Source organism: Geotrypetes seraphini, chromosome 3 (genome assembly GCF_902459505.1).
Source record: "Geotrypetes seraphini chromosome 3, aGeoSer1.1, whole genome shotgun sequence".
Lineage (NCBI taxonomy): Eukaryota > Metazoa > Chordata > Amphibia > Gymnophiona > Dermophiidae > Geotrypetes > Geotrypetes seraphini.
This window is the reverse complement of record NC_047086.1, coordinates 305838512-306383708: the sequence shown is the minus strand read 5'-3', so window position 1 is coordinate 306383708 and position 545197 is coordinate 305838512. Positions and strand designations below refer to the sequence as shown.

The 545197-nt window shown below is 43.1% G+C and overlaps 4 protein-coding genes and 1 long non-coding RNA gene across 14 annotated transcripts; 4 read left to right on the top strand and 1 right to left on the bottom strand.

Annotated features, from left to right (window-relative positions):
- Positions 1 to 70020: 70020 nt before the first annotated feature.
- APLF (aprataxin and PNKP like factor) lies at positions 70021 to 297674 on the bottom strand. 6 transcript variants are annotated; one of them, XR_004538758.1, is made up of 12 exons: positions 297079 to 297278; positions 273779 to 273850; positions 236352 to 236518; positions 210097 to 210286; positions 189236 to 189353; positions 165539 to 165729; positions 144449 to 144807; positions 140315 to 140437; positions 104175 to 104221; positions 89318 to 89359; positions 80901 to 81057; positions 73029 to 73093 (listed from the first exon to the last, which is right to left on the bottom strand). XR_004538758.1 is itself a non-coding variant. In XM_033937192.1 (11 exons), exons 1-11 carry the CDS (start codon positions 297645 to 297647, stop codon positions 72888 to 72890), a joined length of 1554 nt encoding a protein of 517 aa, XP_033793083.1. In that variant the 5' UTR covers positions 297648 to 297674; the 3' UTR covers positions 70021 to 72887. The 6 variants fall into 6 exon arrangements, 5 of the variants coding, with proteins under 5 accessions (XP_033793083.1, XP_033793080.1, XP_033793081.1 ...); XM_033937192.1 differs by lacking the exons at positions 80901 to 81057; positions 297079 to 297278 and adding an exon at positions 297609 to 297674 and having other exon boundaries at positions 70021 to 73093; XM_033937189.1 differs by lacking the exon at positions 80901 to 81057 and having other exon boundaries at positions 70021 to 73093; positions 297079 to 297276.
- FBXO48 (F-box protein 48) lies at positions 297648 to 314851 on the top strand. Of its 2 annotated transcripts, none has more exons than XM_033937196.1 (3): positions 297648 to 297721; positions 308709 to 309052; positions 313647 to 314851. In XM_033937196.1, the coding sequence occupies exons 2-3, from the start codon at positions 308804 to 308806 to the stop codon at positions 313806 to 313808; spliced, it is 411 nt and encodes a 136-aa protein (XP_033793087.1). In that variant the 5' UTR covers positions 297648 to 297721; positions 308709 to 308803; the 3' UTR covers positions 313809 to 314851. The 2 variants fall into 2 exon arrangements, with proteins under 2 accessions (XP_033793087.1, XP_033793085.1); XM_033937194.1 differs by lacking the exon at positions 297648 to 297721 and adding an exon at positions 298157 to 298413.
- A 47072-nt stretch (positions 314852 to 361923) lies between these two features.
- SLC1A4 (solute carrier family 1 member 4) lies at positions 361924 to 440556 on the top strand. 3 transcript variants are annotated; one of them, XM_033939532.1, is made up of 8 exons: positions 361924 to 362628; positions 396403 to 396445; positions 397833 to 397895; positions 409923 to 410089; positions 417270 to 417503; positions 428238 to 428432; positions 435339 to 435473; positions 438175 to 440556. In XM_033939532.1, the coding sequence occupies exons 1-8, from the start codon at positions 362111 to 362113 to the stop codon at positions 438392 to 438394; spliced, it is 1575 nt and encodes a 524-aa protein (XP_033795423.1). In that variant the 5' UTR covers positions 361924 to 362110; the 3' UTR covers positions 438395 to 440556. The 3 variants fall into 3 exon arrangements, with proteins under 3 accessions (XP_033795423.1, XP_033795424.1, XP_033795425.1); XM_033939533.1 differs by having other exon boundaries at positions 362217 to 362290; XM_033939534.1 differs by lacking the exon at positions 361924 to 362628 and adding an exon at positions 373131 to 373158.
- Positions 440557 to 470693: 30137 nt separating this feature from the next.
- Positions 470694 to 521906, top strand: CEP68 (centrosomal protein 68). Of its 2 annotated transcripts, XM_033939639.1 has the most exons (7): positions 470708 to 471162; positions 477468 to 477879; positions 480218 to 481693; positions 483388 to 483510; positions 498644 to 498740; positions 517894 to 518063; positions 521407 to 521906. In XM_033939639.1, exons 2-7 carry the CDS (start codon positions 477514 to 477516, stop codon positions 521455 to 521457), a joined length of 2283 nt encoding a protein of 760 aa, XP_033795530.1. In that variant the 5' UTR covers positions 470708 to 471162; positions 477468 to 477513; the 3' UTR covers positions 521458 to 521906. The 2 variants fall into 2 exon arrangements, with proteins under 2 accessions (XP_033795531.1, XP_033795530.1); XM_033939640.1 differs by lacking the exons at positions 498644 to 498740; positions 517894 to 518063; positions 521407 to 521906 and having other exon boundaries at positions 470694 to 471162; positions 483385 to 483510.
- Positions 521907 to 523161: 1255 nt separating this feature from the next.
- Positions 523162 to 525958, top strand: LOC117356408. Its single transcript, XR_004538635.1, has 2 exons — positions 523162 to 524786; positions 524817 to 525958. It is a non-coding gene; the product is annotated as an uncharacterized LOC117356408 (long non-coding RNA).
- The last annotated feature ends 19239 nt before the right edge of the window (positions 525959 to 545197 follow it).

Sequence of the window (545197 nt, the reverse complement as noted above, 5' to 3'; positions counted from 1 at the left end):
GTCCTTCTACCCCAGCATTCTTCAAAGCAAAGCTTGCGGGTCAGTGGTTGTGGCCATTCATACTCTGATTCTTCCCTCTCTCCTTAAAGAATGACATGAAGATGGTTTACCGCGGTTATCCGCGGGGACGGGAACGGTGATGAATTTTGTCACCGTGTCATTCTCTAGAGGCTACGTTAATCTTTAGGGACAATCTATAAATCTCGTTGTTGACATACACCGAAATAAGTTAAAGTTGAGCAGGCATATTTATATTCACTGAAAGTTATTAATCATACTGGTAAGTGAAGGGACCAATTACTGCTTATGTACATTGAATAAATGAACATCAAGAAGGTAATTTCATATTTGGGCACCTGAATTGAGAGGGAAAAAGACATCTATTTGCAGCCTATTTCATAAAGACATGTGGACATCCATGCCAGAATTGGGATGTCCAGGCCATAATGTCCAAAACAGACATCCATCTCACAGTTATTTTTGAACAGGAAATACATCATTATAGACAATCATTTTACAAACTGGAACATCCAAATTATGAATAGCGAGAAACAAGAGACATTGACATCTGTATGTAAGCATTCTTAGCAAATGGCTAGGGTTACCAGACGGCAGGATAGCCCCAGGGGTCTGGACAGTTTTTCAAACTCCAGCACTTTGTCCGGGTTTTGAAAATAAATCACGGGAGGGGGCATCCGCGCATGTAGGGATGCAATGCAGTGATGTCCCGCGCATGCAGTAAAATCATCATGTCGCATGCGCGGATGACTTCCAGCCCGACAAACAGTGGGGGGCGGGAATGGGGCAGAGCTGGGGTATGACAGGGCGGGGATGGGTGGAACTGTGCAGGCCTGTGGGGCGGGTCTAGGGGGTCTGGATTTTACTGACATAAAATCTGGTAACCTCACAAAAGGCCATATAGATGTCTATGCAGCACAGAGGGGCAACTGAGTGGTTAGTATAGTGGAATGTGAATCAAAGTGTTAGGTGCCAATGACTCGTGTTTAAATTCTAGTGACTTGATGAATCACAGATATAAAAAGAAATTGGTTTTGTCCTTCAGTATCATCCCCATGGTTGTTTTCAACATGTCCAGCCATCTGATTGCAGGTTGCCCTCTTTACCTGGTTCTTTTGATCTTCCCAAACATGATGTCCTTCTCCAGTGAATCAAGGTACCCAGGTTCAAATCTCCCTGTCCATCTCCGCATACAGTTCAAACTCCTTTTACTGACCTACAAATGCATTCATTCTGCAGCTCCTCGGCATCTCTCCTCTCTTGTCTCTCCCTATACTCCATCCCAGAAACTCAGTTTGTCAGGTGAGTCTCTCTTGTCGATGCCCTTCTCCTCTACTGCTAACTCCCCATGCTGTTCCTTTTGCCTTGCTGCGCCTTATGCCTGGAACATCCTGCCTGACTCAGTGTGTCAGGCCTCGTCTCTCATGGTGTTCAAATCCAGGCCCAACTTGAAAAGCATCCATATCTGTTGCCATTCCCTCTTTACTCTCCTATCTCTTGTCGCTTATCTTTCCTTACCGAAGTAACCTGTATAAGCCTTTGTCTTATGTCTGTCTTAATTAGATTGTAAGCTCTTTCGAGCAGGGACTGTCTCTTGAATGTGTACAGCACTGCACATGTCTGGTAGTACTTTATAAATAATTAAATAGTAGTAGTAGTATTAGTTGTGAGCCTCCAGGAACAGAAAAATATCTACTCTGCCTCAGTGTACATCACTGCAATAGCTTTCAGGCTTGCAAATGGCTTTTATATATATATTTTTTTTTTTTGTTCCCGGAAGACACACAATAAAAAAAAGCACATGAGTTAAAGGGTTTGAACCTGGGTCCCTTGGTTTGCAAAGAAATTCTATGAGTGTCGAGCATTTACCTCTCTGACCCATGGTAGAAACCTCTACCGCCATTTGGTAAAACCCAGCAATCGTATTTTAGGTGTTAAAATCGATTATAAAATTACTCTAACTGCCAGTGCAAGTACTATGAGCTAGATGCACTAAAAATGGTCGTGAAGACCTTGCAGGTCACTGTGGGCCAATTCTTTGGCCGATTTCTATATGGCGATCGATGTTCAAACAACTTCCCATGCAACTGAGTTTCGTGGAGGTCTGCCGTAATCCCATCCAATCAGTCGTTTAGAAACCTGCTCTCATACATGCGCAGAGCCGGTCTGGGGAAGGCCGAACAGCTGAGCAGCAGGAGAAGCCCCAAAGCAGCTTCCTGCCACTCAGCCGTTTGGGTTTTTTTTCTGAATGGCACAGATGTGCATGTGTTCCACATGCACAATATCTGCCCCATAAAAAAAGGTGAGTCGAGATGCCTTTATTTTGCAAATGGAGATGTAAAGTAGAGAATGACACAGGGACAAATTTGTCCTCATCCCCACAGGAACTCAATTTCCCTATCCCGTCCCTGTGAGTTTTGTCACTGTCCCTGTCCCTGCCCTGTTCCTGTAAGCTCTGCCTCAACCACACAAGCCTTGAACACTTATGATATTTCATCACTGTCGCTATGCTCACATCACCTCTCTCCTCAAGTTGCTCCATTTGCCCCCCATCTGCTTCCACATACAGTTCGAACTCCTCTTATTGACCTACAAGTGCATTCACTATGCAGCTCCTCAGTATCTCTCTTCTCTTATCTATCCCTATACTCCTCCCCAGGAACTCCATTCATCGGGTAAGTCTCTCTTAACTTTACCTTTCTCCACTACTGACAACTCCAGACTCCATCCCTTCTATCTTGCTGCACTGTATGCCTAGAACAGACAACCTGAGTTGGTACCTCAAAATCCGTCAATGGCAGTGTCCAAATCCAGGCTAAAATCCCACTTTTTCAAGGCTTTTTTTAACTCCTAACCTTTAAAGTACCCATGTCTATTTGTCAGTCCCTCTGTAATTCCTTTTCTCAATTGTTCTGTTTATCTATCTGATTAGATTGTAAGCTCTGTCGAGCAGGAACTATCACTTACATAGTTAATATAATGTACAGCACTGCATCTGGCATCACTATAAAAAATAATAAGTAGTAGTAATAGTAGATGGATATGATCACCTTAATAGGTTCTAGTACCTTAGGGGCTCATAATCGAAAGATAAAAACGTCCAAAAACCGGCATAAGTTGGCACTTAGACGATCATAAACGAAAGACATCCAAGTGCCGATAATCGAAACGGGTTTTGGAAGTGTTTACAAATGACCTAGGCCTTCCCAGTGCCGCTGAATGACCAGAGCTAAACAGGGCATTTCAGGAGGAGTGTCAAGGGTGGGATTTAGGCGGGCCGTGGGCCTTGCTAGACTTAGTCATACTGAATGTACAACCAAAAGTTTTACAACACAGCCTACGAACTTGGACGTTGTGACTTAGGCCATTTAAAACATGGTCTAAGTCACAAAAAACTATATAAAGTGACCAGATAAGCATTGCAAACACATGGTACAGACACCCACACATTACCCCAGTGATCACTGCCCCCCACCTCCCCCCCACTCCATAAAAATCGTAATCACAACTTTAAATATCAGCCTCCAGAACATCAGCACTTGTCAACCTGCCATAGGAAAGCCTAGTGGAGCTGCACAGAGGCGGCTTAAATCGTCTTGGGGGTGGGTTAGGGACCCATGGAGAGGAGAACCCCGGCCCATAAGCCACTGTAATCACTGGTGAAACATGTGCACTCCCCTAAAAACCCCCAAACCCTTTTGTACTGCCATATAAGTGGCTCCTGCAGCCATAAGGGCTATTGGAGTTGTAGACAAGTGGGTATAGTAAATTTTGGGGGGCTCACCATGACTTATAAGGGAGCTGTAGTGAGATGTTTATGGGGCACCCTTTTTGTGAAGTTCACAGCAGTGCCCTGGAAGGTACCTCACTATTCAGGTGCCATGTCTGGGTGTCCAGTTCATCACTTTGCTGACCCCTCCCACGTCTAACAGGGCTTATTCTAGGCGTTTTTGACTTGGACAAATATTTGGACGAAAATGTGGTATAAAGATGGACGATTTAGCAGCTTGGACAATCAGATGGCTGGGCGTATAGATAGATGATTTTCGGAAAAAAATATATTTTGGGTGTATTTTTCGAAAATTTGTCCTAAGCTGTAAGCATAGTACAGACACCCACACATTACCCCAGTGATCACTGCCCCCCACCCCCCCCACCCCCACTCCATAAAAATCGTAATCACAACTTTAAATATCAGCCTCCAGAACATCAGCACTTGTCAACCTGCCATAGGAAAGCCTAGTGGAGCTGCACAGAGGCGGCTTAAATCGTCTTGGGGGTGGGTTAGGGACCCATGGAGAGGAGAACCCCGGCCCATAAGCCACTGTAATTACTGGTGAAACATGTGCACTCCCCTAAAAACCCCCAAACCCTTTTGTACTGCCATATAAGTGGCTCCTGCAGCAATAAAGGATATTGGAGTTGTAGACAAGTGGGTATAGTAAATTTGGGGGGGGCTCACCATGACTTATAAGGGAGCTGTAGTGAGATGTTTATGGGGCACCCTTTTTGTGAAGGTCACAGCAGTGCCCTGGAAGGTACCCCACTATTCAGGTGCCATGTCTGGGTGTCCAGTTCAACACTTTGCTGACCCCTCCCACGTCTAACAGGGCTTATTCTAGGCGTTTTTGACTTGGACAAATATTTGGACGAAAATGTGGTATAAAGATGGACGATTTAGCAGCTTGGACAATCAGATGGCTGGGCGTATAGATAGATGATTTTCGGAAAAAAATATATTTTGGGTGTATTTTTCGAAAATTTGTCCTAAGCTGTAAGCATAGTACAGACACCCACACATTACCCCAGTGATCACTGCCCCCCACCCCCCCCCCACCCCCACTCCATAAAAATCGTAATCACAACTTTAAATATCAGCCTCCAGAACATCAGCACTTGTCAACCTGCCATAGGAAAGCCTAGTGGAGCTGCACAGAGGCGGCTTAAATCGTCTTGGGGGTGGGTTAGGGACCCATGGAGAGGAGAACCCCGGCCCATAAGCCACTGTAATTACTGGTGAAACATGTGCACTCCCCTAAAAACCCCCAAACCCTTTTGTACTGCCATATAAGTGGCTCCTGCAGCAATAAAGGATATTGGAGTTGTAGACAAGTGGGTATAGTAAATTTGGGGGGGGCTCACCATGACTTATAAGGGAGCTGTAGTGAGATGTTTATGGGGCACCCTTTTTGTGAAGGTCACAGCAGTGCCCTGGAAGGTACCCCACTATTCAGGTGCCATGTCTGGGTGTCCAGTTCAACACTTTGCTGACCCCTCCCACGTCTAACAGGGCTTATTCTAGGCGTTTTTGACTTGGACAAATATTTGGACGAAAATGTGGTATAAAGATGGACGATTTAGCAGCTTGGACAATCAGATGGCTGGGCGTATAGATAGATGATTTTCGGAAAAAAATATATTTTGGGTGTATTTTTCGAAAATTTGTCCTAAGCTGTAAGCATAGTACAGACACCCACACATTACCCCAGTGATCACTGCCCCCCACCCCCCCCCCCCACCCCCACTCCACAAAAATCGTAATCACAACTTTAAATATCAGCCTCCAGAACATCAGCACTTGTCAACCTGCCATAGGAAAGCCTAGTGGAGCTGCACAGAGGCGGCTTAAATCGTCTTGGGGGTGGGTTAGGGACCCATGGAGAGGAGAACCCCGGCCCATAAGCCACTGTAATTACTGGTGAAACATGTGCACTCCCCTAAAAACCCCCAAACCCTTTTGTACTGCCATATAAGTGGCTCCTGCAGCAATAAAGGATATTGGAGTTGTAGACAAGTGGGTATAGTAAATTTGGGGGGGCTCACCATGACTTATAAGGGAGCTGTAGTGAGATGTTTATGGGGCACCCTTTTTGTGAAGGTCACAGCAGTGCCCTGGAAGGTACCCCATTATTCAGGTGCCATGTCTGGGTGTCCAGTTCAACACTTTGCTGACCCCTCCCACGTCTAACAGGGCTTATTCTAGGCGTTTTTGACTTGGACAAATATTTGGACGAAAATGTGGTATAAAGATGGACGATTTAGCAGCTTGGACAATCAGATGGCTGGGCGTATAGATAGATGATTTTCGGAAAAAAATATATTTTGGGTGTATTTTTCGAAAATTTGTCCTAAGCTGTATCTGACTTTGGATGACTTGTGATTTAGGCGTTAACGGACTTAGGTGTTTCTTTTGATTATGCCCCTCCAAGCATCTAAAAACACTATCATCAAAAAACAAACGGCTTTACATGCTTATGCCTAGCGACAACTTGGTATTTATGAATTTGCACAAACTTTCTTGTACAGTAGACCATGCACAAAAGTTTATTATGGGGGGGTTCGAATCTGATATATTTCACAGAAGATATGATTACACTACAATAATCTATGCAAAATGCTAAACTTTTGACATTTTTGTGCATCTCTGGGTGTTTTGTAGATTTTGTCATATGAATACCCCTTCTGCAGAAAACTTTCTCAGTTTATTATATTAGCCTTATTACTTGAACGAGATTCTTATTAGATGGCTGTGTTCTTCTTAGTTTTCAATGCAGCCCTCAGCATTGCTATGCTCAGTTCAGGTAGCATTAAATTTAGCATGAATAAAAAAGCAGGCATAATTTGGATCTTTAGCAGAATCACAGTTTGGCGGTGCAAAATTATATTTAATAATGCTCATACCTGTGGTGATGGTTGATAGGTATTACATTTCAAAAGTCCAAAAGAACATTCTTTTCTTTATTATATGTGAAGGGGCATCCCCTTGAGCTGAGAAACAGGCAAAACACCTGTAGGTTGCAATTACTGTAGAGAAAAGACTGGCAATAGTTCTGTGATATTTAACAATAAATGTTAAATACAGGATGCTGTCACGTCTGCTTGCAGTTGGTTGTTCTGCTCTGGGTGAGCTTGTTGTTGATATCTACAAAATAATTGGAAAAATTGTAATGCCAAGAGTTATTGCCATACAAAATATTACAGAGAATATTGGAGGTTCTGATCATTCCCTTGCTGTTGTGAAGGCGATGAATAAGTCGCATTTTCTCTTCTCTCTCCATCCTTCCATTGTACTAGACAAGCACAATTTTTCTTCTGTGCTTGTATAGATAGGATCAGAGTCTGTAAATAGTGCTGAAGAAAATGAGCATCAAGGCCTGGATTATCTAAATGGTGCTGTTTTTTTTAGGCTCCTGTAGGTGTCCATGGTCAGTGAAAAACGCAGTTTAAATGACATTTTCACAGATTTTCAAGGCGCATACTGGCAACAAAAAAATTGACAGCAGAATCACGCCTCCGTAGGCGCTTTATGGTGCATAAAACCACCGTATGCATGGCTAACGCCGGAAGTGGCATTAGATGTCATAAAGAGCTTATGGAGGGGCAATTCACATCAAAGATAGGCACTGGAAAATCCTGGTATACATATCCGGTGCCTACCTTTGCCAGAGGCATGATTTAAGCCGGGCCTAACTGCTATTCTATAAAGGGTGCACACCCTTTACAGAGTAGCATGTAGCACCCTGATTTGCGTGCCTAACTTTAGGACCTGCTAAATCCTGTTGTAAATGCTGGTGTCCAAGTTAGGCACTCTAGAGGTCCTAATTCTATAAACTCCACCTAAACTTAAGTGTCGATATCGGTATCAATTCTACAAAACTTAGGTGCCCATTATAGAATCACACTTAGCACCACCTAAGTATGCTTAGGCAGTGCTCAGTATCCTAACATTTAGGCACCCCCAATTTATGCCAAGGTTTTCTTTGCCTAAGGTTAGACACCAATATTGGACCCTAATAGTACCTAATTCACAAAGAGGAGCTTAAACTGAAAAACACACTCATGATCCTCCCCAAACATGCCCACTATTAGTGTAGGTACTTTGGCCTGGATTCTATAAACATCACAAGATAGCACCTTTTATAGAATCGTAGCTTTGGAAAAGTTAGACGCCAGAAATGTAAGAACATAAGAATTGCTGCTGCTGGGTCAGACCAGTGGTCCATCATGCCCAGCAGTCTGCTCACGTGGTGGCCCTCTGGTCAAAGACCAGCGCCCTGACTGAGACTATCCCTATCAAGGTACATCCGTGTTCAGCAGGAACTTGTCTAACTTTGTCTTGAATCCCTGGAGGGTGTTTTCCTCTATGACAGACTCCGGTAGAGCGTTCCAGTTTTCCACCACTCTCTGGGTGAAGAAGAACTTCCTTATGTTTGTACAGAATCTATCCCCTTTCAACTTTAGAGAATGCCCTCTCATTCTCCCCACCTTGGAGAGGGTGAACAACCTGCCTTTATATACTAAGTCTATCCCCTTCAGTACCTTGAATGTTTCGATCATGTCCCCTCTCAATCTCCTCTGTTCGAGGGAGAAGAGGCCCAGTTTCTCTAATCTTTCACTGTTCGGCAGCTCCTCCAACTCCTTAACTATCTTTATCGCTCTTCTCTGGACCCTTTCGAGTAATACCATGTCCTTCTTCATGTATGGCGACCAGTGTTGTACACAGTACTTCAGGTGAGAGTGCACCAGCATGGTTTTCAAGGCCTATATTTCTGCCACCTATCATTTACATGAATCATGCCTATGGAGGCGCTTTATGACATCTAAGGCCACTTCCAACGTTAGCCATGTATACAGTGGCATTAGGTGTCATAAAGCACCTCCGTAAGTGCCTTAAGGCACTGATAAGTGCCTACATTTTGCCTTTTAAAATGCTTTTTTATTTTAATTTTAATGGCATTTTCAACTTAAGTTAGGCACCGGTAGCACACCTACCAGTGCCTAACTTATGGCACCATTTATAGACTATGGGGGTAATAATCAAAAAAATAAAACGTCTAAAAAGTGTCCTAAATGGCTACTTGGACGATCAAAAAGCCTGATCATCCAAGTACCCATAACCAAAGCTGGTTTTTAGACGTATCTAAAAACAGCTTAGGCCTTTCCCCTGCCTCTAGACACACAGAGAGAAAAGAGATGTGTTTAGAGGAGGGGAAAGGGCGGGCAGTGGGCGGGAGGTGGGCCGACCTACACCTAGGCGTACAACAGGTATAACCAAAACAGTTACAGGTTGCCTAGTCGGCACTTAGACCTTTTTGACTTAGACGTAGTCAAACCAGGTCTAAGTGCCGAAAAAGGGGCCGCTGAGCTGATGGCCGCTGGCCCCCCAATGTGCGCTCCCCCAAACCTTAATGTACTGCCATATACATAGCACCTGCAGCCATAAGGGCTACTGGGGTTGTAGACAGGTGGGTATAGTGGGTTTTGGGGGGCTCAACATAACATATAAGGGAGTTGTGCTGAGATGTTTATGTGGCATCTTTTTTGTGAAGTTCACAGCAGTGCCCTGTAAGGTGCCCCACTGCTCTGTTGCCATGTCTGGGTGGCCAGTCCATACAATGCTGGCCCCTCCCATGTCCCAAAAGTCTTGTTCTGGGTATTTGGGACTTGGACGAAATTTTGGTTGAGAATGTGGTATAAAGATAGACGTCCTGGTGGTGGTAAGATTTGTGTTATTTAATAAAAATACAGTATATTTAAATAAAAAACCTGTCTAGTTATATTATATGTATTTAATAATAAAGTCGATATCATTAGGGAGTTTTTGGAGGAGCAACAGTCAGGTTTCATGTATTTTTACCGAGAGCTGGTTGGACTCCCCCTCTGACCCTAGAATTAGGAAGGTTTGCCCAAATGGTTTTAAATTTATGCATACGCCTAGGGAGGATAAAAAGGGGAGAGGTGTATCAGTATGTTATAGAAGTTTTTAAAAAAATTGGTATTATGTGTTTCTAAAACCATTTTTAATACTGAAATGTTGGCATTTGAAATTCATAATGATTCTCATTTGGTCGCTTTATTATTTATTGTAATATATTGTCCTTGAGGAAAGTGGAACAAAGTTAAGATCTCTATATACCATTTTATTACTTATAATTCCCCTAGGTCCAACCATGTTTTATTGTTAGGTGATTTGAAATTGCATTTAGATGATCATACTGATTCGAAATCTAAAGATTTTGTTTTGTTTTTTAGATTCATTAGGCCTATCTTGCCCCTGTAGTGTTACAACACATTGTAGAAGTCACCAGTTAGATTTGATTTCCTATACGAATCATATGTTAGGCAATGTCCTTTTGTCATCTGAGAGCTGGGAGAGAGTTTTATGGTCTGATCACTATTTATTATAAATTGGAAAGAACAGGGGTTTAGTATTAAGGTAGTACAGAAATTATCTTGGTGGTCTAGGGGAAAAATTGATCAATTGTTGCTTTGAAAAAAGTAGCGGACTACTTAGATAATGAGGTTACCAATGCAGAGAATCACTGTAGCAGATCTATTTTGGATGATATTGCCCCTAAAAAGAAGAAAACTAGAAATAGCAGAAAAGTCGATTGTTGGTGTTCAGAAGAGCTACTATACGTAAATAGGAGTGTGGAACATTAGAGATACAATGGTGAAAATAAAAAACTGCAGATATTAGATTAAAATGGAGAGCACTTATATGTAAATATAAGGCTCAATTAACATCGGCTAGGAGACAGTATTATACTTCCATCATAGGTTCACGCTGTATAAATAAGAAATTATTTTCGTTATATAACCATCTTACTAAGGTTAATGACATTTATACACATTCTGAAATAGATATTCCCTCGGCTGAAGAATTAGCGATGTGTTTTCAGGATAATGTAAGAAAATTGAGAACAGTATCATCATTATCTTGTTCCATAGTATTTTATTAGACAACACGATTCCATTGAATAGGATTTGGGATAAGTTTCCACTAGTTATTCAACAGCAGGTAAGCAAGTCATTTATAGAATATGCAATGTCATCTTGTATATTAGATACTTGCCCTTGATACTTAATACGCAACTGTCCTACATTTTTTTGTGGATATGATAACTGACTGGTTAAATGAGGAGCTCCAATTGAGAAGATTTGATACTCACACTTACACCTTTGCTAAAAAAAATTCTAAATTAAAGATTAGTGGCATCTATCCCATTAATGACTAGAATAGCAGAAGGATTGGTTACCACTGAGATGACTGATTTTATTGAACAGTTTAATCTGTTTCACCTGACTCAATCTGGCTCTCAGTCAGGTTTTAGCACCGAAACTTTACTTTGTTCGCTCATATCTAGAGGAAACTCCATACTTAGGGCTAGATTCACAAAGTATACCGATCATGTACTGATCGGTTTGCGAACCCTTTGCGACCAGATTTCCCTCTGGCCCCATTCACTAACCTCTCCTGCGATCCGCTTCGAATCCGTGCATGCAAATGAGGAGAAACACATGCAAAGTAGACAGGGACACGATTCACCAACCAAATTTTCCAAACCGAATGGGCTGGCTGAACATCCCAAGAAGCAACGGCTGGGGACCAGTCGAAAACATCTTTCCGACTCTCCGAAGACCTGCTCTCTGCACGCCCTGCTCTCTGCTGCCCCAAATCTCTCCTACCTGCTACCCCGATGCTCTTCTCCTTCCTGCTCTGCCCCAATGCTTTTCTCCGGCTCAAACACCTCCCGTTGTCCCGACTCTCCCGCTGCCCTGATCTGCCTGCCCCGAACGCCTACCTGCCCCAACTCTCCCATCCTTACCTGCAGTGCTAGCCCGTGGTTTTAATCCGCGGGCTTAAGCGGGTTAAAACCACAGGCTCCAAAAGAAGTGAAAAAAAGAAAAAAAAAATCTCTGCCGGCCCGGAGGTCCAGCGCAAGCACAGATGGTCTGTGCATGCGCTGGGATCGCTATAGAGCGATCCGGGCAGGCAGATGGGGGCGTTCCTCTGATCGCCCCCATCTGCATATTAGAGTTTGAGGAATTCATCAGACCTGCCCGATCAGGCAGGTTCGTGAATCTAGCCCTTAGTCAAGGTCAAAGAAAGCATTATCTTAATTCAATTCAACTTGTCAAGCGCTTTTGACCTTGTCAATCATCAGTTGCTTTAACAAATTTTGATGGCATGGGGAATTGTGGGACAAGACCTGAATTGGATTAGCAGTATTCTTGTCACAGCATTCCTACAAAGTCAAATTAGGAAGAGTGTTGGACTATCTTATATTTAGATATATATATCTATATCTATAAATACAGTATACAGTACACATATATATATTATATATATATATATAATGACAGATGACATTAGTTTACTTAAGAACATAAGAACATAAGAAGTTGCCTCCACTGGGTCAGACCAGAGGTCCATCTCGCCCAGCGGTCCGCTCCCGCGGCGGCCCATCAGGTCCGCGACCTGTGAAGTGGTTTTTGACCATTTCTATAACCTACCTCAAGTTCTATCTGTACCCCTCTATCCCCTTTTCCTTCAGGAACCTATCCAAACCCTCCTTGAATCTCTGTACAGATTTCTGGCCTATCACATCCTCCGGAAGCGCGTTCCATGTGTCCACCACCCTCTGGGTAAAAAAGAACTTCCTAGCATTTGTTCTAAACCTATCCCCCTTCAATTTCTCCGAGTGACCTCTAGTGTTTGTGGCTCCCCTCAGTTTGAAGAGGGGAGCCACAGTACTTGTGCCCTTGGTGAATGATGATTTCAAAGATTTGATTATCTTAAAGTTAGCTCTTGATATTGTGGAGGCTTGGGTAATTGCACATAAATTAAAGATCAATACAAATAAGACCAAATTTCTTTGGTTGGGTCAACAAGAGAATGTTAGAAATAATATGCTATCAAAATTAGATAATAGAAATTATCATTTTGACATGCAAGCAAGAGCCTTGGGAGTGCAGTTGAATAATATTCTTTCCATAGAACACAAAGTTAACACACACCCCTCCCCCTTTTATGAAACTGTGTTAGGTCGCAGTGGTACAAGCTCCGACGCTCATATAAAAAAAGAAGGTGAGTGTTAAAGATGTAACATGGACTTGAGATTATTTGCTTAATGGTAAAGTTCTGCAAGATTCTGATGGGATTTCTCAGTTATATTGAGTTCCCATTAATGAAACTCTCCCAAATTTTTTTTGAATTTTTAAAGTACTTCCTGAGAATCTGGAAAATCTGAAATCTAAACTGACCCAATCCCCAAGTAGTCTGGATTTTTGGACTTGTACTGTATTCCAAATATACACTCCTCCCCCCCCCCCCTCCCCTCCTTTTTTTTTTTTTTTTTTTACAAAGCCATGCGACAAAAGTCCCATAGCCCTTTAAATCTGTATTTGCTTGCCTTTTCTTTACTCCATATAGCCTCAACCCTACTCTCATGTCTTCCTGCTACTCAAGGATAACCTCGTGAGATCTTTTCTCCACTAATTTAATTTCTTCATTAAACTAAACTAAACTAAACCTTGGGTTTGTATACCGCACCATCTCCATAGTTGTGGAGCTCGGCACGGTTTACAGGAATTGTAATAAGAAAGGAACTCCAAGGAAGGCTAGATGAAGATCAGAGGAGAGGAGAATGTTAGAGGGCTAGGATGTCAGAAGAGGGGGGAGTGTTAGGTTTTAGAGAAAAGCCAGGTTTTCAGCTGTTTACGGAAGGGTTGGAGAGCACTCAGGTTTCGAAGGGGGGAGATAAGGTTGTTCCAAAGCTCGATGAGTCTGAAGGAGAGGGAAGTCCCCAGCCCCGTTTAACATAACATAAAATAAATTTTTATTTATACTGTATATCACATAAGCCTTGCGGTTCTAGGTGGTTTAAAAAAGAGGAAAAACACTGACCAGTGTCAGTGAATTAAAATAAGACTCGGGAAAGAGATTAGCAGAGGACAGAATATATTTACAAAGTGGTAGAAAGATTAAGGCAAGGGGCTGCTATAAACTTAGCAACATCATCTGGTTTAAACTCATTTATGTATCATCTATCTCTCACCTAGGATGACAATTCTTGCCAAAGTAGATCATCACACTAATATAACCTTTTATTTATCCACACATTCCCTAGTTCTCAAAATAGTCAAAGTTTCTACTTTGCTGATGACACATAGGCACATTTTATCTTTACTATACACAGGTAACACTTTAGAAATGCTATGGGGCTCATAATTTAAAAAAAGAGAGTCCAATATGAGACCTAAATCAGGACTTGGATGATCACAAAGCCAGATCGTCCAAGAACCGATGAACAAAGCTGGTTTTAGATGTATCTAAAACCAGTGTAGGCTTTTCCCCTGCCTCTAAAAGCCTAGAGCAGGGATGTCTAACCTGCGGCCCTGGTCGAGGGCAACACAGTGTTTTCCTCTGCTGCCCCTGAGTGTTTACCGTCTTGCCGGCTCCCTCCTCTATCTTGCTGCAAGGTTTGCGCGTTTGTGCAGCCCCAGAAAAAAAATTTTCGGTCAATGCAGCCCAGGGAAGCCAAAAGCCTGGCTTAGAGCAAAAAGAGGTGTTTTTAGAGGAGGAGAAACGGTGGGAGGTGGGCCGACCTAGACTTTGTCATACAGCAAGTATAACCAAAAACTTGAGCAGGTTGCCCAGCCGAAACGTATACATTTTGACTTAAACCAAGTCAAAACAGGTATAAGTTCCAAAAAAGGGGCTGCTGAGCTGATCGCAGCTGCCGCGATCAGCTCAGCGGCCCCAGCAACCTGCCCACCCCCACCACAATGATCGCAGCAGGAGAGATGCCTCATCTCCCCTGCTGCGATCACGATCGCCCCATCCCCGAACTACTGTGACCCATGGCAAAAGAGATGCCCAATCTCTCCTGCTGTGATCCACCTCCACCCCCCTTAAAATACGGGCAGAAGGAGCCCAACCTTTCCTGCCCACGATGCATCCCCCATCCCCTTAAAATACGGGCAGGAGGGAGCCCAACCCCACCCCCACGATGCACCCCCCACCCCTTAAAATATGGACAGGAAGGATCCCAGGCCCTCCTGCCCACGACGCACACACACACACACCACGACTTCCTCCCGAACCCCTGATCTGCCCCCCGAACCCCCGAAAGCCCCCTCACACTTTGATCCCCCGTGACTCCCCCTCACCTCGACACCCCCCCCTTACTTACAGTCAGTTGGCCAGACAGACAAGTCCCAAGCCCGTCTGCCCAGCAGACCTGCCATCCTCTGAATGGCAGGCCTCAGGGCCTGATTGGGTCAGGCTCTAAGGCCCCACCCACAGGAGCCACGGCCAACTGGAATCAAGATTCTAATTGGTGAGTCTAAGATCCTCTGGAAACATTGGCTGTAGGCAGGTATATATGTACTTTAGATGATGTGATCTCAAAAGGTAAAATGCTAAATTTATTACAACTGCAACAATCATTCGGCATCTCAGTCTCAAGCTTTTAAATGGTTGCAGTTGAAACAGGCCATTCAGAAAGGGTTTCCTGATTGGCGATTTCCTAGGGCATCAGGCTGCCAAGTGGTATAAAATATTTTCTGAATATTTGAATAAGAAGCCTAATCTAAAAGACATTTGGAGCATTGAGATAAAGCAGGAGATTTCTGTTACTCAGTGGCCACGGATTTGGACTTGGAGGATGAGATGAACAGCGTCAGCATCTATGAGACAAACCTGGTTCTTATTGTTACATATAATTTTTTGGACCCCAGTTCATTTGCAAAAGTTAGATAGTTCAAAGTCTAATAGATGATGGCACTGTCATCTTTAAATAGGGACACTGGATCATCTGTTGTTCTATTGTCTTTTGATATTCAGCTTTTGAAAACGCTGACCTGAACACCGGCTGAGAAGCAGGCAGAAGGCAGAGAGGAGGTAAGGAGACTTCAGGAGCGAGGCAGGAGATAAAAGGCAGGGAATTAGAAGCGAGCCAGAGCAGGGGCAGCGGCGAGAGTTAGCTCTGCCCACCCCAAGCGTCAGCGAGGTCAGAGCCCGAACTCCCCCTTGATAGGGGCGGAGCCAATGGCGCGAGGCACACGCTGACCTGAACACCGGCTGAGAAGCAGGCAGAAGGCAGAGAGGAGGTAAGGAGACTTCAGGAGCGAGGCAGGAGATAAAAGGCAGGGAATTAGAAGCGAGCCAGAGCAGGGGCAGCGGCGAGAGTTAGCTCCGCCCACCCCAAGCGTCAGCGAGGTCAGAGCCCGAACTCCCCCTTGATAGGGGCGGAGCCAATGGCGCGAGGCACACGCTGACCTGAACACCGGCTGAGAAGCAGGCAGAAGGCAGAGAGGAGGTAAGGAGACTTCAGGAGCGAGGCAGGAGATAAAAGGCAGGGAATTAGAAGCGAGCCAGAGCAGGGGCAGCGGCGAGAGATAGCTCCGCCCACCCCAAGCGTCAGCGAGGTCAGAGCCCGAACTCCCCCTTGATAGGGGCGGAGCCAATGGCGCGAGGCACACGCTGACCTGAACACCGGCTGAGAAGCAGGCAGAAGGCAGAGAGGAGGTAAGGAGACTTCAGGAGCGAGGCAGGAGATAAAAGGCAGGGAATTAGAAGCGAGCCAGAGCAGGGGCAGCGGCGAGAGATAGCTCCGCCCACCCCAAGCGTCAGCGAGGTCAGAGCCCGAACTCCCCCTTGATAGGGGCGGAGCCAAGGCGCGCAGCCGTTCGGCGCGCAGCAAAGGCGAGCAGCAAAGGCGCTCGCCTTAGCGAGAGCGCCTTTGCGAAGGGCCGTCGCTACACCCAGGGACACCAGGGAAGGACAACAAGAAGGCAGAGAGAGGACACTAGCAGCAGACAGAAAAAGAGAGAGAGAGGACACCAGCAGCAACAGAGGACACTAGCAGCAGGCAGAGAGAAAGAGAGAGAGGACACCAGCAGTAGGCAGAAAGAGAGGACACAAAGCAGTTACAGAGGGCACTTACAGGTCACACATTATCTGTTAACTGTTATCTTAAAGTAGGAACAACAATGGAAGTAGAGGGAAGGCAGAAGATGAGCTTTCCAGTGTTCTGCATAGACTGTCATATGTATGACTACCTCCCCTCGGGGAGACAGTCATATGTATGCAGTCGGTGTCAGGAGCTGAAAAGCTTGAAGAAAGAAGTCAAGCGACTTGAAGACAAGATACAAGAGCTAGAAGGACTTTACACCACCGAGGACCCAACCGGGACAGCTGAGGACTTCATGAGTGAGAGACACATTGGGGAGGAAGTCAAAGAACTCGAGAAATTCATTGAGGAAGCATACAGGAAAAGGGTGGAAGAGAACGACCTTCAGATGAAAGATGGAGTTACACCAACATGGAAGGGAGAACAAGAAGCAGATGACTTCATAGAAGACACCCACAGAGGAATACCACATGAGAGAGAAGAACTGACTATTCGATGCCCAGAAGAAAGAGTGCAGCACACCAAGGACATTGACCTGAGACCGAAGCGAAAAATGAAGAAGGGAAAGTCAGCGATCCTAGTGGGAGACTCAATCCTGAGGCATGTGGACAGCCACATAGCAGGAGGGAGAGAGGATCGACTGGTGACCTGCCTCCCGGGAGCGAGAACAAAGGACATCGTAGACAAAATTGGGAAGATCCTGGAAGGAGCGGAGACAGAAGAGACCGCAGTAGTGATCCACATCGGGACGAATGATGTCAGTAGGAGAGACTACAGGAGAAGCACGCTGATAGAACAGTTCAAGATCATGGGAACGAAGCTGAAGATGAGGACCAAGAAGATAGCGTTCTCAGAGATCCTACCGGTACCGAGGGCGGATGTCAAGAGGCAGGAGGAACTACAATCAATAAATGCGTGGATGAGGAAATGGTGTGAAGAAGAAGGTTTCTACTTCGTGAGAAACTGGACAATGTTCTGGGGCAAGAGCAAGCTCTACAGGAGAGATGGACTGCACCTGAGCGCGGCGGGAACTAGACTTCTAGCAAATAACGTCAGAAGAGGAATAGAACAGACTTTAAACTAAGAAGAAGGGGAAAGCCGACAGTTGACCAAGTGTCGATGATTCGTAAGAAAGTATCCCATGAAGATACTGAGGGGAAAAAAGACTGGGAAGAAACAAGGGACAAATTACAGGAGTCAACTAACCCAGAAGAGGAGGTTAGGAAGATTGTAACAAAAGAAAAGAAACCAAGGACCGAAGCACAAGGAAAGGAAATGAAGATAAAGAAATACCAGGATCTAAATTGTGTATATACTAATGCAAGGAGCCTAAGAAATAAAATGGGGGAATTAGAAGTCATGGCCAATGCAGAGGACATAGACATCATTGGAGTCGCTGAAACATGGTGGAATGAAGAAAACAAATGGGATACAGCACTGCCGGGGTACAAGCTCTATCGCAGGGACAGATCAGGCCAGAAGGGTGGTGGAATAGCCCTATACATAAAAGAAAGCATACAATCGACAAGAATGGACACAGCAGAGACGACCGACAAGCTGGAATTGCTATGGGTTAAAATACCGGAAAGGAAAGGGCCTGAAATAAAGCTGGGCCTATATTATCGTCCACCCGGGCAAACTGGAGATATAGATGAAGAAATGGAAGCCGAGATGAAGCGAGAATGTAAAAGCAGTAACACGGTTATTATGGGAAACTTCAACTACCCCGGGATAGACTGGAGTCTTGGAAGCTCAAGATGCACTAGGGAGACAGAATTTCTGGAGGCTACACAAGATTGTTTCATGGAGCAGCTTGTTAGAGAACCTACGAGAGGAAATGCCACTCTGGATTTAATCCTAAATGGGTTAAGAGGACCTGCAAAGGAAATAGAAGTAGTGGGACCGTTGGGAAACAGCGATCACAATATGATCAAGTTCAAGGTTGAGGTTGGAATACCGAAAGGAAAGAGAACCATAGCGACAACCTTTAACTTCAGAAAAGGAAACTACGAAGCAATGAGGGAAATGGTAAGGAAGAAACTTAGGAACACTTCCAGGAACTGGAAAACGGTAGAAAATGCCTGGTCTTTTTTCAGGGACATGGTGAGCGAGGCGCAAAATCTGTATATCCCCAGATTCAGAAAGGGGTGCAAAAAGAGTCGAACAAAAGACCCGGCGTGGATAACTAAAATAGTGAAGGAAGCAATAGGAAATAAGAAAAATTCATTCAAGAAATGGAAAAAGGACAAAACTGAGGAGAACTGGAAAGAGCACAGGAAGTATCAAAAGGAATGTCACCGTGTGGTTCGAAAAGCCAAAAGAGAGTATGAAGAGAGGCTAGCCAGGGAAGCACGGAATTTCAAACCGTTCTTTAGATATGTTAAAGGGAAGCAGCCGGCTAGGGAGGAGGTGGGGCCGCTGGACGACGGAGACAGGAAGGGTGTGGTGAAGGAGGAGAAAGAAGTAGCAGAAAGACTTAACGTGTTCTTTTCATCCGTATTTACAAATGAAGACACATCCAACATACCGGAACCCGATCAATTCTTCAATGGAGATCAAGCAGAAAACTTAACATCCATGGAAGTGAGCCTTGAAGATGTACGCAGGCAGATTGAAAAATTAAAAACTGACAAATCCCCGGGTCCAGATGGAATCCATCCAAGGGTTCTGAAGGAACTAAAGGAGGAAATAGTGGAATTACTGCAGCAAATTTACAATCTATCCCTGAAAACGGGCGTGATCCCGGAGGAGTGGAAGATAGCCAACGTTACACCTATCTTTAAAAAGGGATCAAGAGGAGACCCGGGAAACTACAGACCGGTGAGTCTGACCTCTGTTCCGGGGAAAATGGCGGAAGCACTGATAAAAGAAAACATCGATGAACATTTTGAAAGAAATGAACTTCTGATAACCAGCCAACATGGTTTCTGCAAGGGGAGATTGTGCCTAACGAACTTATTGCACTTCTTCGAAGGAATTAACAAACGGATGGACAAAGGAGACCCCACAGACATCATATATCTAGATTTCCAAAAAGCCTTTGACAAGGTGCCTCATGAACGCCTACTCCGGAAACTGAAGAACCATTGGGTGGAAGGAGACGTACATAGATGGATCAGAAATTGGTTGGCGGGTAGGACACAGAGGGTAGGAGTGAAGGGCCACTACTCGGACTGGAGGAGGGTAACGAGTGGGGTCCCGCAGGGCTCGGTGCTCGGGCCGCTGCTATTTAATATATTCATAAATGATCTAGAATCAGGGACGAAGTGTGAGATAATAAAATTTGCAGACGACACCAAACTATTTAGTCGAGCTCAGACTAAAGAGGACTGCGAAGAATTGCAAAGAGATTTGAACAAACTAGGAGAATGGGCGACGAGATGGTAGATGAAGTTCAGTGTTGAGAAATGTATAGTATTACATGTGGGAACTAGAAATCCGAGGTACAACTATACGATGGGAGGGATGTTAGTGAAAGAGAGTACCCAAGAAAGAGACTTGGGGGTAATGGTAGACATGACAATGAAGCCAACGGCACAGTGCACAGCGGCCGCTAAGAGAGCGAATAGAATGCTAGGTATAATCAAGAAGGGTATTACTACCAGAACGAAACAAGTTATTCTGCAGTTGTATCGGGCGATGGTGCGCCCGCATCTGGAGTACTGCGTCCAATATTGGTCGCCGTACCTTAAGAAAGACATGGCATTACTAGAGAGGGTTCAGAGGAGGGCGACACGTCTGATAAAAGGGATGGAAAAACTTTCATATGCTGAAAGATTGGAGAAACTGGGACTCTTTTCCCTGGAGAAGAGGAGACTTAGAGGGGATATGATAGAGACTTACAAGATCTTGAAGGGCATAGAGAGAGTAGAGAGGGACAGATTCTTCAAACTTTCGAAAAATAAAAGAACAAGAGGGCATTCAGAGAAGTTGAAAGGGGACAGATTCAAAACAAATGCTAGGAAGTTCTTCTTTACTCAACGTGTGGTAGACACCTGGAATGCGCTTCCAGAGGACGTAATAGGGCAGAGTACGGTATTGGGGTTTAAGAAAGGATTGGACAATTTCCTACTAGAAAAGGGGATAGAAGGGTATAGATTGAAGAGTACAATACAGGTCCTGGACCTGTTGGGCCGCCGCATGAGCGGACTGCTGGGCGCGATGGACCTCGGGTCTGACCCAGCGGAGGCAATGCTTATGTTCTTAAATCAATATGGGGACAAATTAATTTGATACTGGAGTCTTCGAATCCATTGTCCTATGAGGTGGTAATCTGTGGGACATTGCTGTCAACTAAACCTCCATTAGAAAGGTATAAAAGCAGACTCTTTATCATTATGACTGGGATAGCCATGCAAATGGTTACCAAGAATTGGAAAAATTGGGATAAACTTAATTTTTCCTTTTGGTGGGAAACTTTGGGCTCCTGTTATGAAGGTGCACTAGTGGTTTTAGCGTGCGTCTAGCGCACGCTACAATGCCGCGCACATTAGACGCTAACGCCTCCATAGAGCTGGCGTTAGTATTTTCCATATAGCGCGGGGTTAGCACGCACGGCATAGTAGCGTGCAGTAAAAATGCTAGCGCATCTTTGTAAAAGGAGCCTTTATGTTTATATTATAAATATGAAAAAATGAATTCAGAAATATCGTGCCATAATAAACTATTTAAATTAACATGGGGTCCATTGACGAATTTTGTTAACTCTGATTAGTTCGATTATGCCTTTATTTTTCTTTTTTGATTTGCACATCCAGGAAGGGAGGAGGGGGGGTAATATATTTTGTAATATTCATTGATCAAATACAAGTGCTGTTTAGGATATTAATTGTATGTATAATTTAAAGCACTTTGTCTTTGTTCTCAAATTAGGGTGGGAGGGAGGGAGAGGGGGAAAATATTTTGTAGTATTCTTTGATCGATTGTAAGTGCTGTCTGTGATGTTAATTGTATGTATAATTTAATGCACTGTTCTCAACTTGAAAATTAATAAAGAATTTTTTTTTAAAAGGAATCATTATGAGAGGGGGCAGTTTTTTTTCTACATGCTGTAGATGAGAAGAAGCACTTCTAATTCTAGTTGAATTTTCTTTCCTTTTAATGTTGCAACAGGACAAAAATTGTGCAAACAATTTTTTGCAAAACTCGAACCAGATAGATTGGGGTGGGCAACCTATGGCATGTAGGACAAATGTAGGCTGCCATTGAATTTTATGCGGCATGCAAGACCATGGTTAATTATACACACAAAAAAATAATTAACCAGAGCTTAGATGATTCTACATATTGTACTTTGCAAATATTTTTAGAATAACCACACTAGCAGTTTGTTTCCATCATTTTTAGTTAAATGTACTTATTTATCACAGAAGATTTATGGACCTCTGTACGTTTCCAGTTCTGACATTACAAAATGTCGCACCCACTAGGGATAGTACAAACATTTGTGTGGCCCTTTGTGTATAAAGTTTGACACCCCTGATATTTTGAGAATGCCACCAACTTGTACAGACCCACCAAGTTCATCATCAAACCTACTTTGAAGAACTTTGCACATCTTTAAACACATCTATTATGGCTATTCCAACTGTGCTATACCAAAGCACAAGATTAAAGATTTTGTTCCTTTTTCCTAACAGTTTTACTACAAATTGATCATTCTCTGAGTTGAGACTCATGGAAAACATTTATATTATTTGTGGTGGGTTGGAGGTAGCCAAAGTGGCGTACCTGATACCTGGGACCGATCATTTTTTAACACCCCCGCTTTGTAGTTTAAAAAAACAACAGTTAGTCCAGGCCCAGCATGTTCTCACCCTTCTCTCCTGGTCGGTCCAACATCATCTTTATCTTCCGTCAAGCTAAAAAAATACTGCCGGCCTCAGCAGTGATTCAGTGACGTTGCCCATAGCTCCCCTTCCTGCTTTCCATCTGCTGTGGCCCACCCAGGTGGAAACAGAAAGTTGCATCATTGGAGAAAGACCAGACAAACACAGAAAACAGGAAGGGGAGCCGTGAGCAACGCAGCTGAATCACTGCCGAGGCAGGCAGTTTTTTCAGTTTGATGAAAGACAAAGGTGGCATTGGACCGGCCAGGAGAGAAGGCTAAGAACATGCTGGGCCACAGGGATAACCCAGAGCCTTGGAGCTGGGCTGTGAGAAGGAGAAGTTCCTGGACCATGACTCCAAGGCCGGGAACACCCCCCCCCCCCCTCATGCTTACACCTAGGGCAGTCACCCCCCTCCACCCGTCCTTGGTACGCCACTGGATAGCTATACAATTAACCGTTTTTAAAACACTTGCAACCATACTCCCTACTTGTGGCAAACAAACTCTGAAACACTGCTATTAGTTAAACTTTTTATGTGGATCAGAAATTTGCTATATGTGAGTCTTAATTATTGCTAATCAAAGAAAGTACAAAAGTACACATTACTCTCTACAAATTGCAAAACAAATTGTTTCTTTTCTTTTTTTTTCCACCTCAGTCTGCCATTTAATTAAGAGACTTTATTTTGGCAGAGAACGGAGACGGATCATTATTCTTCATTGTTATTTTTTAGTTTCTAAGGCCATTCACTTATCACTATTACATTCTTAAAGCAGAGAGCATTTGGATCAGTGCTGTCATTGTGCAGACAGGGTTCATTCTGGCTAGTATGTACATAGGGAGGTAACTACCCTGGAATACTAGGCAGTCTGCCAGCCAGACAGCAAAAACAATAGCCCACAGCCAAGCAATGTAACCTGCATTGCAGCAATAATATTCTTATATTGTGAAGTCTGTGGTGATCATAGTGTACAGATTTGGTGGCAAGCCAATGAATTGCTGTACATTTCACATTTCTTCCAAATCTTGATTAGCATTTTCTTGTGAAAATCTGGAAGTAAGGATGACCAACTACAGACTAAAATTAAATACAAAAAAATGTTTTTGCTTATTGATACAAAAATTGACATCATCCTAGATTCTATAGAAATTAATAATGTGAACTCCAAATTCTCCTCAGCAATTAAGATTTTTGGGGTCTTAATAGATTACACTCTTTTGTTAGAGCCACAGTTGTTTGATTTTTTCCTTGAGAAAATCAGACAGTATATCCAATTATTATGTTCAACTTCATTGACTTCCAATAGAAGCAAGAATCCAGTTTAAATTACCTTGTTTTATTTTTGAACTATTCCTCCATAAGTTCCTATTCCTCCTCAGATCCTCCATAATTTTATGAGCATGTCTTCTTTTCCACTCAAGTAGACTATGGCAGGTCAGTTAACCCAAGCCTGTTTAATTTTCCCACTATAAGGGATAAGAAATGTTTCAAACAAGTGAACTGATCATTGAGTTTTCAAACAGAAAAATTTGGAGAGACCAATTTTCCATTTTTGAGAAATCTTTTTATTTGGAATTTAGAAAACATCTTAAGACTGGGTTATTTTGGAAATTCATATAGAGAGATGATTAATAACATTGTAATTTTACTTAATGTGTTCATTTAATATTATATATTCCAAGTGTTGTTCCTGTTTCTTTGGATTGTTAACTGCTTAGAACTTAAAGGTACTAGCGGTCTACAGGACATTATGTTATGTTATGTTATGTTATGTTATGTTATGTTATTGAACATCTAAACTAAATCTCAGCATCTCCTGCTGACACTAAAGAAGGAACTATGACTTCTGGGCTCATTAGGAATGGTGCTATGATTGCTGTATGAGAGCAACTAGGACAGAGAGTAGATAGCTTGGAGGTCAAGGAACTGCAAGTGATTCTGGAATGTATGCTCAGTAATAAACACCAATATTTCCGATTATGTCCACTCTTGAAGAACCTCCTTTCCATATTTATACCCTAAGTTACTTTAAGTCCTCCTTAACTTGCCTGGACTTGTCCTTCTCATATCCCTAGGATCCTTCATGTTCTCCCATTTTGCATGCTCAGTCCTTCCTTTTCCCCATCTTCACCCCTTCCCTATTTTTATTTTTCAAAATGAATTTCTATTTTATATTTTTTTGAAAAGCTGTTATCATACATCAATTTTGTTCACTTAGGCTTCCACAGCTGGCGTCACAATTTTTCAAATTATTCAGGTCTCGCGACATCTGGCTAGGTACCCAGACATGTTGAGACCTGTTGAGCAAGGCGCTGTCTGGTGTGAACAGTGCAGAGCAAATAGCAGAGCATAAAAGACCTTTCTAAGTCTGGACAGAGTGTGTTATAAGCGAACATAATAAATCTATATCAGGATAATTAGCTAGCGATCAGGAAGTTATATATTGAGAAGGGCATAATAATATGTTATTTCTGTAGTTTGCTGGTTAAACTGGACTTAAGAAAAATAAATATATAAATATTTATAGAAGTGAAGGAAAAATTATAAGGATTCTTTGTTCTTCTTTTTCTTTGTCTAAAACATTTCAGTTTTGTACCTAAAACCCTCATGGCTTAAATTAATACAGATGGCTTCTGGCCTGGCTAGCTCAGAGAATATTTGATTTCACACTCCTGAGCTGGCAGGCTTAGAAAAAACATGATTTAACATTTCATTATTTGGTAGAGAAAGGGAGCTTGTATCTCTTAAATGTATTTTGAGAATAATTATCATATATGTATGGATGTTAATGTATGAATGTGGGATCCCAGTGTGCTTGTATATGTATGTTTAAACACAAAACTATTTAGCAAATTTTATATTTTAACCTTGAGTTTGACCTACCTGACCTTTAAACTAGGTTACCATGGAAACTCTCTTAAGTCTGTGACATTCCGAGAGGCCTGCTTGCCTTCTTAGATGCATAGAAGGGGGGCTTTTTAAGCCCAGTATAGGAGAACATTAGTTAGTCTCATTAGTCAGACACAGAAAAAAGCTCAGGCTGTCAATTCTGCAAGCACAGTTAAAGTTACTCAGAGGGCTATATTTGATTCATCCTTTAAGACATAAGAAGAATACTGGTAAAAATATATTCTTTCTTTCTAGAAAAAACAAGTTTTGTAAATTGTTAATAAATTGGCAGCAGTGGTGCTAAGGAATTCCTTTGTTCAAATAAGTCTAACCTTTTTACAGTGATGAGCTAACTGACGTGTTACTGGTCATTGCAAGAGTACATACGCAGGCACCAGCTTCTGCTCTGGGGAGGAGACTTCTCTCTCTCCATATGTACCAGTTAGCCTTGGGAAAGATCGACCAACCACCCTCACACACAGAATGTTTTACGGAGTTGGCAATTTATGTAAAGCATATAATTAATTGGCAATGTAATCTTAATTCTAATTTGAACCTCAAGTTTAATTGAATATAAATTGAATAAATATTATTTTGATTAAATTACATGTCTGTATATGAGTTACTAGCATGAAATACCCTGTATGTTGAGATGCAATGCAAATCCGCACCCTCACTGTACAACTACAACATCCTTTTTGCAAGTAGACGGTTCTATCAGCCTTCATCCAGCAGATGATAGGCCAGATAGAAGGGCAGAAAGTGAGTCATCTCACATACAAGACTAGATTAAATGGTAGGCCTAATAGACATGTGCCTTGGGCCCAAAAACATCAGGGGGGCTCGCTGGTATCGTGCTATGACCAGGGCCAGCAAAGGGCAGGGCAAACAGGGCAGCTGCCCTGGGCCCCACCATCCGGGCTTTTCTTACGCTTGTCAGAGCATCTCCTTCCTTTCCCCTCACCTTCACATCTCCCTCTTTCCCCTCACCTTTGCAGCATTTTCCCGAAACAGTTTTCTCTCTCAGAGGTGTCCTGATGTGGCAGCCATTCTCACTAGTTGTATACGCACAGCTGCCCCAAAGCTTCTCCTCTGACGTGATCCGGCAGATCCAGAAGTTTCATCAGAGGAGAAGGTTCGGGGCAGCCAGATGCAACTAGTAAGAATGGCTTCCCTATCAGGGCCCATCTGAGAAAGAGAACTTGGAAAGTGTCCATGAAGGTAAGAGGAAAGGAGGGAGATGGTGTGATAAGGGGATGAGGTTGAGTGGTGCTTTAGATTTATTGTGTAGAGAAAGAGGGGAAAGATGCTGAATGGAAGTAGGGGGAGTGAGAGAGGGGGGACAGAGGCTGAATGGAAGGGGGGTAAAAGAGGGGAGTAGATGCTTGAAGGAAGGCAATTGAATGGAAGGGGACAACTGAATGGAAGGGGGGGACAGATGTTGAATGGAAGTAGGGGTGAGAGAGGGGGACAAACACTGAATGGAAGGGGGGAGTGAGAGGCAGGACAAATGCTGAATGGAAGGTAGGTGAGAGAGGGGAGTAGATGCTGGAAAAAAGTGGGGGATGAGAGAGGGGGACAGATGCTGAATGGAAGGGAGGGATAGAGAGGGGAGCAGATGCTGGATGGAAGTGGGGAGGAGAGAGAAAAAGGGCATATGCTGGATTGGGGGAAGAGTTAAATACAGGAAGGGGAAAGGTAAAGATGTGGCAAGCTGTAGGTAGACACAGTGAAAGAGGGAAATTGAGGACTGACTAGTAAGAAAGAATTTAGACAGAGGCAGAAAATAAATTGAGAAGCAATACCAGTGAAGAAAAGGAGAAAGGGGGAGGAGAGAGAGATGTCAGAGCATGGGGGGAAGGGGAGGAGACAGATACCAGATCTGAGGGGAGGAAAGGAGGAGAGTGAGATGCTAAAATATGTGGGAGGGAGAGATGGAAGGGAAAGGCAGATAGATGCCACACCATGGGGGGAGCAGAGAGAAGTAGATGGATCCAGATCAAATGGGAGAGAGGGAGATATGGACAGGAAAGGCAGACAGTTTCTGGAAGAGAGCAGATGTCATATGGAAGAGGCTTAGAAAAAGAGCAGATGTCATATGGAAGAAGCAGAGAGAGGGCAGACAGTGGATGGAAGGAAGAGAATGATGAGAAGATGAGGAAAGCAGAAACCAGACAACAAAAGTATTTCTGTTTCTTTTATTTATTCCTTTTTGCTTTAGGATAAAGTATTATTGTAGCTGTGTTGATAAACATTTATAAATTGAAAATGGAAATAAGGTGATCCTTTTTATTGGACTAATTTTAATACATTTTTTTATTAATTCAGAGACCAAAACTCCCTTCCTCAGGTCAGGACAGGGATCCGTAACAACAGTATAGTTTACTGACCTGAAGAAAGAGGTTTTAACCTCTGAAAGCTAATTGAGAAATGTATTAGTCCAATAAAATGGCAGGCACTAAATTTTCTTCCTGCCATGCCCCATGCCTCCTACCCAAATGCAAAATATAAATTGGTGGGCTTCCCAAAGACCTGCCAGCTGAAGATCTCTTCCTCTAGAAGAAAGGGGGGGATTTGTTCAGAGGTGTTTGGGGGTTGCATAGAAGAAAAATTGTATACAGGCACTGGTAATTTTGTTGTTTGTTTTGAATTTTAAAATAAAACAACAAAAAAAACGAATCAAGTGGAAATAAAGAAGTAAATAAAACAGGTAAATACACAGGGGGGGGCACAGGGGACTCCGTGTACTTGTGTGCCTAGGGGCTCTCGAAGAATTAATTCTGCCCTGCTCACATAAGCTTTTTTGAATGACAGCCTCACTCCAGGGGTCTTTTTAGATGATCTTCTATGATACTTCTGAAAAATGAACAGAGAATAAGGCAGCTGAGGCAGGACTTTCTCTAGAGTGAGACAACTAAGGCAAACCTCTTAGCCATCCAGCCCACTAGTATGTTTCTCTTTTTTTTTTTTTTTTAAAGCTAGTAGGCTTGAATCATGCCTGCCTGGTGCAAAGCTGGCGAAATCTCATATCACCTAGATAAGATTTTAGACAGTGCTGGGGAGGAACTTTCTGTCTTGGTACATGTGGATACCAATGATATATGGATAAGCAGTGCGGAGGTTCTAGAAGCCAAATTTAGGCTCTTAGGTGGAAATTCTAAAACCAGCATCTAAACTTAGGTGTCAGCAGAAACTATGCCAATGGCTAAGTTAATTGAAAAATGCCAATAAACATGGCAAAGAATGGCAAGGTTTAAGTGCCTACTGACATCTACATAAAAAGTGCCAAAATCATGACTAAGTAGCCAATTTAGGCCAAGGAATACCAAAGTAGGCATGGCCACAGCCAGAAGTGGCTTTAGGTGGGCTAAAACTGCTACCTAGTTGCGATTCATGCCAAAATAGGCGGCTGAAATGTAGGCCCGGAAAACCCTGGCCTACTTTCAGCCTCCTATCTATGCCACTGCAAGATCCTATAGCCAGCCCACAGCTGCCATAAGCTGACTGCAGCAGGGGGATTTATCCCTGAGCAGTTGAGCCAGCAGGACTTCCTGAAGCCGCGACTTTAGGGAGTGCTGCTGGCTCAGCTGATTGGGGAAGAAGTTCCACTACCGCGATCAGGTGAGCCAGTTTCAGCGGACATTGGATTCCCCCCAAATGGCAGGAGGGATGCCCATGCCATCCTGCCTGACACCCGCAAACACCCCCCCTGAAATCAGCAAGAGGGATGTCCATGCTCTCTTGGCTGAGAATACCCCCTAACACCCTACCCTGACACCCCCATCCTGACACCCCTCCAACACCCAACACCCCATCCTGACACCCCTGACACCCACTCCGACACACCAACCCCCAAACCTTAAATGAAAATCAACACTCCCTTTTGCTGGCAGGCCCATCTCTTCAAAATGGCAGGTCTTCCCCTTCCTAGTGCATCCTGGGATGCACTGGGAGAGGCTAAGGCTCTGATTGGCCCATGTGCCTATGACACCACCCATGGGTATAGGGTTGGGTAGGTTAGGTGTTCTGGATGGGTGTCAGGGGTGTTGGAATGAGGTGTTGGGGATTTGGGTGGGTCAGGGTGGGTATTGGAGGTTCAGGAAGTGTCAGGGTAGGGTGTTGGGGGTTTGGGGGTCCAGGGGGTGTCTGGGTGGTAACCAGGCAAATGATCTGTTTGAAAATTACCCTGCTGGTAGAAACTATATACTGATGGTTCCTCATGTTGTCTGGTTGTCAAGAACTATTCTGCTATGACTAGAGCAGTTCTTTGTCACCCCCACCAGAAGCTTCTTCTCTAGGCAATAATATAGGTTACCTAACGGTTAAGCTGGCCCTGTATTTAGTTTGCACACTTACCGTATTTTCACGCAAATAACGCGCACCCGTATTAAACGCGCACACGGGTATAGCGCGCAGAAATCACGATGATATGTACAAAAACTTTGGTATACCGCGCTCACGGGTATACCGCGCATGCTGCCCGACGCTCCTTTCGCCCGCCCTGACTTTCCGTGCGCTGTCCCGACTCTCCGTTCACCCCCCCTGACTTCCGTGCACTGTCCCCCCTTGAAGGTCTGTCCCCATCCTGAAAGCCTGATGCCCCCCCCGACGTCCGATACATCCCTCCCCCCGAAGGACCGCCGACTCCCCAACAATATCGGGCCAGGAGGGGGCCCAAATCCTCCTGGCCACGGCGACCCCCTAACCCCACCCCGCACTACATTACGGGCAGGAGGGATCCCAGGCCCTCCTGCCCTCGACGCAAACCCCCCTCCCCCCAATGACCGCCCCCCCAAGAACCTCCGACCGCCCCCCCAGCCGACCCGCGACCCCCCTGGCGACCCCCACGACCCCCCCACCCCCCTTCCCCGTACCTTTGGTAGTTGGGCCAGAAGGGAGCCCAAACCCTCCTGGCCACGGCGACCCCCTAACCCCACCCCGCACCACATTACGGGCAGGAGGGATCCCAGGCCCTCCTGCCCTCGACGCAAACCCCCCTCCCCCCCAACGACCGCCCCCCCCAAGAACCTCCGACCGCCCCCCCAGCCGACCCGCGACCCCCCTGGCGACCCCCACGACCCCCCCACCCCCCTTCCCCGTACCTTTGGTAGTTGGCCGGACAGACGGGAGCCAAACCCGCCTGTCCGGCAGGCAGCCAACGAAGGAATGAGGCCGGATTGGCCCATCCATCCTAAAGCTCCGCCTACTGGTGGGGCCTATGGCGCGTGGGCCAATCAGAATAGGCCCTGGAGCCTTAGGTCCCACCTGGGGGCGCGGCCTGAGGCACATGGTCGGGTTGGGCCCATGTGCCTCAGGCCGCGCCCCCAGGTGGGACCTAAGGCTCCAGGGCCTATTCTGATTGGCCCACGCGCCTTAGGCCCCACCAGTAGGCGGAGCTTTAGGATGGATGGGCCAATCCGGTCTCATTCCTTCGTTGGCTGCCTGCCGGACAGGCGGGTTTGGCTCCCGTCTGTCCGGCCAACTACCAAAGGTACGGGGAAGGGGGGTGGGGGGTCGTGGGGGTCGCCAGGGGGATCGCGGGTCGGCTGGGGGGCGGTCGGAGGTTCTTGGGGGGGGCGGTCGTTGGGGGGGGAGGGGGGTTTGCGTCGAGGGCAGGAGGGCCTGGGATCCCTCCTGTCCGTAATGTAGTGCGGGGTGGGGTTAGGGGGTCGCCGTGGCCAGGAGGGTTTGGGCTCCCTTCTGGCCCGATATTGTCGGGAAGTCGGCGGTCCTTCGGGGTGGGGGTGCGAGTGGTCCTGCCGGGGGGGGGGATGTATCGGACGTCGGGGAGTCGGCCGGGCAAGAGGGCTTGGGCTCCCTCTTGCTCCGATCGTGGATGCGGGTGCGGGTGGGAGCGCGTGCGAGCGGTCGTTCGGGGTGGGGGTGCGAGCGGTCCTGCTGGGGGGGTGAATCGGGCGTCGGGTGGGGTGGGAACTATGTTTTAAAACTTTTGTATACTGCGCTCACGCATATAACGCGCGAGGGGTATGTGCGGTAGGTAAAAACGCGTATAACGCGCGCGTTATATGCGTGAAAATACGGTACATTCCACTTTTCTGGTATGACAGATCTGATCCCATAGCAAAGGTGCTATAAGAGCAATTTTATAATCTTGTTGCCCACATCTGTGCTCCTTGTGTGCATAAATGTCAAGAATACTTGCACTTATAGAATAGAAACATAGAAATATGAAGGCAGATAAAGGTCAAATGACCCATCTAGTCTGCCCATCTGCAGTAATCATTATTTTATTTTATTTATTTATTTTAAAAATTTATATACCATTTACAACTAAACGGTTAACAAGGTATACATACATAATCTTAAAACATCATAAAATAGACATACAAAAAGAACTTAAAACTCATAGCAAAGCTTTACATAAAAACAAACCTTAAAAGAAATAAACATTAACATTGTGTCATGGATACAAATTAATATCATTACTGTGGATCTCAAATCGTTCATCAAGTTTACCTAAGAAGAGAGTTTGACTTAAAGAAAGCATCAATAAACAACTGGGTTTTAAGTAATTTTCTAAACATACCCCTCTCACAACAATTCCGTTATCTGTCCTACCAAAGGATTCCAAATCTTAACTCCTGCACCGCAGAGAGTTTTTTTTGCTAGTATCGACCAACCTTGGGCTCACGGTCGTCTTCAGCAAGGCTAAGTTCTCAGAGCGCAAAGATTGTTTTGGAAGGTGACAGGTCAAAAGCGCGCAAGACAATCGCGCGCGGACAAAAACACCCAGACAACTCAGCGCTAAGACAATGGCGCTCACAGACAATTGCGCTAAAGACAATTACACGCAACTATATCTCTGCGCAAGACAATTCAGCGCAACCATAACTGAGCGCAAGACAATTTAGCACAAGATAACTGAGCGCAATGACAATTCAGCGCATTCAGTGCGCCGATGTGTTATTTTTTTACCATTTCTGGAATATTTCTGTACAAAATTTGATGACAAATCATTAAAACTTTGTATTGTATTCTGAAGGTGATCGGAAGCCAATGGAGTTTTTGGAGAGTAATTGTCTAAGAACTATTCTCTAACATTGCACCTTATATATATCACATAAATGCAAGAATGTATACATGGGTACAGCATGACTAGGGCTTCCAGCCTTGTATATTACATATGGTATATTGTAATTAAAATTACATGCGACTCTGCTGCATTTAAACACTCACAGTTGCACCAGATCTATGGCTGGTATAACTAAGGGCATATAAATTTTAGATTCACTGAAACCAGGAGTGGCCTAGTGTTTAGAGCTACAGCCTCAGCACTCTAAGCTTGGGGGTCCAAATTCAATGCTGGTCCTTGTGACCCTGGGCAAGTCACTCAATCCTCCATTGTCCCAGGTACGTTAGATAGGGAAAATGCAACAGTACCTGATTGTAAACCACTTAGATAACCTGGATAGGTGGTATATAAATACCTGATTAAAAAAAATAAAATTCTGTAACAGAACATGAATGCTAAGGGGCTCATAATCTAAATACGTCTAAAATCCTGTCTAAATCGGCACTTGGACGATTAATAAGACAAGTTGTCCAAGTGCCGATAACCGAAATGGGTTTTAGACGTATTTTAAAATAGCTTAGGCCTCTTCAGTGCTGCTGTAAGCCCAGAGCTGAAAGGGACATTTTAGGAGGAGTGGTCAGGGTGGGATCTGGGCGGAAGGTGAGCTGGCCTAGACTTAAGCCCTCTTCTATCAAACTGCGATGGCAGTTTTTAGCGCGGGGAGCCGCGCTGAATGGCCCGCTGCTCCCCATGCTCATTGAGTTCCTATGATCGTTGGGAGCAGCATGGGCCATTCAGCACAGTTCCCCGCGCTAAAAACTGCTATCAAAGTTTGATAGAAGAGGGGGTTAGTCGTACTGCAAGTATAACCGAAAGTGCAACGAGGCTGCCTGGACAAAACTTGTACGTTGTGACTTAGGCGATGTAAAAGCAGGTCTAAGTGACCAGAAGGTATCCAAAGTGACCAGATAACTACTGCAGACACAAAGTACAAATCCCCCACACATTCCCCCAGTGATCACTGACCCCCACCCCAGAACACCATAAAAATCAGAATAAAAATAAGGATCAATTAGTGTCTCCTGACAGTTTAAACATTTCTCAATTCTTGGAATCATCGAAGGATATTATAGCCAAAAGAGCAACATTGTTGGTCACTTTTAAAACTGATATAGAAAAACAGGACATTCTTAAATTATATTTTATAAATAAGAATGCCTTGTTTTGTGGTCAACAAATAAACATCTTTCTAGACGTCTCTAAACAAACACAATACAGGAGGAAACAATTCCTACAACTCAAGACTCGAGTCTTGGGTGTAGGAGCTTCTTTTTTCCTTAAATTCCCATGCAAATGTTTGGTGACTTATCAAAGTGTTAGATATGTTTTTGTAGATCCAGCTCATTTAGAGAATTTTCTTCAAGATAAAAACAAAGTAAATATATTACCTGAAACTAATACAGAGATTGAGGTTGAGTGAAATATAGAAGTTCTTTTTTTTGCCTGACTTGAAGATTATTGAATAATTTCTTGTTAAATTTTTTACTTTTTATTTGGTGATGCCAATAGAATAAGCAGCCCTCATATAATGTGGACTTGAATTAGATTTTCTTTTACTTTGATGTATTTTCCTTGATTATTTATTTTCATGGAATTGTTATAAGTTGTAACAAATGAATAAATTTATTTAAAAAAAAATCAGAATAAAAGTGTACATACCTGCCTCCAGAACATCAGCACCTGGCATAGGAAAGCCTAGTAGAGCAGCACAGAGGTGGCTTAAATAGTCTGGGGCTATTGGGGTTGTAGACAGGTGGGTCTAGTAGGTTTTGGGGGTGTTTTGTGGGGCTCACCATGATCTATAAGGGAGTTCTGGTGAGATGTTTATATGGCACCCTTTTTGTAAAGTTCACAGCAGTGCCCTGTAAGGTGTCCCACTACTGTGTTGCCATGTCTGGGTTTCCAGTCCATCACTTTGCTGGCCCCTCCCATGTCCAAAAGGTCTTGTTCTAGGCATTTTTGACTTGGATCAATTTTTGGACGAGAATGGGGTATAAAGATAGATGACTTAGCGGTCTGGGCAATCAAATGGCTGAACGTATAATTAGACAATTTTTTTTTTTTAAAGAAATATTTTGGATGTATTTTTCGGGAATGGATTTAGACTCTGCTGACTTTGGGCGACTAGCAATTTAGGCCCAAAACGGACTTAGACGTATCTTTTGATTATGCCCCTCCACGGCTCCATTATAGACTAGGCTCCTACCACACACCCTCAAGGTGCCTATGCATAAAATGTCTGGTTATAGAATTGCTTCCCATGTGTCTTTACTCATAGGTAATAGTTATGTTACGCAGTCTCAATCCCTATCTCTCTCTCTCTCATTAGCTCAATCTAGCCTTCTATCCCCTTTTCCTTCAGTCCTGGACCTGATGGGCTGCCGCGTGAGCAGACTGCTGGGCATGATGGACCTCAGGTCTGACCCAGCAGAGGCATGGCTTATGTTCTTATGTTCTTTAAGGCTGGCCGGTGGACGGAAGAGGCATCCCTCTGAAGCGGCGCTGCTTGCAGCTGTAAGTGCTCGTTTATCGGGGCGGCGCTCGGTTTACGAGACAAAAGTTTGATAAGTGTTTTGCTCGTCTTGCAAAACACTCGCAAACACTCACAATCCAAGGTTTGACTGTATACAGTATTATTTGATTATGTATGAATTCAGGCATTTATGCATTAATCGTTTTATGGACTAACGGACTTATCTTATAAGTAATTCTATGAGCGACGGGGAGCCAATGAGCTTTCTTTAAGAGTGGTGAGATGTGATCGCATTTGAAATTATTTTTATTGCCGAGGTTTGGACTATTTGAAGGTGCCTTATTTTTTTTTGAGTTCCTCCTTTTAGTAATGAATTGCAATAGCCTAATTTTGATATCACTAATGCGTGAATTAAGATATTCAAAGATTTTGATTCCAAAAATTTTGAAATCAACCGGATCAATTGGAGCTTGTAAAAGCAGAATCTCACTATGTTACTAATATGATAAATATTGCTCCCCAAGCAAAAGTCTTTGGGGACAATGGGATAGAAAACGAATTAAATAAATAAATAAAGAGATAGAGAGATGTTATATTGAGGTGGTAGTGTTGAGAGCTGCATTGTTTGTTTATGTGTCCAAAATATATTAAATTGCTTCTGCTAACATTAATCATTTTGAATGAATTAGATGTCTGCCTATAAAAAAGTTAATGGCCTCCCAAAATTTTTATGAAGAAGGATTTGGAGAAGTCTGATGTTTAGAGATATTTGTTTTTGTTTTAACAAACACCATCACTATTGATTTCTTTTTACACAATTTCAATTTCCAGCATATCAACTGTATTTAAATACAGTACTCCCCTGATATTCGCAGGGGTTCTGTTCCAGGAACCCCCGCGAATCTTGAAAAACCGCGAATACAGTTTTTCGTGGGGGAGACTGGAGAGAGCAGTGGGAGAGGCAAAAGAGAGCAGCCGGAGCACCGGCGAGTGAAGGAAATCACTCGCTGTATGCTCCGACCGCCTCTTCCTGTACTAAAGTCGGGCCTTACCAATCAGGAGCTGCGTGTCAAAACAGCTCCTGATTTGTGAGGCCCGACTTTAATACAGGAAGAGGCGGTCGGAGCATACAGCGAGTGATTTCTTTCATTCGACGACGCTCTGGCTGCTTTCTCCTGCCTCTCCAGCTATCCTCTCCTGGTCGGCAGTTCACAGTCAGAAAATACCACGAATGACTGGGACCGCAAACCGCCAACCATGAATTCGTGGGGGAGCACTGTACTCATATTTATAAATAGTTTGCCCCCTTCCCCCAACACACACACACTTTTACAAAACTGCAATAGCAGTTTTTAGCACAGGCTTGCACGCTGAATGTGCTGCGCTACTCTTGACACTCAGAGGGTTCCTGCGAGTGTCAGGAGCAGCGCAGAGCATTCAGTGCACCGGCCTGTGCTAAAAAACGCTATTTTTAAGTTTTGTAAAGGGTGGAGGGGGCAGTTATTTAGCTTTATTCTTGGTACTCTAGTCATACCCTGTAAAGTATAACCTACCGTATTTTCACTCATATATCGCGCACCCGTGTAAAACGCGCACACGGGTATAGCGCGCGGGAAACTGTAATTTATGTAAAGAAATTTTTATATACTGCGCACACCCGTATACTGCGCATGCCGCCCCGACTCTCCCGTCGCCGCCCAACTCTCCTTTCGCCCGCCCCGACTCTCTTCTGGCCGCCCCGACTCTCCTTTCGCCCGCCCCGACTCTCCTCTGGCCGCCCCGACTCTCCTTTCACCCGCCCCAACTCTCCTTTCGCCCGCCCCGACTCTCCTCTCCCCCTTGAAGTCCTGTCCCCCCTTGAAGTCCTGTCCCCACCCTGAAAGCCTGATACCCCCCCCCGACGTCCGATTCACCCTCCCCACAGGACCGCTCGCACCCCCACCCCGAAGGACCACTCGCACTCGCACCCGCACCCCCACCCCGAAGGACCGCTCGCAACCCCACAGCCTCCCCACCCCCCCATCATGGAGAAGCTGCCTACCGTTGTCCTGCTGCTTCCTCTGCCTGCGGTCCCGCCCCTTCTCTGACGTCAGAGAAAGGGCGGGACCGCCGGAAGAGGAAGCAATGCAGATGCAGGGCTCAGAGAAGGGGCAGGACCGCTGGCAGAGGAAGCAGCAGGACAACGGTAGGCAGCTTCTCCATGATGGGGGGGGTGGGGAGGCTGTGAGGGTGCGAGCGGTCCTTCGGGGTGGGGGTGCGGGTGCGAGTGCGAGCAGTCCTTCGGGGTGGGGGTGCAAGCGGTCTTGCGGGGTGAATTGGACGTCGGGGGGAACTATGTAAAAAAAATGTATACAACGCGCTCACGAATATAACGCACATGGTTATACTCGGTTTGTAAAATCGTGTATAACGCGCGCTTTATATGCGTGAAAATACGGTAAATGTTTCTTGAGACGGAGCTATCATTTTTTCACATTACTTTTGGTTTATTCAGAGCAATTTTGGAAGCTAAAGATGAGAAAATCTGAGAGCCCAAATACAAGAGCAGCTCCATAGGATCTATTCCTGCTATTTAAGAAGTATGTGTGTTCTCATATGCTTTATTTAATATCTGTATATGGTTCTTGATATAATATTGCACAGCTCAATAATCATATTTTATGAAGGCTATTTGCTTAAACCCAACCCTGATTGATCATTTTATTAGCCTAAGATATTTCTTAATCATGCAAGTTCTATTTTTTAAGAGTCTATCATTGCCAGATACATTGTTTTTTCAATAACACTACTTAAACTTGGTTTTTTTGTTCAAGTTCATTGCTTTATTTATGACAAATCCATCAGTAACAACTGGTTCGGTAATACTTGCCTAACATAGGCATCTTTATAAAATGCTCCATCAAACTTTGAGTTTCCTTTCTATTCTTGTTTAAAAAAATTGTTCATGCCATCTAGTTTTAAAATGAAAAGAAAATGAGGTAATATTAGATATAAAAGCAGTTTTATAAATTATAATACAAGGTTTTACAATATACATCAAAGGTTTTTTCCCATTCTAGTTTTTATGGGACAAATGAATAATACATAGAGCACATAATATAATGGTTGATATCCATTATAAGTACAATCTAATAGTGGGCTATTAGAGGATTTCACTCTGGGCCATCAATTTCTGCTTATTATTAACTCAACTGTAAATGCATAAGCTTGAGTTAATTGTTACTAAGGTATAATGCAGTCAATTTTACAAAATGTGTGGTACATTAGGATGATACATATCATATGAAATCACGATGCATACGGAAAATGTAAGATTACATTTACTGTCATAGAAACAACCACCAGGAATGTTCCGAAAGAGATATAAAGGTACAGATTACCAATGTCATATAAAGTTTAATGGTGTGCGGAGTTATCTGAAGAGACACACATACAGTAAAAGGACTTGTTGAATTAGTTCCTGGAGGGCATTATTCACTATCTAGCTTGAAGCATGGCAAGGAGTATGTGTGTGTGTTTGTGTTTTATTACTTTTTCCAAATGCTGTGTTCACTCATATTTCCCTCTATTCCCTTTAATACAAGTGACTGCAGCCTAATTAGAACCAAAGATAGCTATAATATCTTAGTCAGATAATAAAGATTAAATAGAAATGACAGGGAAAAAAATTGGGCCCATTGAAAAGAAAAAAAGAAGGGGAAGAGAGCAATCTATGAGAAAAGACTGAGAAAAACCATAGTAAAAAAACCGAACAAAACAGTATGGCTGCTATTTTGACTTCTACGAGGACTCCTTATCAAGTGTATCCAAATAGGTAAATCTATGTTGTACTGAAACTGTTTTCTACCAAAAAAGGGAGACTCCAAATCCTTCATCCAAATTCATATTTAATATAATTGATGATAAATGAATAAATCAAATGGATCACTTGTAACAGAATTAAGCTGAACTCAGATTCTGTCTATACAGAATGAGTTTGAGGCTCATTTTCAAAGCACTTGGACACACAAAGTATCAAAGAAACCTATCTTATTTAAGTGCTTTGGAAATGAGTTCCTTTGTGTCTGTGGAACTTAATCCTCTCCTAGTGAGAAGAATTGTCAGTGGCTAATAAATGACATACCCACGTACCAACTCCAGTTGATAGCAGTTACAACCATAGGAATGGCAGACAACAGTCACCAGTCAATCATCAGGTGAAAAACCAGTATGGCTTTCTATATTTGAGAGGAATATAAACAGTTATGTGCTACCTCAATATGGAACAAAGTAATGAAAAAATTTTTTTTTTAATGAACTTGCAGATTGGAGGGTGGCCAAGATAATGCCAATTTGTTCTTTATCCATGTCTCTGTAATAAACGTGGGGCTAGATTCACTAAACCTCCCCTTACCTTTCCGATCTGTGGCCGATTTGTGGCCAAGTCTTCCCAGCCGACCGATTCAGTAAGCCTCAACATGCAAATTACCTTGATTGGAGGCACGCCTCACAGCGATTGCACAGATCGCTGTAGAGCGATCCAGACACATACGCAGACCATATTCTTTGCCTGTAGATGGTCGGCGCATGCTGTCCGCACAAGGAAGAGCTGGAAACTTTTTACTACAATCAGAGCTGAAAACTTTACTTTTTTCGTGAGCCTATGATTTTAACCCGTGGGTTTAAAGTGGGGCTGCACTGCGGCATTTTCTAGAAAAGAACAGAATTTGCCATAGTGCAGCTCTGCTTTAAACACATGGGTTAAAACCACTGCGGGGAACAAGAACAAGAAAGTGGGGGCGGCAAGAGCAGGAGAGTCGGGGCAGCAATTGCAGGAGACTCGGGGCAGCAAAAGCAGAAGAGTCAGGGCGGCAAGAGCAGAAGAGTCAGGGTGGCAGAGAGCAGGAGTTGTGCCTCAGCTGATTCGAGAGCAGGAGATGAGCCTCAGCTGATTCGAGAGAAACTGCATCTTAAAAGGGGCAGTAGAGTCAGCAGGGACGTGAGCGACTGGTCCTCAGCAGTCACTTCTTTTTTGATCGGGCAGCCCAGTCGGTGTTCCTGAAATTGTTTTGTGAATCGCGTCCTTCCTACTTTACATGCCACTCCCCCTCATTTGCATGCGCTGATTGGGCGCGGATCAGATCAGGAGTAAGATTAGTGAATCGGGTCGGGGTTGCAAACTGGTTGGGACACAATCGGTGTCCTTAGTGAATCTAGCCCTAAGATCATTCCTCTAATCTGGGAGGTTTTGTTGCATACAGATCTTGCATTTACATAACAGCATGATATTAGTAGTATGGTTATATGGGATTCAGGTTTTTCAAAAGTAATGGCTTTCAAGTTCCTCCTTGTATTGTTTGTGCAATTTCTGTTCCTGGTTTTTTTGCTATGTGAGGTGATCATTTCTGTATTGTGTAGCATCCTATCAGCACTGTTTATCAGTTGTCTATGTCGTGCATTTTCCCATATAATTGGCTATAGTTTTCTGAAATCAGATATAATAACTGGAATCCTGTTCTTAACATCAGAGTTTGATCGTAGACCCAATAAGCTTTTCATGGCCACCAGTCAAATGCATACTAATAGCACAAACTTCATTGTAGTTGATTTAGTGCGTAACCCAGAATGAAAAGCCCAGAACATCTAGATAGGTTATTTCCAGAAAAAAAAAAAGACATTTTGTGGTTTCAAAAATGATAATTTTCCAAAACTAACTTTTGGACATCTTGCAGGAAACATCCAAAGTTGAACTTAGACATCATATTGAGAATGGCCCTCCACGTGTGTGCAAGAGTGTAAATTCCAAAATTTTCTCTAAGTGCTATTCTGTAACTACATGCATAGATTCAATAGCATGTAGTTTACAGGTGAGCATACACATAGTAGTCATCTGGGTAGAACATACTTATAAAGTTCAACATGTTATATGTGTATCTCTGGAACATAGGTGCATATATTTGTACTAGCTCTATGGCTTACCTTAGTGCTCATGTCTAATCGCTTACACACACACACACATATATATATATATATATATACATGTGTGTGTGTGTGTATGTAGGTGCTTAGACACACATACATATGAAACACATGGTGGAGTCACATTATTATGACCACTGTTGCCCTGTATCGGTAGCATGGAATATTGCTACTCCTTGGGTTTTGGCCAGGTACTAGTGACCTGGATTGGCCACTGTGAGAACAGGCTACTGGGCTTGATGGACCATTGGTCTGACCCAGTAAGGCTATTCTTATGTTTTTTTATTTTCTTATGTTCACATGCTAATATCCAGAATAACTTCCTTTAGCAGCACAGATGGTAGCCAGACACCGTGGGAGTGACTCGATAAGATGCTAGGTGGTTGCTAGAGGTATCTGGAGCTACGCAGACTGCAATACATCTGATAGTTTTTGACGGGTGCATGGTGGTGGTTCCAGTCATCGAACTTGTCAATCGAGCTGGTCCCAAATGTGCTCGGTAGGGTTAAGGTCTGTGGAATTCAAAGGCCATGGAAGAAGCTGAAAGTCTTCGTCATGCTCTGCGAACCACTCACAAACAATTCTGGTGGTATGACATATCGCATCGTCCTGTTGAAAGATCCCATCATCCACAGGGAAGACCATCAACATGTATGGGTATACTTGATCGGCAGGGATGGAGAGATAAAGTCCCAGTGAGTCAGCAAGATCCCTAACAGCAGTTCTATAGGAGGACATAGAAATTTGAGACACTATGATACAAATTCTGCTGGAATATACCTTTTTTCACCTTTTTTTTAAAAAAAATTGAAATATTCTCAATAAATCTAGCTAGCCATTTATATGCTTTAATCTCCAACTGCAGATAAAGCCTTAAAGCTGCTTTCTGTTCTAACTGGCTATGTAAAATAAGTCTTGCCTGCAGTAGGAAAGACAAGGGTTAGGCAGAAGTGTTTATCCCCTCTAATGACAGAGCTAAGCAGGAAAAGAAGAGAAAGAAAAAGGAGGGAAGGCTTTTTTTTTTAGGTTAGGGGGGATAGGTTAGAAGACAGAGGAGTTACCACACTACAGACAAATAACCATGTAATTTTAAATCCCAATACAGTATAATCTTGTTATAACGGACTTCAAGGGACTTGGAAAAATGGTCCGTTATATCCAGAGTTGCTTTTTTTTTTAACTTTATTTAGGTCAACTTGAAACAACATTCAATCAATGAACAACAGTCACTGCACAACCATATCAAGAACAAAACTCAGCAAAACATTGGTATGGCACGAAATGATTGCAAAAACCAGAACACTAAAAGATGTTCTATAGCATTATGTCGTATTGTACTGGAAAGAAAAATACTGTCATTTTCTTCTGGGCATGCATTTTGATACTATATCACCGGCATGCCACGCGCCTTATAGGCTGAGCCTGCATGTCCGTTATTGCCGAAGAAAACTACAGCTAAAAGCGGCTCTGGGAACCAAAATGGTTGGCCGTTACTTCCGAAAGTCCGTTTTATGCGACTCCATTATATGCGATGATTTTCTGTATGTTTATAATGGTGCACGGCTGAGACCAGCGGACCTTGTTCGCTATAGGTGAGTCCGTTATAACGAGATTATACTGTAATTAAATAATTAAAGCCTGTGCTCAGGACTAGAGAAACACAGCCAACAATTTAAAATCTCAAACTTAAATAAATATACTATATATTAAAGTCTGTGCTCAAGCCTAGAGAAACAGTCAACAGTTTTAAAACTCCAAATTAAATAAATAGCAAGGTTTGTGCTCAAGTCCAGAGAAACAGCAGTTTTAAATCCTAATAATTTAAATATTTAAGTCAATGTTCAATTCTAGAGTAAAAATATTTCAGGTAGCAAAATCTATTTCCAGTCATTTGAGATATTTAAGAAGTCTTCCATTCTAGTTTTTATGGGACAAATGAATTGTACATAAAGCACTTAATATAATGGTTGATATCCATTACAAGTACAATCTAAAAGTGGGCTACGAGAGGATTTCACTCTGGTTCATCAATTTCTGCTTATTATTAACTCCACTGAAAATGCACAAGCCTAAGTTAACTGTTGCTAAGGTATAATCAGGGAAGGATTAATTCGTCGAGGGCCCCTAGGCACACAAGTACACTGGGCTCCCTGCCCAGCCCCACCCCACCATGCGCCCAGGCGGAAACAGGAAGCTGCATCAGAGGGAAGCTTTAGGCAAGCAGCACCGCTTGCACAATTACAGTTCCCATTGCTTTTCTTACCCGCGTTGCTTGCTTGTCTTACTTTCCGTCGATGGGGGGGGAGCCGCGTTGCCGATCGATGCTGGAGGGGCCCATTGTCGTTTGGCAAAAACTCCTTCATCGGGCCCCCCTGACCATTTTGGGCCCTAGGCACGTGCCTACTGGGCCTATTGGTTAATCCTGTCCTGGGTATAATGCAGTCAATTTTACTAAATGTGTGGTGCATGGAAGAGGATAAGCAGCTTAAAATCTGTTTTACTCTTTTGGGGTCTGCCAGGTATTTGTGACTTCAATTGGCCATTGTTGGAAACAGGATACTGAGCTTCATGGACCTTTGGTTTGTCCAAGTTTAGCAACACTTATGTTCTTATGTACCCCGTATTACCAGAACATTTATGAGGGAATTTTGGCCATACAAGCCATATAGTTCCACTAAAAATATATAGAACATTTCAGGCTAAAGGCCTGAAATATTTGTTTCAAGCTATGGATGAGACTAGCAAACCATTTTCTGTATTAAACTCATTGCCACCATCCAGTGGCAAGGCCTTCAAGGGATTTAGTGAATCCCCATCACTGCCATGACATGGTCTGTATTTTTCTTTTTTGCAAAGCTTGCAGCAGCATCTCCTTTTCTCTCTCTCCCCCTACCCTTACCCAGCATAGAACAGGGGAAAATACATCTCTTTTTATTTTTCTGGTGTGCTATATGCAAGACTGGCTTCTTGATATTTCAGTTGAATTCCCAGGCCAGGAAATGTATACTATTGAATTGGAAACTTTCTATAGTTAATACCATTCCTCAATGGAATCCCCATTATATTCCTATGGGCTGCATGGCCAGCTTGCCAGAAAGCAATTTCTGGAATCCAACAGTATATTTGAGTATTCTTCGGCGCTGTCATCTGTGCCAATGCAACTGGAAGCTATGGTGCTGCCTGCTGTAAAGCTCTTGGACTTATTCGGTTTCATTACATGGTATATAATTCGTTGCTACAGCGACCATTTGAGAAAGCAGTGGCTTTCAAGTAGTTTCTAAAATGGATAGTTTTACAGTATCTTTCAAAGTCTTTCTTAGGTATACTATGTTTATTTAGGGGTCCTTTTACTAAGGCGTGGTAGCCGATTGAGCATGTTCTAAATGCTAACACTTCCATTACATTCTATGGACGCATTAGCATTTAGCATATGCTAATATTTAGCGTGCATTAAATCGGCCAGCGCACCTTAGGGCTCCTTTTACAACGGTGCATTAGGGCTTTAACGCGCTGAATTGCCGCACGTGCTAGATCTTAACGCCAGCATTGAGCTGGAATTAGTTCTAGAAGAGTAGCATGGGTTTAGCACGCGCTAAAATCCTGCGTGCGCTAAAAATGCTAGCATACCTTAGTAAAAGAGAGGGATTAATATTTTATGTGCATATGGTTGTAATCCGCTTAGTTTTTAGGCGGACTATAAGGCCCTGATTCTGTATAGGACGCCTGGGAGAGGTGTCCTATTCAGAATCGGGCCTACACTAAACCCCGATTCGGTAACCGGCGTCCATGTTACAGACGCTGGTTAGAGAATCGGGTTAGATTAGACACGGCCCACTACACTTATCGCGGCAAGGGATCTCTCTGCCGCTATAAGTATAGCGGGCCGCGGCCCCCTGTCCGATTGCAGGCAGGAGGGTGCCCAAAACCTCATGCCGAAAGATGCTCCCCCCCGACACTACCGATCTCTCCCCCACCCCGACACTACCGATCTGGCAGGAGGGTGCCCAAACCCTCCTGCCAGAAAATGCCCCCCCCTGACAATATCGATCTCTGGCAGGAGGATGCCAATTCCTTCCTGCCCGAAGACGCACCCCATACGCACCCTCCCCCCCTGCGCTAACAGCCCCCAAACCTCCACCCCACCAAACTAACCTTTTCTTTTGGCCAGACGGGTTTTGCCCGTCCAGCCGGCAGGCCCGCCTCGTCGAAATGAGGCGGGCCCGCCCCTTCCCGGCCCATCCCGCCGAAGCCTAAGACCTGATTGGCCCAGGCTCTAGAAGCCTGGACCAATCAGGCCTTAGACTTAGTGGGGATGGGCGGACCCGCTATGCCTAAGGCCTGATTGGTCCAGGCTTCTAGAGCCTGGGCCAATCAGGCCTTACGCTTCGGCGGGATGGGCCGGGAAGGGGCGGGCCCGCCTCATTTCGACAAGGCGGGCCTGCCGGCTGGACAGGCAAAACCCATCTGGCCAAAAGAAAAGGTTAGTTTGGTGGGGTGGAGGTTTGGGGGCTGTTAGCGCAGGGGGGGGGAGGGTGCGTAGGGGGTGCGTCTTCAGGCAGGAGGGATTGGGCATCCTCCTGCCAGCGATCAATATTGTCGGGGGGGGGCATCTTCTGGCAGGAGGGTTTGGGCACCCTCCTGCCAGCGATCGGTAGTGTCGGGGGGGCATCTTCTGGCAGGAGGGTTTGGGCACCCTCCTGCCAGCGATCGGACAGGCGGCCGCGGCCCGTTATACTTATAGCGGCAGAGAGATCCCTTGCCGCAATAAGTATAGCGGCCGCGTCTACTTACAATGTAGACCAGCATTTTGTTGGCCTACATTGTAAGCATCTCTTCCTCTACTAGGGAGATGCGTAGGGCCACCTAGGTTCGCCTAAGGCCCGCCTAAGGCCCTTAGGCGAGCTTAGGCGTCTTGCGGGCCTCCCTAGGCTCCTGGAGGCGCCTTCAATATAGGCGGCCTGCCTGGGGAGCATTTTTTTAAAAAACGTGCATCCCGATTGGCTGATTAGACAGCTGTAGGACGCCTACAGCTGCCTAAAATCGGGACGTACTTTGTAGAATCAGGACCTAAGTCTCTCAAATAAATAAATACATTTAGCACACCGTAATCATTCGCACATGCTAAATCCATTAGCGTACCTTAATAAAAGGATCTCTATAAGAGCAAAAGCAAGAGAAGATAGAAGTCATTATTCAGATAGCCAGGGCATGAATACAGGAAGCTCCAAGAAGAGGAGGCTTGGTTCAATGAGCAACAACTTTCAGCAGGCAAAGAAACTGGTCTGACTGGGTTGGCTAAATGGTCCTTATCTGTAGACATCTACTAAATTACTATTATGAGCCAGGATGTTGGAATGAATTCTACTTAACCTGAGTAAGTATTAAACTTCTAGTAGTCTTGAATATGCTGTAGATGAATATCTGTTACTTAAACATGCTTATAAATGCTTTGAGTAGCTATTAATAGAATTGTTATGATGTCATTTTTTCCTGTTAATATTTTTCATGTACCCTGATGCTTCCTTGGATCCTACTGATAACAAGGTTGGTTTTTATGTAACTTGAGGTTCCTTTTACAAAGCTGCCATAGCATTTTTAGCGCATGCAGAATTTTTAGCATGCGCTAAACCCGCGCAAGCCCAATGCTGGCGTTAGCGTCTAGCGCGCGGGGCAATTTCAGCTTTGTAAAAGGAGCTCTTGATGTTGAACGAGAGCAACAGTGCCAAGGTAATAGGCATTTGGAGATGCAGATCTCCCATAAGAGCCACAGAAGACGCATGTTGCTTCTGAGCAGCAATGCCAAATAAAGGGTTAATCAGGCTCAATATAAGTGAGGATTTTTTAATTTTTTTCTTTGTAGTTCCTTTCATATCTTGTCATTGTTCAAAACCACTCAAATGATAAAATATTTGTAGGAAGAGTTGGATATATTTGTTAGCTATACAATGCAATATAGCTCCCTGGAAAGCTTGTAGTTTAGTACAGTTTCTTACAAATCAGAACCATTGTGTCATAAAGGTTGGAGATTTCTCTAAAAGTTGGAACTCTTTTTGTGGAGTTCCACAGAGGTCTTCTATTTCTCCTATAATTTTAATATCTTTATGAGTTCTGTGCAGTTATTGGTTCTGTCGGATGAAGATCTTTTACTCTCTTTTGTGGCTGACATTTTTTTAATTAATTCTAGTGGATAGGGGTATTGGAAATGTCAATATTAAGATCAGGGATTATATTGGGAAAGATGGGTGTTCAGTAAACTAAAACTAAATGCAAATAAGAAAAGTTTTATGGTTTAATAATCAGTTATATTTGGTCTCTACATCGATTACATTGGAATCCTGAGCTTCTCTTAAAGCTGGAAAAACAACCAAGTATAACACTGGAATTCGCACCTCGCTCAGATTGTTCAGATAAAATACATCAACTCATATATAGTGGCAAAAAACAAACCTTAATAAAACAACTTATAACATTTTCCAATACAGTGTAGCTTATTCTCAAAATTCTGGAGCTACTTGGTGTCGAATTAGCTCCTCTTCCCAAATTCTTCCCCATTCCCCACTTCCCTTTCAGCAAGACTCACGGTGCCGCAGAGTCCAGCCGCCACCCATGGCGGTATTGCACATGAGCAATTAACAAAATTTAGTCATCAAAACTGTTGCATAGCCACACTGATGCAAAATTGGTTCCCCAACATAGAATTTTTTCTGCAAACAAAACTGCGACCAACCCTACCCACCACCCCACCCCCCAAAAACAAAAACCCTCCAAAGAGAGGACCCCAAAAAGAGGGAAGGGTGGGACAATTTTTCCCACCAACCCTAACCTTCCCACACTCCCTCCAAACCCTTAATGCTCCACTGCCTGCCAAATTCTCCTCACAAAAATCCTTCAATCCAGAGCCCTTTTCCCAGCCAATCTTCACTCTCTCTCACCTACACCTATCCCTAAACCTCTTACTTCCACACCCCTCCCCTTACCTAATGCCTAACAATCCACTACCCATTCTCCTACTTTCCTGCTAATATTAATTAACCCTTCCCCCCCCCAACACAATCTTCACTGGCTCATCCAGCCTTATAAGCCCGCAGATTAATCTGTAAGCCACTTTAGGGGTCCTTGACATACAACGACATACAAGGATCAAATCACAAATTTATGGAAGAAAACCATGTATGTAATGAGACAGTTGAGATTGGAGAAATCTTATTTTTTTGAACATCATTTTGCATCGGTGGCTCAGATGTTGATATTATCACAATTCAATTCTTGTAATTCTTTGTATTTGAACTTTAACCTCAATAATGGTAAAAAAAAAAAAAAAAAAATAGCAGCTGATTCAAAATACTGCAGTGAGATTGATATGTGGTCTGAAGAGATATGATAGTGTTTCTATATTTTATAAGAAACTTCATTGGTTGCCTTTAAACTTAGAGATGTTTAAAACTGCTTGTCTGATTCATCATATTATACAGGCACAGGCTTCCGATCATCTCACTTTGTTCTTTTCACGTTTGCATTATTCATCTAATAGACTGAGTAATACATTTTTATTGCAGTTTCCCCCTTATCGAGGTATACATTTTAAACATTAATTTAATTCTTCTTTTACATATACATCTACTGTTATTTGGAATGATTTACCTATACAAATAAGGACAGAAGTTAGTTATTGGAAATTTCATAGAATGTTGAAAACATTTTTATATGATAGATTGTAACATACTCACACACCCTTTTACTAAACTGCGGAAGCGGTTTTTAGTGCAGGCTGGCGCGCTGAATGCTTTGTGCTGCGCCCAACGCTTATATGAACTCTATGTTAGGAGCAGCATAGAGCATTCAGCGTACTGGCCTGCGCTAAAAAAAGGCTTTTGCAGTTTTGTAAAAGGGGGGAAGTTAGTATTTTTAGTTAAAGAATTATAAGGAAATCTTTTTTTCCAAGGAATTGTATTTTCTCATAGAATTATTATGGCTTCTTTTTTTTTTTTTTTTTTTTTTTAGCAAATAAACAATACACAAGTATCCACTTGCTACAGAAATTTGGATAAATAATATAACATAACTAGTCTTATAGCCCGTTACATTAACGGGAGCTAGAATATATGTGTGTCTGTCTGTCTATTTCTTTCTCTCTTTCTCTCCTTCTTCTCCTCTCCTTCTGTATTCTGTCTTTCTTTCTCCTCGGCTGTCCACCCATTCTCCCTTCCTTTTACCTTCCCTGTGTCCACCACCACTCCTTCACTGCTCCCCTTATCCAGCAGCAGCCCTTCTCCCTTTTTTAAATCTCTCCCCTGTCCAGCAGCACCTCTTTCCTGCTCCCCCGTCCAGCAGTAGGCCTCCCTTCCTTTTTCTTCCCCCCTAGCACCTCTTTCCTGCTCCCTCATCCAGCAGTAGGCCTCCCTTCCTTTTTCTTCCCCCCTAGCACCTCTTTCCTGCTCCCCCGTCCAGCAGTAGGCCTCCCTTCCCCTGTCCAGCAGCACCCCTTACCTCGCGTCTGCCCTCTGCCGACAGCCGCCTCAAGCCGCCATGGCCTGCAGCCGCCAACAGCCTCCGTGCCACCCGAAGCCGACATCCACCTTGGGAGAGAGAGATGCGTGGAAGTGCTTATGCGCACTCCTACCTGCAGGGACCTACAGCGCACATAAAACAGGAGCACGCAGGTAACAGTGCGCATGCGCGGCTTAGGCTTTTATTATATTAGATATAACATCGTACTTATAAACTGCATAACCATAAGTTCAATGCGGTTAACAAAAGATTAAATGATCAAATGATCAAATTAGGAAAACATTTCTTTCAAAGGTAAATAAGCTTCCTCTTTAAAGATGCTTATGAATGCTAAATGATCTCTGGGTCCACCCTTGCCAATTTCTGTTTTGATCCCATTCAACTTTTAATATGATTTCTCTCACTGCCCTCTTGTTTTTAACCGTAATTGTACTCTTTTCTTTTAAATTGTATTTCTCCCGCTTTCCTCTTGTTTTCATGTATGTTACGTCTTATCATTAACAAGTATGTTAATTGTTCCCCATTTTAATTTTTAATTGTTAGTTAAACGCGTGGGGGCAAAATAAAAAAAAACGTCTAAGTCCCCTTTTGGCCTAAGTCCCTAAGGGGATAATAATAAAATAAAAAAAACATCTAAAAAGTGTCCTAAATGGCTACTTGGACGATCAAAAAGCCTGATCGTTCAAGTACCCATAACCAAAGCTGGTTTTTAGACGTATCTAAAACCAACTTAGGCCTTTCCCCTGCCTCTAAACGCACAGAGAGAAAAGAGGTGTGTTTAGAGGAGGGGAAAGGGCGGGCAGTGGGCGGGAGGGGGCCGACCTACACCTAGCCGTACAATAGGTATAACCAAAACAGTTAAAGGTTGCCTAGTCGGCACTTAGACCTTTTTCACTTAGACGAAATAAAACCAGGTCTAAGTGCCGAAAAACGGGCCGCTGAGCTGATGGCTGTTGGCGCCATCAGTTCAGCGGCCCGGCAACCTAACCATCGCGGCAGGAGAGATGCCTCATCTCCCCTACCGCGATGCCATCACTCTTCTACCCGAACTGCCGCGACCCGCGGCAGTTCGGGTAGAGGAGTGATGGCATCGCGGTAGGGGAGATGAGGCATCTCTCCTGCCACGATGAATCACTCCCATCCCCAAACACAACATCGGGGCAAGAGGGAGCCCAAGCCCTCTTGCCCTGCGGCAGCCGTGACCCCCCCCCCGACACGTTCAGGGCAAGAGGGAGCCCAAGCCCTCTTGCCCTGCGGCATCCGGGACCCCCCCCCCTCCGATAACATCGGGGCAAGAGGGAGCCCAAGCCCTCTTGCTCCAGGCGCCCGCAGCACCCCCGAGTCATTCGGGCCAGGAGGGAGCCCAAGCCCTCCTGGCCCAGGCGACCCCCCCTACCCCCACCCCCACTACAGTACGGGCAGGAGGGATCCCAGGCCCTCCTGCCATCGATGCACCCCCCTCCCCCCAATGTCCGGCCCCCCAAGACCCCTCGATCGGCCCCCCAGCTGACCCGCGACCCCCCCGGCCGACCCCATGACCCCCCACCCCACCCCCCTTCCCCGTACCTATTTTAGGTTGGCCGGACAGACGGGTGCCAAACCCGTCCATCCGGCATGCAGCTCAACGAAGAATGGGGCTGGATTGGCCCAGGGGCGCCAAAGCCCCGCCTCCTGGTGGGGCCTAAGGCACCTGGGCCAATCAGAATAGGCCCAGGAGTCTTAGGCCCCTCCTGTGGGCTTGGGCTCCCTCTTGCCCCGATGTTATCGGGGGGGGGGTCACGGCTGCCGCAGGGCAAGAGGGCTTGGGCTTCCTCTTGCCCCGATGTTGTGTTTGGGGGGGAGTGATTCATCGCGGCAGTTCGGGTAGAAGTGATGGCATTGTGGTAGGGGAGATGAGGCATCTCTCCTGCCGCGATGGTTAGGTTGCCGGGCCGCTGAACTGATGGCGCCAGCAGCCATCAGCTCAGCGGCCTGTTTTTTGGCACTTAGACCTGGTTTTCTTTTGTCTAAGTGAAAAAGGTCTAAGTGCCGACTAAACTGTATTGGTTATACTTGTTGTACGGCTAGGTGTAGGTCGGCCCACCTCCCGCCCATTGCCTGCCCTTTCCCCTCCTCTAAACACGCCTCTTTTCTCTCTGTGCGTTTAGAGGCAGGGGAAAGGCCTAAGTTGGTTTTAGATACGTCTAAAAACCAGCTTTGGTTATGGGTACTTGGACGATCAGGCTTTTTGATCGTCCAAGTAGCCACTTAGGACACTTTTTAGACGTTTTTGTTTTTTTATTATGAACTCCTTAGAATTTATGATTAACGTTTCATTAAATTTTAATAAACTTGAAACTTGATTAGCCCACCAATAAAAAGGTTAGTTTTACCAAACATAGAGTTCAATCAAAGAGAAAAAAATAATTACAATATAGCCCTAACACTAATATAGCAAAATATCCTTAGCCGCTTCAATTTAATCTTTGATAATCTTCTTTGATCTATAAAGGCTTTTAATTGCTCTGCATCCAAAAATATATACAGTAAAACCTTTGTTGGCGAGCATAATTTGTTCCGAAAACATGCTTGTAATCCAAAACGCATTTCCACATTAGAAATAATGGAAACTCCACAACCCAAAAATCTTAATACAAAATACTGTATGTACTCGTATTGCAAAACCTTACTTGTTTAGAACAATCACTACACTCCTGCAGCGTCAGAGAGAGAACCATCGGCTCAGTTGTGATGTGTGTATACTGTATGTACTTTTATTGCAAGACATTGCTTGTATATCAAGTTAAAATTTAATCAAATGTTTTGCTTGTCTTGCAAAACACTTGCAAACCAAGTTACTTGAAATCCAAGGTTTTACTGTATTTTAAACCTCCCAGTTTTACCAAACATTTGCCTGGATAACACAATTGAAATGAAGCTCCAAGGACAACTATCTCTTGTTTGTAAGAAAGAAAAGCCCTTCTTCGGTCTTATGTTATCTTGGTTATGTCAAGATAAATCCAGACTCTTTGACCATAAAAAGAAACCTTTAGATTGCAGAAATATAATCTCAACACATTATTCAGATCTTGCTCAAAAACAAAGAAGGCTATCAAAGTAGATATATATGTAGTAGCTGTTACAGAATCTTCTAAAATTGCTGAAATGTTATTTTTAAGTCCAATTTCTGATGTTCAGCAGGTGGTACCATATTTATCTCTCCTTATATATTCTTCTTAGATACATTCAAATAATATATTTATGTTCAAATCTGTTTTTATTATGAATAAAAGATATAATACAAACAACATAGGGTAGAACAAACAGAAACAAAACAAGCAGGTCCAGCATAATATAACCCTTTGAGCAAGGGACATCGACGCCTCTTTGAAAGTTCACGATTTTAAAAATAATAAAATATGCAAAATGACACCAGCGCAAGGGTTTAAAAATTAAATTTTATTGAATTATTGTTTCTATTTTTCCATTATGATATCAGAAGAATCAAGCATAATTGCTTAACAGTTGCGCTAATGGGAGATCGTTATAGTTGCCAAATGCTGGCCTTCTGATAACGAACTCATCTTAATATCTCCGGTCATTCTATTAAATACTATTGGCTTATTGTGACATCATCAGGTTGACAACCAATAAAATAACATGGGTGGTCTTAAAAGTTAGACAAAGACAAAAGTTTCAGAAAGGTACATTTGTTTGCTTATAGTCGTTTCTGAATATAAATCATAATTTTCACAAAAATATATTAAGAAAAATTATTTGGTAAAAGATGCTGAAAAGTTCTCAGCCTTAGAGGAAAAAAAGCTGACAGGCTATGGATTTGCACATAGAAACCCTAGCCTGGAGGAGGAGGGGCTGGTCCCCCTCTCCTCCTAAGCTGACAGGTTCAAATTACATAGCCATTACACAGAAGCCTTAGTCTGGAGGAGGAGGAGGGGTTGGCTCCCCCTCTGAGCTTCCTATGTTAGAGCAGGAGTCCCTGATTTAATTACTTCCAGATGTTGCTTTAGGATTTCTTTAGGTTGCAAAGATATATATATGTTTTTCAAAACTCATTCCTTTGTTCAACACACAGCCACACAATCACATACTTCAGTCATATTTGCTTAATTCATACTTTGCTTAGCCAAGCTTCCATTCATAAATAATTTTCATTCAAAACTATATTTTTCCTGTTATATCTTAGTTTGGGACATGTTATGTTCCTAACCAGTCTAAGCAAGCACATGTGGTATTAATTAACACCACGATGCTGAGAGCAAAGACAGAGAACCCAAAATGGATTCCAAAAGACAGAAAATATAGCAAAGACAGAGAACCAAGATGGATTCCATGTAACCCCCATGATTTCCTCCATGATCTAGCCTAGCATCAAAGTGCATAAAAAGAACACCATTCTTTCCCTTATTTTAATCTGTGGTGTGTTTTTCTGGCTTTAGTTACATATTTAGATTTTTATTCACCAGTTTTTCGTACGCTTCTATTTGGGCGTGGCCCTAACTGACACATATGTTTGTATCTAACTAGAATTACCCAGAATCATACGAAAAACAGGCGCTTTTGTAGAAAAACTCCACAAAAATACTGCACTTATCATGTTCTGACATCCATTCCATTACCGTCCCATAAACATCACCCCCTGCTGGCCACGAGCCACTACTCCCCACCTCCCAAATCCAAAGCAACCCCCCCCATGACAGCAGAAGTGATGGCTACCTGTAGGTGACAAAAACGCCAGAGGCCCGAACTCTTGTGGCCCCTGGGTGACCAAAAAAGTGGCTTACAGGAAAGGGGAGAAGAAACCTCCCCCCCCCAAAAAAAAACCAACCAAAAACTGTGTCTGGTCCCAAACTAGAGCTCAATAACCAGCAGACCACCTATGAAATAATATTCAAAATGAGGCTACGCCCTCTCGGGGACAAAGAAGCTAGATAAACTCCCCAAATGAGTAAAACACAACTCCGCCGGTGCGGGCGGCCCATCGCCTCACAGGCCTCCCACAAGGCCAGGTTGTGCACCAGAGATCTCCAGCCCCAAAAGGAGGACAGCTCAAACACCATCTAGGTGTGTAATATACACTTACGAGCAAAGAGACACACCTTACAACACCAGGCTTTCAATTTTTTTTTTTTTTTTTTTTCAAATCTCATCAATACCACCTCTCCCGACATGCTTCCCCCAACCCTGAAGAAAGTTTCTTTTGAAACATGCATGTCGGAAGAGGTGGTATTGATGAGATTTGAAAAAAAACAAACAAACCCCAATATTGAAATCTAAGTGGTTTAAATTGAATTTTATATCAATAGTTGCACAAAAAAACTTCACAGAAATACTGAAAAATATAAAAAGTTTGAATTATGAAGAAATTAATTTATAAAGGTTTTCAATAAAAGTTGGACTGACAAAGACTTTAGCAATTGGAAGGACATATTGCCCAGCTGCATTCTGAAGGTCTATACAAACATTTCTTACACATGTAGCTGCCATATGTTAAGCAGTGTACATGACGTTCTATGAAAATGTAAGATTGCAGAATGTAAATTAGTATTTTCTATTGGAAGAAGAATATACTTTGACATTGTGCCATATAGGTTCTGAAGTATAGTAACATAGTAACATAGTAGATGGCGGCAGATAAAGACCCGAATGGTCCATCCAGTCTGCCCAACCTGATTCAATTTAAATTTTTTTATTTTATTTTTTTTTAATTTTTCTTCTTAGCTATTTCTGGGCAAGAATCCAAAGCTTTACCCTGTACTGTGCTTGGGTTCCAACTGCCAAAATCTCTGTTAAGACTTACTCCAGCCCATCTACACCCTCCCAGCCATTGAAGCCCTCCCCTGCCCATCCTCCACCAAACGGCCATACACAGATACAGACCATGCAAGTCTGCCCAGTAACTGGCCTAGTTCAATATTTAATATTATTTTCTGATTCTAAATCTTCTGTGTTCATCCCACGCTTCTTTGAACTCAGTCACAGTTTTACTCTCCACCACCTCTCTCGGGAGCGCATTCCAAGCATCCACTACCCTCTCCGTAAAGTAGAATTTCCTAACATTGCCCCTGAATCTACCACCCCTCAACCTCAAATTATGTCCTCTGGTTTTACCATTTTCCTTTCTCTGGAAAAGATTTTGTTCTACGTTAATACCCTTCAAGTATTTGAATGACTGAATCATATCTCCCCTGTCTCTCCTTTCCTCTAGGGTATACATATTCAGGGCTTCCAGTCTCTCCTCATACATCTTCTGGCACAAGCCTACTATCATTTTCGTCGCCCTCCTCTGGACCGCCTCAAGTCTTCTTACGTCTTTCGCCAGATACGGTCTCCAAAACTGAACACAATACTCCAAGTGGGGCCTCACCAATGACCTGTACAGGGGCATCAACACCTTCTTCCTTCTACTGACTACGCCCCTCTTTATACAGCCCAGCATCCTTCTGGCAGCAGCAAAGTAGAGCAGTGTTTTTCAACCTTTTTACACCCGTGGACCGTCAGAAATAAAAGAATTATTTTGTGGACCGGCAAACTACTAAGACTGAAATTTAAAAAACACATTTCCGCCCCGTCTCCGCAAGCTCGGTCCCCACAAACCATCTGATCCCATCCGCACAAGCCTCAATTTTGATTTTATATTGAACATATTTTATTAAAGTATAAAAAGAAACAATATTCTGAACAATTGTCATTTTATAAATATACAGAGCAAGGACCAACAAAACCACTGTCTCCCCTCCCCTTCACATATATCCCCTCTACTATCAAGAAAACTGAAAAAGTCAAGTTATTACAGAATGCTACACAGAAATATCATGCTAACAGAATACTGCAGTCACACATGACAGGAATAGTGTTAGGGGAGTGCCCCCTGATCATAGAGAGCCCTAAGCCAGCTGGAAGCTAAAGAAGCACTGCCTGGGCTTTGCAGTCCCCATTATGTCTCTAGCAGGATATATATTTCAAATCTGATATATTCTAATGACAAAATAGAAATAAAATTATTTTTTTCTACCTTTTGTGGTCTCTGCTTTCATCTTCTTTTCACTCTTTTCTTTCCAGCGTCTGCCCTGCCTCTTCAATCCAGCATCTGCCCGTTCCATCCACTGTCTGCCCTCCCCCCTTCCATATGTATCTGACTTCTTTCTATGCCCCTCTCCCCTTTCCATCCAGCCTGTGCCTCCTCTTTCCTTTTTACATCATTCATTCCAGCTTCACTGCTTTCTTCATTTTTATCTCTACTACACCAGATCTAGCATCTTTATCCCTCTCTCATTTCTCTGCTGACCCCCCTTTCCAGCATCAATCTCTCTCTACTTTCTCATTCCTCTTTCTCTCCCCTTTCCCTCATCTGATCTCTCCATTCCACCCTGAGCCCTGACCCTCTTCCCCTCCTGTAATCTCCCTGCCAGCTGTTTCCTTCCTTTTTTTTCTTCTCCCTTCCCTCCTACCCCCTATCCAACATTAACTCTCTTCCCATCCCTTTCCCTCCTCCCCTCCCAGTAGCATCTCTCCTTCTACCTCCCTCCAGGTCCAGTAGCAGCTTTCCCTTTATCCAGAAGCTTCCCAGCCTCCAACAGTGGCTTCCTCTCCTTCCAGCAGCTCTCAGTACTTGCCTGCAGCAGTGATTTCCTTAGGCAGCCTTGGGTCCGTTGCCACCTCCGAGGAAAGGGGAAGTTGCCAAAGTGAATCACTGCCCTGATAAGTACGAGAGCTGCTGGGAGGGGAGACAGCCAATGTTGAAGGCTCCCCATGATCTTGCTCCTGCGCGCCCTCCACATTCGCAGTCCCCCCAAGCTGGCAAAAACAACGTTGCACCGCAGGCCCTGCCACCCAAGACGAGCCGGAGGCCCATACCCGCCGCATCCTGCACATGGGCAGACTCTCAGCACAAACGCTGCTGATGGCCCCAATCCACACACCGACAACCCCCCCCCCTCTGCGCACGCTGACCATCTCCCTTCTACCTGCACTTTCCCCACAGCCCTCTTTAGCGACTTGGCAGGGGCAGCGATCAAGACAGGCTGCCGACGTCGGGACCTTTCCTCTCTGAGTCCCACGTATTTTGTTTCAACTTCCTGTTTCCGCATAGGCGAGACTCACAGAGGGAATGCCCGACGTCGGCAGCCTGTCTTGATTACCCGAGGCTGGAAGGAACTGCAGATTTCTGCCAACACCACTGGGGCAGGAAATTTTTATCAGCGTTGATCTCGCCGGCCTTGTGCGGACCGGCAGGAATTTTCTGCGGACCGGCACCAGTCCATGGACCAGCGGTTGAAGAACAGTGTTCTAGAGAACTCTGGCTTTTAAAGGGAGCCAATGCAGTATAACAAAAAAAAGGGGGGTTATCATATTTTTAAAGAAAATATGAGGGTGGTTTTAAAAGGTTGGCAAAAAAAACACACCAAGTTAAACAAATATATTTTTTAAAACAGTTATATTTTTCAACATAGTCTCCAGCAAGGGTTGTACACTTAGTCCAGCGAATGTCTAGTTTTTCCATCATGTCAGAAAAATAGGTTTTGTCAAATTTTAAATAATGCTTGTTTAACTTGGATTTTTTTACTAAACTTTTCATATTCATAACATTGGCTAAACTGCATTTTTAAAAGATGATTGCTCAGTTTTATTTTCATGTGTAACTGGAAAATTAATCTTATGAGGAGATTTTAATGCCTATTTACAACCAAAGAGGGGCATAATTGAAAGGGACGTCTAAGTCTGTTTACGTCCATTTCGCAAGTCGTCCAAAGTTAAAAAGAGCTTAAGACACATTTTCGAAAGATACATTCAACTTTTCTTTCGTTTCGAAAATCGTCTAATTATACGTCCTGCCGATCTGATCGTCCAAGCCACTTAATCATCCATCTTTATACCACATTTTCATCCAACTTTCTGTCCAAGTCCAAAACGCCTAGAACAAGCCCTGTTGGACGTGGGAGGGGTCTGCAAAGTGATGGACTGCACACCCAGACATGCCACCTAAACAGTGGGGTACCTTACATGGTCTAAGTCACAATGTCCAAGTTTCGTCGATCCTGGGCTTTATAACTTTCGGTTATACATGCTGTACGACTAAATCTAAGCCAGCCCACGTCCCGCCCAACTCCCGCCCTCGACACGCCTCCCAAAACGCCCCATTTACCTATGGTCGTTCAGCGGCATTATGAAGGCCTAGGTCGTTTAGAAATACGTCCAAAACCCGTTTTATTATCGGCACTTGGACGTTTTTGAAAAATGTTCGTCCAAGTGCTGACTTAGGCCGGTTTTTGGACGTTTTTCTCTTTCGATTATGAGCCCCAAAGTGTCAATTGCAGCAGGCTTGCAGCTGGTTCGGGATTGTTCTGTTTAGTCTGGCTGCTTTTATCGTTCGATTTCCACTGTTGCTATTTGTATTGCTGGGGGTTGTACAGTCCATGTTGCAATTGATAAACATAAATTTAAAAAACAACCAGACCTAGACCTTACTGGAGCTTCTATTAAAGATGCCTCAGAACATAAGCATAAAGAACATGAGCATAACATAAGAATTGCCACTGCTGGGTCAGAGCAGTGGTCCATCGTGTCCATCGTGTCCACTCCCGTGGCGGCACCCAGGTCAAAGACCAGTGCCCTGAGAACAACCCTACCTGCGTACATTCCAGTTCAGCAGAAACTCATCTAACTTTGTCTTGAATCCCTGGAGGAGCGTTCCAGTTTTCTACCACTCTCTGAGTGAAGAAAAACTTCCTTACGTTTGTACAAAATCTATCCCCTTTTAACTTTAGAGAGTGCCCTCTCGTTCTCCCAACCTTGGAGAGGGTGAACAACCTGTCTTTATCTACTAAGTCTATTCCCTTCATTATCGTGAACGTTTCAGTCATGTCCCCTCTCAATCTCCTCTGTTCAAGGGAGAAGAGGCCCAGTTTCTCTAATCTCTCGCTGTACGACAACTCCTCCAGCCCCTTAACCATTTTAGTCGCTCTTCTCTGGACCCTTTCGAGTAGTACCGTGTCCTTCTTCAAGTACGGTGACCAGTGCTGGACGCAGAATTCCAGGTGGGGGTCGCACCATGGCCCGGTGCAGCGGCATGATAACTTTCTCCGATCTGTTCGTGATCCCCTTCCTTATCATTCCAAGCATTCTGTTCGCCCTTTTCGCTGCCGCATACAATCTTGAAAAACAACATATGCTTACTGGTTCTGAGACTCTTTAGGCAACCGCAAGCAGCTAGTTTGCAGTTGGACAGCTTATATACTAAACAGGTAGTCTATACCTGCGTGCATCTGAAACATCAGGTGTACGAGAAAAGAAAACAATAAAGTGAGTAGGTTATTAGCTTTATGTTTGTGTAAATTTCAGGCTGATGGGATCGTTTTTAAAGTTAAAAATAAAAAATACACTTCTGCTGACTCATACTGCTGAAATGCGTAAGAGATTTTAAAGAATATTATAGTGAGTTGTACACTGATGATTCATCAATCAAAGTGTCAGGTACTGATTCCTATTTATCTGAGCTATTTCTTCCTACACTGATCCCTGAACAGAGAACTATCTTAGTACAATTAAAGTTTTTGAAAGCTATAAAATCACTTCTCGCTTATTAATCACCAGGATTGGATAGATTCTCAGGAAAATTTTAAGACCTTTGCTCTTGAACTCACTCCACTGCTACCATTGCCTGCTACCATAATGGAGGGTTGGATTGTAGTGATACCTAGGCCACAGAAAGATGTTACTGAATATCAATCATACCGCCCAACACCAGTGCTTAATGCTGATGTCAAAATCTTGGCAAAGGTTTTGGCCTATAGGTTTACTTCAGTCCTTCTTGCTTTAGTTCACTTGGACCAGATTAACTTTATTCCTGGCAAACATGCTTCAGCTAATATATGCAGAATAATCAAGTTTATTGATATTGCCTTCTCAGAATAGATGACAAGAGCTTTTTTGACATGGTTCATTGAGCCTTTATGGACTCTGTGTTGACAAAAGCTGGCTTGTACAAAGCAGTGGTAGTGCTTTCTACCATTGACTGGTGAGGTAAATGCTCCAACACTAATAGAATTCCTATGAGCATCAAAGCATAACCTCACTGACCCGCGGTAGAAATCTCTACCATGGCTTTGTAAAAGGAGCTCCAAGTTTGGAACAGGAAATTTATTTATTTATTCAGTTTTCTATACCGTTCTCCCAGTGGAGCTCAGCACGGTTTACATGAATTTATTCCGATACTTAAGTATTTTTCCCTGTCTGTCTGGGCTCACAATCTATCTAATGTACCTGGGGCAATGGGGACATTAAGTGACTTGCCCAGGGTCACAAGGAGCAGCATGGGTTTGAACCCACAACCTCAGGGTGCTGAGGCTGTAGCTTTAACCATTGCGCCACATTCTCCCTCCTGCCTATTCCAGCCTTTTACAAAGCCGCAGTAGCAGCTGCTGTGCAGCAAATGCTCCAACGGCCATTAAATCCCTATGAATGTCAGCGCAATTACTGCTGCTGCTGCCACGGCATTGTAAAAGGAGCCCTATATTAGGGCTGGATTAAGGCATTTTTATGCCAAATTGAAGGTTTATGTGTGAATCAATAGGGAAACTCCCAAATGTTTGATTTTATTTTTTTGGTTGGGGGAGGGTTTGACATGACAGCGTTGCTCCCTATCTCCTTTGCTTTTTGCACTAATAATGGAGCCCCCTAACTACAGCAATAAGAATGAATCCAGATATAAAAAGAATTAGGTTGGGGACCAATGTGTTCAAAGTTCCACTATTTGTAGATGACATGCTCCTGTCCATTACCCAGCCTGTTATTTTGTTACCAAATTTGCTCAGGGAGTTGAGTCTTTATGCCACTATTTCTGGCTTTAAAGTCAACATGATTAAATCTGAAGCATTTAATATTAATTTAGGCAATAATATAAGAATTGCCGCTGCTGGGTCAGACCAGTGGTCCATCATGCCCAGCAGTCTGCTCACGCGGTGGCCCTCTGGTCAAAGACCAGCGCCCTGACACTAGCCCTACCAGCTTACGTCCTTGTTCAGCTAGAGCTTGTCCAACTTTGTCTTGAATCTCTGGAGGGTGTTTTCCCCTATGACAGACTCTGGAAGAGCGTTCCAGTTTTCTACCACTCTCTGGGCGAATAAGAACTTCCTTAACGTTTGTACGGAATCTATCCCCTTTCAACTTTAGAGAGTGTCTTCTCGTTCTCCCTACCTTGGAGAGGGTGAACAACCTGTCATTATCTACTAAGTCTATCCCCTTCAGTATCTTGAATGTTTCGATCATGTCCCCTCTCAGTCTCCTCTGTTCGAGGGAGAAGAGGCCCAGTTTCTCTAATCTTTTGCTGTACGGCAGCTCCTCCAACCCCTTAACCATCGTAGTCGCTCTTCTCTGGACTCTTTTGAGTAGTACTGGACTCTTTTGAGCAGTACTCCAGGTGAGGGCGCACCATGGCCCGGTACAGCGGTATGATAACCTTCTCCGATCTGTTTGTGATCCCCTTCTTTATCATTCCTAGCATTCTGTTCGCCCTTTAAATTTAAAAGGGTGAAGAATAAAATTAATTACCTGGGAGTCAATACAACATCTGCATATTCAGAATTCTTTCAAGCTAATTATTTGCCCTTATTACAAGTTCTTAAATTGGACTTTGAATGGGTGGATGCCTAGGAAGGATATTCATTCCTTCCTAGGCTATTGTACTTATTTCCGATATTGGCTATTTCAATCCCATAGAATTTTTTCTCATACCTGCAGAATTGAATTTTCTTCTTCAAATGGAATAAATGACCTAGGTTGTCTAGAAGCATTCTTTACAAGGATATAAAAAAAAAAATGAAGGTGTAGTTGTCCAATATCTGGTCCTATATCATACCTATCCTTATAAATTATGGATCACAGCAGAGCAAAGGCAGGTGGGCTCCTTAAGTCTAGCCTTCCTGATGTGGATGCCTCTGAAGCACAGTTGCTACTTGATAGGTTTGGGATCAGGAGAAGGAGGACTTTCTGTGATCTAAATTGATGACATTTCTCTTTTTCTTCCTGGACAGGCCCTGATGTCTTTAGATGCTGAAAGACCAAGTGGTTAGAACAGAGTGTCGCAAACTTTCTGGTCAGTGGCACACTACACCCAGTGCCCCAGCTGGAAGGCACCTGGAAGTGTATGGTCTTCGACGTGATGACATCCACGCATGTGTGGAGGCCCATCTGGCTGTGACCTGCTTCAGTGGAGGGATTCGAGAGGAGGGGAGGTGCGTGGAGAAGAGGAGAGATGCCGACAAGGAGGAGAGTCATCTGCGTCGGCTGACTGCCTACAGGACGTGCCTCTCGCCATGAGAGGCACGTCATGTAGGCAAGCAGCCAGTGCGGATGACTCTCCTCCTCACCAGTGTGTCACGACATACCTGAAATCTCAGGCAGCACACAGTTTATGATACACTGGGTAAGAGCATAACATAAGTAGAATCATACTGGATCAGACAAGTGATCTATCTAGCCCAGTATCTAGTATCCTGCTTCCAGCAGTGGCCGATCCAGATCACAAGTACTTGGCAGAATCCTCAATTGCTGCAGTATATGCAAATTGATCTCATGAATATTCATTGTGATTAGTCTGAAAACCTAACTGGCTAGGGTTCCCCAGGGCAAGTTTGACAATCACTGGCTTATATCATTAGCATACAGTATATCTGCAGCATATCTAATCAGCTATGTATCCTATATTTACAATAAGCAACCACAATCAATACTGTCACAACTATCAAGGTTGTACAACACATCAGTGGGGAAAACAGGATTTGAACTGGGATGTCCTGGCCACTTTCATTATGCTGGACTCTGTGCAAATGATCTGCATGGAGTATTTATTTAGTCATTTTTTATGTGGTTTCTTAACCACATTGTATGTTTATTATATACTATGTCAAGTATATAATAAACATTAATTTATTTATCACAGCTTCCTCAAGAAGAGCTGAGGTTGGGGGTTAGTGGGATTTGGGTGTGGAGAAGATAAATAGCCTTGCTGGTTGTTGGTGTGAACTGGTGGGTGCATTGAAGAACCACCATGCATCTATTGTATGTTTGTCTTTTTCTTTTGAAAAACTTACCCTGTCTTTTTCAATGCCAACACGGTAAATTTTCCCCCAATAGCACAGGCCAACACGGTAAATGCTCCAACACCCATAAGGATTGAATGGGTGCCGAAGCATTTGCCGTGCAGCTTTGAATAAGAGGCCCTTAATATAAATAAAAATTAAGAGCTCACTGTTTACAGAACAACTTCATACAAAGAGTTTAACATATACAAGACACCAGACTTTTAACAATAATCTCATAGGCAAATGCACTGACTTAGTGAAACCAGTTTCTGAAGCCAAGCTTTGTTCTATCATGGCCATCTTCTAGAAGTTTTATTGCTCCAAAAAGGAAAACCCACAAATTCATTGATTTATATTGTGCAATACATAACTAAGAGGAAAGTGATTTTAACAATTAATCAGTGCATTTATAAGCTTGACGTCACTGAGCAGATATGCAGCAAATAGAGTACAATTCAAATGTGTTATGTTAACTAAAAAGACTTTTATCGCAGCATGGCCGCTTTAGGATTAAGCAGTTCTAAAAGCCTAGCTAATTCCAAGACTACAGAAATGAGATAGTTTAAGAAAGTGTGCTAACACAGGGCCATTGTATCTTAACAATAAAGTGTTCTGCCCAATGACAAACCTGAAATGTTTCATTGTTCAACAATAATGGATTCCCTGTAATGCTCGCTACTGTGATTTTCAGGCCAAACACAATAAAAATAAAACCTCATGAAATGAAATAGCAAAGATAGAGATTGTTACTTTGAGTAATTTCTATTATTTGGTTTCCAATCAAACATGCAGAACACTTGAATGCCAGCAAGTCACTTCAGTTGCTTAATGGGGCAGACAAATTGAATCTGGAGCACTTACAAGTGGGACCTAAGGCCATTTGTTTCAGAAAAATCATATACATGCAACTTTTCCTCAGTTATGTGAAGCAAAATTAACCTAGAAATTATATTAATTTTTACCCTGCTTGCAGTTCACTGACGGCATTGATTTTGTTCACTGTTTTGTGGGGGCGTCTGTAACATCAAAACATCCCTGGTAGCTTATAATGCATTGGCTTTAACAGGGAAATACAAGTTACTTTTGGACTTTAATGTTTTTCTCCCTTGGGTATTTTTAATTGGGCTTTGAAAAAAAAAGAACAAGTTTCATATGATTAAATAAACAGACAAAAATAAGCACAGAAAGACAACAGCAAGCTTGACCAATACTGAGAAAACAAATGGGTACACACATCTGGAATTGTTTGTATAATTATTGTATTAAGAACATAAGAATTGCCGCTGCTAGGTCAGACCAGCGGTCCATCGTGCCCAGCAGTCCGCTCACGTGGTGGCCCTTAGGTCAAAGACCAGTGCCCTATTTGAGGCTAGACTTACCTGCGTGTGTTCTGGTCCAGCACGAACTTATCTAACCTTTTCTTGAATCCCTGAAGTGTGCTTTCCCCTATAACAGCCTCTGGAAGAGCGTTCCAGATTTCTACCACTCTTTGGGTGAAGAAGAACTTCCTTACATTTGTACAGAATCTATCCCCTTTTAACTTTAGCGAGTGCCCTCTCATTCTCTTCACCTTGGAGAGGGTGAACAATCTCTCTTTCTCTACTAAGTCAATTCCCTTCAATATCTTGAATGTTTCGATCATGTCCCCTCTCAGTTTCCTCTTTTCAAGGTAATTCAAATGAATTGAGTTTTCCTAAGGTAGAGCTGGGGAAAGGAGGGACAAAACGTATACCTGGAGGAGATACATTGACGATGTCTTCATACACTGGACAGGATCATAAACACAGCCAGACAGTTTTGGCCGCTGGCTCAACTTTTGTGACCCCCATATACAGTGAATTTTCTAGATATTCTAGTCATTTATGACAACTCGGGATTTGTTACAAAATCTTATGAAAAACCTAATATGAAGAATAATTTTTTGGTATTTTCCAGTTGTCATCCACAACATCTAAAGAAAAGCTTGCCGTTCTCACAGATGTTGAGATTGCACAGAAATTGCACTGATGTGAGAGATTTCAAAATTCAGGCTAATCAAATGAGCAAGAAATTACAGATGAGGGGGTACCCGATAAAACAATCAAGCAGGCTTACACAAGAGCTAAATTCAATGATAGGGAACAACTACTGATAGACAAGCCTTAAGTTGATGACCAAGTATATGACTAGGTTTTTACATGTGTCATGAAGCACTCAACTAACAGCGCAGCAATTGAAGACATGATCAGACAGCTTTGGGACATTGTCCAATCTCTGGACCCTTTCAAAGAAGTTACCTTGAGATTTGCATTTGCAAGGGGAAAAAACTTGAAGGAGTTTTTGTGTCCCTCCATGTTACCGTCTAAATCTCATGCCAATGTTTTGTCTGCAGGTCATTTTAAATGTGGTTCCTGCTCTACTTCTATCCTATTACCAAGCAGAAGTTTTTGTTGAAGCAGTTCAGCAACTGCAAGTCCAATCACGTCATCTATGTTATTAGATGTCCGTGAGACATGCTGTATGTCAGCATGACTACCAGGGAACTGAGAACTCGTCTGGCAGAACACAAATCAAATGTCAAGAAATAGAACCACTGCATTTCTTTTTTTTAGTTCAAAATTTTTTATTGATTTTAATATACAAAGAACAAATACAAACATGGTAACAAGGCAAAATACAGACAAGTTGCACTAATAAAAATGATTAGGAAAGAGGATAAATACGTATACAATACAACAGGCTGTACCATGCCTATCCATAAGAGAGAATATCAGCACAATTCGCAGCAGAAAGTCTAGAGCATAGGAAGACACCAGGGCATTATGTCAAAAAATTGTATCGAGAAACGAGCCAAGTAGTGGAATAATTGGTACTGTTGTAGTCATCATTGTCAATATACAACAACTGAATGTCATCAATCTGTATTGCTATAAGAGGTAACCAGACTCCAGACTTTAAAGTATGATCTCTTAGACTTATGTTTTTTGGTTGTAACGCTTTCATATTTAGCTGTAAGGCACGTGTTCCACCAAGTGACATAATCCACCTTGGATAGATCTTTCCAGCAATGCAGAATGTTTTTTAGAGCCAAAAATAACATGATGTTAAGCAGCCTCGCATTATGATCAAGCAAAGTGTGTAATAGACCATGATGGCCCAGAATGATAATACATAGATTTAATGGCTCTTGTATGCACAAAATTGAAGAGATAGTTTCCCAAACTACTTCAGTAAACTGTCAGATGATTGCAGTGATATATCATATGTGTTAATGATCTTCTTGGGTATTACAAGATCAACACATAGTGGAGAGACATTTGAGAATTTTGCTACTTTTATTGGGATCCAATGTGTTCTATGTAGAAGAAAGAACATGGATTGAAGAACACTAGTGAAATGAGAGGATCTAAACAGAGTAAACTAAACTGCTTGCCAAACCTCTTCCTCTATCAAGAGATCTAGATCATCATGCCAAGCACTCATCATACTTGTTATAGCAGTAGTTGAAGACTTTCTCATAAGTGTACCAGCGTGAAGTAATTCCACGTTTATTATTAATTTGTGATACCTGAGCCCAGTGTTCAGCCTGAGGGTTTTTCTCCCTTATAAACTGGGAGTTTTTGGGGTTTTTTTACCTTGAGTTAATCTTCTGGAGCTAGCCGAAGATTAAAATATGTACACCTTACAGGAGCTTTATTAGCACATGGGGACGTTGATTTGTCCTTTTGGATTTTGAGGCCAATTATTTAACAGTTATCTTTGCTTTGTTAACTGCCTGACATGGACAATTGAAGACGTCCTTTGGTTTAAATTCTTAGTCTATCTAGAAGTGTCAGGGTAGTCTGTGGATGAACCTGTTAAGATACAGTACCTTGTTGATGGTGACATTCAGACACGCTAAACACATAATTATCTCAATAAATTTAAGCCAGCAAAAAGACTATCCTAAATTTATCCAGTTAGCTATTTGTATGGTGGTCTTAACACTGATATCTAAATCGTATCACTGGGTTAGCGTAAAATCTGGATAGTGGCATTAATTCAGCCACAGAATCTTGGTGTAAAAAAAACCAATGAACATCCTGGCTGAATATTGGCTGGATAGTCTACATTTCTCTGTAATTCTTTCTTTTCATAGTGTCACTCTCAGAAACCAGAATAGAAAAAAAGTATTTATAGGGATTGCTTTCATATAAAATGGTGAAGAACAGATAATAAAGCGGTTATGGATCTTTTTTTTATATATTCAAAAATGACTAGCAGCATTCCAACAAGAGCTTTGGTGTAGGCTAGGTTGATTCTGAAGTTTTATATCCTATTGCATCAGATATTTGATTAAATTATAAGTTCTTTAAGAAAGGGATTCATCATGCCTGAATACTTATAAGACTATAAAACTTACAAGTACTACTGTTAACTCTGCACCAGTGAAGAAGTAGCTAAATGGTTAGAGCAAGGACAACCAAAGAAGACCAGTTCAAATTCCACAGCTAAGTTTACTGCAAAGCATTCAGAACCACTAGACACATTGCACTAGAAACTAGAGAATGACACGGTGACAAAATTCATCACCGTTCCCGTCCCCGTGGATAACTGCGGGAAACCATCTTCATGTCATTCTTTAAGGAGAGAGGGAAGAATCAGAGTATGAATGGCCACAACCACTGACCCACAAGCTTTGCTTTGAAGAATGCTGGTGTAGAAGGACTGAGGTTGAAACAGACACTACAGAATGACAGTCTCTGGTATCCAGAGCAGATATTGTGATGTCATAATGCCTCATTCCACCAGTGCCTAAGAGCCAATCACATCAGTGATGTCACAATGGCTTCATTATCCTTGGCTTACTTAAGAATCAGAGTATGAATGGCCACAACCACTGACCCACAAGCTTTGCTTTGAAGAATGCTGGTGTAGAAGGACTGAGGCTGAAATAGACACTAGAAAATTACATGGGATTATTTCCCGCGGTTATCCGCGGGGACGGGAACGGTGATGAATTTTGTCACCGTGTCATTCTCTACTAGAAACTGCTTTATTTACTGGGCATGTTTAATTGTAATTCATCCAAGGCGAAACCTAAACAGGTATAAGTCTCTATCTTTATCACATAGCAGTATTCCTCCCAGTTAAGGCTTCTCTGGTATTAGAGGATGACACAGGGTCAAATGTTTCCCCATCCCCGCAGGGACTCATTTTTCCTTCCTGTCCTGGCGAGTTCTTTTCCTGTCCCTGCCCCATTCCTTCAAGCTCTGTCTTCATCTGCACAAGCCTCAAACACTTTTAAATCATAAGTGTTCGAGGCTTGCGCAGTTAAGGCAAAGCTCACAGAAATGGGGCAGGAACAGCGACAAAATTCACGGAGATGGGACAGGGAAATTGAGTTCCTGCGGGGACATGTCATTCTCCGTCTGGTATGTCTCACCCTTCTATCAGCTTCATCCCATATCTTCACTGCATAGCTTTATCCCTTGGGTTCTAGCGCATTCCTTTCCCTTAAACTACAATTCCCAGTTGTCTTTCACTTATTTTTTCTCTCTACCTTTTTATCCTTCTATGGCCTATAAACCTCAAGGTAAATTACAGCTAATTAGAAACTGGAAAAATAACATTTATATAAGAAATTTGATACATTTGTCAAATTGTAATAGAAAGGCTTGAGAAGCCCTGATTTACCCTTTCCTGGGGATCTGTTGGGGGTTTTAGAATACCCACAAGGAATATGTATGCACTTTCCATGCACTGGAGATTTAAAGGGCAATTCTGTAAGCTGTATGCTAAAATTTATGCACCCTTGAACTTGCCAATGTTTAGAATAGTAGCAAATATGCACATGTGTACACTTTTACAAAATGTGTATGTACCCAGGAGCAGTCATAAATTTCAACGTTGATTGTCGAGATCCTAGATGTGCATTTACCGCCCTAGTCCCTTTGCCATATGTACATAGCGCAGATTTACATGTGTAAATCCCGACTTTATAAAACGGAGTATTCAACATTCAATATACGCATATCAACTCCAGTATTTACATGTGTAAAATAAGGGCTTAAATGCATTAGCAATAGTTATTAAGTAGCATAGAGTGATCTGGCCAATTGCATCATTTGGTTCAGTCTCACACTTTCGACAAACAACAAAATTAAGCTATATGTAGATAAGACTTAACCTGAACTAACTGCATATTTTTTTTTTATGGCATGGAGAAGTGGCCTCGTGGTTAGAACTATTGCCTCAGCATCCTGAGGTTACAGATTCAATTCCAGCACCGCTCCTTGTAATCCTGGGCAAATCACTTAACCCTCCCTTGTCCCAGGTACTTTAGTTACATTGTAAGCCTACTGCGACAGATAAGGAAACAGAGTACCTGATCACCATTCAATGTAAACCACTTAGGATCCCCTTGGGGTTTATAAGCGGCATATAAATAAAAATAAATAAATGCTAAGACCTATACAACCCAATCCTGAGATACATTTAGACATCTTGAAAGACATTCTCAGACAATATTTATTAAACAGAACAGTTTAACTTTCAAAGGCATAGAAAAAAATATTACAAAGCCATCATCAGCAATCAAAATAGTCCTTTAGGGGTATCTTAATATAATTTCATTTTACATACAGTGAATACATATCCATTACCTATCATACATCATTTTACCCACATATGTTGAGATATTTAGACAAATATATGCTGTAAAGAATCTATAAAGAAAATATTGTAAGGCACGTGGAAGGCAGTTCTATAAAAGGGGGCCTAGGCTTTAGGAAAGTAGGCACTAGTTTTCTTTTTAGAATACTAACATAGCAGCAGTGCAAAATCATTTAGGTATGATTAGAGAGAGCTGGTGCAAATGCTTGTGCCTAAATTGCTAAAAAAAAACAACCCACACATAAATTATAGCATTCTCTAACATGCTTAACTGGGCGCCCCTCTCTTCCTCCATTCAGACTCTGCCTATATACTATATATGCCACCTTCAACCTAAGCAATGCTACATTTAGGTGCAATTTTATAGAATAGTGTTTACTTGGAATATTGACATTTATACATGGAATGTGCACACATGTATACATATATGCCAATATTCTGGTCATTTCAGTTCATTCTTAGCATTTAAATATTATCACTCCCTTCATAGAATTACCTCCATAATATAAAACAGTATAGGTTTAATTCTCCCTCCTTACACAACTCTGTAATCTGGTTGATTAGTTATTGCTTTGCAATCTGAAATACCACACAAGCACTGTCCTAGGCACGCAAAAGAATTCCTTAACTGTGGATCAAATAGTAGAGAAAAAGCAGGTGTAAATAACTTTAGCACTGCTAGAACAAGAAGATGACGTTTCTAGTTTACATTTTTCACAATATAAAAAGATAATTTTTTTTTTTTAAGTAAAACAGAAGGTAAGTTGGCAGTGGCACTCTCCGATTTATAGCCAGAAATAGGAGAAACCACACAGCTCTTCGAGGGCTATTTCACTTGTTTTTCTTAAGGGCTCGTAAGTAGAGAATGACATGGGGACAAATTTGTCCCCATAGGAATTCAATTTTCCCGTCTCATCCCCGTGAGTTTTGTCACTGTCCCTGCCCCATTCCTGTAAGCTCTGCCTTAACTGCACGAGCCTAGAACACTTATGATTTTAAAGCGTCTGAAGCTTGTGCAGATGAGGATGGAACTTGCAGGAATGGGGCAGGGACAGGAAAAGAACTCGTGGAGACGGGACAGGAAAATGAGTGCCTGCTCTTTGGCCTATAGGACTGAATAACAGGTATTTATTTATGAGGCTTCTTTTTGTTCTACTGTTTTGTAATTCTTTTCCTTTATCAGTCATTTCTATTTACTTCTGCTGTCAGATCATGAGGCCACATTTTTCCATTTGAAGAATTTCATAATGGACAATCATCCACTGTGGGTCGAAGGCCAGATGGAAAGCATAGCTTGTGTGAAATTACATAATGGAAATTATTCCATTTTTCTCCTTAATGGTGACAAGAAACATATTTCCACTTTAAAATATCTTTCAGGTTTTTTTATCCAACAATCTCCTTGCCTCTAATGTGCCATACTTTTGTTAATCAACTTGCCTGATCCTGTTTCTGTTCCTGTGACTCCCTGCTGCTGTTAAGATTCTGTCCATTTCTGTGCTCATTAACTACTGAACAGAGGGCTATGAATAAAACCAGCAGGCACAAGTGTTCAGAGCTCCCAACCTGCATACAGTATGAGAGCAATAGCTGGCAAGCTAAATGGTAGACAAGTGCAAAAAGCAGACAATAAAATTAAAAGCTTAGGTATACTGTATATTTAAAAATCTAAGGAATCCTTTTAACTAAGCTGCGCTAAAAAGTGGCCTTAGTGTGCCCTTGCGCAGGTCTTTCCCACGCTAAGGCCATTTTTAATGCAGCCGGAAAATGGCTGATTTTCCATTTTCCAAATTAATGGCCATGTTGTAATGTTGCCATCAGTGGGCACCATTAACAAATATTAGCTTGTGAGCCTTTACCACTACCCATTTTGTAGATCATAAGGGTTCATGTGTTAATCACGCACTAATCAGTTAGCACACGGTAATGCAGACAGGCTAACTGATTAGCGCTGAAATGCCCATTCTCCACCTCCAGACACACTCCCTCAGTGAAAAATTAAAATTATTTTTTAGTGTGAGGTTTATGTACACAGTGTTTAGTGTGAGAGGTTTATGTACACAGATTGTAAAATTACCACAGTTTCATAAGTGCACACTAGTAAAAGGACCCCTAAATAAATTAGATGGTAAAATATCAAAAATTATTAATGTTGAATTTGTTTATTTTGTTTTATTCTATAAACCGCTTAGAACTGAAAGGCTTGTGCGGTATAAAAATTAAGATTTATGTTATGCTATGTTACATGTTAAACGGTCAATTAAAGATAATATCTGAAAGGAACACTGTTAATTTATTACAGACAGTAATTACCTTCCCAGCAGAAGCTTAAACCATTTTATATTTGGTACATCACAAAGTCTCAGCAAGCTGTTTTTGGGGTGGAGGACGCTGCAGTACCTTTCTGGCACCTAGATTACATGAGATGCATTCCTGGGAGAAGGAACAGTGGTATTATCATTACTATACCGCTACAATTAAGTAAGGTGAAGCTAAAATAGTAAAATGACTTTATCATGGACAGGTGAGGGGGATATGAACTAGACATATTACACCAACACATCTATCAATAAAGTAGAGCTCCTCCCCTTTTGCTGTGACTGTTTTCCTCTCACTCTTAATCCATTTGCTTACTTTCAAGCAAAGGCACTGCTTCTGAAGTGCTCTTCTCAGTAGGGGAAAAAGAAAACCATGTCAGCACTTTGCTATTTCTTTGTTTTTACAAATTTCTGTGCTTCTTTCAAAAGTGATTCCATGTCTTCTGCATCTTTATCTTCGGAACTTGGTTCCCAATCAGAATCCTCCTCCGTGTGGTCAGACTCTTCCTGCTTATCATCTATAAAGCTGTCATTCAGGTCATACTCATTAGGTTCCCCATCATTGTCGCTTTCATCATCCAAAACATTTCTGTCTACATAAACCAAAATAATAAATAAAAAAGACATGTTTAACAGTGATAAATTCTATTCAGAGCCCACTATTATGAGTGCCCACTGAGCACAGCCCACTAAAACATTTGTATATTAGTACAAAGCAACATAATTTTTTAAATTACAAGTGACAAATAAATTGACATCCCATTTTTAAAAAAGGTAAACCATTACGTTTTAAGGCAAATGCAAGAATATTTCAACATGTAAATGGTAATTAAACTGGGGTCTCAGTATAAGCACCCCAATGCCACGTGGTTAGTGCCAATTCTATAATGGCATCTTGACGCTAAGATTCTATTACCATACCATAGAGTTTCTTATATTCTGCAAAATTTCAACAAGAATTCAATGCGGTTTAGACTCTTAAAAATCTACAGGATATAGCAATTGTTCAAGAATAGTTAATGAGGAAAAATATGTGTTTTTAGTAATTTCCTAAACTGATAATATGATTAAGGTTGACACAACCTCAATGATAAACTATTCTAAACTTTAGGTCCTCGATATTCAAAAGGAGATTCATATAATTGTTTGCAAAGGGGAAAGAAAATTTAACTTGTAACTCTGTATTTATCTTCAACTAACCCCCCTCTTTTACTAAGGGCTCCTTTTATCAAGGCACACTATAGGGGTTAGCGCGTCTGACATTTCATCACGCACTAACCCCCGTGGCAGCCTAAAATCCTAACGCCTCGTCAATGGAGGCGTTAGGTACTAGCGCGGCAAGCGGTTTAACGCGTGGTATTCTGTGCGTTAAACCGGGACCCCTAAGGCGTGCTGTCCGATTTAGCGCAAGCTAAATGCTAACGCGTCCATAAAATATAATGGACACGTTAGCATTTAGAGCACGCTAATATTTAGCACGCGCTAAATCGGCTAGCACGCCTTAATGAAAGGACCCCTAAGAAAGGATTTTGAAAAATTAACACTAAAAATTAACCCATTAGAATTAACACCATATATAGCTTTATGGACCATACAAGCAATCTTAAAAAATATTTCCCCCCCCCAATGGTTACCAATATAACTCTTTCAAAAGTGGACCAGCCCTCTCAAATTTGTTTATATGAAAAAGCAGTCTAATTGCCATATTCTGTAATAGCGGTAGTCTATTTCAGAATACTAATGAAGTCAGCACTGGTGTGCTCAAATGTAGGTGTGCCCTCTTATGCCATGTTAATAGCATGTGTATGTTCGAACAGCTAGGTTCACTTTGTGATGCGTACAGTCTTTGGTATTCTATAAAGTATGAACTTAACTAGGAGACATGCTTATGGCCTGTCCATGCTGCGCCCATATGTTCCCTTCGCAGTTAGAAGTATGGGGGTAATAATAAAAAAAAAAAACCGTCTAAAAAGTGTCCTAAATGGCTACTTGGACGATCAAAAAGCCTGATCGTTCAAGTACCCATAACCAAAGCTGATTTTTAGACGTATCTAAAAACAGCTTAGGCCTTTCCCCTGCCACTAAACGCACAGAGAGAAAAGAGGTGTGTTTAGAGGAGGGGAAAGGGCGGGCAGTGGGCGGGAGGTGGGCCGACCTACACCTAGGCGTACAACAGGTATAACCAAAACATTTACAGGTTGCCTAGTCGGCACTTAGACCTTTTTGACTTAGAAGTACTCAAACCAGGTCTAAGTGCCGAAAAAGGGGCCGCTGAGCTGATGGCCGCTGGCGCCATCAGTTCAGCGGCCCGGCAACCTACCCACCGCAAGCATTGCGGCAGGAGAGATGCCTCATCTCCCCTACCGCAATGCCATCACTCCTCTACCCGAACTGCCGCGACCCACGGTAGGAGAGATGCCCTATCTCTCCTGCTGCGGGTCGCGGTAGTTCCGGTAGAAGAGTGATGGCATTGCGGTAGGGCAGATGAGGCATCCCTCCTGCCACGATCCATCACCCCTCCCCCTCGCAATTAACATCGGGCCAGGAGAGAGCCCAAGCTCTCCTGGCCCGCAGCGACCCCCGAATCGAGTGGGCCCAGGCTCTCCTGGCCTGCGGCGACCCGCCCCCCCCCCCGCCGCTACTTGAATGGGCCAGGAGGGAGCCCAAACCCTCCTGGCCCTGGCGACCCCCCCGCCGCTACTCGTTCGGGCCAGGAGGGAGCCCAAACCCTCCTGGCCCTGGCGACCCCCCCCCCCCGACGCTACTCGTGCGGGCCAGGAGGGAGCCCAAACCCTCCTGGCCCCGGCGACCCCCTACCCCTACCCTGCATTACAAAATGGGCAGGATGGATCCCAGGCCCTCCTGCCCACGACGCAACTACCACTCCTCCCAACGACCGCCCCCCCCCAGAACCTCCGATTACCCCCCAGCCGACTCGCGACCCCCCGGCCGACCCCACGACCACCCCACCCCCACCCCCCTTCCCCGTACCTTGTTTCAGGTGGCCAGACAGACGGGTGCCAAACCTGCCTGTCCGGCAGGCAGCCAACGGCAGAATGGGGCCGGATTGGCCCAGCCATCCCAAAGCCCTGCCCACAGGTGGGGAGGTCGCCAGGGCCAGGAGGGTTTGGGCTCCCTCCTGGCCCATTCATGCAGCGGCGGGGGGGGGGGGGGAGGTCGCCGGGGCCAAGAGACCTTGGGCTCTCTCCTGGCCCGATGTGAATCGGCGGGGCAAGAGGGCTTGGGCTCCCTCTTGCCCCGATATGTCGGGGATGCCGCGGTTGGCCGGGTCAAGAGGGCTTGAGCTCCCTCTTGCTCTGATGTTGTCGGTGGGGGGTGGGGTCACAGTTCGACATGGCAGGAAGGCTTGCGTACCCTCCTGCCTGGATCGTTGTGTGTGTGTGTGGGGGGGGGTTCTGTAACTGGTGTTGTTTTTGACAAACACCGGTTACAGAATCCAGCTTTTAGGCGAAGGTCTGGCTCCTCCTTCGCCTAAAAGCCCTTCTCTGTTGGACGTTTGTGGCTTAAGCGTTTTTTTGTTTCATTATGGCTGAAAAGTATAGACGTGGTGTGGGTGTACTTTTAGACGTAGTGGTGATTGGACGTTTAGGCAGAGGAAGGCCATAATCAAAACAAGGATGTTTGGTTTGGTTATGGACCCTTTCCCTGCTTCTGCGTTGAATGTTTAAGGACTTAGGCCAAAAGGGGACTTAGATGCCCCTCCACAGCACTTAGGGTGTTATCTTAGAGAATAGTGCCTAATGCACGTGGGTGCCTGTCAATTTGATGGCACCTTTGATGCAAGAAAGTGGCGTAGAAGATGCCAGTTTGTAGAATTGCTTCTTATCCTGAAACCTGTGCTAGACCTATATCTGTAACCTATTTACCAAGCTATCAATTACTTTTCCTGAAGATATTAAGTTGAGGGAAGTTGAAGTAAATCTGTAGAAGGCAGGAATTGAGCAGGTCTCCATGAATTCATCTATGTGCAAGAAACATATCAGCTTGAATACATTAAAGATTAATCATTTGGAGAATCTAATTAAAAGATTCTCTTCCTGGTAGTGGGGACTCTGTGTTCGCAACCGAACCACCTCCCCCAACCCTCCCTCGTCCCTTGCTAGATTTATCTTCGTTTCCTGAAATTACTGAAGAGGAAACTGCACATTTTCTCTTCTCCTCCAAATTCACCACCTGTTCCTCTGATCCCATCCCTACCTATTTATTTACCACTATTTATCCTATTGTCATCCCCTCTATCTATTATATCCTCCACCTATCATGCTCCACTGCAACTGTGCCTGACACCTTCAAACATGCTGTTGTTACACCAGTCCTCAAAACACCCTCACTGTACTGTTGCTTCCCTTCCAACTATCGTCATGTTTCCCTCCTCCCCTTTTTATCAAAGCTATTTGAAAGTGCTGTTCACCACCACTGTCATGACTTTCTTCCATCTCAAGCTATCCTTGACTCACTTCAATCGGGCTTTCACCCTCTTCATTCTACAGAAACTGCCTTTACGAAAGTGTCCAATGATCTGCTCATGGAAAAATCCAAAGGCCTCTAATCCATCCTCTTCCTTCTTGATCTATCCACAACTTTTGACATGGTAAATCACCACCTACTAATCGATACATTGTCTTCTCTTGGATTTCAGGGCTGTGTTATTGTATGATTTTTTTCCTATCTTTCCCATTGCACCTTTAGGGTATGCTGTGGTGGAAATTCTTCCATTGCTATCCCGCTAATTGGCCATTTTTGATTCAATTTTCACACAAACGCTTATGCTTGTTATCAAAATCATTCTGATTAATCAGATGTTATCAAGGAATTACCAGAAATGTTATGAAATTACAAGTAATTATACTTTTCAGACACAATTATGTTCAGTTAGTAGCTTAAATTATGTTAATTGAGTCTCGAGATAATGCGGTATACAAACCTAAGGATTAGATTAGATTAGATTAGATTTCACCATGTGATGCAGGACTTTTGCATACCACTGTATCTTTTGGCATTAACCCTATACCATTTTTGTCATCTTCCTCTGAACCACCTTATTTTCAAAACAGAAAAATGTTCAGATAAACATTTTTCTCGCCAAGCCATTCCAAAATATTTTTGAAACCTATTTTCTAGATGAATTTATATGCTGTTCATCTGCAGTTTGTCTAAACCAAGGGGGCATGTTAAATGCGTAGTTTGGGTGGAATTAGGGCAGGCTTATAACTTGGACAACATTACTCTCTACTCTTTCCTTACATTACAACCTTGTTTGCACGTTATTCTGCCATAATCAAACATTTTAGAATACGTCCAAGGCACAATTTGGACGTCTGGGGCAAGATCTGTTTTAACAACGAATAAGTGTCAAAAAGGTGCCCAAACTGACCAGATGATCACTGGAGAGATGTAAGCATGAACCCCCCCACTCCCCCAGTAGTCACTGATCCCCTCCCACCCCAAAGTTGTGAATGAAACAGTACATATCTGCCTGTATGACAGCTTCAGATGTTATGGCCAGTCCTAGTGGAGCAGTGAGCAGGTTCCTGGAGTAGCCTAGTGGGAGCCCCCATAGAGATCAAGACACGGACCCATTACACTTACGGTAGAATTTATAAGCCTTCCAAACCCCATCCTAATACCACTGTATCCACATACAGGTGTCACCTGCAGGCATAAGGGCTATTGATATGGTGTACAGTGGGGTGCAGTGGGTTTTTATGAGGGGGGATGGAGAGCTCACTATACAATATAAGGGGGCTATGGTACGATGTTTACCTGTATCCTTTATGTGAGGTTCACTGCAGTGTCCCCTAAGGTGCTCCACTGCTCTGCTGGGATGTCTATGTGGCCAGTCTACTAAGAATGTTCTCTGCATTTTTGTTTTGGCCATTTTTTTAATGGTTCAAAAAGATAGATGCCCTGAGCAAAAACACTCCATTTTTGAAAAAACAAGATAGATGTTTTGCAGTTTTGAAAATAGGCATGTCTTGTACTGGAGTTTTGTGTGTGTTCTGCAAAATGTCTAAACTCAGATTTAGACGTCATATTGAAAATGCCCCTCTTTATGTCCTTGGAGAGATATTGCCTTCAAAACTGGACACAATACTCCAAATGGGGCTTCAACAACTTGTACAGTGGCATCAACACCTTCTTTCTTCTGCTGGTTATGCTTCTCTCTATACAGCGAGACCAGGAAACCTGCAACAAACATGATGCCAGCTGTGGAAAACATGAGAGAATATATAACCCAGCTTCACGGGGAGAACATCTTTAAACTCACCAGAGATTTTTACCAACTGATTTTCCCACCAAAATTCAAATTGGTGACCAATGGACTACACTGCTCCCAATCAGGTCAATGAACCCATTATTTACAAAGACTAACTGCAGACCTCACAGCGTTACCCTGAAGAAAGCCACAGCATGATGGCTAAAACATCAGTTTCTACTTGACAAGATGCAGTGAGACCTGGAAACCTGCAACAAACAGAAGCCCTCAATGCTGCCACTGCTGACACAAACCTTAAACTAGGGCCCATTTTTGACCATCTCTCAAAATACAAAAAAATGCTATTTATTTTCACAGTGCTATTGGATATAAAATTAACCTATCAGAAAAGGTAGTAGTTGTGTACTGTTTTTCCAATGATACTCTGAGAACTGAATCATAGTTGTGCTCAAAATTGCAGTCCAAATCTAAAATCACAAAAGTTATTCTAGCACACATAAAAATATTTCTTTTGTGTGGCCATATATGAGAAATAAAGGTAAGACTGCCATATGTCCTGGATGGGTGTTTTATAAACTCATATTATTTGTAGAACAAAAAAATTATGGCCAGTTATTTGCTGCAATATTTAAAATGAGCCCCATAAACCTGGAAGAGCAGATAAAAGCAAACTTGGCTAGTCTACAAAAGGGCTCTTAAAATTCTATATACTGATTTATGAACATAATGAAAATAAAAATTGAATATGGCTCACTGTTCAACACTGCAAATATGTGGATGGAAATAAAGAAGTTAAATCATAAAGAATGGCAACAAACGAGGGGCCGATGAAAAGTTCTCATCCGAACCAAGAAGAGAATGATGTGGAGCTATGAAACTTAAGCGTGTCAAGAAAAGTGTGCAATAACTTGTTTCACGGCTCCATATCATTCTCTTCTTGGTTGGGCTGAAAGCTTTTCAGCAGTCCCTCATACTAGACAACTTTTAAAAAAAATAGATTCAATTATTCATTTTCAGAGCATCAATGACTTTGATTAAGCATTATTAATCACTGTATCTACTTTCCAATCATAATACAACTTAAATTAAACTCATTCAAAACAACTAAGTGAGCAGTAAAGGTCCATTTGAACTTAGCTATGAATCCTTGCAATGCATGCAATTCCATTTTTTTGGATTTTTATTCAAATAACGGATAAGTTCTTTGAATAAAAATAATGGATTAAAATGCAGCAGCTGCTTTCTCTGCCAAGTCAACATTTGCTAGTTCTGTGACAGAATACAATCAATAGCTTGGGAAGATAAGATTTAGTAAATGGATTCTACATCCAGTAAATTGAACAATACAGTCTCATAAACAGGTCATTGACACATAAAAAAAAAACTTTCACCCGTGCAAATGATAAACTGGGTACAATGCAGCAGGTGTCCATTTTCTAACCTGCAACTTAGCCTAACAGTCCTGCTCTTCACAGCCAAATTTGTTAACCACCTGCTGTTTGCTCTAGGTTTAGTTGGGACTTAAAGCTTCTCAGTTCACAATGGCAAGGGCTTGGATGAGTAGTTTTAGGAAGGGGTAGTCCATGGGGGATGCAGAGGAATGGGAGTGCATTTAAGAGAGATTCATTGTGGTGTCTCATTTGCATATGTCAGTAGGGGCTGAGAAGCACAGAAGAGGGGGTCATGTGAAAAATACAGAGTCTCATAATGGTAGGATCAGCCCTAGTTGTTTTCTGACAAAGCTGCTTTCAAAGTGGTCCATTCTGGTGTTGACCCCAGATATTCAATGCTGGGCCATTTCCAGTGACCATTACTGAAGATCCAGGTTTTCTTGGCCAGTGCTAACTTACTGGCTAAGCGAAAATTTAGTGCTGACCAGTTAAGTTAATAGCAGGTAAAGTACACCTGCTATTTATGCAGTCTGATTTGCCCGCTAAACTTAGCCAGTCAGTGCTGAAATTGCTGGTTAGCTTTTCATCACTGGCCACAAATATTCAGCAGAGATAACGGTTATCTCGAGCTGAATATTTGCAGTTAGGTGCTGAAATGCTATTTAACCAGTCAGCGGCTGTTTTTGGCCAGTTAAACAGCTTTGAATACGGGGGGATTGTGCTTTGTTTAAAACCGCTGACCCTGTGAAAATGCAGGTGTTTGTAGTTTACCAATTTTGGTGATGTTGCTTCAACCAACGTTGGTTTGTCCATTTTCTGGTTCGGCTGTTCACCTCACTGGACATAAAGAACAATTTCTAATTTGCCCTTTTGTTACCAGGAAATTCAGCATCCAATCAGAGAGACCTCTTCCAAAAGCTGCATGTTTCTATGAAGATTCAATAAAACCAGAACATATCTTAAAAAATCCTAATAGAAAAATGAAAGGCCTGCACTCTGAAGTCTCCACTCTAACACATAATAAGTAAAAACAGGGGCACAGAAGAAAATTCTAGAGTAGCAAATTGTGAACAGATAATAGGTGAGGGGAAGACATTGAGGAGTGAATGCTATGAAATGAGCAAAGGTGCTTGAGGCATATGGGGGGAGAGGAATAAGATACAGGGAAGAATATACAAGTGGGGTCACTAGAGAAAAGAATTAAAAGAGACATGGCCTCAGTATGATGGAGAGAGGAAGAAAGCAAGAGAAGAGGAATGCTGAAGAAGAAAATTGAGGGAAGGAGGAGAGAGATGTGCGTGAGAGAAAAAGAAGTGTGAGGGAAATGTGATAAATTTTGTGAAATGGGGACTCAGGAGGTAATATCTTCTGGAGAGAAGGGTGAGAAGTAAAGAACATGGGGGGAGGGGAGAAGTAAGAAGAGTAGAAGGAAGCAGGTGATAAGGAAAGAGTGAAGAAATTATGACAATGGGGCAGAGTGGAGAGAGGGAGGAGAAGAGTAGGGACAAAGGGGAGAGGGAAAGAGTATTTAGAAGTAGTGAGGAAGGGAATTATGCAAAAGTAGAGAAGACTGGAATCAGAGAGAAAGGGAGCAAGTGCAAAGAGGAAGAAAGACTGGAAAGAATACTCATTAAGGGGAAAATGATGTCTAGAATGAGCACTTGTGAAGGGGAAAGAATCCAGAGATCGAAGAAGAAGATAAGAAAGGAGAGTCGGGGGGTGGGGGGGAGGTGGCAAAGGAGAAGTTAAGCAATATGAAGAGACAAGGGACCATGGAAGGAATAAAATAATGTGAAAAAAGGGAGATGAGTTGAAAGAGGGGACTGGAAAGAGATGGAAAGATTAAGAAAAAGAAGAAAAGGGCTGAATGCCAGGAGGGATTGTATGAAAGGGGTGGTGCTGGTGAGGGAATGAGAGTCAGGGGAAGGTTGCTGAAGGCTAGGCAGGGGTGAATACAGAGGATGGCAACTGAGGTCTAGAGAGAGGTCATAAAAAGAGAGAGATGGAAGGTAAATTAGAGGTAAAAAAAGACAGATGATGACAGAAAAGATGAATGAGGTATAAAATCTAGTTATGAATACAGAAGCAGAGAAGACAGAAATTCAGAAAAAAGATGAAAGGGGAAAATCTGTATGAATTCTAAAGAAGAAAAGAAAAATAGGAGGAGAGAGAAATTAGAGCAGGGGTGCCCAAAAGGTTGATCGTGATTGACCAGTAGATCGCAAGGGTAATGCGAGTCGATAGCAGACTCACAATGCCTTTGCATTCTCCCTGCTTCCCCGACGTCACAAAAGCCAGGCACGTGCAGCCACTGCACAAGCACCGGGCCCACATGCCGTTGCGGCATCAGGGGGGCAGGGAGAAAGAAAGAAAGGGGACAGAGAGAGAGAAAGAAAGACAGGCAGACAGAAAGAAAGGTGGTGCAGGGAAAAAGAAAGACAGGCAAACAGAAAGAAAGAAAGAAGGGGCAGGGAGAGAGAGAGAAAGAAAGAAAGGGGAGGGGTAGGGAGAGAGGAAAAAAAAGTTGGACTTATGGAGGGACAGAGAGAGATGTTGGTTGTGGAATGGGATGAGGTCTGGAGGAGAGGAAGCATGCAGGAGGCAGAAAGAAGGGAAGAAATATTGGATGAACAGTCAGAAGGAAGTGCAATCAGAGACTCATGAAATCACCAGACAACAAAGGTAGGAAAAATTATTTTATTTTCAATTTAGTGATCAAAATGTGTCCGTTTTGAGAATTTATATCTGTTGTCTATATTTTGCACTATGGCCTCTTTTTATTAAACTGCAATAGCAGTTTTTAGCGCAGGGAGCCTATGAGCATCGGGAGCAGCATGGGGCATTCTGCGCAGCTCTCTGCGCTAAAAACCGCTATTGCGGTTTAGTAAAAGGGGAGGGAGTATACTTGTCTCTTTTTGTATAGTTGTTACTAAGATGGCATTGCATATTTTTAAGGCATCTGCCTTGACCTCTTTGAAAAAAACACCGAATATAAATTAAAATTAACATTTTTTCTGTGTACAGTGTGCTTTGTGTTTTTTTTTAATTGTATTGTTGGTAGATCATTTTGATTTGGTCATTTTAAAAGTAGCTCGCAAGCCAAGAAAGTGTGGGCACCCCTGAGTTAGAAAGATTCTGAGAAAGAACTTATATCAGAAAAGTGGGGGAGAGTAGCACCACCTGAACAGAAAAATAAACTGCTCAGATAATAAAGGTAGGAAACATTTTTTAGGAATTAGAATATGTCAGTTTTGGGGAATATCTGGTTCATTTACTATATTTTTGCAAAAGTACAGGAAGAAATGCATTTATGTTTCTTTTTTTAGTCTGGCTTTTTATTGATGGGAAAGGAGGCAGGGTTTGCTTCTCATTTGTGGTTCCTTATTCTGTATAGGTACAGATTTGTCTGTTTTTTGCTTGTGTGACCAAGGTAAAGCACTCAGCTACTATGCATTTTCCATGAAGAGATTTGTAGCAGTTAGATTTGTTTGTGGAAAGGAGATTAGTATCCAAGAAAAAGATCTGGGTGTCTTTGTAGACAATATGTTGAAACTTTCCGCCCAATGTGCAGTGGTGGCCAAAAAAGCAAACAAGAAGTTAGGAATTATTAAAAAAGGGATGGTTAACAGGACTAAGAATGTTATAATGTCTCTGCATTTCTCCATGGTGCGACCTCATCTTGAGTATTGCATTCAATTTTGGTCGCCTCATCTCAAAAAAGATATAGCGGAACTAGAAAAGGTTTAAAGAAGAACGACCAAGAAGATAAAGGGGATGGAACGCCTCTTGTATGAGGAAAGACTAAAAAGATTAAGGTTCTTCAGCTTGGAAAAGAGATGGCTGAGGGGAGATATGATTGAAGTCTACAAAATCCTGAGTCAAACAGGTACAAATGGATCGATTTTTAACTCCTTCAAAATGTGCAAAGACTTAATGAAGTTACAGGGAAATACATTTAAAACCAATAAGAGGAAATATTTTTTTAACTCAGAGAACAGTTAAGCTCTGAAACACATTGCCAGAGGTTGTGGTAAGAGCAGTTAATGTAGCTGGTTTTAAGAAAGGTCTGGACAATTTCCTGGAAGAAAAGTCCATAGTCTGTTACTGAGACAGACATGGGGGAAGCCACTGTTTGCCCTGGATCAGTAACCAGGTACTAGTGACCCAGATTGGCTACTGTGAAGATGAGCTACTAGGCTGGATGGACCATTGGTCTGACCCAGTAAGGCTATTCTTATGTTCTTATGTACCATGAGGTTTATTGATGCTCTAGGACCTAGTGTACTATTTGCACTGTTGCTTTTTCATAAGTGGATTGTTTTGATATTGGAAGTTTGCTATACAGGCTTTGTTTAAGGGTTTTGTGGTAGTTCAATAACATATCTGGAATTGGAAGCAGAATGTTACTGCTATTCTTGATGTGATACAAAGTCTAACATATAGCATAGTTACTCCCCTGTAGCAGGTGTTATCCAAAGACAGCAGATATTCTCATGTCTGGGTGACATCATTCATGGAACCCGGCACAGACAGCCTAAAAGTGTACTGTGACTTTAAAAATCTTAAGACCACCCTCACCACGTGCATGCCAGTACCTTCCCGCCTGATTTAAGGCAGCTTTGAAATGTTTTCTGTTCAAAGACGCCTTTGTGCACTGATGTTAGTCCTCCGTCCCCAAACAAGTAAATGGCAGCCATGAAGAAGCTCTTCCCTCTTCCTCTTGTTCTTACCTCTTTATGTTCTCTTCTCTTGATTTTATTGTAATTCAGCCCTCTCCCTCTTGTTTATTTGTATGTCCATCTTTGTCCATGTAATCTGTTTATCTTTTTTAAATTTAATTTTGTACACCCCCATTTTATATTGTATATCGCCTAGAATCCAGGATAGGCGATTAATCAAATTTTTATTAAACAAAGATGATGTCAATTCACAGGACCATCAGTTCAGTAACAAAGCTAAGAAGCCAAGTAGAGGAGGTGGGAGGATTGTGAGAATATCCATCTACTATCCTCGGATAACATCTGCTAAAGGTGAGCAACTATGCTTATCCAAGGACAAGCAGGCAGCATTTTCTCACACGTGGGACTCCCTAGCTACCAGGATCATGCCTCTGAAAGAAGGTTAATGACCAAAAATGTACTATCATACTCTACATTACTATACCCATAAGAACATAAGAATAGCCTTACTGGGTCAGACCAATGGTCCAGCTAGCCCATTTTCCAGTCTTCGTGGAGGCCAATCCAAGGCACAAATGCCTGGCAAAATCCCAAATAGTAGCAGCATTCCATGCTACCGTCCCATGTCTGTCCCAATAGCAGACTATAGACATTTTCTCTACTTTATTATGTAAACCCTATTATACCTTTTATGTATACCCTGTTATGTTTTATTATGTATGTAAATTTGTAACCTGTTCGGAGCTCTTCTGGGAGGAAGGGATATAAATCCAAATAAATAAATAACTATCATAAGCCTGGCGAAACCAAAAAGGATGGAAGAAAGTTGGCATCTAAGTGGAGAATAAATTTTGTATAACTGCCTGGCCAAACAATAGTGAGATGTGAAGGTATGAATTGAGCACCAGGTGGCTGCTTTAAAAATGTTCTCAATGGAAGTGGAATGTAGATGAGTTACCGAAGTCATCATTGTTCAAACTTTATGAGCAGTGACACAGTCTTCAAGTGTCAGTCCAGCCAAAACATAGCAGAAGGAGATACAATCTGCTAACCATGTGGAGATGGTTCTCTTAGTGACAGGAGATCCAAGCTTGTTCAGATCGAAAGACAGAAACAGCTGAGTGGAAGTTCTGTGAGTTTTGGTGCAATCCAAGTAATAAGCAAGAGCACATTTAGAGATGAATCCTTAAAGAATTGCCTTCCACCAGTGTATCCTCTACACCATTTTTTTCTGAAAGCATCCCTCTTGAAAAGCTGTATAATACGTTATACACATAGCAAGTTTCAAAGCAAAAGCACAGACTTTGTGCAAAGCCTGAATGTATAAAGTAGGTGCAGTCATTGGCTTTATGTAAACAGTTTGAAAATTGTCCATTATGTTACGCAAAGGAATTTGCCAGGTAACCAAGAAGCTACCTAAGTTAAATTCCCTGAGTTGAAAATCTAATCCAGTGTTTCTCAACTCGGTCATGGAGTACCCCTTGCCAGTCAGATTTTCAGGAAATCCACAATGAATATGCATAAACTTAATTTGCATATATTGCCTCAATTATATGCAAATTTATTTCATGCATTTTCATTGTGAATATCTTGAAAATCTGACTGGCGAGGGGGTACTCGAGTTAAGAAACACTGATCTAATCCTTCAGTGTGACTGCTCTATTCTTGTAGCTCTCTGTTAATAATGTAAAATACTTTAAGATGTTCAATTCGGAACAGCTGTCAAAGTCTCCAGTATTCAAATTCTGAATGATAACTCTTTAAAATTATTAGGAAAACCTCAGCCTCACCACTCCACCACTCAATATGCCTTAGTAGCGGGAAGAATTACGTGGTTCTCATCACCGGCTTTCAATTACATATGTTCTGCTGTGTTTAAATACCGTTTCTTTTACTTATTTATAAACTCTAATAAAACTATAATTTAGCCATTAAATAATTTAAGCCACTTATCTTCGGAAAGAGCGGAAGGTCCCCCCGCTCCCAGACCTGGCCAAAAGGAATGAAGGTCCCACTGCTGCAACACAAGGCACAGAAACGGAGCAACAAGACAGAGTGAGACGCGACCTCCTGAGCCCCCAGGTAGGCTGAGTAGGAGAAGCGGGTCCCCGCCACCCAAATGCACCTTTCAGGAAGGCCCGGGAAGCACATCCCATCTACCTTTGTAATTGCCCCAGCTGGAAAAAGCGAAGAGGCCAAATCCTCCTTCATAACTGACTGGAAAGAAAATGAAATCCTTGTAGAGCACAGGAGACAGAAAGAAAGACAGATAGACAGGGGCCAGTGAGAGAGACAGAAAGAAAGCCAGACAGGGGGCAAGGAGAGGCCAAATCCTCCTTCATAACTGACTGGAAAGAAAATGAAATCCTTGTAGAGCACAGGAGACAGAAAGAAAGACAGACAGACAGGGGCCAGTGAGAGAGACAGAAAGAAAGCCAGACAGGGGGCAAGGAGAGACAGAAAGAAAGAAAGACAGACAGACAAGGGGCCAGGGAGAGAGAGAGACAGAAAGAAAGAAAGACAGACAGACAGGGGACCCGGGAGAGAGACAGAAAGAAAGATAGACAGACAGACAAGGGGCCAGGGAGAGAGACAGAAAGAAAGACAGACAGACAGACAGACAAGGGGCCAGGGAGAAAGATAGGGAGAAAGGGTCCAGGGAGAGAGAAAGAAAAACAGACAGACAAAAAGAAAGGGGGCAGGGAGAAAGAAAAACAGGCAGACAGAAAGGGGGCAGGGAGAGGGAAAGAAAGGGGGTCAGGGAGACAGAAAGACAGAAAGAAATGGGGGCAGGGAGAGAGAAAGAAACGCCTCAGCGCCCAGTTGTATTAAAAGTCTACACATCCATTCTAGCACCCGTTAATGTAACGGGCTTAAACACTATCTTGCCTGCATCTCGGGGATCTGTGCATCCCATCTACCTCCGCAATTGCCCCAACTGGAAAATGCAAAAAACCCCAAATCTTCTTCCCAACCGACTGGAAAGGAAATGAAATCCTTACAGATCACGGGAGACAGAAAAAAAAACCCAAAAGAAATACAGACAGGGGGCCAGGGAGAGAGAAAGAAAGACAGACAGACAAGGGGCAAGGGAGAGAGACAGAAAGAAAGACAGACAGACAGGGGGACAGAGACAAAAAGAAAGAAAGAAAGACAGACAGGGGGCCAGTGAGAGAGACAGAAAGACAGACAGACAAGGGGAAGGGAGAGAGACAGAAAGAAAGGGGCAGGGAGAGAGACAGAAAAAAAGAAAGACAGGGGGCAGAGAGAGAGAGAGAGAGAGAGACAAAAAGACAGACAGACAGACAGGGGGGCAGGGAGAGAGACAGAAAGAAAGAAAGACAGACAGACAGGGGGGCAGGGAGAGAGACAGACAGAAACAAAGAAAGGGGGGCAGGGAGAGAGAACGAAAGACAGACAGAAAGAAACAGGGCAAGGAGAGAGAAAGAAAGAAATGGGGGCAGGGAGATAGAAAGAAATGCCTCAGAGCCCCATTGTGCTAAAAGTCTACACATCTATTCTAGCACCCGTTAATTTAAGGGGCTTAAACACTATCTTGCCTGCATCTCGAGGATTGCACATCCCATCTACCTCCACAATTTCCCCAGCTGGAAATGCAAAAAAGCCGAATCATCCCTCCCAACCAACTGGAAAGGAAATGAAATCCTTGCAGAGCACAGGATACAGAAAAAAAGAAAGAAAGACAGACAGGTTGGGCAGGGAGAAAGACAGAAAGAAAGACAGACAGGAGGGCAGGGAGAAAGAAAGACAGAAACAAAGAAAGGGGGGCAAGGAGAGAGAAAGAAAGACAGACAGACAGAAAGAAAGGGGGGCAGGGAGAGAGAAAGAAAGAAACACCACAGCGCCCCATTGTGCTAAGTCTATGCATCTATTCTAGCACCCGTTAATGTAACGGGCTTAAACACTAGTATCAACTAAATTTGAAAAATGTTTTCTAATACAGCCCTAATCACCAGGGCTATGGATTCAAAGATGGAAGATAATTTTGGGGCTGTGGAGTTAGAGTCGGAGTCTTTGAAAATGTGCTGACTCCAACTCCTAATGGAGTTAAATTGGATGTCATGCAAATATTATAATGATAAAATTTCTTATTTCACAGATAATAATTTGATTAACCCATTTGTTTAAGATGTTTTACTATAAGAATATATTTTCTTTGATAAATTACAAAATGTAATATATTTTATGATCTTTATATTAGTGAAAGTGGTTCTGTTCCCGTAAACTCCTATATCGATACAAAAATAAAGGAGTCAGAGTTGGAGTGGAGATAACATAAATAAAGGAGTCAGAAGGCTTTGTGTATCGACTCCACAGCCCTGCTAATCACAGCTCAGTTCAGCTAAAAGTACATATGCACTTTTAGCTGGATCAAATAAGGGCAATTTTCATATGGATAAATGTTCAGGCTTTGAAAATTGCCCTCTAAATTATTCTTGCAGTCATCAGTCTCTATTAGATTCATTGGAGAAAGCAGAATATTCTTACCTTTCTTAGCAGTTTTTCGCCTAGGTCTCCTAACTTCAGTCTCTAAAACAAGAAACAAACATTTTATATCTAGCCAATTTCATACGATACTAATACACTATGACATTTTCATATATCATTTTAACAGCTCTCAGATTTAGAAGATGAAAGAAAGAGAGAAAGAATACAAAGTAGCAGGCATTCTGAGGAATGGAAGATGACCAGTCACTTATATGAGTCATCAAGTTTCAAGCTTTATTTAAAAAAAATTTTACCACTCAATCAAACTTCTAAGTAGTGTACAAATAAGTACTAATAAGGAACAGACAATACAAACTTACATACCATATTTTTTTGCTCCATAAGACGCACTTTTTTTCCACCCCAAAGTGGGTGGAAATCTCGGTGCGTCTTATGAAGCGAAGGAACAATATTTTAATCCCCTGTGCACCAGCTTTTTAAACATCGTCCGCCACTCCCCCCCTGTACAAATGCAAAACATCCCCCCCGCGGCCGCACCACCTTTAAACACCGCCTCGCCGTACAATTGCAACCCCCCCCACGCTGCAGCAGCACCACCTTTTTTAAAACAAATCCCCCTCCGCCGCCGCTGTCATTCCCCGCTGTACCTTTTTCTAGCCTGGTGGGCCAGCATATATCCCTCCCTCGACGGCTCTGTATCAGTTCCCAGCAGCAGGTGCCCAAGTCAAGAGCGCGGCAGTCAGGCCCAAGTTTTACACGCTCACGCTTGGACCCGCGCCGCTTTCTGAATGGCTGCCGGCAGTTCTCGCGGGAAAAACATTAGTAAAGTTTCTCCATCTTTAGGTTTTTCTGGACAATCCTACTGTTGTGTCCCACAACTTAATTATGACCATTAATTTCTGTCCATATTTATAATTCATTATGGCCCTGCTTTACAAAGCTGTGGTAGAGGTTTCTACCAAGGACCGGCATATGTGTTGCTACACTGCAACTGCTATTCAGTTTGTAACTTTGCTCTTTTCTTTTAATTTTGCAGTTAAAAAGCTGTCTGCTTATAATAAATGGCACTCTCTTTATAAATAAAACACTGGCATATCTACTCGCAAACTGCCACCAAAAATAATTACAGAAATGCTGTTATACTTACCTTCAAACCAGCTGCGTCAACATCCACGCAAACAACCCATCTCACTATTGAGTTTCTTAACTCACTGCATCAGGGGTCAAGGATAGAAAGTTCTCTTATCTGCAACAATAAAACTATAACTTGCCACCATGAGAAATGCTTCACACTGCAGTATGAATGTAAAAAAAAACATCAGCACAGTATCTTGCTCAGACTCCCAGGGCACACTATTACCTAGCACATCTGATACCAGCATTTAGGTAAGACACTGTGTTGACATTTTTGATGATCATGCTACACCATGAAGAACTGATTTTGGGCCCCTTTTAAAAAACCACTGTAGCAATTCTCCTTTAGCAAATGTGACACAACTCATTCAATTCCTATGGGTTGCGTCACATTTTCCGCACTGAGTCTCGCTAACACAGCTTTGAAAAAGGGGCCCTTTGACAAGTTACAGTATTATGGTTGAAGGCAAATCCTCAACCCCTGCCTGCTATGGTACATATTAATTTGCATCTGTTATTTATCTGAATGGCCAAGTAGGGAAAATTGGATCTTTTGGAAATCCAATCTGTGTATGCTATTAAACATGGTCACAGAAGTGCCTCCTTTCATTGTGGCTGAAATTATAAATAGGATAATCACATTTGAGGAGGAAAATTTTCAGTCAGGCATTATATCTAGGTACTACTATTAATTATTTCTAGAGCATTACCAGATGTACACAGCGCTGTACAGAGTCACAAAATAGACAGTCCCTGCTCAAAAGAGCTTACAATCTAAACAGACAAGATAGACAAACAGCACAGTTAAAGACTGTTGGAAAAATCCATAACACCATTAGGAGGCAATTAAAGGTGTTTCACAAAAAGCTTGATTAAGTCCACTTTAGGGACAAACTGAGGTGTTTTTACTGATGTATTTTTTCATAGGGCTATTCATTATCTACTTACTTATTTTTGCTGAATTTCACCAGTTTTTGTTTTCGATTAGGTGACTTTTGAAAGGCCAGCATGGGTGGAGCTGGGGCTATTTCTTTCAGTAATTTATCCTCCAGGAGTAGTGGCTATAGATCTTTTATAATTTTTCTCAGTTTTTCCAGCTCTGGGTTCTGACAGCCACCTAATCTAAAACAAAAAGCTGGTGAAAAACACACTCCTAACACAAACTCACAAGGAAGAGAATGGCACACATCCCTCAAATATAACAAGCTGCAAACTATGCCAACACATCGCTATCATCATGCTATGGACGTAGATTAAATGTGTAAATATAAATAAATCTCACATTAGACATATGTGAAAGAATTTCTGGGTCACAATATCATGCAGAAATGAAACAGAAATTCATAAAGCGTTTGACTGTCACATGGCTGACTATGAGCTTGTCTGAGAAAGTATCTGCTGCCTGAGGAATGCTTGTGAGTGCTCCCACCTTTACTCAGACATCAGTTAGTTCTAGTTCTAGGCATGTTCTGAGCTTGTGTGGGCAAGAATAACTTGCTGCATCTAGTGCCAGCAGCTATATAAACCCAATATCAGATAAGTAAATAAATTTGGATGCATTTAAGAACATAAGAACATAAGCATTGCCTCCGCTGGGTCAGACCCGAGGTCCATCGCGCCCAGCAGTCCGCTCATGCGGCGGCCCAACAGGTCCAGGACCTGCACAGTACTCTTCTATCTATACCCTTCTATCCCCTTTTCTAGTAGGAAAATGTCCAATCCTTTCTTGAACCCCAATACCGTACTCTGCCCTATTACGTCCTCTGGAAGCACATTCCAGGTGTCTACCACACGTTGAGTAAAGAAGAACTTCCTAGCATTTGTTTTGAATCTGTCCCCTTTCAACTTCTCCGAATGCCCTCTTCTTTTATTTTTCGAAAGTTTAAAGAATCTGTCCCTGTCTACTCTCTCTATGCCCTTCAAGATCTTGTAAGTCTCTATCATATCCCCTCTAAGTCTCCTCTTCTCCAGGGAAAAGAGTCCCAGTTTCTCCAATCTCTCAGCGTATGAAAGATTTTCCATCCCTTTTATCAGACGTGTCGCCCTCCTCTGAACCCTCTCTAGTAACACCATGTCTTTCTTAAGGTACGGCGACCAATATTGGATGCAGTATTCCAGATGCAGGCGCACCATCGCCCGATACAACGGCAGGATAACTTCTTTCGTTCTGGTAGTAATACCCTTCTTGATTATACCTAGCATTCTATTCGCTCTCTTAGCGGCTGCTGCGCACTGTGCCGTTGGCTTCATTGTCATGTCCAACATTACCCCCAAGTCCCTTTCTTGGGTACTCTCTTTCACTAACATCCCTCCCATCGTATAGTTGTACCTCGGATTTCTGCTTCCCACATGTAATACTTTACATTTCTCAACATTGAACTTCATCTGCCATCTCGTCGCCCATTCTCCTAGTTTGTTCAAGTCCCTTTGCAATTCTTTGCAGTCCTCTTTAGTCCGAGCTCGACTAAATAGTTTGGTGTCGTCTGCAAATTTTATTATCTCACACTTCATCCCTGATTCTAGATCATTTATAAATATATTAAATAGCAGCGGCCCAAGCACCGAGCCCTGCGGGACCCCACTCGTTACCCTCCTCCAGTCCGAGTAGTGGCCCTTCACTCCTACCCTCTGTGTCCTACCCGCCAACCAGTTTCTGATCCATCTATGTACGTCTCCTTCCACCCCATGGTTCTTCAGTTTCCGGAATAGGTGTTCATGGGGCACCTTGTCAAAGGCTTTTTGGAAATCTAGATATATGATGTCTATGGGGTCTCCTTTGTCCATCCGTTTGTTAATTCCTTCGAAGAAGTGCAATAAATTCGTTAGGCACGATCTCCCCTTGCAGAAACCATGTTGGCTGGTTATCAGAAGTTCATTTCTTTCAAAATGTTCATCAATGTTTTCTTTTATCAGTGCTTCCGCCATTTTCCCCGGAACAGAGGTCAGACTCACTGGTCTGTAGTTTCCCGGGTCACCTCTTGATCCCTTTTTAAAGATGGGTATAACATTTGTTATAAAGTTCTATTTGGGTTGCACCATCTTATCTTGTTGCTCATTTTAGATTTTTTTACATGTAAAAAAATATATATAGATCCGGTTGGTTTTATTTTCCCTCAGCGAAAGCTTGCCGCTTTATGAAATTCTTAGATAGGACTCTGGCGTTTCAAGCAGAAGTAATGAATTCATGTTTGAATGCTCTTATTTCTCCAACCCACACTTATTATCAATTTCGGAAAGATCTTAAAACTTATCTATTTAAACAATACAAAACTTAATCGATTTTAAAATTATCATGATAAGTGGATTTTTTAATTATTTTATGGAATAATGTTTACAGTTTATCTATTTTAGTATAAATAATTTGTATTGTGCATATCTAACTTTGAATAAGTTAGGGTCGCATTTTGTTAGTCAGTATTTTTATTGAATTGTGTTATTTTCTTTTATAAGACACTCTTATTTGGGTCTGTATTTTAATTACTTGTTGTAATTACTATTGTGTAAACCGCCAAGAACTGATGGTTTGGCGATATATAAAAATAAACTATTATTATTATAAGTGTAAGTTCACTTTTATTCAAAGCAGTGTTTGAGATTTGCTGTGGTGTATTTTTAAGTTTCCAAATACAGTAGCACGTTTCATTAGTAACTATGTCAACCAGAAGTGGAAAACCCTAAGAAGCTAAAGATGATGTTCCTGGTTTACCAAGTTCACCATTTGAGAAATTCTCAAGGCCAGTTACCAGTGAGTGAATTTTGGCTCATTGAACACTCATCTTTGATTAAAGGGTCTAAGTTGCCTACCTACAGACAAGTCATAAAGTATTTTTTACATCTCCGCCATGATCAGGAAACTATTAAAAAAGCATTTCAAATGAAGAGATCGCCTACAGTGCTGCTGACACTGTCACTGTATTTCAGCAAATGGCCTGTATCAAGACAAAGCCCAGGCAGAACTGTATGCTGAAAGTTATGGCTCTCTGTCATGAATGGAATAGTCTTTCAAAAAAATAAAGATGTGAAAGTGATCCAGGAGGAAAAAGAGGAAACTTTATTATGAAACTGGACACCCTTTTTGATACTGGTGCTCCAGAGGCCTTTCAAACTACAATGAGTTCTCAACTGCTGTCAAGTGAAGACAAGAAAGTTTGACCAAAGAGGTAAAAGACAGACAACCATGTCTGCACATGACAAGATATTTGCAACAAAAGTGGTGATGCAAATGTTTAGACAGGAAATTGAAAAGCGAAAGACTGAAAAACAAAAGGCAAGGTTGCTTAACATTAAAGTATGTGACTGGTGAGATGGATATTGAAAGGAAAAAGTAGTGGTGAGTGCGCAGAATACGGATTCTTTGCACTCACCACTACTTTTTCCTTGGACTATTTTTCTGTGGCGATTCCTACCCCTTTGTTGTTTTTTTGTTTCTTGAAATGAATATTGAAGCAAGAAGTACTGAAGAAAGTGACATGGAGGCAACTGACTTCATAACAATTCAACTTCCTTGGAAAATAATGCTGTGTAATGAAATAACTGCTGCAGCTGACAGACTAAATCTATTAGACAATCAAGCCACTTGTATTGTCTCAGCAGTCAATAAGTCTGGCAATGCAGTGACTGACATCTTGCGACAAACTACGTGCCACAGCAGAATGGTTAATAGACAACAAAGTTCTTCACCCAGAGAGTGGTAAAATCTGGAATGCTCTTCCAGAGGCTGTTATAGGGGAAAGCACTCTTCAGGGATTCAAGACAAGGTTGGATAAGTTCCTACTGGAACAGAACATATGCAGGTAAGGCTAGACTCAAATAGGGCACTGGTCTATGACCTATGGGCCGCCGCGTGAACGGACTGCTAGGCACGATGGACCACTGATCTGACCCAGCAGTGGCAAATCTTATGTTCTTAAGTTCTTCTTATGTTATTGCCACTGTGTAAAGCACTATGCTTAAAAATTATCTCGGAGAATCTCATGAATGACTTGCTATGCTTGAATCTGGTACTCCAGAATACAAAGAAGGCAAACTCCTGGGTATACCAAACTTATCTGATGCTACAGGTATGTCGCAAGCAGATGCATCTTACAAGTCACTTGAACTATGACAGCTGATTGACAATATAATGGCATTGGTCTTCAATACTACTGCTAGCAACAGTGGTAAGAAAGGTGCTGAAAAACTATTGGAAGTTTTAGGAAGTTCTTCTTCACTCAGAGGGCGGTGGACTTCTGGAATGCACTTCCAGGAGAGGTGATAGGACAGAGTACATTATTGGGGTTCAAAAAGGGACTGGATGACTTCCTGAAAGAGAAGAGGATATCAGGGTACAGATAGAGGGTTACTTACGGGACATTAAGTAAATGGGATATAAACATCCTAGGTAAGGAGCACTTACAGGTCATGGACCTGGTGGACCACCGCGGGAGTGGACTGCTGGGCACGATGGACCCCTGGTCTGACCCAGCAAGGGCAATGCTTATGTTCTTATGCTTATGACAAAATTGGTAGGAAGCTCTTCTATTTGGCTTGCAGGCATCATATCTTTAGTTACTGGGGCAGTATAGAAGGGTATGTTTCATCAAGCTACAGGGCCAGAAAATGATAGAATAAATTATACTTTTTGGTGGGTGAATGTGTGCACTACGTACAGATATGAACGAATTAATGCAGAGTTTAAGGGTTTTAGTGAAGTTTTTAATAAAGTTTGGAGCCCATTGACTAAATTTGTAAAAAATAAAATAATATATTTTTATCATCTTTGGTTCATTTATTTTTACACATCCGGGGGGGGGGGGGGGTTGGAAGGTGGGGAATAAATATTGCTAGCGACTTTATTCTTCATTTGTATTAGATATTAGGATATTTTCTGCTATTATTACATGTAAGAAACTGAAATTATTGAATGATATTTATGTTACCAGTACGGATATTACTGTAATGTATGTAATACCTATTGTTCTTTCATTTGTATGACACTGTTTTTGATTTAAAAACAATAAAGAATAAAAAAAAAAAAGAAAACTGTGGGACAAAATAGACAAGCAGGATGTGAAACTCTGACACTGAAAGTTGACAAACCTTGGTTAGTGGGCACTAGAAACAAGGTTGTCGAGGAACTTACTGGAATTCTAAGAAGCAGTGACTCAACACTTTACCACATGATGGCTATTGTGAGTGCATTGTAAGACACAATTATGATTATTGGAGCAGCACCTCCTCATGATGCACATTTCATGAAGCATGGAGCGATGCATCAAGCAAGGTGTTTGGCCTGGAACATACTTTATATGGACACAAATGTTCATGTTTTCCAGTCAACTTATGTATGACAAGGAGATGATTGTGAAACTGGAGTGATACAACTGTTTTCTGGTGCTCTTTTATGTGCTACTGTGGATGAGAGTGTGCAATTTCTCTACGACATGCAGGACTATAAATCAGTCGATCATGAAGTCACTGACATCATGATGAAGTTATCTAACCTCCAATGGTACCTGACAGAAGAAGTTGTACCGTTCATACTTTTCAGCAAACATGCTTTAATCACCAACTGTGTCAAACAGGACATTGCTTCAAAGCTGTTGAACACACCAGTGCCTGAACTGTTTCATTGGGGCAAGCTGGTTTTCAAGCTGGTAAACCGAAGCACATCACTGGGAGACTTGGTTGGACCTGAATCACATTTCCCGTTTCACGCTCTTAGTATTACCAATGGTTGGTAAAGCCAGTGGACAGATGATCTGAAGATCAAAATTTCCATACTGCTGAACGGTTTGTCAACACAGTCAAGTGACTTTGCGACTGGCATCACCACAAACCCAGTGCAGCATGAGACCTTGTTGCAAGGAGTTGAACAGCATAGCAGGCTTTATCCTGACTCTCAAGAATACACTGAATGCTTGAGTGTTTGGAACGCCACTGGTAGACGATTATACTAAAAGTGTACGTGTTTAGCTATTAGCAAAGTATGCAAAATTTCTATAATTTTCCACAATAAAGCACAGATATTGAAGGTTAATTTAATAAAATACCGCTAGATTCTTTGCATAAAATATCTTTTTATCAATGTATCATTGCTGGAGTGTAAAAATATAAAAGTTATTGCTATAACACCAAGAAATTTGCTTCATTAAGCAAAAATAATAGCAAATTTTAAGAAAATTGGAGCTTTATGTAGAGTGATCCCCAGGATGAGCTTTAAAAATGTGAAAAAATTATTTTCCGATTAAGCACAATGAAATTCATTTGAAAAACTTCAATTTGCACAATTTTTCCACCTTTAGGTAATTAGTTGCTATTTGGGCTAACTGAACTATTCCTGATGGTCCTCCAAAGCAAAATCAATAATTCTTTTTAGAGGATTACTAATGTTCACATACAGAAAATTTATTGGGTATCAGTATTTTGCTTGTATTCTGCTTTTTTGTGATTTTATTTGGGCCATTATAAAATAGGCATAAAACCCACATTTCTTGACATTTTTTAGGAGCCCCTCCATATACACATACTTTGCGCCTATTCATTTTTGAAGGAAAACAACATGGGTTGTTTACTTTTGAGAATGGTTGCAATATGTATGGGATCCTTATAACATAGTTACTCACCTATAGCAGGTGTTATTCGAGGACAGCAAACAGATATTCTTACATGTGGGCCACAGAACCTGGCACGGATAGTTAAAAAGTATACTGTCACTTTAATATCTTAAGACCGCCCATACCACGGACATGCTGGAGTCTTCTCACCCAACATTGACTCGTGGGACCATAAGTTCAGTAACAAAGCTAAGAAACCAACTAGGGAGGAGGGATCTATGCTGTCCTCAGATAACATCTGTTACAGATGAGTAATTATGCTTTATCCAAGGACAACCAGGTAGTATATTCTCATATGTAGGACTCCCTAGTTCCCAGGATCATACCTCTGAGAAGAGGGTCATTGACAACTACCATGAGCCTGGTGAAATCAAAAGGGTTGGAGGGATGTTGGCATCTAAGCAGAGAATAAATTTTGTAGAACTGCATGGCAGAACTGACTATCCCGTCTAGAATGATTCTCCAAACAAGGTATGAACTGAGGACAAAGTGGCTGCTTTACAGATGTTCTTGATTGGAATGGAACGTAGGTGAGCTACTGATGTGATCCAGATAATAAGCAAGAGCATGTTTACAGTCTAATGTGTCGAGTGCAGCTTCACCAGAACGAAAATGTGGTCTTGGAAAGAAGACAGGAAGAACTATGAAATTCCGAGACGACTTTCAGGGGGAACTTGGGATGAATGAAAATAATTACACCATTGTGGTAGAACGTTGTATAAGGTGGGATCTAACACAAGCGCTTGAAGTTCACTGATTCGGCATGCAGATGTGAGAGATATGAGGAATACTACTTTCTAGGTGAGATGCTTGAGAGATGAGGACAAGAGTGGCTCAAATTTAGGTTTCATTAGAGTGGAAAGTGCTATACAACAGTAAGGTCCAAAGTCACAGGAGGAAGCTTGAGGGATGGCTTGATATGGTAAAGGCCTTTTATGAATCTGGAAACCAAAGGACAATAGCTTTATATCCAGTGGTGTACAAAAAGCACTAATAGCACTGAGATGAACTCTGACTGAAGTAATTTTGAGGCCAGAGTTGGAAAGGTGTAGAAGATAGCCCATGACCAATGGGAGAGGGCAAGTGATTGGGTCTAGCAAGTGAAGAGTATTCCAGGTTGTGATAGCAACGCTGTGTGGAAGGTTTCCTAGAAGTTCCAATGATAGCTGATAAAGGTGCAGAGAGTGCAAAAGCATCTACTCATTGGGAGAGAGACTATGCTGTGAGTGCTAATAAACATAGATTGGGATAAAGAAGAGAGTCCTCATTCTGTGTCAGCAATGTTGGAAAGATCTGAAGGTTATGCGGCAGAGGAAAGGCCATGGCGGGGAAGGCCTTGAAGCAGCCCGTTCAGAGCGCTGCCGTCACTGCTGTTTTTGGAAGCCTCGGAGCGGAGGTATGTCAGTCTCACAGTGAGAGGGTTAGTGGGGTTCTGCTGCACAGGGGGATGGGATGGAGGAATAGAAAGATGCTGCGCAGGGAAGGCTGCAAAGTAGCCTGTTCAGAGCGCTGCTGCCACTGCTGTTTTTGGAGGCCTCGGAGCAGAAGTATGTTGGTCTCACAGTGGGAGGGTCATAACACAACATAACATCGTACTTCTTGACCATGTAACCATAAGTTCTACGCGGTTTACAAAAGATTATAAACTAAAGACAATTTGATAATGGCAGGAAAATTATTTGACCAAATATTTTGAGAAAAGATGAGTTTTCAATTGGGTTCTGAAATGTTTATAAGAACAAGCTCCAAGCAATAACAATCGAAATTCTCTATCATGGGAAGCTGCTTGAAATGTTAAAGTATGGCCAAGAAATTTCTTGCTTTTACAGCCCTGTACTGATGGAAAAGTAAACAGGGTCTGAGATTGTCTACTATATTTATATGATGCTAAAGAAAATCCATTAACCTTGTAAAACAGAGCGGTACCATACATAACCTTGTAGCAGAAGCAAACTAGCTGAAACAAAACACGAGCCTCCATTGGAAGCCAATGCAACTCACAGTAAAATGGAGTTACATGGTCATACTTTTTGAGACCATAGATCATTCTAACCACTGTATTCTGAATCAATGTAAGTCTAACCATGTCTTTTTTGGGATTGTTAGATATACAATATTGCAATAATCCCAAAAGACCCAGTGCAAAGATTGTACCAGAAGTTTAAAAGCAGAAAACTCAAAATAGGGTCTAATAGTACACAATTTCCATAGAGTGTAATAACCCTTATGTACTACAGCATCTATCTGTTTTTTCATGGTCAGATGCTGATCCAAGACGACTCCTAATATTTTAATTGTTGGTTGAATTGTATATAATATTGAATTTATACTGATCGATGTCTCGTGAATGATCTTATGCGGTGACACAGCAAAAAAAGTTTTATCGGGGTTAAGCTTAAGTTTAAAATCCCGCATCCAAGAGTTCATCAATTTCAACACAGACTCAATTTTATGAGACATATGGGATAGAACTGTGCCACAAGATATAAAAATTGTAATATCGTCAGCATAGCTGAACAGTTCTATACCCAGATTACTCAAGCTATGGCCCAAGGAAAAGAGATATACACTAAATAATGTGGGAGAAAGTGGGGAACCCTGAAGTACACCACTCGGGTTTTTCCAATTAAAGGAGAACTGATTATAAACTTAACCTGATAAGAGTCTGGATTCTAAGAACCCTTTAAACGATAGAAGAATATTGCCCTGTAGACCGAAAGCATCCAAACAAGCTAATAATTTGCTATGATCTACCAAATCGAAGGCACTGCTTAAGTCAAACTGAAGCACCAATGCACTATTACCCTTGCTCAATAGGCTATTTAGATGATCTTAATAGTGTAGCCAACACTGTTTCAGTGCTAAAATATGTTCTAAAACTTGATTGGAAATCATGCAATAGGGAGTGTTGCTCAAGATATTTTGTTAACTGGATTTGAACTAGACCGTCCATGATTTTCACGAAAAAGGGAATGGATGCAATAGGTCTATAATTAGATAGTATTGAAATAGATTCTTTGATATTTTTAATTATTGGCATAATAATTATATTACCTTCCTCTTGTGGAAATATTCCTGCAATAGACATTCAAATAATTTCAGTTTGAAACTTAAAGGGGCAGCTGCCATAAGGTTAGGAAAGCAGGGGTTCAACAGACAGTATGATTTAGCATATCTACCAAATAGTTTGGAAAAGTCATCCCATTCTGGATAATCAAATGTAGACCAATATAGATCTGTGCGAACTTCTTCTTCCATCATACTAAAATGATAGTCAATGACTTCTGAACAAGGCAAGCAAGAAGATCTTAAACTTGAAACCTTGGAGCTGAAGAAATTCGCTAGGTCATTAGAAGATGGTAGAGGCAACCATGAAGAATGTATTTTTTTAGTCACGTTAAACACATTATTGACTAAGTAGAATAAGTTTTTTACATTGATACTACTATTCCCTACTTTATCTGACTAGTAAGCTTTTCATTTCTCCCTTAGTAATGATTTATAGTTTCTAACTTCCTTCCTCCATTTTTCTTTATCTATGGCTAATTTTGATTTTAGTGAAACACTACTCTGAAAGCAATGGCAAGAAAGTCCCCAACGTTTGTAAACCAAACCAAACAATGGACTTTTTTCACTTAATTGTCAAAAACATGTGGAACAACACAATAGTAAGAAGCCCTCAGATTCCTGCGCTCATCGGTAAGAAAATTGATACAGTTACTATCAGGTATTGCAGTTTTCTTTCATCGAGCTTCTCAACAACTTATATATAAAATTTAAAGGTGAACCACACTTATTAGAAGCTATATATAGAAAGGCGACACTTATCTTATGGCTGGTCGCTTATTCTATAGCTTGAACAGCTGGCCATTTTTTTGACATATTAATTACAGGTTGAGCTGTTCATACCTGAACACACAGACCCCTGAAGAAGCCAATATTTGATTAAACGGGTCCCGTCATGCCAGCTGTAGTGAAGACGCATGGGGATTGCGAAGACCTGCAATGTGACATAAATACACTCGAGAAATGGGCCACAACATGGCAAATGGTGTTTAACGTGGATAAGTGTAAGATGATGCATTTCGGTAACAAAAATCTTATACACGCCTACAGGATGTTCAGTGCTGTACTTGGAAAGACCTCTCAGGAAAGAGACTTGGGAGTACTGGTCGACAAGTCGATGAAGCCATCCGCGCAATGTGCGGCGGCAGCGAAAAGGACGAACAGAATGCTTGTAATGATTAAGAAGGGGATCACGAACAGATTGGAGAAGGTTATCATGCCGCTGTACCGGGCCATGGCACGCTCTCACCTGGAATACTGCGTCCAGCAGTGGTCATGGTACATGAAGAAGGACATGGTACTACTTGAAAGGGTCCAGAGAAGAGTGACTAAAATGGTTAAGGGGCTGGAGGAGATGCCGTACAGTGAGAGATTAGAGAAACTGGGTCTCTTCTCTCTTGAAAAGAGGAGACTGAGAGGGGACATGATCGAAACATTCAAGATAATGAATGGAATAGACTTAGTAGATAAAGACAAGTTGTTCACTCTCTCCAAGGTAGAGAGAACAAGAGGACACTCTCTAAAGTTAAAAAGGGATAAATTCCTTACAAACGTAAGGAACTTCTTCACCCAGAGAGTGGTGGAAAGCTGGAATGCTCTTCCTGAGGCAGTTATAGGGGAAAATACCCCCAGGGATTCAAGACAAAGTTAGACAAGTTCCTGCTAAACCGGAACTTACGCAGGTAGAGCTAGTCTCAGGGCACTGGTCTTTGACCTAGGGGCTGCCGCATGAGCGGACTGCTGGGCACGATGGACTGCTGGTCTGACCCAGCAGCAGCAATTCTTATGTTCTTGATGAAAGAAAACTGCAATACCTGCTAATAGCTGTATCGATTTTCTTACTGATCAGCGCAGGATTCTGAGGGCTTCTTACTATAGTGTTATGCCACACTTTTTTGACAATTGAGTGAAAAATGTCCATTGTTTGGTTTAATTTTGATTTTAGCCATTTCTTCTCAAAGCGGCATCCTCTTCATTTCATCTCTAATAACTCCACATCATACCATTTTTTGGAAACATCTGCTTGTCTCTTTACAACGTGTTTGAGTGCGATTTAATCTAAAATAGTGTTACATAATGTTTTCCAATTAGATGGAAATTCATAGCTATTGTCTTCCGGTAATAAATCAATTGATGCACAGGAGGATGGGCGGGAGGGATAGAAAGATGCTGCAGAGGGTAAAGCCCTGGTGGGGAAGGCCGCAAAGCAGCCCGTTCAGAGCACTGCCGTTGCTGCTGTTTTTGGAGGCCCCAGAGTGGAGGTATGTCAGTCTCATGGTGGGAGGGTTGTGGGGTTCTGCTGCACAGGGGGTTGGAAGGGAGAGGTAGAAAGATTCTCAACAAGGGGATGGGTGAGAGGGGAGGAAAGATGCTGCACATTGGGGGGGGGCAGAAAGAAAAGAGGAAGCACTGGGATGGAGGAGAAGAAGGGAGAGATAATTGTTGTACATGAAAAAAATAAGACATCCCCCGAAAATGAGCCTTAATGTGTTTTTTGGACCCAAAATTAATATAAGACACTATCTTATTTTCAGGGAAACATGGTATTTCTTAGGCAGTGGGAGAGCCTTTTTTATGGATCAGGGGAGAAAAAGTTAGTGGTTGGCTCCCAGCATATCCATCGACTGTCTAAAGTTTAAACCTTTGTCAGGACCCCCATGGAAAAATTCAAGTTGATACAAAATAACCTTTTGCACCTTAATATAGATCAAGATACAGTTGTAAGCTAAATTAGGATTTGCTGCAATATTAGCACTTCTTACATTCAGCTGCTCATATGGCACTTCTTTAAGACTGGAGATTGTGTGATTAAAAAAGGTTTGAGAATAACAATTGAAAAATCTCCACATAACTATGAAATGATTAATTCTGGTTTTAAATAGATGAATGTAAAACTGCTAGCCATCCTCATTTACCAAAGATTAGCTTCACTGATTGCACCGGCACAAACACAGACTGCTTATCATCCTGCAGCATGCTTCTTACTGCTGGCAGTATTAAACTATTGGCTTCTGTTCCAATCCATGTATCAAAATACTAGATCATTTAATATATAACCATACTGTATATCAAAAGCAGTTTATTTTACAAAACCATTTTACCTGGGCTTTTAGTGTGTTTGTATTCTAGTTTGTGCTGTGGATTCTTCCTGGAAAGAAAGGACAAAAACGTAAGTCTTGATGGGTGATGTCCACAATGATCCTGTTGAATGTGCTTATATAACAGAATAAACAATTGATACTTCATGAAATGCACATACAGCAGAATACTTACAGAAACTAACAGAAGCTATAATAAAATGTAAACAAAATTTCAAAATGTCTAGCAGTGTAATCACAGACAATGCTGCAAATATATCCAAGATGAGAAGAAATTTTGAAGAGCCTGAAGAGAATACCAAGCTAATAGCATATGGTTAGCCAAAGACCTCAGTGTCTCAGAAATAAAGACTAAGGTCACTGAAATTGAAAAATACTTCCATAACAATCATTTTGCTGCAGCAGTTCTGAAAAGAATAGGTGGAACCAAGCTAATGCTCCCACAAGATGTTAGATGGGACTGTGAAGTGGATTGTTTTGAGCAGTATATCAAGATCTGGCCTATTCTGATGACATCCGGATGTAAATATTAAGATTATATCAGCGAGAATGAGTCTATAGAAACTCATGATTTAAATAAATCAAGTCTTTCTGACTAGTGATTTAAATCAAATCTACCCTGATATGCACCTGATGATGCATAGTTGGAGCAGGGAGGTAGGGAAAAGAATAAATGCATCTACAATTTTTAAATCTCTTTATTACTCTATATACCGGTAAGATGGTTAAGTCATCAGACCTCCAGGTAACACAATATATGATATGCCACAGAGCTTCTTTTTCTAGGGAAAAAGGTGATCAACTTGGTATGTCTTAAATGTCACTCTGGCAGGGGATCCCTAGTAAGTATATTTATTGGAATGCCCTACATTGACTCTATAGAACTGGGTTTCCTTGATCATTAATAGCAGGTTCTTTGGGACTATTGTACATTACTGTTGGAAGATAAAGAAGGTCTTGAAGGTCAAGGATTCTCTTTGCCCCAAAGGAAATTCATATACTTATCTCTATTGTTAGTAACGAAGGCTATCCTGTAATTTTGGGAATCGGAAGAGGAGGTACCATTTCAAAGATGGGAGAATAAAATGAAATACATAGCAAAATTTGAGATACATATGCATCGTACTTCTCACAAACCTGATAAATTATATTATGTGGCCCTGAGGCATGCATTCCAAATGAAGGATCCAATTTGGGAAAGGTTAGGAAGAGTTAGAGATAGCATGGTTGGGGTATGCATATATGAATGACTGTTGGGGATATTGGATTGTTGGTTATGTTGGTTTTTGGTTATGGTGGCTGTTTGCTACAATTTAAAATATGTCACTACAGAGGAGCTCATGAGTGTCTTGTGCTGTCTGGAGATTTGCTGCAGCAGTCATGGCTAAGGTTATTGTTATCTTTGTAAATAGAGAGTTGATGTGTTTTATTTTCTTTGATGTACCGCTGACAAGTTGATGGAATGAAGTGCATTTATATTTATCTTCACTTTGTATTCTTTGAATATTGACTCCTCTGTATTGGCAGATGAAAATAAATAAATAAATAAATAAAGACAAGGTATAAGGCATTGCAAATAGTGCAAAATGCAGCAGCCAGATTGATTACAGGAGCACCAATATGCTATTATACCTTGGCTTCAGAAATTGCAATGGCTGCCAGTAGCATTTAGAGTACAGTATAAGATTGCAATGATTTGTCATCAATTTTTGCATGGTACAATTCCAGCGTAATCCAGATGATTACTTATCAGCCTAAAAGATTGCTGCATTCTGAAAATTCTGCTTTGTTAAAGGCCAATGTTAATCCGAAATATGCTGAAACTTGTGCAATGACCTTCTGTTGTGCATGGGGGTGACATTATGGAATTCACTGGTAGAGCAGTTGAGAAAATGTGTTGATAGAGGAACTTTTAGAAAGTTCTTCAAAAGGAAATTGTTTGTTAATGCTTTTTTATAGGGTCTGACTTGTCTTGCTTGACAAATCACTGTGCATTTAAATTCTTGATGATTTGTCCCTCTTTTGTGCTGTTTTAGCTATTATGTATGTGGAAATTTTATAAACCACCTAGGAATTAGACAGTATAGAAATTTTTAAAATAAATAAATATCCGGGGAAGGGGGGGATTTCTTGGTTTTCTTTGAGAGTAACAATGTGGGGAGGGGGAGGTTATTATATGTTTGTCTTGAGTTGACGAATGTTATTGAATAGGGAAGGGGAGGGATATGGAATTTGAAATTGAGTTTTGTATAATATTAAGTGATGTATGTAAGACCAAATGGATGTTATATACTGTTTCACTTACTGTGAGTGTTAAAATGAATAAAGAATTAAAAATAAATAAATAAATAAAAGATTGTAGTTCCTTTCTTCCTACATTGCTTGTTTTAAGATTTTGAACTGAGTTGTTCTGCCAGTTAGTAATGGGGGTATATCAAATGGAAATAAATGATAAATGGGCATCTCAAAATGGCTAAAAAAAGTCCATCTGCCAAAAACATCCAAGTTGCAATTTTTGAAAGGCAAAATTTGGACATCTTACACTACAGTTCATCCAATAGCAAGGGGGCGTGTTGGCCAAAATAGGACATCTTTCAGTGATAATGAAACAGGAAGACACCTCCAAGGCAAAAAAAAAACAACTGTGTTTCTATCTAGACCTGTCCAGTCACTTCCTGCATCCAGGCTACAAAATGGTGCCCCGATTAAGCAGCTTCAGGTGTTTTAACCATTCCTAATACAACAGTAAGCAATGAGTAGCCTAGTGGTCAGTGCAGTGGACTTTGAACAATGTGACCCAGGTGTATTTCCCACTTTAACACTTCTGTAAAAATACGAGACCTCCTGCAACACTGAAATACCTTCAGTACCTAAGACACTTGCAAGTGTGATGGCTATTGGTGAGCAGTACAATAGGAACAGCAGGTTTTTATCAGTTCCTGGAGGGCTCATAACACTAAAAAGGAATTAAGGTGGGATCTGTACCTGGAGTCTGTTGTTTAACATCAATTGCCCCTTTTCTCTTTGGGACATGTATGTGTCCATTTTTATACAAATTATGCCAGATAGATGTTTCTATGCTTGCTTTTTTGATGTTTCATTTTGGACATGTTTTCGAAGAAGAAATTCTATTGTTTATCCTGTTCAAAAATGGCTGCAAGATGACTGGTGTTATAATGGTGATGAATGGCATGTTATAAGTAGGATATCCCAAATCTGACTTGAACATTCTTTTGAAAATGCCCTTTTATGGTGTTTATTTTAGAAGCACAAATCAAGTTTTAGACATGCATAAACTGGTATTTAGAAGGCCAGGATACACAGTGTACATCTAAGGGCTCCTTTTACGAAGGTGTGCTAGGGCCTTAACGCAAGCAATAGCACGCATTAAATTCCCAAGTGCGCTAGCCGCTACCGCCTCCTTTTCAGCAGGCGGTAGATTTTCGGCTACCGCACGCTATAGTGCACGGTAATTTTGTGCGTACGCTAAAACCCCTAGCGCACCTTCATAAAAGGAGCCCTAAAAGTCAAAATGAAGGCATGGCCTGGGCATGTTTTGGGTGAGACTACAATGGGCCTAAAAAATAAACACGTGTTCCCTATTTCAGAAGCGGAATGCATATCTATGTTAAAAGGAAAGATGTCAGAATTTACACCTGCTTCCTGGGATGTCTGAGCTTCAAAAAAGTGTTCCCACTGCTCCTACTGAGCAATGCTTAACCAGAGGGATTAGGTGAGGTCATCCTCTTTATCTCCCAATGGTTGATATCCACACACACCCTTCCCCTCTTCCCCCCCAAAAAAACTGTCAAGAGATAATGGGCTCTGTTAACAACTTTGGGGAAAATAAATGTTTCTATTTCGTAACATAAATTCTCATGTGCCCATGCTGACCTCTTATATAAGCATTGCCATACTGGGACAGACCAAAAGTCCATCGAGCCCGATATTCTGCTACCAACAGTATGCCAATGTAGGTCACAAGTACCTGGCAAGATCTCAGAACAATAAAAGATGTTTGCTGTTTATCTCAGGAATAAGCAGTGAATCTTCCAAAGTCCATTTTAATAATAATTCAAAGATTTTTCTTTCAGGAACTTATCCAAACCTTTTTTTAAATCCTGCTATGCTAACTATTTTTACCACATTCACAGGCAACACATTCCAAAGCTTAATTAACATGTTGAGTAAAGAAATATTTTCTCAGATTTGTTTTTAAAGTACTACTTATTTTAAATATTTATGATTCTATAATGTATGGTTCAACTTGTGCATAAAAATCCATTTCACCATGTAGTTAAGGACCTTGTCCTATGCCTTAAGTAGTTCTGAAGAGGGCCAGCTTGGTTTACCTGAACAGGTACGGGTGAGCAAATATGAAATAAAAAAAATTCAGCTATTACACTTTCTCACATTGCACCAGGATTTACTAGTTAGAAAAACCTGTTGATAGATAGGGCCTAATCCAAGAGCAAGTGAGAATGTGGATTAGTAGCTATAAATGAATAAACGAAAATTGGATAAGCTGGAATGTAATAATCAAAAATACAAAAGTAAAAGACAGGAATTTTAAGTTAACATATTGATTTGACACATGTCTCATGTGCTTGAAGGTACAGGGCAGGCTAAGACATTCGGTGATTGATGACTACCATACCAAATGTACCCCAGATGTAAAAGCTTAAGTTTATAGGGCTTCTTTGTCCTAAAGAGTGACCAGCCTGAACTAGGCCAATCCTCAGGGAAATGTAGGCAGACAGGAGTTGGCTTTTGACCTTGTATCCACATACCAGGGGGCCCTAAGGTTGCCATGACTTGAGTTTTGCTGTAGGAAAGACAAATCGAAACCATATGTGTATCATTGTATATTTTATTTTGATTTTCATATATCTGAAATCCTGAAGAGATCCTGATAAGGCTACAGTTGGTGTTTGACCTCTGACCTTGAGCAACTTTTTTCTACTCGTATAATTGATGGGAGGGGGAGCTAACTGCTCCGTCCATCTTTTTCTTTGTTCAGTCTTAGTGAGACAGAGATCTCAGTATAGAAAGGACACGAATATTTACAGGAAAGGATTTAAAAGCTGTATAGCCTTTGTGAGTATATTACAATATCTGTCTATGTATTTCTTCTTTTTATAAAATATGTAAGCTTAATGTGAGAATGTAACTTTTTAGGTATAAGAATGTTATTTGTGACACGCCTATATGAAGCTAGCCTTATATGGAAACAAATAATGTGGACCAATTAGATTGCAGATGGATTGTAACGAAAGAATATCGTCATTTAGGATATATATGGATGTGTAACTGGTAAAACGTTGGAATTTATTATGAGCAAGGCCAGCTTTTGGCTTCTGTAATAATTCTCATGATGCAAATGATAATCAATTGATAATTAATTGATTATTCTTATGATCTAATATTGATAACCAATAAAAAATAAGATTTTGGATTTTATTAAAATATTTTGCATCATTATTTTTGTCATTTCATTTTACAACCCTAGAATAGCTATAAGTACGCTTGTGTGCAATTATCCTGATCAGTAGATTAGAACAGGATCTGGTTTTTTATCAACTATCCAACTTTGCCGAAAAAACTAATGCCCTTCATCCCTATCAAACCGGATTTCAGAAAAATCATTCTACCGAACTATCTCTCATTGGCCTGACAACTTCTATCCTCTACTTCAAAGACCATTGCAAATCTGATTTCACTAGACCTTATCTCTACCTTTGACACCATTGATTATTCCATTCTTAATAGCTTCGAATCTATTGGCATTTCCGGCACAGCTCTGCAATGGTTCTCCTACTACCTTCAGAATCGAAATTACAAAGTCAGAGGAAAGAAATATTCATGCAAGGTAAATTACTGGGAGCAGCATCCGAGAAGAGCAAAAATTCAGTAATGTGTGTAGTTTAAGATCCTGAAAGAACTAAAACTTAAGCAATGGTTAATTGAATAAAATGTGCATATTAAGTTTCTAATCATTAAAAGCAAAATTGACTGGATAGAAATAGATATAACTGAACATTTAGGAGATAACACTCTTACCTTTCTTTGCCTATAGGGAAAGGCATTGATGAATAGATTTGATATGACTTTCAAAACGAAATCATCTAATGTATGGGGGTAGAGCTAATGAGCTTCTATAAAAATCAAATGAATTCTAGAAATGTTCAAGAAGTTAAAATATGCCAAGTGAGTAGATAAAGATTAGAAAAAAAACATTTGTAAAGCCTTCAGGGAATACTACAGGAGATTATTACTATTTTTCAATTTATATTATCAAATTATATGCCTTGGGTCAGCAGAATAGCTCAGTGACAGTGATGGAGGACTAGATTGCCAGGTCATATTTTCTACTGTGTGAGCTAGCCATGATTGAAAAGCTGCAGAGGCAGTGTCCACGACCCCTGTTGTGAGAGAGTTCCAGCTCCTGTGCAGCAGTGACACCACTTAGCTGTATTTATGGTCTCTGCAGGGTTCTGGAAGGAACAGTGTACTTGACACCTTGCCAAGAATGTTAATGTAATGAATAGGCTAAGTCGGTTGGTATATGGGTGGTTGTGAATGAAGGCTCATGGGTGCCAAGTCCTAGTCCTAGGCTCCAACTAAAGTAGAAGTCCAAAGGTGAAAGAGGAACATGCCAGGTCCCCATATACCCTGCCCACAAAAAAAAAAAATGACACAAGGATCCAAAAAGACAGAGTAGACTCAGATTCATTATATATATGCAAGAAGTTTGAATATGTCTACAGTTTTTGAAGACAAACATGAAAACAATACACTTTACAGTGTACAGTCTACTTGTGAATAAACATTTGCGATCTGCTCAGAATTTGATGGATGGATGGATTGTACATATAATAACTGAAATGATGTGATCATAATGATTTAGATCCAGAATAAAATGTTCAATTCTCTTAGTTCAAATTTTTGAGACTATTTTACTAGTGAGATGGTCAACACATTGCTCAAAAAAAAAACCAAAACTCTATTTTGGTTTGCCTTTTATTTCTATGACTGAAATGTTTGCCTTGTATCTTATATCTAGGAGTCCTGTGCCTACTTGCAATTCAATACCTTAGCTAGTGGCAGCAATATTTTAAGACACTATGATTCAATAATGTTATATGAAAATCTGTCCCTCAATTATAATTCTGTTTAATAATAAAATCTGCATTGTTTATTTTAGTATTAAACAGAATTATAATTGAGGGACAGATTTTCATATAACATTATTGAATCATAGTGTCTAAAATATTGCTGCCACTAGCTAAGGTACTGAATAGCAAGTAGGCACAGGACTCCTAGATGTAAGATACAAGACAAACATTTCAGTCACACAAATAGAAGGCAAACCAAAATAGAGGTTTTTTTGGGGGGGTTATGCAATGTGTTGACCATCTCACTAGTAAACTGGCGAATGACACAGTGACAAAATTCATCACCGTTCCCGTCCCCGCGGATAACCGCGAGAAACCATCTTCATGTCATTCTTTAAGGAGAGAGGGAAGAATCAGAGTATAATTGGACACAACCACTGACCCGCAAGCTTTGCTTTGAAGAATGCTGGTGTAGAAGGACCGAGGTTGAAATAGACACTAGAAAATGACATGGGATTATTTCCCGCGGTTATCCGCGGAGACGGGAACGGTGATGAATTTTGTCACCGTGTCATTCTACACTAAGGGCTCCTTTTATCAAGCTGCAGTAGGCGGTTAACCCGCGGAATATCACGCATTCAACCGCCTGCCGCGCTAGTCGCTAACGCCTCCATTGACGAGGCGTTAGTTTTTTGGTGTGCCGCAGGGGTTAGCGCACGATGAAAGCATCGATGATCACTTGGAAAGAAACAAACTTCTTATAACCAGCCAACATGGTTTCTGCAGGGGGAGATCGTGCCTAACCAACTTACTACACTTCTTCGAAGGAATTAACAAACAGATGGACAGAGGTGACCCCATAGACATCATATACCTTGATTTCCAAAAAGCTTTTGACAAGGTGCCCCATGAACGATTACTCCGGAAACTGAAGAACCATGGGGTGGACGGAGACGTACATAGATGGATCAGAAACTGATTGGCAGGTAGGAAACAAAGGGTAGGGTTGAAGGGACACTACTCTGACAGGAGGAGGGTCACGAGTGGTGTTCCGCAGGGCTCGGTGCTCGGGCCGCTGTTATTTAATATATTCATAAATGATCTAGAAACAGGGACGAAGTGTGAGATAATAAAATTTGCAGATGACACCAAACTATTTAGGGAAGCTCGGACTAAAGAGGACTGTGAGGAATTGCAAAGGGACTTGAACAAACTAGGAGAATGGGCGACAAAATGGCAAATGAAGTTCAACATTGAGAAATGTAAAGTATTGCATGTGGGAAGCAGAAACCAGAGGTACAACTATACGATGGGAGGGATGTCATTGAATGAGAGTACCCAAGAGAGGGACTTGGGGGTAATGGTGGACAGGTCAATGAAGCCGACTGCATAGTGCGCAGCGGCCGCTAAGAGAGCGAATAGAATGCTAGGTATAATCAAGAAGGGTATTACAGCCAGGATGAAAGAAGTTATCCTGCCGCTGTATCGGGCGATGGTGCGCCCACACCTGGAATACTGTGTCCAGTTTTGGTCGCCATACCTTAAGAAGGATATGGCGTTACTCGAGAGAGTTCAGAGAAGAGCGACACGTCTGATAAAAGGGATGGAAAACCTTTCATACGCTGAGAGATTGGAGAAACTGGGTCTCTTTTCCCTGGAGAAGAGGAGACTTAGAGGGGATATGATAGAGACTTATAAGATCATGAGGGGCATAGAGAGAGTAGAGAGGGACAGATTCTTCAAACTTTCAAAAAATAAAAGAACAAGAGGCCATTCGGAAAAGTTGAAAGGGGACAGATTCAATACAAATGCCAGGAAGTTCTTCTTTACCCAACGTGTGGTGGACACTTGGAATGCGCTTCCAGAGGACGTTATAGGGCAGAATACAGTACTGGGATTTAAGAGAGGATTGGACATTTTCCTGCTGGAAAAGGGAATAGAAGGGTATAAATAGAGGATTACTGCTCAGGTCCTGGACCTGTTGGGCCGCCGCGTGAGCGGACTGCTGGGCAAGATGGACCTCAGGTCTGACCCAGCAGAGGCATTGCTTATGTTCTTATGTTCTTATGTAACCCCCGTAGCACACCTTGATAAAAGGAGCCCTAAAATAGTCTCACAAATTTGAGCAAAGAGAATTGAACAGTTTATTCTGGATCTAAATCGTTATGATCACATCATTTCAGTTATTATATGTACAATCCATCCATCCCTCAAATTCTGAGCAGATCGCAAATGTTTATTCACAAGTAGACTAAAACAAAAGTAGAAAGCATAGCTACTGTACAAGATAGAGAAATGTATTAAAATTCCCATATATGAAACAGTATTGACCACAAACAAATGGTTTAGAAACACAGAATGTTCAGAATGAAAGTTTGTATAAAATAAATTTGTATAAAATATTTATATAGAAATGAATTGCTCCAGAGCCAAGAGTAGCCTGATAGATATTTTGTGTTCCTAAGCAAGTGAAATTAATACTAAATAATTGGAAAGATGGCACACATGTTGAGAGGAATAAATAATGGAATATGGTTTCGAACACATGCAAAAACAAAGGAGCAGTTGCAGAAAAAAAAATGAAAGGTTCTGTCAATTCTACAAAATATGGAAAGACATTTTTAAACATTTTTAAAATTAAATTATGTTGATGAAAAAATGAAATAAATACTTTTGAACTAATTTAAAAAGAACTCTATCATGATAGGCACTGTCCCCAATAAGATGCCATACCTTATTAATTACACTATACCACACAGCTCCCCTTCTCATAAGCTGTGACAAATGACCAGAAACAAGAAATAATGAATACATAATAGCAGTGTCAAGAAAACAAACAGGCAGCCGATCCAAAAGATCCAAGATACAAAAAAAAACCAAAAAAAAAAAAAACCAGTACATCAGAAGAGAGGTTCAAAACACCAATGAAAAATTTATTCACCACATAATATCATAAATACATAAATAACTAAAAGCCTGACATGGCCATGTTTTGCCTTCATAAGGACTGCATCAGAGGCTATACTGACAATCAAATAAATAAAATAATATACCCCCCTTTTACTAAACCACGATAGCGGTTATTAGTGCAGGGAACCACGCTAAATGCCCCGCACTCATAACTCTGACACACATGGAGAGATTTCAACCAAACTTGGTATATATACTACTTACTATCTGGGAAAAAATACTGTGTGGTGGGAAGGGGGTAACGTGTTTTATATAGAAATTTTATATATATATATAGAGAGAGAGAGAGAGAGAGAGAAAGAGATGAAGCTGCATTGACCAATTGTGTGAAGCTTGGGGAATGATGTCACACAGTCATTTAACAGTATATAAGGAGGTGCAGCTGTGATGTGGTGTGGTGAAGCCTAAACAGAAAGTGAAAACTGAAAATTTGTGTGATGTTAATCCTTAAGTGAATGTAAAGCAAAACCCAAGGGAATTTGAAAGTAAACATAATTGTCAAATACTTCCCATTTTACCAGGCGTAATCACTGAATACAAGTCTATTGATACCAGAAGATTATCCGGGCAACGCCGGATGATCAGCTAGTCAGTTATAAGGACCAACTAAACTCGCTTATTAAAAAGTGTTTTTTTAATCTTCACGCTCTGAGAAGAGTGAGAGCACTTTTACCACAAACAACACTTCTCTGTATTGGTTCAATCAATCATTTTGTCAAGGCTGGATTACTGGAATTCAGTGTATTTGGGTCTTTCAAAGGTCAGTCTGCAGAGACTTCAATTAATACAGAACACTGCAGCTAAACTTATCTTCAGTAAGAGTAAATTCGATCACATAACCCTTCTGCTCAAGGAATTACATTGGCTTCCAGTGTATCTCAGAATTCAATTTAAGTGCATTTGTATTGCATTTCAGATCCTATTTAGCATTTTTGCCACTTTGATTCCTTTAGACTGGAATATTTATAGATCTCATCTTGCCAGAAGTTCTCAAAAATTAAAACTTACATTTCCCTCTCTCAGTGGTAAAAACAGAACCTTTAAGAGATTTAGGGGTCCTTTTATCAAGCCGCGCTAGCGGGATTAGTGCATTGGACATTTCAACATGCGCTAACCCCCACGGCCAGCTAAAAAACTAACGCCTGCTCAATGCAGGCGTTAGCGGCTAGTGCAGCAGGCAGTTTAACGTGCGGTATTATGTGCGTTAAATCCCTACCACAGCTTGATAAAAGTTATTCTTTTGCTTTTAAATTAACCAAATTCTGGAATGCTTTACCGCTTACATTAAGAAGTTTAGGTTCTTTAGCTTTATTCCGGAAAGTTCTGAAAACTTTTTTGTTTGCTAAATATTTTGGAAATTAACTATTTCAGTCTACTTTTTCTTGTCAACATTATTGTAAATTGAGTCAAGCTCCTCTTGGTTGATGACTCGGTCTATAAAACTAAGTTTTAGTTTAGTTTAGATAGAATCAGTCAGTCTAAAAAACACATATGAACATAAGAATAGCTTTACTGGGTCAGACCAATGGTCCATCAAGCCCAGTAGCCCGTTCTCATGGTGGCAAATCCAGGTCACTAGTACCTGGCCAAAACCCAAGGAGTAGCAATATTCCATACTACCAATCCAGGGCAAGCAGTGGCTTCCCCCCTGTCTGTGTCAATAACAGACTATGAATTTTTCGTTCAGGAACTTGTTCAAACCTTTCTTAAAACCAGCTATGCTATCCATTCTTACCACAACCTCTGGCAATACATTCCAGAGCTTAACTATTCTCTGAGTGAAAAAATTTCCTTCTATTGGTTTTAAAACTATTTCCCTGTAACTTCGAGTGTACCCCTAGTCTTTGTAATTTTTGACAAAGTGAAAAATCAAAACACTTGCACCCGTTCTACTCCACTCAGGATTTTGTAGACTTCAATCATATCTCCCCTCAGCCATCTCTTTTCCAAACTGAAGAACCCTAACCTGAAGAGCCCTAACCATTTTAGTCTTTCCTCATATGAGAGGAGTTCCATCCCCTTTATCATCTTGGTTGCTCTTCTTTGAACTTTTTTAGCACCACTATATCTTTCTTGAGATAAGGAGGCCAGAATTGAACGCAATACTCTAGGTAAGGTTGCACCATGGAGCGATACAGGAACATTATAACATTCTTAGAGTTGTTAACCATCCCTTTTTTTAATAATTCCTTGCATCCTGTTTGCTTTTTAGGCCGCCACCACACATTGGGTAGAAGATTTCATTGTATTGTCTACGATGATACCCAGATCCTTATCTTGGGCGCTAACCCGCAAGATGGACCCTAGCATCCAGTAACTGTAATTCAGGTTATTCTTCCCAATGTGCATCACTTTGCATTTGTCCACATTAAAATTTATCTGCCATTTGGACGCCCAGTCTTCCAATTTCCCAAGGTCCGCCTGCAATTTTTCACAATCCACATGTGTTTTAACAACTTTAAACGGTTTAGTGTCATCTGCAAATTTAATCACCTCACTTGTCATTCCAATTTCCAGTCATTTATAAATATTAAATAGCACCGGTCCCAGAACAGACCCCTGCGGCACTCCACTGTTTACTCTCCTCCATTGAGAAAAATGACCATTTAACCCTACCCTCTGTTTCTATCCAATAACCAATTCCTCCTAATCCACAACCTATCCCATGACACTTTAATTTTCTCAGGAGCCTTTCATGAGGAACTTTATCAAAAGCTTTCTGAAAATCTAGATATACTATATCAACCGGCTCAACATTATCCACATGTTTATTCACACCTTCAAAGAAGTCAAGCAAATTGGTGAGGCAAGATCTCCCTCAGCTGAACTCATGCTGACTCCGTTTCATTAAATCATATTTGTCTACATGTTCCACAATTTTAGGGCTCCTTTTATCAAGGCGTGCTACAGGGGTTAGCGCATCGGACATTTCATCATGCGATAACCCCTGTGGCAGACTAAAATCCTAACGCCTCATGAATGGAGGCGTTAGGTACTAGCGCAGCAGGCAGTTTAACGCGTGGTATTCCGCACGTTAAACTGCTACTGCACCTTTGTAAAAGGACCCCGTAGTTTTTATAATTGTTTCTACCATTTTGCCCAGCACTGAAGTGAGGCTTACCGGTCTGTAATTTCCCGGATCTCCCCTGGAGCCCTTTTTAAAAATCACCATAACATTGGCCACCCTTCTCTCCTCTCTACCTTCTCTACTTTCTCTCCTCTCCCTTGAAAGTTGCAACTGTGGTGAAACTGTTATCAAGTGAAGGGATTTAATTTAAAAGCCCAGTGTGCCAGGGTCATATAAATTATTAATTAAGAACACCTAATGCAGTACACTAGTTCAACAAGTGAGGCCAAGAGGTTCTAAAAGGTAGAATGCCTCAATAATATAAAGTCAAAAGATATAATGCATTGTGCAAACTCAGACCTGCTGAACTGGGCTTAAAAGAGGAATGATTTACAAACAAAAATAAATTTTAATTTAAAAAATTCAAAAGCAAATTAATGTGGGAGCATTAAAAATAGGAGCACTAAAAATATAATCAAACTGATTTGGTGCCATAAATCCACCGAAGTCCTTAATAAACAGATATCCTAATAAACAGAAATCCTTGAAATCATTCAGATTTCAAATAGTTTGGTGCCAAAAAACATAAATTCCTGTAATCTAACATAATTCAAATAATTTATATAGAAGTCAAACATCCACCATATATCCATATATCCACATATATCCATAATAAACAAGTATTCTTACAATCTTTCATGGATAAAATCATTTGGCACCAACAAACAGAAATTCTTGCAATTTAACATAATTCAGATTATTTGTGTGTCCATACATGTCCTTATTAAACAAATAATAATAATAATAATAACTTTATTTTTGTATACCGCAATACCACAAACAGTTCAGAGCGGTTTACAATGCAAGAGACTGTTACATATACAGTGAAGATACAATGCCAGGGAATGTATTATGCAGTTGAGAGCAGTTTACAATGCAGGGAACTGTACATATTCAGTATAGGTGTTTATACAGCGAAGATACAATGCAGATTTACAATGCAAGAGACTGTACATATACAGCGGAGATATTTATACAGTGAAAATACAATGCGAGAGACTTGTAGAGCACGATACGATGCAAGAGACTATATAATGCGGTTAAGTGGATTACTATGCAAAGATAGTTACATATATGTCCTTAATAAACAGGAATCTATGCAATCTCAAAAAAAAACCCGAAAAATCCATTTACATATTCAGACCTAAAGGGCTTACTGTTTGAAATTTAAAGATAAACCTTTGTTCAGTTCTCAGTTGATCTTTTTTGTCTCCTCTCCATGACATCTGGGGTACTGCCAGTGCAAAAAATCTATACTCTTCAAAAGCATGACCAGTTTAATTGTGTGTTCTACAAGTGGCTTGTATTTAATTTTCCTCTTAATAGCACTCCTGAGTTCAAAAATCCTCAGACTGAGTCTCCTTTTTGTCTTGACAATATAGATAAGATTACAAGGGCAGATAAATCACAGTTACTTACCGTAACAAGTGTTATCCAGGAATAGCAGGAATATATTCTCACAAGTGGGTGGCATCATCCACAGAGCCCAGTACAGACAGTGCAAAAGCAAAAGTGTACCGGCACTTTAAATCTTTTGAAGCTTTGTGACTGCCTTCACCGCGCATGTGCAAATGCCTTCCTGCCTGACATCAGCTCACGGTTCTTCAGTTCTGTAAGCAAGCTAAGAAGCCAAACAGGGGAGGTGGGAGGGTAGGTGAGAATATCTGCCTGCTGTCCCCAGAGGACACCCGTTATGGTAAGTAACTATGCTTTATCCTAGGACAAGAAGGCAGCATATTCTCACATGTGGGACTCCCTAGCTTACTGACCGGGATGGTGGGAGAGTTGGCCATTAAGAAGAAAATTAATTCTGTAATATTGCTTGACCAAAATGACCATCTTGTCTGGAATAGGATTGCAGTCAGTAATGAGATGTAAATGTGAATTGAGGACCAACTAGCTGTGTAGCAGAAAAAAGCTACTGATGCCGTCATCACTCGGACTTTGTGTGCTGTAAGACGTCTCGCGAGCTGTAGCCCAGCCTTAGCATAGTAAAAGGAGATGCAGGTCACAAACTATTTGGAAATAGTTTGGTGACAGAGAGACCCAGTCTGCTAGGATTAAAGGAGATGAACTGTTGAGATGACGCCCTTTGTGGCTTAGTCCTGTTAATATAGTAGCCAGGGTGTGATTATAGGCCAATGAATGGAGAGCTGTTTTGAGGAAGGGAAAAAAAGTCCTGTGTAGGAAAAGCCAGGTGAAGACCCCTGAGAATTCCCCCAATATAGCAGAAACAGGCCAACAGCTAAAACTTAAAATGGTTGCTGAAAAAGCAAAATGGACACTCTGACTAGAAACTGTCAGCTCTGAAAGACACTTCGGCTTTCTTGAAAGCAAGGTCAAACAGAAGGCACAGCTGGAGAGAAAAACAATTCTGGTGAAAAAGAGATCTTAGCTCTATAGTGGCAGGATAAGCTGATGGAAGTTTCACAAGAAGAAGGACGAATGCTGCACAGGAAACAAGGGATATAAGAATGTAAGAGAGCTAACCACAGAACTGAAAAGCCGTTAGGCCCAGGTGCTTGAGGGAGGGTCTTGATATATTAATAGGACATTTACTGGGAAATAAGGTAGAATTAGATGAAAAAAGGTGTGACACACTGTATCACTCAATTATGCTAACCAATCCATAGATTAATAAATGAGAAAAGGAATATGATTAACCAATGAAAGTGTGAAATGTAACATGCACCAACGTGGGCCAGAGCTGTCAGAATCATATAAAAGAAAGCTCCTTGAACCAAGGATTCAGAGCTCATCGGAAGTTCTCCATCAGCCTGGTGTATGCTCTATTACTCTGTATGCTGTATGATTTCTCCTGTCAGCTATTGCTCTTTGTTTATTAAATTCATATTATTTGAACCAGCATAAGGAGAGTCGAGTGGTCTGTCAGTGGAGGCCGTAATAGCCGGCTCTCCAGTTTCTCCAGGATGAGAATGAAGCTTTGGAAAGAACACAGGAAGAAGTGTGGACTGATTGAGATGAAATTCCATAACAACCTTTGGAAGGAATTAAGGATGAGTTCTAAGAACCACTTTAAAGTGATGAAACACTGTAAATGGTGGATCATAAACAAGGCTTGTAGTTCACTGACTCAACAAGTAGAAGTGACACAGATCAAAAAGACGACTTTCCAAGTGAGAAACTTAAGATGAGTAGTTGCCAGTAGTTCAAATGGAGGCTTCATCAAAGTAGTAAAGATGAGAGCAAGATTCCAGATAACTGGAGGTGGTTTAGTGTTGAAGAGAGTTTTCATAAATCTGGAGACAAGGGGATGAGTATCTATAGGTTTGTTGATGAAAGGATCATGTTAAGCACTAAGATTTCCAAGTTTATTTACAGTTTGATATACTGACCATCAAACAAATATCTGGACTATTTACAATTGCTAAAATTGGCAATTAAAAAAAAATTAGAAATAAAAAGTAAAATGGGGCTATATAAGGACAAAACGGGGATGAAAAAAATGGACAAAGTTGATACAGAAGGTACTGGGGAAGGGGAAGATTCAAATTACATCGAAGTCAAAATAAAAATAAAAGGGAGGTATGAAAGGGAATGGAAAAAACGAATAGAGAAGGGGGGTCACTTCTTAAAAGCACTTCTCTTTGATCATTGAAGAAGGTTGGAGAAAGGATCTTATCTTGAATTTTGATATGCATCTTGAAATAGGAAGGTTTTAAATTTGATTTTGAATTTGTTGAGAGAATTTTCCAAGCAGAGGTGTGATGGCAATGCATTCCAGAGGCTGTAACGGAGAAGATAGTGTTTTGAGTGTGGAAGAGTTACTTGAGTGAGGGAACAGTCAGCAGATTTTGATCAGCGGATCTCAGGGTCCGAGAGAAGCATATGGGATGAGATGTTTATCTAAAAATGATGGGGAGTGTGCGAGTTTTATCTTGAATACAAGTAGAAGAATTTTATAAGTTATTCGATACGAAACAGGAAGCCAAAAGGATTCGCGGAGTAACGAAGTGACGTGGCCATATTTTTTGCATTATGAATAAGCTTGATGGCGGTATTTTGGATTAGTTGTAATCGACAAATTTCTTTTTGAGTGATTTCATGGTGTAAAGAATTTCAATAGTCTATGTGTGAAATAATCAAGAAATGAATTAAGATTTGAATAGAGGCAGGTTCAAGAATGGAGGTTATACAGTGAATTAATCAGAGTTTGTAGAAGCATTTTTGGGTGACTGAACTGATTTGGTCATGATAGGTGAGTTCTTTATCTAGGGTGATTCCTAGTAATTTAACTTTAGGTTCAATTTGGATTTGCCTAGATTCTATGCAGATTGGGCCTTTTAAAGTTTTATTATTTTTAACCAGAAAAAGTATACCACGAGTTTTGTCTATGTTGAGAGATAATCGGTTGGTTCAGAGCCAGAGACTAATTTTGTTGAGTTTGGTATTTATTTCTTGAATGTCGTTTATGTTTGAGGAGTTCATGGGGTGCAGAAGTTGAATGTCATCAGTGTAGACAAAAGTGGTAAATCCTATTGATTGGGCTAGAGTCAGAAGTGGAACTAAAAAGATATTAAAGAGGAGAGGAAAGAGAATAGAGCCTTGTGGAACACCATAGGTTTGGGTGATTGGAGAAGAAGATGAGCCCAGGGCTGGATTTTCCTATAGGCTAACTAGGCTTCAGCCTAGGGTCTCAAGATCCATGTCACATTTTTTATAAAGGTTAGTACCAATAACAACATGTTTCATTTAACATATTGATATATATCAGAGTAATGATGTATTTTATTATCTCTCTTGTAATTTGCAAACTTAAAAATGGGAGGTGAAAGGGCCTCATAAGTGGAATAGCCTAGGGCCTCTTTTAATCTAAATCCGGCCCTGGCTGAGCCTCTAGAGTGAACTTTGAGGTTCCGATATATTAGATAGGAAGAGAACCAGAGGAAGACACTGAAATTCCACAGTTTTTGAGACGATGAAGGAGGAGGCCATGGTCGATCATGTCGAACGCTGCTGATAGGTTGAGAGATATGAGAAGAACGGATTTGCGGTGATCATGGTAGTAATAGATGGTGGTGGTGAGGTGTGGGTTAGAGAGGGAAATAGTATTTTAAACCCCGTATGGGACTCAACATGTGAGGGGAAATTTCATTGGTTAAAGTCAAAAAACAGAATATTTCCCCTCAGTAAAAAAAGAGCCTGAAGGCCCAACAGAAGGAACCAACGTTGAAGAAAGAAAAACTTAAAAAAAAATAAATAAATAAATAAAGAGAACTGAAGAACTGAAAAGTTTTGAAAGAAAGAAAACCGGGCCTGTTAAGGCCAGAAAAAAATGTTGACAGGAAGGCAATGCAATGGACAGAATCCAAATATAATTTCTTCGCTCTGCAGAAAATGAAGAACTGAGGAACCGTGAGCAGACATCGGGCAGGAAGGCTCTCGAATGTGCTCTGTATGGGCAGTAGCAAAGCTTCAAAATATTTATTCCCTTTTATAAAACCAGGAAACCTGGCATGCTGAATGCTGGCACGCTGAATGCTTTGCACTGCTCCCAACACTCATAGGAACTCTATAAGTGTCGGGAGCAGCGCAGATCATTCAGCACACCAGCCGGCGCTAAAAAACTGCTTTTTTGGTTTTATAAAAATGGAGGGGGGTTAAAGTCCTGGTACACTTTTGCACTGTCTGTACCAGGCTCCATGGATGACATCACCCACATGTGAGAATATGCTGCCTGCTTGTCCTAGGGTAACACTGAAGAGGAAGCCAAGGAAAGGCCTCAACAACGAGGGAAGTACACACAACAATGGAGTCATGAGGATAAGATATCAAATAATAAGCCACGGGTATACTTTTCTGGAGTCACCTTATTGATAAATATGCTATAAAAGCTTATACACTATTAAATTCTTTTCAGAAAAATGGTCAATGTTCTGTATGAAATGCCAATGCTTTTTCAAAATTTTCATCAAATCAGAGGACATGTGTGTGTAGGACAATAACAAACAATTTTAGCAGATCTGGTCAGGCTGAACTCTCAGTAAATCTTTTCTTTCTAAAGCAGCTGCACGCTGATAGCAACCTTTTTCTCATTTCTTTAGATTGTTCTTTATATAGCCTTTTTAATCCTAAAAAATCATTAAAAGGAAGGTTATTCTTCAGTGACTGATTGTGACAGCTTCTATAGTTCAAAAATGTATTAACATCAGTCAGCTTTCTATAAACATCAGTTGAAAAGAAACCATTATTAACTGAAATTAGAATATCAAGAAAAGGTATACTTTTAGTATCAAACTACATTGCAAACTTAATATTGACATCTAACTGGTTTACCCAAACATATAATTCTTGAAGGACTTCTGTGGTACCGGGAAGGATAATAAAAACATCATCAATATATTTCTTTAAAAGGATAATGTTCTCACTCAATCTGTCACTAAATCACTCAATTATCTGTCTTTCTTTCTTTCTCTCTCTCTCCTTGGCCACTGTCTGTCTTTATTTCTGACTCTTTCCTTGGCCACTGTCTGTCTGTCTGTCTTTCTGTCTCTCTCTTTGGCCGCTGTCTGTCTTCCTTTCTATCTCTCTCCTTGGCTGCTGTCTGTCTTTCTTTCTGTCTCTCTCCTTGGCCACTGTCTGTCTGTCTTTCTTTCTTTCTGTCTCTCTCCTTGGCCGCTGTTTGTCTGTCTTTCTTTCTGTCTCTCTCCTTGGTCGCTGCCTGTCTGTCTTTCTTTCATTCTTTCTGTTTCTCTCCTTGGCCACTGTCTGTCTGTCTTTCTTTCTGTCTTTCTCCTTGTCCGCTGTCTGTCTGTCTTTCTTTCTATTTCTCTCCTTGGCCGCTGTCTGTCTTTCTATCTTTCTTTCTGTCTCTCTCCTTGGCCGCTGTCTATCTTTCTTTCTATCTCTCTCTTTGGCCATCTGTCTTTCTTTCTTTCTGTCTCTCTCCTTGGCTATTGTCTGTCTGTCTTTCTTTCTTTCTGTTTCTCTCCTTGGCTGCTGTCTGTCTGTCTTTCTTTCTTTATGTTTCTCTCCTTGGCTGCTGTCTGTCTTTCTTTCTTTCTGTCTCTCTCCTTGGCTGCTGTCTATCTTTCTTTCTTTCTGTCTCTCTCCTTGGCCGCTGTCTTTCTTTCTTTCTTTCTCTCTCCTTGGCCACTGTCTGTCTGTCTTTCTTTCTTTCTCTCTCCTTGGCCACTGCCTGCCTTTCTTTCTGTCTTTTTCCTTGGCCACTGTCAGTCTGTCTTTCTTTTTTCGGTCTCTCTCCTTGACCACTGTCTGTCTTTCTTTCTGTCTCTCTCCTTGGCCGTTATCTGTCTTTCTTTCTGTCTCTCTCCTTGGCCACTGTCTGTCTGTCTGTCTTTCTTTCTGTCCTTGGCCGTTATCTTTCTTTCTTTCTCTCTCCTTGGCCACTGTCTGTCTTTCTTTCTCTTTCCTTGGCCACTGTCTGTCTGTCTTTCTTTCTTTCTTTCTTTCTCTCTCCTTGGCTACTGCCTGCCTTTCTTTCTGTCTTTTTCCTTGGCCACTGTCAGTCTGTCTTTCTTTTTTTCTGTCTCTCTCCTTGACCACTGTCTGTCTTTCTTTCTGTCTCTCTCCTTGGCCGCTATCTATCTGTCTTTCTTTCTGTCTCTCTCCTTGGCCACTGTCTGTCTTTCTTTATTTCTTTCTGTTTCTCTCCTTGGCTGCTGTCTGTCTTTCTTTCTTTCTCTCTTTGGCCACTGTCTGTCTGTATCTCTTTCTGTTTCTCTCCTTGGCCGCTGTCTGTGTGTGTGTCTTTCTTTCTTTCTGTCTCTCTCCCTGGCCCCCTGTCTTTCTTATCTGTGTGTATTTCTTTATTTCTGTCTTTCTTTCTTTCTGTCTCTCTCCCCTTAATAACCTATCATATTGCCCTCCTTCTCCCCCATCTCAAATTACAAAAATCTCAAATTACAAAAACAGTGCCCTGATGTCGGTAAGCAGAGCTGTTGTCTGCTGGGCCCCTAAAGTTTTAGCAGCTTTCCTCACCATGCCGTACACGTTGAGGATCACGGGCTGGTGGGCCATCCTCCTTCCCCGTGGCTTCCTTTCCCTTGGCCTCCTTGGTTCAGTGCACAGTCCCCCTTATCGGCAGAGGTGCTACCTGAGTGCCCTGATGCCGGTAAGCAGTGCTGTTGCCTGCGGGGCCCCTACAGTTTTAGCGGTTTTCCTCATCATTTCGTACACGTTGAGGATCATGGGGCCATCCTCCTTCCCCGTGGCTTCTTTTTCCATGGCTCCTTGGCTCATCGGCGGATACCTTTAGTGTTAGATGGAGTGGAGGAGGGAGTCGCTGCCGTGGTGTTCGCCACTTCAAACTCCATGCCTCCGAATGCGCAGTAGAAGGAGCAAGAAAACCACCGCACACAAAACCCCACAGGCTCCTTCTACTGCACATGCGGAGGCATGAAGCTACTGATCACGGATGTAGGGATCATGGAGTATGAAGTGCACATGCATGCTAAGAGTTTTATTATGATAGATGTCAGTGGAGTCTCTTGTTTAAGAAGGAATCTGAGAAACAAAAGGCCTTAAAAATTTGTGTGTAAATTTGAATAGGGATTCAAGCAAGGGGCCTATTGCAGAAATTATAGGTCTCCTTTGTAAAGACTCTAGATGTGTGTATTTTAGGAAGAATATTTAAAGTTGGCATAACCGGATTTTGTATTTCTAAAAATTAAATTTCTTTATTAGTGAGGAAGTCTTTGTCCTTTGCTATCTGTATTAATGAACTTATTTCATTTTTTATGGTGGGAGTCTGATCTGTTTTCAATTTTCTATAGAAAGTTTGGTTACTAAGTTGCCTCAATCTCATTTGCATATCTATCCATAATTACAATTGCTCCCCCCTAATCAGCAGGTTTTATTACTATAGTAGGATCGTTACTGTCTTTATAGCCATTCTTTCTTCTTTATTGATATTAAAAACAACTTTTTCTTGTTTTGTTCAAGCCTTGTAATATCTTTCATAACTAGACTTATATGTGTGAATAAGAGGATTTTTGACACTTGCTATCATATTTTACAATCAAAATATCAGCATTACTAGAAGTCTGAGTTGCAAAATGAATTATAATTTTCAACTTCCTAACAAATTTTAAAAGCTCAATTCTTGTATTGAAAGTATTATAAACTGATGTAGGATCAAAGGATAAACCTTTATCTAGGACAGGGGTGCCCAACACGTCGATCGTGATCGACAGGTCGCTCGCTCAGGCGACCCCAGTCGATCACAGAGCGGGTTCCCTTCTCTTTTTTCCCCTCCTGACTGGCCTGCTCCTGAATTCTGCTGCTGCCTCCGCTGCTCAACATTTAAAAAAAAACAAAAACTGGCTTGGAGAATTTATGCTCCGGGGGCTAACGTGTGCTTGTACCGGCTTCCCTTCTCTTCCCTCTGAAACCGGAAGTTATGTCGGGGGGGGGGGGGGAGAGAAGGGAAGCCGGCACGCACATGTTAGAGCCCCATTCGCGGGCTAAAGCAGGAGACAGGTCAGTGAAGCTTGCGATTTGCTCTTCTTGCTGCCAGATCCTGCCTACTTTCTGTTTCCTCAAAGGCAGGACCCGGCAGCATTTCTCCCAATAGGTCGATCTTGGGCCGATCAGCCTTCCTCTCCCCGACGTCAATTCTGCCGTCGGAGAGGAAGTTCTGGCCAGTGGAACTTCCTCTCCGACGGCAAAATTGACGTTGGGGAGAGGAATGCTGGTGGGCCTGAAGCAAGGAGAGCTTGGCCGGTGACGGGCGGCTTTGGGGGCCTGTTATCCGATGGCAGCGGCAGTGGCAGTGGCTTGGGGGAGGGCAGGGAGGGAGAAAGAGGGCAGGCAGGGAGACAGAAGGAAAGAAGAGAAACATAAAAAAAGAAAGGGGGCATGAAGAGAGAAAGAAAGAGAGGGCAGGGAGAGAAGAAGAAAACGTTGGGGGGTGGAATGAGGTCAGGAGGAGAGGAAGCATACAGGCTAAAAGAAGGGAAGAAAGATTGGATGCACAGTCAGAAGAAGAAAGTGAAACCAGAGACTCATGAAATCACCAGACAAGGTAGGAAAAATGATTTTATTTTAAATTTAGTGATCAAAATGTGTCTGAATTTATATCTGCTCTCTATATTTTACAATATGGTCCCCTTTTACTAAACTGCAATAGAGGTTTTAGCGCAGGGAGCCTATGAGCGTCGAGAGCAGCGCTGGGCATTCAGCGCAGCTCCCTGCACTAAAAACTGCTATCGTGGTTTAGTAAAAAGGGAGGGGGTGGGTATTTGTCTATTTTTGTATGGTTGTTACTGAGGTGACAGTGCATAGAGTCATCTGCTTTGACCTCTTTGAAAAAACCCCGGAATAGGAATGATAATTAACAATTCTATGCGTACAGTGTGCGTTGTGTTTTTTTAAAATTTTATTGTTGGTAGATCATTTTGACTTGGTCATTTTAAAAGTAGCTCGCAAGCCCAAAAAGTGTGGGCACCCCTGATCTAGGACATTAATCTCATGTGAAGTCAATATTCTTTTTGATATACATGTATTATAGAGTCTATCTTACTTGATTGTTCCTGATTGGGTAGGATCTCCCTTTCCTTCTCCCTCTGTATTGAAAAGTTTGTTGTGGTTTGTCTAGTTGTGGACTGTCTATAACATTTGTATACCCTAGGACAGGTGAAGAGTTTAAACTTAAATCATTTCTCCAATTGCAATCTTATCTATATTAGCAAGACAAAATGGAACCCCCGAAGCCATCCCACCCCCCACCCCTGATTGTCTGTGGAAGGAGGAGTGCCCAATTCCTCCTTCTGCCAGCCCTCAAGGCATCCGCAGGAGAGATGCCCAGTTTCTCCTGACGAAACCCTCCTCCCCCCAAAAAAACATCAGCAGGAGGGAGGGATGCCCAGTCCCAACTGCCAGAACCCCCCACCCCCACCCCTACCCTCCCAAAGAATATCGGCAGGAGGGTGCCCAGTCCATCCTGATGGAACCCCCCCCCTCCGCAAAGAACATCGGCAGGAGGGATGCCCAGTCCCTCCTGCCAGAACCCCCGCCCTCCCAAAGAACATCGACAGGAGGGATGCCCAGTCCCTCCTGCTAGAACATCCCCCCCTCTTAAGCCCAACGGGACCACAAAGTACCTTGTTTTAAATTGGACAGATGTTTCTTCCGGCCGGCCAGCCTTCATTGAATGGTGGGCCTGCCCAGGGAGGGGACTAAGGCCCTGATTGGCCATAGGAGGAGCCTAGGCAACAGGGCCAACCGGAATCTTAGGCCTCTCTCCCAATGCATTCTGGGATGCGCTGAGTATGGCCTATGATTCTGATTGGCGAGATCCCTTAGGCCACCCCCTATGGGACTGGGCATCCCTCCTGCCAACGTTCTTTACGAGGTGGAGGTGGGGTTCCAACATAAGGGACTGGGTATCCCTCCTGCTGGGGGATGTTTTTGAGGAAAAAATTACAGCAGGAGGGAATTGGGTACTCCTCCTGCCGCAAACATTCATGGGTGGGGGGTGGCTTCAGGGTTCCAACAGGAGGGACTATGCATCCCTCCTGCCAGCAGTCTTTGCAGAGAGGGGGCTGGGTCCTTGCCATGGCCACCAAACTGATCGCAGCAGGAAGATTTCCTGCACCTATTACATTTCAGGCACCTATTGTGGGCCTAGGGAGACACCTAGGGCCACCTAAGCTCACCTGAGGCCAGTTCCAAATGAAACATCTAGTCTTGGGTGAGCTTAGGCATCCCTACGCACCTCCCTAGGTTTGTGAAGATGCCTACAATGTAAGCAGCCTGTCCCAGGATTTTTTAATATTTTTTTTAACGTGCGTCCCGATTGACTTGTTAGACAGTGGTAGGACGCCTACCGACGCCTACAATCGAGAGCCGTTTATAGAATTTGCCCCAAAATGTCCAAGAATTTATATGACATAAAAAGACACAAAAGAAAAAGAAGAAACTTCCTTCCCCAAAGCTCTCCCCTAAGAAGCTACAATCTACCTGTTAACTTCCATATTTAAAGGCAGCTCCTGACCAAAAAAAAAAAAAAAAAGATACTATATTTCCCCCCTTTCTCATAGGAAGCAGAATTACAAATTGACACTAGTGCTAATCAAATTTTGCACAGCAGATTGGTATGCAGCCGCATGTCTGTCATACCTTGGGAAGCAAGAAACCTAAACCTATAAGTTTAGTTTCACGTGCATCAGCTAGATAACACAGCACAAAGTTTCCTCCATAAGTGGCTGCTTGAGGAAGATAGGCAAATAATGATATAGTACTAGCAGTGAATTAATAAGTGGATACTGCAATAGCAACACAGTCCTATCCACATTCCCCAGGGGAATTAACAACATACATGCCTCATAGGTTAACTACATACCCCTGAGTTAATGACTTATATCCTTGTTAAAGGCAAACTATAAATAATAAACTATAAACTCGTGGTATGCTTTCAAATATTAAAAATGGTTTTAAGGATACAGGTGCTATCAAACAAAAATAGCTTAGATGCGGTACAGTAATCAAAGAAGGAAAGAAACTTCACAATGAGAAAGAAAAAACATTTCTAGAGGAGGATTTAATGTACATAACCCCAAAGGGGTTGTTTCAAAGGATATTTGAAAGTAAAAATAGTTATAGTAGATGGCAATGGATCTGCCATCATCTACTATAGCTATTTTTACTTTCAAATATCCTTTTAAGACAAACCCCTATTGGCAAAGAAAATGAAGCATGAGATAAGACAATTAGGCATGGGTATTGAACAATAGGATGCTTACTGATTGCAGTATCTAGGATCAAATTATACAGAGAGCTGATTTAGGTTTTTACTAGGCATAAATTGAATGAATCACAAAAAAAAAAAACAGAGGTCATAACAAAACACCTCCATAGCTTCAAGAAGCAGACATCAGAGGAGAAGTCATATAAAATTCATTTGTGAAAAAAATATAACATAATTCGCAGGAGGATTGCAAAGATCTGCAACGTGACATAAACACGTTTGAGAAATGGGCCGCAACATGGCAAATGAGGTTTAACGTGAATAAGGGTAAAGTGATGCATGTCGGTAACAAAAATCTTATACACAAATACAGGATGTCCAGGGTGTTACTTGGAGAGACCCCACAGGAAAGAGTCTTGGGAGTTCTGGTCGAAAGGTCGATGAAGCCATCCGCACAATGCACGGCAGTGGCGAAAAGGACAAATAGGATGCTAGGAATGATAAAGAAGGGGATCACGAACAGATCGGAGAAGGTTATCATGCTGCTGTACCGGGCCATGGTACGCCCTCACCTGGAATACTGTGTCCAGCACTGGTCGCCGTACATGAAGAAAGACACGGTACTACTCGAAAGGGTCCAGAGAAGAGCAACTAAAATGGTTAAGAGCCTGGAGGAGTTGCCATACATGAGAGATGCTAACGTGGAGATGATGCGATATACAAACCTAAGGATTAGATTAGATTACATTAGATTAGAGAAACTGGGCCTCTTCTACCTTGAAAAAGAGGAGACTGAGAGGGGACATGATCGAAACATTCAAGATACTAAAGGGAATAGATTTAGTAGATAAAGACAGGTTGTTCACCCTCTCCAAGGCAGAGAGAACGAGAAGGCACTCTCTAAAGCAGGGGTAGGGGACTCCGGTCCTCGAGAGCCGTATTCCAGTTGGGTTTTCAGGATTTCCCCAATGAATATGCATTGAAAGCAGTGCATGCACACAGATCTCATGCATATTCATTGGGGAAATCCTGAAAACCCAACTGGAATACGGCTCTCGAGGACCGGAGTCCCCTATCCCTGCTCTAAAGTTAAAAGGGGATAGATTCCGTACAAACGTAAGGAAGTTCTTCTTCACCCAGAGAGTGGTAGAAAACTGGAACGCTCTTCCGGAGTCTGTTATAGGGGAAAACACCCTCCAAGACAAAGTTAGACAAGTTCCAGCTGAACTGGAACGTATGTAGGTAGGGTTGGGCTCAGTTAGGGCACTGGTCTTTGACCTAGGGGCCGCCGCGGGAGCGGACTGCTGGGCACAATGGACCACTGGTCTGACCCAGCAGTGGCAATTCTTATGTTCTTATGTTGTGCCATTTAGACTAATTAGTCACGGAGCTTTCACTACACTATCCTGAAAGTTACATTGTGTGTTACAGAGTAGTGCTGCCTGATTCAGAAAAAAAAAAATTTCGATTCGATTCAGCATATTGAATCGATTTTTCGATTCGATTTTCCTGCCCAATTGCATGTTTTGTTCAAACATCTTGGTGGGTTTATTTTATAGCCTCTTCACCTCCTTTGTCCTCTCCTACCCACATTGGCACTGCGGTGTAAACAAAATAAACAAACAAAAAAGACTTTTCCTCTCTCTCTGTTAAATCCTAGCTCACGTTCACAGTAACAGCAGCTCTGGCAGGAGATACATTTCAAATCTGACATATTGTAATCACAAATCAGAAAATAAAATTATTTTTTCTACCTTTTGTTGTCTGGTCATTATTCAAATCATGTTGGTCCCAGGCTCTGGTTTTCTTCTGATCAGGGTCTCCTTCTTTCTTCTTTCTCTGTGCTAACCATCCATCTTCCATCTCTGTCCTCCCCTTCCATTTCCCTTCCCTCCCCCGGAGGTCTGGCATTTTTCCTTTTTTTCATCTCCATCCCTGCAGCTGCAGCGATGGATCCCCATCATCCCCAGATCCACCATCTCTCCTTTTCTCAACTGTCCTTCATCCAGCATCTCTCCCTCCTTCCCCACCACCCTAAGGTCCACCAGCTTTCCCTTTCTCTTCCCAACTAACCTCCTATCCAGTATCTCTATCCCCCACCCCCCATCCCTCCACACCATCCCTTGTGTCCTTCTCTCCCTTTCTATTCCTTCCCTCCCTAAATCTCATTATCCACCATCTTTCTCCCTCTCCTCTGTTTTTAGACCCATTATTTACTCCCCTCAGTCTGGTATATGCACATCTCTTTGAACCCCCCCCCCTCCTTCCCTCCCTCCATGTACTTCTACACCAGGGCCCCTCTCCCCCAAAGGCCTGCCCCCACTGAAAGCCTGCACCCCCCCCTGAAAGGTGATAGGCTCAGGAGTAATCTAAGGAAATACTTCTTTTAAAGAAAGGGTGGTAGATGTGTGGCACAGTCTCCCGGAAGAGGTGGTGGAGACAGAGACTGTCTGAATTCAAGAAAGTCTTTGGATCTCTTAGAGAAAGGAATAAAAAAATGGTTACTGTGGATGGGCAGACTGGATAGGCCATTTGGCCTTTATCTGTCATCATGTTTCTATGTTTCTATGTAGATAGGCCTCTCACCCACATACCCACAGAATATTTTTCCCTTCTCTTTACATGAATGAAGAACCGGTAAGAACAACAAAACCAAATGGATGAGATGTTCATTCAAATTAAGTCCTCCACGGTTTCTACCATGTTGTTCCTTTATAAGAAAAACTACTGTCATGTTCACCTACTCCACTTATTCCCTTTTGTGATCAGAAGAGGTCGCACCTGACGTAGAAAGAGGACTGGAATTTACAGTTAATTCTATAAAACAAATTGTGTATACTGGGTATAGCCTAAGAGTGGAAAAGAGTAGCAGCCTAGTAAGTGCAAAGGGCTTTGATACTGGGGAACTGGGTTCAATTACCACTGCAGCTCCTTGTGGCCCTGGGCGAGTCACTTAGCCTTCCATTGTGAGCCCACCAGGGACACAGAAAATATCTGCTTATAATGTGTACAGTGCTGGGTATGCCTAGTAGCACTATAGAAATGATTACCGTATTTTCACATAGATAACGCGCACCCATGTAAAACGCACACACGGGTATAGCGCGCGAAAAACACAAATTTATGTACAGAAATTTTTATATACCGCGCACACCCGAATACCGCGCATGCTGCCCGACTCTCCCGTCGCCACCGACTCTCCTTTCGCCCGCCCCGACTCTCCTCTGGTCACCCCGACTCTACTTTCGCCCGCCCCGACTCTCCTCTCCCCCTTGAAGTCCTGTCCCCACCCTGAAAGCCTGATGCTCCCCCCCCGACATCCGATTCACCCCCCCCCGCAGGACCGCTCGCACCCCCACCCCGAAGGACAGCTCGCACGCACCCGCACCCGCACCCCCACCCCGAAGGACCGCTCGCATGCACTCCCACCCGCACCCCCACCCCGAAGGACCGCTCGCACACACTCCCACCCACACCCGCACCCCCACCCTGAAGGACCGCTCGCACCCCCACAGCCTCCCGACCCCCCCCATCATGTAGAAGCTCCTACCGGTGTCCTGCTGCTTCCTCTTGGCGATCCCGACTCCCTGACACGATCGGGGCAAGAGGGAGCTCAAGCCCTCTTGCCCCAGCCAACCGCGGCACCCCCGACACGATCGGGGCAAGAGGGAGCTCAAACCCTCTTGCCCCAGCCAACGGCGGCACCCCCAACACGATCGGGGCAAGAGGGAGCTCAAGCCCTCTTGCCCCAGCCAACCGCGGCACCCCTGACACGATCGGGGCAAGAGGGAGCTCAAGCCCTCTTCCCCCCCAACTCCCCGACATGATCGGGGCAAAAGGGAGCCCAAGCCCTCTTGCCCCGCCGACTCCCCAACTCCCCGACAATATCGGGCCAGGAGGGAGCCCAAGTCCTCCTGGCCCTGGCGACCCCCCCCCCCCGCTAGTTGTTCGGGCCAGGAGGGAGCCCAAACCCTCCTGGCCACGGCGACCCCCTACCCCCACCGCGCACTACATTACGGGCAGGAGGGATCCCAGGCCCTCCTGCCCTTGACGCAACCCCCCCCCCAACGACCGCCCCCCCCCAAGAACATCCGACCGCCCCCCCAGCCGACCCGCGACCCCCCTGGCCGACCCCCACGACATCCCCACCCCCCTTCCCCGTACCTTTGTGTAGTTGGCCGGACAGACGGGAGTCAAACTCGCCTGTCCGGCAGGCAGCCAACAACGGAATGAGGCCGGATTGGCCCATCCTGGGGGCGGGGCCTTGGGCACATGGTCGGGTTGGGCCCATGTGCCTCAGGCCCCGCCCCCAGGTGGGACCTAAGGCTCCCGGGCCTATTCTGATTGGCCCAGGCGCCTTAGGCCCCACCAATAGGCGGAGCTTTGGGACGGGTCAATCCGGCCTCATTCCGTCGTTGGCTGCCTGGCGGACAGGCGAGTTTGACTCCTGTCTGTCCGGCCAACTACACAAAGGTACGGGGAAGGGGGGTGGGGGTCGCCTGGAGGGGGGTCGGAGGTTCTTAGGGGGGGCGGTCGTTGGGGGGAGGGGGGTTTGCGTCGAGGGCAGAAGGGCCTGGGATCCCTCCTGCCCGTAATGTAGTGCGGGGTGGGGGTAGGGGGTCGCCGTGGCCAGGAGGTTTGGGCTCCCTCCTGGCCCGAACAACTAGCGGGGGGGGGGGTCGCCAGGGCCAGGAGGACTTGGGCTCCCTCCTGGCCCGATATTGTCGGGGAGTTGGGGAGTCGGCGGAGCAAGAGGGCTTGGGCTCCCTTTTGCCCCGATCGTGTCGGGGAGTCGGGGGGGCAAGAGGGCTTGAGCTCCCTCTTGCCCCGATCGTGTCGGGTGTCGGGACATAAGAACATAAGACTTGCCTCTGTCGGGTCAGACCGGAGGTCCATCGTGCCCGGCAGTCCGCTCACGCGGCGGCCCCTCAGGTCCAGGACCTGATAGTGCTCCTACCCTAAACTCACATATGCTTTTTGCTTTGGTCCTGTAGAGTAACCTTCTATCTATACCCTTCAATCCCCTTCGCTTTCAGGAAGTCATCCAGTCCCTTTTTGAAACCCAGTATTGTACTCTGTCCTATTACCTCCTTTGGAAGCGTGTTCCAGGTGTCCACCACCCTCTGAATGAAGAAAAACTTCCTTGCATTCGTTTTGAATCTGTCCCCTCTCAGTTTTTCTGAGTGACCTCTTGTTTTTGTTGTCCCCGCTAGTCTGAAGAATCTGTCCCTCTCCACCCTCTCTATGCCTTTCATGATTTTATATGTCTGTATCATGTCTCCTCTCAGTCTCCGCTTTTCCAGGGTAAAGAGCCCCAGTTTGTCCAACCTTTCGGCATATGAAAGGTTCTCCATTCCCTTTATCATCCTAGTTGCTCTCCTCTGGACCCTCTCAAGTATCGCCATGTCTTTCCTAAGGTACGGTGACCAGTATTGGACACAGTATTCCAGATGTGGTCGCACCATTGCTCGATACAATGGCAGGATGATCTCCTTCATTCTGGTAGTGATACCTTTTTTGATAATGCCCAGCATTCTGTTCGCTTTCTTTGAGGCCGCTGCACATTGGGCCTCTGGCTTCATTGTTGTATCCACCAATACCCCCAGGTCTTTTTCTAGGGTGCCTTTCCCCATCTCCCTTCCTCCCATCGTATAGCTGTACATGGGGTTCCCTTTCCCGATGTGCAAGACCTTACATTTCTCCACATTGAAGCTCATCTGCCATCTTTTTGCCCACTCGCACAGTTTGTTCAGGTCGCTCTGCAGTTCTTTGCATTCCTCAACAGTTTTGACCCTGTTGGAGAGTTTTGTATCGTCCGCGAACTTGATAACTTCGCACTTCGTGCCCTTTTCCAGATCGTTAATGAATATATTGAACAGCAGCGGTCCCAGCACTGACCCCTGCGGGACACCACTCGTGACCTCTTTCCAGTCAGAGTAGTGTCCTTTTACTACTACCCTCTGCTTCCTATCCGCCAGCCAATTTTGGATCCATCTGTGGACTTCCCCTTCCACCCCGTGGTTCCACAGTTTCTTCAGCAGGCGCTCGTGGGGTACCTTGTCAAAGGCTTTTTGGAAATCCAGATAAACTATGTCAATGGGGTTACCTTGGTCCAAATGTTTGCTTATCCCCTCAAAGAAATGTAGTAGATTCGTTTGGCACGATCGTCCTTTATAGAAACCGTGCTGGCTTGTTCTCATCAGTTTATTTTTTTCTATATGCTCATTGATACCTTCCCTGATCAGTGATTCGACCATCTTCCCCGGAACTGAGGTCAAGCTCACCGGTCTATAGTTCCCCGGGTCGCCTCTCGATCCTTTTTTGAAGATTGGTGTAACATTTGCTATCCTCCAATCTTCCGGGATTATCCCTGTTCTTAAGGATAGGTTGCAAATATGCCTGAGTAACTCCGCTATTTCGTCTCTGAGCTCTTTCAATATTCTCGGGTGGATCCCATCTGGGCCAGGAGATTTGTCAATTTTTAATCTATCTATCTGATTTAGAACGTCTTCGAGGCTTACCTCCATGCATGATAATATACCCTCCTGATCCCCCTTGAAGATTTTTTCTGGTTCCGGCACGCTGGATGTGTCTTCTTTTGTAAAGACCGACGCGAATAACTTGTTTAGTCTGTCAGCCACCTCTTTTTCCTCCTTCACCACTCCTTTCTTGTCTCCCTCATCCAGGGGTCCCACCTCCTCCCTCGCTGGCTGTTTCCCTTTTACATATCTGAAAAATGGTTTAAAATTTCTTGCTTCCATGGCTAGTCTCTCCTCGTATTCTTTCTTGGCTTTTCTGACCACTCGGTGACATTCTTTCTGATGCTTCCTGTGCTCTTTCCAATTTCCTTCAGTTTTGTCCTTCTTCCACTTCCGAAATGATGTTTTCTTGTCTCCTATCACTGTCTTTACTTCATTGTTTATCCATGCTGGGTCTTTAGTCTGATTCTTTTTGCATCCTTTCCTAAATCTGGGTACATATAGGTTTTGCGCCTCGTTTACTGTGTCCTTGAGTAGGAACCAAGCTTGCTCCACAGACAGAGCTATCTTGGAGCTGTTTCTGAGCTTCTTCCTCACCATTTGTCTCATGGCATCATAGTTCCATTTCCTGAAGTTAAACGCTGTTCCCTTTGATCTCTTCCCCTTTGGTAATCCTACTTCCACTTGGAACAGAATCATGCTGTGGTCACTGTTTCCTAGTGGTCCCATTACTTCCACTCCCTTTGCAGGTCCTTTAAGCCCGTTGAGGATCAGATCCAGGATCGCTGCCCCTCTCGTTGGAGTCTGGACCAGTTGTTCCATGAAGCAGTCTTGTACGGCTTCCAGGAACTCCGTTTCCTTCGTACATTTTGAATTTCCAAGACGCTAGTCTATCCCGGGATAGTTGAAATCTCCCATAACTATAGTGTTAGTGTTCTTGCATTCCCTCCTCAGCTCGGCTACCATTTCTGTATCCTCTGCTTCAGATTGCCCAGGTGGACGGTAGATCAGTCCCATCTTTATCTCGGATCCGTTTTTTCCTGGTATTTTAACCCACAATGACTCTAGTTGTCCATTTGCCGCTGCTGTATCCACACTGGTTGAGTGGATGGTTTCCCTTATGTACAGTGCTATTCCTCCTCCTTTCTGATAAGTCCTATCTTTTCGGTAGAGTTTATATCCTGGCAGTACTATGTCCCATTTGTTTTCCTCGTTCCACCATGTTTTCATGATCCCTATGATGTCTAGGTTCTCATTTTTGGCCATGACTTCCAATTCCCCCATTTTGTTCCTTAGGCTCCTTGCATTAGTGTACATGCAGTTCAAGTCCTGGCATTTAGTTTTCCCCGCTGTTTTCCCATGTGCTTCAGTCTTCTTTCTGTCCTCTTCCTGTCCAGCCAACTCCTGCAATTTATCTCCTTTGTCCTTTTGTGGTATGTTTCTATTGCCTTGCCCATGTGGCATGTTCGTATTTTCTTCTTCCTGTGCCTTCCCATCTTCCCGTTCCTTTTTGATTTCCCCTTGTAGTATGTTTATCATGTCCTCCTCTCTCTTCTTCTGTTTCCCTTGTTTTTCCATAACCTGTTGCTGTCCACATGTGTCTGCCCAGCATTTTTCCCCCTCAGTACCTTCACTGGGTACTGTCTCCCGAACCGTCGATATCAGGTCGACTGTCGGCTTTCCCCTTCCGTTTAGTTTAAAGCTTGCTCTATCGCTCTTCTGATGTTATTTGCTAGATGTCTAGTTCCTGCCGTGCTCAGGTGTAGACCATCCTTCTTGTAGAGCTTGTTCTTTCCCCAGAACGCTGTCCAGTTCCTCACGAAGAGAAATCCCTCTTCCTCACACCATCTCCTCATCCAAGCATTTATTGATTGTAGTTCCGTCTGCCTCTTCGTTTCTGCCCTCGGTACTGGCAGGATCTCTGAGAAGGCTATCTTCTGGGTCCTCATCTTCAGTTTCCTTCCTAGGATCTTGAACTGTTCGGTCAGTGCATTCTTGCTGTAGTCTCTCCTGGTGACATCGTTTGTCCCGACGTGGACTATCACTGCTGTCTCTTCCGTCTCTGCTCCCTCCAGGATTCTTTCAATTTTGTCGACTATGTCCTTCGTTCTTGCTCCTGGGAGACAGGTCACTAGCCGATCCTCTCTCCCTCCTGCTAAGTGACTGTCTACTTGCCTTAGGATTGAGTCTCCCACCAGGATTGCAGATTTCCCCTTTTTCAGCCTCCGTTGCGGTCGCAGGTCTGTGTCCCTGGTGTTCCTCATTTCTTCTCGCTCTAGGCATTGAGAGTGCCTCTCCTCTTCTTTCAGTAAACTTCCTCCGTGGGTATCCTCTACCTTGATGTTAGATGCTTCTTGTCTTCTGCTCTGTGTGTCCTCCTCGTCTCTCCACTTCTCGTGTTCCTTCTCTTCCACTCTCCTGTAGGCATCTTCAATGAACTTCTCGAGCTCCCTGACCTGCTCCTCGATGCGGCCCTCTCGTGTGAGATCTTCGTCTGTCTGGAAGGGGTCTTCTGAGATGTAGAGTCCCTCTAGTTCCTGGATCCTCAACTTCAGGTGACTGACTTCACTCCTCAAGCTCTTCAGTTCCTGACAACGCCCGCACACGTATGATTGCAACCCGGAGGGGAGGTAGTCGTACATGTGGCTGTCCGTGCAGTACACTGGTAAGCTCATCCTCTGTGTTCCTTCGGCTTGCATTCTTGTCTGCCCTTTAGGAGTCCTGATGCTAGTATGTTTACCCCTGCGCCTGGCTCTTCCTTACCTTCTTCGTCTTCCGCTCCCCTTTGTTTATGCGCTTGTGTATGTTTGCCTCTTGTTTGCCTTCTCCGCTTGCTCGTGTGTTTGTGTTTTTCCTTGATTCCGCCTTATCTTGTTCTGCTGTGCTTGTTGCTGTCTTTGTGTATGTTCGCAGGTGTGCTACCTGCTTGGCCTGCCTCTACTTTATCTTCTGCCCGTGCTTCTTGTCCTCTGCCCCTGCTTCTATTCTTCGATACCTTCCTTGCCTGTCGTTTCCCTATATGTGTGGTCTTCCCTGGGCCTACTCTGCTTTTTGTTCTGTGTTTGTTAACCCTACTTGTTTGTATGTGGATGTGTCCTTACCTTGATTGTCTTCTTATCTTGGGGTCCTTAGATGTAGTGACCCGGCCCTCCTTAAAGCCCTTCGCAAAAGCGCCTTCGCCGCGCGCCGAATGGCGGGGCGCCGTTGGCTCTCTTCCTCTTAAGGTGGAGCCCGGCCGATGACGCTGCGCTGACGCGGTGGGGGTGGGCGGAGCCTCCTCTCACCGCTACCCGCTCCGCTGTTCTCCTTCTCCCCTCTTCTGACTTCTCTCTCTGGCTCCTGTGTCTCTTCGCCGCTGCTGCCTACACGCGGCTCAGTGCAGTCTTGGGACCGCCAAGAGGAAGCAGTAGGACACCGGTAGGAGCTTCTACATGATGGGGGGGGGTCGGGAGGCTGTGGAGGTGCGAGCGGTCCTTCAGGGTGGGGGTTCGGGTGTGGGTGGGAGTGCGTGCGAGCGGTCCTTCGGGGTGGGGGTGGGGGTGCGTGTGCGTGCAAACGGTCCTTCGGGGTGGGGGTGCGAGCGGTCCTGCGGGGAGGTGAATCGGACGTCGGGGGGGAACTATGTAAAAAAAATTTTGTACAACGCGCTCACGCGTATAACACGCAAGGGTATGCGCGGTACGTAAAAACCACGTATAACGCGCGCGTTATATGTGAGAAAATACGGTAGTAGTAGTAGATTAAACAGAGAAATAAAATACATACTGGAACTTGTTCATTACCTGTAACAATCTGATCCATATGGGCATTCTGGTCTGTCATCGTCACCTTGACTTTCATCTGCAGCACTGAGGTAATCGCTATCCCCAGGGTGACTAAACTGCAGAAAATGAACTGGATTTTTTCTGTGAAATCGAAGAACACAGGAAATCAATGTGTCAGTTGCAAGTATTAAACATAATAATTTTACAACAGGATGCCTGATTTAAGAGAGCAAATTGGCACCTACTAGGAGCTATTTTATAAAGACACATGTTTATTTATAAATACTAGCATAAGCAGCAAGAATTGCACCTATCTTGCTCTCAAACAGGTGTAAATAGCTCAAAGGAAAGTTGAACTACTGAAACTCTGCTAAATTATTGCATATCTATGCTGGATAGCATTCGCTGATTGAGTAGATCATATAGACTGACCCCTGACACAAGAGTTTATGCTGAAACATGGTCTGTGTCAGATTTCACAATAAAGATCTGCTTGCTATCCCTATCCTGAGGGCTCTTGGTGCTCTTTTATGTTGCTTTGTGCTGTGTGATTTGGATTCCCTCTCCTGTGTTGTTGGCATATTATTCTCATAAGCATGTAGATTTGCATCCTATATAATAAAACCCTAAGCGCGCATTCGCACTTAGGGTTTCGTGATCCCTGCCACATTGTTTTCTGATCCGTGGCCGATTTCTATATTAGAACGCGGCAAGGAACACTCTGGCCACTCCCTTCCTCCCGCCCTGACTCACTATAAGGTCCACTGTTCGTCGCCTCCCCCCGCGCACCCCTCCCCGCCACATCAAAACCCCCGTTGACCCTCCCATCCGACCCTCCCACCGCAAGATGACCGACAAGCCTCCTGGCTCCAGCAGCATCTGCAGCACTCTAAATATGCTGCTTCGCGGCCTTCTACTGCCCTGATTTCCTCTGCTGCGTCCCCGATGACGTCATCAGGGATGCAGCAGAGGAAATCAGGGCAGTAGAAGGCCGTGAAGCAGCGTATTTAGAGTGCTGCGGACGCTGCTGGAGCCAGGTTGTCGGTCATCTCGCGGTGAGAGGGTCAGATGGGAGGGTCAGTGGGGTCAGCTGCACGGCGGCGGTAGAGGCAGGGGGAAGATGGAAAGATGCTGCTCAAGGGTTCTACTGCACAGGGGGATGGGAGGGAGGGATAGAAAAATGCTGGGTTCTACTGCACAGGGAGATAGGAGGGAGGGAGGTATGCAGGCAGGCAGGTTTGGGGGTGGGGATAGGACAAAGTCTGAAAGGCAGTGAGGGGGACATAGGAAGGAGGCACTGGGGGCACTAAGGACATAGGAGGCACTAAGGGCACTAAGAACACGGGAAGGAGGCACTGGGGGCACTAAGGACACAGGATGGAGGGACTGGGGACACTAAGGACATAGGAAGGGGCACTGAGGGCACTAAGGACATAGAAAGGTGTCACTGGGGGCACTAAGAACATAGGAAAGAGGCACTGAGGGCACTAAGGACATAGGAAGGGGGCCACAGAGAGGCAGGCAGGCATGGCGCAACAGAGAAATACAGGCAGGCAGAGGGCCAGGGAAAGACACAGACAGAAAGAATGACAGACAGCGTCCAAGGAGAGAGAGACAAAGAAAAAAAAAAAGATAGACAGACATCTACTCTAGCACCCGTTAATGTAACGGGCTTAAACACTAGTATTTTTATAATCTACACATGTACTTGTGAATTCCACTCATGCTCCTTCTACGTGCCTACTGCTAAAACATGCATCATTATGTCGTAGCGCATACTTTTACACTGCTAGTTATTTTGTAAGAAGCTATGTATGTATAAAGATGTTTAAAATTTCCTCCATTAAGAAATCACAGGAAGTGAATATAGTTTGAAACTGTAAATTATCTTTTATAGTTCATATATCTTTCCTTTTGGCTAAGTCTTAATATTGTAATTTATAGCTAAAGAGACATATGATCAAGAAACTATTTTATTTTACTTTTGTGATTATGATAAACATACCGAAGGCCTCAAAATAGTACCTGGTAGGCCGCATGTGGCCCCCGGGCCGTGAGTTTGAGACCACTGCCCTAATTCTATAGATATCACTCAACATTGTGCACATGCCCGAATTGTGTGCCACAATTTATTTGCTTAACGAGTCAATTAGCACTGATAATTGGGCAATAATATTCAATTATTAGTACTAATTAGCAATAAGTGGAACTTATGTGCGCATCTTTATAGTCACTATTCTATGCAGATACAAAAAGGGAATGTGGCTATGGGAGTGGAATTGGTCAGGTGTGTTTCTAAGGTTTGTGTGCAGTATTCTAGAATTCAGGGGATCCTTACCTAATTTAGGTGCAGGAATTTAAACTAGAGTTTAATGTAAATCCTCATGCCCAAATTTGGGTGCAAATCCCAGCACTATTCCATAAACTGTGCACAACTTTGAGCATTGTAGTTACAGTACTCCCCCGAAGTTTGAAGGGTTCTGTTCCAGAACACCTGCGAATTTCGAAAAACCACAAATGCAGTTTTGCATCTGTCAAAAGGCTGGAGAGGCAGGAAAGAGCAGCTGGGGCGCCAGTGAGTATAGAAAATCATTCGCGGTATGCTCCAACCGCCTCTTCTTGTTACTAAATTCAGGCTACACCAATCAGGAGCTGCTTTGACATGCAGCTCCTGATTGGTGTAGCCTGACTTTAGTATAGGAAGAGGCGGTTGGAGCATAACGCGAATTACTGAGTTTAAAAAAGGTTTGGATAATTTCCTAAAAGAGAAGTCCATAGGCCATTATTGAGATGGCTTGGGGAAATCCACTGCCTATTCCTAGGATAAGCAGTATAGAATCTGTTTTGCTACTTGGGATCTAGCTAGGTGCTAGGTGCTTGGGACCTGGGTTGGCCACTGTTGGAAACAGGATACTGTAGGGGTGTTTCCTTATTTGCACCTGAAGGTTAGGCCTCTCTGATATTATCAAGCCTGAGCCATTGTTTGCAAGAAATCATTCCAGCCTAAACCTAGCAAGAAGAGAAAGAAGAACACATCTTTGCTGTTTCTGCCTAATGCATTCTGGTTATGTACCAGAATTGTATTCTAGTCAAGGACATCCAGCTATGCCTCCATGCTTAGCCTGTGTGAATCTTGGGGGAGGAATTGCTCTTATACTTCTTATCTAACGAAGGCGCCTCTGTCTCACAGCCTATACGAGACTCTATACAGAAAGGCTATTCATCTAAGTTCTGTTTCTGGATTGGTCCGGAGAGGTCATCTGACGAGATCCAAGTGAAATGCATTATTATAATTTAGTCTGTGCCAGGATGTGAGGGAACTCGCATCTTATCATAGGTTATTCTGCATTTGCTATAATAATTAAGACCTGAAAAGTTACCTCTTGTGACTCTTTGCCTGAGAGAGAGTGAAACCGGACTGTTATACCTCTGGATTCCATCACATCAAGGAAACCTTTGCTGCCAACCTAAGTTACAGCTTCTCCATTTGCTTATGGACTGTTCCTAAACAGAAGAATTTCTATATCTTCTAAGCTGAGGGAAGACATCTTCCATTTCACCTGATTCTGTGCTACAGCCCAATTGGATGGTGAGGATAAGGAATTATATGTCTTTTCAGCTGGGTTAGAGAGAGAGAATCCTATTGTCTTTAGGATAAGGATTCGTAAAGCACCTGTGATGATAAGCGATATATTTAGTTTGCTGCTAATCAGGAATTATTATTATAAGGAATTATTTAGAGTGTAAGAATTAGTTTATCTCATTTATCTAAGTGTTTATCTAAGTGTTGTGTGATAATTATGTACTGAGTTTCATATATGTATTTGGATATTTTGTGAACAATAATTAGTTATTGCTGCTGGCTTATGAACTATATTTTTCTATTTTCATAATAAAAGTATTTCATAATGCCTGGGTCTCTATTCTTAGTATAAACTGGCAAAATAATGAACCTTGGGTAAGGAGATTATGGTTTTCCCCTAGAAAACGAAGAGACACGTAACTTATTTATGTTACGCTAATTAGTAATACCATAAATCTTCTACAATACTGGGTATGATGGACCTTTGGTCTATCCCAGTATGGCAATTCTTATGTTCTTATGAGGTTTCAGTGATGAAATTCATTTGCATGACATTTTGATTACTATACCTGTAACAATTTGTACCATATATGCATGGAACTCTCTTGGAATGGGTTTGCATGGAACTTGGTGAACTATCAGCACCATAAGCTGAATCAGAGGCTTTTATATCAGGACTGCAACTCATTTCACTCTTTGGATATGACTGAGATGGCTCATTCTCCTGGTCGGTAATCATCTCTGTCTCTTCAATTTTCCTCTGTCTTTCAGCTGCATACGTAGAGGGCTCGATATTTGTATTTTGTTTGCATCCTGGCTCCTGCCTATCATTTTCTGCTCCAACAACTTCTGCTCCTTGGGACGCACCAGCTATATCGATCATTTCTGTGTTGTCTGTAATTGTTGCCTCAGAAATCCCAGATTCTGCCTATGAAAATGAAGAGTAACAAAGAAAGCTGTTAGCATATTTCTTTTAAGATGTTTATTTGACATTTTATAAACCACCTACCTAAAATTCAAAGTAGTTTACATAAAGCACAAGAAATAAGAAGCAAAAGTACATAAAATATAAAAAAAATTTACTACACAAAAGTAAGACTTAATAAATACAATAAAATTTCATGTAAAAAAGGCTGATCAGCAATGATCTGAGCAAATAAAAAAATCCCTTATGTTATTATAAGTAGCACAGATAAAAGAAACTAAGGGCTCCTTTTACTAAGCTGCGATAGCGTTTTTAGCACGTGCAGAATTGCCCCGCGTGCTAAATCTGCGCTACGCGGCTAGAACTAACGCCAGCTCAATGCACGCACGCTAAATACCGCTATCGCAGCTTAGTAAAAGGAGCCCTAAAACTTTAGTCTGGAAAGGTATTTTAGCTCCAACACACACAGTGGAACAACCTGAATGCTAAGCCAAATGCCATAAAATCATTTGGCCTCTATTAAGTCAAATCAAATCATTCTATATTTGTGTTCTCCCACTCCCTTGTGGGTTCAAGACAAATCACAGAAGAGAAGCTAAATCTTCAGAAGAAAAAACCAAACATCACAAACTATATTATACGTCCAGATATTTATTTACATGATTAGAGAAATTTTCAGCGACATATCCTACCTTCAGTTTGAGTTCCTTAATGTATGGCTAAAAAGACCCCCCATCTTTCTCACCCATACAAAGGACAATTCTATAAACTAGATGCCCACATTTATGCATGCACTTCTTGTGTGCATAGATGTATAGAATACTAACACTTACACATGAATAAGTCTACTACTGCTGCTACTACTTCTCATTTCTATAATGCTGCTAGATGTACACAGCACTTTACGGTTCATAGTCAGTCGCGCGCGAGACACCAGCGCGCCGACAATCGAGCGCTGACAATTCGGCGCAAGAAAGAAGCACGCGGCGGGAAAACTTAGTTTTAAAGAGCTCCGAACTGTATAGTATTCACACTGCTGTTGGGGGAGTTTGGGGGGTTGGAACCTCCATTATAGAGAAAACGGAACTTTTTCCGATTTTTTTCGGGAAAAGTTCCGTTTTCTCTATAATGTGGGGGGTTTCACCACCCACACACCCCACAACGGCAGCACAAACACTATGCAGTAAAGTGGGGGATTCCCCCCCACGCCCCCCATCGGAGCTCTTTAAAACAAAGCTTTCCCACGGCGCACTTCTTTCTTACGCCGAATTGTCAGCACCGATTGTCGGCGCGCTGGTGTCTGGCGCGCGATTATCCTATCACCGCGCTTTACATTAAACATGTAAGAGACGATCCCTGCTCAACAGAACCTACAATCTAATTAAAAAAGGCAAACGAGACAAATAGGGGTTAAGAAGGTTCTCACAGAGAGAATAATAAAACAAACATAGGTAATTTACAAGTGAGTGGGAGTTAGGAAAGTGGGCTTCTAGCCTACATTTGAATACTGCCAGAGACAGAGCATGACACACTGACTCAGGAAGTCTGATCCAGGCATGTGATGCAGCAAGATAAAAGGTACGGAGTCTGGAGTAGAAGAGAATAGAGTACAGCTAGGAAAGACTTACTTGATGAATGGAGTTCCCGGGAGGAGTATAAGGACGGTAAGAGAGGAGAAATACTGAGGAGCTGCAGAGTGAATGCACTTGTAAGTCACTCTGTATGGGGAAATGCACTTGTAAGAACTGTATGGGGAAATGGATAGGGAGCCAATGAAGTGACCTGAGGAGAGGGGTAATGTGAGTAAAGTGAGTAAAGTGACACTGGTGGAATATCAGTCGTGCAGCAGAATTTTGAATGGATTGAAAGGGAGAGAGATGGTTTATTTTATTTATTTAAAACATTTATATCCCGCATATCCAGAAATCTATGCAGGTTACAAAACTGGCATACATAAAACAAATATACATACATTTATATATATTGTTTCTACAACCCTTGATACATTTAAAACAAACAGCAAAATTGCCTATCATACAGCATAAAAAGCCTTACTAAAAAAGTAAGCTTTCAAACTTTTTCAAAAAGCTAAAAAAGTAGGAATTAAACGAACTGTATCAGGAAGAGAATTCCACAATCGAGGACACGCTACACTAAAGACAAGGGAATGGCTAACTGTCTTGACTATGAGTCAAAAAGAAGGAACCTCCAGCAAATTCCTAAATTGAGATCTCAAAGAATGAGAGGACATATATGGCTCTAATAGTGATGTCACAACTTTCAATGTGGAATGGTGCAAAGCTTTATATACTAAAGTTAAGATCTTAAATGGAATTCTCCATTCTATTGGAAGCCAAGGGAGCTCAGCAAGCAAAGAAGAGATGTGCATATCGAGATAAACCACGAGTCACCCTTACTACGACATTCTGAGCCACATGCAAGGCTCTCAGATTTCTTTGGGAGCCCACACAAAGGACAAACAAGTTGTGATAGTCTAGGCAAGAGGTGATGAGTGTGGATAAGGATTTTGGTAGTGTGCTCAGAATGAAAGGTCAGATTTTGATGATATTATCGAGAAAGAAATGACAGGCTTTAGTGGTCTGTTGAATTTGTGCAGAGAGAGAGGCATCAGAGATAACTCTTGAGGTTGCGAGCTGATGAGACAGGGAGGATGAGTGTTATCCACAGAAACAGAGCAGTTTCAATGCTGGCATTTATACGAAGGGAACCTAGATTTGAGATGGGGAGGATGAGAGAGGCTTTTGAAAGATGGGAGCGCTTGGGAGTTCTGCAAGAAACGGATGTAATTCTGTTTTCAAAACTACAAGACATGATTTAACAGCTGGAGACTTTTTAGTTCACATGCAGTTGAGGCATTTTATTTTGACCCAGGGTGGACTAGAGATGCCCCAACTCAGAGAAAACACTTGGAAAAAATTGTGATTACTGTTGGGGAGGGTGCCTAGACCTCTCTCTGGGCTGGAACTGCTGAAGTGTTCTTATATGGTAAAGTGGAAGGAAGATCTGGGTTGTACATTTTCTGGAAAAAAATATGTACAGAGGTGTAAATGGCATCCACTTGCATTCTGGTTCAGGAGGATGCCTATAAGGTATTGACTAGATAGTATTTTACGCCTACTAGATTGAAAATTATGTTTGGTAATGTTTCTGATAAATGTTGGAGATGTAATAAGCAAGCTTACACTTTTTTACATATTTGGTTGGATTGGGCTAAGCTCCAATCATTTTGGAGAGTGGTGACTCCTTATCTATCGACAATAATGTGTGATCCTTTGCTTTTCTCATCCTAGAGCTGCTTATTGGGTTTATTTAACAAAAGGAAGTCAAAATGGCAGAGTGGATTATTACGTCTGGGCCTGTCAGCAGCTAAAATGAACAACAAGTTGAAATTGAAGCCACCAAGACCAAAGCCATTGGTTTCCACAATGCACAACAGAACATCATATCTAACCTCACTCTTTCATCAGGCATTACTCTCATAATGGAAAAATCTGCCAAGATACTCTGCTGCATCTTAGACGACACTCACAATGGAACCACAAATCTCTAACCTTCGAGAAAAGACCATCTACACTATGTGTCAACTGCGTCTCACAAGACCATACTTCCACCCACATCATTTTGCTCTGATCGTTCAGATGATGGTCTTACCTCAACTGGACTATTGCAACTCCGCCTACCTTGGCATCAACACCACTCTTATCCACAAACTGCAGCTCATCCAGAACACAGTCATTAGACTAATCTACAAATTAAAGAAATATGACTCAATCACAACCTTCATCAGGCAACTACACTGGCTCCCAATATCATCCCGAATAACTTTCAAAACTTCACGTATCCTACACCAGATTCTGTACAGAAACTCAGCAGCCCCTCTCATCCAATTATTCTCTATTGTTTGGTCAACATCAAGAAGAATCCTTAACAGAATTCAACTAAACCTGCCATCCACAAAATACCTCCAATACAAGCGAATTTTCTACTCTATGCTAACTTATCTGGGTGTAAAAACCTGGAATGACCTGCCAGAAGCAATCAGGAAAGAGACAAACTACACCACATTCAGGAAAAACCTAAAGACCCACCTCTTTGACATTTAACTGTTTCAGCTTCTGTATTGCACCCCCTTACTTCTCCATGTCTCTCCCCTCTAATTTCCCCTTCCTCTTTGATCTGTTGCCTTGAGCTTGTATAGGTTTGTGCGACCCACAAATGGAAGATTAGATTAGATTAGATAAATGTCTGCTTGCATTGCACTGGAAGACTGTTTTGTCCCCTACTATGGTGTACACGACTACAGATGCTTGTTCACATGGAATGTCTGGCTGATAAAAGAAAAATCTACAAGATCAAAAATCTAAACGTACTGTTGGTAAGTATTGCTGAGACTACCATTCAGACAAACATAATCGGAATGTGTAAATCATAAGGAACAAAGTGGAGAAAAACAGCAATAAACTTGAAAAAAAGCTGATGACTACAACGTTGTGCAAAGCATCTATGCAGATGTCAAAAATAGCACAGTAACTATAGGTAAATTCTAAAGCACAGTCCCAACAAACAGCAAAAATTTATCACTTAACTCAAAGAGTTCAGCAATTGGGACCAGCATCCAATGACCACTCTTCTTAATCTTCTCCCAGGAGAAGTTGGTCCACTTGTTTTAATACACTCATCAATGGCATAGTACCTAATTTTTCTCCACATTAACATACACGTGGAGGGGCATAATCGAAAGGGACGTCTAAGTCTGTTTACATCCATCTCGCAAATCGTCCAAAGTAAAAAACAGCTTAAGACACATTTTCGAAAGATACATCCAACTTTTTTTTCGTTTCGAAAATCGACTAATTATACGTCCTGCCGATCTGATCGTCCAAGCCACTACATCGTCTATCTTTATTCCACATTTCCATCCAACTTTCCGTCCAAGTCCAAAACGCCTAGAACAAGCCCTGTTGGACGTGAGAGGGGTCTGCAAAGTGATGGACTGCACACCCAGACATGGCAGGATGAGAAATAGTGGCTGTGAACTTCATAAAAAGGGTACCATGGCTTCTCCTCCCTACAGCTCCCTTATAGGTCATGGTGAGCCCCCCAAACCACCTCCAAAATCCCTTAGACCCACTTATCTACCACCCCAATAGCCCTTATGGTTGCAGGAACCACTTATATGCCAGTAAAAAAGGGTTTTAGTGGTGTATAGGGGAGTGCACATGTTTAAGTTTCAATGCAGTGATTACAGGGGCTTATGGGCATGGGTCCTCCTCTCCATGGGTCCCTAACCCACCCCCAAGATGACTTAAGCCGCCTCTGTGCTGGACGACTAGGCTTTCCTATGCCAGACGGCCAGGTAATGATGGTCTGGAGGCTGAATTTTAAAGATGTGACTAATATTTTTAGGGGGGGGGTCTGTTTTATGTGTCTGCAGTGCTTATCTGGTGACTTTAGGTGGGTTTTTGTGACTTAGACCATGTTTTACATGGTCTAAATCACAATGTCCAAGTTCCGTCTAGGCTCTGTTGTAAAACTTTTAGTTATAAATGCTGTACGACTAAGTCTAAGCCGGCCCATGTCCCGCCCAACTCCCGCCCTCGACACGCCTCCCGAAATGCCCCGTTTAGTTTTGGACGTTGAGCGGCACTGTGAAGGCCTAGGTCATTTAGAAATACATCCAAATCCGGTTTTATCATCGGCACTTGGACGTTTTTGAGAAATGTTTGTCCAAGTGCCGACTTAGGCCGGTTTTTGGATGTTTTTCTCTTTCAATTATGAGACCCTTGGTATACAGCTGCTCTATGATGGAGATTCTCTTACTTGGTTTTAGATGAGAGCTTTAGTATCTTCACCAGAATCCACAAAGCACCCTTCTGAATTCCATTACATCTCCTCTTGCAGTATCCCAAATCTCCAGATGTGCAGAGTCACTTCATCCAATTCTGAGATAATGATAGAAAAACTCCTTTCCATTTGCTTTTGTTTCCGAAGTGGTCTATTTCTCATGCCTTGGTAACCCCAGCCTGCACAACAGCTATGGCATGGCTAGGGGGAGGGGGGGCATGTAATAAAGCTTCTAAGTAATAGATTCAAAACAAACAGGAGAAAATATTTCTTCACTCAACGTGTAATTAAATGTTGGAATTCGATGTCAGAGAACTTGGTGAAAGTAGTTAAGTTTAGCAGAGTTTAAAAAAGGTTTGGATAAAAGAAAGGTCCATAAGCCATTATTAAGATGGATGTGGGGAAATTCACTACTTATTCCTAGAATAAGCAGCATAAAATATATTTTACTCATTGGGATTTTGCCAGGTACTTGTGACCTAGTTGGCCACAAATGGAAACAGAATTCTGAGCTTGATGTCCCAGTACAGCAGCTCTTTTATTCTAGTTATGATAGATTCTGGCTAGACAGTATTTTATTCTATCGACTCTCACAAAAGTGAGAAATGCAACGCAAAATACAGTCATTTTTGCTCTGCCACAGAGGGGAAAAAAGCCTCTGTTCTTGCAATGTGTTTCAAAACTACACAAAATAAGCTGCTCATATTTATATTTTTTTTTTAAATGAAGCAATTTATATTTTATAAAGTGGCAAAATGAAATATAGAAGTGAATATCTTCTGGTTTAACAATTTAGAAAGTACCGTAAATGAAGGATATGAATCCTTGCTTCTTCTATGGCAGAAATTTCTTTAGTGCAGATGAAGTTGACCCACATTCTCACCCCATCTGCAGTAATTACCCTACTGCCATATGCAAACCACAAGTGGAAATTAATAGATCAATCTTCTTTTATTGTGATGGCTAGTCAATGTGCACTGAACGATAAGCTTTTCAGAGTTTGGAATAACTATGTAACAGTTTAATGAGGTGAAAATAGAATAATAGGTATTAGTATAACAGAGATTTCAGAAACTATCCAAAGCTAAATATATTTTCGTAAAAAAAAGAGCTACAATTGTGCGCCATGAAATGAGATCTACCAAAGCACTTAACACTAATGTTAAAAAAGTATTTATTTATTTAATTTTATTATTTTTATACCACTTTATCATATTTCCCTATCTGTCCCAGCGGGCTCAAACTCTAGTGTACCTGGGGCAATGAGGGGATTAAGTGACTTGCCCAAGGAGCAGTGGGGGATTTGAACCCACAAACTCAGGGGTGGGCAAAGAGGGCTGCAATCCACTCAGGTTTTTAAGATTTTCCCACTGAATATGCATGAGATCTATTTGCATGCACTGCCTCCATTGTATGTAAATGGATCTCATGCATATTCATTGGGGAAATCCTAAAAACCCAACTGGATTGCAGCCCTCATTCCCCACCGCTGCACCACACACTCCCAAGTAGCAGCAGTATTTACAGTTTTATTATTTTGGCTTGCTTTCTACTTATTGTGGTCATATTTATATATTTCCATCACACTTTACAAAGTTTTACTTATTTTTGGAATAAGGGATACATACAAGTTAATATTCACTTGTGGTAATTAAAAGGTTTCTAGATATTGAGCACCATTTTCCAGATAGTGGCCAGCATTAAGTATCTGGATATGGTGGTTGGTGGCAGAATTTATTGAGCTATTGGTAATATTCAGTCTGCTATTCTAATGGCTTACCGGATAACTGGGGAATTCTCTGCAACTATGAAAGTGTAGGAACCTCGGGGGGGGGGGGGAAGAGCTTAGCTAAGATGGTGCCCTGATCGAGTTTGGTGGAACACCGTCAACCTTTTTCTCTTTCCTAATGGTTAAATGCAAATCTAAGACCCGGGTATTTCCTTCCGAACCCGGGCAGTTGCCTCAATCTAGGCCAATGGATTCCTTCATTACTCGTACACTCAGAGGGGAACCGGATGAGATATCCTCGGCACGAGGCGAGAGCTCGTCGGAGAGCTCTCAAGCCTCTTTTGAGGTTGCTAGTCTCTCTCCGGAGGAGCGGAGAACACTAGCGCGGCCACTCCCTCGGCCATTGGCGTGCAGCGCGGTCGGTGAAGGGAGTGAGACTGCGATGCCAGAGAGCAGCGGGTAGGTTGAAGACCCAACTGTACAGCGGGCATCAGTGGTTGTAGAGGCGCAACAACTACCGCTTGAATCCCTGGAGTCGCCAGAGGAGCACCAGAATCTATTGAAAGTGATTTCAGCGTCAGGTACTGTGAAACCTGTGGAGTTTAACTTTTCCATAGCATCTTTAACAAAGCCCCCGGTCACAGATCTGAATTCGATATGGGATGCCATATCCCATATTGGGAATTCAGATACAAAACTTGTCTACCTATTGCTCTGGAGTACTTTCTGAATCTATGAAATTGCAACAAAGAGTGGACAGAATTGAAATGGATTTTGTGCAACAGAAACAGAAAGTGGACACACTAGGGGTTCAAAATCAACTTTTGATGAAAGAAAATGAAAATATTAACTTTAAATTAGAAATGTTAGAGAATCTTTCAAGAAGGCAAAATTTGAGGATAATAAATTTCCCTAAGATGATAACAGTTTCTGCTCTTGATATGTTCAAGAAATATCTTACAAAGATTTTGAAAATTCCCCAGGATAACTATCCTCCTCTTTCAAAAATGTACTACCTCCCAACAGGGAAAAAGAAATTATCTGAATATCAACAAGCCCAGGAGATGGATCTACTAGATCTTACAAAAATTTTAGAAACTTCAGATTCTGAGCAAATGGAAGAGACTACACTCTTTGTACAATTGGCACTGGACTCTGATAGAGACTGGCTATTAAAAATTTTCTTTAGATTTAAAAATAAATTATTCCTGAAACAAAAAATAAGAATGTACCCAGATGTTTCTAGAATAACTCAAAAAAAGAGTAAACAGTTTCTTCTTTTAAGACCTCAGGTCTTGAAGCTGGGAGCTACTTTTTTGTTAAGATTTCCTTGTAAATGTTATATTAATTATCAAGGAGCTAAATATATTTTCTTTGAGTTTTCACAACTGTTAAGATTTATAATTAGTAAAAATGTGATTTCTGAGAGCTCTTCTGTCAACGTACAGGAAGAAGGCTCCTGAATAGAGTTTGGGTAGTAATCAGAGGTGCCATTTTTTTTTCCTTATGAAGTTTTTCTGAGTTTGATAAGTCCGACTTTTTTACTCTTGCTCCCTCTCATATTGTGGACTAATTAACAGAACAAATGAAAATGTTTTTCCTTTTGTATTAGTTTTTGATATTTCCTATACCACTTGAATTTATTTCTGTTTATTTGCAATAATTATGATTAAGAATATGTAATATTGAAATGCTAATAAATAATTTAAAAGAAAATGTAGAATTTGCACAGAATTCCACATTCCATGTGAATAATTAAGCAAAGTTTTGCAAGAACAAGAGGAAGACAGTAAATTTGAGGTAACAATGGGAAGTGACAATTGTGGCCAGCACAGTTAGAAAAAAGAGGCAGCATTATCAGTTCCACGGTCAGATGCAGTCCATATGGCTAGAAGGAAGTGGCATAATTGGCCCTGTGGCCAACAGGAGCAAGCAGCTCCAGCTTGCATGACCAAAAGGAGAAGACAGTGACATTGGTCTTTCAGCTGAAGGAAGAGGCAGCTGTGGTCTGCACAGACAAAAAAAAGTGGTGATGGAATCTGGCCTGAGTAGACAAAGACAAGATAAGAACTGGAAGATAAGCAGAAACTAAGAAGCAAAGTTCTGGACAAGAGAAAAGAAAGCAGAAGGGAAAATAGTTGGAGCCTTACAAGAGGGAAAAGAAAGCATGGGGGTCTTGAGGCTGGGGAGAGGGGAAAAGTGAGCTGGGGCAGGAAGAGTGGATTTGAGACCTAGAAGAGTGTTGAGCCTGGGGTGCAAAAGCAATTGTGGGGGGGGGGGGGGGGAAAGAAGAGAATGAGCTGTGGCATTAAACTAGGGAGAAGGAGAGACAAAAACAAACTGAACGATGGAGCTTAAGTTGGTGTCAATCTGGAAATTAAGGGATATTCAAGGAGCACTACAAGCCTGATGGGAAGAAGCGGCCTTATACCGTATTTTCGCGGATATAACGCGCACCGTTGTAAAACGCGCACAGGGGTATAGCGCGCATAAATCACGAAGATATGTAAAAAAACTTTTCTATACCGCGCTCAGGCATATAACGCGCATGCTGCCCGACTCTCCTCTGGCCACCCCGACTCTCCTTTCGCTCTTCCCGACTCTCCTCTGGCCACCCCGACTCTCCTTTCGCCCTCCCCGACTCTCCTCTGGTTGCCCCGACTCACCCTGACTTTCGGTGCACTGCCCCGCCTCTCCGTGCGCTGTCCCGACTCTCGTTCACCTGCCCTGACTTTCCGTGCACTGCCCCGCCTCTCCGTGCGCTGTCCCGACTCTCGTTCACCTGCCCTGACTTTCCGTGCACTGCCCCGCCTCTCCGTGCGCTGTCCCGACTCTCGTTCACCTGCCTTGACTTTCGGTGCACTGCCCCGCCTCTCCGTGCCTGTCCCCCTTGAAGTCCTGTCCCCCCTTGAAGGTCTGCCTGTCCCCCCTTGAAGGTCTGCCTGTCCCCCCTTGAAGTCCTGTCCCCCTTGAAGGTCTGCCTGTCCCCCTTGAAGATCTGCCTGTCCCCCCTTGAAGTCCTGTCCCCATCCTGAAAGCCTGATGCCCCCCCTCGACGTCCGATTCTTCTCCCCCCTCGGCAGGACCACTCGCACCCCCACCCCGAAGGACCGCAGACTCCCCGACAATATTGGGCCAGGAGGGAGCCCAAACCCTCCTGGCCACGGCGACCCCCTAACCCCACCCCGCACTACATTACGGGCAGGAGGGATCCCAGGCCCTCCTGCCCCCGACGCAAACCCCCCTCCCCCCCAGCCGACCCGCGACCCCCCTGGCCGACCCCCACGACCCCCCCCACCCCCCTTCCCCGTACCTTTGGAAGTTGGCCGGACAGACGGGAGCCAAACCCGCCTGTCCGGCAGGCAGCCAACGAAGGGATGAGGCCGGATTGGCCCATCCGTCCTAAAGCTCCGCCTACTGGTGGGGCCTAAGGCGCGTGGGCCAATCAGAATAGGCCCTGGAGCCTTAGGTCCCACCTGGGGGCGCGGCCTGAGGCACATGGGCCAAACCCGAGCATGTGTCTCAGGCCGCGCCCCCAGGTGGGACCTAAGGCTCCAGGGCCTATTCTGATTGGCCCACGCGACTTAGGCCCCACCAGTAGGCGGAGCTTTAGGACGGATGGGCCAATCCGGCCTCATTCCTTCGTTGGCTGCCTGCCGGACAGGCGGGTTTGGCTCCCGTCTGTCCGGCCAACTTCCAAAGGTACGGGGAAGGGGGGTGGGGGGGTCGTGGGGGTCGGCCAGGGGGGTCGCGGGTCGGCTGGGGGGGAGGGGGGTTTGCGTCGAGGGCAGGAGGGCCTGGGATCCCTCCTGCCCGTAATGTAGTGCGGGGTGGGGTTAGGGGGTCGCCGTGGCCAGGAGGGTTTGGGCTCCCTCCTGGCCCGATATTGTTGGGGAGTCGGCGGTCCTTCGGGGTGAGGGTGCGAGTGGTCCTGCCGGGGGGGGGATGGATCGGACGTCGGGGAGTCGGCCGGGCAAGAGGGCTTGGGCTCCCTCTTGCTCCGATCGTGGATGCGGGTGCGGGTGGGAGCGCGTGCGAGCGGTCGTTCGGGGTGGGGGTGCGAGCGGTCCTGCTGGGGGGGTGAATCGGGCGTCGGGCGGGGTGGGAACTGTTTAAAAACTTTTGTATACCGCGCTCAGGCATATAACGCGCGAGGGGTATGCGCGGTACGTAAAAACCACGTATAACGCGCGCGTTATATCCGCGAAAATACGGTAATGTCCTTTGATAGTACTGGAGCAAATTCTAAACAAAACATTATACATTTAAATTTCTGAATAATAACTTACCTTTATTGCATTCTAAGTTTTATATTAATAGTAAGTAGTTATTATGTTATTATGTTATTTTTATACATAAAGTAGGCAGAGTTTAGCACAATTTTGAAATATGTGTATAGAGGTCTCAAATTTTATTTAGCATTTTTTTTTTTTGTACTAAATTCCTTCAGCATAAATTTAGGACAGCCTTCTACCGGTCAACAGACTGAATACAGCCGCTATCCAGATAGGTTTCAGGACTGCCCTGGAACTGCCCATGCTTGCCCTAGCACCATCCACATAGCGCAGAACCAAATGAATAAAGAGCCAAAGCAACTAACTAGACAAAATTACCTTATCCAACAAGAACAATGTTGTTCTGGCTCTGGCCCAAAACTCTACTCATTGGATAATTATTAAGGGTGGACAATGATTAAAATTTTTAAATTGCAATTAATCATAAGAAAATAAGAACTGCCATACTTGGACAGACCGAAGGTCCATCAAGCCCAGTATCCTGTTTCCACCAGTGGCCAACCCAGGTTCTAAGTACCTAGCTAGATCCAAGTAGTAAAACAGATTTTATGCTGCTTATCCTAGGAATAGGCAGTGGATTTCCCCAAGCCATCTCAAAAATCTATTTTAGGAAGTGGGTGAGTGTGGCGCAGTGGTTAAAGCTACAGCCTCAGCACCCTGGGGTTGTGGGTTCAAACCCGCGCGGCTCCTTGTGACCCTGGGCAAGTCACTTAATCCCCCCATTGCCCCAGGTACGTTAGATAGATTGTAAACCCACTGGGACAGACAGGGAAAAATGCTTGAGTACCTGAATAAACTCATGTAAACTGTTCTGAGCTCTCCTGGGAGAACAGGATAGAAAATTGAATTTAAAAAAATAAATAAAATTATCCAAACCTTTTATAAACCCTACTAAGCTAAATGATTTCACCGTATTCTCTGGCAATGAATTCCAGAGTTTAATTACACGTCATGTGAAGAAATATATTTTCTCTGGTTTGTTTTAAATCTACTACTTAGTAGCTTCATCGCATGTCCCCTAGTCCTAGTATTTTTTGAAAGAGACCCTTTCCACTCCACTCATTATTTTAGAGACCTCTATCATATCACTCCTGAGCCATCTCTTCTCAAAGCTGAAGAGCCCTAGCCACCTCATAAGGAAATCATCCCATCCCTTTTATCAATTTCGTCGCCCTTCTCTGTACCTTTTCTGATTCCACTATATCTTTGAGATACGGCGACTAGAACTGCACACAGTATTTGAGGTGTAGCCATACCACAGAGCAACACAAGGGCTTTATAACATTTTCATCTTTGTTTTCCATTCCTTTCCTTATAATTCCTAACATTCTATTTGCTGTCATCAGTCGCCGCACATTGAGCTGAGGATTTCAACGTATCCTCAACAATGACACCTAGATCCTTTTCCTAGGCAGTGACTCCTAACACAGGACCCAGCATAACATAGCTATAGTTTGGGTTCCTTTTTCCCACATGCATTAGAGAATGACACGGGGAGCGATCCCCGCAGCGAACCGCTGCGTGGCTGCGGTTTAGCTGCGGGTTATGGTGACCTCATTAGCAAATCGCCGCAGACGCGGGGACAAATCCTTTCACCGACCGCAAAAACGGTGAATAGATTTGTCCCCGCAGGCCAATGTCCCCCCTTCTAGGAACCGCTATTTACCTGTGTTTCACCGTGCTCCTCATTTGTCAGATCAACCCTTCCTGCCAATAGAACCCGCCCCCCCCCCCGACGACCGCCATCAGCCCTTCATGCCGACAGAACCAGCCCTCCCCAACGATCGCGGCAGGAGGGTACCCATCCCCTCCTGCCTACCCCAACAGCCCCCCCGACGATCGCAGCAGGAGGATATCCAACCCCTCCTGCCAGCTCCCCAACAGCCCCCCTATGATCACTGGTAGGAGGGTGCCCAACCCCTCCTGCCGGCACCCCCAACGGCCCCCTATATCGCCAATAGGAGGGTGCCCAACCCCTCCTGCCGGACCCTCCCCCAACAAACCCCGCCATCCCGAAACACCACCCTTAGTCTTACTTTCCAAGTTGGACCGGACAGCTCCTCGCTCGTCTGGCCAGCAGGCCTGCCTCCGTCCAAATGAGGCGGGCCCGCCCCTCCCCTCCCCTGCCTAACCCACAGGATCCTAGGGCCTGATTGGCCCAAGCACCTAAGGCCCCTCCTATAGCGGGAGTGGCTTTAGGTGCCTAGACCAATCAGGCCCTAGGATCCTGTGGGTTGGGCAGGGTAGGGGCGGGCCCGCCTCATTTGGACGGAGGCAAGCCTGCTGGCCATACGTGTGAGGAGCCGTCCGGTCCAACTTGGAAAGTAAGACTAAGGGGGTTCCGGGGTGGGAGGGTTCGTTGGGGGGGGGTCCAGCAGGAGGGGTTGGGTACCCTCCTGCCGGCGATCTTAGGGGAGGCCATTGGGAGGACCGGCAGGAGGGGTTGGGTACCCTTCTGCTGCGATTGTCGGGAGGGCCGTTGGGGGGGGGTCTACAGGAGGGGTTGGGTGCCCTCCTGCCGTGATCGCTGGGGGGAGGGGAGACTTGCAGCCATAGCCGCGGTCACTATGCTAATCACGGCAGGGAGATCTTTGCCGCGATTAGGTACAGCGGCCGCGTCTACTTACCATATAGGCTAACATTGTAAGCATTTAAAGTACATGTCGTGTTTGTTTTTGCATTGCTAGCCCCAGGGGTGGTGGAAGATTAGTGATTGAAAAACTGTATGAAAAATAACTATTTTAAATTTAGTGATCAAAATGTGTCAGTTTTGAGAATTTATATTAATTAATTTTTTCTCTGCATGTTTTGTTTTTGTATAGTTATTAACTAATATTTAACTAAGTTTTAAAGTTTTAAAGAATGTTTCCTTTATACGTAAATAAAGAAAAGTATATAAAATCGTACCCGTTTGAGGCTTTTATGTATGCAGCGGTGACGGTGACGGGGCGGTGAATGGGGTTGCAGTGGCGGTGACGGGGCGGTGAATGGGGTGGCAGTGGCGGTGACGGGGCGGTGAAGGGAATGGCGGTGACGGGGCGGTGCAGAGGATGGTGAGACGGGGACGGGGCGGTGACGGGGACCAATTTTTTCACCGTGTCATTCTCTAACTTGCATCACTTTACTCTTGCTCACATTAAACGTCATCTACCATTTTGACACCCAGTCTTCCAGTCTCTCATACAATTAAAAATTCTAAATAAATGATTAAATACGCTTAATCACAGCTTGCAAAGGTGAAATAGGAAGTTGTGTTGGGGAGAGGCAGGACACAGCAGGGGGAAGGCTTCTGAGTCAGTTGCAGACAGCGTGTGGGAATTGCAGCCTCTGCTGGCAACAGTATAAATACCAGGCTCAGGGAGATGGGAGAATAGATGCCAGACTGCAGGATAGGCAAGAGGAGAGGAAGCAATGTCGGACAACGGAGGGGATTTTAAAATTGTAGTCAAAGTTTAAAAATGTAATTGTAGTTAACATTTTAACACATTCGTTTCTCCTCCCCCCCCCCACTCCTTTTTTTTTTTTTTAATAAAAGCACAGAAGAGTTTTTTAGCCAGATGACACGAATGATTTGTGCTACTCCAACAGTCAGAGAATTCCTATGAGCATCGGAGCAGCGCAGAGCATTCAGCGTGCCAGCCGGCGCTAAAAATCTCTTCTGTGCTTTTATAAAAGGGGGGCTGTTAATTAATAGTGTGCTAAATGCACACTCCTAATAGGTAGCAGTCACAGTCATAGAGAACCGTGCCAATAGTGCTTTTCCCGTAATGGGAACTTCAGAGAGTTTAGTTAAGATGCTGCTGTCGGTTTTCTTTCTGATGCAAGTGACCTATGAGAAAGAAAGTGACAGCATGCCAATGATGATAGACACTGCTACCTGCAGTGCAAAGACTTAGCATAAACTGATCCCAGGCATTTGCACTGATCCATAATGCACAAACATTTAATAACATTTAAAGGTGTGCTCTAGGTGATGGATTTGGGGCAGAACCAAATGCAGAAAATCTGCTTATGTAAAAATCAGGTGCATTAGTGCAGGTGCTTTGTACCTGCAGGAAATTTGAAAAGGAATGTGCACATGTGCTTTCTCTTTGAAATGTGGTGCAAAGTTCACATGTAAAAAGTACCCGAAGGCTCTGGCTCAAATCAGTCTGAAAATTATCTCCACAACGTTTGCTTATTTACCTTTTCCAGATGTTTATACAGGTAGAGCATGTGTTTCCCTGTAGGGTGTTGGAAGAATGCCATTTTAAATGTTTGGTGTTTATATGACTGGTTCCTTATGTTGCAGATCAATTTTCTCTTTTTTTGTACACCAATGCTTTACAAAATATATTTCTGAATATATATTTAATTTTTTTTCAGGATCATGTTACAGGCAGGAGTTGGCAGGAGTTGGCATAAGATGAAGTGGAATTACTCTATGAAAGCAGTAGGGGAGGGAGTGGGATAGGAGGAGAAGGTACTCAGATAAAAGTAAGGGAGAAGTATGGGGGAAAGAGCATGAAAAAAGAGAGCAGGGCTGGCCAGACCAGTAAGCGGACTAGGCACCCACCTAGGGTTGCACAATTAATCTATCATTCCATGCCAAAAAAGATATTAAGGAGCAACAGGATCACTGATGAGCTCTATGGGACCCTATAATCTAACAAGTAAGTACAGTGGAACCTTGGTTTGCGAGCATAATTCGTTCCAGAATCATGCTCGTAAACCAAAGCGCTCGTATATCAAAGCAAGTTTCACCAAAGGAAGTAAGAGAAACTCAGATGATTGGTTCCACATCCCAAAAACAGACCTCCCTCCCACCAAGAGGCCACCGGCTCTGCTCGCTTTCACCCAACCCCTACCACATCCCAAAATGACCCACCCCCCAGGCCACTGGCGTACTTTCACCCCATCCCCGAGAACAGGCATCGTCCCCCCCCACCTGCTAGACCCCCCCCCCCCGAGAACCAGCATCACCCACCTGCCCAAACCCTTACTGCGATCTGGCACCGGCACGCAGCACCAGACCACAAGACATGCCTGTGCCGGAAGAGCCTGCCGCTTGCCCTGCTGATCACTGCTAGGCTGGGCCTTGAGCATCTGCGCAGGCTCAAGGCCTTCTGGCTCCCGCTATCTTCGAGAATCTCATTAGAATCTCAGAGAGAGTGGGAGCCAGAAGGCCTTGAGCATGCGCAGATGCTCAATGCCTAGCCCAGCAGAGATCAGCGGCAAGGGGCAGGCTCTTCCAGCACTGGCACCGGCACATCCTGTGGGTTGGTGCTGCGTGCCGGTTTAAGATCGTGGTATGGGTTTGGGCAGGCAGGCAATGCCGCTTCTCGGGGGTGAGGGCTCGCAAATCGAGTCGATCGGTTTACGAGGCACGATTTGCAGGAGTATTTTGTTCGTCTTGCAAAACACTCGCAAACCACGTTACTCGCAAACTGAGTTTTGACTGTATTTGAAATAAAATCATCCAATCATAGTTTTAAGGAGAATCCAGTTAAATAAGACATCTTGCAGTCCTATCTCATAAATCCAACAATAGAACATGATTCACTAGATCGAAGGTGAATGCCAAATCTAACACCACCAAGATAACAAATTTTCCTGCATCGAAAAAAAGTCCGACCTCATTCATCATACCTGGAAGAAGCAAGTTTGTACCATGGGTTGTGCAAAACCCAGACTGAGGATGGAAAATCAATGTCTTCAAAAGAAAAACAGAAAGCTGCTGATAAACATAATTTCTCTGCAAATTTAGAGGGAAAGGCATGATGGGAAATATGTCACCCTCTTCTCAGAGACCAGGGCTGGCTTCCAGTAGCCTAAAAGTGTGAAATGTAACATACTGATGTTGACCTATTAGGCATTATGGGGTAATTTTATAAAGGAATTTTTGCATATAACTCTATTTTATGAGCATAGAGGCGTTTTATAAAATTATCCCATGTGTTACACATGTAAAAGTACCGCAGCCATAAGAATGTGTAACTCGATGAATACATGTTCGAGAGCAGAGTTTGGACGGAATAGAGGGAGGTTTATCATTCATAATTGCTATTTATAAAATGCAAGCAAACATTTATATTTGCTTCAGAAAAGAAACAATATTCTGTACAATTGTCATTTTATAAATCAAAGTTCTGGCTGTCGAACTAGAGGAAGAGATGGGCTTTGTTTATAAATGTTTATCAACACAGTTACAATACTACTTTATCCTAAAGCAAAGAAATAGAGATTTTTTTCTACCTTTGTTGTCTGGTTTCTGCTTCCTCATCTTCTTGTCATTCTTTGACTATTGTAATGCATTGTATTTGGGTTTGCCGAAAGTGTTCTTAAGGCTTTGCAACTTGCTCAAAATGCTACTGCATACATTATACACACGTCTCAGGGTCTGAGCAAATCACACCAATTTTGAGAGACCTGCATTGGCTGCCCATTAGCACGTGTATTAAATTTAAGGCCCTTTGTCTAATTTTTAAGGTATTGAATGGCAGTGCGTTCCCTGTTACACGTTTATCGGCCAACACGGAATCTTCGCTCAATGGATAAGCTCTGTTTGGATGTGCCTCCATTGGACGTGGTGTAGTTGTCTGGTTACCATAATACTGTGGACCTGTTTTACAAAGCCGCGCTAGCAGCTGCAGCGCGGTAACGGCCCCGAAGCCCATAGAGACATAAAGGGCTTTGGAGCTGTTGCCGTGCGGCTTTGTAAAACAGGCCCTATGTTATCAGTACAGGGCCCTGTCTGTTGGAATACGTTATCCCTAAATTTAAGGCAGGCTTCCAATGTGTTACAGTTTAGGAAGGGGCTAAAAACTGTATTGTTTACACGCACTTTTGCAACATGAATCAGTGTATGTTGGCATTTCCATGCCAAGATCTGTAAAACAGCTGATTTTTAGGTTTTTTTTGTGCTATTTAGTAAGCTGCATTTTCCATATAAAAAGGGAATTATAATTTTTAAAAGATTTGGGGGCCATTGATAACTTATTGTAATGATTAGATGACATTTTACACTGAAAGTACATTTATAATTATGGGGAGGGGGGTGGTATATAGTTATAGTAAAGGTTTAATCAACAATACAAATGTAATGTTTATATGATTTCTTTGATCACAATATTTGAGGGAAGGATGGGTGGTGGATGGAATAAACTCATATATTTAAGATAATAATAATAGAAATTCAAGTGATGTGTACAAGTTCCAATGATGTAATATTGTATACTTGATGTAAGATGAAAAATGAATAAAGAATTAATGATATGTGTATGTTTTTGTTATAACTTCATTATGTATGTGTTGATGTGATCCGCATAGAATTGTTGGTTATGCAGGCCATAAATTTTTAAATATAAATAAAATTCCCTCTAAGAAAACCCGAATCCTAAAAGAGTGAAGCCTCGCCCTGGGATAGTAAAGGCATGTATTCTGACCTCCAGTCCTTCTCTGGCTGGTCTTGCTGGCCCAAGAACAGGCCTTTCTGGAGCGGAGTCACTGTGAAGGAGAATCTCCCTCTGTGCCAGCACTGGCGCACTGGGGAATTGAAGTGGAATCGAAAGATGTAGATGACATCCTTCTGCAATCAGTTCGCTACCAGGGGAATAAAAACCATCGGCTGGAATCCTTTGCCCTACAATTTATGTTTGTTAGTCTTATTATGTTGTTTGATAATATGTATCTTATTTTGTACCTCACCTGGAATTGTAAGATAGAATGGGTAATAAATATTTTTAAATAAATAAAACTAAAAACCCTTATTTCACTGCCATTATCAATACTGTGGGACTCGATATCTAATTAAATGAGAAGCTGAACATCAATCCCCTAGATTCTATAAAAAGCGTTGAAAATTGTGCATGCAAATTGAGGTGCACACCCACTTTTCACATGCAATTTAATTGATCAAGTTAATTGGTGCCAATAATTGGCATTTTAACAAACAATTGTTGGCACTAGAATCAATTACAAATTACGTGTGTAAATTTAGGCATGGGATCCGTGCCTAAATTTTACATGCAAATGCAAATCAGAAATGGGGAGGGTCATGGGCATTCCTTTACATTACATGTGTAGTTATAGAACGAGGGCATTGGCTCTTGAATTTAGGTATTTGCGCCATGTTTTCATTGGTGCAAATATGATTAGTTAGATGTGATTTATAGAATAGCACTTAGGCCTGGCGACTGCGCCTATCTTTAGGCATGGCTTATGGAGTAGCATTGGCGGGGATGATATTTTAGATGCCATATATAGAATTTAAGAACAAAAAAAAAACTGTGTATGAAACACAATGTTCTTGACCTTCCCATATATAGAATTTACTCCCATATGTCCACTTCAAAACAAAACATCAAACACATGGCTCTTCCTTTCATGTCTTTGTTGCAGACTAACAGGTGCCATCACAGATACAAATGTAGAGTCTACAAGCAAGATGATCAATCCTAGGCTTCCAACAAATGTATCCACAGGTCTCCTCCTCCTGTGTCTGGTAATGTTAATTACCCTTCTGCTTATTTATATTATTGAGTTATATTGTATCCTTCAAATTGGATTTTGTATGTTGAATATTTGGCTCTTCTTATTGTCTTTTCTTTAATTCTCTGGATAATGCTGCTTTTCAGTTTTCTCTTTCTCTGATACTGAGATTTTTACCTTTGTTAACTGCCTTGGTGTACCCTGGTGAAAGGTGGTCAAATAAATAAATAAATCAGAGTTGAAGATTAATCATTATACATTTGCTTTCTCATGTAGCACTGGTCATGTCTTTTTCAAAAATTATTTTTAAAAAGTTATGTACAGTTTTTCTCCCTCCCAAGTAATTGTATATGATAAAGGCATTATAAACACATACCTTCAGCTGGGTGGTAACATCTATCAGTTCAGCTTTTAGTCGAGTCTTTTTTTCTTGATCTTGTTCAGTTTCACTGGTCTCTTCAAAAACCTCTGCAAAAGATAAATGCTTTCTTCCCAGTGTGTTTTCTCCCGAACTTGCTGGCTCCATTTTGCTTCTTCCTCGCCCTCGCCCTTTTGCAGTTCTATCACCTACGTAAATTATAAAAAGATGAGGTCTCAAACAATAAACCACTATTTACAATATTATACATCAGTGGTTTTCCTCAGATATTATTACACCAAAATCCAAAAGTACTAAAGCATGCTATCATTCTATTGTGATAAATACTGTGCTGAAGGGTTTGATGTCCATATCCAAGATTATTTTAATGTATTCTACATTTGCAAAGCTTCCCTATTTTTGTTAAAGTGACATTATCTCAGAAGAATCATGTAATAATTAGGACGGCAGAATGAAGTGGAATTGTTCTATATTTCAAGCTTCTAAAAAGACACCTTGGGAAATGTGGCGCAGGTGAGGGGCAGGGGAGTATGTGGTACAGGGGTTAGAGCTATAGCCTCAGCACCCTGAGGCTGTGGGTTCAAATCCCTCACTGCTCCTTGTGACCCTGGGCAAGTCACTTAATCCTCTCATTGTCCAAGATACGCTAGCTAGTTTGAGCCCACCGGGACAGATAGGGAAATATGATAAAGTACCTGAATGTAAACCACTTAGGATATAAGTGGTATATAAATAATAAAATTAATTCATTAAATGAAACACCTCTTATATGGAGTACATATATACTTAGAAATATAAAGCATGAAAGATACCAACAGATACAGACCATGTGGTCTAACTAGTCTGCCTACTGTACTATCATACTCGTATCTGTTGCCTTCCTTCTTTGTTCTGTCACTAGTTCAGTCCCATGGACCAATGGAAGCTTTACCTACTTGAAGATGTAGGATTATCATATGGGTTCATTTCTTAAAAAAAAAAAAAAAAAATCTTTATTCATTTTCAATCTTACATCAAGTGTACAAACATCAAAACAATAAAATTAAACATATCACTTGACAATCTTTCTACTTTATCTTATAATATATAAAATTACCACCCTCCCCTCCCATCATTCCCTCTATTTTCCCAATATGAAAACTAATATATAAAACCTCCCCCTTCTTATCATTATATGGTGTATATTTTATTATGAGTTAATTTCTTGTTCTCAACCCTTGTTTGGAAATGTGATGGAAAGTGAAAGGTCCAAAATAATCAGGCGAGTACTTTGCAGACTTGGGACACATAAGGACAATAGGAAGATCAAGGATATATTTTTTAGTTCAAATCTATTTTATTAAGCAACAGTAAATACAACAGCAATAACAACCATGGGATACATTTTCATCAAACACCCGCGGAGGACTGGACTCTTATGTCCTCCCCGGACCCACCATACCCCCACCCCCCAATAAAGAAGCCCCTACCCCCCACCCTCCCCTCCCCATCTCCCCACAGATATAGAAAAACTCGTAAGCAGGGAACAGCAGAGACACCAAGAAGCACTGTTTCAGAGGTGGAGTCTATTCAAGACCCGACTACGACTCTCAGGAGTCAAAATGTTCAAATATGGAGTCCAAGTGTGAACAAAGTCTCTGCTCCGGCGTCGAGAAGGACGAGCCAAACGGGCCTCCCAACCCATAAGCTCATGAAGGCGATTCCTCCAGTACCAGAATGAAGTTGGTTCAGGAGACAGCCAGCAACACAAGATACATTTCTTCCCCAAAATAAAACATTTACTAAGAAATAATTTTTCATAAGAATTGTACATATATAAGAATGAGAAATGGGCAAACAGCATAGACTGCACAGATACTGGCACCGGGGTCCGCAACAAGCCCTGTAAAAAGGAGGCCATTTCCGTCCAGAAGGTCTGAATCCCATCACAACTCCAAATACCATGAAAATAAGAATTTACCTCCACCGTACAGCGGATGCATAACTGAGTATCAATGCAACCCATATGGTAAGCCTGACTCTGGGAAGCATAGGCCCGCAGGACAGTTCGAAAGTGACATTCGCGTAACTCAGCACTATGTACCAAACCCGCAGTTCGGTTCAGGGTTTTTAACAAGAAATTGTCCCCCAATTCCCTACCCAAGTCCCGCTGCCATGCCTCCAAGATACCAGGGAAAACCTTAGGCGGGCAAAGGGCCAGAATCCGGCCATGCAGAGCAGATATAGAGACCCTAGTATCAGGATCCGCAGCCAAAAAAGTACAGAGCTGGGTCCCAAAATCCCCCTGCAAAGATGTCCCCTGAAGGGAACCCACATAATGACTAAGTTGACAATAGGCAAATGGAAGGCCTATCTCCAGGACCCCCCTCCCCGCCAACTCAGCACAAGGTAAGAGAGACCCATCTTCCCGCAGAACATGCCGCAACTGTTCCACCCCCCGCGCCCTCCAGCGACCGAACACGGAGGGTCCAACCCCCGGAGGGAAAGCTAAATTCCCCGCCAACGGTAGAAATACACTAGAATGAGCGTCCTGATTCCACAACCGAAGGATTTGATGCCACACTGTCCACAAGGACCGAAACAAAATACTACGTTTACAGGGTCGCGGTAGTTTAGACAACGGGGCATGGAGGAGATACAAAAGATGAAGAGGATAGAAATGATCCCGCTCCAGAGAGAGATCCGTATAAAAAGAGGTACCCAACACCCAATCACTAAGATGACGAAGCAAACAAGCCTGGTTATAGACCCTGATGTCAGGCATCCCCAAACCACCCCCGTGGGCAGGCCCCACCAACAGGGACCATTTCAGTTTAGGTCTACGTCCACCCCAACAAAACTGGATCAATAGGGAGGTAAGGGAACGAATATCCCTCTGCAACAAAGAAAGGGGAAGAGTCTGAAGAACGTAAAGCCACCTCGGGAAAACAACCATACGAAATAAATGAATTCTCCCCACCAGGGACAGCGGCAACGCCTGCCATTTGGCTAGCAACAGTTTAGTATCCGCCAGGAGTTTATCAATGTTAAAATGATACAGTTGGGCCACATTCATAGTCAGCCTAATCCCCAGATATCTAAAAGAGGTGTCAGCCCAGCGCAATGGGAAACTATCCCCCCACAACCGCTGAAGATGAACCGAGGAAGCCAGCGCCTCAGATTTCGCAAAATTCAAGGCGAAGCCAGAGAAATCTCCGTATTCCCGAAGACTTTCCAACAATACGGGCAAGGAACGCTGCGGGTCCGTTAAAAAGACCAAGAGATCATCCGCAAACGCCGCCAGTTTAAAATGGGAATCTCCCAGGACCAATCCCCGAATATCCGCATTTGCCTGAAGCTCCCGAAGTAAAGGATCTAAAGAAAGTACAAAGAAGAGCGGTGACAAGGGACAACCCTGGCGAGTCCCTCGGCGAATAGGAAAAAAACCAGAACAAGTCCCACTAACCGAAATCCTCGCCTCTGGATCACTATACAGTGCCTGGATTGCACCAAAAAAGAAGGGGCCCAAACCGTACGTCCTCAGCACCGCGAAAAGGTAACCCCACCGCACCTTATCAAACGCCTTCTCTGCATCAAAACTGATGAGCATGGCGGGGCTACCGTCCTATCCCACCCGTTCTAACGCCAACAAGATGCGCCGGATATTCTTAGCCACCGGCCTATCCCGCACAAACCCCACCTGAGATTCTGAGATCACCGATGGCAAAACACGCGCCAGACGGTTAGCCAAAAGTTTAGCCAAAAGCTTCGCCTCATAATTCAGCAATGAGATAGGACGATACGATTCAGGCAAAAGAGGGTCCTTACCAGGCTTCGGGAGAACTATAATAGACGCTAGATTTACGTAGCGAGGAAGAAAGCCCTTGGCAACACTCAAATTATATACCTCAGCCAGCACTGGCGCTACGTCCGTCACCAACAACTTATAGAACTCACTCCGAAACCCATCAGGGCCCGGCGCCTTGCCCAACGAACTGACCCCTATCGCCCCCTCCACCTCCTCTGCGGTAATGGGAAGATCCAAAGCGGCAGCATCCCGCTGAGATAAACAAGGCAAATCGAGGCTGTCAAGATAAAGTTGCCCCTCCAAAAGCTCGGGGCCTGGATCTGTATACACCTCAGCAAAAAACTCCCGCAATAATTCACAGATCTCCCCTGGCCTATGATGCATCACCCCAGAGGAGCCCCGAAGAGCCGTTATGCTCTCAGGTCCACCCCTCGGACGCGCCAGGCGGGCCAACAATCGACTACTCTTATTCGCAAACCGAAATAAATGAAACTTAAAATACTCCCTCGTCCGCAAAGCCCGAAGATGCAGCAATTCATTTAGTTCCTGCTGGACCTCTAAAAGCTGCGCCCGAAGCAGAAAGGAGGGCGCCTTACCATACTGGCGTCTCAACACAGTCGCCTTCCGTTCCAAACCCAGAATCTGCCTATGCTTCCGCTTCGACTCCCCGGCCACATATGAAATGACATCCCCCCGTAAGACAGCCTTAGCCGTCTCCCAGTAGAGAATGGGATCATCCCGATGCTGCTGATTGTTAACTTGAAAATCACGCCAGCGCTGTATCAAAAACTCGTGAAAACGAGTATCCCTATACAGGTAGCAGGGAAATCGCCAGGACCCTCTATTGATCCGCGAGTCTCCCCAGGTCCACCGAAATCCCACCCAAGCATGGTCAGATATTTCAATGGGGCCCATATCAACCCCCACTACCCGGGGAAGCAGCTCGCGAGAGATGAGGATAAAATCAATGCGGGAGAGTGTCCCGTGCGCCCTGGATAAGTGGGAGTAATCCCTCTCCAACGGGTGTAACACCCACCACACATCCAGCAACCCCAAGGTGGATTCCAAAAGCTGCCCACCCGTATAAAGTTTAGAGGTCTCTCTTCCCATAGAGGCAGAGCGATCCAACTTTGGGTCCGGCACCTCGTTAAAGTCCCCACCCACCAGCATCGGAACCCCTCCAAACTGCAGGAGATGATTGCGAAGCCCCCTAAAAAACCTGGCCGATGGATTATTAGGAGCGTAGACATTACAGAGCAAAAGAGGCCGATTATCAAGTAACACTAAGGCTACGATGTAACGCCCACTAGGGTCGCGTAGCACCTTCTGGGTCTGTAGGCGAAGGCCCTTACGGATCAAAATAATAACACCTCCCTTTCCCCCCACAGCGGGCGCCTCCAAATAGGAACCCACCCACCAGGTACAGAGCTTAGCATGTTCCACTGAAGATAAACGGGTCTCCTGCAAAAAGGCAATAGAGGTTTTAGAACGATTCAAATGCTGCAAAATTTTAGAACGCTTAATGGGGGAGTGGATCCCCCCAACATTCCAAGAAGTTAGAGTGTAGTCCAGAGCAATCCACTCACTAGACAAGTCACACAAGAAAAAGGAAACAGTATAGTACCAGAGAAGCATCCCAGCCACCGCTCCCCCGGCCGCTCGCCACCCCTTATCCCATAAATCAAGCCATACCCCTGCCACCAAGTCAATCCCAAAGTACAGAACCCCCAACCCCCCCCCCCCAAAATTCCACCAGAAGCCCCACCACAAAATCCCTATAACCCCCCGAGACCCACCCACCCCCCCCCCCAACTACCCCCCCACCACCCCTCTATCGATCAAGGATATTATTGCAACAAACTATCATTTAATGCCTCGAGAGAAGAAGCAAGGAGTGACCAGAAACAAACCAAAGTACAGCAAAACCTTGGTTTACAAGCATAATTTGTTCTGAAAACATGCTTGTAATCCAAAGCATTCGTATATTAAAGCGAATTTCCCCATAAGAAATAATGGAAACTCAGATGATTTGTTCCACCACCCAACAACTTTAATACAAAGTACTACACGTACTTGTATTGCAAGACCTCGCTCATTTAGAACAGTCACTACACTCCTGCAGAGTCCGAGAGAGAAGAACCATCAGCTCAGTTGTGATGATGTGACGCGTGTATACTGAATGTACTTATATTGCAAGACATTGCTTGTATATCAAGTTAAAATTTAATAAAAACGTTTTGCTTGTCTTGCAAAACACTTGCAAACCAAGTTACTTGCAATCAAAGGTTTTACTGTATTACTAGTGACAGTGAAACTGAAGATTTCTCTTGATTCAATTCTTTCACTTATCTTCCCTTTGCTAACGAGGCTTGGGAGAGGACAATGGCACTACAGAGCTGGGGGCTGCCTCTTCTTCCTCTGCTATCAGGGGTCCATGCAGTTCAAAATGTGACAATTGGGTCCCGGGAAGCTAACGAGGAAGATGGGGGTCCTCACTTCTACCTCTGAGCTCCAACCCAGCATGAGGAAGACAAGATGATGGGGGTGAGGGGGATGGGGATGATGAGTCATATTGGTGATGAATCTCTAGGGTAGAGATCTCAAAGTCCCTCCTTGAGGGCCACAATCCAGTCGGGTTTTCAGGATTTCCCCAATGAATATGCATTGAAAGCAGTGCATGCATATAGATCTCATGCATATTCATTGGGGAAATCCTGAAAACCCGACTGGATTGTGGACCTCAAGGAGGGACTTTGAGATCCTGAGGGTGAAAGAGACAAGACCATGTTGGTAGCCTGGGAGAAGGGGGTGTGTGACGTGATTGAGCCAGAAATGTGTGGGGGTGGAGAATAGGATAAAACTGGCTAAGAGACACTGATGGGATGCAACAGCATAAGTGAGAAGTCCAAAGGGGTGTTGGGATTGGGGAGGGAATAAGAAAAAGGGATCAGTGTCAGAAGGTATACTAACAGTGGATCTTCACTCCTTCTCTCTCCTGATCCTGAACTGCCCTCTTCCAGTTCCATGATATTCCCTCTTTCTTCTCTCAGTTCTCTTCCCTCTGCTTCTCGATTCCTCCTCTCTTCATCTCCCTATTAAGCATCTGGTAAAGTCCCATCCCCCAGATCCCCTCCCTGGCAGTAATCATTAAGATTCTTTACCCTCTCCCCCCCAAAAAAAAAGACCCAAATCATCCCAACACACAAAAATGTCTGAAAACTTTATTTTTATAAAGTAAAATAAAAATGATTTAATATTCAGATCTATTCACATTTGCTATTATGTGTTACATAATTTCAGTATTATTTTGAAAACTCTGTAATAGGAAACCAAAGCTGTAGCTACTAATATGGCCATGATAGTTTGAAAACAAAATAACATTCTACCAGCATGCATGCCATGTTTTAACTTAACTTGCTTTTTCAGCCTCCACATGCTGAGGAAAGTAAGATCCTACTTTCACCAAAAACATTTCGCCATCCTCGTCCAATCCATCATCCTCTCCAAACTTGACTACTGCAATGCCATTTACTTATGCCTAACAAAAAAAAGTCTTCAAAGACTCCAGCTTATCCAGAATACTGCAGCCAAGTTGATCTTTGCAAAACGCAAATCTGACCATGTCTCCCCACTCCTGTCCAATCTTCACTGGCTCCCAGTGATTTCCAGAATCCATTTCAAATGCTCCTGCCTGGCTTTTAAGATCATTCACGGCATCCTTCCTCCCCTAATCCCACTATCCTTTAACTCCTCGAGTCCTGACTCCACCAGACCTGCCCAAAGATATAAACTATCCTTCCCCTCTCTACACGGTATTCTCTATGCAGGTAAACTGGGAAAATCTCTTCTCTTCAAAATCACAGGTCTCTGGAACGACCTTACTATCCCGTTGCGGAACCTGGGCTCTCTCCAACTATTCCGCAAGCAACTGAAAACTTGGCTCTTCTCTAACATGTAATTCTATTTTCCCCCTTACTCTTCCATTCTATATATAAGCTCATGTAAATCTTTTCCTTTCTCTTCTTATATTTTAAGTTCTTGTAAACCGTGCCGAGCTCCACTTCCATGGAGAGGATGCGGTTTAGTTTAGTTTAGTTTAGTTAACTTGCATGTTAAGCATTTTTTGTGTAAGTTTGATTGTGCAGGTCCCTAAATTTGCCTTTTCTAGTCTCTTGAACCCTTCCCTCTTTCCAATGACAAACCAAACAGAACAGATCTATCAGGAGTGCATTCAGCAACTTCCTAAGCTGCTTCAGTATCCAGGGAACTAAACCAACATGTTCCACCATTGCCTTAAAAAAGCTCAAGCACCTGAAATACGTTCTTCTTGAAAAATTGTAGTGAGCTTGCCCTACAGTCCTTTGTGTTCCTACTTTTTGTCCATCACCCTCTCCTAGTAAGAATATCAAAGCACAAGAGAAGCCATTGCTTGCCCTGAATCAGTGGCATGGAATGCTGTTACTATTTGGATTATTGCCAGGCACTTGTGACTTGGATTGACCTCCCTGAAGATGGGATACTGGGCTAGATGGACCATTGGTCTGACTCAGTAAGGCTATTCCTATGTTCTTATTTAAGACTTGATTTCTTCTGATGTACCCTTGACAAAACCCACCTGTTTGTTCTGGAGGGTTCTGCCCGCAAAGGTAAGCCTGCCTCTAAGGCTACCATTTCCAGGTGGATTTGCTTGGCCATTTTCACAGCTTACGTAGCGGCAGGAAAGAAGCCACCCCTAAGGGTGAGGGCTCATTCGACCAGAGGAGTTTCTTCTTCTTGAGCAGAGTCATCAGTTGTGTCTGTGGATGAGATTTGCAGAGCTGCTACATGGTCCTCCTTGCATACTTTCACCAAGTTCTACACGATCGATGTGGTAGCCAAGCAGGGTGCCACTTTGGATTCCTCTGTATTGGCAGCAGGCTCATCAGTCCCACCCTGAATTTTCAGGACTGCTTTGTTATGTCCCACTGGTCCCAGAATATTAGGATTGTACAAGAACGAAAGATTAGTTCTTACCTCTGCTAATCTTCTTTCTTGTAAATTCTCAATTTTTTTTTTTTGGGGGGGGTTCCTAGTTTAGGCACCCCCTTATGATGTACAGTCCTATTTGCAAGGTTTCTAGAGGAAAGTTTTATAAAGCATTGTTGGCTTACATCTAACAGATGTTTTCCATAGACAGCAGGACTGATAAACACAGCTGGATGTCATCATCCAAGAGAAACTCACTGTACCAGACTCGAATATTTTAGACCTTCTTAAATATCAAGCATTAAAGTACCAGATGATCAGCAATAAAAGGTCTCAAAAAAGTTTTTTAGACAATTCAGGCTAGCAGACCTCAGAAGTGCCTTGCTGTATGTCTATTTTTCTTTAAAGCACATACAGATCAATAGTGGCACCCATGGTCGTCATAGGCCTTTATATCATTTTTTATTTTTTTTTTTAGCTTTTAGAGCAATTTTTAACTTATCAACAAATAACTTATCTTTTATCTACGCGGGTGGGGGTGGGCACTCCGACATAGACTATGTTTCGCCCCGAATGGGCTGTATCAAGGACAATCCCCCTGCAACAGTAAAAATACGTTATAATTTATCATCTTTAAATTAATCATCTTTAAATTAGTTCTAATAAACCTAAAACCAATATATAGAGAAAACATTTAACAATACCTTATCTCCAGCGAAGTTATTTGTTGATAAGTTAAAAATTGCTCTAAAAGCTAAAAAAATATATAAAAAATGATATAAAGGCCTATGACGACCATGGGTGCCACTATTGATCTGTATGTGCTTTAAAGAAAAATAGACATACAGCAAGGCACTTCTGAGGTCTGCTAGCCTGAATTGTCTAAAAAACTTTTTTGAGACCTTTTATTGCTGATCATCCAAGAGAGCCAGGATGGAATGACTCTTCTAGAGAACTGAAATTAGTGTAAAGTTGTGGACATATGAAACCCATCCTACTCACATTGCTCTCCACAGCAACTAAGTTAGTTCTAAAACTGTGGAAGGAAAGAAAACTATTGTAGAGTTGGATAGGATTGCATATCTAATGGTTAGAGCAGTGAGTTGAGAATCTAGGAAGCTGGGTTTAATTCCCGCTGTGGTTCCTTGTGATCCAGGGCAAGTCACCAAACTTAGATTGTAGCCCAGTAGGGACAGAGAAAGTACCCGCATATAATAAATGTAAACCAATTTGATTGTACCAAAGAAAGGCAGTATACCAAATTTGTGACCTTTACCGCTACCAATACTTCTGCGTAAGAAAAACGCCTATTAGAGGTAACTTCCAAGCTTACAGTTACTCCACTTCATATTGTTTTACACATTACAGCAACCTGTAAGATGATTGTTAACTCATAGTGACAGATTGGCGAGCAGTGCTTAAATGAAACAATACTGGATTTTTTTTTTAAACCTGAAGGAAATGCCACAGATGGTACATAGCAAAATGGATTAAAGAGAACCACTGTTGCTATAATAGACCTAAATTAGTGCTACTTGGCCTTGGCGCTGAGGGGAAAACCTGTTGGTTCATAACAGAATTTTATATCTGAAGACCAAGTTTAAGACTAGACTATGCATTTAAACTGTTAATTTGTTCTGACTACTGTACATGTCTTATGAATAATGAATGCCAAAATGAGCTATCATGCTTGAACTTCAGTATGCGTGAGGAGAAATAACCGATACCAGTAAGGTGAGAAGAGTATGCCAACTGCTGAAACATGGACTATTATTTTTAAACAGGCAGAGCCAAGGAGGAAGGGTATCGAAGAAAAGACTAGAAACATTGATTCCAATGGAATATGAGACAGTGAGAAGTATTGTTGTGCACGAGGGAGGAATCTTTTAAAAGATAACAAGCTCATTAAAATCTGTGTGGCTGCCATTATCAGATGATGTCACCAATACTTATGACTGGACAACCCTGCTGTCTATGGAAAACTACCTTTAGAAGCAAGCAATTCCACTTTTTTCTGCTCCATTTGCAAACTGTATAGAATACATTTTGTTCTCTAAGAACATACAACTTATAGACCTGATAGTAAAGATTTTGGTTCATAAATAGTTAAACGTCAGAAAGAATTCTTCCTCTGAAGACACGAAAAACTAATGTACTGTGTTAGTCAGCAGAAACATTGTGACTGAAAAATGTCTAAACAAAAGGTACACAGTGCTAACAAAAACTTTGTAAACTCCAAGTATAATGATGAGACTTGCAAAATTCTTAACTCAAGCCAGCCTTTACTTAAGAAGTACAAAATATAGAGACTCAATTATATGTTACTGTGTTACAAAAAATATGGAAAGTAGGAACAATTACGGTAATTCTTAAGCACTTGTTAACCCTATTTTAAGCCTAATATATACAAAAAAGTAGGTATCTGCTTTTCATTATAGAAAACTAGTGAAAACAGATAAGAATGCATATAAAGTAGATTAAGGGATGATCACTTATACCAGCCCTATGACTGGTACAAATGGTCATGCCTACATTAGAGAATGACACGGGGAAAAATTCTGTCCCCATCACTGCCCCGTCCCACCATCCTCTTTACCGCCCCGTCCCCGCCGTCCCCTTCACCGCCTCGTCAAAGTCCCCGCTGTACCTTTCACCGCCCCGTCCCCGTCTTCAGCGTCTTCTCCTCTCCATCCCCCACCCCCAGCACCCTTCACGCGGTCCAGCAGCTCCCACCCACCGGCCAGCCATGCATTTCCCCTTTCCCTCCCTCCCTTTCCCTTACCTTCTCTTGTTGAAACTGGCGATTTCTATAAGGCTATGTGCTGTATTACAGCCGGAGCCTTGAAGTCGCATTGTGCTGCCTGCTAGAAAAGTCTCCTCCAATGCAACTGGAAACAGGAAATTGCGTCAGAGGAGACTTTCCAGCAGGCAACGCAACGCAACTTCAAGGCCCCGGCTGTAATACAGCGCATAGCCTTATAGAAATCGCCAGTTTCAACAAGAGAAGGTAAGGGAAAAGGAGGGAGGGAGATGCATGGCCCACCGGACGGCGGGAGAGAGGGGGCTGCCAGATCGAACGCTCGTTCACGGCGCGTTCACGCTCGTTCACTGCGCGTGCTAACCATTCACCGCTCCACAGGGCGGTGAAAGCACAGTTACTTACCGTAACAGGTGTTATCCAGGGACAGCAGGCAGATATTCTTGACTGATGGGTGACGGCACCGACGGAGCCCCGGTACGGACAATTTTAGAGTGATTGCACTCTAAGAACTTTAGAAAGTTCTAGCTAGGCCGCACCGCGCATGCGCGAGTGCCTTCCCGCCCGACAGAGGCGCGCAGTCCCCAGTTAGGATAAGCCAGCTAAGAAGCCAAACCGGGGAGGTGGGAGGGACGCAAGAATATCTGCCTGCTGTCCCTGGATAACACCTGTTACAGTAAGTAACTGTGCTTTATCCCAGGACAAGCAGGCAGCATATTCTTGACTGATGGGTGACCTCCAAGCTAACAAAAAGAGGGATGGAGGGAAGGTTGGCCATTAGGAAAACAAATTTTGTAAAACAGATTGGCCGAAGTGTCCATCCCGTCTGGAGAATGCATCCAGACAATAGTGAGATGTAAAAGTATGAACTGAGGACCAAGTAGCAGCCTTGCAGATTTCCTCAATAGGAGTGGAACGGAGGAAAGCTACAGACGCTGCCATAGCTCTAATCTTGTGGCCTGTGACAGAACCTTCCAGTGTCAGGCCCGACTGAGCATAACAGAAGGAAACGCAAGCGGCAAGCCAATTGGACAGGGTGCGTTTAGATACAGGATGACCCAACTTGTTAGGATCAAAGGACAAAAACAGTTGAGGGGATGATCTGTGAGGTTTGGTGCGATCAAGATAGTAAGCCAGAGCACGTTTACAATCCAAGGTATGCAAAGCCTGTTCACCTGGATTAGAATGAGGCTTTGGGAAAAAAACAGGTAGAACGATGGATTGGTTAAGATGAAACTCAGACACAACCTTAGGAAGGAATTTTGGATGTGTACGGAGAACGACCTTATCATGGTGAAAAACAGTGAAAGGTGGATCAGCCACCAGTGCATGGAGCTCACTGACCCTCCTGGCAGAAGTGAGAGCTATAAGAAAGACCACTTTCCAAGTTAGAAATTTAAAATGCGCTGTGGCCAAAGGCTCGAAAGGAGGCTTCATTAACGCAGAAAGAACCACATTAAGATCCCATACAACAGGAGGGGCCTTAAGAGGTGGCTTCACATTGAAAAGGCCCTTCATGAACCTTGAAACTAAGGGATGAGCTGAGAGGGGTTTTCCTTGAATCGGCTCATGGAAAGCTGCAATAGCACTAAGGTGGACCCTTATCGAAGAGGATTTAAGACCAGAGTCAGATAAGGACAACAGATAGTCCAATACCAGTCCCACTGCTGTAGACATGGGATTATGGTGATGTAACAGGCATCAGGAAGAAAACCGAGACCACTTTTGTTGGTAACATTGAAGAGTAGACGGTTTCCTGGAGGCATCAATAATAGAACGGACAGGCTGAGAAAGGAGAGCGTGAGCCGAAGTCAGCCCGAGAGATACCAAGCTGTCAGGTGCAGAGACTGTAAGTTGGGATGAAGCAGTGTTTGCTGATGCTGTGTAAGCAGTGAAGGAAACAGAGGAAGAGGTATGGGTTCCCTTGAACTGAGTTGAAGTAGAAGGGAAAACCAATGCTGTCTGGGCCACCGTGGAGCGATGAGAATCATGGTGGCTTGTTCCCTCTTGAGCTTGAATAAGGTGCGCAGCATGAGCGGAAGAGGAGGGAATGCATAAAGGAAGAGATTGGTCCAATCCAGGAGAAATGCATCGGGTTCCAGACGGTGAGGAGAGTAAAGTCTGGAGCAAAACAGGGGCAGTTGATGATTGTGGGGAGCTGCAAAAAGATCCACTTGAGGTGTGCCCCATTGGGAGAAAATGGACTGGAGAGTCGAGGGGTCGAGAGTCCATTCGTGAGGTTGAAGAATTCTGCTGAGATTGTCTGCTAAGCAATTCTGTTCCCCTTGGATGTAGACTGCCTTCAGGAATAAGTGACGAGCAGTCGCCCAGGTCCAAATCCTTAGAGCTTCCTGACATAAGGGATGGGATCCCGTCCCTCCCTGTTTGTTGATGTAGTACATTGCAACTTGGTTGTCTGTGCAAATGAGAAGAACCTGAGGAAACAGGAGATGTTGGAAAGCTTTGAGGGCGTAAAACATCGCTCTGAGTTCCAGGAAATTGATGTGGTGTTTCTTTTCCTGTGTGGTCCAAAATCCCTGAGTTTGGAACTCGTTCAAGTGAGCTCCCCATGCATAGGGGGAGGAATCCGTGGTGATGACCAGTTGATGAGGAGGTAGATGGAACAGTAGACCTCTGGATAGATTTGATGATTTCAACCACCAAAGAAGCGACTGTCGAAGAGACGAGGTCACAGATATGTGTTGTGAACAAGGATCCGTCGCTTGTGACCACTGAGTCGCTAGGGTCCATTGAGGAGTACGCAGGTGGAGACGTGCGAAGGGAGTGACATGTACTGTGGAGGCCATGTGTCCCAAGAGCACCATCATGTGATTCGCAGAGATGGAAGGTTGCTGGAACACCTGCTGACAGAGATGAAGGATGGTGTGAAGGCGGTTTGGATGAAGAAAAGCCCTCATCTGAACAGTATCCAGAATGGCTCCAATGAATTGAAGTCGCTGAGTTGGAATGAGGTGCGACTTGGGTAGATTGATTTCGAACCCCAACAGTCGAAGGAAGTAAATGGTCTGATCCGTGGCTTTGTGAACGGACTGAGGAGAAGGAGCCTTGATGAGCCAGTCGTCCAGGTAAGGGAAGACTTGAAAGTTGTGGGAGCGGAGATAAGCTGCGACCACAATCAGACATTTGGTGAATACCCTGGGCGAGGAGGCTAGGCCGAAGGGTAGCACCTTGTATTGGTAATGATGTTGGTTGACAAGAAAGCGAAGATATTGTCTGGACATCAGATGAATTGGAATGTGAGTATACGCCTCCTTGAGATCGAGGGAACATAGCCAGTCTTCCTGAGAGAGAAGAGGATATAGGGTGGCAAGAGATAACATCTTGAACTTCTCCTTGACCAGACATTTGTTGAGATCTCTGAGATCTAATATTGGTCTGAGATCTCCGGTCTTTTTGGGTACAAGAAAGTACCGGGAGTAAAATCCCAGGCCTTGCTGGTCTAGAGGAACTGGTTCGATGGCATTGAGAAGAAGGAGGGAGTGAACCTCCTGAGCGAGGAGGAGGGACTGAGCCTTGGTGGAAGCAGACTCTTTTGGCAGACTTACAGGTGGAGGAGTCTGAAAATTTAGGGAGTAGCCGTGGGCGATGATAGCAAGTACCCACTGGTCGGAGGTGATTGCTTCCCATCGAGATAGAAAAACTTGTAGTCGACCTCCTATGGGCTGAGGTAGAGGACACGAGGGAGGAAGACTGGCAATGTCCTGGAGAAAGGAGTCAAAAGGGCTGCGTCGACTTAGGTTGAGTAGCCGGTTTGACAGCAGGCTGCTGTTGTTGACGAGCCTGTTGTAGCTGCTGACGCTGCCTGCGAGGTTGAGGAGGATGAGGCTGAGCCGGTCGAGCAGAAAACCTCCTTTGATATGAAGGTTGTTGCCTGAATGGACGAGGAGGAGGAGGTTTCTTCTTGTTTTTCAACAAGGTGTCCCACCTAGTTTCATGGGCGGAGAGCTTTTGTGTGGTGGTATCCATGGACTCCCCAAACAGCTCATCCCCTAGGCAAGGAGCATTGGCAAGCCGGTCCTGATGGTTTACGTCCAGTTCTGAGGCCCGTAGCCATGCCAACCTTCTCATTGCTACAGAGATAGCAGTAGCTCGAGATGTCAGTTCAAAAGTATCATAAATAGAACGGACCATAAACTTCCTGAGTTGCAGAAGACTAGAGGTACATTGCTGAAAAGCAGGAAGTTTACGGTCCGGAATATACTTTTGAAAAGAGGTCACCTGTTGAATGAGGTGCTTCAGGTAAAACGAGAAGTGGAAAGCGTAATTACTTGAACGGTTGGCCAGCATGGCATTTTGGTAAAGACGCTTTCCAAATTTGTCCATGGCCTTTCCTTCCCTACCAGGAGGGACAGAGGCATACATACTGGCTCCTGCAGTCTTCTTTAGGGTTGACTCTACCAACAGGGATTCATGGGGAAGTTGGGGTTTGTCAAATCCAGGGATTGGAATCACTTTATATAGAGATTCTAGTTTTCTTGGGGCTCCTGGGATTGTCAAAGGAGTTTCAAGATTCTTATAAAAAGTTTCCCTCAAGATGTCATGGAGGGGTAACTTTAAAAACTCTTTAGGAGGTTGGTCAAAATCCAAGGCATCCAAAAATGCCTTGGATTTTTTAGAGTCAGACTCTAAAGGAATAGACAGGGTGTCTGACATCTCCTTTAAAAATTTTGTGAAGGAGGAGTGCTCTGGCTTAGCAGTAGTATCCTGCACCGATGGTTCCTCCTCATCAGATGTGTAATCCTCCTCGGTACCGAGGGGATCATCCGAATCGTCCCACAAGTCAGGGTCCCGTACCGATTGTAAACGGCCCTGGGAAAGTGGAGTCGATGTATCAGTATGTTTAGTCTTGCGTACCGATTTACCAGACCGAGTGGAGACGGTACCAGGGGAATGTAGTACGGTACGGGGTTCAGAGAACAGTACCGGTTCCGACCCCGTAGGAGTAGCACGCCGTTTTGGTTCTGCTGACAGAACAGGCATGGACAAAGATTTTTGTGGTGCCGAAACAGTCGATGCCAATAACAGAGGCTGTTCGACAGACGGCACCGAAGGCTCAGTCGGTACCGACACTGGAAGGTTCGGAGACAATAGAGCCGGGAGCAACTGTTGGAGTTGCTGCTTAAGCTGGACCTGGAGGATAGAGGCAATGCGCTCATCCAACGTTGGTCCCGATGGCACCGGTACCGTTTTTTTCTTGCTCGGTACCTTCGGTGCCGCTCGACGCTCGGGTGAAGTCGATGCCGATGAAGAGGCCGAGACTTCAATGGGAGCGGAGCGTTTACGGGGCCGGCGCTCAGTCTGCAGGACTTGGCTCACTGCATGCTCGACTGGCTGGCCTAGAACAGTAGGGGAAGGCTTCTTAGCCGGCTTACCTACAGGAGTCGACACCGACGATGGATCTGGCGGTGCCGAGGTAGTCGGAGTCGATTTGGAGGAAGTCGTCGACGTCGAAACCGGTGCAACTTCCATAGCGGTACCGAAAAGGATCCGCTGCTGAATTTGTCTATTTTTTAAAGTTCTTTTTTGTAAAGAACTACAGCGGGTGCAGGTTTCAGCCCTATGGTCCGGACCCAGACACTGGAGGCACCACTTGTGTGGGTCGGAAAGGGAGATAGGGCGTGCACACCGCTGACACTTTTTGAAACCCGGTGACGGGGGCATGAAGGGAAATACTGCTGTAGCAAATTCGAAGCCTGAGGCTTCGATGGTGCCAACAGGCCCCGCCGGGTCAGATTCGACAAAAAAAATGAAAAATAAGAATTTATTTTTTTTTTTTTTTACACAAAAGGTAAAAAAGAAGGAAAGAAATAAAATATGAAGAGAAAATTACGCGCGAGCGGGAAGGCAAGTGAAATAGAAAAAAACTTCCAACAGCCGTTGGAAACACGCGTCTTCTTAGCTCCGCGGAATTAAGAAAACTGGGGACCGCGCGCCTCTGTCGGGCAGGAAGGCACTCGCGCACGCGCGGTGCGGCCAAGCTAGAACTTTCTAAAGTTCTTAGAGTGCAATCACTCTAAAATTGTCCGTACCGGGGCTCCGTCGGTGCCGTCACCCATCAGTCAAGAATATGCTGCCTGCTTGTCCTGGGATAATGGCCTTGTCCCCGATCTCACGGTGACCTTTTTTTGGTCACCGTTTTGGCGGGTTACCAGTGGCTAGCCGCGGGTAACAACCACCGTGTCATTCTCTAACCTACATGTTAGTATGTATGTGCATAAATAATTTGTGTATGTACCTGAGCATTTTATGTAAACTCCACCAATGTACATGCCTACCAGCAAAATATACACCATCAAATCATAACATATTTTTCTGCTAGCTATTAATATAAAGATGCAAATATTACTTTAAAAAAAAACATCATTTGAGTGCCTTTTTGCTGCTTAAAACTAGGTAGTTCTTTACATAATTACACTTAGTGAGGGCAAATCTATAATAGGATACCTATTCAATAAAGAAAAGTAGGTGCCTACTTTCCTTTACAGAACACTATCAAAACAGCATTTATACCAATCATAGAGCTAGCATAAGTGCTTATGCCTAAATTGATAACATATCCATGCAAATAAAGAGATCAGGTTTCTTACCTTGACATCTTTTCCAGTAGATAGGGATGGTATGCTGAAACAATAGTCTTCCATCTGCTCCCGTGGTCCATTGCAGGAGATACTGATAACTGTTTTCAGCAACTCCTCCTACTCCCTGCTCTCTGCTGCCCCTAGTCAGTTAGGGCTAAATTCACGAACCTGCCCGATCGGGATCAATCCATGCCTGATCCAGGCAGGTCCGATGAATTCCCCAAACTACAATATGCAGATGGGGGTGCATCTGCCTGCCCGGATTGCTCTATATCAATCCCAGTGCATGCGAAGACTATCTGTAGATGGTCTGTGCATGCACTGGACCTCCGGGCTCGGTAGAGATTTTTTTTTTCTTTTTCTTTTAACTTTGGAGCCCATGGTTTTAACCCGCTTAAGCCTGCGGGGAAGGGTGGGAGAGTCGGGGTAGGCAGGCGATCCGGGGCAGCGGGAGAGTAGGGGCTGCAGGAGGCATTCGAGGTAGACAGGAGATCAGGGCACTTCGGGGCAGGCAAGAGAAGAGCATTGGGGCAGAGCAGGCAGTAGAAGAGCATCAGGGCAAAAGGCAGGAGAGATTTGGGGTAGCAGAGAGCAGGGCGTGAAGGGAGCAGGGCTTCGGAGAGTTGGAAAGACGTTTTCGACTGGTCCCCAGCAGTCACTTCTTGGGATGATCGGTTTGGAAAATTTGGTTGGTGAATCGCGTCCCTGTCTACTCTGCATGTCTTTCTCCTCATTTGCATGCACGGATTCGAAGCGGATCACAGGAGAGGTTAGTGAATGGGACCCAAGGGAAATCTGGTCTCAAAGGGGTCGCAAACCGATCGGTACATGATCGGTTTGCTTTGTGAATCTAGCCCTTAGTTTCAAAATCAGCAGCAGCCCTATAGAAGAGAACAGGAGAAAGAGAATGGGAGAAGGGGAATGGGGAGTGCGCCCCCCCCCCAACAGGAACTTGATTAATACCAATATAACACAATGCTAACAGACATGCCAAGGAGAGAAAAGGAACAAGGTAGCAACCCTTATTAACAATAAGCCAGAAGAAAATGTGAAACCCAGGGAAAAACCCCTATGGAACTATAGACATTCAATTTCTTCAAACTAGCAATAGCTAGCAGAACAATTAGAGATGTAGCCTTCAGGCAGCAGACATTCCAGGCAGATGCATCGACAACGATGGGCAGGGGGGTTCAACATACCATCCCTATCTACTGGAAAAGATATAAGAACCTAATCTCTTTTTCATGTTAAATAAGGATGGTATACTGAAACAAGGGACATACCTAAGCAGTCTCCGAAACCCTAGGTGGGAGAGATAAGCCTGCCTGCATAACAGAGGCTCCAAATGAGGAGTCCTCCTGTGCCGCCAAGTATACCCTATAAAATTTGGTGAAAGTGTGAAGAGACGACCAAGTCGCCAATCTACAAATCTCATCTAGCAGGACTGTTCTAGATTCAGCCCAACAGTAGGCAACCCCTCTAGTCGAATGTGCTTGAAGAGTGATAGGAGGTTGCTTTCCAAAGACAATGTAGAAGAACAAAATAGCTGACCTAATCCATCTTGAAATGGTAGTCTTGGAAGCTGGCCTCCCCTTCTTTGCAGGATTCATCAAATTGAAAAGATGATCCGAGAGATGAAACTTTGTCCTTTCTTCTAGAAAGCCAGAAGTCTAACCTCCTGGTTGATATGGAATGCCAAAACTACCTTTGGCAAGAAAGAAAGGACAGTCCACAAGGAGACCCCCCACATCCGTGTTAAGAGGCCTGCAATTCTGAGATACATCTAGCAGAAGTAATTGCTACCAAAAAGACCTTTTGATTGCCAGGTCCATGAGTGTGGCCACCTGTAAGGGCTCAAAGGGAGGCCACAAGTAGAGAATGACATGGGGACAAATTATTCCCGGTCCCCAAGGGAACTCATTTTCCCGTCCTATCCCTGCGAGTTCTTTTCCTGTCCCTGTCCCATTCCTGCAAGCTCCATCCTCATCTACACAAGCCTCAAACACTTTAAAACCATAAGTGTTTGAAGCTTGTGCAGTTAAGGCAGAGCTTACAGGAATGGGGCAGGGGCAGGGACAGTGACAAAACTCACAGGGATGGGATGGGGAATTGAGTTCCTGTGGGGATGGGAACAAATTTGTCTCTGTGTCATTCTCTAGCCTCAAGAGCCCTTCCAGAATAGTGTTAAAGTTTCAAGAAGGACAGGGCTGGCAAGCCGAGGGCCTAAGTCTCAGGCATTCTTTAAAAAATCTGATAATATCCAGGTGTGAAGAGAGGGAAAACTTGGCACCCTTGACTCTGAAACAGGAAACTCCAATCACTTGAACCTTCATAGAAGAAACCGCTTTGTCAGCCCTCATCAGACCGAGAGCTCAGGGAGGCTTGGGCTTGCTTAGTCTCAAATTATTCTCTGAAACAAGTCAAATGCAGTGCTGTGCTAGTTAATGTAAAAAAGTAACTAGTTATCGTTACTAGTTACATGGGATAAATAGGTTTCAGTTACTCTTCTCCTAATGTAAATAGTTACTTTACTAGTTACAAAAAAAAATTAACAAGGTAGTTAATAGCTACTTTGTTTATTAATTATAACTATATGAACGGTATGAACATTACAATAAGTACTTTATTTTCAAATGAATTTCTTATTGGCTCTGAGCATTAAAAGCATTTCAAGATGCTCATCAGTTAAACTGTTCCTGCATGGTGTAAGAATCTATCCACCACTGCTGAAGAGTCTCTCCACTGGTACACCTGGTGGAAGGCTCATATTCTTCAGAATAAACACTTCTTTTACAGCTTGATAGTGCTGGAGACTGGATATATCATGTACAGCATCATTCAAGAAGAGGTCTAGTTACGACTGCACAGCGTTGTTCCTTTTATTTGATTCATAGAAGCAGAAGATGCTGGTGTTTCACTGGAAGTTGGTGCTGCATTAGGAGTTGTGTTTGCAGCATCAGCCTGAGCCTGCATTGCTTGCATCAGCAAGTATTTAGCATGAGCTCTGGCAGCATCTGACTGGATCTAGCACAACTTGAATTGTGGATATGAAACACTTGCTACAATTAAAACATCCTTAGCTTAAAGTAGACCAAAGTGCTTAATGATTCCATTCATTAGAGCATCAACAAGTAAGCTGGAAAATTTGAGTGAAGGCCTGATGGAGTTAAGAGGTGCATGCAGGGAAGAATTATGAGAAAAACTATTAAAAAAAATAAATGAGAAGGCACAAAAATACTAAACATTTGACACGTTTACAGAAACTCTATGAAACAGCTTCTCAGCTCTAAGGAAAACTGAGAAATGACGGTCCCATGAGCCGACATCAAGCGGGAAGGGGCCTGCATGCATGCGGCATGGGCAGTCTTAAAGTTTTAAAGTGACAGTACAATTTTTGACTGTCTGTGCTGGGTTCTGTGGATGACATCACCTTCATGTGAGAATATACTGCCTGCTTGTCCTCAGATAAAGGTATGATCTCCCCAAATACCTCCAGTGAAGTGCTGCTCACTCTGTGCAACCTTTCATAACCTGGACATTCCCAGAATCAGGTCTAAATAGTATCATCCATCTTTATGGACATGGTCATTCAGTCCCCCTCTATAATAGGGAATGGTTGGGACATAGATGTCCAATTATCAGCCCCACCCTAGTGCTACCCAAAACACTAATCCTTGCCATTTGGATGTTTTGCTATTTTAGATGGCACTATCCCAGCATTGTAAAATTTGCATTTGGACATTCCTGTATTTGGACATCTAAAACATGAATAGAGCTTCTGAAATAACTACCCTAATGTAAGTTAGTTAATTTAATTTAGTTCAGGTTAATGTATTTATAGATATACTTGTCTACCTTACAGGGTGGATAAAATTTGATGGTTTTTAAAAATAAAATGAAAAAAAATCTGAATTTTTTTTTATTTAAATTGGATTTTTTTTTAAATAAAATGCTTTGTAAGGAAAAATCTATCTAAAGATAGTTTTCTATTTAAGATACATTATAGTCCAAAAGTTATTCATCATGACATAAAGATTCATTTTTAATTATATAGCATGAGGCTGTATATTCATGCAATGTTTAATTTTTTTAATAAATTAATTCTATGAATCCATTCATAATGTCACAAGCAATTTTTCTATCTAGAAGATATTAGCACAGATGTTTGGTTTTGCATTTCTCAAAACTGTGAATTTGTATCTGCAGAGATAACATGCTTCTTTACAGTAAAAATGTTATAAAACATACAGTGTTGAAAAATAGACCTTAGCCCCGTTACTCCTTTGCAAATCAATGTACACAGAATCAACCCCTTACCTCTTAAGTGCTAATATATCTGCACAAGGAGCTAAGTGTGAGTAGGGAGGGAAACCTTTTGAGTAGAATACTCCACACAAGTCTTGGGATCTGTATGTATATAGACTGAGGTTTATCATACTATTCTCTCCTTGGAAAAGAAAACCTGTAATAGCAGCAGGCCATAAAAGAGATCCAGTTTGGGAATATTTTCATGAAGTTCCTCTACCTAAGGGTAAGGCAGGCATATATGCAAAATGCAAACACTGCAATAAAGAAATGCAAGGCCTGGTAGCCCGAATGAAACATCATGAGAAGTGCTCTGATGAAGATGACAAAAGGAACATTTTTGAACAGGTAAGATCTTCAAGTTGGTAAATGTTTTGATTTCGTCATATTTATTAAAGATTGCCTTGAGGAACTATCATATTTGAGGAAAAATATATTTGTTATTATTTCTGCATGTTACCATCATTTTGATACAGCTGTTATAAAGAAATACAAAGTTGAAACAAGCAAATTATTCCTTTTTTGGGCAGTACTGAGTTGCAATGAATACAATGAGAAAACCATAATTTAAATGATGGAAACAAATGTGCTCCCGGAGAAACTAGTGCCCTTTTAACTTAGATTTTTCACTGTTTATTATAGTTTCAAATTATAATTATTAGATGAAACACACAAAAGGATGGTCCAAAAACAGCCGTTGCACAAATTAAGTAATTGAATGGAGTTTGTTCTCGGTTCTACTAGCTTATGCTTTCACACTGTGGACACACTTTCACATATATTTAATTAGATTGTGAAAGATTTACATACATTTTTGGATACAATGTGTTCCTTTGTTTGGGACACATAGATTGCAGTGCTATAGAAGAACTCTAATTTCAGATCAAATAATTTTGCTCTTCTAATTTGGTTTTTTTTTTGGATAGATATTTTTTTAAAAAGCAGTTACATGTTTCACATGACAACAAACTTATACCTGGCATAATATTCAAGCTGAAATTGTATGTGATTATAAAGGGCAAGAAAATAGTAATTGGTCTTGGAGGAAGAATACTCATTATAATTGCAACAGTCCCTGGTTTAATTTCATATTCAACAGACTCAGTTCAAATCTGGTAGACAAGGATAAAAAAGAATCCAGTGTTGAACAGCTATGAATGCAACTGAAAATCCAACCCAAATCAAAAATACTTTCACATTGATTTTAGAGTCTAACACAAACAGCGACAGAACCTATTTGCTTAGCAAAAGAGAATGCATTGCAGCTCGTATCTACTTACCCTCTTTGGTAGCTGAACGTTCTGGAATCTCAAGGTCTCCCTGTAGCATCCATTCCGGAAGCACTCGTTTCCTTTGCACATACTTTGGCTGTTCAATTTTTTCTTTGCATTGTGAGGTCTGAAACGGAAAAACAAATTGGAACACATCAGTAAACTAGGCAGCATGAAACATTACTTGGCTTCGCAGAACATATAATTTAATTTATCTTCAACAATTGATTGTATGTTTGTATAGCTTTGGTGTATGGTAAGGACAAACAGAACTGCACTTTCTTAAGGCTACCAGATCAGTTTCTTATAGCAAATATACACTGTATACTCCCACTGGGAGTACACAAATGTGGAAGTAGCATTTTAACGCCCCTGCAGCTCCACCTGCAGCTGGGCTGGATCAAAAGTAGGCAATAGCTATATTTTGCCCTTCTCCAGCCCTATAGTCACCAGAAATCAATATATTATTTTACTAGATGGACATGGGGGAGCAGGAGGAAACACTATACAACAAAGTTTTTGCTTCTTCAACACTTTCAGGTGTATCTTACAGATTTTTGGCTGCTGATCATGAAAATCATGTTTAAAATGATGTTATCACGTAGTTAACAAAAAAGTACATTTTTACAATTTCTTGTTATACTTAAAACATGAGGGCAGATAAAGACCAAATGGTCTGCCCATCCGCAATAACCATTATCTATTTCTGTCTCCGAGAGATCCCACGTGCCTATCCCAGGCCCATTTGAATTCTGACACGGTCTCTGTCTCCACCATCTCTTCTGGGAGACTGTTCCATGCATCTACCACCCTTTATGTAAAAAAGTATTTCCTTAGATTACTCTGGAGCCAGTCACCTCTTAACTTCATCCTATGTCCACTCATTGCAGAGCTTCCTTTCAAATTAAAGAGACTCGACTCATGCGCATTTACATTACGTAGGTATTTAAACGTCTCTAAATCGTAGTGATAGTAGAAATAAATAATTAGCAAAAATATCACCCAAAAACGGTAGATAAAAAGCCTCAAGAATTATAGCACATAGCTAATCTGTCCCTGTGGCAGTGGCGTACCTAGGGTATGTGGCACCCGGGGCCCATCATTTTTTGACACCCCCCCCCCCCCCCCCCATGTAAAAAAATTTTTTTTATTTTTTTTTTTTTGCAATAACCATGAAATAGAATAAATGGTCAGAATAGAAACAGGCAGTGAAAATTTTCTTTTATTGAACCTCATATATGTAACCATTATTCCAAACATAACATAACATAAATTATGTCTAAATTGTCATGACATTAGAAGTACATATGGAGTAGTTGCAGGTGATGCTTGGGACAGTTCTGATTGTGTTAGTTCGGTTTTATGTGTTTTTTGAATAGAAGGGTTTTTATTTCTTTTTGAAGGTTTTGTAGTCTGTGGTTGATATCAATTGGTTGTAGAGTTGGGGGTCGAGTGTTGCAGCTCGAATGGCTAGGAGGTTGTCGAACAGTTTTTTTCTTTTGACGTTTTTGGTTGGAGGGTGTGTGAATGGTGCACAAGTTCTCCTATGTCTGTTTGAAGTGGATTGAATTATTTAGCTGACGAAATTAGTTACCCCCCATTCCACACACATTAATTCTCTTCCATTTTTGTTCCCATTATAAAAAACACTGATAAGTTCCCAGAAAAAAAATACATTAAAATAAGAAGTGAAAACAAAGGCCCCTACAGATGAGAACATAACATAAGAATAGCCTAACTGGGTCAGACCAATGGTCCATCATGCCCAGTAGCCCATTCTCATGGTAGCTAATCCAGGACACTAATACCTAGTCAAAACCCAAAGAGTAGCAACATTCCATGCTACCGATCCAGGGCAAGCAGACACTTCCCCCATGTCTTAATAACAGATTATGGACTTTTCCTCCAGGAATTTGTCCAAATCTTTCTTAAAACCAGCTACACTATCTGCTTTTACCATAACTTCTGGCCACTTCATTTTTAAGTTTAGATCTTTCCTTTCAAACAGAGACCTTGCTAGATGTCAAATACAGCACAAGGTAACTTCACATGGACTTAGCTGTGCAGGAAATGTGAATCTCCTCATACACCCACCATATAGTGCAAAAATGTGCAAAGGTCTGTTTTTTTCTTTCGATCACTACATAGCCTAATGCCACACAAGCAGCGCTGTTACAAACATATTCTGTAGGTCAATGCTAAGGATAACAAAGTTTCCTTCCTTGGACCAGAAGGAGATAAACCACTGGAAGAGATCCCAAAACAACACCCAAAGACCCACTCAGTGTGTGAATCAGTTGAGTGGAGTGGACTAACTGGGGGGTGGAAATGGGCCCGGAGTTTGCTCAGCAGAATTTCCCAGACCACCTCTTCCTCTCAACACATTGACACGCTGCCACCATCACCACTAGGAACACCTCACTGGGTAGGCCAGCTATGCTATAAACTTTATAAAACACATTATTATATTTTCTTATAAAGCACATATTTTAACTGACCTCTCTGACATCCTCAGCCTTTCCATTCACAAAAATAGAAGGAAGAAAAGTTCCCATTTCCTGCTGTCTCATGTCCCCGGCCTATACAATATTTTTTTTCTGCAGACCCTTCAAAAGTCTGACCAAATCCTCGTTTCACTTGCATTATAAAGTACTAAGGATGCCATCTCTCCCCAATCCCAGGTCCTAAAGTCTAAGACAGTAGCGCAAACTAATGCTGCCAGATACAGGAAAAAAAAATTTTGATTCGATTCAGCCCTATTGAATTGGTTTTTCAATTCGATTTTCCTGCCCAGTTGGGTGATTTTTTTCAAAACTCCTGGTGGGTTTTATAGCTTTTTCACCCCCTTTGGCTTCTCCTAACCACACTGGCGCTGTGGTGTAAATAAAATAAAGAAACAAAAAGGACTTTTCCTCTTTCTGTTAAATCCTAGCTCACGTTTGCAGTCCAACACCAGCTCTGGCAGGATACACATTTCAAATCTGACATGTTATAATCACAAAACAGAAAATAAAATTAATTTTTCTACCTTTTGTTGTCTGGTTATATTTCAAATCTTGTTGGTCCAAGGCTCTGGTTTTCTTCTGATAACTTGCTTGCCAGGGTCTCCTTCTTTCTGCATGCTAACCATCCATCTGCCAACTCTGTCCTCCCTTTCCATTTCCCTTCCCTTCCCAGGAAGTCTGGTATCTTTCCTTTTTTTCATCTCCCTCCACAGATCCACCTTTTCTTAAATACCCTTTCATCCGGCATCTCTCCCTCCTTCCCCACCATCCCAGAGTCCACCATCTCTCCGTTTCTTTTCCTAATTACCCTCCTATCCAGTATCTCTATCCCTCCTCCACACCATCCCTTGTGTCCAATTTCTCTCCCTTTCTGTTCCTTCCCTCCCTAAATCCCATGGTCCATCATCTCTCTCCCTCTCCTCTATTTTCAGACCCATTATTTCTTCCCCCCCCAAAGTTTGGCATATGCATGTCTCTTTGAACACCCCCTTCCCTCCGTGTACTTCTAAATCATGGTCCCCCCCCAAAGGCCTGTCCCCCCTTAAAGGTCTGCCTGTCCCACCTTGAAGGCCTGCACCCCCCTTGAAGGCCTGTCCCTTCCCCTTGTAGGCCTGTCCCCCCCTTGAAGGCCTGCCTGCCTGTCCCCCCCTTGAAGGTCTGCACCCCCCGAAGGCCTGCACCCCCCCGAAGGCCTGTCCCCCACTTGAAGGACTGTCCCACCCCCTTGTAGCTTCTCCCCCCCCCTTGTAGGCCTGTCCCCCCTTGAAGGCCTGCCTAGCCTGCCTTTCCCCCCTTGAAGGCCTGTCCCCCCTTGAAGGCCTGCACCCCCTTGAAGGCCTGCACCACCCCCCTCGAAGGCCTGCACTCCCTTGAAGGTCTGCACCCCCCCCGAAGGCCTGTCCCCCACTTGAAGGCTTGTACCACCCCCTTGTAGCTTCTCCCCCCCTTGTAGGCCTGTCCCCCCCTTGAAGGCCTGCCTACCTGCCTTTCCCCCCCTTGAAGGCCTGCACCCCCTTGAAGGACTGCACCCCCCCCCGAAGGCCTGCACTCCCTTGAAGGTCTGCACCCCCCCGAAGGCCTGTCCCCCCCTTGAAGGCCTGTCCCACCCCCTTGTAGGCCTGTCCCCCTCCTTGTAGGCCTGTCCCCCCTTTAAGGCCTGCCTGCCTGCCTTTCCCCCCCCGAAGGCCTGCACTTCCTTGAAGGTCTGCACCCCCCCCGAAGGCCTGTCCCCCCCTTGAAGGCCTGTCCCATCCCCCTTGTAGGCCTGTCCCCCCCTTGTAGGCCTGTCCCCCCTTTAAGGCCTGCCTGCCTGCCTTTCCCCCCCTTGAAGGCCTGTCTCCCCCTTGAAGGCCTGCACCCCCCTTGAAGGCCTGCACCCCCCCTTGAAGGCCTGTCCCCCCCCCTTGTAGGCCTGTCCCCCCCCCTTGTAGGCCTGTCCCCCCCCTTGTAGGCCTGTCCCCCCCTTGAAGGCCTGCCTGCCTTTCCCCCCTTGAAGGCCTGTTCCCCCCCCTTGAAGGTCTGCACCCCCCCAAAGGCCTACACCCCCCCGAAGGCCTGCACCCCCCTGAAGGCCTGCCTGCCCCCCTTGAAGGTCTGCACCCCCCCCCCCCCGACGGCCTGTCCCCCCTTGAAGGCCTGCCTGCCTGCCTGTCACCCCCTCTCCCCTTGAAAGCCTGCTTGCCTGCCCGCCCGCCCCACCCTGAAGGCCTGATGTCCCCGACCCACCCCGAAGGACCGCTCGCCCCCCTGGCCTCCCCGCACCACCTATGAAGCAGCCGCAGCAGGATCGCGAAGTCAGCGTCAGCGATCCCTGCGCTGCTTCCTGCGCCACGGTCCCGCCCCTCCTCTGACGTCAGAGGAGGGGCGGGATCGCGGCGCAGGAAGCAGCGCAGGGATGCTGACGCTGACTTCGCGATCCTGCTGCGGGCTGCTTCACAGGTGGTGCAGGAAGGTCAGTGGGGCGAGCGGTCCTTCGGGGGTGGCGGGGGACTGAACGGCAAGGCCGGGAACACCCCCTTAAGGGCTGGTACCCGGGGCGGCCCGCCCCCCCCCGCCCCCCCTAGGTACGCCCCTGCTATCATCGGAGATTTTGTTGTGTGATGGAATGTGAGGTAGACGACAACTTGTGCCAGTTTGAAGCTGAGATGCAGTGGCAGAGGGACTTCAAAGTGGATCAGGAGATTGTAAAGATTGTTCAGGAACGAATGAGAGCTTGTCAACAAAGAGAAGGAAACAGCTACGTCCAGAACTGTGCTAATGAACTGGAGCAGTTTAAATAGATTTGTAAGGCCTACCAATCCAGATATGGGGATCTTAGTGTGTATGGCGATGCCAGGAAATGTCTCATGAAGCAGAAACACAGGATGATTGATGAAAGAAAAAAGGCTGAAACCCAAGACTTCAACTGATACGTGTTGCTACAAAAGTCTGGGCTAACATATTGCTCCCATATGCACCATGCAGTAGTGGTTAATTTGTGTGAATCAAACTATATAATAAAATGTAAAAGTTCTGATTTGGAAGTTTTTTTTATTTATTTTTATTTTTTTTAATTTTTTACTTTACTAATGGCTGTCAGAAGAGCAAAGTGATTTTCATGTGCACAGTCATTCCTATCCCCCCCCCCCCCCACACACACACACACACACTGCAAAGAAAGTTCCATCTATCAAATAGAGAATTGTATGAGGACAGAAATTTCACCCAATCCCACCTGAACCTTACTTAGATAATTTAATTTGGCAACTGAATCATATTGTTCTTTTAGAAAACTAGTAAAGACCTACTTGTTTAAGAAATTCTTATCTAAGAACTATGTAACTATATCTGTGACTGTTGTCTCTTGTATTTTATCACTGACTAACCAGTTCTTCTTATCTGTAAACCGCCTAGAACTCCTTGAATACATAGTAACATAGTAGATGACGGCAGATAAAGACCCAAATGGTCCATCCAGTCTGCCCAACCTGATTCAATTTAAATTTTTTAATTTTTTCTTCTTAGCTTTACCCAGTACTGTGCTTGGGTTCCAACTGCCAAAATCTCTGTTAAGACTTACTCCAGCCCATCTACACGCTCCCAGCCATTGAAGCCCTCCCCAGCCCATCCTCCACCAAACGGCCATATACAGACACAGACCGTGCAAGTCTTTCAGTACTGGCCTTAGTTCAATATTTAATCTTATTTTCTGATTCTAGATCCTTTGTGTTCATCCTACGCTTCTTTGAACTCAGTCACAGTTTTACTTTCCACCACCTCTCTCGGGAGCGCATTCCAGGCATCCACCACCCTCTCCGTAAAGTAGAACTTCCTAACATTGCCTTTGAATCTACCACCCCTCAACCTCAAATTATGTCTTCTGGTTTTACCATTTTCCTTTTCTCTGAAAAAGATTTTGTTCTACGTTAATACCCTTCAAGTATTTGAACGTCTGAATCATATCTCCCCTGTCTCTCCTTTCCTCTAGGGTATACATATTCAGGGCTTCCAGTCTCTCCTCATATGTCTTCTGGCGCAAGCCTCCTATCATTTTCGTCACCCTCCTCTGGACCGCCTCAAGTCTTCTTACGTCCTTTGCCAGATACGGTCTCCAAAACTGAACACAATACTCCAAGTGGGGCCTTACAAATGACCTGAACAGGGGCATCAACACCTTCTTCCTTCTACTGACTAATGTTGGCGGTATGGAAAATAATGTTATTATAATTATTATTATAGAATGCACATGCATCTTAATTGTTTAACAAGACCAATTGCACCAGTAATTGGCAATTAACACCTAGTAATTGATGCTAATCAGCACTAATTAGAAGATATAAGCACAACTTGGTAGATGCAAAGTAGCTGTGTGTACAGATTTGAGTGTGCAACTTATGCTGCCATGTACCGAATTTGGGGGATGTTCAAGTGAAGCAGTCTGCATTACAATTACCCTTTGCCTGTGGTAGGAGCTTCATGAGACTTCACACTGGTCTGGAAAGTGTTTTTCTTTGTGAGTATAGCCTAGCAGTATGGCAACATTACATTACATTAGTGATTTCTATTCTGCCATTACCTTGCGGTTCAAGGCGGATTACATAAGAGTTGTCAGGAGGTTACAAGAATTGTAACATTACATAGGAATTATCATAGGGATTACATAAAAATTACATAAGGATTGTCGAGAACTTAAGGTGATACCTGTTGGGTAATTAGAAACATATTAGATTAGATATGGGTAGAGAGTGGGTAGGTGAAGTTTGGGAAGGAACTGGTCATGTTAAATAGGTTTTATGTATTTTTTGAAGAGTAGGGTTTTAGTTTCTTTTTTGAAGGTTTTGTAATCTATGGTCAAAGACGGCAAATTGGTGATTTCTGTCTAGTTTGGCTGCTTTGGTGGCCATTAGGTTGTCATATAGTTTTCTGGACTGTAGGCAGCCTTTAAACCATGAGAGTACCTTGCCTGAGATACCTATGGAGTCTAGTGTTTGTAGGAGGATGTCATGGTCTACCAGGTCGAAGGCTGCAGAAAGGTCTAGTTGTATGAGCAGTATTTTTTTTGCCTGTACAGAGGTGTTGTCTAGCAGTGTCCCTTAGTGTTCCAAGTAGGGTCTCAGTGCTGTAGTTGTTTCTGAAGCCAGACTGTGTGGGGTGGAGTAAGTTGTGGTTTTCTAGGTATGAGGTTATACGTATGCAACATCAGATGAGTGTTAGAGCATCATTGCATAGGATGATTTGGACACATTTCAAAAGTAAAAACTAATTCCTTAGGTACAATGCATTTTTCACTAGTAAATTACAATCCTTTGCTTCCAAACTCTTACAGTTTACAATATATTAAAATTTGATATGCCACCTTACCCCAAAGGAAACAGATGGTTTACAATTCATTAAAAAAAGACAATGGGGCCCATAATCAAAAAACATAAATGTCAAAAAAAAGCATCCTAAATCAATACTTGGACGTCCTAATTGCCAGGAAGTCAAAGTGCTGATAATTTTTTTTTTTTTTTTTTTTTTATTCAATTTTTTCTATACCGTTCTCCCAGGGGAGTTCAGAACGGTTTTACATGAATTTATTCAGGTACTCAAGCATTTTTCCCTGTCTATCCCGGCGGGCTCACAATCTACCTAATGTACCTGGGGCAATTGTCTTTTTTTTTGTATGTCTAGCAAGGTGTTCCAGCCTCTGTATCTTCAGAGCACTAGAAGGGTGTGGTGGAAGCATGTTATGGGCGTGCTTTGGGCAGTGTCAAGGGCAGGTTAGACATGAACATCTTGCAGTGATAACATTTTGCAAGACATCCTGGACAGAATTTATACTTATACAGAACTTATACCCTGCTTCAGAAGGGTCTAGGTGCTACAAAGGTGCCCAAACTGACCAGAGGACCACTGCATGCATCAAAGTAAGACACCCCCACACTCCCCCAGTGCTCACTGACCCCCTTCCACCACACAGCAGCATCTGGTATGGGCCATCCTAGTAGAACTGCACACAGGTGTCTTAAGTAGCCTAGTGGGTGGGCTAGTGAGCCATAGAGAGAAGGACCCAGGCCCATAAACCAATCTAACTACTACATTTATGGTGGAAAATGTGTGCCCACCAAAAACTCCCAAATCCCTACTCTATTGCCACCTGCAGCCATAAGGGCTATTGGGGTTATAGACAGGTGGGAATCGTGGGTTTTGGGGGGCTCACCATAACCTAAGGTGCCCCACTGCTCTGTTGCCTTGCCTGGGTGGCCAGTCCATTACGGGACTGGCCACTCCCACATCCAAATGATCTTGTTCTGGCCGTTTGAGACTTGGACGACATTTTGTTCGGAAATGTGGTATAAAGATAGACGTCCTGATGGTCTGGTGACACAATGTAATGTAATGTAATGTAATGTAATGTAATGTAAATGTAATGTCCAGATAGAAGATTCTCCCCCCCCCCCAAAAAAAATAAAAAATAAAAAAATTTCTAGACGTATGGTGGTTTGCCTTTCGAAAACGGGCATTTTCTTACTGCTGACTTTGGACGTCCAGCACCATGTCCAAATTGGACTTGGATGTATTTTTCAAAATGCCCTTCCACATCTTTAGTTAAAATAGTAAAGAATGCCATTACGAGGTAGAAAAAAACAGCAAGTAAAGCAGACATCCATCTCTGTGTTCATTCTTGTGCACTAATAAATCTTCCACTCCTCACTGTGCTCTATATTAAAGCAATGTCAAAATAATAGGTCTTTAATAACCTTTTAAATTTCTTCACGGATGTCTCTGCCCTGATAGCCTTAGGCAAATGATTCCTTAATAAAGGGGCTATCCAAGCAAAAGTAACAGCCTGAGTTAATGCCTGACACACACTCAACCATTTGATGGTCCAGCGAAGATCTCAGACTTCTTAAAGGAACATATGGAACTATTAGGCTATATAAATAGCTTGGGACCTTACTATAAAATGCTTTTTGTGCTAACACCACAATTTTAAAATAACTCTCTAAAAACTGGCAAACAATGAAAAAACTATGCATACCTTATTGAAAAGGGAAGCAAAATAACCTAGGAAATTATACTGTATTGTATATTTCATAAAAACATGACGGCAGATAAAAGCAAAATGGCCCATCTATAGCATCTACTATCACTTCCTCTCCCTAAGCGACCCACATGCCTGTCTCATGCCTTATTGAATTCAGATACAGTGCTTGTCTTCACCACCTCCACTAGGAGGTTATTTCATGCATTTTCCAACTGCTCCGTAAAAAAGTATTTCCTTAAATTACTCCTGAACCTGTGGTCTTACTTACATTGGTCAAACTTCAAGAAATTTTAAGACAAGAGTGTTTGAGCATCACTCGAACATTTCAAATAAAAAGGAAGTGGATGTTCTGATCAAATATTGTGTTCAAATGAAGCATCTATTTTCCTAATTTAAATGTGTAGTATTGGATCACATTCCAACCACTGACAGAAGGGAGAACATTAGATGCAAGTTAGATCAATGTGAACAATGGTGGATTTATTTTCAAAATACTATTTGGCCAAGGGGTTTGAATCAGAAGATTGAATGGTGTGCTTTTTTCTGAACTCTGTCTTTTTTCTAAAGTATGACTTTTTTGAACTTTGACTTTTTGGAATTCTGACTTATTTTGATTTTTCTTCCTTTTTTGTTTATTGTCCTTTTATATAAAGTTTGTTACTTTTGGACCATTTTCACCCAGAAGAAGTTTCCCAGAAGTAGTTCCGCTACCCTCTATTTCTGCACTGCGCTGTGTTGTGCCATTGTGCACGCTAAAACTGGAGCTTAGATGCTTAGTTGTACTCAGATGTGAAGGATCCCTAGCTAGCTGACATAGCTGGGTCACGGTGTATATGAAGAAACTCCATCTTAGATCAGTGGGTAGTAAAACTAAAAACAGCAACCTGAGACTCCATATTATTGCTCTGAGATATCACAGTACTGTATGCAGGCCTGTTCTTTGTATCTGTCTTGTACCAGGCACGGCCAGGAGGCAAAAGGATGTTGCTGTTAGCTAGCCTTGATGTATAGATTATAGGATGGATTTATGGTTTTGTTTTTCTCTCTGCTCTTACCTTTTGGTCAGAGCTGGTTTGGACTGGTTTGGACTGGTTAGGACCCTATATAACCTTTGTGTCCGAAATTCTCGGGGTCTTCTGTTTATGCAGCCAGTTCTGCCCAGAAGTCCAGCATATATGCTTGTTTAATAAAAGCCTTTTTACATCTCTTCAGTCTCTGGCTCAAGTCTCTGCACTACTGACGGAGGTACCTTATCCAAAAGGCACCTTCATTTGGCGCAGCCGAACAGGGACTTGATCTACAGACTTGAGCCTGTTTGGCACGATCGTCTCCCTCGGAGGATTTCAAACCTTGCCTCCTACGAGACCCGTAATAGCCGGCATTAGCCTGATGGTTGATCAGGAACGGTTTCTCGTCGAAGACAACGGATTGCACCTCGAGAAGGAACGAATCGGTGGAGATTTCTGGCTCCTGGTTTTGTTGTGCCAGTACCGCACCTGTCTTGGTAAGTGAGAAGTTGATTCCTTCTCTATCCTGTCTCTACCTCTTCTGTCTAGTAACTTCTTAATCCGTTGTGAAGCACAGAGAGGTATATAGGATTCTGGTTTCTGGAAATTGGAACTTTTGTTGGGTGAATATATAGATTGTAAAATTTGGGTCAGAGCACCATCGACCTCCCTTCAGATCATGCTTAAACATAGCGTACATAGTCCTGCTTTTCATCATGAGATGTAACATCTCAACCCTGCCAGTTATGGCAGGCTTGCAGAAGATGATATAATACAATGCAATTTTAATTGGGTAATTATGGAGAATCAATGTTAACTGAGTTTGATTACTAATAAAACAAAACACTTAGTTAGCTAGACACAGTCATGCTTGGACTGGATTAACTCTCCTAATCTTATGGTTTAGCACCATTTAGATAAATTCAAAGCAACAAAACAAAACCATAAATCCATCCTATAATCTATACATCAAGGCTAGCTAACAGCAACATCCTTTTGCCTCCTGGCCGTGCCTGGTACAAGACAGATACAAAGAACAGGCCTGCATACAGTACTGTGATATCTCAGAGCAATAATATGGAGTCTCAGGTTGCTGTTTTTAGTTTTACTACCCACTGATCTAAGATGGAGTTTCTTCATATACACCGTGACCCAGCTATGTCAGCTAGCTAGGGATCCTTCATTCCCAACTTTTCTTCTGTAGGCTAGCTGACTAGCTGGGTTACGGGAGGTCAGGGCCATCTGTATCAGAGGTGGGGACTGGGTGATAGGAGGAAAGGGCCAGGACTAGGGCGGTGGTACTTTTGTCAATCGTAGTCCTAATAGTACGGTTAAGGGTTTTCAATAAACATGGTAACAGACAAGGAAGAACACAAAATATGACAGAGAATACCAGGAAAATTATGGTGAGGGCTTTAAAGAGTCCCGGTTTGGAGGCCCAATCAGTCAGTGAGTTGAGTCCAAACATATCAGCAGAAAAACCCTTCCAAGTCTGGACAGGAACGTGAGCTAATCTGGTAATCTTGTCTATGACCTCTTCAACCACAAATCCTTCATCATCCAGTTGTAGACAGCAGTTGGAGAGATTGAATTTTCCACACACCCCTCCTTCAGCGGCCAATAGATAGTCTAAGGCCAGTCGGTTCTGATAGATGGCGGTACGCATCATAGTGTTCGCTTTGGCCAGGGCTCCCAGGGCCCTAGCTGTTTCATTGGTGATAACTTCTAAGACCGTCTGCAGTCGTATGAGGCGGTTAAGCATGTAGATCGGGGTCCGGTACCCAAACATACCATCATCAGCCCAAGTAGCAGGACCGTAGACAGCAATGATGCGCTCCGGGGGCCAAGTGTCTCCCCATTTACCAATTTCCAGGCTTCTTTCAGAACGGGCCCGTTGATCGAATACTGGGACAGCCAGATGTTCTCCTTCGGATAACGGGAGGAGGAAGAAGGCTGGTTTGATAGTGCCCAGAAAACAAGTGCCAGTCCAATTTGAGGGTAGAGTGGGGTACGCCGTTTTTCCACAGATCCAGTAGTATCCTTCCGGTGCAGCCCAAGGGGCAGAAGCAGGCAGGTTGAGGTAGACATTTAATGTGGTAGCATTGCTAGTAGTATTCCATCGTCTGGGTAGATTTAACTTAGGATCCCCGGTCCAATAAGTCCAACCGGGCTGAGAGGTGCTGTATGCAGTGTTTTGCCAGAATGGAGTTTTTCAGAGGCCAGCTGGGTGCCCCCACAGACATAACAGTTTGTCAGATTTAAGGTGGCTCCTATGGCTTCAGCGAACTGTATGAAAAGGTTGCGGGTGGTGACAGAGGGCACAAAGTCTTGTTGGTCAAGTTTCATATGTTCATAAAAGTCTGGGAACACAATGCTGTGTTGTTCAGGGATTCGGTGTCTCTCAACGAGTTTGATGTGCAAGACAGTACCAGGGTCCGTGCCTTTACCGGAGGCTATCATCGAGGTTCCATGTAAACGGCTGTAGAATAGTGAAGTTAAGTGGGTTACAGTTCTGGAGGCCACAGTCAGAGGTAGTCACCCCTTTGGATAATATGGCTCGGGTAGTGGGTAGTCGGGTCATACCCCAAGTAGCCCAGGATACACATTTCCAGTAGTTACAGTAGTAGTGTTCGGAAGACCCTTCACAGTGGGACGGCTTCTGTCCCACCAGGCACATGTATTTATCGTTGTGCATATATTCCCTCCTCCATGCTAGGGCACCACAACGTCCAAGGAAGGTGGGGTTCTGGTCCATGGCATAGCAAGCATCGAAGAGGACTGAGGCCGGGACATAGGGATTAGTGACCAGGGTTTGTTGAATCAGTGGGCCCTGATCCCAGACTGACCTGACCTCTATCCAAGTATCCCTATTAGTTGCTTTGGGGTCGAAACAGATCTGTGAATCTCCATTATTACATATAGAATATTCAACCTTGTTATATATACATTCAGGGGTCACTAGTTGACCCTTACACTCATAATTAGTTTGAAATCTAATAACATTTTCCGTTTTGCCCCCATTGTCCACTAGTGCCACACAAGGGGCACACCCAGGCGTGGGAGGGGTAGGGGACATGGACAATGTTGGCAAGACGTAAATCACAAGCAGTAAATATACAACAGAGTTCATGTTAAATATCTTGTCAGATCTCCGGATCAGACGTGCGTGATTACTCTTCCAGAGTGTGGGGCAGCCGCGTGATTTTCAGTTGAAGGTCAGTAGGCCCTTTTTCACAAATATACTCAGCAGCGGGCTTCACACGGCTGTAGTGAATCCAAGACTCGTGGCGGGACAATTTGACAGCTGTGGGGGAAGCAAGTAAGACAGTGAAAGGCCCTGTCCAAAGGGGTTTCAGCGGTTCTTTCTTCCATACTTTCAGCCACACTTGATCCCCAGGTTTGTAGAGGTGAACAGGGGTTGTAATTGGTAGCGGGGCTCTAGAAATGACCCAGTTCTGTAATTTCATAATGGTCTTTCCTAGCTGCTTTATCTCTGCGTCTGTGATAGCGTTCCCTATCTGTTCAAGAGACTCGGGGTCTAGACTGACTATCGGCGGGGGTCGGCCATACATGAGCTCAAATGGGGACAACTGATTGCGTTTACCTGGGGTACAACGGATGCGAAATAGAACAGAAGGGATCAGTTTGGGCCATGGCAGGCGGCTTTCTTCTGCCGCTTTGCCGAGGAGGGTTTTAATAGTTCTATTGATGCGTTCAACTTGGCCAGAGCTCTGGGGGTGATAGGCCGTATGTAATTTCCAGGTGATTTGCAGGGCCCGAGAGACTGCTTGTGTGACTTGTGATATGTAGGCGGGGCCATTATCGCTGCCAATCACTAGGGGCAGGCCATAGCGAGGGATGATGTCATGGAGTAAAACCTTTACTATTTCCCTACTTTTCTCTGTGCACACTGGGTAGGCCTCTGGCCACCCAGTGTGGGAATCAATGAAAACCAGGAGGTAACGGAACCCATGGGAGGGGGGCAAGTGGGTAAAATCAGTAGAGAGGACTTGCATGGGATGTGAACCGATAGGATGGTGACCAGGAACGGGGGGTCTGACAGAAGAGGGGTTGTGTCGGAGGCAAATGACACAGCGGAGCAGAACATGGGAGATGAGTTGAGAGAGATTCGGGATATAGAAATTCTGTCGGAGAAGGGTGCGGAGGGCTGGGTTACCGGCATGAGAAAAATCGTGTGCACGTTGTACAACAGTGAGGGCCAGGAGTTGAGGGACGTACAGGAGGGGGGTGGATGTGTGGGAGGAGGGTATAGTAATCCATCCGGATGGGAGGGTGCAATGGCCAGATTGCTGCGCGGCCCACTTGCGCTCGGGGTCAGTTTACTGGGGGGAAAGGGAATGAAGGAAAGGTTGAGGGGAGTAAAGGGATAACAGAAGAGGGGGTGTGGGCGGACCTTGGAGGGCCGCCTGGCGAGCCGAGCAGTCAGCCAAGGCATTACTGCAGCTGATGAAATCACGGAGGCGACGGTGGGCCCAGCAGTGCATGATAGAAACTTTGGAGGGTAGCAGGATAGCATCCAAAAGGTCCAGGATGAGTTGGTGGTGTTGGATAGGGGATCCAGAGGAGGTGAGGAAGGAGCGCTGGCGCCAGAGGGCAGCGTGGGCGTGAACAGCTAGAAAGGCAATTTAGATAGGAAAAAAACAAAAATGCAAAAAGGGAGAGAAAAATCTCCAAAAATGGCCAATGGTATAGTTGGTTTCCTTGGGGTACCCCACAAACCAAACAGATAGACAACACAAAGATTACAGGGCATAAACAAACATAGAAAACAGAAAAGGCGTGGAACTTTTCTTCCAGCTGGCAAGGATTCAGAGCTGAACTTAGATCTGCAGAGAAATGCACAGTTATACAAAAACAAACGTCCATCATACCACGAATCATAATTGTGTGCACACAGTGGCAAAGTAAAGTGTGATATAACACATGGCATAATAATCACATAATCATAAAAGGCATCTATTAATGGTTACTGGAACGTCCGAAAGAGAAAACGTAAGAATGTGATCACTCTGGCTTGGTGCCCTGCCAATTACATTCATAAGGCAGACAGGGACGCAACTGCTAGGGTGTGCTTCAATCTTGAAAGATAAGCAAAACTTACTAGGTTAAGTAAGATACAGTGTACAATGTTAAATATAGAGGTATTCTGAAGTATGGCAATGTCAATTCAAAGGGGGGGAAAAAAAAAGAAGCATGTTAAATGTTAAGTGCAAGGTCATTTCAAGGTTACTGAAAGCAGAACATTGTCCTCCTTCTCTGGGTAGAAAAAGGCTCATTGTAACAGGTCCAGAACAGCTCTGTATGTATGACTGCGAAGACAAAGAAGAGACATTTTAACGTGACACCACCCCTGAGGTCACTTAGCCATGTTCCCTGCAGGCAGACCTGGAACCCTTGTCTGCCACCTGGGTCCCGCTACACTCTGAGGAGTGGGCACTGCTGCAGACTAGATGTAGTTACTTTAGTCTGCACTGTACTTACATAATAACTACCCCCTTCCTCTGGAGTTTGAGCTACCAAGTTTATTTGAAAGGTATTTCTGTTTCCAATTGTATTTAGAATCTGATTGATAATAACACTTTATACAAACATGCATGGGAAGAAAGAATTCATAAAGAACACCAGGATAAAGACACAATACGGGAAAGCAAGGGAGACTGTTAGCACAAAAGAAGTAACCTCAATCCATCCGTTATCAATAAAACTCATTCATAAAGGAAAAAAAAAAGTTGACCACATTACACCGCTATTGATTAAGTCCCATTGGCTACCTATTAGCCACCAAATTACTTTTAAGATATTATTCTTGGTTTTTAAAGTTCTAGCTTTCAATGAGCCTCAATTCATGTCTAGAATGATCATTCCTTATTATGCCCCTCGTTCTCTACGATCATCATCACAAGATTTATTAACTGTCCCTTCCTTAAAAATTGTGGGTACAAGAAGAAATGACATGTTTTCTGTTACAGCACCACAAACGTGGAATGCACTGCCACTTTACATCAGAAAAGAAAAAGATCTTATCTCTTTTAAAAAAACTCTTAAAAACTTTGTTATTTAACTTTGTACTTGTGTCTTAAAATTGTTTGTCCTCTAAAATGTTGGTTTTTTTTGTTCAGCGCTTAGAATGTTTGTATAGGCGATTCATCAAATAATAATAAAACTTGAAAACTTGAACTTGAATTATCAAGCCCATGTTTAGCAAATATTTCAATTTTCAGAAAAATATGGATACTTAACCTCTATCATTGTTAGTCTTGTACTTTAAATCCCCCAACACTGGGATACAAAGGCAGGGATGTGCCCAACACAAACCCCACATGTCTGACAAACGGTTGCTTTTTTTTTTTTCTTTTTTTTTTACCAGCAGACACACTTTGACAACTGCGAGAACACGTAAACTATCTGGCTCAACTTTCTTTAAATTACTCACTGTCTGTAACAAATCCACTGCACGCAACATATATCTCATCAGTGCGAACTCACATTCTTAATTCTGGCTAGATCCACATGCATTTTACCCTGTTAAGCAACTTACACTATCCTGTCTGCAACTTTCGGCAAAACAATCATGCTGGCTTGCTTTACCAACCTTTCCCAGGTTTCCAACCTAAATGCTATTTCCATCTCCCTGGGTAATTTCTCAACATCACCAATTTCTCATTCTCTGTGTCTTGTCAGGTGTCCCCAGAGCTTTTGTTTTATTAATTTGACAAGTATGACAAAAAGTTGATTAAATTCCAAATACTAAGCCTTTGACAACAATAAAAATAAGGGTGAAGAAAACAATAAAAAATTACAAAATTACAAAAAAACTCTACAAACCCAGAATTAAATATATAAGAAACAGGGAGAGAGAGAAAAAAAAAAAAAAAAGAACTTCAAGGAGGAAAGGAAAGAGGACATAGATGGAAGAAAAGCAATAGGGCAAAGAGAAAATGTTTGGGCGTTTTTGAAGGTGATTTTGTAATTCGAATCCCTGAAGAAACCATTTCATCGATGGTGAAACAAGATCTTGTACGAGGAAGAACGCTTTGCCTGCCGCCTTATTCTGCTGAGCTGTTAAATAGAAGTGTGATCACTGAAAAGTTCGGATGAAGAATGCTTTGGTGCCAGAGCTAAGTTTTTTCCTTTTTCTATCTTTCATCTGTTTTTGATGCCTTTAATGTTGGGCTTTTTTGAATTGTTTTGAATTGATTTCTTTTGATTAAAAGTTATAATTGAAAATGAAAAAATAGTTTTTTCTACTGTGCACAGTAGTGGGTCCTGAATTTCTTTGAGATCCTGATATCCTGTTGAGGTGTGAGTTTTTTGCCAATGATAAAAACAACATGAGCTTTAAAATCATCATTGATTGCTATGTGCTATAATTCTTCAGGCTTTTTCTCCACCGTTTTTGTTTGAAAGTCAGATCTCAGAAATTGAGCCCACTGCTGGTGGGTGATATTTTTGCTAATTATTTATTTAAACGTCTCTATCATATCTCCCCTCTCCCGCCTTTCCTCCAAAGTATACAGATTGAGATCTTTAAATCTATCCCCATACGCCTTATGATGAAGACCACATATCATTTTAGTAACCTTCCTCTGGACTGACTCCATCCTTTTTATATCTTAGCCTAATTCTTAATATAAGCCTTTTGCTCACTTTATACCTTGCTGGATATAGTGTGGGCATGTCCAGGCATATATTCAGGGCAATTGCATAATGTCCATGGAAATGATGCAGTCTAGGCATGCCCGGGCATGCTTGTACATGGGCTTTATGGATGCTGCCTGAAAAGGCTATGTAAAAGCAGTTCGCATACAGGGATAATCTTCATTACGTGTCTGTCAGTTTGGGTGTAATTTGATGCTTCAAGGCATACTATTGTCTATGTATGTAACTTAATTAGTAAGCCCGTTAAATTACTATAGGACTATTTGTGACAGCAGAAATGTCTCGCTGATGTTGCAACAGCTGTGATACATAGCTATATTAAAGGTAGACAAAACGATGGGGCCGGATGGTGTACATCCAAGGGTGCTGAAGGAACTTAGGGAAGTTCTGGTGGCTCTGCTACCTGATCTTTTCAATGTTTCTCTAGAGTTGGGAGTGGTACCGGAGGACTAGAGAAGGGCGGATGTGGTCTCTCTACACAAAAGTAGAAGAAAATAAGAAGAAGTAGGGAATTACAGGCCAATAAGTCTGATTTCTGTGGTAAGCAAATTAATGAAAATGCTTTTAAAACAGAGAATGGTGAAGTTTTTGGAATCTGATGGATTACAGAACCAGGGGCAACATGGACTCACTAGAGGTAGGTCTTGTCAGACAAATCTGATCAATTTCTTTGACTGGGTGACCTGAGAATTTGATAGGAGTGCGCTAGATGTGGTGTATTTAGATTTTAGCAAAGCCTTTGACAGTGTACCACATAGACAGCTAATAAATGAACTGAGTGCTCTCGGGATGTGCCCCAAAGTGACGGGTTGGGTCAGGAACTGGTTAATTGAAAGATGACAGAGGGTAGTGGTTGATGGAAATCGCTTTGAGGAAAGGGATGTTACTAGTGGTGTGCCTCAAGGTTTTATCCCATATTCTCTTGAATTCAGACACAATCTTTGTCTCCATCATATCCACATCTAGTACCCTCTCCATAAAAAAAGCATTGGTTTGTTTATTGCAGCTTGTTTGGACATCTTTTTTCAAAACAGTTCAAAAAGATAGATGCATTGTGAACAATCACTTCTGAGAAATTGTGGCCATTTGCAAAACAAAAGGATGGACGTTTTTCCATTTTGAAAATGGTCATGTTTGCTACAGGATTTTTGTGCCTATTCCGTAAAACGTCTAAACTTGGATTTAGAAGTCATATGGAAAATGCCCCTTCATGTCTTTTTTGAAATGCAGTAATCAGAACTGCACACAGTATTCATGGTACAGCTGCACCATGGAGTAATACAAGGTCTTTATAACATTCTCATCTTTTGTTTTCCATTCCTTTCCTGATAATTCCTAACATTCCTGTTTATCGATGCTTATTTATGATACGGTATGACAATTATTCCTCTGAGATTGTGCTGTTTTCCCTTTACTACAGTTGATGAGTAATTGCTGAAAGTATTTTTAAGGGTATTTTTGTTATGTTGTTAGCTATATGTATGCCGATTTTGGATTACAGTGTACCAGTTTATGTGTATTTTTATGTCTCTTTGCATGTTACTTTGGAAACCGCTGAGATTTTTGATGGTATAAAAATTTTTTTAAATAAATTCTATTTGCTTTCTTAGCTGTTGCCGCCACACACTCAGCAATTTCTCATCAACTGTAGTAAAGGGAAAACAGCACAATCTCAGGGTTTCAACTTATCCTCAACAAAGACACCTAGATCTTTTCCCTGCATTGTGGCTCCTAACATGGAACCCTGCATCACATAGCTATAGTTTGGGTGCCTCTTTCCCACATGCATCACTTTGCACTTGCTCACATTAAACATCATCTGCCATTTTGATTCCTAGTCTTGCAAGATCCTCTTGCAATTTTTCACAATCCTCTTGCAATTTAACAATTTTGAACAATCTTGTGTCATCAGCATAAAATCTGTTTTACTACTTGGGACCTAGCTAGGTACTTGGGACCTAGGTTGGCTACTTTTGAAAACAGAATACTGGGCTCAATGGACCTTCAGTCTGTCCAGAATGGCAATTCTTATGTTAATTATCTCACTAGTTATTCCCATCTCTAAATCAAGATAACAGTGATGCTTCTGTCATACCATTAATGTGTGTTTCTAGGAATATGCAATAAATTATGTTAGATTTCTAAAGCTGCTCATATTAACTGAGTCCTGGATTATGACAAGATGGCTTATAGTGTGCAATTAGACTCTAGGTGAATCTAGGTTTTTGTTTAATGTGATTCATTGCTTTCTATGTGGGTGTAAGAAAAGCTTGGAGAGTTCTATAAATAAATGAATAATAGTGTATGCAGCAAATTCCTGGTTGTATAATATTTCTTGAATGCTTCATGTGCCTCCTGTGAGTAGAGAAAAGACTTAATAGTGACTGAGAACGGACCTCATCTCAACAAGCTAAAATTAACAGTCTCCAAAGGGTAATCTGTTTTGTCAGAGATACGTTCACAATGTTCCAAGAATCTGGCATTTCAAAATATGAATATGAATTCTCAAATAACCCATGACCTATTAGCAAGATCCCTGGTGGCTAATTTAGAAGACTGCTTACCAACTATTTCAACAGAAAATGATGACAAGAAATGTCACAATGCTTTCATTTTCCTGATTCCTTCAACAAAATAAGGGTTGATAAAATAAGTTAACAAAATTCTCACCAAAGTTTTGAAAGTTGTTTCAGTTTCTTCAGTTTGTACTGCTCTTTTTCCTTGTGAAGGAGTTTTGCCAAATGTGCCTTTGGTAGAACATGATGGCTTTTCTACTGAACATGGTTTAGTTTCTAGAGTGTCTGAAAACAACTTTGGCTCATCATCTGCAGAAATGTCTTCTTCAAGCATTTGACTGTTCCTATAAAATATAAAACATGCGATGTATGAATATTTCAACTCTTTGAGCAATAGAAACACAGGCTAAAATCTGCATGAAATATAAGATTTAAGAGATCACTTATTTATTCTGGAGCAATATTCAGCAACCAGTGGTCAATGTTTCTTTAAACACTGGTCAATGCCAGCTAAATTAGACCTGGATATTCAGTACTAGCACCATCCAGATTAACAGCACTGAGTCATCTGAGTACAGCCACTATTCAGTGCCATAGCCAGATAGCCAACTAGGTATAATTAAAACAGAAGAATAGCCTTACTGGGTCAGACCAATGGTTCATCAAGCCCAGTAGCCCATTCTCACGATAGCAAATCCAGGTCACTGGTGCCTTGCAAAAACCCAAAGAGTAGCAACATTCCATGCTACCGATCCAGGACAAGCAGTGGCTTCCCCCATGTCTTTCTCAATAACAGACCAGGAAATTGTCCAAACCTTTCTTAAAACCAGCTACGCTATCCACTACTACCGCAACCTCTGGCAACGCATTCCAGAGCTTACCGATTCTCCAAGTGAAAAAAAATTTCCTCCTATTGGTTTTAAAAGTATTTCCCTGTAACTTCATTGAGTGTCCCCTAGTTTTTGTAATTTCTGATGGAGTGAAAAATCGATCCACTTGCACTCGTTCTACTCCACTCAGGATTTTTTAGACTTCAATCATATCTCCCCTCAGCCGTGTCTTTTCCAAGCTGAAGAGACCTAACCTTTTTAGTCTTTCCTCATACGAGAGGAGTTCCATTCCTTTTATCATCTTGGTTGCTCTTCTTTGAACCTTTTCTAGTGCTGTTATATCTTTCTTGAGATAAGACCAGAATTTAACACAATACTCCAGGTTACACCATCGAGCAATACAGAGGCATTATAACATTCTTAGTCTTGTTAACCATCTCTTTTTTTAATAATTCCTAGCATCTTCTTTGCTTTTTTGGCCTCTGCTGCACATTGGGCAGAAGGTTTCATCATATTGTCTACAATAACACCCAGATCCTGTTCTTGGTCGCTAACCCCCAATGTGGACCCTAACATCTGGTAACTGTGATTTGGGTTATTCTTCTGAAATTAGGATAGTATTATACCCAGTTAGCTATCTAGGCAACCAGACAGTGCTGCTGAATATTCTCCTCTATTTCAGTACCCAAAATAACAGAGAAACAGAGAAAAATGAAAGCAGATAAAAACTATATGGCCTATCTAGTTTGCCTAACCATGCCATCTACGATCCCCTCCTTTCCCTTAGAGATCCAGCAAACTTGTCTCAAGCTTTCATGAATTCAGATACACTTTTTGCTTCTACCACCTCCACTGGGAGGCCATTCCAAGCGTTCACCACCCTTTCCATCTATCCCCTTTCATCTTCATCTATGCTCCCTCATTCCAGAATTTCCTTTCAATTGAAAGAGACTTGAAATATTTAAATCTGAAGTGCATTAGAAGATGGATGCATGGTAAATTGATTTTTTCAGCATTTGTTTTTTTTTTTGTACTGTGCTTTAGTCAGAGAAGATGTTCAGCGGCACTGTCTGGTTAAGTACCTCTGAATATCTGCTCTAGGGCCTGTCAGCATGATTTAACCAGGCAGTAGCTTTAGTTAAATTGCTTTAGAGATCAACTCCTCTATGGCAGAAGTCAATAAGATGTTAAGAAAATATTTCAACTTTTAAACAATTCATACTAAGTATTTTAGGGATCTACAATATAAAACCTATGAATAAAGACATCAAACAGGCTTAGACTTCTGTTCTTGATCATGTAAGGCCCTCTAGATAAGTGTTTCTCAACTCGGTCCTGGAGTACTCCCTTGCCAGTCAGGTTTTCAGGATATACACAATGAATATGCATCAAATACATTTGCATAAAATGGAGGCAGTGTATGCAAATAAAGTTTAGGCATATTTACTGTAAATATCCTGAAAACCTGACTGGCAAGGAGGTACTCCAAGACCGAGTTGAGAAACACTGCTCTATATGATTTAAAGATAGAATTCTTAACAAGTCTCGAATAATATTCTAATCCCATTCTCTAGCCTGACTTTCCAGATCAATGAAAGACCAAGGGCCAAAGATGGCCCCCATTGTTTTTCAGGCTCAAGATAAAATAGATAGATGGGAAGAACTGCATGCCTGAAGGACAAAGCATTTCTCAATAGATATAAGATTTTGGAAATGCTCACAACCTTGAAGACACCCCCCCAATGAAGTTTGACGTTAGACCGTCATTAACACACACTGGTCAAAACTGTCATGGTCTCACACGAGAAGATATCTGGCAGTTCTCCTTCAGCTCATTAGCATCCGAAGTGGCCCTATCTTAAAAATGGAGACTACTGAAAAGCAAACATGTTTATAAAGGAGCTGTGTTAATGTGCATTAAATTCTTACTTTGTAAATTAATGCATCTTAAAACCATACATTATTAGTAACACCCAAATAAGCATTACTGGTAATGCAAATATTTGGATGTTAATGTGCTGAAGATATTAATACATATATCACATGTAAAAACACCTAATTAATATTAAATTAGTTTAACGTGTATTATATTAAATGTCAGAATTTAGCTACATTTCAACAGGTGTATTCAGCCTGTTAATGCTATCAGCAAAAGCTAACAAACTTGATGATTTTCTCCAGTAAACACCCCATCCCCCCACCCCTAGCTAACAGAAGTGTAACTAGCCCTGAACATGTTCCTCCATCAAAGAGAGCATCCATCAAACAAATATTCCTCTTCACATAAAGAGTACCCTTTATCAAGCAAATGATGTTTTCTTTTCTCTAGCAATCCTTGACTCGCTGTTTAAAACCATGCCATAACATAGAAAGCTCACCTCTATTTCACTATTAACCCTACAGCAGACGTGTCAAACTCTGGCCCGTGGTATATTAAAAGTTGACCCGCCAGAAATTTACCATTTTATACTTAATTTGGCCCATCGGCATGAACCGCTGCCGCTGCTGCTGGTCTTCATGAGTGTCTGCCTTCGCCTGGTCTCTTCTTCAATGTCGCCGGCCAGTTATAGTAAACCTCACAGACTGCCTTCGACCTCAGTAACACATTCCCTCTTTTACTAAGGTATACTAGCTGATTAGCGCTAAACACGAACGCGTCCATAGACTAACATGCATGCGTTAGAAACATAGAGTATGACGGCAGAAAAGGGCCGTCGGCCCAACAAGTCTGCCCACTTGAAGAACCCTCCCTCAACAAGAACCCTCCCTCTAAGAATTTCCCGGAGTGAACCCACTCCAAGAACCCTCTTTTTAAGCATTTCCCCGGAGCGAACCTACATGTTTATCCCAGTCCCTTGAAGTCGAGTGCGTTACTGGCCTCAACTACCTGACGTGGAAGACCATTCAATCGATCAACCACTCTTTCGGTGAAGAAGTATTTCCTGATGTCACCATGAAATCTCCCACCCTTGAGTTTGAGCGGATGCCCTCTGGTTGCCGTGGGTCCCGTAAGGAAGAAGATATCTTCCTCCACCTCAATATGGCCCTGATATTTCAATATCTCTATCGTGTCACTCCTTTCTCTGCGTTCTTCGAGAGAATATAACTGCAGCCTGCTTAGACGTTCTTCATATGGGAGATCCTTAACTCCCGAGACCATCTTGGTGGCTATACGCTGAACTGACTCCATTCTCTTCACATCCTTTTGATAATATGGCCTCCAAACTGAACACAGTACTCCAGATGAGGTCTCACCATCGACCTGTACAATGGCATTATGACTTCAGGCTTATGGCTGATAAAACTTCTCCAGATGCAACCTAGCATTTGTCTAGCTTTGGCTGAAACTTTCTCCACCTGATTGGCAGTTTTCATATCTTCACTAATGATTACACCCAGGTCTCATTCTGTGATGGTTCTTGTTAAGTTTTCACCATTCAGGGTGTATGTTCTGCAGGGGTTATTGCTACCAAGGTGCATCACCTTACACTTTTTGGCATTAAAACTCAGTTGCCAAGTATTAGACCATTGTTCCAGTAAAAGTAGGTCCTGTCTCATAGTGCCTGGCACGGTTGCGCTGCCCACAAAGCACAGTTACTTACCGTAACAGGTGTTATCCAGGGACAGCAGGCAGATATTCTCACATGTGGGTGACGTCATCTACGGAGCCCCAGCGCGGACAGCTTTTCAAGCAAACTTGATTGAAGTTTCAAGTTTGCTACACTGCACCACGCATGTGCATGCCTTCTTGCCACTAGAGGGCGCATCCCACCTCGTGGTCCTCAGTTCCATAACTAGCAAAGAAGCCATCCTCGGGGAGGCGGGCGGGTTGTGAGAATATCTGCCTGCTGTCCCTGGATAACACCTGTTACGGTAAGTAACTGTGCTTTATCCCAGGACAAGCAGGCAGCATATTCTCACATGTGGGTGACCTCCAAGCCAACCAAAAAAGGGCAGGTGGGAGGATGGCAATTTAGGAAAACAGATTACGTAACACCGACTGGCCGAACCGGCCGTCGCTTCTGGACAAAGTGTCCAGACAGTAGTGGGAGGTGAACGTATGAACCGAAGACCAAGTGGCAGCTTTACATATGTCCTCCATAGGAGTAGATCGGAGGAAAGCAACCGAAGCTGCCATCGCCCGGACCTTATGCCCCGTGACTCGACCCGGGAGCGTAAGACCAGCCTGAGCGTAGCAAAAAGAAATACAAGCAGCCAACCAGTTGGACAAGGTGCGCTTGGAAACAGGGTGTCCTAAACGATTAGGATCAAAAGACAAAAAAAATTGAGGAACCTTCCGATGAGACCTGGTACGTTGGAGATAAAATGCCAACACCCTCTTACAGTCAAGCGTGTGGAGCGCCGTCTCGCCAGGATGGGAGTGGGGCTTAGGAAAGAACACAAGAAGGACAATGGACTGATTGAGGTGGAAATCAGACACAACTTTAGGTAAAAATTTAGGATGGGTGCGGAGAACCACCTTGTCATGATGAAACACCGTGAAAGGCGGATCCGCAACCAAAGCTTGCAACTCACTGATCCGTCGAGCAGATGTGAGAGCAATCAGAAATACCACCTTCCAAGTCAAAAATTTGAGGAGAGACTTGTCGATAGGCTCCAAGGGAGGTTTCATCAGTTGAGCTAAGACAACATTCAAATCCCAAACGACGGGAGGAGGCTTCAGAGGGGGACAAACATTGATGAGACCCTTCATGAAACGCGTCACCAGAGGATGAAGCGAAAGAGAATGACCATCCAAGTGCCGATGGAAAGCCGAAATGGCACTGAGATGCACCCGGACAGATGTCGTTTTCAGACCGGAATTAGACAGATGCAACAAATAATCCAGTACCGAAGACACCGGGACCGAATCCGGTTCCAGATGACGCAAGGAACACCAGGAGGCAAACCTGGTCCACTTCTGGGAATAACAGAGCCTAGTCGAGACCTTGCGTGAGGCTTCCAAAACTTCCCGCACCGATTGTGAAACCTGGACTGAAGTCAAGGGGAAAGGAACCAAGCGGTCAGGTGCAACGACCGAAGATTGGGATGTAACAGCGAACCCCGACTCTGAGATAGCAGAGAGGGAAACACAGGCAGAAGCAGGGGCTCCCTGACACTGAGTTGAAGAAGCAGGGAGAACCAGTGTTGACGTGGCCACCAAGGCGCAATGAGAATCATAGTGGCTCTGGACGATTTGAGACGAACCAACGTCCTCAAGATCAGGGGAAAAGGAGGAAAAGCATAAAGGAACCTCCCTCCCCAGTCGAGAAGGAAGGCGTCCGCTTCCAGACGGTCCGGGGAGTACATCCGAGAACAATACAGGGGTAGTTTGCGAGTCTCCGGGGAGGCAAACAGGTCCACTTGCGGAGTCCCCCAGCGGTCGAAGACCTCGAGCAGGACTCTGGAGCTGAGTGACCACTCGTGCGGCTGAAGAAGCCGACTGAGTTTGTCTGCCAAGCAGTTCTGTTCCCCCTGTATATAGACCGCCCGTAGGAAGATGTTCTGGGAAATCGCCCATTCCCAAAGGCGCAGAGCTTCCCGGCAAAGGGGCCAAGAGCCTGTCCCACCTTGCTTGTTCACATAATACATGGCCACCTGGTTGTCCGTTCGCACGAGGACTACCTGATCGCGGAGCAGGTGGCAGAATGCGCGAGCCGCCAGAAAGATGGCGTGAAGCTCCAACACATTGATGTGACAGCGGCGGTCCTCCGCCGACCACAGGCCCTGGGTCCGGAGACCGTCGAGGTGGGCCCCCCACGCGTACTCCGAGGAGTCCGTGGTGAGAACCTTGCGATGTGGAGGGACGAGAAAGAGCAAACCCCCGGAAAGATTCGAAGAGTCGGTCCACCAACGGAGCGAGCGTCTCAAAGAAGGAGTCACCGTTATGCGAGACGAGACCGGATCGCACTCCTGACGCCACTGAGAGGCCAGAGTCCACTGAGGAATTCTCATGTGCAGCCTGGCGAACGGCGTGACGTGGACCGTCGAAGCCATGTGGCCCAGAAGCATCATCATGCGCTGGGCCGACACCATCAGCAGCTGAAGGATCAGCCTGCCCAACAGAACCAAAGCCTCCAATCGCGGAGGAGGAAGGAATGAACGGAGGCGAACCGTGTCCAGCACTGCGCCTATAAACTGAAGTGATTGGGCCGGGCATAATTGGGACTTGGGAAAGTTCACTTCGAACCCTAGTCGTTGAAGGAAGATAATAGACTGTCGGGTCGCTGAGATAACCCCTTCCCTGGTCGGGGCCTTGATCAGCCAATCGTCCAGGTAAGGGAAAACCTGAAGCCCCCGAGACCTCAGGGCTGCAGCAACTACCACCATACACTTCGTGAAGACTCGAGGGGACGAGGCCAGGCCGAATGGGAGGACTCTGTACTGCAAGTGCAGCTCGCCCACCTGGAACCGTAAGAATTTGCGGAAAGCGGGATGCACCGGATCATGGGTGTACGCTTCCTTCAGGTCCAGGGAGCACATCCAGTCTCCTTCCTCCAAGAGAGGATATAACACCGGAAAGGGACAGCATCCGGAACTTCTCCCGGACCAGGAATTTGTTGAGCTTCCTGAGGTCTAGAATGGGGCGCAAGTCCCCCGTTTTCTTTGGGACCAGAAAGTAACGGGAGTAAAACCCCCGCCCCCGCTGGTCGGAGGGTACAGGTTCCACCGCCCGAAGTCTCAACAAAGCCCTGGCCTCGGCTAAAAGTACGGGGAGCTGGATCCGATTGCATGGGCAAGCCCCCGGAGATTGTTCCGGTGGTGTAGCGCAAAAGTTGAGCGAGTAGCCCTCGGAGACGGTCCGGAGCACCCAAGCGTCTGATGTTATCTCGGTCCAGGCCGTGTAAAAGGACCAGAGTCGACCCCCAATGGGAAGGGGTTCCGGCGCGCAGGCGGAGGGGGGCCGGCCCCATCCGCCTATCCCGTCAAAAGGACGGCGCAGGCTTGGCAGGGCCCTGCGGTGGAGTCTTAGTTTGTCCCCCTCTGCCCTGTCGAGGGGGGCGCCTAGGTGGAGGCCGTGAAAAAGCCGGGGTAGACTTTTGAGGATACCTCCTCGGGGGAGGCCGGAAGGATTTCTGCGGCGTAGCCCGAGGTTTCGGACGGACCAAGGAGGCCAATGAGCGCTCCTGCTCCGAGAGCCGTTTGGTCGCCGCCTCCAGGGACTCGTCAAATAATTCGGACCCCACGCAAGGCAAGTCCGCAAGGCGTTCCTGCAGATTTGGGTCCATATCGAGGGTGCGTAGCCACGCCAGCCGGCGCATGGCCACCGCAAAGGCCGCCACCCTCAATACCAACTCAAACGTGTCAAACACCGAATGAAAGAGGTACAACCTCAGTTGAGACAGGGTTGACACGAACTTGTCGAACCCTTCCTTGCGGGAGTCCGGCAGGGCCTCACGATATTGTGGCAAATCCCTAATCATGCCACATAAATAGGAAGAATAGGTAAAGGCATAATTCAATGTCCTAGATGCCATGAAGGAATTGGCATAGAGGCGGCGACCAAACTTGTCAAGGGTCCGACCCTCTCTGCCTGGCGGGACCGCCGCAGAAACCCGGGAGGGTTGTGTCTTTTTGAGGGCAGACTCTACCAGCAGAGACTGGTGGGAAAGTTGGGCCTTTTCAAACCCCTTGGGTGGTATTGACCTATACTTGGACTCCATCTTAGACGGCACCGCCGCGACTGTAAGAGGGGAAGCCATGTTCCGAAGCAAGGCCTGAAGAAGGACCTTGTTCAAGGGAAGCCGAGGGGATTCCCTTGGGGGAGCAGGGAGGTCCTGCTCCTCGAGGTACTCCTTGGTATATTGCGACCCCGCCATGAGGTCAAGTCCCAAGGCACGGGCCATGTCCTGAACAAAGCTAGAAAAGGAGGACTGCCTGGCCGGCGGGGAGGGGGTTCTCGACCTCTCCGCCGAACGAAAGGGGGAGGGCTCGTGAGAATACCTGGGCTCCCTCCCAGAACCCGAGCCCCATGAAGCTAAATCCAAGGGTCTAGAGGGGGTCGGGGAACGTCTCCGAGTGGAAGAACCCCTAGGAGACGTCCCCGGGGTTCGAGGGACCGAGGAACGCCCCCTCTTCCTCGGCGAAGAGTCCCGAAAACCCCCTTTCGCAGGAGAGCGGATAAGCCTCGGGTTATCGAGCCGAAGCTCCGAAACCCTCAAGGCCGGGCCCCCGAGCGGCGAAGAGCGACCACGTCTCCGAGGAGAGCCCCGCGAACGCTTCGGCTTCCTCGGGCGACGTCTCGCTCGAGGCCGGCCCGAGGGCGAGGAACCTCGGGAGGACCTCGAGGAGGAGGAGGAGGAAATCCATCTCACCCTGCGCACCTTGTCTCGGGGCCGAACGCTGCTCTCAGGCGGGGCCCCCGAGGTCGAGGTCGAGGGCAAGGTCGTGGCCGAGGTCGGTGGTGCCCCGGCAGCCGAGACCGAAGGAGTCGAGACCGAGGTCGCCGAGGTCGGAGCTCCCGAGGCCAAAGCAGTCGAGGTCACAGCCCGCTGCAATTGCTCGATGGCGCCAGTAAGCTCCGAGGAAATCAAGGCTCGGAGCAGGTGCTGGAACGCCGGGATCCCCACCATGGTAGGCAGGTCCGAGGCCGGGGGATGCTCCCTGGAGGGCGACCTCGGTCTCGAGTATTCCCTCGGGGCATGAGTGGCCTGAGTCCTGGGCGGGGCCGAGGACGACCCACCCGCCGCAGCGGAACCCAAGGATGGCTTCTTCGACGACCCTGGAGTCGGGGATGGAAAAGAGGACTTACCCGAGGCAGGTTTTGTCGGGGGCGTCGGCTTCGAAGTCGAGGTCGAGGCACGCGGCGACGCCGAGGGCGCCGAGGCCGAGGTCAAGGCCGGGGCCGACGTCGAGGCCTTTCCCAACGCGGAGTCAACAGAAAAAAGCTCCGCCATCCTGGCGCGGCGTCGACGAAGGGCTCTTGCCTGGAGAGTGGAACACCTATCACAGGAATCAGTCGGGTGTTCCGGACCAAGGCAGAGCAAGCACCACAGTGATAGAAAGCAACCGCTCACACCGGGTGCATTTCTTAAAGCCCGTCGAGGGACGGGACATGAAAAAATAGCGGCCGGGAGCGATCGAGGTCCCGCGGCCACGGCTCTCGGGAGCCCCCGGAGCCGAACGGATGGAAAGAAAACTTTATTTTATTTTTTTTTTTTTTTGACGAAAAAACGACGGACTAACCGAAAAAACAATAAATGAAGCACAGCGACCGAGCTAAGGAACCCAGACGCGGTGTCAGAAGGCTTGAAAAACAAGAGCACAATTTCCACAGGGCTTCTGGCTCCGCGGAAGAAATTGAACTGAGGACCATGAGGTGGGATGCGCCCTCTAGTGGCAAGAAGGCATGCACATGCGTGGTGCAGTGTAGCAAACTTGAAACTTCAATCAAGTTTGCTTGAAAAGCTGTCCGCGCTGGGGCTCCGTAGATGACGTCACCCACATGTGAGAATATGCTGCCTGCTTGTCCTGGGATAATGTTGCATACTTTAGCATTATCCGCAAATAACGCTATTTTACCTTGAAGTCCCTGAGGTAGGTCCCTTACAAAGATATTAAATAGTATCGGACCTAAAACCAAGCCCTGTGGCACTCCACTGGTCACTTCCGACATTTCCGAGGGAGTAGCTTCAAGTTTCAAGTTTATTTAAAATATTTGATATGATCGCAATATCCAAATCCAATTTGATTTACAAAGAATTTTAAAAAATAAAAACTCAAACAAACAGGACACTAGAAATAATTATAACATAAAGATGCAGTTGAGGAGGGGGTGGTTAAAAAAAAAAATTGAAGTAAATACAATTTCAAAATAAATGAAAAGGATGGGTAAAGAGACAAAAGGTTAGGGAGCGTTACCCTCTTAATTTCTACTTAATAGTGTTCCTTGTCCAGATATATTCCAGAATGAGGTAATTTACTACCACCCTCTAAAGTCTGCCACTAAGCCAGTCTTTAACCCATGCAGTCAATGTATCTCCCAGACCCATCGTATTCATCTTGTTTAATAACCTACGGTGTGGGACACTATCAAAAGCCTTACTGAAGTCTAAATACACGATATCCAGGGATTATCCTCCATCCAGTAGTTTCATTACCCAGTCAAAGAAGCTTATCAGATTGGTTTGACAAGACCTTCCCTTTGTAAATCCATGCTGGTGGGGATCCCTCAGTCTTTCGTCATCCAGAAACGTATCCAATCTGTTTTTAATCAACGTTTCCATAAGTTTACACACTATTGATGTGAGACTCACCGGTCTGTAATTTGCAGCCTCCAACCTGCTTCCCTTTTTGTGAAGCGGAATGATGTTAGCAGTTTTCCAGTCCTTGCTTAGGGAAAGATTGAAAAGCGCAGCTAACGGTTCCACCAGGACATCTCTTAATTCCCAAAGTACTTTGGGGTGTAGGTTATCTGGCCCCATGGCTTTGTTTACTTTTAGCTTCGATAGTTCGTGATAGACGTCACTCTCTGTGAATTCAAAATCTCGGAATGGGTCCTCCGAGCACCCTCTTGTCTGTAGCTGCAGTTCGAATCCCGGCACCTCACGGGTAAAGACCGAGCAGAAGTAGCTGTTGAATAGTTCAGCTTTATCTAAGTCTGAGTCTACAAAGTTACCGTCGGGTTTCCTTAGGCGCACAATCCCGTCTGTGTTCTTTCTTCTAGCACTAACATATTTGAAAAAGGATTTATTCCCTTTTTTAACCTGTCTAGCTATATTTTCTTCCATCCGGAGTTTGGCAACCCTGACTGCTGTTTTAACAGTTCTGGATTTTACCAGATAGGTTTCTTTGGCTTCCGGTCGTTGTGATTGTTTGTAGGATAGAAATGCTTTTTTCTTTTGCTTTACTAGTTCAGAGATCTCTTTGGAGAACCATTGGGGTTTATTATTTCTCCGTCGTTTACTCACGGTTTTTATGTAGAGTTTGGTTGCTTCTTGCAGGGTGGATTTCAGGGTTGACCATAGTACCTCCACACTGTCCGTCATGCCCTGATTTTGCAGTGCCTCATAGACAAAATCTCCCATGCTCTGGAAGTTAGTTCCCTTAAAATTTAGAACCTTTGTCAATGTATTTGACCTAGTAACTCCCTTCCTGAGATGAAACCACACCATGTTGTGGTCACTGGAGGCCAAAGCATCTCCTACTGAAACTTCTGTGACACTGTCTCTATTAGTGAGTATTAGGTCCAGAATCGCCTGATCCCTGGTGGGTTCCAATACCATCTGTTTGAGGCTTGCTCCCCGCATGGAGGCCAGTAGCCTCTTACTGCCGTTGGTCGTAGCAGAAAGTTTGTTCCAGTCTACATCAGGCATATTGAAGTCCCCCAACAGCACTGTGTCTCCACGCAGAGTGATGGTTTCGATGTCTGCAATTAATTCTTTGTCTATGTTGTCAGGTTGTTTTGGGGGGTCTGTAAACAACACCAAGATATAGGCATTTGCCGTTGCCCCTGGCAAGATTCACCCAGAGGGATTCTCCCGTAAACTTGACATCCGTGATCCTAGTAACTTTGATATCTTCTCTAATGTATAGTGCATGCGTTAGCGTTTAGTGCATGCTAAATCGATTAGCGCGCGCTAATCGGTTAGAGCAAGGCTGCCCGAGTCCGGTCCTCGAGATCTACTGGCAGGCCAGGTTTTCAGGATATCCACAATGAATATGCATGAGAGAGAGATTTGCATACCAAGAAGGCAGTGCAGGCAAATCTCTCTCATGCATATTCATTGTGGATATCCTGAAAACCTGGTCTGCCAGTAGATCTCGAGGACCAGATTTGGGCAGCCCTGGGTTAGAGCACCTTAGTAAAAAAGGGCCTAAGCCTTAGTCATTTAGGGGTCCTTTTATTAAGGTGCACATTTAGCGCGTGCTAAATCGGTTAGCGTATCTTAATAAAAGGACCCCTAAGTATCTTAATTAAAAATTCAGCCCGCGACTTAGCCTTTTTTTTCAGATTTTGGCCACTTATGTGATTGAGTTTGACATCCCTGCCCTACAGTAAATAAGAGCCTCAGTTCAGCTAGCAACATTAGAATTTCAGGAGTAGTAGTGCAGAAGCACCCAGGCATCACTCCTGTCCTCAAGGCCAACATTTGGACTCTGGGTAAGAAAAGGTCTGCAGTGTGGAAGGAGAGGTATTGCCGGGTTATAAATTTTTGTCATTCAAATATGGACAGAGTTTCTGTACAGGGACTAGATTTTGCAAATAGGAAGACTAGGACAATGGTTTACTTATACAACATACTATTTTATTTAACATACATCCTTCCACTTGTATACCCAAGGAAACTTATAGATGAAAATAAATTATCATTATATAAAAAATAGACAAAATATAGTAAATTACAAGCATATAAGAATAAGTAGGATGATTTTTTTTTTATAATCCACTGCTAAACTACGTACAGGCTAAACTGCCGGAAAACAGTTTAGCGACAGCATTAAACTTGAGAATCTTGCCCCCAGTCTGTATTTCTTGTCTATTATGTCATCTAGAACCTTGCTAAGCTACATAAAGTTAAAATGTTAATATCACAGATGTTTCTTTTGGATAAAAAAACATAAGGACTCTTTAATGGTTTGTTGCTTTACTGTGAGAATATTCAGCTTTTCTGCCATAAGGTTTGGAATGCAATCAAGGAAATTTTAAATATTTAATGAAACATGTCTTAACAACATAAATTGTGAAAATAGATTTCTTTTCCAGATGTTTATGTTCATGCTTATTTAAAAAGCTTGATATATTGCCCAGCCTTCTTAGATCAGGACGATTTACAATAAAAATGTACATCAAGTTAAATTTTAAAAACCTATTTATTGAACAGAAAAGATCTAACACTAACACACCAAGGAGAAAAAAAAACTCATTCACTCCTAGTTAAAATTAGTACCCTTATTCATAAAACTGATTTTAAAATTCACTAATAAACATACCCATCATATTGATTCAATATCTAGGGCCATTCTAAAAAGAAAAAAAAAAGTGTCTTCAGCAAGACTTTGAAGCTTTAATAGCTCATGTCAGACCTAATCTCTTTTGGCAAGCTATTCTAAAGATTTGGAGCAAGCCAAAAGAAAGCTCTATCCATAGTAAAGGCCCAATGAGTTAATTTAAAATGGAGGGGGGAGTGTTGTCAACCAAAAATCTTGGAATGATCTTAAGCACCTCGGAGGTGTATATAAGATGGTCCATATGCTCAAATAGGCAGGCTCATGCTCCCATAATACTTTATGAATTAAACAGAGTAATTTAAATTTGCTTCTAAAAAGCATTGGGAGCCAATGATATTTCTTGTATAGTGGGGTGACATGATCAAAGGTTCTCGCATTGCCTAATAACCTAAAACCAGCATTTTGTAATGTTTGCAATCTTTTGAAGAAGGATTGAATCAGACCCAGATATACTGCCCTGTCTGATCACGTGACCGCTGGGACTTTTAAAACCTCAGCGGGGGAAAATCTCTCTGCACTGTGATTCTCAACAACCGGCTCTGTTCAGAGCCATCAGCTGTTTCCACTCTTCGGTGTTGTGAGCCTTGCTCCTGCCCTTCCTGATCACGTGATCGCTGGGACTTTTATAACATCAGGGCTGTCTAAGGCGCATGTCAAAGGTGCACCTTTGTGTAGCGACTGAGCGGAGAGACTACAGGAGATTGATAAGTTTTGAACTATCTTTGTTGGAACATTATTTTTAGTTGTGATTACTTTCTGGAAAGATGGCATCATTTAAAAATCAATTGTTGATATTTGCACTATTAATTATGATCTGCTATAAGAGTTGGTGTATTGATACTCTACACACAAAACCTATTCCAGTACCTTATATTTGGCGCCATCCTTCTAATTTTGTAGTAGAGCCAATCTCTCGCCAGTTTTTGATGACTGTTCAGATTCAGGCCCCTTGCAGATACAAGTTGCGATTAAATCTCATAGATCTGGTAAATCTTATAAATCATATGACAAAAAGAAACGCTCTTTAAGATATTTGGAGCTTTTTAAAGAACCTGATTTTTTTTTTAATTTTGTTAATATTCAGGGTTTTTATTTAAATATCCACTCTATTAGAAATAAAACACAACTTTTAAAAGATTGGTTGGAGGAGACCAACCCTGATTTTTTAATTTTTGACAGAAACATGGTTAGTCTCAGACAATGATCCTATTGTAAACAATTGCCTTCCACAAGGTTTTAAAATATTACCTGTATCTAGAAGTTGGAAGCGGGGTGGTGGACTAGCCATCTTCCTCAAGGACTGCTTTGACTTTAAGTTGTTAGACTCAAAATTTACTGAGAATTTTGAAATACTAACCCTTAGGATTTCAAAGAATGGTTTAGAGGATATTTTATCTGCTACATTATTCTATATTCCTCCCAAAAATGGAATACTGCGGAGGAACTCTTTGAATTCCTCCTTTTTAATACAATGGTAGGACCCTATAATCTGGTCTTGGGGGATAATAATATTCATTTAGAGCAAAATGAAAATGTAGCTACTATTGATATTTACTCTTATTTAACCTCTTTGGGATTTTTTTAACCTACTCCAGTTAAAACACACCAAAAAGGCCACCTGTTGGATCTGGTTACCTTTGCTTCTAAAGAGTTGTTAAACCCCAAAGTCAGGCTGTTGGAAGGATTCTATCTGGTCAGACCATAGTATTTGTAATTTTAAATTAAGCTGGCAGGAGAGATATCTCACTCCAATTTTTTAAAAGATAGGACAGAAAAGAGTGTAGTTAAAAGAGGCTTTGTTGATCCGGTAGAATTTTGGTCTCATTATGACCTAGCAGTCAAACTGGACTCTGAGGCAAATTTTCCAAATATGCAGAAAATGATTAGTAATCAAATTTTAGATGAAATAGCTCCATTGAAGACATGTAAAAAAAAACAAAGACCTCAAAATGAATGGTATGATGCGGAATTATTGGCTTTCATGCAGAAATTAAGAAAATTGGAAAGGATCTGGCTAAAAACAGGTAATGAGAAAGATAAAGAAAATTGGAGATGTAAATTAAAAATTTACAAGAAATCTTATTAAAGATAAACGCTCCAATCATTATGCACAAAAAATAGGCACAATCAAGATAAACAGTAGAGAACTAATTAAATTAGTGAATACGTTAACCGATACTGTTTTTGTAAAGCAATCAAGTAATGAAAAATCTCCATCTGCAGATATTTTAGCAGAATTTTTTAATAATAAAATTTGTACCTTAAGGGCTACTTTACAATCTACTATTGATCTTCCCCATTCTCAACCAGTGCAGCTGAGAGAAGGTGTAAGGGCTGACATGCTCTGGAATGAATTTGATATCCCAGATTGGCAACAATTTATTAAGTTGTACAACAAATATGTTAAGTCAAGTTGTTTATTAGATGCGAGTTCTCCGACAATTATGAAAAAGGCCCCAATTACCTTTAAGGCAGATCTGTTTAAATGGATTAGTTATTCTTTGATAAATGGGCTATTTCCGAATGAGTTGGGTCATATTTTGGTTACTCCTATTATAAAGAATCTATATCTACTAAAAACAAAGTATAGACCCATTGCAAGTATACCTTTGTTCTGTAAAATAATGGAAGGTCTGGTCAACTCAGAATTAGTCAAATATCTAGAACAATTTCACATTCTTCACATTCACCAATCTGGTTTTAGACAAGGTTTCACTACAGAAATGGTTGTAGCATCGTTAATTGATCATATTCATTCCTTATTCAGCCAAGGCACTAGCTGAACTAATACTTCAATTTGATCTTAGTAGCGCCTTTGACTTAGTGGACCATGAGATTCTATTGTAACTGGACACACTCTTGATTACATGTACTGCAATGCTACTGGAAATGTCCAGTCCTCTAACTTGTAATCCGCTTAGAACCGCAAGGCACAAGCGGAATAGAAATCACTAATGTAATGTAATGTAATGTAATGGATGTTATGGGAATTTCTGGAAAAGTTTGAGACTGGTTTCAGGGTTTCCTGGAAAAAAGATCATATCAGGTCTTTAGCAATGGTCAGTACTCCAATTCTTAGAGTAACCCTTGTGGGGTACCTCAAGGTTCACCATTATCACCCATATTGTTCAACATCTATGTTGCTTCCTTGGCCAATCTTTAGCAAAGTTTAAATATAATCTTTTACATTTATGCTGATGACATTACAATACTGATACCAGTCATTTCTTTTACTACTAAAATAAAAAATCAGATTACTTTTCTCCTAAATCAGATTGAACAATGGACCATTAAATTTAAATTGAAATTAAACACTGAAAAAATCAGATTCTTCTTGGCTAGCCCCAACGATAAAATTACGGATAAAACTCTTTATTTAAGAGGACAAGAATATCCAATAGCCTCGTCTCTTAAAATTTTAGGAGTCATACTCGACAGCCATTTAACCCTGGGTGAACATAATCTAGGTGAGAAGTGAATAGAGAGTGCAATAACGTACACAAGGCTGATTATTTAAAATATTTCTTTACCAAATGAAATTGTCTCGGGGTAAAGAAACCTTTTTTAACAACTGCCATTACTTGTTTTTCAAATGATTTTTAAAATCCCTGGTGGTCCAGTGGCCCCAAGTCCCAACACACTTCACCTCACATTACCTCAACACTTTCGCCTTCCCTCCTGTCCCAACCCCATACATACCTCGAAACAGGCAGGAGGGATATCTACTCCGTCTTGTCTTGGGGCCTGCCTCTTCAAAATGGTAGTACCTTGCCTCGGACCGGTGCATCCTACCACCATACAAGGAGTTTTTTTCCTTATATAGTACTTAGGCCCCTCCCAGTGCATCCCAGGATGCACCAAACAAGGGCAGGGTACTGCCATTTGGAAGAGATGGGCCCTGAGGCAGGAGGGAGCAGGCACTAGACATCCCAATTTAATACTAATGAACTCATTAGCATGGGAGTTTTAGTCACTGCATCCATGCACTGTAAAGCAGTGGCCAAAAGCCTCTCTGTTTTAGCCGCGGAATAACGTTTCACTTAGACTGGATAAATGACGCGTCAGCATGGTAGGCTTTGTGCATCTGCCCCTATAACTATAATAATGGACTAATATATTTCATCTCTTAACCATATTATATTACATGGAGAGCTATTTTTGAAAAGGACATCTAAGTCCAATTTGGACATTTCCCACTAAACATCCAAAGTCGGAAGCACGGAAACATCCATTTTTGAAAGCCGAACTGCTAGACAACCCCCCCCCCCAAATTTTTTTAAATCATCTACTTGAACGCCTAGGCCAACAGGATGTCCAACCCCTAGGACGCCTAACTTTATACCCCATTTTCGACCACTGAAACTTCCAAGTTGAAAACATCCAAATTCAGACCATTTGGATGTGGGAGGAGTCAGCATTGTGATGGACTGGCCACATAGACATGCCAACAGAGCAGTGGGACACCTCCAAACTCCCCGAAAACCTACTACGCTGCTCCTTGTGACCCTGGGCAAGTCACTTAATCCTCCATTGTCCCAGGCACATTAGATAGACTGTGAGTCCACTGAGACACATAAGGAAAATGCTTGAAGTACCTGCATGTAAACCGCTTTGAGTGTGGTTGTATAACTACAAAAAAGTGGTGTACAAGTCCGAATCCCTTTCCCTTACTAGTCCCACCTGTCTACCACCCCAATAACCTAATAACAAGATGCCACGAATTATTAGAAAAGGGATGGTAAACAAGACTAAGGGCTCCTTTTACTAAGGTGCGCTAGTGTTTTAAGCACACGCAGGAAATTACCGCGTGCTATGCTTCTAGAACTAACGCCAGCTCAATGCTGGCGTTAAGGTCTAGCACGCGTGGCAATGTAACAAGCGCTATTCCGCGCGTTAAAGCCCTAACGCAGCTTAGTAAAAGGAGCCCTAAGAATGCTATAATGACTCTGTATTTATTTATTTATTCAATTTTCTATACCGTTCTCCCAGGAGAGCTCAGAACGGTTTACATGAATTTATTCAGGTACTCAAGCATTTTTCCATCTGTCCTGGCGGGCTCACAATCTAGTTAATGTACCTGGGGCAATGGAGGGATTAAGTGACTTGCCCAGGGTCACAAGGAGCAGCGTGGGTTTGAACCCACAACCCCAGGGTGCTGAGGCTGTAGCTTTAACCACTGCGCCACACTCTCCCCATTCAGGGAGCAGCACGGGACCAGGCAGGATCGCAAAAAGCTCGCACCAGCCTTGTGCGTCGCTCTGCCGCAAGAGAGGAGGACTCGGAGATAGCCATGCAGCGAGAGAGGGGCAAGAGTGTGGAAAGCTCCAGTCGATTCAGGGAGTTTGAAGAAAAGATACTGGAGATTATAAAAGAAACAAGATTACTTTGAAGCTAAGCCGACTGGGAGATGGTGTCCTAAAAGAGCTGAAAATATGCAATCATGTACAAGCAATTAGAACAAGCTCCGAACCACATAGGGAGGAGCGATGACAAATCGGCCGAAGCCTTGGGGGCCAATCGGCTAGGTGCAGGGGGGGGGGGGGAAAGGGGGTAGGATAGATTAGGGTGAGCGGAGGGGAGGTCGCCCCTTTCGATCCGGCTTCACATGAGGCGGACGCGGCTTCCCTTCCGCTCACCCACTGCAATAATAGATTTGTCTCTCACCTGGCTGGAGCGCTCCCGCGAAGCGGGAGGCTGGCAGGGCGTCCTTTGGGTGTCTCCGACTACAGTGTCCGAGACTTGGGGCCGCTGCACACGCGGCAAGGAGTAGTCCTCTATCCATGGGGAGCGGAAGGGAGATCGCGGGAGACCATGGCAACGTGTCTCCTAATTTCCAGGTTTGTCTCCTCACGTGCATCGCCGGCTCGATCCGCTCCCGGCATGCACTCACCCCTACGGAGCGGCGCACAGCTCACACCCGAACCAGGCAGCATGGCAGCCTGCGGCCGCACTGGGCCACCTTTGCTGCTCTCTCTCCTGCCTTTCTGAGGTCCGGGCGTCCGAGTGCGGGGCGCCGCCCGGCCTCCCGCGCGCCGAGCGGACGGGGAGGGCGGATGCACCGGCCGAGCTGGGACGTCGACTCCACTCCCCAGCCGCGGGCCGCGTCGGGGCCGGCGGCGCCGACGGCCAGCGACCGGCGCTCAGGGCCAGCGACTCCCCTCCTCCTGGGCCGCGGGCCGCGTTGGGGCAGGCGGCTCGCGGCGCCGACCGCCTCCGACCGGGGCGCCGGTGCTAAAGGCCAACGACTACCCTCCTCCTGGGCCGCGGGCCGCGTTGGGGCAAGCGGCACCGGCGCCGACCGCCTCCGACCGGCACTCCGGGGCGCCGGCGCTGAATGCCAATGACTCCCCTCCTCCTGGGCCGCGGGCCGCGTTGGGGCAGGCGGCTCTCGGCGCCGACCGCCTCCGACCGGGGCACCGGCGCTAAAGGCCAACGACTCCCCTCCTCCTAGGCCGCGGGCCGCGTTGGGGATAGCAGCTCGCGGCACTGACCGCCTCCGACCGGCGCTCCGGGGCGCCGGCCCACAAGGCCAACGACTCCCCTCCTCCTAGGCCGCGCGCCGCGTTGGGGCGGCGGCTCGCGGCGCTGGCCGCCTCCGACCGGCGCTCCGGGGCGCCGGCGCTCGGGGCCGGCGACTCCCCTCCTCCTGGGCCGCGGGCCGCGTTGGGGCTGGCGGCCCTCGGCACCGACTGAGTCTGGCCGGCGCTCCAGGGCGGCGCGCCCCCTGGCCGCGTGTGCGGCGGCCCGGCTACCTCTCCGCCAGGACTCCCCCATCCGGCAGCTGCACCGGAGTCCCGTGGGGAGGCCGACGCCGGTCCGAGACACTCCGGTGTGCACCTGCCGGAGAGAGGACGCAGGAGAGGAAAGTACACAAAAAAAAAAAATAAATAAAATAAAAAAAATAAAAAAAATAAAATTAAATAAATAAATATAAATAAATAAATAAATAATAATTTTATTGTGCACAGTACATAAACAGCAAATACCTACTGAACCTAAATATATTAGTTACCTGCACCGAATCGAGTACATTCAGATTCATTTTATATATATTTCTCTTCTTGGAACTCATAGTTACAAAATAAGAGTTAATTTGAATTTTAACCCTGGCACCTTGATTTAAAGTCCACTGCATTCAGCTGCCCCTCTGTACTAGAGAATGTGTCGGCATAATTTAAGAAACTCATATCTATACATATGCCTGGATATACGTCCCAAGGACCAGGTTCAGTGGCGGGTACACTTTCAGAGTGGGAACATGAAAGTGGCCATACAGGGTCGGACCAATGATCCATTTAGCCTGGAGTCCTGTTTCCACAGTGGTCTATCTGGGTCACAAGTATCTGGAGGGCACCCAAATGGTGACAGTATTCCGTGCTGCCAAATCCCAGGTTTCTCCATGTCGGTCTCATTAGCAGCCATGAGCTGTTCCTCCAGGAACTTGTCCTAATTTTCTTTTAACTATAGAAAAGTACTTTTGCATATCTGCCTGCCTGTGTCCGACGAGGCAGATGGCGGTTGACCGCTCTGGGCACCCGGGAGGCCGCCAGCCGCGGCCACAGATCTCGGCACGGCCATTGCTGCTGTTTCTTTAGGGACAGCCCCGGCTGCCGTGGGGAAAACGTTGTTCCGACCCCTTCCATAGCAAGTGGAGGGATCAACAAATTTAATTAGCTTGACAATTCCCTGCATTCGGTGATTCCCCTGAGTCATAAGAACATAAGAACATAAGCAGTGCCTCCGCCGGGTCAGACCATAGGTCCATCCTGCCCTGCAGTCCGCTCCCGCGGTGGCCCAAACAGGTCACGACCTGTCTGCATCACCAGAAGGGGCTCCCTTGCCACCTTGGTTTCTCATTTAAGTCCTATCTTCCCATCGTAGTCCTAACCCTCCGGTCTTGCACATGTACGACCTGTTGGGTTTCTATACTTATTACCTGGTTAGCTTTCTATACCTGTGTTACATCCCAGCATCTCTCTCAGTATCCCACGATCCCTTTATCCCTCAGGAATCCGTCCAATCCCTGTTTGAATCCCTGTACCGTACTCTGCCTGATCACTTCCTACTCCTACTTCTACTGAGTCTACTTCTCTGCTGCAATGCGCTGGGCAAAATATAAGACCTTGCCTTCAGGGCTGTGCTAGATGAGGAAGTTATGCTTCACGGGTTATTTCTAGTCTTCCCATCTATCCAATCAGCTAATCTAATGATCCGATAAGTCTTATCCTTGGGGTGAGAAATATTAAAAGCATTTACCCTTCCTGTTATTCCAATTAATGAGACAGCGATGACACTGGACTCATCACATTTCTTCATTCAATGAATTTTCTTTAACTATAACTTTCTTATTTCCGGGAATTATCTTATTGATAAATTTCTTATTGCCGATAATTTAACTATAACTTGCAATAGGGAACAACTGACTGCCGACAACCTACATATGTACTGTGTTTTCCTTATTAATTTACTGCTATATAACTTTACCTCATAAAACAAGGAAGACACTAGTTGGAGGCCGCTCTGTTTTCCTTTGACATGACATGCTGATATACAATCATGTTTCCACTCTCCTTAGGCCGGTACTTACTGTATCATTCTATAAGTATTTCTCGACAGCACAAGTCACGATCCATGCCGCCGTGCCGAAGAAGCCACCAGCACCAAAGAGGCGCTACCACCGCGGTTTCTACGGCCGCACATCTCAGCTAGAGCTCAGCACCACCCGCGATTTTAACCCCACTAAGCTAGAGGGGCAAATGAGATCGTCCAATTGCTTAGCCTAGGATAGGATCTCCCGAGATTGGGGCAGCATCCACTCGGCGGGAACTTCGGTTCACAGGTCCTGCCCTTAGACTTCGATTCATGGATTCGAGACATACTACTGTACAACACTGGCTTCATTCGAGAGCTCAGAGACAGCATCTGGGAGGTAAGTCCGATACATGAAGGGACATGGCTTTATCGGCCCTTACATTGGGGTGTATAACACAACAATAAATTAATATAAATTCACAAATCATTTTAATATATTCACACATATTAGGACCTACTATATTACTGGTCTCACATGCCTGGATTATGGGGAATATGGGATAATTAGTTTGATATCTACACACTGATCCAGATATTTTACATCGCTAGGCTCATCAGTACATTGGTTATGCGCCCTTGTGCATTGGCGAAGCTTATCAGTACAGGGGATATCAGTACATGCTCATCGGTACATTGCCTAGGCTTATCAGTACATTGGATAGGCTACTAGACTTATCCGTACATTGAATGCTCCTCTATACATTGGCTAAGTTCATCAGTATATGGGATATGCTCCTCTGTACATTGGCTAGGTTCATCAGTACATTGGATATGCTCCTCTGTACATTGGCTAGGCTCATCAGTACATGGGATATGCTCCTCGGTACATTGGCTAGGCTTATCAGTACATTGTACTCTGGATCCTCTGTACATCGCTAGGCTCATCAGTACATTAGATATACTCCTCTGTACATTTTCTAGGCTCCCCTGTACATTAGGTAGGCAGCACATTGGATACGCTCCCCCGTACATTGGCTAGGCTTATCAATACATTGGATATGCTCCTCTGTACATTGGCTAGGCCACATTGCATGTGCTCCTCGGTATCAGTACATTGGATATACTCCTCGGTATATGCTCCTCTATCAGTACATTGGATATGCTCCTCTGTACATTGGCTGGGCTTATCAGCACATTGCATGTGCTCCTCTGTACATTGGCTAGGCTTATCAGCACATTGCATGTGCTCCTCTGTACATTGGCTAAGCTTATCAGTACATTGGATGTGCTCCTCTGTATCGGTACATTGGATATGCTCCTCTGTACATTGGCTAGGCTTATCAGCACATTGCAGGTGCTCCTCTGTACATTGGCTAGGCTTATCAGTGCATGGGATGTGCTCCTCTGTATCGGTACATTAGATATACTCCTCTGTACATTGGCTAGGCTTATCAGTACATGGGATACGCTCCTCTGTACATTGGCTAGGCTTATCAGCGCATTGCATGTGCTAGGCTTATCAGTACATCGCATAGGCTCCTCTGTGCATTGGATACGCTCCTCTGTACATTGGCTAGGCTTATCAGCACATTGCATGTGCTCCTCGGTACATCAGCACATTGCATGTGCTCCTCTGTACAGCAGCAACGCTTATCAGCACATGGCATGTGCTTCTCGGTACATTGGCAACGCTTATCAGCACATTGCATGTGCTCCGCGGTACATCAGCAACGCTTATCAGCACATTGCATGTGCTCCTCGGTACATCAGCACATTGCACGTGCTCCTCTGTACAGTGGCAACGCTTATCAGCACATGGCATGTGCTCCTCGGTACATTGGCAACGCTTATCAGCACATTACAGGTGCTCCTCGGTACATTGGCAACGCTTATCAGCACATTGCATGTGCTCCTCGTTACATCAGCACATTGCATGTGCTCCGCTGTACAGTGGCAACGCTTATCAGCACATTGCATGTTCTCCTCGGTACATCAGCAACGCTTATCAGCACATTGCACGTGCTCCTCGTTACATTGGCAACGCTTATCAGCACATCGCAAATGCTCTACATTGGCTTATAACAGCAGAGGCTTCCACGGCCTCAACTGCGGCGGCAGCTTCTACGGCAGCACAATATCAGCAATATACAACAGCAGAGGCTTCCACGGCCTCAACTGCAGCGGCAGCTTCTACGGCAGCACAATATCAGCAATATACAACAGCAGAGGCACAGCAGAGGCTTCCACGGCCTCAACTGCAGCGCCAGCTTCTACGGCAGCACAATATCAGCAATATACAACATCAGCGGCTCTAACAGCAGGGGCTTCCACGGCCACCGGTACATTGGCAACGCCTATCAGCACATTGCATGTGCTCCTCGGTACTTTGGCAACGCTTATCAGCACATCGCAAATGCTCTACATTGGCTTATTACAGCAGAGGAGGCTTCCACGGCCTCAACGGCAGCGGCAGCTTCTACGGCAGCAGCACATCGCAAATGCTCTACATTGGCTTATTACAGCAGAGGCTTCCACGGCCTCAACTGCAGCGGCAGCTTCTACGGCAGCACAATATCATCAATATACAACAGCAGAGGCTTACTGCAGCACAATATCAGCAATATACAACAGCAGAGGCACAGCAGAGGCTTCCACGGCCTCAACTGCAGCGCCAGCTTCTACGGCAGCACAATATCAACAATATACAACATCAGCGGCTCTAACAGCATGGGCTTCCACGGCCACCGGTACATTGGCAACGCTTATCAGCACATTGCATGTGCTCCTCGGTACATTGGCAATGCTTATCAGCACATTGCATGTGCTCCTCGGTACATTTGCAACGCTTATCAGCACATCGCATGTGCTCTACATTGGCTAGGCTCATCAGTACATAGCATGTGCTCCTCGGTACATTGGCTAGGCTCCTACATTGGCTAGGCTCATCAGTACAGGGCCATATATATATGGTGGGTTGCATATATAACTTGAGTAAGCTGAGACAATGAAGTTAGCTGGACCTCGGTAAATATCAGTTGATGAAGTTTTGCAAATATCAGTTGATGAAGTTACCCGTACCTTGGCATAGATGGTGTCCTAAAAGAGCTGAAAATATGCAATCATGTACAAGCAATTAGGACACACAGTGAGGAAATAAAAAGGGTATGCCTTCAACAGAAAAGGAAGCAAGAAGAATTAACTTGCAAGAGGCACAGAAAGAAAGCTATGTCTCAAAGCAAGAGTTATAGGAATCAAACCAGCTTTGAATGGTGTTTTTAACTGTTTATTTAAACCTTTCATACAAAGGTGCTGTATGAATGTCAATACTGTCCCTAGCAGGCCACACATAAAAAATTAACAAAATGTACCATATAATTCACTGCCAATAAAACTGAATGTTATGACTGAATGAACACAAATTATTACTAGAATGGTCCGTTATTATATATTTTTGTCTTTCCAAAGAGTTGCTAATACCATCAAATAAATCTTGTCCTGTTATTGTATCCTTCAACAGTTCCACTGACAATAAAACTTTGGCTTATGACATTTGTGTGGAACATCTTTCGTGTATTCTCTTACTTCCCATGGTTTCATGAACTACATAAAATTCAATGGCAGGTTGCCTGAAACACAAGGCCATCCCTGATTTAAACTATCCAACTTTTTTAAGAGATAAAAATCAGCCTTGATTGCAAACTAAAGATATGAACTCTGCTTGAGTATCCTGCCTCTTCTCTGGTAAGGTGAGAGGCGTTCCCATCCCAAAGAAATGTCTTGGAAACGTTGATCTGTGTTACACTACCCCAAATGCCAGAGTGGATAAGGACACTTAGGGCTTCTTTTACTAAGCTGCGCTAGCGGTTTTGGCGTGCGCTAAATGCTAACGCCAGCATTGAGCTGCAATGCAGCGCACGCTAAAAACGGAGTAAAAGGAGCCCTTACTGCGGTGCCAACATTTTCCAAACTGTTAACTCTTGTATTTGCTCAAAGAAATCAACAAATGACTTGCTTCTTCAGTCACACAATTTCATAAGCCGAATTTTCTAACACTCTACATTAGAGGACTTGAAAGCAAAAACATTACTGTACCTACCTTAATGTGTCGTCCATGTCAGAATGGGAGGCAATAACCCTGAAAACATATTTGTCTGGTAATAATGAAAAGCAGTCTCCTGGGCATAGCCAATGCCATTCATTTCTCTCCAGAGGCAGTAACTGGCTGTTAACACAGGCCTGGTAGAAACAAGGATTCACATGCATCTGTAAATTAAAAAGAAAATAATTTGTGTAATTCTAGCACTTATGTAAACTTCTATGGCATGAAAAATATTCAACAAAGTCAATATCTAAGATAAACAGGTATTATTGAGAATCTGCAGGAAAAAATAAGAACACTGAGAAACAGTATAGGAAAAAAAATAATTCATTTTTGGCAATCATGACAACTAAACTAAACAAAATGGTGTTGCTCATAACATGTAAAAACAAAAGTTCAGGTTATTGCCCTGATTTTCAAGAGAATGTGATTTACTACTACATAAAGTTACACATATATTTCTTTACTTCACAGGTAACAGACATTCTCCAAGCTCTGTTTAGCAAAAGGCTGAAAGAAATGCCATCATCATGACGCTGCTAAGCCCCTTAAGTCTTGTTAACTAAGGCCAGTACTAGACAGACTGCACGGTCTGGGTCTGTATATCGCCGTTTGGTTGAGAATGGGTTGGGGAGGGCTTCAATGGCTGGGATGATGTAGATGGGCTGGAGTGAGCTTTGATGGAGACTTCAGTAGTGGGAACTAGTGCTGCCCGATTCAGGAAAAATAATTTTGATTCGATTCAGCCTACTGAATTGGTTTTTCGATTCGATTCAATTTTCCTGCCCAATTGGGTGTTTTTTTAAAACATCCTGGTGGGTTTATTTTATAGCCTCTTCACCTCCTTTGCCTTCTCCTAACCACACTGGCGCTGTGATGTAAACAAAATAAACAAACAAAAACACTTTTCCTCTCTCTCTTAAATCCTAGCCCACGTTTGCGGTCTAATACCAGCTCTGGCAGGATACACGTTTCAAATCTGACATATTGTAATCACAAAATGGAAGAAATAATTAGTTTTTCTACGTTTTGTTGTCTGGTCATTATTCAAATCTTGATGGTCCCAGGCTCTGGTTGTCTTCTGATAACTTGCTTGCCAGGGTCTCCTTCTTTCTTCTTTCTCCCTGCTAACCATCCATTTTCCATCTCTGTCCTCCCCTTCCGTTTCTCTTCCCTCCCCCGGAGGTCTGGCATCTTTCCTTTTTTTCATCTCCCTCCACAGATCCACCTTTTCTTAAATACCCTTTCAACCAGCATCTCTCCCTCCTTCCCCACCACCCCAGGATCCACCATCTCTCCTTTTCTTTTCCAAACTACCCTCCTATCCAGTATCTCTATCCTACCCCCCTCCACACCATCCCTTGTGTCCAACTTCTCTCCCTTTCTGTTCCTTCCCTCCCTAAATCCCATTGTCCATCATCTCTCTCCCTCTCCTCTATTTTTAGACCCATTATTTCTTCCCCCCCCCAAAGTCCAGCATATGCACGTCTCTTTGAACCCCCTTCCCTCCCTCTGTGTACTTCTACACTAGGGCCCCCCTCCCCTGAAGGTCTGTCCCCCCCTGAAGGCCTGCACCTCCCCCCTGAAGGCCTGTACCCCCATCCCTGAAGGCCTATCCCCACCCCCTTGAAGGCTGCCTGTTCCCCCTGAAGGCCTATGCCACCAACCCTGGCCGGTCTCTCCTTTGAAGGCCTGTCCCCCCCTTAAAGGCCTGTTCTTCCCTTGAAGGCCTGCACCCCCTAAGGCCTGTCCCACCACCTGAAGGACTGCCCCCCCGAAGGCCAACCTGTCCCCTCTGAAGGCCTATGCCACCATCCCTGGCCTGTCCCCCCTTTGAAGGCCTGTCCCCCCCTTAAAGGCCTGTTCCCTCCTTGAAGGCTTGCACCCCCCAAGGCCTGTCCCACCCCCTGAAGGACTGCCCCCAAAAGACTGCCCCCCCCCCGAAAGACTTGCCCCCCTCCCCCCGGGAAGGCCTCCGTGTTGCTCCTGGCCTCCCCAAACCGTTTACCTTATTGCTGGAGCCTGCAGCCGAAGATCGCGGTTACAGCGTCGTTGTGCTCTGAGCTGATTCCTCTGCTGCGGTCCCGCCCTCCTCTAACGTCAGAGGCAGGATCGCAGTTGAGGAAACAGCTCACAGCACAAAGACGCTGTAACCGCGATCTTTAGCTGCAGGCTCCAGCAATAAGGTAAACGGTTCGGGGAGGCCAGGAGCAACAAGGAGGCTTTCCCGGGGGGGGAGGGTGCGCAGTCTTTCGGGGGGCAGTCCTTCGGGGAGGCCAGGAGGGAAGCCGGACTGCAGCACTTCCCAACTGACCCTCCCTCCTCGCCCTCTAAAACAGGTGAGGCAGCGGCCATCCAGCAAGAGCAGCACTGCCGCTCCTGCTTTAGGGGGCGAGGGGAGATGGTCCGAATCGGGAAGCCGATTTTTTTTTTTATTTAAATTGATTCGAATCGATTCACCCGAAGTGAATCGGTGAACCAATTTGAATTGTGAATCAGGCAGCACTAGTTGGAACCTAAGAATGATACCAGACAGAGCTTTGAATTCTTGCCCAGAAATAGCTAAGAAGAAAAAAAAAACCACCAAATTTTTAGATTGAATCAGGTTGGGCAGACTGGATGGACCATTCGGTTCTTTATCTGCCACATCTACTATGTTATGTATGTTACTATGTTAGATCTAAATCTCCTGCACTGTAGTAAACAGCATTGCCACCAACACCTTAAAAAAAGGGCTCCTTTTACAAAAAAGCCATGTTAGTGGCTGTTGCTGTGGTAATCGCTCCTATGCCCATAGGGATTTAATAGGCATTGGAGCGTTTGCCACACGGCAGCTGCTACTGCAGATTTGTATAAGGGGGGATATTATACTCAGTAAAAAGATAGATATAAAAGACATCTCCGATGCCTGGTGGAAGGAAGATAACCAATGAGACACTGTCATACCAGCGTACAAATTATTGTGCAGTAATAGGATGGATCATATTGGTGGAGGAGTAGTGTTATATGTTAAAGAGACCCTTAAATCAAATAGATTAAACGTTCTGCATGACACAAAATACACATTTGAATCCTTATGGATAGAAATTCTATGTATAAAAAGGAAAAGGCCAAAACAAGCAGACTAATGTAGAAGTATTAGCAAAAATTAGGGAAACTAAAACTGGGTAATAAAATAATAAAGCAATGTTACTTACCGTAACAGTTGTTATCCAGGGACAGCAGGCAGCTATTCTCACTAGTGGGTGATGTCATCCGACAGAGCCCCGATACGGACATCTTGCAAGCATGTCTTGCTTGAAGAAACTCAGAAGTTTTGAGATGCCCGCACCGCGCATGCGCCAGTGCCTTCCCGCCCGATGGTCCGGGCGTGTCTCCTCAGTTCAGGTAGCTAGCAGAGAAGCCAACCCAGGGGAGGTGGGTGGGACGTGAGAATAGCTGCCTGCTGTCCCTGGATAACAACTGTTACGGTAAGTAACATTGCTTTATCCCAGGACAAGCAGGCAGGTATTATCACTAGTGGGTGACCTCCAAGCTAACCTCAATGGGATGGAGGGAGAGTTGGCAACTTAGGAGAACAAATTTTGTAACACAGTTTGGTCAAACTGCCCATCCCATCTGGAGAAAGTATCCAAACAATAATGAGAGGTGAACGTATGAATCGAGGACCAAGTGGCAGCCCTACAAATCTCCTCAATCGGTGTCGATCTGAGGAAGGCTACAGAGGCTGCCATTGCTCTGACCCTATATGCTGTGACCTTACAGGGAAGGGGTAATCCAGCCTGGGCATAGCAGAAAGAGATACAAGCCGCCATCCAGTTGGAGATGGTGCGTTTCGATACAGGTCGTCCCAACTTGTTTGGATCAAAGGAGACGAAAAGTTGAGGAGCAGTTCTGTGTGGTTTGGTGCGATCCAAGTAGAAAGCCAAAGCACGTTTACAGTCCAGAGTGTGAAGAGCTGATTCTCCAGGATGAGAATGAGGCTTTGGAAAGAACACTGGAAGCACAATGGATTGGTTGAGGTGAAATTCAGAGACCACTTTAGGCAGGAATTTCAGGTGAGTGCGGAGGACCACCTTGTCATGATGGAATACTGTGAAAGGTGGGTCCGCCACCAAGGCCTGAAGCTCACTGACCCTGCGAGCAGATGTGAGGGCCACCAGAAAAACCACTTTCCAAGTGAGAAACTTTAGTGGAGCCTTGCTCAGAGGCTCAAAAGGAGGTTTCATAAGCTGAGAAAGGACAACATTTAGATCCCAAACCACTGGAGGCAGTTTGAGAGGAGGATTGACATGAAAAAGTCCTTTCATAAATCTGGAAACCACAGGATGAGAAGAGAGAGGTTTCCCTTGCAGAGGCTGATGGAAAGCCGCAATAGCACTCAGGTGGACTCGTATAGATGTCGACTTGAGACCAGACTGAGACAGATGTAAAAGATAGTCCAGAACAGAGGATAGGGAGGCTCGCTGAGGCTCCTTAGAATTGGAAATACACCATGAAGAAAATCTAGTCCATTTTTGGGAGTAGCATTGACGAGTAGCAGGCTTCCTGGAAGCCTCCAAGACATCCCTCACCGCCTGGGAAAACTGGTGCGGAGTTACGTTGAGAGGAACCAAGCTGTCAGGTGGAGAGACTGCAGGTTGGGATGAAGCAGAGACCCCTGATGCTGAGTAAGCAGTGAAGGAAACACTGGAAGTAGGCACGGTTCCCTGCTGCTGAAGTAGTAGAGTTGAAGTAGAAGGGAGAACCAAGGTTGCCTGGGCCACTGAGGAGCTATCAGAATCATGGTGGCATGTTCGGACTTCAGTTTGACTAGAGTCTTTTGAATGAGAGGGAATGGCGGAAACGCATACAGAAAGCGATTCCCCCAATCCAGCAGAAAAACATCTGCCTCGAGGCGATGAGGAGCGTAGATCCTGGAGCAAAACTGAGGCAGCTTGAAATTGTGGGGAGCCGCAAAGAGGTCTATCTGAGACGTTCCCCACTGAGCAAAGATCTGATGAAGGGGCTTGGAGTGGAGTGTCCATTCGTGAGGCTGGAGAAGACGACTCAGTTTGTCCGCCAAGACATTGTCCGTCCCCTGAATGTAGACAGCTTTGAGGAAGGTGTTGTGGCGAACCGCCCAATCCCAGACTCTGAGAGCTTCCTGGCAGAGGTAGGCCGAGCCCGTGCCCCCCTACTTGTTGACATAATACATGACGACCTGATTGTCGGTGCGAATGAGGACCACCATGTCGTGAAGCAGATGTTGAAAAGCTTGAAGAGCATTGAAGATGGCTCTGAGCTCCAGAAGATTGATTTGATGGAGTCGGTCCGCACAGGTCCAGAATCCCTGAGTGCGAAGCCCATCCAGATGCGCTCCCCAGGCATAGGTCGAGGAATCGGTCGTGAGAACCTTCTGGTGGGGAGAAGAATGAAACAGCAAACCTCTGGATAGATTCGAAGAGGTCATCCACCAGAGCAGAGACTGCCGAAGAGCAGGAGTGACTGTGATGTGTCGAGTCAACGGATCCGACACCTGAGTCCACTGAGATATTCTGAGGTGGAGTCTGGCAAACGGCGTCACATGAACTGTAGAGGCCATGTGGCCCAGGAGGACCATCATGTGTCTCGCTGAGATGGTCTGGCGAGAAGACACAGACTGGCAGAGATGAAGAAGAGCATCCATGCGCTGAGAAGGAAGGAATGCTCTGAGACGTACAGTATCCAGGACAGCCCCGATGAAGGGAAGATACTGGGTCGGCTGTAGATGAGACTTGGGAAAGTTGATCTCGAATCCCAAACTCTGCAGGAACAGAATCGTTGACAGGGTCGCTGAGAGGACCCCTGAGGCCGAGGGAGCCTTGATCAGCCAGTCGTCGAGGTAGGGGAATACCTGAAGACCTTGGTACCAGAGGGCCGCGGCCACCACCACCAGACATTTGGTGAAGACTCTGGGGGACGAAGACAGGCCGAATGTAAGCACTCGATACTGCAGATGGAGATGTCCCACCCGAAATCTGAGGAACTTGCGAGAGGCCGGATGAATGGGAATATGAGTGTAGGCCTCCTTGAGATCAAGAGAGCATAACCAGTCGTTCTGCTCGAGGAGGGGGTAGAAAGAAGCAAGTGTCAGCATGCGAAACCTCTCTTTGACTAGGAATTTGTTGAGGACCCTGAGGTCCAAAATGGGTCGCAGGTCGCCCGTCTTCTTCGGAACAAGGAAGTACCGGGAGTAAAACCCCTGGTTCAGTTGGTCCGTCGGAACCGGCTCCACGGCACGAAGCCGGAGCAAAGCCTGAGCTTCCTGAAGAAGAAGGGCGGTCTGAGTCAAGTTGGAAGGATACTCTCTTGGAGGGTGGTCCGGAGGGACCCGATGGAAATGAAGAGAGTATCCTTCCATGATGATAGTAAGGACCCAGAGGTCGGTTGTTATGGCCTCCCAGCGATGATAAAAATGATGGAGGCGCCCTCCGATGGGAAAAACAGGGGGAGGCAGAACGAGGTTGGTTATGCCCTTGACGAGACAGTCAAAAAGGCTGAGTGGTCTTAGGGACAGCAGGCGACTGAGACTTAGGCTGACCCTTCTGGGGAGGCTGACGCTTCGCCGGTTGCCTCGCAGGTGGAGTTTGCCTCGGCTGATAACGCCTCTGATAAATCAATGGCAGACGAGAAGGTCGAGACTGCTGAGGCTTAGGCTTCGGCCGAAGGATAGATTGGAAGGACTTTTCATGGTCAGACAACTTCTTCGTGACAGTCTCGATGGATTCGTCAAAAAGATCCGCCCCAGCACACGGGACGTTCGCCAGGCGGTCCTGAAGATTCGGGTCCATATCAATGGTCCGCAACCAGGCCAACCGGCGCATCGCCACCGAGCAGGCCGCCGCTCGGGCTGAGAGCTCGAACGCATCATAGGCAGATTGCATTAACTGAAGCCGAAGTTGGGACAGCGAAGCAACCACTTCCTCAAACTCAAACCTAGCCTGGGACTCGATGTATGGTGTGAACTTCCGAAGCACAGGTAGAAAAAATTCCAAGTAGGCTGCAAAGTGGAAATTGTAATTCAGGACTCAAGACGCCATCATCGAATTCTGATAGATGCGTCGACCAAACTTATCCATGGTTCTGCCCTCGCGGCCCGGAGGCACTGAAGCATAGACCTGGCCAGGATGAGACCGCTTGAGTGAGGATTCGACCAGGAGGGATTGGTGAGAAAGCCGAGGACCCTCGAAGCCTTTATGATGCACCGTGCGGTACCGCGCATCCAATTTGCCAGGGACCGCAGGGATAGAGTAAGGAGACTCGAAGCATCGCATGAAGGTCTGGTCGAGGAGCTTGTGCAGGGGAAGCCGCAAGGACTCTGCCGGAGGACGAGGCAAGTGCATGGTATCGAGGTACTCCTTGGAATATCGAGACCCAGCATCGAGAGTAATGTCCATGTCATCTGCCATCTGCCTGAGGAACGATGAAAAGGACAGTTGGTCCGCCGTCGCCGGTCTGCGAGACGGACTAGAAGAAGAAGAGGCTTCAGGCTCCAGAGAGGCCTGCGAGCAACAGGACGAGTAGAAAACCTCGGGGTCCTCGAACTCCGGGCCCGGAGGAGGAGACCCAGTCGAAGCAGCATACCCCAACCGAGGCAATTTCTTCTGAGGCGAGACGGTCGAGTGCCAAGAGGAATGCTTCGAAGAATGTCTGGATCGATGCCCCTCTCGATGCCTGGAAGGGGATCGAGCCCGTCTGTGAGAAACTGGGTCAGACGCCTCCAAGGAGGAGATCGGACTAGATGCCGTCGATCGCAGAGGCGGAAGAGTCGGCGCCTCCCCTGACGCCGCCCAGGCTTGATAGGGGGTTCGGAAGAACTCGTCCTGCTTCCTGCTATGCCCAGGACTGGGTAGCCCCGAAGGTGGACGCCACACTGAGTCATGGGGCGGAGTAATCGGTTCCAAGGGAGGCAGGTCACTAAACAAGGCTTTCCTCGAGGGGATGGGCTCCAAGGGAGGCATATCACTAAGGGAGGCCCTCCTCGAGGGAATCAGTTCCGAAGGAGGCACAGCACTAATGGAGGACCTCCTCGAGGACCCGGACACCGCTCGCCGCTCCTCCTCGCCGAGCAACGAGGTCGTGCGGTGAGGAGGAGGAGGAGGGGGCGGTCCGCCCCTCGAAGCCGAAGCTGGGAGGTCACCCTGGATGATGGCAATCAGTCGAGGCCCCATGGTCTGCATGAGCTCCACGAACTGAGCCTCCAGAAGGGACCGCAACGAAGCCGATATGGAGGGATCCGCACCAAAAGGGGGCCCTTCCGCACGGTCTCCGCGCTCCTTCGGTGCTGCGTGCTTCTGCTTGCCAGTCTTCGGCACCTTGAGCACCACCGGTGGAACTGTAGGGGTCGATACCTGCTCCGAGGAGACGGAGGAAGGCACCGGCGCCGAAGCCAGGGCCGAAACCGGTGTGAACGATGCCGGTTTCAGGAGGCCCGAAGCAGCCGGGGAGGCAGAGGGCTTCGCTGAAGGAGTCGAAGCACCCGTCGATGTCGATGTCGAAGCTGCAGGATCCGATGAAGCTTCCATCTTGAACATGGACTCCCACAGTAGACAGCAGCGCTTAAACGCTCTCGCCGTCAGAGTGGAGCAAGGCCGGCACGATTTTGGGAAGTGATCCGGTCCCAGACACTGTAAGCAGCGTCGATGAAGGTCCGTGAGCGAAATCGCGCGCTGGCACTTGCTACACTTTTTAAAACCGGTAATCGGCCGGGACATAAGCTGGAAAAGCTCCGCCGCAAGGTCGAAGGCGCGGGGCCCCAGCCACGCGGCTGACCCGGTATCGGAAGGAAAATTTTTTTATTTTTTTTTTTTTGAAAAAAGAAATCAAAGAAAGAAATAAATGCACAGGAGAGCCAAAAGAACTCAACCCGCGGCAAAATAGAAGGCAAAAAAAGAGATTCAATGGGCGCAAATTGAAGATAGACTTCTCAGCTCCGCGGAAGAAAAAGAACTGAGGAGACACGCCCGGACCATCGGGCGGGAAGTCACTGGCGCATGCGCGGTGCGGGCATCTCGAAACTTCTGAGTTTCTTCAAGCAAGACATGCTTGCAAGATGTCCGTATCGGGGCTCTGTCGGATGACATCACCCACTAGTGAGAATACCTGCCTGCTTGTCCTGGGATAATGAGTGATTTCAATTATCAAAAACCAAAAAATGTACTTAGGCAACAATATGGAAAACCAGCTTAATTTCCCAAAAGCAAGACACCTTTCCAAAAATGTCACCTTATCTTAGGAAATTGCATTGGTTTCCTGTTAAGGTGAGAATATTTTTAAAATTTGCTTGTATCCGCTGTATCAGTTATAAGACTCTATTTGGAAATGCACCATGTTACACGTTGAAACATTTCAAACTTTCAGGTAATGAACGTCGTACACGTGGCTGTTCTTTTTTCTCTTTTCCATCCTTAAAAGGATGAATATATACTAGATTCTTTGAAAGAACGCTAACTTTCCAAGCTGGCAAATGGAGTAAAACACTAAGGGCTTTTTTTACGAAGGTGCGCTAGCTTTTTAAGTGCACGCACCAGATTAGCGCGTGCTATAGTGCGCGCTAGCCAAAAATCTACCACCTGCTCAAAAGGAGGTGGTAGCGGCTAGCGCGTGCGGCAATTTAGCACACGCTATTCCGCGCTTTAAGGCCTTAGCGCACCTTCATAAAAGGAGCCCTAAGTGGTTTCATTGTGGCTTCTAATTCCTATCAAATTTTTAGGAAAAATGTTAAAACTTATCTTTTTGATAAAGTTGTCTGACGTCACTATGAATCTTAATGTATTGCTGTTTTCGTTCAGCTTTTAGGAAAAATGCTAAACTTATCCTTTTGATAAATTCGCCGGCTGTTATTACGAATTTTAATGCTATTGCTGTACTATCGCTGTTTTGTTCAGCTTTTCGTTATTGTTAACCGCATAGAGGTACTGCGGTATAAAAATAAAATTTATTATTATTATTTAAAAAAATCCTCAGTCTAAAAAAACACCACTTTCACTATCTTGAGTTATTGTAAAAAAAAAAAAAAAAAAAAGAATCCACAAATATTAAGCCTAAATCTTCACAGGTCGTCACAAATATTTAGAAATATTTAGTTCACCTAAGTACATGCAGTGCTGACTGAAAAGTGATAGTGGTGCCTGTGTATAGGATCTATGAGTCATGCACTGTGGATTCCTTTAATGTATATAGAATGACTGCAAATTTTGTTCACATGATAAATACTTCTGCTCATTTGTAAGCATTGTTTTCAAGACTTGACAAGTGCTTTTCATTGAGTTTAATTTAAAAACAATGGAAGTACATAGGCCTAGATTCACTAACCTCATGGATCCGATCCATGGGCGATCCAATCTGTGGCCGGTCGACCGATTCACGAAGTACCCTCATGCAAATGGATGCGATCGGAGGCACGCCCCACACCGACCCCAGAGCGATCAGGCAGAGCGATCCTGACACATGCGCAGACTATCTTCTTTGCCTGTAGATGGTCTACGCATGTGCTTTCTCTCCGTGAACAAAGCATTTTTTACTTTTTTTTTATTTTTATACTCGCCTGTTATATGTGCCCTTTGGGACTTTGTTTCTTCTCATTTTAAGCTTAGCAAAATGATAAAAAGCAGCTTTTGAGACTACTGCAACATGGAAATCCCAGGACACAATCATTAAAGACTCTCCTGCTCTCTTCTGGCCCTTCCCTGCAGTGAGAACCCGTGGTTTGAACCCGCGGGTTTAAAGCAGGGCTGCACTGCAGCGTGTTCTGGAACAGAACACACCATAGTGCAGCCCTGCTTTAAACCCGCGGGTTAAAACTACGGGCTCGCACTGCAGGGAAAGGCGGAAGAGAGCAGGAGAGTCAGGGCAGCAGAGAACAGGGCAGTTTTGGGGGGGAAGTATGGTTGTGATTTCAGGACTGCAGAGCAAAGAGGCAGAGAGCAGAACTGCTTGTGGTTTTACTGGATTCCAGGGCTATAGGGCAGAGAGCAGGGCAGTTTTTACATTCTCAGGGCTGGGATTTCAAGAGCAGGACAGTCAGCAAGGACTGTGAGCGATTGGTCCTCAGCAGATTGGATTGGGAGGAAGGTTAGTGAATTGGGTCAGGGTCGCAAAGTGGTTGCAAACTGGTCAGGAATCTAGCGCAAAGTTAAATAAAAGACAACATAAGCACACTGCTAAATATTTGTGAGGATCTGTGAAGATCTGGGCTGAGTATTTGTGCTGACCCTGAGTAGGTCTGGGGAAGAGTGGAGATAAGGGAGGGACATGTTTAATTTGGGGGTGCACAGTGGGGGTCATTAGCCAGACTTGCTGTGGATAGCATCGGTCACCTGTGGGAGGGAAGCAAAAAGAGACAGGGTGGGAGAAATGTCAGTTCCAGCTGACCTGAAGATGGGGGAGATTGGTAGAAGCTGTCAGGAGGGAGTGTTTGGGGGGGGGGGGGGGTAGAGAGGCTAGGGTGTAGGTTTAGTGTATCCCTGTGGTGCTTACCTTACAACCAACTGTGGTTAACTCCCCTCAGGTCACTCTCCTGTAGATTCCAGAATGCTGTAAGATGTAGGCATTGTGGGTAGCGCCAGGGCATTGATCATACACATTCACTATTTCCTCCTGGACATTGCATACAATTTGCATATTCTTTGAATGGAATGCTTTCCCATTTCTACAGATGTATACAGTCTATGACACCGATGACTGAGGGGAAGTGGGCTATGGTGTAGAACTCACCCATGATGCTCTGTAGGGCCGGGGGGGGGGGAAGGTTATATAGTTATGGGTGAGGTTGAAGGAACTGGGTGAGGCAGTTTGAGATGACAGGCTGGGTGAGTCCTGTATTGGTTACTAGGACAGATTGGAAGATCCCGGTGCCTAGGCATGCAAAGGAAGCGATGACCTTGAGGTGGACAGGTATGGGGTTATTCCTGTGTGTGCATGCCTGCAGGACGGGTTTCAGCTGCTGACAGAAATCCAGAACAGCTAACCTGTCAAAGCAGTATCTATCTATACCAGGGGTGTCCAACCTTGGCTCTCGCCAAGTCAGGTTTTCAGGATTTCTCAAATGAATATGCATCTAATACGTGTTAGGATACTTACACTCAAAAGTTTATTAGCTCAGCTCATAAGCTTATTACTTGTATTAAGAAAAAGAGCTAATACCAATATACCAAAAAATGTTTTATTAATTTAACATCACAACCTAATTTTCATAAATATATATAAACTGTCATATAAAATCACTACAATCAATCCAAATATATTTATTAGATAGGAGATCCCCACCTGTATATGATCACCCAAAATCCGTAGAGAATCCCCAACTTTGTTCAATATCACCCTGTAAACACAGAACTTTCTTAGCTGCCAATGTCCAACAGTCACACTGGTTCTTTCAAGTATAATCTTTCAATTTCAACTTATTTCCATGTTTGGCAGTTCTTAGCCATGTCTCATGTAGTCCAGCCACCGGCCTGCGCTAAAAAACACTATTGTGGTTTTATAAAAGGGGAAGGGGGGGATATCTTGGAGTAGTGAAAACAAAATGTCAGGCATTACAAGTGGTGCAGAATGCTGCAACACATCTTGTGACAGGGGAACCTAGGTATGCGCATATTACACCATTTTTGCGACAGCTACATTGGTTGTCTGTGATGTTTAGAGTTCAAAAGAAAGTAATCGCAATTTATTTGTTTATTTAATTTTCTATACCGTTCTCCCAAAGGAGCTCAAAACGGTTTATATTAATTTATTCAGGTACTCAAGCATTTTTCCCTGTATGCCCCGGTGGGCTCACAATCTATCCAATGTATCTAGGGCAATGGGGGATTACGTGACTTGCCCAGGGTCACAAGGAGCAGCTTGGGTTTGAACCCACAACCTTAGGGTGCCGAGGCTGTAGCTTTAACAACTGCGCCACTCTCCCTGCATACCAATACCAATGTGTTTTAAGAGAGGGGTGACTATCGGCCTAGTCAGTCACTGTGATCAGAAAATGTGGCACTTTTGAGGAGTAATGCCAGCCCAAGATATGACAAAACTAGCGCAACTGTTTCTGTTGTGCAGGGGTCAAACCCTGGAATTCTTTGTTGGGCCACCTAAGGATGCGTGCTGACAGAAAGGGATTTAGAAAACTGTTCAGAGACCCAATTATTTCTAACAGCATTTTTATGAGCTCCAAGGGAATTCTGAAGCAGTATGGTTTGCAGACTTACCCCCTCCCCTTTTTATGAAGCCACATTAGGGTTTTTTTTATCATGGGCCACAGCGGATAAAGCTCTGACGCTCTTAGAAATTCTATGAGCGCAGAGCTTTTACCACCGCGGCTGGTGATTTTAAAAACCCTAACGCGGCTTCATAAAAAGAGGAGATTAGTTTTTACTGTACTGATAGAATGGGATTTAGAAAATTGTTCAAGACTCCGTGATTCATAACAGAATTTGTTTTAGATCTAAGGCAGTGGTCTCAAACTCAAACCCTTTCCAGGGCCACATTTTGGATTTGTAGGTACTTGGAGGGCCTCAGAAAAATTAGTTAAAGTCTTATTAAAGAAATGACAATTTTGCATGAGGTAAAATTCTTTATAGTTTATAAAATCTTTCCTTTTGGTTAAGTCTTAATAATAATATTGTCATTTATAGCTAAAGAGACATTTGATCAAGAAACTGTTTTTATTTTACTTTTGTGATTATGATAAAAATACCGAGGGCCTCAAAATAGTATCTGGCAGGCCGCATGTGGCCCCCCGGGCTGCAGGTTTGAGACCACTGATCTAAGGGAACTTTGAAGCAGTATTCACCACAGACCTAGTTTTTATTGTATTGTTTTTATTATTATGTACATTCTTTTTTTGGAAACTGTCTGAGGGCTCCTTTTACGAAGCCGCGTAAGCGGATTTAGCGCGCGCAACTTTTAATCACGCGCTAACCCCCGCGCTGGCCGATAAACTAACGCCTTCTCAAGAGGAGGCGGTAGCGGCTAGCGCGGCCGGCGGTTTAGCGTGCGCTATTACACGTGTTAAACCGCTAACGCGCCTTCGTAAAAGGAGCCCTAAGTGTAGACGGTATACAAATTTTAAAATAAAGCAGCAATGAATCAACTGGTGTAAGGTAAATATTCATATTCTTATTCTTTAATACTATAATCCACCACAACCACAATCTGTTCACAACAAAACTTTTTAAAGATAAAATAATCAATATGCTTTACTATTTAGATTGTAAAAGGGGGAGGGGGTTAATTTTTTTAATATAATTCTTTATTCATTTTTGACTCTTGCAACAAGTGTACAATATTCAATCATATAATTTGTACAAATCACTTGACATTTTTAACAATTATTATCCATTACATATAAAAAAGATTACCCTCCCCCCACCCAATCCAATCATCAATAATGAATTCATTAAATCACATAACATACCTCCCCATCCCCACACTAATTATATTCCTATGTAATAACAAGGTGTCAAAAGTGTCTAATCATTAGAATATGCAATTACTGGCCCCCAAATCTTTTTGAATCTATTATAACTTCCTTGCTGAAGAGGAGGGAGGGGGGTTAATTGAAAAGCCGCAATCACTTGCCTACCCATGTTTTGTTTCATATCTACTTCCAAAGTTAATGCACACCACTCCATATATTCCCCAAGCACTCAGAATTAATGGCCAAGAAAAAAAAAGCTTTGTAATTAAAAGAATGTCCAACAGGGAAGTTAGACTGATGAAGCACAAAAATTACTCTTACCATGGAAACAAAAGCTGCATGCTCTGCAAATTGTGGACAAACATGTAGATGGAAAAGTTTATTAAGTGCTTTTTCAGTAGCCTCCCACGCAAAATAAGAACTAAAAGTTGATACCAATACTCCTAATACTACAACAGGGATCTCTCAAAGTCCCTCCTTGAGGGCCGCAATCCAGTCGGGTTTTCAGGATTTCCCCAATGAGATCTATCTGCATGCACTGCTTTCAATGCATATTCATTGGGGAAATCCTGAAAACCCGACTGGATTGTGGCTCTCAAGGAGGGACTTTGAGATCCCTGTACTACAACAAACAAGACTTTAATGCGAGTAGGAGTAGTGTAATGGTTAGTGCGGTGGCCCAAGAACCTGGGGAACCAGGCTTGATTCTATCACAAATCAAAATGCTCCCAGCCAGAACAATTGCGTATCTAAAACCCCAACACACCAGCTGTATAAAAACTACCGTATTTTTTGCTCCATAAGACACATTTTTTCCACCCCCAAAAAGGGAATACACCTCCACACACACCCCCTGGCATTCTGCTGATGCTCGTCGCCCCTCCCCCCTGCTGCTACTCGCCGCCCTCTTACCCGCTGCAGGAAAGGAAGAGAAGGGTTGGCGACATGGGAGGTAGAGAGGAAAGGAAAGGAATTGAACTATCTATTGCAACCAGAAATCACCAGACAACAAAGGTAGGATTTCAATTTAGTGATCAAAATCTGTCTGCAGCACTATATTTGTCTATTTTTCTAGGGGGCTGTGTTCAGAGGCACAATTTGGTTCAGAATATTTTTTCTTGGTTTTTCCTCCTTTAAATCCAGGGTGCCTCTTATGGAGAGAAAAATATAGTATTAAATTTTTTTAAAAAAAGACTAGGTTAATCTTTTTTACACAAGGAAAAGCCTCAAAACCCTGTTAGGAAGAAACTCTCTACCAACTAGAGAGGGCAAATCACTTCATAGGCATAAAAACCTCCAGGAGTAATTCAATAAACAATTGTGCATATAGACCAGTGGTCTCAAATTCGCGGCCCAGGGGCTACATGTGGCACACCAGGTACTATTTTGAGGCCCTCGGTATTATAAAGAATTATTTTTTATGGAAAACTTGTGCCTTAAGGCCCTGATTCTCTAAAAGTGCGTCCCGATTTTAGGCAGCTGTAGGCGTCCTACAGCTGTCTAATCAGCCAATCGGGATGCACGTTTTTTTAAAAAAAATGCTCCCCAGGCAGGCCGCCTATATTGAAGGTGAGGCCCGCAAGACACCTAGGCCCGGGAGAGGCGTCCTATTCAGAATCGGCCTAAACTAAACCCCGATTCTGTAACCGGCGTCCATGTTACAGACACGGGTTAGAGAATCGGGTTAGATTAGACACGGCCCGCTACACTTATCGCGGCAAGGGATCTCTCTGCCGCTATAAGTATAGCGGGCCGTGGCCCCCTGACCGATCACTGGCAGGAGGGTGCCCAAACCCTCCTGCCCGAAGACGCACCCCCCTCCCCGACACTACCGACCGCCCCCCCCCCCCGACACTACCGATCGCCCCCCCCCGACAATATCGGTCGCTGGCAGGAGGGTGCCCAATCCCTCCTGCCCGAAGACGCACCCCCCCCGGCGCTAACAACCCCCACTCCACCAAACCTGTTCTTACAGATGGGTCTTGCACGTCGAGCAAGCAGGCACGCCTCGTCGAAATGAGGCAGGGCCGCCCCTTCCCGGCCCATCCCGCCGAAGCCTAAGGCCTGATAGGCCCAGGCTCTAGAAGCCTGGACCAATCAGGCCTTAGGAATAGCGGGTCCGCCCATCCCTACTAAGTCTAAGGTCTGATTGGCCAATCAGGCCTTAGATTAAGTGGGGATGGGCGGACCCGCTATGCCTAAGGCCTGATTGGTCCAGGCTTCTAGAGCCTGGGCCAATCAGGCCTTAGGCTTCGGCGGGATGGGCCGGGAAGGGGCGGGCCCGCCTCATTTCGACGAGGCGTGCCTGCTTGCTCGACGTGCAAGACCCATCTGTAAGAACAGGTTTGGTGGAGTGGGGGTTGTTAGCGCCGGGGGGGGTGCGTCTTCGGGCAGGAGGGATTGGGCACCCTCCTGCCAGCGACCGATATTGTCGGGGGGGGGGATCGGTAATGTCGGGGGGGGCGGTCGGTAGTGTCGGGGAGGGGGGTGCGTCTTCGGGCAGGAGGGTTTGGGCACCCTCCTGCCAGTGATCGGTCAGGGGCCACGGCCCGCTATACTTATAGCGGCAGAGAGATCCCTTGCCGCGATAAGTATAGCGGCCGCGTCTACTTACAATGTAGACCGGCATTTTGCTGGTACATTTTTAAGCTTCTCATCTACTAGGGAGACGCGTAGGGCCGCCTAGGTTCAGCCTAAGGCCCGCCTAAGGCCCTTAGACGAGCTTAGGCATCTTGCGGGTCTCCCTAGGCTCCCGGAGGCGCCTTCAGGCCTGCCTGGGGAGCATTTTTTTTTTTAAAAACGTGCATCCCGATTGGCTGATTAGACAGCTGTAGGACGTCTACAGCTGCCTAAAATCGGGACGCACTTTTAGAGAATCAGGGCCTAAGTGTCCAGCAGTCACATTCTAGAACATTGCCCGCCTCCCTGCTGTAACCTCACGCAAGCGCGTTCCTGCATCTGTATGCAATTATTCTCTTCATTCCACATCACAGTCACGTACAGACACAGGAAAGCGCTTGCATGAGGTTACAGAAGTAAGGCGGGCAACATTCCAGAACATAAGGTAACTACTGGAGGCAGAGAAGCTTGCTCGTGTGTCCAGTGCTGAAGGAGGTGAGAGCTGAAGGCGGTTGCAGACGTGACCGCCGGACACTTAAGGCACAAGTTTTCCATAAAGAATCATTCTTTATAATACCGAGGACCTCAAAATAGTTGATCCAAAATAGTTGGTCCCAAAATCTTGTCTCTTGTAGTTGATACTTTGATAGTTTTTCACTTTCTGCATGTTGCACTGCTTTCAGCTATGTATAGCTGAAATTATCAGAAGCAATTAAAGAAAGATGTATAAACTATGATGTTTATAAATCTTCCCTTAATTGCTTCTGATAATTTCAGATAATCCACATTTTGGATTTGTAGGTACTTACCTCATGCAGCGTTGTCATTTTTTTAATAAGACATTAACTATTTTTTCTGCAGCCCTCCAAGTCCCTACAAATCCAAAATATGGCCCTGCAAAGGGTTTGAGTTAGAAACCACTGATATAGATAGTTCAATGTATGTTTTACTTAGATGAATAATCTTACAAAAGTCACTTATCTTTTAGCGTTTGAGGCTGGACGGGACGCTTTGATTATAACCAGAGAAAGGTGGTATATCAAATCCCATTCCCCTCCCCCCCCCAATAAAAACCCCTTGCCTACTAGAGTTATTAAAGTACAGATGGTAATAGCAAAGCTGTATGAAAAGATACATTTTCCCTCATGGCTTTCTATACATATACTGTTGCAAATAAACTGTTGGAAACTGATAAGAATTAGAATGTAATGTTTTATTCCAGTGCTTTGCTTTGTTCTAATGCTATTCTAAGTCTAAGGGACCTATGCAATGTACAAAAAAAATAATCTAGCCACATTAATTTAAAGAGTTAGGTACATAAATCTTCCTAAACATAAAAATGTATTTTCCTTACTCTAGAGATGCCTAACAGAGTATCAAATGAGTGTCCTAAATGCAGCATTTTTATTAAAAAAAAAAAAAAAAAAATAAAAGCTGCCTCTTAATAGGTTTTAATCTGCTTCTGCTCAGCCCCCACCCTTTCTGGAATCCTATTTGCTTCTTGAGGCTTTAATGAGATTTTTCCCACCATAGGCAGTATACACAGTGAGAGGTGGAGAGGCAGCCTCCAGAGATGATACTATGTTATGCCAGGGCCCAAGGACATGCAACAATTTATTTTCGGATCTGTTTAGCACTGATCCGTGATGACCTGTTTAGATCTCTACATATGATTAATTCAAGTGTCTCTCATTTTTCAAATATTTCTGCCACTGCTTCAAAATTCAGAAAGCCCTTTTGGAAACAGGAATCCACAGGCCTGTCTTCTAGGCAGAGCGTAACCACAGGGGAGGGGGAGTGTGCCTTGGGGACTTGACCCCTCTCTACTTTGGGCTCAGGCCTCCTCCAGAACTGCTGCACCCCTTTCCTTTTGCTGCAGGGATGCAGAAGTTCTGCTAGACTACTGTGGCACCAGTCTTCACTGCTCATTATATGTGCCTCAGTTTTTTTGAATATTCCCTTGACAATAAAATAAAGCTATCCCAAATACAGTGATGCCTTGGAATCAACTTAATCCGTTCCAGAACCCCGTTCGAGTTCCAAGACAATTTTTCCCATTGAAATAATAGAAACTGGATTAATCCGTTCTGGGGCCCACAAACTCAAATTTTAAGGTAAAATATTAAAAATATTTTAAGGTATTAACAAATTTTAAGGTATTAACAAATATTCCAAAGCAGCATTCGGATTCTGGGGCTGAAACACATACATACAATGCGCTGGGTGTTCGGATTCCAAAGAAGAGTTCAGATTCTGGGGCAAAATTTACTACAAAAAAAAAGTTTGGATTCCAAAGTGTTCGAGTTCTGGGGCGTTCGGATTCCGAGGTACCACTGTAAATTCAAATTTCTGTGTGGCTTCAGGATGGTCCAAGGGAACTTAAAGTATGGAGAGAAAGGGGAACCCCACAATCCCCTGCTGGGAACTGACACAGGAGCTTCACTGTGAGCTATGAATTGGGGGCAGTGAAGGGGCTCCATATCTCTGGCTCAACTAGTGCAAAGCCTGTAGACTAAGCACCAGAAGCACTACCTTTAGTGCCCTTAGGCTTGACCCCATTGGCTGTACTCTGGGGTGCTAGACCAAGAACCTACATCACCAATCCATCTGCTGGAGGTAGAATCCATCTATCTGCTGGAGGTAGAAAAATCCTGTAAAGTTTCTTAGTGCACGAGCCTTTACTAGTGATTACACTAGAAAAATTCAGTATCTCTACCTCCATCTGCTGGTAAGAAAGGAACACAACCCAAGTGTTTGGAATAATATGGCAGAGATGTTAAGGAGAATGCAATTTACAAATTATGCTGTTCTCTACTGTCCTCTATGAATGCGCATCTAAAAGTCATTCATAGCCCTTTTGATCTTTCATTCCCTTTTAATGAGGAAAATAGTCAAAGTAGAACTCTGCATTTGACCACATAACATTTTTGTTCTCCTTATTTTGTTTTTTCATAAATCAAAATTCTTTGAAAATGCTACCTTCTTTAAACAGGTTCTCTCACTCAGTTTCAGTTAGTTGGTCCAGTATCAGAGCCTACTGGTTAGAGAAGTGGGCAAAGAATCAAGGAAGCCAGTGTTCAAATCCCACTGCTGCTCCTTGTGATCTTGAGCAAGTCACGTAACCCTCTCTTGCCTCTAGAATAAGCTTAGATTTTAAGCCCTAAAGGGACAGGCAAATAGCTAGTGCACCTGAATGTTAACTCCTAGGAAAGGCATGGGCTAAATCCAAACATGCATCAAAGTTGGCAAAATTTCAAAGTGAACTTTCTGGTAATACTTGCAATTGTTGGACGCATACTATTTGCTGATCATGAAAACAATTCTTAACCATTTCTACGGATGTTTGCTCATTTGAAGACTGATATTGTATTGTACTGTGTACATTTTAAAAGAGAAAAATCAAACTCTGGCCCTTATGGTTTGGTTTTCAGTTTGTTTGGTTTTTTTAACTGTTTGCTTCTGTAGCTGACAATATCTTAGTGAACAGGGCATTTTGTTGTACTTTTGATGGAATCTATGTAGCAAGCTGCTCCAAGCTCGAATGAGCTTGGATAAGTTTTGAAGCAACTGAGCAACAAAAACAGAATGTACAGAACACGGCACTGATAACCCATGAATTATGGTCACAAGCCTGCTGAGTCTCTAGACATAACTGTTAACCATTTCAGAGCTTCTCAGTCAAATGAAAGATAAATCAAGTAGAAATATCGTATATTATTGAATATATGCCAAGATTTTGGGGCCCAAAAATTGGGGTCTCAGCTTATATTCAGGCCATCGCCTACCCATCCCCTCCCGGACCTATTGCAGGCCTCCACAGGGCCTGCCACAAGGCCCGGTGCTCCTGCAGTGAGCTGGGACATGAGGGATCCCCGGGGGTCTCCCGTCTGAATCCAAAAACCCCCGCCTCCCCCGGGCACCCCCCTCCTGACTCCTCAGTGATCTTGCAATGGATGAGACAGGAAAAATCCCTTCTGCCTCCTGTGCCTGACAAAATTGACAACCATACCTCTAACTTCCACCACCCCCACGTACCTTTCGGGTCCCTGGTAGCCAGCCGGTGCAAGGAGCAGGAGCGATCATCCTGCCTTCCTGCTCCATTTGAGAACTCGCAGCAGCCAATCAGCCAACGGCCTCAAACGAAGCAGGAGGGCAGGAAGATCGCTCCTGCTCTGTGCACCAGCTGGCTATCAGGGACCCGAAAGGTACGTGGGGGAGGTGGGAGGGAGGTGTGGTTGTCAATTTTGGCAGGCATAGGAGGAAGAAAGGGATTCCTCCTGTTCCACCCACCGCAAGGCCACCAAAGAGTTGAAGGGTGTGTGGGGGGGAGACAGGGGTTATACAGGTTTGGGTTTTTTTAATTCAGCTGGGACGTGAGAAGGGGATCCCTAATATCCTGGACTACAACTGGACCACCGGTTCCCACGGCAGATCCTGGCAGGGCAGGACACTTGAATATTAAGCCTCCATCTTATATTCGAGTCAACCATTTTTCCTCCTTTTTGGGGGGAAACAAGGGGTTCTCAACTTATATTCGGATCAACTTAACTCGAGTTTATATGGTAACTGTCGTAAAGCAAGATGCAGCTATCTAAACTTGTTTATAGCATGGCAAGCATCTGATCTCATATTTATTTATTTATTTAGATTTTTATCCCGTCCTCCCAGTAGCTCAGAACGGTTTACAAGTAAACATTCACAATGGAGTGAATTGGACATACAAGATTATACAGTAGATTTAAATACTTGTACATACGAGACTGTGCAGCAGTTTAGATATAGGGACTATACAGCAAATTAAGAACAGTAGTTTAAATATAAGTAGTTTAGTTTAGATACAAGTTATTTGAGTATAGGCTGAGAGTGCACTATACAGAGATTTAGGCAGAAGATTAGAATGGAGAAAGAAGGGTAGAGGTGGGGTTTAAGGGGGTTGGGTGTAGACTGAGAGTGACCTTTAGTTGAAGAGGAGGGTCTTTACCATTTTCCGGAATGTCATTAGTGAATTCTGTAGTCTGAGTTGAGGGGGGAGTTGGTTCCAGGGTTGGGGAATGAAGTGGCTGTAGGAACGTTTGCGGGCGGTTTCTGAGAGAAGGGACCTTCCGGGGGAATGAATAGGCGTATCTCCGTTTCTGAGCGGAGGGTGCGGATGTAGGGTGTAGGAGGGGGTGGTGGCATAAATTCTTTTGTGGGCTATTGCCAGGGCCTTGAATGCACAGCATTGGCTAATTGGGAGCCAGTGTTCAGCGCAGAGTGCTGGGGAGATGGGATCATGATAGTTGAGGCTGTGTAGGAGGCGGATGTATTTTGGACCCGTTGGAGGCGCTTGAGATCTTTTTTGGTTATTCCATTAAATAGGGAGTTGCAGTAATCCATTCTGGAGAGGACATATGCGTAGAGGAGTTGGGCTAGGTCAGGTGTGGAGATGTAGGGTTTGATCCTGCTCAGTTGGCGGAGGTAGTAGAAGGAGGTAGAGACTACTTGGGATATGTGGGTGGATAGGGATAGGTGTCCGTCTAAAGTTACTCCTAGGCTGCGTACTTGATCTGTTGCCGTTAGTAGAGTGGAGTCCCATGATAGTGTTGGCGTATGTATTTGGTGTTTTTTTCCTGATCCATAAGAGTTCGGTCTTAGAGGCGTTCAGTTGTAGTTTGTTGTTTGTCATCCAGGTTTTCATGTCAGAGAGGCAGTGTTGGAGGTTAGCAATTTGGGACGATCGGTTTTCACCTAGAGGGAGGAGCAGCTGGATGTCATCAGCATAGGAGTGGATTTTAATGTTTTATTTCTTCGCTATATTAATGACAGGTCTGATGTAGAGGTTGAATAGGAGGGGGGATAGAAGGGCGCCTTGGGGAACGCCATATTTGATAGGCTTGGGGTTAGATTTGTGCGTCCCTAGTAGGACAGTTTGGGTCCTTTGGTGGAGGAAAGAGGTGAACCATTGGAGGGCAGAGTCCTTGATTCCAAGGTCATAGAGTCTGGATATGAGGAGGTGGTGGTCGACTGTGTCAAAGGCAGCACTGAGGTCAAGTAGGACTAGTAAGGCATCTCTGCCTTTGTCGAGTATTGACCAGCTGTCATCGATGATATCTAGGAGTACTGACTCTGTGCTGTGGTCTGTTCGGAAGCCGGATTGAGCAGGGGACAGGGCCGCTTGTTCTTCTATGAAAGGGTGTAGTTGGTGGAACACAATTCGTTCTAGGAGTTTGGAGACAAATGGGAGGTTGGAGACCGGGCAATAGTTACCGGGTTCGTTAGGATCAAGGGTGGGTTTTTTGAGAGTGGGTTTGATAATAGCTGATTTCCAGCTGAGGGGAACTATCCCTGTGGAGAGGGAGGTGTTAATGATGGGGAGGATGGATTCTGCCATGGCGTCTTCTGTGGGCATCAGGAGGCTGGATGGGCAAGGATCGAGGATGGTGTTGGAGGGTTTGAGTTCTCTCAGGGTTTCGAGAACCTCGGCATGGGTGGCCATATCAAATTGGGGGAGAGTGGTAGAGGATGGGATATTTGGGTTAGGCTGGGGGTGTGCAGGAGTGGGGTTGGTGTTAGCGTCAAGATTGTTGCGAATGGTTTGTACTTTGGACTGGAAGAAGTTCGAGAGAGTCTCACTATCAAGTTCTGTTTGGTTGTTGTGGCTTTTTCCTTGGGCACTGGTGAAGAGTTGGTTTGTGAGGGTGAATAGTTGTTTGGATCTAGCAGGGGCTAATTGTAGGAGGCGAGAGTAGTAGGCTTTCTTCGCTTCTAGGATGGCAGCTTTGTAGATGATGGATGTGCTTTTCCAGTGGGCTTTGGTTTCTGAATTTGGGTGTTTGATCCAATTCCTTTCTGCTTTCCTCAGAGATCGTTTTATGGATCGGAGGTCACTGGTGTACCAGGGAGCAGGTGTTTTATTGCTGGTTATTCGAGTTGTTTTTGTCTGGGCAAGGCTGTTATAGAGGGATTGGATGTTGGAGTGCCACATGGAGGCTGCTAGGTCGATGGAGTGGGGATGTTGGGTGCAGGTTTCATTCAGGGTGCAAATGCCTGCGGCCATGGCTGGAGGGCTGACTGAGTTAGGGAGTTGGCATAGGGTGGGAGGGTTAGGGTCTTTACGCGGGGCTAGGGTAGTTTCGAGTGGGAGTTGGAATTCAATGAGGTAGTGGTCTGACCATGGGACAGGTGTGATGGTGTAGATTGTTTGTTGATGCTCTGCAGTTGGGCCTCTGAGGGTGAAGATTAAGTCTAAGATGTTGCCTGCTGAGTGTGTAGGGGTGGTTATAGCTTGATGAAATCCCAGGTCGGCGAGGGAGGAGAGGAAGCTGTCTCTTTGTCCTGAGGTGTTGGGGTAGTCTGGGAAATTGAAATCTCCCAGGATGGTCACATGTTTGTGGGAGATGGACAGTTCGGTGATGAATTCGAGGAGGGTTTCTAGGGTATCTGTTGGGGAGTTGGGGGCTCTGTAGAGGAGGAGTATGAGGGTGATTTTGTGTTTGTGGCCTATGGTGAAGGCAAGAGCTTCTAGGGAGGGAATGTTGATAGAGTTTATCAGTTTTGATGTGGTAGAGGTCTTGATGATGGTAGTCACTCCACCTCCTTTCCCAGAGGTACGTGAGCAGGTTAGGGCCTGGTAGCCTGGAGGACATAGTTCGCCTAGTGCTATCCCATCATTGTCTTGGAGCCAGGTTTCAGTGATCATGAGGGCGTCCCAAGTCTTGTCACGGATGAGGTTGTGTAGGAGGAAGGTCTTGTTGTTAACTGATCTTGCATTGATGAGTGCCAGTTTAAGAGTATTGCTGGTGTGGGCTGGTGGGGAGGATAGAATGTGGATGAGGTTGGCAGGGTTCCTGGTGTGGTTTTTTTTGTGCTGGGAGGTAAGATCACTGTATCTGCCTTGGCCTGTAATGATGGGGATGGTGAAGTATAGTGTCATAAGGAGTGTTGGCAACTGTTTTGCTATCACTGAAAAAGGCTCCTTTTAAGTTCACATAAAGAGTTCAATGACTCACAATTTCTAATTGAGATTCTCTCATATCCACATCAGGAAAGGAACTTTTTTATGCTACTTCTAGTCTACTTAATCTATTTCATACTCTGTAGCACAATAGTTTAGCTTCTTAGATAACAAAATTTCAATCCCATCGCTATCCCTAACTCTCCTACACAATACTTGACCATTTTACTACTTGGGATCTAGCCAGGTGCTTGGGATCTGGGTTAGCCACTGTTGGAAACAGAATACTAGTCTTGATGGACCTTCGGTCTGTCCCTGTATGGCAATTCTTATGTTCTTATGTTCATCTAACCTCTCTGCCTATGCTTCTCTAATAAGAAGAATGTAGCGCCTCTCATCCAAACAGAAAACCAGCATATGTATCCAATTATATATAATTCTTCAGACCTTCCCTTTACAAGCCTGATCTGTATGACAGTTTCCAGAGAAAATAAACAACTGTTATTTTCATTATTCCCATGTTCCAAGTGAGTAAACTAGAGAACTGAGTGCAATGGGTATTGTCCAAATTTACAAAGAGGCAGTGGAGAGAAGCTGAGCTCATTACTCTGAGAAGGCTGAAAGATTCACAGTTTCCAATCCTAAATTTTAGACTGCCATATTTGCCTTCCAAATATACACAAAATAGCATCACAGATACAGAAATAACTGCAGCCTTATTCCTATTCCTTATGTGGCTGTGCATTCATCCAACACTGGAAATGGCACCGCAGATTACAATATAGACTACAGAAAAGCAAACTACATTCTTTCAAGAATACAAAAATCTTAAATCTACAGACTTTCTTCAAAATTTCAGAGGGTTGGTAAACAATTCCTAGATATAAAATATACATGAATTATTGAAAGGAATATCATTTAGGTTTTTTTAAATTGTGTTTGTAGTTTATGGATTTAGGAGTTTATTGTTTTAGTTATCTTAAAAAGTTCCAAGCAGATCCAGCAGCATCCTCTCACTCCTTGCTCATTCAGTGCCCTTACACCCAGGTTTCATTGCTCAATACTGAGAATATCCATGCAATGGAGCCAGTGGGAGGACAAGAGTGAGAGAGGAGACCCATCAGAACACATCCTACCAGTGTCATATCGCATTCCTTTTAAATACAATATTCTTTCTCATCAGATTCTATCGAGTGGTCTTCCTTCTTTTCTATATAGTTTTCTGGTTCCATACTTGCCACAATGAACTTTACAATCTTCACAACAGTTATTAGTAGTTCCCTCATTCCGCCAACTTTTCCTCGATTTTCATAGGAATTCTTCACTCTCTGGAATTCTCTGCCTTTTAATCTCCATTCAGAAAAATCATTTGCGAATTTCAAGACACAACTAAAGGCATAGAGAGGTATAATCGAAAGGAACGTCTAAATAGCAAGTCGTCCAAAGTAAAAAACAGCTTAGGACACATTTTCGAAAAATATGTTCAAATTTTTTTCGTTTCAAAAATCGTCTAAGTATACGTCCTGCCGATCTGATCGTCCAAGTCGCTAAATCGTCCATCTTTATATCACATTTTCGTCCAACTTTTCGTCCAAGTCAAAAATGCCTACAACAAGCCCTGTTGGACATGGAAGGAGTCTGCAAAGTGATGGACTGAACACCTAGACATGGCACCTAAATAGTGGGATACCTTACAGGGCACTGCTATGATCTTCAAAAAAAGGGTGCCATATCTTCACTTCACTACAGCTCCATTATAGGTCCTGGTGAGCCCCCCAAACCACCTCCAGAATCCCCTAGACCCACTTATCTACCACCCCAATAGCCCTAATGGCCAGTAAAAAAGGATTTTGGGGGTGTATAGGGGACTGCACATGTTTCATTATCAATGCAGTGATTACAAGGGCTTATGGGCATGGGTCTTCCTCTCCATGGGTCCCTAACCCACCCCCAAGACGGCTCAAGATGCCTCTGTGCAGCACAACTAGGCTTTCCTATGCCAGGATGCCAGGTGATGATGTTCTGGAGGCACAATTTTCAAGTTGTGATTATTATTTTTAGGGGGGGAGGGTCGGTGATCACTGGGGTAGTGTATGGGGATCCGTATTATGTGTTTGCAGTGCTTATCTGGTGACTTTAGGTGGGTTTTTGTGACTTAGACCATGTTTTAAATTGTCTAAGTCACAATGTCCAAGTTCCATCGATCCTGTGATGTATGGTTATACATGCAGTACAACTAAGTCTAAGCCTGCCCACGTCCCGCCCAAATCCCACCCTCGACACTCCTCCTGACACGCCCCATTTAGCTATGGTCATTCAGCGGCACTATGAAGGCCTAGCTCGTTTATAAATATGTCCAAAACCTGGTTTTATTATCGGCACTTGGACGTTTTTGACTGATGATTATCCAAGTGCCGACTTAGGCCAGTTTTTGGATGTTTTTCTCTTTCGATTGTGAGCCCCCTATTACTTCTCCTTGGCTTTCTGTTCTTAATCTTCTTGATAACCTCTCTCTAAAGTTCCATCTTTGACTTTATCTCAACTAATGTGGGCAGAACAAACTTTAGCTTTTTCCCTTACCTTATCATTCCCTTTCCCCAACCTTTTTCTGTTTATTGTAACCTATCGACTCCATTCTTTCCTCTTATTTCTTAGTTGGTTTGATTGTTTAATTGTATTTTATGTTCCCTACCCTTTTTTAATTTTTATATTTACTTATTTTAAACTTTTATTGTAAACCGCTTAGATTTACCCTTAGTTTTATATTTGCGGTATGTTAAATAAATTGAACTTGAACTTCGATAAGAATTTAAGAACACATTGGCAGAAAGAAAGCACAACAGAGCAACAGATCTAAGGCAGGTAAATGGGATTGTGACAGAGTTTTGTGTGTTTATCCAATGAATACTGATTTTTCTAGGCCAAAATCTAAAAACAAAAATCTAATTATATTGGCTTTTGCATTTCTTTTCTATGTAGCCTCTGTGTTCAAAAGTTATGATTGTTGAGAGGTATGGTCTTTGTGGTCAATCAATTTAAAAAGAGTTAAAGACTGCTATTCTGGGCCAATTAATTTTCCTGATAATACAGTTTGCCCCTCCTTTCCTTATAATTTGACTATATAAGATAAATCAGAAACCATTCCAATCCCATGCAATCATTTTATCTTAATCTGTGACAAACACCCCTATTTACTATGAACATCTTCCTATTTAGAAGCCTAAAAGCGCCATCTGCTGGTAGATGTTTTAAGCTTTCTGGGTGTTGAATAGATCTGACACAATGCAGACAATTATCCAAGAACTTTTGCCTGGAAGGACACATTGATAAAAGTTAGTCCCAAACAATGATCTAATACGATGCATTCAGGAAATATGAAATAACCAGAAGAATTGATCCTAATTGATCAAGGATACTATGTGGCTCAATTTTTTAAAAAAAGTCCAAAAAAAGGCTTAAGTAGGCACTTGGATGTTCTAGTCACCAAGATGTCCAAGTTCAGATAATCAAAACCCTTTTCCAGGATGTCTAGAGAGATGTTTCCAGAGTTCCAGGGGGCATGCTTAGAGGTGTGTTTTGGGTGGGTTTTGGGCGTGCTTAACTTGGATGTCTTGTGGTGATAATCGAAACTTTCTTAAGACATCCTAGATGGAACTTAGATGTTCGAAGCTAGACCTGTTTTAGAAGCATCTAAATGGCACAAAGGTACCCAAATTAACCAGATGACCACTAGATACATTAAGCTATGACACCCCAACACTCCCCCCACTGCTCACTAATCCCCTCCCACACCCCAAAAAATCTGAATGAGAAAGTACATACCTCTCTAGAACAGCAGCACTTGGTATGAGAAGCCCAGTACAGCATCACAAAGGTGTCTTAAGTAACTTGGTGGCTGGGCTAGTGAACCATAGAGAGCAGGACCCAGACCCATAAGCCACTCTAACCATTTACGGTGGAAGGTGTGAGCCCACTAAAACCCACCAAAACCCTACTTTGATGTCATATAGGTGCCACCTATAGCTATGAGGGCTACTGGGGAGGAAGACAGATGAGTATAGTATGTTTTAGGGGAGTTTTGGAAGTAGTCTTCGCAGGAGGTGAGAACAGGTTGCCGCTAAACTTATCACGGCAGGGAGATCCCTTGCCGTGATAAGCTCAGCGGCAACTCGATTCTCTAACTGGCACCTCTGACAAGGACGTCGGTTAGAGAATCGGGTTTTAAGGTGGGCTTAGGCGCAATTCTCTATAGGACACCCTGTGCAATTCTCAAAAGCCACTTAGGTGGCTTCTGAGACTGGGCGTCCTATTCAGAATCTGGGCCAAAATGACCAGAAAGATGACTAAAATGTCAGTTTAAAAAAATGCCCATTTGGACATTTTGGTTAGTAAGACATCCAAGTGCTGGTTTATGCCGTCTTTTGGATGGCTATGTTTTTTGAAAATGAGCCCCTTAGTAAATCAGGACCTAAAACAGTCTAATCACAGCTTCAAGTTACAGCTGTTTTGTAGCCAAAATATTATTATACAGAGTTAGTTCCCGGAATGCTTACATCTCATTGTCTTTGCAATGATTTCTATAAGGAACTTTGGAACATTAAACACACTGAATATGTCTCATCCATAGCATCTATCCAACAGGCTTTTATTTAAGATATAGTTCTTTCCCCGTCTTTTTTTGTTTGTTTAAATCTCATCTGCATATTTATTGAAAACATTCTTCCCTGGGGCTCTGTATCACATATCCAATGTCTTTCATCCCTCTAGTTCATTGGCAGGGAGCACAGACCCCATCACATTATAGCAGTGTTTTTCAACCACCGGTCCGCAAAAATTTTCTGCCAGTCCACAGGGCCAGCACATCAATCAGGCCCAAGAGAGTGTTCTTCAGCCGCCAGGCCACAGTACGATCATAAAGGGGAAGAGTGTGGCGCAGTGGTTAAAGCTACAACCTCAGCAGGGGGGCGGTGATTAAAGCTACAGCCTCAGCAGGGGGGGGCTGTGTGCAGGGCGGGGCAGGGCAGGGCTGTGTGCATGGCGGTGTTCCCACTGCAGGAAGGGGAACGTCTATGCAGGAGAAATTTTGTGTAGCCATGGGGTAGAATCATGTAGCAAAGACAGAAAATGATTAAATGAAAATTGTTGAACGTTTTCTTTTTTTTTTTTTTCTTTACTCCTTTCTCATTGTCTTTTGTTGCCAACGGTGTAGGGTGGTTTTTGATGAGGAGGAAGGAGCGCAGACCTACAACCCTGGACTCTCGCTTGCTCGAGCTGGGTTCCCTGGAGAACTAGATATGGATTTTGATGAGCTACCATGGTAAGAGGCAGATTGACCTCTCTGGCAGCAGGAGCCATGGCTGCAGGGGGGCAGGGAGGGAGAAAGGGAGGAAAGGTGGGGTGGAGAGGAACAGATGCTGAAGGGAACTGAGGAAGGTGGGGGGGAGGAACAGATGCTGAAGGGAACTGAGGAAGGTGGGGGGAGGGAGGAACAGATGCTGAAGGGAAATGGGGAAGCGAGAGTCAGGAGAAGACGCTGGAAGGGAAGAAGACAGAGATGCCAGACTATGGGGGAGCGGAGGGAAGAAGATGGGTGCCAGACCAATTGGGGGGGTGGAGGGAGAAATGGAAGGAAGAGGCACAGTAACAGAGCAAATGGAAGATGCAGAGAGAAGGCAGACAGTGGATGGAAGGAATTGAATGAAGAGATTAAAAAAGCAGAAACCAGACTACAAAAGGTAGAAAATAAAATAAAATTTATTTTCTTTTTTTGCTTTCGTATAAAGTAGTATATTAGTTGTGTTTGTGTTGATAAAAATTTATAAACAAAGTCTTGCCAGCTGAACATCTCTTTCTCTAGTTCAGCAGCCAGAACTTTGATTTATAAGGAAGGAATAAGCTAAATATTGCAGTACTCAGGCTTGTATGGATGCGGGAACAGAGCGAGGACAGTGGTTGTGGGGAAGGGGCAGGGACAGTGGTCACGGGAATGGGGACAGTGGTCACAAGGACAGGGCGGTGACATAAGAACATAAGAATTGCCTCCGCCGGGTCAGACCAGAGGTCCATCACGCCCAGCAGCCCGCACCCACGGCGGCCCATCAGGTCCATGACCTGTTAAGTGTCCCTGTCTTTCCTGTACCTATATCTATGTCTATCTGTACCCCTCAATCCCCTTGTCCTGTAGGTATTTATCCAAACCTTCTTTGAACCCCTGTAGCGTGCCCTGCCCTACCACAGTGGTTGCGGGAACAGGGCAGTGACGGGGACAAATTTTTTCCCCTTATCATTCTCTAAAGTCATTCCACTGATAATAATGGCATAACAATTGTCCTATTTCAAATAATCATGGCAAAACAGAAAATTGAAAAAGTGCAATGTTAATGGGATGCATGTTTATTTCACATACCCAGAGGATCAACAAGCTTCTGACTCACACATTATTTCTGACTCACATTATTTCTGACTCACACATCAACTGATTTTTAGTACACCTTATCTTTTAAGTCCTATATGCTGAGAATGTTTTCTTCCCATCACTTCCATTCATTACTAATAAAGAATAGAAATAAAACAAAGAAGATAAAATAATACCTTGCTTCTTAGACTAACTTAATACATTTTTGACTTTGAAGGCAATGTCTTCTTTTTCAGTCAGAAATGAGCAAAAGGGAGGAATAGGCTGAAGCTCTGCTTCCAATCTTTTGTTTTAGCAAATGTCTTTACTGCAGCAACATCTTCAAACAGAAGAACAGGGGACATTCGGGAGATGCCTGTTGAGGAAAGGGAAGGAAAAGGCCTGTACAGGTGCGTAGAGGTGAAGAGGTAAGACCTCCATGAAAGTGGAGGTGAAGATAGAGACCCCTGAGATCCCCAGATTAACAGGAATATGATAATACCATTACACGCCTGAACAAGCTGTTACATCTCTCTGCTAACATAAGCAAGGCGAAACTCATCTTTCACAACAGGCATGCTGACTATCGGAAACAAGAAGTTTTGTTTGTGAGAAAGGAAAATTACTGACATCAGAAGGAAACACATCTCTGTAACCTAGAAGGAAACACATCTCTATAACCTAGGTTAAGTTGATTTACCAGAAATAAGATCAACCACAAGGATATGAAATTGACAAACTATGCAGAGAAATAAAGAGAAATAATATAAGCCCTTACTCGGAAATTGATGATTCTTGATATTAAAAGGACATGTCGGGAAATTAGGCAAGCCTTTTGGTAAACAGGACATCACACTCAATATGACTCAGAAAAGTATAAATGTTAACCAATCAATGAACTGATAAGAGAAATGACAATTATGAATAGCCAATAGAAATTAAGAACGTAATATGTACTAAAGTGGTCTCAAGTTGTTAAGGATGTATAAAAGCCAGTTTGCTAGGGGCCTAGTCAGAACAGACACTTGGTATGTTCAAGCAGGCTTGAAGTATATGCTCTGTTAACTCAATGGGCTGAAAGACTTGTTTCTGTAAGCTGTTATTGATTATTGATAAAATATATATTACTTATACCAGCACATTGATTTGTCGTGAGGTCATTGGTGAAGGCCTAATAACAGGTGGTCTTCACTGTCCAAATGAAAAACGAGTAGTACACTTGGAATGGGCAGGATACTTGGAATGGGCAGACTTGGTGGGCTATAGCCCTTTTCTGCTGCTTTTTTCTATGTTTCTATGTTTCTACAAACAGTCCCTAAGATGACGGAGATCCACAATTGCATGGTAGAAAATTCAGTTGCGGCAGAATGGGATATTGAAGTGGCTGTTACAGCACCTCAAACCTGGAACTTGCTTCCAATTCATATAAGGGAAGAAAAATCACTTAGTAAGCTCAAAGGTATCCTTAAAAGCTGGCTTTTTAAGGACGCTTTCAACTGAGATGCTCAAATTCTATATAACTCAAACATCCTATACCATACTAAAATTTTCTTAAATGAAAATTAAATGGGTAACTCTTTCACATCCTATTGTCTTAACACCTATGTTCATTTTATTTGTTTATGAATTGTATTTAAACCTATACTCCTCTTGTGTCCTGTAGTGTCTTACCTTTATTAATTGTGTGGTTTTTTTATTCTTAGTTATTTTTTACTTTTACCCTGATTTTATTTGTAAATCATATTGGATTGTGATATTGCGATCAAATCAAACTTCTAAATAAACTTGAAACTTGAGGTAAGCTTCAAGTCTGGCTGTAAGATTTAAAGCCCACTGCTTGCCCTTGGAGTAAGCACTGAGGCATTCTCCTTGGGGAAAAACAGGCACTGATGCTGTGCCTGCACCACTCTCACCATGATTGCATTTTCACTTTCTAATAAAAATCGGAATTGTAACAGAAGAAATGAGCAAAAGATGATAAAAATGGGAATATATAAATGAAATATAAAGCATTTCAATGACAGTCTCAGAGAAAAGAGGTGGGGTGGGGTAGAGGGATAAGAAACAATGAGAGATGGATGGGTGATCAGAAGGTGACAAAGCAAACATTTTATAGTTTATAATGTGATAGGAAACCCAAATCGTTGTTAAGTTCTATCTGGTAGGTGTCAAAATATTTCATTTTTAGCAGCTGTATTTGGTACAAGCTGTATCCTTTGAAAGACCCAAATATCATGAATTAGCGTAATCTGTTTGAGAGAATGAATAATTTTTTTTGCATATCATACAATGAGAAATAAGAACATATCAATGGCACTAAGCAGTGCCACTAACATCTTGGCGTTTATCAAGATAAGTGCTTCTTTGAACTTTAAGTGCTATCTTATACTTAAATTGAAATAAGCATTGAAAGCTATAAATACATTTAAAAATATCTAAAAATATTACTATTTATAAACGGAAAAAGGTTTTAAAAAAGTATTTAAAAATTTAAGAAAATCATTTGGTGTGTGGACCGATGATTGAGCCAATGACCTGCATAAAACACCAGCAGTCGCATTACCTGAACCAGGGTGTCTGAGGTCCAACTCCTTATGCATATCAAGTAATCATGTGCAGTTCATATATGTGTTTTTGGCTTTGTTGGCAGACTTAAAGATCTCAATCTGTATCCTTTGGAGGAAAGGCAGGAGAGGGGAGAAATGATAGAGAAGTTCTACTACCTACGTGATCTAAATACGCACGAGTCGAGTCTCTTTCAGTTGAAAGAATGCTCTGGAATGAGAGGGCATAGGATGAAGTTAAGAGGTGATTGGCTCCAGAGTAATCTAAGGAAATACTATTTTACAGAAAGGGTGGTAGATGCATGGAACAGTCTCCCAGAAGAGGTGGTGGAGACAGAGACTGTGTCGGAATTCAAGAAAGCCTGGGATAGGCACGTGGGATCTTTTAAGAGATGATGGTTACTGCGGATGGCAAGACTGAATGGGCTATTTGGCCTTTATCTGCCATTATGTTTCTAAGTTTCTATCAGATACATACAAAATAATCCAATGATACTGAAAAATGTCCTAAATTCAAATATACTACTTTTCAGCTGAATGCCAAAGAGAGATCCAACTGCATTAGTATGGCCGAGTAACCCTATTTATTTACTTATTTTAAAAACTTATATTCCACTTAAAAGCTTAAGCGAATCACAACAGCAATATACACAATCAAAACATGACAATAAAACATTGCAGATCTCCTAATATCATATCAATCAGCTGCCAGCTATAAAAATATTTAATTAAGATGACAAAAAGGCTTTAACAAATAAGTAAGTCTTTAACATTTTCTTAAATGTTACCAAATTGTTACACAGTCTAAGGGCTCCTGGTAATGAACCAGCATCAGATATTGCAGTGTATTGTCACATATTCTACTTTCCTCCATGTTGCAATAGACAGTCTCATAGCAGATTCAGATCACAGACATCTGCTCGGTACATATTTAAGAACATAAGAACATAAGAACTGCCTTCTCCGGATCAGACCTTCGGTCCATCAAGTCCGGCGATCCGCACACGCGGAGGCCCTGCCAGGTGTACACCTGGCGTAATTTATAGTCCATCAAATCCTTATATGCCTCTCTTAAGGAGATATGCATCTAGTTTGCTCTTGAAGCCTAGGATGGTCGATTCTGTCATAATCTCCTCTGGGAGAGCATTCCAGGTGTCAACCACTCTCTGAGTAAAGCAGAACTTCCTGACATTAGTCCTGAACCTGTCCCCCCTCAGCTTCATTACATGTCCTCTAGTCCGTGTCAAATTGGACAATGTAAATAATCTTCTCTGCTCTATTTTGTCGATTCCTTTCAGTATTTTGAAGGTCTCGATCATATCCCCACGCAGTCTCCTTTTCTCAAGGGAGAACAATCCTAGTGTTATAAGTCTGTCCTCGTATTCCAGTTTCTCCATACCCTTCACCAGTTTTGTTGCTCGTCTCTGCACCCTCTCCAGCAGCTTTATATCCTTCTTTAGGTAGGGGGACCAATGTTGGACACAGTATTCCAAGTGTGGTCTGACCATTGCCCTATAAAGCGGCATTATAACTTTCTCTGATCTACTCGAGATTCCTTTCTTTATCATGCCCAACATTCTATTTGCCTTCTTTGCCGCTGCCGCGCATTGTGCCGACGGCTTCAGGGTCCTATCTATCAGTACACCCAGGTCCTTTTCTTGTTCACTCTTCCCCAGAGTTGCACCTGACATTGTATACTCGTATTCCTTATTTTTATTGCCTAAATGCATTACCTTGCATTTCTCCACATTGAACTTCATCTGCCATTTCTCCGCCCATGTTTCTAACCGACACAAGTCGCTCTGGAGTTTCTCTCGATCCTCCTGCGATCTGATTGCCCGGCATAGTTTTGTATCGTCTGCAAACTTGATGATCTCACTGGATGTTCCTTCCTCCAGGTCATTGATATAAATATTAAAAAGGATCGGCCCAAGTACCGAGCCCTGGGGTACACCACTAGTCACTTTCTCCCAGTCGGAGAACTTCCCATTTATGCCCACTCTCTGCTTTCGGTTTTCCAGCCATTTGCCTATCCATCTTTGTATATCCCCCTCTATGCCATGACTTTGTAGTTTCCTGAGAAGTCTTTCGTGTGGAACTTTGTCGAACGCTTTCTGGAAGTCCAAGTATATTATGTCCACCGGCTTCCCACTATCAATTTGCTCGTTCACGGTCTCGAAAAATTGGAGTAAATTAGTCAAACATGATTTCCCTTTCCTGAATCCATGTTGACTGGGTTTCATCAAGTCGTATGCGTCCAAGTGCCGGACTATGCTATCCTTGATCAGTGCTTCAAAGCATAAACCAAATACCAAGAAAAATTGCCATACACAACCTGATAAATAATTGACAGGATCTTATATTCAATTCTACACATTAAAGGCAACCAAAGCTTCAACACCGGTTTAACATGTTCGAAACGTGAAGCCCCTACAATCATCCTAGTAGCTGTATTTTGTATTACTTACAATGCTTGTATCCTAGTTTTTGTCAGTCCCAACCAATCAATAATCAATTACTCTAAGTTCTGATATAAAGATAGTAAGCATGTATCTGTGCTGTAGAATTTCCAAAAACCAGATTACCGGTAAATAGGATCTAGCAAATCAACATTATCCTAGTATTCTTGAAGATGAAAGACTATATTGGCTTCTGCAACTTTTATCAGGAAGGAAATACTCAGTATTGGACAATAATTGCCACAAAAAACTGTGGGCTTTGATAGATCTTAATCACCTGTATCCTCTCCTCCCTCCTTCACCCCTCTCCATACCCCCTCCTACCCACCTCTTCTCCCACCCCTCCTCCCCCTTCTCCTTCCTCGCTTTGAGCCTACCTATGCATGAGTGATACAGAAATAGAAGATTAGATTAGATAGTACAAATATCAGTCAGAAAGCAAACCTGGTCAAGCATCAAACTGAGAAAAGAAGGCAGCCAATACAGGCCCAGAAATCTGGGAGAAAAAAATAAAGTTTGTTTGAGTCAGATATAAATAAAGTGTTCTCCTTTACTGAGTGAAAAATACAACTTAACTGTGTCAGTAGTGTGAGTATTTCTGAATTTTGACACATATAATTTTTGGAGTATTGCTTCATGCTGTACCATTCATCATATCACATCTGGTCCACAACGACAGAACTTTTAAGAATTATCTATCAACCTAATCCATGTAAACTGGGAAGAGTTCTTTGTACTGCTAGACTGCTCTTTCTCTAAAATGCTCTGAGAGTAAATATAGCATTCCTAACTAATGTTCACGCTGTTTTATTTACTTAATTTATTTTTTTTGTTGGGTTTCATAGAAAACTGATCTTAGTTTCAATTGCACACTCTGTCTTATACTACAAAACAAAATATCTGGTTACACTTGTTTAAACTTGAAATGATTTGTGCATTTTTGAAATTAGCTTTGGCAGTATTGTTTTTCTGATTAGTCTTCTTTGAAATTCATATTGAACATCTACAAAGAATAGTAGAAAATTACCGCTTTGATGCGAAGTTTCTCATCCACCACTTCCAGAACACCATGATTTCTGGATACTCGTTTATCTGCAATCTGACAGAAAATAAAAGATACATCAAAACCATGTCACTCAGAAATGGCATCTGAAGCCTTTGTAATAAAGAACTCGCTTTTTTCAAATACTTAATGTAGGTAAAAAGCATCCTATCTATGTTAATTAGCTGTCTGATATTATCCCTAGCTCAGTGTGGTTTAAAAATTCATACATCATTCAACAATACATTTTAACTGCATTAACAGAAGCATGATTAGATCAGAGGACAGAAAGTATGCAGCTAGATTGTAATTTCAAATCTTCACATGCACTATTCCAGCAAACTTTTTCCTCCAGGAACAGCAAATGCAAGTGATCATGCATATAGTCACAGACCAGTTCCTGAAAATAAGCTACTCAAGATATGAGGCAAGACACTGATATACTATTTTACATGATTTACAAGCCTAGATAGATGCTTTTCCATGGGCTTCCAATCAATAACACACAACCCTTTTGTAAAACTTAATCCAAAGTGCAATTACAAACAGGCAATCAGGTTTCCTCTTTATGTTTGTAAGCAAGAAGCCAATAATTGGATCCAAGATGGCCGCGAGCTGATGAGAGTGAGAGAGACGCCGCCAGAGATTCCACGTAAAAACGTTTACTTACTGCTTTATCGATGCCGAAAAGGAGAGGGAAAGGTGCTTCTGGAGCCTCGAGGCGCCCGGAGACTCCTCTTCAGATGTCCATGGAGGATTTCTTGCGGCGTCTAAACCAAGAGGCAGCAGCTGCATCGGGGAGTCGCCCGCTGGAATCGCCGGGAAGGAGTGAGGTCGCGGCAAGCTTCCCTGGGCTAGAGTCTACTCTGAGCCCCGACGCCAGAACCCCGCCCCCTCAGCCGCAGCGTGCTAGCTCTCCACGGGAGAGTAGTCAGTCCGAGGAGGCAGACTTCGTTTCCCGGGAGGCTGAAATGGGCGTAGCACCGGAGGAAGAGGAGACTGCGGTGAGAACAACGAAGGGACATGAAATAGAGCAAGGTTCCCAGAGGGAGAAGACTGCCATTGCTGTGGAAGCTGGGACAATGCAAGCAAGTATATTCTCTGTTCCTAAACCCATGAATGTTACCCTAGACTCTATTTGGGACTTGGTAATTACTCTGGGACAAACATTGTCACCACAAATTAAAGCACTAGAAGACAAATACCTAGAACAAAGAAATGAAATAAATGGACTTAAACAGGAAAATATATTGATGAAAAATAATGTGGAAAAAATAGATAAAAAGATAAGTGAAGTAAATCAAGTCCAAACGACACTGATTAAAGACAATATCAACCTTAGGAGAAAGGTGGAAATGATGGAAAATAATATGCGGTTGAATAATCTTAGATTTTTGAACTTCCCAAAGATTCCTTCTTTATCAGCAAAAGAAGTTTTGAAAAAGTACTTTAGTGAGGTTCTTAATGTTCCTAATGATGCTTTTCCTCCTTTCTCTAAAATATATTATTTGCCAACATCCAAAAATTTGCAAGAACAACATCAATTAGAACAACAAGGTCAGGGCGAACAAATGGATATAACATCATTATTGGAATCTTCAATGAGGGAGGTAGCTATCCCAGCTACCCTATTGGCTACGGTGGTTTTATCACCAGATAAAAATTGGATATTACAGCTTTACTTTAAGAACAGACATAAAGAATTTCTTGGATATAAAGTTCAATTATTTCCGGATGTGACAAGGGAATCTCAGAAACGAAGGAAGGAATTTTTGCTTCTTAAGCCTGGGGTTGCTGCAATGGGGGCATCATTTCTTTTACGATATCCTTGTAAATGCATTGTAAAGTATAAATCTTGCAATTATATTTTCTTTGAACCTTCGCAGCTGACAGGATTTCTCTCCAGGAGGGGCCTTGAAGGGGATTAAGAAAATCTCAATGCATAAATTTACTCTTGGTCCATTCTCATCTGACCGCCTAATTTGTAATTTGAATTTTTCTTTTTCTTTTAAATAGTTTCTCACTCAGGAACATCTTGGATCTCAAATTTTGGGACTTTAATTTTGATTGAGTAAATAGTAATTTCGTTATATAAATGTTACTTCATTTGTTTTATGTTATGTTGACTTAATCATATTCTGTACAAGAAGTTTATTCTTGATAATATATTCAAAATATAAATAAAGAATTAAAAAAAAAAAAAGAAGCCAATAATTAGATTTCTAGATGACCTAGGGGTAAAAGGGGTACTTAGGGAAGACAAGACCATAACGGAGAAATTAAATGAATTCTTTGCTTCACCAAGGAAGATGTAGGTGTGATACTAGTGCCAGAATTGGTATTCAGTGCTCATGAGTTAGAGAACCTGAAACAAATCTCTGTAAACCTAGATGTAATGAGACATTTAACAAGTTGAAGAGTAATAAATTGCCTGGACCAGATGGCATACATCCTAGAGTACTGATAAAATTGAGAAATGAACTTACAGAGCTATTATTAGAAATGTGTAATTTATCTTTAAGATCTATCCAGCATGGTACCAGAAGATTGGAGGGTAGCCAAAGTAATGCCAATTTTCTAAAATAGATCATATGAAAATAAGCTCTCTTCTTATAGGTGAAAATATAAACCTTCAAAATTGCTTTTCTGGAAAATTTGCCTGTCCACGACAAGCATTCATACGGATTTTTCACAAGTTTCCAATTTTATTTTAATTTTAATATACCGACCATCATCATGTATCTGGCCGGTTTACAAAGCTAAAAACATTAAAATAAATTTAAGAATGGTGGTAAAAAGAAAAGGTTGAACATAGAATAGACGTATACATTGACGTATGCAAGTTTGAGGGAGAGGGGGAATTGGAAGGTTTATAATTACATTATTAAATTAAATTAAATGAGGGGAAGAGGGGGGGAGGAAAAGACACCAGGAGAGGGATCGCTTCTTAAAAGCGGTTCTTTTTGTATTCTGAAGTGCTGTTGGAAAGGGGAATTGATAAACGCTATGGTATGTGTCTTGGAAAGTTTTTAGTTTAGTTTTGAATTTATCAAGAGAATTTTCTTGGCGAAGGTGAGATGGCATGGCATTCCAAAAGGTTGGGGCTGTAACAGAGAAATTAGGGCCTGTTTTACAAAGCCGCGCTAGCGGCTGCAACGCGGTAACAGCCCCAAAGTCCGAAGAGATTTAAAGGGCTTTAGGGGGACAGTCAATAAGTTCTGGTCAGCTGATCTGAGGATCCATGGAGAAGAGTAAGGAATGATAAGTTTATCAAGGAAAGCTGGTGAACGCGTATGTTTGATTTTAAAAGCCAGCAGTAGGATTTTATATGTGGTGCGATATGAAATGGGTAACCAGTATTCATCTCGCAGAAGAGGAGTGATATGCTCATATTTTCCTGCCTTATATAGCTGTGTTTTGATAGCTGTGTTTTGAATAAGCTGCAGACAACGTGATTCCTTTTGGGTGATCCCATTATAAAGGGAGTTGCAATAGTCTAGATGAGAAATGACCAATGAGTAAATCAGAGTTGCAATAGACTGGGCCAGAATGAGAAGAGGGCCTAGAAAAATGTTGAAAAATAAAGGGGAGAGAATTGAGCCTTGAGGAACACCATAGGTTTGAGTAATTGGTGATGAAGTCATTTCTTTCGCACAGACTTTGAAATTGCAATCTTCAAAATAAGAAGTGAACCACAGGAGAGCAGAGCCTGTGATACCACAGTTTTTGAGAAGATTGAGGAGGAGGTGATGATCAACAGTGTTGAAAGCCGCTGACAAATCTAGAGAGATAAGAAGAACGGATTTGCGATGGTCGTGGAAGTAGTAGATAGCGGAAGTGAGACCAAGTAGAGATAATTCTGTGGAGTAGTATGAACGAAAGCCAGTTTGGTATGGATGAAGAGCATTGGTTTTATCAAGGAATTCAGTAAATTGGTTGAGTACTATTTTTTCTGTAAGTTTAGCGATGAACGGAAGATTGGCAATCGGATGATAATTTGTGGGCTGGGATTTGTCTGAATTTTGGTTTTTTAATTTAGGGAAGACTAAAGCAGATTTCCAAGTTTTTGGGATCCATGTAAACTGGTTCTTGGTTATCATTTCCAGAATGAATGGACCAAAGTTTGGAAATAAATTTTTTAGGATTGATGGGGGAATGGTCTCTGTTGGATTATTGGAGATGTTTATTGATTGGATGACTTTAAGTAGAACTGGTAGGGAAGGTTTGAGGTTAGAGAGAGTGCTGAAGGACAGATGCTTTTGATAGCCAAACAGAGTTTATGACTACAATTAGTCTTACCGTATAGACCTGAATATAAATCAAGATTTTGGGGCCAAAAATGAGGATCTCGGTTTATATTCGATCCGACTGACCAGCAGACACAACTCTCCTCTTCCTGCTCCCTGCTGGACTTAGAGTCACTATCCTGCATACAAGGGTGTGTCCCCCACCCCGAGCCACTATCCACAACGCATGCACCCTTCCTGGAGCCACTATCCACAATACATGCTCACAATCCCTGAGTCACTGACTCCATATACCCATTTGTGCTGCTGCCACCACAGATCCACTGACCTCCATCCACCCGTGGGTTGTGCCACCACCTATCCGCTGTATGTTGAACTGGGCAGGGCCTTGAGCATCTGAAATTCGCTGAGAAGGTGGGAACCAGCAGGCCTTGAGCATGCGCAGATGCTCAAGGACCTTCCTAGTTCAACATACAGCAGATTGGCAGAGGCACAACCCACAGATGTATGGAGGTCAGCAGCTCTGAGTGGTGCATGGAGGTCAGCAGATCTGTGGTGGTGGCACTACCAACGGGTATATGGAGGTCAGTGTCTCAGGGGAGGGGGCATGTATTGTGGATAGCTGCTCTGGGGAGGGGGGGTGTTGTCGATAGTGGCTGGGGGGAGGGGCGCACGTCCTTGTACGCAGGATAGTGATATCCAATCAGTATACAGAGTTGACAACAGATGTCTTCAGTACTGAACGGTAAAGCTCTCATTACTTGATAGGGAGTCATTTTTGGGGGGGATAAAGTGGAGGCCAGGGATAGACTATACATGATGAATTGAGCCTGCCAGCATCCTATCTCCACCAGTGGTCTGTTGGGGTCATAAGTACCGATAAAACTTGAGGAAGGGGATATAAGAGGTAGAAAACAGGGGGTTTATGGTGGGATTGTTTATCTAAACAAATATTGTTTAAACTGCTGTTAATGTGTGGTTTTACACTAAAAAATATTTAATTTATCTGATCAGAGGCTAAGGAGTCCTTCCCTAATGATTTCAATCTTCAGGCTGTCAATCGGATGGACCCCGACTGAAATCTCCACCCCCTCAGAACCTGCGACCAGGGCAGGAAAATGCAGCCTGTGCCCTGATAGCTTGAGGGCTCTTACTCAGGGCATATACAGCCTGCGCTTAAGCCTCTGACAAGGTCAGAAGACAAGCTTGCTCCCAGGGGAATGGACCCCAAGCTCTGATGGTGACACACAGGAGGCTGGCTCCACAGGTTCACCCGAAGCTTTACCTGTGAAGCTGCAGTCCAGCTCCGCAGGAATTGCTTCCTTTCCCAGGCAGATAACTGCTAAATAAGGGGTCTCAAGGCACCAAAGCTGCAGAAAAGAACAAACATATTGAAAAAAAGCATAAAATAAGCAGAGCAAATCAGAAACACTTCTGCACGGTTCGCTTGCAGAAAGAAAAATCTGTAGGGGGCTCTGTGTTCCTCTGCTATATAGGAGGAGCAGAAAATAAAGTGTGTGGTTTTCTGCAAGACCCGGTTCACGGGTATAGATTGAACACCTACTGTACAGATTCTGGAGTGGATATAAAAGAAGACTGGATAGTTTTGCTGTTTTCTTCTTTGCAGGTTGAAATGTTTGTGATAGATGGTTTGAATGCTTTTCTTTTATTGGAGAAGACCTGCTCAATAAGCAGATTACTGGGGCATTGATTCCTTATAACGGACTCCAGTGCTATTCATTTTTGGGCCCCTTTTATTAAGCTGCGCTAGAGGTTTTTAGTGTAACTCAGCGCAGTAAATGCTCTGATCTCATAGAATTCCTATGAGCATCGGAGTACTTACCTCACCAGCCTGTGCTAAAAATCTCTAGCACAGCTTGACAAAAGGGGTTTCTTTTCTAACAATGTTGGCTTTGGAAAATAGTAAAACACACAGTGCGATAATTTTCAGAATCATAAATTGCTACTGTGGGGAAACCATATGTAGCTCCATATCCACTCTGAATAGTGATTTAAACAAAAAATGGCATATTTACTAAAGTTTAAGGTTATAAATACAGGTTCCACATGCAATTGACTTGTACCTTATCAAGAGGGAAAGACCTCAGCAGCCTGCTCCATGCACCGAATAGTCAATTCAAGCAATGGTTTCTTCAGCAGGACAGAATTTCCATCATAGGTCATAAAACCCTCACAACCACCCGAAAAAACTTTTTATAATAGTGTCTGTAACACCCAACTCTTTCAATCGGTGAATGGTTGAAACAAAAAATATAATGCACTTATCTGTTCACAAATAAGAGCCCGACGGGACCCATTTCGCCCTCCTATTGGCTTCTTCGGGGGACTTTCTGACAGCTGAACAGAAACAAGAAAAAACAAGTGCTTCAATCTCATATAGAATATTGGCACAAGTGTACAATTGTCTTTAACACTTTAACGAAATAGTACTCACTGCATTCAGTTTAGACTCACACTCGTCAAAAAAATGGCGCCGGTGGCGAACAAACGCCACGCATGCGTATTTAAAGACACCCACCATGACGTCACTATTCACTTCAGAAAAAAGAGTGCCAGCCAATGTTCCCATTCAAACCAGTAGGTTTTAAAGCACTCAGCTGGAATGTCCATCTGGCTTCTCTTTGCAAAAGTCTTGTGTGGCGAAACGGGTCCCGTCGGGCTCTTATTTGCGAACAGATAAGTGCATTATATTTTTTGTTTCAACCATTCACCGATTGAAAGAGTTGGGTGTTACAGACACTATTATAAAAAGTTTTTTCGGGTGGTTGTGAGGGTTTTATGACCTATGATGGAAATTCTGTCCTGCTGAAGAAACCATTGCTTGAATTGACTATTCGGTGCATGGAGCAGGCTGCTGAGGTCTTTCCCTCTTGATAAGGTACAAGTCAATTGCATGTGGAACCTGTATTTATAACCTTGATTCTGAAGAGGTTCTTATCCATTTTTTTGGAGTAGATATTTACTAAAGTGCAATAAGTTTGTGCACTTACCATGCATTAAGAACAAAAATTAGTGTGTGATAAGTGCAAAGCTTGGGCAGTAAATGCAGGGGGCATGCCCAGTATCCGCTCTGCATTTACCATAAAAGGCAGACATATACTACACTGTCACCACATTCCATGCTGTAGCAAACAGCGTGAGACCACCCACACTTTCTACCATAGCAAGTAATGCAGTGTAGTGCAATTAGTTATAAAGTACTACATCTCTCCTGCCTTCCCCCCCTTTCCAAACCCTTCATCACAACCTTTCCTATTTCTCCAGTCCAATACCCCCCATGTCACAAACCACTACCATCAACCACGATCTAGTTCCTTCCAGAAACACCCACTCACGCCTGATCCGATTCCACAGAAGCCTATCAGATCTATCAGATTAGATCCGATCCCCCAAAGCCTCTCCCCACCCAAACTCAAACCATAGTGTAGCCCTACCCCACCCCCAACCCTCTCTCAAAGATCCCAGGAAATTACCCAAAGGTAATCCCTGGTGGTCTAGAGCAGGAGTTCTCAGCTCAGTCCTCAAGACACACTCAACCAGTCAGGTTTTCAGGATACCCACAATGAATATACTTGGGAGAAATTTAAATGCACTGTCTCCATTGCATGTAAGTCTCTCTCATGCATATTTAATGTGGGAATCCTGAAAATCTGAGTGTCTGAATGTGTTTCAACAACAACAGGTCCAGAGGGACAGAATGGAAGCAGTTCCTCTCTGCTCCATCTGATTCTGGGTTACTGGTGCCATTTTGACACCTGGAGCCAAACAGGGTGAAGTCCTGAAAGTCCTTAGGAGTAGGGAGAGAGGTGCTTTTGAATAAGGAACATCCACCCACCATGGCTTCATCATTTCTATAAAGTTGGGGTAGCCACACATCTGTCACCATTGACAATTCCTTCAGTCTGCCTCTGACCATGGCCATTCACCACTCCTACTCACATTAAGAGAAAGCTTAGGTTTTTACTGTGATGACTATTTTAACGCATACTAGCTGTTAGCACAGGTCCACATCAACATGTACTATGCAACAAAACCCCAACTAATTACTTAATGCAGTTTAGTAAACATGCCACTAAATGTACACAATGGTGTACAGTATTTTCCTTCTTCCATTCACAGACTCGGGGATGTCTGTAAGGAGAACTCAGTGGAGAGACATAGGTAGATGTGTTCTAGTAGACTGGCAGCAGCTGTGTAGTTAGAGGAGCAGGGATATGAGAAGCATTTGGTTGAGTGATGTGTTTGTATTTATCAATGGGACGAGTGTAAGAGTGTGTCTGAGGATACGTGTTGTTGGAGAGTATGTAAGGAAAATGGGGAAGTAGGACATATAATAGATTGTATGCCCTTCCCTATGCAAGAATATGTGCATGAGGAAGGATTCTCTTAATCCCTCCCAAATTCTCACCATCCTTTCTTATCCTTCCCTCCCTCTAGTACTCGCCCTCTTCTCCCAAAAGTTTCCACTCTTCTTCTATGGCACATATCAGTTCCTCCAGATTGTCTGATGATGGGCACCAGGTTCCCCATGTCCTGGCCAGCTCCTATACTTTTTTGTAGCAGAATCTGATCTACATGCTACCTTACAGCTCACAGTCCCTTGCAATATTTCTCTTCTACTCTGTACATATCTGTTTAGATATGTGCAAACAAATGCATACTGATGAGCAGACCAAGACAGACAGACTGACATGACACAATAAGTTTTGTATGCAACATGCCTAAAAAGATGACAAACAGTTTTTCCATACCACATAACCTTAATATGTCTTCTTTCCAACATAGCAAAAGATAAACTCAGTCATGCCTTTGTTTTCCAGGAAGCATCTCAGCCTTTTGAATAAGGTCCAAGGGAGAGTTTGGGTGAGGAACCAGGGACAGTCCCTTCTTGGCTTTTTGGCTGAGGCTAAGAATGCATACAATGCAGAGGTATGCTGTTATACCAAGGAAAGTTGCATGTATCTTCCCTAAAATTAAAGATTATAAAGCAGACCCATCACTCCCATCAATTATTGACCAAAATCCCAACTATCATTCATATCTCGTAAATTAACAGAATCCATAATTCTGCAACAAATTAATAACTTCATTGATAAAACCAATGTTCTACACCCTAACCAAACAGGATTTAAAAGTTCACATTGTACTGAAACCGCTCTCCTTGGAATGATGTCAATATTCAACAGATCAAAACAAACTCACTCTTCTTTCATTAGATTTGTCAGCAGCAATTGACTTGATCGATTACACTCTTATGTTAAACCGCCTCCAAGAGTTAGGTATCACCGGTACCGCCTTACAATAGTTTCAGGATTATTTCAATAACAGATGTTCAATGGAACACCACTACTTCGGATCACTACAAACTCACTTGTGGTGTTCCACAAGGATCAATTCTAGCTCCAACACTTTTCAATATATTCATGGCCCCATTCCTGACCTTAGTACAATGCCTCAGTCTGACCGCTTTTGTGTATGCTGACAACATTCAGCTCATATGAATCTTCAATGATTCCTTACCACCTATCATCAAGAATCTAAATTCTAAACTAGAACTAATCACCTCCTGGTTTACATCTATGAAAGTGAAATTAAATCCAGAGAAATCTAAGGCATTATTATTTACTAGACATATACTCAATATCATCACTAATCATCATAACAGGGGTCCCCATCCTTATATACCAACATTAAAAAACCACTTCCTCTGTTTCAAAACTCACATCTCTCATCATCAGATGCAGCTTCTATAAATTCAAACTGATCTCCTCTGTGCGTCACCTCTTTACTACACAGGCCATCAAGGTATTCATGCACTCTATAGTAATTGACCAATTTGCAATAACCTACTGCATGACATATCTCTGAAAGAACATCGCCAGCTACAATTAGTACAAAATACAGCTATCAAATTATTAACAGGTGCAAACAGATACGATCACATGACCCCCATTCTTAAAGCAGAACATTGGCTTCCCTTCTCTCACGGATTTCCTTCAAGATACTCTCACTAGTTCACAAGATTCTTCACTCAGGTACTCCTCTTTATTTCTCTCGATATTTAATTCCCTATATTCCCATCAGAACATTAAGATCTACCCAATCTAACCAACTACATGTACTTTCCTTCCATCAAATAATAATAATAATAATAACTTTATTCTTGTATACCGCATTACCATGGAAGTTCTATGCGGTTAACAGAAGAAGAGACTGTACAATTACAACGAAGTTACAATTTCGTTAATGTTACATTAACATTTTAGACAATGCATTTTTCAATCAAGTTAAATTTCCATTTTAGACGATACATTTACGGAGAAGTTATGCTATGACTTCACCAAAATGAAAACCTTTGGTGTTGTAGGCCCTACTTTATAGAATTCTTTAATTTTAGAAAATAAATTCCTTTCTTCCTACCCTAAATTCCGCAGTCTCCCAAAGCCATCCTATTTCGTGATACTTTCCCACATTAATTCCTTACCCCCTCCTTCGCAGATCACCTTATCATTTAAACAGAAGATTTGCATGGCTGCATACTGGCACTGATGACAATTTACTCTCCAAACTATACTTTCCTATAATATGATGTCATTCTACCTCCTTTCTACTGTCACTCCTATTCTTCAACATTTTCTCTTCCTTTTATAAACTGTAACATCCTACTTCGGGAAATATAACACTATTTATCTGCCGTCATGTTTCTATGTAAACCACTTTGATGGCTTCTACCCTAAGCGATATATCAAATCTTTAATAAAACTTGAAAACTTCTGCGTTCGGTGTTCTGTGTTCATAGATTTCTAATACTGCATTACTACTCTGCTAATAAAAAATATCTCTATGTTATCCTGCCATCTTGTGGTAGCATTTAAAAACTACCTTAGCATATTTATGCATGAGACTAGTACTGTATCCTAGGTGGTACACAGTGTATAAGGAGAAATTATGCTTTACCTGATAATTTCCTTTTCTTTAGCCAACAAAACTGTTCTGCACAACAAATAGGTTGCCCCTTTCTACCAGCAGGTGGAAGTAAAGAAAGACTGAGTTCTACCAGTGACATTACTGAATAAGCTGTGGTGCCCCCCTGGAAGAATCCAGTATGCATCTGCCAAAGCAAAAGTACCTTCATTAAAATGCTTAAAGGGAGGACATTGCTTTATCCAATGTTCAGTTATGTTCTTTAGGATTGAGAGATGTTGAAGATGTCCAGAGTAATATGTTATTGTAGTATTTTTAGGATAAGTTATTGTTTGTCCTTGTGAACTGTTGATTCTTTTAATATTATATATGTGTCCACTGCCTAGATTTTAAGTAGTTTAAAAATTTTTAAATAAAAATATGCACCTATGCTCCATCAACTACTGCAACTACAATGAACAGCAAATTAGCAAAACACTACCTAGTGGCACTCACTACCTTGCGCATACCAGGGAAAGCCAATCAGGTAACGAAGCAGGTAAGAATAATTTTTTCTTGTTTTTTTGAGCAACTAACACAGAGCACATCAAGAACCCTGGGCCAAGGTCTTCCAAGGGCTGGATTGCAGAATGGTTTCACTAACTAAAGAAAAGGAAAGGAGAGCCGGCGTGGTTAAAAGGTGAAGTGAAAGAGGCTATTAGAGCCATAAAACATCCTTTAAAGCAGTGTTTTTCAACCGCTGTTCCGCGGCACACTAGTGTGCCGCGAGATGTTGCCTGGTGTGCCGTACGGTCAGGGCCGCCATCAGGGCAGTACCACCAGTCTAGGGAGAGGGGCGGTCCGCCCCACGTGGACAGGAGAGAGCTGGACGGGGGACCCGCGGAGTTCAATACATCTCGAGCCGCGAGGCTCGTCTTCTGTACCTGCCTGCCCTGCAGCTAACATATAGCCGATCGCAAGCGTTCCCCGATGTCAGCGCTGACGTCGGAGGGAGGGCTTAAGCAAAGCCTGCCCTCCGACGTCAGCGCTGACGTCAGAGAATACTTCCGTTCGGCTATTTGTGCGCGGCAGGGCAGGCAGGAAGCAGAAGACAAGCCTCGCGGCTTGAGCTTCGTTTTGCTGAGAAAGTTGCAAAGATGGGCTGGGAGGCAAACACGGAACACAAAAGGGGGGAGGGAGTGCGTTTTGGACACAAGGCATGAACTTGGGAGAGAGGAAGGGAGGGAAAGAGATGCTGAGATGGGGGAGGGAATGCGTTTTTGGACACAGAAGAAATGGACTTGGGAGAGAGGAAGGGAGGGAAAGAGATGCTGAGGTGGGGGAGGGAATGCGTTTTTGGACACAGAAGAAATGGACTTGGGAGAGAGGAAGGGAGGGGAAAGAGATGCTGAGGTGGGGGAGGGAATGCGTTTTTGGACACAGAAGAAATGGACTTGGGAGAGAGGAAGGGAGGGAAAGAGATGCTGAGGTGGGGGAGGGAATGCGTTTTTGGACACAGAAGAAATGGACTTGGGAGAGAGGAAGGGAGGGAAAGAGATGCTGAGGTGGGGGAGGGAATGCGTTTTTGGACACAGAAGAAATGGACTTGGGAGAGAGGAAGGGAGGGAAAGAGATGCTGAGGTGGGGGAGGGAATGCGTTTTTGGACACAGAAGAAATGGACTTGGGAGAGAGGAAGGGAGGGAAAGAGATGCTGAGGTGGGGGAGGGAATGAGTGTTTGGACACAGAAGGCATGGACTTTGGAGAGAGGAAGGGAGGGAAAGAGATGGTTGTGTACACGGGGAATAGAAGAAAGGAGAATTTTTGGTCATAGGGAGGGAGGGAGGTACAGATAGTGGCATACCAGGGTGGGGGGGGGTGGACTGCCCCACCCCGGGTTTACGTCCCAAGGGGGTGCACAGCTGGCCACCCTCCAGTGTTGTCCCTAGGCCGGCAAACTGCGGCTCTTTAGCCACTTGAGTGCCACCGCCGCCAACGGTGTTGTTGGCGGTGGCAGCATTATAAAATACTTTCTTTGTGTTTATTTGATTCCTATTCAAGAGAATTACTTTATATATAGTCAATATAGGCACAGAGTTAAATTTTTTAACATTTTCTAATGGTGGTGTGCCTCGTGATTTTTTTCATGAAACAAGTGTGCCTTTGCCCAAAAAAGGTTGAAAAACACTGCTTTAAAGAATGGAAAAAGGATCCAAATGAAGAAAATAAGAAGAAACACAAGCACTGGCAAGTTAGATGCAAAGCATTGATAAAGACAGCTAAGAAAGAATATGAAGAGAAACTTGCAAAAGAGGCAAAAACTCATAGCAATTCTTTTAGGTACATCAGAAGCAGAAAACCTGCGAGGGAATCTGTGGGATGACTAAGGATCAAAAGGGGTGCTCAGAGAGGATAAGGCCATAGCAGAAAGACTGAATGACTTCTTTGCTTCGGTCTTTACGGAAGAAGATGTAAGAGATCTACCTCAACCGGAAATGGTTTTCAAGGGTGATGATGCGGAGGAACTGAAAGAAATCTCGATAAATCTGGAAGATGTACTGAGCCACATCAACAAGTTAAAAGGTGATAAATAGCCAGGACCAGATGGTATACATCCCAGGCTACTAAAAGAATTCAAACATGAAATTGCTGACCTGCTGTTAGTGATGTGTAACTTAACATACATAGTAACATAGCAGATGACAGCAGATAAAGACCCGAATGGTCCATCCAGTCTACCCAACCTTATTAAATTTAAATTTTTTTTTTCTTAGCTATTTCTGGGCAAGAATCCAAAGCTCTACCCAGTAATATGCTTGGGTTCCAACTGCCAAAATCTCCGTTAAAACCTACTCCAGCCCATCTATACCCTCCCAGCCACTGAAGCCCTCCCCAGCCCATCCCCCAGCAAACGCCCATACACGGACACAGACCATGTAAGTCTGCCCAGTACTGGCCTTAGTTCAATATTTAATATTATTTTCTGATTCTAGATCCTCTGTGTTCATCCCACACTAAAATCACTAAAATCGTCTGTAGTACCTGAAGATTGGAGGGTGGCCAATGTTACGCCGATTTTTAAAAAGGGCTCCAGGGGATATCCAGGAAATTATAGACCAGTAAGCCTCACTTCAGTGCCGGGCAAAATGGTAGAAACGATTATAAAAAATAAAATTGTGGAACATATAGATAAACATGATTTAATGAGACGGAGTCAGCATGGGTTCAGCGGAAGGAGATCTTACCTCACCAATTTGCTTGACTTCTTTGAAGGTGTGAATAAACATGTGGATAAAGGCGAGCCGGTTGATATAGTGTATCTAGATTTTCAGAAAGCTTTTGATAAAGTTCCTCACGAAAGGCTCCTGAGAAAATTAAAGAGTCATGGGATAGGTGGCAAAGTTTAGTTGTGGATAAGGAATTGGTTATCAGATAGAAAACAGAGGGTAGAGTTAAATGGTCATTTTTCTCAATGGAGGAGAATAAACAGTGAAGTGCTGCAGGGGTCTGTACTGGGACCGGTGCTATTTAACTTATTTATAAATGATCTGGAAATTGGAGCAACAAGTGAGGTGATTAAATTTGCAGATGACACTAAACTGTTCAAAGTTGTTAAAACACATGCGGATTGTAAAAATTGCAGGCGGACCTTAGGAAATTGGAAGACTGGGCGTCCAAATGACAGATGAAATTTAATGTGGACAAATGCAAAGTGATACACATTGGGAATAATAACCTGAATCACAGTTACCAGATGATAGGGTCCACCTTGGGGGTTAGCGCCCAAGAAAAGGATCTGGGTATCATTGTAGACAATACAATGAAACCTTCTGCCCAATGTGAGGCGGCGGCCAAAAAAGCAAAAAGGATGCTGGGAATTATTAAAAAAGGGATGGTTAACAAGACTAAAAATGTCATAATGCCCCTGTATCACTCCATGGTGCAACCTCATTTGGAGTATTGCTAATGTGATCATTTATTTTTTTCATCAAAACGGGATATCTATTATTATTCAGTCCCGCCCCCCCCAACCCCGCCCTTGTCACACCCCCAATCCCACCCTAGCCCCACCCACAGCTCCGCCCCCAATTTCTTCCATTCATTTTTCATGTACACGTGATATCTTATTAATTCATAATGGTAACCATAAAAAAAATTTTAAAACCACAAAGCACACTATACGCAGAGAAAATGTTAACTATCATTTATATCTGGGGAATTTTCAAAGATGTCAAGACAGATGACTTTAAAATATGCAATGTCATCTCAGTAACTATACAAAAATAGACAAATATAGTGCAAAATATAGACAGCACATATAAATTCTCAAAACTGACACATTTTGATCACTAAATTGAAAATAAAATCATTTTTCCTACCTTTGCTGTCTGGTAATTTCATGAGTCTCTGGTTGTGTTTCCTCCTGACTGTGTATCCTTTCTTTTATTTGTTTCTTTCTGCACTCAGGCCCAACAATTGTCCCTTTCTATTCCCTCCTTCCTTCCTTCCTATGTCCTCAGTGTCCTCAGTGCCTCCTTCCTATATCCCCCTCATTGCCTTCTAGCCTTTATCTCCACCCCCTCCCCTATGCTCTGGCATCTCTCTCTTCTTCTTTCTTTCCTTCCTTCCTTCCTTCCCTCACACTCCACCCCATGGTCTGGCATCTCTATCTCCTTCCCTTCTCTCCCCCCATGCCCTGGAATCTCTCTCCTCTCCTTCCATCTCCCCCTCCCACTCCATTATCTGGCACCTCTTCTTCCTTTCTCTCCTTCCTACCTCCTGGTTTGGCATCTGTCTACTCTCCCTCCCCCCCATATACCCTGACATCTCCCCCTCCATGGTCTGGTATCTTCTTTCCTTTACCTCCCTCCCATGGTCTTGGCATCTCTTTCCTCTCCCTTCCCTGGTCTTCCTTCTCCCCTCTCTATCTCTCCAATTGGGTGCAGCAGCACTTCTCTTCCCCTATCCCCTCCTCAATTGAGTGCAGCAGCAGCACTTCTCTTCCCCTATCCCCTCATCAAATGGGTGCAGCAGCAGCAGCAGCTTTTCTCTTCCCCCCTTTGGGTGCAGCAGTAGCAGCTTTCCCCCCTCCCCTCCCCTCCCCTTGGGTGCAGCAGCAACAGCTTTTCTCTTCCCCCCTTCCCCCCCTTGGGTGCAGCAGCAGCACTTCTCTTCCCCTATCCCCTCCCCAATTGGGTGCAGCAGCAGCAGCACTTCTCTTCCCCTATCCCCTCCTCAAATGGGTGCAGCAGCAGCAGCTTTTCTCTTCCCCCTTTTGGATGCAGCAGCAGCAGCTTTTCCCTCCCCCGTCCCCTCCCCTTGGGTGCAGCAGCAACAGCTTTTCTCTTCCCCCCTTCCCCCCCTTGGGTGCAGCAGCAGCATTTCTCTTCCCATCGCTCCAATTGGCAGAGTCCCAAGCTTCCCTCCATTGCTGACCTATCTTTCATAGGTCAGCGACGGAGGGAAGCTTACAACTTGCTTCTTTTACTTGCTTCGGGCCTTCCTCGTTGCTGGGTCCTGCCTTCGTGGAAACAGAAAGTAGGCAGGACCTGGCAGCGAGGAAGGTCCGAAGCAAGGAACAGCAACAAGTTGTAAAGCTTCCTTCCAGGGATAAGAACATAAGCAATGCCTCTGCTGGGTCAGACCTGAGGTCCATCATGCCCAGCAGTCCGCTCACGCGGCGGCCCAACAGGTCCAGGACCTGTGCAGTAATCCTCTATTTATACCCCTCTATCCCCTTTTCCAGCAGGAAATTGTCCAATCCTTTCTTAAACCCCTGTACTGTACTCTGCCCTATTACGCCCTCTGGAAGCGCATTCCAGGTGTCCACCACTCGTTGGGTAAAGAAGAACTTCCTAGCATTTGTTTTAAATCTGTCCCCTTTCAACTTTTCCAAGTGTCCTCTTGTTCTTTTAATTTTCGGAAGTTTGAAGAATCTGTCCTTCTCTACTCTCTCTATGCCCTTCATGATCTTATAAGTCTCTATCATATCCCCTCTAAGTCTCCTCTTCTCCAGGGAAAAGAGACCCAGTTTCTCCAATCTCTCAGCGTATGAGAGGTTTTCCATCCCTTTTATCAAGCGTGTCGCTCTCCTCTGAACCCTCTCGAGTAACGCCATATCCTTCCTAAGGTACGGAGACCAATATTGGACGCAGTATTCCAGATGCGGGGCGCACCATCGCCCGATACAATGGCAGGATAACTTCTTTTGTCCTTGTTGTAATACCCTTCTTGATTATGCCTAGCATTCTATTTGCTTTCTTAGCGGCTGTTGCGCACTGTGCCGTCGGCTTCATTGTCATGTCCACCATTACTCCCAAGTCCCTTTCTTGGTTGCTCTCATTCAATAATATCCCTCCCATCGTATAGTTGTACCTCGGGTTTCTGTTTCTAACATGCAATACTTTACATTTCTCAACGTTGAACTTCATCTGCCATCTCGCCGCCCATTCCCCCAATTTAACGTGTGCATGCCGGCTTCCCTTCTCTTCTCTCCCCCCACGGGACGTAACTTCCAGTTTCAGAGGGAAGAGAAGGGAAGCCTGCACGCACACATTAGAGCCCCAGAGCGTGGGTTCAAATTGCATGCTGGAATCAAACACACTTTTCAGCAGCGAGTCAGCCCAGGAAGGAGCATCGGCATCAGCAGCAGGATTAGCCGGGCGCGGGAGAACACTGCGGGGGTTTAAATCAGCGCTTGAGGGACCGTCCCCTTATCTCCGCACACAACTTCAGAACGCTGTCCCCGAAAACGGGACATTTCGGCATCCCGAAGCGGTGGGTCGGGACAACAGGACGGTTGATCCAATAACAGGACGGTCCCGTTGAAAAAACGGGACGTATGGTCACCTTAAATATTGCGTTCAATTCTGGTCTCCTTATCTCAAGAAAGATATAATGGCGCTAGAAAAGGTTCAAAGAAGAGTGACCAAGATAGTAAAGGGGATAGAACTCCTCTCGTATGAGGAAAGATTAAAATGGTTAGGGCTCTTCAGCTTGGAAAAGAGATGGCTGAGGGGAGATATGATTGAAGTCTACAAAATCCTTACTGGAGTAGAACGGGTACAAGTGGATCGATTTTTCACTCCGTGAAAAATTACAAAGACTAGGTGACACTCAATGAAGTTATATGGAAATACTTTTAAAACCAATAGGAGGAAATTTTTTTTCACTCAGAGAATAGTTAAGCCAGAGGATGTGGTGAGAGCATATAGCGTAGCTGGCTTTAAGAAAGGTTTGGACAAGTTCCTGAAGGAAAAGTCTATAGTCTGTTATTGAGAAAGACATGGGGGAAGCCCTGTATTGGTAACATGGAATATTGCTACACCTTGGGTTTTGGCCAGGTACTAGTGACCTGGATTGGCCACTGTGAGAACGGGCTATTGGGCTTGATGGACCATTGGTCTGACCCAGTAAGGCTATTCTTGTGTTCTTATGTATTTTTATGATCCAATTGCATCATGAACAGCGCATGCACAAGAATCAAAAATGAGGAATGATCAATCAAACCACGTATGGCATGCAAATTCCACGACGTAACAAGATATTTAAACGAAGAAACCACTGGTATCCATCACCTAAATAAACAGATAAAGTGGGATGTACCAAAGAACTACTGGACTGGTGAAGACAAAGCCTTCCTAAAGATAGCTCTGTCAAAGAGTTTCACAAAGGAACGAAACAACAACTACATCGTTGCTTTACAAATCTTCCTCCAGAGCCACTGCTTGGGCTTCCAACCAGATGTGGCCTGAGCCCTAGTGGAGAAGGCTTTCAGGCCCTGAGGAACCAAATTTTGCAAATGTAGGTAGCCTCAATCACCACCTTGATCCACCTTGCAATGAAAACCTTGGAAGCTGCCTGATCAATCCTAGGTCTAAGAAAAAGAATAAAGAGATGATCAAAAAGGCGAAAATCATTCATCTCTTTCAGATATCACATCAACGTCCATCAGACATCCTGCTTGTGCAACCTACGATTCCCTGGATCAGAGCTATCCATCATAAAGAAAAGCAAACAGACTTCCTGATTCACGTGGAATGGAGAACCCACCTTGGAAAGGAAGGAACCATGCAAAGGGAGACTCAAATGGAGTCTCAGTAAGCACTCGGAGCACCAAATTCTGGTCCCACAAAAGAAAAGGACGCAGAGGATGGTGCAAATGTACCATCCCTTTCAGAAGATGAGCCACCTCTGATTCAAAGCCAGGGAGATGCCCTTTACTTTATTCCAAAACAGGAGAGAGCAGCCACCTGAACCCTCCAAAGCCTAACAACACCCCTGATCCCAATATCTCTGTGGTTTTTGCAGTAGGGACGGGATCTAGGCTTTCCAAGGAGACAGTGATCATCCTTCACACCAGGTCCCAAAAATCCTCTAGACCCTGACATAAGCCAGGGAGGTAGAAAATTTTCAGTAGTGGAACAGCATAGAAAAACCACTGCAAGAGAAAAACCTGCACTTCTCTAAAGTTGTCCAGAGGAAACTAACACCCAAACAGCCTGTTTGGTTTATGAGGGGCAGGAGTATGGGGGGCCCTTTGCCCCTCCGGCAGTGTCTCACCCAGTGGACACAAAAAAGTGTGAACGGAGTCAGCGGAGAATAGCACCTCACTCAACCAAGTGCAAACTATGGATCAGGTAACCTGGGAGTGGCTATTAGGCTCAATCTCACTGTGTAGCCTCAGCCAGCAGAGTGGGGAGCTAGGCCATGGACCTGGAACACCACCCTGCACAACCTACCATCTGCTAGAGGTAGAGAAAATACTAGATCTTTCCATGAGAATCAGCAGGTTATATCAACAAGGTCACGGGTAAAGACCAACTTTTCTCTATCTCCATGTGTTGGTAGGATGAGATAACACCTAATTGTGCAGAATGGTACAACCAAAAGACTAGGAATGTGCCATTTGCTAAGCTTCTGTAGATAAAAAAGTTAATTAGAAAGAGGATAATGAGCATTTTGCCATTCATAATACCATAACAAAATATGTAGCCACAGTGCAATTTATCATGGCCACAATACAATTTTCTACAGTTTTTGGGATGCATTAAATTTTCAGTTCACACACAAGGGAAGATTATTATTAATAATAATAATAACAGTTTATATACCGCAGGACTGTGAAGTTCTATGCGGTTTACAAAGATTAAAAGATGGTACAAATAGATTGAACTTAACAGGGTGGAAGCTAGTGATTAACAGCTCAAGGGATCAGTTATTGAGGGGAAAGAGTTGTACGGGTCAGATTAGGTACATGCCTTGTGAGCATGGCGGCACACGCTTACTAAGCAGCCGTAAGCGGCTAGCTTTCGCTCTAGGTGTGTAAAAAGTACATGAAAAATAACACATGACGCAAATTTAATTAAAATAGCTATTTCATTTATTAATTGTCATAATTGACCTCAAAAGGTTATTGCGTCATCTGGGAAATCTTTACAGACGCCAAACGCTGGCCTTCCTGACAAAGATTTCAACTCAATAATTGGTTGCTCCCCAATATATATCTTCAGTCCAGTTTGACATCATTGGCTGTCAGCCAATCCACTAACAGAGGCTGTCCTTAGATTTGGACAAAGGAAATTCCTTTACATATTTTTCACACTCAAAACAAAGTTTTTCAGGTCATATTTGTGTTTACATTCATTTCTGAAAATACATAAACCCATTATTACATATCCAATATTCTTTTTGTCACTATCAAAACTTAATTTCAGACAGTTCGTTTATGTAAAATGTAACTTGCTGAAAAGTTCTTGGCCCTTTCAGCATCAGAGAAAGGAGGGGCTGTTCCCCCTTGCTCTGAAAAACTGACAGGTTCAAATTTCACTGATACACACACAGAAGCCTTCCTATACTGGAGACTAGTGAGAACTTGTATCTCACTGTCTAGTTAGGTACTTGGGACCCGTGTTGGTCACTGGTGGAAGCAGGATACCAGCACCTCAGTTTAAAAGTAGACCTGGCCAAAATCTCCCTCCTGAAACTGAGAAATTTACCAGCTCTGCCACAGGTAACCATTCTTCTAGAGTCAGCTTACCCATTAAGCAAATCTAGGCAGACACCTTGAACCTCATTTTCTTTAGGGACAGTGAGCAGTAGCTGCTAGCAAAGCAAAACAATAGATCCTGACACTCAGACTAATTCAAAGAACAATCATCAGCACCTACTGCAAAAAGGGTGGGCAGTGTTTATATATATATATATATATATATTTATTTATTTATTTATTTATTTATATATATATACAGTGGATTTTTCAAAGGATCACTGAAAATAAAGTGAAATGGACAGCAAGGAATAATAGGAGTGAGAGCCATATTTCCTAAAGGGGAGGATATAAAAAAAAAGAGAGTGTACGCTAGATTCTTGGCTTCTGGTATCTGGTTATCCTATTTCTCCCATCAGAACCATAGTGCAGAGGGAGACTCCTGAAGTGCTGACCATTTTGTGAGGAGGTAATCCCGAGAGATTTTGCAGCAGGAAGAGAGGACACAGAGAGAACCTAAGGAGGTTCACAAAGCAATGAGATTTAAGGACTTTGCAAGGGCTCCCTAGGAGAGGACAGAGACTGAGAGTTGGAGAACAACTGACAGACATTTTTATAGTGAACTGGATGCAATTTGTGGTTATAGATCATACAGAACTTTTTTGAACCTAATGACTGCCAAAATTGAAAAATAGTTGATTTTTAAATCTACAATCAAGTTAAATAAAGAGTTCCAATTTATTCAGTTATACCTTAGCCTCTGTTTGATTCTTGAGAAGTAGTTAGGGAGACGACTGAAGACTGAAGGGAGCTGTGACTGAAGACCCCAGAATTGCAGTCATTTGGCCCCAGCCTATGCCCAAGCTCAAAAGACTGTGACCTGTGTGACCAGCTGATTCATATTTTTGTAAGCCCTGGTCACGGGGCGCTCTGACCCCAAACAACTGGTCGGAGCCTGCATTCCACATGAAGAATGAACGACACCGTTAGCAGATGCAATTGCACTTAGCTTTTGGGAATTGAATTACCACGTTGATCTGCAAGCTTTTATATACAAATTGAGAGTATTCCTTTTGGTCTTTATGTGTACACTGGCACCATCTACAGTACTGGATTTCATAAGCAGACTCCTGGGGAAGGCTTTCATAGCCAAAACACAGACAAAAAGGATAAAAGACTCTCTGATAGGCTTGCAGTATTATTATTTTTTTGTATATGTTTTACCAATTTATATGCTTTTAATAAATTGATTGTCCTTGTGGTTGATGTGCTGTGTCCCTTCCCTACTCTTTTGTGTCCTACATATATATAATATCTCACAATAATAGGGAGAAAATTGATATCAATCTGTGATGAATAAATCTAATCTCTTTTCTTTAATCACAGCCCTTAATCAAAATAAATAAATAAATATACTTCTTAATTTTGATTAAGAGCTACATATATATAACCCATTTATCCAGTTAAAAGGCTGTTGGAAATCAACCTCTATGTGTGTGGTGAGGGGGGGTTGGGTTACAGGAAAATATCAGTTTTGGATTGATCCTGATTGCGGAGCTCAATCATCAAAATTTCAGGGAAATAGTGAGTGAAGATACCCTACAGGCTTCACAGTTAATAGGGGGGGGGGGGCAGAAGATTTATCAAGGGTGCTGAATAGCTTTACACAGTCCTTGCGTTCTCCATTGCTCACAATACTGAGAGCAAATTCATAACGTGTGCAGTAGTTATGCACAAAAGCTACACCAATATTTAAAGGGAAGATGTTTACTTTCCCATTGAAAATTACCCCCAAAAAGTACAAGCATAAGTTTACAATTGCTATTTAACATGCATGATCTTCCCAGTTTATGTGTGTTATAAAATATGTCCCTTCTCTAAGAACACGTACGTATATAAGTTATGCACATATAATACAGATTATTTTAGTTCATGGATACTCCTTCGCGTAAAATATCATTTTACCATAAGAAGTGCCTTTTTAAAATTGTCGCCTTGGTAAAGTACTACTAAGGCTCAGCAAGGAATACTCTGCGCAACCCGGCCAGGAATCGCCAACTACGAGGTCCTAACATAGCCAAAAACTATCCATCCACCCGTACCATGCAGTATGCCCTCTACACTTACTCCCAAGAAGGGGCCTCTTCCGATCACCGTCTCCCCCGTGGACAACGCAATGCGGCGGCCGCTGTCCACGGCTTCCAGCTCAAAACTAGACATGCCTGACCACTAAGGGAAACGAATGCAAAATCCAAGGATACCGCCGGGAACCATCAGCTCTCGTCTCCCATCAGAAACTAAACCCTTTCCCAAGGTTCCGAGCGGGGCTCGGGCCTCCTACCGCATTTGTTGTTAAATAACTGTCTGGACACAAATGCGGGCAATGGAAGTGAGCTTTAGCTCTGCGGGAATTGCTTTCTTCAGAAAAGATTCGGAAACTATGAAATCAGAAACACAGGGAAGCGATTCCGCTTTGGTTTCAGTTTCGATTCTGAGTTCTATTTTTGGAACTCGCTCGCGCCGGTCGCTGGAACACAAACCCCAGCGTTAACCATTTTGACAGCTGTCACTGGCAGCATTGGATTCAGGCCCAAAAGGTTTCTGGGGGTCGTAGTTCATATATTACTTTCATGCATGGATGAGCGCGTGATGCTTACTAGTTTAAGACGACAAGCCCCAGCATCCAGTGCGGCCATCGCGCTGATAGGCTTGGATCCATTCTGTTGTCATGTAAACAGACGTTTAAACGGTCGAGCTGTGTGAGGTGCAGGTACGTTAACGCTCGCTTGTGATGATCACTATTATGACGACGATGATGATTGATATTACGATTTCATTCTAAACGGTACCACAACCTGTGTTCTGATTCTGTGGTGTGAGTGAGCCTTAATCGTTAGGTTCTACCGCACTGGATCGAGCCAGGCTTTTGCTGTCACTGTTGGGTCATGTGCAGGAGCTTGTCATTACCCCATCCGTTTGTTTTTTTTACTGGCAGTTAAGAAGAGGGGCGGACGCTCTTCCTGGTTTGACCAATTAACGAGTCAAACATCTGGCCAATCCTTACAAGTGTTTCTACTAGTACCATTTCTACAAAGCAATTAGACATAGGCAGTGCTTTACCCATATAGAAAGAGAATTCCTGCTTCACAGAGCTTACAATCTGTTTAAAAAGACATGCAAACGAGACGAATAAGACATTAGGAATTTCCATTTATTATGGTGAAAAATTACAATCACTATTGGCATTAGAAAAGTGAAGAAGGGTTTAAGATTTAAAAGTAGTCTCAAAAAAAATGAGCTTTTAAGCTTTAAATAAGGCCAGTGACAGAGGATGATATACTGACTGAGGAAGTCTATTCCAGGCACAGCAAGGGTACACAAAACAGTGACTTACAGGCAAGGTTGTAAGGAGAGATAAGAAAGGAGAAAAACTGAGAGACTGCAGAATGAATGCACTTCTTGGTAAGTACAGTGATTTAGACTTGGAGAGGCCAGGGTCTCCTCCAAATTGTGGTACCATTCACTGATATGGCTGGCGAGGGTCCCCAAGCCCTGTCAGCTGAAGAGGTCCTTCACCAATGGCCTGTCAAATAGTACCACTTTCTGTGGGCTTCTGCCATGCTAGCCCCAACCCCACACATGCTTGGATTTCATGCATGCATGAAAGCAGCATGTGGGAGGAGGGGTCAGCACAATGACAGCCCATAGAAAGTGCCAACCTCAGCACAGATTACATCATTGACAGAGCCTATATGGAAAGCTGCTCCATCTTATGGGACCTTTTACCAAAGTTCATTGTTTTTGCATTTATGCACTATAACAGCAAAAATCAACATTAGGTGCAAATGCTCATGGGCATGCCCAGCATGTTCTGTCTAAGTAATACATGTGAGGGAGTGCTGAAAAGTTCTCTCCCAACCAAGAAGAAAATGAAGTGAATATGGTCCAATCAATGATCTGAAATAATGTCTAAACATAGAATTTTGTTTCTGCAAATTGGCACTTAATGAAATAAGATAAATGGCCAAAAAAACACTCCAAATTTAGAAGTTGGTTGGGCTGAGAACTTCTCATCACCCCTCACAGTGGCGTACCTAGCATATGTGACACCCGGGACCCATTATTTTTTGACACCCCCCCCCCCCATCTATATCAAAAATATGATTTTTAGTAACAATCCACATATCGCACAACAAGAGTGTACCTAGGAAAAGGCAGCAGTGAGCACTAGAACACCAACACATACATTGTAAAACTAAACAAGCCAGATCCCGCACAGTCAACTGATCCTGCAGTCAACTGATCCTGCAGTCAATGCCAACTGAAAACTATGTTCTTTTCATACACACAGAACAGAGATACACCCTCACCCAATATGGAATAATCACAAACTAAAAATAGAAATATGTAGACATAAGTTAAAATGAACCGCCAAGAAACCAGATTCTGCATACAATGCAACACCACAAAAACAGTAACACATGTCCTCTAATACTGTGCAAAATATAAAGACAGTAGATGTAAATTTGAAAAAAAACTGATACATAACAATTACCACTTTACAAATTAACAAATAAAAATAAAACAAATAATGAGAAATAAGAAAATACCATTTTATTGGACTAATCCATTTTTCAATTAGCTTTCAGAGGCCAAATCTTTCTTCAGAACAGTACAGTATACTGCTGTTATGCTATCCTGTCCTGAGGAAAGGGGTTTAGTCCAAAAAAATTGCCTTATTTCCATTTCCTGTTTATAAACTTTTATCAATACAGTTACAATACTACTTGATTCTAAGTAAAGCAACAAAAAAATCTTTCTACCTTTTGTCGTTTCTGCTTTAATCATCTTCTCTTTGCTCTCTTCTTTCTATACAGCGTTTGTCCTCTCTCCCTTCCCTGCAACATCTGCCCTCTCTTTGCCCCTTCCACACAGCTTCTGCCCTCTCTCTCTACCCCTTCCATCTACTGCCCACACTCTCTCTGCCCCTTCCATCTACTGTCCACCCTCTCTCTCTTCCATAAGGCATCTTCCCTCTTTGTATGTCCCTTCAATAAACTGTATATCCAGGGTCCCTTCTCTCCTTTGCACATGATTCATTTCAGGTTCACCCCCTCTCCATTTTTCTGTCTCAGCCCCTTCCCCCCTATGCTTTGGCATCTCTCTCTTTCTCTTCTCCTTTCCTTCCTTCCTTCCTTCCCTTCCCTCCTCCCATGCCATGGCATCTCTTCCCCCCCCCCTCCATGGTCTGGTATCTCATTTCCTTTTTTCCTTTCCCTCCCTCCCATGGACTTGGCATCTCTAGTTCCTCTCCCTTGTCTTCCTTCTCCCTCCTTCCCTCTCTCACCCCCTTCCCTGTGCAGCAGCAGCATTTCTCACCCCTTCCCTGTGCAGCAGCAACATCTCTTCCCTGCCCAGCATGTCTGGCTAGTCCCCTGCTCATAGCAGCGGGCGTCTACACCTCACACGATCCGCGGCTGCATTGGAAGCGCGAGGAGCCGACGCCCGTGGCTTTGAGCAGGGGAGCCGGCCAGAAGTGAAACAACCGCCGGAGGGAGCACAAGCTGGGATGGACACCAGTGTTTACAGCAGGGATGCCCACACATTTTGGGCTTGTGAGCTACTTTTAAAATGACCAAGTCAAAATGATCTACCAACAATAAAATTTAAAAAAAAACACAAAGCACACTGTATGCAGAGACAATGTTAATTATCATTTATATTCAGGGTTTTTTTTCAGAGGTCAAAGCAGATGACTCTATGCGATGTCACCTCAGTAACAACTATACAAAAATAGACAACTACCTCCGCCCTTTTTATTAAACCGTGATAGTGGTTTTTAGTGCAGGGAGCTGTGCTGAATGCCCCGCGCTGCTCTCGACACTCATAGGCTCCCTGCGCTAAAAAACGCTATTGCGGTTTAGTAAAAGGGGGCCATAGTGTAAAATATAGTCAGCAGATATAAATTCTCAAAAACGGATACATTTTGATCACTAAATTGAAAATAAAATCATTTTTCCTACCTTTTTGTCTGCTGATTTCATGAGTCTCTGGTTCTTCTTCTGTAAAGCCAATATTTCTTTCTTTCTGCCTTTCTTTCTCCTCCTGGCCCCCCCCCCCTCTTTCTTTCTGCCTTTCTCTCTCACCCTGGCCCACCTCTTTATTTCTGCTTTTCTTTCTCTCTCCCCCTTGCCCCCCTTTATTTCTGCCTTTCTTTCTCTCTTCCCCTGGCCCCCCTCTTTATTTCTGCCTTTCTTTCTCTCTCCCTCTGGCCCCCCTCTTTATTTCTGCCTTTCTTTCTCTCTCCCCCAGGCCTCCCTCTTTATTTCTGCCTTTCTTTCTCTCTCCCCCTGGTCCCCCTCTTTCTTTCTGCCTTTCTTTCTCTCTCCCCCTAGCCCCCACAAAGCCATCGTGCCTATTTCTCCACTTCCCCGATTCTTTCCCTACCCCCACCCCCAAGCCAGCAGCCAATTTCTCCTGCTCCTTCCCCGAGCCAGGCGACAGTTCTAATGGGGAGGAAGTTCCAGGCCAGCCAGACAGCGATTGGCTGGCCCAGAACTTCCTCTCCGACGTTAGAATTGACGCCGGAGGTGAAGTGTTGTGGGCCCTGCACTTTTTCCCCGCCCGCCTCACCTTTTGCCTCCACCTACCATGCAGCGGGCCGGCAAAGGCAACCAATGAGAGGAGACTTAGCTCGCTCGCTCACCAGTGAGGCCACACGATGGATTGAAGTCATGTTGCCGACCGGGTTAAGGAGTTAAGATGCCGGGATGCGGTGGTTAGATGGAGCAGCGGCAGAATAGGAAGAGTGGCTGGCTGTGCACCCCCTTGGGGCATGCACCCGGGGCGGACCTCCCTCCCTCCCCCCCTTGGTATGACACTGCCCCCTCATATGTATTAGCATTGCACCACTTACTATTGCTTCACTTAAGCACATCTTCACCAGAAAGCACTACCTGCACAACTGACAGCAAGCAGTATGTACCTCATCCTAATTGCTGTATGCTATCCACACCCATTCTACAACCATGCCAAACACAATCCAGTGGTATAACCACGGGTAGGCCATTTTGAGCTGCAGCACACCTCTAATGTAGCTGGCTAAGCAGCTGAATCAGGATGAGGGTAGATAGTGGAGTGCCATAGGGATCCGTACTGAGACTGGTTTAATTTATTTATGAATGATCTGGAAATTGGGATGACGAGTGAGGTAATTAAGTTTACAGATGACACAAAATTCTTCAAAATTGTTAAAACAGATGCAGACATAGCTGGTTTTAAGAAAGGTTTGAACAATTTCCTGGAGGAAAAGTCCATAGTCTGTTATTGAGAAAGACATGGGGGAATCCACTGCTTGCTCTGGATCAGTAGCATGGAATGTTGCTACTCCTTGGGTTTTGGCCAGGTACTAGGGACCTGGATTGGCCACCATGAGAACGGGATACTGGAATTGATGGACGAGCAGGGCTGCCCAAGTCCAGTCCTCGATATCTACTAGCAGGCCAGGTTTTCTGGATATCCACAGTGAATATGCATGAGAGAGATTTGAATACCAAGAAGGCAGTGCAGGCAGATCTCTTTCATAAGAACATAAGAAATGCCTCTGCTGGGTCAGACCCGAGGTCCATCGTGCCCAGCAGTCCGTTCACGCGGCGGCCCAACAGGTCCAGGACCTGTGCAGTAATCTTCTATCTATACCACTCTATCCCCATTTCCAGTAGGAATTTGTCCAATCCTTTCTTGAACCCCAGTACTGTACTCTGCCCTATTGCGTCCTCTGGAAGCGCATTCCAGGTGTCCACCACACGTTGGGTAAAGAAGAACTTCCTAGCATTTGTTTTGAATCTGTCTCCTATCAACTTTTCCGAATGTCCTCTTGTTCTTTTATTATTAGAAAGTTTGAAGAATCTGTCCCTCTTTACTCTCTCTATGCCCTTCATGATCTTGTAAGTCTCTCATATCTCCTCTAAGTCTCCTCTTCTCCAGGGAAAAGAGACCCAGCTTCTCCAATCTCTCAGAATATGACAGGTTTTCCATACCTTTTATCAGACGTGTTGCTCTCCTCTGAACCCTCTCGACTAACGCCATATCCTTCTTAAGATACGGCGACCAATATTGTACGCAGTACTCCAAATGCGGGCGCACCATCGCCCGATACAACAGCAGGATAACTTCTTTCGTTCTGGCTGTAATACCCTTTTTGATTATACCAAGCATTCTATTCGCTCTCTTAGCGGCCGCTGCACAATGTGCCGACGGCTTCATTGTCATGTCCACCATTACCCCCAAGTCCCTTTCCTGGGTACTCTTATTCAATAACATCCCTCCCATTGTATAGTTGTACCTCGAGTTCTGCTCCCCACATGTAATACTTTACATTTCTCATGTTCATTGTGGATATTCAGAAAATCTGGCCTGCCAGTAGATCTTGAGGCCCATCTTGAACATCCCTGGACCATTGGTCTGACCCAGAAGGCTATTCTTTTGTTCTTATGACTGTGAAAAAAATGCAGGAAGACTTTAGGAAATTGGAAGATTGGACGTTCAAATGCAGATAAAATTTAAAGTGGACAAATGCAAAGTGATGCACATGGGGAAGAATGACCCATATGTGACTTGACTTTGAGTTTTACATTCAATTCTGATCACCTTATCTCCCCAAAAAATATTGTGGAACTAGAAATGGTTCAAAGAGCGACCAAGATGATAAAAGGTTTGGAACTTCTCTCTTATGAGTAAAGCGATTAATTTAATTTAATTTTTATAAACCGCTAATAACCGTGAGGTTTCTAAGCGGTTTACAAAAATGATGCATTAAAGATACAATAAATAAAAACTAAATAAATAAGATAGGTTTGGCTCTTCAGCTTGGAAAAGAGACAGCTGAGGGGAGATAAGATTGAAGTCTACAAAATCCTGAGTGGTGTAGATGATGATATGGTAAGAGCAATTAATGTAGCTGGTTTTAAAAATGTTTGGTCAAGTTCCTGTAGGAAAAGTCCATAGTCTGCTATTGAGACAGACATGGGGGGAAGTCACTGCTTGCCCTGGATCGGTAGCATGGAACGCTGTTACTACCGCATTTCCCCATGTATAGGCCGCAGGAAATGCCTATTCTCATTTTAAAAATCCTAGATAAGCCACCCCATTAGATAAACCGCGGAGTCTCCCATACCTTTTAAAATAGCTCCCTTGATGGATGGCTGCCTGCGGCCTCCTCCAATGTCACAGCCAGCGGTGCAGGGCAGGAGTGATTTTTTTTCGGCATCCAGCCTGGCCCCGCACTGCTTCCTCAATGCCTGCCATCAGTTTTTGAACTCAAAAAGGGTAATTCTATAAGTTAGCACCAAGGTCAGGTGGAAAAGGTGGTTCTTTTGGCTACTGTTCCTACTTTATGGATAAAGTAAAAAACATTAGGGAAAACTTTAGTAAGGATGGACAGACAATGATTGAGCAAGAGGCTTTGGAATCTACACTATCACTATCCGCAAAATGTGCGCAATTCCATCTTCCTTCTCTTGAAGAACTTGAATCTCTTAAGACGATAAATACAAAGGGTATGCAATCTGAGTCAATCCCTCCTTTTATTCTTAAACGGTACTTTGATATTTTTGGACCTCCAATACTTTTTCTAATCAATGAGAGCTTACAGCATAGCATTATGCCCATGGATTGGAAGACTTCCATTATTCACCCTATTGTTAAAGATCAAAAAATAAGTATTGAAGAGAAATCAAATTATAGGCAATATCAAATATCCCATTTTTGGCAAAACTAACAGAGAAAATAATATTTAACCAAATATCACATTTTATAGAAGAAACAAATATTTTACACCCAAATCAAACAGGTTTTCGGCAATACCACTCTACTGAACATTCATTGATTGGTATGACAACTTCTATACTCTACCACTTGGATCGTCATTCATCTGTTCTTTTGATTTCAATTGATCTTTCGTCAGCTTTTGACACAATTGATCACAATCTCTTACTGGATAGACTACAATCCATCGGCATTAAGGAGCAAGTCCTGCTTTGGTTTAGATCTTACTTGGATAATCGTTCTTCAATAGTTTCATTTAATGATTCTACCTCTGCTAGTTTTCAGCTACATATGGTATCCCACAAGGTTCTATCCTGTCTCCCCTTCTGTTTAATATATTTCTTGCTCCTCTCTTTGCCAATCTATTGGCTTCTCCGTATTTGCCTATGCGGACGATATACAACTTTTTCATCCTCTGGACCCTAATAGTTGTTCTGAAATTTCAGCTATCAACGAGAAATTAAAACAGATTCATTTATGGCTTGACACCAATAGATTATCCCTTAATATTAATAAAACAAATATTATGCTCTTCCCTTGGAAAGATAACCATAAGCTCATTGCTCCAATTTCCATCCAAGGGGTCATACTTAAGCAGATAAATAAAATTAGAATGTTAGAGGTGATTTTAGATGAAAAACTAACTTACCATGACCACGTTAGTTATGTGGTTAAAGCTACCTTTTTTAGACTTCGCCAAATACGCGCAATATCCAAATTTATATGTGCAAAATCATTGAATATATTGATTCATTCAATGATTATCTCTAAAATTGATTATTGCAATGCGTTATTTAAGGGAATGGCTCAAAAAGAAATTAGGCGGTTACAGATAATCCAGAATGTCTCTATTAAATTAATTATGGGAGCAAAGAAATTTGACCATGTAACTCCCTTACTTCAAAATGCTCATTGGCTTCCGGTGTCTCATCGTATTCTATATAAATTATGTTTACTTACATTTAAATCTCTATTATTTAAAACTCCAGCTTTTATTTATAAAGCATTGATACCTTATAATTCTTCTAAATTACTGAGATCAAACGACCAACATTTATTGGTCATCCCCTCTCTTAAAATTATTAATACTCGAAGGCAATTTATCTTTACTATTACGGCGCCTCAGACTTGGAACTCACTCCCGCTATACTTAAGAGAGGAGAAGAACTTGGAAAAGTTTAAAAGCAAACTTAAGAGTTTTCTTTTTAAAGATGCATTCTATATTTAATTGAAATGTTAACTGCTATTTTGTTGTTTTTTTAACTTACCTATTTAGTAGTCTTTCCATTCCTCTTGTGCTTAACCTTTAATTGTTGACTGTTTCCTTTCTAAGATTGTATTTCTTTCCTGCCTTCCCTATTGTGTCATGTATTGCGTTAATTCGTTTTTTTTATTATTTTTTGAAAACTTATCCCTTTATTAATAATGTATGTCTACTTCATGTATATTTTAAATATGTATTTTGCTGATTTGTACATCGCTTAGAATTTATAGGCGATTAATCAAATAATAAATAAACTTGAAACTTGAAACTTCCACCACCAGCACTGGCTGATGCAGAATGGTACAAAACTGCTTTTTTGTCAGTGGAAATGTATTTTTGGTTTCTCCCTCTGCCATAGACCACTGTAATAATTTTTTAGAAAAATGATCTAAACCCTGCAAAGTGTACCAATATTTTTTCAAAATGTGAAAAATAGAAAGATGTGAAAACTTCATTGTGTAGACTAGTTTATCGTGATTAGATTTGTCTTGTGTTTTTAAAGGATCCTCTCTTTTCATTTGTTAACACTATTTTTCTTAGCGCCGGCAGCAGATAAATCCAGAGACTAGTGGGATAGCATAAATCTACCAGCAGGTGGAGATAGAGAACTGACTCGTAGTCATATATCTTGGATAGAGTCCCTCCTGTCCAGTTAGTATGCTCTATCTCCAGCAGGTTGAATGGCTGCTATTCCGGTGGTTCCTGGCTATCTGATGTTGGCTCCTGTTCGGAGAGGCTGATTCTCCTGTTGCTCAGGCTTCATTTGAGTGCAGGGGTGTCGGAAGATTACAGTTCTGACTTTAGGGGCAACATCTGGGCCCTCCCAGGTCCCTTCCTCCCCCCCCCCCCCCCCCCCTCACCACCCATGGAGTAGATAGATTTCCTTGGTCCTGAGGGCTTCTTTCCCATAAGAAAAAAAAAAACAACAAACAGCCGTCAGGCCTGGACCAGATTTGCCGGCACAACATTGGTGCTATAGTGCTGGATTTGGCCTTTCGGGAGCAGGTTTTCAAAGATAATTTCTCGCAGGGGTTGAATCCATGGTTAGGGTCAGGATATTCTATTTTTTTGCTTATGGGGAAGAAGTTTGTTGATGTGCAGCTACATTATTCCTGATGCTTGGGCAAGGAGTGATACTAACTGACCTGGAGGGACTCCATCCAAGATATATGCCTGCGAGTCAGTTCTCTATCTCCACCAGCTGGTAGATGTATGCTATCCCACTAGTCTATGGATTCATCTGCTGCATCTAAAGGAAAGAAAATTAACAGGTGGGACATAATTTTTCCATACCCTTTATCAATGCATTCTGTGTGATTTTCCTTTTTCAATGAATCTTTCTTTCATAATGATTGATTGATGCTCAAAGTTCTTGGGTTTCTGAACATAACCTTCTTAAAAGGAGAAACTGACTAGATGGCAGATTCTTTTGTAATAAAATGAACAGGAAAACAGTACCAAGGCCTTTGGTACTTTTCTCCTGTTCACTGCTGTGCTGTGTACTTCGATTCCTTCTCTTTGTTGCTAGATTCTTTTGTAAGACATGATTATTACAGCTTTCAAAATGTAACAACTTATGTTCATCTGTGGGTTTGCAATACATACTTGTATCAAATGTGTCATTGTTTTTTGTAGTGATGTCCAGGAATTAAATTTGTTTTATCATACTGAATATGAAATTTAAGATTCATATCTCTCTGATTGTCAATTAATTGTGAAAGCTTTTCAAGGTGTTTATATTCCCTCTCTATATTGTAAAGATCTCATTAGTATAGCGCCTCCAAAATAATATTATTTCTCCAATTGTGTTGTCAATTTCTTTTTCAAAATGACATTATATAGATTGGCTAAATCCAGTGCCTTGGATGCCCAGTGGCTGTACCTTTGTTTGTAAAATCTTTCATCAAAACAAATATTCTTCAGTTAGAAATAGCTAATATCATATGCAGATTTCAAATGAGGGAAGTTTACATTCCGGAATACATAGTGGAGATAGCTAGCCTAGCACTTACTGAAAATTACTTTTGCTCTACACTTCTCCCTCCGTATTCGCAGTTTCAGCAATCGCAGTTTCGATTATTCACGATTTTTAGCTTGCTGGCTCCTCCGTCCCAAATTATGTCTGCTTGCATAGAGAAATCGCTGATTCCAAGCATTTACAAAGAAAACCGATGATTCCCAGCACTTTCTTCACCATGTTTTGCCTCTCCTTCAGGAACAGGCCAGGTCTCCTACCTAGCCTGTTATTCGCTGTTTCACCATATTCACAATGGTTTTTAATAGAAAACAGTGAATAACATATGAAAAAGTTATTCACGGTTTTTCTGTATTTGCGGTTCTGTTAATCCCCTATCAACGAATACAGGAGAAGTGTAATTATAACCCTTTGGTGAAAATGGCCATGTCAGGTTTTATTTACTGTATAGCTCTTATATTTATTAAAGACATTCATGTAATAGAAACATAGAAAAATGAAAGTCTGTGGTCAGTCATTCATCTTTTTAATAAATTTATGACCAGCTTCCAGTCCTACATCACTATTTTTTCACTGGCTTTTTCCTTCGGTAACATGAATTTTAGACTTTATTTCTTCCTGTAGCTACCACTAGAGAGCCTGGATGTGGGATTTCAGACTGCTGCGTTTATCATTGTTTTTGTTTTCTTCCAGGTTCCAGATTTTATTTCAATTTATAACATTTTTTTAAAAATATGCAGAAAACATGCAGATGAAATACGTAATCTCAAGGCTGTAAAGAAGCAGCCATGTTTTACTCTGAGAAGAAGAAAAAAGAAAATTCTGGGAACTTTGTCAATCTTGTGCCTCCAGAAGTCAGTTACAGGATCTTCAGTGAACTTGACCTGCAGAGTTTGTGCAGCGCTGCTATGACCTGTAAAAGCTGGAATCAGATGATCGAGAACTGTGATCATTTGTGGAGAAGCCACTGTTTAACTTTACGAGGTGTCTGTCAGAAGGAGATTGATGATGATCGAGGCAATGGATACTCATGGAAGGTACAGTTGGTCTTCTCCTCTTTCATATTGTTTTCATTTCAACTGACTTGTGTCTGTACCTAGAACGCTGCAGCAGCACTGTTGCTTCCAACTCAGAAAAATATTCATTCCAGTGTCCAGTAGCAGATTGTGTGAATGAAAGTGAAAAGTCAGTTATTGAGGCAAATTCATTGAGAATGAAATTTTATCAAGTTAAATAAAGTTTTATGGGTTGGATTGGTACTCTTAACACAACTAATAGCCATCACCCAGCAATAGGTCACACATCGTCTGAACCCAAGTGCTCAAGGTTGCCTAAACATTCTTAGTATGATAGTCTTAATACAGTTGCTTCATGAGGCTTCTTATAAAAGGTTTTCATTTCATGTAGATGCATAATACTTGCATTTTCTCTGCATTGGCTATTAACAAGTGAGAAACAATGGTCCAGTGTATGGCAACAGAGTTACCATATTTTGTAAGAAAAAAAAAAAAAAGAGAGGCTACATAAATCCACCCCGGCCCTATTCTATCCCATACCACCCTAGCCTATCCCAGCCCCACCACCAACCCATTCTGTCCCCACACAAACCTCATCTCCTCTCCTTCCTCATCCCCCCCTCCTTGCAGGATGGTACTTCTCTGGTGGCATCACTGGTGGCAATGGGGGAGTCATCCGCAGGTGGAAACAGAATCAATTGGGGGCACACTGCGGGTACATGGGCCCAAACTCAGGCAGAGCTGGGGCCTTTCCTGCCACTTCCAGCCATTGCCAAACGAACCTACAGCAACGGATTCCTGAGGGATAAAGGGATCGTGGGATACTGAGAAAGCTAACCAGAAAATAAGTATAGAAACCCGACCAGGTCGTGCATGTGCAAGACCGGAGGGCTAGGACTTTGATGGGAAGATAGGACTCAATAGGAAACCAAGGTGGCATGGGGGCCCCTTCTGGTGATTTGGACAGGTCGTGACCTGTTTGGGCCGCCGCGGGAGCGGACTGCTGGGCAGGATGGACCTATGGTCTGACCCGGCGGAGGCACTGCTTATGTTCTTATGTTCTTAACTCACAACAGGAGCTCTTGTCCTGGACCACAGGTACCCATTGATAGGACCACGCTCATGCAGGGCCGGAATAATCAATAGGCCCAGTAAGCACATGCCTAGGGCCCAAAACTGAGGGGTGCCTTTGAAGGAGGACAACTCACCTTGCCATTTTTTTAAAACAGCAATGGCCCCCTCCCGGCATCAATGGTAATGCCCTCCCCCCTCCAACGTCACTTACTTGCTCCAGAAGAAGTGACATCAGAGGGAGATGGACTGGCAGATGCAGTCATCGCGAGACCTTCCTGTAACAGATCCAGCTGCGTTGTCATTGATGCGGGGGGGGGGGGGGCGCATTGCCATCAGCTGTTCTAATTCTGCTTTCGGGCTGCCTTTTGCAAAGGAGCTCAGAGGGCAGAGCGGCAGCTGCAGTGTTTGGAGGGGGAGAGAGAAAGGAGCATGGAAGGGTGGTGGAGGGAGAGAAAGGGGGCAGGGTGGTGGAGGGAGAGAAAGGAGGCAGGGTGGTATGGAAGGGTTGTGAGAAGGATGGTATGGAAGGGAGGTGGAGGGCGAGAAAGGGGCAAGGTGGTATGGAAGGGTTGTGAGAAGGATGGTATGGAAGGGTGGTGGAAGCTCCAGGCAATTGATAACCACTTTCTCTCAGATGGGGACCTGGACTGGGCTGTCCAAGCAAAGAGCACCCCACCTGAACAGGCTGGCATCCGTCATCAGGATCACCCATTTGGAGATCCAGAGGGGAAGAACCCAGGATAGAGAAGGGGGACTTAACCACCAGGCCAGACTGTTCTGAGCCTCTGCCGTCTAAGGGAGCCAGGCATGTAACAGATCCTTCTGTGGTCTCCAACAGGAAATAAGTGCATCCTGTATCAGGTGCAGATGGGCCATCGCCAAGGGAACTACGTCTGTGGTCGCCATCATGAACCCCAGAACCTGCAGGTACTGCTAGGCTTTTGGGACTGGAGTCTCCAGGAAGGCACATATCAGTTGTTAAAGCTTTACCTGGCGCAAGGTGGGCAGAAACACTTTGTTCTGACCCATGGTGAAGCATGGGTCCTTCTAAGTCCTTCATCAGTATGAGGTGGCTCTTTCGAAAGTTAACCATGCAGCCTAGATGTTGAAGCAGCTGAACAACCTGGTGAATCATCCGACGCCCCTCTGCCTGTAACTGGGCTTTGATGAGCCAGTCATGCAAGTACAGAAAGACTGTAATGCTCAGTTGACGCAGGTGGGCTACCACCATCACCTTGGTGAAGGTCCTTGTCACCGTCGCCAACCCAAAAGGCAAGGCCGCAAACTGGAAGTGCCGCTGCAGAACATGGAATCTCAGGTATCTGTGTTCTGGAAAAATGGGGATATGAAGATAGGCCTTTGTCAAGTCCAGGAAGCTAAGAATTCCCCCAGAGCTACTGAAGCTATTACAGAGTGCACAGTTTCCATCCTGAAACAAGGAACTTTGAGGCCCGCATTGACCGTTTTGAGGTCCAGGATAGGTCTCCAGTCTCCAGAGTCTCTCTTTGGCACATTAAAGTATATCGAGTCTCTGCCGGAGCCTGAGTTGGACTTCTGGGATGGGTTCTATGGCCGCAGTGTCCAGCAACCTGTGAACTGTGGCCTCCACCCAGGCTGCCTTGTCTGGCCTCTGCATTGGGGAGTCCAGAAAGAGCTCTGACAGTGGCCAAGAAAACTTGAGTTTGTAACCATCCCAAAGAATAGCCAGGACCTAGCGATCAGAAGTGATGACCAACCATTCCATCAGGAAGGCCAAGAGCCACTCTCCAATCTGAGGAGGGGGCAGCTGAGGTTCTGGCATCAGAACTGTTTCTTAGGGGTAGACGCCTGTCGACTTGAGGACACCAGGATCAACCAAACCACTGTTTGGCTGACTGATAGAATCACTTCCCAGATGAGCCCCCATAGTACTTACGGGAACGTCTGGAGAAACGAAAACTAGAATATCATGGACATTGAAAGGACCAGGGCCTGCTGTCAGGCAAAGACTTGGGTTTACAGTCCTGCACACTAGCCTTTACCAAATAGTAATTGCCCTCTAAAAGGTAATTTACTTAAGGTTGCCTTAGAGAATGAGTTACCGGACCACTGCTGGATCCACAGCACTGCTAACTAACGAAAAGAGAACTATCTGCTAAGACATAATTTCTCCTTCCCTAGGGTTTCCAGATTTTCCCAAGTTTGGATTTGAGTTGGATTTAAAAGGTGAGATATCAAATCTAAATCCAAAACAAAGCACTGCGTCTTTCACTTCTTTCACAAGGCTACTGTAATGCAAGAGGGTGGCACTAACTCTGTAAATCTGCCAGTTCTTCTGGGAAGCTTCTGAAACCTTGCTGTAGTTAGGGAAAGTTATAGAGTGATAAGGCTGAAACTTAATAGGAGAAACATGGGCCGATATTCAGACCGCAGGAGTTAGCCGGGCTGACTCCCATGGTCTGCGCTTAGCCTGGATAATCAATGCTGGGCCGTTTCCAGAGCCAACATTGAATATCTGGTTTATTTTTGGCCGTTATAAACTTGGCTAGCTAAGTCCAATATTCAGCACTGGCCGGTTATGTTTATAGCAGTCAAAAACAGACCAGCTATTTATGTGGCCCATCTTGGCAGCTAAACTTAACCAGCTAGTGCTTTAAATTTCTCAGATAGCTGGCTATCGTGCAGCATACCTCATCCTTTACTAACGTGTAGTACGGGTTTTAGCGCCCTCCAGTGGCGGTAACTGCTCTGACGCTCATAGGAATTCTATGAGCGTCGGAGAAGTTACCGCTGCTGCGGGTGCTAAAACACGCACTACGCATTAGTAAAGGAGGGGGCTAGTCAGCTACCTGCTATCAGCTAAGTGCTAATATTCAGCTGCCATCTTGCGCTCTCCAGTTAAATAATGCTGAATATTCAGCAATATAGCTTTAAAAAACATTTCCTCTTTCATCAAATGCTGCTGCTAGAGGAAAGAGAAGGAAAGCATGGTTATGATTTTTCTATGCTTCCTTTTCCAGAGAGAACTTAATCCCTCTCTCTCTATGCCTCAGGAAAAGTGAAAACTAATAAGTTACTTTCTCAAGGTTCTGTCAGAAATGCAGAAACAATATAAGCCAAATAACAAAACCAAAGTCTGAACCATAAGAATAAATATAACAGTAAAAAAAAAACCACCTATGTGGTAAGGCATTTGCTCTGTTAACATTACAAATATGACGGCAAAATGATTTAAAGAGCAGATGGTTCTCTTGCATTCTTGTGACTGTTAAGGCCTGACCTGTCTTGCCACCAACATTCTGTCATACCTGCCTCCCCCAAATGAAAACTTCTGCAGGGACCTTGAAACCATGTGATGATACTCCTAGTTCTCTGGCATTTTGACTCACATAGATCCTGCCATATAACAGGCATGTTTCACACCTCAGAATAGCTGGAGAGACACCAGGCTGTGGTTCCAGTTCAGATTAGGGGAGATCATTGCATGCTTCATCTCATTTAAAATTATAACAGACTGGACATCCTCCTATATCACACATTTATTCTTGTTTTCTGTTATTAGATTACTCTATTTAGGAACTACTGGAAGAGCAAAATCAAATGTGCATGGCTGAGTGGGAAGTACAGCAACATCGATTCCTCCACTGACCTACCAGAGAAAAGCATGTATCCCATGGATGTCACTACTTGGGGAGAGATACTAGATGCAGAATTGGAAAGATGATACAAAAAAAAAAAAGCCCCACTAGAACTGATGCAAAATGGCAATTGCTCATGCAGTTTTATAATAGCTCATCTTTCATCCCAGGAGTTAAATTCTTACAAGGTCTGATCTTTTGAAGAAAGAACCTCTGTGGTTTCAACAGTTCTTGCACTGCAGTATTTGATTAGCAATAATCACAGTCTGCAAAGATTCCTGTTTTCTCCTGGTTCAATATGCCTTGAATTAAGCACAGCAGCTTCTGGGAAGTAGAAAAGCCGCATTGTGGAAGGCAAAACATCAGTAAATACTCAGGTAGGGTTACCAGATGTCTGGATTTCCCAGGACATGTCCTCCGGGGGGGTCCAGACAGATTTTCAAAACCCAACACTTTGTCTGGGTTTTGAAAAGCCTCCTTTCACACGCATGTATGGATTGCCTCCTGCCCAACCAAAGCAGGCAGCAGGGGGCAGAGCTAGGGCGGGCCTGGGAGCGGATCTAGGGTGTCCAGATTTTACAACCCTATACTCAGGGGTTTTAGGTAGAAGGGCTAGCTGTAAGAGCAGGCCCGGTGTTCTGAAGTGTTCCAACACCCACATGATTTTCTTTCTATGGAATTGTTTTCCCTGCCTGAAGCTGCAGTCAGTGGAATGCTTGAAGGAAAGATATGCTGTTTAAAAATGCAACTTGGCTTATGAACTTTTTATGCATTGTGGCCAAAAAAGTAAATCTTGCCCTATATTTTAGTTTGTAAATATATTTAACAAGTTTTTATTTCTAAATATGGCTCTTATGAATGTAAAAGTTTACATGTTTTACTTTGCACTTTATTGTGAAATCCAAAATTACTGTATATAAGATTTTAAGGAATACATGTGGTTTTAGAAATTCATATGGGATTGACCATTTCTATTTTGTTAAATGTTTTAAACCATTTTTAAATCATGGCCAGACTTTAAATTTGTCAGTTTTCAACCTAGAATTTAGACTTCTATCCACCATAAAGAGCAGCTTTACATTTCAGTGTGTGAAAGGCAGCAGATTATGGGGCAAATTTATTAAACATTCTTGTGCAAAAATTTCTTCTCAGTTCTTTCACCTAGAGGATAACTGGAGTGAAGTTGTAGAGCAAAATTTCCCCCTATATCTTCTTTGAGGTAAACTGACTACCCTTGCTGCCCTGTTTTTTTTTTTGTAATTCTTTATTTAAACACTGTTAGCCATCGTTACAACAATATGGCAGAACCAGACAAGCAAAAATACAGTGAATACAAAGTGAGATGCCCCTCCCCCCAAGCCAGAACCCCTCCCCCCCCCCCCTCCCTATCCCTACCTCCCCCCTCCTCCGTAGATCAGGCCAAGTTATCCAGCTCCATTAGGAAGCCGAGTCCCCCCCCCCCCTAACACAAGAGGCACCTATAGAGGAGACGGAAAGGGGTGTGAGCCCAAGAGGCTAAGGAATACCCATAGCAGGAACAAGTCAGCCATTACTCCAGTACAGGAAATTCAGAGCTCCCCTCCACTTCCAGGAACCTACCCCACAGACCCTCAAACTGTCGCCTCTGGCGTGTAAGTAGAGCTGAAAGCCGGAATTTCTCACACACCCATCCCAATTTCGTTCGCATCATCGCTACCGTGGGTACCGTGGGACTCTTCCAATGAGAGGCCAGCACTAGTCTAGCCGCCGTAAATGCTAGACGCATCAGCTTGTCTTGTGCGTCCTCCACTGCCCCGGGGAGTACCCCCAACAAAGCAGTTTCCGCCTTTAGCAGCAAAGGACACTGCAAAAGACGCCCCACGTATTGGAACACCTGGGTCCAAAAGTCCCCAATGCGAGGGCACTCCCACCACATATGAAAGAACGTTCCCCGCAGACCACACCCTCTCCAGCACTCTCCTGTGCACGAGACACTCATCTTGGCAATCACCACCGGGGTAACATACCAGCGCACCAAAAGCTTAAGAGCATTTTCCACCAATTGCGGAGCAACCGCCACGTGGTGTATTCGCAGTGCGATTTGTTCCCATTCCTCATTCGTATATGTGAGCCCCAAGTCTAGTTCCCAAGCCCTCATATAGGATGTCTTCTGATCTGGGTCAGCTTGTAGTAACCGATAAAGGAGCGAAATGCATCCCCGACGCACCGGTTCCCCCAACAACATTTCAAACCTCGAACGCTCATATGAGGTGAGGTCCCCTGCCTTAACGCGCATAATATAATCCTTTACCTGTAAGTAGGGGAATAAATCACGCTGTTCCAGGTGGAAAGAGGCTCGGACCTCAGGAAACTCACGGATGTGCTCCCCCTCCAACAGCTGGCCAAAACATCTCAGCCCCCCTCGCTCCCACCTGCGAAAAACTCCCCCCTCCCTACCCGGGATGAAGTCCTCCGCAAATCTAATAGGCAAAAAATGTAGTCCCCTTCCCCTACCTATCAATTTCCTAAGGGCCCCCCACCAAACCCGCAACGTCCACCGTATAAATGGGTTAGAAATAGCAGCAATTTCCTTCTCCCGTAAACCCACCCACGGTAAATAAGACAAAGCATGGATGTCCCTGGGACCCCCCAAGAGACCCTGCTCCACCTGAACCCATAACTTGGCCGGAGTCGCATGCCAATCCACAACCGCCCGAAGCTGTGCCGCCCGGTAGTACAATTCCAAATTGGGCAACCCCAAGCCTCCCTCCTCCTTAAATTTGAACATGGCATATCTCGCCACCCTGGGACGCCTTCCCCCCCATATGAAGCGTAAAAGAGACCTGTGCCAGTGAGTAAAATATATTTTAGGAACTTCTACAGGCAGAACCTGAAAGAGATAAAGAAATCTGGGCAAGACCATCATACGCACCACCTCCATTCTGCCCATCCAGGAAAGGTATAAGGGGTCCCATCTATCAAGGTCCTGCCTCAGAGCCGTACCCAAAGGAAGATAATTATGACAGAACAAAGTATTCCAGTCCACCCCAAGCAGGATCCCCAGATACCTAATAGGACCCTTCACCCAGCGGAAGGGGACTCTACTTTGCAGTTCTAGAGCCTCCTCTGCAGGTACCGAGATGTTCAAGATTTCCGTCTTAGATAAGTTAGCTTTAAAGCCTGAGAGTCTCCCATAGTCGTGCATCAAATCTCGCAAGGCCAGAAGCGATCTCTCCGACCCCTCCACTATGGCCAAAATATCATCTGCAAAAAGGGACAGTTTATGCTCGACCCCCTGCACCTGTACCCCCCTCGCCTGCCGTGAAAGACGAATGCTCTGTGCCAAGGGCTCGATCACCAAAGCAAACAACAGGGGAGAGAGCGGGCACCCCTGTCTTGTTCCTCTATGTAACTCAAATGGCTTGGAATAGACCCCATTAACTTTAACACAGGCCATCGGGGTGTGATAGAGTGTAAGAATCCAAGAAATAAACCGCGATCCGAATCCCATCTGGCGGAGAACAGCCTCCATAAACGTCCAATCCACCCGATCGAACGCCTTTTCGGCATCCACCGCCACCGCCACCCAGGGAGACCCTGATCTTCGAGCCTCCCACACCAAATTCAGCACCCGCCTAATACCATCAGCTGCTTGACGTCCTCCTATGAACCCCACCTGATCCGGGTGGATCAGGTCAGGCATATGGGTCGCCATCCTATCCGCCAAGATACGGGCCAGGATTTTAGTATCAATACCCAACAAATATATAGGACGGTAACTGCCACACATAGTCCCATCTTTCCCCGGTTTAGGGATTATCGTAATCCCTGCTAATCGCATATAGAAAGGCAAGCGCTCCCCCTCTTTCAGGGAATTAAATAATCTAGTTAGCAAGGGTGCAACCAAGGGAGAAAGCTTTTTATAAAACAACCCCGTAAATCCATCCAGCCCAGGGGATTTTCCCGGCTTCAAATGTCGAATCACCCGCAGTACCTCTTCCACTGTAATATCCTCCTCCAGCCCCAGAGCGTCTGAGCTAGATAGAGCAAGTAACCCCAACTCTTGTAGATAGGTTTGGCTCTCCCCCAGAGAGCCCTCAAGCTCTGGTGAATAAAGCTCCTGGTAAAACTCCCTAAACCGCCGTTGTATGCCTACATCGTCAGTAATCACCTTACCATCCCGCTCCTTAATAGCCAGAATATTACCCCTTGATTGTTGTAATTTGACCCTGTGAGCCAAAAGTTTGCTCGCCCTGTTCCCCGATTCAAAAAATTTAAGCCTCAACTTCTCAAGATTAAATTTAACCACCTCGTCTTCCAACTTCCCAAGAGCCATCCGGGTTTCCTGAATCCGGAGCCTCAGTTGCGGTCCCCCCTGTCCCCTCTTATGTTGATCCACCAAAATACGAAGCGTTTCCCGGAGCTGCAATTCCTCCCGCTGTCGGGACTTTTTCTGATAGGCTGCTATAGAGATCAACTCCCCCCGTAAAACCCCCTTTAGACTTTCCCAGATCGTCATGGGGGAGAACTGGTCCACATTATTAAACTCTAAGAAATCATAGATCCCCGTTTCCAGCTGTTGCACTATCTTCGGGTCTCCCAGTAGTGTATCATTTAATTTCCAATACGTATCTCCCCCCCAAGGCCCTCCCCAACTCAGATCCATCCATAACGGGGCATGATCAGACCACCCAATGGTATCAATCTTAGTGTCTATCAATTTTCCCCCCCAGCCTTTATCCACACATATCATATCTATGCGAGTGTATACCTCATGCACAGGAGAGTAGAAAGTGTAGTCCCTACCCAACCAATGTTGCACCCGCCACCCATCCTCCAGATTAAGGACGTCTAGGAATTTCTTTAGACATTTTCTATCGCCCTTAAGTCTGTCACCCCCCTTGCCCGTGGAGTCCCAATCTGGATTGAGTACCAAATTAAAATCTCCCCCCACTACCAAATGTCCTACCTTGGCCGATAAGATCTTTGACAGGAGAGTTTCAAAAAATTGTCCCTGCTGAGAATTAGGTGCATACAAATTAACCAGCGTTACCCGTATCCCATCAACAGTACCAGTCCAGATAATCCACCTCCCACCCTCATCCCTCCATTCACGATCTAGGACCACCTTCAACTTGTGGGAAAACAAAATCCCCACCCCCGCTTTTTTCCGCTCCACTCTATTCGAAGCCCAGACCCTCACGGGATAATCCCGGAATTGTACAAGTTTTTACCCCGCTTTCACAAAATGAGTTTCTTGAACAAAACAAATATCAAAACAGAGGCGTTTAACTTCCTTCAATAACAATTGCCTCTTACGTGGCATGTTGAGCCCCTTAACATTCAGGCTACCCACACGTAAAACATTAGCCCCCTCCATTCCAAACCACGAAGAACGTGCTCAACAACCCCTCCCCTCCCCTTGCTATCCCCCGCAGCCCCCCAATCACCCTCCATCTCAACCCCTCCCCCCCCATCCCCACCCACCCACCCAGTCTGCCCCACCCCCCTCCCTTCCAGTCCCACACTCCCTCTCTCCCCATCTCCTCCAAGACTTCAAGTGACCCCACCACTCCATAAAGTCACCACCCATGTACCTCCCCCCCCACAATCTCTCATCCCCCATTCAAAAAGTTCCCCTCCATCCATTCCCCAGACTCCCCACCGTACACTCCCCCACACACATACTATCCTTCAGTGTTATCAGAGAGTCCACACCATATTCCAGAGCCCATCTGGAATCAGGAATCATCATGCTCAATCCGCTCGTCAGGTGTCCGCAGCAGGCGCCATTCTCCGGTCGGTCGTCTCCCCCTCAGGGCGGGAACTCTGCCTTCCTCTCTTCCTCTGTGACACCGCTTTCCATTGATAACGCTCCAACCTCAGCGTCGGTGATTTGCTCAAGACGGAATCGCCAGGGGCCACCAAGCCCTCCTTCAGAAGCACGGCCTGTAACTCTACCACTGTCGTTACACGCTTATGGACCCCATTAAAAGTCACCAACAATCCGAAGGGAAAGAGCCAGCGATAGCGTACAGTGTTCTTCTTCAGCACCTCCAACAGCGGCCGGAACTCCCGCCGCTTCTGTAGAGTGATAGACGATAAATCCTGAAATATCTCCACCTTCAAATTTTTCCAAGGAATAACCCCCAATTCTCGGGCTTTCTTCACCAATCGGTCTTTATCAGGGAAGCGATGGATGCAAGCAATGATATCTCTCGGGTAGTCCCCATTCTTGGGACCCAGCGTGCGGTGGGCCCGATCAACTTTCAGGCCCCCAGTAGTAGCATCCACGGCTCCCCCATCCGCCATCAGAAAGCGATAGATCTCCTGCACCACAGCCGTGGCGTCTCCATATTCTGCCGTATCCGGGACTCCCCGGATCCGCACATTGTTGCGCCGAGACCTATTTTCCAGGTCCTCCACCTGCGCACAGCAGTCCAGAAGATCTTTCTGGACATTCTGCATTTGATTATTGATGCTGATCACAGATTCTTCTTGTTCTCCGAGGCGCCTCTCTGTGTCTTCCACCCGGCCCAGCAGGTCCGCAAAGTCCTGCCGGATCTCCTTCACCGCCTCCTTAATCTTTCCCTTCACTGCTGCCACTTCATCTTTTATTTCAGCTGCCCAGATTTTCAGGTCAGCTTTGGTAATCGCCGCCGCCGCACTAGCTCGTCGCAGTCTCGGGGAGGCACCACGCTCCGATTCCTCCTCCGACACGCTGTCTCCCGACTCGCGCGCAGATACGCTGGAGGTCCCACACACGTGTTGGAGGCCGCCTTTCTCACCCCCGCGATCCAGCGACTTACCCGCCTCTGATTTCTTGCGCAACGGCATCCTGCAGCAGGGAGAGTCAGCTCGTTCTCCCAGCTCCACACTCGCACACTATTCTGTGCTGCTCGCAGCGGGGGAAGGGTGCTCAGCGCGGCAAAGGGTCAGAGCGATTTCTCTAACCCTCCATCTTAGTTGGTGACGTCACCGGAAGTCCGCTGCCCTGTTTTAATGTTTGAAGAGTAGATGATTTCCTGATATTTGGCTTATAAATCTTTAGTTTGACCAAGTATGGCAATTCTTATGTTCTTAGTGTACTGTACTCGTATGCTCAGATATTAAATGTTTGATTTTCCAGAAGTCATAGTACTGTAGTATTTGGCTTGCTTGTTTATTAAAAAAATTTTTACACCACCTACCACCATGCAAGGATGACCACATGCTGTCAAGAAAGTGCATCATTTAGGATCCAGTAATCAAAATTGCTGTCAGACTTGCTACTGGATCTCATATTATCTGCAATCATTTCTGTAAAACCACTGGATGATCCACTTAAGATAGCTCGGATTGGAAACTTAGAGGATATTTTTGTAGAACAGATTACAGTATATCAAGTACAATCAACCTTCACAGTCCAGTTTGATCCCTCTGCACGGAATGAAAAAGAGGGCTGTTTTGAGGTTTCTTGGCTGGCTATTGCTCTGTTTCCTCCTCCATTTCTAGAGTTCTCTTTCAGCTTTCCTACTGCTAAATTCCAAATTCTCCATTGATCTTCTGGACTCCTCCTTTGGATAGTGATGAGTAGTTCAGCTATTGATATACATGCATGTCCGAAGGTAAGTAGTTCCCTTTAATAATATACTTGTTAGGTCTCACTGCTTCAACCAATGCAGAAAAACACATGGTAGACCTGACTCAGCACATTGTTTCTATCAAACACTTAACAGAAACCCCCCCCCCCCCCACTCCAATATATGATATAAGCAATGAGCATGCAATTTACTGAATGCAGCTAACTATGAAATGTCAGCCTGAAAAGTGACTGGCTCTGAAATCACCTGACCCTCCCCAACACCACTGTCCTTAAATTAAAAAATTTCTCCAGTAATCTACTGCCTCCTATCTCTGACCATCCCCACTCCCAAACTTAAATATCCTTGGTAGTCTAGATTTCTCCCTCCCACCCTTCTGACCTGACCCCCCTACCCCAATATTGAAAAAAAAATAAATCCTTGCTCTTGAGATTTCCCTTCCAACCTGATCCCCTTGCCCCTCAGTCTTGTACCTCAAAAGAGGCAGAAGCAATGCCTACTCGGTCCTGCTTCTAGTAACATCACCTTGAAAAATGACAGTGCCCAGCCTGCATGGTAGTGCTGCCTGATTCACGATTCGAATCGATTTACCCCACCAAAAAATCGGCCTCCCGATTCATTGACTGACCCTCCCCTCTCAAGCAGGAGCGGCTGCGCTGCCTCTTGCTGGCTTGCCACTCCTGCTTTAGAGGGCGAATGGGGAGGGTCAGTTGGGAAGTGGCTTCCCCGCTAGTGTCCAGCTTCCCGCAGCAATTTACTGAAATTCAGCAGCCTGCCCTGCAGAAGAAGATAGCTGGCTCTAGCGATCTTTGTAAGCTGCCATAGGTTGTCCGAGTTGTCTTCCCTCTGCCGCAGTCCCACCCCTTCTCTGACATCACAATGGATGCCTGACCTGTTCATTAACCACATACTGCAGCTTATGGTAGCTTTCTCCACCATCTCTGTGGTGCTAGAGCAGCTCATTTAAGTCTGCTGGATGAAAAAAATATATAATAGCAATCTGACTAGACAAAGATCAAGCAGGGTCTCCTAGACTAGAGTATCTATCTGTTCTATCTAATTACCAGCAAAGTTATAGCAGTACTTTTATGCTAAAGTCTAATATCGCCTTCTTCACTTTCTTTGAGGTAGGAATGAATAATGGAAATTTCTATCGACAGTCAACTCCAAAATAAGAAGGAAATTTCTATCAACAGTCAACTCCAAAATAAGGAGTTGTGGGCCTTTATGCTTCAGACCACAGAGCTGAGTGCCAGAACTAATACACCACTAGTGTATCCCTAATAAATATATTAGGTAGGAATGTACAAGGCTAAAAAAAAAAGTTCAGTTAGTATTCATTCTAAACAAAGTTTTAGTTATTTTTTATTGTTGGGGAGGGAGGGGTGTTTTTCCACATGTATGTACCTGTATATTAATTTATAGGTGTTCACATACAGCAGTGATTTGCAACATTTTGATTACATTTTAGTGTTCCAACTGGCATAAAATTCAGAAACAGCATACACAAATAGCATATTTTTCTTTATATCATGCTTTTCATCTCTGCGATGGAGGTAACAAAAAAGGACTTTGTCTACTGAAAGCAGTGAACCAGCAGAGGGACCCCACAGATCATGAGAAAATTTCTATGAGCAAGAGCTCTTATTTTTAATACTGCAATCATTTCTAAAGTACAGGAAAACAGATAGAACTAGAGGCACTAAAAACAGTCATTAAGAACATGGGGGTTGCTGTGGCCCAATTTTTTAGCTGATTTCTAAATGTCGATCAATGTTCAAACAGCTTCCTGTGCAAATGAGTTTTGCAGAAGGCAGTCGTAATCTCATCTGATCGTTCGCTTAGAAACCGGCTCTCATACATTCACAGAGCCAGTTTGGGGAAGCACCAAAGCAGCCTCCTATCACTCAGCTGTTTATGACTTTTTTCTTTTTAATGGCACAGATGTGCGTGTGTTACACACACAATTTCTGCTCCATTAAAAAAAAAAATGGTGAGTGAAGCTGCCCCCCCCATGACGGCCCCCTGACAATCCCCAGAAGAAAAATAATGAGAGGCCGAGGGGCCTAAAACATCTGAACCAATTTGGGCCTTAGGTCCTTTCCTGGTGCATCATGGGATACACTGGGAGGAACCTAAAGCTCTGATTGGCTCAGACACCTTGGGCGTCTGAGCTAATCAGGACCTTAGGCCCCTCCCAGTGCATCCCAGGATGCACCAGGAAGGTGAAGGCCTGCCATTTTGGAGTGGTGGGCCTGTGAGCAGGAGGGATTGGGCATCCCTGCTGCTGTCTTGCACATAGAGGTACGGGGGTGGTTCAGGGAGTGGGCATCCCTCCTGCCAATTTTTTATATAGTACAGGAAGTGGTGGATCAGTTTGGCGGAGAGGGTCGCAATGGCAGGAGGGAGTGGGCATCCCTGCCAATTTTTATTAAAGTATGGGGGAGGGCTTGCAGGAAGGAATGGTTATTCCTCCTGCCTCTATTTTTGTTCTGGGGGTTGTCTAGACCTGTGATTTTTAGGGGGGGGTTGGTATTAGCGATCCAACTATGTCATTGCAATGTTAGGCCATCGATCAGATGCATTGTTTTAATATTAATGACCTCATTTTAATAGTAATGAGGTCGTTTGATGCCAGAGAATGTATGAACACACTGACGACAACAACGCAGTGAGCTGTTTTGAACATTGGGTCGGCAAATTTGGTCAGTCGCTAAACCCGTCAAACTAGTTTAGCGACCATCAGTATACAATTGGAACGTTTAGTGCATCTAGGCCATAGAAGTCAATCTCCTTGCAAAACCAAAGTATGTAAACAGAAAGCAAAGGAATACAATATAATGAACTTACTAGGTACAAAAGCATTTAATTAAAAACTTTAAAAATAATAGTAGACACCTAATGAGAATGAGCTCCAATACATTGCATAATTTGAGAGTTTTTTAAATCCAAATTCAGATATATTTTAGACATCAAGCATGATTCGAGGCAGGGGCATAGCCAAACCACAGGTTTGGAGTGATCCAAACCCAAAGTTACAGGGAGGCAACACAAAATTTTGCCCCGCTCTGTTCTCTGCCCCCTCTGACCCCATACATACCTGAGTGGAAGCCCTCCTCTGGCCAAAGCCTGATGCTTTTCCTGGGCCACCAATGCTACACAAGGCCCCCACCCCGGCACATGCTCAATTTTCACAAAATAGCAAATGGGGTGGGGGGTTGCTGAAAGGTTCTTGGCCCAACCAACTTCCTAAATTCTGAGCATTATTTTGCCATTGTAGCTGAAGATAGTGCTATTTTATTTTGCAAAGTGCCAATTTGCAGAATCATAATGCTGTTTTGATATCTTCGACAAAAAGTGTGTCATTTTGAAGTGTGGAACTCCAAGTCGTTATGAAGTTCGTTTCCTGCAGAAGAAAACTCCAAAGGAAATCCATGAATGTATGATGCAAACATTGAGTGAAAAATGCCCATCATACTCCACAGTGAAGAAGTGGTATGTAAACTTTCAGCATGGAGATGGAGACCAAAGGTGAGCAAGGTCTGGGAGGCCTCAAATGGTGTCAACTGCTGAAATTGTTCACCATATCCATGGAAACAAACTAGCATACCACTATAACCATGAAGTGCATCACACTCTTCTACCACGGTCTCAGAACTGGAGCCTACGCATGGTATTTATATCACAAACTCGAGTGATCAGCGTAGCAATTTAGCTCCCTGCTCCAATCATTGACCGCTTAGGTTTTAAAACATATAAACTTTAATAATTTAATCTTAAAATATTTCTTGTAGAAAAACTTTTTTTTATATATACTTTTAGTTCATTTTATTTTAATTCATTTTATAGAAAACCTCACTATCAGTGCAAATTTGCCCACATTGTATGCACTATTAAGGATTTGAAAAAATGATAAGCTACTTATCTTTAAACAGCGCTTGTCTCTGGATATCTTTTTTTCAGCAGTGCTCAAATAGTTGCACAAGCCGACGCAGCCAGCGTTTCGCGGACTCACTGTTTGTCCGCTGCTTCAGGGCCAGCACTGCGGCATTCAATTCTAAAAATAAAGAACTACATTAGTTTTTTACTAAAACACTAAACCAATTAGTTCAGTAAGATGTTACTTACAGCATTCAGTTCCAATGTCAAATTTTTCAAACCAAACTAAAATGGCACCAGAGGCTGGTATTTATACAAATCTATCACATGACAACCCAACGTCACATGCCTCATCACAAGACACCTCCCACTTTAGCATACATAGCAGTCTTAAAGGGAAGTTTTTAGAGAGATTTTTTAAAGGAACAGACTATATCAATAAAAATGCTGCCACTCCATGTTTTTATTGAGACCCCTAGGGCTCAGCGTATCCAACCTGTGGATCCATCGCTGCTCATGTTGAGCCAAAAAACGCCTAAAGTCACCCCCTCGTGCCCCCGGGGATAAAACTTCAATGACCACCACCTTTAAAGATACAAATTGATGGTCAAAATCCACACAATGCTTTGCAAGGGGAGCCCCTAGGTTCTGATTTTTAATATTGCTTTTGTGTTCGGTAAGACGAGTGTTTAATTTTCTAGAAGTTTGTCCTACATAGAGTTTACCACACGGGCACTGTATAATGTAGATAACCCCAGATGTTTTACAATCGGAATCATGTTTGAGGATATATTGCTTCCCATCACGAGGGTTACAGAACATCCCAGTACAAATCATCACCTTACACATTTGACAAGACCCACATTTCTGATGACCTAAATATACTACCTCTTCAGTCGAATTGGCAGTGGGCAAGATTGAGGGGCACAAAATCTCCCTTAAATTCCGGTTCCTCCGATATGCCACCCCATGACCTGATGCCACCCCATGACCTGATTTTGGCAGATTGTCAAAATCAGCTAAAACAATTGCTGAGACACTACAGATAGCCAGGCAGTGTGTTGGGTGTATAATCCATGAGCAGCTGGGTATGCAGAAGTTGTCAGCCAAGTGGGTGCCAAACACTTGAATGTCGATGAGAAACGATATTGAGTGGATACTTCCAAGTTGATTTTGCAGCATTTTCAGTGAGCTGGTGCCAACTTTTTGGAGCAACTAGTTACTGTTGATGAAACATGGTTACACCACTATGATCTTGAGACAAAACAACAGTCCATGCAATGGCGGTACTCAAGTTCTCCAAGGGCAAGGAAATTCAAGACCCAAAAGTCGGCAGGAAAGGTCATGACCGCAGTGTTTTGGGATCAGGAAGGTGCTGTAATGACTGACTGTCTTCCAAGGGGCCAAACAGTTAATGCAGAATACTACTGTCACTTGCTGTGCCAATTAAAGGAGACTGAAAGAAAAGAGGAAGCTGCAGAAAGGAGAGTTCTCTTTTTGCAAGTCAATGCATATGCTCACAAGGCTGGCAAAACGATGAATGTTTTGATGTTTTAGCACATAGACCATCCACCCTACTCACCAAATCTTGCTCCATCTGACTATATTCTGTTTCCAAATATTAAAAAGAGTTTGAAAGGGCAACAATTTTCGAGTGATTTGGAGATGATTGCAACAGTGGAGCAGTATTTCAGATATTAGATTATTTTTTGGAAAGTTTACAGAAACTTCAGACATGATATGCAAAGTGTGTTGAACTTAGGGGTGAATATGTGGAATAGCTTGTAAATTTCATGGTTACATGTCATTCCCTTCTTGGTTGGGCTGAGAACATTTCAGCACCACCTCGTACATGGAAAAGGCTGCCTTCTGTGCATGCTTGATGTGCAGGGGACAGTTCTCCCTCATGCATGTTCTGTTTCACAAAAAAAATAAGCATGTGCAGGGGGTTGGCAGTGCAGTGACCCAGGAAATATGGCAGGCTTTGGTTGGAGGAGGGCTTTTGCTGAGGGATTTGGGACCCCTGCCAGCCATAGCAGAATATAGCACCTAGATGGGGGGGGGTGAACCCAAAATTGGGGGGGGGAGCTAAGCCCCCATGATGCCACTGCTTCAGGGGACAATTTTTCTATTGAGAATGGAGAAGGTTAAATAGTGGGGTTCCCTAAGGGCCTGTGCTGGGACCACTGCTTTTTAACATATTTATTGATGATCTAGAGATGGGAATAACTAGTGAGATAATTACCCCACCCCCCTTTTTTTACAAAAGCGTGGAAGAGGTTTTTAGCGCTGGACGGTGTGTTGAATTCTCTGCACTGCTCCAACACTCATAGGAACTCTATGACCATCGCAGCAGCACAGAGAATTCAGCGAACCAGCCGGCACTAAAAACCTCTTCCGAGCTTTTATTAAAAAAAAAAAAGAGAGAGGGGGAGGGTTAAATTTGCTGGTGACACAAAGTTGTTAAGTTGCAAGATGATTGTGAAAAATTGCAAGCGGACCTTGGGAACTGGGCATCAAAATGGCAGATGACATTTAATGCGAGCAAGTGCAAAGTGATGCATGTGGGAAAGAGGAGCCTGAACTACAGCTACGTGATAGTAGGGTTCCGCGTTAGGAGTCACTGCCCAGAAAAGAATCTAGATGTCATCTTTGAGAATATATTAAGACTCTGAGCTCAATATGCGGCGGCAGCAAAGAAAGCAAATAGACCATTAGGAAAGGAATGGAAAACAAAGATGAAAATGTTATCATGCCTTTGTTTTGCTTTGTGGTACATCCATACCTTGAATATTGTGTGCAATTCTGGTCGCCGTATCTCAAAAAAGATTTATCACAATAAGAAAATATATAGCGAAGTGCAACAAAAATGATAAAAAGGGATGGGACAACTTTCCTAAGAGAAAAGGTTAAAGTGGCTAGGTCTCTTCAGCTTGGAAAAGACATGGCTCAGGGGAGATATGAAAGAGGTCTATAAAATACTGAATGGAACGAGTATATGTGAGTCACTTGTTTACTCTTTCCAAAAATACTAGGATTAGGAAGCATGTGATTAAGCTACTAAATAGTAGATTTAAAACAAACTGGAGAAAATATTTCTTCACTCAATGCGTAATTAAATTCTGGAATTAATTGCTGGTGAAAGCAGTTAGCTTAGAGTTTAAAAATAGGTTTGGATAATTTCCTAAAACAAAAGTCCATAAACTATTATTAAGATGGCTTGGGGAAATCCATAGCTTATTCCTAGGATAAGCAGCATAAAATCTGTTTTACTCCTTGTGATATTGCCATGTATTTGTGACCTGGGTTGGCCACTGTTGGAAACAGGATACTGGGCTTGATGAACCTTTGGTTTGACCCAGTATGGCAATTCTTATGTTGTATTAAGTTAATGCAAAATCAGGACAGCCCCCAAAATGTGACACAGGTGAAGAAATGTAGCGGAAGGAAAAAATAAAATAAAATAAAAGAGGGGGGTGTGATATTTATTTCCTAAATCATGAAAGGAGACCAAAATTCTTTTTTGTATGAAATAAACCCTTAAGGACCTCTCAGCTTTCCTATACCCAGAAGGCTTCTGGCTTGGCATTAGTTTAGTCTTGGCAAAGGTAGGGCCTCTGAGAATGCCATATAGTTTACAAACAACTTGGAGTGGGATACTGTACCTGAGCTCATCTGAGGAGAATGACTGAACTTGGGCCCATCTCTTTGTCGATTTGCAGAACAAAGGGATCCAGGCCCTGGATTGTTTATAAAGGGATTGCCATAGGTACTCAGTGGTGTAGTGAGGGAAGTATGCAATCAGGGTGAAGGTGCCCGGTATCGCTATGCATTGCAAGTACAACTCCCCAATTCCAGCACTGCCACACTGTGCGCCCCAATGTGCTGTTCCCTGTCCTCAGCTTTTCTGCACTGTGCCCCCCTCCCCAGGTCTCTTCAAATTTTCACCAGCAGAATATCATCAGCTTTGCTTTCCCTCTGACATTACTTCATTATCTCATAAACAGGAAGTGACTTCAGAGGGAGGAAGAGACCAGCGTGAGCAGTGGGTAGAAGATCCTAATTGCTGCTGGTGAAGATTTGAGAGATACGTGGTGGGAGGAGTGCATTTACGAGATTCCTCCTATTGCTGGAGAGGTACCAGTACCCAGGGCACTGTGTTCCTCCCCTTTACTATGCTACTGCAGGGACTGAATCAAAAGGGACTTGGGCCTGGGTCATTCATAAAACAAGAGACCCAGACTCTCAATCTCCTGAGCTAACAGTTCTGAGAAAGGTCCACCATTATGGAAAATAAGATATTTTGCAGATTATAAGAGCCAAAAAGAACAATAGAGAAATTTCTGGAAAATATTGAAAGAAGGAATTATGTAAATTCCCCTCTTATAAAAGCACATTTCTTGAGTTCCTTTTTTTTCTTTTGGTGTTCAGTATGTATTGGTGATCTGTGTCCTCTATGCTTCTGTCTTTCTCCCCTCCCTCTAACATAGACCTATAGCATATATAAAATATTATACTAAATGTGTTTCTAAGACTGTGTATATATAACAAGCTAATATTGTGGATAAACCATCCACTTTCATATACTATCTGGATTCTGTGCCTTTTGTGTATGGTACTACACTGTGGTAGAGTCCAGTCCGGGTTTTTCTGGACCCTGGACCCACTCGCATAAACAGATATTCTTGCAGATACAGAATAAAAGTATTTTTTATTAAGTACAGACCTGATCCTGTTACCTCTAAAGAGGGTGCTTCGTGGCCTTCTCGCTGGGGAATTTCCTCTGCCACGTCACTGATGATGTCATCAGTAATGCAACACATAGAAAGCCCCAGCGAGAAGGCCGCGAAGCACCACCCTCTTTAGAGTGCTGCTGGCCCGACGCTGCTCTGCTGGAAGGTATTTATGGTCACTGAGAGAAAGGAAAGAGGAAGAACTGGGGTGAAGGAGAGGAAGGTTAGAGATGATTATGAACATGAAAAAAATAAGTCCTACCTGAAAATAAGACCTAGTGCATTTTTTGGGCCCCAAATGTTAGAGATTAATTATAAAATTCAACATATGGACTTGGACATACAACAAATCTTGTTATTGATCAGGAAGCCTCAGCCCCACCACTCCACCGCTATGTTAGTTCATACCTGCGGGAAGAATTACGTGGCACTTCATCATTGGCTTCCCATATATATTGTTCTGTTTACCAATAAATTAGTAATATTTATGTATTTTTTAAATTATTATCTTTCTTTATCTGTGCTTAAAATTATATATGTACTTAGCTTTCATATCAGCCAACGCCTGGTGTCAGACTCCCAGGCGTTTACTGATATGAAAGCTAAGTACATATATAATTTTAAGCACAGATAAAGAAAGATAATAATTTAAAAAATACATAAATATTACTATATACAATATATATGGCTTCCTTATCAATACCTTATATATACAATGCCTTATATATACAATATATATGGCTTCCTTATCAATAACAAGATTTGTTGTATGTCCAAGTCCATATGTTGAATTTGGTATATGCATGTCAGGACTTGGAATAGACACACATTAAGCGCATCGCCATAGACTTCTTAGAGATTAATTATAGACAGTTTAAGTTTTCTGCTTCTTCTATTTTCCTTATTGCTACAAAAAGAAAGAAGCTTGAACTCCTTTTTTTTTTTTTTAGCCAGATGAGGGCATTGGTTTCTTTCTTATAGCATTATAACTTTTCTAGTTCTTTGCCATAAGCAAAGAACTTTCAACAGCCTTTTTGTTAGGGCTGGACTACGTGAGCAGAGTCTGTAATTCTAGCTGTTCAGTGATTATATTCATTCATTATGTGATGTCTCTTCCTTCCTGTCTCCATTTAAGGCTAGCAATGTGTTATATGCTGGCTCCATAATGCCAATCAAAAGGGTAGACTGGCTCCTTCATAACGTAGAAAAGAGAACTCAGCTCATGACTTTTTAGAAGCTACTCTTTGAAACATAAGAACAATTACTAAGATCACTTTAAAATGATGTGCATAATATTCAAAGTGATTTAACTAGCCAGAAATAGCTTATGACCGGCAGTCCTTATTTGGGACTATCCATAGATATTCAGCGGCATTTAACCAGTTGATGCTGTGAAATATAGCACAGATCACTATGAAGCGGTGCTGAAAAGTTCTCAGCCCAACCAACCAACTTCCTACATTCTGAGCATTATTTTCCTACTGTAATTGAGAAGAGTGTTATCTTATTTCATTAAGTGCCAATCTGCAGAAATGAAATTCTATGTTTTTTTTACATCGTTTCAGATCATTGATTGAACCATATTCATGCCATTCTCGTCTTGGTTGGGCTGAGAATTTTTCAGCACCCCCTTGTAAACTCAAAGCTGGCTATTTTGTGGAGGGTCCAGGAGAGCGGGTTCTATTATTCCAAGTTTTATTAAAATTTGATTTGATCACTTAGCACAATTTTCTTAAGTGATATTCAATAAGTAATAATAAAAAATAAAACATACAATTAAAATTTATAACAAACACTATATAAAATACAATATACAGTACTAGACAGACACATCAACAAACTAATACAAAAGGGTAGAAGGGGTAGAACTACAATTTGGGGTTTTTTTAAGGCTGAGATAACATAAATGGGAAGTATTATTAGGAGGGGAGAGAGATGAAAAAAAGAAGAGATGGAGAAAAAGTTGAAAAGAGAGAGATGGAAGAAAAGTTGTAGGGAGGAAAAAAAAATGTATATATATATATTTTTTTTTTTTTGTCCTATTTACACTTTTTTAACTGATAGTTTTCTTCTAGTGTGCCTTTTGTGCTTGGAGCGGCTGGGGCACGGGCCGTGTGTCTGGGAGGGAATGCATGGATGGGAGAACATCGCAGGGGAGGAGACATAGGCATCCTGGGACTGTCTGTCAAGCCCTTTCTGGAAACGTCAATCGCTCCTCCTAAACTTACTTGCTCCACTTCATCACTGACGCTGAAACCGTGGATTGAAGACAAAGTTTTATTTTATTTTTCTTTCCAGCTTATGATTTACCTTTAATCTTATCTATTGTTTTGCCTTTTGTCTTTGTTTTGTTCTATTTCTATCATTTAAATTTCTCCAGAATTCTACTGTTCAACGGCTCCCCCTTCTGCTTCTATTCCTTTCTCTCCTCTCTTCTACCTTCCAAAGTATTTAGATCAATGCTGTCTTGTTAAAATGTTTATTTTATTTTTATTTTTCCTCTAACTCTACTTTTCACTTCTCTATTACCCTCCAGGTACTTTAGTTAGATTGTGAGCCTTCGGGACAGTAAGGGAATTTTTCAAGTACCTTTCTTATTTCTAATCTTAATGTATATTTTCTGTAAACCGCTTAGAACCTAACGGATGTAGCGGTATATAAGAAATAAATTACATTACATTACATAACCAGCCATAGGGTACCATAAGAGACCAGGGGTTACAAAAGCGATATACAAAAATAAATAAATAAAATAGACCATTATCAGTGAAATTACATAATATTCTAATTATAAAAGAAATTCAATCATGAACATATTTAACAAACAATTCAGTTTTTAATAACCTTCTAAAGTGCATATAAGAAGGAGAATTAACAAGCAGGGGGTGAAATTCAGGGTCCCAGAGAGATGCTTAGTAAGCAAGTTGCCTGCAAACATATCTTTTGTGTGAGCAACCTTTCAGCAAAGGAAAAGCAAAGAAAGAGGGACTTTGTGATACACGTTTTGAAAATGCAAACAAAAATGCATCAACTATGTATTTTGGCAGTAAGCCATTTAAAGCTTTATAAAAAAAAATACAGCCAGATTTAAAAAGTATTCGTCCCTCTACTGGAAGCCAGTGCAGCTTTTGTTAATAAGGCATTATATGTTCATATTTTGACAATTTAAAAATCAACCTGTCGAATTTTGTATAATTCGAAGACTTGAGCACAGAATTTACTTGAGATGACACTGATAATGCTCTACAGCCAAAAAAAGCACAAAGTGCCTCAAAACATAGAAAGATCTAATTAATTATTCATTCCTAAAGGTGAAACAGTTTCCATTTCAAAAAACATGCTGCTTGACAACTTTGTAAACCAACCCCCCTCCCCCTCCTGTAAATCAGAGAGTATACGTGAGAGATCCAAACAATGTTGGACCATTGGTGCGCTATATTGCCTCATCTGATACTGCTACTATGTTCGATCATACGAGTCCTGACCTTTCTTAGTCTCTGACCAATATACCTCAGAGAACATATATATATATATATATATATATATATATATATATATATATATATATATATATATATATATATATATATATATAAAGAGAAAATTACAGGGTGATCCCTTTCGAGGAAAGCTAAAGACTGTAGGCATCTTTAAATAGGAAGCTTTTCAGGTTGTTTTTAAAGCATCCTGACATTGTATGCACTTTAAGATTTTCAAGTTTAACATGCAACATTCACAAGAGCTAGCATATTTTTGAAGGTCACCAATGTCTTAAAGAAAAGAAGCTATCACTTATTCCCGCAGTCGCAATATCTAGGAAATGGTATCCCCCTCTGCTCTCCCAGATCAGACATCCACTAATACGAAACAAGTGGGCCATTCCCCTTATGGATTTTTCTCCATCTGCTCATCATCACTTACCATCAAGGAATTTGTTCATCCATTTCTTTTTCTTCTTTCTTTTGTTTATTTCTCACCCGCTCTTATCCAGGGCGAGTTACATATTAACATACAAAATAAAAGGTTTACATTTATCGTTCAAAACACTTCAGAGACACACTATAACAAATTACATACTTACATATCAAATCAAATTACATATAACATACACGTCACATCAACGATGAATTTCATTAAAGGCTGAAACTGGCCAAACCCACACATACATCAAAATATAAAATTCCATAAGTCATACAAGATGCCTCAATAACAGACAGCAATAAAAAAAGATATCCTCTTCAGCATAAGACAAACTACAATACAGAAAATATGGCTTACATCATCACTTGCCCATGTTCTCTGATGTATATTGGTCAGAGACTAAGAAAGGTCAGGACTCGTATGATCGAACATAGTAGCAGTATCAGATGAGGCAACATAGCGCACCAATGGTCCAACATTGTTTGGATCACTCACGTATACTCTCTGATTTACGGGAGGTGGGGGGGGGGGTTTACAAAGTTGTCAAGCAGCATCGAAGAGGAAGAAACAAAGATTCCACGATATTGCAGATTGAACAACGCTGTACTGTATTTTTGAAATGGAAACTGTTTCACCTTTAGGAATGAATAAATAATTAGACCTTTCTATGTTTTGAGGCCCTTTGTGCTTTTTTTGGCTGTAGAGCAGGGGCGTCAAAGTCCCTCCTCGAGGGCTGCAATCCAGTCGGGTTTTCAGGATTTCCCCAATGAATATGCATGAGATCTCTTTGCATGCACTGCTTTCATTGTATGCTAATAGAGCTCATGCATATTCATTGGGGAAATCCTGAAAACTCGACTGGATTGCGGCCCTCGAGGAGGGACTTTGACACCCCTGCTGTAGAGCATTATCAGTGTCATCTCAGGTAAATTCTGTGCTCAAGTCTTCGAATTATACAAAATTCAACAGTTAGGTTGATTTTTAAATTGTCAAAATATGAACATATAATGCCTTATTATCAAAAGCTGCACTGGCTTCCAGTAGAGGGACGAATACTTTTTAAATCTGGCTGTATTTTTTTTATAAAGCTTTAAATGGCTTACTGCCAAAATACATAGTTGATGCATTTTTGTTTGCATTTTCAAAACGTGTATCACAAAGTCCCTCTTTCTTTGCTTTTCCTTTTGTGAAAGGTTGCTCACACAAAAGATATGTTTGCAGGCAACTTGCTTATTAAGCATCTCTCTGGGACCCTGAATTTCACCCCCTGCTTGTTAATTCTCCTTCTTAAATGCACTTTAGAAGGTTATTAAAAACTGAATTGTTTGTTAAATATGTTCATGATTGAATTGCTTTTATAATTTGAATATTATGTAATTTCACTGATAATGGTCTATTTTTTTATTTATTTATTTTTGTATATCGCTTTTGTAACCCCTGGTCTCTTATGGTACCCTATGGCTGGTTATGTGCACAAAAGGTACACTAGAAGAAAACTATCAGTTAAAAAAGTGTAAATAGGACAAATAGTAATTCCCTGTTTACCAGTATATTCAGGTTTCTGGGATACTGATCCTCACATGCATAGAGGTAGCCAACTGCTTAGAATAGGGGTGTCCAATGTCGGTCCTCGAGGGCCGCAATCCAGTCGGGTTTTCAGGATTTCCCCAATGAATATGCATTGAAAGCAGTGCATGCACATAGATCTCATGCATATTCATTGGGGAAATCCTGAAAACCCGACTGGATTGCGGCCCTCGAGGACCGACATTGGACACCCCTGGCTTAGAGGGTCTGAAGAGGTGCTAAGTGAGGAGCTGCTAAGGGGAAAAAAAATCCATTGGAATATCATACCTGTGGCATTCAAACTGGGAAAAAGTAAACTTGGGCTTCAGTAGGATTTCATTGTCCTTCTCTTTTACTTTTTAGTTCAGTACTCTGATTTTTCAGCAAAGTCATAATAATTTAAAAAAAAAATCTAAGTCCCCTTTTGGCCTAAGGCCCTAAATATTGAAAGCAGGGAAAATGTCCATTATCAAGAAAAATGTCCAAAAGGAGGGTTTTTTTGATAATGGCTTGCCTCTACATTCAGCTATTTAAATGCCCAGACCACCACTACGTCTACACTTACCACATATAATGAACCAAAAAAACCTAAGTCCCAAACGCCCAAAGGCAGGCCTTTTAGGCAAAGGAGGAGCCAGTCCTTCGCCTAAAAGCTGGATTCTGTAACTGGTGTCTGTCAAAAACAACACTGGTTACAGAATCCACCCCACCCCACCCCCAAGCAACTATCGCGGCAGGAGAGATGGCTCATCTCCCCTGCCAAGATGGTGATCCACCCCCCCCCCCAGAACCACGGCACTTTGGGGTTAGCATCGCAGCAGAGCATCTCCCCTGCCGGCAATACTCATCCCGAAGTGCCGCGGTTTATGGGGGTGGGCGATCACTATCGCGGCAGAAGAGATGAGCCATCTCTCCTGCAGCGATTCACCCTCCCCCCTGATCAGATCAGGCAGGAGGGAGCCCAAGCCCTCCTGCCCAGGTGACCCCCACCCCGCCCAACAACGATCCAGGCAGGAGGGAGCCCAACCCCTCCTGCCCAGGCGACCCCCCTATCCCCCACCCCCCTAAGATATGGGCAGGAGGGATCCCAGGCCCTCCTGCCCCGATGTAGCCCCCACGACTGCCCCCCCAAACCCCCGATTGGCCCACTGAACACCCCCCACCCGCCGACCTGTGAGACCCCCCGCTGACCCCGTGACATGACCCCCACCCCCGACACCCCCCTGTACCTGTAAAAAAGTTGAACAGATGGATGGGTCCCAAGCCTGTCGGTCCAACAGGCCCGCCATCAATCGAATGGCGGACCTTAGGGCCTGATTGGCCCAGGTGCCTCAAACCCCACCCACAGGTGGGGCCTGAGGCACCTGGGGCAACCAGAATTGAACCAGTAGCCTTAGGCCCCTCTTGTGGGTGGGGCATTAGGCATATGGGCTCAATCCAGCCCATGTGCCTAAGGCCTTGCCCACAGGAGGGGCCTAAGGCTACTGGGCCGATTCCGGTTGGCTAAGGCACCTCAGGCCCCACCTGTGGACGGGGTTTGAGACGCCTGGGCCAATCAAGTCCTAAGACCCACAATTCAATGGATGGCAGGCCTGCCAGATGGACGGGCTTAGGACCCATCCGTCTGGCCAACTTTTTTACAGCTATGGGGGGTGTCGAGGGTGGGGGGTGTCGTGAGGTCGGCGGGGGTGTCTCATGGGTTGGCGGGTGGGGGGTGTTCAGTGGGCCAATTGGGAGTTCTGGGAGGCGGTCGCAGGGGGGCTGAGTCTGGGCAGGAAGGCCTGAGATCATTCCTGCCCATATCTTGGTTTGGGGGGGTAGGGGGGTCACCTGGGCAGGAAGGGTTGGGCTCCCTCCTGCCCGGATTGTTATCAGGCGGGGTGGGGGTCACTTGGGCAGGAGGGGCTGGGCTCCCTCCTGCCTGGATCGTTGTCAGGCGGGGTGGGGGTTGCATGGGCAGGAGGGGTTGAGCTCCCTTCTGTCCGGATTGTTTCAGCGGGGTGGGTTGGTCACCGGGGCAGGAGGGCTTAGGCTCCCTCCTGCCCAGAATGTGTCGGAAGGGGGGAGGGGTGGATCGCAGCAGGAGAGATAAGCCATCTCTCCTGCCGTGATGGTTGCAGTGGGGGGTTGGGTAGGTTGCCAGGCCGCTGAGCTGATAGCGGCAGCCGCCATCAGCTCAGCAGCCCCTTTTTTGGCACTTATACATTTTGACTTAGACCAAATCAAAACAGGTATAAGTGCCGACTAGGCAACCTGTTAACACTTTTGGTTATACCTGCTGTACACTTAGGTCTAGGACGGCCCACCTTCCACCCTTTCCCCTCTAAAAACGCTTCTTTTCACTCTATGCATTTAGAGGCAGGGGAAAGGCCTAAGCTGGTTTTAGATATGTCTAAAACCAGCTTTGGTTATGGGTACTTGAATGATCAGGCTTTTTGATCGTCCAAGTACCCATTTAGGCCACTTTTTAGACCTTTGTTTGTTTTTAGACCTCTGTTATGGTTTTTATATAAAAAGTGTTTTAGTCTAGATTAGTGTTTTAAGTTGCATTTCAGAGCATAAGGTAAGATCAGATTAGGGCACAAATAGCAACTGAGGAAAGTCTTTGTTTAGTGTTTAACACAGCTAGAAAAAAGTGGCTCTACAAAGCATAATTTTTTGAAAAGATCTTTTCATTTAGGCAGTTAGAAGCTGCTGTTTTGTTTAGTTGCCCTTTAGTAAACAATAGTTAGGTGCCATTGACTCATGTTCGAGTCCTAGCAACTTGATGAATTACAGATCTAAAAAGAAATCATTTTTGTACTAGTCCAGTAAGGTCCTCCAGCGTCATCCCCATGGTTGTTTTGAACATGTCCAGCCATCTGGTTGCAGGTAGCCCTCTTTGCCTGGTTACTTCAATGTTCCCAAACATGATACCCTTCTCCAATGAACTTTCTCTTTTGACAATGTGACCAAAATAAGACAATCATAACTTCATCATTTGGGCTTCAAGTGACAAGGAGACCTCCTTCTTGTATTACATGTACTGTGTAAAGGAGACCTGCCTTCTGCTCAAACAGTGATCATGTGTGCAATTTAAAGTTGCTTTGCCTTGTGCTCCAGCTGTCATGTGTACTGTGTCAAGGAGACCTGCTCAAGCTTTGATCGTGTGTGCTGTGTAAAGCAGCCCTGCCTCTGCTTGGATTATGATCATGTGTGCCCTGTTAAGGAAACCTGCCTCTGCTCAGGCTGAAGGCAACAGTGATACAGATGTTCAATCAAACAAGAAAGATTTTCCAATTTTAAAAGATTTTCTGCTAGATTTTTTATTTATTTATTTATTTTTTTTTTTATTTTTTTACAAATTTGAGCTTCTAGGAAGCCCTTTCTGGAAACGTCAATCGCTCCTCCTAAACTTACTTGCTCCACTTCATCACTGACGCTGAAACCATGGATTGAAGACAAAGTTTTATTTTATTTTTCTTTCCAGCTTATGATTTATCTTTAATCTTATCTATTGTTTTGCCTTTTGTCTTTGTTTTGTTCTATTTCTATCATTTTAATTTCTCCAGAATTCTACTGTTCAACAGCTCCCCCTTCTGCTTCTATTCCTTTCTCTCCTCTCTTCTACCTTCCAAAGTATTTAGATCAATGCTGTCTTGTTAAAATGTTTATTTTATTTTTATTTTTCCTCTAACTCTACTTTTCACTTCTCTATTACCCTCCAGGTACTTTAGTTAGATTGTGAGCCTTCGGGACAGTAAGGGAATTTTTCAAGTACCTTTCTTATTTCTAATCTTAATGTATATTTTCTGTAAACCGCTTAGAACCTAACGGATGTAGCGGTATATAAGAAATAAATTACATTACATTACATTACATTACATAGCCGATTTGATATCTTCCAGAATCGATTTGTTATTTCTTCTGGCAGTCTATGGCATGCATACAATCCTTCTCCAGCACCAAAGCTCAAATGAGTCAATCTTCTTTCTGTCTTGTTTCTGTAGGGTCCAGCTTTCACATCCATAATTGACCACTGAGAAAATGAGTGTTTGGACAAGTCTGATTTCTATTTGGAGTGATGTTTCCTTGCCTTTGAATACTTCGTCGAGAGCCTTCATTGAAGATCGACCAAGTGCTATTCTGCAGAATATTTCTTCCCTGCTAGTTGCTTCTTTGTTTATGAACAAACCCAGGAGATTGAAATCCTTTACTACTTCTATTTTATCGCCTTCAAGCTAAATATCTTCATCATTTTCCATGTTCATGATCTTCATCTTGTTTATGTTTAGTTCCAATCACATGTTATGACTTTCAGCTATGACTTTTCTCAGGATACAGCATGTCTTCTTTGCTGCTGGTGATGAGGGTTGTATCATCACTTCCGATGCAGCAGAGGAAAGGCCCTGCTGGGTCTGGCTGCGAGCAGCCTGTTTACAGTGCTGCCTCTGCTGACCGGATGCCGCTGATGCTTTGGGTGAGGGGAGTCCATGAGGCCAGATCTGCGCAGAGGGAGGGAGGGCAGACTCAGGGGGGAGGTACACCAGAAGTGTTTTGTGGGAGGAGGGTCCAGCAGGGTGAAGGGCAGGGGAGGAGAGATGAATGGATGCTGGACCCATAAGTTCTTTCATTTATACCATTTATTTTCTAATTAGAGATCCTCTATGTTTATCCCATGCTTTTTTGAATTCCATCACTGTTTTCCTCTCCACTACCTCCCTTGGGAGGGCATTCCAGACATCTATCACCCTCTTCATGCAAAATAATTTCCTAACATTACTCCTGTCTTCCTCCCTGCAACCTCAAGTTATGCTATCTAGTTTTACCATTTTTTTCTTCTTGGGAAAAGATTTGGTTCTATATTAATAGCTTTCAAGTATTTAAACATCAGTATCATATCTCCCCTGTCCCTCCCCTCCTCCAGATTATACATATTTAGGTCTTCCAGTCTCTTCTCGTACTTCTTTTGATTCAAACCCCTTACCATTTCCGTCGCCTTCCTCTGGACCACTTAAAGTCTTTTTATATCCTTTGCCAGATAGGGCCTCCAAAACTGAACACAATACTCCAAGTGTGGCCTCACCAAAGACCTATATAGGGGCATCAACACCTCCCTTCTTCTGCTGGTTATTCCTCTTTCTATACAGCCTAGCATCCTTCTGGCTATAACCACTGCCTTATCACACTGTTTAGATGCCTTTAAATCCTCAGACACAATCACCCCAAGGTCCCTCTCTCTATCTGTGCTTATCAGCCTCTCACCTCCCAGCACATACGATTCCCTCATATTTCTACCCCCAAATGCATCACTCTGCACTTCTTCGCATTGAATTTTAGTTACAAGACGTTAGACCATTCTTCTAACTTTTACAGATACTTTTTCATGTTTATCACTCCCTCCAGGGCATCCACTCTATTACAAATCCTGGTATCATCCACAAAAAGGCTAACCTTACCTTCTAACCCTTCAGCAATGTCACTCACAAACATATTGCACAGAATTAGTCCCAGCACCGATCCTTGAGGCACTCCATTACTCACCTTTCCCTCCTCGGAGCAAATTCCATTAACCACCACCCTCTTCTGGCGGGAAATTTTAATTTTAGTGGGAGCGTCCGTTGGACCCAATTTTAAATTCTGGTGAGGATTTGGTCACATTTTTTGTCTGTCAGAATTTTTTAAATGTGACCACAGACTTCCCTGCCAGAATTTAAAATTGTGTCCAATGAACATTCCCGCCAAAATTCAAATTTCTTGTCAGAATTCAAATCTGTGACCAACAAACTTTCCTGCCACATTTCAAATTTGTGACCAACATACTTTCCCACCAACATTCAAATTCATGACCAACAGACCTCCCTGTTCTCAATCAGGTCAGTCAACCCACTATATACAAAGACAAGCTGCAGACCTCACAGCATACCCTGAAGAATGCCACAGCATGATGACTGAAACATTAGTTCTATCTACCCAGACATGGTGAGACCCGGAAAACAGCAACAATAATGATGCCAGCCACGGAAGCCTAAAAAAACATGTCATATAGAGAATCTGCCACATAGTTGACTCCTGCCAACACTAAGTATGGGTAAGCATCTTCCTCTAACAGAGAAGCACAGCACAGACTAGTGTGCCATGTAAAAAGCGTGCAACAGCTGCTTTCATCCCCAGGGCCAGGGCCTCAACTTGCCTTTTGCAATTGCTAACCTGCAGTTCTGCCCATCCTTTAGAACCACTCCTCCCTCATGAGAGAACAATGTGCACTTGGTGATCTGCACCACCAACAAATCCACATTGGGTATGACAAACATCTGCTGAATGTCAGTTGCCTTAGGGTAGAGCCCAGTCACAGCTTTGGCAACCCTCAAAGAGCCCTCTGGGGATTTCCAATTGTGATTGAGCCGAGCAGCCATCATCCATCACTTCATTATCTCCAAACACTTCTGATCTTCTACTTCACTCACACACTTCTAAAACCCAACCAGGCTCCTCCAAGCACTTCCCTGGTCACCACCAGGTTCTCCAAACCCTCCCTTGGACTTCTGTGATTTTGTACAGCTTCCGGTACCACTACAGTTTCTCCACTGGTTGCCACCGGCCCCTTCTCAGTCCAGGATCTCTCATTCTTCACCATCATTGGACCTCTGGGTCTTCGGACTGCTTCCGGTACCATTACTAATCATTCCGCTTGTTGCCACCAGCCCCACCAATCCCTCTGCCGGTCACTTGCCAGTCCCCATCAGCCTAGGACAGACATGGGCAAACTCCGTTCCTCGAGGGCCAGAATCCTGTTGGGTTTTCAGGATTTCCCCAATGAATATGCATGAGATCTATTTGCAAGCACTGCTTTCAATGCATATTCATTGGGGAAAATCCTGAAAACTCGATTGGATTCCGGCCCTTAAGGACTGGAGTTGCCCATGTCTGGCCTAGGACCTCGGACTCCTCTGGCTGCTTCTCTCCAGGTCTTCTGGTCACTTCCTCCAGTCCCTCCGCCGGTTACTTGCCAGTCAACTTTAGCCAGACTCTCCACTGAACACGGCCAGTAATCAAGCTTGAGTACTCTCCAGTCACTCCAAGCTCTAATGGTATTATTGTACTCCCTGAGGACTCTCCCAGTCGCTCAGTCTTCCTACTCCCCGAGGACTCTCCCAGTCACTCAGTCATCTTCTCCCGGACACACACCATGAGGACTCTTCCAGTCAGTCTTCTCCACCAGGCCCTCTGCCAGTTGTCAAGCTTGACCCTCTCTGATCACTCCCAGCTCTACCAGACAGATTGGTCTAGATCAGGCTTACTGAGGGTTAAGCGGAAGCCAGCATTCCTCCCCTCAAGAGTCACCTGGCTCCTATAGGAGCTCTTGTTTTCTCCCAGTATTTTGTGCTAGAACTGTTCTTTTCAACATCCTTTTCCACTCAGGATGAAAGCTTTTCAAAACCTGGATAAAGTGCTGGGTTTTGAAAAGCCGTCCACATGCCTGGATATGTCCTCCAAAAAGAGGACATGTCTGGATAAATCAGGACGTCTGGTAACCCTATCATGAATAACATCTTCTTTTAAACAGGGCCTACCCAACCATTAGGCAGACCAGGCAGTCACCTAGGGCAGAAGCTTCTGGGAGGCACCAAATCGCAGCAGTTAGTCAAAGCTATAAAACAGATTTTGGCAGCCATATAAATAGCCCATTTACCAAGATTATTCTGAGAAGAGTGGTTTTGGGATGATTGTGATTGCTGGGTGGGAAAGGGGCCATGGGTGAAACAAGGCCAGTGCATTTTTATGGCTCATTCTACTGTATTTACTCCCAAAAGCTAGCTATTAACTTGCTGGAAATCTATGAACTTTGCTACTTTTATTACTAAGTTCTTTAAGTCCACTACTGGAGATTTATAAGTCTTTGGGGTCAAATCCTTAATGTGCTATGCCCAAGGCCACAGTTCTTCCTTCCCTGCCTCTTTAGTGGGTAGATTTCCAGGCATAGCAGTTCACCATGACAACCATTCTATTTAACATTCATACACGTCCCATCCTCATTACACAGCATTATGCCAACAGGCTTTCACATTTTCCTTTCCTAGCATTTCCCTGGCCCAGACACACACACAATCCCAGCTTCCCCCCATAGTCTTTGTTCAATGAAAAATGGAACAAATTCAATTCAAAGAAGTGTTGAACAGTCCTACAAGCCTTCACTTAATGGTGCCAGTCTGGAAAACTGTTCGGGGTGGGTTTAGAACAAGAAATGCCAAAAATACTTTTTTGTATTTCATGTTTTATTATTTATTTACTTTAAAAATGTCTGTTCCACTTATAACCTGAATGGATTACAATATTCATATACACAGGTCCTGAGAAAAAATAACAATAGTACATCTTTATAGACAGTCAAACAAACTTAGCCAGAAAGATCATCCTTTAGTCTAAAAGAATGCTTTAACAAACAATTGTATTAGAAAAAAGACTTCTATAATGCTTCTAAATAGTTCATAAATTGATTAAAAACTTCAAACTCTTTAACGTCGAGTTCATGTCAATTAAAGGGGACTTTATAAGCATAACATTTTCAGTTTTCTTTTTCAAAAGTGGTAAGTTTCAAGTTTCAAGTTTATTAGTTTTTAATATACCGACCATCAACAAATATCTGGCCGGTTAACAATAAAATTTAAAAGGTAAGAAAGATTAAAAAAATAAAATAATTGGCGTTTTAAAATAAATGGTGTGAACATAAATAATATCAACAAGACAAACTTGAAAGTGAGGGGAAAAGGGAGGGGAGGGGAAAAGTTACATATTTGAGAAGAAAAGGAGAAAGTGGGAATGGGATAAAACGTATAGGGTAGGGTCAAGTTTCAAGTTTATTGGTTTTTTAATATACCGACCATCAAACAAATATCTGGACGGTTTATAATATATATAAAACAAGATAAAAGTAAGATAAAATATTAGGTATTAAAAATAAATATGTGTACATATATAACATAGACAGGACAAACTTGAAAGTGAGGGTAAAGGGGAGGGAAGGGGAAAGTTACATAGTGAAGTAGAACTGGTGACAGTGGGGAAGGGGAAAGAACAAATAGGATGGGTCGCTTTATGAAAGCGGTTGGTTGAGATTAGAATGAGAGGGAAAAAAATAAAATAAACCGCTTTGTTAAAGCGGTTGGTTGCTTGGAGAGGAAAAGGAAGTAAAAAAAGAAAAGAGAAGGAAAAAGAAAAGAAGAAGAAAAAAAAAAAAAAGACAGAAGATAAGTCTAAGCACAGCCAAATGCGTCACAAAATAAAAAAGTCTTTAGGCTTATCTTAAATTTGTCTAGATGTTGTTCATCGCGGAGTTGCTGTGGCAGAGAATTCCATAAAGTTGGGGCAGCTACTGCAAAATTTATTTTCCGTGTATAGTAGAAGTCTTTTATGGAGGGAATATAGAGAAGTTTTTGATCAGTTGACCTTAGAGTGCGTGGGGAACATTGGGGGATGAGAAGTTTATCAAGAAATGAGGGCTGGTGAGAGTTTTATTTTGAAGGAAAGTAAGATGATTTTATAAGTGATACGGTGCGTGATGGGGAGCCAATGTGCACAACAGTACTGCTGGTGGGAAATATAGCTTCATATGGTGGTATTCCAATAAGCTGAGCTGGACTAGGATTCAGGATAGTCTACTCCAGTCCTCTAGTGCAAGAAGTAGATCTTCCTAAAACTAAAGCTAACAAACAAAAAAATGTAAGGTAACCTTGTCTTAGAGGTCTTTTTACTAAGGTGCACTAACGGGTTTAGTGCATGCTAAATGCGGTGCAACCTACTGTATACCTAAGGGCAGCATGGCACATTAATTTATTAGCACATGCTAAATCGGTTAGCGTACCTTAGTAAAAGACTCCTTATTGCACTAGCTTAATACTTTTCTTAACACAATTTTAGAGCCTATCATTACATTTCACACAGAAACCTGAAGAAAGCTAATTTCTCAGGTAAAATATTCTTTGTTATATGAATACCTGTATTTGTGAGTATCATATTATAAGCCATCATCGATGGGGAAGGGGAGTGTTGTGATCTTCCCTTGTCATACTGCCACTGCCATGAAAGTTCATTTAAGAAACACTGTTCCCTTGAGATCAGAGCAAGACGCTACCTCTCAGTCGTGGAGTGTGACAATAATAATGGTTATTCTAAAAGACATTGAAGCTAACACATAAAATGATATGGAGTATAGTGTCCTTCTCCTCATATATTAAAATAATTATGACAATTCTTACTGGAAACAAAATTGATTTAAACTAATTTGGAAAGAAAAACTACACAAATAACATATGTATTCACATAAGTACCTATTAATACTTAGGGCTCCTTTTTTTTAAGCTGCGGTAGCGTTTTTAGTTCGTGCTAAGCACATGCTAAAACCACTAGTGCAGCTTAGTAAAAGAAGCCCTTAGATTTATTCAAAACTCATCTCACAAATATTCTTGTCTTTATAAACTTTTTTGCAGGGATTATATTCATTTCACTCGTAATTATCAATTTTTATTATCATTTAATACTGCAACTGATACTGTAACTCTCCCTACTATACCGTGATCATCATTTCTTTCCTTCCCTCCCCTGTCACCATCTCCCTTGTTTTTAACACTCCATATTTCTGCCCATTGTGCTGCTCGAACATTTGCTAACTGCATTTGTTTGACCAGATTGGCCATCTCCTCCCTCACTTCCACGAATTTGGTCTTGGAGAATGAGATGTACAGTGTCCGCATCTATGAGACAAACTCTATTCTTTTTGTTACATAGAGCATTTTAGACCCCTGTTTAATTACAAAAGTTAGATAGCTCTAAGTCTAATAGATGCTGGCATTGCAATCTGGAAGCAGGGACCCTTGATCATTTAATATTTTATTGTCCCTGTATCATGGCCTTTTGGAAATCAATTTGGTCTCAAATAAATTGTTTATTAGAAAACCATGTAGCTTTATCATATGATACTATTCTGTTCGGTATGTCAATGAGAACAAAAAGTCAAATTTCATCAAGTAACAACAAACTTCTATTAATTATGACAGGAGTCGCCATGCAACATATTACCAGTAATTGGAAAAATTACAATAATCTTAGTTATACATTTTGGTGGAATTCGTTGTGCCACATTTACAAAATGGAAAGAATAATTGCTTTGCAGAAAGGGAATTATAATAATTTTAAAAAGATCTGGGGGCCATTGGCAAATTATTGTAATGATTAGACATCATTTTCCATTGAAAGTATATATATATACATAAGGGGAGGGGGATGGTATAAAGTTCTATTTAAAGGTTAATTAATAATACAATATTTATATGATATTTTTGATTGAAATATTTGAGGGAAGGGTGGGTGGGGAGGGAATAAATTTATGTATTTAAGATGACAATATAAAGAAATTCAAGTGATGTGTAAAAGTTTTAAATGATTTAATATTGTGTACTTGTTGTAAGATGAAAAAATGAATAAAGAATTTAGAAAATAAAAAAACAACCACTCCATATTTCCAGGATCTGGCTTCCTCAAATATCACCAAAACACACTGATCACTAGAGCAGCACCCACTAGGCAAATCAACTTGTGACATTCTCCCTTCAACTCAGTCCTCCATCATTGCCAAAACATGGACAGTAAATGAGCCAAACCAGAGGGAAGGAAAAGCCTCAGAATATTAACGGGAGGTACACAAACTGAAACTCAACCCAGACAAAACTAAATTCATCCTCCTAGAAAATAACAAAATCCCAACCATAACCAATTTAGAAATCAACTCTATCAACTACCCTTTGCAAATCACCCTAAAACTTCTAAGTATGACTATTGACAGAGGCTGCACCATGCAACCACAAATTAACAAAACAATACAGAAATCTTTCATAGTTATGAGAAACCTTAGACAAGTCCGAAAATTCTTCGAAAAAACACAATTTCAGCTCCTAGTACAATCTCTAATCCTAAGTATCCTAGACTATTGCAACATCCTCTACCTCCCCTGCCCTGCAATAATGATTAAACAACTACAGACAATTCAGAATACAGCTCTGAGATTCGTCTATTCATTGAATAAACATGATCACATTACTGAGGCATTCATCAATTCTCATTGGCTTCCAATCCAGGAAAGAATACAATTTAAATTCTACTGTATACTATTTAAAACTATAAATGGAGTCAGCCCAACCTACCTAAACGACCGCCTCATCCAAACCACCTCTACCAGGCATAGAAAAACACCCCCCCCATTCACTTACCCCCCAATCAAAGAAGTAAAACGGAAAAAACTATACAACGGACTACTGGCCACTCAGGCAGCGAAGATAGACAACCAAGTCTCCAACCTATTGACAACAACCCCAGACTACAAGATGTTCAGAAAGGAAATAAAAACTATACTCTTCAAGAAATCCCTTAATAAAGCTTAATACCATGATAAAGCTTAACCCCCCTCTTACCATCCCCTCCCTAACCCCAGATCCTACTTTTCCCTCTCTTGGACACCTTCTCTGATCTAACGTTGTAACCCTTCTTCCATAACTCTTTTTGTAATCCGCTTTGAACCGAAAGGTAATGGCGGAATAGAAATCTGTAATGTAATGTAATGTAATATCAAGCAGCTCATTACAACAAAGATTTTCGATATCTATTTCATACATCTTGTTCTTACAAACAATTCAGAAAACAACTGAAAAATTTCCTTTTTTTCAAATTCTTGAACTAATTGCTTTCATTGTATTAATTCTATAAAATTTTGTAAACCACATTTAACTAATAGTTATGCGGCCTAGAAATCTGGTGTTATGTTATGTTATGTACACAGAGAAATTCTCCATTCTCCTTATCTCAGTCACTGGCACAAAAACCTTCTCTCTGGCGCTCAAAACTTTAAAGATTTCAGTTCAACCAGTATAAATGCTTCTTCACTTAAACTGGCTACTCATGCCATGAAAATTCCACTGTGAAACACAAGTTTTTACTCAATACTTACTGCGGTACTTGAGAGCTTTACACATCTTTCATACAAAAATGTCCAGGATATCTTTGTTGAATCATCCAAACTCTTATCTTCTACAGTATGTTCTTCATATTTAGTTTGTTATAAGAGTGTGCAAGGGGCCGCTGAAAGTTCTCAGCCCAACCAAGAAGAGAATGTTGTGGAGCCATGAAACTTACAAGTTATTCCACACTTTTCTTGACACTACTATCCCAGTCTTATAAACCCTGCCCTATCAGCTTTGAGTTTCAAAACGGTGGCATTGACCCCTAGTGGTGGTCCTGCGGTACTACCACTAGATGTCAGTCTGCCATATAAGGGCTAGAAGTGTAAGGATTTGGGAACAGAGTGAGGATTGGATCAGCAATCCAGAAGTTATGCGGGTGACAGCCGATAATCAGTGCTAGCAACGCACAACTATGCAGCATAAGATAGAACAGCCTTTAGTATGGTCCTAACTGGCCAACTTAGTTATGTGGGCATAGGCACTGAGTATGGCCTTTGCCAGCAAAAATTCCAGCTCCTCTCCAGCTCCACCCCTGGACCACCTCAGCAATGGCTGGATTTTGATTGTGCAGTCTAAGCCAATATTCAGTGGCACTCCCTGGTTATGTGCCACTGAATATCAAAGCCAGCACACTCAGTGTAGTTTGAGCAGGCAGGAACTTCTCCTGTCTACATAAGCCATGTTGTCTACATAAGCCATAAGCCTTCATCATTATTTTAATTGTTATACAAATTTTGCTATATATTGTTATGATTTTCTTGTGCATTAATTTGAAACTGATGTACATGCTCTTGTAGCACATATCGTACAGAATACTATCAGCCACACATTCTTTTCTGCTCCTGCCTCTGAAACCAGGCTAATTAGGCTTTGACCTACTATCCTGCATCCCAGGGTCATTTCTAGTACGATTTGCAACCACCATTTTCATGGAATCTCAGTATCTTGAGGTTTAAATCTCCTCAAAAAATTCTGCATTCCTTATACACTGTTCACTCTTTCTATAGCAGTCAAGAAAGTACACTGTATATGGCTCAACTTTGGATTGAGTCATAGTACGGTAAGTAGTACCTTATTTTTTTATTTATTCAGTTTTCTATACCATTCTCCCAGGGCAGCTCAGAATAGTTTATATCAGCCCTGCAGAACATACGGCCTGTGGGCCGCATGCAGCCCAAAAAGGCTCTCACTGTGGCCCATATCCATATGGCTCTCACTCCCTGATCTGGCATCTTCCACCTCCTCTCAAACCAAAACCCAACCCAATCCAACCTCATCTTCAACCCCCTCCCAACTCAGCATCTCCCCTCTTTCCTGTCAAACCCAAACTGAACACCCCTCTCCCCCTCAATCTGGCATCTCTCTGTTGCCAGGAACCAGCCCCGAAGCTTTCCAGCGGCTATGTTTCACTTCCTCTACCACAACTTCCTGTTTCCGGTAGGGAGGGACGCAGCACATGGAAAGAAGTTGAGGCAGAGGGAGCATGACATTGGAGAAGCAAAGTTTTGGCTTTGGATGTTGTTGAAAACTTCAGAGATGCAGGTAGGACACGGAGATGGAGCGTTTGAGAATGAGGGAGAGAAGTTGGGCTGTGGATGGGGAGACTGCAACAAAGAGGAAGAGATGCCAGGCCCTGGGGAGGGGGAAAACAGAGTGAGAGAGACAGAAAGACCTGAAACAAAGGGAAGGCAGAAGAGAGGGGGACAGATGTTGGACTTGGGGGTGTCTAGAAGGAAGAGAGAGAAAGAGACTGCAGAGAGGTGGAAAGATTCTGGACCAACAAGGGAGGAAGAAAGGAGAGAGAGAGGCAGAGAAAGACCTGGAAGAAAGGAGAACAAATGCTGGGCATGGGGGGGGGGTGAGGGGGGTTGTAAGCAGAAGAAAGACAGAGAGAGAGAGGCCTGGATTATGGGAGGTGCAGACAGAAGGGGAGAGACCCTGAGGAAGAACATAACAGAGGAGGGAGACCAGGAACAAAGGTGGTGGTAGGCAGTGGCGTACCTAGGGTATGTGGCACCCGGGGCCCATAATTTTTTGACACCCCCCCATGTATAAAAATATTTTTTTGTAATAACCATGAAACTGAATAAATGGTCATAATAGATAACAAGGCAGTGAAAATTTTATTTTCTTGAACCTCATATATGTAACCATTATTCCAAACATACCATAACATAACATAAATTATGTCTGAATTGTCATGACATCAGAAGTACATATGTGAGTAGTTGCAGGTGATGCTTGGGACAGTTCTGATTGTGTTAGTTCGGTTTTATGTGTTTTTGAATAGAAGGGTTTTTTATTTCTTTTTTGAAGGTTTTGTAGTTTGTGGTCGAGGTCAATAGGTTGTAGAGTTGGGGGTCGAGTGTTGCAGCTCGAATGGGCTAAGGATGGTTGTCGAACTGTTTTTTTCTTTTGATGTTTTTGGTTGGAGGGTGTGTGAATGGTGCGTGAATTCTCCTATGTCTGTTTGAAGTGGATTGAATTATTTAGCTGAAGAAATTAGTTACCCCCTCATCCCACACACATTAATTCTCTTCCATTTTTGTTCCCATTATAAAAAACACTGATAAGTTCTCAGAAAAAAAATACATTAAAATAAGAAGTGAAAACAAAGGCCCCTACAGATGAGAATATAACATAAGAATAGCCTAACTGGGTCAGACCAATGGTCCATCATGCCCAGTAACCCATTCTCATGGAAGCCAATCCAGGTCACTAGTACCTGGTCAAAACCCAAAGAGTAGCAACATTCCATGCTACCGATCCAGGGCAAGCAGATGTTTCCCCCATGTCTTAATAACAGACTATGGACTTTTCCTCCAGGAATTTGTCCAAACCTTTCTTAAAACCAGCTACGCTATTTGCTTTTACCATAACTTCTGGCCACTTCATTTTTAAGCTGAGATCTTTTCTTCCAAACAGAGACTTTACTAGATGTCAAATACAGCACAAGGTAACTTCACACGGACTTAGCTGTGCAGGAAATGTGAATCTCCTCATACACCCACCATATAGTGCAAAAATGTGCAAAGGTCTGGTTTTTTCTTTCGATCACTACATAGACTAATGCCACACAAGCAGCGCTGTTACAAACATATTCTGTACGTCAGTGCTAAGGTTAACAAAGTTTCCTTCCTTGGACCAGAAGGAGATACTGACAAACCACTGGAAGAGATCCCAAAACAACTACCCAGGAACAACACCCAAAGACCCACTCAGTGTGTGAACCAGTTGAGTGGAGTGGACTAACTGGGGGGTGGAAATGGGCCCGGAGTTTGCTCAGCAGAATTTACCAGATCACCTCTTCCTCTCAACACATTGACACGCTGCCGCCACCACCACTAGGAACACCTCACCGGGTAGGCCAGCAATGCTATAAACTTTATAAAACACATTATTATATTTTCTTATAAAGCACATATTTTAACTGAAACTCTCTGACATCCTCAGCCTTTCCATTCACAAAAATAGAAGGAAGAAAAGTTCCCATTTCCTGCTGTCTCATGTCCCTGGCCTAAACAATATTTCTTCTGCAGAGTGCAGACCCTTCAAAAATCTGACCAAAATCCTCATTTCACTTGCATTATAAAGTACTGAGGATGCCATCTTTCCCCAATCCCAGGTCCTAAAAGTCTAAGACAGTAGCGCAAACTAGTGCTTGCCAGATTCAGGGAAAAAAAATTTCGATTCGATTCAGCCTATTGAATTGGTTTATCGATTCGATTTTCCTGCCTAATTGGGTGTTTTTTTCAAACATCCTGGTGGGTTTATTTTATAGCTTTTTTTACCCCCCTTTGGCTTCTCCTAACCAAACTGGCGCTGTGGTGTAAATAAAATAAAGAAACAAAAAGGACTTTTCCTCTCTCTGTTAAATCCTAGCTCACGTTTGCGGTCTAACACCAGCTCTGGCAGGATACACATATTCAAATCTGACATATTGTAATCACAAAACAGAAAATAAAACTTAGTTTTTTTACCTTTTATGTTGTCTGGTTATTTTTCAAATCTTGTTGGACCAAGGCTCTGGTTGTCTTCTCTGATAATTTGCTTGCCAGGTCTCCTTCTTTCTTCTTTCTCCGTGCTAACCATCCATCTGCCATCTCTGTCCTCCCCTTCCGTTTCCCTTCCTCCCCCGGATGTCTGGCATCTTTCCTTTTTTTGTCTCCCTCCACAGATTCACCTTTTCTTAACTACCCTTTCATCCAGCAGCTCTCCCTCCTTCTCCACCACCCCAGGGTCCATCCATCTCTCCCTTTCTTTTCACAACTACCCTCCTAACCAGTATCTCTATCCCCCCCCGCACCATCCCTTGTGTCCAACTTCTCTCCCTTTCTGTTCCTTCCTCCCTAAAACCCATGTCCATCATCTCTCTCTCTCTCTCCTCTATTTTCAGACCCATTATTTTCTTCCCACCCAAAGTTCGGCATATGCACGCCTCCCCCTTAAAGGTCTGCATCCCACCCCTGAAGATCTGTCCCCCCCCTTGAAGGCCTGCCTGCCTGCTCCCTTTGAAGGCCTACCCCCTGAAGGCCTGCCCCCCCCTTGAAGGCCTGCATCCCCCCTGAAGGCCTACACCCCCCAAAGGTCTGTCCCCCCCCTTGAAAGGCCTGCCTGCCTGTTCCCCTTGAAGGCCTGCCCCCCCCCCGAAGGCCTAAACCCTCCTCAAAGGCCTGCCCCCCTTGAAGGCCTGCACCCCCCCGAAGGCCTGAACCCCCCCGAAGGCCTACACCCCCCTTGAAGGCCTGTCCCCCCCTTGAAGGCCTGCCTGTCTGTCCCCCCCATTGAAAGCCTGTCCCCCCCCTTGAAGGCCTGTGCCCTACCCTGGAAGGCCTGCACCACCCCCGAGTGCCTGTCACCCCCCCGAAGGCCTGCCTGTCCCCCTTGGAAGGCCTGTTTCCCCCCCGAAGGCTTGAACCCCCCCAAAGGCCTGTCCCCCCCCCCAAAGGCCTGTCCCCCCCAAAGGCCTGTCCCCCCCTTGAAGGCCTGTGCCCTCCCTGGAAGGCCTGTGCCCTCCCTGGAAGGCCTGTGCCCTCCCTGGAAGGCCTGTGCCCTCCCTAAGGCCTGCACCCCCCCATTGTCCTGTCACACCCCCCCCCCCCGAAGGCCTGCCTGTCCCACCTGAAGGCCTGTCCCCCCCCCGAAGACATGCACCCCCCCCAAGGCCTGTCCCCCCCTTGAAGGACTGCCTGCCTGTCCCCCCCTTGAAGGCCTGTCCCCCCCTTAAAGGCCTGTCCCTCCCCTAAGGCCTGCACCCCCCCCCCCCCCCGACGGCCTGTCACCCCCCCCCGAAGGCCTGCCTGTCCCCCTTGAATGCCTGTCCCCCCCAAAGGCCTGTCCCCCCCTTGAAGGCCTGCCTGCCTGTCCCCACCCCTTGAAGGCCTGTCCCCCCCCTTGAAGGCCTGTCCCCCCCCTTGAAGGCCTGTGCCCTCCCTTGAAGGCTTGTCCCCCCGAAGGCCTGCACCCCCCCCCCGAAGGCCTGCCTGTCCCCCTTGAAGGCCTGTCCCCCTGAAGGCCTGTCTCCCCCCCCCTCCACAAGGTCTGCCTGCCCGCCCCACTCTGAAGGCCCTGCTGCCCTCCCCCCCCACTACCTCGAAGGACTGCTCAGCCCCACCACCACCACCACAAAGCACTGCTTATTCCCCCGGCCTCCCCGCTCATTTCCCTGGGGAAACAGCCTGCAGCAAGATCGCGCGATGCCAGCGATCTTTGCTTGCTTCGGCTGTTTCCTCCACCGTGGTCCCGCCCCTCCTCTGACGTCAGAGGAGGGGCGGGACCGTGGCGGAGGAAACAGCCGAAGCAGGCAAAGATCGCTGGCATCGCGATCTTGCTGCAGGCTGTTTCCAGATGCGACACCCGGAGCAGGGAGGGGTGGAAACCGTACCGGACCAGGAGCACTCCCTCAGGGCTTGGCACCCGGGGCGGACCGCCCTCCACGCCCCCCCCTTGGTACGCCACTAGTCTCCAATTATTCCGCAAGCAACTGAAAACCATGGCTTTTCACACTAAAATGTAATTCTATCCCGCCTTACTCTTCTTTCCTATATATAAGTTCATGTAAACCTTATTTTTTCCTTCTCTTCCTATATTTTAAGTTCTTGTAAACCGTGCCGAGCTCCACATCCGTGGAGATGATGCGGTATATAAACTTAAGGTTTAGTTTAGCTTACTATCTCCCCCTCCTTTTTTTTTTTTTTTTTACAAAACCGTGATAGCGGATTTTAGTGCAGGCTGGCACTCTGAATGCTCTGTGTTGCTGCTGACACTCATAGAGTTTCTTTGAGTGTCTGGAGCAGCACATTCAGCGTGCTGGCCTGTGCTAAAAACTGCTATTGCGGTTTTGTAAAAGGGGAGGTATATGACATAACAATGCTTTCTCCTTTTATATATTTTCTCTGCTGCCTGTCTGAAGATTCATTTGCAGCGGTGGAGAGGAGGTAGGTGGGGGCACGGGGGAGTTGGGAGAACTGGACAGTCATCTCATTGGAGCAGCACAGTGGTAGCTAGCAGGTCACCCTGAAGTCTTCGGGCCTGAGGCACGTGCCTACTAGGCCTACCCTTTAATCTGGCCCCTGCATGACATTCCAGGCAGTGCTGCTGAAATATCAACCTCTGACTGTCCCCCCCCCAATAAAAAAATGGCGTCAAGGGTGGCAGTGGCGTACCTAGGGTATGTGGCACCGGGGCCATCATTTTTTGAACACCCCCCCCCCCCCATGTAAAAAATATTTTTTGTAATGACCATGAAACAGAATAAATGGTCAGAATAGAACAGGCAGTGAAAATTTTCTTATATTCCTAACATAACATAAACATAAATTATGTCTGAATTGTCAATGACATCAGAAGTACATATGGAGTAGTTTGCAGGTGATGCTTGGGACAGTTCTGATTGTGTTAGTTCGGTTTTATGTGTTTTTTGAATAGAAGGATTTTTTATTTCTTTTTGAGGTTTTGCAGTCTGTGGTCGATGTCAATTGGTTGTAGAGTGGGGGTCGAGTGTTGCAGCTCGAATGGCTAGGAGGTTGTCGAACAGTTTTTTTCTTTTGACGTTTTTGGTTGGAGGGTGTGTGAATGGTGCGTGAATTTTCCTATGTCTGTTTGAAGTGGATTGAATTATTTAGCTGAAGAAATTAGTTACCCCCTCATCCCACACACATTAATTCTCTTCCATTTTTGTTCCCATTATAAAAAACACTGATAAGTTCCCAGAAAAAAAATACATTAAAATAGAAGTGAAAACAAAGGCCCCTACAGATGAGAACATAACATAAGAATAGCCTAACTGGGTCAGACCAATGGTCCATCATGCCCAGTAGCCCATTCTCATGGTAGCTATCCAGGACACTAATACCTGGTCAAAACCCAAGAGTAGCAACATTCCATGCTACCGATCCAGGGCAAGCAGACACTTCCCCCATGTCTTAATAACAGATTATGGACTTTTCCTCCAGGAATTTGTCCAAATCTTTCTTAAAACCAGCTACACTATCTGCTTTTACCATAACTTCTGGCCACTTCATTTTTAAGTTTAGATCTTTCATTTCAAACATGAGACCTTGCTAGATGTCAAATACAGCACAAGGTAACTTCACATGGACTTAGCTGTGCAAGAAATGTGAATCTCCCTCATACACCCACCATATAGTGCAAAAAATGTGCAAAGGTCTGTTTTTTTTCTTTCGATCACTACATAGCCTAATGCCACACAAGCAGCGCTGTTACAAACATATTCTGTACGTCAGTGCTAAGGATAACAAAGTTTCCTTCCTTGGACCAGAAGGAGATACTGATAAACCACTGGAAGAGATCCCAAAACAACACCCAAAGACCCACTCAGTGTGTGAATCAGTTGAGTGGAGTGGACTAACTGGGGGGTGGAAATGGGCCCTGAGTTTGCTCAGCAGAATTTCCCAGACCACCTCTACCTCTCAACACATTGACACGCTGCCACAACCACCACTAGGAACACCTCACTGGGTAGGCCAGCTATGCTATAAACTATATAAAACACATTATTATATTTTCTTATAAAGCACATATTTTAACTGAACTCTGACATCCTCAGCCTTTCCATTCACAAAAATAGAAGGAAGAAAAGTTCCCATTTCCTGCTGTCTCATGTCCCCAGCCTATACAATATTTTTTTTCTGCAGACCCTTCAAAAGTCTGACCAAATCCTCGTTTCACTTGCATTATAAAGTACTGAGGATGCCATCTCTCCCCAATCCCAGGTTCTAAAGTCTAATACAGTAGCGCAAACTAATGCTGCCAGATTCAGGAAAAAAAATTTCGATTCGATTCAGCCTATTGAATTGGTTTTTTCAATTCGATTTTCCTGCCCAGTTGGGTGATTTTTTTTTCAAAACTCCTGGTGGGTTTTATAGCTTTTTCACCCCCTTTGGCTTCTCCTAACCACACTGGCGCTGTGGTGTAAATAAAATAAAGAAACAAAAAGGACTTTTCCTCTCTCTGTTAAATCCTAGCTCACGTTTGCAGTCCAACACCAGCTCTGGCAGGATACAAATTTCAAATCTGACATATTATAATCACAAAACAGAAAATAAAATTAATTTTTCTACCTTTTGTTGTCTGGTTATATTTCAAATCTTGTTGGTTCAAGGCTCTGGTTTTCTTCTGATAACTTACTTGCCAGGGTCTCCTTCTTTCTGCGTGCTAACCATCCATCTGCCAACTCTGTCCTCCCTTTCCATTTTCCCTTCCCTCCCCAGGAAATCTGGTATCTTTCCTTATTTTCATCTCCCCCCACAGATCCATCTCTTCTTAACTACCCTTTCATCCGGCATCTCTCCCTCCTTCCCCACCACCCCAGAGTCCACCATCTCTCCCTTTCTTTTTCCCAATTACCCTCCTATCCAGTATCTCTATCCCTCCTCCACACCATCCCTTGTGTCCAATTTCTCTCCCTTTCTGTTCCTTCCCTCCCTAAATCCCATGGTCCATCATCTCTCTCCCTCTCCTCTATTTTCAGACCCATTATTTCTTCCTCCCCCCCAAAAGTTTGGCATATGCACGTCTCTTTGAACACCCCCTTCCCTCCGTGTACTTCTACACCAGGGTCCCCCCCCAAAGGCCTGTCCCCCCCTTAAAGGTCTGCCTATCCCCCCTTGAAGGCCTGAACCCCCCTTGAAGGCCTGTCCCATCCCCTTGTAGGCCTGTCCCCCCCTTGTAGGCCTGTCCCCCCCTTGAAGGCCTGCTTGCCTGTCCCCACCCTTGAAGGTCTGTCCCCCCCTTGAAGGTCTGCAACCCCCCCATAAGGCCTGCACCCCCTTGAAAGGCCTGTCCCACCCCCTTGTAGCTTGTCCCCCCCCTTGAAGGTCTGCACCCCCCTGAAGGCCTGTCCCCCCCCCTTGAAAGCCTGCACCCCCTTGAAGGTCTGCACCCCCCCTGAAGGCATGCACCCCCCTTGAAGGCCTATCCCACCCCCTTGTTAGGCCTGCCCTGCCTGTCCCCCCCCTTGAAGGCCTGTCTCCCCCTTGAAGGTCTGCACCCCCCCTGAAGGCCTGACCCACCCCCTTGTAGGCCTGACCCACCCCCTTGTAGGCCTGACCCACCCCCTTGTAGGCCTGACCCACCCCCTTGAAGGCCTGCCTGCCCCCCCTTGAAGGCCTGTCCCCCCCCCTTGAAGGTCTGCACACACCCCCCGAAGGCCTGTCCCCCCCCTTGAAGGCCTGCCTCCCCCCTTGAAGGCTTGCCTGCCCCCCCCCTTGAAGGCCTGTCCCCCCTTGAAGGCCTGCCTGCCTGTCACCCCCTCCCCCTTGAAAGCCTGCCTGCCTGCCCGCCCGCCCCACCCCGAAGGACTGCTCGCCCCCCTGGCCTCCCTGCACCACCTATGAAGCAGCACTACCTATGATCCCGGCCTTGCCGTTCAGTCCCCCCCCCCACCCCCGAAGGACCGCGACGTCACGACGTCAGCTATCCCTGCGCTGCTTAGGCGCTGCTTCCTGCGCCCAAGCAGCTCAGAGATCGCTGACGTGCGATCCTGCTGCAGGCTGCTTCACAGGTGGTACAGGAAGGTCAGTGGGGCGAGCGGTCCTTCGGGGGTGGGGGGGGACTGAATGGCAAGGCTGGGAGCACCCCCTCAGGGCTGGCACCCGGGGCGGACCGCCCCTCCCGCCCCCCCCCTTGGCACGCCACTGGTGGTAGGTACAAAGGGGAACTGGATCATTAGGTATTTTAACCTGTATCATCTCAGTCATTGCCTGGATGCAAATTGCTCAAAAATGTTGCAATAAAGGGCATTCCCACCATATGCCTTTGCTTTTTAACATCTTCATGGTACCATCAATAGCCCTCATTCAGGACAGAAGTTTGTACGTACAGATATGCTGATATTTAACTCGTGTTGCTTGATCAGGTCACTACTATTTTCCTAAACAATCTTAATAGATGCCTTAATGCAGTAGCTTCTTAAGTATGAACAAGTTGAAATGAAATCCTTCCAAATCATGGTGATTTGGTTCTCTAGGACTAATCCATTTTCTATCCATTTATAGCTGTTTTTCCCATTCCTGTTAAAAGCTCAGTATCATTCTGGATAGCTAATTAACTAACAGCTTTTCCATTGCTCTTAGGACGATCTATCTCTTAACCATATTTTGACCAAAAGACTTTACACTCCTTAGTTATCTGCCATTTAGATTATTGCAGTGCTCTGCTTGGATTTGTTGATCACTAGTCTTAAGTGACTACATCACATTCAAATAAAGGCAGTTAGGCTGCTCTATAATGCCAGAATAGACTATGTTATTCCTTTATTGTTTGATCAGCATTCGTTGCCTATTGTTGCATGAATCGAAGTGGAAATTTTTGCAGCATACTATGTGTTAGAGCACCGGGCGCTGAAGCTCAGGACATAACTCTAATGCAGAGAATCAATACACAAGAAGGGTCTCAGGGAATGCTGGATGACTTAGAAAAAATTTCTGCTCCATTCTACTAGCTGTGTCCATTGTCCATCTTAGGATACAAAACCTTGAATAGAAGCATTAAATCTCAATTTTTCAGTCATAGACGAGAAAAGTACATTAAAACTTTTGTCATTCCACAGCTCTATCCAAAAACAATAATCCCTTTGTTTTCTATAAAGCTTTTTTTGAGATACAGGGAGACATCAAAGGCAAACACAAACATCGTAACTGGATGACTTATTCACCCTGTTTCTGGTGCCAAAGCAAGCTCTTGAATTGTTAAGGAGGGCTACACTGATGTCTCACTGTCTTGCTATCACACACTCCTCTTTGTTTCATGATTTGATCCTTTTTTTAAAGCAAATATTTTCCCAAGTCTATGTTTCTGCCAGCCTTATTCTGCAGATGTGAAAACAGAAATCGAAGCTCAGTCTGCAGCCAAGCATTATCAATCTCAAATAAAACCTTCTGGAGCACAATTTTGGCCTTATTTTCTAATATTTTTCTCCAATTGTTAATTTAAGTTTGCATTTATATTCTGCCTAATCTACTACATAGGGGAGTCTTTTACTAAAGACTAATGAAAGTTATCTGCAGCACGGCCTAAGGAATAAATGGATCCTATGGCAGACAACTTGTACTAACCTTTAGCAAAATACCCTCATAGAGAAGAGCTCAAGGTGAATTCCAATAAAAAAGCAAAAATTAAAATAAAATTACTTTACAAAATACAGAAAATTACTTTACAAACTTTACTTTATGAATTACTTTAAAAAACACAGAAAAAGGAAAGACAAATTAACCCTCCCTTTTAAGAAGCCATTTAGCGAGAGCCACTACAGTAACTACTCCAAAGCCCATAGGAATTTATAAAGCTTCAGGTCTGTTGTCACAAGGTATTTTCCATTTTTGCTTTATTTCTATTTCTTAATTTGTAAAGTGGTGATTGTCATTTGTCAGTTTTTTCAAATTTACATCTGCTATCTTTATATTTTGCAGAGTATTAGGGGCCATGCGTTATTGTGTCTGTTGGGTTTCACTATATGGAGAGTCTTGCTTCTTGGTGGTATAGTTTAACTTTTGTCTATATATTTAGTTTATGATCACTTATTTCATACTGGGCGAGGGTGTATCTGTGGTCTGTATGTATAAAATTGGCATTTTTTTCTATGCAGGATTAATCTGTATTAATCTGGCTTGTTTAGTTTTACAATGGGTATATTGATGTTCTAGTGCTCACTGCAGTGTTTAAGATGCAGCCTTTCCCTAGGTGCACCCTTGTTGTGTGACTCATGGATTATTACTAAATATATATATATATATATTTTATATAGAGGAGGTGGGTTTTACAAAATGATCGGCTCCAGGTGTCCAATATATTAGGTACACCACTGCCTTCCCAGTCTCCTTTCAAAATTGAAATCTTCTTTTCGGGCAGCCATTCTCACAAGGTGCTGCCTCAAAGCTTTCCATCTACCACAATCTGCTTCCCTCTGACTCCACTTCCTGTCTCTGCTTGGGCGGATTGCAGCAGAGGGGAAGCTTTAGGTTAGTGCCTGCAGCCTGCGAAAACAACTACTGTGCCAGGACACCTCTGAAACATAAGATTTTGACTTTGAAAGGAGACCGGGAAGGTGAGGGGGGTGGGAAATGAACAGAAGAGGAAGAGATGCCTGCACTGCGGAGCCCCTTGGAGCTGTTTTAAGTTAGCCCAGGGGTGTGGGTGGGGAAGGATGAGAGCAGGAGGAAATGCAGACTGGGGGGGGGGAGAGATGTTGCACTGCAAGGGGCAGAAAGGAGGAAGGGAGGGAGAAGTGTTTCCCTTCCTTGAGTCATCTCTCCTCCCTCCCAGTGTGAGATGTCAGATTCTAGAGAAGGGTGATGTAAGAAGGGAGAGAGAGATGCCAGACTGCGGGAAGGAGAGGAGAGAGATGCCAGACTGCGGGAAGGAGGGAAGGGATGGAGAAAGATGTTTAACTGCGGGAATGGGGAGAAAGATGTTTAACTGCGGGAATGGGGAGGAAAGGAGAGAGAGATGTCAGACCATGGGAGAGGAGAGATATACCAGGCTGTGGGAAGGAAAGGAGAAAAATGCCAGATCAAAGGAGGGAGGGAAGGGGAAAGACAGAGATGTCAGACAACAGGAGAGGGAGAGATAGGGAGGAGATTGTGCACCATCTCTTCCCTCCCTGTGCAAAAATGATGGGTAATGGGTATGGAAGGGAAGTCAGATAGAAGAAATGCTTCTTATAGATGGGAATAGGGGAGAAGAAAGAGGAAGGAGATGGTACACATGGATAGATGGGAAGGTAAGACATGGAAAATTGAATAGATTTTGAGAAGAAAGCATTAAAATGCAAGAAAGTTGAATATTAAAAGTGATTTCTGTGGAGAGGCGGGAGGGAAGAGAAGGGGCGTTTTTTTTCTGGTGCGGGAGGAAGGTTCTCTGTAGTAGCGGGGGGCCGGAGGAGGAGCGAGAAGAGGGAGTTCTCTACAAGGCGGGAAGAGAAGGGTGGTTTCTGTGAAGGGGCGGGAGGGAAAGGGAAGATTAGGGAGTTCTCTAAAGCGGTGAGGGAGGAAGAGCGGTGTTTTCTGTGACGGGACCGGGGGAGGAGAGAGAACGGCGGGAAGAGAGGGGCGTTTTCTTTGGCGAGGCGGGGGGCGCGCGCTCTCCTTAGCGAAGGCGAGAAGGGGCGGGGCCCTGGCCGTTGCATCAGAGGCAGAGTTTGGCCGGTGGGTGCCGCGCGCCGGCTCTTTCGCAAAGCCCTGTCACTCTTGCAACTCGCGCACGGGGGAAGCGTAGAAGCATGCAGAAGGCGAGCCAGGTGAACGGGCTCGTCGTGGACATTTCCCCGGCTTATGCGGAAGGCGAGAGCGAGAAGGCGGCGGCGGGGCGCCGGCAGAAATGCGTGCAGTTCCTGAAGAGGAACGCCGTGGTGATCCTGACCGTGTCGGGCGTGCTGGTCGGCGTCGGCGTGGGCATGACGGTGAGGCGCGTGCGCCTGAGCCGGGCGCAGATGACTTACTTCGCTTTCCCGGGCGAGATGCTGCTGCGGATGCTGAAGATGATCATCCTGCCCCTGGTCGTCTGCAGCCTGGTCTCTGGCGCTGCGAGTCTGGACACCAGGTCCCTGGGAAAACTGGGGGCCATTGCCGTGGGCTACTTCATGGGGACCACCCTTGTGGCCTCGGGTCTGGCCCTAGCCCTGGGGTTCATCATCAAGCCCGGGGCGGGGGCGGGGGCGCTGAACTCCAACGTTTTGGGTTTAGATGACACGGTACCTACCAACAAAGAAACAGTTGACTCCTTCTTAGATCTTGCAAGGTAAATTCCTTTTACTCTCCCCCCCCCCCCCCCCCCCCCCACACACACACACACACAATTGGGATTTTGTCAGCTTGGTTCCAGGTTCAGCATCCCTGGTCCAAGAAAGAACGTGGTGAAAGCTGCGGGTTTTTGTCCTAGTTACATCCCAAACAAATGTTTTTACATATTTATGACGTGAGTATTTAGGGGAAACAGTTATATGAAGTGAAGCAGTCCAGAAGATAAAGTTGTTAATTTCGACTTTCTGGGGTTTAGTGTTGCATCATACATTATGAGAACATAAGCATTATCTCTGCCGAGTCAGACCACATGTCCATCGTGCCCAGCAGTCCGCTCTCGTGGCGGCCCCCCAGGTCAGTGACCTGTAAGTGATCCGTTATTGTCCTGTATAGTACCCCCTCTAACTATATCCTTCAATCCCCTTTTCCTTCAGGAACTTGTCCAACCCCTTCTTGAAACCCAAAATCATACTCTGCTCTACCACCTCCTCTGGAAGTGCATTCCAGGCATCCACCACCCTCTGAGTGAAGAAGAACTTCCTAGCATTCGTTCTGAATCTGTCTCCCTTCAATTTTCTTGAGTGCCCTCTTGTACTTGTTTCCCCTGCCAGTCTGAAGAATCTGTACCTCTCTACCCTTTATGATCTTGTAAGTTTCTATCATGTCCCCCTCTAAGTCTCCATATTTCCAGGGGGGACTTGGGAGGGGGGGGGGCTTAGCTATGAATTTCATTGCCTTGGTTGGGTTATCTCAGTCCAAAGATATTCTGTTAGTAAACTGATATTTTAGCTTTTCCGTTATTTAATATTGCAGGCAATCTGCATTATCCCTTTATGGTGTGTTTGCTCAAGATTTGTTTCAAAGCTGATTTTTGCTAATGTCAGCCAGAGAAAGACCAAACTGGAGTATTCCACAGTTAAATGGAAGACAGAGGCATTCTTGTCCAAAATGTTATCGCTGGTGAAATATGAAATCAAAGATTCCCACTTAACATTCCTCCAACCGATGGCGGAAAAGCTAAAACACGGTGCGGTACACAGAGCAAGCTCAAAGTAAGGAACGGAAAGGGACGATAATTCATGTGCTGTTGTCTCTTTTGAACAGTTTTAAAAGAGCAAGACTGTTAGATGTCTTAAACTGATTGCTTACTTGCTCGGTTTCTCCTACTATTGACCTTACAACAAGGTCATTCTAGATTTTTCAAACTTGGTGGGGGGGGGGGGAGTGAAAGGAAGTTGTTCTTGGTCTGTAAATATTTTGGAGTAAAAATAGTGCCCATTAAGACAGGTTTAGATGAAATAAAATGCTAGTTAGTACAAGTTTGAAACTTAATGAGTAGTAGCACTAATGTCAAGGTATCTACTGTCCATTTCAGCATTTTTCATATGCATTTATAATTCAGTACATTGACATTCATAATTCAGTTATGTTAAAATGACTTTTAAATGTTATATAATGTTATACTTCATTTTTTTATTTTTTTTAATATTCAGGAGGTTTTACAGTCATTAAAACATAAAACCAAAACACATAATAAAACCCAAGCGTAGTACGTAGTTGCAGACATCATAAGACAATATAAGCAGAATAAATGCCAAATATATGTATCTGGAGAGAAACAAAACATTAATCTGACACAAAAATAGATTTGTTTCATTGTTTGTTTTTTTGGGGGGGGTTGGGTTGTTTGTTTTTTTGCAAATATCTTTTAGTTTTATGTACAGATACAAACAAGAAACAATATCCATAGTTAATCAAACTAATACAATGAGTTAAACTAGACACAATACATGCATGTATGACGGGAGTTTGTTCTGCAACAAGAGAGAACACAATTATAACTGCAATGTAACCAGGATAAAAGCTGGAGCAATACCATCTGTCATCATAGCAATTTTAGAGCATTTTCAACGGCAGTGCCTTTTAATTTATCTCTTAGATGGGTTGCCACTGCTGAGCCACCAGTCATTGCATGTACATCTCAGAATGTCACTGGAGTCCAAATCACAAAAATCAAGGGACAGGCCAACAGGTGGATGATGTGCCAATTCAACCTTTTTTTATGTCAAATCATATGCATCCATTTTTTTTTTCTTAAACGAATTTCAAAGCAGGGGGAGAATTGACACACAACATTTGTATTCATTTAGGTGGCTCTTGGTTCCAAAACGTTTAAGAAGTTATCATGGTCAGATGTAATTTACTTTTGTTTTTAGAATTTTCATTTTATGAAATCATAGTTCACTTGATCATCAAACAAATGCACTTAAATTATGATTATATTAGTATCACTCCAAGGCAGTAAAAGCTGTTCAATAAATACAACAAATGGTTTGACACCGAACTTCTAGAAATGAAACAATTAGTAATTGAAAAGAATTTGGAAAAAATAGGAAAACTGTCAGACCGGAACAACTGGAGATCCAACATAAAAATCTACAAACAACTGATAAAAGAAAAACGTAAAGTATTTTACTCATCCAAAATTGACATATCTAATACTAGCTCAAAAGGAATCAATACAAAAGAGCTGTTCAACTTGGTTAAGAATTTATTTGACACCATACACTGCACTCAACACATGCATAGTATTAAGCTACCTTCAGCAAAAGAATTAGCACAGCATTTCGACTCAAAAATTAAAAACCTAAGAAATAACTATCCGGCAAATGACATACATGAACATCAAATAGCTAACATACAAGGAAATGAAATACCAACGGACATGATTTGGAGTTCCTTTCAAGATTTAAAATGGAATAATTATATCAAATATACTCAAAATCATACTGTGTTCTGTACTCATGTCCCCCAGAAATTATGAAAGCAGCTCCATTAGACTTTAAACTATCTTTGCTGAATTATTTAACCGATAACTTTAAAAAATGGACATATAATAACCCCAATTCCAAAAAATCATAAAGAATATCAGCATTAGTAACCAACTATAGACCAGTAGCATCCATTCCATTTATTGTAAAAATCATGGAAGGATTGGTACATACCCAATTGATGGAATATCTTAATCAGTTCTCTCTTTTACATGAAACTCAATCTGGCTTTAGACCTTTGTTTAGCACCGAGACAGAAATTGCGGCTATCTTGATAATTTGCGTTTCTTGTTTAGTAAGGGCCTTAATGCCCTGGTCATGCAATTTGATATGAGCTCTGCTTTTCACTTAGTGGACTATGGGAAACTGTTACAATGCTTAGGTGCAATTGGAATCAGAGTAGAGGTGTTAGACTGGTTTCGAGGTTTCCTGATGTCCTGCACCTATCAAGTACGTTTTAATTACGATCTCTCTAATACCTGGAGCAATCCATCTGGCATGCCACAGGGGTCACCATTATCCCCATTGCTTTTCAATGTTTACATGTCTTCTTTAGGTGCGCAATTGACCCAGCTAGGAATAAAATTATTTAGCTACGCAGATGACTTTACGATCATTATCCCATTCGCTACCTCTATAGGAAGTTACTCCTAAGGCAACAGAAGTATTAAATTCAGTGGAGCAATGGATGACTGATTTCAGACTAAAGCTTAATTCAGAAAAAACAAAATTCTTTGTAGCCACACCCGCTCGACACAAAAACATCATTGTGCATCAATAAACTTAGTTATCCTATTCAACCTACTATGAAGGTATTGGGTGTTACACTGGACCAGAGCTTAACCATGAAAGACCAGGTGGACTCCTTGGTTAGAAAGGGCTTTTTTACTCTCTGAAAGCTTTGGTCTATTAGAGCATATTTTGATGTTTCATCCCTTATACTGAGTCAACTTGATTACTGTAATATCGCCTATTTGGCAATTTCCCAGAAGAATATGCGGCGATTACAACTGGTGCAAAATGCGGCAGTCAAGCTAATTTTTGGGTTGAAGAAGTTCGATCATGTAACACCTTCCTACTGACTTCTGCATTGGCTGCCAATGGAGGTATGGAGGAAATTTAAGTTCAGATGTTTTTGCTTTAAGGTACTATTCGGTTTAGCCCCTAAATATATAACATAACTTTTCTCTCTCTCAACCAACAGACATAAGAGAAGCTCACACTTGAATTTTGTTTCTCCACCAGTTAAAGGATGTAAATTTAAAAGACATCATCAACATATTTTCTCACATCAGACAGCACTATGGGGTAAAGATCTGGAACAATTGCTTATGCCTACTACTTACGGGGAATTTTGGAAGCACCTAAAGACATATCTGTTCCTGGAGTATTTAGGTAACTGATCTGGACAATCTTACTCCACAATAACTGATCTCTTGAGCTGTTAATCACTAGCTTTTAACTTTGTTAATTCTACTCAATTTGTAGCATCTTTTAATCTTTGTAAACCGCATAGAACTTAATGGTCCTGCAGTATATAAACTGTTATTATTATTATTTCTCAAACTATGTGTCATGGCACAGTTGTGTGCCCCAAAGAGATTATGATTGTGCCACGAGAGATTCCAGAATTTTACTTTATTTTAAAAAATTCCCTTCATAAGTATACACTAGAATAGATGACATGTACATCACGTTTGTTAATGTTATGAGCATCTGTGTGAGTAAGGATACAACTGCCCAGATAAGCATCATCCTTTGATGCAATTGGTCCTTTTTTGTGCAGTAGTTATCCTAACTTGAGCAACAAAGCAATTAAGGCTGTGTTACAATTTGGATCTTCTTATCTTTGTGAGCTTGGATTTCCAGCTGTGACAGAAATTAAATTGAGAAAAAGAGAACGACTGCAGATGGTGGATGATGAAATGTGTGTTTGCTTGCCGATTATCAAGCTGCGTTTTACCATATATATATTTGAATATAAGTCGAGACCCCCTTTCCCCCCAAAAGGAAGAAAAATGGTTGACTCGAATATAATATTAAAGTGCCCTGCCCTGTCAGGCACTGCACCCAGCTCCCTTTCTGCCAGGCACTGCACCAAGCACCCTTCCCTCCCTCCCCAATCAGACTCTGCGCCCAGCACCCTTCCTTCCCTCTCACCCTCCCTCCCTCCCCTGTCAGGCTCTGCACCCAGCACCCTTCCTTCCCTCCCTCCCCTGTCAGACACTGCACCCAGCACCCTTCCCTCCCTCCCCTGTCAGGCATTGCACCCATCCCCCTTCCTTCCCTCCCTAGTCAGACTCTGCACCAAGGACCCTTACTTCCCTCCCCCATCAGACTGCACTCTCCCTACCAGGTTCTGTACCCTTCCCCCCCCCTCCCTGCCCTAGCCTCATACCTCTACTGCCAATCCCCCGAGGAGGTGCAGCGGGCAGGAGTGAACTTTCCAAGTTCCGGCCCCGCTGCTAACTGGCTGCTGTGAGTTTCTTCAGGCACTGAGAAGCACAAGCAGGCGTGCGATTTGGCACTGTTGCTCGGTGCTGAGCGGCTTCCTTACTGGCTCCTGTGAATTCTCACGAGAATTTCACTGATCGGCAGTGAAATTACCACTAGGGGGTCACCAGCATCATTTTGAACTTGGCGCCAGAAAGAGAAGTAGTGACAAGGATCATGTCTATCTACAACTCACTAGACATCAGGGAGTTGTCAGGTAGGGCTAAGGGGGACTAAGGAAAGTTGGGGGGAGTGCTTTAGGTAATGGGGGTCTCTGGGATGGGGAGGGGTGGAATGTCATTGAGGATTACCTTGCAGCAGCGGGATGTCATGAGGGGTCTTGCGGCAGGGGGATGTCATTCGGTAGGCAAGGAGAGAGGCCGTTTCTGATTAAGAGCACTAGCCCCTTTAAAAGAAGCATCTAGATGCATAGTATTGTGGCTTTAAGGTCCAATATTCCTAACAATAAAATAATGCTACTTGTGAGGCTGATTAAAAGCAACACTATTCATATACCACAGAGTGACTAACCTGTAGTATTGAGCTGTTGCAGGTTAGTAACTCCTGGGGCAAATTAAGGCACGGCAAAAGTTTGACTTTCACGACATCTTGCTTATAAGTTGATAAAAACAATCAAAGCTATCCCCCACTTAGTGCAGATGTTTGGGTTGCAGAGCATAGCTGTAATATATATACACTGTATGTGCACATAATGATTATTTTAGAAAACAGTCGCATCCCTTATTAGACTAGGGTCCTCCATTTACATAACAGTAATACTAAAATAATATTATTCTACCTCCCCCTCTGTGCAATAGCTATGTTGGAAATGTGCATGTGGACTCTCCACCCTATACTTTATACGTACGAGGGCCGTTCAAAAAGCATCAGACCTTTATTCATAAAAAATACTCAAATTCAGATACAACAATCTTATACTAATCTCCTTCAAAGTAGTCCCCTTGGGCTGCCACACACTTCTTCCAACAGTTCTGCCACTGTCGGAAGCAGCGCTGGAAAGCCTCTTTAGAGATTGCTCGTTCTCTTGACTGAAATCTGGTCCCTTTCAGGGGCATTTTCAGCTTGGGGAAAAGCTAAAAGTCACACGGAGCCATGTGAGGAGAGTTGGGAGCCTGAGGAATCACAGGTATGTTGTGTTTGGCTAGGAAACTCCATAGCAAATGTGAAGAATGGGCAGGTGTGTTATCGTGATGGAGCTGCCAATTGCCCGCTGCCCACATGTCCGGCCGTTTGCATCTCACAGTATTACGAAGGCAACACAGAACCTCTTGGTAGTACCCCTTGGTGATGGTTATGCCATGTGGTGCATACTCATGATGAACCAAGCCACTGGAGTCAAAGAAGACGGTCAGCATGACTTTGACATTGCTGCGGACCTGCCTTGGGTTTTTTTGGCCTTGGGGATGTTGAATGCTTCCATTGTGATGACATCAATTTGGTTTCTGGGTCGTATCCATAAACCCAAGACTCATCGCCAGTGATCACTGTTATGAGGAAGTTGGAATCACTGTTCACAGTCTCCAGCATGTCCTGTACGATCTCCAAACGGAGTTGCTTCTGCTGGATCGGTAGCAGCTTTGGAACGAACTTCGCTGAAATTCTCCTGAAGCCCAAATCCTCAGTCAAAATTGAATGAAAGGATCCAACGCTGATGCTCGACTCGTCTGCAAGTTCTCTGATCATGATTCGACGATCCTGCATCACCAGGGTCCTCACTTGGTCAATGACGATCCCATTTCTGGATGTTGAGGGCCTACCAGAACGTTCTTCATTCTCCATTGATGTGCAACCATCTTTGAAGTGGTTGTACCACACCTTTATCTGTGTGGTACCCATTGCTTAGTCCCCAAAAGTCTGTTGAATCTTGCAGATCATTTCCACTTGGGAATCGCCAAGCTTTACACAAAATTTAATGCAGTAGCATTGTTCAACTTTTTCTGTCATTTTGTCAAAATCGGAAGTCTGACGGCACTCACTTACACTTCCTCACTCATCGGCGGTCTGCTGGCAACTGACAGCTTATGTAGACGGGAAAAAATTCAAGCATGTACATTAGGGTCGCCTACATATGTGCACCAAACCACGCCTACCTAGCTTTATTTGTTTACACAAGAAAAATTAAGGTCTGATACTTTTTGAATGACCCTCATATACTGTAGTATATTCCTGATGTGCTAAAGCTTGCTTGACACACTATGGTCTTCTGTAGATGAAAGGTACACTAAAAGCAATTTGTCAATATTAAGGATGAGATGTACAATACTGCAGGGCCAGGCTATTAAGCCAGAGTAGCTGGGAAAACAGCTGGTGCAACACAGCAATATTCCCAACCTGAGGTCTGAGCTATAGAGGGTTGAACTCAAGTTTCCATTGCACACAAACCTTCCTGCCTTCTATGTCCACACACTGGTTACAGCAACCCTGTTTATTTACTTATTAATTCTGTTTGATGGACATTGTCTTGCTGAACCAGCTGCCTGCACTGGAGGTCAGGTTGCACAGGTTAGTGTGGGCTGGTTTCTTAGAATTCACTATGGTATTAGAATGATGATGAGTTGAGTTTCTATTTTGTTGTCTGTGTCCTTTTATAATGAGTCTCCCCAACTGTCTCAATTGACAATTGCATTGCTGTTTCAGATCTTAAAGAACGTGTCGGCAGGTACTTCCTCAGTGCATGTGTTAAATACCAAGGTGCTGTGCTCTAGATTGTTTGATGCACAATTGTCAAAACTTTATATTCAATCCTAAACTCCATCGGTAGCCAGTGTAGTTGTTTAACACTGGTGAAATATGCTCATATCTAGGTACCCCATAAATCAATCGCGCTGCAGTATTTTGCACAACCTGTAGAGCTTTCACTCTGTATTTTACGATACCTAAAAGCAATGCATTACAGAAATCAAGTTTTGCAATCGCCAGACTCTGCACCACTGTCCAAAAATCGGACACAGCCATAATAGATTTTAATCTTGACAGTACTCGCAGCTTAAAAAAGCCCCTTTAATCACCTGCAATATATGCACCTGCATAATAAGTCTTGCAACCAACAATACCCCCTAGATTCTCATATGTGACAAAATTGGAAATTTCACATCACTTACTTGCACTTCTTTTACATTCAGTACATCATCATTCCCTAAAAACATCTTTTGCAAATTCAAATTTAACTGATTTATCCCTCATCCAGTTTTGTATCTTTTCCATACATTTGGTCAATTTGTTTTTAACATAATCAAGCAGTAATGAACCCCCATCTCCTCGAGCACCCACCCTATTGAAGGCAATATAGATGTTAAATACCAATAAGGCAGATCCCTGATGGATTCCTTTTTTCATCAACACCATTGATGACATACCCTTCCCATATTTTACTACAAATTTCCAAATGGAACCAGCTCAAAACTGTTCCTCCCACACTACCCTTCTGCAGTTTACCTAACAACAATATAGGATCCACCATATCAAAAGCAGCAGATATATCCAGAGATACCTTACAAAACATAAGTCCTTTATTTATTCCTCTAGGCCAGTGTTTCTCAACTTCAAGCCAAGTACCTCCTAAGTCTAACAAATATCAGCTGAGTACCCCCCACCCAAGCTCCGCCCCAGGAATAGAATTAAACCTTATGTACCTAATTGTACACCATTACAATAGTCTTCCGCCCTGCAGGTGTCTCCTATATTTAAGTACAACAGGTAATTTGATGGTTTTGGAGGACTCACAATTTCTACTACAAATGTATGAGGTAGAGTGGGATTTAGACCTGGATCCCCTTGTTCATAGTCTACTGCTCTTTCCACTAGGCATCTCCTTACTCCTGGGACCTGCTTGCTTTGCTGTTGGGTATGCCCATAATATTTTCAGCTATCATACAGCCTGGTATTCTCTTTCAGTTTCACTTCTTATGGGGGTGGGAGGGGGACAGCATCCATGGGGGATTAAGGAGGGGTTAGGACTTAATCCCTCCAGTGGTCAGCTGGTCAGTCAGAGCATCTTTTTGTAATTTAGACCCGATTGAAACAGGTCTAGATTAACACATCTTTTTTTGCCTTGAATGTTTCTTCCTATCACTGAAAGATGTTCTAATTTTGGGCCTGCCCTAGTCCTATCTAAAACACACCTCCAGCATGTCCCCATACTGGATGAACTGCAGTGAAACACATTCTAATTTTGTTTTTCGAAATCATGATTTAGATGTTTCCAACGGATGGATATTTTTTTTATATTGAACATTGACCAGCACCAACATAACCTTTTTCACCAATAAATCCCCTTCATCCCCTCCCAGCCCCCTGACAAAGCCCCCCCCCTTTCCATCCCCCTTCCTTAGTCCAAGTAAAATGAAGCTCTGGAGTTTGTCTCTTTTGCACTTTGACAAATCTAAAGGGCATTTGGCAAAGCATGTCTCGGTACATAATGACTTCCATGAATGTATTGACTCATGTTTTGTCAAATGCCCTTTGGATTTGTCAAAGTGCAAAAGAGAGGGAAACTCCAGAGCTTCATTTTACTTAAAATTATTTATGTTTATCTATATCTGCATCAAGAGAGAGAGAGAGAATTTTAAGTACATATGCACTAGTGAACTATTTTAATTACTGGTTATTTGAGTGAGCCAAAGTTGATGAACAGTGAATCCTTTTATCTTATGTTTTTTCCTAAGTCAGTTGACCTGTTCAGGCCCGAGACACCGAATATCGTCTATGAGGGTTCGTTAGCGAAATCGCGCGCTGGCACTTGGCACACTTTTTTAAAACCGGTGATAGGCTGGGACATAGGCCGAAAAAGCTCCACCGCAAGATCGAAGCCGCGGAGCTGCGGCCACGTGGCCTGCCCAGTCGAACGGTACGAAGAATTTTTTTTTTTTTTTAAACAATAAAACACGATGAAAATCAGCGATTACGATCAATTAAAATCAAAACCGTGGACTTAGAAGGCACAAGCGAAGGGACTTTGCGCAGAGAGTCGAAGACAGACTTCTTGGCTCCGCGGAAAAGTAAGAACTGAGGAGACACGCCCGGTGCAAGGCACTCACGCATGCGCGGTGTGGGCAATTCGAAACTTTGAGTTTTCTTCAAAGAAGCATCCACATCGGGGTTCCGTTGGATCACGTCAGCCCCATTAGAGAGAATACCTATTAGTGAGAATAGCTGCCTGCTGTCCCTGGATAACAACTGTTATGGTAAGTAACATTGCTTTATCTATATCTGCATCAAGAGAGAGAGAGAATTTTAAGTACATATGCACTAGTGAACTATTTTAATTACTGGTTATTTGAGTGAGCCAAAGTTGATGGACAGTGAGTCCTTTTTATCTTATGTTTTTTCCTATGTCAGTTGGCCTGCCTTTATCTCTTTTAAACATTACTAAAGCTTTTTAGTGTGCCAGCATGAAGGTCAAGCTTAGTTGTCACACATAGATAGTACAAGGTGCACAGGTATGTAACTAAAATGCCCCATGGGTTGTGCTTCCAGTTTGATAGTGCAAAGTGCCACAACCATGACCAAAAACTATTTCTACATTCGTTTTGCAGAGTACTGACACTCCTGATTTCCCCCTCCCCATTTATACCAAGTTAATACTAGGGCTGTGGAGTAGGTACATCAAACCGACTCAGACTTCTCTATTTTTCTACTGTTTGATTCCAACTCCTACTGATATTAGGCTTTAAATTTTTTGTTCTGGATTTAAATATAACTTATTATTTACCAGCACTTTAGATCCAGTGCAAAGATATAGATAGATATATTTTTTGTTCTGAGTCTAAAGGGTTGATAAATATAACTTTGGTCCTCACAAACATGTGTGTATATGAGGGTAAATCAAAAAGTAAAGACATGGTCCTCACAAACATGTGTGTATATGAGGGTAAATCAAAAAGTAAAGACAAAATACATCTAACAATTTTAATAGAAGTAACTGTGAGCAACTGAACATTTCACTTTTCCACATAGTCCCCATGCAAGAAGACGCATTTGTTGTATTGTTCAACTAGCTTCTTGCATTCCTGCAGAGAAGTTTTTCGACTGCTTCCGAAATCAGATGAGCACTGCTTCCTTTACTTTAGAAAGCTGCACAGGAATGGGAGAAATGAGAATCAGGATCCCCTCTAGGTCCTCGGGGGATCCCCTCCGAGCTTGCAGAGATCCCATGGAAATGGGTCTGATTTGTTCAGGGCTCCTGCGAGCGTGGTACCTTCCTCCGGTGTCGGGTCATATCCAGCCACACTTACTCGCTCTTTTCAGGCCACCAGCAGCATTTGTTCTTACATGCTGCTGGCAGCTGACCCGGAAACTTTCCCTCTGACACGTTTTGCGTTAGAAGAGCTTCCGGGTCAGTTGCCAGTAGCATGGATAAACAAAAGAACACTGCCATTGGCCTAAAGAGAAAGGCCAGTAAGATACTGCATGGGCTTGGGGGGGGGGGGAAGGGAGAAAAGAGTTGCTGCGTGGGCTAGGAAGTGGAGTGAAAGAGAGATGCTGCTGTTGGGGAAGGGAAGAGAAAGAATGGTTGGACATGAATACATTAAGCAGGAGGGAAAGAGAGGTGGTGCACATGGGAAAGGAAGAAAGAGGGAGAAATATTGGATGTTGTAGAGAGAGAAGGGTGGGATAAATGGAAAGGGATGGAAGAGGGAGGAATGTTGAACATGGTGATGGAGGAAATAGAGAGAGAAACGCGGCATGACACTGGAGAGGGATGACAGAAGGAGAAATATTGGACATGAGGCTGGTGGGGAGGTACAAAATATACTGCCCAAAGGCCAGGGAATGAGAAAGGGAGAATTTTGGACGTGGCTATAGAGGAGGTGAATCCCTCTCTCTCTTTTCCCACTCCCTTTGCTGCCAGGGAGGGAATGAGAGGGAGTAATATGGTGGACTGTGAGAGAGAGGGAGATGTTGCACATGGGGGTGAAGGCAAGAGGAAGAAATGTTATGCATGAGTGGGGAGGGGAAAAAGAAGGAGATGAATCCAGGGGCAGAAGAGAATGAGGATGCTGTACAGTGGAAGGGAGGGAAGAGATAGGGAGAAATGTTGGACCATGGTAAGAGGAACCAATGGACAGCAACTGCTTGAAGAAGAATTTGCAGAAGACAGGAAAGCAGAAAAAAGAAAAACTGGAACTAACTTGATGAAAAAATAAATCTCCAGACAACAAAGGTAAAAAAAGGAATTCATTGACTGAAATATATTAGCTCTGGACAATGTATATAGCAGATGTCTTTGTATTCTGTTCACAGAAAAGGGAATGGATTTCTGTTTTTATTTCTCCAGTGTTAAGAATTGCCATAATGGGACAGACTGAAGATCCATCAAGCCCAGTATCCTGTTTCCAACAGTGGCCAATTCAGGTCCCAAGCACCTAGCTAGATCCCCAGAAAAACAGACTTTGCTGTTTATCCTAAGAAAAAGCAGTGGCTTTCCCCAAGCCATCTCAATAATGGCCTATGGACTACTCTTTTAGGAAATTAGCCAAAACTTTTTTTTTTTAAACCCTGCTAAGCTAACTGATTTCACCATATTCTCTGGCAACGAATTCCAGAGTTTAATTACATGTGTGAAGAAATATTTTCTCTAGTTTGTTTTAAATCTACTACTTAGTAGCTTCATTGCATGTCCCCTAGTCCTAGTATTTTTGGAATTAGCAGACAAGCAATTCACATTTACCTTTTCCACTTGTAGCGCGGCCGGCCCTCAAGGCTCGCAGTAACCGGCCCACGCTTACAATATTCTCCCCAGCGTGCTTCCTCAAATGGAGGAAGTCCCTGTTGTGCCTAAACTTATCCTATGTGTATAAACAGGATGGCCTCACACAGGTAAGTAAGGAAATAACAAAAATCAAATTTATTGTTCAACTCACAAGTCCAAGAAAAATGCATCAAAAGAAAATGTACTCCAAAAGGTCTTTGGCAAAATTAGGAAGAACAACATAATATGCTAGTAACCAGCCTGGTCTGGAAATTTGTCTCAAAGTTCTTTATCGATGTCCCAGGTGTAACAGAGTTTCTTGATAGTCCTTGACTCTACCAGAGTATTATTGGTCAATAGGCCAAATATGCATATTGTACTGCACTGTGCAGCGCTGCCTCATTAAATGCAGTAACAGAGATTGGTAGATTTGTTAAAGGGTTCCTTGTTATCAATAGAAAAGAAAAAACCTGAAAATTATTCACCATGGTGCTGTGTAAATCCTGTCTCAAACTCCCAGGATATTCACACTTTCTGAATAAGAACTTGCTGTAGTTCCTTCCACAGCAGCACTCTTGGTAAGCAAAAAAAAACTTCTCATATAAGCACACCCTTGGCTAGCATACATTCTATTAATTAGCAGACTTTAGGAAAAATCCTTATGCTCAATAGAAATGGAAACATTCAACAAAAACTTAGGAAAAAGAAAAAAACCAATTCCAACTTAATTAATTTCCATTTCTTCCAATAGTCCCACCTCTGGTAAAGGGCTGCAATCCATAGCTTCCCCTTCAGGATTTACCAGGGTTGTATCCTCAGGTTCTGTGTCCAGCATTTCAATGTCCCTTGTCTCAGGGGGACCTGGAGGCTCCTTCCACATGAGGGCTTCTCCTCTGTCTCCCCTCCTCTTGGTCAGCCAGCTCTCTAAATGCTGCCAAGCTGCTGTACCAAGCCCAGCCCTACTCCGGGGCTGAACTTCCTTCAGCTGTGGTTGCCTTTTCCCCTGCTTAGCCAGCTTTCCACAAAATGGAGGATTTAAAGGGGCCCTACCAGTTTTCACCAGGCTGTGTTCTGCAGCAGGTCTGAACACAGCCTGTGCTTCCTGGTCCTGTTCCTGCTTATCAGGGACACAGTGATTAGCCCTGACCAGTTTCAGGGGATGTTTTCTCTGGGGTTTAACTGGCACAAGGCCGGCATTGGGCTCGGGTTTGTGATACACTCCACTCATTATTTTATAGACCTCTATAATATCACCTCTGAGCCATCTCTTCTCCAAGCTGAAGAGCCGTAGCCACTTTAGCCTTTCCTCATAGGGAAGTCGTCCCATCCCTTTTATCATTTTTATCACCCTTCTTTGTACCTTTTCTTTTTTTTCCCAAATATCTTTATTATCAATTGCAAAGGGAACATACAACCAGAAGTGGGGAAAAACAGAGCAAAGCAGAACAGCCAGGGAAATCAACAAGTGAAAAACATGACAACAGATGAGTCATAGTACATAAACCCCTCGGTTGGATGCCCAACACAATTGACATTTTTAAGTAACAGAAAAACCCCAAGCAAACACGCAAGCCCCAAACACCCGGCCTCAAGTCACAACAATCATGCATCAAACACCCCACAGTCATACCCCCAGACAACCAAACACACAAGTGCAAACACCCAGGTGAGCATAAAGAAAAATCGCTCTTTGGGTACCCTCACTCACCATTTCTTAGAATGTCCACTTTATAGCTGCAAGTTCTCCTGTTTTTGGAGCGCCTTGTTCAACGCACTGTGCCCTGGAACTATGGTTTCCTGCTTTTTGGAGATCAACGCGATTTGATAGAGGGAGGGCTTACGCTACCCTAGTGCAGGGTTCTTTACATGGCTGTCTTGGTGGCAAAAAAGCTCCTGTTGCAACACTGGGTGGCTGACTCAGTGGCCTCTTTTCCGCAGTGGATTGCTCATTTAGCTGAGGTGGGGCGTTATGCAATACAGCGCACCCCCAAGTCTGGGAACCTTGCTCACCGGTGTTACTTAGCTCTCTGGAGCAGGTCTCTGTACCATTTCTAATTCCACTATATCTTTTTTGAGATATGGTGACCAGAACTGCACACAGTATTTGAGGTGAGGCCATACCAAAGAGCGATACAAGGGCATTATAACATTTTCATCTTAGTTGAAGTATTTACTGTAGATGGTGGGGATCCCCAAGCACCACCAGCTGAGGACCTCCTTCAAAGGTAGCCGGAATTCCCTTCTACCAAGCATAGCAGTCACTGGCAGCATCCTTGAGCCACTGAGGTGCCAGCATCTGTGGCTTAAAGATGTTGCTGCTGCCTTCCAAGCTTGGTAAAAGGTATTTTGGGGCATCTTCAGAGGAAGTCTTCAGTTGACATAGCTTGAGGGTCCTCATAAGCTGGAGTATTTATATTTTATATTTACATTAGAGGCTCTGGCAGAGACCCTCCATCTACCCTTATTAAAATAGATCTGTGGAGAGATGCAGCTTATCCCTAGGAATAAGTGGCACTGAATCTTGCTAGTTTGGGAGATTCTGCCAGGTACTTGTGGCCGTCTATAAATGTCAAAATGTACAGTGCTGTGTATTCTTCCCATTTAATATTTTCAAATTAATAAAGTATCTTCTAGAACCTCTAATTCAGTAGCTTAATTAAATGAAATAACTACTTCTGAAGTAGATGGGGATGGAAGAGATTATTTGCAAGGACGGCGGGGATGGATTGGATTCCAGCAGGGACAGAGTGTGAGGATTCCACATTTCAGATAGGATACTATATGGACTCCCAGCATCACAAGGCCTAGATCCGATTGAGTTAGTGAGATGCTTCACAAATGGATCACTAATTAATACAGTGCCTGAAAGAAATGCTAGAAGTGCAGAAGATCTTACTGACGTCTCTCTCATACAACTTACACATGACCCACCCATTTCTTGGTTTGGAGTTGGATTTGAAAGCATCTGAAGCAAAAAGTCCTTTCTTTCTCTCCAGCTACACTGAAATAGCTGACAGGTAGGCACCTCCACAGAACTGTGAGTACAGCCCCACTATTTCCTATGGAAAATCAGGGTGGATCTGAAAATCCAAATTTTGAGGGTTTCTGGGGTTAGGGTTTAGGTCTCCCACCTCTAGAACCTTGTTTTCTGTGTTTTTGAATTTTCAAATAAGTCTCCACGGGCCATTTTGATGTAATTATACTGGCGACAGCCATCTTTGATTTCAATTGATCTTTTTTTCAAAAGCCCCTAGCTGCCTCAAAACTCAATTTTTATTTTAATTGACTGGCATGGACTTCTTGGGGTATGAGGACTCGGTACTTGTAAAAATTGTGCCGGTTGTTCAGCAGAGGAGTGTTCATGTATCATGTGCTGCAGCACATGCAAAGGAGGGATGGGAGCTTCATGTTTAGCCTCATCCATGTTCTCCAGAGCTGGTGAATTACTGTGTGTCCGAGAAATGGGTAAAAAAGTCCTATCTGGAACCCCTATCTCGCAGTAACAAGCAAAGGCACATGGAGTTCACATAACCCATGAGAGCCAAAATGGAGGCTCTGTAGGCTTCATTTGCTTCCCCTGCATAAAGCTTCTCCTCAGAATTTGTAAATCTGATGTGGAGAACTTTTCTGATGAGACCAGATCAGTTGGCGCAGCCTGTGGGCACACAGCCGTCAACCCAGGGAGCATCCTTTCCTCTAGTGTCTGTTTCTCAGTTGAGCAGGCCAGGCCTTGATTCCAATAACCTTTTGGAGCCAGACTGGCCTGCTTGGAGGTCAGACTCCATGCTGTTTTTTTCTCAGGACTGGGTTTATGGATTTATAAAGAAGCTTGAAGCTAAATACCCCTTTTTATGATTAATTGCAATAATAAAGTTAATAATCCATTAGACTAATGACGAAGTACATTGGATAGCTATGCATTGTATGCAATTAAGCTGTCCCTATGGACAGATTTAAAATCAACTTAAATACTTTCTTTTTTAAGGACACCTTTGATAAGTAAACGCTAGACTTCAAGAAGGAAAAGCATATCCCCTTCCTCCTATGTTGTTGACCTTTTTATGTCTCTCTCTCTCCTATTACAATTGTATTTCTCCCCTTATCCTTTTGTCTCTCTTATATCTTTTAAGTCTTTGAACAATGTCTTCCCCTTGATTTTAATAGTTCTGACTTTGTGCACTGCTTAGATAATTTTTTTAAGTGGTATATCAAATTTTAAATAAAACTTGTGGAAACTTAGAAGTGTTCGTTAAGATACATTTCTTATGGTCCAGGATTAAGCAATATCTATCTATCTAAAAAAGTGAGTAGGAAGCTAGATTCCCGGTTGTGTATGATAATTAGCTTCCAGGCTGTAGCCTTATAGGATTGCATTACTTAACTCAATATTTGACTAAAAAATAATAGGAATATGTGCTGGGGTTCCTGATCATAACACAGATTTGAACCCATCACCTTGGGAAGAAGTGCTTTTAACTACTGAGCCACAGAAAATTTCTTTTAGGTAAGGATTCCTGCATTGTGAGTTGATACCTTAGGAGATCATAGCCATCTCAGAGGAAAAAAATATTTCCCTCTGGACCCTGGAAACAACAACGTAAATGTAAATGGCAAAGTCCACAACCCATATTCTCTTATGAGACCATAAAGAAGCTGTTAGGATACGGGGGGGGGGTTGTGTGGATTTGAACCCATGACCTGTGGAAGATGGAAGAAGTGCCTTTAACCATTGAGCCACAGATGCTTCCTTTTAGGCAGAGGTTCCTATTATATTTTAGTGACATTCTGCCATCTAGGTACATATTGATGATGTCACAGTGATGTCAAGATTATGCATCAGAAACGTCCACTTGCTCTGAACCACAGCCATTGTTAATAGGGATTCTCTTCTTATTTTCTTAGCCTTTTGGGAATGAAGTTTAGTATACTATATATATTTCATGTGCTTTGCTTGAGTAATGCATTATTAAAAATCTTTTTCTATTATTATCAAATAGGAGTCCTCTTTAACCCCAAAAAACTAGAAAGTTTAGCATGCAATATATATATATATTTTTTTTTTTCATGTGCTATGTTTAAGTAATGCATCTTTTGACCTTAATATCAAACTGGAGTCCTCTTTACCCCCAAAAATAAAGCCCCGTTTACCTATATGTGGACACCACAGGCACGACTAAGTGACACCTAAGTCACGTCCACCTAACACCCAAACGTAGACTTGGTTTTGCAACGCCTATATTTTAGGCGTTAAGTAGATGCGTTACGACACTGGGCGGCATGCGATTCTGTAAATGGACGTCTATATAGAAGCCATGCCCATGGCTATCCCATTAGGTACAGCCTTTGGATGGATGGATGACAACTTCCAATTATTGTTTGTTAAAGTCGTTAATTGGGCTTATTATCCACTTTATTTGGATGCCTAAGTTGACGGACGTCCACATTGTGGACGCCTAAAGTTAGATGTCCTTTACAGAATCTGCCCTTGAGTGTCTTGCAATTGCAATTTTGTTGTAAGAGGTTCACTAAAAGTATGTGTTGTAACATTTATCCTAGATGCTTATTGATGTGCTTTTACCATATTTACTCCAGTTCAGTAGTGTAGGCAGATGGACATTTTTGAATGGGCCAGTGAGTAGGATGAATGGGTACCATTTCCTCTTTCCTCCTTCCTCCCTCCTGCCCCTGCTCTCACTCATCTACCAAATTTAAAGTTTGAATGCCATAGCTAACATGTATCCTCAAGCCCTACCAGCCTATCAGAAATCTGTGGTAGTCAGAAGTAGCACTCCAAGCTGCCTATACCAGAAACCTGGACATGCTCAGTTCTCATACATCAACTGAGCATTTGTGAGAACTGACTGTGCAGATGTCTTCAGCCAGCGGGGCTTGGGGATCTCCACCAGCTATACCAATGATGTGCTGCAGCCGAGTGGGTGTGAGGCAAAAGTTGATGGACCCAGGCCAATAGTTGCTAGGCCTCTGTTCTATTTAGTACAACCTCCTCTACTTCTCGCTTTGTTTGAAGCATGTCATCATATTGTATAATCCACTAAATTAAACGAATTTAACAAGGAGCACCCAGGAATCGTGTTCAGTATATCCCTTGCTCTGATGCAATGATTAAGGAAAAAATAAACCAAAACTCACTGAAATTTTTTCAGTTAGGTTTGCAAAGCCTGTAAGACAGATATACATAGTGTAACAGGAAGTGGACCAATGTTTCTAATCCCCGTTTGTGTTTTAGCTTTCAAGGTTGCTGGTGGATAAGTATGAGAAAATTAACAGAAATTCAAATAAATTACAAATGAATATGCATGAGATCAAATAAATAGATCTCATGCATATTCATTGGGGAAATCCTGAAAACCCGACTGGATTGCGGCCCTCAAAGAGGGACTTTGAGACCCCTGATTTAGAGTGTGCATGGTTGGGCAGACTGGATGGACCATTCGGGTCTTTATCTGCCGTCATTTACTATGTTACTGAAAAGTCTGGGAATGGAACAAAATTGAACCCTAAGCACAGGCAGAAGAGGTAAAAGCTAAGCTACTAAGAATGCTAAATGAACTGAAGGAAGAAACAAACCAGTTAAATATCTAACCACCAGTTCCAATCTCAGCTAAGCAACATAGCTTTTTAGGTGCCACATTGAAAGCAGAAAACTATGTTACTCACTAATAGGCATATTTAATAAGTAACAAAAAGTGAATTTTGGGCTATAGTCATAATTTTGCTGGCAATGCAACATTCCATTTTTTCTTAATAATAATAATAATAATAATAACTTTATTTTTCTATACCGCCACAATCTTGCGACTTCTAAGCGGTTCACAAAGAAGAAGAGCTCTTTTTCTCTTCATCTACTTATCATGAACATTTCATTTATTTTTTTTTTTTTTGCTGTAGGCTGAATGGTGAATGAGATAAGGTGTGCACAAGAATAAAGGAAAAACATCAAGTTTATTTAAAAATTTGAATTGATCGCAAAATCATAATCTTGATCACAAAATCATAATCCAATGCGATTTACAAATAATAATAAAATCAGGGTAAGAGAAAAAAACACACATTGATTAAACCATACAATTAATACAACTTTTGACAAAACAAGATACGAGGAAAAAAAAAAAAAAAAGGATTGAATACAATTCATAAACAAATAAAAAGGGCATAGGGTAATGAAACAATAGGATGGGAAAAGGTTACCCGCTTAATTTTCACTTAACAACACTATTAGTCCGCTGTAGAGTATCCTGATTATATAGAATTCAAATAACTCAGTTAAAGGCATCCTTAAAAAGCCAGCTTTTCAAAAGACTTTTAAACTTACTAAGTAATTTTTCTTCCCTTATATTGATTGGGAGCGAATTCCAGATTTGAGGGGCCGTGACAGAAAAGATTGTGTCCCTCCTTGAATAAATGAGTCTTAGTGAAGGGACTAAGGGCTCCTTTTACTAAGCTGCAGTAGCGTTTTTAGCATGCGCTGCAGATTAGCATGCGCTAACCCCTGCACTACACGGAAAAACTAATGCCAGCTCAATGGAAGCATTAGCGTCTAGCGTGCGCGGCATTGTAGCGCGCACTAAAATCACTAGTGCAGCTTAGTAAAAGGAGCCTAAGAGGAGAGATTTTTCTTCAGATCGTAAAGATTTTATAGGAATATAAGGGATTAGAAGCCTTTCTAGGAATGCAGGAGCTTTGTTCTTTAATGTTTTGTGTGTAAGTAATGCTATTTTATATGTAATTCTATGATTTACAGGTAACTAGTGCTTTTCCTTTAAAAGGGGAGTCACATGATCAAATTGTTTTCTTTTGGTAATTATTTTTATTGCGGTGTTTTGAAGGATTTGCAATCTACCTATTTCTTTTAAGGTTATTCCCTTGTACAAAGCATTGCAGTAGTCAATTTTTGATATGACTAATGAGTGTATTAAAATATTCAGTGATGATTCATCAGGAAATGAGGATAATGATCTAATCAACCTTAACCTATAAAAATAGTTTCTAACAAGTGAACTTATTTGATCATGATAGTTCAATTTCTGGTCCAAAATGACTGATTATCTTTATCTTAGTGACTTCCTTAAGTATAGTTTTGTTTATGTTTATGCAGGCTCCTAATTTATGTCCCTCCCTACATGGAAATAGCATAACCTCTGTTTTAGATGTGTTAAGAGCCAGCTTATTATTATCATGTAACCATTTGGATATTTTTGACAATTTCTCATTGATTGCTGAGATTTCTTCGACTGAGCTTGAATCTAAGGGATACAGAAGTTGAACGTCATCAGCATATGCAAATGGTGTGAACCCAATTGATTGACTAAGAGTTAACAGAGGAGCCAGAAATGTATAAGGGGGATAGAATTGATCCTTATGGAATCCCAAAACTTGTTGAAATCGTATTCGAAGATGAGTTATTGAATGTTACCTTTAATGATCATTTTGAAAAATAAGACTGAAACCATTGGAGAACATCAGTACTTCCCAATGATCCGAGTCTACTTAGAAGAAGATGGTGATCTATAATGTCAAAGGCTGATGATAAGTCTAAAGATTTGAGGAGAACCAATTGATGATGATCCCAAAAATAAAGAACAGAGGATTCCAGGCCAATTAGAGAGTGTTCAGTTGAATGATGTTGTCGAAAGCCTGTTTGATGTGGGTGTAATGTCCCAGTTTTCTTGAAGAATTCAGAAACCTGGTTAAAAACTATTTTTCCATCATTTTAGCTACAAAGGGTATTTTTGCTATTAGTCGGAAATTAATGGGATCGTTCAAATTCCCTTTTGGATCTTTTGGTATTGGGTGGATAGTTGAATGTTTCCATTTTGTGGGGATGATCCCTTTCTCTAAGGAGATAGAAATTGTTTTGTGAATATATTTACCGAAAATATTGAAGAATTTTTTCAAAATGCGTGGTGGAAGTGAATTTACATCATTTCCCTTTACATTCAACAAGAGGAACAGTCTTTGCAAGTCAGAAAGTATAAGTGGTGCAAAATGAGAACATTTTGAGGTTGGGATACAAGAGTCTGAAGTAAAATAATCGGGCTCAGGATTTAAGATGTCCGAAAACTTTTTCCCGATCCCTTGAATTTTCTCTACAAAAGAGTTGGCCAGATCTTGAGCAGTTAGAGTGCTAATTGCTCCCTGGGCTGAGCGGGGTTTGAATGTTGTTAGAGATTTTAAGATGCAGAATAGTGTTGAAGAATTATTTGCTCTTTGAATGGGATGGGATCAAAGCAAAACAAATTACTTTCATACTTCTAAAAATATATAGGGGGCTATAACCTGCACAGAGTTGCAGGAACAATCCTAAACAAAGGCACAGATTAGCAGGTACAGCTCCATTTACCTTGCTGGACAGACTAGATGGACCACGTTGGCCTTTATCATTAGTCAGTTACTATGTTATCTTATAAAAGTTCCATTTTTATTTGTGAAAAGGCACCAACAATCATGATCAGGCTTAATAAGAGAATCATCACTCAGTGTTTTCCAACTCTGCAGTGGCGTACCTAGGGGGGTGGGCAGTCCGCCCTGGGTGCACGCCCCAAGGGGGTGCACAGGAGAAAGCTGAACGGGGACGACAGGGGAACCGTGGGGTTAAATACAACTCAAGCCGCGAGGCTCGTCTTCTGTTCATACCTGCCCTGCCGCGCACACATAGCCGACCGGAAGTCTTCCCCAATGTCAGCGCTGACATTGGAGGGAGGGCTTAAGCAAAGCCTGCCCTCCGATGTCAGCTCTGGCAGGCAGGAAATGGAAGACGAGCCTTGCGGCTCGAGCTCCATTTGGCTAATAAAGTTGCTAAGATGAGGGCTGGGAGGCAAAGCGGAACACAAAAGGGGGGAGGGAGTGCATTTTTGGACACAAGGCATAAACTTGGGAGAAAGGATGGTGGAAGGGAGGGAAAGAGATGCTGAGGTGGGGGAGGGAATGCGTATTTGGACACAGAAGGCATGAACTTGGGAGAGAGGAAGGAAGGGAAAGAGATGCTGATGTGGGAGAGGGAGTGCAATTTTGGACACAAAGCATGAACTTGGGAGAGAGGATGGAGGAATGAGGTGGGGGAGGGAGTGTGTTTTTGGACACAAGGCATGAACTTGGGAGAGAGGAAGGGATGGATAGAGATGCTGAGGTGGGTGAGTGAAAGCGTTTATCCCAGGACAAGCAGGCAGCATATTCTTTACGCATGGGTGACGTCACCGACGGAGCCCACGGTACGGACCTTTTTACTAGAAAGTTCTAGTTGGCCGCACCGCGCGTGCGCGAGTGCCTTCCCGCCCGACGGAGGAGAGCGTGGTCCCCAGTTTCTTCGTTTCCGCGGAGCGAAGAAGACGTGCGTTTTTCAACTCCGATTGAAATCCTCTTTTGCCTTCCCACTCGCGTTCTTTTTTTCGTTTTATTTACCTTCGGGTTCTTTTTTATTTCATTTCCAAAAAAAAAAAAAAAAAATTATTTTCTTTTTGTTTCGTTTTTTGTCTTTGCCCCGGCGGGGCCTGTTGTCACGATCCAGGCCTCGGGGTTTGATTTTGCGGAGGCCGTGTTCACATTCATGCCCCCGCAGCCCGGTTTTAAGAAGTGCCAGCGGTGTGCACGCCCGATCTCCCTCACTGACCCACACAATTGGTGTTTACAGTGTTTGGGACCGGAGCATCGGGCGGACTCGTGCACCCGCTGTGCCACTCTTAAAAAACGCACTTTGAAGAATCGCCAAATCCAGCAAAGTCTGCTGTTCGGCACCGGCCCGACTATGGACTCGACTTCTTCAACTGCGGCACCATCGAAGTCGGCACCGACCACCTCGACACCGCCTGACATTACATCGGCGCCACCGGCGCCAGGTAAGCCGGCTAAGAAGCCTTCCACCCTTGAGCGCCCTCCCACCTCGGTGGCGACACCGGCTCTTTCGGCTCCACGCCGAACTAAAAAGCGCTCCGCTCCGATATCGGTGAGTGCCTCGTCATCGGCCGCCTCATCGCCGGAGCGTAGAGCGGCACCCATGGAACCAAAGCAGAAAAAAGTGGTTCCGGTGCCAACCCTGGATGACCGCATTGCGGCCATCCTCCAGGATAAGTTGCAGGAACAACTCCAAAAGCAACTTAAACAGCTCTTGCCCTCTATCCTGGCACCGCTGCTTTCGGTACCAGACCGGCCCGAGCCCCACACCGTCCAACCGGTATCCACGCCATCGGTACCTATGGACCCCTCCATGCCCATTCTCTCGGCACCGCATATCCATGCCCATGCCGAGACCGTAGCTCTGACGACATCCGATCCTCCTCGGGACCGAGCGGAACACCGGTCTTCCCGCGAACCTGACCGGCACCGTTCTTCCCGGGACCGAGACAGACACAGGTCTTCATCCCCCGGTACCGTCTCGGTACGCTCAGGCAAGTCTCGGTCTAAAGCTCATCATACCGAACCTTCCACTCCAGTCTCTCGGCACGCACACACCGATGTCAGAGACCCGGACCTCTGGGAGGAATCTCCCCTCGGTACCGAGGAGGATGCATCGTCGTCGGACGAAGAGCCCTCGGCCCCCGATACCACATCTAAACCTGAGCAATCTTCTTTTTCAAAATTCCTCAGGGAGTTATCAGGAGCCTTATCTTTGCCTCTGGAATCCGATTCCAAGAAGTCACAAGCTTTCCTGGAGGCATTAGATTTCGATCAACCTCCTAAGGAGTTCCTGAAGTTACCCGTGCATGACATCCTGCGGGAAACTTTTTATAAAAATTGGGAAAATCCATTAACTGTCCCTGGGGCACCCCGTAAACTGGATAGCCTTTACAGGGTTATCCCAATCCCGGGATTTGATAAACCCCAGCTGCCCCATGAATCTCTCCTGGTTGAGTCCACTTTAAAAAAGACTCAAGGCTCCAGTGTATATGCCTCTACCCCTCCTGGCAGGGAGGGCAAAACTATGGACAAGTTTGGCAAGCGGCTCTACCAGAATGCCATGCTTGCCAACAGGGCAAACAATTACTCTTTCCACTTTTCATTCTACCTGAAACATCTGGTAATGCAACTCTCCGCCATGCAAAAGTACATGCCGGAGCACAAGGTTCCACTATTCCAGCAGCACATCTCCAGCCTGCTTCAACTTAGAAAATTTATGGTGCGCTCCATCTATGACTCCTTTGAGCTCACCTCTCGTGCATCTGCCATCGCTGTGGCCATGCGCCGCCTGGCCTGGCTCAGGGTCTCTGATCTGGATGTCAACCATCAGGACCGACTAGCCAACGCCCCATGTATGGGAGACGAATTGTTCGGAGAGTCTCTGGATACCACCACACAAAAACTCTCCGCCCATGAGACCAGATGGGATACCCTCATTAAACCAAAGAAGAAGGCCCCTCCTGCTCGGCCTTACAAACCACAGTCTTCATACCAGCGCAGGTTCTCCGCTAGGCCGCTTAACCCGCCTTCACAGCAACCTAGGCGGGCTCGCCAACAACACCACAACCAGGCTCGTGCACAGTCTAATCAACCTGCCAAGCCTCTTCCTCCTGCCAAACCTTCTCAGCCCTTTTGACTCCTCTCTCCAGGGCTTAGCCAGTCTTCCACCCTCATTGCCTCTCCCTCAACCAATCGGAGGCAGGCTCCACATTTTTCTCAGCCGTTGGGAGGTCATCACATCGGACCAGTGGGTCCTCAACATCATCCGCCACGGCTACTCTCTCAACTTCCAGACTCTTCCACCAGACAATCCTCCCGTAGAGTCTGCTTCTCTTTCAACTCAAACCCCCCTCCTCCTGAGGGAGGTCCAATCCCTCCTTCTCCTCAATGCCATCGAAGAAGTACCTCTGGAACAAAGGGGCCGGGGATTCTACTCCCGTTACTTTCTGGTTCCAAAAAAGACAGGAGACCTACGTCCCATTCTCGATCTCAGGGACCTCAACAAATGTCTTGTCAAGGAGAGGTTCAGAATGCTCTCCCTTGCCACGCTTTACCCTCATCTCTCTCAGAACGACTGGCTATGTTCCCTGGACCTCAAAGAGGCCTACACTCACATACCAATCAATCCAGCTTCACGTCGCTACCTAAGATTCCAGGTGCACCATCGCCATTATCAGTACAAAGTGCTACCTTTTGGCCTCGCTTCATCACCCAGGGTGTTCACCAAATGCCTCATTGTGGCGGCGGCCTTCCTCAGGTCTCACAACCTCCAGGTGTTTCCCTACTTGGACGATTGGTTGGTGAAAGCACCTACGTCTCCGCTTGTGCTACAAGCCACTCATCATACCATCTCTCTCCTCCACCTCCTGGGGTTCGAGATCAACTACCCCAAGTCGCATCTGCTTCCCACGCAGCGCCTTCAGTTCATTGGAGCAGTTCTCGACACCACACTGATGAGGGCGTTTCTCCCCTCCGACCGTCAGCGGAACCTGCTCCGCCTGTGTCGTCAGGTGCTCCTTCATCACTCCATCTCTGCCAGACAGATGATGGTCCTCCTGGGCCACATGGCCTCGACGGTGCATGTGCTTCCCCTGGCACGACTCCACCTCAGAACACCTCAATGGACTCTGGCCAACCAATGGTCGCAGACCTCGAATCTTCTTTCTCATCCCATCTCTGTGACATCGTCTCTTCAGCAATCTCTACAATGGTGGTTGAACTCCTCCAATCTTTCCAGGGGCCTTCTTTTTCATCTGCCCCCGCATTCCATGATCATCACCACGGATGCCTCCCCTTATGCATGGGGTGCTCACCTGGGAGACCTACGCACCCAAGGTCTTTGGACCCCGCAGGAGCGTCTTCATCACATCAATCTCCTGGAACTACGAGCCATGTTCTATGCTCTCAAGGCCTTCCAGCACCTTCTTTGCCCTCAGGTTCTGCTCCTGTGCACGGACAACCAAGTTGCCATGTACTACATCAACAAACAGGGCGGCACCGGATCTCGCCTCCTTTGTCAGGAGGCTCTTCGCATTTGGACCTGGGCCACGGCCCGCAGTCTCTTCCTCAAGGCTGTCTACATCCAGGGCGAACAGAACTCCCTGGCCGACAATCTCAGCCGCATCCTTCAACCTCACGAGTGGACCTTGGACCCTCCCACGCTCCACTCCATCTTTGCTCGCTGGGGCACTCCGCAGGTGGACCTATTCGCAGCTCCTCACAACCATCAGCTGCCCCAGTTCTGCTCCAGACTCTTCTCTCCTCATCGTCTGGCCCCGGATGCATTCCTTCTCGACTGGACGGATCGGTTCCTCTATGCCTTTCCTCCTCTACCTCTGATGTTGCGGACTTTATCCAAACTCCGCAGGGACGGAGCCACCATGATCCTCATAGCTCCCCGGTGGCCTCGTCAACACTGGTTCTCCCTCCTGCTTCAGCTCAGCTCCAGGGATCCCATTCCTCTGCCTGTGTTTCCTACTCTACTTACACAGCAACATCAGTCTCTACTACATCCCAATCTGTCTTCGCTCCACCTGACAGCTTGGTTTCTCTCGGGCTGACCTCTTCAGGAAATCTATCTCAGCCTGTCCGTCTCATTTTGGACGCCTCCAGGAAACCGACCACCCTCCAATGTTACCATCAGAAGTGGACCAGGTTCTCCTCTTGGTGCCTCCGTCATCATCACGATCCCACCTCTTTAGCGGTGGAAACTGTTCTGGACTACTTGCTCTCCCTGTCCAATGCAGGCCTCAAGTCTAACTCTATCAGAGTCCATCTCAGTGCCATCACGGCATTCCATGAACCTGTCTTAGGAAAACCTCTCACGGCTCACCCTCTGGTTTCCCGATTCATGAGGGGCCTCTTCAACATCAAACCACCTCTGAAGCCTCCTCCGGTCGTCTGGGACCTGAATGTGGTTTTATCTGCCCTCATGAAACCTCCCTTTGAGCCGCTTGCCACAACTTCGCTCAAATTTCTGACATGGAAGGTTCTTTTCCTCATTGCCATCACCTCTGCCAGGAGGGTTAGTGAGCTTCATGCACTGGTTGCCGATCCACCGTTCACTATTTTTCACCATGACAAGGTGGTTCTGCGCACCCATCCAAAGTTCCTTCCAAAGGTGGTCTCAGCTTTTCACCTCAACCAGTCCATTGTGTTGCCTGTTTTCTTCCCGAAACCTCATTCACATCCCGGAGAACAGGCATTGCACAGTCTTGACTACAAGCGTGCCCTGGCTTACTATCTTGATCGTACAAGGGCTCACCGCTTGTCCCCTCAGCTCTTCCTGACCTTCGACCCAAATCGTTTGGGTCGACCGGTCTCTAAACGGACGCTATCCAACTGGCTTGCAGCTTGCATCGCGTTCTGTTACGCTCGGGCCGGTCTGTCACTAGACGGCGCTGTCACGGCCCACAGGGTAAGAGCTATGGCCGCTTCTGTTGCTTTCCTCCGTTCCACACCCATTGAGGAAATCTGCAAGGCGGCCACCTGGTCCTCAGTTCACACATTCACTACTCACTACTGTCTGGATGCTTTCTCCAGACGGGATGGGCACTTCGGCCAATCTGTACTTCAGAATTTATTTTCCTAATGGCCAACCATCCCTCCTCCCTCTTTGTTAGCTTGGAGGTCACCCATGCGTAAAGAATATGCTGCCTGCTTGTCCTGGGATAAAGCACAGTTACTTACCGTAACAGGTGTTATCCAGGGACAGCAGGCAGATATTCTTACGTCCCACCCTCCTCCCCGGGTTGGCTTCTTAGCTGGCTTATACTAACTGGGGACCACGCTCTCCTCCGTCGGGCGGGAAGGCACTCGCGCACGCGCGGTGCGGCCAACTAGAACTTTCTAGTAAAAAGGTCCGTACCGTGGGCTCCGTCGGTGACGTCACCCATGCGTAAAGAATATCTGCCTGCTGTCCCTGGATAACACCTGTTACGGTAAGTAACTGTGCTTTTTGGACACAGAAGGCATGGACTTGGGAGAGAGGAAGGGAGGGAAAGAGATGGTTGTGTACACGGGGAATGGAAGAAAGGAGAATTTTTGGTCATAGGGAGAGAGTGAGGTACAGATGAGAGGGAGAAATATTGTGGTGGAACAGGCAGATTGAAATGGATGCAAGAGGGAGGAATGTTGGACATAGTGGTGAAGGGAATGGAGGGAGAAATGTGGCATGGTGTTGGAGAGGGGTGATAGAAGGAGAAATGTTGGGCATGAGACTGGTGGGAGGGGCGAAAGATGAGAAAGGGATAAATGCTGGACCATGGTAGGAGGAACCAATGGACAGCAACAGAAAAATTTACAGAAGATGGGAAAGCGGAAAAAAGAAACTGGGACCAACTTTATGGAAAAATAAGTCTCCAGACAACAAAGGTAAAAAACAGAATTTATTGACTAAAATATGTTAGCTTTGGGAAATGTATATAGCAGATGTCTTTGTATTGTGTTAAAAAAAAAAAAAAAAGGAAATGCATTTCTGATTTTATTTCTACAGTGTTGAAGTACTTGCTGACCCTTGCTGTGACTGGTGGGGATCCCCAAGCACCGCCAGCAGAGGACCTCCTCTAGAGACGGCCAGAAATCCCCTCCACCAAGCACAGCAGTCGCTGGCAACATCCATGAGCCACTGAGGTGCCAGCATCTGTGACTCAGGGACGCTACTGCTGCCTGCCAAGCATGGCAAAAGGGACCCCCGGCCAACTGCAAAGGAAGTCCTCAGCTGACAGCTTGGGGGTTCTCATCAGCTGAGTATTTATATTTTATATTTACATTAGAGGCTCTGGTAGAAACCCGTTTAAAAAGTATGTATTCTTCCCAATTAATATTTCCAAATTAATAAAGTGTCTTTTCTTATTTGTAAATGGGTCTCTACCTTTAATTCAGTAGCATAATTAAATGAAATAACTATTTCTGAAGTTTATAGGGATGGGCGGGGACGGAGGGGATTCCTCGCGGGGACGGGTAGGGATGGAGGGGATTCCTCGCGGGGATGGGTGGGGACTGAGGGATTCCTCTCGGGGACGGGTGGGGATGGAGGGATTCCTCATGGGGATGGGTGGGACTTCTGTCCCTGCGCAACTCTCTAGTGCACAGCCGGCCACCCTCCCTATTCTGCCACTGCTGCTTTCCTTAACCAGCAGCAGCGGCAGTAAACAGGGGTGTCCGCGGGTGCTCACCGGCGTTGCTCATCTTCTGGCCGGCTCCCTTGCTGAAAGCCGCAGGTGTCTGCTCCTCGTGCGATCCGCAGCTGCGTCGGAAGCATTCCCTCTGATATCACGATGTCAGAGAGAAGGCTTCTGACGCAGCCGCGGATCACACGAGGAGCGGACGCCCACGGCTTTCATAGGGGAGCTGGCCAGACATGCTGGGCAGGGAAGGAGGGAGGGTAGAAATGCTGCACAGGGAAGGGAGAAGGGTAGAAATGCTGCACAGGGAAGGGGGAGGGTAAAAATACTGCAAAGGCAAGGGGGAGACATGCTGCTGTTGCTGCACAGGGAAGGGAGGAGGGTAGAAATACTGCACAGGCAAGTGGGGGGAGACATGCTGCTGCTGCAGCACCCAATTGGGGAGAGAGTGGGAAGGAGGGAGAAGGGAGAGGAACCAGAGATGCCAAGTCCATGGGAGGGAGGGAAAGGAAAAAAGGAAAGGAGATACCAGACCATGGAGGGGGAGGAAGAGATGCCATGGCATGAGGGAAAGGAAGGAGATAAGAGATACCATACCATGGTGTGGAGTGGGAAGGAAGGAAGGAAAGGAGAAGAGAAAGAGAGAGATGCCAAAGCATAGGGGAGGGGGTGGAGACAGAAAAATGGAGAGGGGTGAAGCTGAAATGAATCATGTGCAAAGGAGAGAAGGGACCCCAGATATACAGTTTATTGAACTAAACTAAACCTTAAGTATCATTTCCACAGATGTTGTGGAGCTCGGCACGGTTTACAAGAACTTAAAATATAGGAAGAAAAGGAAAAAAAAAGGTTTACATGAACTTATATATAGAAGAGAAGAGTAAGGGACATTGAAAGAGGAAAGATGCCATATGGAAGAGAGAGGGTTGACGGTAGATGGAAGTGGTAGAGAGAGAGGGCAGAAGCTGGGTGGAAGGGGCAAAGAGAGGGAAGATGTTGCATGGAAGGGAGAGAGAACAAATGCTGTTTAGAAAGAAGAGAGCAAAGAAGATGATTAAAGCAGAAACGACAAAAGGTAGAAAGATTTTTTTGTTGCTTTACTTAGAATCAAGTAGTATTGTAACTGTATTGATAAAAGTTTATAAATAGGAAATGGAAATAAGGCATTTTTTTGGGACTAAACCCCTTTCCTCAGGCCAGGATACCATAACAGCAGTATACTGTACTGTTCTGAAGAAAGATTTGGCCTCTGAAAGCTAGTTGAAAAATGGATTAGTCCAATAAAATGGTATTTTCTTATTATTTGTTTTATTTTTATTTGTTAATTTGTAAAGTGGTGATTGTTATGTATCAATTTTTTCAACTTTACATCTACTGTATTTATATTTTGCACAGTATTAGAGGACATGTGTTACTGTTTTTGTGGTATTGTGGTGTTGCATTGTATGCAGAGTCTGGTTTCTTGGCGGTTCATTTAACTTTTGTCTACATATTTCTATTTTTAGTTTGTGATTATTCCATATTGGGCGAAGGTGTATCTCTGTTCTGTGTGTATGAAAAGGACATAGTTTTCAGTTGGCATTGACTACAGGATCAATTGACTGTGTGGGATCTGGCTTGTTTAATTTTACAATGTATGTGTTGGTGTTCTAGTGCTCACTGCAGTGTTTAAGATGCTGCCTTTTCCTAGGTACATTCTTGTTGTGCGATATGTGGATTGTTACTAAAAATCATATTTTTGATATGGATGGGGAGGGGTGTCAAAAAAGATGGGCCCCGGGTGTCACATATGCTAGGTACGCCACTGCAACTCTGTCCTGGAGGACCACCAGCCATTCGGGTTTTTGGGATAACCCTAATGAATATTGTAGCTTGGCCGTCCCTTAAGGCATAGCAGGGACCGGCACACAATCACAATATAGCTCCGGCGTGCTTCCCCAGGTACTAGTGGCCAATCGAGGTCACTAGGACCTGGCCAAACCCAAAGAGTAACAACATTCCATGTAACCAACCCAGAGCAAGCAGTGTCTTCCCCCATGTCTATCTTAATAACAGACTATGGACTTTTCCTCCAGGAAAACGTCCATACCTTTCTTAAAACCAGCTATGCTATCCACTCTTACTACAACCTCTGGCAATGCGTTCCAGAGCTTAACTAATTTTCTCAGTGAAAAAATACTTCCTCCTAGTGGTTTTAAAAGTATTTCCTTGTAACTTCATCGAGTGTCCCCTAGTCTTTGTAATTTTTGATGGAGTGAAAAATTCATCCAGTTGTACCCGTTCTATTCCACTCAGGATTTTGTAGACTTCAATCATATCTCCCCTCAGCCATCTCTTATCCAAGCTGAAGAGCCCTAACATTTTTATTCTTTCCTCATATGAGAGGGGTTCCATCCCCTTTATCATCTTGGTCGCTCTTCTTTGAACCTTTTCTAGTGCTGCTTGAGATAAGGAGACCAGAATTGAACGCAGTACTCTAGGTAGGGTCGCACCATGAAGCGATACTGAGGCATTATAACATTCTTAGTCTTGTTAATAATCGTTTTTAAATAATTCTTGTTTTCTTTTTTGGCCACCACCACACATTGGGCAGAAGGTTTCACTGTATTGTCTACAATGACATCCGATTCTTTTCTTGGGCACTAACCCCAAGGTGGACCCTAGCATCCAGTACCTGTGATTTGGGTTATTCTTCCAAATGTGCATCACTTTGCATTTGTCCACATTAAATTTCATCTGCCACTTGGATGCCCAGTCTTCCAATTTCCTAAGGTCTGCCTGCAATTTTTCACAATCTGCATGCTATGCAGGTCTCAGCTGACATTTAGCTATGTGGGTGCTGACACTGAATATTACTAGCACCTGCATAACCCTGGTACGCCCTGACCTGGAATACTGTGTCCAGCACTGGTCGCCGTAAATGAAGAAGGACAAGGTACTACTTGAAAGGGTCCAGAGAAGAGCGACGAAAATGGTTAAGGGGCTGGAGGAGTTGCCGTACAGTGAGAGATTGGAGAAACTGGGCCTCTTCTCCCTTGAAAAGAGGAGACTGAGAGGGGACTTGGTCGAAACGTTCAAAATACTGAAGGGGATAGACTTAGTAGAGAAAGACAGACTGTTCACCCTCTCCAAGGTAGGGAGAATGAGAGGGCACTCTCTAAAGTTGAAAGGGGATAGATTCCGTACAAACATAAGGAAATTTTTCTTCATCCAAAGAGTGGTGGAAAGCTGGAACATTCTTCCGGATTCTGTTATAGGGGAAAACACCCTCCAGGGTTTCAAGACAAAGTTGGACAAGTTCCTGCTAACCTGGAACGTACGCAGGGGAGGCTGGACTGATTTAGAGCACTGGTCTTTGACCTGAGGGCCGCCACATGAGCAGCACTGTCTAGTTAAGATGCCACTGATTATCCCCACTTTTGAAGGTGGCAGGAAGCAATTTAAGTGGGCAGGGGAAGGCATATTAGATGCAGAGACATTTTGTGTTTAATTGTAAGGTATGTATGAGATTATGCTTTGTTTATGAGGATATGCCATTAATTTTTTTTAATGTATGAAGATATATACATAGAAATAAATGAAATAAAATTCCATTTAGAATAAGAAAAATCCAGTGAAAAATGCATAAATGTAACATAGTTTGTGCCTCTGAAATGTTTCACCCTATTATAGATAAGAACTTCTCTTCTTTAATTTTTCAGAAACTTATTTCCATCAAATCTTGTTGCTGCAGCTTTTCAAACAGTAAGTTTTTCCTTTTTTTCCCTCCCCCCCCACACTTAAATATGGGGGTCTTTTACTAAGAGGCGCTAGCCAATTTAGCACACGCTAAATACTAACACACCCATTATATTCTATGGATGCTAAATCGGTTGCATGCCTTAGTAAAAGGCCCCCTATGTGTATGTGGGACAAAATTGAATGAAGAACATTTAATTTATTATTTGCATTCTACATTTTATCCAAATTGAGAGACCTAGAATACAAAAGCAAATAGTAAACAAATTTAAGATAAATGCTGCTGTGTGAGCTTTGCTTATTGCAGCTGTGCCTAATCTACATCAAAGCATCTTCATTACCTACAGTCAGACTACAGGCCATGTGTAAAAGAGCTCTAGACTTCCTAACCATTCTTTCCAGAACTCTGCTCATACACACCTTTCTCCCCTGGATTCTATATAGGATGCCCAAATCTGAGTGCTGCAATTAATGTAGTTAATGAGCCATTCACAATCAATAATTGACTTAATGTTCAATTATTAATGTTAATCAGTTCTAATTTGGATTTGTGCATGAATTTGGCTGCAGGCGATTCTATAAAGATCCACATTTAATCTTCTCATGTTCAACCCAGAAGGGGATTTAGCTGTGAGAGGGGCATGGGTGGGTCAGAGACATTCCCAAAAGTTACTTGCAGTGTTATAGAGTGCAGGGACCGAGTACCCCAGTTCTACACCAGGATTTACACTAGGTTTCAGTTGGTGTAAGTCCTCAAACACAAAGTTGGACACTAGAATACACACTAAGGGTAAACATGGCCACGTCAGGCATGTTTATATAAACCTGGAAGCTGAAGCAGTGAATAAAAACGAAAACGAAAAACTCTGTGGAGATGGTGAAGTTCAAGATACAGGCTTTATTTAAAAATGTACAATTGGATAATCCACACAAAATATATCTAGGACCTGAATCATATCTAGGACCCAATGGTTCAGGTCGTAGATATATTTTGTGTGGATTATCCAATTGTACATTTTTAAATAAAGCCTGTATCTTGAACTTCACCATCTCCACAGAATTTTTTGTTTTCGTTTTTATTCACTGCTTCAGCTTCCAGGTTTATATAAGCATTCCTGACATGGCCATGTTTAGCCCAAATGGTGCCTCACTACATGAAAGCCCAGGTGAGAGAGAGTTTTTACCAGTTTGATGAAGTTTGGATTTTACACAGCTGGGTAAGCCTCCTTGTGACTATCCTTATTGGTTCATGCATGATTTGTATGTTCCTTGTTCATTTACCACTGAGACATCTACATAGTCTGCTCTTTTTGTTGATTATCATATTGGATCTTGCTAATTGTTTGCTTTGTTGCTTTCTATAATATTTATACATATTTTTATTTATTTATAGTATGCCACTGACTATAAAATCATTGTACGAAACAGAACCCTTGGAAATGCTACCTTTGAAAAGGTGAGTTCCCTTATTAACATTTTACGGACCGTGGCCTTTTATGTGTTTGAAAGACTTCAGGACATTGCATGAAGGTGAAATTTTCCATAGAAAACCAGTTCAAAGGCAATAAACCAGTATATCGCAAACTGTGTGCAGTGGCAGATTCCAGGTGTGCCACGAGACGCCGGAGGAAGAAAGGCATCAGCTGACTGCTTACATGCCATGGCGAGAGGCACATCCTATAGGCAGTCAGTCGGTACTGATGCCTCTCCTGCTATCCACACCTCTCCCTCTCTAGAACCCTACCACTGGCGGCAATAAGAGTCTCAGGGCTGCTGCTGGAGCACATACTGCACATGTGCAGACATCTATTTGATGACATCACATGCATGTGTGACATCATCACATCGACATCCACACACTTCCGGGTGCCTTCCAGCCACGGGCCCGCGTTTAGTGTGCTATGGCTTTAAAAAGTTTGCGGCACACTGCAGTAAACTGACATGAAGCTGACAAGAGGAATATTGAGAAGAAATCCAAGAAAATACTTCTGTATTGAGAAGTTGATAGATGCCTGCAGTACAGTGGTCTTCAGTAATTTTTTTTTTTTAATCTTTATTAAATTTTCAAGGCTAATACAAAGTGCATAAAACTATACATACATCAGAATCAGTACTTACAATCCATCAGTAACAATACAAAATGAATTAGTCTTGTCACCCACCCTCGGTCTCCGCTGGGTAGCGCAAGTGTGGGGAAGGGTGACTAAGCCAATTTCTGCTTGCCACTCAAAAGGGAGAATGGCCCTTCAGGGTGAGAAAGTTAAAACTGCCCAAGTTAGTTTCAACTCAAAATTCAAACAGTAAAAGAAAACACTTCTCAAACAGGAGAGCTTATCAAATAGGTCTTTTTTTATTCTGCCAAAAGAGCCTACAACAAAGGAAAAAAAAAACTCTGGCTTCAAGTATCTAGGCAAGTCTTTAGCAAGTGCTAAACAGTTCAGTACATTCTGGGCTACCTTCACAATCCCAAACAGGCTCAGGAACAAAAGCTATCTGTAAAGCAAACTAATACAAAAAAGAAAAAAAACAAAACACTAGGATTGTTTAGGGCTGGCAAAAAGTTCACAGCCCAGCAAGGTGCCTGGACTTCAGTAGTCCAAACAAAGTCCTCTTCACCAGGACCTTGCATTCAATTCTTAACCCAAACCAATTCTCAAAGAAGGAAACAGTTTATGTTCTCAAAGCCTGCCTATTACCAGCTTTGGCAGGTGTGTAGCTCCTCAGAGCTGCTTGTGGGGGTTAAGGCTGCTGTGTAGCTTTAATCACTTTTTCCAAATAATATAAGAGAAAAAGAGTCCCTCAAAAAATATCCCACCCGGATGGCACAACATACACATCCCACACACAACCTTATGCACTCCCCAGCAACTCCAAAACACTGCAGGGCTTTTGGACAAGAAAAAAACAAAACATGCCAAGAAATGGCTACTTGCCCAAAGTGCACAAGTTGATCTCCATAGCATCTGCCTGGTTAGGAACTGGCTCTGATTCCACAAAGTCCATGCTTTCCACTCCCGGATCTAACTCTGGTGTCTGGGAATCTTCAGGACCCTGCCAGTCCATGGGGTCTTCTGCCTGGACCTGCTGCTTTGGCTGGAGAGGTTATTTCAGCCACTGCTCTTGAACAGCCCTTGCTAGCTTCTGTAGTAAGCTAGGCTTAAATGTGTTGGAGCCACACCCAAGCCTAGCTGAGGTGGCAGCTGACTTCAACTCTCTCTGGCTCCCCCAGTGGTCATTGAGGAGATTTTCCTCCTCCCTACTAAAAGGGTGCTGCCTCGGCTGAAATGGAGGATAGACAGCTCTGGGTGGTTTATACAGCCTTTTACTATGAATCTGTATTTCTCAGCGGCCTGGAAGCACAGTTTCATGTCTCACCTATGTGTCAGGGCTGACTAACAGGTCGGAACTGTCACAATCTCAGTGCTCCAAATGTCTTTTAGACTAGTTTTTGGTTTCTTATTCAAATATTCAGATATTAATTTATACCACTTGGCTGCCTGATGCCCTAGCAAATCTGTTTGGAAGCATAGAGCCAGTAGGCTATACTGATTTTTTAAAATTTTGCCAATCAGGGAACCCTTTCTGAATGGCCTGCTTCAACTGTCTTATATACTTGAGACTTTGTAATACCAAAATTGTTGCAGTCATGAAACCTCAAGATTTTCCCATTTAATAACACATTGTCTAAAGTACGCATACCTGACCACAGCTAGTGCTTCCAGAGGATCTTAGACTCGCCAATTTGAATCTTGGAGTTCAACCATAAGGATTGACAGGTGGACTGTTGTACCGGTATAGATGTTAAATTATTAATAAATTGTAAGGTTTTCCATGTAGCCAAAAGAATACTATTGTCCTTATAAATACAGGGTAACTTGATTCTCAAAACATGGCTCAATTGTAATGGGTCCATCAAAAGAATCCACCTTCAGCACTACAAATTCACAATTATTCATACATTCAGTCATTCAATAATTTACCAGTGAACTGTATAAATTAATCATATAATCAAATAAATTCATACATACATAGAATACTTTAATAATATCACTATAATCATCAATAATCCACATATATATCCAAATAACCAAGGCTTAAAAAAGCAAAGGAAACCAGTCGTTCATACTGTTAACATGTTCACGCCAGATACTACAAGTCACTTATCTTGAGGAGGGAGTTGAAAATTTTTTTGGATTACTTCATTGGATTTATGCATTTGCACTTTATCTATTGTGGTGACTTTGGGATCATTTTGTACATGAACGTATGAACTAAAGCTAAGGACTCCGATCTGTTCCTGATATCTTGGTGGACTACACTTTGGAAGATGAACTAGCTGAATGTAAGCTGCAGTTTGGTTCCATTCAAGATAAGTGACTGTTGTAGTGACTGGCGTGAGCATGTTAACAGTATGAACGACTGGTTTCCTTTGCTTTTTTATGCCTTGGTTATTTGGATGTATATGTGGATTATTGATGATTATAGTGATATTATTAAAGTATTCTATGTATGTATGAATTTATTTGATTATATGATTAATTTATACAGTTCATTGGTAAATTATTGAATGACTGAATGTATGAATAATTGTGAATTTGTAGTGCTGAGGGTGGATTCTTTTGATGGATTTAGTTGATCTGATCTGTATCCACTATGTGTTTTTGATTTTTGTTTTTCTCTCAGGGATTTTGTTTTGTTTGTAATTCAATTGTAATGGGGACATAAATTGTCTTTCTAAAATCAACCAATTCGGAAGATGCTCCAAGACTTCAGGTAGAATCCAATATATACCCTGCTGCATAATAAAAGGTTGATGGTATCTATAGAAATTTGGAAAATTTACCCCACCCGCCACAATTGGTTTTTGCAAAGATACTAAAGCTATTCTAGCAGTTTTACCCAGCCAAATAAATTTAGTGAGAATTCCATTCAATTTCTTATAAAAGGACCCCTAAAAATAAACTGGCAACATACTCATTTGGTAGCAAACTACAGGCAAAATCATCATCTTGACAGTTTGGACTCTCCCCCACCAAGAGAGATGTAATGGGTTCCAATGCTCACACATTTCTTTGACTTTCAGCAAAAGATTTTTTATTCACCGTCAGTGTGTCTGCCAATGTTTTATGAATCATTATACCTAAATATTTTATACATTCTCACTGATCTTATTGGATGTGAGCTCAGCTAAAGACCAGCGATCTGAAAGAGCTCTAACAGGGGGGGGGGAAGGAGTAAAGGGTGAGATTTAGTGTTTGTCTGCAGGTTGTACTCCTGTTCAAATATCTTACTGGAGGCTGACCCTATTTGCTGTCATTTGTGGGCAATTACAGCCCTCCCAGGGAAAAGTCAGGCCGACATGCAATGTGCAAGACTCGGGTCCCAGGCCACGTTGCCTACCCCTGCCAGCAAAGGGAAACAGATGGGTTTGCAAGAGCAGAGCCAGTACTGGGAAGCAGGGATTCGTCCGACCGTCCATCCCTCCCCTCCTCCCTCCTCTCCTCCCAGCAGCTCATCAGAGGCAGGCCATGACTCAGCAAAAGCCCCAAGGCTGCCTACGTGAATCGCTGCGCTGACACTACTGGCACTGCTGCAGGCATATTCATCGGGCCCCCCTGATCTCCACAGACCAGCAGGACATTTTTGTGGGCCGTCGGTTGAAGAACACTGCTTCAGATCTCCTGCCCCATTTTTCCCACAAACAGCTTCGGGACGCTCTTTGTGAAAACGGGACATTTTAGCATCCTGAAACTGTGCGTGGGAACAACGGGACAGGGGATCTGAAGCAGTGTTCTTCAACCGCCGGTCCACAAAAATGTCCTGCCGGAGATCCAAAAACTGGACAGTCCAGTTCAAAATGGGACATATGGTCACCTTAGTTATTTTCAACCTGAAAAGACCAATGTTATCGGAAAAAAATTTTAAACCACTTAATAAATAATGACCTAATTTCTAGTTCATCACTGGGTAAAGGAAAGTACTAGTGGGAGGCATTCCTTTACTTTGTAGCAGTGCTAGCTGTTTAAATGGAACCACTGCTTCTGTACATAAATTAGGCCTGCTATTTGGCATTGAAATGTGGAGAACAGCTGAATTTCACCACTCTCCATATAACTTTTTGTCCAGTCCACCCTTAACCCCAGCTCCTGGTTAAAACTTAGCCTATATGCATATAACCAGCCCCAATATTTTTTTAAAAGATTTATGTGGTCAACACTGGTGCTGAGCATATAAATCTTTAACTATTGGACCTTGTACCCCCAGATTCTGAGTTCTGCCAACTGAGACAGCAGTAACACTTGATCAGCAAGCCTCTTGTTTGCTTTCATCGTACATCCTGTCTGTCTTGACTAGATTATAGGAGGTAGGAGGATGGGACTATCTGTTATGTTTCTGCAAAGCACAGCATACATCTAGTGTTCATTATATAAATCATGATCTGCTCTTTATTCAGCATTATTCAACCAACCAGGAACGGCTCTTGGCCACTTAAATAGTATTTGGCTGACTGAGCGCTAATATTCAGCAGGAGATAACCATCTGTCTTCGCTGAATATTAGCATTCAGGGCCAGATTCTGTAATTGGTGCCTAGAAAAAATAGGCACTTAAAGTTAGGCACCTATTTCATGTCATCCACACTTAAGTGCCCATTACAGAATTACGCTTAGTGGCGCCTAACTTAAAACTTTAAAAAATGTGCCTAACAGTGCCTGTCTTTCTCCCCCTCCCTCCCAAACACACCTACTTTGGTGTTAGGCAACACTAGGCACCATGCAATAGGTACCTATCTTTCATAAAACCAGGCCTAAGCAGATAGGTGTCTGTCTCTCAATTAAATTTAATTTTTTTTCAATTATGATCTTGGTAAAGCTCATTATTGAAGCCAATTTACTAATTAAGTTAGGCGCCTCTTATAGAATTTCCCCGTTAGGTCCACATTCTGTAATTGGCGCCTGGAAAGATTTCTTGGAAAGATTTCTCAGGAGCTCAGTGGATCTGAAAGTGTTCTTGCAAATAGAAGTGGATTCTACTAAGGCACAGTAAGGGGATGAAGGGGGGGTGGTCCGCCCTGGGCGCTGTCTTGGTGGGGGTGCAGGCACTTGTCTTCCTCTACGCCCCCTACACCTTCCCCACCACCATGCTGCACGCGCACCCTTTCCCTCATACCTCTTTAACATTCATGGCACAAGCAGCAAACGCAACCTGCTCTCGCTCCAGTGTTGGCTCTTCCTCCGACCTCACTTCCTGGACCTGCACCAAGGAAGTGATGTCGGAGGAAGAGCCGACACTAACGCGAGCATCAAGTTGGGGTTGCTGCTTTCGCTGGGAATGTTAAAGAGGTACAGGGAAGGGGTGCGTGGCAGGGGCGGGGAAGGAGCGGATGGGGACAAGGAGATGGAGAAGAGGGCGAGGAAGGGGCGAGAAGGTGGAGAAGAGGGCGAGGAAGGGGCACCACCATCCCGGGTACCTCTTACCCTTGCTATACCACTGCTAAGGCATGAAAATTTTCCCAACCCACTTTAGATGGTGACCTGTAAGGACTCAAATGGCATTTATTAAGTGTGCATTTCTCTTCTTTCTCTGCTCCATTTTGAGAGAGTCTGCTTTCACAGCAAAGCCCTGTGTATCCAAAGATTAGAGGATAGGCATGTTCGTTCTAAAATTTTCACTATTTATCCTAATTATTTCTGGTACTGGAAAAGGTAAATTGAGATGATTCGGGGGGGGGGGGAGGGAGTTCTGCTACTTTTTATTCTAAGAGTGCTTTCTCGTGTCTGCATGCTGATATCTGTTAAGTTGTGGTGACAGGGCTAATAATTGTTTCATTAGAATAGTCACCTCTGTGCACTTACTAATGACTCAAACACTATTCTGCTGATGTGTAGCAGAAGGCAGCTTATATTAATGATTAGTAGTAGGAAATGTTTATCATGTCTCCAGGATTTCTTTTTTAATTTACATAAATGCCATATCCATGTACATATTTATTGTAGATACAGATACTTGGAGGAAGGTATATACAGCTGTTAGGCATTCGCACATCTGTTCCTGATGTTTGTTATGTGACTAGTATAGGAGTTTGTGGTATATTTTTTCTCCTTCTTCCCACAGTCAAGATGGGAAAGGTAAGGAGGTGTATGACAGTGCGCCTCTACACCCCTCTCTTATCATCTCACCCCTATACTCAGCTGAATATGAATAATGAATAATATTGTGAATACTGAATATGAATAATGAGCAGTGAGCTTTAGCATAACACATAGTAAAAGAAGCAACTTGAAATCAGAGATCAAGTGTATATTTTAGCTGGATTTGGCACAGTAGAACCCTGGATTATTCAATTTTAAATTAATATTCGGCTAAATATGAATTATGTAATTGGGGACAAATCTAAATATGAACATTCGGGACAGATGTTTTGCAGTGATCTGCTGGTTGTACATATATATATAGCAATTTCCTCATGTTCCATTAGATTTCCAATTGAAGGTCTTCTTTCCAAATCCTGCTAAGTCAGTGCTCTTTAACTTTTTTTCATGTAAAGGGCCGCAGTGTGAATACAAGAAAGCTCTGAGGGCCACCTAAAGATTTCAATTTTGTAAACCTCCTTGAGCTGCTTGATCAGACTGGGTAATAAACATGAAAAATTATCACTAATATTAACTGTACAACACTTTAAGGATATACAAGATTTGAAAAGCTCACTTTATTTTGGATTGACAACAGAAGCAAATTCCATAAATGAGACACCTAACATACTTAATAGATTGTTTGCAGTTGCTCTATCAAGTTGGAAACATTAAAATTAACACATTTATTGGGAGACTTTAAACCATATACTGAAGAGTGACAGTATGCGATTAGCGGAACCTTTTATATTCTGTTGAATTTTCAAACTTGTAAGACCTTTTGGCCTTGTTTCAGAGACTGATCTTGTAAATGCTATATTTTGGTTCAATAAAATAAAATGTAAAATGAAAAAAAGAAATTAACACATTTACAAAATTTGAGGACCATTTCAGCCTGCACCATCCATTGCTTGCCTTAGGGTTTTGAAGAAAACAGATAGGCAGGCAGTCAACAAGAGCCAGTCTGGCAGATATATGGAGCAGACCGGACAATTGTCAAAAACCAAGGAGACCAAGATCTAAGAATATTACAGAGTCGGGAGCCAGCCCGTTAGGGACACCGCTGGAGAGTAGTGCGGTGGTGAAATCCTCAGGGCTTGATATCACCCTTAGCCCCGACGTCAGGACGCCACCCCTTCAACCGATGCCGCAGGCAGCCAGCTCTCCATGGGACCAGAATGCACCCGAAGAGGCAGCTTTCTCGTCTCCAGAGGCTAGTGTTATGGAAAGCTCGCCGAATGGAACAACTCAGAGTGACTTGCTCTCTCTGCCAGGACCTGCGACCGGGACAACTGAGGTCAGGGGAGTACAAGACCTCATTGAGGTAAAACTAATTTCAGAACAGTCTGATACTACACAATTACAACTTTTTTCTCCTACTAAACCTCCTAAAGTCACATTTGAAGCATTATGGGACTTGGTAGTGAATTTGGGGAATTCCTTAAATCCTTAAATAAAAAGTTTGGATAAAGAATTAAAAGAACAGAAAGGAGAAATAAAATTGATAAAACAGGACATATTTCAGCTAAAAACAGAGACACAAAATACAAGTAAAGAGCTAATATCACTAAAACAAAATCAAGACTTGTTGGTTAAAGATAATATAATTCTCAGGAGGAAGTTGGAAGCTCTGGAGAACAATGGTCGAGCTAACAATTTGAGATTTATAAATTTTCCTAAGATCTTGTCAACTTCCTCTAGATAAATGGTGAAACGTTACTTTATGGAAATATTGGAAATTCCTGAAAGCTCTTTACCTCCTCTTACAAGAGTGTACTATCTTCCCACCAAGCCCCCATCCAAAGAAGAAGAAAAAGCTGAGGAACCCCGGGATAGACCATTGGACATTTCCGCAATTCTGAACCAATCGGATAGAGAATTGGCTGTTTCAGCCACTCTCTTGTTGTCTGTGGCTTTGGCACCAGACAAGGATTGGATATTAAAACTTTTCTTTAAAAATAGATCCAAGGACTTCCTGGGACATCATATTCAGATTTTTCCTGATGTCTCTAGAGAGACTCAAAAGAGAAGAAAATAATTTCTACTTCTGAAACCTGGAGTGACTCAAATAGGGGGCATTTTCTTTTTGAGATATCCATGTAAATGTGTAGTTAGATATTTATCCTTGAAGTACATCTTCACAGAGCCATCTCATCTGATAAGTTTTCTCTCAATGAAACGTCTTGAGAAGGGAATAACTGCGCCTAAGGAAGATTAGCTCTCTGTACTGCAGTAGACATGGCTTTCCTGATAACTTTATTTGACTTATTTTGTTCTACTCTTTAAATCTTGGATCCAATTATTGAGGACTAGTGTGCGATCAAATTAGATTATCTTCACTTTATGTATTTTTATTTTTTATTTTTAAATTCAATTGTGTATTACTGTACATTTCATATTTCAGTTTTGGATTCAGTTTATTATGTTTTGACCGCACTTTGCTGTACAAGATGTATATGCTTGGTAATATTATAAAATTCTATAAATAAATAATAAAAAAAAATAAAAAAAAAGAATATTACAAATGCAGACACTTTGGCCCCTTTTATCAAGCTGCATTAGGGTTTTTTATCGCAGGCCGCTTTGGTAAAAGCACCGACACTCATAGAATTCCGTCTAAAAGTATTCAAATCTAAGCTAAAAATCCACTTTTGTGAAGCTGCTTTCAACTCTTAACTCCTACTCACTGTCAGATACCTATACATATTATATCGTTCCTTCTACCAAAACCTCCCCAACCCTGAGATATTTCATTTTTCACTATCCTGTCTGTCTATCCAAATTAGATTGTATGCTCTTTTGAGCAGGGACCATCTCCTGAATGTTAAATGTACAGCGCTGTGAAGGCTTTTCAGCGCTATAGAAATGATAAATAGTAGTAGTAATAGTGTTTTATACTATTGTAGGTTCCTGAAGCAGTCTGTTTAGGTAAAACTTAGCTGATTTGTCATGATTTTGACCCCTCCCTTCCATGTAGATGGACTCGCTTGAATGAAAATTGTTCATCAAACCAATAATTCACTCACTACTCCTCTCCCCTGCTAGATTGGCCAACTTGTAGGGGAACAATCCCTCTTCCTTCTCGCTCATATTATAATACAGGCCTATGATCCTCTCCCAGTCTCTTGACTCACAAACCAGACTTGTCCACACCCCCTCAAATCCAAAGACAAATCTTCCCCTAAGATCTCTGCCCATGATTCCTACAGAATCTTTACTTATGATTCTGGAGAATTTCTGCCACCTAGTGGTGTAGCAAGGGTAGGAGGCACCCCTGCCTCCTCCTCCTCGCCCCCTACTCCTTCCACGCCAACCCCTCTGCCGCTCTTTCCACGCCCCCACCCCCGTACCTCTTTAAATCTTCACCAGCATGAGCCACTTTTCCGGCCTGCTGCTCATACTGGCTTTCCCTCTGACATCACTTCCTGGCCCTGCAACCCAGAAGTGATTTCAAAGGGAGCCAGGTCGGCGTGAGCAGCAGGCTAGATTAGTTGCTCATCCTGGTGAAGGGAGAGCACAAGCTTGGCATGGGGGAGTGGAGAGGTGCTGGTGTCCCCACCAAGTCAGCACCTGGGGCGGTTCACACCCCCCTTAATACACCACTGCTACCACCTACCATTTAGTTTCATGTAGCAAATATATTTTTAAACAGGACTGTCAATAGGGGTTACACATGGTACAGTGACAAAGGGTACACAGACGAAAGTGCGCAGGACATTGGCGTGCTGACAAATGTGCGCCACCAGTTCTGTCACTTTCACGCCTTACCGTTAGGATTCTGAGAGGGATGGGGAGAACCGTGAGAATCCCCCCCCCCAATACACTTAGAACTGGTCATGCTCCCATTGGGGGGGTTTGGGAGGGGATACCCCCCCAGTACAATGAAAACTTCCATTCACACACACACCCCCACAGCGGGAGCAAGAGCAGTTATAAGTGTAGTGGGGGGATTCCAACCTACACCCCCCTCAGAACGCTAACAGTAATACATAAAAGCAGCAGAACCGCCGGCACACATTCGTCCTGCGTGCATATGTTGGTGCGTCAATGTCCAATATGCTTTTGACGTGCCACCATGACAAAGAGCTATGCATACCTAAATGTGGCACTTAAGTGCATAACATACAGTATTCTACAAGTTACACATGACTGGTCATGCTCATGTCCTATCATGTGCCTCCCTCTGTGAACGCCCCATTGCATTTATATGCTAAGTGAGTTGCTTGTTAAAGCTACAGAATGCCATTAAGCACCCAAGTTAACCGTAACAATCATGTGCGTAAGTGCTAGAATTCTACAGTGTAACTTAAGTGCACAAATTGGTGCCTAACTTAAGGCAAACTCTGATAAATTGCACCCCTCAAAAGCACAATTCTCATGGGAGGAAGGACTTCAGAGACCTTTTAAAACTACTACATCACATTGTGGGAAAACAAGTAGTTGGTCAAATCTCTACCATCAGTCCAAAATTCCCACTACATTTAACTTTTTGTATATATTTTTAAAATTATTTAAACAGTTTTTTTTGCAAATTTTTAAATGGTTTAAACGTGCATGTTAAATCACTTTCAATGAAATTAGTCAGCGCTTATCTGAAACGCTGCTGCATCGCCAGCATTGTTTGCTCTACAGGGCCTCCATTTCACCGACCCGAGAGGCTTCTTCAGGAGCTTTGCTAGAATGCTTGGCTTGCACTCATAGTTGCTTCACTTCTGGTGAATTTTCACGATTTTGAGCCTAACTTAAGGCACCAGGTTATGGAATGAGAGGGATTTTAAGCACGTTTAGCTGGGCAGTTTTCTAAAATCTTTTTTTTCCATGGGTAAAACACTGGAAATAGCTTCAAAAATTTCCCGCTGTATAATTAATAAGTTTGTCATCTCTACCATCTCACTGTCTAAAACTGTTCCTAAAATCTCTGCTGCTGTACTTTTATTTTCATAACATATCCCCTCTTTTACAAACGCATAGCGCGGGTATTAGCGCCGGCAGCGGCGGTAACTGCTCCAACGCTCATAGGAATTCTATGAGCATCAGAGCAGTTACCGCCACTGCCGGCCCTAAAACCCGCGTTATGGGTTCGTAAAAGACGGGGGGATAGTTCTACCCTCCTCTCCTTACAATCATGTCTTTGTGTTGGCCCTTGTCTTTTATATATTTAAATTTAGATTGTAAGCCGCCTAGAAGGAACCCCCCCCCCCAAAAAAATGGGTGTGATAGCAAATAAAAATAAACTTAAAACTTGATAACTGTAAAGTGCATGGGGAGTCAATATAAATGAAAGGTATTTCTTGAGTCCAGAATATTTTCTGAGCACTTGTATAACGTGACTATTTATTTTCCAATGTTGCAGATTCCTGTAGGAACTCAGATTGATGGGATGAACATCCTGGGTTTGGTGCTGTTTGCTCTGTTTTTGGGAGTAGCATTGAAGAAGCTTGGACGAGAGGGGGAGGAACTCATCCGATTTTTTAACTCATTTAATGAAGCAACAATGGTCCTGGTCTCCTGGATTATGTGGTAAGTGCATTACAAGGTTTTGAAGTCTGTAATGAATCTAATCTAATCAGGATTTCTTAATCGCACGTTTCCAGTATAGGTTCCAGACAATTTACAGGATAAGAGGCCCATGTAGTAGCATGGGGAAATTGTTACAATACAGTAAAAAAGGAAGTTATGCAGTTACAGAAGAAAAATTCACAGGGGGAAAAGACAACTCATTGTGAAAGAACTGAGTGCTGTGTTGTTTTCAGTTTCAGCCAAAACAGTCTAACCACTTTCGGATGAGATCAAAACTGCAGCGGAAACATATCGACTGGTTTTGGCCAAAACCAAAACCTACAGTTTGGTTGTCTGAATGAGAATCAATGAGGCACATTGGGGATTGTCATAACGTGCTGTCAGCAGCCCTCTGCTAAACCCACAGGAGATTATTCCCAGGAACTGCAAGCAAAGACTGACAACTGGGAGAGTCGTTTTAACAAATACTTCTCTAGTCTGCCATGTTTAGGTTCCCAAGTCAATGCAGATGAGGTTAAATAACCTCTGAGACAGGACCCTTACGAGAACACGAAAAAAATCATGATTACCAGATGTTTATGCTTACCCAAACTTCATAAATATTAAGAGAAAATAGCACTGAGATATTTCTTGTTTTGTATTTAAAGGACAAACTTAATATAAATTCCTACTAAAATAGGGTGAAGGAGTTCAGTTGGTTTATCTGTGGGCATTATGCCAGCCTGATACACAATCTGGAATAAAAAAAGCACTTTGCAACTAGAAGTCATGACAGCCATTTTGAGAGCAGAGCCAGCAGGGGCAGGAGCAACTGAGGATCACTGTTGCCCTGACTACACCCCTAGACCACCAGGGATTGTAAGGCCTCGGGGGGGGGGGCCTCTCGGGGGGGGGCGCCTCTAGGTGGGCAGGAAGAAGGCAACTTCTGTTCAGAGGGGAAGGGGAGAAAGGGAGAAAAACAGAACAGCAAAAATTTTTGGCTTCCACTGAAAACATAATTGTTTTCTGCCAAAACCAAAGTCATGGCCATAGCCTTTTGGACAAATCTGAAACCAGGCAGAAAAAGGATTTTGGGCCCATTTCAGCACAGTAACCGAAACAGAAATTCAGTTGGCTTCCGTTTTTATGGGGTCCTTTTACTAAGGTGCGTTATCTAATTTATCCTCCCCCCTCTTACAAAAGCACGGAAGAGGTTTTTAGCGCTGGCGCGCTGAATGCTCTGCAGTGCTCTGATGCTCATGTGTCGGAGCAGTGCAGAGCATTCAGCGTGCCAGCCGGCAATAAAAAGTCTTCCGTCGCTTTTAGAAAAAGAGGGGGGGGGGGTTAGTGCGTGCTAATGATTAGCAAGTGCTAAATGTTAATATGCCCATAGGAATATTATGGACTTCTTAGCATTTAGTGCGTGTTAATGTTAGCATGCACTAAATTGATTAGCACATCTTTGTAAAAGGGCCTCTCTGTGATTGTGTGGTCAATGTAATTTTCATAAGCTTATCTTGCTTATGAATTATGGCCAAGGTCTATATGGGTAAATGCTATTCATTGCTGAAGAGATTCCATGCAAGGTAGCTTTGGATTTAAGCAGCTGAAACATACATCAGAGATCCTGCCCAGTGAACAAGCACCCACTATTAAAATATTCAGTTTATAAAATAAGAAATGTTAATTCTATAGCAGTTTCCTCTTTGCAACCCAAAAGAAGTGAAGCCCACAAAATTGTCACATTCAAATAGGACCAGCCTCTCAGAACCTGGAAAGGATTAACACAAATTTTGTGTAGGCTGGAAATTTTAAAAGATGACACAAATTTAAGTGGAAAATATGCTGTTTCCTGCTGAATGAGGACTTTTAGAAGAACACTATCAGCTTATATATCAAGAAAAAAATGTTTGTAGTGAAATCAGATACATGTGCTGTAGTGTCATAAGTTACCTTCAGAGTAACTGAACCCTGTGATATACCAGATAATCTTAGACATAGACAAGCTGAGAAGTAATATAATGAGTTAATCTCTCAACTGCAAGGAACAAAAAACCCACAATCTAGCAAATGAGACAAGTGGACATGTATTCCCTGGAGAGCGGACTGGGGTATGTGGTACTGCTTGATAGAGACCGTATTGGTGGAAGCCTTGAGAGTAACAACAAAGGGTGGGATGTTACGTGCTAGTCTGGGGGACCCAGACTCAGTCCAAACAGTCGAATTAAGGTCCTCAAGAAAATCAGGTACAGAAAGTGGAGGTTTTGCTTACCATAGGTTCCAACAATAGGGAACAGAGGAGGCTTGGTGAGGGGGCAGCGGAGCGGTCAGGAATGGGGGTGATATTTGCAGAAGGGAGGTCCATAGTCAGACCATGAGAGGACAGACGAATAGTGGCTCCCTAGCGCTGGAGAAGGTCCCGACCAAGCAAGGGAACAGGACAAGAGGGCATGTACACAAAGAAATTTGGTACGTAATGGCCACCAATGCGGATCGAAACAGGTTCAAGGATAGGGACAGAATCAGAAAAGACAGTTGCACCCATAATGGTGATAGATTTGGAAGAACGCTTACTGAGAGGGCGGGTCAGAACTGAGTGCTTGGCATCAGTATCGACCAGCATAGAGATGGAGTGGTTCCCTGTGTGGACAATGACTAAGGGCCCGTGGGAAACGAGCGAGTAAGTTGGGAACAATCCATAAAGTCCCTGGTACTCACTGTGAGCCGGTCTGTCTCAGTATTCAGTTACATCGTCAGAATGAAAGGATGCCAAACCAATAGTAGGTTGGTCCGTAGTTTTAGCCTGGCAGGTAAGGGGCTTGCTTGGACACTCATTCTTCCAAAGACCCATCTTCTTGCAATAGGCACACTGATCCCGTTCTAAGTCCTTATGGAGTCCTGTCCTATCAGGCTGGGACCCTGTAGGTATTGAGGGGCCAGAGGAATAGGGGGGGCGCTTGGAGAAGTGGGGCGCAGAGTTTCGGGCAGGGAGCTGGTTACTTAGGAAAGTATTTTGGAGGGCTACAGCAATGAGGTCAACTTTGCACTGGAGAAGCTTATTAGCCTCTCGACGATTGGCACTGTCCCAGTTCATGAAAATACGCTGGGCAATCTCAAGGATCTGGACGGTGTTTATGCCAGCTAACCCGTCCTGCTTCTGGAGTTTCCTACGGATATCAGGTTGTGTCTGGCTAACAAACGAGATATTAACCATACAGAGGTTTTCAGGTTTTTCTGGGTCAAACATAGTAACATAGTAGATGACTGCAGATAAAGACCCAAATGGTCCATCCAGTCTGCCCAACATGATTCAATTTAAATTTTTTAATTTTTTCTTCTTAGCTATTTCTGGGCAAGAATCCAAAGCTCTACTCGGTACTGTGCTTGGGTTCCAACTGCCAAAATCTCCGTTAAAACTTACTCCATCCCATCTAAACCCTCCCAGCCATTGAAGCCCTCTTCAGCCCATCCTCCCCCAAACAGCCATATACAGATACAGAAAGTGCAAGTCTGCCCAGTACTGGCCTTAGTTCAATATTTAATATTATTTTCTGATTCTAGATCCTCTGTGTTCATCCCACGCTTCTTTGAACTCAGTTACCGTTTTCCTCTCCACCACCTCTCTCGGGAGCGCATTCCAAGCATCCACCACCCTCTCCATAAAGTATAATTTCCTAACATTGTTCTTGAATCTACCACCCCTCAACCTCAAATTATGTCCTCTGGTCCTACCATTTTCCTTTCTCTGGAAAAGATTTTGTTCTATGGGAGTAAAGGGAATTCTATGGGAGTCAAAGGGAGTAAAGGTACGGTAGGTGTTCATAGAATGCGGCTGGGGATTCATCAGTTTTTTGGAGGACCTCAGATACTTTGGAAATGTTGGTGGGTTTCCGAGAAGCCAACCGGAGACCCTCAAGGATATACTGGCAGTACTGCACAAAGAAAGTATTATGAGTGGCATCATTAGGGTCCCAATTAGGGTCCTGAGAAGGGAAATGGTTGTTAATCCGGTTGGGGGTCGCCTGCATCCACATCCACCTGGGCCTTTGTAAGGGATTCTTGCAGAACCCATTTATGTTCTTCGATATTTAGCAGACGGAGAAGTAGTTCCTGGCAATCTGACCACATGGGGCGGTGTGTGCGAATGATGGACGTAATAAGATCAATAGTTGCCTGTGGCCGCTCAGAGTAAGGGGGACAATGGGATTTCCAGTTGTATAAATCAGTGGTGGTGAAGGGCTGATATACAAAACTAATAGTGGGTGGTCTAGGATGCCCGGCGGCATCTGGTAGGTTGGCGACAGGAACCAGGGCAGGGCCAGATTTGTGGCCTCCGGAGTCTCCTGTTTCATTTGTCTTCTCATGGGAACTATTTGAGGAGGATGAGGTCTCAAGCGATGGCTGATAGGAGAATCATCAGAAAGAGAGAGAGAGAGTCCAGAGGTGGATAAAGGACTGGGGAGGACAGGATTTCATGAGCTGAGCTATCGGCCGGGGCTAGGGAAGGGGAGACTGGAAGTTGGGCAGGGAGTTGTACAGGCTGGGAAACAGAAGGCTGAGCAAGGGAGACAGAACTGGGATTGGGTATGGGCTGTGGCGTTGTCGAGTAAGAATGCGGAGTGGTGGGTATTTCAAGTATGTCAGTTGAAGGGTCAGACTCAAAGACATGAGCAGGATGATAGCACTCATTGACAGTCTTCCTGAGGGCGAGGACTTGGGACTGAAGTACAGGAGGGAAAATCCAAGAAGGCTTGCTGCGGACTAAGTCTAACCAACTATCTATATAGGGGAATTGATCAGGATGGCCAGTCTTAGGGTGGGTTACTATGATAAAAACTCGACGGATTATGTCCTCTTCTAGGGAGCCAAACATTGGCCATTCTAACTGGCACAAATGAATAAGGGTTGATCTTTTAAGTGTAGTCCCATAATCAGAGCAAAATCCCTTTTTAAAATTAACTAACATTGTATCAAGGGGGTCCCCATAGATAGACTGACATCCACCCATTGTGCAATGGAGGACAAAACCACTTGCCTGTCTCCAGACTAGGGAAATGCAGTACTAACAGGTCCGCACTCGCTTCATCCACAAGGACGTCTCAGACACACAAAACACGGCAGACTTCAGTTTGGTTACACAATCAGAAAATAACAGTTCCTAGAATCCCTCCCTGCAACTTCAGCGACGAATCAAGTAGCTTTACTAGGCAGAGGAAGAGAGACAGTGATCAATTTCTGCACTTACCAGATGAGTGGCCACTCAAAATTTGGACAGATATCAGTTCCTGCACTTTAAACCAGGACTGAATTAATCAATTGAGTTGGTCGAAGTGTCTGAGTTCCACCGATCCCAAGAGAGGACCAAGCTGGCTAGGCGGATGTGTCGGCTCTTAGATCAGACACAAGTGACCAATCGAGTGACCTTCAAGTCCCTGTTCAGGTGCCAAATGAAAGGTCACTTTGGTCAGCCACAAAACTTAGAGACTTGAAGAAAGCACAGATGTTTTATTCAGCATATGCGGACTCCTGAGCCCCCAAGCTGGCAGCTTCAGAAGTCCCGAAAACAGGAAGTTACAGTGATATTTATACATTTTCTGGCTAAACAACTGAATGCTAGATAAAACTTCTCATTTGTTACTTTTTCTTAACAATCATTGGTCCTAAGCTCACACTAGCAGGTCACTTATCTAAGCCCTGCAGTCTTTCTGTTACATGTCCAGGAGGGCGGAATACAATACTGTGTATGCTGAGATAACCATAAGAAGCTAAAACGCTCAAGCTACAACACCCAGTGTAGACAGGCTAGAACATGAGATAAGTCAGGTCTGCAATTAAACATAATTCAGCATTTTATTAAGGAGAAAACTTGGTTCAAGACTCAGGAAAACCAGTCCCAGACTCCTTCAATTTGATAGAAGTCTATAAAATACTTGAGTGGAGTGGAAGAGGTGGATGTGAGTCACTTGTTTACTCTTTCCAAAAATACTAGGACAAGGGGGCATTCGATGAAGCTATTAAATAGTAGATTTAAAACAAACCGGAGAAAATATTTCTTCACACAACGTGTAATTCTGGAATTCATTGCCGGAGAATATGGTGAAATCAGTTAACTTAGAAGGGTTTAAAAAATGTTTGGATAATTTCCTAAAAGAGAAGCCCATAGGCCATTATTGAGATGGCTTAGGGAATTCCATTGCTTATTCCTAGGATAAGCAACATAAAATCTGTTTAACTACTTGGGATCTGGGTTGGCCACTGTTGGAAACGGGATACTGAGCTTGATGGACCTTCGGTCTGTCCCAGTATGGCAATTCTTATGTTTATATCATGCTTCATGGGGAAGTACTGAGGCCCTGAAGCAGCTCCTTTCAAGTTGCATGATGCCTCTCTACCAGCTGCGATCAAGGTAGTTGAAAGAGAAGAGAGGGAGATCTGTTGGTAGCTGTAGCAGTGGGACAGAGAGTTGGGGGAGGTGGGATCTAGGTTCTCATGTTGAACACTTCACTTGTGTTTGGAAAGGCTTAGCCTCCCCAAGCCTCTTATTACCAAATGCCCATGACTATGAAACTAGAAAGAATGATTAACTGATGAAAATCTATAGTATATATTTTACAGATAATGTTTAATTAAGATTCTGTTCACACTCTTAGGGCCTGTTTTACAAAGCCGTGCGGCAACAGCCCCAAAGTCCTTTAAATCTCTATGGGCTTCGGGACCATTACTGCGCTGCAGCCGCTAGCACGGCTTTGTAAAACAGGCCCTTAGTTTTTTACCCATCAATTTTATTCGGAATAGAATTACTGGAATTAAATGGGATTTAAAAGATGCCATTAACACTATGGTCTCCTTTTATCAAGGTGCGGTAGGCGGTTAACGCGCGGAATACTGCACGTTCAACCACCTGCCGCGCTAGTCGCTAACGCCTCCATTTATGAGGCGTTAGTTTTTAGGCTTGCCGCGGGGGTTAGTGCGTGATGAAATGTCTGACGCGCTAACCCCCGTAACGCGCCTTGATAAAAGGAGCCCTATGTTTGATGTCAGTTTAATTGAAGCTGTTTTTAATACACTGTACAATGTCTTTAATGTTTATTGTAATCCTCCTTGCACTGCATTATTGCTAAGCAGAATATAAATTTTAATATTAAATTGAATTAAATTATATAGCTTGTGATTTATTTGGTTTCTCTATTTTGGAATGCAGGTATGTACCTTTTGGGATCATGTTTCTAGTTGGAAGCAAGATTGTTGAAATGGATGACATTGTCCTTCTGGTCACCAGCCTTGGAAAATATATTTTTGCCTCTATTCTGGGGCATATCATCCATGGAGGAGTAGTGTTGCCCCTTATTTATTTTGCATTCACTCGCAAAAACCCTTTTCGGTTTCTGGTTGGGCTTATAACTCCATTTGCAACAGCTTTTGCAACTTGTTCAAGGTAAGTTTCCTTTTTTGTTATTTCTGAATTATGGTTGCTACAAAAAATCAGTGGTTGAATTTCCAATTTTAGAAAGAATGCTGAAATTATTTGGTTAAACAACGATTAGTTCTCATGACTGATTTTTAACTTTGGGGCAATATTCAGTAGCAAGAAATACTCAATGTTATTGTTTATTCCATTAATTTAAGCAGATTTTCAGCTGATTTATGTGATTCGTTTGGATCACCAAATTTGTGGTCCTAAAGTCAGTTAGATGAGTGATCTGGCCATCTTTAGGGCAGCTGTTTTATGGTTCAAGTTAACATCATAGGGGGATAATAGGGAAGTTCTCACATAAAGAATGATAAAACAGACATTGGTACTTTACAAGTGAGTTAAGTGCCTAACTGACCTTTTAAACACTAGCATAAATTCAGCAGCAGTAGATTGAAGGTGTAGACAATATGTCTGTTCATAAGCAGGTGTAAATATTAACAGGTAATTAAGATACACATGCTCCCATATATAAAATGCATATGTAAATCACATCTCCGTCCATGCTTTACCATATCTCCTCCCCTGAGCTAAAAGTTTTAGCCATGACTTACTTTTATAAGAGCCCATTTACATGCTTTAGCTATTTGGTTGCAGAAATAGTTCGGATATCACCCCCATAAAGTTAATAGATTCAATACTATTTTGCAAACATAACTCGTGCCTTTGACAGACATCTGAGCTCTCCCACATACATCAGATAACTTTTCGCCAGACATTAAGATGGCTTGTAACAGTTATGCTATCACTAGCCTTAGATTTTCTAAGCAAAGTTAATTGCATAAATCATATTGAATATTGTCAGTGGTTCTTTCAGATGAAGTGACTTTGGTAGATGTGTGGAAAATTATACATGGTCTAGAAATCCTCTTGTAGAAACCAGTGACTCGTTTATATGATTTTTCTTTTCAAGTAGTATCATGTACTAAAGATATTGACACTAATTTGGCTAAATTTGAAGGATGTGTGACATCTTTAGAGGCTTCAAAGGTCTTTTAGTAAATATTAGCTTGTTATCTGCAGTGGGACCCATAGGAATAAAACTGGGCCTGTGACAGATGTGGAACTTTACAAGCTGTTTAAACATCTGGAATTAAAAATAGCTTAGTTCTCCACAGGCATTTAAAGGCTATGAAAAATCAAACTAAAATTAAAAATCTTTGGGTGCTAAATTTTCCGGCATGTCCATTATTATCACATGAGATACTGTTTAGACAATATTTCAAGGAATCTGACAAAATTCTTATTATTTGCCTAAGAATGTTGTCTATGTGTCACTGAAGGAGAGTGAAACTGATTTATTGGCCCCAGTAGAATCTTTTAATTTGACAAAATTTCTTTAAATATCTCGGGACCAATTTTCAGACTAAGCTATCCTTCTGGTATCTTTTATATGTGAAGAAAAGATAACATTGCAGTTTTGAAGTCTTATTTTAAAAAAGAAGGATTTCCAATTTTGGGCTTCTTTTACAAAGGCGCGCTAAACCGCCGGCCATGCTAGCTGCTACCGCCTCCTCCTGAGCAGGCGGTAGTTTTTCAGCCAGCGCGGGGGTTAGCGCGTGATTAAAAGTTGCGCGGCTTTGTAAAAGGAGCCCTTTGCGGTGGTATGATAGATGCTATCGACTTGTGTTCGGGTCCTAGTGACTTGATGAACATCATCAAGTTTTCGTGGCAGAATATAGACGTAGAATGCCAGGCCTTTCTTCTGCGCAGTATAAATTCAATGTTGTCACCATTGTCGCATCAGACACGATCCTCCACCTCCAACACTGCCCGTTTGCTGCTGCCCAGATGAGTGTTGCATTGTTAGTTTCAAGTTTATTAATTTTTAATATACCAACCATCAACTGGTATCTAGCCGGTTTACAATAAAATGATAAAGTAAGAATAGGAGAAATGCTTATAAAAAGTAATGCTTATGAGAAAGAGGGGATATGTACGTAGAGGACATTTGACAGTAACAGACATGATGGTGAGGTTAGAAGAGGGGGGAGGGGAATAAGAGTACATTATTAGTGGTGAAGAAGAAAAAAGGGTTGAAAGAAAGAGGGGGAAAACGTTAGGGATGGGATCGCTTCTTAAAAGCGGTTGGCTAACTTGATGATGAGGTGTTCAAGAGCAATGAAATGCATCTTGAAATAGGAATGTTTTTAGTTTTGTCTTGAATTTATTGACAAAACAAAATAAGCAGTTCATTAAAATTAGATAAAACTGTCGAGCTACTGGTGGAGAAAAGTTGCTATTAGGGTGCGAGTAGCTTGGCATCTCTGCTGAAACCTGTCCACCTTGGGAGGCCCTGTTAGTAGTAAAACTACCACAGTAAGTTAGGAGATTCAAAAACATATAAATACTTCACACCTACCCTATAAAATATTTTCATTTGTATGACACTGTTTTTTGATTAAAAATCAATAAAGAATAAAAAAAGAAAAAAGAATAACAGGTAGTCAGGCCAACAGCAGCAGACAAGAAGGTTATAGTTACTCTGTGAGAGACATTTTCAAACTTGTGCACTGAGGAATCCCCCGAGGAAGGTTTGAGAACCGAAACGCCATTAGGGACAGTGTGGGGGTCCTTTTACTAAGGCGCACTAGCTGTTATAGCACGCGCTAAATGCTAACATGTACATTATAGTCTGTGGACGCCTTAGTAAAAGGACCCTTATATTAGCTGTGTCTTGGCATCGGGAGTGAAATTTCAACAGCACTGGAGTTCTATGGAACAGATAAGAGCAGTTTCACACGTTGGGATTGATATTACATGTTAGGATATTTTATTAGGATTCTTTATGGAACATTTTATAATTATTTAACTCAGAAGTCAGGATCATAAAATAAATTAAAAAGAATTTAGATAGATTGGGATGTTGGTGGGGGGGAGAGGAGCAAATTATAAATAAAGACCGGGATTGGTGAAGAGGGTTCTGAAATAGCTGTGTAAGAGACCCCATGATCCATTTTCCTGAATTAAATTTCTTTTGTTCCCCTCCTGGTTAGTTAACTTTAGTTTTCCAAGCTTTAGAAAATCTTCCCAGTGCATGGGACATAGAAAAAAGGTTTTGAGTAATTACCCTTAAAAGTCACTTTACTGTGAAGAGAAAATTATTTTTGTATGACAGTCGGAGTGATATGACCCAATTTGAAGGTGCGGAACGAGAAACACTACCTGTTTTTCTTATTTGGTAGTAAAACTATCGACAGCATAGCTTTCAGTTTCTCAGATGTGGTGGTGGTAAACCACATTTGTTTTCTGATGTGGCATGAACCATACAATAGCGTAGGAAATGTTGTCTATAGTTAAAATCAGTAGGTACAAGCTGCTTTTTGAAGTTCCCTTGCAGTTCCCTTATTGTATTAAGTGCTTAATAAAATTTTCTGATTCAAATTATACTTTGAGCCGGTTCAGTTAGAATGTCTTGTGTTAGTAAAAGAGGTTAATGATTTCCTGGTTTGTTGTTTTATATATTTTTGTTAGATGGAGAATTTATTAGGTCAGGGGTGCCCAAACATTTTGGGCTTGCGAGCTACTTTTAAAATGACCAAGTCAAAATGATCTACCAACAATAAAAATTATTTAAAAAACACAAAGCACACCGTACGCAGAGAAAATGTTAATTATCATTCCTATTCCGGGGTTTTTTCAAAGAGGTCAAGGCAGATGACTCTATGCATTGTCATCTCAGTAACAACCATACAAAAATAAACAAATATACCCCCCTCCCTTTTTACTAAACCACAATAGCAGTTTTTAGCGCAGGGAGCTGCGCTAAATGCCCAGCGCTGTTCTCGACGCTCATAGGCTCCCTGCGCTAAAAAACACTATTGTAGTTTAGTAAAAGGGAGCCATAGTGCAAAATATAGACAGCAGATATAAATTCAGACATATTTTGATCACTAAATTTAAAATAAAATCATTTTTCCTACCTTGTTGTCTGGTGATTTCATGAGTCTCTGGTTGCACTTTCTTCTTCTGACTGTGCATCCAATCTTTCTTCCCTGCTTTCAGCCTGAATGCTTCCTCTCCTCCAAACTTTATTCCCTCCCCCAACTTTTTCTTCCTCTCTCCCTGCCCTTTCTTTCTCCCTGTCTCCCTTTCTTTTTTTCTCTCTTCATGCCCCCTATCTTTTTTTTCTGTTTCCCTTCTTTCCTTCTGTCTCCCTACCTGCCCCCTTTCTTTCTTTCTTCATGCCCTCCCCCAAGCCACTGCCACCGCCATTGGGGAACAGGCCCCAAAGCCGCCGCTGCCCCAAGCTCTCCATGCGTTGGGCTTACCAGCATTCCTCTCCCCGACATCAATTCTGCCATCGGAGAAGAAGTTCCGGCCCAACCAGGCAGTGATTGGCTGGCCTGAACTTCCTCTCCGACGGCAGAATTGACATCGGGGAGAAGAAGGCTGATCAGCCCGGTAGATCGCCAAGGCAAAGTGAGTCTATCACGGAGCCCGGGATGGGCTCCGCGATCGACTCACTTTGCCTTGGCGATCTACCGGTCGATCGCGATCGACCTATTGGGCACCCCTGTATTAGGTAATTTGAGTCTTGAATTGTTAGAGGCTAAATAATGCAAAAAAATATTTTGCAATTTGTCTTTACTCTCCTCATTAATGTGGACATAATTTGTTTTCTTCTTACTGCATTATATTTTATGTAAGAAGATTTATTGCAAATTTTAAAAAAAAGATTTCATTGCATAGATTGCACTGTGAGGATTAGGAGCCAAACTATGGGCTCCTTTTACTAAGCTGCGTTAGCGTTTTTAGCATGCGCTAAACCCATGCTACGCAGCTAGAACAAACGCCAGCTCAATGCTAGCGTTAGCGTCTAGCCCGCGCAGCAATTTAGCGTGCGCTATTCCGCGCGTTAATGCCCTAATGTGGCTTAGTAAAAGGAGCCCTTTGTGCTCTTTAATGTAAAGACATACATTTGTCAGACAAAGTAGCAGCTTGGAAATGAGCAAATGCTGGTGCATGTCACATGACAATCTGATCAGTAACAAAATGTCAACCACTGTTGAAGTACCTACTGATAGACAAAAGTTAACATGATTTAGTACAGAACTAGGCAAATTACAGACCTTCTTCCCAGGTACAAGTTTATTGATGAAGGCTACTTTTTGGCTTTTGAGAGCTGCTGATGAAATTTCAGAGTATAAATGAATCTATTCCAGGGTTAATGAGGGTGATGCCATTGAGGTCAATTGACTCAAATGATGTAAGAGTGACTAGATTTTAAATGAGGTTATTATCATCCTGAGGGTAAACTTGAAGCTATGGGGCGCATAATCAAAAAACAAAGACATCCAAAAACCATCATAAGTCAGCACTTGGGAGTCCTAATCACCAGGACGTCCAAGTGCCGATTTTTGAAACCGTCTTTCTGGATGTCTTGTGAGGTGTTCCAGCCAGTGTGCATCCAAAGATCCAGGGAGCGTGTTGGGAGGCGTGTTATGGGCGGGTTTTGGGTGTGCTTAGACATGGACGTCATGCACCTATAATCAAACCTTTCCCCAAAACATCCTTAATGGAACTTGGACGTTCTGAGCCAGACCTCTTTTCAGAGCATCTAAGCACCAAAAAAGTACCCAAACTGACCAGAGGACCACTGGAGGGATTAAGTTACTACCCCTCCCCCACCCCACTCCCCCAGTGGTCACTAACCCCCCTCCTACCCCCAAAAATATGAGCAAAGCAGTACATAACTCTAGAACAGCAGCATCTGGTATGGGAAAGGTTAGTAGAGCATCATACAGGTGTCTTAAGTAGCCTAGTGGATGGGCTAATGAACCATAGAGAGGAGGACCCAACCCCAAAGCCCCTCGAACCAATATATTTATAGTGGAAAGTATGAGCCCAACAAAATCCTTCTATACTGCTATATAAGGGCCACCTGCAGTCACAAGGTCTATTGGGGTGGTAGTTAGGTAGGTATAGTAGGTTTTGGAGGGCTCATCATGAATTTTAAGAGGGTTATGGTGAAATATACATGACACCCTTTATGTGAAGGTCACAGCAGTGTCCTCTAAGGTGCCCTATGTTTATGTGGCCAGTGTATTACAATGTTGGCCTCTCCTATATTCAGATGGTCTAGATCAGTGTTCTTCAACCTTTTGGCAGAAATAAAATAATTATTTTGTAGATCGGCATTGGTCCACAGACCGGCAGTTGAAGAACAATGGGCTAAGTCGTGCCCATCCCCACCCCAGACTCCGCCCCCATAATAGTACTAATTGTAACACCATTTTTTCCATTCATTTTTCATATATACACACACACACAATAATCATATTAACAATACAAAATGGTTAACCACAAAATTAAAATACACAAAGCACACTGTATGCTTTTCAACATTTATTCCTACCAGAATACAGATAACCCCATGCAAATGTAGGACCAAACACTAAAAGTACTAATATTTACAAAGAAACCCTAAGATGCAAGACTCTGCAAGCAGTACAACCCCAAAGGAAAAGAAACAAATGCATTTCTTCCTGAACAGCCCACAGATGTAAATCAATCACTAAATAAAAAAATAAAAGCATTCCCCCTACCACTGTTGTCTCTCTCCCTCCATGCTGTGCCTTAGGGTTACAGGACTGTGATTGATTTCTTTGACTAAGTGACAAAAAAATTGGATAAAGAACAGGTGTTAGATGCAGTCTGCTTGAATTTCAGCAAAGCCTCTTGAATAAGCTGAAAGGGTTGAACTTAGAATTCAAAGTGGTGAACTGGATTGAAACCTGGTTGATCGACAGATGTCAGAGGGTTGGGGTAAATTGAATTTGCTTGGAGGAAAGGAAGGTGAGTAGTAATGCTTCAGGGGTTGGTACTATTTAATATGTTTGTGAGAGACATTGTTGAAGGGTTAGATGAATATTTTGCTTTATTATAAATGACACAAAGGTAGCCAATAGAGTGGATACCCTGGAGGAAGTAGAAACCATGACACGAGAATGGAAAACAAAGATGAAGATGTTATAATACCCTTGTATAGTACTACGGTATGGCCTCACCTTGAATACTGTATGCATTTCTGGTCACCATAGCTCAAAGAAGATATAGTTGAATTAGAAAAGGTATAGAGAAGGGCAATGAAAATGATAAAAGGGATGGGATAACATACTTCTGAGGAAAGGCTAAAGTGGCTACGGCTCTTCAGCTTGGAGAAGAGATGGCTCAAGGGTGATATGATAGAGGTCTATACAATACTGAGTGGCGTGAAAAGGGTAGATGTGAATCGCTTGTTTACTCTTTCCAAAATACTAAGACTAAGGGGTATGTGATGAAGCTACTAAGTAGTAGATTTAAAACAAACCAGAGAAAATATTTCTTCACACAACGTGTGATTACAACGTGTAATTAAACTCTGGAATTTGTTGCCAGAGAATGTGGTGAAATTACTTAGCTTAGCAAGGTTTAAAAAAGGTTTGGATAAATTCCTAGAAGGGAAGTCCATAGGCAATTATTGAGATGGTTTGGGGAAATCCACTGCTTATTCTTAGGATAAGCAGCGTAAAATCTGTTTTATTACTTGAGATCTAGCTAGGTACTTGGAACCTGGGTTGGCCACTGTTGGAAACAGCTTGATGGACCTTCGGTCTGTCCCAGTATGGCAATTCTTATGTTCTTATCTTCAAAAATCAGAAAAATGGTCTAAAGTTTGGCAATTAAAATTTAATGTAGAGTGATGCACTTGGGGTGCAGAAATCCAAGGGAGATGTATGAATGATGAATAGATCCCATGTGCCAAATGGGATCGGCACATGGGATCTATTCACAGGGCAAAGGTAGGGGAGGGACATTAAGGTGGGCAGACTAGATGGGCCGTGGGCCCTTATCTGCCGTCTATTTCTATGTTTCTATGTTTCTATGAGATAGGAGGATATAGATTGATAAGCACAGCTCAGGAGAGGACCTTGGAGTGATGTTGTCTTAGGATCTCAAGGTGATGAAATAATACAACAAGGTGGTGGCCATGGCCAGAAGGATGCTAGGCTTCAAAGAGAGAAGTATAGCCAGCAAAAGAAAGGAGGTGTTTATACCCTTGTAGAAGTCTTTGGTGAGATCCCACTTGGAGTCATGTTCAGTTTTGGAGGCTGTATCTTGCTAAGGACTTAAAAAGTGTTTTTTAAAGTCGTAACTAGAAGTTTATCAATTATATATTGGTTAAGGGGCCCCCCTTATATTCAGCATAATACAATTATTCCCATCAGCTGCAGATCAGAGAAAAGCAATGAAAATGGTATGGGGTTTGTATCACAAGACGTATAAGGAGAGACTTGATGATCTGAAGTTGTACACCTTAGAGGAGAGAGAGAGTGGTGATATGAAACAGACATTCAAACATATGAAAGATATTAATACACAAACCTTTTCCAGAGCAGGGAAGGTGGTAGAATTAGAGGATATGAATTTAGATTGCAAGGGGGTTGACAAAGAAATAATGTCAAAGTATTTTTTCACAGAGAGGGTGGTAGAGGTGGGAGGTGATAGAGATGAAAATAGTAATAGAATTCAAAGCTGCGTGGGATAAATACAATATATGGTAGACATGTAACCAAACAAGCGTAGCAGTAATTAGATAACACCACCAGTAATTGAGAAGCTAGTGGTCATTAGATGGCAACACTATTAATTGAGAAGCAAAGCCAGTGCTGAGCAGATCTCTATGATCTGTGCCCTGATCATGGCTGGACAGATTCAGCTTCAGTAAGTTGTAGAATAAGGCCAGTGCCAGGGACTTCTACAGTCTGTGCTATAATCATGGCTAGACAGATAGGCCACTGCCAGACAGACTTCTACAGTCTGTGCCCTGAAAATGGCAAGGACAAATTAAGATCAAATATGCATATGTAGTATCACATCATACCTTATACCAGGCATGTCCAACAGGTATATCGCAATCTACCTGTAGATCGTGGAGGGGTCAGAGGTAGATCGCCAGCCCCACTTGGCTCCATCTCTCCAGCAGCTTGCCTCGTCGCTAGGAGAGAGCTTGTGCTGGCAGGTCATCTGCCAAGGGCTGGCTGCCGTTGCTGATCCTTTGCCTGTCTTTTTTCCCTGCCTGCGGGAATCTTGCCTGTGGGTGTATTGGGGGTGCTTTTTGTTTTCGTGCCATTAATTTGTGGGTACCCCGGGGGGCGCCGCCCATGCCCCGTGACAATACGCCACAGGACCAGCATCATACCTGGTCTCCTGCCTCTCAGAATCACCCATTCCTGCCCCTCCCTCAACACCCCTTAGAAGTGTGTTATACTGTATACCGGGGGATATCCATTCACCCAGGCTTTATAGTTGGTTGCTTTATGGTTCGCTTTCATTGTGTCTGCTTGAAAATGTTTAAAGTGTCAAGAATTTGGTGATTTTGGCAGGCCTTTCCAATTTTGTTCTAACTTGCCTATGCCTTGCCTTCAAATTGGTTCAAACCATTGTAACTTTTGCTTGCCTTTGCAATTTTATTTCGCCTTGCCTTTGCATTGATTCTATACTGTTTACAGAATTTATTAAATCTCGTGTGGTGGTATTTGAACTTGTTTGACGGTATTTGATTTTATCTGGTTTTCTGGACAGGTGTTTGAGGTTTTTTTGATGATTGTTTGGTGGTATTTGATTATTGGTGCCAGTATGATGAATTCTTGGAACTGCATGTGTGGTTTTAGCATCTCCAGACCTTGTATTGCACATCATCTAGAGGTCTTCAGTTCCTGTTGATCTTTAATACTTTGGGACAATGAAGGGACAATGACAGTTCTGGACCAGATTCAGCCAGTGTTTATACTAACTTAGCATATTCGGCCTTCTTACATCCAGCCACCCCAGTATAACGAATGAGTATTCCAAAGAAGAGCAAAATCTACCACTTTCATGATGAATGGGAAATGGACTACTTCTTCATCATGGTGAAAGACAAGTGTTGTTATCTAATTTGTAACACCCCAGAATCCTTGCCCAAAAAGGGTAATCTGGAAGTTTCGAATTAGGCTGGTTTTTGGACTTTTTTATTATTATTATTATGAGCCCCTTAGTGTTTTGAAAATGCCCTTACATGTCAGTTTTCATGTTAGGCAATAATTGATTCCACTAGTTGTTTTTTTTTTTTTTATATTATGTACAGTCCTACAGTTTTGTTGCACATGCACCATGTGTACACTAGAGAGTTGCACGGGGACAGAAATCCCACCCATCCCCGCCGTTCCCGCCAGGATCCTCTCCATCCCCACCCATCCCCGTCAGGATCTTCTCCTTCCCCACCCATCCCCGCAAGGAATTACCTCCATCCCCGCCCGTCCCCATAAAAAGCAGCAATTACTTCTGACAGGATCATCAATTCCACAGTTTCTTTTGTGTTTGCGCTGCTGTTTTCCATGTGGAATCTCTTTGGTGGAACCCTTTTTTTGTTTTCTGTTCAGGTAATTAACTTATAAACCCCCTCTTTTACTAAGGCTGACATGTCCATTATATTATATGGACGAACCCTGCTTCCAAAGCCTTCCATCCCCGTGGGAGTCCCGTTGGCTAGAGGGAGGTCCCCGTGGGAGTCCCGTGTGCCAGAGGGGGGTCCCCTTGGGAGTCCCGTGGGTTAGGGGGGGATTCCCACGGGAACCCCGCGGGATTCCCGCGATCCCCGTTCCTGTGCAGACCTCTAGTGTACACTGAGTTGGATTAGTCTGATTTCATTTTACTTTACCTTTACAATTCCAGCTCAGCTACTCTTCCATCCATGATTAAGTGTATAGAAGAAAACAATGGAGTAGACAAGAGGATCAGCAGGTTTATACTGCCAATTGGAGCAACAGTGAACATGGATGGGGCTGCCATCTTCCAGTGCATGGCTGCTGTCTTTATTGCACAACTCAACAACTGTGACCTTAATGCAGGACAGATATTTACTATTCTGTAAGTTGTGTGCCTTTCCTATCTTATCTACAGCCTTCTCCTCTCAACTATGCATCTTCCATCTTGTACCATATGCACTAGGCATGTGTATGCAAAAAAAAAATTGTTTTGTTTTTGGGTCAATTTTGGAAATTGTTCTCTATTTTCAGACATTTTATTGGTATGTTTCAAATATTCTCGCTTTAAAATTATCACACAGAACTTTTAAACATACGTAAATTGTGTTTTCAAGCGCTAGGGACAGGCAAGTTCCCTGGATTCCTGCTCAGCTTTCATGTCCCTTTTCCTATCGCCATATGATTGGACATTGCCAAAATGATAGTTTTAACGTATAGCCCACACCATGGGACATTAGGTATACCTTATTCCTATTGTACGTTCTATGCAGTGGGCCCTATCTGAAAGCAAGCCAGATTACTTATCCTGTGTCCCAGCATATGCTGCACATACAGATTGATCAGAAAGCCAGCTTGCACTGACAGAAAACATGTAAACAGTTGCTGAACAAACTTTATTCAGTAGAAGGTACTGTAGAAGTAACAACAACTAAAATTTATTGAAGTTATATTTTACTTGTAATAAAAGAAAACTGATATCATAAAAATTATAAGATTTATGGCTTTTATTACGATCAGAATGGGCATGATGTAAAAAATATTTGGATAGGAAAAGGTGATAGTGAAACAGCAACCCGCACTGGCGGAACTATAGGTGAAGGACTCCCGCTCAGCTTGGAGGGAACATTTGTGAACGAATAAATATGTGTAAGGACTGCATATGTCTGCTGAATTCCAAGTCTAGAGGGGCTGTTTTGCTGACTTACTATAACTTATCCAGATCTGGGTCCTGATGTTGAATAATGGAGGTACCCGGATAACTTCCGGCAGTGGGCCTGTACCAAGATATTCAGGGCCAGTGTCCAGATATCAGCCAGTGTTGAATAGTGAAACACTGCGGTTCACATTTGAATTAAACACTGACTGCAGTGTTTAAATATTGAGAAGTTCCTTTGTATAAAGTAGAAAGGCCCTTTTTTCAAACTGTGTTAAGCGCTAACATTCGCTTAATTCAGGAAGATTTGGTATTCAACTTGATATTCTTCTTTCTAGTAGATAGGAGCATCAGTCTTGAAACCCACCCTATCAAATGTGAGTTAGCCTTCTTTCTGTCTCGGACATACCTGCATAGTCAGATGCTGTGTTGCTTCCACTGTTCAATAAAGACAGGGAGGGGAAGAAATTTCATTGCTGAAGTATCACAATTGTAATTTTAAGCAATTCCAGAGCTGTTGGTGCAGGTTGCACACAGGTAGGTGGCATGTTTGTTTCCACCTCATTATGGGGTCCTTTTATTAAAGTGCACTAACCGATTTAGCGTGTGCTAAATGCTATGACTCCCATAGAATATAATGGATGCCTTAGCATGTGCTAAATTGGTTAGCGCACCTTAATAAAAGGACCCCTATGTGTTATAATTTGTTTAGATGTGTTTATTTTTCATATTGTTATATTAGCAGAAAAATCTTACCTTGTTTCAGGGAGAATCCCCGTGTCTCCTCTCTTATGTCCACACTCTAGGGCTGACCTTCTTCTTTGATATGAACTGAGGAGGTACTGCACAGCCCAGAGTGATGGGAGGCAGAGCAGAAGAAAATGTAAACAACACTCTCTACATACCTCGCAGTTAAGGAGAGCAAAACCTAATCGTTCAAGACTGATGTTCCTATCTACTAGAAAGAAGTACTTACTATTTACAAAGTGTTCAAATGTGAACTGCTTGGTAGAAAAAAAGACGTTTTGTAAATCCTTGTATATCAAATCGATTTAAATGATGGAAAATGGAATTATCTTTTAATCTGTATGAACGTCTAGTCAAGTGATGAAAGATCAGACTAGAAAGAAGCTCACGAGCTGCACTGACCCAAATCTTAAAAACAAGCTAATTTAGTTGAAATCTTTTTGTTGCAATTAAAATTGAATACACAAAGTATAGTGAAAACGAAAGCAATAACTATGAACAACGAGAGGAAAAACATTTCCAATAAATGCACCCTTTTAAGACACTAACCCCCTCTTTTACAAACAATATCACAAACACTCCTCAGAGCGGAGCTCAACTGTGACAAACCTTATGCTCTGGCATGTCCCCTACAACCAGGGGTATCTTTAGGACTTTTGATTGGCCCTAGGAAACTGCCTAGGCCTGGGAGAAAACAAGGTAAGTACTGGCTTCAAGTCACCACAACTCAGACAAAGTTCTTCAAGAAAGAATAATAGATTTATTCTGACCTTAGCGGTCCAAAAGGTATAACACAAAGGCCAATACCTGCAGCATTTCACAACTCCAACTTCAAAGAAAAATAAAGGTACAAAAGAAAACCACATACAGTTTGTCCTGCCTGAGTTCTTGCACTCTGGCTCAGCAATGAATTGATATTGGTATTCAAATCAAAAACCCAAACTTTCTCTCAGCAGTATTTGTCTCAGAGGTATGAAAGTTAGATTTCCAGCATTCATATAAAGTCCAGATAACTCTTTTAGCAGCACCGGTCATATACTCTATTAGGCAGCAAGCAACAGCACAGCTTTGCAAAGAGCTCAATCACTGCAGCTACTTCTTGGAAGCAGTTCAGCTATGGGAGATCATGTAATTATTCTACCAGCAAACGGTAGCCACAGTAAGGTTTCCAGCTACAAACCCATTCATACAGTTCCCAGGTTCTTTAGCCCCAAACTTCACTTTAGGAAAGCAAGTTATCCACATTGAGGTAAGTATACTTCTTGAACCCAAAACAATAGTTAGCTCAAAGACAGGCAGCAAATACATAAAGTATTTCTTGCTCAGGAAGAAGAAAAAAAAGCACCAGCTACTCACTGTCTTTCAGTTAGTGTCTATGAGTTCTGCCTGGCTCTCTGGCATAAGGCCAGCGTCTTGCACTTCCATTCCTTCCACACATTCAGGAATCTGGAAGTCAGAGGTGGGGAGGCTTTCTTCCACCCCCTGCATCAGCCAATCTGGAACCTCTGTCTCTGCTTCCTGGCCCCAAGGCTCTTGCACTGCTTTGGGCTGCTGGAGTGACTCACCACCATCACTCTTTCCTTCCCCTGCTGTTTGCTTCAGCATGCTTTTAATCAGCTCACAGCCACTCCCCTTCAGCCTGTAGAGGGGGATGGGCTTTGGTGCTACTGCAGGCTTTCCTTGCTTGTTCTGCCTGGGTTTTCTAGGCTCAGCTAGTTTTTCTTTGCCTGCCCTAGCTGACTTATAGCCAGGATGACAATGTTGCAAGTCTGTCTGCCCCTGATCCAGATCACCACTGCTCTGGTCGTATGGGCAAGAGAGGTAAGCCTCAAGTTGGTCACTAGAATTAACCTGGTCAGCTCTTCTGCACAGGATCCTGTTAGGTGCAAAACTAGTATGGGTGCTAGGTTTATCACAACGCATAGCGCGGGTTGTAACGCCAGAAGTGGCAGTAACTGCTCCGATGCTCATAGAATTCCTATGAGCGTCGGAGCAGTTACCGCCAGTGCTAAAACCCGCACTATGCATTCGTAAAATACTCGTAAGATATTTTTCCTAATAATACATCATCTATATAGCAAACTGATTATCAAAGAAGTCTGTTATTTAATATTAAAGATATAAATTCTTAACCTGAGAGTCAAAAGTCAGAGAGAAGTCCACTATCCCCCTCTTTTACAAAGGTGCGCTAAGTATTAGCGTGTACTAAACACATGCTAAACGCTAACGTATGCATGTTATCCTATGGACAGGTTAGCGGTTAGTGCATGTGTTGATATAGTGTGCGCTAATCCATGCTAAAATGCTTAGCACGCCTTTGTAAAAGAGGGCCTATGACTCCTAATACTTTGGTAGAATGTTCATTTTAATTACTTATATGAATTACATCATTTAAAGTCAAGCAAATGGAAAACATAAAATAACAATTTATCAATCATCACATTAGAAAATTAAAGCCTTTAGTCTGCAATAATGAGGGCCAGTAATAGGTCATATAAGAGAAACAGAAAAGGTTTCTAAGACCACTGCCATCCCTTCGAAACTCCCTTGCCACCAAAAAATCATGCAACTGTTTTGGATCAAAGAAAACATACCCAACCTTTTTGCAAAACCTTGTGCTCTTCCACTGTAGCCTAGAAAGAGCAGCTGGTTTTGAGGAATATTGCCGTTGATATGTTGTAGACGTAGAATTGTAACTAAAGTAACCCAATGATTTTCATGAGCTGTGAGCTTTTGTGGAACGCTTTTACCAGAATCTCGTAACAGCTGGTCTCCCAACAGGAAATATTAGTCAATCTATTTTGATGACTGATGTCCATAACTGAGACTCTGAAGCCTGCTAGAGGTCTCATTGTTGCTAAAAAAGCTGAAGCTTTGGAAGATAATTCAGACACATTATAGCAGAGGTAATCAAGTAGGTAAGGAAGGGTATGAAAAAAATGTACCAGGAGTTTTAAATAGCAGAATATGCAAAAATTGTAGATAAGAACTGTATTCGCCAACCTGGAATTTTTGTAAAGGTGGCGTGTCCATAGTGCACCTTTCATGCCCTGGTGGCACTGAGGCAGAGACCCTTGAAGGAGAAAAAAAAAATTTATTTATTTATTTATTTTACTCCACCCATAGTGAACAGAAAGTCCAGTGTCCTAGGAGCCACTGTGATAGTGAAAGGGATCTCCCAATCTTTATGGTTGGTCTCCTTAAGAATACCATTTACAGACAGGTGAAGAAGATCTTTAGGAGGCTTAGCATAAACAAAGGCCTCTAAGTATTCAGCACTGTAGGCAGAATTAGCTTCTGGCTTTACTGGCAATTCTTTGTCTGACTTTCTGATAATTTTAGTGAAAAAGAGTCTTTCTATTTTTTTATAGAGATTTCTGAAAAGATTTTGAGGAGAAAACTCCAAAGGGATATCATAAGCATCAGTTGCAAATTCAGAAGAACCCCCTGCTGAATCAGATTAGCAGAGTCCCAAATAAAGTCTGTTTGTTTTGGAAGCACATGAAGATAAATGTTTTCTGGAGTTCGAGAATTGAGAAGAAGAGGGTGATGAAAAGCTGGATTTGCAGTGATCGATGTGGAATGTCATGGAGAGTGATGTCCATATTGATGCCATACCAGAGAGCTAAATTGCGGTACCACAGGTGCCATTGGCCGTATACTAAGGCTGGGCTGGTACCGAGGGAGTCAATGTTGAGGTGAGGAATTTGAACATATCACCCAACTCCTGGTGGAAAAGCACATCGAGTCTTTCATGGAAGGAAAAACACCAGTACTCCTGGCTTATCTGCCGATACCATCGGTGCTCCGGTTTGCCTCCAGAGAAGGTGACCTCGAAGAGAATGCACACCTCGATGTAGGAGAAGCAAGCCACAGAGCAGTCATCACTTGGTTGGCATCAAAGGACTCGATGCAATAGTGACCTGCAACACTGGTTGTATGCACTGGTACTGATGGCTGAACAGCCAGTACCATCGGTGCAACAGGTTGTCTCAAATGGATGACCAAGATGAAGATGTATACCATATGATAGAGACAACCTGCAAAGCTGGGGAGCAGTGGCTTCATTGAGTGGCCTGCATCAGGAGACTCGATGCTGCTTCTAATCTGGATCCCCCAATGCTGGAGGTCGATGCAGCTGTCACATGCAAAGATGCAAGGTCTTATTCATGCCGGTCTTGAACAATTTTTTTGTTGAAGTGTCCGGCTCAATATCAAACATGTCTGCAGAGTAGAAACAGCTAATGCAGCTGGTGTTTTCCGGTTCAAGTCCTGGAAGCACTAACTGCAAAGGTCAGTGAGAGAAAAGGACTCCTGCAGCACTTTGAAGCCCATTAACAGCAAACATAAAGTCCGCAACAGCCAAATTGAATTCAATGGCTGAGAGAAAAAGAAAATGCCTTGTTGGGCAAAGCCCGAGAGGACTAAAGAACAGAAAAAAAATGTTTCCCCGCTCTTTTGTTTTTGAAAGAAAAAGAAACCAACAAACTTGAAAAAACAAACAAACTGAAGAAAAGAAGAAAAATACATATGAGCAGGAAGGCAAAAGGCAGAAAAACCTGAACAGCTTTCAGAAACATGACTTCTTAGCTCTGCGGAAAACTAAGAACTGAGGAGTCGTGAGCCTACGTCAGGCGGGAAGACACTTGCGCACGCATGGTGTGTGCAGTTCGTGAACTTTATTAAAATGTTAAAGTGCCAATGCACTTTTCAAGCTGTCCATACTGGGATTCCGTGGATAACTTCACCCACATGTGAGAATATGCTGCCTGCTGGTGTCCTGAGATAAAAAGTTGTTCAACGTAAGTTAGTACTGCTCTCCAAAATTGTTTACCTGCAAACATGACCAAAATGGACCCTGAGTCTCCTCATAGCTGTTGAAAAATATTAAAAAGCAGTGGAGAAGCAGAAAAATCCCAGGGTACTCCAAAGCAATCTAAATATGAAAGGACCAAAAGAACTTCATACATTCACTACTAGTTTCAATCCAATGAGAAAAAACATAGCCAGTTCAGTACTGAACTCCCAAATTCCTCTTCATAAGAATACCATAATCAACTAACTCAAACATGGGTCACAGATCCAACAGGACCAGCAAAACCTGAGTCCTTTAATCTACTGAATTCTAGATGTTATCCTGCAGCAACCAATACAGTCTTAGTATGTTCCTCTTCCAAATTCCCACCAAAAACTCATCTAGCTTATTCTCTTCCAAAAAGAAGAATAAAGCAAAAAAACTGAAAGCTCTTCTAAACAGGCAGTGAATACCATGTGCTCTTGACTTCCAGTTAAACAGTTTGCATTCTCTTTTGAAAATTTTACTGTGGTAGTGCTTTTTTAATAAAATGGTAATTGTCTGATGCTAACTAGAATATAACCTCTTTCCAGGGTCACAGCTACAGCGTCCAGTGTGGGGGCAGCTGGAGTCCCTGCTGGAGGAGTTCTCACCATAGCAATTATCCTGGAGGCTATTGGACTTCCAACTAATGATCTGTCTTTGATATTAGCAGTGGACTGGATTGTGTGAGTACTACTCTCTTCCTAAATAGGACAAGTTTTCTATTTTATGGTTCAATCGTTTTATTGATTTAAAAAAAGTAATTTACACTTGAAACATGTACAGCACTTAACATATTGATGTACCCAATCACAACAGAGCATTAAACCTCCTCTCTCAAATTCAATCAAAGAGGTCCTATTCCTACTAGCAGTAGCAATTCCTTTCCAAGATATTGCATCGGGAGCTTGAATAACAAGAAAAAGCCATCAGAGAAAAATAATCATAATGGAAGAATTTTAGGGAATGGAGGGAAACCGAAATTTCCAATGAAATATTGCTTACATAAGCTATTTTCGGAAATATGTGGTCCAATGTTCCAAAGAAGTTATGCATTCATCATCAGTAGGTGATCATATAACTTTACTATCCATGTACGTATTTTCGGAACTTATGCAGATAGGGGAGATATGAATGAAAGGCCTATTGCTATTCTTATAGGAAGGGGCCAAGTTTGGAGCAATGGGCTGAAAAATTATCCAAATTGCAGCAATATTCAGCCACTATACAGATAACTTACATATTTATTTTAGCCTTACCAAGTAGCAAACTTAAATTAAATGGATAGTGCCACTGCTGTAACCATACTATCCATATATTCAGTGCTGCTACCCATACAGATGGCGGTGTTGAATATACATATTAATCACTGACGCTTGTTCCTGTTGAACTGCAATCCTAGTACCATCATAGGCCTCTCTGGTTCCCCACTGTACTGCGATTTGACCCTTCCCACCAGTCCAGCCCAGTAGTAATGTCTGAGACTTCCCCTTTAAATTTAAGTATATTGCATCATACTCTTTGGGGCAACTCCTAGGGGTGATGATTTTCTTGCTTGGCTCCCTTCTGCCCTATTTGCCATATTTTTTTTCCTTTCTTCAGTTCTCTCTGTAGTTTCTCTTTTTATTTTTCTCTGTTCACACTAGTACCTGCCCACCTTCAGTCTGACTAACAAACTCTACCTCCCAATCTCGGTCAACCTATCCTCACTCTGTGGAGCCATCACCCTTCGTGTCAAACATTCCATTCCTTGGTTCATCCCAAGACAAGGTACTTAACTGCCTGTCACTCTGTTACAAGTCCCAACTGTCTCACTGATCCTTCCTTCTCTATGCCTATTCCTGTTTCACTACTTAACAGCAGGTCTCTTAAATCTATGATAATGTCAATCCATAACTTTATGACCACATCAGGCACCCAAGACCAGGTCTAGGACAGTTAGTCACGGCCAATTCAGCACAGCCATTTCATCACTGAATCAACTATGATGAATTGTCTAACCTCTAATGTCCATCCCATCCCAAATCCAACATACTCAGCCCTCAGCACATAGGGCCTGGTTCCACTCAGGCCTCTTGCTCATAAAGTGCCAGGTTCACTGTGCTAAGAAATGATGGAAATCTAGTAAATCTGTGCAATATCTACATACTTTATGATTGATTTTTATGGTAAATTATAAGAAATTTAAGGCCCTCCTGAAATCCTATTATTTTAAATAAGCCTTATGTATAACTGAAATGATAATATATATGTATATAATCTTAATAAATATTTGCATAACTAGGAGATTCTCAATGGTGTGTGTGTATTGTTCCGTGTGACCCTCTTGGGAAATGGTGTACTTGTATGTAAGCTGGGTGATTTTGCTTTGGTTTGACTGGGTAGGTCTTTCCTATATTTTGATGGAGTTATTTTCTTTCTTTTTTTCCATATTTGTTGTTTTAATTTTGTAAACTGCTTAAATCAGGTGATGGTGAGCGATATATCAAATTTATAATAAACATGATTTTTGCTGATTTTTACAATGAGAGGTAGTATATCAAACTCAGTAAGCTATAAATGCATTTACCGTGGCAGCATCACTTCCACAGCTTTGTCAAAAGAGCCCTGAGTCCTCCCCTGTTGTCATCTATTTCTATGGCTTCTCAATTAAGGAGCTAAGTGGAATTTTGAGTATAAACTTAGGCACTCAACCCTAGAAAGCATTCAAGGAGGCAAATTTAAGAGCTTAACTCTTCAAATTAGGACCATGACCTTTTGAATTCATTGACTGGAGCTACTGCTGTAAGCTTGTGTGTTTATTCACTATAAAGTAGCCAGTGCTCATCTGCAACATATTTGTATTTTACGAATACTCCCAAACAAAAGTTTCTCTGGACCTTTTCACATATCAAATTTAAAACATTTTACATTTGGGATCACAAGAACTGTGTTGGCGGGAAAGCAGAATGTGTTGGTACGTTCTTGGCATTAGCACTGAAATCTCAACAAAATATTGCATCATGTAAATTGACGCTAAAATATTATCTCTTAAGTTTATTGTTTAAAGCTTTTATATCGCTAATTAATGACTATGAAGTCAATTCAGAGTGGTTTACATGAGCAGCTTTGATGGACATATGAACATTAACTTCAGTAACGATGGTACAGTTACATGAGTTACGATATATAAACTATAAACGAGGAGTAACACTGCACTGCTGGAGTAATGACAAAAGAGCTCGGTAAAGGTTTGCCTATGCTCCACTGCTCTCGTTTTCATTTCTCCATTTAATTGTATTTTTGAGTGTGTGTGTTGTATTGTGACCTGCCTTGGATAAAGGCGGGCTATAAATAATAAAAAACATAAAAAATATTACTTACATTAGTTTTTTATTGCACGAATAGGGACCGCACCACTACTGTGGTGAACGTGGAAGGGGATGCATTGGGAGCAGGCATCCTACATTATCTCAACGAGAAGGACACCCCAAAGATCCACCAAGAGCTAAGCGATGTGTATGTGGAGGCGGTGCCTAACTGCAAATCAGAGGAAGAAACATCTCCTCTCGTGACACACAAGAACCCTGCCTTCACCCCATCCAGTGAGAATGAGTCGGCGCTGTGATGTAAATCTAGAACAAAAAATAAAAAGTTACAATCCGCGGTGCTGTGATATGCCGCGAAGGGCCGCTGACATGTCAATCTGACCAGACTTCATGCACTGCTGTTTCAGTCTACTAGAATAACCACAACATTTCAGAAGCAATGACTATGTGTGTGTGTGTATATGTATATGTGTGTGTGGACACAAGTTACCTTGTAAAAATGATGTCTCAAAGTGTCTTGTCCTCCTCAAACGCTACCCCCTCCAATACTAATCTAGCACAGCGCTTATGTTTCCTTCATGTGATGATCAAACATACTGATGTCTGTTCTGACAGATTTTTGCTAGCATAAACAGTTGTGAGACTGAGAAAGCAAAACAAATGGTCCAAACATGCCATTATGAGACATGATGCTATTCATAAAAGCATTATTGATATGGTACAAAAAAATTCTCAGCATCTGTTTTCTGTAGTTAAGTCTGCAAAACCTATTTGAGCTTTCCTTCTTGTTGCCAAGAGCCATTGTCGGAAAGCTCCTTATGAGTTAAATATAGCTCCTCCTGAAGCAACCCCTGCTTGTCATCTGTCCTTGCTGTCTCTTTGAGAGAGACTGGAATGGTAGTCATGAAAGTAAAATTAGACCTGGAGGGGAAGTCAAGTTAATGGAAATCTTGGGAATAACCTATTTTTATGCAAATATCAATATGAGCAAAGGTCAAGAAGGATGTAATTTCTGAACAACAAAGAGAACATGTAGCTCTAGGCTAGGAATTTCATATGTTTCTATGCAGCATGTGTATATTATAAGTACAGACAACGAAGCCTTATGGCAGTTTCATTTTTTTATTGTTAGTTTTTTCTCAGAGAATTTTGTATGCTTTATATTTAAATCCAGTAGCCATGAGAATGTAAACTTGAGTTCTCAGAGGACAAGCAGGCTTAATATTCTCACATGTGGGTGATGTCATCCATGGTATGGAAACTGCTAAGTGCACTTCATTTTAAATCTTTAGGCAGTGCCCATACTGCATGCATGCCTTCCCGTCTGACGTCAGATCAAGGGACCATTAGTTTTCCAAGGAGCTGAGAAGCTGTGTCTTCAGTTTCCCCTCTGTGTGTAAAAGTTAGAAGTCATTTTTTGTGCCTCTCTGATTTTAATTTTTGTCATTTTCTTTATAATTCTTTATGTTTTTTACTTTCCTTTTTGTTTTTTGGCGTTTGGGCCACTTTAGAGCCCTTATTCAACCCAGGAAAGGTCGATGGTTTTCAGCATACTTTTCACTCAAGCTCCCTGGGCCATTGAGCATTTTGACTTTGCATCAACCATTTTTCTCTCCATGTCAAGGAGGGTGCTGAGTACTCAATGTAATTGAAAACCAATTGGGAAGAAAATATTTCTTAAAGACAGACACTTCCCAAAGTGGCAATAACAGAAACAAGAAATTGGAATTGGCACTATTCAAAGTAAAAAGTGGTTCACAATGCAATTAACACACATATTTTCTTGAGTGCTCAGAGAATTGGTTATCAGACTGCGTGACAAACCTGCATGATAGAGCATCTGAAATGGTGAACTCTAATCAAAGCACATTTTTAAAAAGTTTTTTAACCATACAAATCAAAAAAAGTAATGTAAACTTATCTGAAGAATAAACTGTGAGGGGTTCAGAAACATGTTTTAGGTTCTGATGTGTTTTGCCAAGGCTGTATCAAAGAACCCATACTGCAGCACTCAGATATAAATCTAGAACAAAAAATAAAGTTACAATCTGTTTAATGTGGAGCTAGTTTTAAGAAAGGTTTGGACTAGTGCTGCCCAATTCACGATTCGAATCGATTCACCGATTCACTTCGGGTGAATCGATTCAAATCGATTCAAAACAAAAAATAAATTGGCCTCCCGATTCGCTTACTGACCCTCTCCCCCTCACCCCTTAAAGCAGGAGTGGCAGCGCTGCCTCTTGCTGGCCGGCCACTGCCACTTCTGCTTTAGAGGGCAATGGGGAGGGTCAGTCGGGAAGTGTTGGTTTCCGGCTTCTCTCCTAGCCTCCCGTGCATCCAGGGCCGGATTAAAAGATGGGCCCGATGCGCTGCTACAATGACTGCAGGCCTCGATAGACAATGCTGCTGTTGGTCCTTGCCTGCTTGCGACCTGCCCGCCAGCTCCATTTAATTCCGCTCGCTGCCGCAATTCCAAAAGGGCCAGGCGCGTGCAGCGATTGCACACCGCCAGCCCATAAGCCTTCTCTACGTCAGAATTGATGTCAGGGGAAGTCGTATGAACCAGCAGGTGCAATCACTGCATGCGCCTGGCCCTTTTGGAGTTGTGGCAGCAGCAGGGGTGTGTGTGTTAAATGAATTCAGCTGGCAGCAGCTGTGGGCAGCGGGTGAGTGGCGGGAAGCCGAATCGGTGGCAGGTCGCCTTGGGGGAAGGCAGGCAGGCTTCGGGGGGGGGGGGGGAGGAAGGGAGGCCATGACTGGACCCACAGCAGCACAGCATTTCTTCTGCTGCCATCAGACTGCTGCATGATTTAAAAAAAAAAAAAAAAAAAAAAGAAAGATCAAGTGTAGGCAGCCTGAGAGGAGAGCTGAGGGGAAGGAGGTAAGGAGTGAAAAGTACTGAATGAAGGATTGGAATGAGAAAGGAGATAGGGAGAGAAATATAGGGTTGGAAAGAGGTTAAAGAGTATTTGGAGAGAGGGATGGAGTGGGCAGAGAAAAAGATCTGGTGGGAGAAAGGGAAACAAAGATAACAGTGAAGAGGAGAAGTAGAGAAGCAAGAAGGGGAAAAGAAGTAAATAAGAAAATGGGTACATGCGGGCAGGGGGGTGCAGGCCTACAAGGGAGGGGGAGACCTTCAGGGATGGTGGCACAGGCTTTCAGGGGGGCCCTGGTGTAAAATTACACGGAAGGGGGGTTCAAAGAGACGTGCATATGCCAGATTTTGGGGGAAAGAAATAATGGGTCTAAAAACAGAGGAGTGGGAGAGAGATGGTGGACAATGGGATTTAGGGAGGGAAGGAATAGAAAAGAAGAGAAGTTGGACACAAGGGATGGTGTGGAAGGGGGGATAGAGATACTGGATAGGAGGGTAGTTGGGAAAAGAAAGGGAGAGATGGTGGACCCTGGGGTGGTGGGGAAGGAGGGAGAGATGCTGAATGAAAGGGTAGTTAAGAAAAGGTGGATCTGGGGAGGGAGAAGAAAAAAAGGAAAGATGCCAGACCTCTGGGAGAAGGGAAGGGAAATGAAAGGGGAGGACAGAGATGGCAGATGGATGGTTAGCACGGAGAAAGAAGAAAGAAGAAGACCCTGGCAAGCAAGTTATCAGAAGACAACCAGAGCCTGGGACTGACAAGATTTGAATAATGACCAGACAACAAAAGGTAGAAAAACTAATTTTATTTTCTATTTTGTGATTACAATATGTCATATTTGAAACGTGTATCCTGCCAGAGCTGGTGATAGACCGCAAACGTGAGCTAGGATTTAACAGGGAGAAGAAAAGTCTTTTTTGTTTGCTTATTTTGTTTACACCACAGCGCCAGTGTGATTAGGAGAAGGCAAAGGAGGTGAAGAGGCTATAGAATAAACCCACCAAGATGTTTGAAAAAAAACACCCAATTGGGCAGGAAAATCAAATCAAATCGAAAAATCAATTCAATGGGCTGAATCGAATTGAAAATTTTTTTCCTGAATTGGGCAGCCCTAGTTTGGACAAGTTCCTGGAGGAAAAGTCCATAGTCTGTTATTGAGAAAGACATGGGGGAAGCCATGTCTGGGAGGTTTTCTTTTTTGATGTTAATTTTCTAGCCTCCTTAGCATTTTCGGGTTCTTGCGATTTTCTATATGCCCTATATAAGTAGCATAGAATATTGCTACTTCTTGGGTTTTGGCCAGGTACTAGTGACCTGTATTGGCCACCGTGAGAATGGGCTACTGGGCTTGATGGATCATTGGTCTGACCCAGTAAGGCTATTCTTATGTTCTTATGATCTTTAAGAGGTGTATAAAAAGAGAGGCGAGATAATGAGGGGCAGCAAAATGAACACACTGTAGGTCAGCAATAGGAGCTTGAACTGTATGCGAAAGCGGATAGTGATCCAATGAACTGATTTAAGGAGAGGAGGTGACATGAGTGTAGCGAAGTTGGTAGAAGATGAGTCGCGCAGCAGAGTTTTGAACCAATTACAGGGGAGAGAGGTGGCACTGCGGGAGATCAGTTAGAAGTAGATTGCAGTAATCTAAGCGTGAGGTTACAAGAGTGTAGAAAAGGGTCCAGGTAATGTGCTCAAAGAGGAAGGGGTGAATTTTGATGATGATTGGCTAGCAGACTATATGTCCTTCGCATATACTCAGGCTGGGCTGATGCTGCAAGGCCATGTAACAGCCCACAGTTTATAGGCTATGGTTGCCTCAGCAGCTCATTTTTTTGCTCTACATCTGTTGAAGAAACCTGCAAAGTGGCTACTTGGTCCTCAATCTATACGTTTACTTCTCACTACTATTTAGAACACAATTTTAGAAGAGACAATCAGTTTTGGCAAGCAGTTATGCAGAATCTATTCTATTCTGTACTTAAAGCCAACTTTACCTCCAAGGTTCCTATATTCAATGTTAAACCTCTTTCAGAAGCATGATCCTGACAGCTTGGAAGTTCCACATGTGAGAATATTATGCCTGCTTGTCGAGAAAGCAAGATACTTACCTGTAGCAGGTGTTCAAGGACAGTAGGCATACTGTATATTCTTCCAACCTGTAACCAAAAAAACTCAGAACACCTCACCTAGTTGGCTTCTTAGCTTTGTTACTAAACTGCTGATGGGCAGGAAGGCATATGTCATCCACATGTGAGAATATATGCCTGCTGTCCTCGGAGAACACCTGCTACAGGTAAATATCTTTGGTTTTTTTTCACACAGTAAAATAATAATTTTGTCAGAAATAAAACAGGCAACTATCATGCCAATTAAGTTGAATGTAGCATCATTTATTGCCTGAGAAAACAAACATTGCTTCCTGTTTCATGTGCATCTGTACAAGCACAAGAAAGAAATGTGTTCTATAATAGTGTCTTGGTGAGGAGAGCATGAAATTACATGGGGAATAGCTATATTTGGCCTTCATGTAATCATAGTAAAATTCAGTATGGGATTCCTGTGGAACTATTTTTTTGCTTGGTTAAGGTTTGTTTTGGTGGGATGGGGAGAGGGATTTTAGTTTGTTTAGCCCGGATTGACTCAAACTACTTCTTTTGCTTACTTCTGTCTTCATTGCTAGCAAAGGGTTGCTGATGTGACAGAGCCCTGTAGTTCTCCTAGAATGCCAGCAGGTGTCAACCTTGCAGTACAAATCTTTCTTCCCTTCTCCAGATTACCTCCTCCGTGGCCTCCTACACTGCACCACTTCAGCAGAATCTTGGGGCCAGTCTGCGTGATAGCACAGAAATATTTACAGTGCAGAAATATTGTCATCACTTTACTGGCAACAACATTCCGACTGATTCAAGTTCTGTTTCTTCACAATCTCCCTAATTCTATAATCTTGTGTGCACATTTTTACGCATAGCGCACAGATTTGCACATGCAGGTTATAGTATAATGGTAGTTATTATAACTTGGTAGTTATCATAACTTAAATGTTTAAGTAAGCTCTGATTGGCATTAAGCAATAACTAGAGTTAATTGGTGCTAATTTGCAGTTACAGGCATAAATGCTCTTGGTTGGTATTCTCTAACCTTAGTGCAGAATTCCTTTAGCATGCGACTGCTAGTGGGCATACACGAGGAAGGGGCATGGTCGGAGGCATGCCCCACACTTAGATTCTAAGTAGAGAATGACACGGTGACAAAATTCATCACCGTTCCCGTCCCCGCGGATAACCACGGGAAATAATCCCATGTCATTTTTTAGTGTCTATTTCAACCTCAGTCCTTCTACACCAGCATTCTTCAAAGCAAAGCTTGAGGGTCAGTGGTTGTGGCCATTCATATTCTGATTCTTCCCTCTCTCCTTAAAGAATGACATGAAGATGGTTTCCCGCGGTTATCCACGGGGACGGTGATGAATTTTGTCACCGTGTCATTCTCTAGTTCTAAGGTTATAGAATATTATCAGTTGCATGTGTAACTGACAGCAGTTAAGCGTTTAAATGCTTAAAAGGTATTAATATAAACCCAAATCTTTTCCGGAGAAAGCAAAATGGTAAAACTAGAGGACATAAATTGAAGTTGCGAGGTGGTAGACTTAGGAGTAATATTAGGAAATTATTTTTCACGGAGAGAGGAGTGGATGCCTAGAATGTGGTGGAGAGGAAAACTGGTGGAATTCAAAAATGCACGGGACGAACACAGAGGATTTCTAATCAGCCTGAAAAAAAAGATATCCTAAATGCACAAAAAAAGCAGTTCTCATAAATTTTCCATTAACACTGTCCAGCACATTGAGATTACTATATCACTGTGACTAGTATTTTTTTTTTTATTGAAGTTTATTAATGTATCCAAACAAGTATACAGGATATGGGAATTTACACAAAAATATAGAAATATTATTTCTTAATACAACTTAAATCAGTCATAGAAAATCAGAAATCCCATCAAGCCCACATTATTGAGGAGAAAGAATTACATTACATAATAACATAAAATTTAGTAATCAATAAGGGATAACACCCTTAATTTTATAGAGGCATTTAACTATTTAAACTTCTATTTTCATTGAAATTATCATAACCAAGAAAGGAAAATTCTACCCCAACTTACAAAAAGGGGGGTTACAAAGAATGTTCAAGAAAATACTCTAATTGAATAGGATCAAAAAAATACGTAATCCTTATCCTGAAAAGTTATCAAGCACTTACACAGAAATTTCAGAAAAAATGTGGCACCGGATTCAACGACCTTAGATTTCAAAGCTAAAAAAGCTTTTTATCTAAGTTGGGTTACTCTTGCCACATCTGGAAATATTTGGATTCTAGTCTCACAAAACATTGCCTGTTTATTTTTAAAATATAGTTTCATTATCAGTACCTTATCATTCTCATTTGTACATGAAACTAAAAGGGTAGACCTGGTTTGTATTGTATCTTGTGAGTCTTCAAGAAATTCCGTCAAATTCATATCAATAAAAGTCAATTGGTCTAGTCTTTATTCCACTGTAATTTTTTTGTTTCTTAGGTATATAATAGAGTGTAGAAATAGGTACTGATTCAGAGTTAGTTAACTCCAAAACCTCTCTGAGATACTTACGAAAAAGAATCTCAGGAGAGATCATACGTGTTTCAGGAAAATTAATCAGTCGCAAGTTTCTTGCCCTTGTAGCATTTTCCATTATTTCTAGTTTAACATGTATAGAATGTGAATCCTTTATTGCTGACATGGAAGATGCTTGTAGGTTAGAAACTTGCTTCTCTATCTTAATTGTGCGTTCATCCAAAACTTTAATATTAGAATCAACATTCACTAGTTTTCCTACCACCTCCTTTGAAAAATCCTGAGACTGAGTCATGACTAATTTCAACATTTTCTCCATCCTAATATTAATTTGCCAGTGACTAGTATTTTTTAATTGCATTGTTGTATGATAAACTTTGGCACATTTCCCCAAATTCTATGTATGGCACTTTAAGTTGTGCATTTAAATTTGGGCACACAACTTAATTAAATAAAGAACCCATTAGCGCTAACAAGCAATTATCAGTGTTAATTAGAATTAATTTACCTTTACACAAGCTCATGTATTTGTAACACCATTACAGAAGCTCATATAAACCACTCTGAATTGACTCCCCCCAGTCAGTAGCAGTATAGAAGCTTTCAATAAACAATTTTAATTTATGCAAGTACATTTAGGCACAGGATCTGTGCCTAAATTTTATGCACGGTTGCCAAAAAGGGAGCTGTGGCAGACCAGCCTGGTTTTTTAGGCTAGCCTGGCTTGCTAGGAGCAATTAGCTCACAAACACCTTTCATAGAAACAAAAATACTTTGTTGTATTGTTTGCCTCACACCAACCAAAGACTATAGCCGTGGCTTACCGCAGCCTGCTGCTACCGGCTTCGGTCTGTTTTCCCAAGGCCTGCCTCCACCTATCTCTAAGGAAAACTTGAGAGTTCCTCTTTCTCCCTCGGAGACCTCTAGAATGAACCTAGCCTGGGTAGAAATACCTCACTCCTGTGAGTCCCACCCCTGTGACTCAACACTGAGCTCCATAGCCCAATGCATGTTGGAACCTGTAGTTCCACATTTGATTAGCATCCCCTGCTGCCTGGGGGTATATTTGCATGGGGGAGGGAAAACCCCTTAATATGTCACAGGGACATAGAAATGGGAGGGTCATGTGTGGCTTAGGGGCATTCCTCACATGTGTAATCATAGAATAAGGGGCATCCATTCATAACTTTAGGCACAAAGATTTGCACCATGTTTCCATGGGTTCAAATGGCCATGCCTAAAGTTATTAAACAAAATAGTTGTCAGATTTTCAACTACTTCTCAACAACCCCTTTGTACCATTCACCTTATCGGAATCCTCAGCGGCACCACTTAGAGCTCGATATGTCTCATTGCTCTAAGCTTTACATGTCAAGTCTTCATCGGACCGAGATTTCTCCTCCTTAAACTTTTTATGTTTTTAATTTTAACTTTGCTAATGCTTATACTCGCTATTTATTTAGAACTTTTAAGCATATACTTAGCTTGACACGTAAAGCTTAGAGCAATGAGACATATCTAGATATCTAGATTTCCAAAAAGCCTTTGACAAGGTGCCCCATGAACGCCTACTCCGGAAACTGAAGAACCATGGGGTGGAAGGAGACATACATAGATGGATCAGAAACTGGTTGGCGGGTAGGAAACAGAGGGTAGGAGTGAAGGGCCACTACTCAGACTGGAGGAGAGTCACGAGTGGGGTCCCGCAGGGCTCGGTGCTCGGGCCGCTGCAATTTAATATATTCATAAATGATCTAGAAACAGGGACGAAGTGCAAAATAATAAAATTTGCAGACGACACCAAACTATTTAGTGGAGCTCGGACTAAAGAGGACTGCGAAGAATTGCAAAGGGACTTGAACAAACTAGGGGAATGGGCGACGAGATGGCAGATGAAGTTCAACATTAAGAAATGTAAAGTATTACATGTGGGAAACAGAAACCCGAGGTACAACTATACGATGGGAGGGATGTTATTAAATGAGAGTACCCAAGAAAGGGACTTGGGGGTAATGGTGGACATGACAATGAAGCTGACGGCACAGTGCACAGCGGCCGCTAAGAAGGCAAACAGAATGCTACGCATAATCAAGAAGGGTATTACAACCAGAACGAAAGAAGTTATCCTGCCATTGTATCGGGCGATGGTGCATCCGCATCTGGAGTACTGCGTCCAATATTGGTCGCCGTACCTTAAGAAGGACATAGTGTTACTCGAGAGGGTTCAGAGGAGAGCGACACATCTGATAAAGGGAATGGAAAACCTTTCATACGCTGAGAGATTGGAGAAACTGGGTCTTTTTTCCCTGGAGAAGAGGAGACTTAGAGGGGATATGATAGAGACTTACAAGATCATGAAGGGCATAGAGAGAGTAGAGAGGAACAGATTCTTCAAACTTTTGAAAAATAAAAGAACAAGAGGGCATTTGGAAAAGTTGAAAGGAGACAGATTCAAAACGAATGCTAGGAAGTTCTTCTTTACCCAACGTGTGGTGGACACCTGGAATGCACTTCCAGAGAGCGTAATAAGGCCGAGTACGGTACTGGGGTTCAAGAAAGGATTGGACAATTTCCTGCTGGAAAAAGGGATAGAGGGGTATAGATAGAGGATGACTGCACAGGTCCTGGACCTGTTGGGCTGCCATGTGAGTGGACTGCTGGGCATGATGGACCTCAGGTCTGACCCAGCAGAGGCATTGCTTATGTTCTTATGTTCTTATATTGAGCTCTAAGTGGTGCCGCTGAGGATTCTGATAAGGTGAATGGTACAAAGGGGTTGTTGACAAGTAGTTGAAAATCTGACAACTATTTTGTTGTTTAATTGCTTAAGGTGTATACCCTTTGAAAAATAGATTTATAAATTTAGTGCATATTACATGCCTAAAGTTAGAAATATTTCCGGAGCATAAGCCAAAATGTAGGCATCGTTTATAGAATTCTATTTAAATGGGAAGTTTTCAGTGCTGATTATGTAGGCACAATATATAAAATTTAATCTGTTGTGTTTGTGCATGTTAATGCAAGGAATCAGTGAATAATTAATACCGATGCCCATGTGCCACGTAGGTTGAATTTGTTAATTGCTATATTTTGTAAAAATTGCAATTTTTTTTCAACAGCTTAGTTGATATTCCATAGTAAACAGAAGTTGCATAATCTAAATGCAATAGAACCAAAGCTTTAATTAAAATTGTAAAATGAAAATCAGAAAAATAATGACAAATAGTCCAAAGCTGTTTCATCCTATAAAAACACTTCTTATAAACATGGTTGACTTGCATTTCAAAAGACAAGCTAGAAGCTACTATAAGACCAAGAACTCTTGATGAAGTCACTATATCCAGAACACCTCTCCTATTCAGAGAAACAGAAGAGAGAGAAGGATTGTGTTTCAACCAAAGGACCTTGAGTATTCCTGTTGATATTGTCCCAGTGCTCGATTTTCTCAATACAGGCCTAGCTAAATGCCAAAATTCCATCAAGCACTAATTAATGCAGGAATAGTGTGTGAGCCCTTACCACCTACAAAATATGGTTATTAAAACTTGTTGAATTGCCTGTCCTCAATAAGATAACAAGGCGAAGTACATCAATAAAAACAAAGGAAAATTAAAAAGGAACACCATCGATTATACAGAAAAGAGTGAGTTGAAGGGATACATAAAGGGGGAATTCTATAAATGGTACTGTAAGTTAGGTGATGGTAGGCACCCCACCACTGCCTAACAATTGCTTTGATCGGTGTGCTAATTGATCATGCCATCTAAAAAAAAAATTTTTTAATGTAGGCTCCTGCAGACACCTACATAAAGGGCACCGAAATCATGTTTAGAGAAGTGCCTAACAGCGCCTAAGGTCAACATAGGCTTGGCTATGGGTGGAGTTGACTTTAGATGCCGCTAGCCATGATATTCCATCCAACAGAGATGCTGGTAATGTAGGCCTTTAAAACCCTGACTTACATTACCAGCGCCTATGTTGGAGAATTGCAATTCTGTTAAAGTTCCTAAGTATAATTGACATGCAGCCGATGCCATTTTTGTAGGCACTGGCTGATTTATGCACCATTAACAGTATCCAGGCCATACTGTATATGGATATATACAGATATATATAATTGTTGGCTAGTGAACTGGCTGGGTTCTGGTGGCACCCAGGTGCCACCAGAACCCAGCCAGACACCCAAAAGTCTTCAATAGTATTTTAAATTTGATGTATAAATGCTTGAGGCAGATTTTTGAAGGGAGAGAATTCCACAGTGATGGAGCTTGCCAAAAAAAAGGATGCTCTCTCATAGAGATATAGTGGGCTTCCTTCAGGGGAGGAATTCTCAAACGTTTACCATTAAGGGAATGAAGAACCCTAGCTGGGGTATATGGAATAATGCAGTGGACAAAGACAGTGGAATGCCAGAGTAAAATACCTTATGGGTCAAGACCAAAATTATATATTGGATGCAAAATGAAATTGGAAACCAGTTTTCTGCATGAGATGGGGAATAACATGATCAAATCTAGTAGTATGGCTCAAAAACAAACAGCAGTATTTTGTATTGACTAAAGACAACATAGAATATTTGTACTGTGGGAGACCTGAATAAATAGTGTTAATAGTAGTCCAGTCATGACAGGAGAAGAACATATAGAAGAGTTGTCTGCGAAGAGAAATCAAGATAAGGTCTAATACTTTTAAACAAATGAAGAGAGAGATTTTAGCCAAAGCAGAGATTTGGTAAGTGAAAGAGTTCTTGATGAAGAATAATCCCCAAGTACTTAAGGGAGAGTGTGTTGCGCAATGGTTAAAACTACAGCCTCAGCACCCTGCTGCTCCTTGTGACCCTGGACAAGTCACTTAATCCCCCCCCCCCATTGCCCCAGGTACATTAGATAGATTGTGAGCCCACCAAGAAGGATAAGTAAAAATGCTTGAGTACCTGAATAAATTCATTTGAGCTGTTCTGAGCTCCCTTGGGAGAAAAGTATAGAAAATTGAATAAATTAAAATGAGTTACAAGAGATATGTGAGAACCCAGGAAAGGGCAGCAGAAGAATCAGTAATCTATGTTGCAGTGAACTTTGAAGGATAAAGGACAAGGTAATTATTAATTCACCGAGACTGAATGGAAACCAAAGTTGTGTTACGCTTTGTCAAATCTAAGCTCACAGGTTCAGTTTCAGAGAACAGAAGGATGTCATCTGAGTAGTAGAAAACACGAATACATCTGTGAATCAGATGGGTCAAGGGTCCATGAAAAATATTAAATAAAAGAGGAACCAGTATAGGTAGTGGTAAGTGCACATGTATTTTTTTAAATGACCACATCCTAATGGCAACATTAGCTCATGGCCACTGATACAAAATTTTTTTAAAAAAGGTCTTTTTACAACTGCAGTAAAAATGGCCTTAGTATATGAGGAAAAACCTGCACAAGGACATGGTAAGGCCACTTTCTACAGCTTAGTACATATGCATAGATGTGCATATGTACAAAATAGTGTGTAGATGGAATTTTGGCGTTTATGTGCACACACATGCCATCATTCTAATAATTTATAGATGTAATTGGCATATAAAGGGTAATGCCTACTTTATAGAATTACCCTCTTAATGAGAGAATCTGTCACAGTCAGAAACCAACATTAACTCCCCCACCCTCCTTTTACTAACCTGCGGTAGAGGTTTCTACCGCAGCCTGGAGTGCTAAACGCTCCAACGCTCATAGAATTCCTATAAGCGTCAGAGTATTTAGCGCCCCAGGCCGCAGTAGAAACCTCTCCCGCAGCTCAGTAAAACAGGGCCTAAGTGAGTTCTCTGTAAGAAGTTAAAGATACGTGGAGGGTTTTTTTTTCAATGCAGTAAATAGATTCAATTCCTGCTAAAAATATTGTCTGTAGCATCATCATTATGAAAGTTTTTTTTTGTCTTAGTAGTTATCATTTGGAAGAACATTTCCGTATGTACCTTGCAATACACACACTTCCAGAGAGGACAACTGAAGAAGGACCACTAATAAAGGGTATGGAGGACCTCTCATATACTGACAGACTGAAAAGGCTAGGGCTTTTCTCCCTGGAAAAGCGGAGACTTAGAGGAGACATGATAGAAACCTTCAAGATCATGAAGGGCATAGAAAAAATAGACAGGGACAGATTTTTCAAATTAAGGGGATCAACAAGTACAAGGGGGCACTCAGAGAAATGGAAAGGGGAGAAGTTTAGAACAAACGCTAGGAAGTTCTTTTTCACACAGAGGGTGGTGGATACATGGAACGCACTACCGGAGGATGTGATAAACAGGAGCACGCTACAGGGGTTCAAAGAAGCTTTGGATAGGTACTTGGAAGACAAAGGGATTGAGGGGTACAGATAAGAGTAGAGGTAGATTATAGGGATGGGATTAGAGGTAAGTTATAAAATTAATCAGGAATCACTGTTCAGGCACTAGGCCTGATGGGCCACCGCGGGAGCGGACCGCTGAGCAAGATGGACCTCTGGTCTGACTCAGCGGGGGCAACTTCTTATGTTCTTATGTTCTAAAGGTATCACAAACAAATGCTGAGTATTGACATGTGATGTCAAAACCAACCTTCAGTTACATATACTTTATTGGTAATTTTTCAAAGTCCAAAATCAAGTCCTTAACATACAAAATGAATGTGGTCCCAACTTGGATCCAAGTTTCGGCGCTTCTTTTCTGTAAAGAGATGCCGATGAGTTACCGCACAATTTTAGCAGAGCATCACAAGTCCTTTGTTGTCCCCTGAGGAAGGCGACACAGTCACCGAAACTTGGATCCAAGTTGGGACCACATTCATTTTGTATGTTAAGGACTTGATTTGGGATTTTGAAAAATTACCAATAAAGTATATGTAACTGAAGATTGGTTTTGACATCTCCTGTGCCTCTTCTTTCGTTGTTCTGTTTTAAACGGAGGCTTGGTACCTTCTTTTCTTCTGTTTGAGTATTGACATGTGTCATTGTCAGTGTGTTCTTTCTAGCCAAAAAAGGTGCTGGTACTCAAGTACCAGGCCTTTCTTTAGGAGTGGGGTGATCAGTGAGGAACCCACCCCACAGTTACCAGGCTCCCTGCACCAGCCACAGAATCCATGAAAAGGCAGCACCGAGGGTGCAGAACCTGAGATTTTTTTATTTTTTATTTTTATTAAAAGTTGGAGACCATGGGTCATTTTTATCAAGCAATGGAAAAGATTCTGGTACTCAGTACCCCTGAATATCCCCTTAAAAAAGCTCTGATCATTGCAGACTATTTCATTTCCACTGTGAGGCTTGTTTATTGCCCCAGCAAGGTACCAGGACTAGAGTTAGCAGTCGTCCAGATTTACCCGGACATGTCCAGGCATCCAGACGGCTTTTCAAAACCTGGCGACCCTAACCAAGACCATACTTTTCCTTATGGGGGCTTTTTTTCCAGTATAGGTTTGGTGATCTGGTGTGTGATTAGGTAAATTCCTCTGACATTAGATTCAGCATTTTGTCATGCAGGTCTCCCCTTTTCCCTGGGTAAGAATGAGCATGCACTTCCATTTTCACTAGATGCTTTCTGTCTGATAATGTGCCTATTTCCCCACTAGATGTCCCCATCCACATGAACTAGTCTAGTTATCTCTTTTGACACTGAATAAAGTCTCCATGTAATGAGTTGTGCAGATCTCACGCAGTGCTTTACTTCCTGTGTAGCACTGATTTTTTACCTGCTACAATTATTTCCAATGTATCAAGGATTGTAACACACTAAAAATCAGTGCTAAACTGGAAATAAGACACTGCATTGCTCAGCGCTATTAGCATGGAAATGCATTTAATGATATACATAAAAGGAGTTAATTCCAGTGCAGAATATTGCACTAAAGATTAGAATAGTTGGGGGGGGGGTTACTTCCTTGACAACACTGAAGCATTATTTCACTTCCAGACGAGTTCCTGAAGGAAAAGGGGATCCAGGGGTACAATTAGAGGGTTGCCATACAGTACAAAATGCTTTAGAGTAATAGATCACTACAGGTCATTGACCTGGGGGGCTGCCGCGAGAGTGGACTGCTGGGTATGATGGACCTATGGTCTGACTCGGCAGAGGTAATGCTTATGTGCTTAGGTGAAATATTGGTTTAACTTCCTTTGAAATCAAAGGGAAGCTTTAAAAAATCCCCCAGATGATACTATAGAACCCCCGATCCAGAAACCCAATTTCGGAGTGCTCCCTCCCTGGCTGGGGCACCCTGAACTCAGGATCCCTGGCACTGGGAGCTGAGGGCCTCCCTAAAAACATGCCTCTCACCCATTCAAATTCATTCTAAATTAAGCTGCTATTACTAGAGAGAGCCACATCAAAGAACGAGAAAGAGAGAGCCACATCGAGGAACAAGTAAGGGAGCTCGAGAGGTTCATCGAGGAGGCCTACAGGAGCGTGGAAGAACAAGATCTGAGGCAGCACTGGAACGAGGAAGCTATGCCCACGCGAAATAGAAGACAGGAACCAGCAGACACTGTGGAAAAATCTGTGCAAGAAGAAGAGGCGAGGTCTCAACGGAACCATGAAGGGGAAGAAAAGAACCACACCGTGAACACGGAGTTGCGACCAGTGAGGAAGTTGAAGAAGGGGAGTTCTGCAATCATAGTAGGAGACTCGATCCTGAAAGAAGTGGACAGTCACGTAGCAGGAGGGAGAGAAGACCAACTAGTGACCTGTCTCCCAGGAGCAAGAACGAAGGACATCACCGACAGACTTGAGAGGATCCTGGAAGGAGCGGAGACAGAAGAGACGGCAGTGATTATCCACGTTGGGACAAATGATGTCAACAGAAGCAACTACAGCAGGACTGCGCTAACTGAACAGTTCAAGATCCTGGGAAGGAAACTGAAGCTGAGGACACAGAAGATAGCGTTCTCAGAGATCCTGCCAGTACCAAGGGCAGACATGAAGAGGAAGATGGAACTACAAGCAATTAATGCATGGCTGTGGAGATGGTGTGAAGAAGAGGGATTCTACTTCATGAGAAATTGGACAACTTTTAGGGGGAAGAACAAGCTCTTCAGAAGGGACGGACTTCACCTGAGCACGGCTGGAACAAGACTTCTAGCAAATAACGTCAAGAGAGGAATAGAACAGGCTTTAAACGAAGAAAAAGGGGAAAGCCGATAGTTGACCGGATGTCGACAGTTCGGGTGAGAGTATCTAAAGAAGATACTGAGCAGGAAAAATACTGGATAGAAACAATAGGCAAACAACTGGAGCCTGAGGAACAAGAGAAATTGGCGAACAAAGGCAAGGGGAAGCAGAAAGAACTAGAGGGACAGGTGGAATTGAGGAAACAAATTGAGGCAAAAAAGGATGCACCAAGGAAGAAGGAAGAAATGAACAAAACTCAGAGTCTGGCAGCTCAAAAACAGGACGACAAGGGGAACAAATCACAGGGACAAACGACAGAGAAAGGAGAAAACCAGGACCTAAATTACTTGTACGCAAATGCAAGGAGCCTGAAGAACAAAATGAGAGAACTAGAAATCATGGCCATAAAAGAGGCCCTGGACGTCATTGGAATCACGGAAACATGGTGGAACGAGGAAAACAAATGAGACATAGTGCTACCAGGGTACAAACTCTACCGAAAAGACAGGATACAAAAGCAGGGTGGAGGAATAGCACTATTTATAAAGGACACCATTTACTCAATCAAAATGGATACGGCACCAGAGACAGACGGATTCGAATCATTATGGGTTAAATTACCAGGAAGATATGGATCTGACATCAAATTGGGACTGTACTATCGTCCACCTGGACAAGCAGAAGCAAAAGACAAAGAGCTGGAAGCAGAACTAAGGCGGGAATGCAAAAACGGAAGTGTCATGGTAATGGGGGACTTTAACTACCCTGGGATAAACTGGAATATCGGAAACTCAAATAACGCAAGGGAAATGGAATTCCTAGAGGCTGTGTGGGACTGCTTCATGGAACAGCTCGTCAAGGAACCAATGAGAGGAAATGTGACTCTAGACCTACTACTCAATGGGCTGGGGGGACCTGCAAAGGAGGTGGAAGTAATAGGACCACTAGGAAACAGCGATCACAACATGATCCAATACAAACTAGAAGTAGGAACATCAAAAAGGAAGAGAACCACAGCAACAACGCTCAACTTCAAGAAGGGGAACTACGATGCTATGAGAGTAATGGTAAAAAAGAAACTCAGGAAAGGCTTGGGAAAAGCAAAGACCGTGGAGCAAGCTTGGTCCCTGTTCAAGGACACGATACAGGAAGCACAGAACCTGTAAGTCCCCAGATTTAGAAAAGGGTGCAAAAAAAAAAATCGAACAAAAGACCCGGTGTGGATAACCAATGCAGTGAGGGCAGCGATACAGGACAAGAAACGATCGTTCCGGAGGTGGAAAAAGGACAAAACAGAGGAAAACAGGAAGGAGCATAGGGAACATCAGAAAGAATGTCACCGAGTGGTCAAGAAAGCAAAAAGAGAATATGAAGAGAGACTGACCAAGGAAACACGTAACTTCAAATCTTTCTTTAGATATGTTAAAGGGAAGCAACCAGCGAGGAAAGCAGTGGGACCGTTAGATGATGGAGACATAAAAGGAACAATAAGAGGGGAAAAGGAGGTGGCTGACAGATTAAACATGTTCTTCTCGTCAGTCTTCACAAGCGAGGACATATCCAATATACCGGAATCCGAGGAAATCTTTAACGGGGACCCAGAGGAAGGGCTTTCGACATTAGAAGTAAGCCTCAAAGATGTACTCCGGCAGATAGACAGATTGAAAACCGACAAGTCCCCGGGCCCGGACGGGATCCACCCAAGGGTACTAAAGGAACTGAAAACCGAAATAGCAGAAATACTCCAAAAAATTTGCAACCTGTCCTTGGCAACAGGGGTGATCCCGGAGGATTGGAAAATAGCAAATGTCACACCTATCTTCAAAAAGGGATCGAGAGGAGATCCAGGAAACTACAGACCGGTAAGTTTGACTTCAGCACCAGGCAAGATGATAGAAGCAATGATAAAAGACAGTATCTGTGAGCATATAGAAAGAAATGGGCTAATGAAAGCGAGCCAACATGGCTTCTGCAAAGGAAGATCATGCCAAACAAACTTACTACACTTCTTTGAAGGGATAAACAGACAGATGGACAAAGGGGATCCCACTGACATCATATATCTCGACTTCCAAAAAGCCTTTGACAAGGTTCCTCATGAGCGGCTACTTAAGAAACTGTGAAACCACGGGGTGGGAGGGGACGTACATAGATGGGTTAAACACTGGTTGGCAGGCAGAAAGCAGAGGGTTGCGGTGAAGGGCTACTACTCGGGCTGGAGAAAGGTAACGAGCGGTGTCCCGCAGGTGTCTGTGCTTGGGCCGCTGCTGTTCAATGTGTTTATAAATGACCTGGAAGAGGGGATCAAGTGCGAGGTTATAAAGTTTGCAGATGACACTAAACTCTGCAGCAGGGTTATATAGGGGAATGTGAAGAACTGCAAAGAGACCTGACAACATTGGAGGAGTGGGCAGATAAATGGCAGATTGTCACAACCCTAGCCCTAAAGCTCGGCTTGTGCCAGGGAAGGCTCCGCCTAACCCTAGACTTGCCTTGCAGAGGGCTAACCAATGTGACAGGGTAGACACAAATAGAAAGGAAGGCTCTGAATTCCCATTCAAACCCCATGTTATAAAACCCTGGGGAGGTGAGGAATATGGGGAGAACAGCCTGGAGCAGAGGGAGGTGCCTTATACAAAGGAACAGCCTCAGAGCAAAACCACAAGCTCAGGTAATTCACAGCTGCTGGGCCTAATTAGGGCCCAGGGAAAAACCCAGCAAAAGCTACAGGCTGCCCTTCCCCCTTTCAGGACAGGGCGGGGTCGCCTCAATGCTTTAGAGGCAGCCCTGAGAAAAACCAAGTTAGTCTACCCTGGGTCAGCCCAGGAAGGAGGTTCTCAGGACGGGTCTCCTGAGGCTCAGAGAAGCCAGGATATTGAAATGGTTGATGCAGCCCCTGTTCCTGAAGCCAGCCAGCTAGCTAACCCGGAGCCCATGGAGTTTATGGACACTGCCATGTAACCAGAAGCATCAGCAATGGATGAGAGTTGAGTACTATGACTTTACTTTTTGGCTGTGCTTAATTGTTGTGGACTTTTCTTTTCTGGTTTTTGGGAAACCTGTCTGCACCTGTTTGAAGCCCGGTGAGCAGTGCTGAGCTCATGGCTGTAAAGGTGCCTAGATCTGGTAGCATTAAAGCCAGGTTTAATTTGTTTGTAAGATTTTTGCTTTTTGCCTTTTTTGCGGCTGATTTGGGACTGCATGGTGGACTGTGTGCAGGGGTAGTAGAGTGGGGAGAATCCAAACAAGATCCTTGGGTGGGATTGTGGGGCCATTTGTGGCAAGTTATTGAAGAAGTGGATTCAGCTACTCCCCTCCCCCACCAACTGCTTGTTGAGTTGGTTGGGACAGGCCTGTTGCAAGCCAGGCCTAATTGGAACATTTTCATACAATTGAGAAATTGTCACAGTCTTATTCCTGCCCTGCTTGGGACGGCAGGCTTATTAGGACTGGACTATTATAGACTGTTACAGTACTTACCTCTTAATACCTGTAAGGAAGGTGGGGGCTTTTGTTTTACAGCACGGTTATTCTTTTCATGTTTTTTTTTTGTTCATGAAATAAATGGACTAACCCCTGGCTAAGGGGCTATGAACTCAATAAATTGAGACTCAGGTATATTAGAAACTTTATTGTTCCTGACTATTTTGTTCTTCCTTACTACTAAGAACCAGCAGGACTTCCAGCTTCTCCTGGAGGCACGTCCAACGCGGTCTATTCTGAGCGCTGATCGGGGGCCATCATTCAAACCGGCACCGGCAACGCCACAAGATGAACTTCAATATAGAGAAATGCAAGGTCATGCATATAGGGAAAAAGAACCTGATGTTCAGCTACAAAATGGGAGGGTTGGCTCTGGGGGAAAGTAACCTTGAAAAGGACTTGGGAGTGTTGGTGGATACAACGATGAAACCAACGGCGCAATGCGCAACAGCCTCAAAGAAAGCGAACAGAACGTTGGGTATTATCAAGAAGGATATTACAACAAGAACGAAGGAAGTCATCCTCCCATTGTATCGGGCAATAGTGCGCCCGCACCTGGAGTACTGTGTCCAGTTTTGGTCACCGTACCTTAAGAAGGATATGGCAATACTTGAGAGGATCCAGAGGAGAGCGACACGAATGATTAAAGGCATGGAAAACCTTTCATACACTGAAAGGTTGGAGAAACTGGGGCTCTTCTCCCTGGAAAAGCGCAGACTCAGAGGAGACATGATAGAGACTTACAAGATCATGAAGGGCATAGAGAGAGTAGAGAGGGACAGATTCTTCAAACTTTCAAAACATAAAAGAACAAAAGGGCATTCAGAAAAGTTGGAAGGGGACAGATTCAAAATGAATGCTAGGAAGTTTTTCTTTACCCAACGTGTGGTGGACACCTGGAATGCGCTTCCAGAGGGTGTAATAGGGCAGAGTACGGTTTTGGGATTCAAGAAAGGATTGGACAATTTCCTGCTGGAAAAAGGGATGGAGGGGTATAGATAGAGGATTACTGCACAGGTCCTGGACCTGTTGGGCCGCCGCATGAGCGGACTGCTGGGCACGATGGACCTCAGGTCTGACCCAGTGGAGGCATTGCTTATGTGCTTATGTACTAGCATCAGATGAATCACTGTGACTTTCCAAGATGCTGACTGAAGGAAAGGAGTCTAAGAAGGTGCTTCCCAAGACTGGTAAATATTTGTGGTCGTTCACTAGTGAGGGGCGAGTTGGTGGTTTGGAGGCTCAGAGCTGCCATTGGCTCCTTCCCTGGCAATATTCAATCCAGGCTAAAAGCCCACTATTTTGAGGTTGCTTTAACTACTGACTCCCACTTGCTTGTAAAATACCCATGGCTGAGAAACTCCCTAACCCCCCTACTTGTCCTGTTTGTCTGTTTGATTAGATTGTAAGTTCTACTGAACAGAGATTGTCTCTTTGAATGCTTTAATGTACAGTGCTGCATACATCTAGCAGCATGATAGAAATGATAAGTAGTAGGGTTGTTTAAAGCTGCGTATCTAAGCGCTGGGAGGAAGAAACACATGTAAGTCTGAGCAAAACTGCTTAAATTAAAGTCTTCTAATAATTAAAAAAAATGAAAGGTGCAGAGGAACAGTGTCAATGTATGCTTCACTTCCAAGGCACGCACACAAGAGCCATGCTTTATGCAAAACTGCACATGCACATTCCTTCCCCTTATTTTTGGTCTCACAGTGCGCATATTATTTGCATGCAATTAGTGTTGAGAGCTTAGGTCTGCGCATGTGTTGGGATTGCAGACCTGCGATCCGTGCCGGCAGATGGGGGCGTTCCTCCGATTGCCCCCATCTGCATATTTGAGTTTAGGGAATTCATAGGACCTGCTCGGATTGGGCTCGATTGGGCAGATTTGTGAATCTAGCCCCTTGTGCAATGCGCCTACCAAGTTGTGTGCGTAACTTCTAATTAATGCCAATTAGCATTAATTAACAAGTGTTAATTGGCAATTATCAGTGCCAATTTAAACCAATTAATCAAATAAGTTGTGTATGCACATTGGCTTCAGGCACCAAGCTGTGCGCACATCTTAAGGCATCATATACAGAATTTGGGATTCAGTGTCCAAATATATAAAGACCAAGCAAACATTTTTGAACTCCCTTCCTAGAAACATAGGGCTAGATTCGCTAAGCAAACCGATCATATACCGATCGGTTTGTGTCCCGATTTTCCTCTGACCCGATTCACTAACCTCTGTGCCGATCCGATTCTGATCCGCGCATGCAAATGAAGGGAAGGGCATCCAAAAGTAGGAAGGACGCGATTCACAAAAAAATTAAGGAACACCGACTGGTCAAAAAATAAGCGACTGCTGAGGACCAGTCGCTCAGGTCCTTTTCGACTGTCCTTCTTTCTGCCACCATGCTTTCTGCCCCGACACGCCTGCCCTGCTCAGCCCCGAGTCACCTGCCCTGCCCCGCAGTGCGAGCCCGTAGTTTTAACCTGTGGGTTTGAAGCGTGTTAAAACCACAGGCTCGCAAATGGTTTGTTAGAGGCACCACCAGGAAAAAAGAAAAAAAAAAAAAAGCAAGCCTCAGGGCTCATTTTTCCCCTGCAAAAAGCACAGCACGACACCAGAGGCAAGAAGGGGAAGGAAGGCAGAAAGGGACACGGAGGGGCGAGTAAAAAAAAAAACCCAAAAAACAGACAGCAAACGCATGCGCCGACCATCTACAGGCAAAGTAGATGGTCTGCGCATGCGTTAGGATCGCTACCCAGCGATCCGTGTCGTCAGATGGGGGCGTGCCTCCGATCACCCCCATTTGCATGCAGATGGTTGGTGAATCGGTCTGCTTGCCTCCAATCACACACGGATCAGAAGGTTAGTGAATCTAGGCCATAGAAACATGATGGCAGATAAAGGCCAAATGGCCCACCCAGTCTGTCTATCCGCAGTAACCATTATCTCTTTCTCGATCTAAGAGATCCCATGTGCCTATCCCAGGCCCTCTTGAATTCAGACACAGTCTCTGTCTCCACCACCTCTTCTGGGAGACTGTTTCATGCATCTACCACCCTTTCTGTAAAAAACGGGGAAAAAATTTATCACCATCCATGCCCCATCCCCGCGAGCTCAGTCCCCATCCCTGCCCCGTTCCCGCAAGCTCAGTCCCCGTCCCTGCCCCATCCCTGCGAGCTCAGTCCCCGTCCCTGCAAGCTCGGTCCCCGTCCTACAAACTGTCAGATCCCATCTGCACAAGCCTCGAATAGTTATGATTTTATACTGAACTTATTTTATTAAAGTATAAAAAGAGACAATATTCTGTACAATTGTCATTTTATAAACACAAATAATACAGAGCAAGGATCCCTTTCACAAATATCCCCTCTACTATTGTGAAAACTGAACAAACCAAATTACTACAGACTGCTACATAGAAAAATCAAGATAACAGAGTACTTCAGTCACACATGGCAGGACTAGTGTTAAGGGAGAGCAACTAGGGCAACTGCCCCCTGGTCTGAGAGAGAGCACTAAGCCAGATGGAAGCTAAAGCACAGCCTGGGCTTTGCGGTCTCCAGTTATGTCTAATACCAGCTCTAGCAGAATACATATTTCAAATCTGAAATATTCTAATCACAAAATATAAAATAAATTTATTTTGTTGTCTGGTAATTTTATTCTTCAAATCACATTGGTTTCAGGCTTTGGTTTTGGGTTCCTTCTGTCTTCATCTTGGCATGGCTGGCTCCTGAAAGTAAAAGAGGTGCAAGAGGAACTGGGGAGTTGATGCCGAGTCTGGCACGGGTGCAATTTTTTAACCACAGGCGCAAGACTTTGCACCGCTCCCACGGGGCGGTGAAAGATCTTTTCCCCATTCCTGTGGTAAACCAGTTGCAAATGTCTCCATTCCTGTGGATTTACTGTGGTGACCACGGTTTACCGTGGTAAACGGTCCCTGTGTCATTCTCTACTCTGGAGCCTATCACCTCTTAACTTCATCATATGCCTTCTCATTGCAGTTTCCTTTCAAATGAAAGAGACTTGACTCATACGCATTTACATTACATAGGTATTTAAACATCTCTATCATATCTCGCCTCTCCCGCCTTTCCTCCAAAGTATACAGATTGAGATCTTTAAGTCTGTCCTCATATGCCTTATGACGAAGACCACGCACCATTTTAGTAGCCGTCTTCTGGACCGACTCCAAAGTGGTATATATCATAGAATATGAGGACAAGGCTTGAATAAAAACTAGCTTTCCCCTCTTTTCCATATACTTGTCTAGATAATATTTAATGATAGAATGTCATGAAAAAATCATATATGTTGAGTCATAAATGACATGTTTATTTATTAACTGCCTTTTCTTGAAGAGATTTACCCAAAACTGAAAGTTGAATAGTAATCAGGTACTCTTAATTATATTCCCTATCTTTCCTGGCAGGCTTGCAATTTAAGTGTGGTACCTGGGGACATGGAGGGTTAAGTGACTTGCCTAGAGTCACAGGAAGCAGGCTGGGATTGAGCTCACAAACTCACGGTGTTGAGGCAGCAGCTCCAATCACTAGCCACTCCCCTCTATTGCCACATTATATCCTCTAATAGTCTAATGAAGCTGAAAAGAAATAGAAATATTGAAAGAAGAGCTCAGATGAGAAAAAAAGCAGCAGTGGCCTGAAGGACATACCTAAAACAATTACTAAATATTGACAGTTATTTCACTGTAAAAAAGGAGGAAACTGATACTCAGGAGAAGGGAGCCACAGTGACCACAAAAGCCACTTTCACTAGGTCATATGTTACAGATGCGAATGTGATTACCACAGTTCAACACAGATTGTTACACAAAGTTGAGTGATGCTGATCCCTGGGGCATCTTGATCAAAGATGGCATTTCATATTGGATGCAAAAAGTTCCTTGGAGAATCAGATGTAGAAAAAAATAATTTGAGAACCCATGACAATCATTTAAAGAAGAAATTACATATTATTCAAAAAGTATCTTTGTATATTTTTTCAAGAAAAGTTCAGAAAAGTTTACCTGTAAATGGCTAGTACAGTCTGCTACAAATGGTTAAACATAGTGATAAAAATAACAATTTAGTAGCTCAAGACAGCTATGATCAAAAGTCCACTGCATACAAATTAGCCAAGCAGCTCATTAACACACAAAGAAAAAAAAAGAAGTGGAGAAAAAGAGCTAGATAAAAGTTATTGCTCCTTTTTTTCAGTACATCAAGTCCTGCAATAGAGCTAGCACAGTCATTGGTCTCTCAAAAAACTCCACAAAAATGTATCAATTTCTTCAATAATAAATATGCAGTAAGGTACTTATCCTCATAGTTGTCAGGGACAGTCAATCACAGATGTACAGGAAGTTCCATTGCTGATATCCACTTCACAATGAGAAATACAGGCAAGACACCAATTCAGCCAGACCTGACAGCGGCCCTGTTTCTCCTAGAGCTATATCAAGGGCTCTGGCCACTTATCTCATCAATCCAGCAATAAACAGCAAATAACATGAAACTAATCCCCTCAAAGACTCACCGGTATCGTGCCAGTTTCTCTTTTTTTTTCTCGTTTTCTTTGTGTGTTCATGAGCTGCTTGGCTAACTTGTACACAGTGGACTTTTGATCATAGTTGTCTTGAGCTACTATACAGTATTGTTATTTGTATTACTGTGTATTTATAGCAGGAGTTCATTGTTTAGGCTATTACAAATGGTTAAGAACATAAATGTTGCCACACTGGGATAGACTGAAGGTCCATGAAGCCTAGTATCCTATTTCCAACAGTGGCCAACCCAAGTCATATGTACCTGCCAAGATCCCAAAACAGATTTTATTTATTTATTTAAAAGATTTCTAAACCGCTTACAATCTAAGCCAGGGGTGTCCAATGTCGGTCCTCGAGGGCCGCAATCCAGTCGGGTTTTCAGGATTTCCCCAATGAATATGCATGAGATCTATTTGCATGCACTGCTTTCAATGCATATTCATTGGGGAAATCCTGAAAATCCGACTGGATTGCGGCCCTCGAGGACCGACATTGGACACCCCTGATCTAAGCGATGTACAAAGTAACATACATAATATAATGACATACCATAGTTTCATCAAACAAAATAACATCTACTAAAACTCTTACTTATCTCTCAACATCCTTTCATTAACCTATTGAGGCAATATGATGCTAACTTATAACAATATACAATCAATACATGTTACATCCTAGGAATAAGAAGTGGATTCACCCAAATCCATCTTAATAATGGCCTATGGACTTCTCTTTTAGGAAATTATCCAAACCTTTTTTAAACCCTGCTAAGCAAACTGCTTTCATCAGTCTTTGGCAATAAATCCCAGAGTTTAATTACACGTTGAGTGAAGAAATATTGTCTCTGGTTTGTTTTAAATCTACTACATAGTAGCTTCATCACATTCCCCTTAGTCCTAGTATTTTTTGGACAGCATAAATAAGCAATCCACATCTGTCCATAGAAGTCAGAAGGGGGAGCCACAGGGGCCAAAATTTGTGAATCCCCCAGAAATGCCATAGGAATGGTGGACCATTTCATGTTAGTACCCCAAGAATGTGAATCATTCATGCAGCATTCCTACGATCTGTCGCTCTCCTCCTTCCTTCCTCCCTGCAGCCCCCCTCTGGCAGTTGCAAGTGCCATAGAGACAGAAGAGACTCAACCAGCCATCTGGCAGTGCTAACATATAAAGCAAAGCACTGCCTGCAGTGTAGGTAGGAGTGCAGGAGTGGGGGGAATCCATAGGGTAAGGGAAGGAGAGAGATACCAGGACATGGGGGGAGGAAAGTTAGGAGAGAGAGATCAGACCATGGAGGAAGGAGAGAGATTCCTGATCATGGGGTGGAGGAGGAATAGATAGAAAGAGGGACCCATGGAAGGAGGGAGGGAGGCCCAACCAGGGAGGGATAGACAGACAAAGAGAGATCCCCAACCAAGGAGGGAGAGAGAGACCCAAAGCAGGCAAAGAAGGAGAGAGAAAGAGATCTCCCAGCCAGGGAGGGAGAGAGAGAGGCACCCAATTAAGAGAGAGCCAACTATCCAGGGAAAGACAGAGAGATAAACCCATTAATGGAGAGGTAGAGAGTGACTCAACTGGGGGGGAAGAGAGGGCATAGAAACCCAACTGCAAAGGAAGGGAGAGAGAGAACGAGACCCAACAAGGGAGGGAGGGCACAGATACCTGACTGCAAAGGGAGGAAGATAGAATGGACTTTGGAGAAAAAGGAGAAGAGAGAGACCAGATCACAGGGGAGGGGGATGGAAGGGAAGGAGAGGAAGGAAGAAATGAGAGAGATACCGAACCATGAGGGGCGAGGGGGAGGGAAGACATAGATACCCGACTGTGCAGGGAGGGAACATAAGAACATAAGAATTGCTGCTGCTGGGTCAAACCAGTGGTCCATCGTGCCCAGCAGTCTGCTCACCCGGCAGCCCTTAGGTCAAAGACCAGTGCCCTAACTGAGACTATCCTTACCTGCATATATTCTGGTTCAGAAGGAACTTGTCTAACTTTGTCTTGAATCTCTGGAGGGTGTTTTTCCCTATAACAGCCTCTGGAAGAGCATTCCAGTTTTCTACCACTCTTTGGGTGAAGAAATTCCTTACATTTGTACGGAATCTGTCCCCTTTTAACTTTAGAGAGGGCCTTCTCGTTCTCTCTACCTTGGAGAGGGTGAACAACCTGTCTTTATCTACTAAGTCTATTCCCTTCTTTATCTTGAATGTTTCGATCATGTCCCCTCTCAGTCTCCTCTTTTCAAGGGAGAAAAGGTCCAGTTTCTCTACTCTCTCACTGTACGGCAACTCCTCCAGCCCCTTAACCATTTTAGTCGCTCTTCTCTGGACCCTTTCGAGTAGTACTGTGTCCTTCTTCATGTACGGTGACCAGTGCTGGATGCAGTATTCCAGGTGAGGGCATACCATGGCCTGGTACAGCGACATGATAACCTTCTCCGATCTGTTCGTGATCCCTTCTTAATCATTCCTAGCATTCTGTTTGTCCTTTTCGCCGCAGCCGCACATTGCACGGAAGGCTTCATTGACTTATCACCCAGTACTCCCAAGTCTCTTTCCTGGGGGGAGAGGGCTCTCCAAGTACTGCACCTGTATTCATGTATAAGATTTTTGTTACCGACATGCATCACCTTACACTTATCCACATTAAAACTCATTTGCCATGTTGCGGCCCATTTCTCGAGCATGTTTATGTCACGTTGCAGGTCTTCACAATCCTCCTGCATCTTCACTACTCTGAATAACTTCGTATCATCTGCAAATTTAATCACCTCACTCGTCGTAGCAATTTCCAGGTCGTTTATAAATATGTTGAAGAGCACGGGTCCAAGCACCGAACCCTGCAACACTCCATTCGTGACATTTTTCCATTCCGAGCATTGTCCATTAATCCCCACTCTCTGCTTCCTATCCGCCAGCCAGTTTTTAATCCACGTAAGTATTTCACCCTCAATTCCATGGCTCGCAATTTTTTGAAGTAGTCGTTCATGCGGAACCTTGTCGAACGCCTTCTGAAAATCCAGATATACAATGTTGACCGGGTCATGCTTGTCTATAGGCCTGTTTACTCTCTCGAAGAAGTGCAGCAAGTTCGTCAAACATAATCTGCCTTTGCTAAAACCGTGCTGACTGGTTCTCATCAGCCCGTGTCCGTCAAGGTGATCAATGATGCGGTCTTTTATCAGCGACTCTACCATCTTTCCCGATACTGAGATCAGACTCACCAGTCTGTAATTTCCCGGATCTCCCCTCGAACCTTTCTTGAAGATCGGCATAACATTCGCCACTTTCCAGTCTTCCAGAATCCTTTATGATTTGATTGACAGATTGGCTATTAGTTGAAGCAGTTCAGCTATAGCCCCTTTCAGTTCCTTGATTACCCTCGGATGGATGCCATCCGGTCCTGGGTTTTATCATTTTAAGCCTATCAATCTGCCTGCATATGTCTTCTAGACTGACCGGCAACCCTGTCAGTTTCCCGTCTTTGTTTCTGCGTATAGCCTGTTGGCTTCCGGTATGTTGTGCATATCTTCTTTGGTAAATATAGACGCAGAAAATGTGTTGTTTATCAGCGATGGCTTTGTCCTCCTTTAGTACTCCCTTTATTCCATGGTCATCCAACGGCCCCACCACTTCCTTCGTGGGTCTTTCCCCTTAATATATCGAAAGAAAAGCTTGAAGTTTTTTGCCTCCTTGGCTATTTTTCCTCGTAGTCTCTTTTGGCCCCTCTTACTGCCTTATGGCACCTGCTTTGATGTTGTTTTACTTTTTCCAGTTTTCATTCATTTTTGACCTTTTCCATTCCTTAAATGAAGTCTTCTTGTCTCTGATCGCTTTCTTCACCGCTACAGTGAGTCATGCCCATTCCTTGTTCTCTTTCCTCTTGGATCCCTTGTTGATACGTGGTTTATATAGACTTGATGCCTCGGTGACTGTGTCCTTAAAAAGGGACCACACTTGCTCTAGTTTTTTTACAGTGCTTATCCTCTTCTTAATCTTCTTCCCCACCATGAGTCTCATCCCTTCATAATTCCCTTTTCGGAAGTTCAGTGCTGTGGCCGTTGTTCTGGATTGATGTTTTGCCTATGTGTCCAGGTTGAAGCAGATCATATTGTGATCACTGCTTCCCAGCGTCCCTTCTACTTCTAAACTTTGTGCTGGTCCTCGTAGTCCATTTAGAATTAAGTCCAGAACTGCATTTCCTCTTGTATTTTCCTTGACAAGTTGTTCCAGGAAGCAATCGCCTACAGCAAACAGGAACTTGGTCTCTCTACCGCAGCCAGAAGTGCCTAGGTTCTAGTCTATCCCCGGATAATTGAAGTCACCCATGATAACTGTGTTGCTTCCCTTGTAGTTGTGTTTAATCTCGTCCATCATTTCTCCATCAATTTCTTCGGACTGTCCTGGGGGTCGATAGTAGATGCCGATTTTCATTTCTGTTCCATTTGAGAGAGAAAGAGACCCAACCAGAGAGAGAAAGAGACCCAACCAGGGGGAGAGAGACCCCTCCAGGAAGAGAGAGATGGACATACCTGGTTGCAGAGGAAGGGGGAGAGAGACAAACCCAACTGCAGAGGGATGGAGAGAGAATGAGCAAGACAGATCTGACTACAGAGGGGAAGAGAGAGACTCAACTGCAGAGGGAGAGAGAGAGAAGGGGCAAATGGATGGTAGTAGGGAGGAGATAGAAGAAAACAAATGGATGATGGCGAGGAGGAAAGAGAGAGGGGAGTAGCTGCCCTTCCTCTGATGCATCGGAAGTGATACGTCAGAGGAAAAGCCTTGCCGGGTAAGGAAGAGAGAGGGAGGGAGGAAGCGATGGAGTTCACGGCTCAGGACATCACCTGCTTCTGCCACTTTGGGGCTTGAGGGAGGGAGGAGGGCTTTGTGGCTTAAGACTGCTGCCATACTGGTGCTTCAGGGCATGAGGGAAAGAGTTCATAGGTGCTTGGGGTTTGAGGGAGGGAGGGAGGATTTGTGGCTCAGGACACTGCCACTGGTGCTTTGGGGGCATTTTTTATTTTTACACCAGCAATTTTTTTGCTGGTTGTGTGAGAGGCCTGGTTAACCAAGATCAAGACTCTACTGTATTTTTATCTTAAAAAAAAGAAAGGCAAGTGATCTGCAAAATCTGTAAGATCCAGTCCAAAAACAAAAGCAGCATAAAAATATATAAATTGTTTTATTACAATGAACACTGACAATTCTCAATTGCCCAACATGATTATGTTTTGCCCCCTCTGGGGCTGCATCAGGTTCTGAGACAAAAACAACCCAGTAGCAGTCTACCTTTGAACACAGCTCTCAGGTGAGTAGCAGTCTAATTGTAAGCACAGCATGCTGCTCTAGGAGCCAAAACCTAGAGAAGCATGCTGTGCTTACTGATGCAGCCTGAGGAGGCAAAATATGACAATGTCAGGCAATTGAAAATTTTCAGTGTTTGTTGTATTAAAACAATTTATTTATATATTTGCATGCTGGTCTGCTGGTTTTATTTTTGGACTCCATTTTTATCTTGATAGCTGATTGGTTGGTTGAACTTCTCTGTATACTTTGGCTCTGGGTCTTGAGTTTTACCGCCCCCACCCTTTTTACAAAACCGTAGCAGTTTTTAGCGCCGGCTGTGGCAGTAACAGCTCCGACACTCATAGGAATTATGAGCATCAAAGCTGTTACCGCTGATGAACACTACACTACAGTTTTGTAAAAGGGGGTGGGGGAGGGGCTGGATTTAGTGAAAACAAATCTTCCTCTAGAACAAGAATCTTTTCCAAACTACCTTCATAAAATATCCTTAAGTTTTTTTTTTTAAGAATTCTGAGGTCAGGTACCACCTTTTAAACTCTGATTGCTCTGTCTACCTCATCTTCTCCTATATCATCTAACCGCTATCAATGCTCCATAGTCAAATACTGTAGATCTATTCCCCTCCTTTACAAAGCCACGCTGGTGTTTTTAGCGTCGGCTATGGCAGTAAGAACTCCGATGCTCATAGAATTCCTATGAGCGTCAGAGTTCTTACCTCCACAGCCAGCGCTAAAAACACTAGTGAGGCTTTGTAAAGGAGGGCCTATATCTTGTAAATAGGTTACTGTATCCTTTTCTGTGGAATGCGCTATCATCTCTATATAATTTTTCATAAAAAATCTTTAAAACATGACCTAATCTCTTCACGCATAGGAATAAGGCATATGTTTTTTTCCTGTTTTAACAAAGGTTTACTAGCTTTCTTCCCCCTTTTACAAAACCGTAGCAGTTTTTAGCACCGGCCATGGAGGTAACAGCTCCAACACTCATAGCAATTCTATTCCATTTACAAAACTGTGGAAGCGTGGGTTTTTTTTATCTTTTTGTACAGGCTGATGCGCTGAATGCTCTGTGCTGCTCCCGACACTCATAGGAACTCTCTGAGGGGTCCTTTTATCAAGCCGCGCTAGCGGGGTTAGTGCGTCGGACATTTCATCACGCGCTAACCCCTGCAGCCAGCTAACAAAACTAACACCTGCTCAATGCAGGCGGTATTACATGTGTTAAACCTCTACTGCAGCTTGATAAAAGGACCCCTGAGTGCATTCAGCGCATTGGCCTGCACTAAAAACCACTTCCGTGGTTTTGTAAAGAGGGTGTATAAGCATCAGAGAAGTTATCGCCGAGGCCAGCTCTAAAACTGTGCTACAGTGTTGTAAAAGGGGGGGGGGGGGGGCATTACCTTCTTCAAAATGCTTTTGCTGCATAAGTTCTAACTGATAGAGTTTTAAAGCTCTTGCCTTGCTTTTCTAAGTTCATTATTTTTATTTCAGGGTTTTTTTTTTATGTTGTATATCTAGCACTCGCATCCTATTCCAAAGATTATTTTTTCCTATCTATTAATCTTTAACGTTAAAAAAAAACTTGCCTGCGATATGAATTTTCCTTGTATAATATACTTTCCTATCTTCTCAAACATTCCTGATAATCTTCTGTCTCAGTATGTTTAAAATGCTCTTCTAAATCTACACTAATAGTCTTGCAACTGTCCTCCTGCCCCAATAGCCGTTCATTTAATCTCCAGAATTTCAGTCAGTATTGTTGCTGTAGCTTTGCCTCAAGTATCCCTTCCATACTATTACTGGCACAAGCTCTGACAACAGAAGATCGCATTCTTCTGCGCACGCGCGCGAAATAAACGCTCTGTCTAGGCCCGGAAGCTTTCCCTCCTGCTACTGCTTCCTGCCTATACGGGGACAGGAAGCAGTAGCAGGACAGAGGGAAAGTTTCCGGCCCCGCCGAAGGCACTTTGTTTACTTCACTCGCTTTGTCTGCGGCCGAAGCGGCGCTGCCGGGAAGAAGAAGAAGAAGCAGCGTGAGCAACAACCGGAACCCGCCGGAGGGAAATGGAACCCCGGACAGGCTCGCGGGCCTTGCACTGAAGACGGTTGGCCTGGGTAATGCAATCATTTTTACACTAGCTATCTTTGTCCATTCAGGATAGAGTGATTTCTCTTCCAGCCTTCCAAGTCCTAGTCGGTCTCATCTAATTGAGAGCCGCCATAACTCCTTCGGTTCATGTCCTACTGCTTATCATTTATATAGCGCTACAAGGCATACACAGCGCTGTACACCGAACATGGGCGAGACAGTCCCTGCTCGGAAGAGCTTACAATCTAGTTATGACAGGCAAATGGACAAAAAGTGCATCTATTCACAGTGCTTAGGTGGGGAATTAAATGTAATTTGGACCCTCAAGTATTTTATTCTTGAATACATTTTTCTCTCCACCAGTGGTTCCAAAGTGATTGCAAATAGCAAAAGAGACATAAGATACTCCAGACATGTTCACCTGTGGAGGATAAACTCCTCAGAGTAGCCACCATTTACTTCTATCTGAGCTTTAGATTTATTATACATTGAGCCCACCCTATAAATCCCTCTCCAAATCCCACTTTTTTGCATTGTTTTTAAACATTACTTTCCAGCTTATCCTATCAAATGCCTTTTCAGTGTTTTTGGTAGTGTGGAATCTGGTCTTTTCTGGCCTTCCAAATCAGGTTAAGGACCCACCTGACATTATCCCTTGCATATCTTCCTGGCATAAAGCCTGTGTGATGCATATGAATTGATCCCATGATGCAAGTTAAGGACCTATTTGCTACAATTTTAGCAAGGATTTTGGTATTTAAATTTTAAGAGTGAGATTGGGCTATATGAACTGCACAAAACGGGGTCTACCCCTGGCTTAGGGAGAATCATCACCACCTGCTGCTTTCATAATACTACTGTTGGGATCCTTGAGACCCTCAGTACAAGGCTTCACCCAGGATTTTGTGAGCCTCATAAAGAATTCCTATTTGAATTGTCGAGGGTCCTCAGTGTCTGCAGCAGACCAGAGGTAGCACAGGGGTTGCTCTCCTCAGCATGCTTCTCGGCCAGATGAGGACCAAGCTTGGATCAGGAGGTTCAGTCTGACATAGACTGGGAGGATGGAAAGTCCAATTCCATGCCACTGTTTTCCCAGGATGAAATTTCACTATCAGAGTTTGGTTCTTTGCATGAGAGTGGCGGTCAAGAAATGGCAGTGGCCCTCGACCAGGGGGAAGACCCCATGGTGTGCTTGCTTTTCAAGGCCTCTGTGCTCTTGCTCTGACTGTGTGCTTTCCTTTGCATCCAGACATCATAAAGCTGGTCACGGACCACTGGGAATCTTCAGAAGGGCTTTACCCGATGGCTTCGAATTTCCAGCAGCTCTTTGTTCAGCCAAAGGTAGATTCGCTGGTGGCGCAGGTCACCAAATACACATCCGTGCCTAGTGAAGGTGGTGTGATGTTAAAGGATTCTCAAGACCGTAAGGTGGACTTGATCCTCAGGAGGCACTTTAAAGTCTTGGTCCTACAGATTAAGATGGCAGCCATAACTTCCTTTGTGGCACATGCTTGCTATACCCACCTGGACCAGGAGGATCCCCAAGAACTTTGGACCAGGAGATCCCCAAGAGCTTCTATCTGGGGTGAATTATATAGCGGACAGTTTGTGTGATATCATGAGAGTTATGAGCAAGGCTTCAGCCTATGTGATCTCCACTTGATTTATGTTCTGTATCAGACAGTGGGCAGGAGATTTTGCCTCTAAATCCACACTGAACAGGCTCCCCTTTCAGGGACAGATGCTATTTGGCAAGGGTCTGGAAGATCTGATGGAAAGTGTTACAAACTGTCATCCCTAGGCCTCACCAGACACAGACTCTGAACAGCTTGGAGTCCAGGATGGGGCAATTTTCGAAGCTCTCGAAGATTTTGTCTTTATGTGGTAGGCCAAGCAATGCACAGGGCCTTTCAGGGATTATCAGAGATCCAGCAGAGGCAAAAGACAGCGAGCCTCAGGCTCTAAGAAATCACAATGATGCCAGGACAGGGACTGAGCTCCCCGTGATAAGCAGGCAAGCTGTTGGCCTTTTGGTCAGTCTGGGCTCAGATTGGCACAGACCTAGAAGGTCCTAGAAGTTGTTTGGGACAGTTACAAAATCAAGTTCTGTGCTTCCAGACTGCTTTGCAGATTCTCCGACCAGCCAACTGGAGAGAACCCTCAGAGTCAAGGCAACAGTGCAAAGGCTACTGGATCTTCGTGCCATAGAGTTGGTCCCAGATGAAGAATCGGGCTTGGGCAGATACTCCATATACTTCATTGTGCCAAAGAAAGGCTCAGAGGACTAGATGCCAATTCTGGTAGTCGGAGTCTTCTCAGACAATGTGACAGCAGTGGCCTATATCAACAAGCAAGGAGGCACCAGAAGCACCCCATTGCACCTAGAATCTCAACTCCTTTTGGTGGACAGAAGCTCTTCTGCAGGCTCTCTCTGTTTCGCACGTAGTGGGAGTGGAAAATGTGCAGGCTGACTTTCTCAGTCGGCAGACATTTGACTCGGAGGAATGGTCTCTATCCCTCCAGGTATTCAACACCATAGTTCAGCGGTGGGGGCCGCCACAGATGGACATGATGGTCCTGGAAGTAAACACAAGGACGACTCACTTTTACAGCCAAAGATGCGAGCCCGGAAGTGAAGGATTGGATGCATTAGTACAACTGTGGCTGGAGAAAAAGTTCTTATACGTGTTTCCCCCCATGGCCTATGCTCAGTTGAGTCATTCATATGATCGCGAGTCATCTTGGGTTGGTAGTCTTAGTGGTGTCTGATTTGGCCTTGTAGGCCACGGTTTGTGAACCTAATCTGTCTCCGGAGGGATGGAGGCCTCAGACTGCCAGTCCAAGTGGACCTTCTCACTCAAGGAACTGTCCCTGTCCTTATTAAAAATCCAGAACACTTTGTGCTTACAACATGGCTCTTGAGTGTGAAGCCTGACGAGTAAGGGTTATTTAGACATGGTCATCACCACTTTGCTCAGAGCTAAGAAGCCATTGACGGTGGCAGTCTGTTCTAAAGCCTGGAAGTCCTTTCAGTATTAGTGCACTGTGGAGGATGTTGAACCCTTCAGAGCTCCAATTTCGGCAATCTTGAACTTTTTGCAGGAGGGACTTGAGAAGGGTCTTTCAGTCGGATCACTGAAAGTGCAGATAGCAGGCCTTTCCTGTTTCCAAGCACGGGGGGACAGAGGCTCCCTAGCCTCTCACTCAGATGTTGTCTGGTTCATTAAAGGGGCTTTTTGGTTGTGCCCTCTAGTGCATCCCCCTTTCCCCTCCTGGAATCTTAACACCATATTGCAGGGTCTCGGTGGACCTTCATATGAGCTTCCCTTCTGGATCTTAAGATCAAGACATGCTCTTGGTGGTGATTACATCAGCAAGACAAGTCTCCGAGTTGCTCTTTCCTGCAAGGAACTGTTCCTCAAAATTACAGAAGCAGGCCTCTCTTTACCCACGGTTCTGTCCTTACCAAAAGTTGTCTCCCCCTTCATGTTAATCAGGAACTCCATTTGTCCGCTTTCCACCCTATGGGGGTCGAAGAAAAAAGACTGCCTAGACTCGGGACTGTTTTGGTACATCCTATGGTTTAAGACCGCTAGACATATTGTGCTAGAAAGAAAGATTAGGTTCATATCTCGATAATCTTCTTTCTTGTAGTTGTGTTTAGTGGTCCTGAAGTCCCACTTTGAACATGGGCTTCGCTTGCCTTTTGTGCCTCAGAATCAGTCTGGAACTGGAGAAATTTCTGTCTTTCAGGTGAGCTGAGGGAAAAAAAGAACACTTAAGAGTCTATAGCCTGCTTCAAGTCTCTGCTGGATAGTGGGACATGCGAGTAGCTGCGAGCTCTATATAAGATTTTACAATGTTTGCTGGTAATGTTTGTTACAGAACAGAACAGAATTGTACTGTCGGAGATTCTTCCCTGTTTCCCTCCGTCCGGTTATGACTTTCATTACAGTGCGACTTGATTGCTTTTATACAGACTGAGGGGGTCGAAGCAGCTCCCTGGGAAGGAGGTGAAGTTGAAAAGATGATTGAAATTTTCTGCAAGCAATTTGCAGGTTCAGATGCAAAGCTCTATGGTTCAGGACTATACCATATTGTTTATTACTCCCTAAAATTGTCTGTTAGAAATCATTGCAGCTTACATAAGATTAATAAGGTGATAAAATAGGAATATCATGAGTCAGTCAGTATTGAACTTAAGTCCTGGACTATAGTGGGAATAGATGCATTTTTAGTGCCTTCCTGAATTGAAGGTAAGAAGAGAACTGGTATAAGCAGGCCGGAGGCAGTACTAGACACATCTACAAGAAAGAAGATTATCAAGGCAAGAACCTAATTTTTCTTAAAAATCTATAAAACAAGTCCTAGTAATCCTTTTACTAAGGCGCAGTAGCATTTTAGCGTGCACTAAATGCTAACCCAGCTATCCTATATAATAAAACGCTAGCTGCGCATGCGCACTCAGACCTGCGTGATCCCTGATCCGTAGGTCCGTGGTCAGAGTGCGTATACGGTGGCCAGATCGGGAAAGCACAGCCGGCGACTCCCCCCTCCCGCTCTCACTCACAGCCAAAACCACCACCGCCAAAGCCTCCTCCTTCTCGCCGGCTCACCCGCGTTTAAATTGAGAAAAGCGCTGCACTGCGCTAACGCTGGCTTTGCCGTCTTCTGTCCACTGCGGCCCGCCCTCTCTGACTACTTCCTGTTTCCGGTAGGGTTGGCCGCAGTGGATAGAAGACGCCGAAGCCAGCGGTAGCGCAGTGCAGTGCTTTTCTCTCAATTTAAACGCGGCGGCTGGGAAGGGGGCGGCGGGAAATGCTGCTTCTGCACAGGGAAGTGTGTGTGTTTGGGGGAAATGCTGTTTCTGGACAGGGAAGGCCAGGAAATGCTGCTGTTGCACAGGGAAGGGTGGGAAATGCTGCTTCTGCACAGGGAAGTGTGTGTGTGGGAGGAAATGCTGTTTCTAGACAGGGAAGGCCAGGAAATGCTGCTGTTGCACAGGGAAGGGTGGGAAATGCTGCTATAGTCTAGCCCCCGTTAATGTAACGGGCTTAAATACTAGTAGGATATAATGGACAAGGCAAGTGTTGGCATTTAGCGTGCGCTAAAATGGCTACCTCACCTTAGTAAAAGGACCCCCTAATTTTTTTCTGTTTTAACTTATTTGCTAGAGGTTTACTAGCCTCATTGCCTTCCTCAAAAAGTTTTTGCTATATAAGTTCTGATCGATAGCTGATCTCCCATTCAGGGTTTTGCAGCTCTTGACTTGCCTTTTGAAGTTTTCTAATTTTATTTCATGTTGCGTTTCTAGCACTTGCATCCTTTTCCAAAGATTTTTTTCCCCCTATTTCTCTTTAACTTTTTTTTTTACGGTATATGCTTTTGTATCTTTCCAAACATTCCTGACAGTATTTTGCACGTCTGCTTCCAGACTCAGCTAGCAATAGTGGTAAGCAAAGCTGAGATTTCTTCTTAAAGCTGTCCTTGTACCAAACTGACCTGCAATACCTCTTGATTTACAGCTTATTGTAAACCAGGCCCTAAAATTGGCTTTCAGCTGCTATCATGGCATTGCCTGAATGTGTTTCTATGATCCTTGGTGGTTGGAAGCTGTGGTATGCAGTATAATATGCATTCTTGAGGTCTGAGTTAGCAGCTGGGCATGTCATGACTTGCTTACTCATTGGATATAGAAACCAGAGGAAGAGAAGGCAACAAGGCAGCGTTGCCTCAGCAGTAAAATAGTTTTTGGCCAACATCTATGAATCTGAAATCCTCTGAAACCGGAGAATGTGATTTCATTAGAGTATTGGATGGTAATTTTTCCTGATTTGATAGTAACTTTGCTTTGGATCATCTTTGAATTAATTTGATTTCTCTTTCTTTATTTTTCCTTCCCGGAATGGGAATCAGTTGTTCTCTAAGTTATACTTTGTGCTTGTAATTTTGAAAGTGAATTTTAAAAATAATATTGGAAGATGATATAGTTTTGTGATGGCTAAGAGACTTTTTCTCTGGATTTTTCAGCCTTTATGACACATAATTTAGCTTTGCAATTAAAGCACAGAGCAGTGATATCTGAGATTCTAAAATAAGTTTTATTTGTAATTCACCATTTCTGTGGTTAACTGTCTCAATTGGGGAGAGCTTAGATTTTCATGTTTTTTTGGGGGGTGGAAGAAAAAGGTAAGGGTGGGTAGATTTTTGCAGGATTGTGAAACATCCTTTAAGAAATGTTCATTTTTCTTGAACTGTGGTTGTAAGAAGTGAGCATTGTATGATAATTTTGTGTACAACTAAATAAACGTTACTTCTGTTTTCTTAACAGTAAGGCAAATGCTTCAGAGGTACAGGTCTGGAGCAGTTTTGTTGTAATGGCATCTGAAGTGGAAAAGTTCATTTCTGCTGCTCTACTAAATGAGAAATCCTATGGTAGGTGGAACTATAAAGAGCTAGCGACTGACTGTCCTGAGCTAGTTAACAGCGTACGGCGTCACATAGAGGCTGAGGGTGCCAAACCTTCATACAGAAGAAGGGAAGATGTGCAGGGGGTACGTGGGTCTGGAACGTGGCAGAAACTGACAGATGGAAGTGTGAAGAGGCCACAGCATAATAGAGAAGTCCCTCTAATACCTTTACCTAGATTGCCTAAAGTGAAAGCAAACTACTTGGAGAGAAAACCGCTGGCTGACATGACTGAATGCAGCACTGATGAGTGGGGCCGAGCTGGGGGACAGCAGGTGAGAACAATGAACTTATACTGTAGTATATGCGCTGCTAATAGATTGATTGTGCTTTATTACTCTAAACTGGGCCCATTGGATTTTCAGGATATCCATATGAGAGATTTGCATGTAGTATGGATATATATTGAAAACCATACAAACTGGCAGGGAATTGCTGCCTGATTGCTGATGTGTCTTTTGTGATCAGCTGAGTATTTGGGGTCTGGATTGGCTACTGTAGGAATGAGGGTTTTGGCCCTTGGACTGATTCAGTATGGCTTCAATAAATGATGCCCAATTTTTTATTCTTAAAAGTTTAAATTTAAAAAAAAGAGAAAGTGTTTAAAGCAATACAGAGCGGGTAAGTTGATGTTTTGAAGATGCTGATTGGCAATTCTGCTTTAGAATAAAAAGTAAGCTGTATGGACAGATTTCAAGGTAAGCAATGTGTAATCTGAGTTTTGGTATATTACACTGTACCATTGATCTATCTAGCAAGAAAACTAATTAGATTATAACGAAATATATTTATCAGAATTCTGGATAAAAATGTGACTACCCAGAAACAAAGAAAGGAGGTTTAAATTAATTCTGTTCAGGCAAATAGTTTATAATATAACAGTCCAAACACTATACTTTTTATATGAACATATAAAAAAGTTACAGAAATTTGAACATGTAACTTTTTTCAGACTGCTTATTGGACACATGACATTAAAAACAGCCATTTCATCATCTTGGACCTGCTAATTTAAGACACCTTTTCCCAGAGATGGTCACAGAAAATGTCCATGCTTAAGAATTCTTTGTATAGATTTTAATTTAATTCTTTTTATGCTGAAGAGTCCTGCAGTAGCTGTGCTCAATTCCAGTAAGTTAGTTTGTTAGTTTGCCAGTACAACTAGGCTGCTGGATCCTGCAGTGTCATCCAACAAGTTCAGAGTTGCACCCGGGGTGGATTGCCCCACCCCTACCTTGGTACACCACTGCCTGAGGAAGGAGATTTTGGTCTCAAAAAGTTAGTAAAAAATATCTTAAAATGAGTCCAATAAAAAGATTACTTTATTTCAATTTTCTATTTATAAATGTGTTATCAATACAGCTACAATACTACTTTATTCTAAAGCAACAACAACAAAAAATTTTTCTACCTTTTGTCATCTCTGGTTTCTGCATTCCTTATCTTCTCTTCACTCTCCATTCCTAAAGGCATTTGTCCCCTTTCTCTGTCCCTTCTGTTTTTCTCTTTCTGTTTCCACTCCTTCCCCCATACTCTGGCATCTCTCTCGTCTCCTTTCCTTCCCACCCCAACTCACCCCACGATCTGGCATCTGTTTCCCTTTCCCCATGCCTTGGGATTTCTCTCCTCTCTTCTTCCATCTCTCCCTCCATGCTCTGGCATCTCCTTTCTTTTTTTTCCCCTCCCCTTCCATGTCTCCCTCCTCCTCCATGCTCTGGCATCTCTTCTCTTTTGCTCCTTCCCTCCCTTACCCATGGTCTGGCATCTGTCTTCTTCCTTCCTTCCCCCCATGCCCTGGCATTTCTTTCCTCTCCTTCCGTTTCATCTCTCCCTCCTCCCCCCCATACTCTGGCATCTCCTCTCCTTTCTTTCCCTCCCTTCCTGATGGTCTGGCATCTGTGTCTCCTTCCCTTCCCTCCTTCCATTCCCTGGCATCTCTCTCCTCTCCTTCCCTTCCATCTCTCCCTCCATGCCATGGCATTTCTTTTCTTTCCTTTCCCTCCCTCCCTTCTCCATGGTCTGACATCACTATTCTCCTCTCCCTTCCATTCCTTCTTCCTTCCCCTCCCTCCAATCGGGTGCATGGTTCAGCATTTCTCTACCCTACCTCCACCCCCCCCCCCGATGGGTACCTCTTTTTCTCACAATGTCAGCAGCCTTCATAACTTGCTGCTCTGCTGGTGTCAGGACTTCCTCTCTACCAGATCCCGCATACTTTCTGCTTCTGTTAATGCAAGACCTGGCAGAAAGGAAGGCCTAACACTGGCAGAGCAGTAAGTTGTAAAGGCTGAGGCTGCCACTTCTAGAAGGAGAAGTTCCCAGTCCATGACGCAGACCGCACCCCCCTTCCCCTTGGTATGCCACTGATTGTTTCATAGGTAGTTTCCATTGTTAGCTAGGGACCATTGGGTTTCCTGACTGACTGCTGTTTCCAGTGAAGCCTTGAGCCAGGTCTGAACCTGCTTATCTAAGTACTTAGAGGGAGCATGATGAAAATGCTGATCCAAATGTTCCCTTATTTCTTTGCACTGTGCATGCATTCCTATAGATGAATTCTCATGATCAGAACAAAAAATGTTAAATGCTTGATTTCTGTTTTCTTTTATTTCCTAGTTGGGTGAACAATTGGGTAGCACTACGGCTTGTGAGTATTCCTCACTCTCTATAAGACATTCAGTGGATGATGTGGATTACAGTAGAATGCGGGCATCGTTCCCTCCTTATATATCAAGTCTGAAGAGTTTGGACAATAAAATCATGCAAGGCTCTGACATGTTAATGCCAAGATTATCCAGATGTAGTGTTTCTATGCCACCCCCTCAAAAATGTCTTTCTGAACAAGAGAGAGAGAGATCAAGAAGCTTATCTATTGCTAGATGCATGACGCCATCTGACATGCTTAGCTCTCCATATCCATGCAGTCAGTATAATAGCACTGGGGATTCCATATCCTTCGCACACCGCTTGCCGCAGTACAGACTAGGTGATGATGTGGAAACAAGTTATAGCAGAAAGAAGTCACCTTTTCAGAGTGATTACTGGGCATGTGTATTACCTGACTTTTCTCCTCCTTCTCCAGACCGGCAGTCACCCTCCTGGAACCCCAATAAAGAGTATCAGGACTTGCTTGATTACACTTATCCTTTAAACCCCAGACGTCTGAAGTCCACAAAAACCATTAGGAACACAGAGGTTGATCCTTTTGTACATGACTCGGGCATTGACCTTGATAGCCTTTCAGTGTCTCCAGAGAGTACAGTGAAATCTGTAGGCACTTCCTGTTTGGATAAAATTCCTGCAGTCAGCAGCAAAGGCCTTAACATGAAGTACATGAGCCCCCCACAAAATTTTTCAACCCCATTATGTAAGAAGCCTGGCTTTTCAGGATCAGCCATTGACGATCAACATGCATGTACTGGCAAAGTGCCTTTGGGAGAGTATTCCTCTTTGCTTGGAAAAACAGACCTTTCTACAGACCTACCCAACACTTTGTCTCTTGCAGAGTGCCCTATGTTGAGCTCCTCCCAGTCAAGCAGTGTAGATGAAGGAAGATGGTGTAGTACAGGTGACAGCTTTTCAGTGCAGAGCTTAAAGAAACAAAGTTGTAGTTTATTACCCACAACGCAAGTCCTGCCACTGAAGAAAATATGGGATAGTGATGATGAATATCTTTCCCTGCCTGAAAGCCTGAAGGAGTTAGAAAGTTTAGCTGGGCAGCTGAAGAATATTTCATCAACTGCTGAAAACTCTGGCAATGACAATGCAGAAGACCATCGCTCATGTTGCTTGGGTAGCAAAAGTCATCTATCATTTGAATATGTCGAAGATCATAAGGGAAAACAAGTCCACAGAATGAGCAAGCATGACACTGGAGATGCAATAGATTACTGTGTTCTTGACTACCAGATACATATGGGAGGAATCAAAATGGATCTAGAACAGGGTGATGCAGGAAGCTCATTGGAGAAGCTCTCCTCCATTAGGGATATGCTAAATGGTGTGTCTTACTCAGACTCTATGGAATTTCATGAACAGCATCTTTGTAATCGGCGAGACCAACAAAATGAATCTCTCGTGCAATGTATCAAGGTAGTGTATAATTGTTTAATGACATCTTTATAGGGATGTTTTTTAGCTTTAGCCTTGAGAAATATTCTTATAGTAGCAGGTGCTGCGTATAGTGCTAGTATGTAGAACTTCTGGGTGGATTGTGACTTGGGATAGAAAGTGTCAGTGATAGATTAGATTACTGTGCTGGTATTACAGACCCCTGCAACCCACTGTAACTGAAATGTATTTTTTAATAGCTATAATTGTTTATGTAATTCACAAATTACCAATCTTTTTACACATTTTTCTTTAACTATTTTTAACCACCTGGATTTGAATGACCTGGTTTCTGCTGTATGAAAGACTCCTTGGCCATCGCTTACAGGGAGGACTGTTTTTTGTTTTTTTTATTTTATTGTTTTGCAAACTAAAACAGTGTATTACATTTAGTTGAATACAAAAATAAAACAGAGAGTACACTATTTTTATACAATTAGTATATAGTACTATAATTTTACCCCCTCTCAATTATTAATAATATAAGACATCTTTAGTGATCACATTATTATGAAGAATTAATATCAATTTCCCAAATATGTTCCCCTTCCCCAACTCCCCCCCCTTGGATGCGTAAGGATAACTTAGAAGAAGGATGCATAAACCATTAATGCGAGGCGCAAACAAAGTCAATGGACCCCACACTTTACTAAATGAAACACTGGACCCCCAAACATTCTGTATTCATTCTCTCAAATTTGTATGTGTTACATACATTTGTCCACCAAAATGTATAGTTTAACCTGTCATGGCTTTTCCAATTTTGTGTAATCAATTGAACAGCTATTCCGGTCAAAATCAGGAAAAGGTGACTATTATATTTATCAAGGGGACTGTTTTTAAAAGCAATTTGCACAGTTAAAAAGCATTTTACCTGTGTTAATTTGCTGTATGAAATTTGCCTGACCTCAAAGTGGCTACACCTCTTCATGTTTGTTTCACAGGGTGTGTATTTCTTGACACACTGAGAGGAGTTGTTCCTGGGGGTGTGTTGGGTCAGGAGAGGACGAGTATGAATGGAAATTCCATTTTCAAAACTCTGTGTATCTTCCAGCAAAATTCTCTCTGTGGGGAAGGGGGGAAGAAAGCTGGCTCAAGTAACCATACATTTTCTATACATTCAGCTAGTTTTAGACTGAAAGTGCATGTGTTACTTGCATTTTAAGAAATGGTGCCAAATACATGTGGTTTTTCTCCCAATGTGAACAATTTGAAAATTAACTCCCCCCACCTCCCCTTGGCCTTGTGGTTTTTTGGGGTTTTTTTTTTTTTTACATTGATGTGTAGATAGAGAAATGGGTTGGAATAATGGCAGAGTAAATACTTATTCCATTAAAAATTAACTTGGCCTACTCAGTACAGGTTGGGCTCTTTGTTGCAAATTTTTTAAATATCAGGCAGCCCCATGGGCATTTCAGCATAGTCTGCTGTCTCTTTAAATTCTAAGATAATCTTGGAATGTCAGATACAGATGAGGAAGGAACAAGTCAGAGGTGGCTTTCAGTATACAGTGCCAGCATTGCTTTAAGGTTTTCTCCCTTATCACTTAGACATAAGTGAAGTGAAAAGGTATGAAAATAAGACTAAAATGCAGCTGCTTCTAGTGAAAAAAAAATGTTTAAACGAATTTAAAATGTCTTTGGTAGATATGTAATTTTTTTTTTTCATTTAAGTAGGTATTTTGTCATAATCTGGAGGACATGATTACGTGGCTATATAAGGCAGCAGAAGTTACAAATAATTGGATCCAACCCAAGCCAGAGATTGAAAGTATCAAGTCATCCCTTGATCTTTACCTGGTAAACACATTTGCAAGTCTAATTCCAATGTGTTCAGTGACTGGGAAAAGTTAATTCTGTGGTTTTGTTTGCCAAACTTTTAAAATGAATACTTTAATGGTAAAATTATTATTGTTTTAATCTATGGCTTACATCTTATTTAAAAGACATCTTTTAAAAGTTGCTTTAAAATGAACAGAACAGCTATGACCAGCACTTGTATAGTTTAACAATGAACTGTACTGTGCGGTAAAATAGTTCCATCTGAAAGGTAATTAAGTGTTGTAACCTTCTCAACAGAGTGGCTTTGCTTGCATGTGAGCATAATACAGTAGTGCTAGAGAATGTTTTATGCACCCTAGGAGGTAAAAATAACTTCTGAAGGAAAAAGGACAGTCTTTTCCTTTGCATTTTTGTTTTGAAGTGGGATGCACAGCTATGGATTCTGAAAACACAGATAAAATAAAAAGGTGCTACTCAGTTCTACAACTGCTACAGTAGTCTCCTGTATGGTGACAGTTTCAACAACCTGTTCAAGCAGTGGGCTGTTTCTTCAGCAGCAGTAATACTGGGTGCATTTTTTGCTCCAACACCTTACCATACATCATTCCCTATCACTCCTGCTTCTCCAGCACAGTGGCTGCCTGCAGGTATATATTGCAGGTCAGCTTCAACTGTTGTCTGAATAGCTTTGCCTATTGTGACACTATATTACTATTGGACTTAGTAGATGAGGGCTGATAAAGTCCTAGCCTTTTGGTTCAGCCACAGTCAGGATGTAGACCCTTGAACTCTTCCTGGCACAAGATTTATTTCTCAGTTGTATGGCTAGATCATTACAGGTAAGCTTGTTTGGATCCAGGTCTTTCATACATGATTCCTTAGCTGTTTCTCTGCAGCTAGATTAGCAACCTTCTCTACTCTGGATAGTCATGGAACCACCTTCACTGATACCTTATAGGGACTTATTGTACTGCGGCTTCTTAACAAGCGCATTGCATTTGATCATTTGTTTGGTATCTTTCCAGCTTTTACATTTTATGTGGACCTCTTCTTTTTGAGGTTCCTGAGTTTAGTAGGTTAGCATGGATCTTTATTAAGTTATGAGCCTTCCCCAGTCATATCTACGGAGTCCATGAGCTAGAAGCTTGCTTGTTGATCATTTAGAGCCTATCCTCCTGTTTCTGCTTTACTATGTATTAGAGAATGACATGGGGAAAAAATTTTTCCCCATCTCCACCCTGCCCCCGCGAGCTCAGCCCTGTCCTTATCCCGTCCCCACGAGCTCGGGCCCCATCCCTGTCCCGTCCCCATGAGCTCAGTCCCTGTCCTATCCCCGGTCCCCATCTCTGCCCCATCCCTGCAAACCATCTGATCTATCCACACAAGCCTCAAATAGTTTTATACTGGACTTATTTTATTAAAATATAAAAAGAAACAATATTCTGTACAATTGTCATTTTATAAATCAAAGTTCTGGCTGCTGAACTAGAGGAGGAGATCTTCAGCTGGCAGGGCTTTGTTTATAAATGTTTATCAACACAACTAATATACTACTTTATCCTAAAGCAAAAAAAAAAAAAAAAAAAAATGAGAAATATAAATTTTTTTCTATCTTTCCTCATCTTCTGGTCATTCTATTCCTTCCATCCTTTGTCTGCCTTCTCTCTGCCTCTTCCGTATGGTATCTGCTCTGTTACTGTGCCTCTCCCTTCCATCTCTTGCTCCACACACACCCTCCCCACACCATTGGTCTGGCACTCATCTTCTTCCCTCCACCCCTCCCCCCCATAGACTGGCATCTGTCTTCTTCCCTTCTATCTTTACTTCCTTCCCCCAGGTGGTTTTAGCATCTCTCTCCTCCTTTCTTCCCCTCAGATCTGGTATGTGTCTCCCCAATCCAGCATGTGCCCTTTTTTTATCCCCCTTCTTCCATCCAGTACGTGCTCCCCTCCCCACTTTTTCTTCGGTGTCTTTTTCCCTCTCTCTCCTACCCATTAACATGCAGCATCTTCTAACCTCTCCTACATGCAGTGTTTGCTTCTCCCTCCCCTCTCTCTCCACTTCCCTTCAGCGCCCTTTGTGCGGTCCAGCAGCCCCCTCCCTCCCAATCGCCGCAGTCCGGGCATCTCCCTCCTCTCTTCCCCTCACCTTCACCAGCAATTTTCATTTTTTTGTCCCTGAGCTGCCAGAGCCTTTCATCAAGTCACGTGCGGCTGCCCGAAACTTCTCCTCTGACGCAACTTCCTGTTTCTGGTTGCATCAGAAGAAAAGTTTTAAGCAGCCGTGTACATCTTGATTAAAGGTTCGTGCCACTCGGAGACAAAATCGCCAGCAAAGGGAAGGGAGGGAGGTAGATACCCGATCGGGAAGGAGGGGGGCTGCTGGACCGTGAGATCAGTGACCGCGTGCATTCCCTCATTTAACTGCAGAGATAAAGCCATTCACCGCTCCACGTTGCGGTGAATGGCCTTGTCCCTGTACACATGATGACCACTTTTTTTCTCCCTATTTTGGCGGGTTACTCACAGCTACCCGTGGGTAAAGGCCACCGTGTCATTCTCTACTATGTATTAGAGAATGACATGGGGAAAAAGATTGTCCCCGTCCCCGTGACCAACGTCCCTGTCACTGCCCCGTCCCGCAATCACTGTCCCTGCCCCCGTGACCACTGTCCACGCCCCATCCTCGCAACCAGTGTCCCTGCCCCGTCCCCCACGACTACTATCCCACAGCATCCATACAAGCCTCAGTACTGCAATATTTAGCTTATTCCTTCCTTATAAATCAAAGTTCTGGCTGCTGAACTAGAGATGCTAAGCTGGCAGGGCTTTGTTTATAAATTTTTATCAACACAACTAATATACTACTTTATCCTAAAGCAAAAAAAATAAAATAATTTTTTTTTTCTACCTTTGTTTCTGCTTTCCTCATCTCATTCAATTCCTTCCATCCACTGTCTGTCTTCTCTCTGTGTCTTCCATTTGCTCTGTTATTGTGCCTCTCCCTTCACACCCCCCCCCCCCCCATTGGTCTGGCACCCATCTTCTTCCCTGCGCTCCCCCTAGAGTCTGACATCTCTGTTTTCTTCCCTTCCAGCGTCTTCTCCCCACTATCTGTTCCCCATTTCCCTTCAGCGTCTTCTCCCCACTCTCTGTTCCCAATTTCCCTTCAACATCTTCTCCCCACTCTCTGTTCCCCATTTCCCTTCAGCGTCTTCTCTCCACTCTGTCTGGCCCATTTCCCTTCAGTGTCTTCTCCCCACTCTGTCTGGCCCATTTCCCTTCAACGTCTTCTCCCCACTCTGTCTTCCCCATTTCCCTTCAGCGTCTTCTCACCACTCTTTCCCATCTCCTCTCAGTGTCTTCTTCCCTCTGTCTTCCCCATTTCCCTTCAGCATCTTATCCCCACTATGTCTTCCCCATCTCCTCTCAGTTTCTTCTTCTCTCTGTCTTCCCCATTTACCTTCAGTGTCTTATCCCCACTATGTCTTCCACATTTCCCTTCAGCGTCTGTTCCTCTCCACCCCCCTTCAACGTCTGTTCCTTTCCTTTCCACCTCCACTCTTCCATCTCACCAGCCTTCAGCACCCCTCACGCGGTCCGAACATCTCCCTCTCTCCCCCATACCTTCGCGGTGCATTTTAAGTTTACAGAGTAATTTGCTCGAGCCACCGGAGCCTGCCTGCAGTCGCGTGCGTCTGTGGGCGGAAGCTTCTCCTCTGATGGCTCTGGCGGCTTGAGCAAGTTACTCTGTAAACTTAAAATGCGCAGTGAAGGTAAGAGGAAGGGAGATAGATACAGATTTGGTAGGTAGGAGGGAGGGAGCCACGCGCGATCGGTGACCACGCGCGTTCCCTCCCTTAACAGTGGGGACAAGGCCATTCACCGCTCCATAGGGCAGTGGATGGCCTTGTCCCTGTACCTGCAGTGAGCACTTCCCCCCACCCCACTATTTTGGCGGGTTACCCACGGGTAACAGCCACCATGTCATTCTCTACTATGTATCTCATCACTACGTCCATTGATTTGTGCCTTCTGGATTTATGACATATTCAATGACATAATTCCTGTTCTAGATAGTAGCTGTCTTCATTATTCCAGAGCAGGGGTGTCAAACTCAATCACATAAGGGGCCGAAATCTATTGTAAAACATAGGCTAAGTCGCAGGCCGAATTTTTTATTAAGATACTTAGGGGTCCTTTTATTAAGGTACACTAACTGATTTAGTGTGCACTAAATGCGCACCTTAATAAAAGGACCCCTTAGTCTTAGTAGAAGTATAGGGTTACAACCTCTCCAACCCCACGCCAGCTCTGTGATGTAAACAAAATTAATGTCTAACACCGGCTCTGGCAGGATACATTTTTCAAATCTGACATATTGTAATCGCAAAACAGAATAAAATATTTTTTTCTATCTTTTGTTGTCTGGTCATTATTCAAATCATGTTGGTCCCAGGCTCTGGTTGTCTTCTGATAACTCGCTTACCAGGGTCTCCTTCCCATTTATCATTTTCTTTCTTCGTGTTAACCATTCATCTCTGTCCTCTATTTTCATTTCGTTTCCCTTCCCTCCCCTGGAGGTCTGGCATCTTTCTTTTTTTTTTTTTTCATCTCCATCCCCGCAGCAGCAGTGATGGACTCCATCATCCCCAGATCCACCATCTCTCCCTTTCTCAACTACCCTTTCATCCGGCATCTCTCCCTTTTCTCTTTCCAACTACCCTCCTATTGTGACAAACCCAGCACCAGCACTAGTTCGGTCCCTAATAGGATCGGGTGCAGAAGAGCTGATCAGATTGATTCTGGCGCTCAACTTGAGGCTGACCTCCCTTGCCCCTATGATCAGAGCAGTAGTGATCTGGAGCAGAGGCAGGCAGACTGGCAACAGCAGCCTCCGGGCTTTAGGGCAGTTAGAGAAGCCACAAGGAATATAGCTGCATTAGATAAACCCAGGCAGAGAAAAGCTGCTTTAGAGCCAAAGCCCATCCCCCGCTACAGGCTGAAGGGGATTGGCTCTGAGCTGTTTAAAAGCAGGCTGAGACAAGCAGGAGGAGGAGGAGCGAGTGACCAGGGTGAGTCATTCCCACAGCCTAAGGCAGGTGAGGAGCTGTGGAGCAGAGCAGGAGAGACAACCGTGCCAGATTGGCCCATGCAGGATTTGGAAGAAATCCTTCCCACTTCCAGATTCCAGACCGTGTGGAAAGCATGGAGGTACAAGTAGCTAGCCCTATGCTAGAGAGCCAGACAGAATGTATGGAAACTGAATGAAGAAAGTGAGTAACTGGGAAACCATTAGTGGTTTGTGGGATTTTTTCCCTTTTGCCTATGTTTTTCTGCTGTGCAAACCAAGCCTGAAGAATGTGTTATATGTTTGGGCTTTATGAATATTTTTGAGTTTAAGAATAATACTTACCTGAATCCTAAACTATTGGATTGGTTTAGAGTCAAGTTTGGGAACAAGAAGCTCAAGATAGAACCTTTAAGTTTGTGTTTTGAACGTTAGAAATCCTGTTCCTGAAGAGCTAATTAGCTTATCTCCCTCAGCTGTTTGTTTTGCCTGCACAGGGAGCTGAGGGAAAAGCTGATCCGTTTGCAAGAGCTATATTGCCTAAAGAGTTTTGGGTTAATTTGGATTTACAGCAAAGGTTTATTTCAAACTTTATTTGGCTGCTGAAATCTGCTGTTACATGCCTCTGATATTAATACTGAGAGAAAGTTTGAATTATGAGTGAACACCAGGGTAAAGCAATCCTGAGTCAGAGCACATGATTCCAGGAATAACCAACTACAGGAAGTTGCTGTTTTGTTAAAGCTTTATTTTTGCAATTAACTTTATTTTGGAAAACATGCAAAAGTGTTCTTTATTTTATGTTACATCTTTTTGACCACCTGGTCAGAATAAACATCATATTCCTATTTGAAGAACTTGGTTTCACTGGTGATATTTGGAAACTCTTTGCTTGCCTTGTCTCCACCTGAAAAGTCCTGAAGGTACCCCTGGTTAGAGGGGACACGCCAGAATCCTTGTGTTTGTCACACGACAGCCCGCCGCTGCAGAGGGTTTGTGACACTATCCAGTATCTCTAACCCCCCCCCCCCCACACACACACACACACACACACACCATCCCTTATGTCCAACTTCTCTTTCTTTCTGTTCCTTCCTTCTCCTCTGTTTTTAGACCCATTATTTCTTCCCCTCCCCCCCACCTCAGTCCAGCATATGCATGTCTGTTTGGACTCCTCTTTCCCTTCCTCCATGTACTTCTACACAAGCTCCCTCCACTGCCGCACCCTCCCTCCCTTCCTGTACTTCTACATCAGGGCCTGCCCTGAAGGCTTGCATCTTCTTTCTAGCGCAACAGCCTGCAGAGGATCACCGGTGCTGTAGCAATCCTAAGCAGGCTGCTGTTGACCTCCACAGCACATTCCCTCTGCCGCAGTCCCGCCCCTCTTCTGACGTACGGGATTGTGGCAGAGGGAACGTGCTGCGGAGGTTGATGGTAGCCTGCTTAGGATCGCTACAACACCGGCGATGCTCTGCAGGATGTTTGAAGGTGAGACCAGGAAGCCAGAATGGAGGGAGGGAAGGACAGTGGACCACATCGCGGGCCAAACCTAATTACCCTGCAAGCCAAATTTGGCCCGCGGGCCTGAGTTTGACAACCCTGTTCTAGAGGATGGTTCATCAGTACCTTTAGCGCTTTTGAAGAGTAGGCTTACTCTTAGTTACCTTTTGAACTCCCATTGCTCATGTGGTATCTTCTTGTTACAAATAGGGTTTGCGTCCAGACTAGCTATTCATGCTGTCTCCGGGAGCAATAAGGGGGCAGTGGCCGCCATGGCTACCGTAGCATGTTAAATTGGAGAGGCAATTGTTTCAGCTTATGTGCTTTCTGATATGCAGCTTTCTACTTTTTGGGCTCTTTTCACCAGAGAGGTGGCTCCTTCTAGGGCAGAGACAAGATGTCTTTTCATTATTGTGAGGGCAACGTATGCTTCCCTACTTAAGGATTCATCTGCTGCAGGTGCTAAGGAAGGAAAAGTTTTGTTCTTATCTGATCATTTTTTTTCCTTTAGACGCAGCAGATGAGTCCAGAATCCCACCCTGTCTCAGATTTATGAGGGTTTTGAGATACTTTTTTGATCGGTGTTTATTAGATTTTTGAAAAGTTGTTTGATAATCAAGAATTAGCTGTGTGGGAGAGGAGTTTCTGGGACCACTTGCCTAATGCTTTGTGATGAGCAATACTGGTTGGTCAGGAGGCTGTACAACCAATCAAGCTGAGTTCAACTCAGTTCTCTATCTCCACCTGCTGGCAGATGGACACAACCCACTTGTCTCAATTCATACGCTTTGTCTAAAGGAAAGAAAATTATTGGTAAGAACATAATTTTTCCCTTATTTTCCTCTAGTTTAGCATTTTGAACTGAGTGTTTTGAAATATTTATTAGGTGTCAGGATTACAGCATGATTTTTCAAGTGATTTGTATGATTAATTGATATTTTATTGTACACTTGTTGTAAGAAATGAAAATGAATAAAGATTTTGAAAAAAAAAAATGGATTACAGATGACAATGTGAACATAAAAGACCAGCTATGATGATGATGATGATTCTTTTTTAATATTTAAATTAAATTTGAACTACCTGATGAAAATATTTTTTAATAAATGTCTGCTTTGGTCTTGGTCTTAATAGTCTTGTTTCCCAGTGGATTGAAGTGGCAAGAAACAGCTCCCAGCCCTCATACTCGGATTCTCAATCAAAAACCCATCTTTAGCCCATAGCTCAGATGCTTGATCTAGGGTGGTGCTTCCCAATCTTTCTGTTGCTGTGACCCCCATGATTACAGCCAAATAGAATATGTGATCCCCCCTGGAGATGCAGAATAGTGATGAACCTACGGAGAACACACCTAAGTCCTGTCCCCTAAAGCAGGTTTTGTGACCCCATTTGGGTTTCTGATCCACAGTTTTGGGAGCTCTGATCTAGGGTAAGAATACTTTTATAAGATTATGGAGATGGGTTCTCTGTTTAAGCTGAAGCCTATCAGTTGGATGAGAGCATGTTCAGAGATATGGATTTAACTAAATTGTATAGCCTTGAAAAGGTAGTTTTTATAACACATGTAAATCACAGCCCTGCCTATGCTGAAACTGCTTCCCTGAACACATCTGCTCTAAATCCATGTACAAGTGCATGCCTAATTGCTCTACACATGATTTTACATGTGAGGTAATTTAATGAATTTTCTACTGAATAGGGAGATAAAATAAATAATTCTGTGACTCTATTACTCTCTACTTATGTTTTCACAGTTGTCATATATTAATATCGTGTTGTTTATAAATTATGTTGTTTATAAAAAATATATTTTTAAATATTATGGTGAAGTGCTCAGACCATGTTACCCAAAATATAGTGAAGTCACTGCAATGAGGATAACGAGGGGACCATCATCGCATTCACCTGTCCCCAAGCCTCCTAGATAACTTAGAACATATTCAGATATATTGATAGTACTTATCTGAATGAGGAGGTAGTTGATTATATTCTCGGTAATTCTCATTGGTGACTGTGTATTAATAAATCAAAGTGCTCTTTAAAATCCAGAAACCATTCTTTCATTCATCCGATTCCCATCTCCCCGACTCGAGTTTCACCTCTTCATCAGGGAGGGACACTGATACTGGCTCACGCTGTCCAGACTCCTTCAAAGCCGGCGGGCTATCACAAGCTTGCTGCTCTACATGTTTGCTTTTAAAAGAAAATACAGCGGAAGGGGGTGTCCTTCAAAGCAGACACCCCCTTCCGCTGTATTTTCTTTTAAAAGCAAACATGTAGAGCAGCAAGCTTGTGATAGCCCGCCGGCTTTGAAGGAGTCTGGACAGCGTGAGCCAGTATCAGTGTCCCTCCCTGATGAAGAGGTGAAACTCGAGTCGGGGGGATGGGAATCGGATGAATGAAAGAATGATTTCTGGATTTTAAAGAGCACTTTGATTTATTAATACACAGTCACCAATGAGAATTACCGAGAATATAATCAACTACCTCCTCATTCAGATAAGTACTATCAATATATCTGAATATGTTCTAAGTTATCTAGGAGGCTTGGGGACAGGTGAATGCGATGATGGTCCCCTCGTTATCCTCATTGCAGTGACTTCACTATATTTTGGGTAACATGGTCTGAGCACTTCACCATAATATTTAAAAATATATTTTTTATAAACAACATAATTTATAAACAACACGATATTAATATATGACAACTGTGAAAACATAGGTAATTTAATGAGACATTTTATAGGCTTATACTAATATAAACACATGAAATATCCTTTATAAAAATTACCTCCTAAAAATCCAATGATTTTGAAAGGAACAATGGCAAAATTATCAGTTTTTAAATTTGGGGAATTTTTTTAGTAGCCCTGCTCAAATAAGTCAGTCAATTTCACCAGCAAACTCATCTTCCCAGTTGCTATTTTAGGGGCCCCTTTTTAAAAGGGTGTTAAGCACATAATGCATGGTTAATGCAGTGAAACAGGTTACCGCGTTAAGAGTTTTTGTGGTAGTTTGCTTGTTTTCTCATGTTCAACTACTGAATTCAGAATATTTTTGTCAGGGGCATGACATGGAAAGAGAATGAGCGTGGAAGCATTAGCCAGCTAGTCACTAAGCAGCACAACTCATTACTAAATTGTAACAGCATTGATCATAGCCAATCATTTTCAAGTAGCTTTAAAAAGATTTCTTTGAACTTGGAAATGGCTATGCGGATTTCATGGTTTGAGACCTGGGGGTAACCCCCTTATTGCCCTTGCATTATAACACGGACTTCCTACCTAGTGTTCACTCCATCTTTCCTTTGGTGGTAAGGAGCAGGCTTACATTATCTTCATCAAGTATTGACAGAAGAGAGAGCACTGAAATCTTTTTCAGACATATGGCAAAGTTGGTGTACCATAGACTTATGATTTCATTTAGAAATGTCAGAATCCTTCTTGCTCGTATTTGCACTTGGGAGGGGCATACCCCATCCCTTTGTTTTTGTATAACTGCCTGTTCTGTGTATGTTTTGGTCTATTGGTTCACAATAAAAATGATTTACAAATAAGATTTCTTTAAAATAAGATGGCCATAGATTAAGACAATAATAAATCCCCTTATATAGTAAATAGGCCCTGCCCAGTGCATCCCAGGATGCTCTGTGTGGGGCAGGGCACCACCATTTTGAAGATGGCGGCGTTGAAGGCAGGAGTGGGTGGGGATTGCTCCTTCTTTCAGGTACAGGAGTCAGGAAATTAGTGAGCGTTACTAGACACCAAGGAAGTTTTCTTTGACATGCAGGGCAGTCAAGTTGGGGTGAGGGAAGAGGAGGGGCTCACTAGACCATCAAGGATTTTTTTCTGATGTTGGGGATAGGGAGTTGAATTGGGGGATTTAGATTAGGAGTGGGAAGTCCCCAAGACTACCAAGTATTTTTAAATTTTAGTGTGGGAGGACAGGGGATTTAGGTTGGGTCAGAGAGAAGTAGGAAGGCTGCTAGACTACTAGGGATAGGGTCTGGTGCAAGAACTCAAAACCTCTTCTCCAACCAAAATCAGTAGGAAGGTGTATTATTTTGGAGATAAAACTCAATCTGAATACCTAGGGTATTACCGTGTTTCCCCGAAAATAAGAGGGTCTTATACTAATTTTAACTACAAAAAATGCAATAGGGTTTATTTTCGGGGATGTCATTTTTTTCATGTACAACAATCATCTCTCCCTTAATCTCCTCCACCCCAATTCTTCCTCTTTCCTTTCTTCCCCCCCCATGTGCAGCATCTTCCCCCCTCTCACACATCTCCTTGTGCAGCATCTTTCTATCTCTCCCTCCCATCCCCCTGTGCAACAGAACCCCACTGACCCTCCCACTGTGAGACTGACATACCTCCGACGTATTCAAAAACAGCGGCGGCAGCAGCACTATGAATGGCAGAGGGAAGGCCTTGACGGGAAAGCTGTGAAGCGACCCATTCAGAGTGCTGGCATCGCCGCTGTATTTGGATGCCCCGGAGGTATGTCAGTCTCATGGTGGGAGGGTCAGTGGGGTTCTGCTGCACAGGGGGATGGGAGGGAGGGAGGGATGGAAAGATGTTGCAGAGTGAAGGCCCGACCCCAGCAGGGAAGGCCGTGAAGCAGCACTGCCACCGCTGCTGCTTTAGGACGCCTCATAATGAAGGTAAGTTAGGTTTCACCTGGGTTGAGGTTGCTAAATTGATGAGTGCGATTTTTTTCGGTATGTGTTTATCTTCCCCTCCTACTGCTGATGGTGGACAGCAGCCCAGAAATAGTGAAAGCCTGGATTTTTTTTTTAACTAGGGACGGAGTTGGGGAGTGTCAGGGACACTCAGCAGGGGCTGCAGGGTCATTCTTAACAAGGGCTTATTTTTGGGGTAGGGCTTATATTAGGAGCATCTTTAAAAATCATGCTTGGGCTTATTTTCGGGGTAGATCTTATTTTCAGGGAAACACGGTATGTTCACAAATCCCAGATCCTGAATTCACTCTCTCTTAGGCTGGCAATAAGTTCTCTCATCAGTCATTTCATTTCTGACTTCCAACAACATATGTATCCCCGATAGTAAAAGACCAAAATACACTTCCCCTCCGCACTTGCGGTGATAGGGGAACAGCATGGCAGCGAATACAGAAAAACAGCAAATAACTTTTTGTATGTTATTCGCTGTTTTTCTGTTAAAAAAACCCTAAAAAAGATACAAAACTGCAAATAACCTGATCTGCAAGTGTAGCGATTTTCTCCGTACAATGCTGGGAGCATCGATTTTCTCTGTGAAACGCTGAGAGCAACGATTTCCTGTGACATAAATTTGGGAGCAGAGCCTGGTAATGAAAAACCACGAATAACCGAAACTGTGAATAAGACAGTCTGACTCAAACTTAAGACATGGAATATGACTGCCCTGCACTACAATCTTCTGTGGCAGATGAATCCATAGCAAAAAGGCTTTTGCATAATTCTTCTTATGCAAGCTCTAGTCCCTTTTCATGGCATCTAAGTTTGTGAATCTTGGTGTTGTCTAGGAAGGCAGCACAAGGTATTTCTTCCCTTGGCTATTTGGGCAAACTAGTGGGGGACAGATGTAAAAGAATGGAAGAATTACAGAAGAGCAAATCGTCATGGATGTGCAATATGATAAAAAGCCCAGTCTGTTCCTCTCCATACAAATTAGTAGCTCTTCTGTTTGTCATTGTTGTGTACAGGCATTCACCTGAACTCTGAAAACAGTCTTTGTGATTGACAGGATCAGAGTTCACTGAGGTTAGCAGACCAATCAGACTCTTGCTATCATGTGCACATCAGATGTACAGTGTCTTTGGTATAGAAAGATGAAATGCAGCTGAGGAATGCAGGAGTCTCCGAACTTGGTGAAAATAAACAAGTGTTACCACTTAACGCTTCCTTAGGCAGAAATAGACTAAAGGCCTAGGCACTGGTTTCATCCAGTACTCTGCAGGAATAAACATATTGACACAGACGGACACACACTCTCCCTCTCCCTTAGCAGTGGAATCCATGTTAGCTTGGTTCTGGCATTATAGGCATGCAAAATGGTTGTTGACTTTAAGTACAAATATTATGGAACTCTAAACATATGTTTATCCGGATTAAGGATAGGTACTTTTTCGATAGTTCTGCTCTGGTAAATTGGTGCTTACATGGTTAAAATGACGTTTGCAAAAAACAAAAAAACTAACTGCAGCCAACTATGTACGAGATGCAGGCAATGTTTTATTATACCAAATATTTATGCAGTTAAAAATACCACCTTATAACAAACCAAAGGACCTGACACAGTCCGTGTTTCGGAAAACACTCCTTCCTCAGAGGTCCATGGTTGCTAAGGTATAAAATAAGCTGCATAAAAGGTATAAAACAACTGCCTATCTGTAATCCTTCTTCACTTGGAATGTGTGACACAAAAATAGTCAAGCAAAAGCAAAAAGGTTTGTTTTATACCTTTTTTGCTGCTTATTTTATACCTTAGCAACCACGGACCTCTGAGGAAGAAGTGTTTTCCGAAACACGGACCGTGTCTGGTCCTTTGGTTTGTTATAAGGTGGTATTTTTAACTGCATAAATATTTGGTATAATAAACATTGCCTGCATCTCATACATAGTTGCCTGCAGTTTGTTTTTTGTTTTTGCTTTGGCTGGCGGTACTGCAGTTTTCGTTGGATTTTGTTTTAAAATGATTTTTGAAAATTATTGTCTCAGAGAGTCTTTTATTTCTTTTTGAATCTTTTAAAGACTGTAGCCTTGTTGAGTGGTGCAATTACCTGCTAACATGTTTGAACTTCACTACCTTTATGTATCTGTTACCAGTTATCCAGTTTAAGAGCTCATATTTTTCAGCCTAGTAAATTAAATCCATCCTTTTTCTAAAAGCTGAGCCAGTGCAGGATTCCTATACAAACACACTTCTTAGGAACAGAGGCTAGTTCAACTTCCTTTCCCCTTCACTTGATCTTTAATTATACAGTATTTGTACTAATTTAATTGATGCAGATTTTTTTTTTTTTTTTTTTTTAAATCTTTATTCCTTTTTATTTCTTTCAACAAGTGTACAGTATTATTACAATTAATTTACATAACACACTTGGCATTCTTAAACAATATTATTATACATGTTTTTATTCCCTCCCCCACCTCCCATCCTTTTCCATATCAATAAAATATTCCTTACAAATTTATATATAATTATATATCCCTTTTTGATAATACAATTAATCTGACATGAAATCTGTCCCTCCCCCCATCCTTCCTCAAACACTTTAAACATTTTATTATACCCAGTAATGCACAACAATAAATATCCCATCCTATTACATATATCTCCTTATTTTTCATAACAACATATTTCCAATATTTTTCCCTCCCTATCCCTCCCATCCCATCCCATTTCTATATATTATCCCCTAAGGAAAAAGAATAAACTTTACTCGTTATAATATTCAATTAATGGCCTCCACACCTCTTGAAATCTTTTAAAATACCCCTTCTGTATCGCAAGAAATCTTTCCATCTTATACATATGACAAACTGAGTTCCACCAAAAATTACAATTCAATCTAGAACAGTCTTTCCTATTAGTTGTTATCTGTTGAATTCCCACTCCCGTAAGAATCAACAATAATTTATTGTTTGCTGTAGATATTTGGCATTTGGCCCTCATACAATTCCAAAAATCACTGTGTCATAGGATAAAGCCACATGACTCTCCATCAACATATTAACTTGATCCCATATTGATATCCAAAATGCTTGAATACATGGACAATAAAATAAAAGATGGTCTAGCGTTCCAACTTCAATTTTACAATGCCAGCATCTATTAGACTTAGAGCAATCTAATTTTTGTAATCTAGTAGGGGTCCAGAATGCTCTATGCAACAAAAAGAACCATGTTTGCCTAATAGATGCTGACATCGTACCTTTAATTCTCCAAGACCAAATACGTGGCCATTGAGATGCATTAATCTGATGCTTAATCTCAATGCTCCAAATATCTCTTAATCCATTTTTAGGCTTCTTATTCAAATAATTAGATATAATTTTATACCACTTTGCGGCCTGGTGACCCAGAAAATCTGCCTGGAAACATAAGAATTCTAAGCTGTAATGATCATTTAAAGATTTCCATTCAGGGAACCCCACCTGAATAGCCTGCTTCAATTGCAACCACTTATAATTTTGTTTTTTATTCAGACCATATTTATGTTGCAATTGTGAAAATTCAAGCATCTTACCATTATCAATTACTTCCGTTAATGATCTTATACCTGCTTTAATCCAATCTTTCCAGACAACCTTAAACCCGCCTATTTGTATCTTGGAGTTTACCCAAATAGTCTGTTGTTTCGATTTTAAAATAGAATCAGTAGTTAATTTGTCTACAAACCTTAATGTTTTCCAAGTATCCATTAATACTCTATTGTCCTTACGTATTCTAGGCACTTTTATACCAAGCAAAAGATCAAGCCTAAGTGGAAAGATAAGTGATCTCTCCACCCTTAACCACTCTGGTAATTGTTCTGGTAATTGATGCAGATTTTAAAACTTTTTTTTTTCTAGAAATTTAAGAAAGACATTACGAAGCATCATGCGCTGACTACCAGTGTTCTGGAAAGTGGAAAGACTCTTCTGCAGTGCATGTCCTCTAATGTACCAGGTAACATTTCACGTATTATAAAGTTAGTGACTTGGTTTACCAAAAGCAATTATATGAACTGCTTTCTTTTCTATTTGAAAATGACATGATTATTTGGAATGATGGATAATCTTCAATAATTCTTTTTATGTTTTAAATTCTTTATTCATTTTCAATTGTTACATCAAGTGATTTACATAAACTCAATAAAAATTTATATATACATACTTGATAAGCTCATCTATTAATATTTGATTTAACTTTTTAATATTTCAGAAATCTAAATTTATATATTTTTAGTTAATATATCCTATCCCCTCCCCCCTCTCTTCAGAACCTCAATACATGAATAAAGTTTTAATACAATCCCCCCCTTCCCTTCTTATCAAATTCTAAACATGGGAAAATTAATCATTCTTTACAATATTCAGTTAATGGTCTCCATATTTTTTGAAATTTATTTATATATCCCTTTTGTGTTGCTATAGTGAGTTCCATTTTGTATATATGGCATACAGAATTCCACCAGAATGTATAATTTAATCTGTCATGTTTTTTCCAATTATATGTGATTTGTTGTATTGCTATTCCAGTTAAAATAAATAGAAGTTTGTTATTACTTGATGATATTTGACTTCTTGCTCTCATAGTTGTTCCAAACAATATGGTATCATATGTCAGGGCTACCGGATTTTCTAACATCCTATTAATTTGGGGCCAAATTGATTTCCAGAATGTTAAAATGAATGGACAAAAGAATAAAAGATGGTCTAATGTCCCAATTTCAACATGACAGTGCCAGCATCTATTAGATTTAGAGCTGTCTATTCTATGTAAACGTGTAGGGGTCCATAAAGCTCTATGTAAAAGAAAAAACCAAGTTTGTCTCATAGATGCTGACATTGTACATTTTAACCTCCAAGACCAAAGTCGTGGCCATTGAGATGCATTAATATGATGTTTTATCTCAATGCTCCAAATATCTCTAAGACCATTTTTTGGTTTTTTATTTATATATCCAGATATTAATTTATACCACTGTGCGGCTTCATGTCCTATTGAATTTATCTGGAAACACAAGAATTCCAAACTGTGATAATTTGTAAGATTTTTCCATTCAGGGAACCCTACCTGAATGGATTGCTTCAATTGCAACCATTTAAAATATTGTGTTTTATTAATATCAAATTTATGTTGCAATTGTGAAAACTCCAGCAACTTACCATTTTTTATTATATCATCTAAAGTACGAATACCTGCTATCATCCAGTCTTTCCAGATTATTTTGAAACCGCCTATTTTGATCTTGGGGTTTAGCCAAATCGTTTGAGTTGTTGATTTATTAATTGGGATAGGAGTTAGATTACTTATATACCTTAAAGTTTTCCATGTATCCATAAGTATTTTATGTTCTTTGTATAGCCCTAGCATTTTAATACTAATTACATGACTAAGACGTAAAGGAAATATGAGTCTCCATTCTAGCCAGAACCAGTCTGGAATATTATCAGTGGGTTCTGGGAGGATCCAATACATACCTTGACGTAAAATATAGGCTTGATGATACCTATAAAAGTTGGGAAAATTTACCCCTCCCTCCGCAATTGATTTTTGCAATGACACTAAAGCAATTCTGGGGTTTTTCCCGAGCCAAATAAATTTTGTCAATATCCTATTTAACTTTGTATAAAAAGAATCTTGGAAGAAAACTGGTATCATACCCATTTGGTAACAAACTACAGGCAAGATCATCATTTTAACAGTTTGTACTCTTCCCCACCAAGATAAATGTAATGGATTCCAATGATCACACATCTCAGTCACTTTTTGTAATAAACATTTTTCATTAATTTTCATTGTGTCATCCAAATTTTTTGTAATCCAAATTCCAAGATATTTAATTGCTTCCTCTTTCCAAACAAAAGAGAATGTATCAAATAATCCTTTTGTACAATGTACATTTAATGGAAGTATTTCTGATTTGTTCCAATTTATCTTATATCCAGAAAATTTTCCAAATTTTTCGATTAATTCAAGTAATTGTGGAATGGTAGATTCTGGATTCCTCAAATATAATAATAAATCATCAGCATAAGCAGATATTTTGTATTCTTTATCTGAATGAGGTATACCCTGTATCTCCTTCATTTGTTGGATTGCTATTATTAAGGGTTCTAAAACTATATCAAACAATAGAGGAGACAAGGGACAACCTTGTCTAACTCCTCTCTGTAGATTAAATTTTTCTGAAAACGTATTATTAATATATAATCTAGCAGAAGGGGAGCTATATAATGTTTGTATCATTTGTATGAATCCAGGACCTATATCAAACCATTCCATTGCTTGATACATAAAAGTCCATTCTACTCTATCAAAAGCCTTTTCTGCATCTAGAGAAATAGCAAAAGTAGGCTCATTCATTTGTTTTGATAGGTATAACATATGGAATGCCAATCTGGTATTATGAGATGAATGTCTTTGAGCTACGAATCCTGTTTGATGCATACCTATAATATGTGGGAGAGTTTTAGCCAATCTTAAAGCTAATATTTTTGCTAATATTTTACCATCTACATTTATTAAAGATATTGGCCTATAGTTTGAAACCAAAGTGGGGTCTTTATTTGGCTTTGGCAAAACGATAGTTAATGATTCTGCTATAGTGCCATTTGTTGAACCTTTATTAATTTGGTATTGATAAAGATTTAGTAAATAGGGTAACAAAAATTTTTGAAATGTTTTATAGAATTCTATCGTATATCCATCACCACCTGGAGCGGATCCAACTCTAAGGGATTTTAAAGCTGTTTCTAATTCTTTTAGTGATATTGGTTCATCCATACTTCGTTTTATATGTTCAGGAATCTTTGGACCCTCTAACATTTGTAAAAATTCTAAACCTTCTTTTTTTTTATTTGAATAAGTCTTAGAAGAATAAAGGGATCTATAAAATTTTAAAAATTGTTTTAAAATAGAATCAATATTTGTAAATGTTACTCCATTTTCATCTTTTATTGCAATTAATTTTGTTTTCCTTTTTTTTTGCTTTAAGGTAATTTGCCAATATTCTTCCTGCCTTATTTGAGTTTCCATAATACATTGTTTGTTGAGAAAATAAATCTTTCCTGATCAATTTAGATGAAATCTCATTATATTTTATTTTAAGTTTCAATAATGCTTGTTGAATAGATATTCCCATTTTTCTATTAGTTTTGTTTCTAAATTTTTAATCTCATTTTCTAAATTTATAAATTCTTTTTTGATCTGTTTAAGATAAGCCGAATATGAAATTATTTGACCTCTCATTGATGCTTTAAAAGCATCCCATAATATTTCTTTAGAGACTTCATTATTATCATTTAATTGAAAATAATCTTTCATTTTTATTTGAAGATTTTCAACAAAGGTTGTTTCAACAAGCAAGGTATTATCAAACTTCCAAAATGGTCTATTTATATACTGATCTATAATCTTAATTTTAATCCAGACCCCACCATGATCAGATAAAATGATTGGATCAATGGCAGCTTGTGATATCTGATGTGCCAAATTCTTTGAAGTAAAAATATAATCTATTCTAGAAAAAGAATTGTGAACATGAGAACAAAAAGAAAATTCTCGTCCATTGAAATGAAGTATTCGCCAAATATCCATCAAATTACAAGAATGTATCAAGTTATCTAGACCCATAGATTTCATATATCTACTTGGGTTTTTATCCAACATAGGATCCATAACAGCATTAAAATCCCCAGCTACTATTAAATTAGAAGTAGCCAGTGGTAATATCATTTGTTGAATAGACTTGAAAAATTCATTTTGGTTCAAATTAGGGGCGTATATATTAATTAACGTCATGGTAGTATTTCCCATTTTCATTTCCACATTTACCCATCTTCCATTAGTATCCGATGCTCTCAATCTAAATGATGCATTACATTTTTTATTTACTAGAATAGCAACACCTGCTTTTTTTCCTATTGCTGGTGAGAAAAAACATTGTTTGACCCAGCCCCCTTCTAACTTTTTTGATTCAATGTCTGAGAGGTGGGTCTCTTGAATGAAGCATATATCAGCTTCTTGCCTCTTCAAAAATAGTAAAGCTTTTTTCCTTTTTATTATATGATTTAGACCATTAACATTCAATGAAAAAATCTTAATTTCCATTTAAAATGTTAAAGTACCTTTCTTTAAAGTATATACGTTGATTAATAGTATTTATTAATTTATCCCATTTTAATAAATTTTTTATATTTTCCCTTTCCCTATCTTTACCCATTTTTATATTAAATTTTACTAACCCTTTTCCTCCCTCCCTACCCCATTTAAATACGAAAACTTGGATACGCATATAATGGTTAGGTGTAAATAACTCCCCAAGCTATTACTCAATTTAACTATATTTACTACAATTAATTGTCCCTTCTATTTATTTAAGTATAAAATACCAGGATCTATATTAGTAATATATAGGATTTGTAATGATATTATAATATTATTTATGTATTTTATAAGACATATATATAATATATATATATATATATAAATATCTTCACATACATATATATTATATAAATACATACATGCATTCATATATATCTGTTTGAACCATGTGAGATTCTTGAATTGAATATAAAGAGAACCCATAAAAGATAATAAAAATATTAACATTTACATTTTTAAAGATAAGAATTGCATCAAAAATCTTCAGAAAAATTAAAGATAATTCTTAAGTTTATAAATTGCCATGACTCTTTTACGATGGTCTACTTTCCATGTGTTTATTCCACGTCGCATTACCCTTATCACAGTTTCCATCTTGAATTGCTGTTCCTAGGAAGTTGTCCCGGCTGAGGCCCTCAGTGTCTGTGTATTTTCCTCCTCTGTGAAAAAGTTGGAGTTATTGAAAGTCGGAGTGTGCTGGCGTCGCTGTAACTGTGGTATATAGGGGATCTCTGTTCTGTTGTTTTTGCGTTCACCGGCATTAAGCCTTGGAGAGAAATCGGGCTGATGGACGGCGGGACTCTGGAGTAAAGCCCTCCGATCTCGGGCTGGGTAGCTGATGACCAAATCTTCGCCATCTAAGTCTGGTGTGTAGAAGGCAGGCAGAGGCAGTGGAAATTAATTCATCAACCACTGTTTGTTAAAGTCAGACACCGGGGAAACGGAAGCGGGCAGCGACGGCGGCAATAATACAACTTCCCCCTGCCGGAGGGACCGCCCGCCACACGAGAGATCATCCCGCCTGTCCGTTCCGTCCCAACTCGTCACCACACAAGAAATTCATGTCCCTCTACCTCTGCCATTGCTGTCACCGTTATTAAAATGTTAAATACATATCTTTAGCCGCCGTCAATCTCCGATCTCGACCATAGCAGGGTCACTCTCATTTGTCTAGACAAAGTCTACCAATCCTCAGGTGTAGGCTCCACAATCTTCTTGTCCAATCTCTTTAAGTTTTTACTTATAAGTTTATATTTTTCATTTTGAATGGAGGATTTTCTTTCTTCGCTAAGCAACGCCCCTTGCACATCCTGACCAATCAGCAGATAGTGTATTCTAATGTCAATGAGTTATAAAGCTGAGTTCTGCGTCAGAACCTCAAACGGAAGTCTTCCAGCCTCGTGACATCTCTTGTAAGTTTGTTTTATTACATATTGTAGAATCTTATTATGAAAGTTAGTTTAGAATTATGACTTTAAGTTGACATCGAGTGAAGAGTTCTTTCCTTGTTAGTTTACAAGAACCTTCTATGTAATTCAAATATAATTCCATCCTCGTGGATTTTCGTCCGTTGTGTCAGAAGTTTTAAAATTTAAGTTTCAACTGTAAAATTTTTGTATGTCATTTAATCCAAAGTCAAAAGTATATAAATTGTATAGAAATTAAAATTAAATATGATATGTTCACTTACTTACTCTTAAGAAGACATAGGTTGTTCATTTTGCTCTATGAAATCTTGTAGTTTTTTGGGGTCTGAGAAATTTTGGGTTGTATTATTGATAGTTATTTTCATTATCGCCGGATATAAAAGACCATATCTAGCCCCCATTGATTTTAATTGTGGTCTCATGTCCAAGAATTGTTTTCTTTTCATTGCAGTTTCTTTTGCGAAGTCAGGGACGATATGTATTAATGCGTCTTGACATTTTAGATTTCTATTTTCTTTGGCTAGTTGGCAGATTTCTACTGCTTGTTGATGTCTGAGCAGTTTAAAAATTAAAGTTCTTGGGCCCAGTTGTGAATTTTAACTTTGGGTTGGAATCCGGTGTGCTCTTTCAATTTCTAAAGCTGTTTTAAATTTCAAGGGGAGCACTTTAGGTAAAAAATTCTGTAAGAAGGTAATAGGGTCATTTCTTTCTACTCCTTCCGGCATCCCGATAATACGTAAATTATTTCTACGTTCACGATTTCGGCTGTCTTCAAGATCCCTTTTTATTTCTGTTACCTCTTTCCATAATGTTTTATTTTGTCTTATTTCAATATTTATTTGTTCTGAGTTTTCTTCCAGAATTTTTATTCTGTTTTCTGTTATCTCTACTCTCTTGGTGAGTATTGCCGCATCGTCCATTGCCTTTTGTAATTTTTTATTGCTATCTAGAACAATTTCTTTTATTTGTCTTAATTCCTCCATAACGTCGGGGCTTTCATCAGATGGTAGCGGTATAGTCGAGGGAGGAGTAGATGGTTCCGGTTTTGATCTTTTGTTACTTCCTAATCCAGATCCTCCAGCCTTCGGTTCTCCTTTATTTTGTTTGTTAGATGCCATATTAAGTTGTTAAATCCTCTTTTTTTCTTATTAAAGTTTGGCTATTTTTGTAGTTTTTCTATATTTTGGCTTGTTTACACGGAGCTAGTCGTTCACCCGACCATCTGAATTCGCGTCCAAGCCACGCCCTCCATCTTCAATAATTCTTATAGGTTTAAGTGGTCTTCATTTAAAGAGTACTTTATATTGGAACGTAACTCAAAAGAACACCCAAATATGCATTAGCAGTCTTTTTTGAAAATGATTGGTTGGCTGACTGGCTACAACCTGATAGGAACTTAAAGGGGTCCTACAAGGTTTGGGTGACTGTCAGTGGCTGCTCCACCTTCTGTGTTTGTTTCTTTCTCTTTTCCATGTCACTGATAGATTAGTAATATTTTATGCAGGGGTATTACTGCTTGTGATTAAAACCATTAGACAGTTTAATATATACAGTTTCAGTAGTAACATGTGGGATAATTTGGAAACTGAGAGGGGCACCATTTGCATATCTCTTAACTTATAATTCCATAAAGTAAACTTTAAATAATTCCATAAAGTAAACTTTAAATGCAGAAAAATGTTCTTTTTTCCATTCTTAGATATTTATATACAATAATCCATCAAAAAAGATGGATAAAGAATATTGCAGATGACTTTTTAAAATCGATATTGAAAAGAGCATTAACATCACAGAATAGGATACTAATGGCAATTCCTATACTCTACAGCAGTGGTTCCCAAAGGGGGTGCTACCACCCACCGGTGGGCGCTGAGAAATCTAAGGGGGGCATTTTGTGTCCAAGTCAGATTGAGGGGGCATTGAGAACAAGCTGCTGCCCCCTTGAGCAATTGGTGAATCCAATGGCCACTGATGGCAGCACTGCCCCAAAGCTTCTCCTCTGACGCAAGCCGCCCAGGCGGAAACAGGAAGTGCGTCAGGAGAGAAGCTTTAGGGCAGTCGTGTGGGACTTGGTGAGAACGTTGCTGCATCCGGACACCTCAAAAAGAGAAAACTATGAAGAGTGCCCACGAAGGTGAGGGGAAAGGAGTAAGGTGGCCCGATGAGGGGAAGAGGTTGAGTGGCGCTGAAGGGAAGTGGAGGGAGAGGAAGGAAGGATAACAGACGCTGAAGGGAAGTGAGGAGGGGAGAGAGAGGGAAGCAGACACTGAAGGAAAGTATGTACAATATAGTTTACCCAAGGGGGCGCTATCTAATCATTCACTGAAAAAGTGGACTGATTCAAAAAAGGTTGGGAACCTATGCTCTACAGTTTTGAAATTGTAGCCTAGCCTCTAAAAGATCTTAATAAACTGGATGTATGAGCAAGAAAACTTTTCTATGCCCATGAGGTAATTTATAAGAATCGGTATATGCTAAGACTGTATTTTCTTTAGACAGAAAGTGGGACAGACTTGGAGAAAGATAATTCATATAAGGCCTAATTCTATATATAGCGCTAAAAAATCAGTACCAATTAGAATGGCACTTAGCACGATTCTACAAGGTGCATGAACCTTTTCTAGAATTGTGCTTAGCTCCTGTGTGCAGTGTATAACTTAGGTGCACCCATTTAGGCCAGCTAAAACCAGGCCTAAATACCTGTGCCTAAGTTGTGCGCAGATCGAGCGTATTCTATAACAATGCTCATAGCTGTTAGGAATGGCTGCGATCTGCCCATGGCCATACCCCCTTTTCAAATACACACACTGCAGCTGGCCCTGCTTTTTATAGAATTGCACCTTCCAAGTTGGGCACAACCTTTAATTAGTGTCAATTATGAGTTGTTAATTGCCAGTTATCGGCACTGATTTGGCCAATTAATTAAGTTATGCTTACATATTGGCTATGCGTGCCAATGTGCGTGCACAACCTTAGGCATCATAAACAGAATTTGGGGGATAGAGCTTCTGTCATAGCCTCCAGGCATATTTAATAGCTCCAACAGATCCAAATACACAAAAAATATTGGCATATGAAAATAAACATCCAGAATCCATATCCATCATTAAACTTGTACAAGCTTTCTGATGACTAGAGGACATGAGTGAGAATCCACCAGAATACACAGGGAAGGAAACAAAAATAGAGTTTGGAAATCAAGAGAAACTCTTTCAGGAGTTAGATCAGCAAACACTGAATAAGTGGTAAAATGCAGAAAAATAGTAGAAAATAAAGTGTGTTTCTTCATGAATCATATGATGATCAAAACCGGATACACAAATGGTCATAGAGAAGTGAACTTTAAACCAAAGGATGAGAGATTGATAGTTGCAGCTCAGGAGAATGGACTATGGACAGGATTACACAAACAGAGGAAAAAAACAGACCATAGATTATGTAAGGAAAGAGCCAGGAACAATCCACATCTTGTAGCTGACAGCAAAACTCTGCTGGGAGACAGTTTGTATATGGAAAGCCACAGCAAGGTTGTGCGTCCCATCCATTGGAAACTTTGTAACCATTACAACTCAACTACGAGTATATTGGGAAAGTACTGGGATCACGACACTAAGAGGATTGTGGGAAATGAAAATATGATCACATGGGGTATTCCAATTCCAAGCAATAAAAAGCTTGATGCAAGAAAACCAGACATCATGATAAAGGAGAAAAAAAGCACAAGAACAGCATTAATAATAGAAGTCTCCTTGCCAAGTGATTATTCTATACATTGAATGGAGAAAGGTCTTCAAATACCAAGCGTGCAGTCATAGACCAAAAAATCTGGCAAAAAGATACAGAAATATTCCCATTATATTGGCTGCCACAGGCTTGATTACAATCCTATACATGTTACAGTGGTTAAGTCTAGAAGGAAGCTCTCTTTGGCACAATGTAAGTACTATAGCAAGCATTAGCAATAGATTTGAGTAGGAGCATACTCCATGTACCCTAGCTTAAAAGTGAGGGTCATTACTGTCATGGTATGCATAAAAGTAACACAGCTCTTTCTAAAACTGCAACACTGAGGACATAGCCATAAACATGAATGGCGAAAAAGCCTCACACTTAAGTGACAGTGTTGTAACTATAGTTCAACTTGCTGTCTTAAGCATAGTCATAGGTAGAAAAAAAAACTCCACTCCATAAAAAAAAACAGTACATATCAATGGAACAATGAAAAACACATAGGATATGCACTCAAAGACTGAAATAAATAGTCACTTAAATGCAACCATCCATTTCACATCACCAGGAATACCAACAGGTTTCAACTTAAGCTTTAACAATTTGGACTTGCAGGAACATCCAAACAAAAAATCTTTGTTTTGCCAACCCTCCAGCTTCCTTTGGGGGAATATATCAACCAGTGCACAGATATCCACAACATAGTAATTAGGTTATTTAACTGCTCATGGAACAACTTTCGTGTACTACTTCCAATCCGTGTGAATTCCCATCTTACACATCACTCAATACTATGGTTCAGACCCTTGGACCAAGTAGTGTTCAAAGTATAAATCCACCTTTGTTCCATTTGATGAAGGTGACTACGTATATCTCCTTTAAGAATTGAACATACCACTGAACCAATCACTGTACATCCTAGTATTTCAAAGAATGTTGACTCTCCTTAAAGTGATTAACCAAAGGATTCTCTCCTCTACCACATTCAATATTGTAATGATGCTCAAACAATCTTGTTTTTAGCTGACACATCATTTGTCTAATATATGTCAAAGCACTGGGACAAATAAACATATACCACATTCTGAGAGACATAGCTCGTATGTAACAAATTTTAGAAAGAGCTATGCTGGATTGATTGTTGCTGCCCTTATACTGTGTGTGATACATAAAACTAAGCTATTTGGAGATATTATCCCCAAGAACATAAGAAAGTCCATACTTCAATGATTGTATCTGGACTAATACTGTCTTGACTTCCAAGACTATTTCCAATTCTGAAATTAGTTGTTGTGGGGTCTGAGTCATGACCTGACCCACTCCTCCCCTCCCCTTCCTTTCCGCCGAAGACTAGAAGCTAGTGTGCACAGTGGAGAATGACTTGGTGACAAATTTGTCGCTGTCCCCGCAGGAACTCAATTTCCCTGACCCGTCCCCATGAGTTTTGTAGCTGTCCCTGCCCCATTCCTGTAAACTCTGCTTTAACTGCACAAGCCTCAAACACATATGATTTTAAAGTGTTTGAGGCTTGTGCAGATGAGGATTGAGCTCGCAGGGATGGGAAAATGAGTTCCTGCGGGGGACGGGGAAAAATTTGTCCCCTTGTCATTCTCTGTCGTAATTCCAGGCCTATTGTTTCAACATCTTCATTCAGGTATCAGTGATAAGCAAAAATGAACCAAACAAGCAATACCGTGTTTCCCCGAAAATAAGACAGTGTCTTACATTAATTTGGGGTCCAAAAATGCATTAGGGCTTATTTTGGGGGGGATGTCTTATTTTTTTCAATTACACAGTCATCTCTCCCTTCCTCTCCTCCACCCCAATTCTTCCTCTTTCTTTTCTTCTTCCCCCCTCTATGTACAGCATCTTTCTATTCCTTCCTCCCATCCCCCTGTGCAGCAGAACCCCACCGACCCTCCCACCATGAAATTGACATACTGTACTTCTGAGACAACCTAAAGCAGCAGGGATGGAGGTTGCTGAAACAACGAGTCTGATTTTTTTTTTTTTTTTTTTTTCAGCAAATCAGGCAGCACTAGTGCCATGCAGATCTTAACTAGAGCTTATTTTTGGGGTAGGGCTTATATTAGCAGCATCTTTAAAAATCATGCTAGGGCTTATTTTTGGGATAGGGCTTATTTTTAGGGAAACAGGGTACACTAATTGGAAATAAAGATCAACAATCAAAAGCGATATATGTAAAAATAAATGTAAAGTGGAGGTGGTGAAGACGAAAAATGTATTTCTTTTTTTTTTTCATATTTAAATGTTTATTAAAGATTTGGTAAGATATAAGAAACACACAATGCAACAGTCATCAAACAACATCAAATGCAGATAATACAGCAAAGACAAAGGAATAAAAAGCTCACCAACCTTACATTTTTCTCCCCCATTATTCCCCTTTCCTCCTCCCCCTCCCCCACCCGAACTGACTTCTCCTGCCCAATACTCTCCAAGGTACCCCCCTCTACCATCCCCCAGCACCGAACAGACGAATGAAGTATCGAGGCCCAAGAGACCCACTATAAAGTAGCTAACAGCGCTTCCAATTTGTGCCATGTTGAGGTTTGGGGTATATATACATGGCGATGTTTAGCAACCGCCATCTCCATTCTCCTCAGGGAGACCAAACGATTGACCCAGGTGAGATGAGAAGGGGCCACCCTATTTTTCCAATGATTGGCAATTAAACATTTTGCTGCCGCCAAACCCCAATGAAGGAACTTAGTCTGCCAGAGATGCTCCCTAGTATTATGTAACCCGAGCAAGCAACTCTAAGGGGTCACTGCAACACATTCGCCCAGACACACAGACATAGTACGAACCACTTCAATCCAAAAGGGGCTAATGAGCACACAATCCCACCAAATATGTAAAAAAGACCCCACATGTGTACCACATCTCCAGCATTGATCAGACACTCCGGGGAACATTCTGTGCAGTCGTTCCAGGATATAATACCACCGAGTGAGAACCTTATAAGCATTCTCTTGAACCAAGGCACACGAGGAAGCCTTATATACCTCCCTACAAATAACCCCCCAGTCTTTAGTGGTGAAATGCAACTCCAAGTCCCCCTCCCAATGCCTTTGAAAGGGAAAAGAAGTGGGCGAGTTACCTCTCCAATACTGGTACACCACTGAAAGCGGTCCAAGAACCTTGTGCAAAAGCAGCCACAAATTCTCCAGGTGTTCCCGGTCACATAGAGGCTGAGAACCCCAACCCTGAGCCCTCATAAAATGTTGGATCTGAAAATAGGCCAAATAGTCCCCATCAGGCAAATCATATTTGCTCTTGAGCATAGCAAAAAAAAGGAACCCAGAGGACCCCCATCAAATCTCTAAAGACATGTATCCCCTTCTGAGACCACCGGTGAAAAACCCGATTGTCCCGGCCTGCCGGGAATTGGGGCTCTGCCTGTGTATTAGCCAGGGATGACACTAAGGCTCCATTACCCAATTTAGTATGTACTTGGGTCCACACCTTAGCCAAATGTTGTACAAAGGGGTTATTGATGCTTTGGATCCAAGGACGCTGCAAACCCGACACCCAAAGCCTATGCTTCAACAACTTCCGGCCACCATACTGCTGTTCCAGCTGTACCCCACTTTTGTGTTCCCCTAATTCCCAGTCAAGCACCAATTTGAGCTGTGCCGATTGATAATACCACTCAAAGATTAGGTAGCCCCCTACCCCCTACTTCTCTAGAAGCCCATAATAAATTTTGAGATAATCTGGGAGGCTTATGTTGCCAAATAAAACTATGAATCTCCTTTCCCAGGCCCCGCAACTCCCCTGAAGACACTGGTACAGGCAGCGTTTGAAAGAGGAACAGCAACCTAGGGAGCACATTCATCTTGACAACGGCTATCCTACCCCACCAGGACAGCCATAAACCATGCCAACGCTGTAGATCAGTTCTGATATGACGATAAATAGGTGGATAATTCTGTTCATAAATTCGGGCAAGATCCCTGGGGATATAAATGCACAGGTACCTAATCCCATGGGCCGCCCATCGAAAAGGAAAATGCCCCTTAAGCCCATCAACCTCTAATGGTGTCAAGGTCAAATTCAAAATTTCCGTCTTATCCAAATTTATTTTAAATCCCAAGACATTCCCATAAGTTTCAAAAAGCTGTAAGAGATGCAGAATGGTAATCTCAGGTTGCCCCACATACAAAAGAATATCATCTGCAAAGAGCGCTACGCGATGATCCTCTCCATTCCGCAAAAATCCAACCAGGTCAGGATGATGTCGAATGGCCAAAGCCAGAGGTTCAATAGACAACGCAAATAATAAAGGCGAGAGCGGGCAGCCCTGCCGGGTCCCAAGATAAATAGAAAAAAAATCAGTATAAGATTGGTTGATCTGTAAGCAAGCCCACAGGGCAACAAAGAGGGCTCGAATCCATGCACTGAAGGTACCCCCCAAACCCATACGACCCATCACCAAAAAATGTATTTCAATGCAAGAAAGCTTGGGATAAGTACTTGGATTTCTAAGGGAGAAGAAGGGATAGTAGATGGCATGGATAGATAGACTAGATATGGTCTTTAATCTGCCTTCATTTTTCTTTGTTTCTATTATATGCTGATTACATTTACAATTGCAATTGTGAAATAAAGCTGATTGCTCTCTAGCGTTGTAGATATATTTGTATTAGAAAACTCTGGATGTGGATACATGTTTTAAAATCAACGAGATTTTTTTTTCATCTAAAATAGGACAAAATTAGAATAAACACTAAAGAACTATTTAAATTAGTATCATCAATCTTTAACATCTATCCGCTTGGACAAGCACCCCAGGATATCCCTCCTTCTGCTGAGGAGTTAGCCCAGTGTTTTAAATCCAAGATGCTTACTTTAAAGAATTCTTGTCAAGGACCACATAATTTTTAAAGTTTAATGACAACAAATTCTCCAGAAGGTATGTCTTGCCGATTTACACTTGAGAGTTTTTAAGAATCCAGATTGGAATCAATTCAAGTTATTATATAATAAATATTTGAATTCCCATTGTTCTCTTGATTCTTGCTCTCCTACTATTTAAAAGCCTCTCCAATATATTTTAAAAAATGTCTTTTTGAGTGGTTAGGTTATATGTTAAAAAATGGAGAGTTTGCAACAGATTGGGGGGATGGGACACAATAATAACTCCAATTGTTAAAAACCAGAAAGAATCAACAACCTTAGCTTCTAATTACAGACCTATTGCTTCAATCCCTCTATTTCTAAAATTATTGAAGGGTTTGATCTATTTACAACTATTGGATTATCTCTAAAGCAATTTCCAATTTTGCATGAATCTCAATCTGGTTTCCATCCCTTACATAGTACAGAAACCGTGTTAGTATCTGTATTAGATTATTACTCACCTTGTTCACCAAAGGCCATAGCGCTCTGATCATACAATCTGATTTAACTAGCGCTTTTGACCTTGTAGACTACAAGATCTTATTTGATTGTTTGGATGATATAGGTGTCTCAGGTAAAGTATTTCATTGGTTTGAGGGATTCCTTCAATCTCTGACTTATCAAGTCTTTTGAAAATGTCCACTTAGGAACATGGAGAAATCCCTGTGGTGTTCCGCAGGGTTCTCCATTACTCTTTAACATCTATTTAGCATCATTAGGAAAAAGATTAATTTGTGGATAAAATTATACAGTTATGCAGATGACATCTCTGTTGTAATTCCTTTAACTTTCCAACTTCATGCGACATCTCAATGTATTTCATCAATAATTTCAATAGTGGATCATTGGATGAAGTACTTTTACAAATAAAACTAAAATTTTCCTAGCATCTCCATCTAAATGCAATGATGAGACTTTGCTCCTGAACGGAATTTCTTATCCAGTAGTTTCAACTATTAAGGTACTGGGTGTTCACTTGGATAGAAATCTGTTAGTGACCAATCAGGTTGATGTTTTAGTCTGGAAATGCTTTTTCACACTTTGGAAGCTTCAGATGATTAGACCCTACTTTAATGACAACTTTTTTAGATTATTAATTTAGTCACTTGTTTTAAGTATCTTAGATTACTGTAACATAATCCATCTAGGGGGTCTTTGTAAGAATATTGATCATCTTTGTTTAATTCAAAACACTGCAGTTCGTCTGTTTTTTGGATTGATAAGGTCAGATCACATAACACCTTATAGAAAATTACACAGGCTCCCTGTGGAAGCCAGAGTATTTTTCAAACTAGGGTGTTTTTGTTATAAAGTACTAGATCAGGGGTGTCCAAATCTGGCCCGCAGTGTAATTGTATTTGGCCCACGAGAAAATACCAACTGTCTAGACAGTTTTTTGATCCAATCAGCTCACATCCCCATTAGGTGCGTCATCACGTTTGATGTTTTTACAAGTTCCCGCAGCGTTCTCTGGCTCTCTTCACAGTCTCACACTGCATTGCAGTAGCACTGGACTCTTCTGCAAATGCTTTTTTGGTTAAGTATTGATTTTTTCATCATTTTTTCTTCTTTTTAATCCCTAGTTGTATATAGTCTTTTGATCACGTTCTAATTTTGGCGTTTTGTTTTCTGGTGCTCATTCTTTTCCAGTGCTAGTGTTTTTCTGTATTCTTATTCGTTTTCTCTGCTTCACATAATGGTTTTTATTATGATTATATATTTACGCTTTTTCAAACATATGGTATGTTATTTCATCCCTTTTTGGTTTTAATCTCTTTGTAGTTTTTCTGTTTTAAGTTTGGCTCAGCTATTTTACATCAATCATGGACTAGTTGTACCTTGCATCATTGTTTTTTTAAACAAAGGAATTGGCATTGCGTGTGCGGCATTGGTGCACCTAAATGAACGTGCCGAGTTATGGAATTTCCCCCCGAATACTTTAATTTCAGTTTCAGAAGTCCAAAATGACATCATAAACCTTTTTTTGTGTTTCAAATGGAAAAAAGCTTTTACTGTTGACTAATAAATTATTTTAACCAGTTTAAATATATTCCATTGAGAACAAACAAAATCTAAACTTTGACTAATAAATTATTTTAACCAGTTTAAATATATTCCATTGAGAACAAACAAAATCTAAACTTTGACCATTTTTGTACAAACATGTTAAGTATATTCTTCTGAAATGGTTTTTGCACATTAGAAAAGAAATTAAATCTTCACAGTTCCATTAAAGAGAGATCGAGCCTTCTAGAAAGGGGGGGCAGGTGCACCAGTCATCTTTCCTTCAATAGAACATAAGAATTACCGCTGCTGGGTCAGACCAGTGGTCCATTGTGCTCAGCAGTCCTCTCATGCAGCGGCCCTTAGGTCAAAGACCAGTGCCCTATTTGAATCTAGCCTTACCTGGAACTTATCTAACCTTTTCTTGAATCCCTGGAGGGTGCTTTCCCCTATAACAGCCTCTGGAAGAATGTTCCAGATTTCTACTACTCTCTGGGTGAAGAAGAACTTCCTTACGTTTGTACGGAATCTATCCCCTTTTAACTTTAACAAGTATTTGTGGTTTTGATATATGATTTATTGTCTGTCACTAAGATCAGTGAGTGAGTCAGCACTTCTTTTTGATTTTGCAAGGCCCTGTGCTGCTTCTGATTTGACCCCTAATGCTGAGTCTTCCCAGTATCTCAATTTCGCTTTCATTTCTTCTGTGCCACAGTGGGAATTGACAAGATTATGATCCTGCTGAATGTGCTCCATTGTAATCCAGCCCAGAGAAAAGAGACAGAAGGACACATGATTAACAGACCTGTTCTATAGCTGGGAACCAGCCCAGACAAGTCTCGGTATTGGTTTTAAAAAAATAATTACTCGGATCATTGTTGACGGACAGTGTCTTAAATTAACAAACAGCACTAAGGAGTACATTAGAATTTGCTCTCTGTAAATCAAACATGTTCTATATGTTAAAAATTATTTGCTTCATTACTGTCAAAACTTTGTTGTCTTAAAAATGGAAATGGTATGTACTTGCCTATGGTCTTGGTCCTTTCTGGCTTTCATGGGTCCAGGGAGACTTGCTCATGCTACTACCGTGTTTCCCCGAAAATAAGCCCTATCCTGATTTTCGGGGTAGGTCTTAATATAAACCCTTCCCCAAAATAAGCCCTAGTTAGATCACCCCCGAAGCCCCTCCCGAATGTCCCCAACACTCCCCGACTCCATCCCTGGATTCGCTGACAGCAGCGCTCCCCCTCTCCCCGCTAAGTCGAACCCTGCTGAACCTCCCACCCATCCCCCTGCGCAGCATCTTTCCATCTCTCCCTCCCATCCGAACCTCGCCAACCCTCCCACCACGAGACCGACTTACCTCCCTCCAAACAGCAGCGTTGGCAGCACTTTAAACAGGCTGTTTTGCGGTCTTCTCTCGCCGGGTCCTACCCTCTGCCGCATCACTGAAGATATCATCAGAGATGTGGCACAGTGAAAGCCACAGTGGGAGAAAGCCACAAAGCAGCCTGTTTAGAGTGCTGCCGACACTGCTGTTTGGAGGGAAGTATGTTGGTCTCGCAGTGGGAGGGTCAGCGTGGTTCTGCACGAGAGGGATGGGAGGGAGGGATAGAAAGATTGTGCTCAAGGGTTCTGCACGAGAGGGAGGGAGGGATAGAAAGATACTGTGGAAGGGTTCTGCATGGGGGAGGGAGGGATAGAAAGATGCTGCAGAGGTAAGGCACAAGGGGATGAGTGAGAAGGGAGGAAAGATGCTGCACATGTGGGGAAGAGAAAGGAAAGAGGAAGAATTGGGTGGAGGAGAGGAAGGGACAGATGATCATTGTACATGAAAAAACTAAAACATCCCCTGAAAATAAGCCCTAGTGCATTTTTTGGACCCAAAATATAAGACACTCTTATTTTCATGGAAACACAATAACAATGAACTGTGCTCCATCAAGAAAAGAGCCACCAGTGACAAGTGAGGTTTCTTCTTTCAGCAGCTCCTTGTTAGCTGAGTTAGGTCAAATATCAGTCCATCCCCTTTGAGAGGTGGTATATTAAAATTCAGTCAATTTTGTTAAATTTAGGAGTTAGAAGAAGCCCACATGGTCTTTATGTGCCTAATTTTCTATGTTTCTGTGTAAAAGGAAGAGGAGTGTTTGTGGAATTGTGCCTGCTGTATCAGCTGTTCTCTTCCTGTCAAATGCTTGTGTTTAGGTCCAGGTTTCTTTGTGCTGTTTGGATCCCCTCTCCCTTTTGCCTTCCAGAGATCAACTGGGGTCTGTGGCATTATGAACAGACATAGTAAACCACAAGTTCCTATTCACTAACCCCACCTAAGAATGGTTTTTGTTTTGCAGATACATTGTAACTGAAGTCCTCTGATATTAAATAGAAAGTGATCTCAGGCAGGGCAGGATTAATTTGTCGAGGGCCCCTAGGGACCCAAGTACACTGGGTCCCCTGCCCCGTCCCACCATGCGCCCAGGCGGAAACAGGAAGCTGCGTCAGAGGGAAGATATAGGCAAGCAGCACCGCTTGCAAAATTACAGTTCCCATTGCCTTTCTTACCCGCGTTGCTTGCTTGTCTTACTTTCTGTCGATTGGGGGGGGGGGGGGCGCGCATTGCCGATCGATTCTGGAGGGGCCCATCGCCGTTTGGAAAAACAATGTTGATGCCCTCCTTCATCGGGCCCCGCTAACCATTTTGGGCCCTAGGCACGTGCCTACTGGGCCTATTGGTTAATCCTGCCCTGATCTCAGGTTAAGATTAAGAGAAATACTGCAGTCACTTCATTTACTTTTCATGTTGGGCAGCAGAAGTTTTGTTAGTAGAAAACTCACCCCCTCGTTTGACTTTTAATTGTTAGTTCTGAAAGATGCCCTTGGAATGATTTCAAAACAACCAGAAGAGCTTGAGAGACATGCAGACCGGCTGTATGCTTCAGTTATAGCGGCCATGGATTCCATCACTGATGATAGTCTGGGGGTGACCAGTGAAGCACAGCAATCCCATGGGAAGGGATTTGAATACAGTCTGGTAAGAAACATGATCCTGAAAGAATGTGGCTCTGAACCAGCTTTTGTGAACTTGCTTTGTTGAAAATCATAGATAATGTTACTAGAACTCTAAAGAAAGCACTGTTTAAATCCAAACGCCTCATTAGAGGTGAACCAACCCTCCTTGTTCTACCCTTCCTCTCCTTGCATTTATATTTTTTTTTAATCTCAATGTATTTTTTGAAATTTTATGTACTTACCTTCCCCGTGATGTTAGTCTTAAGTCACTAAATTTGGTGATTGGTTTATCTTTCTCCCCTAATATTTTTTTTACATTTGCTTTTAAAATTTATTTTATAAATTGTAAACCGCCTAGCTATTCTTTTGTGGTAGACGGTATAGCAAGAGATTAATAAACTTGGAAACTTGGCTTGCACAGGAAGCAAGATCAAAGCTTGTGTTTGGTTTTAGGCAGACATAGAATCCAAATTGAAAAGTGCATGCTCCTGAGCATTGCACAAAGGTGTGTTTTGCTAACAGTGTATGTGGTTGTGTATGTAGGTGAGCGAGGTTCAGTAGGAGAATTTAGAGCTAAGCTGGGGGATGACTAAGTGCATAGAGGAGTTATGAATGGGCAGGGAGATGGTGGGTGTGACCAGTGGTGAGTGGCAGACTGGAATAGAGATTTTGATTGACTGAATTGTTATGGGGGAAGGAGGAAGGGGTTACTGTATGTACTTAAATGGATGAGAACATTATAAGCAGAGACGGGCTCCAAGAGTCAGTGTATGAAGGGGAGGCTCAATGAGTGGATGATGGTTAGAAGTGGGGTGGGGGGGTTGAGTGACAGAGGGTGGTTGAGGGAAATGAGTTGGATGACTTGTTGAGTGCTAGGGAAGCTGAACTGGGTGCTGCAGGGAAGTAAATGGGGGTGGGGGCAGGGAGGTGATTTGACAATATTGAGAGGCTGATGCATAAAACTTCCTGCATGGTTATCATGAGTTTAATATAGTCTTACTGCAGGATAGCAGTGTAGAAAGTGTTTCAGCATATGTATTAACTCAGAAGAAACCCTGACCACACCATATGCAAATGTGTTGAATTGGCTATACCTAAATAACCTATTCCTAATCTACAACAGAGCATTGCCTTCTATTCCATGACAATTTAATTTTCTCGGGTGTCTCTCATGAGGAACTTTGTCAAAAGCATTCTGAAAGTCTAGATATGCTATGTTTTTGTTTTTTGTTTTTTAAATCTTTTATTCATTTTTAAAACTTACAATAAGTGTCTCATCAAATAAAAACATTTTAACTTAGATACAACACTTAATATTCTACAATAATCCATTTAAAAAAGTTTATCACCCTCCCTCCCCTCCCTTCCATATCAAAAATATAACAGATATATCATATAATAAAATATTTCTTAACATTCCTTACAATTACAGAAAAACCAAACTCTATCCTCCCCTCCCCCCCATCTTGGACATGTACTGTTAAGGGAAAAATGGAATCTATGAGGTTATGAAGGGTACAGACAGAGGGATAAGGGGGGGGGGGACCACCTTACAGGTCATGGACCTGATGGGCCACCGCGGTGAGCGGACTGCTGGGCGCGATGGACCTCTGGTCTGACCCAGCAGAGGCAACTTCTTATGTTCTTATATTCATTACAATAATTTGTTAAAGGCTCCCAAACATCCTAAAATTTTCTTAAATACTCCTGCTGTGTAGCTATTACCCTTTCCATTTTATATATATGACATAAAGAATTCTACCAGAAACTATAGTTCAATCTATTCCAATTCTTCCAATTACTTGTAATCTGTTGTATGGCAACCCCTGTCATAATAAGTAAAAGCTGCTTATTTTTTGAAGATATTTGGCTCTTAGCCCTTATTGACATGCCAAATAATACATATGACAATGCCACCAGATTTTCTAATAAACTATTTGGCCCCATATTGATTTCTAAAAAGCCATAATAAATGGACAATAGAATAATAAATGATCTATGTTAATCAGCTCACCTTTATCCATGTGTCTGTAATTTCACAGATCACCACTGGAACCCTTTTTAAAACTCAGCATAACATTGGCCACTTTCCAGTCTTCAGGTACTATGGATGATTTTAGCAACAGGTTACAGATCACTAACAGCAGATCAGCAATTTCACTTAGAGTTCTTTCAGTACCCTGGGATATATACCATCTGGTCCAGGTTAAAATCACAGCACACATTTTAAAATGATAACTTTCCCCATAAATATACGTAATTAATTTTAGTAATTATTTGTGTCAGGGGCAGTAAGGCCTTTGTTTTCCATGCTGTTGCCAGAACCAGCTGGTCTGCTGTAACTGTATGGGCCATCAATTTATGTGTGAGCTTCCGCCACACTAGTAATCAATACTTCAATGTTCATTTTAAATTGTTGTCTGACTTCAGTGCTGGGGAAAACAGTGAAACATATAAAAAATAAAATTATGGAACACGTAGACAAGCATGGTTTAATGGGACAGTGTCAGCATTAGTTCACCCAAGGGAGGTCTTGCCTCGCCAATTTGCTGCATTTTTTGAAGGTGTGGATAAACACGTGGATTGCTGATTGACATAGTATACCAAGACTTTCAGAAAGCTTTTGACAAAGTTCCTCATGAGAAACGCTTGAGAAAATTAAAGAGTTATGGGATAGGAGGCAATGTTCTGTTGTAAATTAGGAATAGGTTACTGCACAGAAAACAAAGGGTAAGGTTAAATAGTCTTTTTCTCAATGGAGGAGGGCTGCATGGATCTGTACTGGGACCAGTTCTATTTAACATACAGTGGAACCTTGGTTTACGAGCATAATTCGTTCCAGAAGCATGCTCGTAAACCAAATTACTCATATATCAAAGCGAATTTCCCCATAGGAAGTAAGGGAACCTCGCTTGATATGTTCCCACCCCACCCCCCAAGGCCAGCGGCGCTTCTTCTTCCCCCCCCCCCCCCCCCCCCCGAGAACCAGCATCGCTCCCCTCCCTCCCCGAAGAGCATCCAGCCTTACCCCCCATCTGGCACTGGCACACAGCCCACAGGATGTGCCGGTGAAAGAAGTTCCTGCCTCTTGCCTGGGCCTTGAGCATCTGTGCATGCTCAAGGCCTTCTGGTTCTCGCTCTCTCTGAGATTCTAATCACACTGTCAATCCTAGCCAAATTGTTCCAGGTACAAACTTACGACAGGAAAATAACTACTTTACCTGCATGTAAGTCGACTTGAGCTACAACGGAAAAAAGATAAGCTAAATTCCAAAATACCTTCCCTTACCTTTTTGAGGATTCTGATTTCTGTCCCTATCTCTCACACTGAAACAAACATTAATTTTCTTTCTTTTTTCTTTCAGATGCGGCCTCTAGCAGACATGAAACATGTCAATACAAATTTGAAAGTGTGATGTATGATACCCACCACTGTTCTAGGGAGTTGGATTGATTTTTAAACTTTATGAACAAAATCAATATATGGAGTCTGACATTTTAAAACTGTTTCAAATTTATTTTTGTAAAGTTTGGTAAATGCTGTTACTTAACTAAGTGGATAGTTTTAATTAAGGGACATTTCCCAAACCCTGGGATCTATTCCATTACTTATTTATTTTTATTTTTTTGTACTTTTTTGTTATAATGATAAAGCATGCACACTTGTTCCAGGTATCTCCAAGCCCAGATCTGGGCAGACAGCTACACTCACTTCTGGACTCAAACTGTGTATGCTTCTCACACATTCTAAACCAGTGGTCTCAAACTCAAACCCTTTGCAGGGCCACATTTTGGATTGTAGGTACTTGGAGGGCCTCAGAAAAAAAATAGTTAATGTCTTATTAAAGAAATGACAATTTTGCATGAGGTAAAACTCTTTATAGTTTATAAATCTTTCCTTTTGGCTAAGTTTTAATAATAATATTGTCATTTATGGTTAAAAAGACATATGATTAAGAAACTGTTTTATTTTACTTTTGTGATTATGATAAACATACCGAGGGCCTCAAAATAGTACCTGGTGGGCCGCGTGTTTGAGACCACTGTTCTAAACTAAACAGAAATCATGCAACTTACTGATTTTGAGAGATGCGTTTTGTGGCACTAAAAAGACATCCCTTCCATCTGTCACATCCTCAATCTGTCACTTTCCACTACAACTATTACTGATGTCTTCAAACATGCCATAATTATACCACTCCTCAAAAATCCTTCACTGGACCCTCCCTACCTGCCCCTCCAACTATCACCCTATCTCCTTCCTCTCTTTCTTACCCAAGCTAGTTGAATGTGTGGTTTACCGCCATTGCCTTGACTTTCTGTCATCCCTAGCTATTCTTGACCCACTTCAATCAGGCTTCCGCCCCTGCACTCTACAGAAAATATCTTTGATAAAGTCTCCAGTGACCTCTCCCTGGCCAGATCCAAAGGCTTCTATTCTATCATCATCCTTCTCAATCTGTCTGCTGCTTTTGACACTGTAGATCACTGTCCTCACTTGGATTTCAGGGCTCTGTTCTCTTCTTACTCTTATATTGCACCTTTAGTGTATGCAGTCATGGATCCCCCTCCACTGCTATCCCACTATCTTCTTTTCTCTATCTATACTCATTCCCTTGGTGCTCTGATTTCTTCCCATGGTTTTCAGTATCACCTCTATGCTGATGACTCCCAGATCTACCCCTCTCCACCAGGAATCCAGGCGCAAGTCTTAGCCTGCTTGTCCAACATTTCCGGATGTCTCACCACCACTTAAAACTGAATGTGATCAAGACTGAGCTAATTTATCCTTCCACCTAAACCTACCTCTTTGCTTCCCCTACTCTCTTATCTCGGTGGATAACATACTCATCCTCCCTGTCTCATTAGCTCAGAACCTCGGGGTCATCTTGTCTCTCTTTCTCTGCACAAATCCAACAGACCACCAAAACCTGTTGTTTCTTTCTCTGTAATATCACCAAAATCCAACCTTTCCTCTCTGAGCACACTACAAAACCCTTATCCACACTCTTATCACCTCATACCTAGACTACTGTAACTTGCTTCTCACAGGTCTTCCACTTACCATCTCTCTTTCCTTTCATTCTGTTCAAAATTCTGCTGCACGACTTATATGCTGCTAGAGTTGCTATGCTCACATCACCCCTCTCCTCATTGGCTCCCTATCCATTTCCGCATACAGTTCAAGCTTACAAATGCATTCACTCCACATCCCTGCAATATCTCTCCTCTCTTATCTCTCACTATATTCCTCCTCAGTAACTCTGCTCATTGCATTAGTCTCTCCTGTCTGTACCCTTCTCCTCTACTGCCAGTTCCAAGCTATGTCCTTTCTCTCTTGCTGCACCTTACACCTTGAGCAGACTGCCTAAGTCTATACGTCAAGTTCTGTCTCTAGTAGTATTCAAATCCAGGCTAAAAGTCCACTTTCTCAAAATTGCTTTTAACTCGCTTATAAAGCACCATGCCTGTTTTATCATTTTCCTCTCTGAGAAACTCCCTGATCCCTTACTTGTCCTGGTTTTCTGTTCTAATTAGAGTGTAAGCTCTACTGAGCAGGGATTGTCTCTTGAGTGTTTAATGTAAAGCGCTGTGTACATCTAGTAGCGCTATTGAAATGATAAGTAATAATAGACAGGACTCACGGGTTTGGTCAGGAAGGCTGTTAGATGGGTGCTCATTTTACAGAATTCATATGTACATTTGGTATGTGACAACAAATGTTCTGTACATGTTTTCTCACATTACCCGCTAAACAGTGAAAGTGGTCTTAAGATAAACAGTTTATGTGGGTAGTGCTAACCTTATCTCTGTTGAACAAGTCCTACATGAAAACTGCTGGATTTCTCTTTGGAACCACAAAGGATGATTGAAATGATCAGAACAGAACTATGTGAAAACATAAGTACAGCCATTTTACATTTTCAAAAACTTGAACTGGATTAAAACATGGTTGATATTTTTAGAGGGCTACTGTTCTTAGGTGAGAGTAGCCTAATGGGTTAGTGCAGTGGCCTGAGAACCAGGGCAACTGCAGCTCCTTGTGTCTGGGCAAGTCACTTAATCCTCCATTACCTCAGGTACAAAATAAGTACCTGTATATAATATGCAAACTGCATAAATGTGGTATATCAAATCCATCTCCTTTCCCTTACTACATAACAATGTGTTAATTTTCTAATTAGGGGTTCTTTGAGGGTATTAGTATTTTTATGGGACTAAAGTAGTACAGTATGGAAATAGTGCAGAAACAGAGTAGAGGATTCAAGAGTGTAATAGAGGAAGTGGTATTTTTCTAGTGTTCATCTAAGAATCACCCAGTTTATTGTTTGTTTGGTATATTTTTGCAGTAGAGGGGTTAGAGTTTCTAACCAATAGTTATGATATCTTTATAGGAAACAAGCCCACATTGGTTATGTATACAATATTTGGTTAGCTTAATTGTAGGCCACTAAAACATTTTATTAAATGTAAAAGATTTTAAATAAAAACAAAAAAAAAAATTAAAGCCCAGCCTGCTCCTGAAGGCCACAAAGAGTGATTGTTTTCTCTGAACCACTGTGCCTGAAAATTTCCCTTGGAAGGGGCCTGGCTTAGCTGATCGTCAGCATCATCGGTGTAAAACCAGTATTATACAACTTTTTAGTTGGTTGGGAAAATGAGTAACAAGTACTCTTCCATTAAAAGCATTGTTAAATACTTTGGCCTAGCATGTTCATGGCCCAGTTATAACAGTATGAATGAGGTTTGGCCCAGTTATAACAGTATGAATGAGGTTTGGCCCAGTTATAACAGTATGAATGAGGTTTGCCTGTCCAAACCTAGAATTTTTGGTTTCTGCCAAAACTGACTCTGCAACAGAAAATGGCTGCTTGGTTTCAGTAGAAACCAAACCAGTAAACAAAAATGCTCCCCCCCCCCCACCACACACACACACACTTGTGGCAGAGGCTCGCTCATGGTTACTCTCTTGCCTGGGCCTACCTTACGAAGATCTAGTGGTCCAGTGGTTTCTGCGGTAGCAGGAATGAATCCCACTAGTCAGGCCTCTGCCCATACTGGTTTCAATCACAAAAGGCTGCTGGAACATCCCACAGCTATCATTTCCATTGGAGCAGCAGCATGAGTTAGGAATGAGTGGGGCTTGAGCCTTCTGCAGAGGCCACTATACTACCAAGGCTTCCTAAGGTAGATCTTGGGGGGGGGGGGGGGGGGGGGGAGGTAAATTTTGGTTTCAGCTGAAAATGCACAGAGATTGTCAGCAAAAACCTGAACTCAGATTTGAGATCAGTTTCAATTCCAAATCTGAAACTGCAACCTATGAATTTAATATCAATTGTGCTTAGATAAAAGTCCAGTTCTTGAAAATGTAACTGGATTTTAATCACCTTTCCAAATCCAAGCTCAAGCCGAATTGTAAACTGAGATACTAGGACCCTGGCCCAGAGAGTGTGTGGTGTGTCTGAAACTGAGGCAATGTAAGACATGCTCAGAATCACAAGAAGAAGCAGTGGAAGAATGAGAATTGAAGCCTGAATGCAGGCTCTCTGATTGAACTAAGAACATAAGAATAGCCTTACTGGGTCAGACCAATGGTCCATCAAGCCCAGTAGCCCGCTCTCATGGTGGCCAATCCAGGTCACTAGTACCTGGCCAAAACCCAAGGAGTAGCAATATTACCCTGTTCTGTGCATTTAACCATTTCAGATCTGTGCTAAAAGAGAACCTTATGTTTAAATGTTGTTCTTCATTTGTTACCTCTTTGTGAATTGTTTCCTTCTCGTTTTAGGTCACACATGCAAAAGCTACAGTAGTAACTATTGGATACTTTCCATAATGTAAAACACATTGGTACTTATGTATTTCACCTTACATTCTTTCTACCCTTTTGAACCTACTAAAGAGAGTAACAACCGTATTTTTGCAAAGTGAATTGGTTGTATGCTTATGTGAAAGGGCAAGAACATGCCATGCTCCTTCTTTAGCAGACCTGTTGGCAACCAACAACCTACTCTTTTCTAGAAAGGAGTGTCAAAGCACAGTTCCTGCTTTTGCGTAAAAGATCAAGACGGGGAGGAGGGGTAAAAAAATTCATTTTATGAAGAACCCTGCTTATAGGATATAAAGGGGGACCAGTCCATTGTATTGCACAAGATTTGTATAACCCAGTGTCCTGCAAACTTTTTAAAGCCACGGCACACTAAACTCGGGGCTGCGGCTGGAGGACATCTGGAAATGCGTGGAGGTTGATGCAATGACTTGTGTTGCTGTTCGCACATTTGTGGAGGTCCTCCAGACGGGGCCCTGAGCCTGCAATTACTACACTGTGCGGGGATGCTACAGCAGGAGAGGTGCCATGCCAGATGACTGCCTATAGGACATGCGTCTTGCCATGAGAGGCACGTCCTGAAAGCAGTCAGCTGTTGCCTCTCCTTGTCAGCATCTCGTGGCACGCAGTTTGCGATACACTTGTATGACCGTTTTAATGTGGATTGTAGTAGTAGTTTGTACATAACAAATACCAACACTCAAAATCTTACAGCACAGCAAACATAATCCTGATGAAGTAGTAGTAGTTTGTACACCATATGTTGTTTGATATGTTGCACTATTTTACATAGACAATAGAAATCAGAATGGAGTCATCTGTCAGGCCATGCTCAATTATGGTGGTATTTTAGAAAAGGCTCTGCTTCAAAGACATCTAAAATTTTTAAAAAGATTTGCTGCAGCTAAGCCATTTTTATTTTTTTAAAGTCTACACAGGTACATGTGAGGGCTTCCATGGGTATGCATGTTGAAAAAATGAACAGCAATGATCTTATAGTTTTCATGTGGATGTGGTGGTACTTGCAGCTGCCCCATTTTACAAATCTACACATATAAGTCCGTTCAATAGTGAGGCCATAGTTTTAAACATAATTTCATATTGGAGGCAAAGATAAATTGCCGTATATACTTGAATATAAGATGAGATTTTGGGGCCAAAAAAAGGCCCAAAAATGGGGGTCTCATCTTATATTTGGGTTATCGCCCACCTGCCCCCTTCCCAGACGACTTGCAGGCCTCTGCCGGGCCTGCTGTATGGCCTTGTGGGCCGGGCCAAGATAGGAGGAATCCCTCCCCTCTTCTGTCCCAGCCAACTCTGCCAATTTTTTTTTTTTTTTTTTAACTTCCTCCTGCCTCCCCCCACCTACCTTTTTGAATCCCTGGTGGTCCAGTGGTGTACTGGGCAGGAGTGAGCTTTCTGTGCTGAGCCCCTCCCTGAATGGCTGCCTCAAGTTCTCTTGGCCCAGTATACTGGGCAAGAGCAAGCTTTCGCACTCTTGCCTGCCACTGTGCCACTCACTGAATGGCTGCTGCAAGTTCTCACAAGTCCCAGGTGAGAGAGGGAACAGGGTATAGGGCTAGGTGCAGAGCCTGGGGTGACCCAGGGAACTACAGACCGGTAAGTCTGACCTCGGTTCCGGGGAAAATGGCGAAAGCGCTGATAAAAGATAGCATCGAGGAGCATCTAGAAAGGAATAAACTTTTGATAACAAGCCAACATGGCTTCTGCAAGGGAAGATCGTGCCTGACAAACATTGCAGTTCTTCGAAGGAATTAACAAACGGATGGAACAAAGGGGATCCCATAAACATCGTATACTTAGACTTCCAAAAAGCCTTTGACAATGTACCCCATGAACACCTCCGGAAACTGAAGAACCATGGGGTGGAAGGAGACGTACACAGATGGGTCAGGAATTGGTTGGCGGGTAGGAGTGAAGGGTCACTATTCGGACTGGAGGAGGGACATGAGTGGTGTTCCGCAGGGGTCGGTGCTTGGACCACTGCTATTCAATGTATTTTTAAATGATCTAGAAACAGGGATGAAGTGTGAAGTAATAAAATTCAGACGACACCAAACTAATGGGGCTAGGACTAAAGAAGACTGAAGATTTACAAAGGGACTTGAACAAACTAGGGGAGTGGGCAACGAGATGGCAGATGATGTTTAATGTAGAGAAATGTAAAGTCTTGCACGTAGAAAACAGAAACCCGAGGTACAGCTACACGATGGGAGGGCTGTCATTGAGTGAGAGTACCCAAGAAAGGGATTTGGGGGTAATAGTGGACAAGACAATGAAGCCGTCGGCACAGTCCCAATATTTTAATTGTTGGTTGAATTGTATATAGTGTAGAATTTATACTGATCGATGGCTTGTGAATGGTCTTATGTGGCGACACAACAATCTTCGTCTTATCAGGGTTAAGCTTGATAGAGTAGAATCCATTGGATTTGGCCAGGAACAGGTCATTAGAGACTTTAAGAAGGGCAGTTTCTGTAGAGTGGAGAGGGGAATACACATGTAAATTTAGTCCTACCCACCCACTCCCCTATGACATCACTGTATGGTGTAGATCTCCATGTGCAAATAGCAGCTTTCTGAAAATGGTCATTTGGATATGTTTCTAAAATAATGACCAACGTAGTAAGGAAAAGAAGTGAATGTAAAAAGTATGAATGAACCAGAGCTATTAAACAGCACAGATGTAATCACCAGCTACACAAAAAGCATTAGGGGAAATAAATTAAAACTCCTAAATCCAATGTGTAAGTTTAGATTTTATTATCCTAGCTATCTGAATTTTTACTAGGAAGATTACATTCCTGCAAGCAAAAATATTACAAGCAGCCTGCACAGAATTTAATAAGGGGCATGAGTATAGAGAAAAAGGTGTAACCTTACTTTCGTCCAACTCTCCATATTGAATACCTTCTATATATTGAGCTGCAGGCATCCTGTGGCTGTACCCTATGCAGGATGCCTCCGAGCTGGATTTACGATCGCTACACAAGAAGCAAGGCTGGGGTTCCTCTATAACAGCAGAGCCACAAGATGAATCCCATGCCAGAGCCTATTTACTACAGGTTAATGGCCAAAATTAATACATGATATCCACAGCACTTCCATGTTAACTGTAGAGAGGGGTGGACATTTTGTCATTAATACAGTATCTGAATAGCACAATGCAGTTAGTTACACCTATTACACCTGGTAGAATTATGTGCAATGCAGAATTCTACAGGCACACAAATTTAGCTTTGTTCTGCGCAGAATTTGGCATTGGCACTCCCTCTCTCCATCTGTGACCTGAATTGCTGAAGGTAACATCTGTGTGGGCTCTACAGGATTCATTCTACCATACCACATTCCTGCTTTTGATGATGTCACTTCTTCTTTCTTCACAGGCAGGACCAAGGTAGAGGGAAGACTGCAGAGCCGGCAGCAGGTTGCCTATTGGAACATCGGCATTGCTGAGGTACCCAGGGAGAGCCTTTGGAAGAGGAGCACATGCAAGGCTAGGGCCTCCATTGGAGTGGATGGCATTTGGAGCAGCGGGGATGAGAGGATGGGAAAACCTTTCATTCATGTATAGGTTCTATGGATCTCAATATAAACAACTGGGGAAAATCAAAAGAAAAAAGTTCCTGAAGGCCAATAATACCCTAATACTGATAAAGGAACAATAAAGCTACTTTAAATGCTTTTTAACCTTGAAAAGTGCTCAGACTCCAAAGATGGATCGTAAGAACTCAATATGGGGACAAGCCCCTGTAGAAATTCTTATGGTATCTATCATTGCACCATATAATGGTTAAAGGTGGTTTAAAGTGCTGTTTGAAAAATGTTCATGAATCACTAGTCCATAAAGAAACGTAATGTCCAACTATAAGAATTACAATTTCAAAGGTAGACTTAGCTTGAAAAATATCAACAGCAGAACTATGCTGTTGATATTTTTCAAGCTAAGTCTACCTTTGAAATTGTAATTCTTATAGTTGGACATTACGTTTCTTTATGGACTAGTGATTCATGAACATTTTTCAAACAGCACTTTAAACCACCTTTAACCATTATATGGTGCAATGATAGATACCATAAGAATTTCTACAGGGGCTTGTCCCCATATTGAGTTCTTACGATCCATCTTTGGAGTCTGAGCACTTTTCAAGGTTAAAAGGCATTTAAAGTAGCTTTATTGTTCCTTTATCAGTATTAGGGTAGGTTCTATGGATGACAGTATCAGAGATTGGGGGAGGAGGGAGAAAAAATAAATCCTAGCTTGGGGGAAGGGAAGAGAGGTACTGGATTAGGGATAATGGAGCGAGTGAGAAGTGCTGGCTTGGGGGGGGGGGGACAAGTGAGAGAGAGATGCTAGCTCAGGAAAGAGTTTGAGATGCTGGCTCAAAGGACAGGGATGAAAGATGCTGACTCGGGAGGTTAGGGAAGAGCAAAATGCAGGCTGGGGGGGAATGGTATGTAGTGAGAAATTTTTCACTACAATTTGGTATTTTCTGCATTGAGAAAAACTTGAAAGCTGTTTTCTCTAATGAAAGTATTTAAATTCTGGATAATAATTAGCAAAAATATTGTTAAACTTCCAGAATTCCGGCAGGAGTAACTATTAATTGTATAGCAGAGCTGCAACCCAATTTGGCTCTCAGGATTTCCAAAGCGTGCATGATCTCTGTTTCATACAGTGGGGGCAGTACACACATATAGAGCTCATGCATATGGTCTATCAATAAAAATAAAAATAGACAAGAAAATAAGATGTTTAAGATGATACCTTTTTTAAAAAAGAACAATACATTTTTCAAGTATCTTTCAGACAATACCTTATTTAGAAATGAGCAAAGTATCAGAATTTAGAAATGAAACATACAAGCATGCCCATGACAGTTTCTGTATTTACCAAAGATTTACACAGTATACCGGAACCCATCAGGCTATATGCTGGAAACGAAGATGGAAAGCTGACAGGATTGACAGTCAGTCTAGAGGAGTTATGTAGGCAGATTGATAGGCTTAAGAGCGATAAATCCCCGGGACTGGATGGCATCCACCCGAGGGTCATCAAGGAACTGAAAGGGACCGTAGCTTAACTGCTTCAACTAATAGCCAATCTGTCGATCAAATTGGGAAAGATACTGGAAGGTGGTGAATGTTATGCCAATCTTCAATAAAGGTTTGAGGGGAGATCCGGGAAACTACAGACCGGTGAGTCTGACCTCGGTACTGGGTAAGATGGTAGAGGTGCTGATAAAGTGCCGCATCATTGATCACCTTAACGGATATGGGCTGATGAGGACCAGTCAACATGGTTTTAGCAAAGGCAGATCGTGTTTGACAAACTTGCTACACTTCTTTTAAAGAGTAAACAGGCAGATAGACAAAGGCGACCTGGTCGACATTGTATATCTGGATTTTCAGAAGGTGTTTGACAAGGTTCCGCATGAACGACTACTTCAGAAAATTGCGAGCCATGGAATGGAGGGTGAAATACTCACGTGGATTAAAAACTGGCTTGATTATAGGAAACAGAGAGTGGGGTTAAATGGACAATACTCAGATTGGAGGAGCATCACCAGAGGGGTGTCGCAGGACTCGATGCTTGGACCCGTGCTCTTCAACATCTTTATAAACGGTCTAGACATTGGTACGATGAGTGAGGTAATTTGCAGACGATACGAAGTTATTCAGAGTAATGAAGACACAGGAGGATTGCGAAGATCTGCAACATGACATAATCAGGCTCGAGGAATGGGCATCGACATGGCAGATGAGATTCAACGTGGATAAGTGTTAAGTGATGCATGTAGGTAACAAAAATCTCATGCATGAATACAGGATGTCCGGGGTGGTACTTGGAGAGACCTCCCAGGAATAAGACTTTGGAGTTCTGATCGACAAGTCGATGAAGCCGTCCGCGCAATGTGTGGTGGTGGCGGCGAAAAGGGCAAACAGAATGCTAGGAATGATAAAGAAGGGGATCACAAACAGATCGGAGAAGGTTATCATGCCGTTGTACTGGGCTATAGTGCGCCCTCACCTGGAGTACTGCGTCCAGCACTGATTGCCGTACATGAAGAAGGACATGGTACTACTCGAAAGGGTCTAGAGAAGAGCGACTAAGATGGTTAAGGGACTGGAGGAGTTGCCGTACAGCAAAAGATTAAAGAAACTGGGCCTCTTCTCCAAACAGAGGAGATTGCGAGGGGACATGATCGAAACATTCAAGGTACTGAAGGGAATAGACTTGGTAGGAAGAATGAGAGGGCACTCTCTAAAATTGAAAGGGGATAGATTCCGTACAAACTTAAGGAAGTTTTTTTTCACCCAGAGAGAGGTAGAAAACTGGAACGCTCTTCGGAGTCTGTCATAAGGTAAAACACCCTCCAGGGATTCAAGACAAAGTTAGACAAGTTTATGCTGAATCAGAATGTACGCAGGTAGGGCTGGTCTCAGTTAGGGTGTTGGTCTTTGACCAGAGGGGCCGCTGCATGAGCGGACTGCTGGGCACGATGGACCACTGGTCTGACCCAGCAGCAGCAATTCTTATGTTTTAAAATGTCCTTATAGTATTCTCACCATAAAATCATTGATGCTTGCGTTTATCTTGCAGAGTGCTGTCTGACAGAAATGGTATCCTGGTTAACACTGGTGCTTGTGTAGCATGATGCTTGTCTTAAGGTATCTTGTTCTGTTTCAATATATTACCTTTAAAAGTGGACCAAACAGCCACACACTACTTTATGCATGCATATTGTAAAAATCCTGAAACCATGATTGGGTTGTGCACCCCTGCTATAAAAGGATCCATGAAAGAGACAAGGAAACAAACCCCATGGAAAACAAAGTGCAAAGGGCTAGATTCACTAAGCGCACCGGTTGTGTCCTGACCAGTTTGCGACCCTGACCCGATTCACTAACCTTCTACCCAATCCACTCTGCACATGCAAATGAGGAGAAATGGCATGCAAAGTAGGAAGGCAGCGATTCACTAAACTAAAGAAGGAACACTGATTGGGCTGGCCGTTCCAAAAAGAAGTGACTGCTGAGGACCAGTCGCTCACGTCCTTGCCGACTGTCCTGCTCTCTGCCACCCTGAAATCCCAGTATCAAAAAAATAAAACCAACAAAATAAAACGTCACACGCCGTAGTGCAGCCCCGCTTTAAACCCATTTTAAACACATCTGTTCTCTGCCGCCCTTCCCTGCAGTGCGAGCCTGTGGTTTAACCCGTGGGTTTAAAGTAGGGCTGCACTAAGGCGTGTTCTGTTCCAGACGAACAGGACGCGCCATAGTGCAGCCCCGCTTTACAACCATGGGTAAAAGCCACGGGCTCATGAGTAACTGGTAACCTTCGCTTCCTGCCCGATCGTAGGGTCCCAGACTCCACTAAGCACGTCAACTGAACTGAAGTATCACATCCCTTCACTTTTCTTAAGACAGGAAAATCAGACAAGCTAGAAATCAAAAAAATTTTTTCCAATCCACATATCGTGGGGCCAGTGAGTACAATCACCCCTCCCTCTTTCGTTTTGACCTCAAGTTTGCACAGAGAGCAGGCACATGCGTGGACCACATCTACAAGCAAAGAGGATGGTCTGCGCATGTGTCTGGATCGCTCTGCAGTGATCTGTGAGGTCGCTGTGGGGCATGCTTCTGATCACCTAATTTGCATGAGGACTCTTTAATGAAACGGTCACCCGGCAACGGTCGCCATGGATTGGATTGGAAAGGAGAGTTTAGTGAATCTGGGCCAAAGTGTTTTTTTGTTAAAAAATCCTCCATCATTGAGACTTTCTTTGAATATAGCACTGGTTGTTGTGTCCTATTCCATCCCACCTTTGTGTACTTTCTTCCCCTGCTATAAAAGGCATGATTTCTGCCTCTTTTCTACTAACATGTGCTAAGTGTCCTGTCAACGTGTTAACTGCCACATTAACAGGCAGGAGGTGTGATAGTACTGTACATTTAACACAATTTAGGAACTGGCACCTGCATTTTTTATTATTTTAATAACAATAAATACTTGCTAGCATTGATAAAAGAAAAAAAGATAGATTATTTTTGTTTATTCATTCAAATTTTCTATACCATTTTCTCAGGGGAGCTCAGAACAGTTTACATGAATTTATTCATCGTTTATATTAATATATCATTTTTTTAAAAAACATTAAAGGAATTTGCAATTACTCCAACAGAAACAATGTGCTCTAATTTAAATTATTCATATATCGATATTTTAAATTTCCCTATAGAAAGGGGGGATGGAAAGTGTTTTAAGTTATTTAAGATGTCTTAAAAAACAAGTCAATTAGGAAAAAAAAGCAGTATTTTGCATAGTACTGGACAGAGATCACATTACATCAATATCTGTCACAAGCCTTCATGATGCTTCACATAAAAAGTCAGATTCTCCCGGTCTGCACCAGTTCTAAGTCAACTATGAAGGGGGGATGGCTGGTGTGGCATAGCAGTTCACCTGCTTTATACCTCAGTTGACCATCCCAACTTTTAGAATCAGAAGTTATGGATTGGACTTGCTGATTTCCCTTAGCTATATTGTTTTAACATGCTAGATGCATTTTGGAAGCAAAAATGTATAAAATTTACAGACAGAAGCTGATGTGCACAGAGGGAGCTCAGGATGGCATTGCTTTGCCAGCTTGAAATTTTCAGATACTGCGACAATAGCCAAAAAGCAGATAGATGCTAGACTATATAGGAAAAACCAGCACAATAAAGGTGGCATTAATGGTGAGGCCCCACTTGGCGTACTACAGTCATAGTTGAAGGCAAGGTTTTGCTAAGGATATAAAAAAAGTCTTGAATCCATTCAGAGCAAAATGGTATGGGCAATGGTATAGCAAGGGTAGGAGGCGCCCAGGGTGGTGACTTCCTGCCCCCCCTTACCTCTTAAAATCTTTGCCAGCACAAGCAGTTTCTCCAGTCTGCTGCTCGCATTGGCCTTCCCTCCATCACTTCCTGGCCCCACGACCCGGAAGTGATTTCAGAGGGAACAGCAGGCTAGAAATAGAAGTTGCTTACCTGTAACGGTAGTTCTCCTTGGACAGATGGATCTTACAGCCACACAAGTAGGTGACGTCCCCTTGACGGAGCTGACCCGGCAGTCTAAAAGCTGCAAAGCTAAAGAGCTTTGCGCATGTGCTAGCTGTCCCCCCCTCAAGTAGCCCACCTGGCCCCTATATAAGACCACCCCCAACCGGCACACCCAGTTTTTAAAGTTTCCGCGATACAACCCGACTCGGTAGTCTGAACGGGTCCACCCGTTCTCTTATCGCTTCAACTTTTATTTACTTTTTTTTTTTTTTTATATAAACTTTTTTATTCACCCACATGAATGATATACACAGAATCGAGAGAACACAATTATTTTCACAGTACAATGCCTCAATACGTAATATCATGGTAGCACCCAACTAGAAATCCCAGATAACAGTGAGAGTCCAGGCCTGTACTCTGATAGCCTGGAGCCCTCCAAAACCAAACTAGAAACAACCCCCCAACCGCTCCAACCCAACACCCCCCAACCCCAAACCCCCTCCCTCAACCCACTGGCAATACGGGGACAACTGGCTTCCGCAAGCGATTGACCACCTGGCTCTTTATCACAGGGGGCAAAGTATCCAAATAAGAAGCCCAAACGGACAGAAAAAGCTTGCTCCGAGAACCAGAAAACCGAGCGGACATGGACTCCCAGACCATTAAAAGATGCAATTTATTGCGCCAATACCAGATGGTGGGTGGGGAGTCCTGAAGCCAATGAGCAAGAATACATTTCTTTCCCACAATATAACCCTTACAAATGAGCAGGCTATCACCTGCCGAAAGTCCGCCCAAATAGCCCTCCGCCAAAAAAATAATCCCTTCCACCGATGAGGGGAGCCGATAACCCACCAAAGATTCCAAATAACATCGGACCTCCATCCAAAAGGCAGAAATAGATGCACACAACCACACCCCATGTGCCAAAGAATTATCAACCTGGTGACATTTCAGACAAATAGCCGTAGGAGCACATCCGAAATAAAAAGCCCGCTGCTGAGAGACATATCCCCGATGTAAAACCCGAAAGTGACATTCCTGGAGCTCGGCGCTCTGCACCACCCGAGGTATCAGGCGCACCAGAGGAGCCAAGGACGCCACCCGCGGGCGACATCCCAGGTCCCGGGCCCAAGATGTCAAAAGCCGCTGATAATCCCGCCGAGGCTGCAAAGCCACTAATCTACGATGATATTGAGAGATAGAAAGCCAATCCCACTGAGCATCGAAGAAAAAGTCGCGTAAAGTGATAGCAAAAGACTGGGTCAATGAGTCCCTGGGCAAGGAGGCTGCATAATGCGAGAGCTGCATATAAGCAAACTGATCCGTCGCACCCAAAGAGCAGGACGCCTGGAGAGTCAAAAAAGGAACAGCGCTACCATCCGTCTGTAGAAACTGCTCCAAAGTTCTGAGCCCCTTCCTCGCCCACCGTTTGAAAACAACATTTTCCTGTCCCGGACTGAATGCCGCATTGCCCACTATGGGCAGCAGAACACAACTAAAAGGCGAGTGACCCCACAACTGAGAAACACATCTCCAAGCCCGACGAAGCGGCTCCACCAAGCAACTACGGGCCCCAGGCCCCAACCGCACCTTCCCATCCCATTGTATAAGATAAGGCAGAGCCCACGGAAAAAATAGTCAACCTCCAGCTCCCGATCGGTATATTGAGAGCTAAGAAAAAGCCAATCCCGGACATGCCGAAGCAAGCAGGCCAAATTATACAAACGAATCGAGGGAAGACCCAATCCTCCCTGTGCCCAGGACCCCTGAAGAAAAGAGCGATGCATTTTCCCTTTCTTACCCCCCCAGCAAAATGAAATCACCAGTCTCTGAAGACCCAGGATATCTTTTTTCAAAAGAAAGAAAGGAAGCGTTTGCAAGACAAATAACCATTTCGGGAAGATAATCATCATGCGAAAAAGATGAACACGGCCCATCAAGGACAGGGGAAGATTCAACCAGCGCCGTAAAAGCCCCTTAGTTTCCTGCAACAAACGATCAACATTCAAACGGTAGATCGCGGAGACATCCATAGACAACAAAATACCAAGGTACCTAAAAGAGGGTCCCGCCCAGCGCAAAGGAAACTCCGGCCCCCACTCCACCCGCAAAGAGTCCGGAGACGCCATAGCCTCCGACTTCTGCTTATTTAAACGGAAACCAGAAAAATCCCCATACTCACGAAAACACTCCAAAAGAGCGGGGAGGGAGGCCCGAGGATCCGTCAAATAGACCAAGAGGTCATCGGCAAAAGCCGCCAGTTTAAAGTGATGAGCCCCCACGACCATTCCCATGATGTCCGGGTTACCCTGCACATCCCGAATGAGAGGATCCAGGGTCAGGACAAATAACAAAGGTGAAAGGGGGCATCCCTGGCGAGTACCCCTACAAATGGGAAAGGGATCAGAAAGGGTATCATTGGCCCACACACGGGCCACTGGGTTTGCATAAAGAGTCCGCACCGCCTGAATGAACCATGGGCCTAGACGTTACACTCGCAGGACCTCAAACATAAAGCCCCAATCCACCTGGTCAAAGGCCTTCTCGGCGTCAAAGCTGATTATCAAAGAAGGCACCTGATCCTGTGCGGTCCGCTCCAACGCCGCCAAAATACGGCGTACATTTTTAGCAATCGCGCGGCCCTTCACAAAGCCCACTTGCTGATCAGAAATAAGACTCGGGAGTACCAAGGCAAGACGGGTGGCCAAAACTTTAGCAAAAAGCTTAGCCTCAAAATTCAACAACGAGATCGGTCTGTACGACTCGGGTCTATTCGAATCCTTCCCAGGTTTCAACAGAACAATAATCTGAGCTACATTCAAGTGGCGAGGGAGCTCCCCCAATCCGACCGCCTCGTTAAACACCGAAGCCAACAAAGGCGCCACCTCAGCTCGCAATATCTTATAAAACTCACTACGTAGCCCATCCGGGCCAGGAGACTTACCCAAAGCGCTAGCCTGGATCTCCCGCTCAATCTCCCCTGCAGTAAACTCAGCCTCCAACTGCACCCGAGAGGAAGCGGAAATAGTCGGGAGATCCCAACCAGCCAAATATACCCCCCCATCTAGCAGAGGGTCAGAGGGAGCAGAATACAGGTTCTCAAAGAAATCCCGCAACTCCCTGTTGATGTCTCCATCAGTATGCACTATCTCCAAGTTCCGCGTCTGCAGAGAAGCAATACGCGAACTACCCCGCTGCTGTCGAGCTAGCTTTGCAAGAAATTTACTACTCTTATTCGCAAAACGATAAAGATGATACCTATAATGCTCCATAGACCGACGAGCGTGTTGGTGTAACAGAGAATTAAGCGAACACTGAGCCTCCAGCAATCTAGCCCTATCCGGGAGTGCCTGGGTAGTGCCGTAGCGTCGACGGAGAGAAGAAACCAGTCTCTCCAGCCGAAGCAGCTCTCGCTTGCGCACTTTACGCTGAAAACTAGCATATGAAATAATCTCACCCCGAAGGACCGCCTTTGCCGTCTCCCAAGCCAACGAAGGAGTACCAAAATGAGCTGCATTTGTGTCCTGAAAAGAGCGCCACCGGGCTACCAGATGTTCATGAAATTTACTATCACGATAAAGGTGGCAAGGAAAGCGCCAACCACGAGGGGTCCCCGGCGTTCGAGATAACTGCCATACCAACGCCACCCAAGCATGGTCCGATACCTCTATAGGCCCCAGCGTAGACTCTACAATCTCTGCAAACAAAGAGCGGGAACAGAGAATATAATCTATACGAGATAAGGAAGCATGGGCCCGAGAAACGTGAGTAAAATCCTTCTCCAAGGGATGCAAGACCCTCCAGGCGTCCACCAAATCAAGGGAAGCACAAAGAATCGCAATTCCAGTAGCAGATTTCCGAGATTCCCTCCCCACCCCAGACGATCTATCCCAAAGAGGATCCGCCACCTCATTGAAATCACCCCCCACCAACAGGGGAACATCTCCATAGACCGACAAAAGGTCTGCTAAACGATGAAAAAAACCCACGCCCGGGCTATTGGGAGCATAAAGGTTGCAGAAAATATAAGGTTTAGAGTTCAAACTAACCGAGGCTATCACATACCTACCCTCCGGGTCCCTAATGACAGTCCGTACCACCAAATGAAGATGTTTACCCACCAAAATAGCCACTCCAGCCTTCTTACCCAACGCAGGGGAATCCAGGACATCCCCCACCCACCAGGTTCGCAGTTTGGCATGCTCCGCAGCAGTCAAATGCGTCTCCTGCAAAAAGGCCACGTCCGCCCGGCACCTCCGCAGCTGTCGAAGCACCTTCTGTCGCTTTATTGGGGAATGAATGCCCCCCACGTTCCAAGATAATAACTTAAGGGACATAAAAATGAAACAAAAATACCCAACAAGGAATCAAAAAATTCAAAAGCCTAGGAAGAGGCGTCCCAGCAAGCCCCCCTCCTAAGGCCACAGCCACGCGGAAGCCAGTGCCAGCAGTCACCCCGAAACAAGAACAACAACCCTCCCCACCCCACCCTCCCCTCCCCCCCAAAACCAATCCACCCCCACCCACCACCCACCCCAACCCAACCCCCAAACCCAACCAGACCAATCCTACCCCTCTAGACTCCTCCCATCCCATCCACCCCAACCCTTCCGGTCCCCACAGGAACCCAATCACTACAGACGCCCCCTTCACAGAAACCCCCCCAAAATAGCAAAAATAACTAGGCAAACCCCAAAGAGCAACCTTGCAGAATTAGAACCCATCTCCCAATCTCAAGACATCCTCATATAATGCCTCACTGGCTCAGGAAGGGCCCCCAACCCAAAGGAACCCAATCCCAGACCCTATCCACCCCCATATATCCCTTGAGGAGGGATACCAAAAACCCCAAACTCATACTCAACAGGAACCACACAACCCCCACTCTAACTCCCCTCCCCCCCTCCTCACCCATCGCATCATACACACCGCCCACCACTCGTCCCCAAGCACGCACCTCACCCCAGGCAACAAGCTCAACAACACCCGCTCCAGAAGGTGAATCAAGGCCACCGTCCATCCAAAACAGCCTGGGCCGCATAGGAATAGAGAGAGGCCCTGGGCACCCTCAAGAAACAAGAAAGCCCCACAAAACCAAGGGCACTGAGACAGCTTATAGCAAAAAGCACAGAGGCTGAGCAGCACCCCAGTCAAGGACAGAAGTCCAACCAAGGTCCCAGCAAAATCCAAGATGGAGTCCCAAGTTGTAGGCGAGCCAGAAGAATGAGGAGCTCCGAAGACAGAAATCCAGCAAAAGTCCAGGAACACCGCGACATCTGGAAGCACAAGATCCGAGCAGTGCCACCATCAAAGACAGAGCCGCACCGGGCCATCCAAGGACCTAACAGAAATCCATGGAGGAGACCAGAGTTGCACCCAAGCCAGAAGAAAGCGTGTCTCTGAAGACCGGCAGCCATCAAGCCGGACCAGCAGTAGAGGAGATCACACCAGCGGCACTAGTAGAAGGCAGGTCCACATTCCACGCATCCAACATGTTTTGCGCCTCCGCCACGGTAGAACAAAACTGAGTAGTGCCATTGTGATGAACCCGCAACCTCGCAGGGTAGAGGAGGGCGAAGCGAACATGGCGGGCCGCCAATGTAGAACACACCGAAGCAAACGCCCGCCGTTGCTGAGCCACTTTTGTAGAATAGTCCTGAAAACAGAGCACCCTGCCGTTTTGATAGGTGAGAGCGCGCTCGCCCCGAGCCGCCTGAAGAATAGACTGTTTGTGAGCATAGTTCAAGATCTTTGCTATTACCACCCGTGGCCGGGCCTGATGAGCTGAGCTGAGACCCAGGCGATGCGCCCTCTCGATACGAAGCGGGCCGAGATCCGCAGGAAAGGTAACGGAGGCAGCTAACCAGGCTTCCAGCGTGCCTCTCAAGTCCCGCTCCGCTACTGCTTCTGGAAAGCCGATAAAACGCAAATTGGACCGGCGTGATCTATTTTCCAGGTCCTCAATGCGATCCTCGAGAGCAGAGATAAGGCGCTGATGTGTTGTCTGGGCATCCTCCACGTGCTGCAGTCTATCCTCCACATCGCTCACCCGCTGCCGGAACGCCGCCGTCTCCTGGCCCATAGCATCCAGCGAGGCCTGGACCACAGCCAGCTTGTGATCCAACGGCAGGAGCTTTTGTTCCAACACGAGCTCCATCGCCGCCGTAACTCCGGCCGTGATTTCAGCTATCCAAGCCGGCCCCCCCCGTAGCTGCTCCAGGACTCGGCGGCGCCGCCATCTTGATTTCCCCTTGCTTGCCGCGGTCCTTTTCTCTGCGGGCCGACTTCAGCGACATGCCACCGCAAAAGTGGCCCGAAACTCGCCCACAGTGTCCGGAGGGGGGAGATATCGGAGGGTCCGGTCCAAAGGCTCAAAAGCCGGAGAATGCCCGAAAAGGGAGGGGAAGCTGCGAAGGGCCGCGGGAGAGAGAGACACAGACCAGCGTCCGTCCCGCTGCACAGCGTCACGGATCCCAAGACTTCTCTATGTAAAGACGCTTATATTCTGTGATCCTAGCTCTCTGGGACAAAACACTGTCTCTCTCAGAAGTACACTGGAAAATCCTTAGAAGCGAGTCCAACCCCAGTGTATCTCCCGGCCACACGTGGCTCCTGTTATTTTTATTTGTACAGCTCGATGTAGTTGCAAACCTCCCCTCTCCTAATGTCCCCTCGGTTCATGGACGGAAATGCTCCCTTACTGTCAGCTGTAGATACGATCCCGTAGCTGTTTCAGGACTCGGTGGCGCCGCCATCTTGACCTCCCCCTGCTTGCCGCGGTCCGTTTCTTTGCGGGCCGATTGCAGCTACATGCCACGGCGAAATCGGCCCGAAACTCGCCCACAGGGTCCGGAGGAGGGGAGGTATCGGAGGGTCCGGTCTGACGCCTCAAAAGCCGGAGATTGCCCGAAAAGGGAGGGGAATCTGCGAAGGGCCGCGGGAGAGACACAGACTAGCGTCTGTCCCGCTGCATGGCGTCACGTGATCCTAACTTTTATTTACTTTTATTCCAACTTAATTTCGATCTAATCAACAATTTTAAAGATATGAAACACTCCAGACCTGGATTCGGGAGCTGCTCCACGTGCGCCTTGAAGATGTCGGCGACGGACCCGCACGCCTCCTGGGGGTCCGTTGCCTGGGTCCCCTCCACCGGAGGTTTCCCTGCGCTCCCTGCGCGAAGTTACACAGGCGCTCGATCGAATTTCGAGCACCTCATCCAAAGGAAGCAAAACTCTCTAACGCGGCCTCCGCTCTCCCCTCCGCCTGTTTGCAAGGGGCATCAGAGCCGCAGGGACTGCCTTACACCCTACCGCGGCACCACTGGGTATGGGGTGTGTGCTAGAAGAGTGGAAAACCTGAATATATATATACCATAGAGATGGAGAGTGAGAAAAATACGATACAGATATTTGAAAAAAAAAAAGCAAAGCATTTATTTTGTAATTTTTAAGTATCAAAGATGGGGAAGATGTAAAACTAAATGATATAAAATTAAACTGCAAGATGGTAAGGATAAAAGCATCAAGAAATAATTTTTCACTGAAAGGGTGGAAGATGCCTTGACTGTGCTCCTGGTGGAGGTGGTCGTGAACAAAAAAAGGAAAATTTCACAAGCTGTGGGAGAAGTACAGAGTATCCTTGTTTAGCAAGAGATGGGATCAAAACAAAGTAATTAAGGGTGTAATCTGCACAGAACAACAGGTATAAAAACAGATTGTGAGCCTACTACTGAAAGGCAGTATATAATTGAAGGTACATAGATAAAAGCGTGCATCATCTAATTGAACAATGATGGCACAGGTGACCTGCCAGTTTTGCACAAAGCTGCAAGTACAACTTGTCTGCCACCTAGCATGTTCTGACACAGTTTTAATTCAGATTTGGTTTTTTAACAAAATTCTAGGCAGTGGGGTAAGGAGAGATCAGAAGGTTCTGAGTTAGACTTTCAAAACCAAGTATGCTCAGTTAAGAACTTTTTCAAGTTACGACTTCTGAGTAAATTATGGCCACTGCTTTTGCAGCTCAATTTTCTAAAGTTCTCCAGAGCCTGGTTTTGCATAGTATAGACCAGTGGTCTCAAACGCAAACCCTTTGCAGGGCCACATTTTGGATTTGTAGGTACTTGGAGGGCCTCAGAATAAATAGTTAATGTCTTATTAAAGAAATTACAATTTTGCATGAGGCAAAACTCTTTATAGTTTATAAACCTTTCCTTTTGGCTAAGTTTTAATAATAATATTGTAATTTATAGCTGGAGAGAAATATGATCAAGAAATTGTTTTATTTTACTTTTATCATTATGATAAACATACCCAGGGCCTCAAAAAAGTACCTGGCGGGCCGCAAGTTTGAGACCACTGGTATAGACTATTGTAGTGTATGTATGGAGGCGTGCCTGCTTCTTTGATACAATCTCTACAGGTTATACAGAATTCTACTGTGCATTTTGAACTCTTGACAAATGTGAACATATTAACATCTTTCTATAGGAAGTTACAAGGCTGACCTTTGATAGAGAATTCAGTTCAAATTGTTGGTGATGGTGCACAAGGCCTCTGCAAGCAATCCTGTCAATATTTGCGTGACCATACACCCAGAACATTGAGAATGAGACTAGGATTACATGAAATTAATCAGCTTGCATAGTAAGTGGAAACGGCGTGCAGTAACTGTGGAGGGCATGCCAAGCGTGTCCTCTACAGCTATTGTACAGAAAGGTTCATTGATATGTGCTATGACCATTTACAGTTGGCGTGGATGACCTCTAAGTCTTCTTTTGAGGAGATGCTAAGTGCATCCATGCGAACTGGAGAAGTAACAGTTAAATCATCTATATTCTGCTATTGCCAACAAATAGTTCATAGCATAGAAACACGATGGCAGATAAAGGCGAAATGGCCCATTCAGTCTTCCCATCCACAAAGTCCACTATCTCCACCTCTCCCTATGGGCCAAGGCTCGTAACATTTGCATCTCCTCTCCCTATTGGTTAAGGCTCTATACACCTGCATTGTGAGGTCATAGAGCTTTATAGTTATAGAAACATGATGGCAGATAAAGGCGAAATGGCCCATTCAGTCTTCCCATCCCATCCCAAGTAGAAATCTTCAGTCTGGAGCCTCTTGTAAGCTGGTAATACCAACAGTTTGGGTGGCATGTCTTGAATTTACTGGTAAAAAAGTTATGCAGTGTCAGCTCTTACTGCTTAGAATATGTTACCACCAGGATTATGCCAACAACACAGTTTGACTCAGTGTAAACGGCTCTTGAAGCAGTACTTGTTTGTGCAGACCAGATGTTTGGTTTTGATGTCTGAACTCTTATTGGGGTTTTTTTGTGTTTATGCTTGGGGGGAGGGGGCAATTATGTATGTATATATGTACACTGCCTTGGAATAAATGAAATCTTAAAATGACTAAGCAAAAATAGCCATATATAAAAAAATTTTTATAGTTTAATTAAACTTAGGGCCTGCTTTACAAAGGCACAGTAGCGGCTGCTGCACGGCAACAGCCCGGAAGCCCAAAGAGATTTAAAGGGCTTTGGGGCTGTTGCCAGCAGCAGCAGCTGGTGCGGCTTTGTAAAACAGGCCCTTAATATACCACTCTGCCCAAAAGGTGTAAGTAGTTTACAATGACAGTATACACAAATTAAGGAACCATTCTCATGGCAAGCTTCATCAGGAGCCCTCAGCGTAACCCAGAGTTCAGCTACAACCCAAAAGCTTGTGTTAAAAAATAGGTTTTCAACTTAAGATCCTGCCACATGTAATGGACAGGCAGGGCTCGTACCTAGTTTCCAAAGTACGTATACCTTTTGTCTTGGCCAATTTTTCTCTCTGCTGGCCTTGTTTCTTAAAGGCTTTCATACTTCATGTCTTTCATGGAAAGACTGGTGCAGAGCCTCTGTAGTGGAGCTTTTAGAATAATGTTCCATAAATTATATGGGATATTTCTAATTACTGTGACATCAGAGGAGGGACGCTGTACAAGTGAAGTCTAAGCTGAACAGTTCAGTACTAGTGTGTGTGAGATATTAGAGAAAGGACTTAAAGCAGCATGTTTTACAGGCAGAGGGTTTTTTAAAAATAGTTTTATTATTCTACATCATTTTAGAAGTACACTGTTTTGTAAAGTATTAATTTTATGCTGCTTATTGCTAAAATTACCATAAAATTTGTAAAATGTTAGTGTACTTCATATTAGTTCACAAGCATGAAGAGCTGCATCAATACGGTGAACAAACTACAG

Bases quoted from the DNA above. Each gene is read 5' to 3' on its own strand.
- APLF (XM_033937189.1), bottom strand. From the start codon at position 297,171: ATGTCTAGTTTTGAGCTGGAAGCCGTGGACAGCGGCCGCCGCATTGCG. The intron at 165,730-189,235 runs GTAAGTAGATAC...TAATTTACGTAG, and splicing joins ACGTTCAGCTACCAAAGAGG to GTGATAGAACTGCAAAAGGG. The intron at 144,808-165,538 runs GTATGTGTTTAT...TCATTTTCATAG, and splicing joins ATGTTACCACCCAGCTGAAG to GCAGAATCTGGGATTTCTGA.
- FBXO48 (XM_033937196.1), top strand. From the start codon at position 308,804: ATGTTTTACTCTGAGAAGAAGAAAAAAGAAAATTCTGGGAACTTTGTC. The intron at 309,053-313,646 runs GTACAGTTGGTC...TTCTGTTATTAG, and splicing joins GCAATGGATACTCATGGAAG to ATTACTCTATTTAGGAACTA.
- SLC1A4 (XM_033939532.1), top strand. From the start codon at position 362,111: ATGCAGAAGGCGAGCCAGGTGAACGGGCTCGTCGTGGACATTTCCCCG. The intron at 410,090-417,269 runs GTAAGTGCATTA...TTTGGAATGCAG, and splicing joins CTGGTCTCCTGGATTATGTG to GTATGTACCTTTTGGGATCA. The intron at 435,474-438,174 runs GTGAGTACTACT...TTGCACGAATAG, and splicing joins TTAGCAGTGGACTGGATTGT to GGACCGCACCACTACTGTGG.
- CEP68 (XM_033939639.1), top strand. From the start codon at position 477,514: ATGGCATCTGAAGTGGAAAAGTTCATTTCTGCTGCTCTACTAAATGAG. The intron at 477,880-480,217 runs GTGAGAACAATG...TTTATTTCCTAG, and splicing joins GCCGAGCTGGGGGACAGCAG to TTGGGTGAACAATTGGGTAG. The intron at 498,741-517,893 runs GTAACATTTCAC...TTTAATTGTTAG, and splicing joins CATGTCCTCTAATGTACCAG to TTCTGAAAGATGCCCTTGGA.